The 576716-nt window shown below is 36.3% G+C and overlaps 13 protein-coding genes, 2 long non-coding RNA genes and 4 other non-coding genes across 44 annotated transcripts; 14 read left to right on the forward strand and 5 right to left on the reverse strand.

The window, feature by feature from the left end:
- The first annotated feature begins 1212 nt into the window (after positions 1–1212).
- On the forward strand, positions 1213–1403 carry LOC127167478 (U2 spliceosomal RNA). Its single transcript, XR_007827992.1, has one exon. It is a non-coding gene; the product is annotated as a U2 spliceosomal RNA (small nuclear RNA).
- Positions 1404–2519: 1116 nt separating this feature from the next.
- LOC127167477 (U1 spliceosomal RNA) lies at positions 2520–2684 on the forward strand. The gene has a single exon (XR_007827991.1). It is a non-coding gene; the product is annotated as a U1 spliceosomal RNA (small nuclear RNA).
- A 3977-nt stretch (positions 2685–6661) lies between these two features.
- On the reverse strand, positions 6662–12299 carry agxta (alanine--glyoxylate and serine--pyruvate aminotransferase a). Its single transcript, XM_051111668.1, has 11 exons — positions 12097–12299; positions 11364–11556; positions 11181–11245; positions 11008–11108; positions 9545–9615; positions 7937–8021; positions 7752–7850; positions 7543–7612; positions 7359–7454; positions 7131–7259; positions 6662–7014 (listed from the first exon to the last, which is right to left on the reverse strand). The coding sequence occupies exons 1-11, from the start codon at positions 12253–12255 to the stop codon at positions 6907–6909; spliced, it is 1176 nt and encodes a 391-aa protein (XP_050967625.1). The 5' UTR covers positions 12256–12299; the 3' UTR covers positions 6662–6906.
- LOC127166419 (uncharacterized) lies at positions 12181–28782 on the forward strand. The gene is made up of 3 exons (XR_007827903.1): positions 12181–12306; positions 24150–24222; positions 27842–28782. It is a non-coding gene; the product is annotated as an uncharacterized LOC127166419 (long non-coding RNA).
- On the reverse strand, positions 13987–27518 carry zgc:103559 (Allantoinase, mitochondrial). 2 transcript variants are annotated; one of them, XM_051111657.1, is made up of 11 exons: positions 27130–27518; positions 24148–24299; positions 23803–23917; positions 20948–21094; positions 20687–20732; positions 20488–20581; positions 20178–20364; positions 17579–17717; positions 15175–15347; positions 14984–15016; positions 13987–14906 (listed from the first exon to the last, which is right to left on the reverse strand). In XM_051111657.1, the coding sequence occupies exons 1-11, from the start codon at positions 27274–27276 to the stop codon at positions 14760–14762; spliced, it is 1380 nt and encodes a 459-aa protein (XP_050967614.1). In that variant the 5' UTR covers positions 27277–27518; the 3' UTR covers positions 13987–14759. The 2 variants fall into 2 exon arrangements, with proteins under 2 accessions (XP_050967614.1, XP_050967615.1); XM_051111658.1 differs by having other exon boundaries at positions 24148–24317; positions 27130–27277.
- Positions 28783–48933: 20151 nt separating the features above from the next.
- On the forward strand, positions 48934–135990 carry kif1aa (kinesin family member 1Aa). Of its 24 annotated transcripts, none has more exons than XM_051111626.1 (51): positions 48934–49250; positions 52140–52303; positions 69175–69248; positions 69342–69521; positions 69813–69881; positions 70041–70219; positions 74845–74956; positions 75180–75257; positions 77146–77211; positions 77332–77349; positions 77732–77810; positions 77894–77972; positions 78348–78490; positions 81198–81236; positions 87032–87234; positions 89033–89112; positions 89206–89281; positions 90065–90144; positions 90239–90345; positions 90431–90511; positions 92307–92487; positions 92573–92645; positions 92754–92844; positions 92938–93086; positions 93184–93362; positions 95477–95614; positions 97938–98246; positions 102601–102719; positions 102944–103050; positions 103593–103728; positions 104799–104964; positions 105057–105147; positions 105231–105349; positions 105448–105503; positions 109247–109355; positions 110950–111016; positions 111139–111223; positions 111316–111421; positions 115326–115352; positions 122265–122288; positions 122649–122763; positions 124624–124757; positions 124854–124915; positions 124998–125143; positions 125247–125444; positions 126569–126640; positions 127717–127841; positions 130163–130291; positions 130441–130633; positions 132665–132783; positions 132866–135990. In XM_051111626.1, the coding sequence occupies exons 2-51, from the start codon at positions 52198–52200 to the stop codon at positions 132906–132908; spliced, it is 5517 nt and encodes a 1838-aa protein (XP_050967583.1). In that variant the 5' UTR covers positions 48934–49250; positions 52140–52197; the 3' UTR covers positions 132909–135990. The 24 variants fall into 24 exon arrangements, with proteins under 24 accessions (XP_050967583.1, XP_050967584.1, XP_050967587.1 ...); XM_051111627.1 differs by having other exon boundaries at positions 102965–103050; XM_051111630.1 differs by having other exon boundaries at positions 97965–98246.
- Positions 135991–138364: 2374 nt separating this feature from the next.
- On the forward strand, positions 138365–147826 carry scly (selenocysteine lyase). Its single transcript, XM_051111659.1, has 13 exons — positions 138365–138480; positions 138895–139016; positions 139122–139231; positions 139504–139604; positions 141855–142035; positions 142239–142366; positions 142655–142816; positions 142904–143010; positions 143130–143166; positions 144012–144095; positions 144225–144327; positions 144630–144705; positions 146059–147826. The coding sequence occupies exons 2-13, from the start codon at positions 138898–138900 to the stop codon at positions 146210–146212; spliced, it is 1362 nt and encodes a 453-aa protein (XP_050967616.1). The 5' UTR covers positions 138365–138480; positions 138895–138897; the 3' UTR covers positions 146213–147826.
- A 695-nt stretch (positions 147827–148521) lies between these two features.
- On the forward strand, positions 148522–184483 carry espnla (espin like a). The gene is made up of 10 exons (XM_051112200.1): positions 148522–148815; positions 157389–157579; positions 162599–162785; positions 162867–163049; positions 163144–163275; positions 177695–177835; positions 180467–180611; positions 180847–180992; positions 182711–182875; positions 182979–184483. Exons 1-10 carry the CDS (start codon positions 148522–148524, stop codon positions 184461–184463), a joined length of 3069 nt encoding a protein of 1022 aa, XP_050968157.1. The 3' UTR covers positions 184464–184483.
- A 1193-nt stretch (positions 184484–185676) lies between these two features.
- Positions 185677–192218, forward strand: klhl30 (kelch-like family member 30). Its single transcript, XM_051113457.1, has 8 exons — positions 185677–185811; positions 186231–187069; positions 187170–187356; positions 189749–189835; positions 190410–190565; positions 190655–190843; positions 191128–191273; positions 191374–192218. Exons 2-8 carry the CDS (start codon positions 186296–186298, stop codon positions 191617–191619), a joined length of 1785 nt encoding a protein of 594 aa, XP_050969414.1. The 5' UTR covers positions 185677–185811; positions 186231–186295; the 3' UTR covers positions 191620–192218.
- A 219-nt stretch (positions 192219–192437) lies between these two features.
- On the forward strand, positions 192438–194779 carry LOC127167425 (uncharacterized). Its single transcript, XR_007827985.1, has 3 exons — positions 192438–192670; positions 193223–193249; positions 194269–194779. It is a non-coding gene; the product is annotated as an uncharacterized LOC127167425 (long non-coding RNA).
- A 1825-nt stretch (positions 194780–196604) lies between these two features.
- crocc2 (ciliary rootlet coiled-coil, rootletin family member 2) lies at positions 196605–264371 on the forward strand. The gene is given in 38 exon segments (XM_051113101.1): positions 196605–196945; positions 197335–197482; positions 197588–197694; positions 221505–221672; positions 221875–221958; positions 223976–224082; positions 226398–226542; positions 228185–228291; positions 228740–228946; positions 231333–231429; positions 235672–235761; positions 235859–235999; positions 236169–236368; positions 236880–237062; positions 237582–237726; positions 239443–239589; positions 243396–243626; positions 244480–244673; positions 245064–245191; positions 245535–245704; positions 247321–247500; positions 247693–247779; positions 247781–247828; positions 249087–249230; positions 250801–251039; positions 251304–251463; positions 252944–253111; positions 253203–253587; positions 253787–253938; positions 254230–254350; positions 254470–254633; positions 255903–256154; positions 256236–256424; positions 259068–259217; positions 260017–260217; positions 260516–260647; positions 263047–263226; positions 263333–264371. Coding segments are annotated over 38 exon segments (5877 nt in total). The 5' UTR covers positions 196605–196903; the 3' UTR covers positions 263417–264371.
- Positions 264372–265502: 1131 nt separating this feature from the next.
- Positions 265503–313037, forward strand: sned1 (sushi, nidogen and EGF-like domains 1). Its single transcript, XM_051111475.1, is given in 34 exon segments — positions 265503–265969; positions 276471–276604; positions 276606–276669; positions 276671–276757; positions 277373–277513; positions 277635–277797; positions 277885–278010; positions 278333–278446; positions 278891–279004; positions 279589–279702; positions 280369–280419; positions 280507–280614; positions 282503–282595; positions 284468–284599; positions 284932–285051; positions 285220–285336; positions 289641–289784; positions 292520–292693; positions 296718–296831; positions 296959–297072; positions 299471–299584; positions 299919–300035; positions 302238–302525; positions 302781–302964; positions 305260–305372; positions 305453–305731; positions 305820–305952; positions 306042–306124; positions 309543–309641; positions 310081–310197; positions 310432–310519; positions 310619–310710; positions 312470–312500; positions 312576–313037. Coding segments are annotated over 33 exon segments (4170 nt in total). The 5' UTR covers positions 265503–265759; the 3' UTR covers positions 312499–312500; positions 312576–313037.
- A 2812-nt stretch (positions 313038–315849) lies between these two features.
- Positions 315850–383827, forward strand: ryk (receptor like tyrosine kinase). 2 transcript variants are annotated; one of them, XM_051112850.1, is made up of 16 exons: positions 315850–316514; positions 342194–342315; positions 346385–346484; positions 349048–349179; positions 349987–350052; positions 350161–350302; positions 352546–352646; positions 356050–356133; positions 358831–358956; positions 362840–362926; positions 364122–364191; positions 370025–370157; positions 374934–375043; positions 375580–375739; positions 381976–382112; positions 382814–383827. In XM_051112850.1, the coding sequence occupies exons 1-16, from the start codon at positions 316295–316297 to the stop codon at positions 382923–382925; spliced, it is 1902 nt and encodes a 633-aa protein (XP_050968807.1). In that variant the 5' UTR covers positions 315850–316294; the 3' UTR covers positions 382926–383827. The 2 variants fall into 2 exon arrangements, with proteins under 2 accessions (XP_050968807.1, XP_050968808.1); XM_051112851.1 differs by lacking the exon at positions 356050–356133.
- Positions 383828–390634: 6807 nt separating this feature from the next.
- Positions 390635–418183, forward strand: slco2a1 (solute carrier organic anion transporter family, member 2A1). Its single transcript, XM_051111741.1, has 14 exons — positions 390635–390752; positions 400007–400144; positions 401665–401827; positions 405587–405805; positions 405895–406005; positions 406113–406240; positions 408121–408196; positions 408905–409069; positions 409213–409420; positions 412433–412577; positions 415326–415486; positions 416454–416518; positions 416947–417067; positions 417204–418183. The coding sequence occupies exons 1-14, from the start codon at positions 390642–390644 to the stop codon at positions 417322–417324; spliced, it is 1932 nt and encodes a 643-aa protein (XP_050967698.1). The 5' UTR covers positions 390635–390641; the 3' UTR covers positions 417325–418183.
- Positions 418184–419521: 1338 nt separating this feature from the next.
- rab6ba (RAB6B, member RAS oncogene family a) lies at positions 419522–523998 on the forward strand. The gene is made up of 8 exons (XM_051111742.1): positions 419522–419729; positions 472771–472829; positions 493998–494051; positions 494435–494540; positions 496467–496578; positions 509530–509623; positions 513666–513732; positions 521979–523998. The coding sequence occupies exons 1-8, from the start codon at positions 419660–419662 to the stop codon at positions 522041–522043; spliced, it is 627 nt and encodes a 208-aa protein (XP_050967699.1). The 5' UTR covers positions 419522–419659; the 3' UTR covers positions 522044–523998.
- Positions 523999–533843: 9845 nt separating this feature from the next.
- On the reverse strand, positions 533844–538065 carry im:7152348 (uncharacterized protein LOC559250 homolog). Its single transcript, XM_051111579.1, has 4 exons — positions 537938–538065; positions 536033–536451; positions 535058–535162; positions 533844–534365 (listed from the first exon to the last, which is right to left on the reverse strand). Exons 2-4 carry the CDS (start codon positions 536377–536379, stop codon positions 534320–534322), a joined length of 498 nt encoding a protein of 165 aa, XP_050967536.1. The 5' UTR covers positions 536380–536451; positions 537938–538065; the 3' UTR covers positions 533844–534319.
- Positions 538066–545966: 7901 nt separating this feature from the next.
- trnap-ugg (transfer RNA proline (anticodon UGG)) lies at positions 545967–546038 on the reverse strand. The gene has a single exon. It is a non-coding gene; the product is annotated as a tRNA-Pro (tRNA).
- A 339-nt stretch (positions 546039–546377) lies between these two features.
- On the reverse strand, positions 546378–546449 carry trnap-cgg (transfer RNA proline (anticodon CGG)). Its single transcript has one exon. It is a non-coding gene; the product is annotated as a tRNA-Pro (tRNA).
- Positions 546450–547419: 970 nt separating this feature from the next.
- Positions 547420–565877, forward strand: cep63 (centrosomal protein 63). The gene is given in 17 exon segments (XM_051112963.1): positions 547420–547533; positions 548072–548174; positions 548318–548495; positions 548784–548879; positions 551676–551771; positions 551934–552056; positions 552173–552286; positions 552599–552790; positions 556890–557035; positions 557155–557301; positions 557394–557496; positions 557637–557679; positions 557682–557833; positions 557984–558070; positions 560729–560919; positions 563604–563925; positions 565219–565877. Coding segments are annotated over 16 exon segments (2208 nt in total). The 5' UTR covers positions 547420–547533; positions 548072–548133; the 3' UTR covers positions 565396–565877.
- The last annotated feature ends 10839 nt before the right edge of the window (positions 565878–576716 follow it).

The raw sequence follows: 576716 nt of genomic DNA on the forward strand, positions 1-576716 counted from the left end.
GCGTTTGTGTCAAAAACTTAGGTTAATAAAAAGTAAGTAGGCCTATTTAGCTTTACCGATGTACATAAATCTGTAACGTCATTAAGTGGCGCAAGTGAGTTTGTTTAGCGTTCGCGTGATATTTTGCATCATTTTGGCGCAAGTAACAAGTGTTAGTTCAACTCAGGTTCAAGGCAAGGTAAGCAATTTAAAGCATTTTTGTGTAACATTAATCAAAAGTCAAATGTTATTTGATATGCTTTGTCGAAGATGTGGACAATTTGTTCTCAATCCGTTGTTTTTCCGATGTTGCTAGTTCAAGTTAACATGTTACAAGTTTAAACTCTCAAAACGTGCTTGTAACATCGCGGTGTTGTTTTAACTGTTGCATTATCTGACATAAAATATGTGGGTTGGTGGATGACATTAACTCACCTTCAAATCCAACTATATAATTAGCATGAAGATGAGTAGGCCTGTGACATTTTGCTAGTTGTGTGTGGTAAGCTTGTACAGCTAGTTGAGTACATTTCTAAATATACTGGCTCGAAGATACAAAAGTGATTGTGTGTATATAGCGAACTTAGGTGAGGTGTTTGTAATGTTGATTGATAGTGTTAAAACGGTTGAGACACTGGCTGTGCCTATAGGTGATTTATCATCAGGAAAAAAGCACGATGTATGTGCTTATTTAGTTACAGCGTTTTTTTGTATTTAGTTATTTCCTCTGTAAGTATTATTTTAATGTTTTATACACGATTTATTTGTAGATGCGTCACCGTTGAGTTGGTGGGAAGGCTTTTGCAATTATTTTTTTGTCCACTGGGGGGCAGACCCTTTCCGTGTTTAAAGACAGTTTCACGTTAAAGTAATACATTCCATTAATTTCACCTCTGCTGTCATATCCCAAACGTTTTTTTTTTTAATCTACATTTGATATGTTTAATAATCATAATAGCTTCATTTTATAATACGCCTGGAATTGTGTCTACGTTTCTGATTGGCCAACACGCATTTCATTGTAATACCCACTCCTCCTGCCAGGCGTTGTTGAAGAAAGTACTCATTTAAATAGAAACTAAACGATATTAACAAGTGGTAATATGAGTTTGTAATCATAATAGAAGTATGTACGAGAACTTTTAGGATTAAAAACAAAAAAATTAAAGTACTTACCGTCGTCATACTTACTGTATCAAAGAATGTGGTTCCTACTTTGCACAATTTGTAGGTATCGCTTCTCGGCCTTTTGGCTAAGATCAAGTGTAGTATCTGTTCTTATCAGTTTAATATCTGATACGTGCCCTACCCGGGCACCATATATTAAATTGATTTTTGGAATAGGGAGATGGAATAGGGGCTTGCTCCGTCCACTCCACGCATCGACCTGGTATTGCAGTACTTCCGGGAACGGTGCACCCCCCTAATATGGTTAAAGAAAGAATTACGTTGTACGTTAAGTAGAAATATTATGTTCAATAGGTTAGCGTATTGGTTAAGGTGCTGTATCTTATGTTGTGTTACGGATAGTTCTTTTTAAAGTGGTTTTTTTTTTTTTTTTTTTTTTTTTTTTTTAAGTGTTATCTATTTTGTGTTTCATTGAAAATGCTGTAGCTTTGTGATTTAGCGCACCTGGTATTGCTGCTGTTTTAGATTGAGTCATAGTCTGTCTAAGGGTATTCTATCCACCTTATTTTTCCCATAAGAGTTGGTGCAGCCATTTGTAATTTTTTTTTTTTTTTTTTTTTTTTTTTTTTTTTTTTTTTTTGTCTGGCTTCCAGTGTTATCCACTTCCAGCCATTTTTAGCTACCCAAAAAGGTCGTTTTGCTGCTTGATATTGCAAACTGGTGTGTCTTGCCATATTATATTAATGTATTATAATGTATTATCTTAATTATGAACACACTGGCTTGTAGTGCAAACTGTTTTACCGTTTACTGCACTTTGATATTCTTCTCGTTATTTCCCTATGGCGGATTATGAACCGGACATCTGACACATTACCAGAAAACAGCTTACTTCTGCAGTAAAAAATAAGGTGGATAGTCTTTGGTTGAGTGTCTTGTATAACTCATGTAAGTAGGCTGCTGTTGTTCGTCACATGCTTCTGCGAGTGAGTCTTCTAGCAAAATGATGAAATTAATGTTCTGGTGCTTCGGTAGTTTCATTATCTCATTTCCTCAGACATTGTCTGTCACTGTGAAAGCTGTCTGAAATCCCCTCAGTCACATTGTAGTGTGATGAGTGCGGTCAGTGCTGCAGTTGAACACGCCTCTTAAATAGTGTTAGGGGAGGGGTGTGCTGCGTGACTCCGTTTTGTCTTCTCATTTTAACTCCGCCCAAAAAATCCTGAACATTAAAATGTTGAGAAACTTCACAATTAGGTGTCTTACTACATAGTTTACTGTCTTTGTAGCATGTTTCAGCAATGCGTTTGTAAAACAGACTTTGAAATAAAATGGGCTCTGTAGAAATGCATTACCGTCGTTGAGAATGATGCTCACTTAGGTGTCCCTTCTACAGGGTCGGTGTAGAATTCATACTTACCTGGCAGGGGAGATACCATGATCAAGTAGGTGGTTCACCCAGGGTGAGGCTCAGCCATTGCACTCCAGGTTGTGCTGACCCCTGCGAATTCCCCAAATGTGGGAATCTCGACTGCATAATTTCTGGTAGTGGGGGACTGCGTTCGCGCTCTCCCCTGATCTTCTGGTTAAAAATAGAATTGAAGCAGAGAATAGGGAAATAAAAGAATATGGAGGTTTTTTTGAAATTTTTTTTTAAAAAAGCATTTTCACATCTTAGCATTTTTTTTATGTGTGTGTGTGTATATATGTATGTATATATATATATATATATATATTAGAACTTTATTTCAGAAAGTTGAAGAAGTCCACTTTCAAAATGTACGTTCACATATAATGTACTCACCCCCTTGTCATCCAAGATGTGCATGTCTTTCTTTAGTCCTAAAGAAATTGTTTTTTGAGCATTGAGCATTTCAGCATTTTTCTCTATATAATGGACTGCTGTGGTGCCCCGATTTTGAACTTCCAAAATGCAGTTTAAATGCGGCTTCAAACGATTCCAAATGCAGTTGTAAACTGAGTAAGAAGGGTCTTATCTAGCAAAATGATCAGTTATTTTCATAAAAAAAAACACAATTTAAATACTTTTCAATCTCAAACTCAAAGTTTTGTCTTGTTTGTAGTGTGATCAGCATGCATTTTCTTAGTCTTTGCGCGTTTGCTTTGTAAACACTGGGTCTGTAGTTCGGCCTACGTTCCGCGTGACCTTTCGACGTGATTCAATAGTACGTAGCGTTGTGAATGCGAATCCCAGAACCTGTGCTACACGAGCTTTTGTGCTTAAAAAGTATACAAATGTTTATTTTCCAAAAAAAATGACAGATCGTTTTGCTAGATAAGACCCTTCTTCCTCGGCTGGGATCGTTTAGAGCCTTTTGAAGCTGCATTTAAATTACATTTTGGAAGTTCAAAATCGGGGCACCAATGAAGTCCATTATATGGAGAAAAATGCTGAAATGCTTTCTTCAAAAAGCATAATTTCTTCACAACTGAAGACAGAAAGACATGAACATTTTGGATGACAAGGGAGTGAGTAAATTGTTGTTCTGGAAGTGGAGTTCACCTTTAAGTGCAAGTTTTCTCTCTTTATTTAAGTCTAAGCTGTTTAGCAGAACAAATGTTCTGTAAATCAAATTTAACGTAAATTCGTCATTTTATACTTGGACGTATTAAAAGCTTACCCTGTGTGTAAACCGACACATTTAACTGTTTATCAATATATTGTACTAAATTCCTTATTAATTTGTAAGGGTGGTCTTGTCAATGTGCGTGTGCCGGAGCAGTTACAGTTTACTTTCAGTTTCGGTCTCTGCTGCTATTTTAAATGAGTGGTAAATGGTGTGCATGATGTAAGTTAATTTCTCTTTCTTTACCCTTCATAGTGTGATAATGTTTCCGCTGAATTGTCTGGTTGTTGCCATCAGTAGTTAAGTTAATAGAATGTAAAGAAGTGATGCACGTGTAATTCATGTGCGTATGTTTTGCACATCGTATTTCTAATTAACACATAGATGTTACTGAGGTGAATGTTTTAGTACTATATACAGACAGATTCTGATATATCTTATTTGTTTTTTTCAGCCTAAATCACCCCACCCACCTCTGTTAATTTAAGGACTGTACAATGCTGGATAATGTGAAGTGACATATCCTAAAAAGTATATCACCCGCTGAAATTTAACTTTGAACTTACCAAGAATGCTTATTTCCAGGTGTCTTTATGAAGTCAAATTAAGTTGTCTCGGAAGGCAGATTTAAAAAAAAAAAATTATTAAAGGGGTCCTATTATGCTTTTTTTTACTTTTCATGTGTGTATGTTTGGGTATAAAAAAGATCTACAGAGTTAAAAATCTCAAAGTCCACTCCAAAGTGTTTTTTTTTTTTTTTTCCTTAAATCTTTTTCCAAGAACTACAACAAACGGCTGCTTTGGACTACAGCGTTTGTTTTCTGCATGTTATGTCGTCACTATGCGGCCCTTTAGAATATCATTAAACTAAATCCCGCCTGCGGAAATTCTAATGGTTAGGGGGTGGGTAGGGACGAGGTGGGGGATTAACCTAACTGTAGCATTGCAGCGCAGAGAGCAGCTTCTGAGATGCTTCACCGAGCCGCAGCTCGGCGGGTATAAACACAAGCATTGACTAGAGTGGCTGCATCAGGGCCACAACACGCCGCAGAAACACCACTGGTATAAACACAAGCATTGACTAGAGTGACCGTGTCGGAGCCGTAACGCGTCACAGATGTGTGCAGTGTGTGGTAAGAGATTTATCCATCATACAGTGTAGACACCTTCACTTATAACACTTGCACTAGACTAGGCTAGGCTAATCAGTGATGATGTTCTTAGATAATGTTAGGCTGCTTTTAGCCTTATGCTGAAGTTGGTTTCAGACAATGAAACAAAGTATGTAAATAATTAAATAAATTAGCACGATAATATCATGTTTTGGCAATCTCGCAGGCTGACGATAGGACCCAACACCACTGTAGTGTATTATTTACTCACCCTCCATGCATCCTAGGTGTATATGACTTCTTTCTTTCAGACGAATGCAATCGGAGTTATATTAAAATTTGTCCTGCCACTCCCAAGCTTTAGAACGGCATAGACGGGTATTTCTTTTCATCAGTCCACAACAAGTCCAATAAAGTGCATCCATCCATAATAAAAAGTGCCTCACACGGCTCTGGGGGATCAATTAAGGCCTCCTGTAGTGAATTGCGTTTTTTTTTTTAAGACAAATATCCATATTTAAAATGTAAGAATCACTTTATTCTAGCTTGTGCTAACAGTTGTACACAGAACTTGCTTTGACAGGTACTGAAACACCGTCTAAGCTGTTCGCCAATCGGAACGCACTGGGACAGCTAACTAATCAGAACACAATCGTTTTTCGGAAGGCAGGACTTCATTAAACCTGGAACTAATTGAGCCATTCGTGCCAGGCTGGGAGAAAGGTATTGTAATAATGTAAATTATGTGAAAAATAATGAAATAATGAAAGCATGTTCTAGTACACCCCCAAAACAAAATCAAGACTTTGTGTTTTAAAAAAAAGAAAGAAAAAAAACATAATAGGACCCCTTTAAATAAATATATAATGCCTCCAATTTAAAGGACTCACCATCACGGCTGATATATTTTGATGTTTTATGATGCACATTTTTACCACATTTGTTCTATGGATACTGTAGGCTGCGCTGCTACGCCACTGATATCAAGTTGCCCTTATAGGCTAGCTATGCTAAACCTATTTAGATTTAAAAATAATACAAAAAAAAAAATAGATAGATAGACAGATGGGTCAGTTTTATTATTTTTCAAAAATGTTATGTTTTTGGAAAACGGTAAATACACTACCAGGTCAAAAGTCTTTGAACAGTAAGATTTTAAATGTTTTTTTTTTTTTTTAAAGAATTCTCTTTAGATCTGCTCACCAAGCATGCATTTATTTGATCCAAAATACAGTAAAAGCAGTAATATTGTGAAATATTTTTTACTCTTTAAAATAACTGATTTTTATTTGAATAAAATAAAATGGGGGGAAGAAATTATAGAAATTAACACTTTTATTAGCAAGAATGCTTTAAAAGTGCTTTAAAAGTGATGATAAAAACATTTATAATGTTACGAAAGATTTCAATTTCAGATAAATGCTGTTCTTCTGAACTTTCTTTTCATCAAAGAAACCTGAAAAAATTCTACTCAGCTGTTTTCAACATAATAATAATAATAATAATAATAATAATAAATGTTTTTTGAGCAGCAAATCAGAATATTGGAATGATATTTCTGGAGTCACGTGACTGGAGTAATGATGTTAAACATTTTAGCTTTGAAATCACAGGAATAAATGACATTTTAAAATATATTCAATTAGAAAACGGTTATTTTAAGTAGTACATATATTTTACAAGTTTACTGTTTTTGCTGTATTTCAAATCCAGGCTTGGTAAGCAGAAGAGGCTTCTTTAAAAAAAACATTAAAATCTTTTGTTCAAAAACTTTTGACTGGTAGTAGGTTCCGTTTTTCCATTATTTCTGATTATTACTAAACCAAAAAACAACAACAATGTAAACAACAAAAATGAAGAAAACGTGTTTATTTCATAGCAGTTTAAAAAAAAAACATAACTGCTAATATTGTAGGCTTTTTTCTAATGTTGCATTTGTGACTGTCAACTAAATTAATAATACTGTATGTAAATGAGATGTTTAATTTAGTTTGTTTGAGGGGCACAAATGTTTTTCTACTTTCAAAGCGGGGCCAAAAATAAGTGAACACCACTGATATAGGGTTAAATTGCTGGAATTCTTATTGATGACTGGGTTGTCAGACTCTGCTCTTGTGACAGTGTTTTAGAGCATCAGCCAAAGCCTCCAACACCTTGTCCACATTGGCCTTGGTGCTGTTACATCCCATCAAGCCCACACGCAAAACCTGCAAAAATAATATGAGAAACAAAACATACTTTAACACACAATGTCAATGTGTGGGAACGCCATGTCGTCCTGACATCTGTCAGTGATGATTAATCGAAACCAATAGCTTCTCACCATGCCAGCAGATGGTCCAAGACCCCCAGAGATTTCAATGTTATAGGTCTTCATAATATACCCCGTGATTTCCCGCCATTCATATCCTGAGGGAGCTACTATTGTGGTCACTGTTGGCAGTCTTGCTTTCTAAAACAAAAAAAAATTCAGAAAAGGTAATGAGTTATAGTCATTCGATATGACTATATGCAAGATCTTTTGTGATGTTCAAGGCTTCTTCTGCCAAACCTTATCCTGCACAAACAGTTTTAGGCCCATTTCTTCTAAACCTTTATGGAAGTACTCTGCAACTTCTTTGTGCCGTTTCCATGAGTTTTCAAGGCCCTAAAAAATAAAATATGTGGTAAAACATATGGCATTTTTTACAACATTAACATTTCTTAGTGTATTTAAGTGCAGAATATGATCTCACAGTCTCTGCGAGGATGGCCAGACTCTCACGCAGCCCATAGAAAAAAGATACAGGCCCAGTGTGGTGATAACTGCGCAAACAAGAGTTAGAGAATTGACTTCAGAGGTCTAAGCACATGGACTTTTGTCTTGGACTACTTTTGTTTTATAACTTAAGTGTTTAATGAGCTGTTATATCAGTGCTTGTTAAAAGTGATGAGTGATTCTTACGCGCGTACAGGCTTGTCATCACAGCCCCAGTAATTTGCCAACCAGCTCATATCTAAGAAGTAAGAGATTGGTTTTGTCCTCCTGTTAAATATTTTCTGGCTGTTTTGCCAAAAAGAGAGAATTTTTTGTCACATATTACATTTATAAATAAATAGAAAATCTGGCTTGAAACTGTTTTGTCTCACCATGCTCTCTCGCTGAAGGAGATTGGTGCTGTTCCTGGAGGTGCGTTCAAAACCTTCTGAGATCCAGTATACATAATGTCAATGCCTAGAGATACAACATGTACATTTTAAAAGTGACATATCATGAAAATCTGACTTTTTCACTGTTTATATGCTACAGCTGGTGCATCTACCAACCCAAAAAACGTGAAAAAGAACAACTCAGTAAAATTTTCTGATTAGCCTTTATCTGCAAGCTTGTGAAAAAACACCTGCTCAGATTCTGTGACGCAGAAAGGGGATCTTATTCTAATATTACTACCTTTAAAGTCCACTTCCAAAACAAAGATTCACATAATGTACTCACCCCCTTGTCATCCGAGATGTTCATGTCTTTCTTTCTTCAGTCGTGATAAAAAAATAGTGTTTTGATGAAAAAAATTTCAGCATTTTTCTCCATATAATGGACTGATATGGTGCCCCGATTTTGAATGTCCAAAATGCAGTTTAAATGTGGCTTCAAACGATCCCAAATGCGGTTGTAAATGATCCCAGTCGAGAAAGAAGGGTCTTATCTAGCATAATGATCATTTATTTTCATAAATAATACAATTTATATACTTTTCAATGTCAAACGCTCATCTTGTCTTACTCCGCCTGGACTGTTTTTTCCGGTTTATGACAGTTAGGGTATGTCGCAAAACTCCCATCTCATGTTCTCCCTCAACTTTTTTGTTAAAGGTGTTTGATCTTCTTTGCATGTTCACTTTGCAAAGACTGGGTCTGAACTTCTGCAGCGATGTAGGATGATTTTGAAATGATTTGAACTGAAGAAAGAAAGACATGAACATCTTGGATGACAAGGGGGTGAGTACATTATCTGTAAATCTTTGTTTTGGAAGTGGACTTCTTTAATCTGCATGTTTCCACCCACGGTGCCGCCGTTCTGTTTTTGTAAGCAACCTGATGAAAGTTTGAGCAAAGCATGCTAACTGTTCTGTCTTTGGCTGCACTGATGAGCAAAGAACACTCTTTAGAGTCCCAGCCTCAGAGGCAAGAGAGCAGTGGATTTATTGATTTATTTACCGTATATTACACTGCTACCACACAGATCTAATATAAACTTGTGATTTCTTTCCCGTCTTCACAGACATAACCTCCTGTTTTTGTAACTTGTGTTTTTAACATAAACGTGTGTATTTGACAGTTTAAGCACAATAAGACATGAAAGAAAACTTAGTTTAGTACTCGCATGTCATGTGACAGTGCTTTCTATGTGCGCTCCAAAAACCATATATCAGAAGTTTAAACTGCGATAGACATGATAATTGAAACCAAACAGATGTTTTTTGGCAGAGTATATGTATGAGAAAAGGGGGCGGGGAACAATGGCTCATTTGCATGTAAAGAGACAGACACGAAAACAGCCTGTCTCTGCTTACACTCAAAATAGGCATTTTCAAAATTAAGTAATAAATAATCTGTGGTGTATTTTGAGCTGAAATTTCACAGAAATTTATATTTATAAAATTTATATTTATATATTGTAAAAAGCGGCATAATAGTTCTCCTTTAACTCATGGACCCCAGGCAGTGAATGTAGTGCCAGAGCATGCAACATGGTCATACCTTGCTCATCCATGCAGATAGGAGTACCTCCCAGTGCTGCTACTGAATCAACCAGAAATAAACAGTTGTACCTGAATGACAGAACAGAATTTACTCAAAACAAAATTGTTATATATTAAATGTAATTCATAATTATAAACATGGAAAAAATGCACATGTATTATAAAAAGCTTCTGCTAACTTATTACATTTAAATTATTTGCTGCTTGTTATTTTAGTATCGCTGATATACTATTTTCGAAAAATCTTTTTGCAAATAAGTTGAAATATTTTATATGTTTTCATTTTACATACATAGTTCGTTTTATTGGCATTGGCTTTGTCTATAGTTGTCTTTAGTTACTTTTCATTCTATTTTAAAGGGTTTTTAAAATATTTTTATTTAATCCAATTTATTTGATCCAAAGTACAGCAAAAAAGAAATGTTTTTGATTTAAAATAACTTGTTTTCTATTTGAATATATTGTACAATGTATTTTATTCCTGTAATTTCAAAGTTGATTTTTTTTTTAGCATCATTACTCCAGTCACACGAACCTTCAAAAATTATTTTAATATTCGCTGCTCAAAAAAAAAAAAAAAATTATTATTGTTGTTATTATTTTGAAAACAGCTGAGTAGAATTTTTTCAGGTTTCTTTGAATAGAAAGTTCAGGAGAAGAGCATTTATCTGAAATAGAAATCTTTTATAACTTTATATATGTCTTTATCATCACTTTTGATCAATTTAAAGCATCCTTGCTAAATGAAACTATTAATTTATATTATTTCTTTCCAAAAAATAAAAATAAAAATAAAAATACTGACTCCAAGCTTTTGAATGATATAGTGTATATTACAAAAGCTTTTTGTTTCAGATAAATGCTGATTTTTGGATCTTTCTATTCATCAAAGAATCCTTAAAAAATATGTACTTAACTGTTTTATACATTGATTATAATAATAATAAAAAAAACGTTTCTTGAACAGCAAATTAGCATATTAGATTGATCTCTGAAGGATCAAGGCTCAAAAATGACCATAGCGTTTCAATATTTTTCCTATTTAAAACTTGACTCTGTAGTTACACTGTGTACTAAGACTGACGGAAAATGAAAAGTTGTGATTTTCTAGGCCGATATGGCTAGGAACTATACTCTCATTCCGGCATAATAATCATAGCTCTTTGCTTGCGTACCATGGGTGCAGCAGGTGCAATGATATTACACAGCGCCTGAAAATAGACTAACTTCCGTCAACATAACCAACATGACCACCTGCTTGCACAGGGAGGCTGTTTTCAGGCGCTGCGTAATATCATTGCGCCTGTTGAACTTTCTAAAGCAAGCAGTGCCATCTGCTGTTCAAAACTAAGCTCAGAATCGATTTGAGAAAGAATCGCCATGTGTTCGGAAAATCTCGAATCGATGCTGAATCATTTCTCGATCCCATCGTCCCATCCCAACTGATAAATCAAAACTCACTTGTGGCAAAGGTCACCTATGCCATCTATGGGGTGGACCACTCCTGTGGAGGATTCTCCATGTGTGAGAAAGAACACCACTGGCCTGTATTTATCTAATGCCTATAAAATGAGACAAACATTGTTGATCATATATAGTAAATACATAAGTGGTTAATGAAACATAATTTGTACCTGTTCAATTTCCTCATTTGTGAAGTACCCACCAGGAGAGGTTACAACTGTGTTCACCTTGGCACCTGGTGAAGAGTGTTCGATATGAATAAATGATGTTCAGAATCACCTTTATAACTCTTTATATAAATCTTATTTTTATAAAAAACCCAGGATTTTGTTTTGTAGAAGCAGAATGAGTACCTATCCTCTCAGCTATGTCTGCAGCCCTTTCCCCCCATATGCCATTGACGGCTATGAGAACGCTCTCTCCAGGCTCCAATGAGTTAAAGATGGCACACTCCATAGCAGCATGACCTGGTCCACTCACAGCCAGAGTCACTCGGTTTCGAGTCTGAAACGCATACTGGATGCCACTTTTGATCTGATTCATAATCTGAAAGTAAAACAATGAAGAATTCATTACATTAATAGATGCAAATTACAACAGGAATATTTATGTAACACTGACTACTGATTTATTTTAAAAATGTTTGAATTTTTTTTTAAATCTCTTATAAACAAGATACAGTTTTTTTTTTTGTTTTTTTTTCTTCAACTTATACTTAACTAGCTACATTCAAATCATTTTATTTATTTATGTTGCAGTTGTTTAAAGAGATTAAAGTTCACTCAAAAACAAATTTTATTATCATTTACACTTTACGCACCCTCATATCATTCTGAACCTGACTTTCTTTTGGATTTTGACAATTTTGCCAACCACACTGTTTTGGTGACTACTACCTCCCATCATTCAGATAAAAAATACAGAGTCATGCCCCTGTGTAAATGTCATACAGGTTTCAAACAAACTAAGGGTGTATAAATTATAATATTTAGGTGAATAAAGTAAAGTGTCATATTATATAAAACTGGTGACCTACAAATCCAGTAGTCCCTATAGTGTGCTCTTAAACACACTGTACTGTATTACCTCAATGGTTTCTGCGTGCAGGTGGCCCAGCATGGGCTGTGCTCCAGCTGCTGCGATCCGTGCGGGTACATTGGACGGTCCTGGTCCAAGCATAAGTCGCTGGGGGACGGGGAAAGGCTGTAACAGACATTCCGGTGGAAGAACGGACAGAGAGGACATTATGCTGCCGGCAGACTGACAGACTGAGGCAATGGTTAACTCATGTAAACGGTGAGCTAACCTTTGAGTTGTTGGCCAGTCATTTCACTTTGAGACTTGATAAACTGAACAGTGCATCTGAGCAGTGACAGCAGCTGTTTAACTAACTAACTAACAAACCTTAAATTGGAAAAGTGTATTTTTTCATACATATATATATATATATATATATATATATATATATATATATATATATATATATATATATATATATATATATATATATATATATATATATATATATATTTTTCGCTGTAACAAACTCTTCCTAGAAGTGTAATGACATCAACATTATATTTGGTCAGTCTAATCTAAATTCAGGTTTAATTAATATTTATTTACAATTGATCAGGCACATAAATTACCTAAGATGTGATACTGAGTAAACACGAAAGCTCAAATGTGAAGAACCAGTTTAGCTTTGGTCACATAATATTTGCACGTGCATTTCAAACAATCAAATATTAATTGAATTTGAATGAAGCATGAGGTTTGCTATATTAATTTTAGTATCAATATGAAGGTAATGTTTCTGCCTTGCCGCCTACCGCTAATATGAAGCAGCCGAGAGAGCGACATTTATATTTGATGCTTTTTCTTTGGATATATATGAGTCTGAAATCTGAAAACAATTGGAGAGAGATAATGTGATTTTGAATACTTTGTTAGAATAACACTTTACAGTAAAGCAACCTTTGTTAAAATTCATTAGGTAAGCTGACCTAACAGTATTACAGCACTTATTAATCTAGTTCAATAAGTAATTATAAATGATGTGAACTAATACATATTCAGTACATTACTTACTAAATTGTTTTCAATTCACTTATATTTTAAGGTTATTTGTCACCTATGGTATTGATTTAGTATCGATACCAAGGTATTACATTCTGGTATCATACTGAAGCCAAAATTATGGTATCGAGCCATCCCTACTTTAAATGCATATTTCTCACCGTTCGCTGTTTTCATAAAGTACACACACACACAAACATACATTGTGTTTCCATGTTTTATGGGGACATTCCATAGGCAAAATGGTTTTTATACTGTACAAACTGTATTTTCTATCGCCCTACACCTACCCTATACCTAAACCTAGCCCTCACAGGAGACTGTGCACACTTTTACTTTCTCAAAAAAAGTCATTCTGCATGATTTATAAGCCTGTTTCCTCATGGGGACATTTGTTCCCCATAATGTGATAAATACCAGGTACACACACACACACACACACAGACTTTAAAACACAAATAAAATGAATAAAAAAAAACAAATTTGTAAAATGGAATATGGAATTGACATGCATTTATTGTTCCAGCTTCTTTCAAATGTTGTTGGACATTAGTGCAAGTAACACTTTGACACTGTCTGCTCATAAAAACAAGAGTAGACTACAAATTTCAATAAGAATACATAATTTTGAAAAATATTTATTAATGTATTTTTACATATAAATTGTTAAATGAATTCTACAAATTTAAAGCGGGCTTTAAAAAAACTGTTTTGCTCTGAATTTTATTTAAACTAAGTAAATTTAAATTACTTGTATTACTTATATTATTTCCTGAAGAAACCTACAATTAAAATAGAGCTTGGTCATTAACAACATTGTATGTTGGCAGGATTCATTATTAATTAATAAAAAATTAATTGATTGAATGAAAATGTCCAAAATTCATCATTCATAAAAAAAAAAAAAAAATTCCGATAACAAACCGGACTTCCGCTTTAGGGAAATAACGAGAAGAATAACAACAGGTAGAGAACAGTAAAACTGTTTGCAGTACAATCCACTGTGTTCATAATTAAGAGAATATATTAAAATAATATGGTGAAAAAATTGCAATATCAAGCAGCAAAACAAGCTGTTTTGTACAGCTAAAAATAGTTGATTTTAAATGAGACCAAAAGCCAGACACAGAAAATTTGCAAATGGCCACGCCCAGTTTTATGGGAAAAATAAGGTGGATAACAATTTTAAATGAAATATCAGCTTAATAACATGTTCCAAAAGCTTCATGACAAATTTAGCATATTTAAAGAGGATATTTTAAAGAATGTTTCAGTTCCCATTGACTTTCTTTGTGTAGACAAAAAATACAATGGGAACCAAAGTCAATGAGAACTGGTGAAGAACTTTTTTCAAAATGCATTATTTTATCTTCCACAGTAGAAAGTAAGATTGGATTGATATAAGAGGAATGATTTTATTTTTGGATGAACTATCCCATTAAGATTAAATATTAGATTAATTCTGAAATGTAGTAGTAGTAGTATTTAATGTTTGTTTGCAATGTTTCAGCAAAGTGTTACCCAATGCATTTTTGAATATACCAGAATACTGCACAATAATCAATTAAAATAAATCTTACCCTAAAATTATCATGCCATACAGTATAACATTTTTACCATAGCACATCCTAAAGGTTATGAGTAAAGCGAGATAATGGAATGTGCTTGGTTTACAGAGTAGCCAGTGTGTTGTGCTGGATAAAGAGATGCTTCCCCAGAGGCTGAGAACTGAAAGAGCCATGACTGTAAACCACCTTCCCTCGGACAATAGTGGCCTTCACCTTCCCTCGCAGAGCAAGGCCAAGGTAGGGAGTTAACTGAAAAGAAAGAAAAAGTGAACATAACTTCCCTTCACTAATGCATGAATAACTATATTGAGTAAAATCGAACCTACCTTGTTTTTGTGATGTATAGTGTCTTCGTTCACCTAGGAAATTAAATATGCATTTACTCGCATGCTCCAAAACTCATTCAGTGCGTTTATAAAGGAAGACAGATTTTTAGCAACAAGCATGTTCTATCTTGCTGTCAGTTGTTTAGAGCATCGCAGCTCAACCCCCTTGAGTGAATCCCTGTCTTTCTCACCGTAAACTCTTTTTCTGGATCCCAAATGACTAAGTCTGCATCGTGACCTGGAATGAGACTCCCTTTCTGGTTGTCAAGGTGACAGAGTTGAGCAGGCTCTTTACACAAGATTCTAACTGCGTCAAAAAATGAAAACCCTCTTTTAGAAGCTGATGTCCAGAACAAAGATAAACCTGTTGGTAAACAGCAAGATGAATGACAGTTTTAGTAACATTTAGTTGTATTTGCTTACTTAAAATTAGGGCTGGGCGATAATTTGATAACGATAATTATCGCCATATAATTTTCCTCAAAAACGTTATGAAGAGTTTGATAAATGTTCGATATAATTTTTATGTGCCAAAAGCCGAATGAAACAACGCAACTCATTTGATTGCACCACACGGACCCTTTATCCACTCGGACCAAAGTTCAAACTGCTGCGTGAGCTCACTAGAGAAGATGCATTTACTTTGTGACGCGAGCACTAATCAGCGCTGTGAGATCCAGTGTGAAACACTTGAATTCAGTGATGAACACAAATGACTGTGTGATTCAAAGCTGCGTGCAACAAGACAGTCAGAAGGCTTTTCAATCTATACATCGCCATCATTTACCATGGATTTACTGTAGTAACACTCACTGCACCAGGGGCATAATTTCCACTGGGGACAGGGGGGGACATGTCCCTCCCACTTTTCAAAATCCCGTTTGTGCCCCCCCCCCACTTTCAAATTTGTTTGTTAAATTAATGTCTTGTATTGTAGAATGCACACTCGGCATCCGAGTTAAAATTACGTTAAAATTAAACAGAGAGTAAAACATGCACGCGCATTCAAAAGCAATTTTAATACCCCACGTTTAGAGAGCGGTTCCCCAATGCATGTAATTTAGGCTTCATAACATACCTAGGCTGTTATTTGTATGTAGGCTAGTGTAGTTGTCTGTAGCTCTGTATCATGCTTGAAAAATGTTGGCATCTATTCGCACTTTGAATATTGAGAGAGTAGATTACTGATTATTTTGTTTAGACTATTTTTTATTTATACTGTTTTTATTTATATTTGTAAAAAGATCTTCAGTTAGGAGGTCAAACGTTCTAGAAGCTCATAATTCATGAACAGTTCTAAGGTCTGAAGAGACTCGCATGAAATCATACAGGAGAGAAGCCAGTCAGTTAAGTTTGTAATGTATGTAAATGCAGGAAATGGGATTCAAATCGAAAATATTTCCCCCATTTTGTGCCCCCCACACCACCCCCCCATCAATTTTTACAAATTTTACTGATTGATAATGAACACAAATTTACCTCTGCATCCTCAAGCTACTATCAAATGTGCATTTCTAAGAGACAAAAAAGTGTTGTTGTTGTTGTTGTTGTTATTATTATTATTGTTATTATTATTATTACCTGTTTCTGTTTGAAACAATATAACTCATTAGAGCATGCAGAAATTAATTTTTATTTTGTTAAGGAAAATTAATGGTCTGGTTTCTGTCACTTTTACTTTGGAGCAAAAATCTGACTTTAAACTTATAATAAAAATTTGATATTTATCGTGATAATTATCAATATCGACTGATATGAAAAAAAATAGTGTGACAATTTTTTTGCCCATATTGCCCAGCCCTACTCAAAATACTTGACATGACTCATTTAACTTACAATACCATGAATTTCTGCACAAATTCATTTGGCCATAAAATAGGATCTGATCCAACAATAATAGCCAACAATTCACAGTTTCAATGTACAGTTCCAGGTGGAAAAATTAAGTGAACTTTTTTTCGTTGGCAGCAGTAATTACAGATAAACTCTAACTATTCCCTCTTTACAAAAATGTTTCAGTTCAACATTATGTTTGAAATTGGTCAGGACTCTGACTGCGTCGACCAAAGGTCTGTTTCTGTCTGTTAAACCCATTTTGTTGTTGATTTTACGTCTGATTTGGTTGTTGATTTTGCATCTTTGGGTCGTTGTCCTATTATATCACCCAACTTCTTTTGAACTTCAACTGGAAGACAAACAACCTTTCGTTCATGCAAAATGTACTGATGATCTTGAGCTTTCCATCAGTCGTACTGTAGCTAGCAGTCCAGGCCCTCATTCAGCAAAGTAGCTTCAAGACATGATGGTTAGGTTGAGATGTTGATGTTTGTGTGCTGTGTCTTTTTCCTCAGCATTTTAAATCTTTTTACTATCCATCTATCCCTTTAATGACTATTTGAGGTAGAAATCCACACTGAAAGTTCATACACTTTGTTCCTATAAGTGTAGATATTTTTTAAGCTGAGTCCAGTCTGGAGCAGTTTTTAAGTTATTCATTAGTCTGATTGCTAAACAGTTGGTTAACCACTGTTTACCTCACAATGGACTTTGGCCGTCTTGTGAATGTGTGAGCATATTAGTACAATGACAGCCTACCAAACTGCAGAGAAGAGATCCCGCCCCACGCCTGTGTGAAATCGCCACTGTCTAAACACTTCAGGTCAGGTGTGCATGGTGAATGATCTGACACAACCATATCGATATCACCAGCTTTGAGTGCAGACCATAAGAGCTCCTGACAAAGAAAAAGATTATAGTTATAATGCATTATATATGTGATCCTAGACCACAAAACCAGTCATAAGTAGCACGGATATATTTGTAGCAATAGCCAACAGTACATTATATGGGTCAAAATTATTGATTTTTCTTTTATGGCAAAAATCATTAGGATACTAAGTAAAGATCATGTTCCATGAAGACATTTTGTAAATTTCCTACTGTAAATGTATCAAATTTTCAAATAGTTGTATCTTGGCCAAATATTGTCTTATCCTAACAAACCATACATCAATGCTTATTTATTCAGTTTTTAGATGATGTATAAATCTCATTTTCAAAAAATAGACCCTGATGACTAATTTTGTGGTCTAGGGTCACAAATAAGGTTTGTGGAAGTTCAAGAGACTATCAAAAAAGACATTATTATTTGGAACAAAATAGAAATTTAGGCCCTTTTTACACTAGTGCGTTTTTGTTTTGCAACAGCGTTTTAAAATGAAAATGATCCTCGTATACATTGGCGTTTTCACTGCGTTTATAACCTATAACGCATATAACCTTTGAGTAATTACTACTTTTTGGTGTGTAGTATGAATTAGTATGCATGAAGTCTAAAGAATGCATATTTGGGTACAGCTGATGTCCTTTGGAATAAATCATTGAATTATTAACTCAACCGATTCCTTTAAAAAAAGCTTTGATTCATTCAGGGAAGAAACAAGTAGATGGCTGTGCCGAAAATCGCATATACTTTTTAAGTAGTTATAACTTTTTTGTGTCTAGTATGAATTAGAATGTATGAAATATGAAGAATGCATATTTGGATACAGCTGATGTCCTTTGGAATAAATCACTGAATCATTTACTCAACCGATTTCTTCAAAAACGTTGATTCATTTAGGGAAGTTTTCAAGGAGATATGCAAAGCATATGTGGGCGGCCACAGCATTTTGGTCCGTTTACACTGAAACGTAAAATTTTCAAACTAAAACAGGGTCTGCAGAATTTTTTATTGTCTTCATTTTTGAGGGTCAAAAACGCCTAAATAGTATAAATGACAAGCGTAACCGTAATTGACAAGCGTAAGCAAAAGTTACGTGTTTTAAAACGAAAATGCACTGGTGTAAACGTCCAAACAGCCTTAGAATTTTTGATGCACTTACAACGTGCGGAGCTTTCAGGTTTTAAAGTGGATGCCATAATCAAAGTATTAAATTAAATAAGTAAGTAAATAAAGTCTACATGCAGAGTTGCCAGGTTTTCACAACAAAACCATCCCAGTTGGTAAAATTTGAATTTCAGGGGCCAAAAATCATGTTACTGGGGTCGTTTAAACAGTGTTAAAGTAGCCCAATACCCACGTACTTGGCAACATGTCCTCATGTCTTGTTCTCTATATTACATTTATTCTAAAGGCATATGATAACTGTAAAAATTAAGTAGAGAAAAGTGGTGTCCTATTTGTGAATGAATCAATCTTTTTCACTCTCTTTTCAGACTGTTCAGACTGTACTTGAAAATATGATTTTTTGCACATCCAGATATTACCCAGATGTTTTTTTTATTTTATTTATTTTTTATTCTGGACAGCTAGAAAAACTCTATAACTCTCCAAGTTAAAAACACACCCACACACACATGAAATTGAAATTTTTCGAATCTGATTCAAACCATATATGAAGGTTGGTTGAAATGTGATTTAAATCTGATTTTACAGATGCATCACAGTCTGGATGCTCTGGCTGCTCAGATCAGATTTTAAATGGTCTTTTGCGTCAATCTTAAAATGACACACAACCATAACGTCAAAACTGGTGACAGAAATGCCAAAAGTATTCATACGGTATTCAAACGAAGTCTCCTCTGTCGAGTTTTTTTGTGCAGCAGAGGAGTTCTGCATTGTGACTCGACAGTGTTTATTTGGAGATCGAGATGATGCATTTCTATTTTTTTCCTGCATCTGTTTTGAAAGCCTCATGAAAAATGTGTATACACGCCTGCGTCGTGACCAAGGCAACCTATGCAGATAAGTTGGTTATGTGTGGACACACAAATCTGATTTGATCACTTGAAATTAATAGTGCAGACAGTTTGCTTGAAAAGATTTGCCTGGGGTCTGAAAGTAGCCAATGTTGGTCCAATTCACAGAACTGGTTGAAATTCATTCACAAACAAGACTGGTATGGTTGAGTTCAAATCAGACAGGCAAAGAATATTGCTAAATTTCAGTCTGTTCCTATCACAAAGCTATATTGCCTCCAGAAAATATGAAATATAACGCATGAGTCACTTTTATGTTTCTTTTATGGTGCTAGTTTAACATCCTTTTTGATGGTTGAAAACGCGAATCCTCATCTGTTGCATGGGGAAAATTACCTGTGTATTCTTTAAAAATTTAGTGTTCCACAGAAAAAAGTAATTTGTTAAAACAACAACAATGTGTTTCATTGTCTGTAATGCATATTGCTCGTACCTGGTTGGCTGTGTCTCGTATCGGGGGGCAGCATTTAAACTGAGTTGCACGTGTTGGAATGTTCTCTGCAGATAGATTGAGATAGTGATGGGTGGTCTCTACAGTCAGCGGAGCTCCAGCCTTTCTTGCTGCCCTGATGAGCTCCAGAGGCTGGGCTGATGACAGGTGCACGATGTGGCATCTCACTCTGATAATAAGAACAGAAAATGCTCACCTCTTACCTCTCATCTCTTCATAGTCTGCAGAAACAGTCAGTAGATAATTGAAAGTTGTGGACTTTTTTTTTTTAACTGGTCTCATCATAACATACTGATATTTTAGGCAGAGCTGAGTGACAGTACGGATGGCCTCAAGCTCCATAATGTCAGGCCTGGACCTCAGGAAGGTGAAATATTCATGTCGATCTAAGAAAAAAGAATAAAGCAGGAGTTTCCATTTTAAAAATAATGCAAGTTCATGATTTCAAGTAGCTTTTATATTTCATTGGCATTAAATGATCAGTCTCATACCCTCTTTTTCAGAAACTGGAAGTTGGATTTCTTGCTCTGCGTGAAACTAAACAGAATAGGTTTCATTCATTTAAGTTCCATAATTATATTTTCATAATTTAATAATAAATTATGTCTGACCAGATGCATTTTTCTCATTGACAGTGTGCACAATTTTACCATTGGTACACAGTGATTATAAGGTACTCATCATGGCAGAAATGTTTATTTAAATCAGATATCAGATTGAAATTAGGGCAAGCAGAAAATGAGATGGCTCACCAGCAGAACGCTGCCTGTGCCCTGGAGCTGTTTCATAGCTGCGTGCAGATCTGCGTCAGTCACATGAGGAAACTCCTCCACTCCACTGTGAATCATAAAGCACTTAAATCCAGCCACACCAGCCTGGACCATTGGCCTCAGCTCCAGCTAAAATGGACAAATGAAAACGGATAGGCAGGCAGACAAACAAAGAACATACTGTTATTTATTGTTATATTGGCAAAACAGTTTAACACCAATAGTGGCTGAAAAGTGACTGTCTTCAGGAGTGAATCGTTGAATCATGTACTTACCCGAGCAAAACCATCCAAAATCGCATATACCCTTTGAGGAGTTACTACTTTTTGTGTGTAGTATGAATTAGAATGCATGAAATATGAAGAATGCATATTTGGGTACAGCTGATGTCTTTTGGAATAAATCATTGAATTATTTACTCAACCGATTCCTTTAAAAACGTTGATTCATTCAGGGAAGAAACAAGTAGATGGCTGTCTCACAAAATCGCAAATACCCTTTGAGTAGTTACTACTTTTTTTGTGTGTAGTATGAATTAGTATGCATGAAATATGAAGAATGCATATTTGGGTACAGCTGATGTCCTTTGAAATAAATCATTGAATCATTTACTCAACCGATTCCTTCAAAAACATTGATTCATTTATGGAAGGAACAAGTAAATGGTTGTGTCCAAAATCGCAAATACCCTTTGAGTAGTTACTACTTTTTTTGTGTGTAGTATGAATTAGTATGCATGAAATATGAAGAATGCATATTTGGGTACAGCTGATGTCCTTTGAAATAAATCATTGAATCATTTACTCAACCGATTCCTTCAAAAACATTGATTCATTTATGGAAGAAACAAGTAAATGGTTGTGTCCAAAATCGCAAATACCCTTTGAGTAGTTGCTACTTGTTTTGTGTAGTATGAATTATTATGCATGAAGCGCTCACACATAAACACAACGGAAGAATGCATATTTGGATACAGCTGATGTCCTTTGAAAGGTAAGTCATTGAATCATTTACTCAACCGATTTCTTGAAAAACGTTGATTTCATTCAGGAAAAAAAAACAAGTAGATGGCTGTGCCAAAAATCGCATATACTTTTTAAGTAGTTACTAATTTTTGTGTGTAGTTTGAATTAGAATACATTAAATACGAAGAATGCATATTTAAATACAGCTGATGTTCTTTGGAATAAATTACTGAATCATTTACTCAACCGATTCCTTCAAAAACGTTGATTCATTTAAGGAAGAAACAAGTAGATGGCTTTGTCCAAAATCGCAAATACCCTTTGAGTAGTTGCTACTTTTTTTTTTTTTGTGTAGTATGACTTAGTATGCATGAAGCGCTCACACACAAACACAACAGGAGCATTTGAAAGCCGCGTATGTCAGCGGATCCCTAATACATCTGCACATAGATGAATCTGACTCAATCGATTTGTTCAAAAACGTTGATTAATTCAGGTAAGAAACAAGTAGATTACCGTTGTCAAAATTGCATATACCTTTTGAGTAGTTACTACTTTTTTGTGTGTAGTGTTTTACTACTTTTATGTTTTTGTGTTTGAAAATGTTGTTTCATTTAGGAATGAAATGAGGATAGGCGCATCCGAAATCACAGATAACCTTTGAGTAGTTACTACTTTTTTTTGTAAGTAGTATGAATTAGTATTCATGAAGTATGAAGAATGCATATTTGGATACAGCTGATGTCCTTTGGAGTAAGTCATTGAATCATTTACTCAACTGATTCTTTCGAAAACTGTTTTATTTAGGAATGAAATGAGCATGGATGCACTTGAAATCGCATGTACCCTTTGAGTAGTTACTTCTATTTAATAAGTACGTACTTTGTGGTCGTTAAAAAGTGAACTACTGTATATACTATGAATATGTGTAGTATGTGTAGTATGCATATTGCAATGCAGTTGTCTTTTGGAGGGAATCACTGAATCATTTACTCAACAGATTCATCCGTAATACTGACTCATTCAGGTACAAAACCAAAAATATGTGCTGTATTGTATGAATGTGCGTGGTATGAGTTAGTATGCATGATGTATGCATATTTGGATACAGCTGATGCCTTCAGGAGTGAATTATTGAATCATTTACTCAACTGATTCATTTCAGGAACAAAATAAGAGGATGATTATGTCCAAAATCTTTTTATATATGTTCTTTGGGACTGTTAAAACTAACATGATCTGTCGGTGCCGATAGCCTTGTGGGCAGTGCACCGACATAGCGCCATTGGGTCCCGTGTTCGAATCCTGACTCAAGGACCTTTCCCGATCCTGCCCCCATCTCTCTTTCCCACTTCGCTTCCTGTCACTTCTAAACTGTCCTGTCATAATAAAGGCAAAATGCCCAAAAATAAATCTTTACAAAAATATATTTATAAAAAAAAAAACATGTTCTGTATAATGTGAATGACTGTAGTATGCATGAAGTATGAACTATCCATATTTAAATACAGTTAATCATTTTTGCTGTGAAGCAGCAGTTGATTCTGTTTTAATGGAGGACCAATACAAGTAACTGGCAATACTGTGTATAAAATGTAAGTTACGTTAATTTTTTGAACTGTTACAGTATATAGAAGCAACATCAATCGTGCTGTTGGTCTGAACTGACTTTTTCAGACTTCCGGGTTTGGAACACAAGTAAATAGCAGAGTAAATTTGTATACAAGACAGCGAATATTAGTTTTGCATTCCCAATACTGAATATCTAACACTGCGTGGCAATACTTGCATATTAGAAGGTTAAAATAACAGGCTAAAACTTAAATGTAGTTAGTAGTTTGTGCAGTGTGTGTACATTATGTATATAAGTACCTTGTTGCCAGGGATGACTCCTCCCCAAAATGCTGTGTCAACAAAACACTGTCCTGTAGCAGCACGCAGCTTCTCATGAAAGTTTCTAAGAGTTGTAGTTGGTGGGATGCTGTTTCTTTGTACCATGAAATTAATCGTCATGTCAGTATGTTATCAACCTAGATTTATTTATTTTTATTTTAAAAGAAAATGTTATCATCGTAAAAATGAGAATTTAGCTAAACATTATCCAGGGGAGTAGAGGAGACAGGGCGAATTATACTCTCAGACTACTCTAGATCTACCATTCATTAATGGGAAAGTTCAGTTCAATCATTGAATTTTAATTTTAAAATTTATACTTACAGGGGCATATCTACAATTGTGGTGACCCCTCCAGCAGCAGCTGCTCGTGTGGCGGTCCAGTACCCTTCCCAGGAGGTACGGCCTGGTTCATTAACATGAACATGACAGTCCACTATGCCTGGCATTACCAGACTGTTCCCCACATCCAATATCTGTTAGAAAGATCCTGTCTAGTTAATGCAAAAATGAAAAATGATTTTAAGGATGCAAATAGACCAATTTGGAGTATGCGTCACAGTTACGTCACTTGCAGCTGCGCACGCATATTGGTGGCAGAATAACACTGGTAACAAGTGGAGTGAAATGGGTAAAATCCATGGAATAAGAGAAGAAACTGTTTTGCCTTTTGATGCCAGAATCGTAATGCAAATCATTTTTAGAGAATACTGTCATCAGACGGCATTTGGATGCACATAGATGAAAACTGCTATGGCTACTCTACTTTTAAAGCTTAAATTTGATTTAAACAATATGTTTACATAATGTTCACACATGCTGTTCGTAAGGGACGCATTGCATTAGCCCTACAGTTACAGCATGACATAATATTTAAACCTGTTACTACTAACATTTTACGTAACATTTGTTTTTATCTCACAGTTCTGACTTTTTTCTCGCAAAAGCAGGTTTATATCTGCTAGTTCGAACTTTGACTTTTTATAATGATTTAACTCAACAATAGTGAGTTTGTCAATTCTCAGGGGAAAAAAGCCAGAGCAGAGAGAATGATGAGTTGTTTTTTTCTTATCAGAATTATGAGATTTAATTTCGGAATTGTGAGAATAAAGTCATAATTTTGAAATATAAACTTTATTTTATTCTTTTATTCCATGGCACCATAGACTGCTGTTTGAAATTCATAATTTTCTGCAACCAGATAAGCTCCGCCCATAAAAAGTAATTGTTTACAAACACTGAATTGGTCTATAGGGATGTAAAAACAACAACAGCAAAAAAAAAAAAAAAAAAAAAAAAAAAACATAATCTAATGACCAACAAATAATGGAATTCATACATTTAAAGCAGTTGTGAAATCTTGTCCCAATCTGATATTTATGAAAAATACCCTTGTTTTGTTCAGATTCAAAATACATTTCAAAATAAAGCATATTAAGTAAAAATGCAAACATGCACAACTACTGAATTTTCTATTTACCAATTAGCACCGCCCTTATCAAATATGTATTTACAAGTATTTTACTGTAAAAAAAAAAAAAAAAAAAAATTATTGCAATATAACTTCAAATATTTCACAGGTTGAAGAACAACATTTTTTTATTAAAGAAGTCCACTTCCAGAACAACAATTTACAAATAATTTACTCACCCTCTTGTCATCCAAGATGTTCATGTCTTTCTGTCTTCAGTCATAAAGAAATTATGGTTTTTGAGGAAAACATTTAAGGATTTTTCTGCATATAATGGACTTCATTGGTGCCCCTAATTTGAACTTCCAAAATGTAGTTTAAATGCAGCTTCAAAGGGCTCTAAATGATCCCAGCCGAGGAATAAGGGTCTTAGCAAAACAATCAGTCATTTTTTTTGGGGATTTACAGGAATTAATTGCACCTGTTTCAAGTCTTCAGGTTTTTTTGAGTCGTTCGTTCATCCTGTGCTACACAAGCTTTTGTGCTTAAAAAGTATACAAATTTTTATTTTCCGAAAAAAATGACTGATTGTTTTGCTAAGACCCTTATTCCTCGGCTGGGATCATTTTGAGCCCTGTGAAGCTGCATTTAAACTACATTTTAGAAGTTCAAAATTTGGGGCACCAATGAAGTCCATTATATGGAGAAAAATCCTGAAATGTTTTCTTCAAAAACCATAATTTCTTCACGACTGAAGACAGAAAGACATGAAAATCTTGGATGACAAGGGAGTGAGTAAATTATTTGTGAATTGTTGTTTTGAAAGTGGGCTTCTCCTTTAAATTAACCACATTTTGCTATGACCTATGGTCACACTTTATTTTAAGGTCCAATTCTTGCTATTAACAAACCATTAACAACTTTTGTCTCAATAAACTCCTACTTTGCCACTTATTAATAGCTAGTAAGTAGTTAAATTAGGTATTGGGTAAGATAAAGGATGTAGAATGTGGTCATGCAGAATATGTACTTTATAAGAACTAATAAACAGCCAATATGTGACCCTGGACCACAAAACCAGTTGCCAAAAATACACTGTATGGATCAAAATGATTTGATTTTTCTTTTATGCCAAAAAAATCATTAGGATGTTAAGTTGCATTAGTATTAAGATCATGTTCTATGAAGATATTTTGTAAATTTCCTATATTAAATATATCAAAGTTTAATTTTTGATTAGTAATATGCATTGCTAAGAACTTCATTTGGACAACTTTAAAGGCAATTTTCTCAGTATTTACATTTTTTGCACCCTCAGATTCTAGATTTTCAAATAGTTGTATCTTGAACAAATTAAGAGTTCAGATGCAAAACCCTCTAAATGCCACTTAGGTCAAAAATGAGATGATGATGCTGAGTGAATGCTCTCAACACAGCATACGTCCATCCATACTTTTACTTGCTAAATACAAACTAAATACTAAATTTTACCAACTCGCTAAATCCCAGCCTCAGCCCAATCCGAAGTACTAGTACTTAGGTAGAAATCTATACATAGGAGCCTGATAAAAATGCTTATTTTAAAGAAAAAGGTCAGAAGGACTTAGAGGCTTTTGCATCTGAACTCTTCAAATATTGTCCTATGCTAACAAACCATACATCAGTGGAAAGTTTATTTATTCAGATTTCAGATTATGTAATCTCAAATTCAGACATTTGACCCTTATGACTGGTTTTGTGGTCCAGGGTCACATATGTAAATAATATGATGCTAATAAGCATGTTAATTGCTAATAAGCAAGTTAATAGTGAGAATTGGTCCCTGTACTAAAGTGTTACCAAACCTTGTGGTCTCCAGCAGGTGGCATATGTCCCACTCTCAAAGTCTAGCTCACCTTTCCAGCTGTGTACGCTGAAGCTTCTGAATCAGGCAGAATGCTATTTATCTTTCCTTCCTTTATTATGATAACTGCAGGTCGAATTTCCGCTCCACACAAAACCCTCTGGCTCCGCACAGCATTGACAGTTGATCCGGGCTCCATGTCTGCAATCAATCTTATGTAGCCTATATGAGATTCTGTCTTTCACTGTCCTGGTAGCCAAAAGCTTTCACTCACTCAAGGTCAACGTACATCCCTCATTTATCTGTATGCGAGTGTCAGCAGGAAGATAAAAGTTCTTTGACCTGAGATTGTTAATAAAAATAAATAGTTCTAGTAATGTAAACATGTATAGCAGATAATGAGAGTGGAAGGTCTAGTGAATTCTTCCTGGCTGCATGTGGTTGGTGAATACATACACCTAAACACATACACATAAAATTGCGTCTCAAGCCACAGCCCTTTTTTCGTCACGTGTTCGACAACCAGGTATTTTTGTTAACGTCATCAAGATTGTTGCTGACACGCTGTAGCTAATATTAATTTCTTTTCTTATTTACTTATATGTCTGTAAGACTTAATTTGTGGGTTAATTGTGTGGGTGGGGGAAAATTCCTTTTCTTGTAAATTATCTAGATTGTGACTTGTGAGAGTGTGACTCTGTTCTTTCAAGTGTTACCTTTACAGTTCTGGGTAAAGTGTACAATCTGATGTCTGTTTTTTACAGGAGCTGAGTGCCTAAGGCAGGAGTGGATTCCTGGTGGTGGTGTTGTTTTTTTCACAAGTGCTGGCTTGTAGGGCTGCACGATAATGATTGCACTGATAATCATGATTGTTTTGATGAAAATTATAATTCTGAAAAAAAAACTCATGGTTTTGGTTAGTGTTTTGAAATCTGTATTCACATTAGATTTTCTAAGTGACAATTTTCCACCATCGGGCTGAACCGTTCTCTTTGCTTAACCGTTCCATTCCGTGCCAATCGGGGCAAGTCAGCACGGATATGGTTTCATTTTCCACTGTGGTGCTGAGAATTCCAGCCATAGAACGGTTTGCAATCATGCCGTGCCATACCAGGCTCAGGTGGAAACACAACTGGAACCGTACCTGACCATTCTAAGAATCATTCGGCCCAATAAGCAGCTTTTGTTCGCAAATAAGACTCAGATCGCACAGTAAATGAAGAGTTCAGATGCAAAACCAGTTAAAAGCCATCTCGGTCAAAAATGAGATAATGATACTGAGTGAATGTTCTCAACACATATTATACGTCCATCGAATACTTTTTCTTCAAACTCGCTAAAATACCAGCCTCAGCCCAATCAGAAGTACCAGTACTTACATAGAAACCTATACATCTGAGCCTGATAAAAATGCATTATTTAAAGAAAGACGTCAGATGGATTTAGCTGGTTTTGCATCTGAACTCTTTAAATTTGCTTAAAGATCGTTAATACATACTAATTGCCATGCCGTTTTCAACAGATTAACACTGTGAAAGCTGGTAAAAACTTTAGAAACTCCTAACATAACTTAAAATAATTCAAAAATATGTACTTTTTCCCCATTGTATTGCCACAGGTAGCAAAAGCGATTTGGTTACATAAGCAGCACAAATGGCTTGTAACCATTTGTGCTTGTAATAATTTGTAACCTGGCTGCCTTAAAATTTTAAGTTCAGTCAACTCAAAAGTTTATTCAACATGAAATGTTAAATTATACTAAGTGACAACTTAGATATTTGAGTTAAATCAACTTAAAATTGATTAGGCAGCTGGGTTACTTACCCATCTGTTAAGTTTAGCAAACACTAATACAACATTTCAAGTTGTTACTTAGTACAACTTAACATTTCAAGTTGACTAAACTTATTTTAGTTGACTGAACTTAAAAAAATTAAGGCAGCAGGGTAACAGATTATTTTAAGCTGACTCAACAAATTGTGTTTTTTAATTTTTTGCAGTGCATGCTGGATTGTCAGAAGGATTAACCCAGTATAACATAAATTTAATATTACAAGCCCAATAATGTTGAAAATTCAGTAAAGACAGTCCACCACAAGAATGATGTCTTTGTATATTTTTAAGCATCCGAGGTGTTTTCCTATTCCAGATAAAATCAGATATAAGAGTGTCTATGTTCATAAAATGATTTTGTTAAAAAAAAAAGGGGGGGAGACTTTGGAACAAAAATCTAGGCAGCATATTTATTTTGACAGTGTTATTTCTACCTCCTAAAGATAATAGGATCAGGTTCCAACAGTTAAGATCCTGTTTTAATTTTACCAAAGTCGGTAAGGCAGACTTGTAAGTAGATGAGACAAATACACAAGCATATCATCTGCATATAGAGAGAAACTTTGTTCAATATCTCCTCTTTGTATTCCCTTAATGGTACTCCTCTTGTGTAAAGAGACAGCTAGGGGTTCAATTGCCAATGCAAACAAAAGAGGAGACAACGGACAACCTTGTCTCGTACCACGTAAAAAAAAAAAAAAAAAAAAGGAGATAACCAAACCCAATTTTTTCCGAACCATAAAAAAAGAAAATCCCACTCCACCCTGTCAAATGCTTTCTCAGCATCGAGTGATAGTAATACCTCAGAAAAACTAGATGGTGTGGGATCGTAAATAATATTTAAGAGCCGACGTATATTAAAGAACAATTGTCGGTTTTTAATAAATAATAAATAAGTCGGTTTGATCATTGGATATTATAGAAGGCAAAACATTTTCTGACCTACGGGCTAACATTTTAGCCAGAATTTTACTGTCCACACTAAGGAGGGAGATAGGGCGATAAGAGCCACAGTCAAGAGGATCTTTTTTTTCTTGAAAATAAGTGATATGACTGCTTGTCGCATTGTTGGAGGCAGAGTACCAAAAGAAAAAGATTCCTCAAATACGCTTGATAGTAGTGGAGATAGTTCATTCTTAAATTTTTTATAGAATTTGCTCGGAAACCCATCAGGACCAGGTGACTTTGCATTTTGCATTGACATCGAGGCATTTATTTCTTCAACTGAAAAAGGGGTTTCAAGTTCAGCTGCATTCTCACTATCAATTGAAGGTATAGTAATTTTATCAAAAAATGATAAGAACAAATGCTTATTTTTATAAGATTCAGAAGTATATAGTTCTGAGTAGAACTCATAGAGACAATGGTTGAACTGTGAATGTTTGGTACACGTATAACCTAATTTATCTTTTATTTGAGTTATAGTGCGAACTGCTGTCTTTTGCCTCAGTTGGTGAGCTAAAACTCTGCCAGTCTTCTCACCATGTTCATATGTTTTATAACGCATTTTGTTTATTAAATTCTCAATGCGTTTAGTGCCTAAAAGATTATATTCTGTTTGAAGTGATAATCTTTGTTTGTTTAAAGCAGGAGATGGTGCAACAGCCAGGGTAGGATCTAATTTTAGTATAGCGTTTGTTAATTCCTCAAGTCTGGCTGTTTGTGTTTTTCTAATGTGGGAACTATAAAATATTATTTCTCCTCTTAAGCATGCTTTCATTGCTTCCCATATAACTGAGAAAGGCATTTCTGGTGTTTGATTATATTCAAGAAATGTTTTTCATGTTAAAAGATATAAAGTTAATAAATGTTTCATCTGAAAGCAACAAAGTATTTAAATGCCAGGGACAATATCTGTCATATGTAATTAGGGTTGCACGATATACCGGTACTACGGTAATATTGCGATACTCAAGCTTAAAAATACCCGTGGTGCCATTGCATTTTTTTAAACGGTAGTACCATCAGATATGTTGTATGCACGGCAGGAACACTGTTTAAAACGTTTGAACATGCATGCCATGCACGTTCATGCTGCAGTTTATCAGAAGAGAGCCCTGGTGGAAAAAAAACAACATATGCTGGTAGGTATGTTTTGATGCTGGGATGCTGGTTAGGTATGTTTTGGTGCTGGTTTAAGATGGTCCTTTGCTGGTTTATGCTGGTTTATGCTGGTCCTTGACCAGCAACATGACCAGCATAAACCAGCTAAGGACCAGCTTAAACCAGCAAAAGACCAGCTTAAACCAACACCAAAACATACCTAACCAGCATCCAGCATCAAAACATACCTACCAGCATATGCTGTTTTTTTTCACCAGGGAGGGTCTGATTCAGACCGTCTGATGTTATTTTAAAAAATAGCAGCTCAAGAATCACTTATTCAGCATCATAATATCTTACAAGAAAGTATTCTCGCAGTATTCTTGCCCACTTTTAGAACAGGTGTAATAATTTGTTTCTAGCAGCATCTTTGCTATCACGAATACAATTCCATTCATTAACATAGCGGCTTTGCACTTGGTTCTTATCAATCATTATATATATATATTTAACATTTTAAATGAATATGTTTTAATATACAAGCTGCTAACTTGGAAATTTCAAGATATGCGAACAAAAATGCTCCTGACAGTTCAGCAATATGACACAAGCAAGAATTAAGAGTGCTGTTTTTGTTTCTTTATGTGTTCGAATACGGATTAGAGGCTGACATTTTTTCGGGAATCCCGCGGGATGGGAAACAAAATCACTAATAATCACGGGATTGGGATGGGACGGGACAGGAAAAAATGTCAGCGGGAGTGGGCGGGACCGGGAATCGTAACGCTATGAAACCCAACTTTACAGACAAATATACCTTTTATATAAATAAACTATAAACGATATATTGTAATTTTGAACTTAATTCTAGTTGACCTGTCTCTTTATTCTCTCCTTCTGTATGCTTTGGTGTGGCTGGTTAAGCAAGTGAGTTCATGACGGACAAATCGTTAACGACTTGTAATACAGCAGGAGATCCAAATGCTCACCTATCATTCATCGACCATATGGCTTTTCATCTGGAAGATGTATGTAGTAGCAAGTTTACATGGCCGCTCAATCTAATGTTAACCTAGAAAAATGTGCGCTATTGAAGTGTTAGTGCGAGTGTGGAAGCCGAATAGTAGCGCGGTACTGCATGACAGAGGCGCCGGTGCGGTCACTTGCTCTTAAAATACCGTCATTTTTGGTCATACAGATAAGAGTGATAGGCATCTTTCGAATTTGTAAAGACTCAACGTTTATTTGTGTGCACTCAGAAAAACAAAGAAACGTTGCGCTTTTGTAAACTAATTAAAGCAAAAAGGACGCGCTTTCTACCGTCTGTCTCTGTGAACTTGAGCGCGTCACTTCGAAACTCCGTGTATACTTGCTTTAGAGACAAGAAAAATATATCTATAGAGTGAAATGTCTACTTTCAAATGGACCAATTCAAATAGGAAACGTGTGTCTGCATGAATGATTTATGTGAAATTTAATGTGTGTGCAGTGCACACTGTGCATTTGTTTAAGATGGCTTTCAGTTCAATAATAATAATAATAATAAACAAAATTTTGCATTTTTATTCAACTAATGTAAAAAAAAAAAAAAGTTACGGGCATACTGTGATCTGTACTGTATTCTTTACTGTAACTGGCAGATTCTAGCCAAATAATAATAATAATAATAATACGGGAGTGGGAGGGAATGGGAGTCATTCTTCCGGGATTGGGACGGGACGGGATTTTTTCCCAGTTTTTTCGTGGGATTGGGATGGGATGGGATTTTTTTTTGTGGGAGTGGGACGGGAGAGATTTGAACATCCACTCCCGTGTCACCCTCTAATACGGATCCGCGTTGGCTTGGGCGAATCATTGATACACTAAGCCACTCATTAAAACAGTCATTTGATTCGTTCCTGAAGGATTCAGCTCTTTTGAAAGAATCGTTTGAATGACTCAGTGATTCAATCATGAACACTTGCTGCCACCTGCTGGCGGTTTTAAGTTTCCCATCATATTACATTCTTTTCCAACATATTTCTATATTCAGAATTTTGTATTTAAAACGTTCATCACATAACATTATTTATGAAATTATAAATACAGTCTAAATGTATAAATACCACATCTGAATGTCACTTCATGCAGCCACTGTGCAGCGCTAAGATTTTTGTTTACATGATTTCATGGATAACAATAGCCAGTCATTGATTCACATTAATGAAGTATCAGAGAAAAATCCTTTCTGTTTTCATTTACATCTTTTTATTTAGGAAATTTGGATTCATTTTGTAGAACTGAATTTTAAATGAACAGAATACTGCATGGTATCGTGATATTATTTATTTTATAACGATACATCAGCTGGTATAGATGTGGTGTTTATACATTTAGTTTTGTGCATACACATTAGCTAGAACAACTAATATATTACAGAGTTTACCAACTACAATGACGAAACGACCTGCAGGGTCTGCTTCAATCATCGGGGCCTCAAATGGGATGTTTTTTTCAATAAGAACGGCTGTGCCTCTAGATTTAGAATTAAAATTAGAGTGATATAACTGACCTACCCAATCACACTTTAATCTTAAATGATCTGTTTTACATAAATGAGTTTCCTGAAAGAAGGCAATCCCAACCTTCAGTTGTTTTAAAAGCAAAATCAAATTTTTACGCTTAACAGGGTGATTTAAGGACTTGACTTTTCAACTGACAAAATTTATATTTCAACTGTTGCTGACTTATTGGTTTTATTAATCATTCTGAAAGTGAAAATATAACAATAATCCCTCCTCCAACTTAACAGAAAAAGTCAAGTTAAGGAAAGAGTGAAATATACCTTTGGTGCAGTTAAAACCCACTCCCCATCAGAGTGACCCCCAAACCATTGAAAAGGTATCCACACATTTAAGTGTTTGTTATGGAGAAATCACAGTATAGCAGGCGCTCCTTAACCAACCAAAAATAAAGAGTGTATAACCATTTTTCAATATTTCACTTAAAGGCATTTATGAACTTGGAAAATGAGATGACAAAAAGAAAACTAAATTTGACATCCTGCAACATCATGCCATACATCTTTAAATATTAAATAAAATTGTGTACTCACCAATTGTGAAAGGCAAAAAAATAAAAAATAAGTAAATAAAAATGATATCTTATGTAACACACCTTAAGTGTGTCTAACCTGTCCTATGTAAATTTCAAGTCTGTTATGTAGCATTGCCTGTCAGACGTCAGTATGTGTATTTTGTCCTCAACAAATTTAGTGTCTGCTATTCAGCCTTATCCAAGATGATGTTTCTCTTCACAAACGCCATGGCTTCCACTGGGCCGCAAAACTCCTTCTTGTTGCCATTGTAAGTGATCATAAGTTTCTTGGATGGAAGATATCGTACCGCACTCCATCTCGACTTCGCAGCAACTTCTTAACATTATTAAAGCGGATCGTATGCAAGCCACGCTGGGAGGATAGTCTGGTGATATGTGAATTGTGGATCCTTTGAATTGAAGCGGTCCGGCCTCCCTAGCTTTGCGGAGAATCTTGACACAGTCCATATTATAATTCAATTTGGCCACAGTCCCCAGTGGTTTACCGCCAGGCTGCCTTGGCTGGAGGCCACGATGTGATCCATCCACAAGCACTTCTCGATCCATGCCTAGAACTTATTTGAGCAACTTTGAGACTGAGTCCAGAGAGCTTGAACCTGGCCCCTCTGTCACGTTCAGTATTCGGATGTTTGACCTCCTCGTCCTCCCCTCCATATCAGTGCATTTCTCCTGCAAAGCCGCAACAGCCTTTTCGAGTTTTCTCAGATCTCTGTAATAATGTCACATCGTCTGAACACGCACACAGTCCATGTTCCATATCGGTTGGTCTTTTTCATAGATTCCAAATCTGAGTGTAACAGTACGATGTTTGAAAGCGTGTAATTCTCACCTCATGTTATTAAATTCGTCCACAAGAACGGTCTTCAGTTCAGTCTATATATAATTTCTCAACAATGACAAGATTTCTGCTTTCGTATCCGCCATTTCAGTTTGTTTCTCCTGCGATTTCTGATCGCTGCTCGAGGCGCCAGGCCTACTTGCAATACTCTTCCCCGTTTAGGTGTATTGTTGCAGACTTTTAGCCATTTACGTACCACAGTAGGGGAACAAAAATTGAGATTTCGAAACAGGATGTTTCAGTACCAATCTTAAAACATAAAATGCTCAAAATAATAATTAATTTAATAACATTTTGAGGAGCTCACCCAAAACACAACCTACTCCATGCCTGTGTCAGGACAGAAAGGACCCAAGAGCGGATGAGGCAGAGAATAGCTTTATTAGCCAGAACGCTGGCAAAAAATGGATAAGCAAAAATAGTCCGTAAACAGAAAAAAGCACAGTTCCGAAATCCAAAAATCCAGAAATAATCCAAACCCCGTCCGGGCAGAGCGCTCAGCCTCCGTCAACGCCAGGAGAGAAGGGCAACGAATCCGAATCGGCAGGCAGGAGAATAGTCGAGAGAAGCAGGGTCGAGAGAGGTGCAGACAGAGATGTGGACGGTAGCCAGAAACAGCGTCGAAAACCAGAGCACGGGTCAGGTCCACAGAGACAATCCGAGAAGAGCGAGCACTACGGGCAGAGCAAACGTTACACCAACTGGGCAGAGAAGAATCTAAGTTCACTTGACTAGACTGGAGACAAACAAAAGAAGATCTCGCAAACTCCCAGAACACACTGACACAATACAAAGAGAACAGCCAGGAGAAATAGACCGACTAATTAAAAGGTGAGGCGAAGCAGGTGCGCCAAACAAGCGGCGCGCTGATTGCAGAGGACAATCAGCTGGCGCCGGAACAAACAGAGAAACCCCAAAAGATAACCGAGGGGGAGAGAGAGAGAGAAAGAAACCCAAACGAAAAAAACAGGATAAAAATGAGACAAAACAAATAAAACGAAAAAACACAATTAAAATAGAAAAAAACCCCAGCAAAACGGACAGATCATACCCGAGTCCTGACAGTACCCCCTCCCCCAGGAGCGCCCCCTGGCGCACCAGAGGAAGAAGGGCCGCGTTGGATGTACTCATTGATGAGCGAGCGGTCCAGGACGTCCCGAGCCGGAACCCAACATCTCTCCTCCGGACCGTACCCCTCCCAGTCCACCAGGTACTGATGTCCCCGACCACGACGTCTAGAGTCTAAGATTCTCCTGACCTTGTAGGCAGGAGAACCGTCAACCATAATAGGAGGGGGGGGAACAACAGGGGGAGACACAGTAGGGGAATGGGGAGAACGCAAGACGGGCTTAATTTTAGACACATGAAAGACAGGGTGCACACGACAAAGGGAATTGGGCAACCGAAGACGGACCGTCACCGGGTTGACAACCTTAGTAATTTGGTATGGCCCGACAAATTTGGGAGCCAACTTCCGAGACGGGACCCGGAGAGGTAAATCTTTAGTGGAGAGCCAAACCCGCTGACCACAGATATAACGGGGAGTCAACCTGCGGCGACGGTCCGCGGCAGTCTTAGTACGTCCCCTCGTCCGGATGAGTGTCTCCCTGGCCCTCCTCCAGGTACGGCGACAGCGTTGAATAAACGCCTGAACAGAGGGGACAGCTGCCTCGGCGCCCTGGGAAGGAAACAGAGGAGGTTGATAACCCAGACAGCACATGAACGGGGACATACCTGTCGACGACACCGGTAACGAGTTGTGGGCATATTCTGCCCAAGTCAGTTGCTGACTCCAGGATGAGGGGTTGTGGGACGCCAGGCAGCGAAGCATCCGTCCGAGATCCTGGTTGGCGCGCTCGGTCTGGCCGTTGGTCTGAGGGTGAAAACCTGACGACAGACTAGCGGAGGCACCAATCTGCCGACAGAATTCTCTCCAGAAGTGGGAAGCGAACTGGGGCCCCCTGTCAGAGACCACATCCTCCGGAAGCCCGTGGATCCGGAAGACATGGTCAATGACCACCCGGGCCGTCTCTTTAGCCGAGGGAAGTTTAGTGAGGGGAATGAAGTGAACCGCTTTGGAAAAGCGATCCACCACTGTGAGGACCACCGTATTACCACTGGATGGAGGGAGTCCGACAACGAAATCCAGGGCAATATGGGACCAGGGACGGGAAGGGACAGGAAGCGGCATTAACAGACCAGCGGAAGGAGAATTTGAGGATTTGTTTTGAGCACAGACGGAGCACGCCCCCACGAACCGGCGAACGTCCTCCACCATGGCGGGCCACCAAAACCGCTGGCGGATGGCAGCCAGCGACCTCCTCACGCCTGGATGGCACATGACTCTGGACGAGTGACCCCACTGGAGAACGGTGGCGCGGACTGACTCAGGCACGAAGAGCAGACCCGCCGGACATCCAGTGGGCACCTCGACTCCCCGCTGCCCTCTTTTGACACGCTCCTCGATCCCCCAGGTAAGCGCCCCCACCACACATCCCGAAGGAATTACAGTGTCGGGAGGCGGTTCGCCTGGCGGAGCGAAAAGTCGCGACAAGGCGTCTGGTTTGGCGTTCTTTGATCCAGGGCGGTAAGACAGGGTGAAGTCGAAGCGCCCAAAGAACAAAGCCCAGCGAGCCTGCCTGGCGTTCAGCCGGCGAGCGGACCGGATATATTCAAGATTCTTATGGTCAGTCCACACCAGGAAAGGAAGGGCCGCTCCCTCCAGCCAGTGACGCCACTCCCCCAAAGCCAGTCGAACAGCCAACAACTCACGATCACCGATGTCGTAGTTTCGTTCTGCGGGAGACAAACGGTGTGAAAAGAAAGCACAAGGGTGCAACTTGTTATCAAGAGGGGATACCTGGGAGAGCACGGCCCCAACGCCCACCTCTGATGCGTCGACCTCCACCACAAACTGACGGGAGGGGTCAGGAGTTACCAAAATGGGAGCTGATGTAAATCGGTGTTTCAGCTCATCAAACGCTGCTTGGGCGGCCGCTGACCAGCTGAATTCGACCCTGGTGGAGGTCAACGCCGTCAAAGGGGCCGACACCTGTCCGAAGTTCCTGATGAACCGCTGATAAAAGTTGGCGAAACCCAGGAACCGCTGTAAGGCCTTTCGGGAGTCAGGTGTCGGCCAGTCGGAGATGGCTCTTACCTTGGCAGGGTCCATGCGAATCCCCTCCACCGAGATGATGTGTCCCAAGAACGAAACGGACTTAACGTGGAACTCGCACTTCTCCGCCTTGACAAACAGCTGATTCTCTAGCAGCCGTTGAAGCACCTGCCGGACGTGCTGGACATGATCCTGATAAGAAGGAGAAAAATTAAGATGTCGTCTAAGTAGACGAAAACAAATCTATCAATCATGTCCCTAAGCACGTCATTGACAAGTGCTTGGAAGACCGCTGGGGCGTTGGAGAGGCCAAAGGGAAGAACCCGATATTCAAAGTGCCCCCGGGGGGTGTTAAAGGCGGTCTTCCATTCGTCCCCTTCCCTTATCCGAACTAGATGGTAAGCGTTGCGAAGGTCCAACTTTGTGAAAAACTCAGCTCCCTGCAAGAGATCGAAGGCCGAAGACATCAGCGGCAGGGGGTACCGGTTTTTGACAGTGATGTCATTCAGCCCTCGATAGTCTATGCAGGGACGCAGAGAGCCATCCTTCTTTTTCACAAAGAAGAACCCCGCTCCAGCCGGAGAAGAGGAAGGACGAATAATCCCGGCAGCCAGAGAATCATTTAAATACTTCTCCATAGCCTCCCGCTCGGGCGCGGAGAGGGAGTAAAGCCGACCACGAGGCGGAGAAGTACCAGGGAGGAGGTCAATGGCACAGTCATACGGCCGATGGGGTGGGAGAGAGACAGCTCGGGACCTGCTGAACACCGCCCGCAGATCATGATAGCAGGAGGGGACCCGGGAGAGATCCATCTCCTCTTCCTGTAGGGACACAGAAACAGACACCGGAGAAGGAGCAGCCACAAGACAGTGTGTATGACAATATAAACTCCAAGAATTAATTGAATTGTCTGCCCAGTTAATGAACGGCCCATGACGAGTGAGCCAGGGGTGACCCAAAACCATAGGGGCAGACGGGGACTTGCACACTAAAAACCTGATCTCCTCCCGATGATTCCCCGAGGTAAGGAGACTCACCGAGTCCGTGATCTGCGAGAGCCTCATCAGAGGCCGGCCGTCGAGCCCATGAGCGATAATAGGCGAAGAAAGGGGTTGGAGGAAAATTCCCCGGGCACGCGCCCACTCCTCATCAATGAAGTTACCCTCTGCTCCAGAGTCAATGAGAGCTGAACCCTTAAAAGAAGCATGTTTAGTGATTATGGACACAGACAACTTAGTACGTGACCCATGAGTGGAGGAAATAACCGTACCACTCATATTAACCCTTTGAGGCGGACGGGACTGTTTAACAGGGCAAGATTGAGCGTGATGACCTTGAGCCGCGCAGTACAAACAAAGACCCTCCAGCAGGCGGCGTTGTTTCTCTTTAGCCGTTAGGCGCAAGCGGTCAACCTGCATAGGCTCACTTTCGTCTGAACTCGGGGCAAGAGGAGTAGACGCGACAGGCTCAGTGCGCATCCGAGCACGACGGCGCAGCTCTCTCCTGGCGTCCAAGCGGAGGGCAAGACTGATTAAATCGTCTAGACGATCCGGAACCTCGCGAGCGTACAGTTCATCTTTGAAGGCGTCGTTAAGTCCTTCTAAAAAAACGTGCAACCAGTGCCTCAGCATTCCACCCAGAAGTAGCGGCCAGCGTGCGGAACTCAACTGAATAATCTGCCACAGATCGTCTGCCTTGTTGAATGGACGCCAACAGCCTTGACGCTTCCTTACCAAAAACAGATTGATCAAAAGTCTTAATCATCTCGTCTTTGAAGCTTTCAAACTCAAAACAGCACCTGGCTTGTGACTCCCATACAGCAGTACCCCATTCGCGCGCTCTGCCAGTAAGCAAAGAAATGACGTACGCCACTTTTGAAGTTTCCGATGCGTAGGTTCTAGACTGAAGGAGAAAAAAACAACCTTGCACTGAATGAGGAATGATTTACAGCTTTTAGGCTCACCGGCATACGTGGGAGGATTATTCACTCGAGGTTCAGATGACAACGGGGACGGGCCGACCGTCGAGGGAGCGGAGGCAAAACCACTAAGTGTGAGGCGATCGAGGCGCTCCACCAAACCCGCGAACTGAGCCGACAAGTTGTCCACTGAGTGGCGGGTGGATGACAGTTCCTGTTCGTGACGGCCCAACATAGCTCCCTGAAGTTCTAATGCAGACTGCAGGGACGATCCTTCCGCTGGGTCCATTGTTGGTCAGTGTGTGGTGTCAGGACAGAAAGGACCCAAGAGCGGATGAGGCAGAGAATAGCTTTATTAGCCAGAACGCTGGCAAAAAATGGATAAGCAAAAATAGTCCGTAAACAGAAAAAAGCACAGTTCCGAAATCCAAAAATCCAGAAATAATCCAAACCCCGTCCGGGCAGAGCGCTCAGCCTCCGTCAGCACCAGGAGAGAAGGGCAACGAATCCGAATCGGCAGGCAGGAGAATAGTCGAGAGAAGCAGGGTCGAGAGAGGTGCAGACAGAGATGTGGACGGTAGCCAGAAACAGCGTCGAAAACCAGAGCACGGGTCAGGTCCACAGAGACAATCCGAGAAGAGCGAGCACTACGGGCAGAGCAAACGTTACACCAACTGGGCAGAGAAGAATCTAAGTTCACTTGACTAGACTGGAGACAAACAAAAGAAGATCTCGCAAACTCCCAGAACACACTGACACAATACAAAGAGAACAGCCAGGAGAAATAGACCGACTAATTAAAAGGTGAGGCGAAGCAGGTGCGCCAAACAAGCGGCGCGCTGATTGCAGAGGACAATCAGCTGGCGCCGGAACAAACAGAGAAACCCCAAAAGATAACCGAGGGGGAGAGAGAGAGAGAAAGAAACCCAAACGAAAAAAACAGGATAAAAATGAGACAAAACGAATAAAACGAAAAAACACAATTAAAATAGAAAAAAAACCCAGCAAAACGGACAGATCATACCCGAGTCCTGACAGCCTGCTTACTAGCGCCCCCAGTGATGATTGTTTTTAATTAATTGAGAAAGGAGGATATCGTTATCGAGATTAAAATACAATTAATCTTATTCCCTGCTGCCAAGCCATGGTTCCTATACCATGGAGTGTCCAAACTCAGTCCTGGATGGCTGTTGTCCTGCAGAATTTAGCTCCAGCTTGCCTCAACACATCTGTTTGAAAGTTTCTAGTATGCCCAGTAAGACCTTGATTAGCTGATTCAGGTTTGTTTGGTTAGGGTTGGAGGTAAGCTCTGTAGGAGACCCAAGTTTGGACAGCCCTGTTGTACTGTGATCCTTGGATGTCCTTGATAACTCAGGTCGCTCAAGTTATGTAATTAAAGCTGTGGTACGTCACATCTGTATACAAAGAAAACGAATCCCGTCTAGTAAGCTATGGCGCGTGTGTGGATGCTGCAGCTGGTGATCATTTGTAACCTCTTTTTACAGCAGTTGGAATCAGGGGCGTAGCAGCCAATTTAAAAGTGGGGGGGGACAGTATGGTGATGTGACCCAAGGGTGTTCATACAGTATAATAAATTCTAAATAGAAGAACAATGGGCATTTTACAGCACCAAAGTGGCAATTTGAGGAACATGCCAGGATAACTTACATGAACCTATTTCTGTGAAATCATACTCATAAAAATACACAAATAAATAAATAAAATACTGCAGGACTTGGACTTTAAGACCACTGTGGAAATCTATACTTTAATTTTTATTAAGTAGAAAATTATATGAAAACGATATTTTATGATATTTACAATATTTAATTTACACTACACTTGAACAATGTTTATCTTACTACTTAACAGTTGGAAAAAAAAAGTGTTAAATGAGTATACACATGGGCAACAAAAGACAGCAGAACCTGATAATCTGTTATGTCTCATTTACCAGGCGCTTTTACCCAAAGCAACAAGTAGGAAAGCATTGAACACGCAGTGAATTCGGCGCAACGTGACGAGGTACACAGAACAGGTTCTGTTGTCTTTCGACGTTAAATCATAACATGGAAACGTGTGATTCGTGTCATCGCGACATTCTGTAACACATACTTGCATTGTGTGTTTGAAAAAGGATGTAATCGTCCTCTGCTTTTTTCTAGGGTGCATTTTACCCCAGACAGCCGAGTGGGTGAACGAACGAAAATGCACAAGAGCAACAAGATTTGAAGCTCATGGCAGACACCCAAGAGATTCACGCTGTGATTGGCTAAACGTTAGTTCACTCAAATCTAATTAACAAATTGGGCGAAAATATTGGCGCTAGGTCAAAAAAAGTGCGGGGGACAGAATCACCTGTTTGTAAAAGTGAGGGGTTGCTATGCCCCTGGCTGGAATAATTAAAATTGTCATTTTGAGAATAGAGTCTTCAACTGTGCATGATGGTAATGAAACACATGTAAGTGACTGAAATAAGATTATATAGAGTTTTAAATCTGATCTGCATTACAGATATGTGGGATTACACTGTATGAAAGATTTGTATTTCAAAGAGAAGTTCTAAGATACATTTGGTGGCTTTTTGAGGTTAAAAGAGCTATTTCTTTCAATGACATTTAAATGGTATGACAATTAGACTGTACAGAAATTGAAATCAACAGATAATGCTAATACACATGAAATACAAGCAATGCTGATGTTAAGATTAATAGTTTAAGAACAATGTATATCTGTGATCTGAGCTAACTTTGCTATCGTTAGATTTGAGCCTTAGCGTTCCTGTAAAATTTAACTACACGCAGTGAACCATGGGCGTGATGGTGGAATGCTAACAGATTACTTACCATTGGTTGCATTATTTATTGTAAAACTTTTTTCTTCCTGTTGGTCAAAACAAAACTGGCAGACATGTTTCATACTTATTTTCTAGTGAAAGCCTTTTATTTTAGATATATATCTAAGACATGCAATATAACCAAGTTGTTATGTCAAAATAAGACTTAAAAATGGCATGAAAACATGATCTCTAAGAGTTTTTAGTGAGTAATCAGCTTGGCGAAATTTAAAGTAAATTTCTGTGTCTGTGACCAATATTTACCGAGCTTTGTTGACTGATGATCCAAAAAATAAAAAAATATAGTTCAAAATTAACTATTAAACGGAATAGCTGAACATAAGTTGGCAGATAAAATATATTATTATTGGAATATATTATTTTGGAATAAATGTAAAGCGCTTTAAAAAAAACTTACTTGATGAGATTCACACTTGGCTTTAATAAATGGAATATTGATTACATTGTCAATTAAAATAAATTTTTTTTTTTTTTCTTTTTCTGATGGTGTAAGTAATGTGTATTTAACCAAGAAGATGTGACTGGGACATGAATTTACATTTTATAAAAATATATATGTATATATAAATACAGTATATATGAAGAGTTTATTTGCAATAACTTTTCAAAAATCATGTTTTTTTTATTCTGCCATTCCAAGTAGTATCAATCAAACTGCAGTTGGGTTGTTTTGATGAAATAATATATATATATATATATATATCCCTGTTTTTGTAGAATCTTGTCTTTTTGTCTTCAATAAAATGTATATTTCTTATAGCCTGTCTACGTCTCTGGTTCAGTGTGAGCTAACCTGTGTTGCCTTAAAGGACTTTTATTTAATTAATAACCTTGATTAAGATCCAGGGTGGTGTAGTTGTGTTCAATCTTAGCGCTCTACCACACAAGCATTATTTTATAATGAATCATTTAACCCTAAAAAACATATTAATGGCTAAAGTTTGATTACATTGTAATCAGTACAAACTGAAAACACATCTCAATATTGTGTGGTAGTAGGATTAGATTTGTTTTTGTGTGAGTATTTTTGTGTGGATACCTATCGGTCGCATTATCCTGTGTCATCCTGAATCATGTTTTCATTAGCAGTATTAATTCTAGTTAAAAGCTTGTCCCTTTAAGACAGTATCAGGCTTCAGACCCAGACCAGCACTCCTTTAGCTGGATAAATTATTCAAAGCATTGCTCTACTGAGCTGAGACAGAGGAGCAGGAAGGGTTGGGAAGGAGAAAGAGACAGAAGGAGAGAAAAGCAGCCACAAGGGACTGCTCAGACTGGCATTGTGTCTAACTGAATGCTGTGGTTGCTCGGCGCTCACTGTGCCTTCCCGCCTGGGCTGTATCCCGGAGTAAATCAAAGAAATGTCCCATTTCAATTCAAAATCAAAAGAAGAAAAGAGAAACTGTTACATGAAGAAAATAAATGAATGGGAAATCATTCAGTCTTAGCACTCTTTTAAAATAAATGACAGTCAGAGTACATTAAATTCAGTACAACAAATGCACTGATAATATATTATTAATTACTCTCCAATTTGTTTTTGTAGCTTGTTGTTTTCTGGGTCAAGAATGGCCAGAGTTTGATATAGTCTTGATGTAAGTGGTCAAACCTCTGAAGGGATAGGTTGGCAAAACAGCATGAGATAAAGATTACCTGGTCTCATGACAAAAACGTACAGTTGAGGTCAAAACTTTACATACACCTTGCAGAATCTGCAAAATGTTAATGATTTTCCCAAAATAAGAGGAATCATACAAAATGCATGTTATTTTTTAAGACATTTCACATAAAAGACATTTATTTACATATAGTTCATAAGAGAAAATAATAGCTGAATTTATAAAAATGACCCCTTTCAAAAGTTTACATACACTTGATTATTAATAGTGTTGTTACCTGAATGATCCACAGCTGTGTTGTTTTTCTTTTTTTTTTTTTTTTAGTGATAGTTGTTTATGAGTCCTTTGTTTGTACTGAACAGTTAAACTGTCTGCTGTTTTTCAGAAAAATCCGTTAGGTCCCACAAATTCTTTAGTTTTTCAATATTTTTGTGTATTTGAACCCTTTCCAACAATGACTGTGTGAATTTTTTTTTTTTTTTTTTTTTTTTTTGAGATCCATTTCACACTGAGGACAACTGAGGGAAACACTCACTGATGCTCCAAAAGGAAAAAAATCATTAAGAACCAGGGGTGTAAACCTTTGAACAGAATGATGATGTGTACATTTTTCTTATTTTTCCTAATTACCATATATTTTTTTTATTTGGCACTGCCCTTCAGAAGCTACAAAAGATACTTGAATGTTTCCGAGAAAACAAAATGAGCTACATTTACCCTGATCTTTAAATTCAAAAGTTTTCACCCCCCAGCTCTTGATTATGTTTCCTTTTGGAGCATCAGTGAGTGTTTAAACCTTCTGTAATAGTTGCATATGAGTCCCTCAGTTGTCCTCAATGTGAAAAGATGGATCTCAAAATCATACAGTCATTGTTGGAAAGGGTTCAAATTCACAAAAAAATGCTGAAAAACCAAAGAATTTGTCAGACCTGAAGGATTTTTCTGAAGAACAGTTTAACCGTTCAGGACAAACATGGGACTCGTGAACAACTATCACTAAACAAAAAACAAACAAAAAAAACAAATAGCTGTAGATAATTCAGGTAACAACAGTATTAAGAATCAAGTGTATGTAAACTTTTGAACGTGGCCATTTTTATAAATTCAACTATCATTTTCTCTTGTGGACTATATGTAAATGTCTTTTATGTGAAATGTCTTATTCAAGTCAAATAACATACATTTTGTATGATCACTCTTATTTTGGTAAAATAATTAACATTTTGCAGATTCTGCAAGGTGTATGTAAACGTTTGACTTCAACTGTACCCATGGGAACCTTTTTGCAAGACGTGAAAAACAGCAAGCACCTGTAATCGTTTTTATACACAGTTATGATTACAGCTCCATATGTTTCGCTTTCCGAATGTAACAAGCTTGCTCGGTAGCTCAGCTGGCATGGAATTGGACTTAGGATGCTGAATGCTTGTGTATGAATCCCATGAAAAACTTGACTCATGATGAAAGAACTGAAAGATGAGAGATCAAAAAACAAGCTACAACGGCATGATTGCGATTGCGTTTTTACGTCATATTCACTTTTGTTCATACTAGCAGTAGGTCTAGGTGCAGAAGCTACGTTAAAACGTCACAGAGCATTAGCTATAGCGCTAAGTCAGTAATGTGGTGACACGTCCCGTATGTACGTTCATCTGTTTAGGAGAAAAAATGAACACTTTTTTGGACATTTCACATTAGGTATGTCACAAAACGTACATGGCGGAACGTATTTCGTGTCTTACGAAAAAGTTCCCACCGGTACATTTTCGTCATGAGATCGGTGCTTGGAGGAGTAAGACAAGTGAAAGATAAAAGAATGAAACGAGAAAAAGACAGGAAATCAAGTCAATGACCAGCTCTTATCTGGACCTTCAAAACTGTTGTTTTGTATTTGATTTGGATGCAACCTAAGCTACTACTGCCGTGGAATGTTCTGGATGTGGCATGGACGACCTGTCTGCCCTTTCTCTATTGTACATGGACAGACCAAACAATTGCTTTGAACTGCTCACAAATACTGCATCATCATTACAGCATTCAGAGAGATTGATGTGCCGGTCAGTTTTTCTTTCTGATGTATACAGTGCCACATAGTGGCTTTTGAGTCACTAAATAAAAAGCTTTTGACTATAAAAAAAAAAAAAATAGCTATTCATGGCTGCTTGGTTATGCTTAAATCTTTTAATATCACTTTGTATTTTTAGCTTAAATATAGCTATTTCACTCTCTAATATTTCAGTTAATATTTCTTTAATTATTGATTTGTACTGTTAAAATACTTATCAGATTATTAGAAACCCAACATGGACTCGTTTTATTCAGTAATGTAAATTTTATAAAGAAACGCTAATGGGTTACTTAATCCTGATTCCATAATGAGATATAATTCTTTACTGTGTCATTTCCTTTTAGTCTAATTCACTTCCTGATTTTAGGGAATGCAAACAGAGGCTGAGTCAGAAGAATAGAGGTGGATTAATGTCAGTGGGAAAAGCTTCCTTTTTGAATGTGTTACATGGGTTTACTGGATTTGTGGGGAGAGCACAGTCCAATTTGCTCTAATAGTTTGTGAACTGAGAATAATCCCACTGGAAGCTGATTTTTTTTTTCTGACAGATAGCTCAAAGCAAAGGCCAAAACGAGGTCAAATATTATTTACATGTCTCTGCAATTCATTTCAAGTCATCTTTATTAAAAACATCAAGTAACAAATCTGAAATATTTTACCTTATAAAAATAACTTTTAAAATTATATTGTAATTTTTGACCCGTTTATTTATTTAGTTAGAAACCGTCAGTTAAAAATATAGAGTATTAACAAAATCTATTTTAATTGTAGTTTAAGTATTGATAGATCATTAAAGTGTAGAATTTGTGATAACAGCAACAATAATAATAATAATGAATTGTCTTTAAATTACCCCTAAAGTTGTATATTACAATTTTTCTTTTAAATCGAGTTTTTTTTTTAAAGATAGCTATTCATTATTATTAAATAATAATTAAGATGTTTTACCTGAATATTTATTTATTTATGTGTTTACATTTTTGTCTGTCAGTAAATAGTATAAAGAGTATTAAAGAAATTAATGTTAATTGTAGCAGAATTATGGAACATTAAAATCATAGAAGTTGTAATAATAATAATAATAATAATAATAATAATTGTCTTTCAGTTACCCATAAAAACTGAGATTTTTTTTAAAATCAAGTCTTCTTTAAAAGATAGCTATTTGTTATTATTAAATAACAATTAAAACAATATTTAATTAATCTATGTATTTACATTTTTGACTTTCAGTAAACAGTATAAAGAATATTAACAAAATCCATATTAATTGTAGCATAATTACTGATGGAACATTAAAGTGCAAAAGTTGTAGTAGCAGTAATAATAATAATAATAATAATAATAATTATTATTATTATTATTATTATTATTGTCTTTTAATTACCTCTTAACTTGATCTTTTTTAAAAGATAACTATTCATTATAATTGAATAATAATTTAATGTTTTTGGCCTTAATATTTTTTTATTTGTTTACATTTTTGACTGTCAGTAAATAGTATAAAGAGTATTTACAAAATCCATTTTAATTGAAGCATAATTATTGATGAAACATTAAAGCATAGAACTTGTAGTAGTAGTAGTAGTAGTAGTAATAATAATAACAATAATAATAAAATTAATTGTCTTTTAATTACATTTAAACTTATCAAGAATTTAAGATAACATTTTAACCTTCTGTATATAAGAAATTAATAGCATAAATAAAGAGTATTAATAAAATCTTTATTTATTATAAAATCTTTTTTACTTTAGCATAAACATTGATGGAATATTAAATCTTAGGAGTCATAATAATAATAATAATAATAATAAATTATTTTAATTACCCCTAAACTTGCAATAAAAATTAAGATTTTTTTTTAAAGTCTTCTTCAAAAGATAGCTATTCATTATAATTAAATAATAATTAAAACATTTTTGACCTGAATATTTATTTATTTATTTACATTTTTTGATTGTGAGTAAATAGTAAAGAGTATTAATGAAATCCACTTTAATTGTAGCATAATTATTGATGGGACATTAAAGTGTAGAAGTTGTAGTAATAATAATAATCATGATCGTCATCATAAATTGTCTTTTAAATTTGCATAAACATTAACCATTAAAAGAAACCCAACATTTTATTCTGTAATGCATATTTCATAAAGATACTGATATCATTTTCTTTAAGTGTCCTATTCACGTGAATAAATCAAAATGATCAGAGCTGACTTCGTATAAATATTAAATGTTATTTTGTTATTTAATTTACTTGCCTTCTTTTGACACACCGCACACATGCAGTCCGGCATTAGCCACTGAATCTCATGTTATGTTGAGCCATGTTTGTGCGTGAGTGTGTGTGTGCACCGTACTCCGCGGGGAATCTAATCCCCATCCCCCTCACCCCCCTCTCTCCTCCCCCTTTCTCTCTCTCTTCCTCTCTACTGCACTGATGCTACTGCCTTCCTCAGTGATGATGTCACTGGTTCAGTCAGTCTCAGCATCACTGCTCTAGGCAGGCAGCAGAGCCATTTTGGCTTCTACATTACAGAGCACTCAAAGATCTCTCCTCCAAGAAGCCTTCCTCCTCACAAACAGGCCTCACCGGGCATCCAGCTCCACCTCGCTGGAACAAATAAAGGACCTTCTGTTAAACAGAGGGAAAAGCAAATTGTTTTCGACATATCAGAGGAAGAGCTCAAAAAAGAGTATTTGAGAAGCCAGCACAAGAGGCAGTAGTGGGAGCTGATCTGTAGAGTCAATAGCTGAGAGCATCACAGGATCACCATTGTAAAGGTAAGAGTTTTTTTCATTGTTAGCGTGTTCTAGAGGACAATGCAGTATTAATGAGGCTCTGTCTGTTTATTTGGTGTTGGGTCACCGGGGTGGGACTGCTGTGGGGTGCGGCCATTTAGAGCCTGTCAACAAATCCAGACATTATTATTATGACAGAGAAGTGTTTTTTTATTGAGTATTGGAACAGATGTTGTTTGTCATAAATGGTCATCTGTCCTTGTGTACATATTTTTAAGTGCGGGCGGGATAAATGCACTGTCATTCATTGTCTCAGCCTTGCAGCCACACAGTAATGTCTTCAGGATTGATCTAATGAATCACGATTCGAGAATATACCAGAGAACGGAGAAAGAATGATCATTTATACTGTTTTTTTTATTATTTTTAATTTTTAATTAATATGGTAGCAGGAAAAATATAGTGACTGCTGGCAACACGCACATATGAAATTGCGTATAATTCTCACTGTGCTCTAATAGCACTATATTCTATTTAAGATTTCACGCAAATGAATGATTTATGTAGATTTCTTTACAGCGCAATGGCCGTTATGGATTTATTCTGTTATCGATTTATGATCTACACTGTAAAATATTACTTTAAAGGCGTAGTTCACCCAAAAATTTCAATTCTGTTAAGGTCCGAACCAACTTCTTATGATAATATGTACACTAAGTGGTTACATTAAAGTTGAAAATATTATTTAACAAGTCTTAATTGTTACACCAATGACAGTCATTTTAAAGAGTCAGATCGAGTAAAAGCAGTGCCTTAAAGAGACAGTTCATCCAAAAATGAAAATGTTGTCATCATTTATTCACCATAATGTTGCCCAAACGTACTTTAATAAATTAACTGATTATATTTAAGTCAAAAATATTATTTAACAAATCGTACTTAATTGTTACACCAATGACAGTAATTTTCAAATATCTGATCAAGTAACAATAGTGACTTAAAGGGACAGTTCACCCGAAAATAAAATTTTTGTCATCATTTACACACCCTAATGTTGTTCCAAACCTACTTTATTTGATAAAATGTAAACTAACTGGTTATATTCAAGTCAAAAAGATTATTTAACAAGCCTTACTTAATTGTTACACCACTGACGGTCATTTTCAAGACAAGTATTACTTAATTGTTACACTAATTACAGTAATTTTCAAGGATCAGATCAAGTAAAAACAGATTTTTAAAGGGACAGTTCTCCCAAAAATGAAATTTTTGTCATCATTTACTCATCCTCATGTCCTTCCAAACCTACTTAATGTGAAAATCTGTAAGCTATCTGGTTATATTTAAGTCAAAAATATTATTTAACAAGTATTACTTGATTGTTATACTAATTACAGTAATTTTCAAGGATCAGATCGAGTAAAAACAGTTTCTTAAAGGGACAGGTTACCCAAAAATGAAAATGTTGTCATCATTTACTCAACCTCAAGTCATTTCAAACTTACTTTATGTGATAATATGTAAACTAACTGGTTATATTCAAGTCAAAAATATTATTTAACAAGTCTTACTTAATTGTTACACCAATGACAGTCATTTTCAAGGGTCAGATTAAGTAAAAGCAGTGCTTTAAAGGGACATTTTACCCAAAAATTAACCTTTTGTCATCATTTACTCACCCTCGTGTTGTTCCAAACCTGTATGAATTTCTTTCCTGTGTGAAACATAACAGACATTTTGATGAAAGTTGGTAAACTAACTAAGCATCTCCTTATTTATGGGTGAACTATCCATTTAAGGCACTGACATTACTGTCAGTGGTGTAACAATTAAGAAAGGCTTGTTAAATAATAATTTCGACTTGAATAAAACCAATTCATTTATATATTACCACATGAAGTGCATTTTTTAGGTTCCATGACAATATTTATTCAGGTTAATCACAAATTGTTGAAAGTGAATTGGTTGATTCATTAACATGCCAGTCACAATACATATACAATGAAATCAATTTCATACTTTTCAATAACTCAGTGACTGCCTTTGAGGTTCACGTCAAGTAGCCTAAGTATTTGGAGAGTAATGAGAGAGACTGAACCCACTCCGACACACCAGAATGTGACTCAGCGTGATGTTAGTCTAATTGAAAAACGCAGAATGCAGCTCACATGAGCTCGCAATATGAGCTCTTCTACATTTATTCAAATAAACCTCTTAGTTACTGAAGCAAACACATTTATAAACACAAGCAGAACTAGTTGAAAACAAGATTGAGGCGTATAGGTCATAAATCTTCCCTGACACATTAATTGTACCTCCATTTTGCTCCGACTAGGAGGCTGAGCTGGACTCAGAGTTTGTGGCAGCCAGCTCTGTTATCTGTTATTGTAATCCTAGGAAGCGTACTGACATTTAGCCAGCCGTGCAATTCTTTTGTTGCTGCCGGGCAGAGTATCTCTCTAGATCAGTAGCTGACCGTGCATGATCCTTTTACGGTGAGGTCATATAAACAGAGTCTTCCTGTTTGATATGAACATTGAAATATTGAACGTTTTTAGATTTATTGTTTAACCCCGTCGTAAGTCGCCACTGAAATCTTGTTTTTGCTTGTCATGCCTGTCATTTCTGTATAGATACAGCAGAAATCATACTCATAGTTGCTATGGTGATAGGCAACTAAGATTTACAGCCTTCCCGAAAGTAGGTGTAATTCAATTTCCAACTGAGAACGTCTAAATCAATATTTTGCTGCTCATATAGAGTAATGGAGCTACAAAAGGAGTAACATCCTTTCTTTGTTTCAGAAGTTCCGCACATAGATGAATATACTGTATATTTATCTTATTCTATGTATCTAGATATAGATACTACAGATATAGATCTTCTTTTTTTTTTTTAATCTGTCATAATGTTTCATTTCTCTCTTTGCAGGTGTGAGCAGTGACCTGGACTTTTAAAAGAGTTCTTTTATCACACACACAGAGGCACCATGGCAGGGGCCTCGGTGAAGGTGGCGGTGAGGGTCCGTCCCTTCAACTCTCGTGAGATGAGTAAAGAGTCCAAGTGCATCATCCAGATGTCAGGAAACACAACCAGTAAGTACACCTGAGCCCCTGTGCTTCCCTTCCCAAACAGCCGTTAAATTGCTAAAAATACTCAAAACACTCAAGTTTATAGAGCATGGCTTTTACTGTGTGTCTTAATGTTGTTTTCGCATACGTGTGTTGTGTTTTTATGGGCCCTGTCTGAGTGTTTGACCTCATCTGGACGGATTTCATAAGGCCAGCCATTTTGAGATGATGTGGGATAGTAGTTAACTGATCAGTGGACTGGGGGCGAATAAACTCACCAGTAAATCTGGTCCGACATTAATTTCATAGTCGGTCATTAATCTAATGCGGCTACAGAAATTGAGAGATATTAAAACAGAGAAAAAAATTGAGGGAGGTTGCAATGAACTTATCACAACTGACAAGCAGCAATGTCAACAAGCACTACAGCTGTAATTGCTAGTGATCGATTTTGGTTTGCCGGTTTTGAAGCTTGTTAGGCAACCAGTTGTTTAGCTGGTAGGGTGAGTGGACATTTTCAAAGACGCTAATGAGGAGACATTGTTTTCTTGTCAAGGACATTGTGTTGTAAAGGAACATAAATTCAAGACATCTTAAATGATTAGATGAGGGCGAAGATATGTTTGTGTGTGTGTGTGTGTGTGTCTGGCATACTGGCATACATAAAGCCGGGGGTCAACTATATGTGACCCTAAACCACAAAACCAGTCATATTTGTAGCAATAGCCAAAAATACATTGTATGGGTCAAAATTATCGATTTTTCTATTATGGTAAAAATCATTAGGATGTTTAAAGATTATGTTTCATGAAGATTTTTTGTAAATCTCCTACTGTAAATCTATCAAAGCTTAATTTTTGATTAGTAATATGCATTGCTAAGAGCTTAATTTGGACAACTTTAAAGGACATTTTTTTTTTTTTTTTTTTTTTCTCAGATTCCAGATTTTGAAGTAGTTGTATCTCGGCCAAATATTATCTTATTCTAACAAACCATACATCAATGGAAAGCTGGTTTTGTGGTCCAGGGTCACATATTATATAAAGCAGATTTATTAGTTTTTTTTATTTAATTTTGAACATGATTCTTGTATGTTTCATTAATTGTTTTGTGTTTTAAATTGTGTAATTTCTTAATGGCAGTTTACATTTACAATACTGTTCAAAAGTTTGGGTCACTAAAATGTGACCCATGCTGGCAAAATGAGTCAGAATGCACACAGGCTAATTTTGAGCAACGGCCAAAAAAAAAACAAAAACAAAACAAATTGTAAAATAAGAGGTTTTCACAAAAATTAGTTCATTAAGCCCTCAGCTAGCGATCCCAATGCTCCAAATTGTAATTGAACATCTAAAATGATCTTTATTTGTAAGTTTTCTGAACAGTAGGTCTACCTTTTCTCTGCTTACTTTTTGGGCTGAATGTCATCCGAAGCACCTGCATATGACACAGACGGCGTGCAATCCCAATATATATAAATGTATACACAGGTGAACGTGTGGGGAAATTTTGGGGCAAAACATCGGATGTGTAACATTATCTGTCACATTAATGTTAATCTAACAATGAAAAAAGAGGGAATCACTCGCTGCACTTAATTGAATTGCTTTTGAATTTTTAAGAATCAATTTATTTGTAATGAACACACTATAGTGATTTTTACATTTGATTATTTGTTTCTTAATGCTTTTGTTTAGATGTAAAATGGAAAAAATACAGTATACACTTGTTTCTTATATTTATTTATTATTTTTGCATCTGTTCTTAATTCTAACAACAGAAAAAATAGATATACTGTGATTTTTAATATAGTAATGATCATTAAGAAAGGAAATGGAGGAAAAGATGCAACGTTACTAGGTGATTTTGCTTTGGAACCTTCAGATTCCGGATTTTCAAGTAGTTGTATCTCAGCCAGAAAATTGCCCTATCCTAACAAACCGTACATCAGTGGAAAGCTTAATTATTCAGCTTTCAGATGATGTATAAATTTTAATTTAAAAAAGAGTTTCAATTGTTTCATTAATTGTTTTGTGTTTTAAGTTGTGTCATTTCTTAATGGGAGTTTACATTTACATTGCTGTTCAAAAGTTATATTAAAATAGATATATTGTGATTTTTAGTATAGTACTGATCATTAAGAAAGGAAATTGAGGAAAAGATGCAACGTTACTAGGTGATTTTCATTTGGAACCTTCAGAAAACTTTATTTAGATTTTTCCCAAAATGTACTTTGCTGGCTCTATCAACTATTGACCTCGGTTGTAGCTCAGTCACATTTTATCCGATTCCAGTAACTCATATATCATTTTAAAAGTATTTTAATTGAAAATTCAAAACTCAAAATAACTCATTTTGCCAGCACAGGTCACAAATAGTCTCTTATGCTCACCAATGCTGCATTTAATTGATCAAAAATACAGTAGTAGTATTAAAATTTAAATAACTGTTTTAGATTTTTATATATTTTAAAAAGTAATTTATTCCAGTGATGGCATAGATGACTTTTTTGGTGTGTTCAGTCTTCAGTGCCACGTGATCTTTCAGAAATCATTCTAATATGTTGATTTGGTGCTTTCGAAACATTTCTTTTTTTTAAGGTCACTTAGTGTTTAATAAACTGTTCCTTTTTCCCGGACAGTAATTGTTTTTGCAGCCAAGACATTAACATATGTGCCTATTACCTTGCAAAAGTTAAATGTACCCTGAAAAAAGTGATTAAACTAGTCCTGGTTTTCCCTTTATTATTCTTTTTCTTTATCCTGTAGTGTACTCTTGAATGTTACAGAGGGGTTAGATATATTATGAATATTATTTTAAATTGGAATTGGGATATTGCTATACTTTACATTGTACTAATTTTTAATAATGTCATCATGAAGCACAAGACTTCTTGATTCTAAGCGTGTGAATGTTCTCGAAGAATTGAGGGAACTGAAGGTTGACTGGAGAGAGATTTGATTTCTAATCTGCTCGGCTGGGCGAAGCCATTGGTCAATAATGGATGAGAGCTTGTGAAATATTTAGAGTTTGGCCTAATTTAGCTTCCGCCTTTCCACCTTGTGTTGGCTTCAGAAAAACAAAGTGTCCACCATCGTCTTTCTACCTGAGGTAGTTTTGTTAAAGTGTTGATATTTGCATCAAATATTGAGTCAAAAACTAGAATGGGTCAAAAGAATCTGCAGTACAAAGCCGTATGTCATTTGTTATACCTTTGTCTAAAAACAAAGTGCACATACAAAAAGGTCCTGATGATAGCAGATGTAATATAACACCACAGTATTGTTGTACAGCCTAGGTCAAGGGTTTATGAAGGAGATGGGTCTGGCAAATCTGGAAGCCATGTTGCAGAAGATATTTTTGTTGTAAGACTGAGGCAGTGGTGCATATTGTAAATATGACATTGTTCTGTGAGGAACAGTGAGGATAAAAGCCCTAATACACCCAGTTATTTGTTTAATGGATGAAGACTGTGAACCTCGAACAATGGCGAAATGAGCCATCAAAAGCAGTAGAAACACTTACTGTCATTGTAAATGGATTGTGCAAGTAACTCTGCTGTCAGATCATTAATAGTTAGAGATGAACATCACAGCTCTAACAATATGTTAAAAATCACATCTGCCATTAATTCAGCAGTAATGGGAAAATATCTATTTAATAGTATGTTGTAACTTAAATTATATATTATATGCACTCTTAAAAATAAAGGTGCTTTAAAAGGTTCTTTACAGAGATGCAACAGAAGAATCATTTTTTGCCATTCAGTCAAAGATTCCTTAAAGACTCATCTCTTTCTTGAGATGAACCTTGAAGGTTCTTCAGATGTTAAAGGTTCTTTATGGAGCCGTTTAGACAAAAAATGTTCTTCTATGGCATCGTGAAGCACCTTTATTTTTAAGACTGTATTTATAAATTATAAAGTTATATAATATGTACATATAGAGAAAGAGAGTGTTCTTGATACAGTGTAATTATACAATTAATAACTGAGTAATATTAATTTACATGTGCTGACTATAGAGTTATAGTTAGAAATCGGGTTTGGTTTAGGGTTAGTTTCTTGTAGTTTCCCCACATTTACTGTTATTACCATATTAAGGACACAAGTGTAACAAGGACACTGTAATATAGTAATACCTTTTTTTTTCCATATTCTCAGTATGTCTGATTATTGACATGTTTTTAGCATATATCCAAACATACAAATAAGTGTGTAAATATGATTATACATGAACATCTTTGAATACTAATGAGTCCAGCCTGGTCTATTTGACATTTTTTGCATTAGACATTAAGTTCACTTCTCAATCTGTCTACTTTACTCTAACCATTTACAAATTAATTCTGGCATACCTAAAACCTTAACACATCTTCCTGATGCATTGCTAAGTTGAACATTTTAGGTGCATTCAAATGCACAGCTGGCAGTGCCTAATTAAAACAAGTTTGATTAATATTACATAAGAAATTTTATGTAAAAACAAGATCATGAAAAATGTATACATTTAATGAGTACATTCCAGTTTGCCAGATGTTATGTGCATTACTTGTCTTAGATAAGTAAGGATTGATCTTTAGTGTCTACTTCAAGTTGTTGTTGTTTTTTTCATGGTGTGTGCTATTTTTTTTTGGTTTTTTGATTGGATTATAAATAAAAACAGCTGTCTCATATATTCCCCATCATCTGAGTCTCTAACCTGACCGCCTTTGTGATATATTGTCTCAGCACAGCAATGCTGTAAGCCAGCGCACAGCATAGCAATTATTTGAAATGCAAGATTACCTGCACAGACAGCTTGTGTGGTTTGCCTGTGGCTATTCAGAGCCACTCAAAGACGTCCTTTCAAAGCCCTCGACACAATCGCCGGGCTGCTTCAACCGACCCGTATAAAGGCCCAGCGGAGTGGCATAATGGTAGAGATCTATTCAAAATCTAATGTGAGAAACATTCAATTACTTAACATGTTTGACCTCCTTTGTTGTGTACGTAGAGTTACGGCTTTGTGAATGCATTCTGTACGGCACTTTACTAGAGTCACAGAACCTAAAAATGCAAGCACACATCTTTCTGAATTGTTTTGTAGGTTGCTGTGCTTTGCTACTTTCTTAAGTAGACTTGGTGTATGGCAAGAGGGTCGATGATGTCATGAAAGAGCCTTTCTAGCCAGCAGTAATTTGGAGAGCGGCCAGTCCCAGTCTCAATCTAAGGGTGTAAATAACTGGTTGTTAGTGGGAGTCTGAGGCCTGAGAGTGTCTTTTGTGCTCCACGCTGGCTGCTTTGTCACCGCTGCCAGCTTGAGATGGGTCAATAGCTGAGTTCCCACAAAGCTGTAGAATGGTGGAAAGCTGAGTGATTGACAGCTCTGACTGGTTTAAGCCACCCTGCCTTTGCCGAGGCACCATTGGGCCGCTCACACAGGCCTTTAGGTTCTTATAAAAGAGTTTCCTTTTCGTAGGAAATTGTCTCATTACTAAGCCACAGAAGATTTTAGCTCTGGTTCCTGTGAGGAAACTAATGTAAGATTCTGTCTAATGGTTTCTAACAGCAAAAAGGCTTCACTGACGTGGGATTTCATCAGTTTTAGTGTTGCTGTAAATTCTGTGTGATGTTCTCAGTGATACTGTGGTATTTATACATGTGGTATATGTCCATTTAGAAGAAAAAAATTATGCTTTTGATGACTCTGTATGATTATGGTAATGGAGAGGTTTTAGCTAAGAGTTTAAGAGAATCCGATTGCTGTGTTGCCATCAAAGCACTAAACGATGCTCCCCTGATCACATCACTCCCAGAATTCCCTTCTTTTTGTTGACTGAGACTGGAGCGCATGGAAATGGTGTCTTCAGACTTTAACGGAATCTAGAACTTTGATTAAGCTAAAGCTGTGCTATTTTTATGGTCCTTTATGGATGTTATTTGCTATTTCATCCCAGTGAGATCTTGGGTAAAAGGCATGGTACACTGTGTAACGTCATTGACCTTTCCTTTAGAATGTGCAATAGACATTTCAGGCAAGACATTGGTCCCAGTAGTTCTGTTGACAGCACAAAGGAGCAATTGAACAGCATGACCGCAATGCAAAATTTGAGAATTGCATGATATAAATTCCCAATTGTTTATATCATATTATCATATTATCAATTATGAGATATAAACTCGCAGTTCTTACTTTTTTTTTCTCCGAATTATGTGACGTAAACACCCAGTTTTGAGTTATATTGTCAGATTTGTGAGATATAAAGTTAAAAATTGTACTTTTTTTCTCAGAATTGCATGATATAAATTCCCGGTTGTTTATATCACACACTTCTGCGAAAAGAAGTCAGAATTGTGAGATATGAACTCACAGTTCTTATTTTTTTCCTCAGAGTTACATGATATAAACTCCCAGTTGTGAGTTATAAAGTCAGAATTGCAAGATATAAACTCACCATTGTTAGTTATAAAGTCAGAATTGTGAAATATAAACTCAAAATTTTTATTTTTTCTCTCAGAATTGCATGATATAAATTCCCAATTGTTTATATCACACAATTCTGAGAAAAGAAGTCAGAGTTGTGAGATATAAACTCACAGTTCTTTTTTTTTTTCCTCAGAGTTACGTGATATAAACTCAAAATTGTGACACTTTTTCTCTGAGAATTGCGTGATATAGATTCCCAATTGTTTATATCACACAATTCTGAGAAAATAAGTCAGAATTGCGAGATAAAAACACTCTTCTGGCTTTTTTCCTGCAATTCTGACTTTTTTTCTAGCAATTCTGACTTTTTTCTCAGAATTGTGAGACATAAACTCACAATTAAAGTCCAATTCTGAAGAGAAAAAAAAAAAAATTTGCTTTCAGGTCTCAGCAAGGTTTATATCTCACAATTATGACTTAATAACTTGATATTGTGTGTTTTTAAATCAGAAAGGCGAGACATAAACTCGCAGTTCTGACAAAAAAGTCACAATTGCGAGAGATAAATTCGCAATTCTGAGAAAAAATTCAGAATTGTGAGTTTATAGCTGGAAATTATGGTTTTAGAATTGTGACTATTTCTCAGAATTGCGTGTTTATGTCTCACAATTGCGAGTTTATATCAGAAAAAAAGTCAGAACTGCGAGATGTAAGCTCAGAAGCAATTACCTTTTCTTTTTTTTTTTAAATTCAGTGGCAGACACAGCCTTCCATACATTTTACACTAATCAGTCGAGGAATTGACTTTTTTTATTTCACAATCAACAAACCAAAGCAAAACAAAACACAAAACAAAACGATCATGAGCATTGTACAGTAACTGATCAAAAAGTACTTTTCAAAAAGCTAAATCATTTCTAATCAGCAAAGCAAAATAAAACAAACAACCATCAGTTAGCGTGTCACACTAACTGGACTGCAAGGACTACCGATTTTCTCTACAGTAAAATAAATATTTTATGATTTTGCCTGAAATGTGTCTCACACAACAGAACTATGGAGTGTGAAGCTGTCTTAAACAACAGTGCTGTAGATACCACACCATACCTCTCACTAAGGTATTTTAATGCATCTTGGTGAAGTAGTCTTCACCTTCCTTGGCAGTTTTCATTAAGATTAGACTGATTATTTAAAGTCTGATGCATGATCATCTGGGTGTAATGGAAAAATGGAGCGCAGTCATCTGGCTATAATGGAAAATCATATATATTCAACTCTCTATAATAAAAATGATATACAGTCAACTAGCTTTAATGGAAAAGAGTTTTTTATTATAAGATCACCATTCACTGTGTCCTTTTGTTTGACCTTTAATAGATGTACACACTGTTATACTGTTATACACATTCATACTCAATGAAACCTAAAACCCAGCATCCCAAAATCTCCATCTCACTACACCAACGTCAGCAGTCGCCACGTCCTCCCATGGGCATTAAAAGTGATTAAAATCCTCCTCCTTATTAGGTTTGAGCATTTACCGCTTCAGTCATGACGCTGATGTAACCGTTGCTGAGCAGGGTGGATGTGAATCACTGTCATTATTGAGAGAAGAGGAAAGAAGAGATGATGAGAGGAGAGGAAAGAAGTTTGGTATTCAAGACCATTATTGATGACTGACCTCTTTATATATTAAAAGTGTTTTAACAACCTACTTCATGCTGAAATATAACAGATCAGGAGCATGAAATCAGATACCCTGACTGCTATGAATAATTCAAGCAGTGGCATCTCAAGGGTTAGCATCATTAGCACTGATTGGTTTGATTGGTTAGTGGAGTCCAAACCCTTCACAGTTTCCAGAATGTGACCTGCTTGGCTCCTAGCAACAGAACACTTACAATCAGCGCTACCATAGTGACTGTCAAATAAATGCCATTTACTCAGCCCAATGTTGAGCGATGAACACTTTTGCACTATAATGAAACAAGAAAACAAACGGAAGAATTAGGAATTGGTGTGTCCAATAATAGCAGTGCATTACAATATTGTGTTACTCCATTTAATAATGCATTTAGTTACTTTTGAATTACTTTTTTTCACCTGGGTTAGGCTTCTTTGTTTTATAATTAAAAAAAACTACCGCTATTTATTTAAATTTTATGCAATTTAATACTAAATTAAAAAAGTAATGCATTACTTTTCTTTTTACTTGAAAAAGTAATCTGATTATGTAACTTGAGTTACTTGTAATGCGTTACCCCAACACTGTATACACACACGCATACACAATTTTGGGGAAAGTTACTTTCTAAAAGTAATGCATTACAATATTGTGTTACTCCATAAAAAAGTAACTAATTGCATTACTTAGTTACTTTTTATGGAAAATAATGCATTACGTTACTTTTGCATTAGTTTTTATCACCTGGGCTGGGCTTGCTTATTTGTTTTTAATAACAAAAAACTTGCGTTACCTATTTGAAAAGATATTTTGTTCTAAATTTAAAAGTAACATTACTTTTTACTTTACTAGTTACATTAAAAAAGTAATCTGATTACGTAACTTGCGTTACTTGTAATGCGTTACCCCAACCCTGTATATACGCACAAACACACACACACACACACACATATACACAGTGTTGGGGAAAGTTACTTTCTAAAAGTAATGCATTACAGCATTGCGTTGCTCCATAAAAAAGTAACTAATTGTGTTAGTCACTTTGTAGGGAAAATAATGCATTATGTTACATATGCGTTACTTTTTGCCACCTGGACTAGGCTTACTTTGTTTTTTAATTAAAAAAAACCTTGCAATATGTATCTGAAAATATATTTAGTTCTAAATTTAAAAGTAATGTGTTGCTTTACTAGTTACTTGAAAAAGTAATCTGATTATGTAACTCGAATTACTATGTAAGTTACACACACACACATACAGAGTGTTGGGGAAAGTTACTTTTTAAAAGTAATGCATAACAATATTGCGTTAGTTACTTTTTATGGAAAATAATGCATTATGTTACTTTTGCATTAGTTTTTATAATAGTTTTACGTAACTCACATTACTTATGTAACTCATATTACTTGTAATGCGTTACCCCCAACACTGTATAAACACACACAGTGTTGGGGAAAGTTACTTTCTAACAGTAATGCATTACAATATTGTGTTAGTCCATAAAATAAGTAACTGTGTTATTTTTTATGGAAAATAATGCATTATGTTACTTTTGCATTAGTTTTTATCATAGTTTTATGTAACTCACATTACTTGTAATGCGTTACCCCCAACACTGTATACACACACACACAAACACACACAGTGTTGGGGAAAGTTACTTTCTAAAAGTAATGCATTACAATATTGTGTTAGTCCATCAAATAAGTAATTGAGTTACTTTGTTATTTTTTTATGGAAAATAATGCATTATGTTCCTTTTCTGTCACCTGGGCTGGGCTTGCTTATTTGTTTTTTAATAACAAAACTTGCGTTACTTATTTGAAAAGATATTTCATTCTAAAAGTAAAATTTACTTTCCTTTACTTTTTATGTAAATGTATATTTGGTTTAAAAACTGCATGTATTCCTTTTAATCCAATAAATAAATAAATAAAATGAAATAAAATAAAATACAAGACAATAAAATAACAATAGAACAACAATTTAAAAATTGCTGTGCATGGTTTATTTCATAGTCCTGATATTGAAATCAAAATGTATTAAAGTACACAATGAATTTGTCAGTTTTATCTTTATAGTAAATATTAAATATAAAAAGGGTACTTTTAATAAGTTAACAACCTTATTTTAATTTGACACCTTTTTTTTCATTTTAAATTCATCTCTTGTGGTAAAATTAATTAATTATTAGTTACAATAATTAGTTTTTAACTGTAACAGGTGCAGAGAAACATTTTATTCCCTTTTCAAAGCATTCCTCCTTCTTCAGCTGGCTGACTATTTGGCACACACACATACAAACACATTTTTACAACTTTGCAAGAGTAGATGTAACATGGCAGTGCTTCTGTACCAATGACGCATGATGTCCCGTGGGCTATGCGGTGCTATTATTATAACTCATATACTCTGATGTACAGCCGGTACTGAACTGCCCTCGGGACAGTTAAACACGGATGTATAGACTGGGTGAAAGGGTCCGTCCCTTTTAGTGACACAAGTGAATGAATTATTTCACTCTGACTCCTAAAGTACAGTTGGCCATTTTAGATTTGGGCTTCCTGCGTTGTATAACATGGCCGCAGGATGTTGCTTAATGTATGTGATGTTCAAATTCGCATGTTTAAAATGTGTTCTGATGGTTCCAACAGGAGCAAAATGAGAGGTGAATTAGAAAACCAAATAATTAGGATATTTTAGGCTGTTTTTAGACGGCATTTGTTTTATTGGTAGATGAATTAGACTTGCTAATTTTTGGAGGTCAGTTGTCCAGTGTGTGCTTTAGTTAGCAGATGAATTGATTTTTTGCTTTTCAGACATTAGCTTTGCTTGAATGATATAGATGAAAAGTAGAACAGGGATTTACAGGAGGGATTATGCAAGGACATGTCCTTCTGTTACTTGGCAGCTCTGTGTGTGTGTGAAAGAGAGAAAGAGAAAGATGCATAAATATGTGTCTGAAACTGTGGTGCTGCAACTATGAAGTTCTGAAACTTTTTTGGTTAAATTTCTAGGCTTCACAGCATTTAGAACTGAAATAGTCCTGCATTATTAAAGAACAAAATTACATTATGCAACCTTGGCTTTTGGAGACAGTATTATAACAGTGGACATGGTTTTTCTGAATGTGTATGCTAGATTTAACTATGAAGCCTTCCTCTTCATTAAGCTGTTAACTGTATGAATTGAAGTGTGTCTGAGTATGTGTTTTAATTCGTAACAACATGAGGGTGAGTTAATGACAGTTGTCATGTTGTGGGCGAACCAATCATTTAACAGTCTAAATGCTTGTTTACTGGTTAATTAATAAGGCCAAATTAGCAGCTGATGCAGCAGCAATGTCACACACAAAGAAAAACATATATGTATTAGTGGTGTCAAAAAATGAACTAATTAATCACACATTTTTACTTAAATTAATCACGATTAATCCCACCTAACATTAAAGTTTTTAAATATACTTTTATATATTTCACATTTAAAATTAAAATTAAAATATTCAAATTAATGTATAAACAACATAAAAACATATTTTTTAATGTTTGATAAATATTTTTGAATGACTGAAGGGGAGTATCACTAATATCAATATTACTGATATCTAGAAAACTTTATTTTTTCCTGATATTTAACCATTAACTGTAGCCATTCAACATTACAGTATAACTGAGAGCAATCAATTTGAACATTTATTACTTTAAACTTCTAATTTAAGTGAACTTAAAACAATCTTCACATAAACCCATTATTTACTGGTGCCCTTCAGCAAGTAGGAATCTAAAGAAATTGAATTAAAGGAGAAGTCCACTTCCAGAACAACAATTCACAACTAATTTACTCACCCCCTTGTCACCCAAGATGTTCTTTCTGTCTTCATTCATGAAGAAATTATGGTTTTGGAGGAAAGCATTTCAGGATTTTTCTGCATATAATGGACTTCATTGGTGCCCCGATTTTGAACTTTCAAAATGTAGTTTAAATGCAGCTTCAAAGGGCTCTAAATGATCCCAGCTGAGGAAGAAGGGTCTTTTCTAGTGAAACGATCTGTCATTTTTTTCAAAATGAACGAATCAGTCAAGAACGACCAGTGGACGCGCATCCCAGAGCCTGTGCTACATGAACTTCTGTGCTTAAAAAGTATACAAATTTGTATTTAAAAAAAAAAAAAAAAATTGACCGATCATTTCGCTAGACTCTTCTTCCTCGGCTGGGATCGTTTAGAGCCCTTTGAAGCTGCATTTAAACTGCATTTTTGAAGTTCAAATTCGGGCACCAATGAAGTCCATTATATGCAGAAAAATCCTGAAATGTTTTCCTCAAAAACCATAATTTCTTTACGACTGAAGACAGAAAGACATGAACATCTTGGATGACAAGCGAGTGAGTAAATTATTTGTAAATTGTTGTTCTGGAAGTGGACTTCTCCTTTAAGTTATCAAACACTAAATACTAAATTAAATATAGATGAATCCCTAAAGCTACAAAAGTTATTGATTTCCTCTTTTTTCTCTTGTTCTTTGATTAACAGACATCGCAGCAGCTGGGTTATTAGGTTTTTTGGCTGCTATTACTTTAAGAGCTGCCGCTGCTGCTTTGCGCTTTAATGTTTAATATTTGTGCTTGCAATTTAGCCGTGTGCTACAAGCACAGTATAACGACTAACAGGACAGTTTTGTTTAATTACATAATTTGACAACATCTCATCTGACGGCAGTTCACTATTGTTTTACTAAAGCTCCTTCGTCACCTGTACTGTTTCCACACTCCTTTGACTAGCGCCTGGCGCTGAAGTGAAGTGAAAGCGCATCTGAAAAGTTTCCTGTTTGATGTTGTCATAATGATGTTCTCTGACGTTCTGTAATAAACACACTTCTTGTCAAGAAAAAAAGAGGCAGAAGCAGCAGTTGTGAGTGGGGTGGTCAACCCTCAATATTTTTAACACCGTTGAACTGTAAAAATTAATCACCTGCATTAATCACACACTAATTTGACAGCACACTAATATATATATATATATATATATATATATATATATATATATATGAAGAGTTCAGATGCAAAACCAGCTAAATCCATCTGACATCTTTCTTTAAAAAATGCTCAAATGTATAGGTTTCTATGTAAGTACCGGTACTTCTGATTGAGCTGAGGCTGCTATTTTAGCAAGTTTGAAGAAAAATTATTTGATGGACATATAATATGTGTCGAGAGCATTCACTCAGTATCATTATCTCATTTTTGACCGAGATGGCTTTTAGCTGGTTTTGCATCTGAACTCTTCATATATAGATAGATGTTACAATATTTTTTATTAGTAAAGGATTTTGAGCTTATTATGATCACTTTAGCCAATTCCCCATTTAGATCATATTGCATTGTGCATAAAATGAAATACATAGATCAGGGAAATACAGTGTGTAATGTGTTCTGTTCATTGACTGAGTTTCCCTGGAGAACCAAGATAAGTGTTTGCTTAGTGCAGAAAATCCTTTTCAACCTATTGACTCTCTGAAGGTCATTCATGAATTGCCCTTTTTTGAGGTCAGAACACATTGTGTGGGTTGAAGGAAACTTAATTCATCACATTTATCTTATGCCTTTTTGTTGTCTTTTTGTTAGTTATGTATGTGTGAAATACCACTGTGTGTGTGTGTGTGTGTGTGTTCAGAAAAGCTTTCCTCAATACCAACTAAATAAATTCAATTTCTCAGTCCAGTAATGGCTGCTCAAGCATGTACTGTACTTCGACTGCCCTTTTCATGGTTGTTGTGGCTTTTGCTTCATGGTTGATTAAGAATATTTAATACAGTTTACTTAAAGGGCTATTTTTATGCAGTTTTGGCATTTGGTCTTGCACATCCTACCATATGGCAGCTGAGATGTATTTCAGAACAGAGACAGTATGTTCTGTCAGAGCTCATGCTGCCTGTCAGACTCCTGACTGTAGCGTCTGTGGTGGAGTGTGGGCTGACTGTGAGTAAGACTGACGAAAGACATTCCGCTAATGATGCTCTGAGCTACTAATAAGCATCAGGAAATGATTATAATGACAGTTTACATGCAGGTACATGATTTCAGTGACTGTTTATTATTCTGTAAGTCGATGCAAATTGCACAGTCATGTCACACAAACCAAGTCATTTAAATGGTTTCCTCCTTGATGCAGAGTATTTTTGGCAATGCATTTCTCTTATGTAATAGCTGTTCATTCATTTTATATAGATTTTTAGTGGGGTAGTTCTAGTTTTCTCAAGTGCCGAGTATTATTTTGTCTGTGTTTAAGCAGTACTTCTTGTGGAGTATGGTGCAAAGAAAACTCTTTGTTCGGCATCTAAAGGAAAGTTAAGGAAAAGCACGTACATTTAGTCCTGTCAATCACAACACAGTATTTAAATATTTAAAGAGCCGCTCACCTTGTTCCTGTGACAGAACTTCTGGTATGTGTCCACCACCCCCATCTTATTTTATTCACTTCTACTCTATTATGAATTATTGATGAAATTGTCCAGAGAGATATTTAAAGCATGAGATGAGTCCCATGCTTGAGACATCAATGATGGACTGTAAACTAAATATGTTTACTTGTGTCTCACTCAAGGATTATATGAAATGTGAACTCCTGAAGGACATTTATGGCTGGGTAACACTTCATGTTGCTTTTCATCTTTATTTTTCACATTCTCTTAAACACAAAACTCTTCACAGACAATCCATTTACAGAATTTTTTTTTATTTTATTTTTTTATTTCTTAGTATTATTTGCCCACTTTATCTAATGCCATAAACATTTAAGCTGCATAAATTTGTGTAAGACCTGATGATCATGTTTTCCATCATGATTTGAGATGTTCCACAAAGCATCTCCTGCTTCAGTGGAAGCGAGAATTTTAATAGTGAGCTAGAAATCTTTAATATAGCTTATTAATTTTACATCATAGCATTTAGCATTTTAATTTAGGTTTGAATCACAGATTACTATATACAGTATACATGACCATTCAGGAGTTTGGGGTCAGTATGTTCTATGTATATATATATTTTTTTTAGATATTTATACTGTATATATTATGCACGGATACATTACATTGATCAATGGTGACAGTAAAGGATTTGTAATGTTACAAACATGTGCTATTTCAAATAAATGCTGTTTTTCTGAACGTTCTATTAATCAGAAAATTAAAAAAAAAAAAAAACATATCATGGTTTCCTAAACATATTAAGCAGCACAACTCTATTCAGCACTGATAATAATAAAAAATATTTTTGAAGAAAGATTTTTAAAGAATCTTGTTACTAAAGACGTTGCTGAAAATTCAGCTTAGCCATCGTAAGAATTAACTACGTTAAAATATCTAAAAACAGAGAAAAATCATTTTAAACTGTAATAATACTACACAATATTACTATTCTTTTTTTCTTGCATAAAAGACCTAAATGAAAAACATAAAAATATCCTACTGATCCCAAACTTTTGAACTGTGTTGTATATGGATTAAGAAAGGACAGTCAACTGACAATTCTGTTTTATATTATTACGATTAATCGCAAATGAAAGTTTGAGTTTGCCTAATATATGAGTGCTTACTGTTTATGTGTGTAATTATGTATTTATAAATGCGCACAAATTAATGTATAAATTTAAGAGAAATATGTTATGTACAAAATATTTTTAGTTATATATAATATAAATTATATAAAAATATAATAAATACATATACTTGTAAATATTTCTTAAATATATACATGAATGTGTTTGTATTTATATATGCATAATAATTATACACAGTACACACACATATATTAGGCAAACTCAAACTTTTATTTTGTATGCGATTAATCGCGATTAATCATTTGACAGCCCTAATTATTAAGCGGTAACACTTTACAATAAGCTTCCGTTAGTTAATGTTAGTTAATGCATTAACTAACATGAGTAAACAATGAGCAATACAGTTATTACAGTATTTATTCATCTTTTTTAAATGTTAGTTAATAAAAAATACAGTTGTTCATTGTTTGTTCATGTTAATTCAGAGTGCATTAACTAATGCTAACAAGCACAATTTGTGATTTTAATAATGCGTTAGTAAATGTTAAAATTCACATTAACTAAAATTAATAAATGGTGGTTAACATTTAGTATAGGGACCAATTCTCACTATTAAATAGTTGCTTTTTAGCATGCCTATTATTAACATACTGGCTGTTTATTAGTACTTATAAAGCACATATTCTGCAACCCCTAATACCTAAATTTAACAACTACCTTACTATTAATGAGCAGCAAATTAAGAGTTTATTGAGGCAAAAGTCATAGTTAATGGTTTGTTGACAGCAAGAATTAGACCTTACATAAAGTGTGACCAAATGGTGTGGAAGTATTGTTCATTCTTAATTCATGTTAACTAAAGTAGTTAACCAGTGTTAACTAATGAACCTTTTACCTAAACAGCATTAAATTTGTCTACGTAAGTTCAGCTGACGCAAATCTTCCTGTGAAGATGCCTATTGCTAGGTCATTTTCATTTACACCCATTACCATATTCAAATGAACATAATTACTGTCTGGTGTGATTCCTGCCTCCCTGTGCTGACTTTCATTAAGCGCTGATAAGAGCAGCAGGGTTTTAAAGCACATCCACATGGACCCGTTTAGACGAACTACAGTGACTCAGCATTTATTGACTGTGTGGCGGCCATTTAGTGGCTGACAACAGAGTATTAGATGTCCACTCAGGATCTCCAACATGTTTTATTAACCTTACTCATTCTCTGCCATTCTTTTCCTTGTCTTTCAGCCATCATCAACCCTAAAGCACCCAAAGAAACCAAAAGCTTCAATTTTGATTTCTCCTACTGGTCACATACCTCGGTAAGTCAGAAATACTTCAAAAAACTACATTAAAATGAAATGAAACAGCACTACTTGAAGTGAAATACTATATTTTTCTTCATCTATCCACAGCCAGAAGATATCAACTATGCCTCCCAGCAGCTGGTGTACAGAGACATTGGAGAAGAAATGTTACTTCATGCCTTTGAAGGCTACAACGTCTGTATTTTTGCATACGGCCAGACTGGGGCTGGTAAATCTTACACCATGATGGGCAGACAGGAAAAGGACCAGCAGGGGATTATTCCACTGGTAAAATAAATATCAGTTTAAGAACTTTTACCAATTTTCAGCTGCAAAAGTGGCCTTTTTGTGTGTCTAAAGCACATATTGTCTCTCACTTTACATTGGTATTGCTGTACAAACAGGAAAATGATAATGTATTCACAGGCAGTGTGAACAAGATCAATTCAAACAGGATTAAATGACACGTCAAACACCAAGCTGACAAGTACACACAATAAGAAAATGATTATTCACTTACTAATCTCTTTTTATTATGTCTGTCTCTTTTCTTTTTCGCTCCTCCATTCAAACCATCAGCTGTGTGAAGACCTTTTCACCAAGATTAATGACAACAATACTGATAACAACATGTCCTATTCTGTGGAGGTGAGATTTAGTCAAAAGAAAGCCTGTCATTAGCACTTCAGCAATATTAGAACTTTTTTGTTGTCAATTCTGTATGTAATTTTTGTTTGAATATTCAATTAGATTGTGTTAGTAATGATGTTTTGTGCTTTTAACAGTCTATTATTTTCATCCTTTCAGGTTAGTTATATGGAAATTTACTGTGAAAGGGTACGAGATCTTCTGAACCCAAAAAACAAAGGAAATTTACGTGTGCGAGAGCACCCACTATTGGGCCCGTATGTAGAGGATTTGTCCAAACTCGCCGTCACATCATATAATGACATTCAAGACCTGATGGACTCTGGGAATAAGGCTAGGTATTCTATTCTATTCTGTTCTATTCTATTCTATTCAAAGATTGTTCATGTCATCTCTGTACTGTAATTATGATTTTCCAACAAGTAAAAACTATTCATGTACTTGAATACATGTTCAAAAGCTTGTGCCATTAAGATTTTGTTATGAAAGACGTTTATATTTTAAGCCAGGACAATTAAATTGACTAAAAGTGACACTAAAATGATAAAAAATAATGCAGTTATTTTAAAGATTCTGTTCATCAAAGAATCCTTTAAAATGTGTCTCAAATTCCACAAAAAGATTTAAGATTTAAAAGATTTAAAGGATTAGTTCACTTCCAAAACAGAAACTTATAGATAATTTACTCACCCTGTTGTTATCCGAGATGTTCATGTCTTTCTTTTTCAGTTGTAAAGAAATTGTTTTTTGAGGAAACATTTCAGGATTTCTCTCCATATAGTGGACTTCTATGGTGCCCCGAGTTTAAACGCAGCTTAAATGCAGCTTCAAATGGCTCTTAACAATCCCAGCCGAGGAAGAAGGGTCTTATCTAGTGAAATGATTGGTCACATTTATACACTTTTTGAACACAAATGCTGGTCTTGTCTAGCTTTGTGATGTGCATACGTCCGATTCATGAAAGTTAGGGTATGTTGAAAAACTTACCCTACATCACTGTTTTACCTTTTTTTTTTTAAATAGGCATTTGATCATCTTCGCATGTTCACTTTGTAAACACTGGGTCGGTACTTCAGCAGCGATGTAGAATGATTTTGAAATTGGAGGAGAAAATGAGATGGTAGTTTTTCGACATACCCTAACTGTCTTGAACCAGATGCATGCAGATGCAAATTGCAGAGCTAGACAAGACTAACTGTTGTGGTTAAAAAGTGTGTAAATATTAATTTATTTGAGAAAATGACAGATCGTTTTACTAGATAAGACTCTTCTTTCTCGGCTGGGATCATTTAGAGCCCTTCGAAGCTGCATTTAAACTGCATTTTGGAAGATCAAATTCGAGGGCACCATAGCAGTCCACTATATGGAAAAATTCCTGAAATGTTTTCATTAAAAAATACAATTTCTTTACGACTGAAGAAAGAAAGACATGAACATCTTGGGTGACAAAGGCGTGAGTAAATCATCTATACATTTTTGTTCTGGAAGTAAACTAATCCTTTAAAAAACAGCCCCAAACTCTTTGATGACAGTGTATTTAATGGTAGTGTATAGTAAATTATAAATGGGGAAATTTTTGTAATTTTATGCAAGTTAAAAATTTTCTGATTTGCTTGTCATCATTTAATGAAACCAAAATGGATTCAGCCACAAAAACAATTTAGGGGCAACCTGTAATGCCCGTTTTACGAGATGTAATATAAGTTTCTGATGTCCCCAGAGTGTCTATGTAAACTTTTAACTCAAAATACCTGACAGATCATTTTTATAGCCTGTTAAAGGAGAAGTCCACTTCTAGAACAAAAATTGACAGATAATGTACTCACCCCTTGTCATCCAAGATGTTCATGTCTTTCTTTCTTCAGCCATAAAGAAATTGTTTTTGAGGAAAACATTTCAGGATTTTTCTTCATATAATGGACTGATATGGTGCCCCGATTTTGAACTTCCAAAATGCAGTGTAAATACAGCTTCAAATGATCCAAAATGCGGTTGTAAATGATCCCAACCGAGGAAGAAGGGTCTTATCTAGCAAAACGATCAGTTATTTTCATAAAAATAATACAATTTATATACTTCTTAATGTCTCACTGAACTGTTTTTTTCCAGTTCATGACAGTTAGGGTATGTTGAAAAATTCCCATCTCATGTTCTCCCTCAACTTCAAATTGTCTTATATCGCTCTTTTACCTTTTGTGTTAAGGGTGTTTGATCTTCTTTGCATGTTCACTTTGCAGAGACTGGGTCGGTACTTCTGCAGCGATGTAGGATGATTTTGAAATGATTTTTGAAGTTACGATTGGAGTTTACAACCGCATTTGGGATTGTTTGAAGCCACATTTAAACTGCATTTTGGAAGTTCAAAATCGGGGCACCATATCAGTCCATTATATGGAGAAAAATCCTGAAATGCTTAACTCAAAAAACAATTTCTTTACAGCGCCTGTTTTGTGTTTGTCCCTTTTCAAAAGAGGGCGGAGCTTCCAGAGGTTATGCTCCAGCAATACCAGTGCTGTCCTTTGCAAATAAACATTACACAATCCCAAAAGCTTGTTATCTTTACAGAAAACATACTTTGTTTAAAATTCAGTCATTTGATTGTACTGTGCATAATAAATGCACATTTCTGAATTACACAGACGAGGAGCACGGCACGATAAAAATAACTCACAAATGCCATCGCATGCTATTACAAACTTTATAAGCCCCACTTGTGATTATGAGCTCCACAAATTCAAGCGGTCCACTTTACAATTTTAACTACCCCATTCCTATTTACGATCATTCTGGTAGCACGTGAAAGCAGCATCAGTGAAAACAGGCAGAGACAATGGTAGCTTTAGCAACATCAGCCTTACAGAGTGCCAGGAAGCTCTTTCAGAAAGGGAATTTGGAAAACAAGCACGTAATACTTTGTCTAGAGCTGACGTTCACGTGCAAAGTGTTGATATTAATCCCTAAACATATAGAGGACTTTAACATTTTTTCCAGGACGTTTCCTTCGATAATGAAATTTAACCACAGTGTCCTCAGCAGCTTAGATGGAGGGAGTCTATGGAAACTCGTGTATTCGTATAGGCTGGCTGTTTTCACACACTGTGGCCACACAGCTGTGTTCAAACACCGTATAAAATCGATTTTTGCATGATAAGTCCCTTTTAAGATTAGGAACCTGAACTCATATTTGAGTTCTGTTTTATTATAGCCAGGCACATTCTGTTTGTTCTTAAACATAGTAAGAAAGTATAGGTGAATTAATGTAATCATTAAATTATTTGCTGTCACTTAAAGCCATAAATGGATATTTGGAGATTTTGAGTGTTGCCATAGAAACAAATCATTTCTGAGTCTGGGGACATGATCAGCTCAAACTAGAATCTCAGAGCTGCTATTTTGTAATTACAGTAATTCTGGCACAGTGTGAAAGTATTCTATTCTATTCTATTCTATTCTATTCTATTCTATTCTGGCTTTCAGAAATAACCAGACCACTGGTCTCACTCTTCAGTACAGTCGTAGTCACATTTGTTTTTTTAAGGTCTTTATGCCCACATTGAGAGGAAAACAAACATTTACTTATTGTTCAGGCTTATCATCATGGAAACAAATGGATCATTTAATTCCAGGAGGCATTATGTTAGTACATTCCTGTTTCCTCAGCTTAGCGTCAGTCAACAGTTCTCTAATCTCAATGTGTTGAGATACACCCCTGCCAATACACTACACTTTCCTCCTACGCTATACTTTTAGCCTGTTATGTAAGTTGATGTTTGGCAAAACAGATGGGAGCTAATTAATGAAATAAATAATTAGGATGTCTAAAAAATGTAGCAAAAATTGTAGTTTTTTCAGTGTAATGTTTTAACTTATGTTATAGTCTGAGGTCTGTTAGAATTGAATTTTAGCTGCATTTGATGAATACGAAGTACCACACAAAAGTTTGGGGTTAGTAAGATTTTTTGTTTTGTTGTTGAAAGAAATTTCCTACTAAGATTAAAAATGAAATTACATTTAAATTATTTTTTTCTCACGACTGAGAGTTATAAAGTCTGAATTGCGAGATATAAACTTTTTTCTCGTAATTGTGTTTATATCTTGCAATTTTACCTTTTTTCTCGCAATTCAATTTTTTTTTCTCAGGATTATGTGATATAAAATCACAGTTGTGAGTTATGAGGTTAGAATTGTGAGATATAAAGTCAGAATAGCGGGATATAAACCTTTTCCTCGCAATTGCAGTTTATATCTCACAATTCTAACTTTTTTCTCGCAGTTGTGTGTTATTAAGTGGATATAAACTTTTTTATTTATACAATTTATATTTCACAATTCTAACTTTTTTCTCGCAATTTAAATTTTCTTTTCCAGAATTGCATGATATAAACTCACAGTTGTGAGTTATAAAGACAGAATTGCAAGATATAAAGTCAGAATTGCGGGATATTAACTTTTTTTCTTGCAATTGTGAGTTCATATCTCGCAATTCTGACTTTTTTTTTCTCAGGATTATGAGATATAAACTCACAATTGTGAGTTATAAATTCAGAATTGCGAGATATAAACCTTTTTCTCACAATTGCAAGTTTATATCTTGCAATTCTAACATTTTTTTGCAATTCAGATGTAAAAAATATGAACATTTATTCAGTGGTGGAAACTGACTTTTTATAGTTTTTCTATGTGCCAGTTTTTACACATTTCCTAAAAAAAAAATCATACAGCCTTCAAACGTTTGAATGGTACTGTACATTAAAGATCTAAATACATCAGGGAAACCTTTTGTTGATCATTAAATTTCAGTTCAAGATCAGATGATTCACAGAGGCAGAAGTTAGCACAAATGCTTTGATATGGTTTAAAAAGACTTGCGAAAACCCAAAAAACACAGCACTTCCTCACATGGATTGAAGTCTGAGCGCTCAATATGAATGAAGTTTCTGAATGGTGATATTCTGTTATCCAGGACAGTAGCTGCCACCAACATGAATGAGACCAGCAGCCGTTCACACGCTGTCTTCAACATCATCTTCACCCAGAAGCGTTTTGACTCGGAGACAGACAACACTTCAGAAAAGGTACATGCTGCTGTTGCATATTACAGACCCTGTCAGTCACAATAAACAGCTCAGTTTAGAACAAGAGGTTAGGTCACTTCTCTCCCACCCTTACACAAGGCTGTATTGGATGACTTTTGACATTGGGAGTATTTTTTTTCTGTATGGGAGATGTGAAAGGTGATATGGGCTTGTCCATTTCTCAGCATGTTCATTATTGACCTCTCCCGAACTTCTCTGGCAGGTCAGCAAAATCAGTCTGGTGGATTTAGCCGGCAGTGAGAGAGCAGATTCCACTGGAGCCAAAGGCACACGGCTCAAGGTGACTAAAATATGTATTTATATACAGTGCCTATGGAAAATCATCATACCCTGTGAAAACCTCTAACTTTTGTCACATTACACCCTGGAAAATAAAATAAATTTTTGAGCTGCATGTACACATTATAACCTTCATCATTAAGTAAAATATCATTTTAAAAAATTCTGGAGGACTATTAAAAATTAATCAGTGAAATGCCTGGTTTGGGAACGTGATCAGCCCCTTTGAGTATTCCATTGTAAATTTGCTCAGGTGCAAGCAATCAACTTCCAGATTAAATACATGGCCAATTGCCCCACCTGACATCAGTAGTAGTGATATTGATTACTTCAGAATAAAACGAGCTGTTTCTTGAAGACTCCACTGTTAGTAGTGCATGGCACGGCAAAGAATTCACCATGGTTGGGAAAGTGCTTTCAAAAGACCTCCAGGATAAAGTTGTAGAAAGGCGCAAGTCAGGAGAAGGCTACAAAAACATTTCAAAGGCTTTAGCTGTCCCTCGGAGTACTGTTCAGAGCATCGTTAAGATGGAAAGCGTATGACACCACCAGCACACTGCATAGATCAGGCTGTCCATCTAAAGTGGATGACAGAGCCAGGAGGACATTGATAAGAGAAGTTACAAGGAGACCAAAAGTAACTTTGAGGGATTTAAAAGGCTTTATGGCTGGGTCTGGTCAGTCTGTGCATGTGACAACTATCTCCCAAGCTTTGCACAAAGCTGGCCTGTATGGCAGGGTGGCATGAAAGAAGACTTTCATAAAAAAGTGTCAAACTCTGTCTCGTTTGTACTATGCAAAAACACATTGATTCTGATACCTTCTGGCAAAAGGTGCTATGGTCTGATGAGACCAAAATTGACCTTTTTTGAACTCCAAGCGCTATGTTTGGGAAAAAGCACACACAGCACACCACCCAAAACACACCATACCTACTGTGAAGCGTGGTGGTGGCAGCATTATGTTGTGGGAGTGTTTCTCTTCAGCTGTGACTGGGCCATTGGTCAGGATTGAAAGGAAAATGGATGCTTGTAAGTACATCCAAATTCTTTAGAAAAACCTGTGTCCTTCTGCTAGACAGCTGAAGATGGGCGGGTTATTCACCTTCCAACACGACAATGAGCCTAAACATACTGCCAAAACAACATCGATAAGGATAAGAAGGTGAATGTCCTTGAGTGGCCAAGTCAGAGCCCTGACTTAAATCCAATCGAAAATCTGTGGATGGATTTGAAGAGAGCAGTTCATTGCCTCTCACCACAGAATTTGACTGAACTTGAGCAATTCTGCAAGGAAGAATGGGCAAATATTCCCCAATCAAGGTGTGCAAAACTAGTACAGAAATATCCAAAAAGACTGATGGCTGTAATCAAAGTAAAAGGTGGCTCTACAAAGTATTTAAGGGACTGATGACTTTTCCAACCCGGCTATTTTTTTTTTTTATTCATTTGTAGAACTGATGTGTTTTTTCTTTCATTGGTTTGATGTTGTAAGACCAAAATTGTAAATAAAGCTGGAAAAGTTATTTGGAATGGGGTTTGATTTCAGTCTGTATGACAAATAAAGTAACTATTTCAAAGGGGTATGATGATTTTCTGTATGTTCACTTCCCTTTCCCTATTGTCTATTGTCCTTTCATGCCCTCTATTTAACTCCCTCAGTATCTCAGTAGTCATCCACATGATTGTATCCTTTCTGTGTCTTCTATATTTTCTATTGTCTACAAATGTGTCTCTCTCCTTCTCCCTTTGTCCTCTAATTATCTACTCTTACTTCCTGCTATCAGTGCACAGAGAAAATGCTGGCATTTTGACTGCTTCATTGTATCATCAATAATTTTTTGATTTTGGAATTGTAATTCTATGTTCTACTTACTCATTCCATCCCAGGAAGGGGCAAACATCAATAAATCACTCACTACCCTGGGAAAAGTCATTTCAGCCCTGGCTGAGGTGGTAAGTGTTTTGTTTTGCTCTGAGCCTTGAGGATGTTTGATGATTTATTATTTTCTGCATAAAAAGTTTAGTGTGTGTCATTTTAATCACTTGCAATTTATTTCATCACTTATTTTGCAGGATTCTGGCGGAAACAAGGTATAATACTTCATCACTTTATCTATCTATCTATCTATCTATCTATTCTATCTATCTATTCATACTGTCAAATGAATGCTGCTCTTTGTTTTGAACTAAATAATTAATTGTAACTTAATTTATTTGGATTATTAATTTTGGTATTAATCTATATTTATCAAAGAATACTGGGGAAAATGTATCAAATTTTCCACATTTTTTTAAATAATCTAAATAAATAAATAAAAACAGCATAATAGTTTTAGATAAAATAAATGCAGCCTTGTTAAGCATAAGAGTGTTGTTAAAAAAAAACAAAAAAAAAAAAACTTACCAACCCAATATAATATAATATAATATAATATATATATTTTTTTATTTAATAATTTTTTTCCCCACACAGAACAAAAAGAAGAAGAAAGTAGAAAGTTTTATTCCATACAGGGATTCTGTATTGACCTGGCTACTGAGAGAGAACCTTGGTATGTATCAAGGTGTTCTGTCACATGAAACAGAATTTTAATGTATTCTCAATCTTGAAGCGCTTGACCTTTGACCTTTACAGGTGGCAACTCTCGCACTGCGATGGTGGCGGCTCTCAGTCCTGCCGATATCAACTATGATGAAACCCTCAGCACTCTCAGGTATTCTGCCTCAGTAAAACACCAGTTTTATCATTTTTCCCTCTGTCTGAGGTTGGTAATGAGCTAGTTAATAAGCTGACGGGTGCCTCAGTATGTTACATAATGAGAACGTTCCTGTTCCCTCTCCACACACCTGCTTCTCACTTGAAACGCCCTTCAAAGATGCTGGTGTGCAGTAATACTGCTGAGCAGAGTAACTGGGCACCTATCAGTGTGTGTGCATGAAACAGAGTTTAATGTGTTTCTAAAATACAGTATATATACTGTATCTAATGCAACATCCAAAAATAAGCAGCATGTTAAAGCATATTTTACATATATTACTGTTTGTTTATTCTTCTTTACCATCCTAATTTCTCTTTGTATGTGAATCAGGTATGCAGACAGGGCTAAGCAGATCCGTTGTAATGCTGTGATCAATGAAGATCCTAATAACCGTCTGGTACGTGAGCTGAAAGAAGAGGTGTCCCGTCTTAAGGACCTCCTCTATGCCCAAGGCCTGGGTGACATCATCGAGAGTAAGAGCGTTTGCTTTTTATCTGCTCTGCTTTCATTTCATCTTAAATATTTCATTAGACAGTGTGCAACCATTTTTGTTTTTATGATACTGAGACATACATTACTGCATATGTTTTATTGTTCTGTTCTAAACCCTAGTAAGCTGCCTACAGAGACAGCTTTTTTAAGGCATCATATGACAACGGCTATTCAAAAAAAAAACTAGACAACTTAAAGGGCTAGTTCACCCAAAAATGAAATTTCTGTCAATAATTACTCACCCTAATGTCGTTCCAAAACTGTAAGACCTTTGTTCATCTTCTAAACACAAATTAAGATATTTTTGATGAAATCCGAGAGCTTTACATTTATGATGAGAACCGTCGAAGACTGACACGGAAGAGAAAAAATTGTCAGTTTTTGTTTTCTTTGCACACAAAACATATTCTTGTAGCTTCATAAAATTATTATTAAACCATTGATATCACATGGAATATTTTAACAATGTCCTTACTACCCTTTTGGGCCTTAAACGAGTCAGTTGCGTTGCTGTCTAGGGTCAGAAAGCTCTTGGATTTCATCAAAATTATCTTAATTTATGTTACGAAGATGAACGAAGGCCTTACAGGTTTGGAACAACATGACAGAGAGGAATTAATGACAGAATTATCATTTTTGGGTGAACTATTCCTTTTAAGTAGGCTGCCTTTTAAGCACATTTTGGCCATATTTTTAGAAAACATGTATGTAGTGGTGAAACACTGAAAATATGTATTCAAAATGGTGGATGGAAAATAATGTTGATTAAACATATCCTAGTTATAGTATTCACTATTGAAAAGGCACAATATGTGAGATTTTTTTTTTTAATTAAAATATCCAAAAACCACTAGAATACTGTTATATATTTTGCTGATTTGTGTACTTACATTATCCCAAATGTTTCGAAGAATGTTTAAATCTAGAGAAATAAGCAAAAGAAAATAGGAAACCCCAAAGACGCTTCAATATGTTATGCATTTTATTAGATAAGTGACAAACACACAGAGTCATACGCATGACCGGAAGAAGCGGAAGTGGTCAACTGTGGCATAATAAAAGCTTAGCTTTCGAGCAGTGTGTTGCGCTCGTCCTTAATTAGCAATCGCTCCAGCCTCCTCGTTTCGCTTCCACAACTTTTAGCCCCACCCTGCTTCATACTACAATGACCTTTAGAAGTCTTTAATACATTAGCTCATCCATGGACATGAGTCCTGATGGATTGCATCAGCTGTGGGGATGAAGACAACAGTGATTCCACACTCAGGCCATGTCCACACTAATATGTTTTCGTTTAAAAAAGCATCTTTTTCTCTCCGTTTTGGCCTTCCGTCCACACTGAGGCGGCATTTTTTGGTCAAGGAAAACTGAGCTTTTTGAAAACGCTTTCCAAAGTGGATAAATTTGAAAATGCCATTTTCACAATGCAGTGTGGACTGTGAAAACGGAGGCTTTTGAAAACGATGACGCATGTTTAGTCATATGACGCATATTGTACCAATAGATATCTATGTTTATACCGGTAATTGTGGCTGTTATGTGCTATTCAGTTTCACACTGCTTCCAAAGATATATTTGTACACTCTTCATATTACAGTCCTAAAAAGATGACAGAAAATGTACTTACAGTTGCTGTCCTGACTCCTGCAGCTAAATGTGAGGGCAGCTGCTTTTTAGATCAAACTGAGAACTGAAAACGTATTATGTCTGTTCCGTCTGTATCATCTCAGTGAGTTTTTATGCATGCGCAGTATGACGAATTTAACGTTTTCCTACATTTCAGTGCGGATGAGAAACATTTGGAAAGCGCTAGTGTGGACGGAGAGCGTTTTAAAACGAAAACTCCATTTTCAAATGTATCCGGATTAATGTAGACGTAGCCTCAATCACAGCGTCTTTTGTTTTGAATATGCACCCTCTAGCCACGAAAACTTACATATTGTGTCTTTAATTGCTAATATTTGTTTCTTATGTATTATGTTTATTAGAGTATCAAACTGTTAGCTTAGCAGCATGCTAACACTAAACTTTAACGTCGGTTTAAATCTCAGTGTTAAGCACTACTTGTGCACCATGTGAAGTTGCTGTCAACGTAAAGTATTTAAAAATAGTCACGTTTTGATATTCCATAATGGTTAATTCTGCCTTATTAGGCAGCTGCCTATGTTGGATAGTAGGCAGCAAGCAGCTTGCAAGGTTTTGGAACAGAACTTCTGTCTCTATGAGAGATTTGCATATATAATCATGGATTGTTAAAATGAAGCATAAATCATTAACTAAAGCACACACATACACACACACACATACACATTAAAATGTACACACTTTAATCAACTCACATTGATTCACTGGGTCCTCTACTCTTCCCTGTGCACTCCTAACTCTATTTCTATATTTCTTCTAATCACTCGTTTCTTTTCTCATCCTATCGTCTCTCGATGGTGATCCCAGCGGGGAAATGCCTTAGAACAGACGATCTGGAGTCCAGCCCTCTGGGTTTGGTACAATTCAGTGTCAAGTGACTTTCCAAAGTCTAATTTAGACTCAGAATTTCCTCTTAGCTCTTAGTCTTTTTGTGTCAAACAGTTCGTCTCAGTTTCCTCTCTCTCTCTTTCTCTTGTTTTCTGTTCAATTTGATATCTCTTTTATTCTTCTTACTCTTGTTTCTTCTTTGTCATTCTCTCTCAGCCTTTCGGGGGCCAGTTGAAGATTTTGCTGGTTTGAAATGTGTGTTTCTTGGGCTCTCTCTCACTCTCTCTTCTATGCTTTTGCAGTTTTTATGGATAAAGCAGATCTCTGCAGCCTCAGGGTCCATTCAAGGGTTTGAGAGAAAATTCATACTCTCTCAATCATACAAAAATCATATCAGAGCCATGTTCATGTCATATCCCATGAAAGCCATAAATGTTTGTCTGTTAAGGCTATCAAATTATTTTATTGTATTTTCTTTGTGTAGTTGTAAATATATTAATCCGCTTTTATAATTGCCAGTAACAATTATACCATTTTATAAATAATATACTAAATTTCATAACAGCATTACTATATTTGATAACTATTTAGTAACTAATAATTGTATTATTATAAAAAATGTAGATATTCGTAATGGACAAGCATAATACAGCCTTCTAATAATCTAACTGATTATTACCAAAATGCCATTTTTGGGGGTGGTATTTTGGTGATATATTGTGATTTTATTTGGTTGTTGCTTTTTTCTAACCCTGGTTGCTAGTGTGGTTTCTGAGCTGAAAGCTGCTTTATCTAGTCTGGTGCTGCAGGGCTGTTTGTTCCCTCGCTCTTTTTTTTCACCTCCTCTTTTTGTTATCTTTCTCTTTTGGCTTGCATTGCAGAGAAGAATAAATGTTATGTCACACTTACAAACTAATTGATCTCACTCATCCACTCATCTGTCACATTAGGTAATGTTCTTCAGTTGCTCTCACAGTGTCAACATTTTCTATATTTCAGTTAACAAGAATGAACAGGTTAAGTAATGCTAAACAATTGTGATTTAATGCTGAAATCAGTGGACTTGAGGAATATCTTTGTCTTGTGTAACTTAGTATCAAACAAAGTGGCATCTGCATGTACAATGAGCTACTTTTCTTTACAATATGTAGTGTTCAATTTTGTGATCTAATGCAAGGAAATTTATTCTTTAAGTGTAACTTGTGTCTGAATACTTCTGGGACACAGTATGCAAAATCACACTGCACTACAGTTCTCCAAGACATGGGAGAAAGGCTTATATCTACTTGTATTTCGCAGTGGAAGGAGTTTATAGCAGATGTGTGTTTGAGTGACAGCTCGTGTTCTCTAAAGCTTTATGCAATGGTTGCCTGTTGCTAGTTGCAGCTTTATTAACTTTATGAACTAAACATCAACCCTAATGCTTCTTAAAGGAATAGTTCACCCAAAAGTGACAATTACCTCATGACAATTACCTCAAACCATCCTAGATGTAAATGACTTTCTTCTTTCAAGCGAATATAATCTGAGTTATTTAAAAAAAAAAGTCCTGGCTCTTCCAAGCTTTATAATGGCAGTAAATGGCTGTTGAGATTCAGTAGTTCACTAAAGTGCATCCATCCATCGTAAAAGTACTCCACACAGCTCCAGGGGGTTAATAAAGGCCTCCTGAAACAAATCGATGAAGCAAAATGAAAAATATCCATATTTGAAACTTTATAGTAGACAGTTAGTGGAAGCAAGAGGTTACGGTATGTAAAGTTTTAAATGTGGATATTTTTCATTTTGCTTCATCAATTTGTTTCAGGAGGCCTTTGTTAACCCCCTGGAGCAGTGTGGAGTACTTTCTATGAAGGATGGATGGATTTTATTGGACTATTGAATCACAACAGCCATTCACTGCCATTATAAGGCTTGGAAGAGCCAGGACATTTTTTAATATAACTCTGACTGTATTCGTCTGAAAAAAGATAGTCATATACACCTATGATGGCTTGAGGGTGAATAAATCATGGGGTAATTTTCATTTTTGGGTGAACTATCCTTTTAAAATCCTAGTATGTAACACAGCTCACATTTAAAGCTAATGATAATGAGGGTAAGCAAGGAGAATTTGTGGTCTTGATCTTACATCTTTTTGAGTAGAGATAGATTATTGTTACATATTTTTGATATTTTTGACTTACAGTTAATTCAGAAGTTACCACATTAAGCTTTTTTTCAGTCACTTGAAAAAAATAAAACGATAACATTGCGTTCTTCAGGGTTTTGGTAGTACGTGAGAAGTTTTTCCAGATTTATTTTCAGATTGGCAGCATCTGTTTACATGTGAGGAGGAAGTAGATGCTACTTAATATATATATATATATATATATATATATATAATTCATGTTTTCACCATGGGTGCTGTAGTGTTATTAGTAAACTATTGTATTATTTGTTCATATTTAGAATTACCATTTATTTTTCATATTTTAATTGAAGCTTCAGGGATTTTTGTTGTGTGAAATCATTCATTTTTATTGGCAACCAGTCATTCAGTTTTAGTAAGTTTAGAGCTTAAACTTATTTATTTAAATTAGAACAAATAGCGATATAGATTTTATTCAGACACAGAATGAACAGAAATGACATTCTATTTGTACTATAGATAAATTGTTATTAGAAAAAAAACCTGCTAAATCCAGGTTGGCTGTTTACACTATAAGATATATGTCACAGGCCATTCGTGAAAAACAATCTTTGATCACATTTGCTGTATGATGTAGCCGTTATTGAAACACAGACTGATGATGTAGAGAGGGGTAAAAAGCTTAGTTAATCTCAAGCCTTGCATGCATTGGCACAAAGCACTGCTTAAAGCAGAAAATATTAGCAGACGTGCCTTTCTTTAATGTACATTATGTAATCCTCTCATATCAGCTATGCATAGAATAGCATGTGAATCCCCAGTCTCCATCTTAGCTTTGTGTTTAGTCATCTGTCACCAGGGGCTACGTCTTCTCACGTTTTACCCAAGATACTTGCCTTGTATCTCTCTTAGGAGTGTAGTAGCACCGTGTAAGCGCTCTGTTGCCATAGCAGCACTGTCAGAGCTGAGAGATGTTATTGTGCTGAAGGTTACAGAGAAATTACAAAGCCAGACTCTCTGTAGAATGTACGTTTATTTAGCTGTTATATCCCGTGTTATATTTCACATGGTATTAGCATAACTGTTCAGCTAGAGTTATGTGATATTTAGTGGTTGGATAGGTGGATATTACTATATATGAAATGCTGACAGTGTCTCTTAATAGGAGAAACGTGGGAGGATATTTCCTGTGTGCGGCTCACAAGAGCCGTGAATGTTGTTTTGTAACTCAGATGTAGGCTGTAAGTTATTTCATTGTCAAATGGATTTCACGAGAGCATAATGGAGCTGGTAATGGAGGTTTTACTGTGGTCAGCGATGACGATCATTCTGGTTAGAGATGACGGTAATGAGAGTCACTGGCTTTTAGCAGAAATATGAGCTCATTGCTAATGTACTATAGTCAACATTTGCTTATATAAAGTGTATGTTAATTAGAAAGCTGGGCTAATGCTAGATACTGTTAAGGATATTGAGGGACATAAAAAGCTTAGGCTAAAATAGCATGGCATTCTCCTTTTAGACAGTGTTTTTTTTAGACACAGAAGTCTGTGTAATGCATATTTTCTCTATAACTTTTTGTTAGGTATATTTTAGCAATATTGTTTAAAAGCCCTAAAACTCCATTGGTGATATAATGCATATTTAAAAGGATAGTTCATAAAATGAGAGTTATGTAATCATTTATTCACTAAGTCTAAATCATTTGGGTTTGAAGTTTCCAAATGGACATGTAGGTAGTTTAAAGGAGAAGGCCACTTCCAAAATGAAGATTCACATATAATTTACTCACCCCCTTGTCATCCAAGATGTTCATGTGTTTCTTTCTTCAGTCGTAAAGGTTTCTGCATTTTTCTCCATATAATGGACTGATATGGTGCCCCGATTTTGAACTTCCAAAATGCAGTTTAAATGCGGTTCAAACGATCCCAAATGCGGTTGTGAACGATCCCAGTTGAGGAAGAAGGGTCTTATCTAGCAAAACGATTGGTTATTTTCATAAAAATAAAAATACATGATGTGATTAATATCATGTTTTTAAATATGAGGGTTTCATTCCAAACGTGATTATCTCTAAGATGGACATTTAACATAATAATAATATTTCCATCTGAATCTAACAATGTCATTTCAACAAATGAAAAAGTCAACCGTCTATTAATTATCATGTTAATTATTGTGCCTTTTAGACCCAAAAGCAGGGGTGCTTTTTTCCCCAAATACCATACTTTTATACATTCTTTCGTTATTTAAAAACTGCTGCTTTAATTACCTTAAACAAAACTGAAAATCATTAAGAAGACCTTTGTTTCAAGATACATTAAAAAAATTGCAATTGCTACTTAAATCTACAACATTTTTAAAAACATCAAATATTAGATCAAGTAAGCACAGAATCGACTTTGCTCTACTGCCCATGATCGAGTCAAGGATCAGACAAATTTGCACATGTATCTTGAAAAGCGGATGTTTTGGAAAGTGCTACCATCTAGTGGTTTAGAGGAAAATAGTATCAAAAGCGCCGTTTACCCTGGGGGCGCCTTTAGGCCCCGTTGTACCCTACCACTTGACTCATATGCTGGATTAATTTCTCAGTACTTTTTATGTCATTTTTGGCTCATGAACATTTTGGACACCACTGACTTTCATAATATGAACCGCTGAACATTTTTCTAAATAACAATAAATAATTATTTATCAATAGGGTAAGAAAAATAGAACTCTAATCCAGATGTATCTTTTTTTTTTTTTTTAAACAGCTTGCTTTCTGATTAATAGTAGTATTAAATGCTTGTTTTATACATCTTAGTCGTGTTAGATGCCATACTGAATTTAACACAGTTAAAAATGAGGCTTTAAGGGATAGACTTACTTTTTACAGTGGCACACACTGTATAAAGGTCCTAGATCAGGTGTGTCAAACTCCGGTCCTGGAGCCCTGCAGAGTTTAGATGCAACCCTAATTAAACACACCTGATCCAACTAATCAAGTCCTTCAGGCTTAATTGAAAACTGCATAGTATGTGTGTTGGAGCAGGGTTGGAACAAAACTCTGCAGGGCTGCGGCCCTTCAGGAACTGAGTTTGACACCCCTGTTCTAGATCATGTAATTTTCACAGCTTCAAAACTATTTTATGTTTTCATCAACTGAAAGTTTTTTGGAAAGGCATTTTTTTGTCAACTGAACAACCTTGTTTTTAAAAAGCAGTACAGTCCATTGTAAAGTAAACACACTGTACTTTTGTCCATCAGAGCCTTGTTTTCGTTCCTGTCAAAATATAAATATTACATAGACAAAGGTCTATTGTATTGTGAGAAAGAAAGAAAATCATAGTTTGATGAGGGAGTGTAAATTATGACAGAATTTTCATTTTTGGCAGAACTATTCCTTTAAGACGAAGAAAGGATTGCCATTTAGTTGCTTGAATGGACTAACAGCATTGTACACTCAATGTACACTAACAAATATAAGAAACTGGTGTCAAATAACAGCCCAGATCAATGCATGCATGCCTGTTAAATATTTCAGATGTGGCTCTCAGGTTGCTGTCATTGGATGGGCGGTGTGTAATGCTGTAGCTGAAGCCCGCAGTGTTACATTGCGCTTGAGATGGCTGGCGTGTCTCTGTGCTGCCAGGTGCCTGCGCTAGAGCTCTTATTTTATTTCCGCTTGTTCCCTTTAACTGGGCTGTGACTGTCTGTTCTTTCTTTTGTTTCTTGGGCGTTTCTCCTCACTTGTGAAATTTCTGGGTCTCTGAATTCCAATTCATTTCAAGCTACTGTCTTTCTCTGTCTTCTTTTTTTCTACCTTTTCCTTCCTTCTGCTCATCCTTTTCTGTCTGCTTCTCTCTGAACTCTGTGTCTGTTACCCCCTGCCCCTCTCCCCACTCCCCGCACCTCTCTCCCCCTTCCCCGACAGACATATCCGATCACAAGAACAATAACAATAGTGGCCAAGCTGTCAATCAAAGAGGTGATCTCTCCACAGTGACCAATGCTATGACGGGGATGAGCCCCTCTCCATCTCTCTCCGCCCTGTCCAGCCGGGCTGGTTCCATCAGCAGCCTCCATGATCGCATCATGTTCAGCCCAGGGAGCGAGGAAGCCATTGAGAGACTCAAGGTGACTGATGAAACCCTTCAAATCGCCATCTGACAAACATTTGTCTTGCAACTTCAGATTAAAGTCATGCTGTATTTTACCTTTATAATTTTCCCCTTAGTGTTACTGTATTTAAAGAGATAGTTCACCCAAAAATTAAAATTCTGTCATTGATTTATCACCCTTATGTAGTTCCAAACCTGTAAAGCCTTCATTTATCTTCGGAACACAAATTAAGATATTTTTGATGAAATCCGAGAGCTTTCAGACCCTGCATAGACAGCAAAATAAGTGACATGTTCAAAGCTGAAGTAAGAACACCATTTGACATCAGTGGTTTAACTTGAATGTTATGAAGCTACGAGAATACTTTTTTTCTCTCACCAGGGTTTCTGCGAGTCCTTAAGTCTTAAATTTAGTGATATCAAATTTAAGGCCATAAAAGAGTCTTAAATGGTATAAGAAAGTCTTAATTATGACATCAAGAGGTCTTAAATTTGGGCACGGAAAGACGAGAACTGTGATATGGGCTAATGTGATAATTGAACTTCAAAAATCTATGATTTAATTGAATAAATATGAGTGCTGTGCATTTCGAAGTCAGGTGTTGCTCCGCTTTGTGTACTGCGGTTACTGGGGAAATGCTTTATTTCTGCCGTTCCCAAAGCGCCACCTGCTGACAGAGAATGAAGGTGCACTTTTAATAAGCCCTGCTATTTTTGTTCATACCATTGCAAAAATCGACCCATATTTTTCTGCTGCTTTTTCGTTTTAAAAAGCATAACTTTTGCTTCGGTTATGCCTGTCGTTTACACTACTCTGTTGTTTTTGACCCTCGAAAACAGAGACTTTCGAAAATGCTGCAGACCCCATTTCTACATTTACACTAGTACGTTTTCTGTTTAAAACGCATTACTTTCACTACCGTTACAACTGTCGTTTACACTACTCTGGCATTTTTCGACCCTCAAAAATGGAGACTTTCGAAAACGCAACAGACCCCATTTCTTTGTTTACACTAGTGTGTTTTCATTTTAAAACATAACTTTTGCTATGGTTATGCCTGTCATTTACACTACTTGGGCATTTTCGACACTCAAAAACTGTGAATTTCGAAAACGCCGCAGACCTCATTTCTACGTTTACACAAGTGTTTTTTTGTTTTTTGTTTTTTTTTAATGTCCTTACTACCTTTCTGGGCCTTGAATGTGTCAGTTGCGTTGTTGTCTATGCAGGGTCAGAAAGCTCTCAGATGTCATCAAAAATATCTTAATTTGTGTTCCAAAGTTGAAGTTCTTACAGGTTTGGAACAACATGAGGGTGAGTAATTAATGACAGAATTTTCATTTTTGGGTGAGCTATCCCTTTAAAACTTCTATGTAAATTGGATCTGTTATGATCACATGCTATTCATTGTTGTGGTGATTGGTTCAAAAGAGAGTGCTTGCCTAAATTAGCATCTGTTCGCAAAGATGGCAGATTTCAATTCATGTTTCATAAACCAGCCAAGCAACTACCATTGAAATGAATGAGAATAAGGTCATGTGTTCATGTTTTTATTCCTATGATATTACAAAATTGATTTAAGCATTAGGTATTCGTGAGGGTTTGTTTCAATACATAAAACTAAGAAAGTGTTCTCGTGGCAGAGAGTTTCAAGGTCTGAAAATGACAGTGTATTAACTCTTTAATTAAAAATATTTTACCTTATTATTGACATTTGCTGTTTAAAGATATAAGCCTCACATTAAAAAATGTATAAAACTACCATAGACTTGGTAGCATATTTTTACTTGATATTGTTTGCGATGCCAATTAGGAAACGGAGAAAATTATTGCCGAGCTCAATGAAACCTGGGAAGAGAAGCTTCGCCGTACAGAGGCCATCAGAATGGACAGGTTTGTTATATGTAGCCTTATGTGATTAATAAACAGTTTTTGGTTATGTATAATTAACATACTGAAAAACATCTCCAAAATTGGTTTTCACAGAGAAGCCCTGCTGGCTGAGATGGGTGTGGCCATGCGTGAGGACGGAGGAACTGTTGGCGTCTTTTCACCAAAGAAGGTAAAAAGATTCTAAGAAGAAACCGTGTGCAGGTGGACCACGTATTAAAGCTAATATGTTTGCTCAAATAACCAAATAAGTCCATGAATGTCTTTACGTTCCTTTTCTGAAAGCCCTCGCAGAGAAAACCTCAGCCCGTTTTTATAGACACTGTTGGGCTGTTCTCTCCCAATGAGGTTGGTTGCCATGGATACTGTGTGATTGCATCCTGAACGCTCCTCTCAGACTGTTCTAATGAACCTCTGTGTGTTTTTCCCCATCTGAGCTCTTTTAAATGCGTCTGTGATCTTTATTTAGGGATCTGTTGCTCATTACTCATCTCTGATATGAATGTTGATGTGCTGCAATTCCTTCTAGTCTTTACAGCAAACTTTAAAGCACTTCAAAGACTACAGATCTCAAGCATCATTCCCCCATGATGCTTTTAAAGGTTTTTCTGTCTGGAATCGTACACAATTTTGTGATATCTAAATCCAGTTGCATGGATATACAATATTTTGAAGGATATCGAAACTTGGTGTAAAGACGACTGTCTCCGTAAAATTGATATTTGACTTTCATCTTATTTTCCTGTTTTAAAAGACTATCTGAGTTTCCATTCTATTCCAAATATATCCATTTATAGTCACATTTAGACTGTGGAATGAAGGTATTGATTGTAGTACAAATCTACAACTTAATCTGGCCTGAAACTTTAAGACTATTCAAGCGCTGCCTTGCAAGCACTGTTATTTCATTTAGTGAATACAAAATCTGTCATGCTAATTTGTTCCATAATTACAGACACCCCACCTGGTGAATCTAAATGAAGATCCTTTGATGTCTGAGTGTCTTCTGTATTACATCAAAGATGGAATTACCAGGTTAGTGGCCTTTGTTGGTTTTCATAAACCCCACATATATGCTTCTGTTCAGTAGAATTGGTACTAAGGTGTCTTGATATGCTCCTGTGCTCAGGGTGGGGAGAGAAGATGCCAGCAGAAGACAGGACATTGTTTTGAGTGGTCACTTTATTAAAGAGGAACACTGCACTTTCACCAGCACCACTGGACCTATGGGAGAAGGTTTGTTAATGACGCACCCCACAAACTCACATACACATACACATACGTACCACTGTCTTTATGGCTGTTCTTCCTGTTTCTACAGCTGTCATTCTTGAGCCATGTGAGGGGGCAGAAACTTATGTCAATGGGAAGAGAGTAACAGAGCCCACAGTTCTCAGATCAGGTCTGTTTACACTTTTACCTCACCCAATACAATACTTGTTAAAGCATTATGGTTGATTCCAATTATGTAGGTTTTTTCTATTTTTTCATTTTTAATTAATTTATTTTTATTAAATTGAATTTAATTATGATTTCATTTTTTAATTCATTTATTTATTATTTCGCATTTTAAAATGTGTTTATTTATTTCAGTTTTTTTTTTTATAATTTACACTGCCATTCGAAAGTTTGAGATCTATACATTTTTTAATGTTTTTAAAGAAGTTTCTTGTGCTCATAAACATTGTTTTTTTGATCAAAAATACAGAACAAAAATGTAATATTGTTGTGAAATATTATTACGATGTAAAGTAACGATTTTCTATTTGAATATACATTAAAATCTAATTTATTCCTGTGACTAAAAAAATAATTATCAGCGTCATTACTCCAGTATTCAGTGTCACATGATCCTTCAGAAATCATTCTGATATGCTGATTTATTATCAGTGCTGGGAACAGTTGTGCTGCTTAATATATATTTTTTGGAACATATGATACTTTTTTCAGGATTCTTGAATAAAAAGTAAAAACAAAAACAGTTTTTATTTAAAATAGAAATATTTTCTGACAATATATACTACCATTCAAAAATGTTTAATTCTTTCTTTCTTTATTTTTTTTTTTGAAAGAAATTAATAATTTTATTCAACAAGGATGTGTTAAATTGATTAAAAAATAATAGCAAAGACTTGTATTGTTAGAAAAGATTTTTATTTTGAATAAATGCTGTTCTTTTTAACTTTTTATTCATCAAATAATCCTGAAAAAAGTATCACAGGTTACAAAAAATATTTATACTTGGCAGCATTTCGTTGCCAACATAGATAATTCTATTAATAAATCAGCATATTAGAATGATTTCTGAAAGATTATGTGACACTTAAGACTGGAGTAACAGCTGATGAAAATTCAGCTTTGCATCACAAGAATATATTAAAGTATATTAAAATAGAAACCATTATTTTACATTGTAATAACATTTCGCAGTATTATTTTTTTCTGTATTTTTGATCAAATAAATGCAGCCTTGATGGGCACAAGAGACTTTTTTTTAAAAACATTACAAGTCTTACTGATCCCAAACTTTTAAACACCAATATTTCTAACAATATACACTACCATTAAAAAATGTATTCTTTCTTTTTTTTTTGAAAGAAAGAAATTAATACTTTTATTCAACGAGGATGTGTTAAATTGGTAAAAAGTGATAGCAAAGGCTTGTGTTGTTAGAAAAGATTTCTATTTTTGATAAATGCTGTTTGTTTTAACTTTTTATTCATCAAAGAATCCTGAAAAAAGTATCACAGGTTCCGAAAAAATATTTGGCAGCACAACTGTTGCCAACATAGATATTTCCAATAATAAATCAGCGTATTAGAATGATTTCTGAAAGATCATGTGACACTTAAGACTGGAGTAACAGCGGATGAAAATTCAGCTTTGCATCACAAGAATATATTAAAGTATATTAAAATAGAAACCATTATTTAACATTGTAATAACATTACGCAATATTAGTTCTTTCTGTATTTTTGATCAAATAAATGCAGCCTTGATGGGCATAAGAGACTTCTTTAAAAAACATTACAAGTCTTACTGATCCCAAACTTTTGAACGGCAATATATTTGTGATTCCATTTTTTAAATGTCATATTTATAATCTAAAATTTAAAACACTTATTTTTTTTTATTATTTAATTTAAATGTTTTTATGCATATCTGTGCAGAATTAATTAATTTTTGAATTTTTGTAGGGAACCGAATCATTTTGGGCAAGAGCCATGTGTTCCGCTTCAACCACCCAGAGCAGGCTCGTCAGGAACGTGAACGAACCCCTTGCTCTGAGACCCCAATGGAGCCTGTAGACTGGGCCTTTGCTCAGAGAGAACTCCTGGAGAAACAGGGCATTGATATGAAACAGGAAATGGATCAGAGGTAAAAGAAACATGAGGGAAATTCAAAAATAGGTTTAAGATGTGACATTTGTGTTGTCAGACTCATTAGCTCTTGGCTTGTATAGATTGCAGGAACTTGAAGATCAGTATCGCAAAGAGAGAGAAGAGGCCAACAATCTACTGGAGCAACAGAGATTAGTAAGTGATGAAAACAACCTTTTTTTTCAGCATATACACCTTTAGAATGTGGTATAATATGACACTTTTTAAGTGTTTATATTTCACTGTACTGTATGTCTTTTACAGGATTATGAGAGCAGGTTAGAAGCCCTGCAGAAGCAGGTAGATCGTTATTACCCTGATGCAGTAGAGGAAGATGAAGAACCTGAGGAAGAAGGTGACTAGATCGTGAATGGCAAAAAATAGTTCTAATCACACTGACTCAGTTTATATAACTCAGCCTCTTATATTCAATCTCTTATACCCGTAGTGCAATGGACTGAGAGGGAGACAGAGCTGGCACTGTGGGCTTTCCGTAAATGGAGATGTTATCAGTTCACATCTCTCAGAGATCTGCTTTGGGGCAATGCCATCTTCCTCAAGGAGGCCAATGCCATTAGCGTGGAGCTAAAGAAGAAGGTGAAAGCTTTAGAAAGACCAGAAAGGACTGGATCACGCTGCTAAATATATCAAATAGGGCAGCATCTTTATTTATTGTGCCTAATGTCACTTACAGGTTCAGTTCCAGTTTGTGTTATTGACAGACACACTTTACTCTCCACTTCCGCCTGACCTGTTACCACCCGAGACAGCTAAAGACCGCGAGAAAAGCCCATTCCCTCGCACTATTGTGGCCGTAGAAGTCCAAGATCAGAAAAATGGAGCTACACATTACTGGACCCTGGAGAAGCTCAGGTAATTTTTTCTTTTTTTAGACTCTTTCAAAGCAGATTATTTACACTCTCACAAATTTTTTTTTAATTTGTGTACTGCCATTATCCAACAGTGGATATGCGTTACAGGAGATTCGTTGTGAACCGTGTAATGTTATATTCACAACATTTCAAAATCACTCGTTTGTTTGATATTTTAACAGTTTAAACATTTTTCGAAGTATGAATCTCATCAAGTTAGTGTTTTTAAGCATTTTACAGGCAGTAATAATGTAAACAATATATTTTGTTTGTGAACTTATGTTCAGCTATTGTTATTAAAGGAGAAGTCCACTTCCAGAACAAAAATTTATAATGTCAAGCGCTCGTCTTGTCTCGCTCTGACTAAACTGTTTTTTTCCGGTTCGTGACAGTTAGGGTATGTCGAAAAATTTCCACCTCATGTTCTCCCTCAACTTCAAAATCGTCTTATATCGCTGTTTTACCTTTTTTGTTGAGGGTGTTTGATCTTTGCATGTTCACTTTGCAAAGACTGGGTCGGTACTTCTGCAGTGATGTAGGATGATTTTGAAATGATTTTTGAAGTTGAGGGAGAAAGTACGAGTGGAGTTTTTCGACATACCCTAACTGTCTTGAGCCAGAATACACAGAGTTCAGGCAGAGCAAGACAAGACGAGCGTTTGAGATTAAAAAGTATTTAGATTGTATTTTTTTTTTTTAATGAAAATAACCAATCGTTTCGCTAGATAAGACCCTTCTTCCTCGGCTGGAATCTTTTACAAACACATTTGGGATCGTTTGAAGGAAGTTCAAAATCGTGGGGCACTATAGCAGTGCATTATATTATATATATACATATATATTATATAGCATTATATGGAGAAAAATCCTGAAATGTTTAACTCAAAAAACATCAAAATCTCTTTACGGCTGAAGAAAACAAGACATGAACATCTTGGATGACAAGGGGTGAGTACATTATCTGTTAATTTTTGTTCTGGAAGTGGACTTCTCCTCTAATAGTTATCTTTGAGTATTTTTTAATTTTTTGGATCATTAGTCATCAAACCTCTGTAAATATTGGTCATAGACACAGAGATTCACTTTAAATATTACCAAGCTGATTACTCACTATAAACTCCAACAAATCATGTTTTCACTCTATTTGAAGTCTTATTTTGACGTAACAAAGTGGTTATATCTGAGTGTGTGAGTTGTTTACTTTTTTAAATTAGTCTTCCCATTAATGGCATATTGTTCATTCAGACTGATTGGCAAACACGCGCAAACACAAGAGGCGGGATTTATCGCATTAACCAATCACAGCTGAACATAACTAGTCATATCTAGTCATAACACGATGGAGGCATTTTCTTCTCTCATGTGACTTTTTGCCCCATTCATTCTTAGTTACCCCCCACCAAACTCACCACATGCTTTAGGCCCTAAAGTTTAGGGGTCTGTTAAAACTCAATGGGCTCAGGGGAGGCAAGAGCGACACAGACTCCCGTTGTAACTTTACCTGCTGGTGTCACTGATGGGCAATGTTTTTTCAGAAAAACAACTAATTTATACACTTCTAATGTTATATTTTGTAATATTGCCGTTGTTTTATTTTTGAACTATGAATTTTAGCCAAACACTGCCTCCTTTGCCTCCTCTGATGAAATGCCCCTGGTAACCACTACATTTACAATTTTACATACAATTTTATGTGGTAGAAATTACACAAATGAGAGAGATCATAATTTGTGTTGTTATACATTTTTATAAAATATTTTTACACAATAATTACTGAATTATTTGGTATTTCAAGTTTTGTTTTATTTCAGTAGTTTTACAAATATAATAATTATTGTTTTAATCATGTGATCTCATATTTTAGTATTTGAAGTCTAAGAAATAGGTAAAACAACAAAATTTACATAAAAGGTGTTTAAAAGTAGCAAAAATAATGAAGCCATATTGCTTCAGGACAACAACAACAACAAAATCTGTTGCTTGTAATAAAAATGCTCTGAAACACAAAATGCTAGTGGTTGAAGTGTAATGTGTAAGTCACCTTCGAGTCACCTTGGGTTTCACAGTATGCCCAGCATTTACATTACAAGTGATGTGTAATGCTGCCCCCTGCAGGCAGAGGCTGGATCTGATGAGGGAGATGTATGATCGTGCTGCTGAGGTGCCTGGCAATGCTCTTGAAGACTGTGACAGTGTGCTGACTGGAGGCGATCCGTTCTACGACCGGTTTCCCTGGTTCCGTCTGGTTGGAAGGTGAGTTGTAAGGTTACGTCAGAGCATGGCTAGACAGACCCGCTGGTTTCTGCACTCTCTGACTATTGTGATATATAGGCCACACATAATCAGTAACATTCATGTCAGATTTCTCCTCAAACTGTGCTTTTGTTTGAATGGCCAATTGAAAGTGAAGTAATTTCTGATATGCAGAAACTAGCAATTCTCATTGTGTTTTTGTATGTTTTTGTAATAGTAAAGTATCTTGCAGGTCAGAACAACTGCGGAAAGAGAAAATGTAATAAAAGCTATGGTTAAATCTGATCTATGCAGGATATATGTAATATTGCTTATTCCTCTGAGGAATAAGTCCAGAGTTATTGCCCACACGCTTTTTAAAAGTGCGAGATTTTTGATGCTGCTTTATTCAGAAGAGCATGAAATCGATTTTCCATGCACTTTCAAATTAGGTCACACGCTTCCTACCCTGTCTACTTCAGAGCTTTATGACTTGCTCTGACTTTACTATATCTTAAAAGATTAGTTCACCCAAAAATTGAAATTCTGTCTTCATTTAATCACCCTCATGTTGTTCCAAAACCATATGACTTCCTTTCTTCTGTGGAACTCAAAAAGAGAGTTTTTTTTTATGATGTACTTTGCTCTTTGCCATGCAAGTGCAAACTGGAACTATATCTCCAAGATGTATGATAGCGTTGTGTGACAAACAGATTTTGAATGGTTATTCAAAGATCATTTTTCTTTTCAGTTAGCTTCAGTTAGTCTGATTTGTGAATGTGCATTATCATTCAGACTGCTTTTGTGAACTGCATCAACAGATTCATCAAAAAGATATGCATCAAGACCAGACATCACTTCTTCTCTCTTGAATACACCAAGGAGAGCTAGGGTGTGTGTGAACCTTTCAAGTGAATAACTTTTTTGGTCGAGATTTTGATCTGTTCCTCACACAAAGCTATTGTATGATATCACAAGACTCATCGTGAATGAATTGCATTTACTTTTAGAGTGTTTTTTGCCATTGTGGAGCTCCCATCCGTATTCACCTTTATTATATTGAACATATTGGCTGACATTTTTAATTATTTTGAAGAATTTTTCAAAAATTATACTTTTTGTGTTCCAAAAAGAAAACAGGTTTGAAATGGCATGATTGGAATTACGTGATGATGGTATTATTTCAATAAGTTATGACAGTTTTTTTACATTTTGGGTGAACTATGCTTATGAAATGTACGCTGTTATTTAAAAGTTTGGGGTTGGTACATTTGTTGTTATGTTTTTGAAAGAAGTCTCACCAGGTCTGCATTTATTTGATCAAAAATGAATTAAAAACAGTAATATTGTGAAATATTCTTTCAATTAATTTTTTCTTTCAACAGCCATTACTCCAGTCTGTAGTGTAACAGGATCTTTCAGAAATCAATATGCTGATTTGATGCTTAGGAAACATTTCTAATTATTACCAATGTTAACATCAGTTTTGCTGCTTAATACTTTACATACCATGTTTTTTAGGATTGTTTGATAAATATAAAATTCAAACAAACAGCATTTGAAAACAGAAATATTTTGTGATATTATGAATGTCTATACTGTCTTTATCAATTTGCTGAATAAAAATGATTAATTTCTTTAAAAAAAATCTTACTGACCCCAAACGTTTAAAAGGTTAGTATAATATTGGACAATCTTAAAGGGATAGTTGACCCAAAAATGAAAATTACCCCATGATTTACTAACCCTCCAGCCATCCTAGGTGTATATGATTTTTGATCTTTCAGAGGAATATGATCAGAGTTACATTAAAAAAATCTGTCTTTTCCAAGCTTTAAAATGGCAGTAAATGGGTGTTGAGATTTCGAAGCCCAAAAAAGTGCATCCATCCATCATAAAAAGTGCTCCACATGGCTCCGTGAGGTTAACAAAGGCCTTCTGAAGCAAAGTGATGCGTTTGTATAAGAAAAATATCCATAAGATCTAAATCCCCATTCACTGCCATTATAAAGCCTGGTAGAACCAGAACTTTTTTTTAATATAACTCTGATTGTATTTGTCTGAAAGAAGAAAGTCATATACCCTTGATGGCTTAAGGGTGAGTCATTTATGTTGTAAATTTCATTTTTGGGTAAACTATTCCTTTAACAGAATCCTGGTACATAGGCTACTGTTACTGATGAGTGTTTTTTTTAGGTTGTGTATGTCTTGTATCCCCATGACCCAGCTACTAAGCGAAGTTGGCCTGTTAAAAGTGTTTGCTTACCCAGTTGCGAGCAGAAACAGTTAAATAGACAGATGGCCCCTCATACTAACTGGGCTCCCGTGTCTTTGGCTACACCAGAAACCCCCTTTTCTCCACATGCCTTAGTGAGCAAGCAAGCGACCCTAACTCCTCCCCCACCCCCTCTGAGCCCACATCAACCTCTGAAATCACTGAGCTGGTCCAGTCGTGGCCTGACATGAGGGTGGGGACAGAGTTGGATGACTTGGACGATGATTTCTTGTCGGATGACCCATGCTCGGATTTTGAGGAGGAGGAGGGGGAGGATGAGGATGAGGATGATGATGATGAGGGAGAGCTCTGCGGAAGCTCCAGCAAAGCTGAGGACCCGTTTTACGATCGCTCGCCATTGTTCAGTGTAGTGGGAAGGTTGGTGAGGTTTCAGGAGCATGCTGGGAAAGGAAACTAGCTCTTTCACACTGAGACTGGGATGTTGTATAACATCTCCTTTGTATACTGGGTATTGTGCACAGCACACAAACTGTAATGTATATATAACCACTTAAACCAAAAAATTTTGCTTACATTATCACAATGCTTAATTTTATATACACAAAACTGAAAACGGTATATGCTAGACATATTCAGATAGGATGAAAGCTGAGAGTAGGGCCACGATGTGGAAAAATCCAGTCATAAAAATGAAATGTACTGTATAATGTGGAATGTCATGGAATTTGCCCAATTTTGAATGGATAAATCAAAAGTAGGTCAGTACACTTAAATCAAAATGCGATATGGACTATTGTCTGTGAATATTAAGCCGCAAAAATGCGTGTCTCTGTATAAAAACCAGTCATAAGGATCAGTTTTTTGAAATTGTGAGATTTATACATCTTCTGAAAGCTGAATAAATAAGCTTTTCACTGGTCTATGATTTGGGACAGTATTTGGCAGAGATACAACTATTTGAAAATCTGGAATCTGAGGGTGCAAAAAAATCATAATATTGAGAAAATCACCTTTAATGTTGTCAAAATGAAGTTCTTAGCAATGCATATTACATAAAAGTACATACAAGTTTTGATATATTTACTGTAAGAAATGTACAAAATATCTTCATAGGACATGTTCTTTACTTAAAATCCTAATGATTTTTGGCATAAAAGAAAAATCGATAATGTTGACCCATGCAGTGTATTTTTGCCTGTTGCTACATATACAGGTGTACCCACTACTTCGGACTGATTTTGTGGTCCAGGGTCACATATATGAGTACATGAACACATAAACACAATCTTTAGAACTGCTCTGAGAGTCACTTCAAGAGCATTTATTGTTTCTTTTGAGAAAAACTATACAAACAGAAACGTGCTGGTCTTCAAGGCAACCTGTCAAAATAAAAGTTTGGTTTAACTTGAAGAAACTGTGACAGAGATATATTACTACAACTACTAATAAAATGATTATTAAAACATTATTAAATATTAATTATTAATGAATATTTACCAGAAAATTATTTAAATATTATTTAATTTAAAAAAAAAGAAAGAATCCAGGAAATTAGTGGAAAACACAGAATTTGGTAAAAAATGTAACTGAATTTGAGAGAAAAAAAAAGTGTTTCATAATGTAATTTTTGTTCAATTTTTAATACATTGCTATTAAATTGTGTTTTTGTACAGTTTCATTTAAATGGAATTTAAATGGAAAAAATGGAATCCAGAAAAATTTAAATGGAAAAAATGGAATTTGGGAGAAAATGAAACAGAATTTGGGAAAAAAATAAAAGTGATTTTTAGAGCCCAATATGTGAGTGTAAATCTCTTCTGAGTGAGCTTTGAAATAAAGAAATATAAAAATAAACACAAATTAGACAGTTGTTGACCTACAGTAAAAAATGACCAGTTTATTGAAATTTTTATTTAGTTTTTATAGATTAATTTATTTTTTGCAAATCATATTGCTGATTTTGGTGTCTGGGTCTATAATGTGACATGCCATGTTGGTATAAATGTTCAAAAAATTAAGTACTTGGAAAAGAAAAACTTAATAAATATAATAAATATAGTATTATGAGTACACATTTATAAAAGCTAATACAATCCATGGTAATAATAATTATTATTTCTTAAAAACAATGAATCTGTTATGTTAAATTATTACAAATATTTGAAAATATCAGGAAATTATATTATAGCGTTAAGGTTACTCCTGCAGGCCTTCATGACTGTGTGTCAAAATGTCTATTAAAATGGTAAATGATTTGACATATTTATATTATTTTAGGTTGTAATGGGTTGGTTCAGGTTGTCATGTGATGCGACACACACACACACAAAAACATAATGATATTTATGAATGAATTATTGATTATATTTTTCCAAAAATACTTTTCACCTAAAAGATTTTAAAAGAACTTTTTATTTTACACCATGTCATCTTGTGAAAACAACATGAATACATTTCTATGAATTAAGAGCACGTGTGTTTTAAACACATTTTTTTAAAGATTTTCTTTTATTTACCTTGGCCGCTCTTATTTGACGACCCTTGTGGTAAATCTGTTTATGACATCGTTTTGATCTCATGAAGAGACGTGAGATTATAAGGGTCTTTTGGTCAGAAGAAAAATCTGAAAAGCAAGTCTCCACTTGATTTCCACCTCATTGCTGTAGGAAAAAACCTCTACGATATTAAAACGTTCTCTTATGTGATTTTGTATTTCCTGTGGGAAAGATTCCTGGATTTTAGTCAGCATGTCTGGACTTTACCCCGTCTTCTCCCATTATCATACATTTGACTTTCATCTGATCGCTGCAGACACACACCTTGAGCTTCTGGGTTTCATTTCGACCAAATGATTGTGATAATTGAAATCAGAATTGGCTGGATGTCAGCGGCACCACCCAGCGCAGCTATGGCTCTCGTGTCACGCCAAGGTCTGTGTCCCAGCTTTACATGCACCGCATCACTTCTTCAAAGGGGTCCGTCAGCTTTGAAGTGCTATCTCCAAACACTCATATTAGCTGTTTGTTTTGTGTTCCACAGAAACAAACAAGACCAGATTTTCGTTACATGGCATGAATGTCTGATGAATGAGAAAATAGCTATTCATCTAATGACTTACTAATTGGTTCCCGTAATACAGCCGCTTGGTTACTTCGAGTGTTCACATATCTCAAGATGAAAGAGCTGGTTTCTAGCACAGCTGTCTCTCTTCTGGGCATGTGAGATCATATGCCGTATTTTGACCTTTTTGTGCGATTTTACATGGAGACCTTTGATGAATTGGCTCACTCTTTTAAGTTGCGCTTGTGCAATGCACTGCACATTTGTGACAGTATGGCCGCTTTTTTGCAGTGTCTTATTTACCTTTATTTTTTGGGTATTTGCTAATGATATTGTCTGTTCATGCTCGCATTGTCCAGTACTGTCACATTTTCACTTTTTTTTTGTCACAAGCATGCTTTTTTGTACCTCACCAAACCCCCTTTTTTGTTCAGCACTACCGTATCATTCATGGAGGATGGGCAATGTAGTCCTTGACGGCAGTTGGATTAAGAACAGAGTTAGGGTTGACTTTTAAAACTGTTAATTGTCAATATCAACTATATATCATTTTTCAAATAAAATGTCTATCTCTGGGTTTTAAGTAAACACAAACAGTCCTATTTCTGATTCTGATCATGGATGTATCATGACTCATTCCATGTAACATATTTAATAAAACAAAGCTGTCTTTTTATATAGTTTGTACATTTGACACATAAATTAAAGTCCAAACATTTGAGACCACTAGTCAAAATGCTTTACATTTTTAATTTCCATAGTTTGATTAGAACAATAATTTGAGAAAAATTTGAACTGTGAAATAAACATGATTTTCAGAATGTTTTGTTTCAAAACTTCTTGTGTGGAAGCAAGAAAACTGGACCTTTTGTACAAAATTTACATTTGTTCAGTGTTACAGTGTTTGTTTATTTGATTAGTGACCTGCAGTAGAAATATTATGGAATTTTAAGTATTTCTTTATAATTTCTATCTTTTTTTACACTATCGTTCAAAAGTTTGGGGTCAGTAAGATATTTAATTGTTTTTAAAAAAAAAAGGTACACTCACCAAAGCTGTATTTATTTGATCTAAAGTACATCAGAAACAGTAATATGATGAATTATTCTAATTTAAAACAACTGTTTTCTAGTTCTATCATATATTTGAAAATGTCATTTATTCCTGTGATGGCAAATCAGAATTTTCAGCAGCCATTACTCTATTCTGTCACGTGATCCATCAGAAATCATTCTAATATGCTGATTTGGTGTTTATTTGAAATTAAAATCTTTTGTAACATTATAAATGTCAGTTTTGATGAATTCAGTGCGTCGTTGCTGAATACAAATATTAATTTCTTTAAAAACAAAAACCAGCCTTTAGAGCTGTAGTGTACGTTACATTTTTTAAAATCATTATCCTTTGTTTATTTTGTAGTTTGAAAGGAAAAATAATCGCCAATTTTTGATGTGGTCTCGATTTCTTTTCTCTGTATTTCTTTTAGGGTTTATCTTCACTTCAGTCCCATGCTCCTTAAACTTACCCAAAGTCTTAAAAATACTCACACCTTCCTGTTTTATATCATGTATCCTGATTTATGAGGAATAATCATGTCTGGGGCCACAGCAGTGCCTGCTTGTGTCTGTGTGTTGCTCAATGTTGTCTTTGTCCTGTTTGCTATACACTCGATCCCTTGGACAAACATTTTGTTCTTTCATCTCTCCTTTAGGGCATTTGTATATTTGAGTAATCTGCTCTATCCTGTGCCCTTGGTCCATCGGGTTGCCATCGTCAATGAGAAGGGAGAGGTCAAAGGTTTCCTCAGAGTAGCAGTACAGGCAATATCAGGTAAGATTAGGACTGCAAGTGTCTTGCAGAACCTATTGGTGAGTAGATTGACACATGTGTCAATGTATCATTTTATTGTCAAATAAGTTTAATTTAATTATGTAGTATATCATGCATACTTAGTTTTTTTGTGTTAGAGGATGTATTTAGGCCATGTATTTAGGGGTTGTTTATACAATATGAAGGGCAAACAATGTGTGACTTCTTGAGGAAATGATGTGAAGGTGCTCTGGTTTTTCCTCCAGCGGATGAAGAGGCACCAGATTATGGCTCTGGTGTCCGACAGTCAGGCACTGCCAAGATTTCTTTTGAAGACCAGCAGTTTGAGAAGGTATTGACATTGAAACACTTGTTTGTAATGAAGCAATTTCACAGAAAGAGTAGACCAAGCTGAAAAGACCAGCTTGGATTTCAGTGCTAGTCCAGGCTGCTTTTTACTTTAATGGTTTTTCTTGTCAAGCTGGTTGACCAGCGTGATTGTAGACTTTTGGAGATGCTGAGAACCAGCATTCAGAACACAACATAGAGTTCCTATGATCCTGTAAAACATGGAAACATCAGAGAATTTAAAAATGTTATTTCCAGGCCTGAAAACGTAACTGAAATTTAAAAAAGTAATGGAAATTTTTATAGCCAATATGAACTTTTCTAGTTAAGCTAGTTCTAGAGGTACGTTTTTTTTGGAAATGGCTGTAAATAAACCTTTTTGTTTGTCAAAATTCTTAAGTTATAGTGAAGTCATGGAAAAAAACATTAGTCAAAAGAGTGAGATTCATAACAACATACACTTTTGGCCAACTATGCTGATCTTGTCAACATGAATATTCATATGACGCCAGCTTACTTCATGTTTTTCTCTTTCCTGTTGAGCAGTTCCAGTCAGAGTCCTGTCCTTCTGGTCTTTCACGTGCTGCTGTCTCTCAGGAAGAGCTGCGAATTGTTGAAGGTGAGGGCCAGAATGCAGAGATGGGAATGTCAGCAGATGAAGTCAACAATAATACCTGTGCAGGTAAGAAACATTGAACATTCAAAACGTATTAAAGGATTAGTTCGCATCCAATAATGATCTCCTGATAATTTGCTCACCCCCATGTCATCCAAGATGTTCATGTCTTTCTTTCTTTGGTCGAAAAGAAATTTAGGTTTTTGAGGAAAACAATCCAGGATATTTCTCCATGTAGTGGACTAGACGAGCTGAAGGTCCGAAATGCAGTTTCAATGCAGCTTCAAAGAACTCTACACGATCCCAGCTAAGAAATAAGCATTTTATCTAGCAAAACGATTGGTTGTTTTCTAAAAAAAAAATGAAATGTACATACTTTTTAACCACAAATGCTCATCTTGCACTAGCTCGACCTCACGCATCATGTAATAATGTTGGAAAGGTCACGCGTGACTTATTACCGACCTAGTATTTACAAAGCGAATGTGCAAAGAAAGTCAAACACCCTTTAAAGAAAAAGGTAAAATAACATAGTTTTTGAAGTTGGAGGAGAAAATTAGATATTTTCTTAGAAATTTTCACCCTACCCTACCTTTTTGAACCAAAATACACAGATGAAGAACTAACTGCACTTGACCTTTCCAACATGATTACGTCTTGCATGCACATTCCAGAGCTATTGCAAGATGAGCATTTGGTTAAAAAGTATATGACAATAAAATAAGCGATTGTTTTATTAGATTAGACCCTTATTCCTTGGCTGGGATCATGTAGAGTCCTTTGAAGCTGCATTGAAACTGCAATTTGGGCATTCAACCCGTTGGCCACCATTGTAGTCCAGTACATGGAGAAAAACCTTTGACTGAATCAATAAAGACATGAACGTTTTGGATGACATGGGGGTGAGAAAATGATCAGGATTTTTTATTCTGGAAGTGAAATCAGCTTTACTGCCTCTTTTGATCAATTTAATACATTCTTACTGAAAAAAAGTATTAACTGTGGTGTTTTTAAGTGGGAACATGACCTATGAGCTTGTCTTTCTGAAGTCTGAATCTAAATGCCGGGTTCAGCTGTCCCATGGAGTTTTCATATTTCTTAGACTTGACATCTTTTCTTTCATGTGCTTGTCATAGCTAACCCAGAGGAGCTGGAGAGCCCTGTCAAAAGTGGTCTTGATGGCATACTGGACGGCGGTGCTCTGGATCACTTGAGGATTGGAGAAGTCTTTACATTCAGAGTTACTGTGCTGCAAGCGTCAAGCATATCCGCTGAATACGCTGACATATTCTGCCAGTTCAAGTAAGTGCCTCTGTTCTGAAGTCTGTTTCCACTAGCGGACATTTGTCATTGTTCTGTATCTAATTTACTTTCATTGAACTCGCCGTTTGTAGTTTTATTCACAGGCACGATGAAGCGTTTTCCACAGAGCCGTTGAAGAACACTGGACGTGGTCCACCACTTGGCTTCTATCATGTGCAAAATGTGAGCTTTACACTAAAACACACAGCACCACGTCACTGTTTTATTAGACTGAGGGTAAAACACTTGTTTCTGTGATTTTCCAGATTGCTGTGGAAGTGACTAAGTCCTTTATAGAGTACATAAAGACTCAGCCAATCGTGTTTGAAGTGTTTGGACATTACCAGAAGCAGCCTTTCCCTCCGCTCTGCAAGGATCTCATTAGGTAGACCCTGGCGATGTTTATTATTTCCAACTCTGATTAATACAAGCTACAAATGTCTGGATTCATTCATCAAATGACAGCCAGATCTTATTTTTCAGCCCGTTGCGCCCATGCAGACGACAGTTCCCGAGAGTCATGCCTCTTTCCAAACCAGGTGAGGGCAATGAATATTTATGACCATTTTTTATGACCATTAACATAGAAGCCCACCCTTTTCACTTCATAGGCCACTGCATGTTTTGAAAAAATAAAGCAGTTTCAGTTGTTTTTTTAATGTTTCCTTTCAAATCATGTTAAGGCTGAAGCTACTTAGCACATATTCTTGGCTTCGTCTTTTATGTTGCTGTTTGGGGTCCATGCGCCCATGTTACAGTCTTTATGTTGTTGGTGGTGGGTGTAGCCGCAGATAACGACACCCCTCCTGATCGGGAGAAGAACCTGGAGCTGATTCGCTACCTGCTGCCAGAGGTCTTCAATGGGTCTCTGGTGGACTCGCTGTCAAGCCACGCCCTCAATGCAGCAGGCGTGGCTGTTTCCTACCTCCTTGAGGGGGAGGAGCAAGCCAGACTGCCGGCCCCGCCCTTGTCTATCTGTTCAGTTATAAAAGCGCAGAAGCCGGGTCTGTAATGGTTCTGAGTGCCTAAGGCCAAAGGATGTCCCTGAAACTGAACCTCTTGTCTGTCTAATGCACTTTTTATAATATAATATAATATAATATAATATAATATAATATAATATAATATAATATAATTTGGTGATTGAGAAATGTTTCTTATTATCAAGTGGAAAATGCTGCTAAATACACTACCAGTCAAAAGTTTTTGAACAGTAAGATGTTTTTTTTAAAAAAGTCTCTTCTGTTCACCAAGCCTGCATTTGTTTGATCCATAGTACAGCGAAATAGTAAAATTTAGATTTTTTTTTTTTACTATTTAACTGTTTTCTATTTTAATATATTTTAAAATGTAATTTATTCCTGTGATTTCAAAGCTGAATTTTAGCAGCATTACTCCAGTCACATGATCCTTCTAATGTTTTGATTTCCTGCTCAAAAAACATTTATTATTATTATTATTATTATTATGTTAAAAACAGTTGAGCAGAATTTTTTCAGGTTTCTTTGATGAATAGAAAGTTCAGAAGAACAGCATGTATCTTTTGTAACATCATACATGTCTTAATCATCACTTTTGATACATTTTAAGCATCCTTGCTAAATTAAAGTATTAATTTCTATAATTAAAAAATATATACTGACTTCAAGCTTTTGAATGGTATAGTGTATAATATTACAATATTCAGATACTGTAAATGCTTATCTTTGGATCTTTCTATTCCTTAAAGAATTGTGAAAAAAAATTTACTCAACTATTTTAAATATTGATAATAATAATTATAGTAATAATAATAAATAAATGGAAATCAACAGGAAAACAACAGCAAATCTAAAGGATTGTGTGACACTGAAGACTGGAGTAATGATGCTGAAAATGTAGCTTTGATCACAGGAATAAATTACATTTTAAAATATATTCAGTTTGAAAACAGTTATTTTAAATAATAAAAATATCTAAAAAATTTTACTGTTTTTGCTGGACTTTGGTAAACAAATAAATGCAGACTTGGTGAGCAGAAGAGACTTCTTTAAAAAAATCTTACTGTTCAAAAACTTTTGACTGGTAGAGTATGTGTATGGAAACAGTGGTACATTTTTTTCAGGATTCTTTGATGAATAGAAAGTTTAAAAGAACAGCATTTATGTGACAGAAATGTTTAGTAACATTATAAATGTCTTTACTGTCACTTTTAATCAATTTAATGCATCCTTGATTAATAAAAGTAATATATATATATATATATATATATTTTTTTTTTTTTTTTTTGGCCATACTTACCCAGAACTTTTGAGTGGTAATGTATCTCAGTTTCCATAAAAATATTAAGCAGCATAAAATAAATATTTCTTGAGCACCAAATCAGCATATTAAAATGATTTCTGAAATTGCTGTTAAATTTTCAGCTTTGCCATCTCAGGAATAAATTACGTTGTAAAGTAGATTAAAATAGAAAACAGTTACTTTAATTTGTAACAATATTGGTAAAAATAAGAGGTAAAAATAAGAGACAATCTGGACTTAATTATTCCAAACTTTTGATTGTATTGTAAATTATTCCAAATTATACTTTTTGAATTTTTTGAATTTTTTTAATATAAAAATAAGTGATGTTTAGACAAAGTGTCCACTCATTTTCCCCATTTCCCTGGGAGTCACACAAACTCTGCATTGACAGACTGAAGGACGCTTTGTTCCAGGGACTGTGTTTCGGCCTGTTAATACTGTGTGTGGGTGTATGTCTTTTTCTCTCCCTCAGCCTCTCCATACAAACCCCATCAAGCAGATGGACTATTCTAGCCTTTTTCTCTTGACATCATTCACCAGAAATAAACTGATGAATAGTACTGGAATAAGACTGTATCAGTGCATGAGTAAAACTGTTTGTTCTGTCACTTGAAACTGTGCTTGATGATGCAGTGGTCCCTAAACCTCTGTGGGATATTAGTTTGGGGTCATTATTATTAAATATTAGGTTATTGCTTGTTAGTTTTTATTGACCTGCAGTATCAAATTCACTGGTTTGTCTTACAGAAAGAGAAAACTTGTGAGTTAAAGTATATAAAGTATAGTTGATCCTCAAATGAAAATTCAGTCATAATTTACTCACCTTCATGTTATTCTAAAACTGCACAGCTTTTGTTTTTCTGTGGAACTTTAAAGTAAAGTTTTGATCAGTTTTTTCAATATAAGGAAGGAAAGGAAAAGGAAAGGACGTGACGTGTGGCCAAGTATGGTGACCCATACTCGGAATTTGTGCTCTGCATTTAACCCATCCAAGTGCACACACACAGTAGTGAGAAGTGATCAAACACGCACACACACACACTGTGACCACACACCCGGAGCAGTGGGCAGCAATATTGCTATCGCTGCGGCGCCCGGGGAGCAGTTGGGGGATCGGTGCCTTGCTCAAGGGACTCACCTCAGTCGTGGTATTGAGGATGGAGAGAGCGCTGGTTATTCACTCCCACCACCTTCAATCCCTGCCGGACCTGGGACTTGAACCCACAACCTTTTGGTTACAAACCCGACTCCCTAACCATTAGGTGGATTGGGGCTGTCAAACTCCAAAACGATTCTAAAAAGGACATACACACAATAAAAAAACATCTGAAGCTAAACAATATCTTGACATCCTGCTCATGTAAGCACATAAAAGAAGTCTGATTTCATTCAGTTAATTTTGTGTTGTGCATCTAGTTGACAATATCTGAATGATTTGATTATGAATCAAACAATCTAGTTTTCTTTTTCATTTCACAGACTCAATACGTAGCTCTTGTAATATAGCGCATGAGTCATAAGAATAACTTTCATGATACCTTTATGGTGTTTTTTTTTTGTCATTTCGATGTTTGACAGCTCTAGTCTTTGTTAACTTGCATTACATAAAAAAAAATGGCAAGAATATTCTTCAGAAATTAACTTTTTATCTTCCATTGAAAAAGAAAGTCAAACAAGTTTGGATACTTTTCATTTTAGGGTGAACTATTCCTATAAGAATTCTACTTATCTTGTGCAGATGTTCAGGGATCACTGTTTTTCACATGACTTTATTCATCTTAACAGCAGTGTGCCTTTACATCGGATTCCTGATCTCCCACTCCTGCTCCTCTCTAACTATGGTCTATTCCTCCTCTTATACTGTGATCCATATCTGCCTCTCTCCTGTGAAACTCTAGTATCCCTCTCATCTGCCATTGAATGATTATATCCTTTGTTCTGTGATTAACTCAATATTGATTTGACTATCTTTCTCGCTCTGTCTTTCTCTGCATAGTACCTGCTACCAAACTGACAGCTCTCACACGACCCACGGCAGGACCGTGCCACTGTAAATACGACCTGATGGTTTTCTTTGAAATCTGTGAGCTAGAGGCCAATGGAGAGTAAGTGTCTTATATAACCATTGACCTTTCCGTTTTAAATTGGCGTCTGAGTAGAATAGATTGTAAAATTGATTAATGTCTTTACCGGGGCCTGTAAAGGTAATTGAATTAATTTGTCATAGGCTACCTTATATGGAGACAATTATGTTTTAGAGATATCAGTTATTTTTCTTCATACCAAACTGGACATTCGTAAAAATATACTATTTAATGAGCAATATAACACGAGTAGCCGTGCAATATCACAGCATCACAGGTAATCACAGCATGCCAATGTACAGCCATATCTCACGGCTACGAGTGTGATATTGCGTTTACACAACAGTTTGATGGCATAAGTGTGTAAATACATAAGAAACAACAACGGAGTGTCTTTAAAAACCCTCTTTTGTGCAAACTACTTCCCTCCACCACAGATTCAAATCTAAGTTTGACAGTTTAACAGCTGAGCCCAAGCCTCTGTTACTCATTTGAAAAAAACTTCACTTAAGAACTAGAAATGAAGGAACGTTGAGCTGCTTCGTTGAAAGCTTATTGTATTACTGTATTAAAAGCTCACTGTATTATGCACAGTAGAGTATTATGAGAGAGAGATGGACTGACCGAGTGTGATTACCTGAATCTGATACAGCATTCATTCTTCATTCAATCTCATATTCACAATAAAATATTAGTTTGAATGTCCGCTGAGGACAATATCTTTGTTATACTATTCTTTAAAACAACCTGCAGCAAAAGTGCTAAAGTAGCCCAATTACACGGGAAGACCACAAAGTTGGCAACACTGGTTGACTCACTCATAAAAACAATCTCTTGTCGCCATCTAATGGCAGAACAATGTAACAAAAATCACGAACACACACACTCAATGCTAAATACTATGATTAAATACTACTATTATTTATCTAAAATATTATTTATTGAATAATAATATTTAATAAACAACAACAGCCAACCCAAGTTGCTAGGTAATTCAGTCAAAAATACAGTAGCCGGGCTATTAAATTTACACAAAATATAACGTCATGAGATTTTGCCCTTAGCCAAAACTATTTGCTCTGAAACAAATAATATATTAATGAGACCAAAGACTGCCCGTTAGATTTACCTAAAACAAATTATATCTAATGTTTAGCTGCTGTAGAGACATCAGAGCCAGCTGCAAATTCCAAAATAACTGGCCGAGGTAAGGCTGCCCTGTGCGGGTTCATGAGTGCTGAACGGCTGCTGATGCCCTGGAGCTCACATCTCCGAAAACATTGAAGCAAATTTTCAAATAGACATTCTTTATTAACAAACTGCATATTTGAAATCTGATCTGAAGTCCATTCTCGCCTAGAAAACTCTTAAAACTACATTCCGTGGCACAAACGGTGAAGCAGTTGGAGTTCCGATATCACTAGAATATCACACTCCTCTCAGCTAATCATATTCAAGGATATCTATATAAAAATATTATTAAATAAGTAATTATTATTAAGTCATTAAAATATTGAATCGATTGGTTTTGTAAATTCTTGCACATGTTGTATACAGTTTCTGCATCCAGGAATGTGTGGTGGTGCTAGTTATTTTATATATCTCTCCCTTCCAGCTATATCCCAGCTGTAGTGGACCACCGGGTAGGCATGCCCTGCCATGGTACTTTCATGTTACATCAGGTACAGGTCCCCTCTTTTTTCTATCCATTTCCCTTTCATCCTCATATTTAGTTATTTTGTCCCATACTGTTTTAGAGTACAAAATTATTACATGATAAAATAATACAACATTTACATAACAGGGTATCCAAAGGAGAGTCACAGTCACCATGGTACATGAGTCAGGAGATGATATTAAATGGAAGGAAGTACGTGAACTGGTTGTAGGTGAGTTTGGGCCTAAATTGAAACACTTATGAGTGAAATTGTGATATTCTGCAAATGGGATGTGTGTGTGTGTTTTTTTTTACATTCGACAGGGCGCATCCGGAACACGCCTGAAGCAGATGAGACAATCATCGACCCAAATATTCTCTCTCTCAATATACTGTCTGCAGGATACATCCGACCCGCACAGGATGACAGGTACATTTCCAACTCTAATAAATATGTCAGGACATACTAAACCCAGTTTAGAAATTTACAAAATAAAAGGGACATTCTCATGTTTTCCATGTCTTTAACACTAAACAAGACATCTTATCCATAAGCCTTTTTTCTCCTAGAGTGCTCAGTAGCAGATTTTCTTCACTTTGGCTGTTTTCTGCTACACTGTTTTTAATACCAGGTCTCCATTTTAGTGATTGCTGTATTTAATAAGACTCTCTCCTCAGCCTTGGCTCATGATCTGAAAGCTGGAGCCAAGCCTGTGACAAACAGTACTCTGCACAACTTTAAAGTGATGAGTTTTTGCCAAAGAGAAATGAGTCAGTGAACCAAACCTTCAAAACAGCTCTTAAAGACCTGTCTCAAAGGAGTGATTCAGAATGAAACAGCACGGCCACATCGCCAGCCTTAGATAAAGACAAGAAGTATATTCACACTTTTATGTTCCTTTGCACAAACATATCATAACTCGCTGCATGGTTGTGGTGGCTGACAACTGGCACATCCTAGTCTTGCCATATTGAGACTTTTAGGATTCAAAACAGGGTGCACATTACATGAGGTTTGGGAGAGTCTGATTCTCCAGTTCAGGGGAAACCAAAAAGAACTCCAAAAGAAATCAAAACAAAAGATTAGGGGATCTTAAAAGCATAGTACCATCCAAAGGTTTGGGGTCTATGCAATATTTTTTTACTTTTTTTTTTTTTTTAGTTTGACAAGGCCGAATTTATTTGATCAAAACAGTAAGATTGTGAAATATTATTAGAATTTAGTTTTTAAAAGCTGAATTTTCAGCGGCCATTATTCCTTTGTTACATGATCCTTCAAAAATTATTCTAATGTGCTGATTTATTTTTATTAGAAATGATTTGCGCTGATTGATATTTTTGTGGAAACCATGATACATTTTTTACTACCTGGTCTCATGATGAAAATGTACCTCTGGGAACTTTTTCGTAACATGCAAATACGTACCAGTATGTACATATCACTGCCGTTTCCAAAAGAAATGAACTGTAGAGGTGGTAAAACAGCAAGCACTTGTAATCGTTTTTGTACACAGTTATGTTTACACCCTCATATGTTTCACTTTCCGAACATAACAAGCTTGCTTGGTAGCTCAGCTGGCACAGAACTGGACTTGCGATGCGGAATCCTTGGGTAAGAATCCCGTAAAAAACATGACTCAGAAAAGAGTTGAAAGACGAGAGATCGAAAAATGAGCAAAAATGGTATGCTTGCGTTTGCGTATTTACGTCACATTGCCTTTTGTTCGTACTAACAGGTAGGTTTAGGTGTAGTGCAGATATATTATTTTAAAATGTTATAGAACATTAGAGTTATAGCGAGTTATAGCGCCACTATTTCAAGTCAGAAATGCAGTGAAACGTACAAAACCAACGTCACATAAAACGTACTATATGTACGTCTATCTGTTCCGAGGAAAAAAACTAACAGTCTTTTAGGGCCACTCACTGGACATTCCTCATCGAATATGTCATGAAACGTACCTGTACGTATTTCACATCTTGCGAAAAGGTACGTTTTCACCATAAGACCAGGGGCCAGTTGCATAAAAGGTTTAGACTAGTCTTAAAAGTTAGTCATCTAATTTCTTTCTATAAGACTGGTCAAAAGGGTGTTACACAAAAACTTAGATGAGTCTAAGTTGAATCAAAAAATGATTGATTACTTAGTTAACTGCATTCAAAATAGTTCTTAAGAACTGTCTTTTAAGTTTATGCAATTGGCCCCACAGGATAGCTCAAAATGACAGCATTTATTTGAAATCTTTTGTGATACTATAAATGTCTTTACTGTTAATATTGATGCATCCTTGTTATATATAAAAAATTCATGTAGAATTTTTAAATGATAGTGTAAATAAACTCTTTTAATATGACATGTTACATGAACAATGTTGCATTAGCTTTTATTTGAGCTCTTGTTGTTGTAGGATCAGAAGTAGACATTATATAAATACCTAACCTTAATGGCTGCTTTTTTTTTTTAGATTTACATTTTTTCCCCTTAGATTATCATTTCTATCTAAAAAGTTGGTAGATCTTAATTAAATGTTTAGCCTTCGGCTAGCTGTGGTAGTAGCTCCAAACAACAGCTTCTCAACAGAATCTCAACAGATTTTGCTTTCAAAGAATGTACAAAAATTTGACTTGAGTCATTTAATTCTCACACTAATTTACACACTCTCATTAAAAAGGTACAAAAGCTACTTTTTCAAAACGTACACTTTTGTACCTTTTAGGTATTAATATGTACCCTTAAAGGGATAATTCAGCCAAAATAAAAATTCTGTCATTAATTACTCAACTTCATGTTGTTCCTAAACCCGTAAACCCGTGTTCCATCTTTGGAACACAAATTAAGATATTTTTGATGAAATGGTACAAAAAGCTTTCTTTAAAATTAAGGTTGAACCACTGATGTCACAAGGATCATTTTGATGATGTCCTTACTACCTTTCTGGGCCTTGAACGTGGTAGTTGTGTTGCTGTCCATGCAGGGTCAGAAAGCTTTCACATTTAATTCGAAATATCTTAATTTGTGTTCTGAAGATGAACGAAGGTCTTACAGGTTTGGAACTACAAGAAAGTGAGTAATACATGACAGAATTTTCATTTTTGGGTGAACTAACCCTTTAAGGTGCCAATAAATGGACCTCTTTAGGTACAAAGGTATACCTTTTGAAAAAGGTGCTGCCACAGTGACAGATTTTGTACCTTTATTTCTGAAAGTGTGTGTATTTTAAAGCAACTTCTCAACACACCTCTTTCACAACTGTAGGATTGCGTCGAATCATTGCGAAGACATTGTTGCATGACATAACCGCGGTGGGTCGGATGCTTTTAACGCATCGCTTGACTGACAGACTAATCAATGCAGGTGCTGTTTTTCTGTTTTCTAAAACTCATAATTATCATTCAGTTTCCACTGCACGTAAGACACAATGTGGTTTTATTAGCCTTGATGAAGGAGGTCACAATTTATTGAACCAACAATCTGAAAATATTAATTGACTATTTTCAGAAAGGCAGGGAATTGAAAAAATGGTTCTCTAGTTCACCTCCTTGCTGGTTGTGCAAGTCTTCCCATCTGATGCTGGTCTGCATTTGTGTCCATTCTCATCTGTCCATTCCATTCGCTCTGTCCACACTCCATTGCTCAGACTCAACTACCTGTTCACTGAACCACACAGTGGATCGAGTTCTTGGCATCTCTGCTAGTCGCCATCACGTAGTTGTGATCTGCATGTGAGGATTTCTTTCAGAAGGATGTTGACCATTTAAAATCACTCAAAGCTAATGTATTAACACATTACTGGGCAAATCCATCATTAACATTCTCACATCACGATAGTTATTGTAAACAAAAGGCCACGTTTCTCATGTCACAGTATGCTAGTAGCCAAACAAAGCATTTTGTCATCTGCAATGCATTACTAGGACTTCACCGTAGATTGGCATCATATCAGCATCCTGACTTTGCAAAGATGAAATGCTTCAAATAATGTCAGAATCTTTATTAGATTTTTCCACCTGATTCCCACTGATGCAAAACTGCACAAAAGAGTCATTCAAACCTTCAGTTTCAAGCAGCAGTGACCTCCTCTCCTGCGATTTAACCACAAGTCTTTACTAGATAGTCCACGCTACCTATAAAACCACGTGTCAGAACTGGATTCATGCGCCATTGCAAAGGAACAAGGACAAATATGTGACAGGAGAGTTGTGCAGAGGCCTTGACAGCCACATTACATTCAAACAGCATGTCGAATAATTGGAAACAAGCTGCTGGGCCTCCACACAAGCTTTTCTGATTTTTCTCTAGTCCACTAACAGAATGTTGTTTTGTGTTTTTCCAGACAGTTTCTTGATTCGGACATGCCTAGGTATATTACTTTCAAATCCCTTTCCTCTCATAAGACATACGCACAAACACACAGAATGTGTATTTTTTCATCCTTTTATTTCTATGACCATCTGTCCAGTCGACCTCCATCGTTCTTGCGTCATTTTTTTGGCTCTTAAATACTGCTCTTTCTGCATTCTTCTTGGTTTGCCTATTTATTTTCTCCTTCCCTCCAACTGTTTCTGAAAATGTGAGAGTTTCACTCTGGCTCCCATGGAAATGCTTTTGTGTGTGAAGCTTCTCTTCTGTTCTGTTGTGTGTTTTCGACATTTTTGGCACCTCTAGGTGACTGGATTGCATGGCTTGGGCTGCGTTTTGGCTGAATCATTTGCAGGAGGTGTGGTAGAGATCATAGTCACCTTCCCAGCTAATAGGGAATGTTTTCAGAACTTTGGCCAATGTTCTGGAAAGGTGTTCTTACATTAATGTTAATAGAATGTTTGTTTGAAGTTATCTGGTGTTTAATAATGTTCTCGAAATGTTAGCACAGTTTTTTAATCCATCATTTGTGGAAAAATTTTCTACATATATATGTTTTTTAATATTAGTACTTCCTTCAGAATATTCAGTGATACAGTTGAATGTCTCTTTAATATAGTTGAGGTCAAAAGTTTACATACACCTTGCAGAAACTGCACAGTGTGAATAGTTTTACCAAAATAAGAGGGATCATAAAAAATGCATGTTATTTTTTATTTAGCACTGACCTGAATAACATATTTCACATAACAGACATTTACATATAGTCCACAAGAGAAAATAGTAGTTGAATTTTATAAAAATGACCCTGTTCAAAAGTTTACATACACTTCTTAATACTGTTGTTACCTGAATTATCCACAGCTGTCTTTTTTTGTTGAGTGATAGTTGTTCATGAGTTCCTTGTTAGTCCTGAACAGTTAAACTGTCCACTGTACTTCAGAAAAATCTTTCAGATCCAACAGATTCTTTGGTTTGGTTTTCACAAATCTATCTTTTCACACCAAGGACAGCTGAGGGTCTCATATGCAACTGTTAGAGAAGGTTCAAACGCTCACTGATGCTTCAGAAGGCAACACAATGCATTAACAGCTGGGGGGGTGTAAACTTTTGAACAGAATGAAGATGTGTACATTTTTATTTTTTTATTTTGCCTAAATATATATATTTTCATTTAGTACTGCCCTTCAGAAGCTACAGAAGATTCTCGCATGTTTCCCAGAGGACAAAATAAGTTACATTTACTCTAATCTTCAAATTCCAAAAGTTTTCACCCCCGGCTCTTAATGCATCGTTTTCCCTTCTGGAGTGTTTGAACCTTCTCTAATAATTGCATATGAGTCCCTCAGTTGTCCTCAGTGTGAAAAATGGATCTCAAAATCATTCAGTCATTTTTGGAAAGGGTTCAAATACACAAAAATGCTGGAAAAAAACCCCAAAGAATTTGTAGGACCTGAAGGATTTTTTTCTGAAGAACAGCGGACCGTTTAAGTGCACTGCAAAAAATGCTTTTCTTACTTACATTTTTTGTCTTGTTTCCAGCCAAAATATCTAAAAATTCTTAAATCAAAAAGGATTTTCTAAACAAGTAAAAAATATTTTTTTGCTTAGAACAAGCACAGTAATCTGCCAGTGGGGTAAGCAAATTAATCGTATTTCAAGCAGAAAACTAGATTATTTTGCTTATCCCATTGGCAGATTATTTTGCTTGTTTTAAGCAAAAACTCACTTTTTACTTGTCTAAAAAAATCCTTCTTGATTTAAGAATTTAAAAACAAGACAAAAAATCTAAGTAAGAAAAGCATTTTTTGCAGTGTGTTCAGGACAAACAAAGGGACTCATGAACAACTGTCACTGAACAAAAAAAAAAACAGCTGTGGATCATTCAGGTAACAACACAGTATTAAGAATCAAGTGTATGTAAACTTTTGAACAGCGTTATTTTTATGACTAACTATTATATTATCTATTATATATTTTTATGACTAACTATCCACTATTTTATGAGAAAACTATTGTTTTCTCTTATGGACTATATGTACAAGGTTTTATGTGAAATATCTTATTCAGGTCAGTACTAAATAAAACATAACATGCATTTTGTATGATCCCTCTTATTTTGGTAAAATAATTAACATTTTGCAGAATCTGCAAGTTGTATGTAAACGTCTGACCTCAACTGTATTTGCATGAAACATAGTTAAAACATATGAAAATGAATCCATTTTTATACAAATTATAAATAAATTTGCATTCTATGTAAATCACTTCATCAGTCACATATTTTTCTAATTTAAGCTAAATGGATTTTAAATAAATAAATACAAGTTTGCATCACTCTACCACACACATCAATCCAACTCCCACATAAATTTACTGCTCTTGCTCAACAAATTAGATGACATCTCTTAATTAAAAATTTATGGTTTTATTTAAACTGTTCTGCAACCAGATCAAGTTCCATCACAAATGTCAAAGCAACACCGTAAAACACAACTTTGCCTGTGTGGGGCAATAACTGTGGGCCAGACCACACACTGCGAGGTCTATGTTGTTTATGTGCGGGAGGGCTTGCTCTGCTAACCTCGACATTAATCATGATTCTCTGAACAAAATTAGTGTTACATTAGTGTACTGAGATTTACGATCTCATGTGAAAAAATGCGTTTAGTCATGTTTAGTGACAGTTAGCCTCCCCTGGCATTCTCTCCTCATGATTAGTGGTTCCTTTTACCACTAGGGGGAAGTGTTGATCAAATTTCTTTAAAGATTTCAAACATTGTGCTGCCTGAATGACTATGAGCAAACATTTCTAAGAGCTGCTTGTTCTACAAACTGTAATTATCAAATCAGGACAGCTGTAATCCAAGGAATTAGCTGCTTGTTTGTAAATATAAGGGTGGTGTTGGCACAGAGGGGTATGAGAGCATTGTTATTATCCAGATCTGTTTTACTTGTTGTGCTGCCAGGACTGTTTAGTTTGCCGGGGCAATTACAGATCACACTGAGAATTTTATTTGTCGTACATTCAATTCTAAACCCTCTTCTGACTGTTATTGCAAAACTAGTTTTTAATATATGTCTGATCTATACACAAAAAAATATCCTGTTAAGTTTACTGTAAACACTGGTAGTTGTGGTTGCAGGAAATTAACTATAAAAATACTGTGACAGTGTTTCCTGTATTACAGGATGGCATGTTGGTGTCTGTATATTTTACAACTTTATATAACATATAATATACAGCTATATATTTTATTAAGACAGTGTTAGGATACCAATCTTCTGAGCTACCTAAACCTCCTTTGTACTTTTTAAACCAACCATAGTAATACAGGTGGTCTTTAAAGCATTTGATATTATTCTTAGCACATCATAATTTGCGCTCCAACACCCTCCAATGTATTTCCTAGTGTCCCAAAAGTGTGCAGCGGAGCGGAGTACCGAGTATCCTTCTGAGTATCCATGTTGTCAGAGAAACTCATTTTAATTTCCAGCAGCCTGGGTGGCAAAGTGCAGCAGCTCGGCAGTCCATGCAAGCATTACCTCATTGGTAGCATGCTTGCTTTCTTACCCCTCTGCAATGAGCAGTTCCAAAATATTATTTAGGTCCTCAATGCAAGCAGAACCAATAAACTAAGAAAGAAACTTCTCGCTGTATATTTTGCCAAGAACATGAGTTATAGTTTGGGTTGGCTGATATAAGAAATTTAAGGGAAAGAAATATTGAAAGGGAAGTTAAAACAACAGGAAATCTCTTTTATCATGTTTAAATGGGAGGTGGAAATTATCCTCACAATCCTTCATATTGCTTGGTATGCTGAGCTTGATTTATAGGGTTGTTTGGGAGCGAACAATAGCATCAGAAATGGATTGGTTGGGTGTCCTCTAAATATGATCTTTATGAGAAGGCCTGTGTTTGTGTCCTGACCTTTTAAAAGGTACACCCTTGTACACTCAGCAGTTGTAGGGCTGTATATATACAGTATAGATGGGGCATGTCCCCTAAATATTCAGAATAGTGGAAGATCGATATGTTTTTGTTTCTAGTCTCTAGGAATCTAAGTCTTCCAAGGTTGTAGTAGTTTTACATATATTAATTTCATAAACCCTGTTGCAGGACTGTTAAGTTTATTGTACATTTAAGTTCTGTTTAAAAGTCATACTTGCCTAAAAGAAAGTATATGAAGGTTTACTTTAGTTAAGTAAAACCCCAAAAATAAAAATTCTGTCATTAATTGCTCAACCTTGTGTTGTCTTTGCAACACAAATTAAGATATTTTTGATAAAATCCGAGAGCTTTCTGACCCTGCATAGACTGCAATGGAACTACTGCATTCAAGGCCTAGAAAGGTAGTAAGGAGAAGTGGTTCAACTGTAATGTTAGGAAGCTACGAGAGTACTTTTTGTACGCAATGAAAACAATAGCAATAGTTGTTCTTGTAGCTTCATAAAATTACGGGTGAACCACTGATGTCACATGGACTATTTTAATGATGTCCTTACTACCTTTCTGGGCCTTGAACGTGTCAGTTGCGTTGCGGTCTATGCTGGGTCAGAAAGCTCTCGGATTTCATGAAAAATGTCTTAAATTGTGTTCTGAAGATGAACGAAAGTCTTACAGGTTTGGAATGGCATGAGGATAAGTAATTATTGACAGAATTTTCATTTTTGGATCAACTATCCCTTTAAATCAAAATGTTGTTTTATCTTTAATACTGTGTATTAAAAAAGTATTAGAAAATAAATAAACTATTATTGAAATCGACAAATGATGGTCTATTTATAGAAAGATTAGAAATACAAGGGTTTCTTTCCTTAGAGTAGTTCACTTCCAGAACAAAAATGTACAAATAATTTACTCACCCCGTTGTCATCCAAGATGTTCATGTCTTTCTTTCTTCAGTTGTAAAGAAATTGTTTCTTGAGGAAAACATTACAGGAATGTTCTCTTTATAGTGGAGTTCTATGGTGCCCAACTTTCCAAAAGTTCAAAAGTTTCAACTTCCAATATCCAGTTTAAATGCAGCTTTAAAGGACTCTAAATTATCCCAGCCGCGGAAGAAGGGTTTTATCTAGCGAAACAGTTATTTTCTAAAAAAAAATTAATATACTTTTACAAATTATATACTTTTTAACCTCAAATGCTCATCTTGTCTAGCTCTGCGATGTGCATCCGTACTCTATGTAATACAGTTAGGGTATGTAGAAAAACTCCCATCTCATTTTCTCATCCAACTTCAAAATCGTCCTACATTGCTGCAGAAGTACTGACCCAGTATTTATAAAGTCAACATGCAAAGGTCAAATGCCCTTTACAAAAAAAAAAAAAAGTGAAAACAGCGATGTAGGGTGTTTTTGAAGTTGGAAAAAATGAGATGGGAGTTTTTTGACCTACCCTAACTGTATTGACCCGGATTATACAAAGTACACATGCACATCACAGAGCTAGACAGGACGAGCATTTTGAGGTTAAAAAGTTTAAAACTGATCGTTTCGCTAGACAAGACCCTTCTTCCTCGCCTGGGATCGTTTAGAGCCCTTTGAAGCTGCATTTAAACTGCATTTTGGACATTCAAACTCGTGAGCACCATAGAAGTTCACTATACGGAGAACATTCCTGAAATGTTTTCCTCAAAAAACAAAATTTCTTTACGACTGAAGACAGACATGAACATCTTGGATGACAAGGGGGTGAGTAAATTATCTGTAAATTTTTGTTCTGGAAGTGGACTAATCCTTTAAATAACCACTTATTAGGAGATGTAAATGGATATGGTAACTGGGCTTAAGATTATGAACTTAAAATTCTGTCATCATTTACTCACACTCATGTTATTCCAAATCTGTATGACTTAATTTCTTTTGTGTATCCAAAAACAAGATTTTGAAGAATGTTGGGAACCAAACAACATTGGAGCCCATTGCCTTCCAAAATCAAACAAAAAAAATTACTGAGACACTTCTCAAAATATCTTCTTCTTATGTTACACAAAAGAAAGTCATACAGTTTTAGAATAACATCAGGGTTAGTAAAGGCTAGAGTGCACTACTTGACTTGATAGACTGTAAAACACTAAGCATCATACACCTGCTGACTCTGAAAATGGTTACAGAGAAAGCCTAGGTATCATACACTAGACGATTATACACTACACAATTTTCTGTGAAATCTTCAACTCCTACTTCCCAAAATCCTCACACTCGCATTCAGCAACTATTGTCAACTTGTCCAGACTACAAATAAGTTGTGTAGTGTATTCCAGCCTTAAATGTAGCCAGAATTTTCTTTTTTGGGTGAACAGTCCCTTTTAAGACCTCAATAGACTAAGAAGTGGGCTGGTCTACTCTACGTTCCCCATGATCACAACCCCACGGAGACCTTTAAAATTTTCCCACATTGCTTCAGTATTTTCTCTCTATCCCTCCAACAAAACAATTTCCAGAACCTCTTCCCCTTCTTTTTTTTATCTCCAAGTCTGAATGACAGCCTCAAAGCTGCCTACTGGGTCATGCCGGTCCATTCACTTTAACACTCAACATCTAAAGCACATAAGCTCAATCTATCACATACTTCAGAGAAGCTCAGCCCCTCTCATATACGTCCAACTCAGGCATTTAGAGATTTAAGACCCTTCCCAGGCCGAGGGCCAGAAATATCTAATCTGTGATCATTTGGGCAGGTTATGACCTGTATTTATCAGAGCGAGGGTGGGTAGGCTGGAAGTTCAACAAGGTGAATATAATTTATGAGTAAGATACAGCCCATACTATTTTCATGTAGTACTTGATATAGCGTAACTTGAGGCCCATAACTTTGTTATATGTTCAGTAACAACCAGAGACCGTAGTTTACTTCTCTGAACTGTTTTACCTATGATTCTATCATTGATTCTTTCCTTTCCACCTAAAGCATTTCCTTGGGGATTGATCCTAGGTATAAGTGTCGCCTTGTACCTGCCTCCCTGCTCTAATGGTCACGTCTTTCATCCCTCATTATTTTAATTTCATTGATGTATTTTTTATTGGTAATCATCGTTTTACACATCATTGGTGGTGGTATTTATATCTAGTGATGAAGCTACATATTTTGTTGCATGCATTTATATCGTCTCCACTCCTGGTCACCATTTTTAAACGCTTTTGTGTTCTTAAAATGTCACTTTATAATACAGTATGATCTGATTTATCAAAGTAACACAGACACTGTGATGTTTGTGTCAGTGTTTAATAACATCTATGACACCTCGTTCTGTAAATGAAATTATATCTTTAAGGCTATTTTCTATTAATCTAGGATATTCTACCGTTTTGAGGCTGCTTGGGATTCATCCATGCACAACTCTTTGCTGCTTAACCGTGTGACTCCTTACGGAGAGAAAATCTACATGACTCTGTCTGCTTACCTAGAGGTAACCAAGGCCATTCACTTATTTATATGGGGGGATGAGAAGTTCATTTGGGAGAGTTACAGGCCTACATGATTTAGTTTCAGCTAATTTAATCTACTAAACAGCCTACAGCATTTGCTATGGTTGAATCAAGTACATATGTGGAAAAAGAGGCAAATAGCAGTAAACTTTGTGGCTCTATAGAGTGCAACAGTGCTTGCCCACTTTTAGTAGTGGTCCTGGTTTTGTGAAGTGCTTTTCCCATTCACTTTTCCACAGACATAAAAAGTAATCATAATAAAAATTTAAATTAAAAAAAGCTTCAATAAAGACTTTTATGATGCCGTGAACCAAACCAACTCTGAGGTCAGTCAAAACATTACAAATTTTAATTTGGAGCAAATATGTATTTGAAAATCAGATTATGAAGTAACATTTAATGAAGCATTGCAAATTATGTAATCAGTGATGACTGATTTTAAGAAACTGTATATTTTAAGTTTCTTGTAAAATTGTTCAATGGTTTCAAAAGGCTCTTATTCTTCCCAAGGCTGCATTTAATTACATTAAAAACGTAATATTGTGAAATAGTATTACAATTTAAAATAACTGTTTTCTATTTTAATATGTTTTAAAATATAATTTATTCCTGTGATGGAAAAGCTGAATTTTCAGTTCGAATTTTCAGATCCTTCAGAAATCGTTGTAATATGCTGATTTGATAATGGACCTACAGTGAGCTCCAAAGCTGTTAATTGGTGGTACAGTATTATGTATATATATATAATATATACACACATTGCCATTCAAAAGTTACAAAAGGGTTAGTAAGATTTTTAGTGTTTTTAGAAAAAGTTTCTTAGGCTCATCATTTATGCTGCATTTATTTGATCAAAAATACAGAATATTACAATGTAAAATAGTGTTTTTCTATTTTAATATACATTAAAATCTAATTTATTCCTGTGATCAAAACTGAATTTTCAGCATCATTACTCCAGTATTCAGTGTCACGTGATCCTTCAGAAATCATTCTAATATGCAGATTTATTATCAGTGCTGGAAACAGTTGTGCTGCTTAATTTTATTTTTTTATTATTTTTTTTTAAACTGATACTTATTTTTAGGATTCTTTGATGAATAAAATGTTAAGAAGAACAGCATTTATTTAAAATAGACGTCTTTTCTGAAAATATAGTTTGAGGTCAGTAAATTATTATTCTTTATTTATTTATTTATTTTTTTAAATTAATACTTTTATTTATCAAGAAAGTGTTAAATTAATAAGAAGTGATGGCAAAGACATTGTTAGAAAAAGAAAAACTATTTTGAATAAATGCTGTTCTTTTAAACTTTTTATTCATCAAAGAATCCTAAAAAAATATAATTCTAATAATGAATCAGCATATTAGAATGTTTTCTGAGACTAGAGTAATGATGCTGAAAATTCAGCTTTGCATCACAGGAATAAATTCTATTTTAAAGTGTATTAAAACAGAAAACCACTATTTTAAATTGCAATAATATTTCACAATATTACAGTTTTTTCTGTATTTGTAATCAAATAAGCGCGGCCTTGATGAGCAGAAAAGACTACTTTAAAAAAAAAAAACATCTTACTGAAAAATCTTACTAATCTCAAACTTTTGAACAGCAGTGTATATAATACTGTACCATCAATAACAGCCTTGGAGCCCACTGTAGGTCTATTTTATGTGTTAACATTAACAATGAATTCCCGTATGGAGAAAATAAACAGGGCTTTAACTTTTAGAGCCTTTCTGTTGCACTCTATAGATGTTGCTTGTTCTTTGTCAAGCTATGGTTATTTGAAGCACCATTTTAGACGTTTTGACGTTTACAGTGGTTTACTCTTCCCAGATGGAGAACTGCACACAGCCCACAGTGATAACCAAAGACTTATGCATGGTATTCTACTCAAGAGACGCCAAGCTCCCAGCATCTCGCTCCATCAGGAACCTCTTCAGCAGTGGCACCCTGAGGCCATCTGAAGGGTACAGCTGCTTCATATCACCACGCAAGTCATTTGCAGTGTTGCTCTTGCAATTTAAGTTATAATATTGTTTTCTTTTGTTTGTTTTTACATTTAGAAACCGTGTAACTGGAGTGTATGAGCTCAGTCTGTGCCACCTGGCTGATGCAGGGAGCCCAGGTAAGACACTGCGGATTTATGAGTTGCTGGGCGATTTAGATTTTAGGGAATTCTGCTGTTGAAATGACACCTGAATGTGCAGGAATGCAAAGACGGCGCAGGAGGGTGTTAGATACGTCGGTGGCATATGTGCGAGGGGAGGAGAACCTGGCTGGCTGGAGGCCCCGCAGTGACAGCCTCATCCTGGACCATCAGTGGGAGCTGGAGAAACTGAGCCTCCTGCAGGAGGTGAGAACATCTACTTATTTGTTTTTTATTACAAAATGATTAGAATGTGTCATGGCTGCTCTGCTGAGGATCTGACAACTTATTTCCTTTTGTCGTATGTTAGGTGGAGAAAACCAGACACTACCTCCTCCTTAGGGAGAAGCTGGAGTCCACCCTGCTGCTGGGCCAGGAGTCGCTGCTGTCCTGCGGGAGTGAGGATCTAACCGAGTCCTCTTCCCCATCCACCCACCTGGGCCTGGGCCACAACCCTTGCCCCGGCCCTGAAACACCGAGTGAGAGGCAGAAGGAGCTGGCTGCAAAGGTAAATCAGTGACTAATTTAGAGGTTAACATTTTTCCATGAATCGAAATAAAATCACCAATTTTTATTTTTTTTTATATTTAAATGTATAATATGATTTATTATCTCTTTTTTTTATCTTTAAGTTGATTTATATTTTTTGAAATTCTATTATTATGTGTTTGTGTATAGTTATTGTAACAATACAATTAACATAATATTACGGTGACGCATTGCTGCCACACACATTATTTTTTCCACATATTATTTTTTCGTTAAAACATCTTTTTCTCGTTAAAATTATATCTTTTCTCCTAATAACGAGATGTTGTAAAACAACATCTGTTCTCGTAATGAGATATGTTGTTAAATGAAATAATTTTCTTGTTAAAACATCTTTTCTCGTAATAACAAGATCTTTTCTAGTTAAAATGACATATTATGTCATAAAAACAATGTCTTTTTCCCATTATAGAAGATATATGGTTACATTATGTGAGCGAGCTAAGCGACTGTCCATGCTGCTGTCGCCACAGTCCTGACATTTATTTGAATGACTTAAGTTTGATTTAACAACAAATCGAAATACGAACAAAAAGAAATAAAGAGAAATGACTGTTTGATTTTAAAGTAAAGATGTAATTTTAACAAGATAATTATTTTGCTTACACTAGATAATTATGTCATTGTAATTACATAACATTTTGTTATTATGAGAGAAAATGTCATTTTAACAACATATCTCATTACGAGAAAAGATCTCATTTTAATGAGAAAAAATGTTAAAACGACAAAATCTCATTATTATGACATAAATGAGTGGAAAAAAAATGTGTGTGTGGCAACAATGCGTCACCGTATAATATAATGTTAAGAAATCTGATTAGAATCTTTAAAAAGTAAAATATTATATAATATTATATTATATATATAAGATTAGTAAGAAATTATATGTAAATAAATTAAAATAAAATAAAAAAACAATCAGTCTATACAATTACTCAATTTTAAAAGATTTTTAATTTCTTAAAAGATTTCAAAATTAAAAGATTTTTGCAAAAAAAAAAGTCAAATATGTTAGGAAATTATGAGAAAAAGGTTCTTGTCAGTGAATTTAACATTCCTTTTTTCGGTTTGTCCCAACAGTGTCTGCGTTTGCTTAACCACACCTTTAACAGGGACTACAGCCATGTGTGTGTTAGCGCCAGCGAGAGCAAGGTGAAGATGCCATTAAATATTTTACACTATTTTACAGTTTTTCCTTCTATCAGCTATCATTGATCAACTAAATCAATTACTGTGATTTTAAGAGCGCAGACTGCTGAGAATATGCTGCCTTAAAGGAGAAGTCCACTTCCAAAACAAAGATTCCACTTGTTCCAAAAGTCATAAAGAAATTGTTTTTTTAGGAAAACAAGCATTTTTCAGCATGGATAATGGTGATTTTACGATCCCAAATTCAGTTGTAAACGATCCTAGCCGAGGAAGAAGGGTCTTATGTAGCGAAATGGTAGTTTTCATTAAAAAAATCCAATTTGAAATACTTTTAATCTCAAACGCTCGTCTTGCCTTTCTTTCCTTGAACTCTGTGTATTCTGGCTCAAGACAGTTAGGGTATGTCGAAAAACTTCAATCGTATTTTCTCCCTCAACTTCAAAAATGATTTAAAAATCATCCTACATCGCTGCAGAAGTACTGACCCAGACTTTGCAACGTGAACATGCAAATAAGATCAAACACCCTCAACAAAAAAGGTAAAACAGCGATATAGGACGATTACGAAGTTGAGGGAGAACATGAGATGGGACTTTTTCGACAAACACTAACCGTCACGAACCGGAACAAAAACAGTCCAAGCAGAGTAAGACAAGAAGAGCGTTTGGCATTAAAAAGTATATAAATTGTATTTTTTAAAATGAAAATAACCGATCGTTTCACTAGATAAGACCCTTTTTCCTCGGCTGGGATCTTTTACAACCACATTTAAACTACAGCCGCATTTTACCTTTTGGGAGTTCAAAATCGGGGCACCATAGCAGTCCATTATATGAAGAAAAATGCTGAAGTGTTTTTCTCATAAAACATCATTTCTTTACGACTGAAGAAAGAAAGACATGAGCAACTTGGATGACAAGGGTTGAGTAAATTATTTGTTAATTGTTGTTCTGGAAGTGGACTTCTCCTTTAAAGACTTTCAGGTTTCTAAAAATGCAAGACAAACCTACAGAATTTGTTTTGTGAGGGTGTGTGTTTGTGTTCTGTTTAATGACTGGTTTCTCTGTGGTGTGTTGTAGTTGAGCGAGATGTCAGTAACTCTTTTGAAAGACTCGGCCTCAGTGTGTGCTGAAAACACCCTCACCCCGTCCTCCACATGCCCCTCATTGGTGGAGGGACGCTACGGCCACAACACTGAACTCAGGTCAGTACTTGCTCACTGCTGTTTCATTTTGAGTTTAAAAGAATAAACGAAACTTATAAAGAGTAATTTCTGCAACACAAAAACAGCCGTTCTGGTCAGTTTTGGCCATTGGTCAGACTAACAGATAGTCCTGTCCTAAATTCTTTTGATGAAGCTAATGTGTCAGGCTAGTTTGAGAATCAACTAGTTAATGGATTATATTACAGGTGTTTTGTACAGTTGGAATAAGAGAAAGTCATTTAAAGGGGTCATGGACTGCCTTTTTTTATTATTCTGTACTGTTCTCTGAGGTTTACTTATAATGTTACCAAGATTTTTACATCAATAAACATGATCATTTTGAAGTAATAGGCTATTTTCTGTCCTGTTTTGACCCCCCCTCATCACAACGCTCTGTCCGAATAGACATGGCAGTTTGTACACTCAGAACTCCCACTGCTGTGATTGGCCAACAGTTGTGTATGTTTGACAGCCTACATCCTTCATAGATGGACGCTTCCATGATTTAGGTTAAAAACCACTGATCTACATATAATGACTGGATCGCTCATTGTGTTCTAAACTGCCGTTAGGCAGTGAAGACACCGGAAGTGTTCGATCCGCCATCTTACTATTCCCTACCGACAGAGAGCACCATTGACTCACAGCTAACCCGCTGACCTAAAATCACCCGATTTTAAGCGTATCAGTCACACAGGACTAGTTTTTATGATATGTGTATGTAAATTATTTTTTACTTAAAATCTTATCTACAGTATTTATCGTCTTTTCAGGCAGGATAAGCGATGTTTTGAAATCGTTCAGGTGGGTGTGTCAGCTGCGCATTTGCCGACACAGTTTTGATCTAACACAAAATATATTTCTTAACGTAAGAAATTATGCAGGAAATAGTAAACATGAACATATATCTGGAATTAGTATCTAAAATTGATTCGAATATATAATAAAAAAATACAATACTAGCCTGTTATATTGCTCTGTGCTGTATTGAAATTCAAATCTTGGAAATAAAGCTTGATGTCTTTAAATCCGTACCAAATGTAATTAGTCAGCGTTATTCCTCCAAGTTATGATGTGCATATTTTAATGTCCCTAAGTGAGCAACATCTATTTTAAACTCTTAAAGATCACGCAAATTCTATTATATTAAGTGACCTAAATTACATCTATCTGACTATAACACTACCTGATTTTGCTCAATTTCGTCAATGGAAATAGTCTGAAACAAAGTCACAACTAAGCCGCATCTCTATTCAAACACAGCTGTGTTTGTTTATGAATGAACGGGCGTTTTTAAACGAATCTGATTCAATTACCCATTCATAAAGAGAGTCGCTTCATTCCTGAAAAAAATGATTCAGTGATAAAATCAGTGACTTAACGCCATCTGCTGACAGTTTTACTTTCATTTTTAAAGTTTAATTTTCATTGTATCTTTTTAGTTATTTAAATCATTTTAAAATGTTATATTTAACATTTTTGCATTATTAACGTTTATTATTAACATTTATCTCAACACGAATGTTATGTAGGCTGAAGTAAACGTTTAAATCATTACCTGCTTCAGAATGATGTTAACGAAATCATTGTTGAAACATTCATTTAGTCTGTAACATTACGAATAAAAATACTATAACAAAACAGCACAAACAATTATTAACTGTGCAAGGCAAATTATATGTATACAAAGCGTAAATCTTTCAGATTTCAGAATGAGCATTTTGTCATTTGTAAACATGGTGAACGTCCGATGTTTATCATGTTCATGATGTTCGCTACTGTAATGTATGTTTTTAATAAGCAGAGGGAATTCCCGACATTAAACAATAAACGTTTGCGCTGTGAGAATGTACAGTGAGACGTCAGATATGAAAACGCTGACTTGTTAGGTGATGTTTTCTCATTAAAGTCGTATTAGTTCCCATTCATTCAATAGAATGTTTGCGAATACTAGGGAATAGCAATATGGCGGCGCGATGGCTTCACTTCTATGACGTCATGAGCAATCCAGTTCTCTATTATAGATCAGTGTTAAAAACACATAAATATGTATGCATTTCAGAGACATCTTTATTGTTTCGTTTCTGTATAGACCTGCGTTTGCCTCTTGTTATTTACACTACATGTGTGAAATGGTGGGTGGAGCTAAACAAGCAGTGATGTAGAATGACCTCTTGTATGTCAAAACATCAGTTCATGACCCTTTAACGTAAAGAAATAAGATCTTTACATGTTTTTAAATATGTCTGCTAAATATTGTTCTAAATGAAATGCTATGTAACTAAAAGCTGCATCTATATTCTTATTTCTCATATGTGCAGACCCCCAACACCTCGATCTCGTGCTGTCAGCCCCATCCCTGAATCTGAAACAGAGGGCAAGAAGTCTCCTCAAGAGTCCAAATCAAGAACCCGCACTTTTGTGCCAGACATTCAGGAAATCCGTGTCAGGTAAAAAAGAAATTGTACAGATCATACAAATTGTTTATTGCTCAGAGGATGAGCAGTTGCTTTTTATGTTACATTTGCCTGAATATGAAATTTAATTTATGAGATTTTTGGAAGTTAACTCTAACCTGTACCCTGTTTTATTGTTGCAGCCCAATTGTGTCAAAGAAAGGTTATTTGCACTTCCTGGAGCCTCACAGTAATGGCTGGGTTAAGAGATATGTGGTGGTACGCCGGCCTTATGTCTACATTTACAACACAGAGAGAGACACAGTGGAAAGGGCCATTCTTAACCTGTCCTCGGCACAAGTGGAGTACAGCGAAGACCAGCAGGAAATGTTGAAGGTGAAACATCTGCAAATATTTTGAATTAATTATTTCATTTTCTTTTATTTTTTCTTTTATTTTTAAAGTTAATCTCTCCTAAAACACTTAGAGAGTAAATTGACTGTTTATAGACTGAACTGGAATTCACTTTCTGAATACTAGCAGGCCATGCTGAAGGTGAAACATCTACAACAACAACAAAAAAAATATTTAGTTTTATTATAATATTTTGTTTATTATTATTAGCATTAAAAAAAGTATTTTAAAGCAACACATTGTAAATTGACTGTTTATAAACTGTAATCCAGTGTCTGAATTTAATTATTTTATTTTATTTTATTTTATTTTATTAAGGCAACACTCTTTAAGTAAAGCGACTGTTTATAGACTGAACTATAATTTTTTAATATAAAAAATTATTTTATTTTATTTTATTTTTATTATTATTTTATCATTATTATTTAAAGCAACACATAGTGAGTAAATCAACTTTTTATAGACTGAACTGTAATCTAGTGCCTGAATTATTTGATTTTATTTTTTTATTTTAATGCAACACATTGTGAGTAAATAGACTGAACTGTAATTCAGTGAATGAATTATTTTATTTTATTTTATTTTATTTTAGACAACACCTTCTGAGTAAATAGACTGTTTATAGACTGAACTGTAATCCAGTGCCTGAATTCAGTTATTTTATTTTATTTTATTAAGGCAACACCCTTCAAGTAAAGTGACTGTTTATAGACTGAACTATAATTTTTTAATATGAAAAAAGTTTTTTCTTTTATTTTTATTATTATTTTATTATTATTATTTAAAGCAACACATAGTGAGTAAATCAACTGTTTATAGACTAAACTGTAATCTAGTGCCTGAATTATTTGATTTGATTTTTTTATTTTAATGCAACACATTGTGAGTAAATAGACTGTTTATAGACTGAACTGTAATTCAGTGCATGAATTATTTTATTTTATTTTATTTTATTTTATTTTATTTTAGACAATACCTTCTGAGTAAATAGACTGTTTATAGACTGAACTGTAATCCAGTGCCTGAATTCAATTATTTTATTTTATTTTATTAAGGTAACACCCTTCAAGTAAAGCGACTGTTTATAGACTGAACTGTAATTTTTTTAATATAAAAAATGTATTTTATTTTTATTTTATTTTATTTTTATTATTACACACAGTGAGTAAATCAACTGTTAGACTGAACTGTAATCTAGTGCCTGATTTATTTTATTGTATTTTTTTTTAATGCAACACATTGTGAGTAAATAGACTGTTTACAGACTGAACTGTAATTGTGAATGAATTATTTTATTTTATTTTATTTTATTTTATTTTATAAGACAACACCTTCTGAGTAAATAGATGTTTCTGAACTGTAATTCAGTGCCTGAATTCAATTTTATTTTATTTTACTTCAAGGTAACACATTGTGAGTATTTTGACTGTTTATAGATTGAACTGTAATCCAGTGCCTGAATTATTTTATTTTATTTTTTTTTATTTTAATTTATTTTATAAGACAACACCTTCTGAGTAAATAGATGTTTCTTAACTGTAATTCAGTGCCTGAATTCAATTTTATTTTATTTTACTTCAAGGTAACACATTGTGAATATTTTGACTGTTTATAGATTGAACTGTAATCCAGTGCCTGAATTATTTTATTTTATTTTATTTTATTTTATTTTAATTTATTTTATTTTGTTTTGTTTTATTTTATTTTATTTTATTTTATTTTATTTTATTTTATTAAGGCAACACCTTCTGAGTAAATAGACGGTTTATAGACTGAACTGTAATCCAGTGCCTAAATTCAATTATTTAATTTAATTATTTTATTTTATTTTATTTTATGGCAACACTTTGTGAGTAAATAGACGGTTTATAGACTGAACTGTAATCCAGTGCCTGAATTAAATTTTTTATTTTATTTTATTTTATTTTAAGGCAAAACCTTTTGAGTAAATTGACTTATCAATCGACTCAGTTTATAGACTGACCTCTAATCCAATGTCTGTCTAACCTGCAGACTCCCTACACATTTGCGGTATGCACAGAGCACCGTGGGGTCCTCCTTCAAGCCAGTAATGACAAGGAAATGCATGACTGGCTGTATGCCTTTAACCCACTGCTTGCTGGATCTATCAGGTACAGTAAAGCACATACCTAAGCCTTTCACTTAGATAAAACTGCCATACCAATATTCGTTTAACTTTCTCCTTCCCGTCAGGTCTAAACTGTCCAGAAGAAGAGCCGGGCAGATGAGGTTTTGAGCCCACTACATGTATACCCACTGTACAACTCTTCAAAGACAAAAAAACACAAAGGACTAACCTTGTAAATAGATCTGCTGAAAGATCCCCCAGTTTCTGTGCTTACTCAACTCTCTGACCCTCTGTTTCCTACGTGTGTGTACCTGCACCTGTCCACACTAGCACCAACTGTGCACCTGTATCTTAAAGGCCCCTTTGTTGTGCATCTACAGCGGCCTAAATATTCAACTTATAGCGCCAAGAGAACAGGCTAACTAATTTATTGGGGTAGAGATAGTATGCTTGTAGTCTTCAGCAACATTTTAGAAAGCCGCTGAGGGGAATTTTGCTCATGGCAAACACTTCTGAATTTGTTACTGTGAAGAGTGACATCCATATCTTGGGTTTGTTGGAAATGGATCACATGGCCTTACTGTGGATGGGTTTAAAACGATAAAACTGGTCAGTATTTAAGTCGGCAGACCATATGTTTATTCATCTCTTGGCTACGGAAGATAGAATTGATCAATGATACGCAGTTCTTAGCAAGGAGCAGATGAATCACATCATATTACGCTCTTATTCTCTTTAAGTGCAGTTCTTGGACACAGTACAACCCGTCATAAATACTCGTATACCTTTAAAACGTCTCCCTCGTAAGGCCTCAAAATGTGTAAAGTTTTCAAAATAACCAGGACGCATGAGAAAAATTTGGCAGTGGAAAACGCCTGCGTTCTCATATCTCCGTACGAGAACCATTTTAAAGATTTGGCCTATTTTTGTTGGAGTACTGGTCAGTAGATCTATCTAAAGTGTATCATAATCCAGTCTAATATTTTATATAAAAAATGACCGGTGTCCCCAAATGATCTTATATCTGTCTAATTTATTTTTAAAATTTCTATTAAAGTCTTATCTAGTTAGGTATTTATTATTTAACATGTTTTTATTTATTTCAGCATGTATTTATTGACAAAGACTGTAATATTTTTGAAGAAGTACAGTGCAATTTCTGCATATGGCACTTTTTTATCATGAGTTGATTAACCTCCCTTTTACTGACCGCACTGCTCTCATTTCCCCCGACACAATGAAATGCATTTGGGGAACAGGTTAGAGGTAAATAGCTGGGATAGCTGCTATTACATGTAGATTACTTGAATTTTACTTTTTAGTGTTAACTAGTTTTGGTTACGAAAGCAAAAATGCTTTTGCAAGATTTATCAGGTAGAGAAAAATCATCATCATTGCCCAGAATCCCAAATGAGTGTTTGTACAGTGCTCAGTCTTGGAAAATGGAAGGTTTAGAAGTTTGTTAGAACAAATTAAATGTACAGTACTAATGGAATTTTCTACACGCACCCCAGAGAGTGATGAGATATGATTTGTGCCTCTTGCATCCTCTGTTTTTTGTTTTACAATTTCCATCATCTCAAACCCTGTGCACTTCTTTAACAGTGTGAATGTCCACTTTCAGACCCACGCATTCGTACCACTCTTTCTCTCTGTGTGTAATCATTCCTGTTTGCAGGGAAAAGCAGCTTTAGTTAGTTTGTTTTATTTTTAGTTTGCATATTGCACATGCCCTACGTATGACTAGGTTTTAAGATTTCTAAGCATATCTAGATGGTGTAATCTTTTTTTTTTTCCTCAACTGATTGTAAATGAACAAAACAAATTATTTATTCAGCCAGAAAAAAAAAAAGTCATCATGGACTCCAGAAATAAGCCCTGCTGTCATAGCATTGTTCCAAACCTTGTTTTTTTTTCTATGATTATAATCATATAAAATATCCGACAGGCTAAGACATGTAACAAAATACATTTAAAATTCCATTTTCTGTTTTTAAAGTCATCTCAGGTATGATTGTTGTGCTTCGTCGATAGGTTGTGCAAACTCTCTCTAAAACAGGCAACCGTCTGTGTTGAGATTGCCGATAGTTGCTTAACTTCAGCCGAACTACTTTTTCTGGAATATGAAACCAAATTTTTGAATTACATTATATAAACAGCTGTGATTCAGGCACTTTGTAGTTCTGTGGGTGGGACTTGACTTAGGCTTAGTTTAGAAGGCTTATACTGTGGTTTAGAATGACTGGATGATTCTGCAGGTTACCTAACGCAAGACTTTCCTCCATACCTGCATATTTTAAGCGCATATCAACTATTTGCAAACCTGAGGTGCCTCCAGGGCACGATTCAGGCATATTAGCATGACTGAGGCCAGCCAACCTTCAGCGCATGCTCGGTATGCCAAGAATCTGACACTGAACTAACCTCAGTTGAAAGTCTTGATCTGTCTTTGAGTAAACCTTAAAGATCTACATTTTTATTTCAAAAAATTCAGTTGCTAATACTAAGATGTTGAAAGCTGAGAAGTGGGTTTCTGTTTCTTTGTAAAAGCAGAAAGCATACCCTAAAAGGATTCTCAATGCCTCAAGGTTCTCTGTTTATAAAAACAGTTCACATTTTTGCAATTTCCATGTGTGTATCTCACTTTCACGACCAGTTGTAAGCAATGCCACTACTTTTAGAAACAAGTGTGTGTGTTCATAGTAATAGCAGGTGCATTTTCAAAATAAGTGAGAACAAAATTACAAAATGTAGATGTAAAAGAATCACTTTCAGTTTGAGTACATGCAAGCAAATGTGAATTGTCTTGATTTTTGTCTGTGCACCTTGTAGAAGGTAATGCAGAGAGCTGAATGGTATTCTTCATGTTATAGCCTGCACCATTTCTACAAGCAATTTGCATAAAATGTGTTTCAAGGCTAAAAACATTGCATTCATTTTACTCCCAGATTTAAAGAATGAATCAGTTCTCATAATCAACACCAAATATTTGTGTGCTTCCATTCTCCTTTTATGCACAGACTCCATTCATAAGCTTTTTTTTCTCTGTCGTTTTCTCTCAGTTTTACTTGCCTTGTATATAAACATGATTGCTGTGAATGGTGTAATATGCAGTTGTAACCGGTTTGTACCATCTTCAATGGGCAGTAGTTCAATGTGTCTTTCTGAGTGTTGGAATTATGAGTCAAATGTTTGTGTACACTTAACACATCGTCAGATATGAAATAAATGTGGAACTTATGCAACACTAGGAATGGCTTTGTCTTTTGTGTCTGATTCAAGCCATTATTTTATGCATGAGAAAACAGGAAAACTGTATTCCAGTAACACTGAATGTATTCCTGGTTTTATATGTAAAACATATGGAAGACTGTTTCCACCATGGAATAAAACAATAAAATTGGTCAATTGCGACTCTTTATTTCACAATTTTCACTTTATTTCTAGTAATTCCGAGTTTATGTGTCACAATTTCAAGCTGATATTTCAAAACCACGTTTTTCTTCTCAGAATTCCAAGTGAACATCTCACAAACCTGGCATTTTAAATCTCATAATTTGAGTGTTTTTTATTGGAATTCTGAGTTTATACCTTTTAAGGGGGTATACATTTGTTGACGCAAACAAAATAAATTAGAATTGTGAGATAAAAAGTCTTATTTTTTATTGCATGCAAGCTTTTATTACATCACAAGCTTCCATAAAAACAATAAATACAAACTTAAAATAGAATGGTAGACCCTCTAAGATAAGATATTGACATTATCCCCTTTCACACAGTAGTAATAGTAAATTGGCACAAAAGTACGGAACTACTTTACCGGTAAATACAAAAATGTGCTGTTCACACAGGCAACGTTTTGCATTTTTACCGGTAAAGCACCATTTACACATCATTTTCAAAATACCCGTAAATTCTGTGACATCATTAACCAGAAATTACCTCTAAATGGCTGTGCCTCTCGGTGTTGGGTTTGTAAACATGGAGATGTATAGTGTTTTCGTTGATGTTTTAATTATTGTGTCAAAGGTTCACATTTATGTAGCTGCTTTGGTCCAGAGACGTCACATTAGAGGATTTTAGATATTTCACTGACTTCCGTAAAAAATGCGTCTTCTGCGTCAGAATGTAGGCATTTTACATGCTCACAGCAGAAGCCAAATCTTGTTCTGCATTCACACAGCACATTACCAGTAAATTACTGGTAATGTTACTTCTCATGCCAAAAAATTGCCAGAATGAATTTACCGGTATATTTTAAAAGGTCCTGTTCACACATGACCTCTTAATGGTAATTTAGACACTTTATGTCAAAGTTCTCATTTAGACTGTCAGCCCAAATCCGATTTTTATTCAAAAATTAAAAAAAAAAATTCACAATTTTGTGCAAATCCATTTCGAGCTACATGCATATGTGGTTTAGAATCCTATTCAAATCACATTCCTGAAAATCTGTTTCAGTCTGACCAGTCAGATCAGATTTAGCATAGCTTTCTCACGTTTTCACGCCAAACATAAACATGTCATACATTTTTGTAGCAAACATAATGTCTTTGCCGAAACAAACTTTTCTAGTCAAATTAGCGTATATTCCGATCTGATAATCTAATGTTAAACCTATTAAAATGTTTTTAAAAAGCACATGGCTCTACAGCACCATCACTTTGCAATGTCGCAATGCCCGTCATTTGTCAATGCATCACTCCTCGAATTTTTACAAGTGTGTAAATGACACTAAGCTGTCGACGGTAGCTACATTAAAACAGATGGCCGCTATTTGAATGGGTTACTATGGAGACTGGAGCAGAAAAGCGTCCATTCGGAAGTAAGAATTCATAATGGCGGCGCTAATCGTTTAGTCAGGAAAAAGGTCTACAATCACACGGATCGATTCTAAGCATAAACGTAGAAAACATATTTTCATTTTGGGGTGGATTAACCCTTTAAGTTTAGCCAACCACAAACACCATTATTCCTCAGACAGTTCGTTGCATTCTTCTCCTTGATTTGTTATAACTTTTGGCGGTCTTCAAATGTTTTTCCCGGCCCGACCAATTAGTACAGCCCAAAACATAACAATATTGACCATGTTCAGCAGGAATAATCAGCCAAATTTGCATGTTCTGTTCAGCTTAGTGGCATTGTTTACATTCTGTGCCGCCAATATGGCCAAATGGTGAGGTGTGGTAAAAACACTCTATTGTTCTATTCCTATTTCAAAACGTTTAAACATCTTTTAAAAACTTACTTCTATCTTTTTTTAGCTATTATCTTTTTTTTACTGGGTACTAGTGCCTATCTTTAGATACTAGTGTCTTTCTAAAAGATGTTAAATCAGCTTGCCATACTATCTCGTCTCAAAGCTACTCATTAAAATCTTAAGAACGCTACTACGATGAAGGCTTAGCTCATGAATATTAATAACATGACGTAAAGTTCAACCAGCGCGAGCCAGCTAGCAAATCAGGAATCGCTTAAACCCGAAGGCTTGGCTCATTAATATTACAACTCGTACATGACTGGACGCCCTTTTGACGTCAACCAAGCAACGTCAGCACGAACTGATTAATAAAACTTGAACCAAACCCGCACTGTAGTAAACTAGAGAGATAAAGAGCCACTGTCTGAAATAAGGAAGAGTTTAATCCTGTACGCTTCCGGTTCAAAGTAGCGTGCCGATGCCGCATCATCAGTTTGAACTGTGAATCATTGATAGGACATACGCTAAAGAGCAAGAGAGGTCAGTAAAGTAACAGTATAATTACTTAAGTTCATCAGGTTTATCAGTGTTTATCTCAGCGATGGTTGTTGAAAATGACTGTAAAGGCAGTTTAAGTGTTTTAGTTGTTATGGTATGCTCGTAGACAACGTGTGCAGTAATCTGACTCTACCAGCAGTGAATCACCTGTGTGAATCAAAGTGCAGTAAATGGCTTGCACGATTTTATGGCTACATTATGTTGCAATAAACTTCTTTTGAGAATAAATATCAATCTTGTATTAACTATGATATTTCTGCAACATATGTGACCCAGCATGATTCGTGCGTTAATGGTCATAAATCTAATGTTAATAATTTAATTGAATTAAATATTATCGCATGTGTTTAGGCTGATGTACAGTATTTTGTCCTTCTATCTACCAATGTAATCTAGATAATGGCTGAAAAGACTGATCCCCCTGTCATTCTGGGTCGTAATTTACGGGGAGCCTTAACACAACATTGTGGGTCTGACCTGGATCATCATCATCATCATGTGGCTGATGGGCCAGACAGGTAATGAATATGTCATATCATACCTAGACTGGACATGAAGTCATTCACATTTGATCTGCCACATGCTCCAGAATGTAGTTTGTAAAAGAGCTTTGTCTGCTGCAGAATATATATGGATTACAACGCCACCACACCAGTCGATCCAGAGGTGGTCAAGGTTATTACTGATGCTTTAACTGATGCATGGGGAAATCCCAGCAGTAATTACGTACCAGGTATGAGGCTCTCAAAGATAAACATGTATGCATTTCTTTTCTTTTGTGGAACACACAAGAAAATATTTTGATGAAGGGTGGAAACAAAAAAATAGTGAAGCCAGACTATGGGGGGAAATGTACAATGTAAGATTCTTAAATTACAATGAATAGAATTTTATGTTCTACAGAACAAAGTGAAACAGGTTTGACATGAGGGTGAGTAAATGATTATTATTTTTGGGGGAACTATCTATTAAACACAATCTCATATTGCTTTCTTCTGATCTTAGGTCTGAAAGCCAGAGATATTATTTATCATTCCAGAGACACTATTGCCAGAATGGTTGGTGGAAAAGCAGCAGACATTATTTTTACTTCAGGAGGAACTGAGGTGAGGGTTTCAAGTGTCCCGGTTCAAATAGAAATTCATCTTCTTTCCTTTTTTATTTTTTCTTAATTGATTACACTATAGTGAAGACCCTAAGGCTTTTTTGCATATGGCTAATTCACATTTCAATCATACCTGTTTAGTGTTGTAACATGCTCAAAGTTTTATTACATTTTATCACTGTCTTAATGAAGCACAAACCAATCTCCTTACAGAAACAGCTGTTGTTGTTCCTGAGTTGTTGCATTGGATAAAAATGTGTACTTTATTAATACATGTATTAATTTAGTACACTGAGGGCGTGTTCACACCAAGACGGATTTCAGTGCGAAACTTTGATTTGAATGTCTTAATTGCTGCTGTTACATAAAACCACGGCTTGGTGAATAGCTGAACCATGACCTTTGTGTACCGTTACACCCCTAGTATTTGGCGTTCCTTGATACCATAGCGAATCTGAATCTAATCTGCACTGCTCTTCACAGGTTTACATGAAAACATGTATATACGGTTTGATTTAAATTCTGACAAGCAGGTGTCAAGAAAATGAATGTTATGTAGCACTTTGTGTTCTGTAGTAACCCAGGTTATTTCTGTTTTTTTATCTACTGTCAGAGAGTGAATATGCATTGTCATGCCAAATCATTTTTTTTCACACTTTATGTTGCAGCCTTATGTTAAATTGCTTTAAATTACTTTTTTTTTCACATCAATCGATGCTGCATAAACCATAATGACAAAGCACAAAACAGGTTTGTTTATAAGAAATAAAAAAAACTGAAATTATTCCATTGCATAAGTATTCACGTGAACACTGGGACACTTGAAATTTAGCTAAGGAGCACTAATTTCGCTTGTAGATGTTACTACACTTTGAGTGGAGTGAAACTGGCAAATTCTTTTGAATGAGTGTGATTTGGAAAGGCACACACCTCTCAGAAAAGGTCTGACAGCTGAAACTGCATATTAGAGCAAAAACCAAGCCCTAAGGTCAAAATAACTGCTTGTAGAGCTCAGAAACAGGCACAGATTTGGGGAAGAGTTCAGAAAAAAATTCTGCTGCAATGAAGGTTCACAGAAGCATGTAAGACGCTTGGAACAACTACAACTTTTCCTAGAGTTGGCCTCCTCCTGGCCAAACTGAGCAATTGATGGAGAAGGGCCTTGGTTATACTGGTGATCAAGAAGCTGATGGTCACTCTAGTTAAGCTCTATGATCATATATGCAGGTGGAAGAAACTTAGAGATGGACAAACATCACTGCAGCACTACACCAGTCCGGTCTTTATGGCAGTGTGGCCAAACTCAATCCTCTCCTCAGTGAAGATGCATGAAAACCCACTTGGAATTTGCAAAAAAGCACTTAAAGTACCTTCAAACTATGAGAAACAAGATTCTCTGGTCTGATGAACCTCAATTCCAAGCACAAGCACATGCCCAAAAGTAAGGTGTGCTGGTAGCAGCCTTGTGCTGTGGGGCTGTTTTTCAGTGGCAGGGACTTACGGACTCATCAGAGTAGAAGGAGAGCTCAATGCATCAAAATATTGAGATAGCCTTAATGAAAAAACAGCCCAGAGCATTTAGAACCTCAGACTGGGCAACAGGACAATGAGCCTAAGCACATAGCAAAAGTGGCTTATAGACAGCTCTGTGAATTTCCTTGAGTGGCCTAGCCAGAGCCTCAGCTTGAACGTAATCAAATATTTCTGGAGAAACCTGAAAATGTCTGCCAGCCTCCATTCAAGCTGACAGAGCTTGAAAGGTGAAATGGTAAGGAGAAGAATGGCAGATAACTGCCAAATGGAGATGTGCAAAGCTTGTTGCATCATACCCAAAAAGACTTGAAGCTGTAAAGGTGCTTCAACTAAGTACTGAGTTAAGAGTATGAATACTTATGCAATGTACTTACTTAAATGTTTTATTTTTAATAAAGTTGTCACAAATCTGTTTTCTGCTTTGTCATTATGGGGTATGGAGTGTAAATTGATGTGGGGAAAAAGTCATTTAAAGCAGTTTAACACAAGGCTGCAACACAGCAAAACGTGAAAAAACAGTGTAGGGGTATGAATACTTTTGCAAGGCACTGTATGCTGGTGTGAACAGCTCTTAACATTGTAACACTATCTGTAATCCTTCATGTGTCAGTGCTAAAAGTGCATGTCGCTTGTATTGAATCCCTGTTGAAAGTTGTGTGAAAGGACCTTTACTTACACTTTATCTTTATTCAGCTCTCTTTTTCTTCTGGACTTACAGGCCAATAATCTAGTGTTTCACACAGCTGTGGAGCACTTCAATAAAAGCAAGACTTCTGCCGAGGGAAGCACAAACAAGCAGCTAAATGGAAAAGGCTCCCTGCCCCATATTATCATCTCCAATGTAGAACACGACTCCATCAAACTCACAGCTGAACACTTGTTAAAAGAGGGCAAAGCAGGTTAGCAGGCCTGGATTTTCTGTCTAAAACATGAATCTCATTGTTCTCTAGTGGTTTATCTTGAGAAAGTGGGCATTACTTCAGCTTACTACTGTAACCAGAAATATTGCATCCAAAGCTTGTCTATTGCTATCTGAATTAAAATATAAATACGACCAAAGATCTTTGTGCTCTGATTGGACCTGATTGGATTCTCGTTGTAGATGTCACATTTGTGCCCGTTTCCAAGGTCACGGCACGGGTGGAGGTCGAGGATGTCCTTTCAGCGATTCGTCCCACCACCTGCTTGGTGTCGATCATGATGGCCAATAATGAGACAGGCATCATTATGGTGAGAATTTTGCTTTGACAGCAATCCCAATAATGTATTGAACTATTTCATAGTTAAACAATCACACATGTTTTGGCCAGTTGGGACGAGGCTTAATGGGAGTGTGATAATGCTTTTATACGACATTTTATAAACATGATGTTAGTATAGATTAACTTGCATTGTAGACACAGCGTGGCTAGTTAATTTTTGCTCTGCCAATAAAAATACATTAGTTTTTTCAGCCATGATTTAGCATAAACACTCACAGTAACACACCCAGTAACCACTTGGATTCTCTTTCAACAGCCAATTAAGGATATTTGTCAGAGGGTGAGGGAAGTAAACAAACAGAGGTCAGCTTCAGCTCCCAGAATCCTCCTGCACACTGATGCAGCACAGGCTATCGGAAAGATACGAGTGGATGCACGTGAGCTGGGAGTAGACTATATTACCATTGTAGGACACAAGGTAAGTAACAAGAGACGCTGTTGATATATCATATCTCTCTAAGTGAAGAAAATTAGAGATTGCAATCCTGTTGATGGTGTGTTTCAGTTTTATGGCCCTCGAATTGGAGCTTTGTTTGCAAATGATCCTGGAACCACAACTCCGGTTTACCCTCTGTTTTTTGGAGGAGGGCAAGAGCGCAACTTCAGACCAGGGTATGACATGGTTTATTGTGAGATGGGTTTCGTTATGGGTGATGAATTATTGAACAGAATTAAAAGATGTATATTACCGACTCTGAAATCAGTGCTGTTGTTATCTCTTTTTTTCTCAGAACTGAGAACACAGCAATGATTGCTGGTCTGGGAAAGGTAAAACCCACTATGTATCATAAGCATAATTTATTTAGTGCTAAGTTGCCTATGTTTGTACCAGAGGTTGCGCTAGACTGTAACATTGTCCGTCATTTTGACAGACAGGGGTCGTAAGAATTCTGTCATAATCTATAGTCATTTTAATTCTCATATTTTAATTAGAATAACACATTTAATTGCTTTTATTTTGTTCACATTTTCATTTTTAATCATGAACCTAAAGGACGACAGCCCAGTGTTTAAAAGCAACAAAATACGCTAGGGCTGGGTAAACAAAAAACGAATTGATTTCTCGATTTTAATAGATTCTCATTTTAATGAACCAATATCGATTCTTAAATCCCAGTCGATCTTTTGGTCTATGCTGTTTTCAGTTGATGAATAAACAGTACTTAGTGCGTCTTCCTTCCAATAAATAGCAATAGGCTAGGCTTTGTGTCACTTTTGATATAGAACAAATTCTCAGATTTCATATTCTGTCCATTTCGATAGGAAATTCAAGCAATAAATACCGTTTTGGCGCTCTTAAATGTGGCATGATAGATCGTTGTAGCTTCTGTGTACTTGTCTGTGCATAATCAAATGCATAGGAGAACATTCGTGACAGTTTTGTTTTTGCTTTGGATCCATTGCTCTGCTGCCAGACTGGAGCGCACTCGCCACCACAGGGGTGGGAATTATAGCTACAATTTTACAATAGATCAATCTGTTAAAATGACGGACAGCCTTCAGATTTTTCCGTCAATGATAAAAAAAAAAAATTCTGTCAATGACGGACAATTTTCGGTTAACGCGACCTCTGGTTTGTACTGTACAACTTGTATTTTTTTTTTTTTGAAAAGGCTGCAGAATTGGTAAGCTCAAATCTAGCAGAGTATGAAGCCCATTTCCTGGACATCCGATGTTATTTAGAGCAAAGGCTGCTTGTAAGTCCTCTTTCTACCTTATTATACTGACTAGTACAAATATTTCAGTGGGCATTAATGTAGCCTATATTTATATTGAGATTATTTTTGTATTTATTTTTTCTTATTTTTATTGCATTTTTACTTTAGGATGTCTTTGGAAGAGATAAGATTCATTTTAACAGCCATTTTCCTGGCTCTGGCATTTTGCCCAACACATGCAACGTATCCATTTTGGGAAGGGGACTTCAAGGTGAGTCAATGGCCATTTTCTAATTTTGCACTTAGTCTTTGACAGTACATGATATGAAACGAAACCAATCAAAGTTTCATAATCGAAGTTTCATGACCAAACCTTAGATTAAAAATTCTTCACAGATATGGTATATTTAATTTTGGTTAAATTAAATTTAATATAATATCGGTGACGTCTTTATTTGTTTGTTTGTCTTTATATATATGTTGGTCAAAACTGGGTCAGGTCTTGACCCTGCAGATTTGTAAAACACAAGAGCTTTTGTGAATAATTGATGAGACTCATCCCCCCTGCTGCAGGGCGTAGAGTGCTTTCCACCTGTAGGAGGTTGTTGGCCAGTGTGGGTGCTGCCTGCCACTCAGACAGAGGAGATCAGTAAGTCATCTGTATTTACAATGAAAAGTCAATATCCTTTGTTTTTTGTATAAGGGCAGGTGTGAATTTTCACCAGTGTTGTGTCAAATCCTGCGCCTTGAACCCCTAAATACTTTATACATGTATATAAGAAATAAGAGGGAGCATACAAATGTATGCTATTTTTTTTTTTATTTAGTACTGACCTAAATAAGATATTTCACATAAAATAACGCGAGCCACTAAAGGGTCATGGTTAGCTGCTTGCAGGGGTCGCCAATTATATTACATTACAGTATATAAAATTTCACTTACCACATAAACAGAGTAAGGAGAGATGACTGAGGATGATGGCTAATGATTTGCAGATCCTGTGCACCACTGACAAACATCTAATCTTGTAAAATGTGTGGTAAGAACTGCCGCTCTAAGTATACACAGAACATATGCGATTGCAAATCTCGAAAGTGAAAGTAAAAAGCGACCGTGCATTCAAAATGCCATGCATATTAATAGTGGCTCCCCGATGCCCGCAATTTATATACAGAGTAATTACCCAACAATATAACTGCGAGAGAAAGTATTGAAATATATATTTTCCTCCCATCTTTTATTTATTGCCTTCTGAACACGGCATTGGGATGCGGCGAGTTGCGGGGGGCGGGCAGGTCAATGGGGTCACGATGCTGCCTCAACATCGTGATGTCTGTTTCACTGTTTCAGTCATCTAGTGACCCAACCCTAGTTTGTAATAGTTGTTCATGATTCCCTTGTTTGTCCTGAACAGTTATATTTTTTTCCTTCTGGAGCATCGGTGAGCGTTTGAACCTTCTGAAATATTTCCCTCAGTCCCTAAGTTGTCCTCACTGTGAAAAGATGGATCTCAAAGTCATACAGTCATTGTTGGAAAGGGTTCAAATATGCAAAAGATGCCAGAAAAACAAAGAATTTGTGGGACCTGAAGGATTTTTCTAAAGAACAGCAGGCAGTTTAAATGGGACTCATGAACAACTATCACTAAACAAATAAAAACAGCTGTGGATCATACAGATATGATATTACCATTACACATAACTATTATTTTCTTTTTGTCAACGATACGTAAATGTGTTTTGTGAAATATCTTTTTCAGGTCAGTACTACATAAAGAGTAACATGCATGTTGTATGATCCTTCTTATGTTTGGTAAAATAATGTAAAATTTTGATCACAACTGTATATGTAAAACTGTATAATGATACTCAGTGGTCAAAGGGTACAGTTTTAAGTGATTAAATAATAAAAGCACTCAAAAACAAAGGTAGCCAAACACTCTAGACAGAACAGAATGTGGAAAAACCCCTAATGATTTTTTTTCTGCTATCATTTCTTTAGACCTTCCCATATTCTTCTAAGCTGTGGGATTCCCTATGATGTGGCTACTAATGCTTTGAGGATCAGTGTGGGTAGAAGTACGTCCCGTGAAGATGTGGACATTGTCGTGGAGGATCTGAGGGACACTGTAGAGCAACTGGAGCGGATGAACTAGCACCTTGGATATTGTGTGTGCCTATATATGGATATTGAACTTCAACCAAAAAGGACAAATTTTATTGAAAGGTTTTAGTTTATAGCTATGTGGCTTTGCACATAGATTAGATGGTGCGTCATGGGTATAGAGTTCAGGTTTCAGGGTCATTTTCAGGTTGCACTATATTGATCTATAAGAGTTCTTTATTTAGGAGAATATATTTAATATAAATCTTCTTTGCTTTGCAAATAGATTAAATGGTGTGTCATGAGGATAAAGATCAGGCTTCAGGGTCATTGTCAGGTTGCACTATACTTGGGCCAGTTGCATAAACTTAGCCAAAGGGTAATCCTATTTTTTTGCATTCAACTAATCTACATTTTTATCTAACTGAAATGAAAAAATCATGACCAGTCTTAAAGAAAAAAATTAGCTAACTTTTAAGACTAGTCTTAAGCTTTTATGCAACCAGCCCCAGATCTAAGAGCAATGTTACAAGTAACGTGAGTTACGTAATCAGATTACTTTTTTCAAGTACCTAGTAAAGTAACGCATTACTTTTTAATCTTCAAGAAAATATCTGAGTTACTTTTTTTTTCTCCCATTTATTGACTGAAAGCTCTTTTGTCCCCATGTTGAGAGAAATCGGGAATAAGATGTAACTTTAGTTCTAGAATAAATGTGAACATGCATTAATTCATCTCACTCGCTTACAAAAAAAACAGATTCAGTATTCCTCAAAATAAATTTACAAAGTTAAGTGCAACTCAGAATATAACGCAAACCTGCAATAATTAAATATCCTTTGTTTTTTAATCCCATTTTATTAACCAGTGTCTTTGCTTCTGACCTTTGATGATCCAATATAACCATACTAATAAGCAAAAATTATTCAAGATAAACTAACATTTGTTGTTCTTCTTTTTTTATTGCTGAAGAGTGTTGAACTTTCTTCTGCGTTCTACTGTACAAACGTGATTTTATTTTTCCTTTATCCTGAGGCTTTTGGTGTAAACAGGCTTTTACATTTGCCAAAAATATAACTTTTTATATTAAAAACAAACAAGGAATCCCAGCCCAGATTTAAAAAGTAATGCAAAAGTAACGTAACGCATTACTTCCCACAAACAGTAACTAAGTAACGTAATTGGTTACTTTTTTAAGGGAGTAACGCAATATTGTAATGCATTACTTTTAAAAGTAACTTTTCCCAACACTGTCTAAGAGCTTGTTGTTTAGCAGAACAAAATGTTTAACATAAATATTGTTTGGTAAAGCATATTTCATATATGAAACTTCAGGGATTTTAACTAAATAGTAAATGATAAATACCATAAGCAGCTTGCATATGAGGGTGTGCAATGTGTATGATCTACAAAAAAAAAATTACATGAAATATCAATGTATCATTTTTTTGTAGCTATTGCACACTCCTACTTGCATATGATTGTTGGCTTTGGTCATGGTCAGAGTTTTTTTAACAGGGATTCTTCGTTATTTGGTTTAGTATTTAGTGGTTAGTTTGCCCCTCCTGGTTTTGTATTTAATACACTGTGATATGTTGCATTGTTTTTAAACGGTTTCATAATTTAATTATGTGAATTATTTTAATTATGTTGTAGATGTTCATACCCTCTTTTTCAGGGAACAACAGAGACCTGTTCATTTTAACTTGGCGGCTGCACTTAGTTACATTGGGATGTGATGGAGCATGTACTTTCAGAATGAGACCGAGATATCTGTTACCGGTACAACAAAGCTGCACCAGCATTATTAAATGCTCTAAATGGACTCTCTTTAACATCTCAGTGCTGATCTGATCTCCCCTGATGCTGAATCATTAAAGTTCATATGCTCTGTCTAAACTGCTCTATTCTAATCCCTTGTTCACTTTCCAGACACACTCTTGACTATTCAGACAGAAATGAATAATGAAAATGAGGCTCACTGTAATCTCTAATCACATGCCACATGCATGCACAGCAGTTTTAGTAGGTCTTCAGAGGCCAGTTCTCTCATTACTCGGGTGTCTGCTGCCAGAGCCCGAGGGCAACCATGTGCAGGTTGGTAAGCGAGCACAAAGGCAACGGCTGGGCCACGATGAGCACTGGTGCATTGTGACGTCTTTCATTACCTTTACAGCTCACCGGGCCAGACCTGCTCCTCTCCTCCGCTCACCCAACCCCGCCAGCTGGCAGACGGTTAGGTGTCGGCTTCCCCTGTGTGTGTGTGTGCATGTGTGCCGTGGGGGGTAGGTTGAATTGCCCGAGATAGCGTCCGGATCCAGTCAAAGGCGGCTTGGGTATGTGCAGAGAGGCAGGGTTGACATGGTGCTCCAAAAGGCCATCGCTGCAGCCCGAGAAGGAGACCTACGGAGTCTCAGGGAGCTCGCTGAAACTGGATGTCTTACCGGCGACATTGTGGATGCTCAGGGGGCGGGACTGGTGCACCATGCCGCACGCTGTGGTCAGCTGGACTGCCTTTGCTTTCTGGTGACGGAAGCGGGGCTGGCTGCTGACACAAGGGCCCTTAATGGAGCCACACCTGTCCATGATGCTGCAGCTACAGGTCACACCCGGGAACTAAAGTGGCTCGTGCAGGTTGCAAGATGTAATGCACAGGTGAGTGAAGGGGTTGCTTTTCAAATGGGAGATTTACTTTTTTCCGAAGACAATGCTGTGCCATATAATCAAAGTGGATGGTGACCAAGGACTGTCAAGCTCCAAAAATGACAAAAACCACCAAAAATGTAGTTCAAGTATGACTTGTGTTCTATTATCCAAGTCTCATGAAGCAACTTGATCATTCAGTGTGATGAAAAGATAATTAAAATGAGCAGAGTGCCTGTTTTCGCTAAGTGCAAATCTGTCTGTCTCCTTGTCTTGTTGGCAAATTCTGTTTGCAATAACTCCACTCACCACAGTCTGGTTAAGCAAGAGAAAATTACAAAAGAAACCGAGCTTAGATAAACCACAAAAGGAAGAAACCAACCCCAAAGTAGCTGGGACAGTAGCATGGAGAGTAAGGATTTTGGATTTAGCTCTTAATATCAATATTTTTTCCAATCCCATTCTTGTTTTGCACAGTGCATATCAGCTATTAGTAGGAAAAAGGTCCCAATAAGACATCAATTATGATTTTAATAACATTAACCAAGTCTAAAAAAACTATTTGATCAGTTTGCCCACTGACAAAGATACAGTCAGTCTATAATTTTAATGGTAGCTTTCTTTGAACAGTGAACAACAAAAACAACAACAAAACAAAAATCCAGAAAAACACATTTAAAAAAAGTTATAAATTGATGAGTGAAATAAGTATTTGACCCCTTCCCAAAACCCTTGTTGGCAATCATGGAGGTCAGATGTTTTTTGTAGTTGGCCACCAGGTTTTCACACATCTCAGGAGAGATTTTTTCCCACTCCTCTTTGCAGGTCCTCTCCAAGTCATTAAGGTTTTGAGGTTGACGTTGAACCTCCAGCTCCCTCCACAGATTTTCTATGGGATAAAGGTCTGGAGATTGGCTAGGCCACTCCAGGTCCTTAATGTGCTTTGCTGCCTTGGCCTTGTGTTTTGGGTTATTGTCATGCTGAAATACCCATCCACAATTTATTTTCAATGAGGGAAGGAGGTTCTTAACCAAGATTTGACGGCATGTGGCTCTGTCCATCATCCCTTTGATGTGGTGCAGTTGTCCTGTCCCCCTGACCCCCAAAGCATAATGTTTCCACCTCCATGTTTAATGGTGGGGATGGTGTTCTTGGGGTCATAGGCAGCATTCCTCGTCCTCCAAACACAGCGAGTTGAGTTAATGCCAAAGATCTTGATTTTGGTCTCATCTGACCACAACATTTTCACCCAGTTCTCCTCTGAATCATTCAGATTTTCATTCAGACGGGTTTCTTAAGCAGGGGGGCTTGCGGGCACTACAGGATTTTAGTCCTTCACAGAGTAGTGTGTTAACAATTGTTTTGTTTTCTTGGTTACTATGGTCCCAGTTGCCTTGAGATCATTGACAAGATCCTCCCGTGTAGTTCTGGGCTGATTCCTTGCTGTTCTCATGAACTCCACGAGGTGAGATCTTGCATGGAGCAAGTTATTTAGTGTTTCTTCCATTTGCGAATAATCACACCAGTTGTTGTCACCTTCTCACCAAGCTGTTTGGCGATGGTCTTGTAGCCCATTCCGGCCTTGTGAAGGTCTATAAACTTGTCCCTGACATCCTTGAACAGCTCTTTGGTCTTAGCCATGGTGGAGTGTTTGGAATCTGATTGACTGATTGCTTCTGTGGACAGATGTCTTTTATACAAGTAACAAGCTGAGATTAAGAGCACTTCCTTTAAGAGAGTGCTCCTAATTTCAGTGGAGTACCTGTTTAAAAGACACCTGGGAACCAGAAATCTTGCTGATTTCACTGCTGAAAATGCAAACCAATTTATAACTTTTTTGAAATGCGTTTTTCTTTTTGTTGTCATTCTGTCTCTCACTGTTAAAATAAACCTACCATTAAAATTACAGACTGATCATTTCTTTGTTAGTGGGCAAACGTACAAAACCAGCAGGGGATCAAATAATATTTTCCACTATTGTAAATGTCTGCAGTACACTGAGGTGCAAATATTGTCTGCAGTGTTGGGGGTAACGCATTACATGTAACGCGAGTCACGTAATAATATCCCTTTTTTAAGTAACTAGTAAAGTAACGCATTACTTTAGAATTTCTAAGAAAATATGAGTTACTTTTTCAAATAAGTAACGCCAGTTACTTTTTTCCCCATTTATTGATTGACATGTCTCCTGTCTGGAAATTGGGAGTAAACATGGTGTTACTGTATTCTAGACTAAATGTGAACATGCATTAATTCATCTCACTCATAAAACAGATTCAGTGTTCCTCAAAATGAATAAAAACGGGGAAATGCAATTAGTAATTAGATATGTTAAATAAAACAAATATCCTTTATGTATTTAATCCTATTTTATTAACCAGTGTCTTTGCTGCTGACCTTCAATGATGCAATTCAACCGTACTAATAAGCAAAAATGACTTTAGATAAACTAACATTTGTGCTTCATTTTTTTTATATAGCTGAAGAGTGATCTCATGCATAAACACTTTTCTTTTAGCCTGTGGTGAATTCATTCATTTCACTTTTGGTGTAGAAGGGCTTTTACATTAGAATTGTTTTATATTAAAAACAAAGAAGCAACCCTTTCCCAGATTTAAAAAGTAACACAAAAGTAATGTAGCGCATTACTTTCCATAAAAAGTAACTAAATTAATTACTTTTTCAGGGAGTAATGCAAAATTGTAATGCATTACTTTTAAAAGTAACTTTCCCCACGGTGCAGATGCAGGCGCCGTTTCCTTTACTACAAACAAGCGCCGGTGATGCTCGCGGTGATTTCAGCGTCTGCCATAAAAAATGCATGAACAACATCTCCAGAACTGCTCTGAGAGTAATTTGTGAGAACTTTACTGTTTCATTTGAGTAAACCACGGTTATATACTCAAGGAAATATAAAGGTATTCACTTAAACCCGTCAAAATAATAGCTTGTAGACATTGTGGCAGAAATATATTACTATCATTCAGTAGAATGTATGTACCTACAGTAAAACTACTACTACTGTTGACTTTGTTACACAATATTTATTTCATCTTTAAAATTTTATTAGTGCAACCCCTTTATTTGCCAAAAATAAAATTTAATTTCCATGAATTAAAAGATATTAATTAATATTTTATGCCTTTATTTCATAACCAGAAAAATTTAAATACACAACAGAGAAGGCTGTTGTAGAAGTAAATAAAAGTTGTTGTATGCATTTAAATAAATAGACATGGTAAAACAAATCTGGTAACAATAAAAAATAAAACACTTCATAGGACCCTGAACATAACTTAACTTGGCGTTAAATTGTATAAGTTTCATTGTTTTAATTAATTAGACATGTTTTTTATTAATAAAATTACAGTTACCCATTAAAAAGGAGTCCAGAAAAATTTTAACAAAAAAAAAAAAAAAATAGGGCCTTATTTTTGCATGCAAATAAATGTTTTTTTCTGTACTATTTTATTTGTGTAATATATTTTTGTGAAGTTAAAATTTTGTGATAATATTTTGATACGTTTGTTATTTGCAGTGATTACGATTTACTATTTTTTCATAGTGTAACTGTTGTTTTGTGCCACTGCTTTGGCAAAGTATCTGTCAAATTAACTAAAATCGAAAACACAATATGACTTTGCTCACACGATGAGTTCATGATCCAATGTTTTCAGAGTATCAGAAGAGGGGTGAGTCAGGTCATCAACCTTTTTTCTTTGTTCAGTTTGCACAATGAACATGCGTTAACTTATAGCTCTTATTTTTGAACTCTTAAAGTGCACCAGATTAATGAATTTACCTTTAAAATATATCAAATTTTCTCCTGGGGGGCATGTCCCCTGGACCTCCTTAGAAGGATCCAGGTTCACCCACCTGTGTCTAACAAAATCTTGCGTAATTATGATGTGAGCTCCCATCCACCACTACTAGCCCCAGATGTTTTCACATCCTAGAAATGCCACTGTCTGCCACTACAAGCAGAGGTTTGCAAATGTATTCAGACCCCATTCTTTCTTTCTTTCTTTTTTTTCTTTTACACATTTGGTAATGGTGCAGCCCTGTCTTAAGCTGCTTTAAATTACTTTTTCCCCTCATCAATCTACACTTAATACACCATAATGACAAAGCAAAAACATAGATCTGTGCCCTGATAGCACACATACATCGTGGAGATGTCTATTTGACGTCTGCGTTTACATCTGGAAGATGTTTTTGCTCATTTGCAATAGATCTAACATTTCCTATCAGATGTCCAATAGACGTCTATTAGATGTCTTGAAGATGTGTTTATGATTTAGAATATATGTTAAATTGACATCTGTTAGATATTTGTACACAGCAGGTGCTTTCCAGAACAAGTACTCTTTAACAGGCATGGTAGATGTGTGTGTGCTATCTGGGTGATAACTTTGCAAATTCATTAGAACGGAGAAACTGAGTTTTTTTTTTTAACTCAGTGCTTAGTTGAAACACCTTTGGCAGTGATTATAGCCTGAGATAATTTTGGGTAAGATACGACCAGCTTTGAATCTGCATTTGCATGTCTGTCCTTCTCTTCTCTTCTCTTCTCTTCTCTTCTCTTCTCTTCTCTTCTCTTCTCTTCTCTTCTCTTCTCTTCTCTTCTCTTCTCTTCTCAGCCTCTGTCAGTTTGGATGGTGACCACTTCTCTGTAGATCTTCTGAAGCTACTGTTTTTATTGTATTTTTGATCAAATAAATTCAGCTATGGTAAGACTTATTAAAAAAAAAGAGATTTTTACATTTGAGTGTTTCAGAAGACAAAGTCATACAGTTTTAATTAATAAACAATAACACAATTTTCATTTTTTGGCCTATTTAGATTTACCCATAGATGCCATTAGGTGTATTGCGGACATTATCACTCTTTTCTCCTAACAAAATACATCTCAGACAATATGCATAATGTAAACTACCTACCATAATATAAAATGGTAACACTTTACAATAAGGTGCATTAGTTAACATGAACTAAAAATCAACAATATTTCTCCAGCATTTATTAATCATTAATGCATTATTAAAACCTCAGGCTGTGTTTGTTAAAATGAATGAATGCACTGTGAACGTACATGAACAAACAATGACTGTTTTTATTAACTAACAGTAGCAAAGATGAATAAATAGCATAATAAATGTGGTGTTCGTTGATCGTTCATGTTAGTTAATATATTAACCAATGTTAACAAATGACACCAGTGCATGGTGTGGTTACAGAGAAAGCAAATTTCTAAATATCACAGCTAAACAACACCTGCTTCAAATATTGCATCTTACATAATAAGTAGTTCACCCGCTGCACGAACGGTGTGAACGCAGAACGGTGTGAATGGTGTGATTACATCACTTTCGCTTGCTCTGTTTACTCTTTGCTCAGTAGTATTGCATGACCACTGTAATCACGAGCAGATGGGTTAGAGGGGGCTCAATCTAACCGTTAACACTGTTTGTTTACCAGGGAAGTACAGGTCATACTGCTCCTCCGAGACCCCCCCCGCACCTCCCTGATCTCACACTAATGCAAACCGGCTCTTTTAACATCGACAACCTCTTGATCTAATTTATGGCCAGCTGTGCTGTATTAAACTAGATGTTTTAAGTGCCTTGTTATCATGGACTAAAGTGATAACAATATTCTTGGTTGGTGGTCTTCCTGGGAGTTCATCAGAGTTTTTTTTTTTTTTTTTTTTTTTTAAGCCTGTGCTTGCCAAGGTGAGGTCAAAGTTGTATGCGGTTGAATTATTAATGAACATTTCCTTGGTCTGATTAAATAAAGATGGCTACACTAATTTGATCACACTGGCAGAGTAGAGGAGTGATGGCCCGTTGAGGAACGGGGTCTGTGTCAGTCGCAATAGATTTATAGTAGAATGGACAATACACATGGTTGCTATGATAGTGTTATGGTGACATCATGAAATGACCTCTATCAAATTGAATGTTCTTTCAGCTTATGACTCAATGACAGTTCTTTATCAAACTGTTGGCTCATGATTTAAAGGGGTCATTGGATGCAAACTTCACTTTTTCATGTTGTTTGAACATTAATGTGTGTTGGCAGTATATGTACACATCTACCCTATAATGATAAAAATCCACGCAGTGGTTTTTAATTAATCTGTAAAAATTATATCCCCTTTTTCAAATCGAGCCGTTCTCAGATGTCAGGCGACAGAGGCCGCTCCCACGATAGTTGATTGACATGAGCTCTTACCTCAGACCAGCTGTCACAGTCCAGTAACTTTCCTTGTTTCGATGCCGAAGCAGGAATGTAAGTTAGACAAGAATATCTCAGATTGAGCGATTGAGGTGTTGTGTTGCTGGATGTAATAATGAACGTAGTGGTCGTCATTTACTCCCGACATCTGAGCCGCTAAAGATGTATTGGATTACGTTTGTTTGTGAATGGAATGCGCCTCCCGATCTACATATATCCCTCTATCCCTCCCTTCTATTTTTGTGCGAATCATTCATGATCCAGCTTCACTTACAGCAGAAGTGTGTATAAGCGTTTTTTATGAATCTTTGCGATCGCCTTTCCTTATAACGTGGTAGTTAGGAAGTTTAGTGGCTAAATGCGGCTAAAGTAAACAAGATCGTCATTCCACAGAGAGAAGAGAGGGGCGGGGCGAGCAGAGCTCATTTTCATTTAAAGGAAGAACCCCTTAGAATGAGATGATTTTTGCGGAGCTCATTTTGACATGGTAAAAAGGGTGTTGTTTTACAAAACCATTAAAAAATTTTAATCAAAGTATATTAGAGACTTTTCATTAAGACCCTAAAGAATCATATCAACTTGTGGAAAATGGGCATCTGATGACCCCTTTAAGTGGTTCGTTCTTGTCACATTAAATAATAATAATAATAATAATAATAATAATAATAATAATAATAATAAATAAATAATACTTTTTCCTTTAGTTTAGTCAAACTGTATTTGTTAAATTGATCTTTTGTAGTGTGGTTAAAAAAGTTTGGATCATCATATAATGACAATCACCAAATGAACTGGCGATAAAAATCTATTTTAAAACATATGTCAGGATTTTAGAAATGAACTCAGTAATGATTTACAGTAAGGTTCATTAGTTAACATTTACTAATGCATTATTAAAATCTCAAGTTGTGTTTGTTAACATTTGTTAATGCACTGTGAACAAACAATGAACAACTGTATTTTTATCAACTAACATTAACCAAGATTAATAAATAGAGTTGATGCATGTTAGTTAGCACATTAATTAATGTTAACAAATGACACCTTTGTCATTTGTTAACAAATGACACAAGGCAAAACAAAAACAAAACAAAACAAAAAAAAACTTAATTGCATTTCTGAATTGCAAAATTGTCTGAATTGCGAAATAAAAACATCCAATTACCTTTTTTATTTTTTTTGTGGAAGCAACAAAACAAAACAAAAACAAAAGGCAAAACAAAACGCAAGACAAAAACAAAACAAAGCGAAACAAAACAAAAAATAAAACATGACAAAAAACAACTAAACTAAACTAAACAAAAAGCAAGACAAAAACAAAATGAAATAAAGCAAAACAAAAACAAAACACAACAGAAATAACTAAAGACAAACACAAAATGAAACAAAAAGCAAGACAAAAACAACACAAAACAAACAAAAAAGGAATCCATTATGTTACTTTTGTGTTACTGTTTGTGACCTGAGATGGGCTTGCTTATTTATTTTTAATAACAAACCCCAAATGTTACATTTTTTGGCAACTGTAAAGGCCACAGACGTGTCAGTGAATATATGTACCTAGGATAGGTAAACCCAAATTTTCATGTAAATTCAAAAGTAATGTGTTACTTTACTAGTTACTGGGAAAAAAGTAATCTGATTAAGTAACCTGCGTTACTACCCAACACTGTTTGGGCCAGATTTGCTAACAGCTTGCGCCAGCGCAAACCATCTTTTGTAAATCTTCTTCAAATTTTTGATTAAGTTTTGCAGACATATGAAGTGTATTTCCTCAGTTACAAAATGAAACGGGATGTCTGATATGAGAAAAAACGAGAAACAAGACAAATCAACAGCAACAAAACCCCACCCGCAACCCTTCCCAAAGGCCACACACAAATCAAATAAATACATACATAAATAAATAAATAAAATTAAGGTCTAGTCAAATGGTCCCGTACTAAGTCTCTAAAGAGAAGGTCCAGATGTTACATTTAGATTCCCAATAGTGCCCGGTATGGGGTTCCATATTTTATAAAAAGATCTCAATGATCCTTTGGAAGAGTATCTGATTTTCTCAAGGTGGATGCATTGCAATACCTCTTGAATCCACTCCCCATGTGAAGGGGGAGAGGCACATTTCCATTTAGGGAGGATGGCACGCCTAGCTAACAAAGTGGTAAAGGCCAAGCGCATTGTGGGTGATACAACTGAAGCTGTGAGAAGGCCAAACAAAACAGTCAATGCATTAGGGGCAATCTTTTGTAAATCTTTCAGTAAATCTGGCCCCAAGTGTACAAAGAAAAAAAATCATTAAATAAAGAATTGTTGTTTATAAGTATTTTTCATTTTTTGCATGTATTTAGGATCAGGATTCTGGTGGGGCCACACCTCTTCATCTCGCTGCACGGTTTGGGAGGGTAGAAGCTGTCCACTGGCTGCTGTCTCATGGGATTGGGGCAGAGGTGGAAACAAACTGCGGTGCTCTTCCTGCCCACTATGCTGCAGCCAAGGGTGACCTCACCTGTTTGAAGCTGCTGATTGGTCAAGCTCCAGGGTACAGTGTTACAAGCTCAGACACGTAGTAATGACAGAGATTAATCTCATGTAGCAGAGGTGGATGAAAAGAAGAATGTGACAAACAGTTTTGGGTCACTGGTTTTGTGGGTCACACGTCTCGAGTTATTTGTTTTGAGTATAGTGAGTGGCTTAAAATGAGTGTCTTTTTAAAACAGATCCAGTGACTTTGTGTAAGCCAGGGTTATTGTAGTTAACTCTAACTAAACCACGTTTTAGATGACTTGAAATGCATTAAACATTAACAGGAAGTGAACATGTGACATGAAAGTGTGGCACGTTCTGATCTACTCACCAGAATGAGGGCACACAAAATGCGCCCCTGAAACCAAAGCAACATGCATGTGCTTCCTCATTAGTTTCATTTTGCTAGATACAGGTTTTTGATTTTCCTCAAATTGCTCAGTTACTGTAGCTTTTGTGTGGAATTAAAGGGATGCAGGAATAGGAATTGAGCTGTAGTGATCTAATGAAACCCATCAAACTAATTCACTAATTCACTAAGTCTGTCAATCCTGCATCCTGTTCTCCTTTTCTCTCACGCATGTACAGATTCACGTTGCATGTATAGCATTACCACATCTGAAACTGATACACGGAGATGTGTATAGGATAAGTTAAACTTAACTTATAGCCAGGGGAATGCATATATTAACCTTAGGGGTTAGAAGATCCCATGTGAGAGTCAGGGAGCTGGTGTATAATAGATGCACCCTGTCTGTCACATGTCACTACTGGAAGTGAACTGTCAGAGCTGCATCTCACTGTGACTGAACCTTAAGTACTGAACCCTTAACACGTCAAGAGATCGGCACGGGGTTCCACAGCCATTGTGACTAAAGAAGCGCTTTTAGAATAAAACTTTTACTAATTTAGGATTAAAATGAGGTTTGTAGTAGACAAGTTACCAAATAAGAAATAAAAGACCTTTGGGTCTGGTCTAAAAGACCAGATTTGTTTTAATAGAAAACTGGGGACATTTCCTAGTTCAGTGGTCAAAGTATCACTGAAAACTCACTTTACGGGGACAATATGTTTTTGTTTTTTTTAATTGTTGTGGGTTCCATATAGGCCTATTAATATCATAACTGATCATTACAGTGATGTTTGAGGATTAAACTTACTGTAGTTTTTTAATACAGTAGTAAATAGCAACTATTGCAAATAGTAAACATCATAACAGTAGTTTTATAAAATCATGGCCTTAGATAAAAGAATAAATATGAGAACATATGATAAATAAAACTGTATTTAACAAATGTGTTATTTTCAAAATGTATTTAACATACCCACAACTGTGAGTACAATAATTACAAATTTTAAAAATATTGTTATCTTTTCTATCCCTAATCAGGCTTATTATTTTGCATTTTAGGCTCATTTTGACCACAAAGTATGTGCTTTCAGCAAATGTAATTGAGCGAGTGTACTGATTATGTGTTTTATTCAATGTTAAAAGTGTTTAATGTGAGTTTGAATATCATATTGCGCAACATTTATAGCCATACTGTAAGCAACAATAGATAATTTACCTCAGATCTTGAAAATAAATTTAAGCAAACAAAGCTGCGAACTCACTCAATAGGTTTTCCATGACAAAGATGGTATCAGTCACTTAGTATGTAGTTTTAATAATGTTAAAAATATTTACTATTTAATAATTATTTATTTATGAAAAGATTATAAACTTCGCTGGTAATTTTGTCACGTTTTGTCATGTTTTAACAAACATTAAAAAAAACCCTTACAAATAATTATTTATTTATGAAAAGATTATAAACTTGTGCATTTCGCTGGTAATTTTGTCACGTTTTGTCATGTTTTAACAAGCATTAAAAACCCCAAACTTTATGTTAAATGTAAGTTTTTTTTTAAAAAAAAAAACAAAACAAAAAACTGCTAAACCCACTGAAAACTATAAAACTATAGGGAGCCTATAGCGAATTTCCTTTTCCGAGCTGGTCTACAAATGGATGTCGTAACTGAATAGCTCCATACAATCCCATGAACTTTAAATTAGCCTCCAGTGATTAATATCCAGGCAGTAATTGGTTTAACAGTGGTGGACATTGACACAATCATTTGCTCTATTTATCCTTAGGTAAAATAGTTGATTTACCAGACCTTATATATCATGATGCCTTTAGCATATGTTTGAATCCTTTAGCGCAAGGATCAAATCCAGTTAGTGAATCTAATGTTGTTGGTCACACAGGCCAAGACGACCAGTAACAGAGGTTAATTGAAGAGGAAATGCACAGATAAGGACATGGGAATACTCAGGGTCAGAAATTAACAAAGGCCACCAAAATAAACAAAAATGCCTTATAAATTCAAGTAAAAAAGGGCAAAAAAAAATGCCCCTGCACGATTAAACAGTGTATAACGGCTGTCACGATTAAAATTAAATCTGTAAAATTAAAATGTTTTGTGTAGCGTTAAGCCTTATAACCAAGAATTATAAGAAGCCAGAATGTGACATGCCCACAATGCAGACACAAAACAAAAACTTTTCTATACCTTTTTTTATATCAATATTAATAATCATTATTACTAAGAATATAGCTGCAAGCAGTGGATACCAGGGTCAAGCACCTTAAGGTATTTAAGCATATATATATATAAAAAAATACATATTATTTAGCAAGCCTGTAATCACCTAAATCAGCTATTTTAAAAATCTTTTTTGGCAGATAATTTGCCATAGAAGGTTTTTTTTTTTTTTTTTTTTTAAACATTTCCCTGTTGAATAGGTTTTGATGCTGGGATGCTGGTTTTGGCTGGTCCAGCGTAAACCAGCTAAAACCAGCATCCCAGCATCAAAACCTACCTAACCAGCATATACTGTTTTTTTTTTCAACAGGGTTATGACTTGTGCTCACCAGGTTCCGTGAAGTGTTGAGTTTTGGTTTAGGCTTTATGGGCTTTTGGGCATTTTTGGACAGGCCCCTTTTGTAAACGACCCTGTTATAGTTTCCCAAAGGGTACATTTCAACATTTTTTTTTTTTATAATTATTGACCTAGAGAATCCAGAGAATTGCACTGCAGTGTTTTTTCCATACTGAGCGAAAAACCTAGGACTGGTTCGAAAAAGTAGGTTTTTTACATTTTGTCAGCCATTTAACAAACGGTGTGATTGACTGCAGTAGTTCTAGAGGCAAAGAGGAGGTCTATCAATTAGAATATCTTGCATGTGTGAAAAAATGCGTTCAAATTGGTAAGGGTCCATTTTTATGTTGTTGTTGTTTCCCCCCCCCCACCAACAGTGCCACCAAGTGGCCAAGCTCTGCAATTTTTTTTAATGCAATATTTTTTAGAGAGGGGCATAACTGCAGCCTGGAGATCTCCAAATGGGAGTGGGAACTCCAAAAAGGGGGTGGCTGCTTCAAAATAGGGTGTGGCTTCCTCCCTTTGACACACAGGCACATGACACGCATGCGCAATTTTCCCCCCTAATCCACTTAAGCGCAAACTCCACCCCACAACTGATTTTAAAGATTTTATTGGTTGTCAATCACAGTGTTGATTTCCTACACTATGCTACACAAATGCTAACCCCTAAACCTATCCCACACCTTACCCTTGAATAGCGTGGTAGATAAACAGTTAATAAGTTTATGCGATCATGAGATCGTCAGGCCGTTCTGTAACTCCCCAACCAGACCTCACCAGAAAATTGGACCTTTTTAGTTACATCCAACATCACTACCCTTTTCTTACCCTGCGAATTTCAAGACCCGGGACATCCCTGTTGCTTAAAATAAAGTGATAGCATAAAACCTTTCCCCTGCGCTTCACTGGGACGGCTTGCGGGAGAGCTTGTGGGTGATTCCCGTTTATATCATTAACCACTGGCTACAAGCTTTGGGGCTCTGCTCTCACTGAGCATATTTATTTATATAGCATAGTTTATTTTATTTGAGATTAACTACGAACAATGTTTAATTTATAAAGTTTAGTTTTGAAATGTAAGTCGATAACAATAGGCTGAAGCCAGAGCCAATGGGGAAATTTTTTGCGTGATGAGACCCCGCCCCATTTTGGAGGTTCTGCCCACTTTTGGAGTTTCTGCCCCATTTTGGCGATCTCCGGTCTGCAGTTGTACATACTTGGAATATTCAGCTCTTACATGAATGTTGGGAGTTTGGCGAAGTTATCTCAATCCGTTCAAAAGTTTTAATAAAGGCAGCCCTGCCCCTTTCAAATGTTTTGCCATCCTTTTGCGACGGAGGATAGAAATTTCAACTTTTTTTGATAGTTATTGATATTCACTCTCCAGGGAATCTTCCTGCACTGGTTTGGTTCCAATCAGAAAATGTGAAAAAATCCACTCCTCCCTCCATTCAAAATTACACCACTCCACTCCACTCCGCTCACATGCTCTGGTTCCAATCAGGCGAAAAACCCAGGACTCGTTCGCAAAAGGTTTTTTTAAAAAAATGCAAAGTACCGAAAATTTTGCCTTCCCCTAACCTTAACGACCTTAAGGAGTTAAGAGCGACTTCGTACTTTTAATCGCTGTAACGCCCCTGTCAGGCCCAGTTTCAAGTCTCTACAACTTACGGTTTGGTCTTCCCGATCAGTTTTACATGGAGTTTGCTGATCCTTGGCTATTCTAACAATTATGATTTTTGTTGTAATATTGCAGCCCTATGAGCTCCTGCTTTTTACATGTAGCTATAATTTAGATACAGTTTTAAACAGTTTAAAATATAATTTAAAGTAACTGGGTAAATTCAAGTGTTTGACATTAAAGACAACATGGTATGGTGATTGTGATAATAAGGTGATTATAAAAATCACCCTAACCAATATAAAAATGCCCCTGGAAATCAATTCAAGGAGGCAAAAATAGCCCCTCAATGGAAAAGTTCATTTCTGACCCTGAGAATACTAATAGCAGAAGAGGGGTTTTACTCAGAAATTTCTTTTAGTTTGAAATTTTTATCAGTCTTCAAAAACCCACTTGACTAATCATCCAACTGGACCTTTTCTCAGGTGTGTTAATCGACAGACTAATATGGGTGCCACGCCGCTGTATCTGGCCTGCCAGGAGGGACATCTACATGTTGTGGAGTATCTGGTGAAAGACTGTGGAGCTGACGTGCATATAAGAGCCCAAGATGGCATGACGACACTGCATGCTGCAGCTCACATGGGCCATCATGCGCTGGTGGTATGGCTGGTGGGTTATACATTCACCTCCACACATATACACTTTGGTATCATGTTTACAAGTGTGCAATACTTGTCTGGACTACTTCAGGTGTCCTTCACAGACGTCAGCCTGTCTAGTCAAGATAATGAAGGGGCGACTGCTTTACACTTTGCCGCCAGTGGGGGGCATCGTAGCATCTTGGAGAGGTTGTTACAGATGGGATCAAAGGTCAAGAGGGATTATTGGGGTGGTACTCCTCTACATGATGCTGCAGAGAATGGGGAGATAGAGGTGGGTTGAATTAGAATTTGAGTGTTTAAAATGGAAATGAGTGAATTAATTATGGCTTTAAATCGTAATAATCAAATCAAAAATGATTTCCCAGTGCTGTCGAATCCTCCTGGGTCACCAGATCAACCCAAAGGAAAGAGATGTAGATGGGTTCACGGCTTCTGATTTGGCTGAATACAACGGCCACTTTGAGTGTGCCAGATACCTTCGCTCTGTGGAGAGAAATGTAAGGCTTATTTCTTACTTTGGGAGAGAATGTTGATTATTTAGGTTTAGTAATTGTTCTTTAAGTTGTCTTTCACTGGCATTATTTGGAATTTCATGCATCTTGATTGTGGAAAATTATTGAAAATTATTGATGAACAACAAAAAACGAATGGTGGTGTTTGTTTTGCCACTGTTCACCTTAGGGGCATTTTGAACAATCCTTTTTGAACTGAAAGTCAGAAATAATGTCTACTATAGCTATTAAAATCAATTTAAAAGATATTTCATAGTCAAATACATAAGGGTTAACCCTCTGATGCATTAATTATTAAATGACAAAGGATGATATTTTTTTATGTATACTAATTTTTCATTTTTACTTCAAAAGTATATAATAATTAACCAACTATCCATCCATTTGTCTATTTATTTATTTGTTTGTTTTAATAAATTGTATTATATTAATTTTAATAAAATAATTATAAAATATGTCTTAATAAAAATTACTAAATATTTATTTGCTTAATAAAAACATGTTTCAACATGTTATAAGTAAGTTAGAGATCTAGAGATCGAAATAGATTTATTTGTTTGTTTTAATGGATTTAATTTATTCTTTTAATTTAATAAAATTGTATGATTTTATTTTGATTAATATTTTTTTTTATATATTTTAACTAAGTTAGAAAATTATATTTGATTGTTTGTTAGTTTGTTTTAATAAATGTTATTTATTATGTTATAATTTTGGTCAGTGTAATTAAAAATAAATTTAAACCTTTAACACACAGCATTATCATTTTATTTTAAATATCAATATTCACCGTAATTAATGAAAATTCCCACTGAATTGTCCTGTCAACAAATACATACAGTGCAAATTACAGTGGATGCATTACTGTATGTAAAGTAAACTTTAAAAAAAAAAGAAGAATTGCAGAATAAAAGCATTCCTTGGATGCTATTCTACAAAAAAATATGAGGTACATGTTACTATACCAGTTTTGTCAACCATATTGAATTATGCTGTTATAAATAATAACAAGAACAGACATAATTATGAGAAAGGATCAAAGGTTGTCACACATGGTTTGGATGTAACATCACACCATGAATGTTTAAAACTGGTCTGGGGGTTAAAGACCTTGCAGTGAAGTGTCACATAGACAAACTCAGAAAAAAAAAAGCTCTCGTCCAGATTCATTTCTTGCCTCAAAAGGTCAGTTCTCTTAGTTGTCCTGCATCCATTTCTTTCATGATTGATTTGTTTTGACTGACATGTCCATTCACATCAAGAGCGTCTGATGAAAATCAGACCAGTAACTTTTAGGGTGTCAAGTAGCACCTACTTTCTAAGAAGCTTTTGTGTGCCATGCACCTCAGTGGCCTCTCAGCCTTCTTGTTTCACGTGGTAAATAAGATGCTGCTCAATTTAAGTCATAAATTTTTCAAGGGCGAACATGGTAGTGCTGTCGGGGCGGGCACAACAACTGAACCACGTAGGAAAAGGAATTAATTCCACATTTAGAGCAGAAAATTGATGGATCAGTCCACAGGGGAAACTGCTGTTCTGGTGATTTACTATATCTCACAACTGTGCATTCTTTCGTTTCTTTTTTGAAGATGTCCATCTGCGTTAACGGGCGGTTGAAATAGCAGCTGTTTTTGCTGTTCCTATTCAAGAAGTGTACATTTTTTGCCTTGGATGTCTTCCAACATACCTTGCTTAGCTGATAAAACACGTTTAACAAGCTAATACTGAATGTTTGAGCTAAAATCCATATGAACAAATTCTGGAGGATCTGAATATTAATTTCTGCTAAATAAACATGTATAGGGTATAGGCCATAAATTTATGTTACACAAACCTCTATGGATTATATTTACCCAGCTGCATACTGACAAACTTATGACAATACAAGCTGATTTCCATGGTTGAACCTGCAAATACTTTTTCATTTTGTCAGATAATTAAAAAAAAAAAACCTTTTTCCAGTTTTCCAAGTTGGAATGGAACCATAAAGCATTCTTGATTATAAATCTCAATGTTTCATATTAATTTTACACTAAGTAAAGCCAGAGCCAGGACTTAAAGCTACGTTTTTTTGCTAAGTCAACAGGTTCAAAACCAATTGAAGCCAATTAAGTATTAAATACCGTATCAGAGATTTCACAGAATTAATTACATTGTTTCCAATCACCCTGCTCACACTTTTCCATAGATCTAATGTAGTAATATAAGCTCAACATGGACATAAATAAATCAGCAATTCATTGCTCCTATATTGATGCGAGAGACTCGGGGCGCCACTAGACGTCAAAAATTAAGTTGACCTGTCCCAACAATAGAGATCTAATTAGTGAAGGGAGGCTGTTGAAGCATCAGATGCAGCCGTTCGCAGTCTTTCTCTACGTGCTGGGGGTGTATCAGTTACCTTCTCACCAGTAGCCTAGCTCAGGTAGAGGGCCGGGGGCTGAGCCGGTTATGGGATCCACAGGCTTCGGTTTCAGGGTTTTTACCATTCTAATGCTTGGAAACGGATACTTGATCTATCAAATCAGTTGGAGAACAGGATGTTTGTTGGCTTCAAACATGCATCTGATTGTTTATCTTTTTTCCTTTAACCTGAATTCCACTGTAACCAACGGTGAAACATCTGATCAAGCAGTGCTGCCTTGGATAAATACATTTTAGAAGACACTGTTTTTGTTAAGCTAGAATTACGTACAGTGTATCTTGATAAACAATACCTCTGAAAAGCTTGGGGTCAGATGATGTTGTTCTGAACTTTCTAATGATCAAAGATCATCAATTTATCAATATTTGCAACATTCATAATAAGTATCAAATCAGCATATTAAAATGATTTCTGGAGGATTATGTGACTCTGAAGACTAGTGTACTGGCTGCTGAAAATTTAGCTTTGCCATCCCAGGAACAAATTGCATGTTAAAACAAAAACATTTGAAATTGTAATAATATTTCACAATATTACTGTTTTTACTGTATTTTTATTCAAATAAATGCAAAATTGGTTAGTGTAAGAGACTTCCTTCAAAATCATACCAATTTTAAACGATTATTTCACTTCCAGAATAAAAATTTCCTGATAATTTACTCACCCCAATGTCATCCAGGATGTTTATGTCTGGTTTTTGAGGAAAACATTCCAGGATTTTTTTTTCCATGTAGTGGACTTAAATGGTAGCCAAAGGGTTGAATGTCTAAATTGCAGTTTCAAAGGGCTCTACATAATCCCAGCTGTGGAGTCTTATCTAGCAAAACAGTCATTTTCTAAAAATAAATTACATTTATGTATCACAAATGCACATCTTGCAATAGCTCGATCTCACGCATTACATAATCACACACGTGTGAAGTACAATGCAATTATGGAATGCTTGAAGACATGCATGTGCATTGCAGAGCTAGTGGAAGATAAGCATCTGTGGTTAAAAAGTATGCAATTTTTTATTTGTCTTTAGAAAATGACAGATCTTGTAGAGCCCTTTGAAGCTGCATTGAAACTGCAGTTTGGACCTTCAGCCCATTGGGCACCACTGAAATCCACTCTATGAGAAAAATCCTGGAATTTTTTTCATAAAAAAACCTTCATTTCTTTTTGATTGAAGAAAGAAAGACATGAACATTTTGGATGACATGGGGGTCAGTTAATTATCAGATTTTTTATTATGGAAGTCAACTTATCAGACTGTGAGGACATAAAGTCAAAAATGTCTGGATAGTATAACATCCTGAAAATCATAAAAACCATAAAAAAAAAATCAAGAAGTCTCTTTTTCTCTTTTTACCTTTTTATGACAGGGCAAGGTTAATTCAGGTTAATTCTCGAATTGCTCAAGTTTTTGACCACTGAAAATATGTACAATTTAACAGTTTACTCCTGGAGCCATGTTTAGATACCAGTGTCTCTTCAGCTGAACCATACAAGGCCTTAAGATTAATACACCAAAAGGAAAGTTTGTTAAGATACAATATCTAAAAGGGCATTAAGATATCATTAATACTTCTTGAGTCACAGGAATGCGAACTTTGAGAAAATAAAAAACATGAAAGTTGCTTTTTTCTCCATTTTTCCAACTCAAATACGTGCCTCTGTATACATTTCTATGTAGTTGCATACCTTACTGCACGTTTCGCAGCAGTTTCAAAGTGAAATGTTCAGAGAGTGCCACTAAAACACGTTCAATACGTGACCATGGCACATTTTTATTACGTTGGTACAGACACGTATTGCTGTGTTTTTATTACCTTAAACCTAACAGATAGTGTTAGCAAATGCAAAAGTGATATAAAAATGCATTTGTTGATGCAGCCGTGCTATTTTAAATTTCATATGTGGTTTTGAGCTGTTTTGTCGATTCATAGTTTCACGGGGTTCGTACCGGAGCTCTTTATCTTCGCTTTAAGTGCAGTGCTGTATCGCGTGAGCTACTGAGCAAATCTACTGAATTAGAAAACTTATGCATATGAAGCTGTATATGTGACGACAGCGTTCAAAAGTAATTTTTTTTCAAATTGCGCAGGCTGTTAAAATTGTTTTTTGAAGTCATAATATAATATTCTGCAAGTAATTGTGTGAAAATTGGGCTTTATTAATCAAAACTGTGTGTAAATCATACTTTGTGTGAAAAGGAATGAAAGTTATCAGAGCTTGTAGTGTTCCAGTTTAAAGTGGAAACTGCAGTGGTTCGTACATATAGGTAAGTTTTTTTCAGTAGAGGGACGTTTTTCCAATGAGCCTATGTTGCATTTTTGAATGATCACATTGGCACATAATGCAACAAAGATAGCTAAAGTCAACAGATTTTACTAACAGACCTACAAATCTCTCTGTAAAAAAACATGATGCTGCCATCTTTCTTAAGCGATTTTTACCTTCCCTTAATTTTGCTCAGAATCTCAGGTGAAAATTGTCATTTTGACCCGCCTTATAAATAGTGGATTATATATCCATGACATTTAATATTTTTCTACCAAATTTTTTGAAAATTTGAGCCAGGGAAGTTTCTTAAAGTTAGTTGATTTGACACTGAATGACCTAAATGTTTTCTCACACAGAACTTGGCGCATGTTTTAAACTTTTAAAAGGATTTTTCCTTTTTTCCATTTATTATGGATACTCTTTTATATTTCATTGACCCAAAAACAGTTCCCAGGCCTCCCACTGGAAAGACTCCGTATGGTCCATATCAGCATTATTTCAGGAATAAAATATTTTAGTTTTCCTCCTGGTCCGCTTATAGTATTGCAAGTTGTAGTGTACTTCACAAGGTTTTATTCCACCTCAGAGTGCTCGGGACAGGCCATCTCATTTCCTAACGGTGCCTGTAATGGATTGTTTGGGCCGTTGGCCAGAGAGTTGCGTGCTAGGTATTTCCTCATGTTTTGGTTTCATCCCAAAGAGGTCACCCTCCCTGAGCACGGCCCTCCGCTCAAAGCGCTAGTGCCTTCTCCCTGAGACAGCTGCAATCAAATAAACAGATCAAGGGTTTATTTTACAACACGCATATATGCTTTCCTCCCATCTTATTCAGGCAGGGGATTAGAAGGCCAGCTGTTTTAAATGTGTCTCTTCTGGCTACCCAATGCAGGTTTATTTCAGTACAACAACAACAACAAAATTAGTTTTTAATGCAATGTACAACGCTCAGTGATTTGTTTATTACAGGTACTTTCAAGCATTATAAAAATGCTTGGAGAGTTTGGATCAGCATGGGGCCTTTATAAAAATGCCAGTGCTAATCGGCCACTAGGGGGTGGTAAGGGAGCTTTTTTTATGAGTTTACCCCCTGAGAAGAATCTTTCAACGTGTTTCTCATCAAACGTTCAGTCATATCTCAAGAATGCTCTGATTGCTTTGACCTTTAGTGGTCCGCTACACATGCAACAGTGTTTACCATTTAACTGAGAATGTGCGACACACCAAACAAATGTTTTGTATATGCATTTTTGTGCACCTGCAGATTCAGGGTTTGCTGTAAGCAATCCTCGTTTCATAATCTCCTTCTGTCTTCATCCTCTGAGACAGTTGTCTTGAAGTCATTTTGGTTTAAGGAACCAGTTTGTACACTGATCAGTCAAGTAAAGTAAATTAAGTGCTACCTACTAAAAATATCTTAATTTGTGTTCTGAAGATGAACAAAGGTCTTACATGTTCCCAGATAGGGGCATTGCTGTTTCTGAATTCTTGTACTTGCTCTGAATTTGATAAATTGTGTACTTCTTGGCCATAATGAAAATGTACAGTATGAGCACATTCTCAAACATTACATCCTACGTTGTTTTTGTGACCAGTGCTCTATGACCTATGACTTAATAACTTTCTTGGTATCTGTAGCACTTAAACTGTCAAATGAGGTGTCTGGATTTTAAACTAATGCTTTTTTAGTTAATGTGACCTCATAAGAAATGTCAAGTGGTTCAACTCTTCAGAATCTTAGCAGATGTAGTCAGTCATCTGGGTGGGCTTCTTCTAACTGACATATAAATTGGCACCAAACTAGCACAGGTTTCATGTGGACTCACAGCCTTTGATGTCAACAACAAAATCTGAATCTGACACATTATTTATTTCTTCTAAATACCGTTGTTTTACTGTAAGCAGTCACACATTGTATTTCACAAGAGTGTTTGTGTATTCTAATTTCGTAATTGCGATTTCCAGAAAGTAACTGGGTCAATGACATAAAATAGTGTACATGATAAATAGAAGAATAAAAATATTTTTAAAATCTAGTTTAAAACAGATGTGCCAGAAGTCTTTGTATTCATATTGGTTTCACTTGGCTCACTTATGGTTTTTTTCACTTATTAGTTTTTTTTTTTTTTTTAATATTATGAATTGATAATTCATATATAAACTGATAAATATCAGTTACAACTTCTACTAACCTTGCATTTTCATAAAACACTCAAATTGTCTCATTGACCTTGACACATACTGTATAGTCATGAGGGTCTGCAGGAGTCACACTTGGCTCCTTCGCAGTCAAAAGTGACCGAAGCCTTGAAATGTAACTTTTTTTTTTTTTTTCAGGAAAATCATTGTAAAATATTTTTGTTTAATAATATTTTTTGATTATTATTTCAAATTTTGAGGGGATTTTATGACAATATGCTATATTTATCAAATTTTAATGTGCTATTTTTTCGCCATTAGAATTAATATATATTTATTTATGTAAGATTTTTTAAATTATTTTTCAATAAATGCGACATTTCACATTAAAACAGAGTGAATGCTTTTAAAATCCTTTTTTTAAAGTGAGAATTGTGCCATTTGGTGTCATTAAAAAATGAAAACTTGTGTAATGTCATGCACTGTAAAAAACAATTTGTTGAGTCAACTTAAAATATTTTTTACCGGGCTGCCTTAAAATTTTAGCGTTTATTCAGCTTGAAATGTTAAATTATACTAAGTGACAACTTAGATATTTGAGTTGATTCAACTTTAAATTTTAAGGCAGCTGGGTTACTTACCCATCTGTTAAGTTTAGCAAACACAAATATCTAAGTTGTTACTTAGTACATCTTAACATTTCAAGTTGACTAAACTTATTTGAGTTGACTGAACTTAACATTTTAAGGCAGCAGGGTAACAAATAATTTTAAGCTGACTCAACAAATTGTGTGTTTTATTTTTTACAGTGTGTAAGCTCCTGTATATCTCCCTATATACATATTATACATATATACAGAGGCTTTTGGATTACCATTGTTTTTTTATATATATTATATATATAAAAAATATATATATATATATATATATAATTTTGCTTTTAGATATACATTTAGACATTCTAAAAGACTACTTTTTGTCAAGGTTTAGATATTTTTGCTTAGATAAATATCAGGTTGCATTATGATTACAATCAAAAATTAAAATACAAGCTCTCCCCATCTCACATATTCTTAAAATTTGCTCTATTTCTGAGTGTGTGTGTGTGTGTTTGTGAGAGAGACTCTTTTGTATTTTTCCATTTATTCATTTTATTTCACATATTCTCAAAATTTGCTCGGCTGTATTTTTATCAGTTCATTTCTATGTGTGTCTGTATGTGTGCGTGGGTGTCTGTTTTGCACTCTTGATATCTTAGAGTTTCACTCCTTGATTCCTGTGCACTTTTTTTTCTGCACAGCGGCTGATTTGTAGTTGGTACCACCAAAAGATTCTCTGAGTTTTTGTATTTTTTTGTATTACCCATTCATTTCCTATGTCGGTCATTTTTGACTGCGAAGGAGCCAAGTGTGACTTTTTTTTTTTTGTGACCCTTTAACATATCCGAATCATGTCTATGATTTTTTGTGTGTGTGTTCATATAGCTAATGCAACAAAAGTCACCAAATATCATCCCATTCCGATGAAGCTACGATTTTTAAAATGTAAATTGTTTCGGTCAAAAATGACCGAAGAGGCCCAGAGGGTTAAATTTGATTCTAAAACACAAAGTACACTGCAAAAAAATCAATAAAATTTATAGTTAAAAAAAAAAAACGGCAGCTGTGGTTGCCGAAATTTTACCATAAAAAAACGATAGCAACGTTTAAAGGAGAAGTCCACTTCCAGAACAACAATTCACAAATAATTTACTCACCTCCTTTTCACCCAAGATGTTCATGTCTTTCTGTCTTCAGTCGTAAAGAAATTATGGTTTTTGAGGAAAGAATTTCAGGATTTTTCTTCATATAATGGACTTCAATTGTGCCCTCGATTTTGAACTTCCAAAATGTAGTTTAAATGCAGCTTCAAAGGGCTCTAAATGATCCCAGCTGAGGAAGAAGGGTCTTATCTAGCGAAATGATTGGTTATTTTCATTTTAAAAAATACAATTAAATTTTTTTGGAAAATAAATGTGTATACTTTTTAAGCACAAAAGCTGGTGTAGCACAGGCTCTGGCATGCGTGTTCACGACGCTACATACTATTGAATCATGTTGAAAGGTCACGCCGAACGTACACAGAACTACAGACCCAGTGTTTACAAAGCGAACGCGCAAAGAAGAAAGTGAAAAGTGCAAGTAAGTCAAATGCTGTTTACAAAACAAAAAGGTGCAACATGTCGGACGATTCTGAAGTTGTAGGAGAAAATAAGATGGAGTTTTTCGCCATTCTCTACCTTTTTTAGCCGGAGTACACAGACGATGAACTTCGTAGTAGTGATGGGAAGTTCGGATCATTTTACCAACTCGGACCTTTGAGTCTCGTTGATGAAACTGAATGAATCTTTTTTCGAGTCATTTCATTCATTTTAGCAAAATCAGCTTCACGTGACAGCCCCATAAGAGGAACGAACGACTCGAAAAACCCAAAGACTCGAAACAGCTGAAGTAATTCCAGTACAGAACCTAAAAGGATGTTGCGCATACACGACTGAACGAAGCGCTCCCCGAGACGACTTGTTCTTCGCGAGTCACATTAAAGATTCATTCAAAATGAACGAATCTTTCAAAAACGACCCGTAGATGTGCATCCGAGAGCCTGTGCTACTCGAGCTTTTGTGCTTAAAAAGTATACAAATTTTAATTTTTCTAAAAAAATGACAGATTGTTTCGCTAAATAAGACCCTTCTTCCTCGGCTGTGATCGTTTAGAGCCCTTTGAAGCTGCATTTAAACTATATTTTGGAAGTTCGAAAAACAAACACTAAGCATCGTGGTAACGCACATGGCTGAAATAATGCAATAAACATTCATTTAACAACATTAGATGTAGCATATAACCCTAATGTACTAAACTGCTAAGAAAAAAACAAAGAAGAAAGAGTTATTTCAACAAAAATGGAAATGTCAACTTACGGTGTCTTTTACCGTAATCCATTTAACAGGTTTTTACTGTAGTATTTTACAGTTTTTTACCGTTAAATTTACGGTCATTTTTTACAGTGTAGTGTTTTTGAGGTGAGACACTGCAGGCAAAAACACTGTTTTTTCATGCACCTGTCAAGTATGAGATTTTGGGCTTTTTGGTTTTTCATAAAGTGTTTTTTCAGACTAGTGGAAAGAAATCATCCAAAAGACACTGTTAAGTGTTTCTTTTATAGCACTTTATCTGTTTGTTTCAATAGATTTCAATTACAATCCATATTTTTAAAGGCCGTTTTCTCAAAATGAGTTTTTTTTTCCTACACTGAGCCATACATCTCCACTTCAGTAGCACTTACACATTTTTATTCCTGTCTATATTCTGAAGGTTTATACAGAGGAATTTGTTCATATAGAATTTGCTTCATTTTATACAACATTTTATTCCCCCAAAAACAGTAAAAATATGTTTTCTGTCTGTTCTAAGTATTTCATATATATATTTCATCTAAATATGTATTTTTTATGCCATTGTAACAACAGATTATGGCAATCTACGTAAAGTTTTGTTTTAAGAATATTATTTTATGATATTAGGATCACCCACCTCCTGTATTTATTCGTTTTCATTTTTGCTCCCAAAAATATAAAAATTAAATGAATACATAGGACAAATGCATGTCTACATGTTGGCTAAGAGCTTTTACTCTAGAAATGCTGAAATTTATGATGCTGGAGAGAATAAATTAACTGACCTGATTGTATTGTCACCTATTTTTCCATGGCATGCATTATTAAACAAATAATGGAAAGGTTCTGCTCATGCAATGCCCCATCTTTCAGTCTAAGACTTAAGAAGATTTTTGTCTGTTGATTAGTGTTGATGTGTGTAAGGTCACGTCCCCAGTTTAATGCGGTGTCAGAGATCAAAAACACAAAACAAAACAACAGCACCAAATTAATGAATGAAAGAGATACAGTGTCTCTGTCAGCATCTACTGATTTGACAGTCTCCTGCTTTCTATCACACTGCTCGCTTGTTCGCATGTGCTGATTGGTTTGTTCATTAGTGACATTGCCGGCTACCCAATCCACTGTGTAAATTATTAAGTGCATTCTCCTATCAGAGTTTATTGTTTATTGTCTGTTGGGCCATGGCCAGTTGTTGGGATGGTGTGGATGGAGTGAACACATCTCCGGGTTTGGTGTTCACATCGTGTGTCACTGTCCAGTGACACAAAGTGATCAGCCACTGCCTGTGTTGGATATCCACTACAATTAAGAGGACGGTAGTTTGTAAGTAACTATTGTGCTTTATATACGTGTTGTGTTTGTAGAGCTAATATATTGTTAGTATTTCTTTCCTGACCAATATGTTATTATTGTTAATTTCAGATATATCACATCAATGGCAGTATTTGAGCACATTTCACCATTGCTTAAACAACTTTTTGTTTCAAAACTGTCATAAGTTGCTTGTTTTAATTTTATATGAACTACATTTCCTCATAATTCAGAATTTGAAATGTTTTCATAGCATGATTATTGAACTTTTAACATATTGTAGTCTCTTTGTAATGTATATTAATATATTTTGTCTTTATTCTGCCTTTGAAAGTTCACAGTTTAGGGCTTTTAAAATTTCATCACTGAACCATTGAAATTCCTTTTTATATCTAATTGGTTGAATATATTACAATTTTATATTGTATAGACTAATTTTATAATACTTTGTCTAAATACATAAAAAATAGATATAGATATCTGAAATGCTAAAAGTAAAGCATCACACATATTGTAGTCTGTTACTGATTACATAATGAAAACTGTAGTTTGTAATGTAATCTAGGTTTCTCATTTTAGGTAAACTACTTTTTAGATTACTTTGTATCAAACTTGTTTTAAACTTAACATCAAATGTACCATATTGATAAAAAAATTACAATAAATCAATATCATACAGTGCATTAAACATTACATTAAATCAGAGTTTTCTAAACTGGGCGTAAAAAGAACTACAGTGGGTGTTTGTGAGTTGATAAAAAGTGAATAAATAATTAAATCATTAAAATGTACAGTTCAAATTATTTAAACCCTTGAATACTAAACATGGAAAAATATTTTATTTCCATTTGTGTAAATAATATTTAATCATGTACACTACCAGTCAAACGTTGTTGAACAGTAAGATTTTTAATGTTTTTAAAGAAGTCTCTTCTACTTACAATAAGTACAGTAAAAACAGTACAATTTTGATATATATTTGCTATTTAAAATAACTTTTCTATTTGAATATATTTTAAATTGAAATTTATTCCTGTGATTTCAAAGCTGAATTTTTAGCATCATTATTCCAGTCACATGATCCTTTAGAAATCATTCTAATATTCTGATTTGCTGCTAAAAACATTTATTTATTATTATTATTTGAATTGTATAGTGTATAATGTAACAAAAGCTTTCTATTTTAGATGAATGCTGATCTTTAAATCTTTTTATTCATCAAAGAATCCTGAAAAAATGTACTCAACTGTTTTAAATATTATTAATAATAATAATAATAATAATAAATGTTTCTTGAACAGCAAATCAGCATATTAGAGTGATTTCTGAAGGATTATGTGACACTAAAGACCGGAGTAATGATGCTGAAATTGTATCTTTGATCACAGGAATAAATTACATTTTAAAATATATTAAAATAGAAAGCAGTTGATATAAATAACACAAATATTTCACAATATTACTGCTTTTGCTGTATTTCGGATCAAATAAATGCAGGCTTGAGCAGAAGAGGATTAAAAAACCATTAAAAATCTTTCTGTTCAAAAACTTTTGACTGGTAGTGTAATCCAAAAAAAAAAAGTAACTGTAATCTGAGCATTTTAAAATGCAGTATACTCTAAATACAAGTACTTCATTTTTAGAAACTGATTACTGATTGTTATCAGTTACTACCCAGCACTTTGTATAAAATATTTATATTTATTTTGATATTTGCTAAACGTTACATTTAAAGGATGTTAAATTGTTACTGTTTTTAAATAATAACTCTACCAATAAATTAAATAAAACAAATAACAAATACGTCACCCATAAACTGTACACCCATAGTATTATGATTCATTGATTTGGCATTTTAGCTTTTCATTTAGTTATTATTTGTAGTATAAAATCTATCCTACAATTCTTTGTAAAACAGCTAACAGAAAGAATGCCATCTGAAGCTCATTCTTCATCCTTTCTCCATTTTAACATAAACTTTCCAGCACAGAGGATTTGCTGCTGTAGACACTTTGGACCGTTTTCACTCAATCCTCTAAATTTAAAAGCTGTCAAACATGTTCATCATGTGTTTTAACTGAAGGTGTAAAAGTGATTTAACATTGAATGTAGTGCTTATGTGTCAACACAAGTGTGTGGTCTTGAATTCCTCCAGAAAGCAGAGAGATGAGGAGGCTTTAACCTTAACCAAACCTTACACAAACCGTGCAGGCCTTCATATTTCTACCATTTCTGGTTCTTTTTTTCCCCCCAGATAATTTCATTGAATGTACTAGAACAGAACATTGAGAAATACCCCACCGTCTCTGCCTGTTTCAACGGCATATTTGAGTGATTTTATCTGTTTTATCTGAGTTCTTCCCCTGTCCAAAGCAACCGTTGAAAAAGAAAGACTGTAGGTTTCCACCATATAGGTCTTTGGGGCTTTTGCTGTAGCCTCACTCTCTCCATCAGTGTTTGTGTGGCCCACGAGGCAGAGGAGAGGATGGGAGGACCATGTTACTCCAGCATCCACTGCCTTAGCCACAGAAGAGGATAGCTGATGAAAACCAAATGTGCCATGGTGTCCACTGGCTTTGATTAAACCTTCACGCAGAGACAGATGCGTCCTGATCGTGAGTGAGCAACTGAACTGCAGCTCAAAGGTCACGAAGGAAAGAGATTCCACTCGCTAATGTAGTTTTGCCCCACATACCCGCATTACCCCTCCCAAAGTTTATCTATTTATGAATTGCACAACTTCTGGGAAATTTATTCCTGCCTTTGCCCAAGCCGTGTCACAGCGCATTTCGTGCTGTTTGGACATCAAAGTGCCGTGCGAGAGGAAATTGGGAGGACCACCTCACAGAGACAAAGCAAAATAGCATGCTGCGGCGTATCAGTGTTCCCTTTGATGCTCTGTGTGTGTGTGTGTTTTACAGCGAGCCCTTTGAGAGCCACATTTGATATGCATTCTGCATGGAGTCCATTAGGATATTACAGTTTCATCAGCGGTGATCTAAATGTTTCCATATACTCAGCATTTTCCCTCTGGTAAAGTGGGATCTAGATGTTGGGCTCAGGTACAACTATTTTGCCCCCCAGCTAGGGCCCCTCTTACTGTAATGCTCACATATCGTTGTTCTGACCACAACACTGCACAAAAGAAAGACCACAAATCGCTGTTTTTCATGTGTATGATTGTGATATTCTGCTGTGTCGTGGATCAAATGGCAATAATTGGCCTGTTATTCCATTGCCTTTCAGGTCTGTGTGAAATAACGTGCTTTGATGGCACACTACCTGAATCAGTAAATGTTATATGATAATAGAAGCTCTTTGTATTGCAGCTCTGTCCAGCTGCCCAACCTCTGGAAGAGAACTGTCCTATAGAGGAAGAGCTCAGAGAGAAACCAGCTGTGTCAAGACAACCCAGCTCCGATTATTACAGACAGATCACTAATACACACAAAGACATGGACAGTCTTAAGGTGAGTTTTAGATCTGTTCCACAATTTAGTAAGCTGTTTCTCTGCTTAGTTTCTACATAGCTGTCTTCTAAGGCAGCGTCCTAATCGCTAACACCTCATAAGGACTGGTTTCGAACGCAGTTTGTGAAAACAGCTCCATGTACCACACATACAGTTTTATGCACAGAATCTGTAAAAATGTGAATAAATTTAACAAAATAAGAGAGACCATACAAAATGCGTGTTGTTTTTTTATTTAGGACTGTCCTAAGTAAGATATTTTGCATTAAAGATGTTTACATATAGCCCACAAGACCAAAAAAAAAAAAGCTTAACTTACTAAAATAACCCCCTTGAAAAGTTTGGGAACCTTGGTTCTTAATACTGTGTGCGGTTACATGGATGATCTACGAAGTTTTTTTGTTTTGTGATGGTTGTTCATAAGTCCCTTGAACTATTAAAAAAAAAGTTTAAACATCCACTGATGCTCCAAAAGGAGGTATCATATGTAAAGTACTAAATGGGAAAAAAAATGGTATTTCAACAAAATTTGGACATTTTCATTGTGTTCAAAAGTTTTCACCCCCTGGCTGTTAATGAATTGTGTTTCCTTCTGGAGCATCAGTGAGTGTTTGAACCTTTTTTTAATAGTTGTGTTTGAGTCCCTCAGTTGTCCTCAGGAGAAGATGGACTATATGTAAACGTCTTTATGTAAAATACTCAGGACAGTACTAAATAACATGCATTTTGTATGATCTCTCTTATTTTGTTAAAATTATTCACATTTTCACAGATTCTGCTAGGGATTCCCAAACTTGAGCATAAAACTGTATGTTGGTTTGTTGTTAGCATGTTGCTAAGCTAAATATACAACACTCTAATAAGTACAAAACAGACATTATTGATTATTGATATGTGTTGGTATATTAAATGTTTCTTGTCTTTATACTGCAATTATTACATTTTTCTTTCTTTGTCTACCTTTATTGCACTAAACATGCATGTAATACTGACTAAAGCCCAAAGTATACTTTGAGAGGAGTTTACTATGGTATGTATGCTGTGTATGTGATGTAAATTTCATCATTAGCATAGTATACGCTTAGCCAGATGCGTATACACTGTGTGCTTAGCTCAAATATGCGCCTTGAATTTTTTTTAGCACCAGTTAGTTTGTCCACTAGGTAGCTACACTGTTCTGGCCTGTTGTTTCACAATAAAATAAGTAACGAATGAGACCGCAAAAAGATGGCTGCATTGACAGCCACTTTTGTCAGGAGGTTAAAGGGATACTTCACCCAAAAATAACTCACCCTCATGTTGTTCCAAAGACCTTTCTTCATCTTCAGAACACAAATTAACATATTTTTGATGAAATCCGAGAGTGTTCTGACCCTGCATAGACAGCAATTCAACTACTACGTTCAAGGCCCACAAAGGTAGTAGGACATTGTTAAAATAGTCCATGTGACATCAGTGTTCCAACCATCATATTATGAAGCTACAAGAGTAAAATCATTATTTTTGTTTTCTTTGTGCACAAGAAGTATCCTTGTAACTTTATAAACTTAAAGGGATAGTTTACCCAAAAAATGAAAATTAGCCCATTATTTACTCACCCTCAAGGCATCTTAAGTGTATATGACTTCCTTCTTTCAGACGAATCCTATTGAAGTTCTATTAAAAATTGTTCTGCCTCTTCCCAGCCTCTGAATTAGATGTGTTCCTGGGTCAACATATTTTAATCCAAAATTTTAATCTTGACCACATCCCTACACCTAAACCTAAACTTACCCATGAGTAATCCCTAAAATCAGAGGAAATGATAGATGAATGACACTGATGTACAAGCACCAAACACTGATTGTAAGCTAAACTTCATAAAAACTATACACTGTTTTTTCAAATCTGATTGGTTAATCACAGTGTTGTTCCAGGGTCAACAAAAACGTTGATCCAGGAACATGTCGTACTTGGTAAAATCAGGTTCTGCTATGTCCTACGTCATTCACCCCTGAGCGGCTTCTGTGTACAACATCTGGCGCAAACTAGAGGAAAATGCTAATTTTCATTTTTGGGTGAACTAACCCTTTAAGGTTAAACCACTGATGTCACATGGACTATTTTAACAATGTCCTTACTACCTTTCTGGGCCTTAAACATGTCAGTTGTGTTGCTATCTAAAGGTGCCAAGTCAAAAAGCTCTTGGATTTCACCAGAAATGCCTTAATTTGTGTTCCAAAGATGAACAAAGGTCTTATGGGTTTAGAATGACATGAGGGTGAGTAATTAATAACTGAATTTTCATTTTTTGGTGAACTTTTCCTTTAAGAGATACCTGCAACTCTAGTTTAAACATCTAGTTAAAAACATTTATCTGTCATAACTTATGGAGAAGACATTGGAAAAGGATGAAACTCTGTAGTTGAGTATGTTGAGTGCCTGTTTTTGCACACTCTGTCACATAAAGTATACTTTGAATTGCGACACATCCAGCTGTACACATATGCTTTAAAATGTTCCCTTCATGAGCAGCTCAATAGATTTTGTAACAATTACAGCAGAAAAGTGTGTTTTACAGGATTAGTATCTGGCTGTAGTATGTGTCCATTTTCAATTGACTGGCTTTCCATTTCTTTTCAACCCCACCAGCATCCTGAGACAGAAGATTCCCCTCAAGCCCGTTACCCCCCTTCGACTCTTTCACCTTCTCCTCCCCCTTCCACCACTACCCCCTCGCCTCCATCTTCTACATCACATGGGAACGCTTTCCAGAATGTCCACATGGCCACTACGGGTGAGAAAGCCCTAAGGGGGCTGTTTAATACCCCTATTGTATATGTATGTTCTGCAATCCTGACAGCATTTTGTGGGCACTGCTGTCACCATTGACTCATCCTTCCTTAATTTCACTTGATGACTTAATTCCAGTTCAATGAGTAATGGTAATCAGCCTATGTGAATATGATCAGAACATAACTGGAAACAGATGAGAGTAACAAATGATGTTCTTGTTCTGATTGTCATTGCAGTGGTGAAGAACCTTAGTTCCAGTACGCCTCCGATTAAGCCAGTACCAGAGAAAGGAAAACTGTTTATGGGAGAAATGAAACTGGGAGATGTAAAATCTATTGCCAGCCTTAAGAAATCTGGATTGACGGCAGATTTGACAATTTCAGTTAAGAAATTTAACATTCACATTCTCACATTATCATTGGATTTAAGGCTGTCTTCACACTAGCAGAATACAGCTGTCATTCCTGTATTAGAGTGCTATACAGAGTTACATGACAACTGCATTCTATAACCGAACTGACTCCCTTAATTTTTTTGATGTACACTTGCAAATAGAAATGTACTGAGTAACTAGTTGTTGTGTGATCACATCAAACTTAAGAACTTTACACTGGACGTAATTTATTTTTTGGGATTGAGATGGAAAGTGGAGCTGGAAAGCCAGAAGTTTTAGATTCAGTCATTGTTTTCAACTGGAGCAGTTTAGTTTAGTCACAAATCAACCATACACTTTACAGTTTCCATTGTCATGGAATTCACCATCTTGAATATTTCAGAATCTGCATAATGTTAGTTATTTTACCAAAATAAGAGGGATCATACAAAATGCATGATGTTTACATATAGTTCACAAGAGAAAATAATAGTTGAATTTATAAAAATTACCCAGTTCAAAAGTTTATATACACTTAATACAGTGTCGTTACATGAATGATTCACAGCTGTGTTTTTTTGTATAGTTGTTCATGAGTCCCTTGTTTGTCCTGAACAGTTAAACTGCCTGCTGTTCTTCAGAAAAGTCCTTCAGGTCCCACAGATTCTTAGGTTTTTCAGCATTTTTGTGTATTTGAACGGTTTTCAACAATGACTGTATGATTTTAAGTTCCATCACAACGGGCCTCGTATACAGTAATTACAGAAGGTTCAAACGCTCACTGATGCTTCAGAAGAAAACAATGCATTAAGAGCCAGGGGTGTAAACTTTTGAATGCAATGAGGATGTGTACATTTTTCTTATTTGGCCCAAATACCATATTTTCACTCCTTTTTTGCAGATTCTGCAAGGTGTATGTAAACTTTTGACTTCAACTGTAAATTTAAACTGTAACTTTTTTTTATTGATAATAAAGTTGTTGTGTGAACAGAACAATTTACCAGTTGTCTTCCCTTACCAAAACTAACCAGGGTTTTACTATAAATGATGGTAAACCATGGTTGTGCTACACTAACCGTAGTTTCCCTGGTGAAAAAAAAACAGCATATGCTGGTAGGTATGTTTTGATGCTGGGATGCTGGCTAAGCTGGTCCTTTGCTGGTTTATGCTGATCCTTTGCTGGTTTATACTGGTCCTTGACCAGCAACATGACCAGCAAAACCAGCAGAGGACCAGCTTAAACCAGCTAAGGACCAGCTTAAACCAGCATCAAAACATACCTAACCAGCATCCCAGCATCAAAACATACCTACCAGCATATGCTGGTTTTTTCACCAGGGTTAACCAGGGTATTTGTAGTAAAACAGTGGTTATACAAATGGTAATCAGTATACCAAAAACATGGTTGCTACACTTGCAAATCCATGGTTAATTTTCATAAGGGTTAGTAAATATAGTTAATATAGTAAATATAGTAACCATGTGATTGTTTAAATTAATTTATTTATTGAATTTACCTTTTATGAAATTTACTAAAGCACTTTAGCATATATGTAAAAGAAATCTGCATCAAAATACAAAAAAGGAACTTTAACAACCAAGTTAATGGTGTTCTGGATTTCATATTAGCCAAGCACGATAGTGCTGTTTTTGTTTTTCCATGTACTTAAGGGCACAGTTTGAACTACAGTGCTTGCCAATACATTATTGTCTTTTTTTTTTTTTAGAATAAAATGGTGGTGTTACCAACAGAGGAGGCTAATTTGTCTGATATTGATTACCTGGTACCCATGCATGATGAGAAGGGCAGACCTATAGCAGAATGGAAGAGACAAGTGATGGTACGACAGCTACAGGCCAGCTTATTTGACCAAGAAACCCAGAGGATAAAGGTGAAGTACAAATACTGCATTAAATGTCTTTTAAATACATGATGTTCTGACTGCAGCTTTCTCCACATTGAATTTTAACTGAACATTTTATCTTATTTAACAGGAGAGCAGTAGTAGATATACAAAGATGGACAGTTGGAGGTACTCCCAGGCTCACAATGCCATCCTTGGTCCATTCGGAGAGCTTCTAACAGAGGATGACCTCATTTATCTAGAGAAGCAAATTGAGAGTGTCTCGATGCAAAAGAACTGCGAGGGCTATGAAATGGAGATTGCTCGTCTGGCCGAAGAACTTCGAAACATTCTTCCGGCACCCATCGTCAACATCACAGTCAACACCCAGTACAAGAACTCCACACAGACTCCCTTACCTGTTTGGTGCAACCGTATTTCAGGCATTGTGAAGAGTATGTCACTGCTTATGACCAACCTAACAGACCAGCCCTACTGCAAAATGCCAAACACAGAGCTTGTGAATGTCTTCTCCCAGCCATCAGAGAGGCAAGCCTTAAACAGAGGCAGGAGGGCGAAGATAGAAAATGAGATTCAGCAGTTTGGAGTCTCTGTGAGGAACCTGAAGTCTAATTTTGAGAATCAGAGTGATTCCTCAGAAAAGGATACAGGGGTGACAGAATCATTGGATGAACAAGAGCAAGAACCAGTAAAAAATGGTTCAGATGAGGTTTCTGAAAAACAAGAACTAACAGCAGAGGTTGACCAGATTGATGATTCATCTATTGACTATGTTATTAGCGATGCCATGGAAAGTACAACCCTACGCAAGGAACGTATTGTGGTCTTGTTCCTTGGTCACTGGAAGAAGTCGGCTTATACTGTAACTGTGAGAAATGCTCAGAGGAAGCAAAGCGTTGATTCGCTGAATATATCTAAGAAGCCGAAATGTGAACGCAAAGCCAGCTTGGATATCTCTCCAAAGGACACTATGGAAAATGGCAAATTGGGGCACTTCTTTAAGCAGAGAAGCGCTATCAATAAGATGATTGGGAACTGGAGAAGCATGATCTCATTTGTACCATCGCGGCAGATCCGAAGACTCAACCGGCAGCAGGCAATTTACTCACCTGAGCAGTTCCTGCCTCGTGTGGATGGATCTCCCGTTGACTATGATACGCTGACACTCGACCTCTTCATGCTCGGCTACTTTCACATACTTGAGCTAGATTTGCCAGCAGACGAGAGGAAAATGAGACACTTGCTGTGCTTTGAAGTGTTCGACCATGTGGGCCGTTTCACCTGGGAGACTGTGCGTGATTTTCACAAGGCTGTAATTCAGGACATTGAGGCGGGGAACCGGGAATGGAAGGATGGATTGGAAGACATTAAAGTGAAGTTCTTCGGAGATGGATCAGGCCAACCAGAGCTTGAACATTCAGAACAGACCACAATGGTAGAAACAAGGCCTGTGCCTAAAGTCATTGTACAGACGCCTACTCCAGATGAGAGCGATGTCCTGAGAAGTAATGCAGATATTAGTAGTCTGACTAATGAAGAGATTTGCAAATATATTGACCGCAGTTTTGCTTTCTGGAAAGAAAAGGAGGCAGAGATATTTGATTTTGAGGAATGACAATAAGCCTTTTTTGGAGGGAAATGTACATAGAGATTTCTTTGTATCTTTAAAGGATTAGTTCACTTCCAGAATAAAAAATTTCCTGATGATAATTTACTCACCCCCATATCATCCAAGATGTTCATGTCTTTCTTTCTTCAGCTGAAAAGAGATTAAGGTTTTTGAGGATTCCAGGATTTGGATCTTCCAGGAAGTGGATCTTGTGGGCCAGATTTGAGGATCCCTGCTCTACACCATCCAAGCCAAAGAAAAAGGGTCTCATCTAGCAAAACGATTCGTCAATTTTCTGAAAAAATAAACCTCAACTTCACATATAGTCGTCGATGGAAAAGTCACACATGACATAGCCGGAAGTATCAACCCAGTGTTTACAAAGTGAACGTGCAAAGAAAGTCAAATGCTGTTTACAATAAAAAAAGGTAAAACAATGTTGGATGATTTTGAAGTTGGAGGAGAAAATGAGATGGAGTGAATCAAAGTACATAGACGAAGAACTAACTTTTTTTTTCAGACGAAGAACTAACCACACATGACTTTTCCAATGTGATTACACAATGTGTGATGAAAATGACCAATCGTTTCGCTAGATAACACCCTTATTCCTCAGCTGGGATCATGTAGAGTCCTTTGAAGCTGCATTGAAACTGTAATTTAGAGCTTTAATCCATTGAAGCCCACTATATGGGGAAAAATCTTGGAATGTTTTTCTCAAAAACCTTAATTTATTTTCGACTGAAGAAAGAAAGACATGAACATCTTGGGTGACATTGGGTGAGTAAATTATCAGGGAATTTGTATTCCGCAAGTGAACTAATCCTTTAAATTTATATATATTTTGAATTTGATGTAGAACTGGTACCAATATTTATACAGTTGTGACATGTAAGGCATGCTTTCGCCATTTATTCTCCAATTTTCCAGGAGTGCAAGGTAGAAGACTGCCATAAATTGAAGTGTTTGTCTTTTTGTCAGAATTATCAATTTGTGATTTATGATGCAAATCTGTTGAGTTTTTGTTACTCCTTGAGAATCAGACATTTAGAGACTGAATTTACACCAATATTGCAGGCTGCTTACCCTAATGATTAAATAAATGATCATCTGACTGTTTACTCTTACACAGAAAGTTGTGTGTATCTCTTTAAGAGCAGGTGGGAGCTTAGCAGTACTATTTAGACTCTGAGTATAGCCCCCCCTCAGAATGACTATCCTAAATATAGCAGTGTGAAAGACAAGCATGCTGTCCCAGTGACTCTGCAAAAGACAGCGTGTCCCACACCTCAGACAGCAGCAACAAAAAAAGTACTGTGAATAATGTATGAATTCTGCTTTCATTCTCAAGCTGGTAAGTTCAATGTTTTCTTGTTTTGTTGTGTTAAAAAGAATTGTTTAACATCCAGTGATATTCAGCAGTGATATTTTTATGTATTTTGTGTGCAAACTCTCTCACAGGCGAAGACATGAATCTTGAATGGTAGTAAATTTGATTCTCAGAATTATACTCTCCCAGTGTGGCTATCAGATATATTGTCTTTGGCAAGAACCTGTTTTTAACTCTGGCGATAATCGCCTGATAATTTGACTTATATTGATGTGCTAACATGACTTCACTCTCTTCCAATTTCTTCCTGAAATGTTCTGTTACCAAGCAGAGAGAACGAAAATTTGTCCTTAGGTCATAGGAGGCTCCTCACTGCTATGATCATGAATGTTGCAATCAGATTGCATGTGACTGATTATACCCATTTGTCTTGTCCTTTGTAGGTAAACACTGAAAACATCTGTTGGTTGGCCCCGAATGCATTAAGGCCACAGGTCAAAGTTTCGTCATGGTGCGTAACATAGACGATCTAGACTTCTGCCTCTCTTCCCATCCGCAGAGCATCTTAGAGGGCCTGCGCTCCCTCTGTTCTCAACCCAAACTTGTGGATGTCACCTTGAGCGCCGGTGGACGGGATTTTCCCTGTCACCGCGGAATCCTCGCACTCTGTAGCCATTACTTCCGTTCTATGTTTTCAGGAGATTTTGTGGAGAGCATTGCTGCTCGTGTCGAGCTTCATGATGTAGATCCCAGTGTTTTGTCGCAATTGTTGGACTTTGCTTATACAGGGAAACTCACCATCAACAAAAACAATGTAGAAGGACTCATCTGCACATCCAGCCAGCTCCAGTTCCACACCGTCCGTACTGTATGCAGTCGATATCTCCAGCACCAAATAGATGCCACAAACTGTTTGGGAATCCTTGAGTTTGGAGAGATCCATGGCTGTCCTGAAGTTGTCGCCAAAGCTTGGAGCTTCCTGCTTGAAAACTTTGAGGCCGTGCAGCAACATGAAGAGTTCTTGATGTTGGAGAAAGACAGGCTAGTGGCCTGCCTGAAGGATGAGGATCTACACATAAGAGATGACCGGTCTTGTGTCGAGGCTGTTTTGGCCTGGGTCAGGCATTGTAGAGAAAGTCGGATCTCCCATCTGGGAGAATTGTTGGGCATGGTGAAGCTTTCCCTCCTTACAGAATCCTACCTCACTGAGAACTTGCTTAAAGAGCCATTGGTGCAAGACTCACTAGAATCCAAAGAGTTTGTAGAGAGAATGTGTAGAGAGGTCAGACAAATCTTTTTTATATAGAAATCTCCTAAACATAATGTTCCTATACTACAAAATGATTATTTTAAATTATTATTATTCTTTAATTTTTCTTCAGAAACGAGAAATGACAGGAGGTGAGTCAGAGCCGAGAGTGACTCAGAATGCCCTTAATCTGCAGGAGGTTTTATTTGTGATGGGTGGTCGCTCGCTGGATGACTCGGATGATGAAGATGAGGATGAAGATGAAGACAGAGATAGAAGGTTGCACCCCAGAAATTGTGGTTTCTACAACCCAAAGCTTGGTAAGGACAACTTAAGCTGACACCAATTTGTAAGTTTATAAAAGAAGAACTAGGTTCATTTGGAACACTTAGAGGGGACATCGAATGCAAAATTCACTTTATATAAATGTATCTTAGAGGTATGTGGATGCAAGCACCCTACAATGATAAAAATCCATTTGCTGCTTTTTTAAAAATTAAAAAAAAAAAAAAAACTAAACAGTCTCATTTATTAAGCCGTTTTGATTTTCTGAGCAATATGATGTCATATTGATCGAGCCCCGCCCATGATCACTAATGGACTGTCCCATATTAGCAAATTTCCACCCTCAGCCAGTTGTACGCTGTCCGCCATTTTCTCTGTGCTTGAGCAGCTGTAGCAAGAAATGAAGAGAGGGGTGGGTGGGCATTAGCTCATTATCATTTAAAGAGACATGTACTGAACATGTTGCTGTGGACAGAGCTGTTTTTGACATGGTAATAAGGTGTTGTTTTACACAACCACTGAGGAATTTTAAACAAAGTATGTTGCAGACATTTTGTGAAGACCCTAAAAAATCATATCAACTTGTGGAACATGGGCATCCAATGTCCACTTCAAGATCTGATGTGCATAATACTAGTCAAGTTTGAAAACACTATGCATTAGAAAAGTTATAAAGGGTGTGGTATTTGTTTTAGCCAAAATGTAGGAAAACTAGCAACACCCATAATGCACTGGGCTTAATCCAGCTGTTTGTGAGCAGGGATACAAAAAAAGCACTGGAGCTGTCAAAATTCCAGCGGAAAATACATTTTACATCATTCGGTGGCATTTTGCTGACAAATAAACGGGGATGGTTTAATGCAAGTAACAGAGAAAGAGTTGTTTATTTACCTTAGTAAAAAAGGTAATAGATTTAAAATGCATTTATTTTATACTAATAGTTCAAGGCACATTTATTAATATTAAACCTAAAATACTTTTTAATGTCACTATTGATGAGGATTGTATGATCTTTAAATAAGATGTGATCCTGGACCACAAAACCAGTCATAAGGGTTAATTTTTTGAAATTGAGATTTGAGCTGAATAAATATGCTTTCCATTTATGTATGGTTTGTTAAGATTTGGCTGAGATACAACTGTTTGAAAATCTGGAATCTGAGGGTGCAAAAAAACAAAAATATTGAGAAAATCGCCTTTAAAGTTGTCCAAATTAAGTTCTTGGCAATGCATATTACTGATCATAAATTAAGTTTTGATATACTTACAGGAGGAAATGTACAAAAAATCCTCATGGAGCATGATTTAATATCCTAATGATTTTTGTCATAAAAGAAAAATTAACAATTTTGACCCATACAATGTATTGTTGGATATTGCTACAAATATACCAGTGCTACTTAAGACTGGTTTTGTGGTCCAGGGTCACATATCGGTCTTTAAACGCAAAATATTTAAACATCTTCTGTACAGAAGAACCCTAAACAACAGACGATTTCAAATGTAATTTAACACAATCGTCAGACATAAAACAGCATCAAAATTATAGTTATGTTTAACTGGTAATAATGACCGTCAAGCTTTGAGATGTTGATCAACTCCATCTATGTTTTGATCATAAATAGTCTTTTGTTCAAAATGTTGTTTATTTATTTATTTTTTTATTTATGAAATAATGAATATACCCACATTCAAGTGTTTATTAAAAAGAATGCATGAAGCTAAAATAAAATGTTTTTATTTACAAGCAGATACCCTGTTCTTTCTTTTGATGTTTTGTATGTTCAGATAATAATATAACAAAATATATACAAATGAATAGGGGAGAGCGGGGACGAAAGTAACATGGGACAAAATTAACAAAGCGATTTTCTTAGAGCCTGGACTACATTTGCTTTCCAAGCTGTGACAGCACATTCAGCACGAAACCTTTGACGGAGCTTAGAAATATTACGTGATTTCGTTGTTGTTTTCCGCGGTTAGGTCTGGAAAGCAGTTTTCGAGTACAATAAGTAAATGATGGAAATTATGAATTGACTAATTTCTTTACAATACTAAAATATTAATTTTTAAATAGATAAGTGAAATTGTATAAGAAAAAGCAGTCAAAATGGGAATGGGAATAAAAACAATGGGAATAACCTAAAAACTGTTTAAAAAGCATCCCAGAATGCTTTACATCATGGAAATTTTGTATTATTTAATGTGTTTCATATTTCACTTGACTATTATTCTGAAACGTTGAAACTAATAATAAAGTAAATAAGTCCAAACCTTTGATTGGTAGTGTCAAAATAATCAAAAGTCAATACTATGAACTATCTGGGTTGTCATCTGATAAGGTCTCATTTATTCTGTTCACTCTACATGCTGTATACATTTGCTTTTTTAAGATTTTAAGTGCATTTTATTCTATTTTTTCCATAGGGCAGTGGTTTCAGCTACCTGATTTTCCCAACTACAATAAATGGGGTTTTTCTGTCGTCTCCTTAAATAACAACGTGTATGTCACAGGTGAGCTGATTTAGCTGTTGCTGAAGGCTGTAGCTCGCATATCATAACATGTTTTCTTCACAATATTTATTGGAATATGTTTAATTTGTGGATTGGCTGGTTTAGATTGTAAGCCTCAAACCATAATGACAAGAAAAAGAAAGAAAGCAGGAGACAACTTCTATTTTTACCTAGAGAAAACAAATCCACAGATTTTCTGGGTATTTATAGAGACTAGGCCCTTTGGGAAAGGATCAGTGAGATTTATAGTTTTATTGCACACATGAATGGAATGTCATCTCCATTGAGGATTAGGAGATGCTAAGTTAAAACAGTCCCCTGTCTTACAGACAATCCTGATAAGACTCTCATAAGACCTGAAGCCACTTTAGAAATGTGGGGATTAGAGCACAAAGAAACAGAACATTAACTTTGTGATGACCTGGGAAACTAGAAGCGTTATTGCCTGATGTTGCCTGGTCACCAACGGGGGCGTTTGAACCGTTCTTTTGAGCTGAGAATTTATTCAAATAAATCAGCAAAGCCTTCATCTGAATTTATATGAAATGGAAAAAACGTTTTTTCCAACTCTCAGGGGGATCAAGGGGGTCTCAGTCCAACACCTGGTCCACCACAGAGACCTGGAAGTACATCACTCGTGAGGGGAAGTGGGTCACTGTCGCACCAATGTTGCGGCCCAGGACTAACCACTCTTCTGCAACTCTCAATGGAGAGATTTATGTAATTGGGGGTAAGAAAACAAATCAGTTTCTAACTGGAGGCTTCAGACAAATGATTTTGGGTCAATGCAGAACTGGACATTTGTCTTTTCATTGACAGGGACTACAATGGATTTTGTCGAAGTTGAACATTACGACCCATTCAGTAATTGCTGGACTCTTACGGGGCCAGCGCTGAAATATGTGACTAACTTTACAGCCACATCTTGTGAAGGAAAGCTTTACCTCATTGGTTCTTGTGCTGTTAAATATAATGCCCTGACTATGCAGTGCTACAATCCTGTAATAGGTAAGAAACGACACATGTCACCATGGTTCAGATGTATTTAACTCTTATTAATAGGCATTACGAGTATCAGTAAAAACAAACCAAGAGCTTCTAATTTCATATTACAAACAGTTTTATGTTGAAAGTAGTAATTCAAAATGATTTTATGAGACACTTTACAAGACACAGTGTAAATTATAATGTTCTTCAACCATGGAGTCCTGCCAACATCTAGTTGTGACTACAGTTCAATTCCGTGTAGTTTGAGTATACTTTTGTTTAATAAGATTTCTCTTCTTCAACAGATAGCTGGTGTATCATCTGTTCTCCTTTCATTCCTAAATATCTCTCTTCTCCTTGCTCTGTTTCTATGGATGGAGTCATTTACCTCGTAGCAGATAACACCAAAAAGGTCTATCTGTATAACCCAGAGGGCAATATGTGGGAAAAAGTGAGTTTTAGATGATATTCATAATTCTTTTTACACAGAAATTTAAACCTTCATATTCTATTGTGACTGACTACTGTTTTTTTTATGTTTTTTACTCCAGATTCAGTTTCTACACACTCTTCATGAGAATGGGGATTTGGTGGTTCTAGGTGGGCAGTTGTATGTGACTGGGGGGCACTGGAAGGGCATGGAGGGGGATTATGGTGTGGAAGTGGAAATATACAACAGAGCCTCCAACACTTGGAAGGTGGAGTGCTTTCTTCCCAGGCTCTGGACTTACAGTGGCTGCTGTTCCATCTTCCTGGACACTTCACAGTGGACTGAAATCTTCCCTGAAGAGACTTAATATCTGTTCTGTCTTCTAAATCCTGACTGCTTTTGGTGCAAAAACAAAGCTAAATTTTGTATAGTGAGTTTTGGCAATATTATAAATGTTTGATAAGCAGATTTTTTTTTTAGACTTTTTACATAATTTAGCCAGCGTTTCTTTGCCTTTAATGTGGCCAATGAAAATCTTTGAATTAAATGGCCTTTAGTTCTTACACATATAATGGATGATTATATATATCTTATATACACACACAAAAATATTGGTTCTTCAGCAGTTCTTTGGGGTGGTTGAGGTGCTACAATTACATTTAGACATTTAGCAGATGCTTTTATCCAAAGTGTTTACAAAAGAGGACAATGGAAGCAATCAAAATCAACAGAAGAGCAATAAAACACTCTCTTAAAAGTACATATTAGTACTTTAAAAGTACATATTTGTACCGTTTCATTTTGTATCTTAGGGTACCGCCCCAGCAACAGAACTGTACCTTTTATCTGACAGTGCATGGAAGTGCTATGACAAAGTCTCAGTTAGCCTAATGCAGTACACGTAGCAAGGTTTTTTTTTTAATTATATAATAAATAAAAGGAAAACAGAATAGAAAAAAAAAACTAGCTAGTGCTAGACAAAAAGAACAGAGAAGCTAGTGTTATTTATTTATTTTTTTTTTTACGAAAACAAGCAGTAAGTAAATGAATAGAGTATTAGTCTAAAAGGGCAAGATATATAAAGAACCTGTTAGGCCCACAATGGATCTTTAGTGGTTCTTTGGGGTGGTTGAGGTGCTACATACACTCTTAACCCGGATTTTGTCTAAACCAAAAAATGTAAGCAGTCATTACGTATTCTTTATTGTTTTTTTAAAAAAAGTTGTCACTGCTAAAAAATAGTAGTTGTTTGCACTATTTAGACAAATAATTGACTACACTGATCAAGTTAAGAAGACATCACTCAGTATGTTACGTTTTTGAAAAGGGGGAGGGGCTTTTTGAAGCAGGTCGTGTGAACAGAGCTGCTTCACTGAAGAGACGCGCCAACGGTTAATCTTTGAAAACAACGTGAATCGGTGAGTTTATAAAGAGTATTATCTGCAGATATCTTTCTGAAAAAAAGTGCTAACCCAAAATATGGACCGATGTTAAACTCTAAAAAGATGACAAAGTGTTAATGTGCAGATAGACGCTTTTTTTTTCTGTCGGTTCATGGTTTAGATATAACGTTAACTTTTAATTCAGCTATTTTTTGTCATTTCATATATCGTAACATTATCCAGAGTGTTTTTGTATGCTCACAGTTTAGCTGCAGCTTGTTTATTTCGTTAACTTAGTTATTTTTTTCTGCTGGTTCGCACTCATGCATGTAACGTTAAGAGTCCATGCATGTAATTTACACGTGCTTTCCATGTGGCTAATGCTAGCGTGTGTATTTTTTTATTTTAAACTAATTGGGAAAAAATGCTACTTTAAGTTTTGCATTAGTGATTTTTTATATAGCTGTTAACTTATCGAAACTTGGAATATACAAGATCATTACTTGGTGCCTAACTTTTACAGTGGAATTTTATCTGCAACTTTTTCTAAACTTTTTCTAAAAGTTTACTTATGCTCTGTTTTCACAGGTCCATGTGAGAAGATGCAGTGGAAGTGTAAGTTTTGTGAATTTATATGTGACAAAGTATCAGAGTATCTAATGCTCATCAAGGCTATATTTACTTAATCAAAAATACAGAAAAAAAGTGTTTTTACAATTTAATTTTTATTTTATTTTAATATACTATAAAATATAATTTATTTCTGTGATGCAAAGCTTAATTTTCATCAGCTGTTACTCCAGTCTTAAGTGTCACATGATCTTTCAGAAAACATTCTAAATTTATTATGCGAATTATCAATGTTGAACAGTTGTTCCGTCAACTATTTTTGTGGAACCTGTGATTAATTTTTTCAGGATTCTTTGTTCAATAACAAGGTTTAAAAAAAAAAAAAAGTTTTGAATAAATAAAAAGTTTGGGGTCAGTATATTTTTTTTTTTTTTTTTTTTTTTTTTTTTTGAAAATTAATACTTTTATTCACCAAGAATGTGTTCACTTAATAAAAAGTGATAGCACAAATTTACATTGTTGGACAAGATTTATATTTTGAATAAATGCAGTTTTTTTTTTTTTTTTTTACCTTGTTATTGAACAAAGAATCCTGAAAAAAATAATCACAGGTTCCACAAAAATAGTTGACGGAGCAAGTGTTCAACATTGATAAATCACATAATAAATTTATCATATTAGAATGACTTCTGAAAGATCATGTGACACTTAAGACTAGAGTAACAGCTGAGGAAAATTCACCACAGATATTAATTACATTTTATAGTATATTAAAATTAAAAAAATATTAAATTGTAAAAACATTTTGCAATATTACTGTTTTTTTCTGTATTTTTGATCAAGTAAATATAAGCATTAATTAATAAAAGCATTACAAGTCTTACTGATCCCAAACTTTTGACCGTGTGAGTGATAGTTTTTTTTTTTTTTTTTTTTTTTTTTAAACTAACCCTTTTAATGAAGTGTTGAAAAAGCAGTCATAACCAATTCATACATTAGACTATTTGTTTAACATAATTAATAGTTATTTAATGACTAATGTCTTGAATGTGTTCTGTTGTTAGGACTCTGCTGATGATCATGTGTTCCAAGACCTTGACCTTGGAATCCTCCTTGTTGAGCGTGAAGGTGCTGTGTCTCCGTCCTCTCTGCATCTCAATCCAGCCTCATTTAAGATTGTCATCGAGGGAGAAGTTGTGATGAAAAGCATTAAAGACTTGCCAAAGGCTATGTGCCTTCTCTTTGGACTTACATATGCACTTCATCTAAGCTACCCCAAACCAATGAAGAACACATTTCAGTTCATCCAGCAGGTACTTCTAATGTTGGGCCACACTGACTTGAAGCCCAGGTTACAGACATTAAAGAACCAGCTTGCAATTTAATTTTGACAGGAGTGGCTGTTTACTGTTCTTGATGTGCACAATTAATCTCTGAGGTGATTCTCTTGTTCCAAATATCCTGTCATTGCTGTAAGTTAAATTAAACCAGTTAAATTGAAAGAGGTTAAAAGAGAAAGAGTTTAAAAGAGAAAATAAAGAGTTAAATTGTACCAGTTTTCTGTGGTAAAAATGTTTAAAATTCACAGGAGTCATCTTTGTTTCAAAGAGTTGACTCAAGTTTTAATGCTTATCTAGTTTCAATGCATGTTTAGTCATTCAGAGGGATATGGCATATTGTTGAATACTATGTGTTCATGTTACTGTAAGCAATCTGTACAGTTGTTGACTAGCAAATAAGAATTGTATGTCAAAAAAATGTTACTTGTCTTTTGTATGACAAGTTCATACATGGAGGAATACACTGTACTGCTTGTTTTTATGAGCAATAAAAACATTGGAATGCGGTTAGTTTATTTCTTTAACTAGTATTATTTCTTAATTTTAAGGCATTATGTAATATATCATTTATCAATAGAATTAATATTCAATAAGATTTTTTAATATAAATTGTACACCAAAAAAAAAAAAATAGTGTGAACTAATGGTTTTCAGTAAAGACTACTAATGCAAACCTGATTTGTCTGTTGCACCCACTAACATTTTTATGTTTACAAAGCTTAACCCGTTTAGTTTTAGATTTGTAAAAACTAATCTTGTTTAGTGCAACGGGTTTCCACGCAATTTTCTAGTAAAGTCAACTAATTCGGGTTAAGAGTGTAGTGCCGCTACCATATAAAGAACCTGTTAAGCCCAGCATGGTTTTTCAGCAGTTATTCAGCATTATTTTTGGGGTGGTTGAGGTGCTATATAGCACTGCTATCATTTAAAGAACCCAGTATGGTTCTTCAGTGGTTCTTTGGGGTGGTTGAGGTGCTTTAAAGCATTGTTATGTTATAAAGAAACTGTTAAGCACAGTATGGTTCTTTAGCGGTTCTTCAGCATGATTGAGGTGCTATATAGCACCATTACTGTATAAAGAACCTGTTAAGCCCAGTATGGTTTGGGGTGGTTGGGGTATTATATAGCATCGCTAAAGTATAAAGAACCTGTTAAGCCCAGTATGGTTCTTCAGCGGTTCTTTGGTGTGGTTGAGGTGCTATATAGCACCACTACTGTATAAAGAACCCACTAAGCCCCTGTATAGTTCTTTAAAGGTTCTCTAACTCTCTCTTAGTCTCTTAATTTAGTTGGGGAAAGTAATAAAAAACAACATACACTGCATTTCCTGACGATAACATGTTTCTCAACTTCTTTTCCCCTTACGAAAATGAACCATGGTTTTATTACAGTAAAAGTGTAGTGACCATGGTTCTTTGGCGTATTGATTACTTTTACTACAAATACCATGGTTATACTATGGTTAGAATACCAATAGAATGCCACTGTAGTAAATTCCCATTCATAGCAAACATATGAGAGTGGAGTGGCATATCTAAAATCTAAGGAGGAGAATGGGGTTCCTCTTATAGTTCTACATTGCACGACTTGACAAAGGTACTGTATCATTTTTAAAGATACTGTAGGTGTTATTTAGCACTTGAAGTGGTTCCCCTGTGATTACAAGCCAATGAACCACTTTTAGTGCTACTTTGCACCATTTTGTGAATGTATATCACATGCTACTTACATTTTCTTGTATGAATCCAAACACTTGTATGATCTTGGCAACCTTTGAAGTATTTTTCGTTGTTTGTATTTGGAAATACAAGTTGTTTTATTCAGAAAATGTTTTATGGTGTTTTAATTGCAAAATCGTTTTGTTTAAACCCCTTGTTAGTTTTCATTAATTGCAATGGATTTTTAACAAAGTGCCAACAATGACTGAAATAAACAGTGTTGTATTTGTGCAGCCGTGACCTGCGGCGTCTGTAACTATGGAAGCCGGAAAGCTTGCGTTTTAATTCTCATGACAACACGCTAGAGCGTCCGGTTTCTCTGGCAACCATAGGCACCCACCTCGAGCTTGTGCTGTGATTGCAACTTTTGCACTTGTGGCTTTTTTCTAGCACGAACTATTCTGCGTTAATTTGCTTATGCGCGTTATTAAAGCATTGATATTTAGTGCAAAGCACTCTGCAAACTTTATTCCTATAGAGCAAAACTTTTAAAGCCTGTTAGACTTTATTAGCGTGCAAATCAACTTGCTAAACCCTGTTTAAGCGTTTAAAACGCTTTAAGTCTCAGCACAAATTGAGGACAATTGGAAAAACGTCGCTGTTCCCTTACTAAAGTGCATTGGATCACTACCAGTTTCCAGATGAGTTGTGAAGGGGATCAAAGACTGGAAGCCGTGATTCAGGTGCGTGTTTTCCAGCGGGAAAGCTGATCTTCACCAGCTGTAACTTAAATAGGTTATTGCACTGTTGCCTATTCAAAACAGCATGTGTGAATGAAAGAGGAGAGAGCTTGATTTAATATTAACGAGCCTTGCGATGTTTTAACAAATTAAGGTCGATCACTGGGTCAGTTTCAGGTTCTTCTGTGAAACTTGAAGCCAGGTGACTCATTTCCTTGTGCTGTTGTGACATCCAACGAAACTGAAACAGAGACATGACGAGCTAGTTACAATAAATAATACATTCTAAATTCAATAATACATGAGTTTTATTAACAAGCATCAAAACTTTTGGAGTTTTTAGATTTGGGTGAGACTAGGTCACCTGATTGTAATATGTGCTGATAATTCAGAAGCTGGAGGAGACCCTGCTTAACCCAGATAGCAGTGCAGAGGAGAAGACTTACACTCTGCGGGGAGATGAGGAGGAGTCCAACGTCACACCGGTTCCTGCCCGCATCCGTGAGATCATCACCAGAAACCTGGCTGATACACCCACAGGTACTCTACACTCTGAATGAGCTCATGCTGGGGTATCAGGGTATAATTAGAACACATGTATATTCTATCATTTCCTGCCATGCTATTCTTCTGGTGACGTATCAGGCGAGAGCAGCGAGGTGGAGGAGAACCGGCTGCCGAAGGATCTGCCTTCTCAGATGTGCACAGACAGAGAGCAGCTGCTCAGCAGGCAGGCTGTTCTAACTAGCCGGGTAGGAACACATGTACGAACCTCACACACATGCCTTTGGGTCTCTGAACTTCCAGTTCTCTGGAAATCTGTTGGATAAGCCATTTATGCATAAATAAACACACCCGACCACATGATGGTGAATTACTGCATATAATGGACTGCATACAAAGCAGAATTCGTACAGTACGTTCTTCAGAGATAAAAAAACAAAAACAAAAACAAATTATTGTCAAATGCAATGCAGAAGTATCCAGCATATAGTGGGAAAGGACATTTTTAATCGAATGTGCAAGGCCAGCTGCTTCCAGTTATTTTAGCTATACAAAAATAGTCCTTTGTGCTGTTTCATATTGCAGAATGGAATTCGTTCACATATTATTTTAATTTATTGTCATAATCATAAAAACAGTGGTTTGTACTGCAAATATTTTAACTGTTACTGCACTTTGTTATTCTTCTAGTTATTTAGCTTTTAAATACCACTTCTGGTTTGGGGAACATCCACTCAAAAAACTAGAGCAAATCATATTAAATAATAATGTTGTGCTACAAATAATCCATCTGCCAAGTTTGACTGAATGAGATATATATATATTTTTTTGTCATGCTCCATTTTTATCCATCAACTAATTTAATGTGACTTTGCTGTCAGTCATAATATTAGTGACAAAGGCTCTTTTCAGTTCATTAGCTGTGTTCTGTTCTTCCAGATTATTATTTTTTTCTGTTTTTCTGTTTTAATATGAAAAAGACAACAGACACTGAACAGTTGTGGTCTGTTCTTTTTTTTCCTCTTTAAATCCTCACTCACATCTCTTTATCATTTTTTTGTTTACATGGAATTTTGAAATGGTTTTATACTATTTTCTACCTCTAATTCCTATTAGTAGTGTTTACTGGAATACATCTAAAGTAGAGACATAGATTTATCTGTCGAAATTAGGGAATGCATTTTGTAATATTCAATTTTGATTAATGCGTGTATGTTACATAACATATTGGGATTTGGGTCCATATTGACACAGTTGCTGCAGATGTGTTGGTTGCACATCCATAATTCGAATCTCCCGTGCGACCCAAAGGCGCTCTACTGAATTGAGATCTTGTGAGTGTGGAGGTCATTTGAGTATAGTGAACTCACTGTCATGTTAAAAAAAACAGTTTGAGCTGTTTTGAGACAATCTGTGACGTTTAAGCTATGCTTAATTGGTGCTAAGGGGCCCAAAGTGTGCTGACAAAATATCCCCCACAACATTACCATCACCAGCCTGAACCACTGATATTATCCAAATGTTATTTGAGTTACTGTTGTCTTTCTGTCAGGTCAAACTAGTCTGACCATTCTCCTCTCTGGCATCAACAAGGCATTTTTGCCCACAGAAATGGCATTTACTGGGTATTTTCTCTTTTTTCTCATGTTTTCTTTCTTTTGCATGATACAAATTCAAAATTCTGACTTTTTTTTTCCAGAATTGTGTTTTTTCTGAGCAGCATGCTCAGTCCCTCCGGTGGAGTTACCGTGTGGGTTTGACAGTCTGCCTCAAGGCAGGCTTGATTTCTCGTTCAGGGCTCCCGAGGGAGATGAGGTGTCCGTCGCAGCATCGAAGGGTGGGCTATCGCTATCTGATGCTGAAGGCTCAACTGGGCTGCCACCCTCAAGGTTTGTGGCCCAGTCTGAAGCAGAAGCTGAGATGGCTTCCATGCTTGCCCGAGCAGCCGAGAGCACTGGGCTGGAGTAGGTGGCACCTCCCTCACCTAAGCACTCTTGGTTGGATGATTGGTTCCTAGGGTCGGAGCGTGTGGGCCACCCTTCTTCCCAGAGGTGCACGAGGAGCCTACAAAGTCATAGAAAGCTGCCTTTTTGAGTCATACATGCTTTGCGGGGGCCTCCACTCTCACTACCCTCGATGGTGGGGCGGCACGGGGGTACGTAGACATCCCCCAGGTTGAGTGCGCTATTGCGGTGCATTTGTGCCCGAATAGCGCTGCCACCTGGCGTGGCCAAACTCCCGTCCAGGGCATGTAAGCTTTCCATATCGCTTACGGCGAGGGCTTACACTGCTTCTGGCCAGGCCACCTCTGCCCTCCATGCCATGGCCATCCTGCAGGTATACCAGGCCAAGGCACTGAAAGAACTGGATGAGAGTAGATCCGACCCAGAAGTGTTGCGGCAGCTGCGTTTGGCTACCGACTATGCCCTCCGGGCTATGAAGGTAATGGCACAGGCTCTGGGTCGGGCAATGTCCACATTGGTGGCCCAGGAGTGCCACCTGTGGCTCAACCTTGCCGAGATGAAGGACGCCAAGAAGGTTCGCTTTCTCGATGCCCCAGTCTCGCAAAGCAGCCTCTTCGGTGAGACTGTCAAAGAATTTGCCAACCAGTTCTCGGCAGTTAAAAAACAGACGGAGGCCATCAAACACACTTTGCCTCTGCATGGTACCGCCTCCAGAGGAGCCAGGACCCCAGGGGACCCAGGCCCGTCTTCCTGCCGAAGAGGTCAGCCAGCTGCAACTGCTGCACAAGGCCCCGCCTCTGATTGGGCCAGCAGCCAGACTGCAACGGTCTTCTCGCAGACAGGTGATGCCAGCAGCTCGTCCTCAGGCTACTAAGAACCCTCGCAAGGCTCCTAAGCGTTTCTGAGACGAGCGACCCAGTCTGGAGAGACTGCGGACATGCTTGCCTCTTTCGGGGGGAAGGAGTGAATTTTACAACCTCAATAAAAGAGCAGTTTCTTCCTTTCCTGGGTCAATCTCTTTTCCAGTGTTCCCGACCCTTGTTCACTCGACGGCCGAACACTGCATGGCAACATCAGGACCTCAGTGGACGTGACTTCTTTGCCTTCCCCTTGGTTGTCACTTTCACTTTGTCACGATGGCTGGCCAGGACGATTCGGCTCAGCTATGCGATTCAGTTTGCCAGGCATCTGCCCAAGTTCAATGGCGTCCTTTTCACCTCAGTCTGAGGCGACAGCGCAACTGTCGTGCGGAAGAAGATTGACAAACTTCTAGCGAAGGACGCAATAGAGCCTGTCCCCCCAGCCGAGATGAAGAAGGGTTTCTACAGCCCTTACTTTATTGTACTCAAGAAAGGCGGTGGTCTGAGACCAATCCTAGATCTTTGAGTGTTGAATCTGACCCTCCACAGGCTCCCGTTCAAAATGCTCACATGTGTTCAGCAGCAGGATTGGTTTGTGGCAATAGACCTGAAGGATGCGTACTTTCATGTCTCTATCCTCCCTCGGCACTGACTGTTTCTTTGTTTGCCTACAAAGGATGAGCATATCAGTACAAGGTCCTCCCTTTCGGGCTCTCCCTGTCACCTCACTTCTTTACGAAGCAATCGGAGGCAGCTCTCACTCAACTGCGTGAGCAGGTCATTCACATCGTCAACTACCTTGACGGCTGGCTGATTCTAGCTCAGTCTCAAGAGTTGGTTTGCAAACACAGGGACCAGGTGCTGCGGCACCTAGCCTGATTGAGCCTTTAACTGGGAGAAGAGCAAGCTCTCCCCTGTGCAGAGCATCTCTTTTAAGGTCCTTCAAGTACAGGACAGCGGTCCCACTGAAACTATTTCAGAGGCTCCGGGTCATTTTGCATCTGCAGCCGCAGTCACGCCGCTCAGACTACTTCACATGAGACCGCTTCAGCGTTGGCTTCACAACCGAGTCCCGAGATGGCATGGCACTACGGCACACATCCAGTGGCTATCACACTGATCTGTCACCGTCTGTTTAGCCCTTGGTCAGACCTTGCATTTCTACGGCGGGAGTGCCCTTAGGCCAAGTGTCCAGGCATGTTGTGGTTACAACAGACGCTTCCAAGACCGGCTGGGGTGCTGTGTGCAACAGGCATGCAGTCTTGGTTCCTGGACGGGCCCCCGTCTGCAATGGATTATCAACTGCCTAGAGTTGCTGACTGTGATCTTGGCCCTGAGAAGGCTTCGGCCATTGATTCAAGGCAAGCATGTGTTGGTCCGTACGGACAACACAGCGACTGCCGCATGCATCAACCGCCAAGGTGGTCTACGCTCCCGCCACATGTCGCAACTAGCCCGCCATCTCCTCCTCTGGAGTCACGGGGCACCTGGAGTCACGGGGCACCTGAATCGTTGGACGATCGACCTGTTTGCCTCCCATGAGTCGACCCATTGCACACTGTGGTACTCTCTGACCGAGGCTCCTCTCGGCACAGATGCACTAGCACACAGCTGGCCCAGGGGCCCACGCAAATATGCATTTCCCCCAGTGAGCCTCATTGCACAGACTCTGTGCAAAGTAAGGGAGGAACGTCATCAAGTCCTCATGGTTGCCCCCTATTGGCCCAACCAGACTTGGTTCACGGACCTCACGCTGCTAGTGTCAGTTCGTCCCTGGCGAATTCCCCTGAGGAGGGACCTTCTTTCTCAGGGGCAGGGTACAAATTGGCACCCACACCCAGATCTCTGGGACCTCCACGTCTGGTCCCTGGACGGGACGAGGCAGAGTTTAGAGACCTATCACCAGCGGTGATAGATACAGTTACTCAGACGAGAGCTCCTTCTACGAGACAGCTCTATGCTCTGAAGTGGCACGTGTGCCTCCTGTGGTGAGGACCAACAGAGATGGGGCCTTGGGGCAGTGCAGCAAGGCTTAGAAAAGCATCTGTCTGCTTCCACACTTAAAGTTTACGCGGCTGCTGTTGCAGTGAACCACGACTTGGTGGATGGCAGGTCCCTGGGAAAGCACGGCCTCATAATCAGGTTCCTAAGAGGCTCCCGGAAAATAAATCCTCCTAGACCACGTTTCATACCCTCTTGCGACCTTTCTGTAGCCCTCTTGGGCCTACAAAAAGAACCGTTTGAGCCTTTACAGTCAGTCGAGCTTGGTGCCCTCTCTATGAAGACAGCCCTACTGATTGTGCTCACGTCTCTCAAGAGGGTAGGGGACCTACAAGCCCTCTCGGTCTGTTATGAGTGCCTAGAGTTCGGGCCGGCCTACTCTCACGTTGTCCTGAGACCCCGGCCTGGATATGTGCCCAAAGTTCCCACTACTCCTTTCAGGGACCAAGTGGTGAACTTGCAAGCATTTCCCTCCAAGGCGGGGAAACCCAGCCTTGTCTCTGTTATGTCCGGTTCGTGCCTTGCGCACCTCCACATGGAACCAGTTTCATCTCTAGTGTTCGATGACAATAGGTAAAACCTTGACAACTGGCCGGGTGTAGTGCTTGCGCAGCGTCTGTCCCCTGACCAGGTGACTAAGTACGCTTAACTGGTCTAGTTCAGTTCCCCGGGCTACCACGGTAGTTGAGTTGGTATGTTGTGGATGCCCTCTCGGTCACCCCATACGAGTCCCCACTGTCCATTTCCCCTTCGGTGAACCCATTGTCTTCCCCTCGACAGAACTGGTCTGTCATCAGTCTCTGTGGGATAGGTAGTCTCCCCCCTTCCCACCGCAGAGATCTCCCTAGGTTAGTACTTCCCTGCTGGTGAGTCCCTAGGTGTATTTCCACACGTTACCTCCCTTCAGGCAGGGTGTGGTTCCATAGCATCCCTCTTCCTGTGAGGAGGAGTATGCATCCCAATGTAACATCAACCAGGTGTATAGCGGCTACTATTCAAGAGTATATGCCTTTTAAGAATCAGAAGAAGCCACAGCCACAGTGACCTCTTACTATGTGGGTAGCGCTCCTTCTGAGAAGTTGGCCTTAAATACCCACATGACCGGGAATGGTTTCGCATGCAAATTTCACACGCCAGTTTCACTTGCATTTCATTAGCCTTCAGATATTAATAGAAGGTGATTGGGCTCCCAAGAACGATCCCCCATATGTCGTCATGCGACACACGTCTCCGTTCCCTCCATCAGGTTACCATATATAACCGAGACGTTTTTCATCCTCTTTAGTCTTGTCATCCCCGCCCAAACACATTCCCAGAGGTGCATCAGAAATCATATAAAAAAACAACCTGATATCGATGGGAACGTGATCTTGTCCTCTGGCAGTATGGTTAATATCTCTAACACACGGTGCATAATAAAAAACATAAGCCTTCATCTGGTGTAAGCATGTGATTGATGCAAAGTTTCGGAGAGTTGCGTATTTGCCTCCCTGCTTAGAAGTCAAAACATGCTGGTATATAGTAGATTATTGCCTTCAAACTCTCTCTAGGCTTTCTGTAATGGGCACTGAGGGACTGTCGATCAGTAACCTGGTGGCAGGGGTTTCATGCACTCTGAACTAATGCAGTCTCGGTCCAGGAAAAGATTTTAAGTGAGTGTTTCCCTCCGTCCAACAGTTTTTAAGGGATTGAAAACAGAGGAGGGACCATCACTAATAACGTGAGAGGTTGATGGAGCACCTTTGGACCCTATTCCTATTTTCCTTCATTTTTTCTGCACATGTTGGTGGATAGACAGATGTGTGTGTAGGGAAGAGATCAAGAGAGGGAGTTACAGAGGCTCTTTGACAGAGAAAGAGGGAGCCACATGGCTTTGAAATGGAATATGCGCACAGCAAATATCAGAGCCGCAGTGCTCTTTCCGAGAGGGAAAACCCGTTTGGAGTTCTTGATAAACAAACAGTGGTAAAGGGCCATGTAAAAATCAACTGTGTCACATGGAATGAAATTTATTTATTTCTGCTTGAAGCTGGACTTTGGCTCTGAAAAATGGAATGAACCCTCGCGTTTATGAAGGATTGATGTAAACCGAGCCAGAGCCGTAGTTTATTCTGAATCTACATTTCATTACATGTGATCAAAGTGGCAGCTCTCTGACGTCAACATTTGTAAATCAGAAATGAACTTATAATTACATTTCACAGTGTTTTTTTCTTAATTCTTTTTGTTGTAGAGAAGTGGGGTACTTCATGAAACCTCTTTTGTTTAGCATACAAGACCCTCAAACCTAATTTTAGTTCAGTTTAATTAACTGCCAAGACAGTTTAGCAAAAATTAAAGATTGAAATGTAAAAATCATAAACTATTTTGAAGAACATAAAGTTGGTTGGAAAGTTCTCTCACTTTCTGAAGTTTACAGCATCACCACTGTCTGTCTTCCCCCCCACCTTGCTGTTTGGGGGAAAATAAAAAGGTCATTGGCCTTCTCTCATGGGGCTGTGAAAGAAAAAGCTCATTTTTCATAGAACACAAAGCTGCCATTTGTGATAACAGTGCCCTCTTTTTCCTCGCCAAGTTTAATGAATGCCAACTGTGCACATTGCCAGTGGAGCCTATTTTAAGATATGAGCTATAAATAAAACTTAATTAGTCTGGTTGGTATAAATAGTCTTTTTCTAAACCCCACATTTATATTTTTGGAGAAGAAAGACCTATGTCACTGTGAGAGTGGAGACGTCTGTCTGTCTCTCTCTCTCCTCTCTTTGTCGCCAACTGAAAACTCTCCAGTGTGAATGTGCTGACATCGTGTCATTTGTCGTGCTGACAAGTCAAATGACTCCATACATATGAATGTTGAATTAAAAATGTTATGGTAACACACATAACTATACGCTTGGTGCCAGTATATTAACATGAGGTAATGAATCCTGGATGCTTGCTTATTCCCTGTCTGTGTTCAACCTCAATCTGTCTTGATGTGGGAATGACATATTCTGGTGGAGTGTGATCCATTTAATCTGTCATTCCCAATTGAAGCATCAGTCATTGTGTTTTCTGTGTGCATACCACACAGAGTTCTGTTAGAACATGGAAAGTTTTTCAAGTTTTTGGACTTTGTGCTTTGCTAGTATGGTTTTGTGTTCAAAAACAGCTGGATGAGGCCCAACATTTTACATTGTTGCAAAGATCTAGTTCAAATACAGTTTTATGCGAAAGTTTGGAAACCCCTTGCAGAACAACATGCATTTTATATGATCTCTCTTATTTTGTTAAAATTATTCACATTTTCACAGATTCTGCAAAGGGGTTCCTAAACATAAAAATGTAAATGCTACTCTTTAGAACTTTCAATCAACGATTTAAAGAATGCTGGAAAATTTTGTTTCACTGTTACTTGAGCACCAGATCAGCACATTAGAATGATTTCCGAAGCCTCATTTGACACTGAAGACTGGAGTAACGACGGCTTTGCATCACAGGAATACATTACATTTTATATATTGTACTTTTTAAATATATTGAAAAAACCCCCAGCTATTTTTAAATTGTAATGTTATTTCAGTCTACCTGCAAAACTGCTTATGAAGTGCTTCTTACCTGCTTTAGATGGCTTTCCTGCACTGTGTTGATTTGATTTAGTTGTTAGGCTGTAAATCACAGACTTACATTTAAATAGATTCAGGTGGGCTAGTTTTTACTGTCAACTTCTTGGTTTATCCAGTTTATTTGACTCAGCTAAAATAGGTGATGAAATGAAAATTTATCTCTTTTTATCTCTTCAGAGTGTGTGGGGGTGTTGGTCGGTTAACTTTAGTAGTCCTTTGAGATGTTTCTTGTTCTTTAGTCTGGCAAATACCTTAAAGAAGTTGGCTTTAGCGGCTCTGATCTGTTAGTGTTCCCTCGCTCTCTCCTGGGGAGAGTCCCAGCGCCATTGTGGCGGAATAGACCCGCTGTGGCACATCTTGCGACACTGGACTAATTGAAAAAGAGGCAGCAAACCCCATAAAGTCCTTCTCATGGCTCTCGGGACAGTTTGAGCGTGGCCTCCTAAACAAGAGTGGGAATGGAAATATTTGGGCAGGGAGTGAGGTTTTGCTCTTGAAAGCACACCTCTGTCTCCTGGTAAAATCACAGCAATCTCTTGTGACCCCTGAAAATTGCCCCTGAACCGGGATAAACCTTGACCCAGTTTGAAAAGCTGCATCGTCTCAGGAGGACGTAGAAAATGTTGATGTGAACTTTGACCTTTCGATGTTGATATTGGACAACTGCCAGTTTGCAGTTTCTCAGGCGCTAGGGCCGTGCGTGTGTATTTGTGTGGGAGTGTGTAAGTTTGTATGTGTGGGTGTGTGTCAGGGGATTGCGTGGGTATATATTTTACAGCTCCGAGGCAGTTTTGGACCGGGATTGTGTGAGACAGTCTCCCTGTGTGTTTTTGTAGGAGTTACCCAAATGTAGAGCTAGATGTATGATAAAGCAGAAATGTTAACCAAATGGAGCACTGTAGAAAAACAACAATCACAGGGCCACGAGCTTTTAAGCTGAGAGATAAATCACTAAATAAGTGAAAAAAGGCTTTTGTAGCTAAAATGTGATGCTATTTGTCAGGAAACCTCTCGGAATTGATCTGGACTTGCAGACTAGTTGGAGACTTTTTGACAAAGAGCATTGCAGCTTCCAGGCGCTGTGCTTTTGACCTAATCCCCATTCCTTTTTGCTTTAAAGGTCTTGTCAAACACGATTGCCACTGATATGGTTGTTTTGGTAGAGTCAAAATGGTGTACTGTCTTTGACTCAGTGTTTAGGGTTTGTTTTCTTGCCTACATAAAGCTGCTAAGCCTAGCAGTGGTCACAAGTGGAGCTGAGCCAGCGAGGCTGGATCTGTCAGCTGTCTGTGAGTCGTAAAAATGATTGACGCTCCAGAGAATCATTCCTCAAAGTAGGGATCATCCCAAAGTCCTCACTACATTTAATTAAGTGTCCTTTATCTTTTTCCATATTTCTCTCTTTTCCCTGTTTGACTCTGTGTGTGTTTTTTTCTTTCTTTTTTGACTGTGGGAACAGAAGAGCAAACTTCCTAGAAAGTATTTTACCATTTGCTTTCCATTTTTATTTAGGCTTGACATCTAAGCATCTTAGTTGTACTTGTCCTAAATAGCTATTGTTCTAAAAGGAAAAATTAAAATTGTGTCATTTGTTTAGCCTTAGCCTTTTCCTAACCCAAATGACTTTCTTCTAAAGGAATTTTAAATAATGTACTGTTTGCTCTTTTCCATGCAGTTAAAATAAAGGCTGAAACTTTTGAGCTTCACAAAAGTGTTCAAAATGACTCTTGCTGGGTATATTCTGGGTAGAAGTCTGAACAAGCTCCTTCAAGATTTTGTCCTGCTTTGACCTGTTCTGACTTATATGTGTGATTCCGTGTCAACAACCAGAGGTCCCTGGCTCAAATTTTTGATTTTGCTAATATTTTTTTCTGAAGAAAGATACACATGTATAGTGATGAAAGCCAACATTTTAAATGTCATTGATGAATATTTACGAAGTAATCCACTATTTTGTAGAGGGAGGTCAAAATGGCAATTCTTACCTTAGAGTCAAGTTACAGGGGGGGTAAAAATGACTTCAGAAAGCTGGCAGCATCATTATGTTATTTGTACACAGAGATTGGTATTTCTATTAGTAAAATCTGTTGACTTTAGCCGACTTTGCTGCGTTATGTGCCAATGGTGACCATTCTAAAATGGGGAAACAGCACTTTTCTCCAAAGTTTGTATGCCTGTAACTCAAGAAGTATTAAAGATATCTTAATGCCCTTTTAGATATTGAGTTTTAACAAACTTTCCTTTTGGCATCTTAATTTTTAATGCCCTATGAGATTCGGTTCCAGAGATATTGCAATTTCAATATGGCTCCAGGAGTAAATCATTAAAATGTACACATTTTTAGTGGTCAAAAACTAAATGTGGGTCAGTTTGAAAAAAAAAAAAAAAGATACTTCTTTTAAAGAGGAATGTCTGAAGAACAAATAATCTTGAAACTGGAGATGTTTCTTTCTGTCAAGACAACTGCATTGAACATACCTGTCTGAGTGCCACAAGTGTTCTTATTCCAAGGTTCGCATGCCTATAACCCATGAAGTAATAAAGACATTGCAATATGATTTTAGATTCTAGCTGTTCATAAGCTTTTCTTTTTGAATTTTCAAGGCCCTAAATCATTCAGTCCCAGAGATATGGGGATCTCAGTGAGGCTCCATGTCCATGTTTGTTGAATGTTAGCCATTTTCATTGGTCGAAAACCAAATGTTGGTCACTTTGTATGCAGCCAATGCTTATTTTATTTAAAGAACAATATTTGAAGAAGAAATTGTTTTGAAAGTTGAATTATGTCTTATTTCCCTCTTACAAAACTGTTTCATAGAACATACCTGTTTGAGTCTCTTATATGTTCTTTTTAGAAAATGTGTGTGCCTGTAACTCAAGAAGTATTAAAGTTCTTAAGATAATTTTAGATTTTGGTTCTTAAGAATTTTTCTTCTCTTTCTTCTTCTTCAGGACCTTTCTCCAATGTCATAGGCTATTGTTTCCAATTCCTATGACGCATTTGTCACAGTAGGCAACATTCTGTACCTTAAAACAAAATAAACCTGCGTAACTTTTATTTTATTTTTAGATTTGCAGGAGTGCCACAAGTCATTTCTTTTTCCTGCTTTTTTTTCAGCACACACATTAGTTTCTTCCTTTCTGCACCTGCACTCAACAATTTAAAACTTGTCTTATGCCACACTCAGTAGTGATGGATCCTACAGGTTTTCATCAGCCTATTGATTACTTTTTGATAGTCTCGTATAGCCAGACCTTCAGACTGACGGCAGAAGGTCTAGGAACCTTGGCTGCTTTAAATGACCAAGGGCCGCCCAAGAAGCCTTATCACAGACAGGTAAAGCAACCAATAATGTTTTGTTTTGTGGAGCGTCAGGTTTCCACAATAACAGACCGGTGTGTAAAACTCTTGGACATATTTGAAACATTCTACTCTGTGAACTTTAAAAATTTAAATATATATATAGTTGTTCCTGATAAGCATTCATCGTCACAGTTGTAACACGACGGCTTTCTTCTTTGGTGAGGGGATTTGGCATCATGACATCTTTGTTTTGAGCATTTAAGAACGCGACACACACATCTCCCAAAAATTCTGTATAACTTAACCAATCCGATGACGACTTCAAAACTCCCCAAGTGTTTCTAATTTTGTGTGCCGTATGCGACAGAAGTTCAGCCAACGATCCGTGGGCATGACGTCTGTGACTAACTTTTTTCATGAAATGGATCAAAATTTTATTTGTTAATTACAAAGTAGCAGTGTCACTTTTGAGTCACTAGCTGGGTTTCCATCCAAAGTTGCGAATTTAACTCTGTTAACTCTGTCTAACTGTTACTAAGAAAAGTAGGAGAAGCCACTGAATCTAATACGTTTCATATTCAATGAATTACTTGCGCCTCAGAGCGAGCGGATTAAGCAAATTCAGAGGTTTGGGAATGCAGTCATGCAAGACAATTCTGGGAGGCAATTATTCAGAAATACTTTTCCGGCAGACTTGGGGATTTTAAAATGACCATCGTAACATTTCAGATGCTGTGCAAGAAGATCGATCCGCTGGTTAGTCAGGCTATGCCGTCCCATAGCACAAAGTCGCATGACTTTTTTGATGCGCATGGAGGAATTTATTTGGGAAACGCATTTCCATTTCCGATTATTCCCATTAGCTCAAAGTCGAAAACCACCTCAAGCAAGCATAAAAACTTTTTTACGAATTAAGGGATTTTCTTTTGAAATTTGGCACTTCCATCACTCGTTTCTTATGCTATATCAAAATGCGCATAAAAACAGGGTGATGGAAACAGCTACTGACTCAGTGATCCAATTGCAGCAGTTAACAGCTCATTAAAAGCTCATAGGAGGAGAAGATTATTAGAGAATAACAACCTGCTTTTTAGTCTGTTGGTTACAGAAAGCTGTTGCATGGCTTCGGAAGACTTGGAATATAGTGCTCAGGTCATATGGACAACTTGGTGTGATGGTGCATTTGCTAGAGTCCTCAGAATTTCTCCATTTGTGTTTTACTGAAGAAAGACAGTCTCTGGAATGACATGAAGGTGCATAAATAAGAACAGATTTAAAAATGTTGGAGATCTATTGCTTTAGGAATCTAATATCTTTCTGATAGCTGTGATTGTGTCACGTCACACAGCAGTTTTGCTTTTTAGTGAAAACAGGCGTCACTCCTAAATAGGCCATTGTGTTAACCACCATTTTATTAGCATCCCATTCATGTGGCTTATTTCTTCTTGTAGTTTATAGTTTAATTTTAAAATTACTATGTGCATATGTTTTATACTTTGTTCACTTGTTTGTTTACATCCATCGCTGTGGAAGGTGATTGTAAATTCCAAGCCCAATTGATGCAATATTGCGCATATGAACATGTGTTTGTGTTTGTATTTTGCGTGTGGACACTGCCTGTGTCCCGTTTTTACCTCCCAGTAGGTCTGCTCCACAGCAGCTGTGGCTGTGGTCAAACAGTGCTCCATGGTGATGGTTGTTGGTTTGTGCCTGGGGGCTGCAGTGGGGTCTCTGAGCTGGGGAGCTTCACAGCTCTCTGATTCTTGGCCAGCATTGTGTAATCACTCACAGTGGCGCTGCAAAAACAGCTTTCACAATCAGCTGGATATCTCTCAGCGGGCCAGCACTCCAGCAGGGACAGGGAGAAGGGCATATTAGTAGAAAGAGGACATGAAGGCACAAGGGACAGGCGTTTTGGGTTTATACGTTTGTATGAATGTTTGTGTAGGCATTATTGAATTTGCACATGTGTGAGTTAGAACTGAAGTTAAGTATGGGGGAGTGTGTTTAGGTGTGTGCGTGTGAGCGTGTGTATATATGTAGAGGAACTGTACGTCCGCTCCAGCTGTGTTTGGGAATCTGACAGATTATTCACTACATTAATTCCTTTTATTAAGCCTCTGGGTCCAGGCCAGGCCAATGAGAAGCGCTCACAGCTGTAACCCTCGCCATGCCACAGCATATGGCTGACTCAGTCTGTCTTGTTTATGGGTGATACTTTATGGGAGCAAGAGGTTTTTTCCCCCACTGCTTTTGTGCTTGTGAATTTGTGAATTATGTGCTTGTATTTATATAAACGTGTATTTCTTTGTTTCTCCTGAATTTGTGTATACAGTACTGTATCTGGTACCTTACCCTGTATCTGGTATAGTATGTAAGAATAACTGAAGACAGACCGTTGAATTATTAGAAAATAATGTACAGAGGCTTGAGCCATTGATAGCAGACTAATTTGGTTATTAATGAAAATATTAGAGAGAGATTCAGCATATGTGAATTACCTGAATCTGTGCGTCTCTCAACAGTGTTCGGTTGCAGCGTCTCTACTAATAGCGAATCTGTAAGTTTATCATCTTCAAGAACAGCGTTGTTATTACCTTGCTAGTGAGAAATGTCATGTAGCTTTTAAGTTGCTAAACTATTTTACTGATAAAAAAACATCAGACCAGTGCTGACACCACATTTCTGTGCGATTGTGAGTCCATACTCAATGTGTGCACATGTGTACGGGAGAGAAAGTGGGAGAAAGACGGTATGTGCTTTCCATACATAATAAAACGTAATTTTGTGGCAAAAACATGGATATAATTATTGTATCATTTGTATCTTGCTGTTTACTATATTTACTTGCTTGGTCAGTGTCAACGGCTACGTCTACATGCACAATTTTTGGTTCAGTCAGACTGAATTCATTCCAAATGATGAATCTGAATGTAGTGTTTACATGAATTCTAAGTAAAGTGATTTGGTTGATGTGCACGTTTATATGTTACAAGCTTCAAATCAGAATAGTTTTTTTTTTTTTTTTTTTTTTTTTTGAGTTGTAGAGAAAAATATAGAGTTTCTCACTGTTTGCACATAATACACACTCTACACTGTTTCTTTATTTGTTTTTAATAGCAGAATTAATATTTATCAATTTCTGGATAAATATACATATAAACCGCTATGCAGTGCTGCTCATATTTATCACGCAGTAAAAATGCCACACCCTGCGGCCAAAATGGGTTGCCTGTGGATGAGAATCCAAAACAAGGACTGGTGGGAGGGTGTCCTGCTCCACTTCACAGTTGCCAAGTGAAAAGTGAGTTTTATAATGACAGGACATCCATTTATACAACACTTTATTTAAAAAGAAGAACTGCTCATTCTGTGCATCATATGTCATTATGCTATTTCTGCGTCATTCATATAATCCATAAAATCCATATAATTTGGCAAAGTGATATGGACATGTAATGTGGTCATGACCTGCCTGGAACTACATTAGCTATACGTTTCCCTGAAAATAATTCCACACCCGAGGAAGTTCATCAGCCAATCTGATTCAAGCATTCAACAGCCCTGTGGTATAATAAAGCAATAAGCCCCAAGAAGCCAAGGGGTGTTGCAGCTCAACCAATCAGAATCAAGGACTGGAACTATCCGTTTTATAAAGATTGTTCCCTGCTGAAAAAAAAACATTAGAAACCATCACAGAAATTCTAATGGTTTCCACTACAAATACATTACAAACATTACAAACCATCAACTTTTAACCATTAAAACCATTAAAATGGTTTCCTGTAGTGTGTTTTGGGACATTTTGCCTTAGGATTTAGTTGTTTCAACAAGCCTCCAAGAAGGTGACCAATTACCAGTAAACCAACAAGCAACAAGCAGTAGACCAACAAGAACCATTACAGCTTACATTAAAACCAATACAATTACCTTTGTAACCAGTAAAACCATTACACATATCATGGCTAACTGCTAATAGATAATAAAAAAAATAAAACAGTTGATAATCTGACTGCTGCTGTTTTATTTGTTTGAATGATAGATAAATGAGCGTGGTCTTTTAGTCCATGAGTACAAAAACCAGGGGTTGCTTATTTTGTGTTTTTCTCAGAGCAGGTCACCTATTTTTCTAGAGAAATTGAGCACAGCTTTAAAAATGAAACTTCTTTGATCATTTACTCACCCTTACGTCATTCCAAATCTCTGGATTTTCTTTCTTCTGTGGAACACAAAAGTGTCCTCCTCAAAAAAAAATCATACAGGTTTGGAACGACATGAGGGTGAGTAAATGATGAAAGGCTTCTCATCAGAATTTTAAAGGAAATAGTCCACCCGCTTATTTACTGACCCTTGTGTCATTCCAAATCCTTGGATTTCTTTTATGTGTTATTTTATGTTCCACAGAGAAAGTTAAACAGGTTTGGAATGACATGAGGTTAAGTAGATGATAATAGAACTTCTGTCTTCAAATAAAATGTGAGAAAACTTCATTGCTTGTGAATGCTTGAACCTCTAAAGGAAGGCCATCTCTGACAAACCAACAATCTGGACTAACAGCAAGATTTTCTTAGTTCTGTGCTTATGAATTACTGATTGTTACGTTGGTTTATAGCAATCCCGGTAATGCCTCCTAATCTAAATTGAAAATGTTAATGTTTTGATATTAATTAAGAGTGGCTGACAGAGTCCACTTTAGTGAATATTCTCTGCAGATTTGGAACCCCAGGAAGCTTGACGGAAAATGAACATGATTCTAAATATGTTTTCTCTCATATTAGAGGATCAATCCACTCTTATGACCACATGGAGGGAGAAGCCGAATATTCTTGGCCCTTGTGCAAAGAGCTTTCAGTGGCCTTGAAAATGTTCTCTTGTTGGCAGATGAATCAAAGTGCTGCCGTTCCTTGATGTATTGTGAAATATTTATCAAACGAGACAATACAAGGAGTGGCACAAATCATAAATATTAAGTAATATAAAAAATGCTAACTCAAAACACATTTTAGTGAGAGGGCAGCACGGGGCCTCTCTCTTTTCATAAAAAAAGGACACAGAATCTGGGGAATAGATACTTTAAAAAACAGTGGAAATATAAACCATATATCCGGTCTTTTGCAATATGTTGCATGTTGATCGTTATTGTAAAATGGCAGTAGGTGACCTTAAAAGAAAGGTGAGCATTTGGGATGGGGCCCCTTTTGCATTAGTGGCCCTCAGAGGCCATTCTGAATGACTGTTCTGCTGAGGACTGTAAGAAGTACAGATCTAATGTGTGGTCAGTGGATAGAGTTGTATGAATCTTCGGAAGCCCTTTGTTTGAGAAAACCTAAACTCTGCTAAACTCAAGAGAACAACATTGGTTCTCCCCTGTTGTGTCACGAAACAAAAGACTTATGTGTAAAGCCACCATTTTACTTTGGTACTACAGTACAGGATGATTATCATTGAATAACAACATACATTTTAGTCTAACATTTTGGCCATATAAATATCAGCAACTGCACCAAATTGTTTTTTTCTTTTATGTTTGGTATGGAAGCCCCTAGTAAAAAATCCCCTGCACTGTAAAAACAATTCCATAAAATTTACGGTAAAAAACGGCAGCTGTGGTTGCTGGAATTTTACTGTAAAAAATACAGTAGCAACATTTTAGGTTTTATGGTTTTCACTTAAATTTACAGTTAAATACCATAATTTCAGTAACTGATATAATGTTAATATACCTTTTTAAGTTCTGAAATCTGTTTTGTACCTTTGTGATACACTGATAAGCACCAAATGCAGGTGGTGATGAGAAAGTCACATGATGAACCAAAACCCATCACAAGCAGCTTTTAAATAATAACATATATGGAAGGTGCACAGTGTCATTCACACAAACACTAAACACCATCATGGTAACACACATGAAACTGAAATTATGCAATAAACATTCATTTAACAACATTAGGTGTAACATACAACTCTAATGTACAAAACTAAGAAGAAAAAAACTAAAAAGAAACATAGTTATTTCAACAACAACAAAAAACATCAAATTTGAAATGTAACGCAGGGAATTCTCGGAATGTCAATTTACGGTTATTCACCGTATATAGTAGAGGAATTTACCGTTAAAGGTGCAATAGGAGATGCTAACTTTAGCCTGATAGCACTGTAAGCGAATGTCCCACCCTCCCAGCAAATCGGCATCCAAAGCCACGCCTCACGAATGCATGAAGGCACACAGACTAGATGACCAGAGACAGAATTACTACAATACATTGTAACACAGAGTTGAAATGTTCAACAGCCTAAACAGGAAAACGGTGTGGTGCTAATAATTCATGGGAGACGAGAAGATGGTGGATTTTTCCAGAGTGTAATAAAACGCCTCATGCATCGATATACTTGTTCACATACACTGTAAAAAACTGTTTATTAAGTCAACTTAAAATAATTTGTTACCTGGCTGCCTTAAAATTTTAAGTTCAGTTAATTCAAAAACATTTATTCAACTTGAAATGTTAAGTTGTACTAAGTGACAACTTAGATATTTGAGTTGATTCAACTTAAAATGTTAGGGTAGCTGGGTTACTTACCTTACTTTTAAGATTAACAAACACATATCTAAGTTGTCACTTAGTACAACTTACCATTTCAAGTTGACTAAACTTAAAATTTTAAGGGTAATTTAAGCAGGGTAACAAATCATTTTAAGCTGACTCAACAAATTGTGTTTTTTTTTTTTTTTTTTTTTTTTAATTATTATTATTATTTTTTTTAATACAGTGTACATGAGGATCGACAAGGAAAAGTGTACACAAGCATGCATTCAACCCAGGTCACAAACAGAAAGGAAATAAATAAAATAAAGAGAGACAGATATTGGTAGGGTGAGTCATCTCTTCACCTTTCCAGAACATACAGATACAATATGTTATGCACATGCGCAGTTGTCAGTCTCCCACAAAAGTACCGTAAATGCTTTTGTGTCATTAACCGTGAGAACACTTTATAGTACAGTTAGTTAGTAAAAATATTACAATACCAGGAAGGAAGATCAGGTGGTTGACATTTGCCTGCCATTCGTGCTCTGTCTGCAAAGCGTTTGTGAACGCTCTGATGATGTATTCTGTCTATGCAAACAGGGTGCGCAGAGGTTGACAGGCAGGTAGGAAAGCCAATCAAAATGTTCGGTTTGAGCATTGATAAACATTTCTTGGTCCTACGCCTTGCACAAAATATATAAACACATATAAATACATTTAGACCACTTAACGTAATGATTGCTATTGGGATGTGAAGAGACTTTCAACCAGCATAACAAAAAATGTTTCTGAAGACAGTCACCTATTGCACCTTTAACCATTCAACAGGTTGTTACTGTAGTATATGTAGTCTTTTACTGTTAAATTCACAGCCATTTTTTCAGTGTAGTTCCACCCTGAGTAAAAAATAAAAAAAGGTAATTGCGATTTTTTTTATCTTGTAATTTGCATGATATAAACTCACAATTCTGACTTTTTTTCAGAATTGCATGATATATACTCAGAGTTGCGAGTTATACAGTTAAAATTGCATGATACAAACTCGCAACTGCAAAAAATAAAGTCGCAGTTCTGAGAAATAAAGCTAGAATTGTGAGATATAAGCTGACTTTTTTCTCAGAATTGAGTTTATACCTCAGAATTCTGACTTTATAACGTGCAATTGTGAGTTTGTGAGATAAAAAGTTGCAGCTCTGTCTTTTTTCCCCTCAGAATTGGACTTTATATTAGAACTGTGAGCTTATATCTCGCAATTCTGAGAAAAAAAGTCAGAAATGCGAGATATAAACTCACAATTGTGAGGAAAAAAAAGTCAGACTTGTGAGATAAAAAGTTAAAAATGACCTTTTTTTAATGTTTTATTCAATGCTGGAAATGGACTTCCATAGTTTGGGCCTCTAAATAGAATAAAATAAATATCAAATAATTTTATGTCAGGATTTACAGAGAGTTGTTTTTAATAAATCTGGTGTATAAAATCTATAAAGTATCTGCAATCATGTTTATATTCAGAAAAACAGCTCTCTTGCTCGCGTGACATTGCTTAAATATGCTAATTAATTACTCACCCTCATGTCATTCCAAACCTGTTAGACATTTGTTCATCTTTTTTGTTTTCTTTATGCACAAAAAGTATTCTCGTAGCTCCATAATATTAAGATTGCACCACTGATTTCACATGGACTATTTTAATGATGTGCTGTCTATGCAGGGTCAGAAAGCTCATCAAAAATATCTTAATTTGTGTTTAATTTGCAAAGGTTTTGGAGGGACATGAGGGTGAGTAACTATCCCTTCAATGATGCATATAGGAATATAGGATATAAAAAGGTCTAATGTCTGCTCACACATTTTAAAACAATAAACACAATATTGTGGTCAGCATCCTGTGTTGCGTGTTATGGTTGCCTACAGTCACACACCCCCATGAAAGCTTGTCCTCATTTGATGTAAAGGGAAGATCTTAACCAGAATTCTAAAATTATCTTTACTGTAAGTACATTGCATAAAGCTTTAATCTGAACAAAAGCATGTGGCTAACACCCGTGTTTGAAAATTCATCACTTATACATACACCCAAAAACTGAGTGGCCTCTAGACACGTGTGACAGCATTCTCCCCATGGACCAAAGCCAAGCCTGTGGCGGCAGATTGGCTGCAACATGAGAGAGGGACCAGCTCTTGAATTTAATACCATCATAATGCTGGGTTTGTTTAGTGCCGCTAGCAAGAAGGATCCAATATCGACACATGTCATTGCATCATCCATCAGCCCTGCTTCAAAACCCTCCTGTCTTTTTGATGCTGATGGTAAAGTTTCCTTCAGTAGCAAATCTGACATCATATTTTAACATGGTTACTGTTAAGATCTGAATTGGAGAAGTCGGTTCTGGACAGTAATTAAAGGCAGGTTGATTCCATTCCATGTCCATCTGGATGCCAAATCAACCAAATCAATTAATGTCATAACCATGCGTTAATTTGAAAATATAACTGTGATCTAAATTTCTAAGCCTAAATAAAAAGGTGATTGTGGCTCTATATCTCAAAGTCACCTCTCTCTATATCTATATCTATATCAGGGTGACTTTAAAGGCAAGATGTAGGTGACTTTGTTTCTTTAGTAGAACATAAATGAAGATTTTTGTCTCAAACCGTTTCAGTGTGTCAGTCATATAATGGCAATTAAAGGAGAAGTCCACTTCCAAAACAAAGATTCACATATAATGTACTCACCCCCTTGCACCATACCAGTCCATTATATGGAGAAAAATGCTGAAATGTTTTCCTCAAAAAACATAATTTCTTTACGACTGAAGAAAGAAAGACATGAACATCTTGGATGACAAGGGGGTGAGTACGTTATATGTAAATATTTGTTTTGGAAGTGAACTTCTCCTTTAATGGAATCCACGGCTTGAGAGTCAAAAAAAACACACAGACAAAACCAAATTAAACCCTGCGGCTTGTGACAATACATTGAGGTGTTAAGATACAAAACAATCATCTGTGCAAGAAACTAAACGGTATTTATATTATTTTTTACCTATTCAACAATTTCTTCTCTTCCGCGTCAGTCTTTGTTGCATGTTCATAAGAGCACCACGACACATGCCTGTTCTCAGAGCTTCATACCGTTACGGTCGAACCATTAATGTCACTTTTTTTTAACAATGTCCTTACTACCTTTCTGGTCCTTGAACGTGTCAGTTGCTGTCTATGAAAGGTCAGAAAGCTCTTAGATATAATAAAAAATATCTTAATTTGTGGCCCTGGACCACAAAACCAGTCTTAAGTAGCACGGGTATATTTGTAGCAATAGCCAAAAATACATCGTATGTGTCAAAATGATTTTTCTTTTATTCCTAAAATTATTAGGATATTAAGTAAAGTAAATATATCTAAACTTAATTTTTGATTAGTAATATGCAGTGATAAGAACTTCATTTGGACATATTTAAAGGCAATAATCTCAGTATTTAGATTTTTGTTTTGCACCCTCAGATTACAGATTTTCAAACAGTTGTATCTCGGCCAAATATTGTCCTATCCTAACAAACCATACATTAATGGCAATCTTATTTATTCAGCTTTCAGATGATGTATACATCTATTCTTAAATTTTAAAAAATTTACCCTTTTGTGGTTTTGTAGTGAATTATCCCTTTAAATCTTATAATTCTGACTTTGTTTCTAATAATTGCAAGATTGTGTCAGAATCTAACTTTTATATTTTATAATATGACCATATCTCACAAACATAACTTCATATTTGCAGTTGTGACTTTGTAATTATGACCATGTTTCACAATGTATGTATATCTTACAATTGCAACTTTTTTTGCAAAATTGGACAACAGACAATGTGAATATATCTGGCAGTTGTGATTTTTGTTTTATGTAATTGTGACTCTCACAGCCTCACAATTTGATAGTCACAGTGTGACTTTAAATCTCGCAACTGTCTTTGTTTATTATAATTATGCCATTGTTACTCACATTGCAACTTCATATCTTACAATGTGACATGATTTCTTAGTAATGATTTTGGCAGTTTGGTCTTATAATTTCTCGTAATTTTGACATTGTGTCACAGCGTGACAGTGTGTTGCAATGGAAATATCTCACACTGTTTCTTTATGTCTCACAATCAACTCTCTTATTTTTATTTATTTACATATGTATTTTTGAAGCAAATGTACATACAGTGATACGTACACAATAGAGGTGTGCTGTGCTGCACCCCTGACCCCCATGAGCTTTTAAGGCAGAACAATATGCTTGTGGGTAAGTGCCATTTATTTCATGACTTTGCATCAAACGCTTTTTGTGTTGTAGCAACAAATTGCCTCTAATTGTGCCAAAATAGTTGCAAAGATACATAATCAATAGGGTAGTGCAGCTGTTTCCAAAGGAGCCTTTAAACACAGCTGCTGCTGCACCCAGCGTCCCCCCTCTCTCTTCTGACTCGTCCTCCACCCATGTTTTTCATTTTCTGTTCGCTTTCAAAAGCTGTCACCTTAACAACGGGCCATATAATAAGTCCCTGTTCCCTTATGAGCCCTGAACCCCAAAACCGCCCAGAGCCGGGTGCTGGTTTGCCCCTCTTTGTAGTATACGGAATTAAAGCTCTCAGAACGGCTGTTTGAAAATGTTTTATTAAGTTTTGCGAAGCCCTTGGCTCCAGTTGGGAACAGGGGGACTATTGTCCCTTGCATCTTGTAGAGGCTGCTGTTCAGCTTAGCAGCAGATGAGTGTTAGCCTGTGATTTCAGGATGACCTGTAGTTGTGTGTAGTTTTGTGTTTCACACTTCTTTGCAAAAAGGATCAAGGTGACTCTAGTTCCATCTTTTACTCTCTCTACCCCTCACTCTCTCTCCTTCTTGCTTTGTTCGAATCAGCTGAGGCAGCATGTTGTTGTGTTGAGAGGAAACATGTGGTTTTTGTTAGCAGGGACTGGGTGTCTGGCACCATGATATGCACTGGGGGTTAAAGGAAGATGGGAGGGGTTGGTGGGGTAATGGGACATTGAGATTGAAGACCCTGAAGGAGGATGGGAATCAAAGTAAAAACACTCTGCCATTGTGACAGACAATGTTCTCCTCTCTATACACACTACCTGTGTTTTTCAGTAAATAAATTAAAGACAAATGCACTTGAGAAGAAAAATACATGATATTAAAGGGATAGTTCACCCAAAAATGAAAATTCTGTCATGAATTACTCACCCTCATGTCATTTCAAACCCATAAGACCTTCGTTCATCTTCGGAACACAAATTAAGATTTTTTTATGAAATCCGAGAGCTTTCTGACCCTGCATAGACAGCAATGCAACTGACACACTGAAGACCGAGTAAGGTAGTAAGGACATCGATAAAATAGTCCATGTGACATCAGTGGTTCAACCATAATGTTATAAAGCTACGACTGCATGCAAACTAAACAAAAATATCGTCTTTATTCCACAACACAAGAGTACCACGATACGTTATGGTTGAACCACTTAATATTTTAACAATGTCCTTACTACCTTTCTGGGCTTTGAATGTGTCAGTTGCATTGCTGTCTATGCAGGATCAGAAAGCTCTCAAAAATACAAGTTTGAAACGACATAAGGGTGAGTAATTAATGACAGAATTTTCATTGCTGGGTAAACTATTCCTTTAATACTTAGTCTTTTGAAGCAATTTTTCACTGTAAATGTCACTAAATCATGCTAATACAAATTGTGAACAGCCATAAAGGGACTAAAAGGTGATTAAGCAGTGTATTGTGTGCATATGTCTTTGCAGCTGGAGCAGATGCTGTTGCAGCAGTCGGGAGATTCAGACCAGCAGAGCGTGTACGGCGCAGAGCAGGGCTGGCTAAGAGAGGAAGGACGATCTTATAGGCTGAAGCTCCAGGCCTTTCAGGAGAGCCAACACAGACAGGCTCAGCTGGTGCAGAAACTACAGGCAAAGGTCCACTGTTAGATGTGGTCTCATCCAACACATTTAATTTTGTCAGAGATGGCAAAGATTCTTTGAGGGGGAAAATTATTTTGTAATTCTTGAGTATTTTCTTAGAATATACATATCAAAAAGAAACCATGAAGCTTTGGTATAGTTGGAAATGTGCTCAAGTTGCAGAGTCAAGAATGAAAGTATGTGTCTGTTTCCGCAGTTGCTCCAGTATAAGAAGAGATGTGGAAATCTAGAGCAGCAGGTGCTGGAGAAAACCTCAGAGTCAGAGAAGCTGAGGCTCTCGGTATGTCTCACTGGAGAACTTCACAGACTTTCCTGATAGAAGTACAAACTAGAGGAAACTTTTCGTAGTTCCTAGAACTACTGGCAGAAGTTCCTGCTTTTTGGCATGTTCGCACAGCAGGAACTAGGAACGTATTTAGTAAATTTGCTCCTACTTTAGAGTAAGGTCTAAAACAGTTCTGCCAGATCTATCAGTGACACACGTGTGTGCTGATTGGCCAAACACATACAAAACATCTGGCTACCTGGCTTTTTAAAAAGCCATGTAAAAACGTTTAATCTACGAACATGGAAAACAGCGATAACGGCATTTAGCTAGCTATGTTGTCTGCAACGCTGTGTTCGTTTGTCAGCCTTAATGATATGTAACACTGCAATTTGTCATTTGAGATTTAGTCAGATTTTCATGCTCTTTGAATCGTGTAAATTGTCTGTTTACATTCCATCGCCGTTATCACAAAACCCACAACACACTCAAAAACAGCTCAGATCATGGCATACTCCATTTACAAGTTGCTGACATTTGTAAATGCCCCAAATAAAGTCGCTTCCGGCCACTTCAGAGTTCCTGCTGTAGGTGCGAATGCAACCAGGAAAATGGCGTAAGGGGAAATTGGTTCTCTATGCTGATTCCTAGAGTTCCTAGAACTATGCGGTGCGAAAGCCCCTATTATTCCTTCACACAAAAATTTCAGTTGGAGCATTTTAGTTTGAGGAAATCTATATGCGCATGTGAATTTTGTTATATAATTGTTGTCATGTGTATTTTGGTATGTTGGATACAGTTGAAGTCAAAAGTTTACATACACCTTGCAAAATCTGCAAATTGTTAATTATTTTACCAAAATAAGAGGGATCATATGAAATGCATGTTATTTTTTTATTTAGTACTGACCTGAAAAAGATATTTCACATAAAAGATGTTTACATATTGTCCATATAGTTGAATTTATAAAAAATTACCCTGTTCAAAAGTTTACACATACTTGATTCTTAATAATGTGTTGTTTAGTGATAGTTGTTCATAAGTCCCTTGTTTGTCCTGAACAGTTAAACTGCCCGCTGTTCTTCAGAAATGTCCTTCAGGTCTCACAGATTCTTTGGTTTTTTGTGAAAAGCATTTTTGTGAAAATTTTTTGAACCCTTTCCAACAATGGCTGGATGATTTTGAGATCCATCTTTTCACACTGAGGACAACTGAGAGACTCATGTGCAACTATTACACTAGGTTCAAATGTTCAATGATGCTTCAAAAGGAAAAATGATGCATTTAGAGCCAGGGGGTGAACACTTTTTTTTTTATTTAAAGATCAGGGTAAATTTCATTTTGTCTTCTAGGGAACATGTAAGTATCTTCTGAAGGGCAGTACTAACTAACTAACTAACTAACTAAATAAAATATGACATTTAGGCAAAATAATAAAAATGTGCACATCCATTCAAATCATTCCATTCAAAAGTTTACACTCCTGACTCTTAATGCATAATTTTTCCTTCTGAAGCATCAGTGAGCGTTTGAACCTTCTGTAACATTTGCATATGAGTCCCTCAGGTGTCCTCAGTGTAAAAAGATGGATCTGAAAATCATACAGTCATTGTTGGAAAGGGTTTAAATACACAAAAATGCTGAAAAACAAAAGAATCTGTGTTACCTGAAGGACTTTTCTGAAGAACAGCAGGCAGTTTAACTGTTCAGGACAAACAAGGGACTCATGAACAACTATCACTAAAAACAGCTGTGGATCATTCAGGTAACAACACAGTATTAAGAGTCAAGTGTATGTAAACTTTTCAACAGGGTTATTTTTATAAATTCAACTATTATTTTCTCTTGTGGACTATATGTAAACATCTTTTATGTGAAATATCTTATTCAGGTCAGTACTAAATAAAAAATAACATGCATTTTGTATGATCCCTCTTATTTTTGTAAATAATTAATATTGTGCAGATTCTGCAAGGCGTATGTAAACTTTACTTCAACTGTATACCTTCCTCTGTTTATTTTTTTTTTTCAGCTCCAGTCACACCTAGACACTTCAGCACACCGTCTCCAGCGCTTTGAGCAGGAACACAGTATGGATGTCCAAAGTAAACTTGTGCTGCTGGAGGATGAGCAGAAACGGTAAGAACAGGATTGATATGAACTTCTCACAACGAGAGCCGGGCAGACTGAGGTAAAATGAGGGAGAATGGGTGAATCAGCCAAAGAGTATGTCAAGACTTCCTGTTTGGAACCAAAGGATAATTGTACGTTTTGGAAAATTGGAATGATAAACCTTATAAAGAGGTTCTGTTTTCTTTTTTTCCCTTGTACTTTGTTGGAAAATAAAGCTTAAAATGGTAGTTGTGTTTTAAAACATGGTTCCTGGTTTCCTAAACCAGCTTTTTTAAAAACTGTCATGACCACCACAAACTAGTATGACCTTATAGCTGATCCTACAGCTTGCTGTAGACCAGACTAGAAAACCTTTGGAACAACATAAACCAGCTAATAACTAGTGCTGTCAAACGTTTAATCACGATTAATTAAATCCAAAATAAAAGTTTCTGTTAACATTTGTGTGTGTACTGTGTATATTTTGTATATATAAATACACACATATACAGTGTGTATATAAATATATATATATATATATATATATATATATATATATATATATATATATATATATATATATTTTTTAAAACATTTAAATGATTTTTTTTTTTTAAATTGAGATTTATACATTATTTGAAAGCTGAATAAATAAGCTTTCCATTAATGCATGGTTAGGATAGGACAATATTTGGCTAAAACTATTTAAAAAAAATGGAATCTAAAGGTGCAAGAATAATATAAAAATATTGAGAAAATCATTTTTAAAGTTGTCCAAACTTCTTAGCAATGCATATTACTAATCAAAAATTAAGTTTTGATATATTTATGGTAGGAAATTTACAAAATATCTTCATGGAACACGATCTTTACTTAACATCCTAATGATTTTTGGCATAAAAGAAAAATTGATCATTTTGACCCATACAATGTATTGTTGGCTCTTGCTACAAGTACACCCGTGCAACTTACAACTGGTTTTGCGGTCCAGGGTCACATATTATATATAAATATACTGGATATATAAACATAACATATTTTTCTTAAAGATATACAATAAATATACACAGTACACACACATATTATGTAAGCAAAATCTTTTATTTTGGATGCGATTAATCGTGATTAATCATTTGACAGCACTACTAATAGCCAATTGGAACCAAGTTGGATTGGTTAGTTATGAGATTAGACCAGCTAATGACCTTTTTGGAGTGCCTCAGACCAGCTAGAAACCAGCTTCCATGTTCTAAAACAGAAATACCACCACCACCTGAATTTTTCACCAGTGTACTTCGCTGTTCTAACACTGAAAAATGACGCATGAACAGCATATATCAGGAAGGCTGAACTTCAACAGAGCTGAACTTCTCTAAATAAAATCTCTTAACTGCCTATACTTCAGCCCGACAAGCACATACTGGAAATGAATAGTTTTAGAAGGAGGTGTCAAAAACAAAAGGTATCCAGTTTGTCAGACTTAATTATCACAGCCTTGTTCGCCGTCTCAGCCAAATAGTTTTTACTGCACTTCATACAAAGAGCCGGCCAACCTACCATTGCAGACGCCAGCCTTTAAAAAGAACGTGATTTACTGTGCCACTCGCCTGTAATTGAAACAGTTATGGCGAACTCCAGGCCATCCAGCTGCCAAGCTCTCATTCATTTTTACACCTTACTGCCTCTGTCAGAAAGCGTGCTGCACAGTGCAGTTCATCCGATCATCTGTGGCTCTGCAGTCTTGTAAGACAATTTATATAATTTTCTATGTCAGAGAAGTCAACGGTGCCACGGCTCATGAGAATTTCACAGCACGCCACAATTAAATGAGATTCAACAGGGCAGTGTTATGCTTGTTGTCTGCCTCTGCTTTGTGTTTTCTCAAAATGGCAAAAGCTGCAGTATTACGCCAAACACAACATCATGGAGCAAATCTAGTTATTGAAAATGATTAAACACATTCCCGAAGCTTTGATCGTGTCTCTCTCTGTTGCTCACCCCCTTTGATGTTCGTCACCCTTACTGCCTCACACCCTGGCGTCAATCTTTGTATGTAACTGGGTGGATTCTGCCACGAATGATGTAAATAACCCTGTAAACTATTTGACAAGCAAATCTGGTGGCAATTAGGCTGGAGCTGACACGGACTTTATAAAACTGTCACGCACATTCCCTTCTAAGCGTGGCTGGCAACGCCGAACGTGACGTGGGCCTTTATGAGCCTGTAAACATAGAAGCTGATAGAGGCCGCGCAGCGGAGGGGGGTGAGATCATGTGCAAAGTTTGGCTCGTGGCTTAACAGGTGGAAACAGTGCTCTGAAGCAGTTCCATATATTTCACAGGTGTTCTGGTTTGAGCCAGGTCAACGCGCTGCTCCGGGAACAACTTGAACAAGCCAACGAAGCCAATCAGGCCCTGACGGAAAGCCTGCAGAAGGCACGAGAGGAGGCAGAGCAGAGGGACACGCGACTCAGAAGGGAACTCGAGGTGAGAGGGAGGAGGAAAAAGAGACAGAGGGAAGGAAGGAGAGATCTGTAGTGTATGTTTTTATCCAAATCCACAGTTTAAGGAAAATCTTTCCTTAATCCAACCCAATGAAACTCAACTCTGGAACTTGTGGAATTCCACCCTGGTGCCTGTTTTGTCAGTCTGGACACTGTCTTTGTTTTAAATCATTGTTGTGATTTTCTCAGCTGTTGTTTCCTGTGAAAACATTCCAGTCGATTGGAAAAAAAGAGCGAGAATTCATTACTTGGTGCAAACATCTGGTGATATAAAGGAGCTTGTGTAGTTTTCAGCCTCATACAGTCAAGAAAAGTTTACTGTACCATTTGAGTATGTGAGACCTAGCAGTTCATCTGTTATTTTTCATATGTGTGGATATATCTAATGGAAACCTCTTTGCCACCCTCTTTAAAGGAGAAGTCCACTTCCAAAACAAAGATTCACATATAATGTACTCACTCCCTTGTCATCCAAGATGTTCATGTCTTTCTTTCTTCAGTCGTAAAGAAATTATGTTTTTTGAGGAAAACATTTTAGCATTTTTCTCCATATAATGGACTGCTATGTTGCCCCAAGTTTGAACTTCAAAAATGCAGTTTAAATACAGCTTCAAACAATCCCAAATGCGGTTGTAGACTATTCCAGCCAAGAAAGAAGGGCCCTATATAGCAAAACGATTGGTTATTTTCATAAAAATAATACAGTTTATATACTTTTTTAATGTTAAACGCTCTTATTGTCTTACTCTGCCAGGAATGTTTTTTCCGGTTCATGACAGATAGGGTATGTCGAAAAACTCCCATCTCATGTTCTCCCTCAATTTCAAAATCGTCCTATATCGCTGTTTTACCTTTTATGTTAAGGGTGTTTGATCTTCTTTGCATGTTCACTTTGCAAAGACTGGGTCGGTACTTCTGCAGCGATGTAGGATGATTTTAAAATGATTTTTGAAACTGAGGGAGAAAATACGATTGGAGTTTTTCGACACTGTCTTGAGCCAGAATACACAGAGTTCAGGCAGAGCAAGACAAGACAAGCATTTGAGATCAAAAATAATTTCAAAATCATCCTACATTACTGCAGAAGTACCGATCCAGTCTTTGCAAAGTGAACATTTAAAGAAGATCAAACACCCCTAACAAAAATGGTAAAACAGCGATATAGAACGATTCTGAAGTTGAGGGAGAACATGAGTTTTTCGACATACCCTAACTGTCATGAACCAGTAAAAGACAGTCCAGGCAGAGTAAGACAAGAGGAGCGTTTGAGATTAAAAAGTATATAAATTGTATTATTTTTATGAAAATAACCAATTGTCTCGCTAGATAAGACCCTTCTTTTTCGGCTGGGATCGTTTACAACCGCATTTGGGATTGTTTGAAGCCGCATTTACACTGCATTTTGGAAGTTCAAAATCGGGGCACCATAGCAGTCCATTATATGGAGAAAAATGCTGAAATGTTTTCCTCAAAAAACATAATTTCTTTACAACTGAAGAAAGAAGGACATGACATTTTGGATGACAAGGGGGTGAGTACATTATATGTGAGTCTTTGTTTTGGAAGTGGACTTTTCTTTTAATACCGAACCTGCTGACCATATGTGCCGTGTCGCTCTCCCGCAGATGAACACCTCCCGAAACGGCCGCGAGCAAGCCCGTGTGCGATCTCTGTGGCGCCAGGCCGCCTTCCTGCGAAGCTCTTTCACCCAGCTGCGGGCCTTCGCTGACAGGTGAGTGTAGCTTGCAGCCACAACCCTCTTTCCAAACCCACCACCATTTATCCCCGCTTTGGATCAAAGCACAGCGGGTCACTTGGGTCACCCCTCACCCATTCTGACCGCATCGTCCGGGGAAATGTGATGGTTAGATTGCCCCTCAGATTAGTCTTGAGCCATCCATCAGAGCCAAGCTTGATGAGGGCTCGGCCTGTGTAAATGCTGTGATCATTGTTGAGTAATTTGCTGTAATGTGGATTACTCAACACATTGACAGCGGAGAAAATGTTCACGACCCTTACTCAGACACGACACCGTTCAAAGAGTTTATTCCCAGATCACAATATAGTTTCGGCCATCTGGCTCTCGTCAGTTGTGAACAAAACACATTTCCTTGGGAACGTAAGGAAATTGTTGTCTAAGGAAATTTCATAGCTCCTGCTGGTTTTTTTGTGCTTTACAGGAGTCTATCGGACATGCGAGCTGAGTGTGCGGTGGCTGGCCGTCGCCTTCAAACGGCCTGTGTGACTTTGGAGGCTAGCATGAGCCAGCCTTGTATCCCCGCTAGCAGCGGAGTATCTGCATTGGAGAATCAACTAAGAGACAAGCTGAAAGAAGCTATGCAGCTGCAGGCCCGTTTCGATGCTGAGAAAGTAGAGCTTAACTCTAGGTACAACATGTCTGTCTGTTTATGTACACGTCCCATTCATTTTTCATCAGTAATATACAAGTGTCCTCATGCTTGAGCAGCATGCTGTAATAAATACATACAGTATTGGCAGCTGGGGTTAAATTATCGTATTCAAAGGATTTCACATTGTCATAAATTTCAGCACCTATCCCAGTGCTTTGAATTGAATTATTGATGTCCTGAACTCACATCTCCTAGATGACTCATTGTACATTGTCCTGAGTGCTGACACACAGGGAAGGTCAGCACAGATTGCCTCATCCATCCAACTATGTGGCATGCCAAAACTAGAGAGAAAGAGCGTGTCTCTTTCTTTGCTGTTCAGTATCCTCTGCATTCTTCATTTACTTGTATAATGTGTCAGTGGTCTATGACACTTTCTTTTGAGAGCCGATCCATGGATCTGACAAAGCTGGGTTGGGGTCTTCTGATGAATGGAGTCATTGCAGCTTCTTTCTTTTACATCTTTTCATCAGTGACAGTTTTATAATGTAGAGAGCAAAGATCACTCTCCATTTTGATATATGAAATTTTAGCTGAGCTTTACTGCAGCGGGAAGAAAGGGCTATAGACAAATGGGTATCAAATAAGCACACCAAAGAGTGTTTGATCATTTTGCCTCAACCGTGTTAATGTTACACACATGCACTTTTTTTGTGTGCTCATGCAAAAGAATTAGTGCTGTTCTTAGAATACCTCAGAACATCATTAAATCTGTGCCTCCTTCAAATTGCAGATTACAACATTGAATAAAGATGTGCTATTTTTCTGAAAAAATAGTACACCCAAAAATGAAAGCTGCATTTCTTTCATCAATTACATACCTTCTTATCTGAAGCTTTGAACCTTCAAAGCATTTGCAAAAGCTTCAAAAATAACATTAAAGTGTTACAACTCACTAAAGTTCAACTGAAGCTAAATGAAAGCTTTTCTTGAGAAACAGACCAAAATGTAAGTTGTTATTCACTGATGATACTGACCACTGAATTATTACCCTTTAAAGTCAGGGTTCACTTCAAAATCAGATGGCTCAGGCCAGTTTTGTGAACCAGTTAAAGGAGAAGTCCACTTCCAGAACGAAAATTTACAGATAACGTACTCACCCCCTTGTCATCCAAGATGTTCATGTCTTTCTTTCTTCAGTCATAAAGAAATTATGTTTTTTGAGGAAAACATTTCAGGATTTTTCTTCATATAATGGACTGATATGGTGCCCCGATTTTGAACTTCCAAAATGCAGTTTAAATGCGGCTTCAAACGATCCCAAATGCGGTTGTAAACGATCCCAGCTGAGGAATAAGGGTCTTATCTAGCAAAACGATTGTTTATTTTCATGAAGAAAAATACAATTTAAATACTGTTTAATCTCAAACGCTCGTCTTGCCTTTCTCTCCCTGAACTCTGTGTATTTTGGCTCAAGACAGTTAGGGTATGTTGAAAAACTCCAATCATATTTTCTCTCTCAACTTCAAAAATAATTTCAAAATCATCCTACATTACTGCAGAAGTACCGATCCAGTCTTTGCAAAGTGAACATTTAAAGAAGATCAAACACCCCTAACAAAAATGGTAAAACAGCGATATAGAACGATTCTGAAGTTGAGGGAGAACATGAGTTTTTCGACATACCCTAACTGTCATGAACCAGTAAAAGACAGTCCAGGCAGAGTAAGACAAGAGGAGCATTTGAGATCAAAAAGTATATAAATTGTATTATTTTTATGAAAATAACTGATCGTTTCGCAAGATAAGACCCTTCTTCCTCAGCTGGGATTGTTTACAACTGCATTTGGGATTGTTTGAAGCCGCATTTAAATTGCGTTTTGGAAGTTCACAATCGGGGCACCTAAGAAGTCCATTATATGGAGAAAAATGCTGAAATGTTTTCCTCAGAAAACATAATTTCTTTGTGACTGAAGAAAGAAAAACATGAACTTGGATGACAAGGGAGTAAGTACATTATATGTAAATCTTTGTTTTGGAAGTGGACTTCTCCTTTAATAAATTAAAATTATTCAGTATTAAATCATACATTGTTACTTCTTACATGAACGTGGCAAAAAAAACTATTCACACGGGATTAGTATTGCCTGGTGACCTCTGGTCATTTGTAATAATGGGTAATTTCTAAATCACACAAGGTCCCCAGATAATACTAATCCTGTGCAAACAGGACTAAAGAGAGCTATTGTGGAAGCCAAGGTTTTTAGTGAATGATAACTTAATTTCAGTCTGTTCCTCACTCTGTTTCTCACAATCTATCCTATGATTTCAGAAGACAGCAAACATATCATATGGACCACTTTTAAGATACTTTAATTTTGATATTTAAATTCTAATGCCTAACATGCATGAATCTGTCCAGGATCCTGGAGTTGGGTGAAATGGTGAAGCAGCTCAGAGCACAGAACACTGAAAAGGAAAGCAATCTGACAGCGCTGCGGAGCAGCTTGGATAGAATGGTGAGCGGTGTTGCAATAGAATCATTAACATTTAATCATTTATCTGAACTGACTTTGTGTGTGTCTCAATCAGCTCCTTAGTTCAGTAGTCAAGGCACACATCAGTGAGTCAGCCAGTTTAAGGCCTCATGAATTGCAAAATCCTTCCAGTGCACTGGAACGTTCGCAACCTGAAAAATCCCACAATGCACCACAAAAACTAGTGAGCATCAATGCTCACTATGCTCTCTAACCAGAAATTACATCACATTTCTGAAACCACGAGCTAACTCTATAAATATAATGACTAGGGTTGGGTACCGAAACCCGGTGCCAATACGGCACCGGTACCCATGTGACCGGTATGTACCGGACCGAGTCAGAACGCGAATTTCGGTGCCTCATTTCGGTGCCACTTAAATGCCTGAACTGTCGATTGAAATATTTGTCTTCTGGTGCTATGACACGGATGTAGAAGCATTGATTCATCAACATGCATGATCGCTAGTTAAATTTAAATACTGCATTCATGGGGTGTCAGAATGATCAGAAAATTTATTTACTGAATGAGAAAACTCACGTGAACGTCGGAAAGCTTTGATGATAGAAATCCAAGACATCTTTGTAGTTACTATCCATTTTCACATTTCGAATTAAAAGCACAAATCGTCTGGAAATGAGACCATCCGAGAAGCGCATGAATGCTGCAACTATCGTTACACTTGCTCTGACTGCAGCAGGTGGTTTGCCGTTAGCTTAGCAAGCTACGTTAAACGCGTCTAACTTAAAATGCCAAAAACTAAACATTCTGAAGTGTGGCTATATTTCACGAGAAATGATTCAGACACTGCGACGTGCAGCAAATGTTTTACAGCAGTTGCGTGTGAAAGGGAAAACGCGTCAAACCTAATGAAACATTTGATGGTATGTGGAATAAACTTGAAAGCAGAGGGATGCACCGTGTTTGACAGTTTGCAGACATCAGCTGGAGAGGTGTCGTATTTTGCCAGAGACGGCAAATATGTGATGCGATCTAGGAAAACCCAACACATGGTGAAATTTTACCTTTTTAGGTTTTGACACCATATGAAAGCTGAGTACAGGTCCCTTTCCAAAACTTTTATTTTTTACATAACCTGCGTTATGGCTATCTTAGGTTGGCCGATAGCGATGATTTTTAGGAATGGGATTTTGAGAAAAACGGCTTTAAAGTGAGACGGCTTTCACTTTCACTTTACGGGTTTAACGAGAGCTGTCTGTCAAGTTAGGAGCGCTACTGCATCATTAGACAAACAGACAACGTTTGTTTTCCGTTGATCACCCATTTTATGTTTAGTAAATAATGCAGCCTACCTTGTAGTAAAAAGCGAGCGCAGCGCAACTGTTCGCGCACTGTGCATAAAACAGACTGTCATCGGACGACTCCTCTTTAGTAACTTCATCATCCGATCCTTCATCTCTGGATGTGAAATAGCCCGTAACATCATTTAGGGCACTGACATCACCAAAACTGGGCAGACTGAGACGAGTAAGATCGGTTAAGTGAGCAGCTGCAGTACTTTAGACGGCGTTGTTGTGCTCCGCCATCTCACGATGTTAAAATAAATAAATACATAAAAAATAAATAAATAACTTTGCTTGCCGTACTTTACACAGGACTGGTGGAGAATGTGAACTGATATGCCTTTACTAAATATGTTAGGTGGTTTATTTTGATAGGTTAACTGTTTTTGTGGAGTTAAGGGAAAGCACCTCCGCAGCGCGTTCTTAACATAGGAGAAAGACAGTCATTTCTGCTTGCTGCAATAAATGTCTATTTTTCTGCACTAAACAAGTGAATTTCGAAGAGATATTTTCAGAGATGATAGACAAGATGTTATAGAATAATAATTTAATGAAAAACGGATTTCCTGAAAACGTCCCACCGCGACATCCGACGGGTTTTCCCAGATCTCATCACATATAGTCATATTTCTGCAAAAGAATTTCTGAAATTTTAAGCTGTTAAATTATTGTAGTTGGGTTAGGTGGCTTAGGTTTTATTGTTGTTGCGTTTTGCATTGACTTAATAATGTATAGTACTACTTCTTCTTCTCTTTTTTTTTTTTTTTACTTTTAATACATTGTTCAATTTAAAGAACTTTTTTGTCCAATAAAAATATATTCTTGTGTCATCCACCACTTTGTGGCTTTTTAAAAGTATCGGTTCAGGCACCGTTTTGGCACCGGTACCGTTTTAAAAGTATCGATTTGGCACCGGTATCGAAAAAACCCCAAACGATACCCAACCCTAATAATGACGCGATAGAAGATTTAAAAAGATTAACCGTTTTTTCATAAACACGCTGAAATATACTAATATTAACACATCTAGTTAATATTTATAATTAATATTTGGCTGAAATGTTGTAAAGACGTAACAGAACTGTTTATAGAGAATAAAAATAATATCAAAAAGAAATTGGCCCTGTCTATTGTTGATTAATTCCAGTGGTGACATTCTCACACAGTTTTTACTGATAGATTACCATTAAGAGATCAGTTGTGAACAAGAACTTGTTAAAAATACTGGTAAATTTGTTCTGGCAATTAAATTTGTTCTGTAACATTACAAGTAAATTACAGGTAATGTGCTCTCTGTGAACGCAGAACAAAATTACCGCTATGAGCACATACAAGTTCAGAACAAGCTGATGTTAAATGTCTACTCTGGGCCAATCATAACATTCTGTCACTGATGACACATTTACTCCACGCTGTGTAGTTCCGTTTGAAGTCGTCTCTGGGCCAAAAACAGCTGCATGAATGTGAATGTTTGACACAAAATTGAAAACAACAACAAAAACACTAACCGCGCTTACCCCTCCATGCTTACAAACACAGCACTGGGAGGCACGACCCTTTAGAGGTCTTTTCTGGTTGATGTCACAGAATTTACTGGTATTTTGAAACGGATGAGTGAATGGTGTTTTACCGGTAAAAAGACAGAACATTCCGGTAATTTTACAGCAGTTTATTGGTATTTCTGTGCGAAAGGGGCTAATGTTGTCTGTTGACGTTGGGCGTAGTCATGTCGCCGGAAATTGAGTAATCACGGAGTAAGCTAGGGTGTTACCAGTGACTGAATTTGTGTACGCAATATACTGATTCACAAGGTCAAGAGCTAGGGAGCTGATTGAGAAACAACCTTACAAATGAAGACAATAGAACAAAAGAGCAACAATATTTAGGTGCTGTGACAACCCTGTTAGTCAAACGCAGTACACGTTTTTTTAAAAATAATAAACAGAATAAAATGTAGATTTTTTTTGTTAATGTTTTTTTAATAAATAAAAAGAAAACAAGTACGAGAATTGAAATAGAATAGAGAGTGCTCGTGTTAGAGGGTCAAGTGTAGATGGAAGAGGAGTGTTTTTAGCTGTTTCTTGAAGATACCTAAAGACTTGGATCAAGTTGGGGAACAGCAGGGAACAGTTAAGATAAAAGTCCAAGAATTAAGTTAGAATCATGTGTTGCTTGAATCATTAATTGGAAAGAGTAGTTTTGATAAACATTGCTACTTTCTTAAAGCAGAATATGTACGATTTTTTTAATTAAAATATCCAAAAACCACTAGAACAGTTTCTTTGAAACATTGAAGAATGTTTAAATCCAGATAAATAAGCAATTTTAACTAGTATAATGGACTTTGTCATTGCATCACCTGCCAATGACGACATACACCCTCGATTTTCTGGTTATATTAAAACAGGGAAACCCCAAAGACACTTTAATATGTTATGCATTTTATTAGACAGGTGACGAACGCACAGAGTAGCATTATAACAGAATTTTCATCACACTCAAATGTATCTAGCATGATAAAATAGCACTGCATTTCCTACATATGCATGACAAAACATTCAACTGTGGCAAAATAAAAGCTCAGCTGATTTCGAGCCGTGTATCACGCTCGTCATTCATTAGCGATCGCTCCGGTGTCCTCGTTTCGCTTCCACGACTTTCAGTCCCACCCTGCTTTATACTACAGTGACCTTAATAAGTCCGTAATACATTTGCACATTTAATACATTATGATTCCACACTCAATCACGGCATCATCAAACTACGCCTTTGGTTCTTTGTTTGTTTTGAATATGCGCCCTAGCAGTGAAAACTTACATACTGTGCCTTTAATGACTTACCTGGATTCACTTATATTGTCTGGTGTGTGTTATGGCTGTTCAAGAAGCTACATTTTGACCTGTATGCTTTCCTGCACAGGAAATAAATCGGTCCGAAGACCGAACCGAGAGGGATGCCTTACGCAACGAGATCAGCAGTCTTCAACAGTTACTGCACAACATTAATCAGGTTTACTGAACATGATTATTGGCTATGGTATTTTGGACCAGATGTACTAAACATGAGAAGAGTAACTGTCAGCTCCTCTCTTATTTGACTCTTTTAGGTGGTTAGTAATGAGAGTTCCTCAGACTCATCAAAAGATGAGCACCCATCTGTTTCTGCAGGACCCATATCCTCTTCTCAACGAGATACTATTCTGATAGCTGTGCAGAGAGCCATCTTACAGCGTCAGGCACAAATTCAGGTTTGCAATTAAGCTCCTGTATACCATTCTTATATGGCACAGGTGTCATCTCTCCTAGTTTTACAGAAATTACACACTTCACCAGATCTCCATAATAGTTTACCCTGCTATCAAGAACGATATGTAATTTCAGTACATTTAACTAAATGAAATATCTATCCACCTAAAGGAGCTGCAAGCACATCTGGAAGCTTCCCAAGAGCAGGTTGCCACCTTGCGAGATCAGCTACATGTGGGAGAAGATGAAACCAGAACCCTGGAACAAAGAATTCGGGAATTGCAGCAAGAGAATCAACTTTTGGAGAGATCTGAGGAAGACAGCACCAGAGATGCCCAAAGATACCGCACCTCACTGGGCATAGTAACCAGGTAGAGTCTGTGACTGAATGAACCTGGTGCTTCAATAAAGGATGCCATTGTTCAATGGCAGTACACAAATGAGTTTCTAACTGAATATTGAACATCTAGGCCAGGGGTGGCGAACTCCAGTCCAGGAGAGCCGCAGCCCTACAGAGTTCAGCTCCAACCCTAATTAAAACTCACATGCCTGTTGCTTTCTAGTAACCCTTCAGAGCTTGATTAGCTTGTTCAGGTGTGTTTGATTAGGGTTGAAGCAAAACTATGCAGGGCTGCAGCACTCCAGGACCGACGTTCGCCACCCCTGATCTAGGCTAACCTAGAAGGTTAATTTAAAAACAACAGCGCTTAACATAAGGACTTTCCTGGGCTTTCCAAGGGCTCATGATTCTGATTCAAGAACACAAACTCACATCTGCAGTTCTAATTTAGCAGCTCAAACTTGCAAATCCTCTAGTTTTAGGACTATAACCTAAACAGCAACATACCACCACGACTGTCGCTTTCCTTTCTCCCTTCTTAGTGAAAAAGGAGAGCTTGAGAGGCAGCTCTCAGCCCTGCAGCAGCAGCTGGAATGCACTCAAGTAGAGCAGGAAGCTTTGAGAAGCTCCTCTCTGGATGTTCAGAGGCAGAGGGACCTCCTCAGGCAGCAGAGGGAGGACCTGGAGAGGCAGCTGGCTCGAGAACGCTCTGAATCCGAGAGGGGGTACGGCATTGCGAAACCTCAAACCCCTTGACTTCCTTCTTGGCCCTTGTTTATTTCCCTGTCCTATTGTTTACAGTTAGTATCACTAGCACATGTTGTCCTTAAAGTAGCCTTGAATCAAACCAGAATAGTATTGTTTACAAAATGCATTAAACATGAAGATGCGTGATGCATTAGTTTACTGGTTAGGTCAAAGGTAACAACCCTGCTCATGTGTTATTATGTACTGTATATGGATAAGAACGGATGTCATTCTCCTCAATTGTGGAGCATGTTTATAGAAATATCTCTGCTTGTATATGTTTGTGTACATGAATATGCGCCTATGCCTTAACCTTAACATTGTTTACATTAATATTACGTTTTGTTTGTGTGTACATTTACTGTGAGCTAATTTGGTTGCTCTATGCCGTAGTGTGCCTAGGTTTTCATTTGTTTTTGTGCTGTTTTGTCCATATCTACAGATCAAAAAGTGTGTATTTGTGTCTTGACAGTTTGTATGCATTTGTTTTTCTACAGACGTCACGCTCTGGAGCAGTTGGAGATGAGACACTCGGATGTGCGTAAAGAGCTGGTCACACTAAAAGAAGCTCTGAGTCAGCTGACTTTACATAAAGAGGTTCTGGAGGACGAAAAAAGCAGCCTTGCACAGGCTCTCTCTAGGGTACTACTCTACACATTCACACATTCACACAAAATGCACATTTATTAAAGGAGAAGTCCACTTCCAGAACAAAAATTTACAGATACTCTGTAAAATTGTACTCACTCCCTTGTCATCCAAGATGTTTATGGCTTTCTTTCTTCAGTCGTAAAGAAAATATGTTTTTTGAAGAAAACATTTCCATATTTCCACATTTTCGTTTCCATATAGTGGACTTCTGTGGCTTCAAATGATCCCAAATGATCCCAAATGTGCTTGTAAACAATCCCAGTCAAGAAAGAAGGGTCTTATCTAGCGAAACGGTTATTTTCATAAAAATAATACAATTCATATACTTTTTAATGTCAAACGCTCATCTTGTCTTGCTCTGCCTGAACTGTTTTTTTCTAAAAATTCCCATCTCATGTTCTCCCTCAACTTCAAAATCGCCCTATATCGCTGTTTTGCCTTTTTTGTTAAGGGTGTTGATCTTCTTTCCATGTTCACTTTGCAAAGACTGTGTCGGTACTTCTGCAGTAATGTAGGATGATTTTGAAATGATTTTTGAAGTTGTGGAAGAAAATATGATTGGAGTTTTTTGACATACCCTAACTGTCTTAAACCAGAATACACAGAGTTCAGGGAGAGCAAGACAAGACGAGCGTTTGAGATTAAAACTTATTTAAATTATATTATAATTTATATTATATAATTTCACTATATAAGACCCTTCTTCCTTGGTTGGGATCGTTTACAACCACATTTGGGATCTTTTGAAGCCGCATTTAAACTGCATTTTCGAAGTTCAAAATCAGTCCATTATATGGAGAAAAATCCTAAAATGTTTTCCTCAAAAAAACATAATTTCTTTGCGACTGAAGAAAGAAAGACATGAACATCTTGAATGACAAGGGGGGTGAGTACATTATCTGTACATTTTTTTTCTGGACGTGGACTTCTCCTTTAAGCCACCCACTCATCCATTTACTCACCCACTCATTTGTTCACTTGTTAATTCACTCACTACATCTTATACACTCTCACATTCTTTCATTCTTCCAACACTGTCACTCACTAACATATTCTTTCAAAACACTCCATTTATTCACTCGGTCACTCCATAGCTCACACATTTTCGTAAACCACTCGTTCATTAACTCCCTTTGTCACTCAGTCACTCGTTTATTCACATACTGTATTTACTCACTCATTAATTAATTCTATCATTCACATATTCACTCATTCATTCATCTTAACACCTGATTTTAGTCTGTATAAAACTGTTCTCACCTGCATGTTGCTACAGTGAATTACATCCAGTCATAAAACTGTTTACCCAGTTTTGCATTATTTATCCATTAAGTAAATACAGAATTTTCCCTGTCAAATGTCCAGCTCAGTTGTTGAATTACTGGAAACTCAGTTTACTTTGACCTTGGATGAGTTATTTAGCTCTGCTTATTTGTAGTGGTTGATATTTACCATGCAAAACTGCCTTTGTGAGATTTTTCATCACATACTCTGTCTAACTTACAGTTTTTCCACACTTCCGCAGTTCTGCCACAGGTCATTCTGGGGACAAAATGTAACGGTTAAACTCCAGTGCTATTAAACAGCTCTGCAAACATATTTTACCCTAACCGCTGATTGCAAAATAAATGCTGGTTACGTGAACTTGGTAGCTAATGATTGTATGTAGCCAAACTTCCCACTGATGTTTGTACTGCCTCCCTATAGGCGGAGGCCCAGAATGCTGAGCAGGAACTGGCGCTCACTAAACTACGAAGTGAAGATGCAGGGCTACAGGACTCCCTGGCCAAGATGGGAGCACTGAGTGAGGGATTGGCTAAAGATAAGGTCGAATTGAACCGTCTTCTCTTACAGGTCAGGGTTAATTGGAGACCTTTGATTAAAGTAATAAATCTTGAATAATCTCTAGATTTGTACTCCTGAATTTAAAATTCCTGATGATTTACTCACCCCCATGTCATCCAAGATATTCATGTCCTTCTTTCTTTAATCGAAAAGGAATTAAGGTTTTTGAGGAAAACTTTCCAGGATTTTTCTCCATATAGTGGACTTCAATGGGGATCAGTGGGTTGAAGGTCCAAACTGCAGTTTCAGCGCAGCTTCAAAGGGCTCTACATGATCCCAGCCAAGGAATGAGGGTCTTGTCTAGCAAAACAATTGGTCACTTTTTAAAAACAAATAAAACTACAAATGCTCATCTTGCACTAGCTCTGCGATGCGTGTCTGTGACTTCATGCATTACATAATCACGTTGGAAAGGTCACGTGTGGTTAGTTCTTCGTCTGTGTACTGTGATTCAAGATAGGTTTCTCCTCCAACTTCGAAATTATCTGACATCGTCGTTTTACATTTTTTTGTAAAGGGCGTTTGACTTTCTTAGCATGTGACCTTTTCAACGTGACTACTTGATGCGTGAAATCGTGGGCGCAGAGCTAGTGCAAGATGAGCATTTGTGGTTAAAAAGTGTATGGGCTATTCTACAGAATTTATACAGAATTTAAAAAGCATTTAAGTACTCAAATCTTAGATGATTACTAAAATCCTTCTATTATCTTTTGAAGAACACAATAATATTTAAAATATCAGTAAGCTTAATATATATAAAATCATCATTTAGTGGGTACTTGCAATTGGGAGGTGGCTGTCTCGAACCCTAACCCCTAAATTTCAACCTATGAAAATGATATTGAAATAATTTTTGCATTTTATTCCATTGTTGTTTTTAAAAATATATTTTTATTTTCTAAAAAGTAATTTAACAATGTGCTGATTAGCATTTGAGCTAGCTTCAAAACTATCTAAAACTGTCACGACCAAAACATTTGGTGAAATTTCAGTAGTGATGTCTTTGTTTTTTGGGTGTTAAGCCATACAATTGTCACTACCGTAAAAGTCACGACCGAAATGCGTCATCATTGTTTTGGAAGTGACAAAAGCAAACACATAATCCTCATATTTGGGAAACTAAACAAAATTTTAGTACAGTTATGCAAATTTTTAGTATTTTAGTATGTTTTAGTAGTGTTTTAGTATGTGGGTTAAAAACATTACTGTCATCACTCTATGTCCACACATGCAGCGGAATGACAATAAAGCTCGACTTGACTTGACTTGACTTGACTTGACTTGAAAATGTGCTGTTATGACATGGGATGGGATGTTTTGTCAGAAATAAAGTATACTGAATTATCAGCTAAGATGTTATGATAGGTTTGTTTCAATGTATATTTAAAGTAATCCTTAAGTTTGAAATCAGTATGATCAACTTTTTGCTGTAGCGATTTTAGCTCAAAGGGAAATGTATATAAATAATTACAATTAATTATGATGAATTACAATTATTAATATCAGCTGTCAGTAGTAACTGTAGCAGAATTAATTTTCCATCAACTAATCTGTTCGCCCAGCGAACATTCAGTATAATTTTTATATCAACTCTAGAAAATGATATTTTCTTGGCCACAGAAAATAACTTTCTTAAAGTACCATTTCATTAGAGCATGTAGTTCGAATCGGATGCGTAAAGGGACATTAATTTGCAAGGCAGAATCAGAATCAACACTCATGTAATTTGTGCACAAGAGTTTTATTAACGAAGGACTAACACATAACTAATCTAAACAAACAAACATGAAGTCACTCATACATGGGGGAATGGTCAGTGAGAAGCAGAGAGAGACAAGGAAATGAAGCTATGAAAAGAGTCAGTTAACCACCTGAGCAAAACCATCAGTGCTGTCTATAGCTTATACTAAACCTCTGTTTTGTTTAGTTAAATGTACGATACTTGCATTGCCTTGGTCGTTGAACAAGTGTCTGAATGCAGTCTCGGGCAAAAGTCTTGATGGTTGGAGCAGTGGTGGTTTTGGAATCGTGATCACGTTCTTCTGGGTCCGAAGAGTGATGAACTCCAAAGATGTTCTGACTCGATGGTGACTGGGAGTTTCTTCCCATGTGACAAGTGTAGAAGAACCAAGAGCTGAGAGGGACCCATCTGATGTCCTGTGATCTTTGGGGAATGGAAAGACAAGGCCGCAAGGCCTGGCGCATGCTTAGGGAAGTCCTGAAGAGTTCTAGCTCATCTTCTTAGGTTCTCAAAGAACCACTGACTGACTGAGGCGAGTCATGAAGATGAATTCCAGGGTTGAGTGGAAATGTCTGGCTCTTTGTGGTCAAGAGCCACAGCTCTGTATGTTGGGCCTGTCGGGCCCGCCGGGCACACCCTGTGCCGGCTCAGGCTCCCTGTGGGTTCCTCCACATGGGCAGCAATCAGAAGACGTTGCAGACGAGGAAGACAGTGAAGAGAGAGAAGCGATCAATCGTTTGATGCCTTTAAGCTCTCTGGAGGCTGCGCCTCCAGGAGGTCCACGAACCAATGGTAACTTTCACCTTTGGAGGGAAAGTTTACGACTCTTTGTCTGTGAGCCTGGTATTTTGCATATGTAATTCGATTGGGTGTTGATGCAAAACTACTAAGGTTTCTTAAAACACTAACATGTTGCAAAGGTATCAACATATAATATACACCATCATTTAGATGATCAAAATACAAATTCAAAGAGACCAAACATGGCATATGTGGGTTATACAACTAGTCATCTATCATAACACATGCATAAACAGTAGAAAGACAAATACAACAGACAAAATTAAAATACAATGCAGTAATACTGTACACAATGACCTGGGCTATGTGTGACAGGAAGATCAAAGAAAGGTTTGTCTGTGAATGAATAGGAAAGAGTCTATTTCTGTAGGCATTGTGTCTTTCCTATGGGCAAATGTAGCATGGGCAAATGTGCATTCCTCTGGGCAATAAAACCTCTTATCAGATCATCGTCCTGGCAACTGAGCCCTTTTGGGGTGTTAGTTGCTTTGGGGGGTTGTCTCCAGAGCTTCAGCATATAGCTGGCTTGTTGGGTTTAAAGACTATTTGTTAAATGTAACAATTAATGTATGTCTGATTGGTCCAGATGCTACATTGCCTTTTATGAAATTTGATTCACAACACAACAAATCTCATAAATCACACTTGAAATAGTGTTACAATTGTAATTGATTTACCTCTGAAAAACTTTTAATAAAATAGAAAAAATATATTTACTTTTATTTATTTTTTATTTTTTATTTTTTTAGAAAATGATCAGTCTTTTCACTAGATGAGACCCATATCCCTCGGCTGGGATCGTGTAGAGGCCTCTGAAGCTGCATTGAAACGGCAGTTTAGACCTTTAACCTGCTGATAGTCCACTATATGGAGAAAAATCCTGGAATGTTTTCCTCAAAAACCTTATTTTCTTTTTGACTGAAGAAAGAAAGACATTAACATCTTGGATGACATGGGGGAAAGTAAATCAACAGAAAATTCTGATTCTGGAGTGAACTAATCCTTCAACTCATTCAGCTCTTTTTCAGGCAACGAAAACAAAATAAGATAGGGAATTACTGGGTTCAGCAGTTTGTATGGATGCTAGTTTTTAGCTTACATTATGGCTGGCTGACAAAGGATGATCCTAGCATGAATACCAACATCCACAACACAATATGTGATGGCAACCAGCAAAGCTGGTTATGCCCACATGGGCTAATGCCCATGTGGTCTTTTCAACATGGGCATTATTTAACCATAAAAATATCATTTTTGACCTATCTGCTGCCAGGTTGAGGCTGAAAAGGCAGAGCTTGGCGAACGCAAACGGGAGGCAGAGCTAGAGCGAGCGGCAGCCAGAGAGGAGCTAGCTCGACTTCAGCAGGAGCTGTTAGACCTAACGGCTGAGAAGCGAGCTCTGGAGGCCTCACACATTCACCTTCAAGAGACCCGAGTGACCCAGGATGCGGAGTGCAACCTCCTACAGAGGGAGAAAAGTTCAGCCCTGGAGCAACACGCCCAGGTCATTCACTTTCCTCCTCACAAATCGAGAGAGGGAGGGGGGGTACCCCATTACCCAGCATGATTCACAGCTCTCAGCTGTGCTCTGATGGGTCTTGTTGTCACATTAAAAAGCCAGGGGAAGATATTAGACCCATCTGCCGTGGTACTCAACACCTTCCTCCAAGAGTTCCATATATGAATCTTGGCCCAAGCGTGTGTTTTATGAGTGGCAAAGGAATTGAATGGGGGAGGCAAAGGGGATCTCGAGTACAAATGAAGGACAGGAAGACTAGAGAGATAGATATTACAGACGGGTAGTATCACAGTGAGAGAGAATGAGTGAAAAAGGCTGTAAATCATAAGCTTGATCTGTCTGCAACAGACAGTGTGGAATTCAGCTGCTCTTTTGTCTACACCTACAGTCGTGTTTTACCGAGGTGTCACTGTGTTAAAACTGTAGTGTTTTAAAGTTGTCATAAATCACTGGATCTTAATGTAATCTCCCTTTTTACACAGTCTTGTTGTAAATTATTAGTACATTACATTATTTGCAGCATTTCCTTGTCCATTTTACTTGCTGCTTTTTCAGTTGACCTGCTTGGCAGAGAAGTGAAATAAAATTTCCTTTGGTTTGCTAGCAAACGGTTTAGTGCCGGCTCAGTGGGGAAAGTTTTAACATATCAGGAAAATATTTGGACAGCCTGCTGTTCCCAAGTGGTCAGTTACTGGCATAATCTAAGATCTTGCGTGTTTGACAAATCACTAAATTATTAGATATCATCTGAGTACTTGATTCATAATTCTGATGTTTATCTATCAGTAAACACAATATATACGTGAACATTCAAATATTCTGTGTTACATTTGTGTAGGTCACTAAGCTAAAGCAAGCCTTGCAGGAACAGTTGAACACATGTCGCAGAGAAATGGAGCTGAGTGCTGCCTCGCTAAAGAAGACTTGCAAAGAGAGAGATGAACTGGCAAGGGACAAAGCCAATCTCACAGTGCAACTTACCTCAGAGCAACGTAAATCCAAGGCCATGGCCCAAGACCTGGCCGCTCTGCGGTGAGTCAGTGTGTGTTAGTGTTTTAGTACGAGTAGGATTTGGTGTATTAATGTGTTTATATGGGCTAAGTGTTTGTATTTATGTTGGAGTTTAAGGTTGGCAAGCAAAGTAAAACACCTGTGTTTTCAATGAGGTTTTTTTGAGTAATTATCAATTGGGTCTTTTCAATCATGTAACTCTTCCTAGTTTCACTAAGTCTTTTCTGTGAAAGAATCACTGTGAGGTTAATCCTGTGTTTTGCTCTGTAAATCATCTCCAGAACATCTCATCTGTCTTGAATGATGTTAGCTAAAGAAAGAACCATTTAAAGATGTTCATTAGCTTCACAAAACACAACCTATTTTTCTTTGTATCCTCTCACCATCTCTCCTCGTTTTTCTTTTGCTCAGGGCTGAGAGAGAGTCTCTAGAGTCAGGCCTCTTGGACAGGCAGGAACTGGCCTCGATGCTAGAAGCTGACCGGGCTAGGCTAGAAGGAGAGAACTCTAGTCTACAGCAGACTAACGAGACTTTGACGCGTGAGTGTCTCTTCAGGGAACCTCTATTCCTCTCTCATTGACTTGGCTGAGCCCACTAGCCAGTGGGCCCCAGCTACAGTCCACAAGAGGCCCATATTTTAGCCCAGAACTGGGGAACAGCTGAGGGGTCAGCCGAGGTTCTCTCTAGAGCTTAACAACGTCCCCTCACAGATAGCATCCACACTGTACTATTTATGTGCTTGTGCTGTCACTATATATTGTGTAATGATGATTCCAAAGAGCATTATAATTTCATGTTTCCTGTATGTTGGAGCTCAGTGTGTCCCTAATGTATATTTTCATTACAAAGCATGTGTATGTACTTGCTATTTTCTTTGCACAGGTGAGCTGTCTAGTGTTCACAGTGAACTAGAGCAGCAAATGTCCCGGGCTTTACAGGAAAAACAGGCTTTAGAGTTAAAGCTTGCTCAGGTTGAGAGGAACGCACAACAAAGCCTCATTACAACACAGCAAAGCCATCAGGAACAACTCCATACTGAGCGAAAGCACAAGGTATCACTGAAATTTTGAGATAAAGGTACTGTCCCAAATGACACACTTGCTTGTTTTCCCTGGCAACCCCAATACACAAAGCAGACCAGCACCTGACTTTATCACATTCAGCCATATTGCAATTCTTGTCTTTCCATCCCCAAATTAAAGAGCTCTTGAAATCATAATTAAGACTTTCTTGTACCGTTTAAGACTTTTTATTGCCTTAAATTTGATTTAACAATTACATTTTAAGACTTTTTACGGATCCACGGAAACCCTGCAGTATTTGGGACAGAGCCATAGATTGAACTGCTACAGTGCCTTGCGAAAGTATTCATACCCCTGTAGTTTTTTCACATTTTGTCACAGCCTTATGTTAAACTGCTTAAAATTACTTTTTTCCACATCAATCCACACTTCATACACCATAATGACAAAGCACAAAACAGGTTTGTAACAACTTTACAAATGTATTAAAAATAAAAAACTGATATGATTCCATTGCATAAGTATTCATACCCTTTTCTGGGACACTTGAAATTTAGCTCAGGAGCACTCATATTGCTTGTAGATGTTACTACACTTTGAGTGGAGTTAAACTGTGGCAAATTCATTTAAATGAGAATGATTTGAAAAGGCACACACCTTTCAGAAAAGGTCTAACAGCTGAAAATGTATATCAGAGCAAAAACCCAAAAGCCTAGAGGTCAATCCTCAATCCTCTCCTCAGTGAAGACACACTTGGAATTTGCAAAAAAGTACCTAAAGGACCCTCAGTGATTATCTGTTCTGATGAACCTCAATTCTAAGCATCATGTTTGAAGGAAACCAAGCACTGCTGATCACCTGTAGAGTACCATCCCAAAAGTAAAGTGTGCTGGTAGCAGCCCCGTGCTGTGGGACTGTTTTTCAGCGGTAGGGACTGAGGGACTCGTCAGAGTAGAAGGAAATCTCAATGCACCAAAATATTGAGATAGCCTTAATGAAAAACCAGTCCAGAGCATTTAGAATCTCAGACTGGGCAGAAGGTTCACCTTCCAACAGGACAATGACCCTAAGCACACAGCAAGGGTGGCTTATAGACAACTCTGTGAATGTCCTTGAGTGGCCCAGCCCGAGCCTTGGCTTGAACACAATGAAATATTTCTAGAGAAACCTGAAAATATCTGCCAGCCTCCATCGAAGCTGAGAGAGCTTGAGAGGTGAAGAGTTGAGGGGAAGAATGGCAGATAACTGCCAAATGCAGATGTGCAAAGTTTGTCGCATCATACCCAAAAAGTCTTGAGGCTGTAAAGGTGCTTCAACTAATTACTGAGTTAAGGGTATGAATACTTATGGAGGACGTGGGGGGCTGGGGGAAGTAATTAAAATCAGTTTAACATAAGGCTGCAACATAAAACGTGAAAAAATGAAGGGGTATGAATACTTTCGCAAGGCACTGTAGCTCAGCAAACAGCTCAGTATTCATTGTGTGTTTATTTCAGACATGTTTACTGCCATAGATTTAGGACTATCAGAGAAATTCTGGCAGAAGATGCCATTGAAATGTAATAACCCTAAACTGTAAAACTCTCCTGTGGTTCAAGAGAGTATTTGGATGCTTATAACACATGCACCTGTCCTGTGTATCTCAGGAGCGCATGCGTGCGGAGTTGTGTGCACAGAGGGAACAGGCAGAGTCGCAGCTGCGGGCTGAGTGCGAGGAGCTGCGCATGCAAAGTCGCAGAGTTCAGCAACAGCTGCAGGAAGAACTGGCCAAGCTGCAGCAGCACTGTACAGAATCCCTGCTGCAGGCCGAAAGCCATAAACAGCAGGTGTGTGTGTGTATTTGTGTCTCAGAGGAGCACAGTCAAAACCTTTTGACAACTTCCTTTCGATCTGATCAAAAGGCGTGTCTGTTGCCCCATATAGCCTTAAACCATCTGCAGTCAGAACATGGGGCAGATGGCATCACTGTGAGTTGGTTCGACAGCATTAATTCTGAGTTGGCTGTGCTTGATTGGCAGGTTCTATCTGAGAAAGAGGCAGAGAAGGCTACTCTTACCGAGCGCATAATCACCCTTGAGCGTGACATAGAGACAGCTGCCCTTGAAAAAAGATCGTATGCGTAGAGACTTCCTGAGCAAACAGGAGCAGGACAAGGTATAATAAATCCAAATATCTCTGTGGATCATGTTTTGTCTTTATTAAGATTAAGTGTTATTGAATTAGTTCACTATAGAATTAAAATTTCCTGATAATTTGCACCCCTTTGTGACATGTTCATGTATTTTTGTCTTCAGTTGAAAAGAAATTAAGGTTTTGAGGAAAACAATGGGGATCAGCAGGTTGAAAGTCCAAGTTGCAGTTCAATGCAGCTTCAAAGGGCTCTAGGAATAAGGATCTTGTTTAATAAAACAAACAGTCATTTTCATGAAAAAAAAAAAAAATTGTATATACTTTTTAACCATAAATGCTGTGACTATGACTTCTTGCGTGGTTAGTTCTTCATCTGTGTACTTTAGTTCAAAAAGTTAAGGTAGGGTGAAAAACTCCATCTCAATTTCTCCTCCAACTTCAAAATTATTCTTTGCATTTTCGCTTTGTAAACACTGAGTTGATACTCCCACCTATGTCACACGTGACCTTTCCAACGTATCTACGCAATGCGAGAGGTCATGGGCTTAGAGCTAATGCAAAATTAGCATTTGTGGTTAAAGAGTATATACATTTTTATTTTTTTTAGAAAATGACCGATCGTTTTGCTAGATAGGACCCTTATTCTTCGGTTGGGGTCATGTAGAGCCCTTTGAAGCTGCATTGAAACAGCAATTTGGACCTTCAACTCACTGATCCCCATTGAAGTCCACTATATGGTGAAAAATCCTGGAATATTTTCCACAAAACCTTAATTTCTTTTCAAATGAAGAAAGACAGACATTAACTTCTTGGATGACATAAGGAAATTTTAATTCTGGAGTAAACTAATCCTTTAAAATCTACACATATATACACACTGGTCCATACCAGAGCATGTGTTTCTCAGAAAACTGAGAAAAAAACAATTCCTTTATTGTTAATTTGCATTTTTGTGTTGAAACTTAATCACTGAAAAGTGAAAAAGAGTTCTATGTAAAAATAAGTTCACAAAGTGCAAGGAAAATTGGAATTATTGAATTAATGCTTATTTGATATTCTCATACAAATAGTTTGAGAAATACATATTAAATTATAATTTTTTCATGTCATGGCCAGAAAAATGTTAAAATTCTGTACTAAAAATTTCTTTGCTGTAAAAGGACCTAAAGGAACTTGTTAACTACAGAAAAGCTGTCCTAAGTAATTTTTTAATCGACTGACAGCCCTAATTTCATGCATCATAGTTTTATATTCATTTTTGTTTCTCCTCCTCTCTCTACAGGACACAGTTTTAGGGTTGCAGGCAGAGCTTCAGGACCTACGATCTCGTTTCGAGGAGTCTCTGAGTTCCCGTGAAGTTTCAGAGCGCAGTTCAAATGACCAGATCAGAGAGCTTTCTATGCAGAGGCAGGAGGCTCAGCAAGAGGTCACACAATCCTTTACATTCCAGTTGTTCAGTCACAGAAACAAATTTATCTTCCAGAACACAAAAAAAACTATAGCCCAGGAGAGCAGTAAAAATTGTGTTTGTGTCAGTGCCAAATAACCAACGTCACGTAAGTTAGGAGGTGAGTTAGTTTATGTTGGGCCGTGAGGCAACATAAGGCCTGTTGGAGTCCAACTTAGGAGTACCTACCAGGAGCAGTCTTGGGGAGCGCCATTTAACACACACTCATGTTGAACTTGGCATTGGTTAATGTGTATTGAGCATGCTCCAGGTGCCACCAGTTTGACTGGTTAGCAGACATGTTTGCGCTTGTGTCCGTTTGTGTACACTTCTACCTGTCAAGCTCAAGGTCAGCCTTTGGAATTGACCTCTGCACATACCTCAGGCCACAGATTTACTTGTTACTCAGGGGCTGTGAGGAAAACTACTCACCAAGATGGATTTTCCCCTCCTGTTTGATTATTTTCACTAATCCTTCTCTAGCTTGCCCTGGTCAGACAATGACAAACCACCAGTGGTGAAAGGGAATGATAAAAGCCAGCAGGGGAGTAAAAAGCGAAGGCTTTCTCTATGATATGAAAAGGAAAAGTTGCATTAACAAAGAAGCAGGTGGTCAGAAGTTTATTTTTTCCTGTACTATGAAAATCATCTGTATGAAAACACTGCCTCCAGCTCAACTTAAACAAAGGTCATCTCTGATCCACTGGCCTACTAAACCAACCACCCTATCAATGAATTAAACCAGTGTGGGCTTGGCATGAGCTTATTTCTTTTACATCAAGATTTATGAGAAGAAAACATCTTGTGTGGCCCAGTGAACTTAAACACACACATAAACACACACACACACATATTTCTCTTTAGCACACCAGCACCTACACACGTTGTACACACCGCTGATGTTTCTCATCATCGCTGCTGTGTGTGGCAGTCTTTGGAGCCTGTCCTGTCTTTCTCTGTTTTTCTTCTCCCTCTTTCTCTCTGCATTCTGGCTGCATTTTGGGGAAAAAATGCACCGTAAAATGATTAGCTGTAGCCAAGCAATTACCAGAATGTGGGTCATATTCCTGTGTGTTTACATGGGCGAGGAGTTTCACCCTGAGCATATCTGATGAAAGTTTTTGAAAATTTGAACCATTTCACATGCACTTAAAACACATTTTTAAGTGCAAACGAGAATGTGCCCTGAAATCCGGCGTTGAAAGGAGGGCAGAACTCTTTGGATGAGTCTGATGCTCACATGCTTTGAGAAGCTGAATGGAACAAGGCAGTGGAATTTTACTAATAGGCTGTGTTTCCATTTCATTCATCTCATGGAAAATGAAGTTGAATTGTCCTCAGCATAACCGTGCCACGTAAGGAATATGACTGTTAGAAATCTTCACTCCCTCTGTGGTGTCACAACACCCCACTTGAGTGATTTAAATGGACTTTATTTTAGATAGATAAAGTTACACCACTGCACTCAAACCATGACCCATCACTCCTATGTATTTACCAAACCATTTGGTTTCATTTAATCTTTCTCTCTCATCTCTGTCTCTTTCAGGTGGAGCGTTTGAGAAGGGAACTAAGTGAGGTGGAGGAGAGCAGGGACTCTGGCCGTAAGGAACTGATCGAGGCCCACCGAGAGCTCAGGGAGTGTTTGCAGGACAGGGACGCCCATCGGCGTGAGGGCTTGGAACTGAAGAGAGCTTTAGGAGATGTTGTGAGAGAAAAGGAGGCCATCCAGGCTTCCAATCATGAACTCCGAACAGCAGTGAAGAGAGCCGAGTTTGAAAACAACAGGTTTAGCATACTACACTCGTTGAAATGTTGATATCTTTTGTATGTAACATCAGATTTTTACTGAGATGTGATTTTACGTGAACATAAACAAAAACAAAGTTGAAAATAGGGTTCTCTGTATGGTATAACCTAAATGTCAACAAAGGAGTACAAATATCTTTATGGGTTATCAAGCATTCCCTGTATTGTCCAGTTTTTTATGGAACAAGGAGTTAGCATCATTAAACATGAATTAATCTTCATTGTTTTTCTTTTTTTTATCAGTTTAAAGCGAGTGGGAGAAGAAAAGGATCAGAGGCTGACAGTTTTAGAAGAATGTAAATCCTCCCTCCAGCAGGAGGCACTGAAGCTTAGAACCAACATGCGTGAGCTTGAGAAATCTCGCTTGCAGGCACGCAGAGAACTGCAGGAACTGCGCAGACAGGTCAGGGCCCAAGAAAAATCATAGATTGGTTCACTCCAGAATTAAAATTTCCTGATAATTTACTTACCCCATGTCACCCAAGATGTTCATGTCTCTCTTTCTTCAATTGAAAGGAAAGTTTTTTGAGGAAAACATTCCAGGATTTTTCTCCATATAGTGGACTTCAATGGGGATCAGTGGGTTGGAGGTCCAAACTGCAATTTTAAACCTTAAATGCATGAATGTTTCGCCAGTCATTATTACATATTCGGGTCTTTAGCGTCCCAGAGGCATATATCCAGAACGGATGGTTCTCTAACTTCTGCAGTAGCAAAAAAGTCTTGATATTTAAGTTACAGTTACAAAAGAATAAAATTAAGCATATTTTGTTACCTTTTGAAACTTTCAATTTGAGCAGATGATTTTACCATCGCCGTCACTGTCAGAGCGCACTTCAACAGTACATTCAGCATCTGGATCATATTCGCGATCTCAAACATATTCTCAAAACTATCATTTTCAATGACTTCAATCAATATTTTGATCGCTGGCAGCTTATTCACCACATCCACTATCAAATAACAGTGATGTTTATATTTTATTGCATACAGTAATTGCTCTGCAGTAAAGCCATTCAAATCAATTAAATTTGCAATTATTATGACTGAAGAATTACGTCATTATTGTCCATCAAACAGTGCCACCTCGAGGAAAAAAGATGAATTGCACATACTAAGTCAACAGATGTTTACATATTTTTGTGCCCGAAAAATATACTTACATTATCACACACCTGGGGTCTTTACACTTTTTTTGCAAAAGATTAATCAGAAAACTTTTTCTTTTATGTTTCGTTAGTTTTTTTCTTGTTGTATTGTTTGAAAAGAATAGACTGAGGAATACTAAGAAAGTTGATGTCAAACTTAAAAAAATGAAGGAGGGAGAGGGTAGTGAATGACGTCCCATGTTGCTAAAGACCCGAGGTATACATTTAGGGGTTAATGCATCTTCAAAGGACTCACAATCCCAGCTGAGGAACAAGGGTAATTTAAAAAAAATGAATAAATAAATAAACTCCTGGATGCAGAGCTAGTGCAAGAAGAGCATTTGTGGATAAAATGCATATGAATTTACATTTTTGGAAAATGGTTGATCGTTTCACTAGATGAGACACTTATTCCTCGGCTGGGATCGTGTAGAGCTCTTTAAAGCTGCATTGAAACTGCAATTTGGACCTTCAAACCACTGAAGTCCAATATATGGAGAAAAATCCTGGATTCCTTTAAAAAACATATTTTCGATTGAAGAAAGAAGGACAAGAATATCTTAGATGACATGGGGGTGAGTAAATTATCAGGAAATTTCAATTCAGGAGTGAACTAATCATTTACAAAATTAATGTATTACTAGGTCTACAGTGCATCCTCTTCCTCATAGAATTCTAGATTTTTGTATACATTGCAACGGCTTTTGTAAAATAAAAAAGCATGTGTCTGAGCAGGTGAAGACATTAGAGGGTCAGTGCACTCAACAAGGGCAAGAGTTGAGTGACATGCAGGCCAGATTGACCCAGGAAGAGCACAAAGAAGAGGAAATGAGAAAGGAGACCTTTACTCTCAAACAAAGAGTACTGGAAAGCGATGCTGGCCGAGAGGCAGCTCTGAAGGAGGTACAACACACAATCTAACATAAACACAAAATTCACACACGCATGCAGTAACACATTAAAACTCTTGGAATTTGTTTGTGTGTGTGAAAAGGCTGCAGGCTTGCAGCGGCGTGTAGTGGAACTGGAAGAAGCGCAACGCCAGGAGAAAGAATTGCAGCAACAACAAGATGCAAGTCTTCAGGAGAGCCAACTGAAGCAGCGTGAGGAGGTTGCTCGCTTGGAGGGGGCACTGCAGGAAGCCCAGGCCCAGCTCAGGGAGATTGGGCTGAAGGTAAGCTTAGCAGAAGCACGGGCCCAAGGGCTGGAAGAGCAGCTGGGACAAAATGATGCCATACGGAGAGATCTTGAGCACAGGTTGAATGTTCTGAGTTCTACCCTGAGACGTACACTTGGAAGCGGACGTGGAAGACGTTCGCCCGCACCCGGGGAACGTGGACGGAGTCCCTCACCATGGAGAACTCGATCACCTGTGAAAGGTAATGCATTCTCAGTCCAATAATGAATCGGGTCTTTGTAGTAAAGGTTAGCTAAAGGTCAAGAAGAAGATCACCGCTCTTATATTACAAAGGATTGTTAAAATCTAAAGGTTATTAAACAATGCGCTGCTCTAACTTACATGGTGTTCTGAGTTACTTGTGAGAGGAATCGAATAAAAAATTCTGTGTATACCCTCAGGTGAAACCATGTCAGATGAGCCAGGGGTGAATGGATTGCTGGTGTGTTCTTTGTCCCCCTCCCGCGGAGAGGATGGAGAACTGGATTTGGACTCGGTTCACGTGTTGCTCCGTAGCTTCCAGCAAGAACTCAGGGACACACAGAGAGAGCGGGTACCTGACACCTCTACACTGCCACAAAGGCATCGTAAAAGTACTGAGGAGAACTTAAGAAACAAATCAGTTTGATTTGTGAGCTGGTTTTTATGAACTGGGTCGACCAATTCTTTGAAAAGATCCAACTTAAAAGAATGATTTGTTCACTCATTTTATGAACTCATATGAACATGCCAAGGAGAGCTAGAGTGGAAGATTTTCATTGAATATTGACTTAAATTTTGGTCTGTTCTTTACAAAAAGCTCACATAGCACTGTTTTGCTTTCCCTCTGATTGTGTGATTGTAGGATGAGGCTCAAGGACAGGTGCACAGTCTCAGCAAGCAGGTAGAAAGCCTGCAAGCCAGTCAGGAGAGAAGCAACACTCGTATACAAATGCTGAAACAATCTATCAGAGAGCTGGAGGAGGGTAAGAGCAATTTCTAGCCTGAAACTTGGGTACACGCTACTACGTGATGACCAGTTTGCGGTTCTGTTTTTGATTATCATGGTAATGTGTGTGTGTGTGTGTGTGTGTATGTTTGCCAGGAAAGCATGAGCTGGCCAAGCATTTAGAGGGGACACAAGCATCACTCGCCTTACGGGATGAGGCGGTTCAGCGTGGGGAATTACAGAACAGGATTATGAGTGAAGAGCTGGCCAAAATGAAGAACAGCCAACAGATAACTGAGGCAGAGGCCAAAGCACTGCAGGTTAACACTCATACATTCTACACTAACTAACACATATATGGTTTAAATAGTTGAATGCAACAGTGATCAGCCACTTTTCAGGACAGGCGTTCAACACAGTTTAAAAAAAAAAAAAAAAAAGAACATGCTAAACTCATGGTGATGTACATTTACAGTTAAATGTACATGAACAGTAAGATTTTTAATGTTTTGTTAAAGAAGTCTCTTCTGCTCACCAAACTTGCATTTATTTTATCCGAAGTACAGCAAAAACAGTACAATTTTTAAATATTTTTACAATTTAAAATAATGTTTTCTATTTGAATATAATTTTAAAATGTAATTTATTCCTGTGATCAAAGCTAAATTTTCAGCATCATTACTCTAGCCTTCAGTGTCACATGATCCTTCAAAAAATCATTTTAATATGCCAATTTGCTGTTCAAGAAACATTTATAATTATTATAATCAATATTTTAAACAGTTGAGTACCTTTTTTTAGGATTCTTTGATGAATATAAAGATCCAAAGATAAGCATTTATCTTTAAGAAAGCTTTTGTAACATTATACACTATACTGTATATACATTCAAAAGCTAGAAATGAATACTTTTATTTAGCAAGGATGCTTTAAATTGTTTAAAAGTGTTGATAAAGACTATGTTACAAAACAGTTATATTTTCAGTTCTTCTGAACTTTCTATTCATCAGAGAAACCTGAAAAAATTCTACCTAGCTGTTTTCAGCATAATAATAATAAAAAATGTTTGAGCAGCAAATCAGTACATTAGAATGTGTCTGGAGTAATGGTGCTAAAAATTCAGTTTTGAAGTCACAGGAATAAAACACATTTTAAAATATATTCAAGTATAAAACAGTTATTTTAAATAATAAAAAATGTGAACATTTTTACTGTTTTTGCTGCACTTTAGATCAAATAAATGCAGGCTTGGTGACCAGAAGAGACTTTCTTATGAAAACAATACAAACAGTCTTACAGTTCACAAACTTTTGGCTGGTAGTGTAGGCCTGTCTTAAAAGATGTATGTGTTATCATTAAAAATCTTTGTGAATAATGGTTTTTGTACTCCACTGTGACACCACTCAATGGGATTTTTACTTCTGGGATACAAGTGATACAACAACACTCTCTCACAGCACCACAGTCAGTATAACAAGCAGATATTTGCAGAAATTATCAAGTGTTCATTGCCACTCCACAATAAAAATCTTTGATGAGTTGCACTTTCAGTAGTCATGTTATCAGTATAAATATACTGTTGTATTCAGGAGAAGCTGGAGCGCTCCCAGGCCTCTGAGGAAAATCTGGAGGCTGAGCGTCGCCGTATAAAGGAGACCTGCGAGGCCGTGGAAGCTCGAGCTGCCAGGCTGGAACTCGCACGCCGGGGATTAGAGGGAGAGCTGCAGCGTGCCCAACTCCGAGCCACAGAGACGGAGGCCGAGGTCAGCTCACTACAAGAACGCCTCAATAACCTCCGGAGAGAACTGGGTGACAGTGAAGAGCGTGCTGCTATCCTGAAGGTGTGTGTAGGTTTGTGCATTGTTAAAAAGGACATCAGTGATGTTTGAGCAATATAATGCAGCACTGTTGCTCCATTGTAGGTTGAGGGTGAGAGGTTGGCAACTGCCTTGGCACACACAGAACTTCAGGAGAGCCAGTTAAGGGAGCAACTGCAGGGCATGGCTGCATCTCTGACTGAGAGCAATGCTGCTATAGGAGCAGCACAGGATCAGGCCGCACAGCTGCAGCGAGCTCTCACAGCCAGTGAACATGACCGAAAGATGCTGCAGGTCAGTATTAGTTTTATAGTGTGCATACGTTTGCCTTACTAGCAGTTAAAGGGTTAGTTTACCCAAAAATTAAAAGATATTTCTGATGAAATCCGAGAGCTTTCTGACCCTGCGTAGACAGCAATGCAACTGACACATTCAAGGCCCAGAAGGGTAGTAATGACATTGTTAAAAAACTCCATGTGACATCAGTGGTTCAGTATTAGTTATGAAGCTACGAGAATACTTTTTGTGTGCAAAAATAATGACTTTATTTAACAATTTCTTCTCTTTTCAATAGTATTGTGTCAGAAATGTGTGTATATTTGTGTCGAATTTTATTATATTATTAATGTAGACTAAATGTATTGAAGGAGGAGTAATGGAATATAATTACAGTATTTTTTTGTGATTAAGGTATAGCGTTTATGCATTTATACTAAATGTATTTAGACTACTGTTTTTCATACGAATACCTATTTATTGAGGTGCTATAACTGTTATAATCATGATCTATGGATGATGCTACGGAAGAGCAATGCTAAATTAAAAAAAAACAAAAAACAGAATAATTAAATTTCACCTTATAAAATGAGGTTGCTGCAATTTTTACAAGAGACAAAAACATGTTATATTATTATCAGGCAACACAAACCGGTTTCTTGATTTAAAACAGTATTACTCATTAAAACATGAAGACCTAAGGGTGTTTTCACACCTGCCTCATTTAGTTCGGTTGAATCGTTCGTTTTCCCTTTTGGTGCGGTTCGTTTGGGCAGGTGTGAATGTAGCAATCGCACTCGAGTGCGCACCAAAAGCGGACCAAAGAAGCGTACCGAGACCTCCTTGAAGAGGTGGTCTCGGTACGCTTTCAAACAAACACTGGAGCGGTTCGGTTGTAGTGAGAAAGCAATCCGATCCAATGGACCAACGAACCAATGAACCAGGCTTTATCACACTGTATAATGGGTAATTACAGTTCCATGAACAGCAGTAGCTTTGTAGTTTTGCTAATACCGCTTAAAATGAACCTGTGTCTGTCTGCGCCATTCAAAATCAAAGCGCGCCTTTTCATTTTGTAATGCCGTCTTATTGCTCTGTTTGCAGGAGGTGTGTTTTAAAAATTTTTTCCTGACGAATCCTGGACTCCTGCTCAAAATTGTAAATTAATATAACGATACCTAAAAAAAAAAAACAACAATAAGCCTGCAGAGCTGTTGTTGTTCCATCCTGACAGATGACAGCTGAGCAGAATCCCGGAAAAAAACGTGGAACTTTGACCAATGAGAGGACAGTTTACTCGACTTGTATGACTTGTATTAACACATTTGGTCCGTTTAGAAGCAAAGCAATCGATCTACAGGTGTGAAAGCACCCTAAGAAATTATTTTTTTCTATTAAGATGACGGGAAAAAGAGTAAAGAATTCAAAAAACAAAGTGTTTGTTATGTTCTGACTATAAAGAATAGTTTAAACCTTAAACTTTAAAGCCACAGTTAACCGTCTGGTTTGTACAACACTCACATTGTAGCAAAAATCTGCCTTTAAACGTGAAAATATCAATATGGACTGATAAGAAAAAAAATTATCCTGATAATTTTTTGGCTATATTGCCCAGCCCTAGTGTCGTGGTACTCTTGTAAGCACGTGTCGAAGACTGACGCGGAAAGAAATTGTTGAATAAAGTCATTATTTCGTTTTCTTTGCACACAAAAAGTATAGTAGTAGCTTTGTAACATTACAGTTGAACCACTGATGTCACATAGGCTATTTTAACAATGTCATTACTACCTTTCTGGGCCTTGAACGTACTAGTTTTTTTGCTGTCTATGCAGAGCTCTCCGATTTCATCAAAAATATCTTAATTTGTGTTCCGAAGATGAATGAAAGTCATGATGATGAGTAATTATTGACAGAATTTTCATTTTTGGGTGAACTATCCCTTTGACTGACCATACTACTAGCAATATACACAGCAATAGCACCAAAAGTCCTAACAGCAAGACAAGCTTAAACATGGAACTTAAAACATGTTTTAGCAAATTCTCTATGGAGGCTTTATTACAACACCGTCAATCATATTTCTTCATCATGAACTCACAAACAACCTTATTAAGTTCATTGTGGTTTAGCCACAATCTGTTTTGATCTCAATTTACCTCAGTTCATGTACAGCTTTAATTGAAACCCTACAGATCATCTTACTACCATGGCCACAATGTGAAGTGATTTATGCTGTGGTTCCATAATGTTTCCAGATTTGGAAAAGTTTTTTTGTATTTACCTTTGCTGCCGCCCGTTCCCTGAAGGTGCTGGATGACGGTGCATTAAAACGTTGGACTGAACTCATTAATTTTCTCCAGCTCCTCTGGAGGGTTTTTAAGGCTTAGTATGAGTCTGTTTTAAAGATGCTGTACAAACAAAAACACTGCGCCCTCAGTGTAAATCTTTTTCAGTTTGCCTGAGAGCTGCCAGCTTTTGCCAATAAAAAGTGATCCAGAGGAAAAAACGAAAGAAAGAGTGGGGGAAAAGGATAAAAAGACAGGACACTGGTAGTAGTGAGCAGAAGAACAGCCTCCTCATTAAAACTGGATGTGGGTGTGTGATTATGCATGTGTGGATTGATGCCTGTTCATACTTGTCTGTGTGTGTATATGTGCACAGGAAAGATTGGATAAGACACGGGAGGCTCTGACAAACTGTAGGAAGCAAAATCACGGCTTGAGTGAGAGACTACAGATCCTGCAGAGAAGCCAGGAAGAGTCTGAACTCAGGGTCTCTGAACTGGACAAACAGACACGAAGCCTGCAGGAGGTTATGCACACACACGTACACTCAAAGTTTACACAATGTTTTAAAGGGTTAGCTTACCCAAAATAAAAATTCTGCGATCATTTACTCACCCTCATGTCGTTCCAAACCCGTAAGATCTTCATCTTCGAAGTGAAGATGTTTTTAATAAAACCTGAGAGTTTTCAGTCCCTCTAGTGAAAATTGACTACACCAAAATGTGGTGCTTAGAAAAAGAGATGAGAAAAATCCACATGAATCAAGTGGTTTAATCTAAGTCTTCTGAAGAGACTCGCAAAAACAAACCTCATTGCTTCTCATATGTCATACGAGTATGACTGAGCTTCTGTTTACCATATTTGGCCTTCATTGTGTTTTGAAGATGAATCAAAATCTTATGGGTTTGTAATGACATGAAGGTAAAAAAACCGATGACAGAATTTTCATTTTTGGCTGATCTTGTTAATATAATTTGGTTCTTGGAGGCACATACATCAAACAAATCCTGGAACATGTTTTGCATTTCAAATGACACAGGGTGGCAATGTTGGCAAGAGGTGCTGCCTCGCATATTGCTGTCAGCATTGTGCTCCCTTTTTTCTCTGTCTGTCAGTAGAACACTATTTCGAAATTCAAGGTTGTGAACTCTTGCACATGACACCATATCTTAACCAGACACAAATACACCTAATGTTGTCTCTTCTTTGAGTTTCTGCCCTGGACATGACACATTCTAGTCCAGAAAACCATGTTGATCTATACCAGTTCTAGTCTGGACAGTCATGTAGATGCTGTCTATTCTACATCTCTTCTAATTCTCTAGGCTGTCAGACAGAGGCAACAGGCTGAGCAGGAGGTGCAAGAGAGCTGTGCGCACTTGCAGGGAGAAAAGGGCCAGCTTCAGGAGCAGGTGGCTACCCTGCAGACCACAGCACATCGGCTGCAGGAAAAGAAAGTTGAGCTGGAGAGGACACTGCTTCGTATGGAAAAAGACAGGTCCTCCCTAAAGCGTACCCTGGAGAAGGTACAAGTCATGCTGTTATAAATAGCATGCACAGCCAAACATAATGACTTTAAAATAGTTTGTTGTTAATGTCACTGACTGTGATGTTTAATTTGTCTGTACCCTTAACTACTCTTAGTATTATTGGTTGAGGTAAGTTTGCATGAGAGTTTCTTTTGGGAATGTTTGTGTGTGTTTGCTAATGACTTGTCAATATTATCTCTATAAGTGATCCTCCTACGTGAATTTATACCATGTGACAGTATCTCACACCAGATTTCTATCCTTCATTTTGTGTGTATGCGTGTGTTGTGTGCAGGTAGAGAAGAATCGCCAAAGAAAGGAGGTGGAGGTATTTCATGCTGAGCGTGAGAGAGAACAGCAAGAACAAAAAATCCGAAATCTAGAGCAAGAATTAAGCGAGACACAGGCTGAAATTCACACACTACAGGTGATAGAGATACTTACAAATATTATACGTTTATAATACATGGATCAGCATCTAATACCCTTAACCTTTGAAATCTCATCGTAATAATATTAATTGGTCATTCATCCAAAGTCGCTGGGATAGACTCCCAATTAGTCCCAAATAAAAAAGATAAGCCCATTTAAAGTCTAATAGCTTTAAAAAGTAAAGAAACAAACTTTTCCCAATAAGCTGCACAATTTGAGGTAATATTCACGTCTGTAGCCCAAACTGTGTGAAACCAGATAAATTCTCTGGGTCAGGAGTTTATTTACAGTGCCCGCCATTAATATTGGCACCCTTGGTAAATACAGTCTTGGGGTTGGAAAGCCTAAAAAAAAAAAAAAAAAAAAAATTCTGTAGAAAAATATCGGAAGAATTTCAAGAAAAATCCTCCTTGTTTATTCAAAAACAAGCTCAAGCATATTCAGTTGTCAGACATGACTGGAATGTCAAACGGGACTGTCTTCTATGGTTAGATGAAACTAAAACCCACCAGATAGAACTCTAATGTCGTGGGCCTATTTTTCTGCTGGAGGTCCTGGACATCTTGTTCAGATACATGGCATTATGGAATCTATCAAATACTAACAGCTAAAAAATCTAAACCTGATTGCCTCTGTTAGTATTCTTATAATGGGCTGTGGTTGAATCTTTCATTAGGAGAAAGATTCAAAACAAACATGTGTCACTAAGCACAAAATGAAGCTTCTGCCATGGTCGTCCCAACTCAATAGAAAATTAAAGCTGCAAGAAGCGATGGAAGGGCCATCGCATCTGGGTTTACCGCCACCTGGTGGCTTTAGGAAAACACCGAACGGTGAGCAATATGCATTTAAAGTGATAAATATAGGAGGAATATGTCAAAGTCAGTATATAGAACAGGACTCTGTGCTGAGATTGGACATTGTTTGCCTGAATTATAACAACTTCCTTTTTCATGGCGAAACATCGAAGTTTGTCAGGTCGCCACGGACACACCCTTCAACGAAAACGCAAGATCTTCGCAATTTAACGTCACAGAGAGCTTCAGATTGCACTGACCAAATTTTGTATTCATCTGTTTAAATCTCTAGGAGGAGTTAATTTAAATAAAACGCCTGAAAATGGCAAAAACGGCACAAAACCTGCAGAGAAAATTAAAAATGACTGACTTCCTTTGGGTTTTGGACTTCATACCAGGGATTTTTTTGTAGGTGTTGGTGTACATATGTCTAGCAGTCTACCACTGGTGCTCGAGCCTTAATAATAATAAATGTATTAATGCTAATTAATGTATTATTGCTCAGTTATTACATTTTCTGAATAAAATGTGATTGGTAATTGGTCCCAAGTAAAAAAGATAAGCCCATTAAAGGCTAATTGCTTTAAAAAGTATAAAAAACACTTTTTCTCAATAAGCTGTGCAATTTGAGGTAATGTCTAATGTCTAAAACCAGGTTAATTCTCAGGGTCAGGAGTTTATTTATTTACAGTGGTCTCCACTAATATCGGCACCCTTGGTAAATATAGTCTTGGGGTCAGAAAGCCTTAAAAAAAACAAAAATCAAACAGCCCCTACATCACCACATTTTCTTTGGGAGGGTTTCAAGAAAAATCCTCCTCACTCATCCAAAAACAAACTCCAGCATATTGAGTTGTCAGACACGACTGGCTTCTATGGTCAGATGAAACTAAAAAAAGAGCATTTTGGCAGCAAACCTCCCAGATAGAACTTTAATGTTGCAGGCCTATTTCTCTGCCGGAGGTGCTGGACATCTTGTTCAGATTCATGACATTATGGATTCTATCAAACAACAACAGATAAAAAATCAAAACCTGACTGCCTATGTTAGTATTCTTATAATGGGCCGTGGTTAGTTCTTCCATCAAGACAATGATCCAAAACAAACATTGTGTCTCTTAGCACAAAATGAAGCTTCTGCCATGGCCATCCCAGTTCCCTGACCTGAACCGTATAGAAAATGAATGGGGTGAACTGAAGAGAAAAGGCACCATCATAGAGCAGAAGAGATTCTGTATGAATTAACTGGTCTCTGATCTGTTCTCCAAACTCATCAGACATTATAGGAGAAAACTCAGAGCTGTTATCTTAGGAAAATGACATTGTGATAATTAGGTGCCAATAATTGTGGCCAACATGAACTAGAGAAAAGCATTTATTTTATAATGAGATTTTCCCCCCACTTTCCATTGTTTTACTTCAATAATAATTTAGAATTTTGCAATGTAGATTTATTTTCACAGCCACCTTTCCTCATGTTTACAAAGGGTGCCAATATTAGTGAAGAGTGCTGTATATAGGGGTTTACTTCATCTCTTTTTGTTTTTTGTTTTTTTTGGATTCGACTGTGACAGGATGTTATGTGTTGTCTTTGCAGTCACAGATCTCTATCTTGGAGCAGACTCACTCCCAGAGGCTCCTGGAAGTGACGGCTCGCCACAGGCAGGAGCTTGACCTGGAGACAGAGCGGATGAGAGACTCCCAGCAGCAGGCAGAGAAAGCACTGGAGGCCCGAGAGAAAGCTCACCGCCAGAGGGTCCACTGCTTGGAGGAACAGGTTTGAGAAAGCTATAAAAATGTGATGTTTTGTACCAGTGACATTCAATAGGAATAAGCCTTTCATGAATACTCAACAACTTTGCAATAACTGCTGTGTTTCTCAGGTTTACACACTGAAAGAACAGTTGGAGCAGGAGATGAAGAGGAGGCAAGCGTATATGAAGCAGATGCTGAGAATGGGGCTCTAAAAAAAAATTTAATGGCTTGGGAATTCTGCCCATGGTGACCAACTGACAGCTTTTTGTTCCCAAACATATTTGTAGTCTCCCAAAGGCCTATAACCAATGAAACAGGGCCTGTGCTAACATGAATGGACTTCATGCATAATGAAATGTTACACACACACACACACAAACACACAAAATCACTGGTCTCAGGGTGAAATGTTGGACTACACTTGCACAAATACTTTAAGTAATCCTGAACCACACCATAAGAACCCAATAACAACAAACAAAGAGATCACTGTTTCACCAAATGCTTCTCAATTGCCAAATTGTTTTAAGGATTTGTGCAGCAAACTGTTGAAGCAGACCATAAATCTACCTTAAGTCAATCCCTGTTCATCTTAGAGCATTAGGCACAATCTCAATTCTACATCGCACACAGTTGTAAACATCTGTACCTTTCTTAAATATTACACCCTAGCCTAGGTCCTCCAAACTGTTTAGCAAACCACACTATTACTCTATCTTTTCTTTTATAACTATTAGTTTTTAACTTGCATGATTGCTGTGATCAGTTTTTATTCACACAACCATTTAGAGAATAAGATCATCTTGTTTTAGTTAGTACCAATCAGCTAAATGACAGCTAGAGTGAATTAGGACAGAAAATTAGTAATATTTTCAGTTTCCATATGTGACCCTGGACCACAAAAACAGTTTTAAGTAGCACGGGTATATTTGTAGCAATAGGCAAAAATACACTGTATGAGTCAAAATTATCGATTTTTCTTTTATGCCGAAAATCATTGGTTATTGAGTATAGATCATGTTCCATGAAGATATTTTGTAAATTTCCTACCGTAAATATATCAAAACTTAATTAGTAAATTTTGATTAGTAAAATGCATTGCTAAGAACTTAATTTTGACAACTTTAAAGGCAATTTTCTCAATATTTTTTTTTTTTTTTTTTTTTTTTTGCACTCTCAGATTCCACATTTTCCAATAGTTGTATCTCGGCCAAATATTGTCCTATCTTAACAAACCATACATCAATGGAAAATTATTTATTCTCAAACTCAGTTTCAAAAAATGTACCCTTATGACTGGTTTTGTGGTCCAGGGTCACATATGGTGTTTATGTTATTATGGGTGTTAAAACAATATCTAATTCATTATCACTAATGTAATGTGTCTAATGTAGTAACTATTGGAAAACTGTATGTATTTCTTCACAAAGTAATTTTTATGAGTCAATAAAACCATACAAACTAGAAAAATAAAAATGAGGTTGATTTTTGTGGTCTAAAGAACTGCTTTCAGTTGGCATTGATGTATTTTGGATAATTGCTGTTGTTTATAATGTGTGCAAATAAGCTGCAACTACCTATAAAAGAATCTTTGTGATGTTCTGACTCCAAGAGTTAATTCCCACTAATAACCCGCTGTATAAAAAGAATCTCATTATATTTTTAGGGGAGCTGTTTCCAGGCACATTTAAAATATTTGAAATCTTTTGCCTTGTGTGTTTAATTTTAGGGAAAATTGATTGAAAGAGAGTAAGCTTTCTTTCAGTAAATCTCTAGTCCAAACTAAAAGGCTTTTGTATATTTTCGTATTTTTTAAACATATCTTGAGTACAGTATACAAGGAATGCACTATGTATGCATCATATGACATGCCAACTTCTGGAACTTTTACACTGCCATGTGGTAGTGTGTACCACACTGAGACATGTTCTTCGGGGAGAGGTATTTCTCAGCAAAAGCAAAGAGCAGAGGAGAGTGCCCTGTCAGAGTCTCTTTAAAGCAGCCCTTTGATTACCATAGCTCCACCCAGTGCTTATCCAGTTACCGGTCTCTCCTCAGCTATTGGATGAGAGTTCCTAATCATGCAAGGTAGTGAATCCCTGGGGGGGTGGGGCTGGGTCTGAAAGAACTCCTTTGGCAGGCAGAATAGAGGTTTTATTGAGGATATTTCTAAACTAACCATCAGGGACCAAGTCACTGGATTGTAAAAAAAAAAAAAAAAAAAAAAAAAAAAAAAAAAATAGAGCCGAATCACTCTGCTCCCTCTCCTTCTTTCTCTCTCTCACTCTGTTCATTTCAGTGAGCGGCACGGAGCACAGCAGCTCTTGAGCACACAGAATGCAAGGAATCTACCCCCTTGTTATAGACCAACAGCCCAAGTACCAGGGCTGAGAGAAGATCTGAGAAGAAACAAAGGGTGGAATTAGAACATTTACAGAAACGGACAAGAAAGACAAGGAGGATCATTTGGCACTGGGGTTTACAGTTGTCTTGTTGCCCTCTTTGAGTGTCCTGGATCTTAGTCCTCTCCTCTCCATCCCTGTGCAGACAAGGTCATGGGGTGGCTGAGGAGACTGGTGCTCTCCACGTGCATGCTTGTTATTTTGCTTCATGGCGTGGAGCCGGCTGTACCCCTGGAGGAGTTCTACCCATTTGGCCTGGATGAAGGTGACTCTCAGACCATCGAGCAAGATGATGGGGGATCAGGACTGGTTGCGATCTCTGTGGCTTTCCCTTTCTTTGGAGAACGGCACAACGGACTTTATGTGAGTATAGTTTGCATGTGGGAAAGTGTTGTGCGGGAGAATCAGGTATTCCATTCAGTAGCTTAATTGGTTTGTGTGTATGTCTTTGAGGGACAGAGCCAGGTCTTACAGCTTGAGATTGGATAATGAATCTGCACCACAAAGTTTTACACTGACTGAACTACTGAATGTTTTGTAGTGAAGAGATTGTAGCAGAAGAGATCTGCTTGTTCCAACTGTGGTTTAAGGGAGTGAAGGAGAGAAAAGAAACAAGACTTGTCATGAGAGCAACCAGCGATAGTGCTTTGACAGGTCTTAGTGCTTAATCATAGCCATGTCCTGCTTTTGGTTGGGCGAGTGGGGCTTTGATATGTGTCATCTGTGCCACAAAGGAAGCTCCATCCTCGTAAATAGACACCATCTGTTTTGATGCAGCATCCCAGTCGTGTTGCCTCCCAAAATATGCTGCTCCACCCAAGGCACCCATCTTTACTACCAACTGTCCAGCCTGGCCGAGGTACCATAGTGACAGAGGCTAGGTTTCCAGACTGGGCTACAAGCGAATGGATAAATGAGATCACAATCCCAATGCAGCGAACGACTGACCGAGCAGACATGCCACACAACCAGTCTCTCTCCCAGCCACTACATGTCATTCAAACAACTGCGCCCTCACAACTTTGAGGTGCAATATTGTGTTTCCTATTTTAAAGTCATGAAATTACTTGGATGTCCTGGCAAGCGCAGCTTGCTGAAATAGTGCAGGGTTGTATCTGCGCTTCACCCTTAGTGGTATCTCATATCTCAGAGCACAATGTAAATATTAATGCGAATTGAACAAGATAAGACCTGCTGTGGCTAGCAGTGAAGATCTAAAATTAGATTACTTCAATGTGATAGAGCAGAAGATGACTGAAGGCACAGTTATGGGTGGTAACTACAAAAAGGGGGCAATGAGTACAAACCGGGAGGTAACTACAGGTCGATCGGAGTAAGAATTTGCAAGTCACTGGTGCATTGAGGCATGCGACAGCATTAAAACTGCGCTCATAATTTCTGCATTGCGCTCAAGAATCAATTACGCTTCAGCTTTATTGCACGCTGTAGCCACATGTTGATCTCTTCCACAAGGGAGCTGCTTTCGAACAGGTGAGGTTTTGGAGAGTACACAAGGGCAGATCCTCATGGATAATTTCTTCCGGGAGGGCATTCCAAGCCTTCAGGCTTTGAAAAAACAGAAAAGCTCTTGAACCAAACAATTTGAGGTGGTTCTTGAGAGTTGTCTCAGGGTATTACTGTAAGAGCTTCCCTAAAGCGAAAAGAAGGATCAGTACTGCCTGCTATTGCATGTTTAACTTTCTGACCTACTCTATCTGTCCACCCCCAGTCATTTTTCTCACTTTTTCTCATTCACTCCCTCTTCATGATAATTTAAATACCATTTATAATATAACTAACTCACAAATACATAGCTCTGCCTCAGCTAAAAGCGTGACTTTCAAGCATTTAACCTGACATGACAATAGGTTTGCAGAGCTGTTTTTTCCTCCCCAAAAAACTAATCCTTTCAGGCATAACAAGAAACTCTTGTCTAAAAAATTGTTTTAAAAATATTGCTCTGTTATCTATATTTGAGGCTAAAAGGCGGGTTCTTTGCCATTTAGGACCACCAGGGATGGACATAGTCCCACAGTAGAGTGACGACCCTTCCTGCTTTGTGTTGTACCGCACAGCATTTTCACCTCTTGTGCCGCACGTTGCATTTTTAGAAAAAGTCCCACATTTTCATCAGTCTGTTGGTTTTTAATTGTCATATTAAGAAAATGTACATATGTTTAAATGCCTTTTTAAGAAAGCTTTTTATTTATTCTTGTGGTGTAGTTCCGCGCAAAGGATGTGCGGATCTCATCAAGTGATCTAGCACCATGACTTTCTTCTTATTGTAATAGTTAGTTTGAGGTGGTTTTATTGTAATGACAAATGTCCAGAGCCCAATATTGTAATGTGAGGGCGCATTAAAATGCACAAGCACAAATCTCCTCTTGCAGGTGGATTCTCTCAAACAAAACAAATGCGCTTTCTCTCGCTTGCATGTGCGCACTCAGAAACATAAATAAGTGCATATAACAACAGATGTAAATCCAACACCTTCTTATTCCTAACTCGTCACATATTGAGGCAGGGTCCTCCAGTACTTACATAAGAAACCCTTGGCGTCAATGTGCTGACACGAAAGGCACTGGGAACTTTATCGTCATGATTAAATTATGTATTGGGTAATAACATTGCTATTATTGCATATATGTTGGGGTGTGTGTTTTTTTTTTTTTTTTCAATGCAAACAGTCACAACAGTTTCATTTATATTATGATATTTACACATTAAACCCAACCCCTGCCCCAAAACCTAACCATTAGTCAACAAAACAAGATATAACAGGCAGATACAACTATATTCATAATTTATTCAAAAAGTATTAATATTCCAAGGGTTCCGAAGCAAAACGATTGATTTGTGAGAAGCACAGATGCAATCGCCATCTCCGTCCGCCGTCCCATGTGCTGCACTGCAGTCTGTCTGTGCACGAATTCAAAAAATGCCACCAGAAGAAGCAAGCATTGGTTGTGAAATGCTATTGGTTCTTGGGTGTCTCGTGACCGATTGCGTCATGCTGTTGTGAAATGCCATTGGCTCTTATGTGTCTCATGATTGTGTGATGCTAATGTTCAGGAGTATCTTTTTGAATGAGATTTGAGCGCGTTAACTGAGCGGGATCATTTTCAGCGATTAAAACCTTTTGTTACTTGCATAAAGATATCGTACGCCTTCAGAAGACTCGGAATGCAACAGGACTTGTTTGTAATGCTTTTATACTGCTTGTTTATGGTCAGCCTTTGCAATAATTACCTGTGGCTGTACTTATATTTGCCTGTTGCGTGTTTTATATTGTTCAGAAGTGGGTAGGTTTAGGGTAGGGGTGGGGTTAAGTGCTCCAATGAAAGTATACATTTATATAAAATAATTAATATTTTTTTATATTATAAACAACTGAAAACAATGGAGGACACTGTGCGTCGAAAAATGATGCTAAGGGGGTACCCTGAGCACCAACAAGTGACGCCAAGGGGTCATGACCAATCGTCAATATGTTACGTTGGGAGTGGAGAATGTGTTGGTAAATCAGCATTTAGATTGTCCCCTGCATTGTCCCGCATCTACTCTTCTGCAACAGATCCATTGCCAGGTGGCCACCCTATCCCACAGTGATGTCCCATGTCCTCTCTGCTTGGCATTTTATCAGCCCAGAATTGTCCAATATAGGGTTCAAATTGTCCAGTATAGGGTACAAAATTGGCATCAGATGATGTCTATAGTGAAACATGCCGATGGACGATGAGACAGCGTGAATCTGTATTTAGAAAGGCACGGAAATCAATAACGTGTTCTACGCAGCCACTAAAGGGACATGGTTAGACTCTTGCAAACAGTACCCTGTTACATTACAGTACATCAAATTTCACTTGCCATATAAACAGAGTAAGGACAGATGACAGGTAGGATAATGGCAAATGATCTGCAGATCCTGAGCACCACTGACAACAGAGCCTATCCTCCCTATACACAAAATACGCAAGCTGCATGGGGTCCCCGAAACACCAGGGGGCCCCCTTGCTCTCAAAAATGATTTATTTTTGGTTTCATTTTTTAAGTGGGCCAGCAGTTATCAAAACATTAATGTTGATTTCTTTTAATGTGGTGGGCTGTCACCCTTTCTACGTAAAAATCAGTCAAATGAAGTAACATGAATGTCGTAAAAAAGTTTAAAGCTTACCGTGCCGTGGAAGAGAAACTGTTTCCCAAGCGCTTTCCGGGAGCGCGATTCAAGATGGAGTGAAACACAGACAAACTCGTTTCATTCATTCATTCATTCATATATCACCCCCCACCACCACCACCAGGGCCGACACATAGGTCTGCATAGGACCCCCAGAAGTCCAGGATCGGCACTGACTGACAAACATCTAGGGCCAGATTTACACCGTGTCTTAACTACATATGACGTGACAAGATTCCACCAACAAGCAATTTGGCTGTCCAAAATCAGATGCGACGTAACAGCCCGACATGACAGACTCAATCAAACATCACAGCCGTTCAGAAGTGCACTCCATTTTATAATCTAATTCATAAATATCAAACCTTTTTTAACATTAATAGAACTACAAACTGAGGGACTGATACTATGTTTGTCGTAGACACACTTGTTGGTTCACATGGAGTTTGCAGTTTTAACGTATATGTTTGCTTAAATTTATTTTTAAGATCTAAGGTAAACGCTCTAAAAAATGCTGGCTTTTATACAACCCAGTGCTGGGTAAAATATGGACAAACTCAGTGTTTGGGTTGTTTTGACCCAGTGGTTGGGTTACTACCCAGAAGGTGGGTCACAAAAACCCAATTGCTGGGTTTGTCCATATTTTACCCAGTGCTAGGTTGTTTTTAGCCCAGCAGTTTTTAGAGTGAATTATCTATTATTTATTTTAGTAGGCTATGGCTATAAATGTCACGCAATATGATATTCAAAATCACATTGACACTTTTAACATCCAATAAAGCACTTAATCAGTACTTGAGATTATAATTGCCATAGTGTGTATGTCTGCCGCAACGTCGCAGAAATAGAAACCATTTCTAAAATAGAAATTTCACGTGTTGCCATCGCGGCTAGTTGGGACAAAAACTCAGATGAACATGGAAAAGATACCTTTTATGTTGTAGTGTCAAGTCGTGTTAGGACAAGGTGTTCGGAGTGCAATTCCATAAAAGTGCCAACGGGAGGGGAAAATTCTGTGCGTGATTTACTGACAATGCGCACATTAAAGAACACAGACGCAGTTAGATCATTTCCATAATGACCAGCGCAATGTATCAAGAGCAGTGCAAATTACCATCTGTTTTAAGACATGCTTTTTATTGGGCGTTAAATAATGACGCGAAAATACCAATAATCTGACAAGCGCAAACATTAGTAAAACGCATTGTGATTCATTTTAATTGAGTTTTTTCATGTTACGTCATCAATCCGGAAGTCGGTCATTGCGGCACTGAACATAAACAGTGCCACTGAACCAAATGGAGCTTGTGCATAGGCTTGGCCAAAACAAAACAAAACAAAAACGATGAAACAAAAGTAATTGACTATGTCGGGATGAGAAATAGAATAAAGAATTGTCTGGTCATCAGTCCATGACAAAGGAGGCAGATCGTACAGATATTTACCACCTATTACAGGACTTGACAATACGGGCCCAGTGCATTCACGTTCTAAAATGTCATTTGTGTGGAAATATTACATTATTATTGTATTTAGTCTGTGAAAGGTCATTAACGGAGGCCAGAAACGCTGAAGACGGACATAAAGAGGAAATACTGTAGCAAGCAGATCAAATCTCACTGTCCACGATGCACAAAATATTGATAATAAATAGAAGTTTATATGAATGCACTGTCTGTTTTCAGAAAAGTTTACCTAGCATTTATTTTCATCTAGCATCTGTATAATGCATTATTAAGCAGTGTTAAGTAAATCTGGTCCCTATTCTTGTAAAATGTATGGTAAGTACCACCTCTGCGTAGTATACACAGAGTACTTGTGACCGTGAATCTTGTAAGTGAAAGTAAAAAGCGAACGCACACTCAAAAACGATTTCAGTGCCCCACATAATAATAACGGCTCCCTGATGGCCGCAATTTATATACAGTATAATTACCCAACGATATAATCATGAGAAAAGGCATTGAATTTTTTTTTTCCTCCCTCAGGGAGGGCGATCGTGATGAACGATGGCATCATCTATCTGCCCAACCCTAGTCCATAATGTGCTTTTTCATGTTCCACGATTCTGTTCTTTTGGGTGTGAGAGATATATCTGCAATCTCTCCTCTCTCCCCTGATTTACCCTCACCCTTCCTTCTTCCTCGTCTTCTTCAGCCTTAGATAACAAGCTCAGGGGTCTTCCCAATGGACCTGTCCAGCTGCTCTATTGAAGAAAGGAGAGATCCCTTTAACAGAACCCAGATGCATCTGTTAAGTGTCTCAGGGATGCCAAACAACGCAGGCCCTCAATTAACTAACCTTATGAATGACTGGGATGAAGAGCAGAAAGGATGAGATCCAAGGCTAGCATGACATGGACTTCCACAGCAAATGCAAAAAACATACATTATTTTGAATGAAGCTGGTGTAAGTTTTGATGGGGAACAGAACACTGAAACTGATTTTCGGGGACCTCAAGTTAAGAAACCTCCCAACAAGTTGTTTGTATGGGAAGCTATAAAAAGGATGTTTATAATTGTTTTAGGCATAGAATTGTTATCCAACAGTTGAGTTAAAGCAGAAGAGGGAAAATGATGGGGACAGAAAGATTTGAGGTTTCACGGCACACTGAGAGCACATCTGCTAAAGCTCATCCTCAGCACTTCAACACTTCATGTTTGCGCAACTATAGAAAGGGAATCTTCAACCTTGAGGGATTTTTTTCTCTTTATCTTTTTCTCTCTCTATCCTCTTTGCTCCTCTCCTCCTCCTCCTTTTCACTTAAGTAGCCCAAATATTAGCTAAGTGTGTGAGGACATATGTGTGATTTTGTTAGGAGCTGGGTAGCTTAGCGTGTAATGCTTTATGTCAAGATAAGTCATATGTTATCCTAAGCTTTGAGCTAATATTTGGACTTAATTCAATAGGGACAGCCACTGAAATTAATTTTTCTATAGTGGGTTTAAGTTATTTTTCCAAGAATAGTGAAAATCTTTGTATATTATTATAAGATATGAATGAGTGCAGTGCCATACAGAGGGTCAGGGTTTGGCATTCTGTGGAATGCCAGTCACGATAAAGAAACCCACCACAGCCGCACAAGGGTGTGGAGCAAGAGCAGCCAAGGTCAAACATACAAACACATCCACTTCAGCTTTTCCCTCAAATTACTAGGAAGAGTTCCTGTGTCAAGATTCAATGTTTTGCCAAGCTGAACTTTGGGCACCTTTTTATGAAGGGATTTGTTTTGGCATCCCTTTTCCCAGGTGAATGTTTATTTTAGTATTAAAATGACTTAGCTCCAAAGTAAACCATCCTATGAAAACTTGTGATATATCCGGTGAAGAATAACTCAAAAATAACAGAAGTGGCACCCTATATCCCTAAATGTGATTCACATGTGATCCACTTCATCAAAGCTTTAGTTTTAGAATTTACACCTGACTAAATTTTACATCCTATGACCCTTTTCTTCCAAGGCAGTTTAAGTGCTGGCTCGGAGCCACAGCCTAGTTTTAAAACGGTTCTTTGTCTTTTGACACCCAACGCACTAGCTCTGAACCAGGAATAGTGGTTCATAAGTTGCACCAAAACATTACTGGTCTAGAAGTTAGAACAGCTTGCGTCAGGGGCTGGGGTGGGGTTATCGTCACCAACAAGACACTTTTGACTGCCATTTTTGAAATAGCAGCTAAACATGAACACGCAGGATTCGCCGTGTTTGGATCCCAATGCAGGTTTGCAAAGCCATGAGCATCAATAGTATCACAACGTCTGCGATTGTTGATATTGTGGACCAGTTGGTGTGTGGTGTCAAAGTACTGCGAGAGCAATTCAAAAGATTAAAGAGTCGTTTGCTCTTCAATTGCTCTCATGGTGCTTTGGTATCGTGTGCCATTTGGTCTGCGCTTGGTCTACATCCCATGCCCCTTTTCTCCCAAAGCAGTTTGAATGCTGGTTCAGAACCAGAGCCTAGTTTCAAATCAGTTCTTTGTTTTTTGAAACCCAATGCATCAGCTCTGAAACAGGAAAAGTGGTAGCATCAAAACATTGCTGGTCTTGAAGTAAGAACGGCTTGCGTCAGGGGCTGGGGGTGGGGTTACCATCACCAACAAGACACTTTTGACCGCCATTTTTGAAATAAAAGCAAAACACAAAAATGTTGGATTCGCCGTGTTTGGAAGCCGATGTAGGTTCGCAAAACCATGAACACAACGTCTGCCATTGTTGATATTAAGCTTGTTTGGGATGCGTCAGCGCTGCTTGAATCGGTCGGCGTGTGGCGTTGAAGTACCACGAGAGCAATTCAAAAGCTCAAAAGAGTAGTTTGCTCTCCCGTCGTTCTCGCAGTGCTTTGGTGTCTTGTGCTGTTTGACACCATCGGCACGGTAAGCAATGGGAATTACCAGATCAGTGGATGAGGCCAAAACAGAGGGGTGCCACGCTGTGTGGACCGGTTGGTGCGTGTCGTCAAAGTACTACTAAAGAGCAATTCAAAAGCTTAAAGAGTTGTTTGCTCTCCAATCACTTTTGCAGTGCTTTGGTGTTGTACACCTGTTAGTCTGCGTGGCACTGATGCATCTCGAGCAAGCCTGGTGAGTTAAGCAATGGGGGTTACCAGATCTCTGTGGGAGTTATTTGGCTCTGTGGTGACACTCTAGCCCATTGAAAGGCAAACCGCTTTTTAGATGGCTCGCTAGTCGAACTAGCACCTGGTTCATACTGGTGGAAAAGGGGTACCAGATAGCTTACCTGTTTAAACTAAGTTCTGATTGCTTTTATTCATTTTTAGTCTGTGGTTAGATCCAATTACTCCATCCTACTTTTAATAAGATATTAAGACATGAAAGAAAAGCATCTAGGTTTCCTCTTCCAGATGCTACAAATAGATCAGAACAAATGCCAGGACATATTACAGCACCAGAGAATAATCGCTAATGTAGTGCTTAGTGAGATTTCCAGCTGCTAATTTAGCAGCAAGGTAAGCAATTTCCATTTATTACCTCCACACACTGTTGCTACTAGCTCTCCAATGCTTGCACCATTCAAAATATTGCTGTCCCTATTGGCTGTCCAACTCTCTTTTCCCAGTTTGCTGCTTATATCATTAGCATGCAATGGTTTAGTACTGCAGCCCGTTCTCAAGTGTTTTGGTCATCTGTGAAACATTTACTCTAAATCACACTTTGGTTCCTGTTGAAGGGTTTGTATCTGTCAGTGAACTGTGCCTGCACTTTCCATCCCTCATTCTTTTCCATTTCTCCCGCTTCTCTCTCTTTGTCTTTTCTTTCATTCTTCTGCTCTCACAGGGCTCCTTTCAGTGACCCCAGAGTTGTGGCCCTGAAGGCTTCACTCTGCTTCTCTGTGTTAACCACACTCTTGCCACAGCACGCTGATGCAGAGAGGGGAAGACTGCGGTCGGCCAATTAACCAAGCACCCGAGTCAGGCCAAACAAAACTTCCTCTACTGTTTTTACAGCAAAGGCCTCCGAATTATGGTTTCCATACGCATGGGGAGGGGAGAAGAAAGGCCATGTGTCTGACATTGCCTTTGTTGCTGTTGCTGCTGCCAGAACTGGGTACAGATGAGTGAAATGAAGGGACAGGGAAGTTGGCATTGAGGAGCGAACACCTGGAGAGGGGTGCGACTCCGCAGGTGCAAACTGACTAGCATAGGTTAGCATTAGTCACACTCTACATTGTAACTCTGTTGCTCTGTGCAGTGGCAACCTTATATGGGTCAGAGAGGTGATTGATATTATTTTTCATAGTTTAGAAAGGATTTAAAATTTCCAGTCTGTCCAGTGGAGAACTATTAAGGAAAGTTCCTAAAACTAAATGGTGAAGCTGTGGAATAATTTCACACACCCCTGTTGGCCTAGTGAATTTGCATGCAATATTCATATCAGTTGAATAACACTGGGCTCCTGTGAATACTCTAAAGTGTCTTCTATGTCAGCCTGGCTGGACATTCATCACAGGAGCAGACTCAGTCAACAGAGCAAAGCCAGTGGTCAGCAAAGCAAGTGTTGGGCTCTGTGGTTTCTTTAGAGGTAGTTATAAAGGCCTCACCCTCTAAAATCACTTCTAGTGGACAAGAGCCAGGGCAGGTGTGTCAGAATGTGTATGTGTGTCTGAAAAGTGCTCCAGTTTTCTCAGCTGCAAGACGTGGATGTCTGGCAGAACAAGGCAGCTGTCTGTTCCCTGATGGGAAATGGATACATCTGCCACAGGAGCCTGCCTCACTCTTTCATCCTGCAATGCTACTGCTCACTCTCATGTGTCAACACACTGCTGGACACCTCAGCCTGTCTCTGCTTATTCCCAGTCAGCATGTTCCATACATCATAGCCATACGATTCCTGTTCCAGGCCCTTCGCAATATTTACCCCAAGAGTCACTGCAAGAAACTGAATTGTCCTTTAAAGGTTCTGCTTGAAAAGTCTTAAAGATGAAAACTTTTTGACTCTGCAGTACCAGCCCAGTCTCTGTCGTCAGGTATACTTGAGTGTGGAAAGAATTTCATGGAGATGAAATATGTTATTTGTGCAACTCAGAAAGTGAATGTCCAAACATGCAGCTCATAGTGTGGTAAAGCTTCAGCAGTGGAATCTGGGAATGAGTGCCAGGAAGGTAAGCTGAAGGAAGCTTTGTGTTCTGACTCTGCTAATCCATGTACTTGTTCTTCTTTTCTGTGTCTTCAAGGTCAACAACAATGGCCTGGTGTCTTTCCTGAGGGAGGTGTCCCAGTTCACTCCGGTGGCATTCCCTATTGCTGGAGACCGAAGGGTGGTGGCTCCTTTCTGGGCAGATGTAGACAACCGACGAGCAGGACAAGTTTTTTAGAGAGAGCAAAGATCCTGCCATCCTGAGAAGAGCCAATGCAGACATTAATCGCTACTTCCCCCGAGTTCCCTATGTTCATCACTACATGGGTGCTGATTGCTACCTGGCATCAAGTCACATTTTTTGGCGGCAGCTCAATAACTCCGGTACCAAGTTCATGTCCTTTAAATATAACAAAACCAACAACATTATTATGATGTTTTTTCTAGAAAATCATCTAACACAGGTTTTCTTAGATCTGACCCTCAAGGTCTAATGTCTAGCAGAGTTGATCCTTGATCAGAATTAAACTCTGCATGTGATGATACATGGGGCAACTTTTTGAGCTACACTGCTGGGCAATGTTGTTGTCAATGGGCAACCAGGTGAGACACAGGGCCCATGAACGATCTAAAGCACAGGTCTTCAACCCTGTTCCTGGGGACCCACTTTTCTGCAGAGTTTTGTGCCAACCCTAATCGAACACACATGAACCAGCTAATCAAGGTCTTCAGGATCACTTGTAAAGTCACAGGCCAGGTGTGTAGAAGCAGGTTGGAAAGAAACTTTGATGGACAGTGGGTCCCCAGGAGCAGGGTTGATGACCCATGATCTAAAGAATCTAGATAGAAATTTGTTGCCCTTTCTCAGTGGGAAAGTGCCCAAGCAACATTGCTCTAAAAGTTGCCCTTTGCAGGACAGTAAACCTGAAGGGCCAGGGTTGATGAGAATTCTGAATTCTGGTTGTGGCAACTGACTTGCTTTTCTTCTTTACTCTAAAGGTCAATACATTTCAAGTAGTTCTTATCACAGATGGTGAGCTCTCCTTCACCATCTTCCAGTACCACAATATTTCTTGGACAACAGGGATGCATGCTACCAGTGGTGGTGACCTAGCAGGCTTGGGGGGCATAGCTGCACAGGTAAGGTCATTGCCTTTACTCATGCTGGTTTTTTAGTTTTGACTGAAATTGCTTGAGTGACATTAAAATGTGAAAGAATCCACTCTGAGAGAACTCTCCCCTACTTCCACTCTCTTCCTAGGCAGGTTTTAATGCTGGTGATGGGAGGCGCTATTTCAATATCCCAGGCTCTCGGACAGATGATATTGTTGATGTTGAAACCACCACAAATGTGGGTTATCCTGGTCGATGGGTCTTTCGCATTGATGATTCTCAGGTGCAAGTGGGCAGCTGCAATGACTCAGGTATGCCACCAAAGGAAAAAAAAGTCATGGACAGTACAAACAGGAAAATATCAGTCTGTTCAGACTCTTTTCCATTGTCTTTCTCAGCTTCGGTCTGTGCTAACTTAAGGCCCTGTCAAAATGGTGGACGTTGCATTGATGACTGCATCACTGGAAATCCGTCTTTCACTTGCTCGTGTTTGGCTGGCTTCACTGGACGCAGATGCCAGATAGGTAAACGAATGATGAAATCCTTCCATTCCTCACAACCCGTACTCATCCTTTGTGTTCTTCCTCGCCAGGAAAGAGAAAGTCAGCTTGTAAAAGCAGAATTCCACCCTGCAAGCCAGGGGGACAACCTAAGGGAGAGAATTTCCCCTGGTCACATCTGTATGTAATACGCATACAGTAGAGTCCGTCCAACGTTTTGCTGTGGTCAAATCATTACCTTTTCCTCCACCCCCTGTACTTTAGGATTCCCTCATGTTTTCATTCCTGTGTGCACATCTAATAAAAGTCACGTGTTATATTTCTCGTTCTTTTTTTGTTTTGATAGAGGTTGATGAGTGCTCTTCATACCCCTGTCAGAACGGAGGCACATGTGTGGACAAGATCAACCACTTTGTCTGTCTGTGTCCAGTGGGATTCATAGGGACAACATGTGAGACAGGTAAACACCCAAGTATTTAATTATCGGACTCTAATTTCAATTATGCATTGTTCAGGAAAATCAAACTTTGCGCCAGTATCACTAAGAAGCTTGTATTTCCACAATGTGTGGCTCTTCTCAAAAAGTTGTCCAAGGAGGACTAAAATAGCGAGGTAAAATGGATGTGAGTTTTGAACTCAGACTTCTTTTCATGCTGTGGCCTCTCTCCACACTGATTTTGTCCTCCCCTCCTCCCTTAGCACTCTGCTGGCTTCAACCTCCTTCTCGTTCCCACAGTCCAGCCTGCAGAGATGTATCAAACCTCTAATACCTTTCACAGCCAGAAGTGCATAGTTTCAGAGTGAGGGGAACGGTGTGGAGGATATATTAATCAGCTGAATAAATATCCAGTGTGTGTGTGTGTGTGTGTGTGTGCATGTGTGTGTGTGTGTTTATTGCCTGTAGACATAGACGAGTGCCAAGAGACCCCATGCCTCAATGGAGCACAGTGCATACAGGGTGTCGGCAACTTCACCTGTGTATGCCAAGCAGGTTACACTGGGTTCCTATGTGAGTCAGGTGAGTATGGATATTGGGAGTGTCACTGAGAGGCCATGACTTTCCCCAGGGAACATTTCCTTTTTTCCGCATTAGGCCCGCACTTATTCATTTGACAGATGGTGTTATCTAGACTGACTTCATGAAGACTGCTATAGTACAGGACTTTTAAGGGCAGCTAGTAAATGGAAATATATTATCAGTTACTTTGATTTCTTTCCCTGTGTTTTCATTTTGGGTCAGGTTTTATGTTCCAAATATTCTGAGTTCCCGGAGCAGACCTTGATATGACTTTTGAGAAAAAAACACTGACATGATTCCCCTGCTTAACAAATTGGGCTTCCCACAGTGAAGGTTATTGATGAAATTCAAGTCCAGTTGGGAAGTACTCTGGAAACTAAACCGCTGGCCTTTGTATATCTTGAACCCTTGTTTCTACATGAGACCAGATTACTGTTAATACTAGACACCTGGTCAATGAAACCATACACCTGCATGAACTTGAGATATTGATACAATCAAAACCAAGCTGCTCTAAGGATTGCCTTTCTCACACTGACAAATTGCTCTCTACGCTGTCATGAGTCTTGTGTTTTGGATTCCAGATATCAACGAATGTGCATCCATGCCATGTTTGAATGGAGGTGTTTGTGAAGACCTGGTGAATAACTACACCTGCACCTGTACAACAAACTTCACTGGAAGCTACTGTGAGACAGGTGGGCTTTCACTCTCCAGTTCATCCCACCATATCACTTTAGAAATGCCAGCCAGCACATTATCCAGTCTTTGCTTTTGTTTCCCTTTGCAACGGGAAAAATGTTTAATGATAGAAGATGTTTACACAGCCAGCCACCTACTTTCCACTTTATATTTGGCTAGCTGTAACATTTTCCAACTGGGACTGACACAAAGAAATTGAAAAAGTAAAATGAATCAAGAGGAGGGAATACTCTGGGATAACTATGGCTTTAGACCACATGTCTAACTAATTGAACTGAAAATAATGTCAGCCTCATCTCATAGTTATCTGATGCTTGGTCAACTCTGAACTCTGGTCTGTTCATGAAAAGAAAACTTTACTCCAGTATCAATAAGAAGCTTGCACTCCTCCAACGTCCAGTGCACGGCTCTTCTCAAAAAGTTGTCCAACTATGCTTTCAGATGACTGAATTAAACTGATTTATTCGCAAATGTCAGTTATCAGATACTCAGTCAACTCTTGTCTGGGGTTGAATTAGTTTGTTCAACCTCTTTTCATTGTGGTTTGGTTGCAGTTTCATGAAAACCTTAATTTCATTTAAAATATATCACTTATTGTCAATGTATTAGATTATGCTGCCAAAGTAATATACTCTAAAATGTTTTATTTTACCCTAAAACAGAGTTAGTTGTCATTCAAAATTCCTCTACTACTGATGCTGCAAATCAGACAGGTAAGTAAATGTTCTTCAAGTTCCTGCTAAGCTTTATCTTCCTTCCTTCTTCTTAAAAGATCTTCACACATAATATTTCACTTACAGTTCCCTGCGATGGCGAGAGTTGTGAAAAGCATCAAATCTGCGAGTATACTGACTCTGGAAACTACAACTGCACCTGCACACCAGGCTACTACGGTGACGACTGTGAAGGTACAGTACTCTCAGACTCTAATGCATAGTAGCTACTCTCTTCAAGTAATTGGGCAGGAATATGGCACAGAGGAGAACAAGGCAGACACCACTATCCCACAGGAATTTGAAGCACTGCCTGAGGAAGACTATGCAGCCGTGATAGATGAGCATAATTATCCAAACCTACACAACCTCGCCCAGTTTACTGCTCAGACCTTGCAGCAAGTTGCTTGATGTTGTAAATAATTGCTTTATGGCACTTTTTACTACTTTACCAACAAGAGGAAGGGCTCTTGTCTAGACTTAAAAGGGCCTCTGTTTTATGAGACAGTCCTAATGTTTGGAATTCACTTCCCTGCAACAAAGCAGGTGAGATTTGTTTGGACGCTCTAACATCCAACCACAAATCTCCAAAGAAAGTTATGAAGATGACATCCTCATATTCTGCTTGATCTCATTCAGTCAATAGCCCTTTTTGCACACCAATACCAGTAAATCACTGTAAAATCTGCGGGAATACAAATATGCGCTGTTCAAACAGGCAACAGTGTTCCATCTTTTTACCGGTAAAGTACCATTCACACATCCGTTTCAAAATACTGGTCAATTCTGACATCATTAACCAGAAATGACCTCTTACACAATGGGTTACATGCGGACAGTGTTTTTGTTGATGTTTTCATTTTTGTGTCAGATGTTCATATTCATGCAGCTGGTTTTGGCCCAGATGCATGTCTTTGACTTTCGTAAACAACCCTGAGTAATTGCGACATCTGGGTCCGAATGTTATGATTGGTCCAGAGTAGACGTCTTACGTCAGTGCATTCTGAACTTGTACGAGCTCATACCGGTAATCTATATTCTGTGTTCACACACAGCATCATACCGGTGATTTACTGGTAATGTTACAACTTCCCTTAGTGGTAATATGCTGGAAAGAATTTTCTAGTATTTCTGAAAAGGTCCTGTTCACACATGATCTCTTAACGATAATTTACTGGTAATTTACTAGTAAAGACTGTATGTGTAAAAGGGGCTAATATCAGTCAGTACGATATCCCTGCTCCCAGGGTCGATGTGCACACTTTGTGCATATTAATTTGAAAGCACATTCTGAGCTATAGCAAATTCATCCTACTCTTCCACCTGGAGCTGAAATAACCATTGACTCTTATATAGACTCTCCTAAATCTCTAGAATACCTTCCTGCCCGGCTCACTTGGAATGTGTAGTGGAAAAAGTCGTGCAGACCTCTAAAAAGAGAAGGTAGCAGCTCACAGGCAGAACCTATGAGTGTCTAATGGAGCACTGAGATCAAAGAGACCGACCTTAGAGACAACAACTGAAATAGCTCCAGTGAATTAACAACCTATTAATTGCCCCTAGGGTCATACAATTTGATCAAAAACATGTCACATATTATCAGAAAAGAATAACACCCTCATGCAAGCCCCCTGGACTTCAAAAGGAAGCAATTTAACAGTGATACAGCAAGTTACTTTGATCCACTGCTGCAATTACTGAGGGAAGAGGAAAATAAAGTCTTACCGTACAGAAAAGCTTTAGAGAATTCTGACTTACAGTCATCCAGCACACTATGAACTGTGTGGGAAAATTGTGGGAAGGACTGACCCAAAGAACAAGTTTATAATGTACAACAGTACAACAAATCCCACCACAGCACACTATGCTAAACTACGCACACACAATGTAACATTCCCACATGTGCTTCCACTGAATTTACACTTTGTTCCAATTTGATGATGTGAAGAAAGAGTAACATTTTACAATGGTTAGAATGTTTACTTATCCAGAAAAGTGAAAACTATGCTGACCTCCTTCCAAAAGTTTCTCTTCATCTTTCTCTTTCTACTCTCTCTTTCTACGTCATACTTTTTCCCTACAGAGGAGTGTCCCTGTCAGAACGGAGGGGTTTGTGTTGATGTGAATGGTACCTGTGAATGTCCAACAGGCTTCACTGGACTCTACTGTCAGTTTGGTATGTATTAAATGCAAACAATTGTTTTTTTTTCAAAGTTTTTCTGGTTTCTACTGTTGAAATGCTACTTGAAATGTTGGTAGAGAAGATCAGTATAGTTTTCTCGGGTGATTAATAAAGCATGTACCTTTTGGCTGATGGACACTTTTATTACTTTTCCACCATGAGGCCAAATAGCTCTCAATTTGGTTAATTTTCGAAAATGCATAATTTAGTACAGTATAATTGACCCTTCGTAGGGAGCTTGATTGACAGGCTATCTGACCAATCATAAGGCCAAATCTGCCATTTTGTCCTTCAAACAAATCAGACAGGAGAGTAGATTAACTTCTGTGGACTTAACTTGGTGTGTACTGGTGTCTTTCTGCGGCTGCAATAAAATACCTTGTGATGTTCATGTTTATTTTGTACGACTGCGTTTTAATGCCACGTTAAAAAAAATAAAAATCTAAAATTACAAGATTAAAGTCATTATATTTTGAGAAAAAACTAAAAATATTTTGAGAATAAAATCGAAATTTTGAGGAAAAAGTCAAAATGATGAGAATAAAGTTGAAATTACGAGAATAAAGTCGCAAATGATTCCAGAATAAAGTTGAAATTATGAGAATAAAGTAGAAATGATTCGAGAATAAAGTTGAAATTATGAGAATAAAGTCGAAATATTTCAAAAATAAAGTTGAAATTACGAGAATAAAGTCAAAATGTTTCGAGAATAAAGTTGAAATATTTCAAGAATAAAGTAGAAATTAAGAGAATAAAGTCAAAATGTTTAGAGAATAAAGTTGAAATTATGAGAATAATTCAAAATGTTTTGAGAATAAAGTCTAAATGTTTTGAGAATTAAATAAAAATTATGAGAATGATTCAAAGTGTTTTGAGAATAAAGTCAAAATATATTGAGAATAAAGTAAAAAATTACAAGAATAAAGCTGAAGTTTTTTGAGAATAAAGTCAAAATTACGAGAATTATTCAAAATGTTTCAAGAATAAAGTCAAAATGTTTTGAGAATAAAGTAGAAATATTTTGAGAGTACAGTCAAAAATTACGAGAATAAAGTTGAAATGTTTAGAGAATAAAATTGAAATTACGAGAATAATTCAAAATGTTTTGAGAATAAATCTAAATGTTTTGAGAATTAAGTCAAAATTATGAAAATGATTCAAAATGTTTTGAGAATAAATTCTAAATATTTCGACAATAAAGTTACTTAAAAAATTACAAGAATAAAGTTGAAGTGTTTTGAGAATAAAGTCGAAATTACGAGAATAATTCTAAATGTTTTGAGAATAAAGTCGAAATGTTTCGAGAATAAAGTCAAAACATTTTAAGAATAAAGTCAAAAGTTACGAGAACAAAGCTGAAATGTTTCAAGAATAAAGTTGAAATTACAAGAATAATTCAAAATGCTTCGAAAATAAAGTCAAAATATTTTGAGAATAATGTCAAAATTCCAAGAATAAAGTTACAAGAGTAAACATTTCGAATTTATTTTCGAAATTTCGACTTTATTCTCGTAATATCAACTTCATTCTCAAAATATTTCGACTTTATTCTCAAAACATTTCATAATGTCGAAATTATGAAAATATTACTAAGTTTTTTTTTTCATAACAGAATTTTTTGTTTGTTTCATACCAGAATTAATCTGCTCTGTTATGTCACTTGTCAATTACTTGTGTTCAGTTGACATGTAATATATAACATGACATATAAGTGTTTGGCCTGATGATGAAAAAACACTGACTTTTGACAACTGTATCCATCTAAAGATGCAACATTTTATTCAACAAAAGTATTCCTAAAGTATTAGTACTGCACACATATTTGTATAACAATTAATTTCTGAATTTTTTTTTATTACTCCTTAGAGGTAACACAAACACCCTGTAGTAACAACCGACCATGTCCGGATGGAGGTCCGTGCTTAGAGTATGGCGGCACATACCTCTGCACCTGCCAAACTGGTGTTGACTTTGATCACAAGGACTTCTACCCATATGGTAAGAGCCCTGGAGAGCCTTGAAGCCATGTGCGAAGCATGGTCTCCATGACAAATGAATAAATACTGTGCCAGGCCGTTACGGTGGCAAAGGTCCCCAAAGCAACTAAGCCGTTATACTGAGTAAATGAGAAAAGAAAGATTGATTTGCATGTTGACATAATGTGAAGGTAATGTTTCAACTTGGCTATTGAAATACACAGAGGATCTATGCTGTGGTGTGCATTTAAATGAAATCATTCCAACACACGCAAATAAAAGTTACTAGTGAGCGTTAAAAAGCAATCACCTGCTGTGAAGGAACGTGGTGAAGCTGGTGTGTGTGTTTTTCAGTACAGCCCCGATCGGCCTGCGATTCCTCACCGTGTCAGAATGGAGGGTACTGCTATGAGAGAGACGGAGGCTATATTTGTGAGTGTAAGCATGGCTACAGAGGCAAGCATTGCGAAAGAGGTATGTTACATATGTTATCTATGTTCACATTTTGTCCTTGGTTACATATTAAAAGGTAGCCACATCATCAGAAGTTCAATCATTGTGCATCATATTGTTTAATGCACCACATATTCGTCATTTTGTCTACTTGCCGGTACATGCAGCATTTTTTCTTTTTTTCCTCAGTCAGATTAAGTATCTGTGCCTCTAGTCCCTGTCGTAATGGAGGCTCTTGTAAAGAAGAAGCTGACAGCTACCGATGTGTCTGTCCCTACCGTTTCACAGGGAAACACTGTGAAGTGGGTAAGTGTTTAGTGTCAAGACAATTTTCTTGCAATAAGTGGTTTTCTGGTGTGCATATAAATGTGTGAATTAAATTTTGATTATGTTGTTTAAAGAGTTTTATTAGTAGTTTGATAAGCGTAAAGGCTTTTTTATACCAAACATGTAAAATGAAAACATTTTGAACAGGAACCACATATTTGTATTGAGCTGTTCATAATAGTTAAACATTTGCCTGCCAACAAAGCATTTTGTTTATTTATTTAATTAATTTCTTTTTTTCAATGATAGGGCTGTCGCGATTCGTCGATTCTAGTCGACTGTTCGATTTTTTTTTTTTTTTTTTTTTAATTGCGGTTTAATTTTGCCCGCGTCGAATAACCGGCAAAATACCAGAAGTGGCGCATTTCACGGACGAGAATCCATTAAACGCATTATTTGCCTGCCGACAAAGCATTTTGTTTATTTAATTAATTTCTTTTTTTCAATGATAGGGCTGTCGCGATTCGTCGATTCTTGTCAACTATTCGATTTTTTTTTTTTTTTTTTATTGCGATTTAATTTTGCCCACGTCGAATAACTGGCAAAATACCGGAAGTGGCGCATTTCACGGATGAGAATCCATTAAACGCATTATTTGCCTGCCGACAAAGCATTTTGTTTATTTATTTAATTAATTTCTTTTTTTCAATGATAGGGCTTTCGCGATTCGTCGATTCTAGTCGACTGTTCGATTTTTTTTTTTTTTTTTAATTGCGATTTAATTTTTCGAATAACTGGCAAAATACCAGAAGTGGCGCATTTCACGGATGAGAATCCATTAAACGCATTATTTGCCTGCCGACAAAGCATTTTGTTTATTTATTTCATTAATTTCTTTTTTCAATGATAGGGCTGTCGCGATTCGTCGATTCTAGTCGACTATTCTATTTTTTTTTTTTTTTTAATCGCGATTTAATTTTGCCCGCGTCGAATAACCGGCAAAATACCAGAAGTGGCGCATTTCACGGATGAGAATCCATTAAACGCATTATTTGCCTGCCGACAAAGCATTTTGTTTATTTAATTAATTTCTTTTTTTCAATGATAGGGCTGTCGCGATTCGTCGATTCTTGTCAACTATTCGATTTTTTTTTTTTTTTTTTATTGCGATTTAATTTTGCCCACGTCGAATAACTGGCAAAATACCGGAAGTGGCGCATTTCACGGATGAGAATCCATTAAACGCATTATTTGCCTGCCGACAAAGCATTTTGTTTATTTATTTCATTAATTTATTTTTTTCAATGATAGGGCTGTTGCGATTCGTCGATTCTAGTCGACTATTCTATTTTTTTTTTTTTTTTAATCACGATTTAATTTTGCCCGATTTTTTTATTTTTTTTATTATTGATTTAATTTTGTCGAAAAACCGGCAAAATACCAGAAGTGGCGCATTTCACGGATGAGAATCCATTAAACGCATTATTTGCCTGCCGACAAAGCATTTTGTTTATTTATTTCATTAATTTATTTTTTTCAATGATAGGGCTGTTGCGATTCGTCGATTCTAGTCGACTATTCTATTTTTTTTTTTTTTTTAATCACGATTTAATTTTGCCCGCGTCGAAAAACCGGCAAAATACCAGAAGTGGCGCATTTCACGGACGAGAATCCATTAAACGCATTATTTGCCTGCCGACAAAGCATTTTGTTTATTTATTTCATTAATTTCTTTTTTTCAATGATAGGGCTGTTGCGATTCGTCGATTCTAGTCGACTATTCTATATATATATTTTTTTAATCGCGATTTAATTTTGCCCGCGTCGAAAAACCGGCAAAATACCAGAAGTGGCGCATTTCAAGGATGAGAATCCATTAAACGCATTATTTGCCTGCCAACAAAGCATTTTGTTTATTTCATTAATTTCTTTTTTTCAGTGATAGGGCTGTCGCGATTCTAGTGGACTATTCTATTTTTTTTTTTTTAATCGCGATTTAATTTTGCCCGCGTCGAATAACCGGCAAAATACCAGAAGTGGTGCATTTCATGGATGAGAATCCATTAAACGCATTATTAGACTGTTTCCTAAGGCTGCATAATATAATAAACCCATTTAAAAATCATAATTAAGCATAATTGTGAATTCACAAATGATATAATTAAGTTAAATAAATATATGCGATGCAGGTTTAATTTATGTGTAGGTTACGTATATGCATCTCAGAGCTGTTCCAGTAAGAGTAAATGCTGCTACACAAACTGTTATCATTTACATGTGTGGAGCGTCTCAAAACTCCATCTCTGCATGTTGCTGTGAGTATAGGTTTATTATAAAGTTTATCTGGGAACACAACAGGTGCCATTCCATCAACCTACGCAAACTCAGGAGAATACATCAATATCTCAATATGCTAACTGTTCATCGCAATTTCAAAATAAAAGCTCAACCCCTCACTTTGAGTTTACACGTTTTGATGTTCACATATTCATTACATTACAGTGGCTATGGCAGTTCTGTCACAAAGAAATAGCTACATATTAAAGATTAAGTGAACATTTGAATTAAATGATGTTTAATCAATATTCAACAACGATTAGATCATGCGGTAAAGTGTAAAAACAATCGTCAGACCGTTGGCGCCCTCTGCAGGCCTTTGTTGTAATGCGTAATTTACATTAGCTCTAGCTATTATTTATGATTTTAAGTAATTTTAAAAGCTACTGCTCACTTACATGTCTTTTTATTATTTATAATTATAGGGCTCTATGAAATCCATTTTATAGGGCAGTTTGAAGTTTTGTTTTAGTTGAGTTTTACTGTTTTTACCAAATTCTTTGTTTTCCATTACTTTTCTGGATTCCATTTTAATGCTTCCATAAAATTGTAACAATCAAAAGCGGCACCACTTAATTGATTTTATAAAAAAAAAATTAAAAATAAATAAAAAAAAGATTAATGTATTTTTTTATTTCTTTTTGTTTTCAGAAATACTGTGTATTTACAATTTTTCACCTAAATAAATTTGAAATTTTTTTTATGGGGTACGGGGAACATTAGTCATTTAGATTAATCAGTATAAAAATAGCCATTAGTGGCAGCCCTATCAATGAATTTTTCTTTGTCCAATGGTGACACGTTCCAGATTTTTGTTTGAAGTGTCCAACACCACTGCAAAAGCAATATCAGAGCATTAAAGGCATAGTTCACCAAAAATAAAAATTTTGACATTAATTCTCACCCACATGTCTTTCCAAACCCATAAGACCTTCACTCATCCTCAGAACACAAATTAAGATATTTCTTATGAAATCTGAGAGCTTTCTGATCCTGCATAAACTGCAATGCATCTGAAACATTCACAGGGCCCAGAAAGGTAGTAAAAACTTAATTGAAATAGTCCATCTTAATTAGTGTTCCGAAGATGAACAAAGGTCTTATGGGTTTGGAAAGACATGAGGATGAGTAAATAATGACAGAATTTTCATTTTTGGCTTCCTTTAAGTAGTGCTAATAGCTCAAATTGGTGCTGCAAGTTTGTTGTTTGCCGTTTTATATTTTATATTATCCTCTTACTGAGTGAAAACAAGATTTGTCAAAAAATGAAAATAGTAGCAATTCAACTGAAGTTTTCTTTTACTATAACAAAAGCATAAGAAAAAGCCAGGTTTGCAAAATTATAGTTTTTTTAGTAAAATGTATACGTTCATGTTGCACCTTCTACTGTAGGAGCATGAATTTGTGTTTTCTTCAGCCTGGTCTGAGATTCGCTTAGCTTTTTGTGTCGTGTTTGCCATGAAAGGGCCTTAAGTGTGCGACGTTAAATTCCCAGCCAGAAGTGAGCACCCAGGGGATGTTACAGTTCTCAGTCACCCTTCCTCTCCTCTTTTCTGGTCAAATGGAATAAGAGTGTAATCTACTTTTCTTCATGTTTGGAAAATGGCATTTCCGCACACACACGGTGCCATAAAACTGCACAAAGAAAAAAGCTCTTCAAAGCCAAGATGCTTTTCATCTCTGGATTTTCATTATCCCAACTTTGTCCCACATTAGAGTTGTGCAACTGTTTGGCCTTGTGTAATGATCCAATTTGCTGGAGTTTGTTCAACACTTGGATTCCTCACATGTAGGAAAAACAACTTGCCCTGGCACATGCATGAAAAGCTGTTTCTCTTTCTCAGTGCTACTGTAATGATCAATGATTTCTCACACATGTTGACCTCGTTTTGACGCACACATGGCCATGCTTTCTTTCTCAAATAAATATGAAAGCGCACACTATATGCACATGTGTACAACAACTGTCCAAGACTGTTTTAAAATATCTGATGTTTTATGTTTAGGAAAGCCAGATCCGTGTGCTTCCAGTCCCTGTCTGAATGGCGGAACATGTTTCCACTACATTGGTAAATACAAATGTGAGTGCTCCCCATCCTTCGTAGGAAGACACTGCGAGATCAACAGAGGATCCAGTCCGGCTTTGGAGGGTAATCAAACTCTGTTTTACGTCTGAAGCACACTGAGCTGTTTGCCAACACGACAGGAATCAGGAGCTCACACAGCTCTTTGCGGTAGTCACTATTCATTCATTTAGGTGTAACTGATATGCATGTTAGGAGGAGAACAGCAGTCGTCTATCTTCATTCAGATGATGCCAGGACGAAGCAGCAGGTGCCAGTTCCTGCAGTAAAGTTGGGTTGTGTGTCACCTCCCCAGAGATGAAGCTGGATAAAGTCCTCAGTGCATTTGATACTCTCTCCCTTAACAGGGGTTATAACTCTGCTGTTACAGGCCTCCGTGTTACTGTTGATCCTACAAGGTTTTCCACAAGGTGCGGTTAAATTTGTGTCCTGCTGTTCCATGATAGGATGAAATACCATCCCCTTGTCACCTAAAGCATTTCACAAAAAGGATGTTTTTACAGCTTCTCTCTATTTATGAATCTGCTCGTGGCTGTAAATGTGGCCATGTGTATTAGGTAAAGTGAAACCGGTTGGTTCTTTATGTTTTCGGGAAATGCAATAATTTATTTTGTAGGAAGAAACAAATATCTGTTGCTGCCACTGCTCATTTTGTTTTATAGTGTTTCTGACATTCTTTTTTTGCAGAGTAGGGCTTTGTCACTGCGTTTATTATAGAAGCCCGTTTCCGTGACCGAATAAAAAATAACAGGAGTTATTGCGACTTTTTATCTTGCAATTCTGACTTTTTTTTAGAATTGCATGATATAAACTCACAATCGCGAGAAATTAAGCCAACATTTTTTCTCGCAAATGCAAGTTGCAAGCTCGATTGCAAGTTATAAAGTACAGTTCTGAGCAGAAAAAAAGACTGATATGTTCTCAGAATTGCAAGTTTATATCGCACAATTCTCCCAATTGCGTGTTATGAAGTCACAATTGCGAAATGTTAACTCACAAATCTGAGAAAAAAAGTCAGAATTGTGAGTTTATATAACACAATTCTGACTTTGTAACTCCCAGTTGCGTGTTATGAAGTCATAATTGTGAGATATAAACTTGCAATTCTGAGAAAAAAAGTCTGTATTGCAATTCTGACTTTACTTCTCAGTAATGCGAGTTTGTCTTACAATTCTGACTTTAAAACTCGCAACTACGAGTTTATATCACGCAGTTCTGAGAAAATGACAATTCTAACTTTATAACTGACAATTGCGAGTTTATATCATGCAATTCTGACTTAATTTCTCAGAATTGCAAATTTATCTCACAATTCTGACTTAACTCCCAATTGCATGTTATGAAGTCAAAATTGCAAAATATAAACTAGCAATTCTAAGAAAAATTTCAGAATTTATAATTCGCAACTGCGAGTTTATATCATAATTCTGACTTTATAACTCCCAGTTGCGTGTTATAAAGTCAGAATTGTGTTTATATTGCAATTCTGACTAACTCGCAATTGCGAGTTTATATCACACTATTTTGACTTTATAACTCCCAGTTGCATTTTTATAAAGTCAGAATTGCGAGATATAAACTCAGAATTGTGAGTTTATGTTGCAATTCTGACTGTATTTCTGAGTAATGTGAGTTTGTCTCTCAATTCTGCCTTTAAAACTTGTATCATGCAATTCTGACTTCATGACTCACAATTGCAAGTTTTGTCACAAAACTGACTTTATTTCTCAGAATTGTGAGATATAAATTCACAATTCTGAGAAATAAAGTCAGTTTTGTGACAAAACTTGCAATTGTGAGTCATGAAGTCAGAATTGCATGATATAAACTCAATTCTGAGAAAAGTAGGAATTGTGAGTTTATATTGCAATTCTGACTTTATAACTTGCAACTGCAAGTTTATATCATGCAATTCTGAGAAAAAAGTCAGAATTGTGAGTTTGTATCTTGCAATTCTGACTATATCTCACAATCGCAAGTTATGAAGTCCAATTCTGAGGAGAAAAAAAAGACTGATATGTTCTTAGAACTGCAAGTTTATATCTCACAATTCTGACTTAACTCCTAGTTGCGTATTATGAAGTCAGAATTGAGAGATATAAACTCGCAAATCTAAGAAAAAAGTCAAAATTGCGAGATATAAACTCACAATTCTGAGGAAAAAAAGTCAGAATTGTGAGTTTATATCTCACAGTTCTGGCTTTATAACTCCAATAGCATGCTATAAAGTCAAACTTGTGAAATATAAACTCGCAAATCGGAAAAAAACTCACAACTGCGAGATATAAACTTTTTGTGAGTTAAGAGAATATAGGAATTCTGACTTTATTTCTGACTTTATAACTCGTAACATTTTATATCACGCAATTGTGAGAAAAAAGTCATATCACAATTTATAAGTTTATAACTTTATAACTCCCAGTTGCGTGTTATAAGTTCAGAACTGCATGATATAAACTCGCAATTGTGAGAAAAATCATGGGCTTCCATAGTTTATTCTATAAATGTCATTATGATTTTTTCTCGGTTAGAATTATGTTTCCTCTTTCTATGTATTTAGTTTTTTTTTTATAGCAAATAGCTTATACATTGTAAAATGAATTTATATTTTATCATTTTATTATTTGTCATAATATATTGTGATGTAATTATTGTAAATCTTATATTTGTTTAACAAACCTAACTCATTGCCAACAATTTATTATAATTATTTATAACAAACCTGATTCACTGTAAACTATATAAAACAATACTGGAATTTTGAAACTGACTTTCATGTACACCGTTTGTGTACACTGCAGGTCTGGACTGTGGCCTCCCTGTGAAAGTCAAGCATGCAGAGGTGCAGTATTCCTCCACTACCCCAGGCTCCATGGCTCTGTATGCATGCCACCCAGGCTACACTCCCCTTCCCAGGGCCACCCAGAGCATCTGTAGCAGCCAGGGGTCCTGGAGCCAGCCTCCCGTCTGTGAAGGTTAGTGGAGATTCAAAACCCTTGTTGTTCAAAGTTTGCTCAAGACCGTCCCGCCCTGAAACCAACATTCCAAAATGGTTGGTTGGTTTGGAATGCTGGGAAGACGAGCTGATGAGCCTACAAAATGTCAAACGAGTAGAAACACTCTAAAACAAATTGTAATGTGAAACTAACATAAAGTTTGTATAGCGAGTCAGGGTGCTAACAGAAAGTAGTCAGGCCTTGGTATACAGTTCAGAGTTCTTAAACACAAAACAATTCTGCGGTCTCCCTGTGGGACATAAAGCATGATGCTGCTCTGGCAACATGAGCTACTACATCATTTGTATCACATGAAATAAACAGGCCAAGTACACAGTGAGAGACAAGGAGAAATCCAAATACCTGGATTTCTGTTCATCTTGAGAAATGTTATTAATGGACTTGCATGCAGATTTGTGTTTCTGCTATGGTATTATTCATGAAACTTGTGTAAATATGTGACCCTGGACCACAATACCAGTCTTAAGTTGCACGGGTATATTTTGCAATAGCCAAAAATACATTATATGGGTCAAAATGAATGATTTTTCTTTTATGCCAAAAAATCATTAGGATATTAAGTAAAGATCATGTTCCATGAAGATATTTAGTAAATTTCCTACCGTAAATCTATCAAAATGTTAGTTTTGATTAGTAATATGCATTGCTAAAAACTTTATTTGGACAGCTTTAAAGATGATTTTCTAAATGTTTTATTTTTTTGCAAACTCACATTCCAGATTTTCAAATAGTTGTATCTCTGCCAAATATGGAATAATCAATGGAAAGCTTATTTATTCATCTTTCATATGATGTATATACCACTGTGTGCAGAATTATTAGGCATGTTGATAATCTGATCATATTTTTTTTCCAAACACATTTTACCAATTTCAAACCACATCAGTCTTAATAACTACTGTTAATTTTGTATTTAATCATTTATGTGTGATATATAATTGTCCATGAAGGCTGGAAGTGAAAAACTCCTTATATTCAGGTGTGCATAATTATTAGGCATGTTTTCTTTTACAGATAAAATGAGCCAAAAAAGATATTTAACCCAGACTGAAAAGTCCAAATTATTAAATGCCCATGAGTAGAATGCAGTACTAATGCATTACAAGAATTTGCAAAGTTAAGGCTTGACCATTGGACAGCAAAATGCTTGTTGAATCTGCATGGTCAGAAAAAACAGGTGGAGAAGAAAAGATGCATGTTAACTGCAAAAGAATTAGGAATTAAGGTGAAGAATTAGGTGTGACACCATCAGGAACCGTTTAGTCTCCAGCGCCACCATTTTCCAGAACTGCAACCTACCTGGAGTCTTCAGAAGTGCAATGTGTCAGGTTCTCAGAGACTTTGCTTGGTAAAAAATCCTAAAAAAATGCCCCTGACAATAAGAATAACAAGCTGACATGTTGTGAAATACATGAAGACTGTTTTTATAGGCTTTATAGACAGATAAGTTGAGAGTGACTCTTGAAGGATAAGCATCACGTTCTCTTGTACCTCTGATTCAAGAATTTATCTTCCAAAATCTGGCAGTAAGTTTTGGGAGTTCATTTTAGTCCATCTCTGCAAGTCAGACTTTTCAGGATAGGAGACTAAACATGAACTCCCAAAATGTACTGCCAGATTTTGGAAGATAAATTCTTGAATCAGAGGTACAAGAGAACGTGATGCTTGTCCTTCAAGAGTCACTCTCAACTTATCTGTCTATAAAGCCTATAAAAAAAAAAAAAAAAAAAAAAAAAAAAAAAAAACTGTCTTCATGTATTTCACAACACGTCAGCTTGTTATTCTTATTAAGTCAGGGGCAATTTTTAGGATTTTTTACCAACAAAGTCTGTGAGAACCTGACACATTGCACTTCTGAAGACTCCAGGTAGGTTGCAGTTAAAATAGTGAAAACGGTGGCGCTGGAGACTAAACGGTTCTGATGGTGTCACACCTAATTCTTCACCTTAATTCCTAATTCTTTTGCAGTTAACATGCATCTTTTCTTCTCCACTTGTTTTTTCTGACCATGCAGACTCAACAAGCATTTCGCTGTCCAATGGTCAAGCCTTAACTTTGCAAATTCTTGTAATGCATTAGTATTGCATTCTTCTCATGGGCATTTAATAATTTGGACTTTTCAGTCTGGGTTAAATATCTTTTTTTGGCTCATTTTATCTGTAAAAGAAAACATGCCTAATAATTATGCACACCTGAATATAAGGAGTTTTTCACTTCCAGCCTTCATGGACAAACATCTATCACATATAAATGATTAAATACAAAATTAACAGTAGTTATTAAGACTGATGTGGTTTGGAATTGGTAAAATGTGTTTGGAAAAAAAATATGACCAGAATATCAACATGCCTAATAATTCTGCACACAGTGTACAGTGTTGGGGAAAGTTACTTTTAAAAGTAATGCATTACAATATTGAGTTACTCCCTAAAAAAGTAACTAATTACGTTACTTAGTTACTTTTTATGGAAAGTAATGCGTTACTTTACCTTTGCGTTACTTTTTAAATCTGGGCAGGACTTGCTTCTTTGTTTTTATTATAAAAAGTTATATTTTTGGCAAATGTAAAAGCCTTTTCACACCAAAAGTCACGCAAGTAAATTCAAGTCTGTACAGTAGACCGCAGAAGAAAAAAAAGTCAACTCTTCAGTAATAATTTGTGTTTAATTTGTAGTAATAATTTGGATCATCGAAGGTCGGCATCGGTTAATCAAATGGGATTAAATGCATAAAGGATATTTGTATTGTTTAACATATTTAATTATTGCAGGTTTGCGTAATATTCTGTGTTGAATTTCACTGTTTTTATTGATTTTGAGGAATACTGAATCTGTTTTTTGTGAGTGAGATGAATTAATGCATGTTCACATTTATTCTAGAACTAACATCTTACTCCCGATTTCTCTCAACATGGGGACAGGAGAGCTTTTATTCAATAAATGGGGGGAAAGTACACTGTAAAAAACCATTTGTTGAGTCAACTTAAAATAATTTGTAACCTGGCTGCCTTAAAATTTTAAGTTCAGTCAACTCAAAAACAGTTTATTCATCTTGAAATGTTAAATTATACTAAGTGACAACTTAGATATTTGATTTGAATCAACTTTTTAAGATAACAATTTTAAGGCAGCTGGGTTACTTACCCATCTGTTAAGTTTAGCAAACACAAATATCTAAGTTGTTACTTAGTACAACTTAACATTTCAAGTTGACTAAACTTATTTTAGTTGACTGAACTTAAAATTTTAAGGCAGCAGGGTAACAAATTATTTTAAGCTGACTCAACAAATTGTGTTTTTTATTTTTTACAGTGTAACTGACGTTACTTATTTGAAAAAAGTAACTCAGATATTTTCTTGTCAATTAAAAAGTAATGAGTTACTTGGAAAAAGTAATAATATTACGTAACTCGCATTACTTGTAATGCATTACCCCCAACACTGTGTATGTCAATTTCAAAAAAGTAACCCTTATGACTTGGTCCAGGCTTACATATGAGCATGTGCTTTAATTTTTTTATGTGGATGAAATTTTATTTAAACGAAGGAGGAAAAACACAGTTTATAAAATGTTCATATTGACTAGGCCTAAGTTACATGTCCAGGAATGCTGTGGAATCTTCTGGACTTCCTTCTCAGCGGCCAGCTGGTGGCACTTGAGAATGCTTCGGTGGCAGTGTTTTTCCAGCTGAGACACTTTGTTTGCTATGATTTGGAATATCCACGGCAGTAACGTGTTACTAGTATCTAATTTTTTAGAATATTACTGAATATAAAAATGCAGTAACAGACAATATTATTAACTTGCCATTCTTGTACAGTCATTATACAAGTAGGGTAATAGTTAGTCCGTGTAGTATTTGTCCTGCCTCCTCCACCATTGACTGGATGACTCCAAAAAGTGAAAGTGACAAGTGCTGAATTTTACTAGTTTTCAAAAAACAAAAAAAGAATGACTCTCATTATCCCTGTTTTTCCCCCAGAGATAAATGAGTGTTTATCTCAGCCATGTATGAATGGGGGAACGTGTCGTGATCGGGTAGCCTCCTACCTGTGTGAATGTGAAGATGGTTTTAGCGGCCAGCGCTGTCAAACAGGTAATACACTGCATATTTCTTGCTTATTCTTTATCTTATGTCATATTGATATTTTGATATTAGATATTTTGACACATCATTCTGTAAAACCTGGCTTGAGTTCAGATTTCTCCGAATGTTTTGACAGATATTGACGAATGCCTTTCCGAGCCATGTAAGCACGGAGGTACATGTGAGGACCAGCCTGGCTCTTACTTCTGTCACTGCCAGCAGGGCTATGCCGGACAGGACTGTGAGATAGGTAACATCGCCAGGAATATGTTAACTACTATGGACTTGTGTTTTGTTGTTTACAGCCTTGAATCACAGTGGACTTAATTTGGCTTTTCCCCCACTGATCAACAGAAAAAGACTTTTTAAAAACGTGATAATATGGAAGCCCGTTTTTAACCCCAATAAAAAAAAGGTAATTGCGACTTTCTATCTCACAATTCTGAATTGTGTGATATAAACTTGCAATTGCGAGAAGAAACCTCAGAACTGCCAAATATAAACTTGCAATTCTGAGAAATAAAGTCAGAATTGCGAGATATAAATTTGATTAAAAGTTTATATCTCGCAATTCTGACTTTACAACACAAAATTGTGAGCCAGAATTGTAAGATATAAAGACTTTCTATTTTGAGAACATGTGAGTCTTTTTTCCCCTCTCAGAAATGGTCTGTCACACACAATAGTGAGTTTATATCTCAGAACTGCAAAAAAAAAAAAATGCAGAATTGCGAGATACAAACTTGCAGTTGCAAGAAAAAAATCTGAATTGCAAGAGAAAAAAGTCAGAATAACAGGGTTTTATCTCGCAATTCCGATTTGATTTCTCGCAATTGCTAATATATATCCCACTATTCTGACTTTATAACTCAATTATCAATTTTGAGTTTTTATCATGCAATTCTGAGAAAAAAGTCAGAAAATATGAACTCAGAACTGTGAGAAAAAAGTCAGAATTGTGAGATATAAACTCATTTCTCAGAAATAAATTCAGAATTGCAAGAGAAAAAGTTAGAATTGTGAGTTTTTATTGTGCAATTCTGACTTTATAACTCGCAATTGCGAGTTTGTATCTTACAATTCTGAGAAAAAAGTCAGAATTGTGAAATGAAAACTTGCAACTGCCTTTTTATTTTTTTATTTTTTACTCAGTGGTGGAAACAGGCTTCCATACTGTGGTCTTGAATACAAAAAAGTCAAGCAGAATTGTTCTCAGAAGTTTGACAGCCATTTAATATTAACTAAATCATTGAGGCAGCCAGTTGGTTTAAAAGTGACATGAATGGCCCAATTAAGATTAATTTAGTTTAGCTAAGGGGTTTCATTTGATTGTAATATAAATACACTTCTTTCTGAAATGTCCAGTTTCTGGTGAGTCAATGTTATGGAAGAACTTACATTTAGGTGAAAAAAAAAAAAAAAAAACATTCCAGGCAGCTCCAAGTGACTTTGTCAAATGTAAAATATATCCAAGCCACCATGGCACAGATGATCTATGTCTTTAAAACTGAGTGGTAAAAATGCATAGGGAAGATTTGTGCAGGAGGCCACTGGCAATTCTGATGATGATACAAGATTTGGAAAACCAAAAATTATCAAGGCTGTGCAGATAACTGTTGCCCGAATGCTTCTGAGGGTGAATGGCAAAGAGAAGCAGGTATTTAAAATGTCATAGAACAGCTCAGCTACAGTCTTCTAGAAGGCATGTGGAAGACTTCCACCACCTAGAAGGTTCCAAGGTCTGATGAGACCAAAACTGAGTTTTGTTTTGTTTTTTGGCTAAGTTCACAGTGTGTATAATCAGAAACACATCTTCCCTAATTTGTGTGAAACATTGTCGAGATCAATCTCTGCAGAATGCCTAAAAACCCTTGATAAAAGTAAAAGATCAAATGAATGCAGCAAAATACTGAGAAATCAAGAAGGAAAACCTGATGGAGTCTGCAAGACACCTACCGGGTTGGCTTGGAAAAAGGCCGTACACTCAGTCTCCATGTAACCTGAATGGGGAAAAACTGCAGTGTCCAGATGTGCAAATCTAATGTTATTCACACAGACTCAAATCTGTTATTGCTGCCAAAGGTGCATCTGCTAAACTCAAACACTTGTGCAAAACATTAGTTTGTGTATAATAACCATAATAACGAATCTGTAGAAAATAGTTTTGATTTTGACATTAAAGAATATTTGTCTGTTGATCAGTGTCAAAAAATCCAATTAAACTATCTGTGACTTTGTAAAACATCAAAACTATGCTTTTTATAGACAGTTATTTTGCATCCTTAGGGTGGTATTACAGTATGAAGCATCTACCAGAAAACATAGGGCTTTTGCAAACATAAAATTATGCTTGTAGCTTATATAGCAATAAACTCAATAACCTACATAAAGATGTGCTACATTATGGTAACTATAGAAAGAAAAACAAACCTGTTTTTGTTGAGCCTTGATTCCCAACTCATTTTCCAGCTTGCATCTACAACTGTTTTTGTCATTCTGTATAATCCGCTTACCCCTTGATTCTGACTTACAGTAAATCTGATTTGATACACAAAACACTTCACACCTACTTTATCACCTACAAGCATCCCACCTTTCAGAGTGAAGGATTTTCCATCTTATGATACAGATGTGTTTTTGTTTTGCAGAACAGGATGGATGTGAGCCAAATCCTTGCTTGAACGGAGGTGTATGCCGGGGCTACAGGAGGAACCACCTGTGTGTGTGTAAAGAGGGTTATGTTGGAGACCGCTGCCAGACATGTATGTTGACCATTATTAAATATTACACCTGAAAAAGTGCCCAATACATCACAAATGAAAGAATAAATAAGAAGTATCAAAATTGTGACACTGAGGGAACTATGAGAGAAAAAAGTTGCCTATGACAAAAACAGTCTGCTTTCTGCTGTTACATTGATCTGAATTATTAAAATCCTCACAAACACACAAAAGTATTTTTCTAGGTGTGAATAAAATCAAAACTGTCAGTGAAATCTGTGTTCTGGAAGTCTAGGGTTGTTACATTAGCTCTGCACCTTTGTCAGAAAGGGTGTTTTAAATGTAAAGTCTCAATTGGTCCTCTGTTGCCGTCTAGTGGAGAACCCATGCGTACTGCAGCCGTGCGGGAACCGAGGCGTCTGTTGGAGTGATAGAAGGGGAAACTACAGCTGCGCCTGCAGGGTGGGCCACACAGGGAGAGACTGTGAGAGAGGTCAGCTCCTGATCTTCCATTATTCAAAATCAACCCATATCCATTCATTTTATTTAAGTGGAGGCTATTTAGAAAGAAACTAGATATTAAGATAGAATGGAATTCAGAGTTTGTGTTTTTACTGGCAACATAATTTGCTAAATTGCTTCCAGGGAAGTTATTAATTATTCAGAGATATGGGAAGTTTGTTACTTAATACAAACTTAAAATATATCCATTCTTTGGTATGTATGCATTGTGTTCATAACAAATTTATTTTCCAATCGTATTTTAGAGCAGTTGTTTTTAAAGGAGAAGTTTACTTCCAAAATTTACAGATCATTTATGCACCCCCTTGTCATCTAATATGTTCATGTCTTTCTTTCTTCAGTCGTAAAGAAATTATGTTTTTTGAAGAAAACATTTGAGGAAAATTATGCCAGCCATGGAAGAAGGTCTCATCTAGTGAAACAACTGGTTATTTTCTGAAAAAAAAAACAACAAAACAGTTTATATACTTTTTAACCTCAAATGCTCATCTTGTCTAGCTCTGCGTAAACTCTGTGCATTCCGGGTCAATATAGTTAGGGTATGTCAAAAAACTCCCATCTCATTTTCTTCTCCAATTTCAAAATCGTCCTACATGACCTTTTTTTGTAAAGGGCGTTTGATCTTCTTTGCACATTCACCTTGTAAACACTGGGTCGGTACTTCTACAGCGATGTAGGATGATTTTGAAGTTGGAGGAGAAAATGAGACGGGAATTTTGCAACATACCCTAACTGTCTTGAACCGGAATACACAGAGTTCACGCGGAGCTAGACAAGATGAGCATTTGCAGTTAAATAGTATATAAATTGTCTTTTTTTTTTTTTTTTTAGAAAATAACCGATCATTTTGCTAGACAAGACCCTTCTTCCTCAGCTGGGATCATTTAGAGCCCTTTGAAGCTGCATTTAAACTGCATTTTGGATGTTCAACCTCGGGGGCACCATAGAAGTCCACTATATGGAGAGAAATCCTCAAATGTTTTCCTCAAAAAACATAATTTCATTACGACTGAAGAAAAAAAGACACAAACATCTTGGATGACAAGGGGGTGAGTGAATAATCTGTACATTTTTGTTCTGGAAATGAACTTTAACCTTTTTCATTTCAAGGGTTAATTCCCCATATAGGCTAATAGGTTTCTTAAGAGTGTATAATTTAAATGAATTAAAAAAATTAAATATAATTAATATCATTTAAAAAAAAAAGTTTCTGAATTACAGTAGTTTTTCAGGGATCCAACTTATTTAACCAGTGAATTTACATGATGTTTCCAGGTATTGGTGATTTATTGTTCAAGTTATTTATTCATTTATTTTACTCACTATATCTACTTTTTTATAGCTATACACAGCTAGAAAAATATAAATTCTTTCATAAACTCTTAAAACACCATGGGCAATTTATCTAGAAATATCTTTTTGTAACTTAAGCTACCTCATACTTTAAAGAAAAAAGGGTGTAAATTAAAAAAGATATGTTTATTTTAGTGTTTTTAAATAAAATAAATGCTTGTTTTTCCACAGCCCACTAGTTAAGGGATAGTTCACCCAAAAAATGTAAATTCTGTCATTAATTACTCACAATCATGTCGTTCTAAACCTGTAACACTTTCGTTCATCTTCCAAACACAAATTAAGATATTTTGATGAAATCCGAGAGTGTTCTAACTTTTCTGACTCACACGTTCACAAAGGTACCCTGACCATGTGTGTGCATTCAAACAAGATGCAGCTCATCTGGGTTCTTGTCAGCAGCACCACATGCATGCAATGTGTACTCTTTTAAACATGCCTTGAATACTGACACGGAAGAAAAGAAACTTGAGTAAAGGCGTTGTTTTTGTTTTCTTTGCACATTAAAAGTATTCTTGTAGCTTCATAAGAGTAAGGTTAACCCACTGATGTAACATAGATTATTTTAATGATGTCCTTACCACCTTTCTGGACCTTGAACGTGGTAGTTGCATTGCTGTCTGTGCAAGGTCAGAAAGCTCTCAGAATTTATCAAAAATATCTTAATTTGTGTTTCGAAGATGAACAAAGGTTTACAGGTTTGGAACGACATTAGGGTGAGAAATTAATGACAGACTTTTCATTTTAGGTGAACTATCTCTTTAAGAACCACTGGTTTAGAGGGTATTTGCATTATTTATAATACTTTCACTGTTCCCAGACCTGTTGCCTCCATCTGGCCTACATGTGTTGCGGGTAGAAGAAAATGAAGTCGAGTTGCGCTGGGATCAGTCAGATGCCACTCAGAATTTAATTAGCGGCTTTGCTGTCGCCTTTGCTCCTATTGGTCGTGGACCGAGGAAGACAGACTTCCTAGAGAAGCAGCATTCTACCTATGTACTGCAGGGCCTGAACCCCGGACAGCTTTACAACATCTCCACCTTCTCCGTCAAACGCAACACCAACAGCAATGACATAAGCCAGCCGGCTTTTGCTCTCATCCGCACTAGTGAGAGCTCCCACTTTTTCTTCTGTACCTACATGGTGATTATGTCACATCCTGTTTCCTTAGCACAATGTGACAGCTGGATTTAAATATATGTTTCTTTTCATGCTTATTTGTTTTGGCCCTTAAATATGAATGTTATTTGTATGATTTTTCAATGTGATTTGTTTTTTCTCAATTTTTACACGAAAATGAAGCTGAACTAACATGTACATGTGGAGTATTTACTCATACTCATCTTCTCCTTTTCTGTCTCAGGGCCACGTAAGGTGGAACAGCTGGAGGTCATGAATGTGTCATCCTCGCAAGTATGGCTGCGGTGGCTGGTGCATGTTGGCCGCCATGCTGCGATCAGTCAGGTTCGGGTGTCCCTGGTGCCTGCAGATGGTAGCGGAGCTCGCACAGCCGTGCTCAATAGCAGCGTCACAGAGTACACCTTCAGGTCAGTCATGACACAGAACAAGATCAGCACATGCATGCAGAAAAATAAAACAAAATTCTGCAGATTGCATAGTCTTAACACAAATATGAAAATTCTGTCATCAATTACTCACCCTCATGTTGTTCCAAAGGCTTAAGACCTTCGTTCAGCTTCAGAATACAAAGTAAGATATTTTTGATGAAATCTGAGTGCTTTCTGACCCTGCATAGACAGCAACGAAAAGGTACTCTTGTGAACATGCATCAAAGACTTAAAGTTGTTATATAATGTTGTTATTTTTGTTTTCTTTTTACACAAAAAGTTCTCATTGCTTCATGAAATTAAGGTTGAACATGGAGTCACATGGAGTATTTTAACAATGTCCTTAAAGGAGAAGTCCACTTCCAGAACAACAATTTACAAATAATTTACTCACCCCCTTGTCATCCAAGATGTTCATGTCTTTCTTTCTTCAGTCGTGAAGAAATTATGGTTTCTGAGGAAAACATTTCAGCATTTTTCTTCATATAATGGACTGGTATGGTGCCCCGATTTTGAACTTCCAAAATGCAGTTTAAATGCGGCTTCAAACAATCCCAAATGTGGCTGTAAACAATCCCAGCCGAGGAAGAAGTGTCTTATCTAGCGAAACGAAAAATACACTTTATATACTTTTTAATGCCAAACGCATTATATGTGAATCTTTGTTTTCAAAGTGGACTTCTCCTTTAATACCTTACCGGACCTTGAACGTGGTAGTTACATTGCTTTCTATGCATGGTCAGAAAGCTATTGGATTTCATCAATAATATCTTAATTTGTGTTCTGAAGATGAACGAAGGTCTTACGGGTTTGGAACAACATGAGGGTGAGTAATTAATGACAGAATTTTTATTTTTGGGTGAACTATCCCTTTAAGAGAATGATCCTGTAAATCTAGTCTGCTGCAGCCTTCAAGTGCAGTCAGAAATATCATTTACAAGTTCTGAGCACATGAATAACCGTATTTTTCCCCCCTTACTGTACAGCCAAATAACGTGTCATAATATAATAATGAATCTCTGGACCTAGAAGTAGAAGTTTCTGAAAGTGCACTTGAAGGCAGCATGTGAAAAGTGGCTATCAACACATCATAAAACAACAATTTGCACAATGGTTGACAATCTTCTGCTTTGTAGTTAGAACGCTTGCCTGTAATATACGTATTAGCCACTAGATGGCCACAATAACATCTCATGCTTGCCTGTGTATTTGCAAGTATGTTGACTTTAATAGCTTAATAGTAAAGAACTGCACTGCTCAATATGATTTACATATACTCTTTAAAAATTCACCTTTTGTGTTTCACGGAAGAAAGTCATGCTGGTTTGTGTTCATGACATGTGAGTAGCCACATTATGACAGAACTTGGTTTTGGTTGAACTTAACTAGACAAAACTTAATAATAATTCCCTTACAATATTATTATTAATAGGCATATTATTAACATTTAATATACTGTAACATTATGTACCAATGTGCTCAAAGTAATAAAAAAAAAAAGTAGAGCTTTAATGGAACAGTTTGCCACAAAATTAAATTTCTTATTAGCCTAATTACAAATAATTAACAAATAAGAGAAATACTTAAGAGAAATATTTTTGTTGTTCTCTTTTTTAGGGACATAACCCTAAATGACAGGTTATAATTATAATGCAGTTTTGAAATTGATTAGTTATAAACATGATTGTTTGTTTTCTTTTTCTTTCTTTTTTTTTAACCATGACCAATATTAAAGTTTTCATTTAGCTATTTAAATAAATAAAGTTTTACATAATTAAATTTGGGTAATTTAAATCTTTATGCTATTCAGGGTGCTGTCTTTAAGACCTTAGGTTAAATATCATATTGAGTTTAACGTGGATCAAAAATGAGACTGTGATGAACAGACAGTCTTTGCAATGACACTTCAGTCCCTCACAGACTTATTTTCATTCCTGGTCTATTAAACCAATCATAGTAAATTTCTTTTGCAACAAGCTGCCTCTTGATATTTCAGCCGAAGAAATTTTCCATATTGCTACTCTAACATCATTTTCATAAAGTGTGTACACCCTGCTGACATGTTTACCTGTTGTAGTTTATACACTTGTCGTGTGTCTATGAAATAAACTGACAGCTAAAATTTGTCTGCCCTAAAACTAATTTGTTGTTGCCGTAGTTGTTGACATTTTGGTGCATCACTACATTTGATACAATATTCTGAGATCACATAAAGATTTAAAATATGAACATGAAAAACACATATTGTACTGATTAGTTGTGTGTAACCCACAGCACATTGCTCCCAGGTCAGATGTACACAGTAGACGTAGTCACACAGAGTGGTTTGCGCCCTGAAGACCTGCCATCGACTAGCAAATCTTCTGGGCCACTACACTTTTGGACCAGTGAGTATCTCTTCAGCTCTGTTACAAACACATGCACCTTTGTAGAAAGTAACAGCACATTATACTCTTCTCTCCATCAGGGCCGCTTCCACCTCAGAACCTTTCACTCTCCCACATCACCACCACCTCTGCTCGAATCACATGGGACCATCATCCTCGAAGCCTTCCAGATGGTTTTGTGGTCAATATTACTCGAGGCCTGAGCACTCGTAGCCGCTATCTACCTGATGGTAGTTTAGGGACATATACACTACGAGACCTCGCTCCAGGACAACATTACCGACTTGCCCTCACTGCTGTGCGCAAAACGGGCCAGGACAACATTCAGAGCGTCCCTCAACACCTAGCCTTCACCACACGTGAGTCGCTGATAAGATCACTGCTTGTATGCTGATTGTTAAGATGTCTTTGTCATGGTGAACCATCTGGCTATCTTGTATTGCACAGTACCAGTTTCAAAAGGCCAAAGCCGAGGTGACAGACCTAAGGGAGGACCGGACAGCCAGATAGGACAGACCTTGACACAAGTTCAAGATGGAGGCACAGATGACCACACAGAACTCCTTGAAGAGCCACAAAGGTATAGTACTGTACAGATGCAATTCTAGACGCAATGCTAGGAAGCCATTTGTACAATAATGAGTTTTGTGTGTTTGTTTTCTCTTTCAGATATACAGAGCTTATTGACGGAAGAGGGAGAATTACAGCTAAATTTACCAACCTTCCACAGAAAACCATCAGACACCGCACAAGTCAGTAATTATTTCATATATAATGGTAATGAGTTATATTTTTAAACTGAATTTTAAAGGAATAGTTCACCTAAAAATAAAAACTACCATATGATTTACTCACCCTCAAGCCATCCCAGGTGTATATGACTTTCTTCTTTCAGATGAATAGTTATATTTAAGGAGAAAAATGTCCTGGCTTTTTCGAACTTTATAATGGCAGTGAATGGCTGTTGAGAATTTGAAGTCCAATTAAGGGCATCCATCCATCATAAAAAGTACTCCACACCTTCCGGGGGGTTAATAAAGGCCTTCTGAGGCAAACTGATGTACGCAAGTTCACGAGAGAGTGGCATTCCAGCAGATGATGTAGGAACTAGGCATAGCGTAAGCTCTAGTGAGAATATGCTAGTTTATTGAGAAGTTGAGAAGTATGCTAGTTTACCAAGTTTTGTTTACAGCAAAAGTAAACCAGCCTCCTCTTGGCTTATATCGAAATCCTCTGACATTTTTCTTTACAAATCCTTATTTTGTACTTCTTATTTGTGACCGGTCTTTTGTTTTGTTTGTTTGCTCTCCTCTCCTCTCCGCGCTTCTGCACTCATCATTTCTCACCGAATCTTAAGCTACTGTCATCTGCTGGAATGCCACTCTCTTGTGAACACATGTACGACAGTTAACAGATGCTGGAGATTATGGTTTATATGGTTTTGAATATAGATATTTTTCTTACACAAATGTGTCAGTTTGCTTTATTAACCACTTGGAGCAGTGCGGAGTATACTTTATGATGGATGGATGCACTTTATTGTACTTCAAAATCTCAACACCCATTCACTGTCATTATAAAGTTTGGAAGAGCCAGGACATTTTTAATATAACTCTGATTATATTCGTCATATACACCTAGGATGGCTTGAGGGTGAGTAAATCATGGGGTAATTTTCATTTTTGGGTGAACTATCCCTTTACGTTGTTTTAAATAATTTTAGAGGAATCGTCTAAAAAATAAATGTGTGTTTAATTCAAGAGGTTTTCTACAACAATGTTTTAGTGCCATGTTAAAAAAGTCTAAAATTACGAGAATAAAGTCATAATATTTTGAGAAGATAGTTGAAATATTTCAAGAATAAAGTTAAAATTACATGAATAAAGTCGAAATATTTTGAGAATAATGTCGAAATGTTTCGAGAATTAAGTGGAAATGTTTCGAGAATAAAGTTTAAATTCTGAGAATTAAATCGTAGCAATTAAAGTTATAGTATTTTGAGAGTATAGCCTGTGCATGCAAATCACCAGGATTGGGAGCACCGGGAGAAGTTGCCAGGCCACCGGAATTTATTTGAATATATGTGGAATTAGTAGTAGAAGTCATACCATGTGTTATACTCGCAGGGAGTGTATGCTTGGAAATAATATTTCACGTCTTCGATTGCATTAGGCCTATTTGTAGTGCACCAGCCACCCAATAATAGCAATAAGCTTTGTGCTTTTGGTACTTTTAATGTAAAACAAAGTCTCAGCTTTCAAAATCAGTTTTCAAAGTCAGTTTTCAATTTCAAAGTCAGTTTTATAGCAAAATACAAACAATGTGTCTTACAGTATTGTGTTTTTCACGCTCTTTAATGTGGCGGGACAGATCGCTGTATTCATGTGAATCAGTCGTCTTTTTGATTACAATGAGACATTCGTTTAATTAAAGTATACAGTTTTCTTCGTGAAAATTCCACCACCTACTCCGTAAAAATGTCTGTAGCGCCCAAACTTTCATTTCTTACATTTTAATTAAAAACAACAATAAAACATTCTAAAGGTTAAAGTGGACTCAAACTCGTTAACGTAAGTTATATTTTTGTCTTTTCTGAGGTATATAAATGACTATTCACAAGCTGTTTTATTCACAATATAATGCAGTAAATGATTGGAAATAATATTTAACCTCTTCCATTTATTATTTGTAGCGTGCCAGCCACCCAGTAATCGCAGTCATTTTATGCTTTGTTTTAATATAACATAGCTCAGCTTTTATATTCTGAATGAATCATGAAATACAACGTGTTTTTCCTCTTTATTTGAAGTTTATAGCATGATATAAACGTGAAGGAACATGAGAAGAAATGAGAAAAAAAAAAACAGTAGAGCCTAATTTAATGAACTGAATGTCTCATTGTAATCGGAAAAATGACGCTTAAACTTTTAGGTCACGTCACATTAAAGAGCGTGAAAAACATATTATTGTAATAGACATATTGTTTGTATTTTGCTGTAAAACTGACAGTTTTGAGTCTTTGGAATTTCTCCCGGTGCTCCCAATCGGGACCATTTGCATGCGCAATAGGCTAGAATATAGTCTGAAAAATATTATAAATTTAATCTCATAATTGCTACAAATTAATTCTTGTGATTTTGACTTTATTCTTAAAAGATTTTGACTTTATTCTCAAAACACTTTGAGTTTATTCACGTAATTTTGACTTTATTCCGGAAACATTTTGATTTTATTTACACAATTTTGACTTTATTGTCGAAATATTTAGAATTTATTCTTAAAATATTTCGACCTCAATCTTGTAATCTTAGATTTTTATTTATTTATTTATTTATTTATAATGTGGCACTAAAATGCCATCGTTGTTTTCAATGTTGGAAACTTTTTTAGAATTTTTTTTTTAGGGTTGTCAAAGTTAACATTTTAACTGTAATAATAATTACAGTTACTAATAATAAATACAGTACTACTGTATAATAATAAATACTAATAATAAATACAGTAACATTTTTCACATTTACCACATTTGCTGTTATTACTTTCATTTTCCTAAAGACAGTCAATCAGATCATTGAGGTTAATTGTGATTTTTATATATATTTTTTAATGTTACTGTGAATGTGCGTATAGGTTTATGGGGAAAAAAATGAAATCCCAAATGTTTAAACCCCATCCTTATGGTGTACATACCTTCAGAAACAGTTTGTGTTTTGTCTTTCTACTAAGATCTCATTACCGTTCTTGCTTTAAGCTTGGAATCGTAATTCAATATATTCTGGAAATTTGCTTTGGAATGATATTTATTATGAAAGCACTAAATAAAAATGTTAAAAATAAATTAAATGTTACTCTTCAGGTTATATCTGTAGTGATCTAATAATGGGTAGAAAAAGATACACTGTTAACTTTCCAAAGTAATTATTTTTCAGATAATATTTTAGTAATTTGATGTGGTTTTAGTAGCCTGCAGTGTACTTCAAAATAAAAGCCAATTAATTAATTTTGAGAAAAATTAAGTTTTGTGGTTAACATTTTAGGTAAATATATATGAAAATACTGTATATAACTGCCTTGATATTTTTGGAAGTGGTCCCTTGCATAAACAATTTGAAAACCCCAGTTTTATTTAACCTGATTTTTCAATTTCTGCCATTGTATCTTTTTAAACAGAGCCTGAACCTCCAGTCAAATTAGAAAAGATGGAAGAAACCACCAATAAGATAAGTCTAGCTCTGGAAATTCCTGAAGAAGCGACGAAGAGTAAATCCGGTAGGTGATTTTGCAATAAAACCTTATAAAGATTATTATTAGACAAGTGAAAACTGTTGATTAACTTTAGACAGGGGGTTCATGGTTCTTAAAACAGGACAATGTTTTAACAGTTGGTGGTATTTAAACTCTCTAATTGGTCCCAGCTGAGAGAGAGACTGTGGCAGAATACCACTGCATGTATTCTGAAAAATCTACAGCATGACAGTCACCATAAACAAACCACATCTATCAGCAATCTATTATGGTTCAGCCCTCCAAAAAGTGACTTATAGCTGTTTAAAAAAATGCATATTTATGTATGTGATTGTGTATTTAAAAGAGCAGCTAAATAAATCCAAACATGAAAAAGCTTCAAGCTCGCCAATGTTTAAACTCTTCATGTAGCAAAGTATTGTGTTTATGTGTTTGTATCCAAAAACATTTCAATAAATTTCAGAGTCATCCCAAGACTGCAGAACTCAGCCCTGCCAGAATGGTGGAACATGTGCGCAGACCAACGAGTCGTTCAGCTGCAACTGTGCCGCTGCTTTCAAGGGCAGACGGTGTGAGCTATGTCAGTATAACCACATCTGTTCATTCACAAGCATGCAAACACACACCAGTGAATCCCTAATAAATGCCAAATTGGTGAAATACAGATTCCAGTGTCTAGTTGGTGGGAAAGTAAAAGAAAAACGTTTCTTCAAAGTAATTTGAAAAGCATCAGTTTAACAAAATGAAAAATAATATCATCTTTAGTCAACACCATCTTTTGTATATGTTCTTTCTCTGCCCTGTTTGTATACAGATTGTCAGCGAGTACCTCACCCATGTACTCGCCTTTACTCCGAAACAAAGAGTGTCCCTGTGTGGGAGGATGGTGTCTGCCATTATTTGTAAGTGTCTGCTGTCTGGATATGTCTATTGTCCTGTTTTGGTCCAGTCTGATTCAATAGTCGTATCTGTTTTAACTGAGCAAATGTTTTCACCCTCAGGTACAAAAGGACATATAAAGTTCAGCAGGATGTTTGTTTTAGAGAGATCTGTGAGCCTTTGCTGCCTAAGAAAGTACTGCCTAAGACTCCAAGTACGTATAACATATAAACCATTGTAAACTGTTCTTCCTGGTGCCTCTGTACAGTGGATGTAAACATGGGGTGGAAAGTGACTTTGTTAAAGGGATAGTTCACCCAAAAACCTTGACTTTCGTTCATCTTCGAAACACAAATTAAGATATTTTTTATGAAATTTAGGAGCTTTCTGACCCTGCATAAACAGCAACACAATTACCACGTTCAAGGCAAAGAAAGGTATTAAGGACATTGTTAGGGCCCTATGATTTCCACAAATTGATATGATTCTTTAGGGTCTTAATGAAAAGTCTCTAATATACTTTGGTTAAAAATTCTCAATGGTTGTGTAAAACAACACCCTTTTTACCTTGCCAAAATCAGCTCTGCAAAAATCATCTCATTCTGGTCAAGGTTGCTTTAAATGCACATGAGCTCTGCTCGCCCCGCCCCTCTCTTTTCTCTGTGGAGAGACAAGCCTGTTTACTTTAGCTGCATTTAGCCGCTATTATTTCCATTATTATGAAAGAGGATCGCAAAGATTAATAAAAAAAAACCTTAAAATCACTTCTGCTGCAAGTGAAGCTGGATCAAGAATGATTCCCGTGAACATAGACGGATATATGTAGATCGGGAGGCGCATTCCCTTCACAAACAAACGTAATCTACTGCATCTTCAGCGGCTCAGATGTCGGGAGTAAATGACGACCACTATGTTCATTATTACATCCAGCAACGCAAGACCGCAATCACTCAATCTGAGATATTCTTGCCTAATTTACATCCCTGCTCCGGCATCAAAACAAAGAGGTTGGACTGTTACAGCTGATCTGAGGTAAGACGCTCATGTCAATCAACTATTGTGGGAGCGGCCTCTGTCGGTGTGACGCCACAATGACAGGAATTTGAGAATGGCTCGATTTGAAAAAGGGATTATTTTTACAGATTAATTAAAAACCACTGCATGCATTTTTATCATTATAGGGTAGATTTGTACATACACTGCCAACACACATTAATGTTCAAACAACATGTAAAAGTGAACTTAGCATCCGCTGACCCCTTTAATTGTCAATAATTAAAACATAAATGAAATTAATGTTTTATGCCTTCATTTGATAACCAGAACATTTTAAATACACAACACAGAATTTCTGAGGGTAAAAAAACCTTTCATAAGACTATTTTAAGAATAAATTAAGAATGCATTCAAATAATTACACATGCTAAAACACAGAATTTGATTAAAATAAAACATATGGTGAGAAAAAATAAAACATTTCATAGGACCCTAAACATGTCCTTTATTAAACTGATGTGAAATTGTGTAAGTTTTATGATTTTAATTAATTAGACATGCTCTTTGATTAATAAAATTTAATTTAACCATTAAAAAGGATTTGAGAAAAATTCAAACGGAATTTGGAAAAAATAAAACAGATTTCATATGGCCCTACATTGTTACAATAGTCCATGTGACATCAGTGGTTCAACTGTAATTAAAGCTACGAAAATACTTTTTGTGGGTGAAGAAAATAAAATAACGACTTTATTCAATAAAAAAACGTCAGAAAGTTTTCAGATTTCATCAAAATTATATTTATTTGTGTTCCGAAGATGAATGAAGGTCTTACGGGTTTGGAACGACATGAAGGTTAGTAATTATTGACAGAATTGTCGTCTTCGGGTGAGCTTTAAATCATGGCATGAAGCTGATAAATTGCTGTATTAATGCAGCGTATGTTAATTAAACTATTTTTCCTTCTCTCTCATCAGACAGAAGAACTCAAAAACAACAACAGTAGTGGTGAGTATAATTTATATCTAATAGAAATGAACAAAATAATATTGTCACATACTGAATTAGTTTTTTCTATTTTAGGAGGCTGAACCAATGACGACTTTGGGGAGTAACTGCTTCTCTCAGTCTTAGTTCAAATGAGGATGCATTACCGTCATTGTTGACCCTTTTTTGCATCACTGGTCACCTTTTATTGGCTACATTGTCCTATGGACGTATATTTGTTCCTTTACAGCTCCAGATCTGTAGATGACCTTGACCATATGATTTAGGAGTTATCTGCAATAAATAGCATACCTCAAATGTAAATATTATGAGATATTGACATGTAGTGACCGTCAAGTCCCTCAGGGAATTTTTCGAATTATTGCCTGTTCAGTCTCAAAAACCTACAAGTATTTTCATTCAACCATTCATTCAAACCTGGTTCTCTCCTACAGCAAGATCTCACAAAATACTGGAAAAAAAAAACATCATACCATTGTTTCTGTTTGTGTAAAGGAAAACTGTCTGCTAGCTATCATGTAAATAGTGTTTATAGTCTGTTTTTGTAGTTGAATATTTTAATAATAAAAATGTTAAAACTTTATGGTCTCTTCACTTTTTCGGATGGGAGGGGGTAATATGAAACATGTTTTGAGTTTTAGGATAAATAACCAATGAGGCTATGCTAGACCCTGAATTACCACAAGGTGTCGCTATGTTGTAAAATAAAATGCTAAGGATCTTCCTTCCTAAGGTAAAATTTCCTGAGACTGTCTGTCTGGCTATGTGAAATATGTAGTTATGGATCTTGCTCACTAAACTTCAAGTTTCAGGTAATTTCAGGTATGTGGTGACACAGGAAGTAGATGGTTGCAGATATCAAATTCCTACTCTACCTTCATTGTGTCTTTTAAGAAAGCACTTACACCAAGAATTGGCCTGCAGTTAGTGCATTTATGCCATTAGATTAGATTGGATTCATCTTTACTGTCACTGTGCAAAGTACAACTACTAAGACAATAAAATGTGGTTAGCATCAAACCACACTCTCAGAAGAAAAAGTACAAAAGCTGTCACTAGGGCGGTTTTGTTTAGATACTAGTGTGTATTTATTTTTACTCCCCAAGTGACAGGTTTTGTACCCTTTTCTTATAGTGCAAATAGCAATATGTCTATACATATATAAATATACATAATAATACTATCATGTTGTATAAAAATTGCATTAGTGTGAAGTGGAGAAACCAGAGACCAGCTCAGTTCAAAAGACAAGCTGTACAAATATAGAAAATAAATAAATGGGATAAAGTTTATAATAAGCTTTATGATTCTTTGCATATTACAATCAACTATTTGCAATTTAAGGAAACAAACTGATGCAAAGGTTCTTGTACATACATCAAAGTGGATGTAAATAATTATAATAAATAATTAAAGATAAATAATTATTCTTAGTGCTATCATTAGAGAAATATAGAAAAATAAATTCAACCTTAATAAAGTTTTTGTATGTGATATTATTATTAATTTCAGATATATTATGTTTATTATTTTTATATTATGTCACAGATCCCTTACTGTATGTAAAAAATAGTATATTAAACTATTGTTGCTATTTAAGTATTTAATACTGTGCTGTTTTAATATAGCCTTTATGACATACACAACCAGTCAAAAGTTTTTGAACAGTAAGATTTTTAATGTTTTTAAAGAATTCTCTTGTTCTCACTAAACTTGTATTTTTTTGATCCAAAATACAGCAAAAGGAGTAATTCTGTGAAATATATATATTTTTTTTACTGTTTTAAAATAACTGCTTTCCATTTGAATATATTTTAAAATGTAATTTATTACTCTGATCAAAGGTACATTTTCAGCATCATTACTCCAGTCTTCAGTGTCACATGATCCTTTAGAAATCATTCTAATATGCCGATTTGCTGTTCAAGAAACATTTATTATTATTATTATTATTATTATTATTATTATAATCATCGTTATTATTATTACTATCATCATCAATATTTAAAACAGTGAACTACATTTTTTTAAGGATTTTTGATGGATAGAAAGATTCAAAGATCAGAATTGATCTAAAATAGTAATTAATAATAATAATAAATTATAGAAAGTGATACTTTTATTTAGCGAGGATGCTTTAAATTGATCAAAAGTGATGATAAAGACATTAATGCTACAAAAGATATTTATTTTAGATAAATGCTGTTCTTCTGAACTTTCTATTCATCAAAGAAACCTGAAAAAAATTTAATTCAGTTCAATTCGGTTAAAGTTCATTTGTGACCCTGGACCACAAAACCAGTCTTAAGTCGCTGGGGTATATTTGTAGCAATAGCCAAAAACACATTGTATGGGTCAAAATTATTGATTTTTATTTTATGACAAAAATCATTAGGAAATTAAGTAAAGATATTTTGTAAATTTCCTACTGTAAATATATAAAATTGTAATTTTTGATTAGTAATATGCATTGTTAAGAACTTCATTTTGACAACTTTAAAGGTGATTTTCTCAATATTTAGATTTTTTTTTGCACCCTCAGATTCCAGATATTCAAATAGTTGTATCTCGGCAAAAGTATTGTCCTATCCTAACGAACAATACATCAATGGAAGGTTATTTATTCAGCTTTCAGATGATGTATTAATCTCAATTTCAAAAAATTGACCCTTATGACTGGCTTTGTGGTCCAGGGTCACATTTGTATAACACTGTTTTTTTTTTTTTTTTTTTTTACAATACAAATCACTGCAAAGCAGTTTAACAGCTTAACTGTTTCAACATAATAATAATTAAAACATTTTTTGAGCACCATCTCAGAATATTAGAATGATTTCTGAAGGATCATGTGTGAATGATATCAGGAATAAATTACAGGATTTATCACAGGAATAAATCACATTTTTAAAATATATTCAATTAGAAAACAGTTATTTTAAATAGTAAATATATTTCAATTTTTTACAGTTTTGCTGTACTTTGGATCAAATAAATGCAGGCTTGGTAAGCAGAAAAGACATTAAAAAATCTTACTGTTCAAAAACTTTTGACTGGTAGTGTACTTTGTTATGACTGCATTTTTAAAACAATCAATAAAAAAAAAAAAACAATATTGAGTCACATTACATTTGAACTTACTTGTTTCTTAACTTTCACAGCATTTTCCTGTAATGCATATTTTCATATTTCACCAAAATGCATTTGAGATTAAACTGATTCAACCAAAGCTTGCAGTTCTGAGTCACCTGCCTGTATTATTATCATTACATTAAACACACACCAACCCAGGAGCGCGCCCGTAAACGTTCGTGCGTGCGCGCACTAGCTTTAAATGACTACCCCCCCCTCCTTTAACCATACCGCCCCCTTTCTTCAATGAAAACTGAGATTGCGGGGGGGTTGGAAAAGACCATGAAAGGACAGAGCTGGAGGACACTTTTAAGGGTTTGTTTAGGATAGTATTTGTGGCTTGTCCCCCGACTTTTTCTTTTAAGAAAAAGAAGCTAAGGACTTTCTCCCAGGAGAAAGACAGCGCTTTACCAACGTCCAACTGGTCCCGCTCGCTCCCGAGCGTTCACTGAGATTGAGCGCGAGCTAACAGAAGTTAGCTGGACGGCTATCATCAGCGGCGGCGGGTGAGGGGGGACAATACCGAGAGGAGAGAGGGGTCGACAGAGAGCGCCGTCATCAAACCTAGTAGCATGTCGCCCTCGGGAAGAAGTAACTCAAGCTTTGGATGAGGTTCCGTGGTGCAGTTCGATCGCAGAGACTTTTTGACGCGACGGTGGGTTGTGATGTTTCTGCCAGCGCGGGGCTCCGGTGGAGGCGCGGCGTCGTCGGTGTCCCAGGGTTGGCCGCATACGGTACTGTGGAGGCTAGGGGGTTTCTTTCTCCTCCTGCTTCTCGAAGGGGCCCGATGCCTCGCCAACCCGAGCAATGCACCGGGCATAAACAATAACAATAGGCCGAATGTGAACGTCTTCATGAGCGAGGAAGAAGTTAAGAAACTCCTGGGTGCGTATACTTTATTTCTCCGTCTATATTCCTGCTCTATCCAAAGTTTTGCTTAGAAGTAAAAGTTTTTGCCACTCTGTCAAACTAACTTAATTGCTTCTAACAACTACTAAACACTACCTCGTGTGTCTGTTTAGTCTCCAGAAGTACAGTAAAGCTGTTTTAAACATGCTTACGAAGTGCTAGAAACTTTGTTGTAGTTTGTTAGCTCTCCATATGTTAGCTTTGATAGGCCAAACAATCTGCAGCGTCCTTGTAACCTCAATTTATGCTTAAGAAAATCACTAATATCTGCAGAGAAGTGTTATAAAATGCATATGTGAAAGTAGTTTTGTGAGGTTATAGTTCAGCCTGCTATTTAAGAAGAATTAAAGGCCATTGGGTTTGTCATTGGGTCGAAACTGGTTGCTAGAAAGTTTTCCAATTGTATTCCAATGCTTTTCATGCTTGTTAATTGTGGTGATTTGTAAGGTTTATATCACACATTCACAAGATACAGAGCAGAGGCGTATGAGCTGATCTGAGTCATTCATTATCGTTGATGTGTGTCAGAATTAGTTGACACACAATGGATTATTCCTTAGAAGTTTTTCTGCTTTATGTCAGACCAGTCAGCAAATACAAATGCAATGCACATTTAACCCTGGAATACATTTTGGTTCTGCTGTTGATATTACCTTTTATGTAGCCAAAAATCACTAAATCAAATTATGTAAGCTTGTGATGAGAATCAGAGATTTTTATAACAGTATAACCAGACTACTTACATAAAATGCATTGTTGTCACTCAGTATCTCTCAATAATATGTCTTAGTAGTATAGTGACATTTAAGTGCCTAGTTTTATTAGAAGATTTCTGCAGTTTTCATTTTGGGGGTCAAAACATATAATGCAATATAATACAATATTGATGGAGAGGTGTACAAATAACTTGCCTCAAAAGCCTTTTGAGTCATTCCGTGTCAAATCAACCAAATTTCAGAAACTTCCCCAGCTTGATTTTGTTAAAAAATAAAGTCTGTAGAAAGACCAACATAAATAGTGGTGAAAGTCACAGGATGTATATTTACTGAGTAATCCACTGTTTTGTAGATAGGGGCCAAAATGACAATTTTCATCTGAGATTTGGAGCCAAATTAGAGGGGTGTAAAAAATGAATTAGGAAAACTGGTAGCATCATTATTTTATTTTTACTTCGAGATTGGTAGGTCTATTAGTAAAATCTGTTGACTTTAGCAATCTTTGCTTCATAATATGCTAATGGTGACAGTTCAAAAATGGTAAAAATGGTAAAAACTCAAGACGTAATAAAGATATCTCAATATCCCCTGAAGATTCTGGTTTTTAACAAACGTTCCTATTGGTATCTTATTGGTATCCCTTGATTGTTCGATCCCAGATATATGGAGATCTTAATGCAGCTCCATGAGTATTTATTTATATATATATATAATATATATATATATATATATATATATATGTATGTATGTATGTATGTATGTATATATATTTTCAGTGGTCAACAAACAAATTTTAAAGAGAAATATCTGAAAAACAAATAATACTGAAACTAGAAATGTATCTTGTGATTATCTATCAACACAATTGCATAAAACATACTTGTCTGAGTGCCATAAATACTCCTTTTTCAAAGTTTGCATGCTTATAACTGTAAAAGTATGCAGTATATTTTAATATCCTTATAGATTCTCATTCTTAATAAACTTTCCTGTTGAATTCTTAATTTTCAAGGCCTCTGGTTGAGTTGACACGGAGTGACCCTGTTGAATGTATTTGATACATTTGACTCATATTTTTACATGATACAGTAAGCTTTATAAGGTTAAGTATAATGTGAGAGAGTGTATTTGCATATATTTCTCATACTGTTGTAATCCTAATGAAAAACTATAGATATAATTATGTAGTTAGTTAACAACATATGGTTGTTTATGTGTTCGTTTATGACTTAATGGCTCTGCCTAAACTTAAATGTTAAATTTGTGCAGAATATAGTCCTCTTTCTGACTATGGGACCAAACCAAATGTTTTGTATTCTGAATAATTTAATGCATTCATGTTTCTTGAAGATAAAAGGCTTTGTGATGCCCTTGCTATGTTTGTGTTCAGAGTAGGTTTTTGATTCAGCACCGTTGTGATTAATGCAGTGAGAACTGATTAGTGGTTGTTAATTGCCGGGTATTTGTGACTGGGCTTATAAGCAGTCATTATCATTTCTAATGTCACAGCGTAGTTAATGAAAGGGTTGGGGACTAGAGCATCAATTTCCTGCTGGAAAGAGGAAGCAGAGACAAGGGCATTTTGGAGCAGCCTTGTTTGAACTTGTTTTGAGGCTTTACCCTTTCAGCTCAAATTGAGAGCAATTTCTATTAGACTGAAAATAAAACAGGAATTATATGTGGCATTTATGTAATGTGATGCAAATGCTGTAGCATTTAGCTTGAAAGCTTGAACTTTTGAATGTTGCCATATGGTGTATGAGGTTTCAAATGAGAGGCAGCACTTAAACGTTTTACATTTGAATGCTTTGAATTTTGTAAAGGATGTAACCTAACCAGATGTTCAAGACGGGTCTGTGGTGGTTTTGTTTAGTGTTTGACCAATGTTTGTATATTTATGGCTGATGCTGATGTCTAGAAAGAGCGTGACTGCCGATATAACGTTTATACAATATGACTTAAAGGGATAGTTCACCCAAAAATGAAAATTCTGTCATTAATTACTCATGTCTTTCCAAAGACCTTCGTTCCTCTTCAGAACACAAATTAGAATATTTTTGATGAAATTCGAGATCTTTCTAACCCTGCATAAACAGCAATGTAACAAACACGTTCAAGGCCCAGAAAGGTAGTAAGGACGTCGTTAAAATAGTCCATGTAGGCCAAAATGCCCTTGTTATTTTGACGAAGATGAGCGAAGGTCTTGCAGGTTAGGAATGACATGATGATGAGTAATTAATGACAGAATTTTCATTTTTGGGTGAACTATCCCTTTAAACTTATTGTACATAATATTTTGTTTAAATTCGCCAAAGTTATTTGAAAGGCACTGTGTGGGTTTATTTTAGCTTTTGTGAAATGTGAACAGGTTTGAAAGATCATTGTCCCCCTCTGGTCTCATACCTCTGTTATCCTCTGTAAAGCTGACCTGCATATTTTTTGTCACGACTGGCTTTGGAAACAGAGCTCATAGCTATGAGTGCCTCTTTCTAGGGGCTCTGCATTTCTGTCTACTCAGTGATGATTGATGAACTTTCTGGTGGGCTTTTACACTCTTTGATGATCATATCAGGTTATTATCATCAACATGTCGCCTGTTGTTTTATGCGGGGTGCTCTGGCGTTTGTCTTGTGATGGGTGCTTGAATGGAGCTCCTTAATTTCTGCTCTTTCAAAAATACATATGTCATTTGCCCCTTCAATCTTCTGCTGCCGTGTCATGTTCTTTTTTTGCGTTCTGGGATCCTTTAACATACTCAGACTGCATTCGTTTTGAACCTGAATGTTTTATATCAAGTAATAATGTGTAGCATAAACTCATGCCAGCAGTCGCTGTGTCTTTCTCTGTTAACATTTTTTTTCCCCCTCCATTCTGTTTCAACAATGGGTGCTGCCCATCTTGGAATCAAAACCACCTTGTTATGCTGCAGTAGACTGAGGGCCATTGTAAGCAGTGAGGTTGCAAGTAGGAGAAGTCCCTGAATGCATTTATCTCAGAGACATCAGCATCCTGTAGTTTTGCGCCGCCTCTGCCTCAGAGAATCAGGTGTCTGCTGTTGTGCACAGGAGTCTGATTACTTCTGATGTGGTTCGGAGATCCTGTTCTATGACTCACAGGAATCCTTAACTTAAAAGTTTATGGTTGTGGTTATATGGATGCCATTTTTTTGGTGCTTTGAATGAATGTAGGTCTCAGTTTTCTCTTAGGAGTCGAATGGATTTATATTTGTGGGATTCACATTTTATGGCAAAGCTTAAATTTCCTCAATATTGTTATTGCAGATGTAACAGTTTCAAAAGTAAATGGCTTTGATTTCTCATTTATTTAACATTTATATTTAAAATTATTGCTGTATTTTATATTTATTACAACCTTTTTGATATTATGTTGACATTCTCATCAGCATTTGTGTTTAAAAAAATATTTGGAGGGGAAGAAGTACATTATATACTAAAAATGATTCTTTAGTACTTCTGAAGATAATCTTAAAAACATCTACCAAAGTGTGCTTTTAACATACAATTTTTTTTATTTTTTTTTGCAACAAATTAACAAAATACTGCTGTATACCTCTGTACACTGGAAAAAGCGTGGTTTAGTATGTCTGCTTATTTTTTCTTTTGACAGAGGTATTATTTTTTCGATTTTTACACAAAATAGAATGGGGTTCATTCATACTGGACGCCCTCGTGCTTCTCTAATATGGCTAAAAGCCATCGCTATTGCTGTAACTGACTAAAAACAAGATATAACGTTAAACGTTTTGAGTGATGAAATGTAAGGACAATAAACACTCGTCTGCAATAATATATGGTTTATCCGTGTTCTTCATCTTGTGTATTTTTATAAGTCATTGCTAATCGACATACATAGAATATAGAGTATAGAACAATATAGAACATAGAGTATAGAATTTATTGTCTGCCTCATTCTGTGATTAGAATCCACATCAGATCACATAAGGAAGTTATTTTAAACACTCGCCTGATGTTGTGAATTAAAAACAAGTTATAATGTTTTTTTATAACTTTTGTTTTTAGAACTCTTTTGTTGGACAACAGGTTTAGAAAGGTTTATCATTGCATGTCATTAGAATGGAAGATGCTCTGCGTGTGTTGCTTTTTCAAATATAAGCAGGGAAGCGTTTCCTCATTTCAGCATGTGAAGTCGCGGGCACACACAGCAAATTCCGAGAGAAATAAAACAAGGAAGTTATTTAAATGCAAACTGATAAAACGCAATTCACAAGCGCGTATTGAACTGTGGATGTCGTACCGAACGGTTCAATATTATATTGAGAATTGTGACATCCCTATTTTCAATCCTGTTCCTGGGGACCCACTGCTGTGCACATTTTGTATGTCTCCCTTATCTGACACACTCAGTTCAGTACATGGATCTTTCTCCTAACGAGCTGATGATCTGAATCAGGTGTGTTAAATAAGGGAGACACACAAAATGTGCAGAGCAGTGGGTCTCCAGGACCAAGATTGAAAACCACTGCACTAGTGGGTTCAAGTACACTACAAGTGATAACTAAATACATGTTTGTTTGTTTTTTTAAGTAGTACACTTTTTTTTCCACCTGGATCTAGGGAAGTAAATTAATCAATTTTGAACACAAAATAATCACAAAGAATCATATCTTGACCTGGATATCAGTTAATACTATAGTCCTATTTTGTGTTGTGGTGTATGTAAAGATTTTTCTGGTCGAATTGTAGTTGTTCATTTTAAGCATTAGTTGACTATTTATTATATGTTAATTAATAAACCATATACATCAAAATAATGAGACTGTAAATGCCTGTAGCCTAATAAGCGCTCAAGTGCATGCGAAGAGGAGAGAGAAAAAAAAAAAGCTTGCCACAGCGCACCGGCAGATATAATGATTATGAATGTGTCAGGGGAAAAACAGCAAGGAGACTGGATTAACGTTTTAATAACTTACTGATAAACTAGTGATTTCTTTGTTTTCGGCTTAAAGGAGAAGTCCACTTCCAGAACCAAAATGTACAGGTAATGTACTCACCTCCTTGTCATCCAAGATATTCATGTCTTTCTTCAGTTGTAAAGAAATTGTTTTTTGAAGAAAACATTTCAGGATTTTTTTTTTTCCATATAGTAGACTTCTGTGGTGCCCCGAGTTTGAACTTCCAAAATGTAGTTTAAATGCGTCTTCAAATGATCCCAGCTGAGGAAGAAGGGTCTTATTTAGCGAAACAATCAGTTATTTTCATAAAATTATTACGATTTCTATACTTTTTAATGTCAAACGTTCATCTTGTCTTACTGTGCCTGAACAGTTTTTTTTATGATTTATGACAGTTAGGGTATGTCGTAAAAAAAAAGTCCCATCTCATGTTCTTCCTCAACTTCAAAATTGTCCTAAATTGCTGTTTTACCTTTTTTTTGTTAAGGGTGTTTGATCTTCTTTAAATGTTCACTTTGCAAAAATTGGGTCGGTACTTCTGCAGTGATGTTGGATGATTTTGAAATGATTTTTGAATTTGAGGGAGAACATGAGATTGGAGATTTTCAACATACCCTAACTGTTTTGAACCAGAATACCCAGAGTTCAGGGAAAGCAAGACAAGACGAGCGTTTGAGATTAAAAAGTATTTAAATTGTATGTTTTTAAAATGAAAATAATTAATCGTTTCGTTCAGTAAGACCCTTCTTCCTCGGTTGGGATTGTTCACAAACGCATTTGGGATCGTTTGAAGCTGCATTTAAACTGCATTTTGGAAGTTCAAAATCGGGGCACCATACCAGTCCATTATATGGAGAAATATCCTGAAATGTTTCCCTCAAAAAAGAAACATAAATTCTTAATGGCTGAAGAAAGAAAGACATGAACATCTTGGATGATCCTGGAAGTGGACTGCTCCTTTAAGAGATGAAGTCAGCGACAATGACTCACCATCTCCTCCTCGCCTGTTTCATACGGATTACATAATCTAAGAATATCTGTCTCCTGTTTAAATTGGTTCATTTAAAAATAGTCATTTCACTCTCTATAGATATTTTTAATGTCTGTAAGGCAAGTATAACACAGAGTTTCAAAGTTTTCCACACAAGTTCACAGAGGCAGAGACTGCAGAAAGCGTATCCTGTTTTTTTTCCATTATTTTACAAAAGCATTATTTTGTGTGCTAACAAAATAATATCTTTACAGATTCTAAAGATATATTACTTTTGTCTGTATGACCAAAAATGACTGAGTATTTTAAGAGCAAATGACCGCACCGGAGCCTCCATCTGTCATGCAGTGAGCGTGCTACTGTTCAGCTTCCACACTCCACAAAGACACGTGAATAGTGCACATTTTTCTAGGTTAACGTTAGATTGAGCTGCTATGTAAGTTGCTATTACATACATCTTTCAGATGAAAAGCCATATGTGAGGTCGATGAATGATAGGCAAGCGTTTGAATGTCCTGCCCGATGTACTGTATTACCACATAGATAAGCCATTAACGATCTGTCCGTCACGGACTGTGTGACTTTTTTTTTCTGTGACTAAGCGACAAATGAAATTTTGGTCAATCAAGCCTCTTCTCGTCGACTAAAGGTTAGTCGACTTAGGGGGCAGCACACGGTGTTTGTATCCTTTTTTGCCGTGTGGAATCGAAACTAAGCTTTTAAAAACTACACTATTCATTTTCTATGTTCTTCCAAAATTGCAGATGGTTCACTTACATTGGCAGTTATTGGCTTATGTTAGAATGACGTGTTCTTTCTCATTCTCCGCTTTCTACTTTACCTCTCTTTCCCCTTGCTTGCTTGCTTTTTCTGTCATGCTCTTGTCATTTCCTGTCTGAGCTTTCAGGAGTTCTGTAATTCCTTTTACAGATCTTAATCTTATCCCCCTCCCCCTCTCTCTTTTTTTTTTTTTTTTCTTCTTCTTCAGAGCTGTCACTGCAAATAACCTCATCCTATACATGTTCTATAGTGACTCTGATGTATGTGAAAGGAGATCTCATTGCTGATTACTGCGAATGATGAAAGGCGATGTTTGATGTGATATTTACATTCGTATCACAATCAGCCCTCTCGAATCCATGAGTTCACTCAGTATAGCATAAAAGTAAACGTGCTGGCTTCTTATGGAGATTGCCAGTGAAAGCCATGTTTTGATGGTGGTTTGGTAAATTTCAGCTTCGGTTTCTGCTCAGTTGATGTTTTGTTTTTGCCAGTCATGTGGTGCTTAAAAAATATAATTTAATTCAATAATTCAATTTGTCATTTCAAAGTATCAGAACAGCAATGGAAAAGGGCATGAGGATGCTTTTCAATGAGGTAAATATTTTTTAAAAAGCCCTGTTTACTATAACGAACTTGTGAATTTTTCTCCCTTGTAAGGATCTATGGCTTTTCCCTGTGACATCACTGCACCGTTCGTCCAGTCTCATACTGATATAGTAAAGAGAGAAAGCTTCACTCTCTCCTTCAGAGTCCCAACACCACAGGGATGAAAAATCTCAACTATCCAGCTCTTCATTGCTAACAGACAGCGTCAGCCCTCTTGTGTCTGAGTTATTTTGGGGGATCATTAGATGGCCTTCCACAGTCTGTGGCAATACGTGGAATGTTTAGGTCACGAAACACATCCACTCTGATTTACGATGTAAACTTGCTGTCTATGAAACATTTTTCTCCTGTAAAAAGTGGAAGCGCCTTGAATAGATGCTACAGACAGATGGTTTCAGTCTTTTAAGGCTTTAGGTTGCTGTGTTTCAATTAGTTAATGTATTCACAGTCAATTTGAGGTCTTGTAATGTGATAATAATGTAGTTCATAGTAAAGAGAAAGTGCTTGACTAGTCTTCAATCCATCCAATTTTGCAAGGGCTACGAGCAAAGCGTTTCAGAGGTTCTGAACACTTTGACATTTGGCCAGTCCACAAGAAACTTGAGAAATCTAGTAGCTCAATTTTGTTACAATTTCTTGTATACTTCCACTAGCCAAGTGCGTTTCTGTCTTGGATCAAAGATCTGAGCTGGATGCTCAAATGATACAAACCCCTGGAGAATCGTTCTCTGCAGAGCTGCTCTTGTGATGGAGTATTTGACGACTTCTCTTTGGTGTTTTTCCAGAGCAGTCTTCATCTCACTGGTCTCGCAGTTGAAACCACTATTTTAAGGAGCGTTCTCAATATTACTGCCTAATTCTTGTTAAAAGGAAAGGTTACATCTCTTGGAGATGTTGGCCTTTGTCTTCAGCAGGCTTTCTCCTCTGACTCCATATTAGGAGAGCCCTCAAGAGGTTGAGGTATTTGGCCTGGCTCAGTCTTTTATCAGTAGTTTCCATGGCAGCGTGAAGGGAGGTGGGTGAGTTGCTGATTTAAATCAATGTGTTTATGCCGGGTTGATCCTGACACTCAGAAAAACAGCAAGAATGGACAAGAGACCAAATTTATAGTGTTATGCAGAGATCTCATTTAATGAAGAGTGACAGCTGACTCACCACAAAGCTTGATGGCTGGTTAGAAAGCACATTTATGTCAAGGGATTCCAACAAGGGATTCTGTTTCTGGAATGACTTCTGTCTGTGACGTTGTGACTGGCATTGCCAAGTGTTCAAGAGTACAATAAACTATTCTCTATGGAGCTAGGCTTATCACAGTGTCTTTAGCTCTTAACTACATTGTACTGTGTTGCATTTACAAACCAGCTTGAGCCTTCCTCTCATGTGAGTAAGCGAGCCCTCCTAGTTCGTATCATACCCGTCGAAGTTTGTTTACTTAAGCAGCAGCTGTACTGCCATGTTGTTCCAGTGAAGGCGGGGAGTTCTGAGGATACCTCTTACGGAACAAGCTCTGTTTGCTTGACTGCGGTGGCAGCTGTAGTAGGACAGGCTCATGTGGTTGTAATTAATGACTGGCGCAGACTCCTTTTGAGCACCAAGCAAGATTCATTACGGAGCTGCCACAACTCAGCCATGACAATCTGGAACCTGTCTCTTCAAAACAATGCGCTTTCCACAGACTCAAGCCTATAGCCTAGCCATCCAAGCGATTCCCTCAGACCCTGGCCTCAGGAAAAGCAGGCCTGCAGGAAACTAATGTTCATTAATGAGCTGAGAGCTGAACTCAGTGATGGGGCACTGAAAGAAAGGATTGTCACTGCTTTAAAAGTGATCAAAGAACCTGAAGTAAAGTCCAGCCGTGAGAATACGTGAGTGGACTTAAAATGAAGCCAAACATTTTATAGTTGTAGAGCTTTGTAGAGATGGAATTCTAATTCTGGTGGTTCTGTGCATTTGGGCCTCACATTGACCCTCAGACCGTGACCTGAAGTGTTTTGAATACAGATGAAGCATTTTCAAGGTTAACTTATTCTCAAGGACCACATTTAGGCATGTGCTAACTGAATCTTCGTGATCATTGAATTCCGTTGCTGTCGCTTCAACTCGTGGACTAAAACAGCAATCTGTAGTCTGGTTTCCATCCAAGGATTTTTTTAATAAAAGTGGAAACATCTTACAACAATACTCCTTTTGTGGTCCTATAAGAGTAGGACATTATTCAAAACTATTTTAAATATTTATTTTATTTGTGTACATTCACAATAAAAACAAAACATTGTGCTTTTGTAAAATAAAGGAAATAAACAGGATGCCGCTTTCTTGAGCACATCAGAAAAAGTGTGCATATAAGCTGCTACTTGTTTTTTTTTTCTTTCATTTTCTTAAATTAATTGATTAGAATTTTTTATTTTGCGCATAAGCTTAATTATTTCTTTATATATAGCTTTATGATGTTTTTCTCTGTTCGTAGAAGCGCTGCAGGTGCGTAATCCTCACGTTCTGTTGTTTGTGCTGGTTTTTGCGGGTACAAAATTAATCCCTGGAAAACAAATTTAGGTATTAATGGGTTACAGCCACATAATTTAATTGTAATTTAACATAATCTTGTCGGTTAACGGTTAATAATGGTTTAACGACCATCGGTTTTTGGTTAGGAGAAATAAAATAACCGAAATGAACATTCCTGTTTCCATAAACTTTAATCAAAAAATAATAAGAATACAACTGCACCTGTTTATGAATATTGCTTGATGCTGAAGTATCTAAATAGTCTATAGGCCTAAGTACAAAAAACTTGTTAATAAAAGTAATTTTATGTAGGCATGTACAATTAAATAACATATATTTTAAAGTTTTGTTTCAAATAGATAAAGAACAGGACTAACCTATGTAATTTGTGCAGTAGGTAGAATTATGTATGGAAACAGCTGTAGGGCAATTTTTTGGCGATACACCAAAACTTGTGCGACAGTTCGTTTTTTTTAGGGATGACGTCATCACGCACACCATTTTATCAGTAAAAAGCCAGTTGGGTGGAAACAAGTTGGAGACAGAAATTTCGCGAAGTTTTTTTTAATGCATATTCTCTGTCGATAACAAAACATCACAAAAACCTGGATGGAAACTTGACAACAATCGCAACACTGAACAATGTTGTTTGGTCATCTAGACCACTCTGCCCTACAGAGGCAAAAGACCTTAACTTGCTGGAGTGTGGAACTGAGAAAAATTACTTTTAGATTTTTATTTGTCCAGTCAAATTTATCATAGGCAGGACACTGGAAATCTGTCAGTTAGATGTTTTAGTAATGAAAATTCTCAAACTTGATTTTACCCCTATTTTAAAGTTGCTGTACTCTGCAGTTGCATTGTCTGCAAAAAGCGAGACATCATGCCTAGACGGAAGGCAGTAACTTGCACAGTTTGGTTGCTGATTAAATTATATTAACAACCTATATAAAAATCTAGTGATCATGCTTTGATTTCATAGGCTATAACATAGTGAAGTGACTGTATTCATATTTTTCTTGGTTATTGGTTACCGTTTAAATATTCTTGCAAAACAGTGCTATTTAAATGGAACATAGGGATAATTCACCCAAAAAAAGAAAATTGCTTCATGATTTTCTTAAATCTCAAGCCATCCTAGGTGTATATGACTTTCTTCTTTCAGACAAATGCAATTAGAGATATATTTAAAAAATTGCTTGGTTTTTCCATGCTTTATAATGGCAGTGAATGGGTGTTGAGATTTTAAAGGCCAAAAAAGTATGTCCATTCATCATGAAAGTACTCCACATGGCTCAGGGAGGTTAATAAAGGCTTTCTGAAGCGAAGTCATGTGTTGGCATAGTGTAACCTCCACTGGCTTGTATTGAAATCCTCTGACATTTTTCTTTACAAATCCTTGTTTTTTTATTTCTAAATTGTGACCAATGTTTTGTTTTGCTCTCCCCACTGCACTTCTGTGCTTGTTGCTTCTCGCCGGAGCTTACGTTAGTATGACAGTTAGCAGAACCTAGAAATTACGATTTATAAAGTTTTAAATATGGATATTTTTCTTAAAGGTCTTTATTAACTCTCCGGTGCCATGTGGAGTACTTTAATGGTGTATGGATGCACTTTTCTTGGCTTCAATTTTTCGATCTTTTCACTGCCTTTATAAAGCTTGCAAGATTTAGAATTTTATTTTATTTTTTTTAATATATATAACTCAGATTGTATTTGTTTGAAAAAACAAAGTCATATACACCTAGGATGGCTTGAGGATGAGTAAATCATAGGGTAATTGTCATTTTTGGGTGAACTTTCCCCTTTACATTAAGTCAAAATTATAATAACTTAAATTCCTTTATAATAATAAAAAAAAAAAGCTTGTGTAACTTAATTTGTCTTATAGTTTTTACTAAAATGATTCTTTGTTAGCACATAGAAATGACTTGTTTAAAGGAAAACAAGTTGGACTCAATAAACTGAAGCCTTCTGAACAACATTTATCTATAATCTGTCATCTTAAAAGGACATTTGGCTCTGTAGGTTTCTTTTTAGGAGCCTATGATGTGGTAAACATGTTTAAAAACGAATGTAATATAATATACGTACCTATGCATGTTACAGTACTTTGAAGAGCGGTTGTGTCTGGATTGAAGAATAGCCTTAGGATTTGTCTTTGTAACCTTGTTTGATGTTAATCATCACAGTTGCTTTTATGTATTAGCTCAGTGAGCATTTGGAATGGAGCAAACACTTTTCAGATGATGATATCTGTAGTACTTCATCGAAGAAAAATGTAGGTGACCTTAAACCTGTTTCAACTTTTCATTGTGATGATATGGTGTTTACTATAATGAAATAAAGACTAAGTGGGCGGCGAAAACTGACAAATGGCAGTTCCAGGAATACTTTCTGCGTCGTTACCCGTTACTGCCCTCTGAAGCAAATCTGTCTGCGTTTTTAGTATGACTTGAACTCGGTATGTCTGAGACTAGAAGTTTATTGACCCTCCTGCCATAAATCTACACCAGATCTAAACAGGTTTACTAAATTCAGAATATTTACTAGAACTTTTCTTTGTATAACTGCAAATGTCAGTGCAAAAATATGACCGTTAGGCCAAATATTTTTAAACATGGCAACAACTATTAACTTTCCTTTGGTTTCAAATAAGCAGAAGCTACCAGATAAAGGCCTTTAAGGTCAACATGAAACAACATTCATACAACTTTCATGACTGTGATGAGATAGGATATTCAATGAAAAAAAACTGAATGTTTTCAAAGAACAAATCACATTTAGCAAAGAACGTTTTGTCACTTTTGTTGTTATGTTGACTTTGACAAACAGAACTTGGGGAGGCAACACAACTCTTAAAGGGCACCCAGAACTTCCTAGCATTGCTCATGTGGGGGTTGTCATTTACTGAGATACTTTCTGGAAGTATTAATAATTATTTCTCCAAATGTGCTTTCCTCTGTCCGAGCCTATAAATCCTTCACCGCTGGGGGGTTTCAGGGAGCTTTGGTCAGCACACATAAATAAACACGCACGCTTAGACACTTATTATACCCCTGCTGAAGCACCTGGGGCTTCCTGTGCCTCCCACACACCCATGTTGCTCATCTGTGGTGGGATTAAAATAAGTCTAGTTTACCTACAGTTGACAAGTTACTAATTAAAATACACAAGATTATTTACTGCCGATCCAAGTAGACGTTCCAAGTGTTGTTTTACTTAATTCATAGATGGCGTTTAGTTCCCTGTGCATGTAGTTCTGTTTTTGCCTGCGGTACATGGAAGTTCCATTAGTGATCCGTAGAGAGCATCACGTCTACTGAAGTAGTGGAAAATGGGCGCTGTATTATAGGATTTTTCTGCCCTTTGCTCAGCACACTGTATCAAATTTTCACTAGTGATGGTAGAGGAGATAATGGTTGACTGGAATGCCACCAAGCCTGAAACCACAGCCAGTATCAAGTAAAATCATTCCCCATTAAAGATGCCTTACAGCTGCTTCTAAAATAACAGGGCAAAGTATGGCACCATTGAAAGATTCTTGTGCTTTACCCGCATACTCACTCGACTTGAACATGTGCCCAAAGCAAGAAAAGAGGTTGAAGAAAGCTTTCAAGGCGAGCTGAAAGACGAGCAGGGAGCTGTTACAAAAGGAGACCATGAATAGAATAGAAATGACTGGCAGTAGTATTCTCATTTGTATGCTTGTCTATTTGAACTGCCACACTAAATGGGGGGTAGGCCCCTTTTCTCTGTTTGTGCTTTTTTTTTTTTTTTTTTGGTCATGACTCAACCTATTATTGAATTGTACACTAGTCTACGCTCTTTTCACACTTGTTTGAGACTTTTTCTAGTTTAGAATGTGTGGAAGACCGTTTAAAGTGTAAAATAAAATCTTCCTATTCAGTTAATAATGCAGTCACAGTGGTTTGAATTCTGGAAACTTAAATATTTATCTGAATTGGTTTCTGTCTTTCTTTTCTTGCAAGCTATAACACTGGTCAATATTTTAAAAACCCTAATTTTTCTTTTTATGGAGCATTAAAAATAAAGGAAATGGTTTGTGTACCAATATAACAAGAAGTTGTTGACCCTACTATTACCCAGAACCCTTAGAACAGTAGAAATATTCATAAGAGAAGATTCTAAAAATATAAATAAAAATATTACTTTCAGCTTTTCATTATTATTGGCAGTTGCCTTAGAGTTACCTTAAATTTAGGGTTTTTTAAACCTCTTAAAGGGCTAGTTTACCCAAAAATGGAAATTCTGTCATTAATTACTCATCCTCATGTCGGTCCAAACCTGTAAGACCAGTGTTTCCCCTAGGATTTCCATGTTTTTTTTTACTAAAATTAGGTGGGTAAACTTGTTGTAATATTTATTTATTTAGCATTTTATTGTTTTATTTAAATTTGCCAAAAATAGGAATATATAAACACCTACATTATACTCTACTAAAGTAATACAAGACTAATACATTTCTGTTACATGTTAAACATTACTTTTATTTTGACAGGTTGCCAGTTAGTTTTTGTGTGTATACACTATGATATGATGCTAATTTTCTCAAATGAAACGGTAAAATTCACATGAAGTGACTCTCACAGCAACTCTGGAGATTAAGTTCATGTGTTTATGTCGTCATATAATGAGACCCAAAGGCTGAAAACCACCTCACGTGTTCTTTAGTATTTGTCTAGTAAACAGAACCACGTCTCCGCCATTCATTCATACAGAGCCAAGCGGTACATGCAGGATTCATATCTAAACCGTCTTTTTGCATTTTAATATTTACAGACACTAGTCCATATTGCGATTCGAGTTAAGTGAGAGACCTACTTTTGCTTTATTCATCCAAAAAGTTACGAATTCTGTGGCATTCCGCACTATAGAGTAAATTCCATTTTTATGAATAGACTCCGCAATCCCGTCCGCGTATTCACGGAGAAATTGTAAACGTGTCCACGTTATAGACAGAAATGACATGCCGTTGTGTAAATAAGATAAATAACATAAGAATATTTTGTTTGTTTAATTAAAGGACAAGGTATAGACCTGTTCTATGGCAAAAGGTAACCTTACTTTTATTACTTCTGTTGTGATCTGGCGCTATATAGAAAATAAAGCTTTCTGATCCGACATAGACAGCAATGCAACTACCACATTCAAGGCCTAGAAAAGAAGTAAGGACATCATTAAAATATACCATGTGACGACAGGGATTCCGTCTTAATGATGCTATGAGAATACTTTTTGTGTGCAAAGAAAGCAAAAATAATGTCTGTATTCAACAATTTCTTCTTTGCCGTGTCAGTCTCTGCCACGCGTTCATCTCTTAGTTTATTGTGTGTTGGTCCCTCCATTGAAAGTCCATTATACCAAGACCATTATTCAGTCTGTTTACAAAGACATTGAAAATGATTGTTTAACACACAAGCATTTGTATGGCTCTTTAAGACAGATTCTGTTACTTTAAGTAATCAGACTTGTAATTCTCACCTGGTAGGCACTTAAACAAGCAAAGAAATCCCTTGCATTGAAGGAACGATCCAAGCCACATCTAGAGACCCTAATATCATAGAAGCTCTGACATGGACGCCTTTGATTTGAGTCAGTACCCTAAAAAATGCTGGGTTAAAACAACCAAATTTGAGTTATTTTGGTAACCTAGCGAGTTGGGTTAAATCTTTGTCCCAACATGCGGGGTTGTCTTAATTAACTCAAATATTCAAATTGCGCTGGCTACCAAACTCCTTGCATAAAGTTCAAGGCATTAATGTTTGCCTACGAAATCACCACTGGCTCTGCACCCCTTTACCTAAATTCATTACTTCAGACTTATGTGCCCTCTAGAAGCTTGCGTTCTGCAAGTGAACGGCGCATTATTGTGCCATCCCAAAAGAGACACTTTTACGGACTTTCACATTAAATATACCCTCCTGGTGGAATGACCTGCCCAACTCAATTCAAACAGCTGAGTCCTTAGCCATCTTCAAGAATTGGCTAAAAATACATCTCTTCCATCTTTGTTTGACCCTCTAACTCTAGCACTCTCTATTCTTAAAAAAAAAAAATGCCCTTTTAGACTTATACTCTATTCATTTACTTACTGCTTGTTTTCTTAAATAAATAAATGAATAAATAAATAACACTAGCTTCTCTGTTCTTTTTATTTATTATATCATTTAAAAAAACCTTTGTTACGTGTACTGCATTAGGCTAACTGAGACATGTCATAGCACTTACATGTTGTTACTCTTTTGTTGATTTTGATTACTTCCATTGTCCTCTTTCGTAAGTTGCTTTGGATAAAAGTGTCGACTAAATGTCTAAATGTGAATGTAAATGTACATATTAAAGGAAAATTACTATAGCTGGCTTAAAATGAACCAAAATAGGTTGGAAATTAAAAAGCAGACAGAATTACTAGAGGCAACAGTAATAAAACATTAATTAATAAGTGAAAACACCCATGGACAAAAATATTTGAATTATGCAGCATAGTTTTCAACTTTGCATACATTTTAACTCGTATAACAAGCATTTTAGAAATAAAAAATATAACATTTAAAAGTAGTATTTTAATTCAGGTTAAAGGGATCATCAGCAAAGTTCACTTTTTCGTGTCACACCAACAGAGGCCGCTCCCACGATAGTTGATTGACATGAGCATCTTACCTCGGACCAGCTGTCACAGTCCAGTAACCTCCATTGTTTCAGTGCTGGAGCAGGGATGTAAGACAAGAATATCTCAGATTGAGGTGTTGTGTTGCTTGATGTAATAATGAACATAGCGGTTGTCATTTACTCCTCACATCTGAGCCGCTGAAGATGCAGTGGATTACGTTTGTTTGTAAAGGGAATGCGCCTCCCAATTTACATATATTCGTCTGTGTTCGCGCGAATCATTCGTGACCCAGCTTCACTTACAGCAGAAGTGTTTATAAGGGTTTTTTTTTTTTTTTAAATGAATTTTAGGTTCTTGGTAGTTAGGAAGTTTAGCGGCTAAATGTGGCTAAAGTAAACAGGCTTGTCACTCCACAGAGAGAAGAGGGGGTGGGGTGAGCAGAGCTTATTTGCATTTAAAGGAACAACCCCTTAGAATGAGGTGATTTTTGCTCAGCTCATTTTCACAACGTAAAAAGGGTGTTGTTTTACACAACCACTGAGAATTTTTAACCAAAGAATATTATAGACTTTTCATTAAGACCCTAAAGAATCATATCAACTTGTGGAAAATGGGCATCCAATGACCCCTTTAGGCTGTTTTCTGTTATCCTTTTTAACTGAAATATTGGCGATTCTTTAGCCAGTGTATTGCTAAAATCTGGGCCGGCGCTATTCCCGGGGGAAATTGCGAACTCCAGACCGCCGCCGCCTCGCGTTTCAGTCGTAGCTGAAAGATGCCGTGACCGACTTCATAACCTGTCAATATACAAACAGTACAGAGGTTTGAAATCATATTTTAATAACGAATAAATGAATATAATGAATAAAATAAGTTTATTTCATCACGCGAAACGCGAGTCATTTAGCTGAAAGACATCTCGTTTTGCGTTGCATAAAAAAATCTTTTCCAGCACGTTAAAGACTTTCTAGATGGAATGAAACCGATACAAATCATAATTTCACTGAGGACGTCCACTAAATCAGTCACGCTGAGTACTCGCTGTCTCCTGAGGAGATTGAAAAGCCTGCGCTTCGACTGTAACCCAACAGCTACAGTGCCCGCGCTGGGTTAGTTTGTCACAGGGAGGGGGAGGGGTATAGTTTCAGCAGTCAGTGAGATTGACCCAGCCACTAACCCAACAGCTGGGCTACCCAAAAAACTACCCAACGCTGGAATAATAACCCAACATTATGACCCAACAGGAATAACCCATCAGTTGGGCTAAAAAACCCCCAGTGTTTTTTAGTGTAAGATATAGACCACCTGCAAAAAAAAAAAAAACACTCGAAAAACACAGTAACAATGCCGTGGCACTGTAGATGAGCACCACCTCTTTTCTCAGAAAATGTGGAAAACTAGCTGCTGATTATCATCACATGTGGATGAGAATATTTCTAGAATGTGAAGGAAACTCATTTGTTGTGTTAAACTTTTGTCTGATCTTTCTCCCTCTGAAAGACATTCCATTGCATTAAAAGACATGTTGGTCTATAGAACTCAGTGTTGATGTGTGAATTCATATATATGGTTTGTATATTTAAAGGGAGGGATTGGATAAAAGTTAATGAACTCAGATCTGTGTTTCATTTTAAATAGTCTGTCTGAATGCAGTCTGTTAGTGAAGCTGACAGTTGTTTTCTGAAGTGTGGAAAATCAGTTGTCTTTTATTTATTATGCTAGTGGTACCACAGACTATCAACACCAGCAGAACCTCTTTGAAATTTCGCAGGGTAGAATGTGTGTGTGGTAATTGCTGTTGATCCCACACTGGGCTGTGGTCCTTCAGAGGTCAGACCTCTGCTGGGAGACATTTTCTTCCTACACTTCACCATAGTTGGTTATTTTCACCAGCCGTCCAAGTTGTGACACCACTGCCATTTCCGCTGGGGCTACTGCCGTTCTGTCCCATCCCATCCCGTCCAGTTTAGTTTACAATGACAACTTGTTCATGTCAGCTCTATGAAAGGTAGCCTGGAAGTGCTACAGTCACATCTGAAAGTGTTTTTCTGTTCATTGCAGCGCTGAACTCTGGGTCCGCCTGTCTGCTAGTTTATCATTTACTTTTAGCCCACACCTGTTTGGTATTACACTGATTACCCTCCTGACCATCTGCGCTAAACTCTTACATTCGAGGGTCTCCAATATAGCAGCCATACTGATGTTCTTGATGATAATGAGACTCCAGATCTCCTTGTTTTGCATGTTCCACCACCCACTTTAGATTTGATTCGACCCTTCTTGCTCTTTTGGCTTCCACACCACTGTGTGAACACTGCATCCTGTGAACTTTGAACTAGGCGCATACATAGCTCCCCTTACAAGTGTCCACACATTCTGGCCTACTGGCTCATGTAGAAAGTGTGTGTGGCCACAATCATGTCCAATTCACCCTATTATTTAATATTTATGCTGGTGTATATCTTCATAGTTTTTTTTTTTTTTTTTTTTTTGGCTAGTTGTACACTATCAGTCAAAAGTTTTTGCACTGTAAGATTTTTAATGTAAATTTAGAAATTAATACTTTTGTTTAGCAAGGATGATGATGAAGACATTTATAATAATTTATAATATAAAGATTTCTATTTCAGATAAATGCTGTTCTTCTGAACTTTTTATTCATCAAAGAAACCTGAAAAGGCTGTTTTCAACAATAATAATAATAAAAAATGTTTTCTATTATTTCAAATGTACTTTTTGGTTCTCTGGTTATAGTCAGCAGTTTTATTTATTATTATTTTTTAAATTGATTTATTGATTTTATTTATTTATTTATTTTAAATATATTATTATTAATATATTTTATTTAATATTTGTTTTATTTTTTATTTTTTTGCCATCACTTAGCAACGTGACTGATGTGCACTACCATTTTTTTTTTTTTTTTTTTTTTTTTTTTTTTTAATGAAATCTGAGTGTTTTCTGACCCTGCATAGACAGCAACGCTCTTGTGAACACGCGTCAAAGACTGACAGGGTAGAGAAGTTTTCTTTGCGCAGGAACTGTATTCTCATAGTTTCATAAAATTAAGATTGAACCACAGATGTCACATGGACTTTTTTTGTCCCTACCTTGTACCTTTGAACGTGGTAGTTGCATTGCTGTCTATACAGAGTCAGAAAACACTCAGATTTCATAAAAAAAAATCTTAATTTGTGTTTCGAAGATGATTGAAGGTCTGACGGGTTTGGAATGACATGAGGAGGAGTAATTAATGACAGAATTTTTATTTTTGGGTAAACGACCCCTTTAAAAACATACATAAACAAGGAAAGTAAACTAACAAGTCTGCTTGTATACTGACGGTTTTATCTGCCTGTCGAGTTCTTACTTGGTTTGTTATGCTAGAACTTGATCGATACATAACACAGCCGCTCTCCCCTCCTTCCCACTCGTTCTCTGAGTTTGGCTGCAGTTATGTCCTGTGCACTGAGGGATTCAAGATAAATCGGACCATGAATACAGGAGCCTCTTTGTTCTACCTGTGCTTACCTCTTCTTCTGGCTCTCACTTTTTTGTTGTACCTTTCTGAAGACAGAAATGTGATCTCCAGAGGCCAAGAAATCCAAAACCGCAGGGCTATACCTTTGGCTGTGGGGAATGACATGGATGTAAATCACTGCCTTTTCATTCACTCATTGTCTGTAACTTCAGTTTCATTCTGTGTTGTGTGTTCAAAACAGAAAAGTCTTGTTGTGAGTTCTAGACCACATTTAAAAAACCACAAATTCTTACTATGTTTTGAAGTAGATACATCGTAAGTAGAACATTTTCATGATTTTCAAACCACCACAGAGTGGTATTTTTTTTCCCTAGGAGATATTGACACGTACACTGATTTATCTAAACATTTAAATCTAGCCTGTTCTCTTTGCATTTCCCAGTTCTGCCATGTCTTTTATGTCATCATCTTTTTTTTCTTTTTCACTGGCAAGCTTGAAGATGACTCTCATGTAGAGCTGGATCTTTGGCACACTCTTTGAGCAAGATCCACCGTCATAATGCTGTATCGACGGTTCGCCCCGTGGACATGTTTTCTCCGTGGTCTCTGCTTTTTCAGAGTGGAAGCAATTGAACCATGAAAGGGGTTTTGAAGCTACATAAAAAGACATTACAGAGCACTGCCGTGAGGGGGATGCAAAGATTTCATTTTGCAGCAAGCGGAAACCACTTTTTTTTTTTTTTTTTTTTTTTTTTTTTTTTACCAAGACTTATGGTTTACCACAGCTCTTTTGAAACAAACTTGTTACTTGAGCATAAAGAAAAGAGGTTAAAAATGGTCCCCACAGAGTCACAAATAAACAAGCTTGAAAACACAGGCTGCACATATGCTATAATAAACTCATTCTCCTAATCATCCTGTAATGGACCAGTTCTTCAAGGGTGGGAGCATGTTATGCCACACAGGAAACTGTTTTCAAACAACCTCCTGCTTTCTTTTTGAAACCTCTGGGCAGAGGCTTGAGCGCACTTGACCCATGAGCTTCAACACCCTGTTCATCCACTTTTGTGGGCTCAGTTTATAACTGGGCTAAGGCTTGTTTCTCCTGCGAATTCCTTTCTCAATATATCATCATTTTAGTGCCAGAGATTGAGAGAGAGAGAAGGAATTTCAATTAAGAAATGTCCTTTCTATCCATTTCTTTCAATAAAACTTTCAACTGCCTCTGCTCACTTAAGACCAGCCTCAGATGGCACAGATCATCCACAGCCTGTTCACTGACCATTTGATGCACATTACTTATAAAAATGGCAAGAGTTGGCTGAAATTCCCAGTTCCAATCTGGTTTAAAGTGACACAGATTTATTCAAAATTTTGATTTTTAGGGCCCGAGCACCGCTGGTGCTGGGACCCTATTGGAATTACTCAGATGATTCTTCTTCTCCAAAATGAATTGCATTTTTTGAGGGCCTAAATGTGCTTGAAAACTTATGAAACTTTGCACACAAGTGGTGAAAATTTACATTTGATATGGGTTTTGGAAAAATGGCTTGATAGCTCCACCTGTAAAATTTCAACAAAGTCGAGCTATGTTTCACATACATGTACAGAATTCGGTAGACACATGTAACACACCAATACCTACAAAAAAGTCTCCCAGTATGAAGTCGGAAACCCAACAGAAAGTCTGTTGTTTTAAATAAGTTTTGTGCCGTTTTTGCTATTTTCAGGTATTGTATTTAAATGAACTCCTCCTTGAGATTTAAACGGATCAACACCAAATTTGATCAGTGTGATCTAAAGCCCTTTGTGACGTTAAATAAAAGATCTTGAAAAGATCTTCAGTTTTCGTTGAAGGGCATGTCCGTGACAGCTTGACAAACTTCGATGTTTCGCCATGAAAAAGAAAGTTGTTATAATTCAGGCGTACAATGACCGATCTGCCCCAAAATAAACATGTTTGATAAGATTCCTGTTCTGAACACATACATACATACATACATACATACATACATACATACATACATACATACATATTCAGTAATAGTCATAGCGCCACCTGCTGGCAACAGGAAGTGGCATGTTTAACTCCTCAGAGATTTTATGACATCAACATTATATTTGGTCAGTCTAAACCAGGGGTGTCAAACTCAGTTCCTGGAGGGCCACAGCCCTGCACAGTTTAAATTCAACCCTAATTAAACACTCCTGATCCAGCTAATCAAGTCATTCAGGCTTGTTTGACAAATACATGGTTTGTGTGTTAGAGCAGGGTTGTAACTGAACTCTGCAGGGCTGCCGCCCTCCAGGACCGGAGTTTGACACCCCTGGTCTACACTAAAGGCCGATCTTGAGTTTTTGTTAAAGGATGTGTCTGTGGCGGACCGACAAAGTTTGATGTTTCGCCATGGGATTATAAGTTGTTGTAACTGCACACCGTCGATAAAAGTCCTGGCCTGAAGACATATAAAGGCCAGTATTCGGTTATAATCATAGCACCACCTCTTTGCAATGGGATATGTCATGTTTTGCACCAACTTAAACATACCATGTTTAATCTGCACCAAACTTAATATAATTTATAGTGCTGGCCTGAACATGCCAATATCCAGTTATAGTCATAGCACCACCACCTGGTAGCAAAAACTTTGGCACATTTAAATGACTTTGAACTATTCATTCTATATTTACCGCCACATATTGCCCACCGTTCGCTGTTTCCTAAAGCCACAGGGTGGTGGTGAACGTGGGTGTGAAGGCCCTTTTAATGCTGCTTGCAGCTTTAATAGATTTTATTATTTATTTTTAATCTATTTCAGATTAAATGGCAATGTGAATGATGATTGTTTGCTTTATGTCAGTCAGATGGGCTCTTCCTTTCTATGTGGCTATAGATTCATGACCAGAATAAGCTACAGTGAGCACCAGTTAGTCAGTGGTCTGGTTATGTGAGTCTACTCCTGAGAGTATCAAAGCGGTGTGGACAAAAGTAGGTCCAGACAGGTCACGTGGTGTAAGACATGGGAACGCTAATTAGTCTGAAGTCTTTGGGTATATCTGTAGTATAAGTCATGCCTCAGTAGTCTCTCACAGCTGGCTGATTTTATTTTCCTCTGTGCTTGGAGGATTATGTCAGTCGGAATATCTGTCTAAACTTTGAGGACTCCCGAATCTTGAATGTTTCTGCTTTGGTGGCCACACAGCCTGTTTGCTCCATAGGTGGGCAGCTTCATATCACTGTAAGGCTGATTTCTGTTAACTCACACTATCACTTACTGCTGCTAGCTGGTGCCGAATGTCTCTGTTTTGGCAGGAAAAGGTGAGATTTTTGGAGCTTAACATTGATTTTTGGTTAACACTTTTCTTGCTTTTCTGTTCTTTTTTCTTTTCATTTTTTTCTTGCTGAAGACATTCAGCAAGGATTCAATACATTAAGCGTCAGAATATATTTTTGTAATGTTACAAGACATTTTTATTTTTTTCAATAAAAAACCTTAAAACCTTCAATTCATTTAAAGAATCCTGGAAATAAGTGTCATGGTTTTCACAGAAAATATTAAGCAGTGCAAATGTACACTGAAACAAAGTTGTTCTGAGCATCAAATCTGCATTTTAGAATGACTTCTGAAGGATCATGTAGCACTAAAGTCTGGAGTAATGGCTGCTGAAAATTTAAGGTGTATTACACTAGAAAACAGATACTTAAAATTTTAGTAATTTTTATTTTTCTTTTTTTTGTAAAAACTGTATTTTGGATCAAATTGCACCTTAGTGAGAACAAGACTTTTCCAAAAACTTTGACCCCAAACTTTTGAGCAGTAGTGTATTATTGTTTATGTTGTCTCTAAGGGTGTACATCTAAATCATCTAAAAAAAATACTAGCCAAAAAAAAAAAAAATCATCCACTGTTGTTTGATAGGTATGTTTTAGAACGGATACTTGTGTTCCCATCCCCCTTATGTTTGAGCAGACCCCATGACAGACCGATAGGCTCCAGTCAGCCACAGCGGGGCCTTTCAGCCATGATAAGGTTTGCTCCGAGCCATGGTAAAAGATTCCAGCTGTCAATCAACTTCACACATCGCTGTGTCTCAAATGTGTGAAAATCAGCCTCCACTTTAGATTTTGGTCTTGTGTTCATCATCGCTGCCACTCTCCAGCTGTTCATTGGGGGCTGGATGCAGTATAACTTGGTTCGCAGGTGTGCTGTGCTGCCTGGCAAAAGGCTTTTCAGGTCGAGTCTCTCCCAGGAATGCAGCCGGGAAGGAAACGCTCTTTAGATTACAGCGTTGTTAGAAAATGGAGGCCAGGCAGGGGAGAGCAGAGTTGTTTTGCTTTGAGGGGTGAAGTCCTTAAACATAAACATACTACAGTTGAACGTTTTCCCTTCACTGTATGGTGGAGGTGGCAAGTGAGGATATTGTTCTTGGTATAAAGAATGAAAACCATTCCATGTGGTTCTAAATGGACAGGCTAGAGAGAGAGGAATGAACTGTGGTCAAAACTTGGGCGGCAGTCTTGGTAGTTCCATCAGTTTAATGGGAAACATTCTAGAATATCAGCATGAACACTTGAGCCGGTTATAAATCATATCCTCCTGATTGGAAATTGTAATCATATTTCAGTGGCTGTCATACCTGCCCTCTATGTTATAACGGATCCAGATTTTGCTCCAGATCCTGCAAGGAAGTTGAACCATGTCAGACAGTGGTTGTTCACCACACTGAAAGAATGTATTTTATGTATTGTTGCCATGGTTTCCTCTTGCACCATATACTTCCAGGCGCTGTGGAATACATTAAGCCTAAATGAGCACATAGAATGTTTTGATGGTGAAATGCAGAGTTCATGTCAAAGCAGGGATGGAGTCTGGCATTAAGAAACTATATTTTACTCCTCTCTTGAGGGAGGGTGGTTGTGTGAATGTTAAAGATGTTTAACTGTTTGAATTCCATCAGTCCTGATCAGCTTTATCATCCCTATTATTATCTCTTTTTCTCTGCAGGTCTTGATGCTGAGTTGTACTATGTGAGGGATGATGTGGTAAATCATTATGCCCTTTCCTTCATCCTGCCTGTGCCCAGTGACACTAACAGCCTACATTTCACATGGCACTCCAGCAGCAAGGTTAGCACTGTTCATGTATCCTATGTACACTACCATTCAACAGTTTGGTGTCAGTAATTTAATAATAATAAATAAAATCTTGGTTCCTAAAAAGGTCATGGTTTCCATAAAAATGTTAAAGAAGTCCACTTCCAGAACAAAGATTTACAGATAATGTACTCACCCCCTTGTCATCCTGGATGTTCATGTCTTTCTTTCTTTAGTCGTAAAGAAATAGTTTTTTGAGGAAAACATTTCAGCATTTTTCTTCATATAGTGGACTTCTATGGTGACCCGAGTTTGACCTTCCAAAATGCAGTTTTAATGCGGCTTCAAACGATCCCAAATGCAGTTGTAAATGATCCCAGCCAAGGATGAAGGGTCTTACCTAGCGAAATAATTGGTTATTTTCATAAAAATAATACAATTTATATACTTTTTAATGTCAAATGCTTGTCTTGTCTTGCTCTGCCTGAACTCTGTTTTTTTCCGGTTCATGACAGTAAGGGTATGTCGAAAACTCCCATCTCATGTTCTCAGAACTTCAAAATCATCCTATATTGCTGTTTTACCTTTTTTGTTGATGCCGTTTGATCTTCTTTGCATGTTTACTTTGCAAAGACTCTGTCGGTACTTCTGCAGCGATGTAGGATGATTTTGAAATGATTTTTGAAGTTGAGTGAGAAAATACGATTGGAGTTTTCGACATACCCTAACTGTCCTGAGCTAGAATACACAGAGTTTAGGCAGAGCAAGACAAGACAAGCGTTTGACATTTAAAAAGTTTATAAATTGCATTATTTTTATGAAAATAACCGATCGTTTCGCTTTTGGGATTGTTTGAAGCCACATCTAGCCCTTGTTACGCCAGTCACTTTTACATGTACGACCCAGACGTACATATCCAGCACGGATGGATCTCTGACTGCTGCAAAAGCAAAAAAACTCTTGATATTTTGAGAACAATTACAGAGGAATAACATAAAAAAGCATATTTTGTTACCTTTTGAAACTTAGAACAGTTCAAATTGAGCAGATGATTTTACCATCGCCGTTATCATCAAAGCACACTTTGACAGTACATTCAGCATCTGGCTCATATTCGCCACCTCAGTCATATTCACGAAACTGTCATTTTCAGTGACTTCAAATTCATTAGTTTTATCGTTGGCAGCTTATTCACCACATCCACCATCAAATGACAGTGACATTTATATTAAGTAATTTTTGCTTGTTAGTATGGCTGAACTGCATCATCCAAGGTCAGCAGCAAAGACACTGGTTAATAAAATCTGATTAAATACATAAAGGAAATTTGTTTTGTTTAACACATTTAATTATTGCAGGGTTGCGTCATATTCAGATTACATGGCTGTTTGAATCCAGATCTCCATATTTTCAGGATTAATCGTGCAGCTCTAATGTAAACACTGCAAAATGTTTTGCCAGAGTATCGTCACGAGATCTCGCGAGATCCGGCTGGTTTCGTGAGACACATCTGATCTCATCACATCCATATTATTATGTAACTCGTATTACTTGTAATGCGTTACCCACAACACTATCATCTTGGATGACAAGAGGGTGAGTACATTATCTGTAAAGTGTTGTTCTGGAAGTGGACTTCTCTAAGCAGCACAGCCATTTTCAAGTATGATAATATTTCTTAAACACCAAATCTGCATAATAGATTTTTTAAGGATCTTGAGATATTGAAGACTACTCAATTATGGCCAAAAAAAAGTATTTTCCAGGTCTGTAAAAGTATGGAATAAAGAAAGCAGAGTATGGAAAAATATTTGTGTTTCTAGACTTTTGCCCCATTTAATGATTGTTAAATATGACTGAATGAATTCAAGATGCACACTTTCATTATGCAAAATTCAGGTTATAAGCATTTTGGGTTTCTTCTCACTACATTCTTAGCACTGTATTACATGGCTTCAAGGACCTTTGCAATATACAGACTTTTGTTTGCGCACAAGAAACCCTTAAACTTAGCATATAGGACAATGCACACTGATCCACCTATTGTGCCTTCAGCTCATTTCAGTGTGGTTTTTTGGCCACACACTATGGCCCACACATTACTATGCAGACTATGAAATATGGCACACAGCCCTAACAAAAGCTAAATTTTAAACACTTTAACACAGAGGATGTGTTAAATTGGACATTAGGCCTTGATATTAGAGGTACTACCATAAGAAAAGCCAAATTTTGAGCAAGCAGGTCTTTAATTCATGCAGTGATGCACAAAGGAAATAGGTTATATAAAACTAGAAATTGTAATGCGTAAGCATGCAAAAAAAAAAAAAAATTCCCATGCGCATGTGAATAGTTTCTCGAGGGCACAAAAAAAGTTTCTTGTGTACATGTGAAGTCTGTATTTTGTATTTATTTTTTTATCATTTGTTATTTTAGGGACTCTGTATGTTGTTACTTTGGGAAAATAAATAATATATCAAATACTTTATTCAAATATTAAATAAAAATATATTTAAAAAAACATAAAAAAATATTCAGTAAACAATAAAAATATTTACAGATTGACTCTACTATATACCAAATATAAATCTGAAAATAATGCTCTTTGAACCATTTACGTTAAATATGGTATAAAAAAAAATACTGAGAGATTTGGAAATTTGGAAATGGAAACAGCGTAGGAACCCTGGACCCTGGATCACAAAACCAGTCATAAGGGTCAATTTTTAAATTGAGATTTATACATCAAAGCTAAATAAAGAAGCTTTCCATTAATGTATGCATTTTTGAGGATATGACAATGTTTGGTTAAGATACAACTATATCTGGAATCAAAGGATGCAAAATAATCAAAAGTTTGAGAAAATTGCCTTTAACATAACATAATCTTTGCCTAATATCCTAATGATTTTTGGCATAAAAGAAAAATGTGTCATTTTAATCCATACAATGTATTTTTGGCTATTGCTACAAATATACCTGTGCTACTAAAGACTGGTTTTGTGGTCCAGGGTCACATAAGAGTGATATATTTAAATATATATATTATATCAAATATATATTTTCTGTAAATAAGGTTGCTATGACATCTACAATTTAGGGACCAGTGAAATTTCACAATTCTCATTACCTCAGTCATATTAGACATATTAGACAAATACAACAGGGAAAAAAAGATACAAATGAAACAAAGTGTTTTGTTTTTATGCAAGTCTAAAGTATTTAGAAATTGAATAATCGAATGTAAATTAAAACAGCATAGTTTTCACTGTAAAAATTAAACTTTCTTTGTTTTTTATAAAAAGCTGAAAAAGTCCTTCAGTGAGTGATTTTTTTTTTTTTTTTTTTTTTTTTTTTTTCTCTCTATTTTATTGTTTGATTAATATTAAGCACACAGTCGACAGCAGAAATAGCTTGTTGTCACTTTAAGAGCCGCATGGATCCAATTTACTGTTATGCACATATTTTCATTCTCAACTGTTTATGTTCACTTAAAACATAACCGACAAGAGTTTGTGAATTATCACCAAGCGAAACATTTTGACACATTTTTGTGTGTATTTGACCATTTATGCACGCACCTTAAGCTAAAAGATAAAAGATTTAAGTGTCTGTGTTATGTTCTGCTTCTTAACGCATGCACAGAAATCCACCAGTGCAAGTTCTCTTTTGCGCTTTTAAAAACATGAATAAATCTAATCAACTTTAATAAATCAAGCACGTCCCATTTAGCAAAAGTCATGTTACATAATTATACTGAGTTGCATGTAAAAAATTTGGCTTTTACGGAGGAGCAAAAGTGCATTGCTAGAAAGGGGGGGCGGAATGGGACTCAATAACCGTTTTATCTCTGTTTTCATAATCGTTGGAGGGCGAAATGGAAACTGTATTTTGATTAATTGCACCGCTCTACTGAAGACTGAAGTAATAGAAGCTTTGCCATCACATGAATTACATTAAAAAATATTAAAAATAGAAATGTGTTATTAAACTGTAATAATATTCACTATATTACTGTTGTTACTGTATTTTTTGATGAATGCAGCCTGTGTAATGGACTTCTTTCTTTATTATATCTCTCTAATCCTTGTCTTCCGTTTAGGTGGATTACAGGTTAGGGTTTCAAGTGGAAAACACTTCAGCCATGGATCAACCTCAGAGCAACATCTCTGTTCAGGGGGAGGTCCCGCGCAGTCGTTCAGGTGAGTGAAACATTTCTCTCTCTCTCTCTCTTTTTTTTTTCCCCTGTCATACCATGTTGTATTTTCAAGGGAAAAGATGCTGTTGATATCTAAAATAGAGATCGACCGATATATCAATTTACCGATATTTTAACATTTTACCATAATCGGTTATCGGTTTTGTAATATCGGGTCGCCGCCAATGTAATATCGGGTGTTTTGAGAATTGCGCGCATACAGTGCGCCTGAGGGGAGACCCGTTCACTCACCGGGTTGATGCTTTGGCCACCGCATTTTAACTTTTAACAGTTTAAAACACCCTCAATTATATTAACATTTACTATATAACCATTATTTTTCTAATACACTTCTAAATATATACAACTCTATGGAAATTATTTATTATCTTTGTCAGCAATCACAGTTTGAGTATACTTCTGTCAGCAGACATTTCAGAATAGAACGACGAAAACAATATTAGTAATTCTGATATAACATGCCAGTTGAGAAATACGATAAAATACGATGTTTTGTTTGTTATATTCCAATATTTCAGAGAATATTATTCAGTGAATTAACATTATCCAGTGAATTCTTCACTCTTTAGCCTATTAAACAGCTTATAAACTATAGTGTAAAACAAAGTTGATATGACTCCTGTCCTTTATTTATTTTCTCCATTTGAAAACATTCTACATTTATTTTGCTTATTAGTGTTGCAGCTGATGCGTTTTATAAAAAAAATGTTTTTATTGTTATAATATGAAGATTAAATTTAACCTGAAAGACTGCTAATTTTCAACACTTTTTTTGAAACATTTCAAGCGTCAAGACGCACACTGATCCACAAATGCATAGACTCCACCCACCTTCTACTTAAGCCAATCAGATACCGGCCACTTGGGGCTGACCAATCGTTGCATGTTCTCGCTCCAACCAATCACGTTTTGCCTTACAATCAGTGCGGGACCAGCCGTAATTCAGGACAATTAACCAGTCTCTTCAAAATGGACGACTAGAACAGTGGTGCTCATCACAGCATTATTGTAATAATATGTAAAATAAAACAAGTAATGTTATGTGTAATGTAATCAGTGTTTCATGTATCACTGAGTCGATGCGTGTTTTGACCGTGAGTGTGTTTAGCAAACTGGTATTCTACGGTGACCGGGAGGGGAGGTCTTCGGTTCACTTAGTTTTGTCGTGGCCACGACATATAAACTCGTGAGAACGTGATAATATAACACAGCCACGAGATATTAATTTGTGGGAACGTCATATTATGTCGTGGCCACGAGAACGTTTTGTCGAGGTAACGACATACTTTTTAAGATGACTGAAAGGAGGAAAAACCAAAGTGAAGTATGGACTTCACTCACTGATTTACTTTATAACAGTAAATAAATATCGGTTCTGCATATTGGTTATCGGGCACGTAATTATGCAAATAATCGGTATCGGTTATAAAAAAAAAAAAATCAATATCGGTTGATCACTAATCTAAAACAATACATTTTTTCAAAAAAAAAAAAAAAAAAAAAATGTGACTCATTACTCACATGTAAAAATGACCTGTTAACTAGTGGTAAAATTATTCTTATCAGACTTTTATTGGTTTTTTAAAAAATGTATTGTTTTAGATTAGTGATCAACCAATATTGATTTTTTTTTTTTTTATAACCGATACCGATACCGATTATTTGCATAATTACGTGCCCGATAACCAATATGCAGAACCGATCTTATCTTTATCACCACTTAAAGGAGTAGTTCGCTTCCAGAACAAAAATTTACAGATAATGTGTCATCCAAGATGTTCATGCTTTCTTTCTTCAGTCATAAAGAAATTGTTTTTGAGGAAAACATTTCAGGAATTATCTCCATATAGTGGACTTCAATATGGCCCATGAGTTTAAACGTCCAAAATGCAGTTTAAATGCAGCTTCAAAGGGCTTTAAATGATCCCAGCCGAGGAAGAAGGGTCTTAACTAACGGAACGATCAGTCATTTTCTAAAAAAAAGTTTTACGTTATTTTGTAAAGGGCGTTTGACCGTCTTTGCCATGCTAAATTTGTAAACATTGGGTTGGTACTTCTGCAGCGATGGGAATTTTTTTTTTTTTTTTGTAAGGAGAGATGTGAAAATCTCTCTTCCTTTACACTGCAGCTGAAGCACCGAAGCTGATCAGCCTATATGATTAAAGATTTTGGGCGCTTGCAAACGGAGTATTTTGCTAAGTGACTAGTAGAGGAAGAATCCTGAACCAGTACTTTTTGTATTTGGTGTTGCATAACCACCATAGTGAATACAAAATCTAAATTGGCTCTTTGACACCATAACAATACTGTTTGCACCACCTACTGTCAGAGAGTTATTTTGTGTTTTGTGTGAACAACCCTTTCATTGGCCTTCTCATGTAGTTTAGTAGGGATCAGGCGAACGCTAATGCGCCATCACAAAAGGGAGAGCAGCTTGTACCCTTTCAAAGAGTTTAAAATAAGGCCCTGCACTGATTGTTTACTTGAATATCTAGTATAATCAAATTTGGTCTTCCAGTAAGTATTTTTTCTGTGTGCCATTCCAGTGTTCAGAGTGGACCTTTTCTGCTCTGGAAAGGCTGATGGAGAGGCTGTGCTAACCGTGCAGTTGAACCTGACTATACCAGCCAACAACTTCACAGTGCTCAACTTCAAACGCAGGAAAATGTGTTACCGAAGTAAGATCTTTTGATACACATTTATCTTATTTCCTGCAATCCAAGTGTTTCTGAAGATCTGTGCATGTTTGTGTTTTTTTTTTTTGTCTGTAAGTATGCTGTAGGTTTTTTGTGTTTTGGCAGATTGTGTGTCAAGTTTCACATTGCTAGAGACTGCAAAGATGATAATAACACAAGCTTTCTGTCATATGCTTCCCCAGAGGAAATAGCCAGTGAATTTATTCTCTCCTTATTTGAAGCACATGAGCCAAATTAGCTGCTAGAGAAGAAAAAGAGTTTGTGTATGCCCCAATTTCCTCTCCTTGGTGGAATAACTGGGTCAGCGTGTGTATGTGGCGCTCAAGAAGATATTGTGTGTCTTACACTTTGTGTGGAAAGAAGTGAGGTTTTTACTGCCCTGGCAACAATTTACAAACCAAACATAAATGAGACCACAATTAACCAGTTCATGTTTGCATGAATCTCACGTTATCAAGACGATGTCAGATTTCACCCCAAAATCAAGTGTTATTTTGCTTAAAGGAAAATATTGTTCTCAATATTGTAATCTAAGAAAATAATCACATTGAAGTGTAAACAAGAGTTGCTTTTATATCATTTGCATTACCTTTGAGTTGCATCAGAATCAGCATGAATTATTGTATTATAGTATCTTTTTTTGTGTAATTTAAATATAGTGCGATTATAATGAGAATTACAAATAATGAGAATGAAAGGCCATTTGCTTCCTTCTGGTGGGCAACATTCATATGAAACAGTTAACTGTTGTATGTATTACACTTTGCTGATTCCCTCATTGTTTTACAGGAATTGAGCAGCCAGAGCCCCCTAAAATTCTGCCATTCCCGAACACAACTATACAGAGAATAGACCGTGAGTATCTGCGATTTTTATTATTTGGCCTTTTTAATAAATGTGGTTCTACAATGAGACAATCTTCACTCTGCTTCTGTAAACTCCTTTTTTCTCTTTTGATCTTAGCGAGCAGTTCAAATGCTCCCACCACATCCACGCGAGTTTTCTACATCAGTGTGTGTGTGTGCTGCATCGTCATCTTCCTGGTAGCCATCATCCTTGCTGTGTTACACCTCCACAGTATGAAGAGAGTGGAAATGGATGACAGGTGTGTGTGTGTATATGCATGCACTTTTGGTTTAACTGCACCAACTGCAGTCTTCAACTTAGTACTTTAGAGCAAATTTGATTTGATATCTTTTTTTTTTTTTTTTTTTTTTTTTTTTTTTCCAATTCCCTGATATATATGGGCCATTCTACAGAATTGGTTAAAAATCAGAAAGTGGAAACTGCTTGAAAAACAAAATTTGTATGTATGCAAATTATATAATATCCAAGGTACACATTTCTAGTAATTGTGCAGTTAATTATCATATTGTATTTTCGAAAGTTTTGAAATACCAAATTTGTTACTATCGAAACACAGTAATGTATATTTTAATTAGAAGGGTTCTATTGACCTATTAGGATTTTGCTTGCATCTACATTGTAAATATATTTTTTGCTATTTTAGTAAAAAGTTTTAGAGGTAAATCAGTAACAGTTACAATTTTAACAATATTTCAAGTGTGATTTTTATGCAATTTGTTGTATTTTGAATCTAATCTTTCTTTGAAATCAGTATGATCAACTTTATGACTTTTACAAAGTTAACAATTAATTGTTTGATATACATTGAACTAAACACTATCATAACATCTTTGTTGATAATTCAATATGCTTTATTTTTGACAAAATATCCCATGTTTCGGTCGCGACTGGACATTTTCGGTAGAGACAGTAATGCTTTGATAGCGACCACATCACATTACAAAATTTCTCACTAAAACACTACTAAAACATATTGAAATACTAAAAACTTGCATAATTGTTCTAAAATTGTTTATTTTCCCCAAATAAAGGATTATATATTTCTTTTATCACTTCTGAAACAATGATGACATGTTTCAGTCATGACTGTTACGGTAGTGCCAATTTTAGGTACGTTTGAGCCCAGCTCAAAGATGCTAATCAGCACATGGCTAGCTAGCACAGTTCTGAACAATTGTAAACACACAAAAACTAAATTTTATGGAATAACACCTAAAAAACAGTGATGTCACAACCGAAACGTCACCAAATGTTTCGGTCGTGACTGTTTTGGTAGTGACAATTTTAGATACTTTTGAGCCTATTAACAAAGATGCTAATTAGAACATGGTTAGTTAGCACAGTTCTGAACAGTTGTACACATAAAAACTACGTTATTAAAAAAAAAACCTAAAAAAGTTTGCTTAATTACAGAAAAGAAGTGTTTGGTAGTGACGTTCCTTAAAGTTGCACAGATTTTTTAGACTTTTGAACACATTCACCTCAAAATAACCCATATGCTCACACTTTGTAGATATGAGAGAAGGGTGCACAGAAATATTTCCTGACCATAAATGTAGGGATGCAGTTAAAATCAGTCTCAACCAGTGGACTAAAACATATACTGTTTTGGTAGTGACATGAAAATGGGGTACACGTTTTTTTTTTTTTTTTTTACATAAAGGTTAATGATTTACAAAGAAAATATAAGCTGCATATTTTTTAATAATATAAACTTATGATTATTTTATTTATTTATTTTTTATTTTTTTTTAAATGTGTTTTTTTTGTGGGTTTGTCAGAAGACAGGAGGAAAAAAATCTTATCTCCAACTAATTTCATACCAGAGCAGGGTAGTTTAATTGTGTTTTTCTGAAATTGAATTAGACATCAGTACAAAGAACTGTCTTTTTCGGCATTATATAAGGTTAGTAGATTAGATTTTATCTGCTGCTATTTACAAGAAGAGACAGAGCTCCGTTTATCATCTATAACATATCAACCTCAGAACAAGAATGTGCTCAGACTCCATTTTCTATTGGTGGATTGTTTTTGCTCCACAGCCCAAGTAGTAGACCAGAAGAAACCAGAACTGTTTAATAATGATGATGATGATGATGATGATGAGTCAGTGACATTAGATCATGATTAGGTTCAATGAGTTTCAGGAGGCAGGTTAAACCTGCAGCATATTAGGTCTTTCTCCAGAGGCCTCAGTGTTTAACCTTTAGAGTTGGAGTCTAATGGCTTTAATTAGGACAATTACGCAGCACTTAGTTTTTAAATGCACTGGGAGTTCAGGGCCAGGTAAAACCCTACACCTTATGAAAAAACAGATGATTTAATCATAAAAGAGGCTGTGAAGTCAGTCATTTCAAAATGAAAGACTGGTCTGTTTTAGTAAAAGGATTTGAGGTTATTATTGTAAGTCCTAATATAAGCCAAAGTATCTTTGTGTTTTAATTCCTAAGGTAATGAATTTCCTCTCTCTAAATCTTTTAGTGTCAGCGACAGTGGAAGCTCCCAGGGTCTGTCTCAGCCTTCCACCCAGACCACCCAGTACCTGAGGGCAGACACCCCCAACAACGCTACACCTGTCACCAGTAAGACTACGACCACACCGTGTCTCTCACCCCTGACCTCAGATCAGCAACTCTCTTAAACATCTCAACCATCTGCCGTAACCATCTGCACTCCTCTTCCATGTTTAAAATGTCAGCAACCCGTCTCTCGACCAGGAGAAGTAGCTCAAAGAGCAGATAAACACCACCAGGATGCCCTTGCTCCCCACGGCTAAGACAGCCGCTTGTTAAATTGTTCTAAACTTCACACCTCTGGCTGCATCTCGTCTTGTCCTGTTCACACCAAATGTGCATTCCTTTAGAAATGAGAAAATTGGAAACGAATGATCAAATTAGCTAAACTGGAATCAGAAGGTTGGAATAAACAGGCACACGCATTCTCCCTTCACATTTTTGCCCTTAAGTGTAGTCCTGCATTGACTCCAGCATTAATTGTTTTTGTGTGATCGGAATAAGTACAGATGTTTCTTTCATATCCATACTTGTGAAGTCGTCATGTCCCCATTACAATGGTAGGGCCCTATGATTTCCCCAATGCGGAAAACGCAGGCGGAATCACGGAATCCAGTCATAAAAGTGGAATTTATTGTATAATGCGGAATGTCACGGATGGATTTAATGGATAAATCAAAAGTAGGTCAGTACACTTCAATCAAAACGCAATATGGACTAGTGTCTGTGAATATTAAGCCACAAAAATACTATTTAAATATAAATCCTGCATGTTCTGCGTGTCTCTGTGTGAATGAATGGCACAGATATACATTTTTGTTGACTTCACACTAGCTCGAATGCGATAGGGACGGTTTTAGCCTTCGCAGCCTCAAAATATGAGTACGTGAACACAAACACCATCTCCAGAGCTGCTGTGAGAGTCATTTAGTGGGCATTTTACCGTTTTATTTGAGAAAAACTGTCGTCATATCATATACAAACAGAAACTTAAAGGAAAAGTTCACTTCCAGAACAAAAATTTATGGATAATTTACTCTCACTCCCTTATCCAAGATGTTCATGTTTTTCTTTAGTCATAAAGAAATAGTTTTTTGAGGGAAAACATTTCAGGATTTCTCTCCATGTAGTGGACATTGGTGCCCCCCGAGTTTGAACTTGTAATGTAGTTTAAATGAAGCTTCAAAGGGCTCTAAACGATCCCAGCCAAGGAAGAAGCTCTGCTTGAACTCTGTGTATTACGGTTTATGACATTCCCATCTCATTTTCTTCTCCAACTTTAAAAATGTCCTACATCGCGGTTTTACCTTTTTTTTGTAAAGGGCGTTTGATCATCTTTGCACGTTCACTTTGTAAACACTGGGTTGGTACTGCAGCGATGTAGGGTGATTTTGCAGTTGGAGGATAAAATGGGATGGGAGTTTTCTACATACCCTAATTATTGATCCGGAATACGCAGAGTTCATGCAAAGCTTTTTTTTTTTTTTTAGAAAATAACTGATCATTTTACTAGGTAAGACCCTTCTTCTTCGGCTGGGATTGTTAAAAGCCCTTTGAAACTGCATTTAAACTGCATTTTGGAAGTTCAAACTCGGGGGCACCATAGAGGACCACTATATGGAGAGAAATCCTGAAATGTTTTCCTCAAACATAATTTCTTTATGTCTGAAGAAGAAAGACATGAACATCTGGGATGACAAAAGTGTGAGTAAATTATCTGTAAATTTTTGTTCTGGAAGTGAACTTCTCACTGAACTTCTCCTAGGTCTTCACAGCAACCCGTCAAAATAAAGATTTGGTTTTACTTAAAGAAACTGTGACAGAAATATATTACTTAATGTAGTGATAGTACTATTACTACTAATAAAAGTATTAATAGAACATTATTTTTAAATTAATATTTAGCAGAAAAATTATTTGCCAGAATTTATTTAGCAGAAAAATGTAATGCACAACAGAGTATTTCAGCAAAAAAAAAAAAAAAAATAATAATAATAATAATAAATTGTTTAAAAAATCAATTAATTAAAGATGCTTTGCGATTAAAATGGAATCTAGAAAATGAATGGACAACAGAATTTGATACAAAATAAAACTGAATTTGAGAAAAAAAATGTAAAAGGCCCGTGAATGTAATTTTTGTTAAACTTTTAATAGATTGCTGTTAAATATTGTAAGTTTTATGGTTTCAATTAATTAGACATGCTTTTTGATTAATAAAATGTAATTTAACCTTTATGTAGAGACAAAAAAATGAAAACAGAAAAAAAAAAAACCTAAATGGAAAAAATGTAAATGGAAAAAATAGAAAAAATGGAATTTGGGAAAAAATAAAACTGATTTCATAGGGCCCTACAATAGTGCAAAAGCCATATGTCTATCTTGTAGTATTTGCTCAGTCCATCGCTGTCATTTACTAGTGCCATCTCGGAGGCATTTCTTCACACTTAGGATGTTGACCATGAGAAGCCAACCACCTCCACCCCTTTTCCAACTTAGGACGCAAATAAGACCAAATCAACAGGAAGTTTCCACTCTTTTAAAACACGGCCACTGTTTTCATAGTGGGTGAGTTTCTCCTTTCCCTCAAATGACCGGATTGGGCTAAAATTAGAGGTTTTCAGGCAGAACTGAAAGGCGGGTTGATAACCTCCCTTCAGCTTCCCATTAGTTAAAGCTTGCCAGGTGATCCCATGAGTCTTATTCACAGTGGCCCCAGAAAATATTTAAACACTTAAGTCGCAAAATAAATGTCTTTGTCTTTTAATTAGATATGGAAATCAAATGGCGCAAGACCTTTTTTTTTTTTTTTTTTTTTTTTTTTTTTTTTTTTTTTAAAAAAGAACAAACATCGTTTGATTCAGCCAAGTAATGCATTTTTATTTTAACCAATGCTTGTCACTCTCTGCGTCCGATTGTACCTACTTTGCTACAGAATGCAAAAAGCAAGGTCAAATTAGTAAAATATCCAATCACAAACCATTCATAAAAACAATTAGTAAATGACAGGAAATGGAATGTCTGCATTGTTTTCATACATACGTACATGCATAAAGTAAGAAAGTAAGTTCATCAGATGCAGTATATACTCAATAGTAAGCGTTTTCAGATGCAGCTAAGAACTTTGGTGTCAGCAGTTTTGGGCGATATTTTAGCAAATGCGCTCCCTCAAAGACAATCATGTTTTATTTTCGTAAACCAGTGTGGATAGTTGATGGTGGAGATATCTGCTCCATTTTGCCCAGGCTGTGTACTCACATTGTGTGTAGCGCCTCCTAGTGGTCTTACATGCTTGGTGCACTGTTTCATGCTTATACCATGTGTTTTCTTGTCTCACTTTTGTTCTTGTGTGTGGAATAGCTCAGGCACTATCTACCTGCTATGATTATCCATCCTTCATATACCTCCATCTTTCTTTTTTTTGTTTTCTCTCTCACTCTGTCCTCCCTCCACCCCTTCCTCTTTCTATCAGATGCTCATACTGGCTCTGCACCCATGCTCCAACTTGCAGGCGCCTCCTTCCCTCACCCTGGTGCCCCCTCGCACGAAACCAAAAGTAAGTTCTGCTGCTGTCTAGCAGATAGAGAGAGCAACAGGGAATCATAAATTAATCATGTTCACTAACCTTCTACCTTTAACCTGGTTTCTTCTTCACCATCACCATTGTTTTTGTTCTTATTGGTGTTCATGGAGCTTGTTCATCAGTTCACACTGTAGTGCAAAGAGAAGACGTGTTCTCAGTTGCATGATGAGAAGAAAAATATAAGGCCCTGTGATTTCCGTGATGCGGAGAACGTGGACTGAATCACGGAATCCAGTCATAAAAACGGAACTTGCAGTTTAAAGCAGAATGTCATGGAATTTGTCAAAGTTAGGATGAATTAATCAAACGTAGGTCATTAGACTTAAAGGAGAAGTCCACTTCCAAAACAAGGATTCACCCCCTTGTCATTCAAGATGTTCATGCCTTTCTTTCTTCAATTGTAAAGAAATAGTTTTTTGATTTTCCTTTTTCTCCATATAATGGACTGATATAGTGCCCCGATTTTGAACTTCCAAAATGCAGGTTAAATGCGGCTTCAAACAATCCCAAATGCGGTTGTAAACTGAGAAAGAAGGGTCTTATCTAGCATAACCATCGGTTATTTTCATAAAAATAATACAATTTATATACTTTTTAGTGTCAAACACTTGTCTTGTCTCACTCTGCCCAGACTGTTTTTTTCCGGTTCATGACAGTTAGGGTATGTTGAAAAAAAAAAAAAAAAAAAAAAAAAAAACCCACCTCATGTTCTCCCTCAAATTCAAACCATATTAGTCCTTTAGATGGAGAAAAATGCTGAAATGTTTTCCTCAAAAAACATAATTTCTTCACGACTGAAGAAATAAAGACATGAACATATTGGATGACAAGGGGGTGAGTACATTATATGTGAATCTTTGTTTTGGAAGTGGACTTCTCCTTTAAATAAAGTTAAATGGAGTAATAGTTGTAAATATTAAGCCGCAAAACGACTTTAAATATGAATTCTGGGTGTCTCGGTGTTAATGAATATTTGCGTCTGCCATCTCACTAAATGAGGACATAAATACATGAACAGCATCAGAATGTACATAATACTATTACTAAAATGATTAAAACCTTATTTTTAAGCAATAATCTTATATTTCATCAATGTTTTAATAGTAAATCCCCTTTATTTGCCACAAAAAAGTTTAATTTTCATTAATTAAAAAAAGATAAATTAATGCTTCATGCCTTCTTTTATGCTAATTCTAAATGCTAATTCACAACAGAATTTCTGAGAAAAATAAACATTTCACAAGGCTATTGTAAGAATAAAAACCAAACTTGTATTTATGCATTCAAATAGACATGCTAGAACACAGAATTTGGTAATAAAAAAACATAAGACGGGCACAAATAAAACATTCCATGTAAAACGTAATTTTTGTTAAACTTTTAATAAACTGGTGTTAAATTGTTTACTTTAATGATTTAAATTAATTAAACATGCTTTTGATGAATAAAATTTAATTTAACCAATAAAAAGGAGTCCCGAAAAAATAAAACTGAAAAAACGAAATTTGGGAAAAAATAAAACTGATTTCATAGGGCCCTAAAAATCAGATAGTCATGGTAAATTAGTTCACGCAAAAAAATTAAAATTGTCATCATTTACTCACCTTCATGTTGAACCTGTATGAGTTTGAGCACAAATGGGGAGATATTTTGAAGAATGTGAGTAACCAGTTTACTGTAGCCATTGGCTTCCATAGTTTGGGAAAAAAATACCATGGAAATTTTAAAAACTTTAAAGTCATTTCAAAGATTTTGGAATGTTTTTAAACTAAGTCTCTCATGCTCACCAAGACTGTGTTTATTTAATCAAAAAATACAGTAAAATAGTAATAGTGTGAAATATTATTACAATTAAAATAACTTTTTCTATTGTAATATAATAATATGGTGTTTAAAAACTATGCTGCTTAATATTTTTATTTTTATTTTACAGACCTTGTCTACATGGGTAGACAAGGGTTCCTCAAATCAAACTGAAGTTTAGCTCCAACCCTGATCAAACTCAACTACTTTGTTTGCAATTTTACATTAGTTACCCATAACCACCACTTGGGGGCAGCATCATGCACATGAGTGGAAAAATGTAGTCGAAATGAATCAGAACACTGGCTAGTTGTGTTGCTAGTGAAAGTGATATATATTTACATTTTGTTCTATATTCATAATCAGTTGTATTTATATAATCACTAATATAATGTTTACCACATGGCACAGTGAAGTATTGATTATAAACAGGGAAACTGTCCAAAAAGACGTGTTAACCTAAAAACAACACATGAGGATACACAATGTTTAATCAGGATACACAACCAAATTTTTTTGTTACGCTTGTGTATTTTAAAGTTCACTGCAGATAAATGACAGCGGCTTTCTCTAAACATTTAATACAATTGACTGTATAACTGTGAGATAAAATCAGTTACACACCAAAACATGTTGTGCAGGAGTGACACTGCAGTGTTTGCCTTTGGCAAAGCTGGAGTTTTACTTCACTGATGAAGTGTCTAAATACTTCCAGTTGTTAAAATAACACGGCAAACCTCTGTCGTTCCATGAATTGTCTTTGTTTTGATTTGTCTCTATTAGACAGACTTTTAATGAGTTCTAATGTAAATTGTTAACGCTTATTTTAATGCAGCGTTTGTGTGTGTGTGTGTGTGTGATTTGAAGGTTATCCCTCGCTGCGGATAGAGAAGAACGACTTGAGAAGCGTCACTCTCCTTGAGGCCAAAGCAAAGGTCAAAGACATCGCAATCTCCAGAGAGAGAGTCACGCTCAGAGACGTCTTACATGAAGGTACCTAATCCCACAAGCCCTATAGACGCACATGGAAACCACAGCGAGTTAATAGTGGGCGTTTGAAAGACTCGATTCTTAGTATTCTGTCCACCTCAGTGCCATTGAGACGTGTGTCTTTCTAATAGTGGTTCTTTTGAACGCGTACTTCAGCTGAAATTGCATCACGGCGAACAAACGCGTCATTTGGCCGCTCAGTTTGAGGTTAGACACTTCCCCCTGCAAAATAATTTTGTTGGATCACACAAGAGCTGTGCTCCAGCGGGAAATCTGCACTCAAGCACTAAATTGGAGTCCAAACAGAAAAGCTTTCTGCTGGGCCTGGTGCCAGCTCAGCTCTGGGCTTGCATAGAAGATGTTGACACAAATGTCATTAGTCACATAAAGCTATAAAACATAAACAAAACCCTTCATCAAGAAACCGCCTTTTTTGACTTGCGTTCTTGCAAAATCTCAATGCAGTAATTCCCCTCTATAGCATCTTTTTTCCATCATGTACGTGTGGCCGCAAGCTTGATGAAGGTGATTTTTTGTGTTGTATTTTAAGTGCTGACTTGGCCAGCTAAAGCTGGTTAATCTGATTAAACCAATTTTATTGGACATTTGGGGGGATGTCAGATTAATTCTTTTTGAAGGGCCATTTGCTTTTGTGTGTTATTATGACCAACTCAGTACTTTTTATTTGAATGGCCATTATTTGAAGCACAAATTTCAAAGTTCTTTTACTTATTAAATATTTGATGCAATTGCTTTATGTGGTAATTAGGCCAAAAACACAAGAGCGTGGCTACTTTTACTCAAAAATGAATAAAAAAATGAAAAATGAATATTGTCCCAAACCATATTACCTTACCTTATAAGTGAATTTTTGAAGAACATCCTTGCTGCTGTTTTCCATATAATGAGGGTGAATAAAAAATAAGAGCTGTCAAGCTCTAAAATGACAAAATACGCAACTTGAAAGTATTACGAAAGTGGTTCAAACATCTTGTAAAACCATACGATAGTTGTGTATGTGTATGTGTGAAGCACAGAGTGAAATCAACGTTCACTTTTTTTAAACCGCTACCAAAATGTTTGTTTATATGTTCTAAACTGAATATGCAAAACATTTATTCAGTGTTGTTGTTTCATGTTTAATTCAAGAACATAATTAGAGAATATCAGAAGCAGCAATAATATGAACAGTAGGCTGAATTAAGTATGTTTTTAAATGTAGGATATATATGACTAGGTACTCCATCAGTTTTTGAATGGTAAGATTTTTAATGTTTTTAAGGAAGTCTCTTCTGCTCTCCAAGCCTGCATTTATTTGATTCGAAGTACAGCAAAACTAAAATTTAGAAATATTTTTACTATTTAAAATAACTGTTTTCTATTTGAATGCATTTTGAAATGTAATTTATGCCTGTGATTTCAAAGCTGAATTTTTAGCGTCATTACTGCAGTCAAATGATCCTTCGGAAATCATTCTAATCATTTTAATATTTAATTTTCTGCTCAAAAAATATTTATTATTATGTTAAAAACAGCGGAGTTTAATGTTTTCAGGTTTCTTTGAATAGAAAGTTCAGGAGGACAGAATTTATCTGAAATAGAAATCTTTTGTAACATTATAAATCTTATTATCATCACTTTTGATCAATTTAAAGCGTCCTTGCTAAATAAGTGTTAATTTCCATTTAAAAAAAAATACAAAATTATACTGTTTAGACTCTAAGCTTTTAAATGGCATAGTGTATAATGTTAAAAAAAAGCTATTTATTTCAGAGAAATGCTGATCTTTGGATCTTTCTATTCATCAAAGAATCCTGAAAAAATTGTACTCAGCTGTTTTAATTATTGATGATGATAATAACAATAATAAAGTGTTTCTTAAACTGCAAATCAGCATATTAGAATGATTTCTGAAGGATCATGTGACACTGAAGACTGCAGTAATGATGCTGAAAATTTCGCTTTGATCAGGAATAAACTACATTTTAAAATATATTCAAATAGAAAGCAGCTATTTTAAATATTAAAAATGTTTCACAATATTGCTGTTTTTGCTGTTTTTTGGATCTAATAAATGCAGGCTTGATGAGCAGAAGAGAATTCTTTAAAAAACATTGACCTAATCTTAAACTTGGTAGTGTAAAAGTAATTAGTTTTAAACTACAGTTTAGGTGTTGTTTATTAGGATAAAAAGTAACACAGAAGTTCAGTATCGAAATCGGAAAGAGCTTTATTGCCAAGAATGCTTGCGCATACAAGGAATTTGTTTTAGTGTCATAAGCTTCCAGTACAGAGAAACAACAACACACAGGCAATAAAAATAAGATGAGAATAAAAAATAAACAAACGTTAATATAAATAAAATAAATGTGAAATTGAGAAATAAATAAGTGGCATGTACAGCTGTGCTATAGATGAAAGAATGGAATAGAATAGAGTTCTATTCGGTGTAATCAATCATTAATAATAAATAAAATTACGTTAAAAAAAACAGGAATTTTTTAATATTACAGTCAAGAATAGATTATAGAATGCATGCTAACAGCAGTTTAGGGTTTTGTGTGTTTTCATGATCTCATGAATGCACTTGTTGTGTGCAAGTATTTTATAGGAAGACCCTATAAACACTTAAAATAAGAAGTAAAATCTTAAGTTGTCATTACATTACCTAGATCATTAATTCCTATTGAGCTGTAAGTACGTAGTATGATATGTAGTTGACATCATTGCAGATCATTGACTGTTCTTTGAAATGGTTCAGCTGATTCATTGAAAACAAGAATAGCTAGGAATGTCTGACTTGTGAACTTTTCAGAACACAGCAACACAGATCAGAATGATCTTGCATCATTGTTCACGTACTTGGGTAGAGTACGTTTTGGGTCTAATGATGTAAGGTCTGTGCCATTACTGAGCTGGGCAACTTTGTCTTTTTATTGTAAAACTGCATATTACGTCTTAGGACATCCAGTGCTGGCAAAACTTAAGCAACCATTAAAGACGTCTTCCTACCAAGAAATTCTCCCTGATGTCCAGTATAATGACTGTGACTTGTCTCAAGTGTGACTGCAGTTTTCCTTCCACTTAACCAGTTTATCTTAAACTGCCTAAAGCGACTGAAAGCTATAACGGAAACCCAGTTGCATAATGTATAATGCAATGTGTATACTTTTTTTGGAAGGTCAGATGCAATTTTTGCAAGTTCTGCATTGCAACCAAGAAACACACCATCCATGGAACATGATGTTCCTTTGCTCAGCACTTTTTCTTTTTTTTTTGGACCAGTACTAAAAGTAACACACATGACAAATATTGCACCTTTCTTCCTAAAGCTCTTTTGACACTTGGTCAATGATATGTTTGCATTTATTGTGTTCCTATTTAAATAGAGGACAACTCAACAGTAGTCACCAGCAGGAATTAAAGAAGGCTTCTACGTCAGCAAGCTGGCTTGAGATAAACTGGCATGTTATAACAAGCATGGCGGCAGGAGAAAGGAAAACAGATCAGATAAGAGAGAAAAGTAGTAGATAATGTGGTGCTGGCCCCTAGCATTAGTAACACTACCCCTAGGTCAGCCTACTCTGAGGTCCACTGCTCTGTAAGATGCACTGATCCATTACATTCTCGAGTGTCATCTGAGCTTATGGGAACTGCAGTTAGGTCTGACTGGCTGTAGAACAGCAGTGGGAAGGTGAAAGACTGTCCTGCGCCTGCTGGTAAATCCATGCTATGTTTGTTCTCTGAGGTCATGAGGATACCTGTTCAGACCTGCTGTGATTTTTCACCATGTAGAAGTTGGGATGTTGTTTTATGCCAAAAAAATGCAGTGAAACTACTGATGGATGACATATAGCAACTTACATATGTTTTTCTTAATCCTCAGGGACCTTTGGCCGCATTTTTCACGGAGTCCTGCTTGACGAAAAGGACCCAAGCAAGGAGAAACAAGTCTTTGTGAAAGCAGTTAAAGGTAAATCCTTTCTCTTAACGCTCATTTGATATCTCCCTTGAGTGCAATATTCTAAAATAAACCATTTAAAATAACTTTCCCAACATGATTGAATAGAACTATTTTCTCTGGAAAATTAAGAGGGATTGTTTGCGATAACAAGCCTCTTTGTGAAGTTCATAATACAATAACGAATCTATATTGATAATATAGTTATGACATCAGTTTCTCTAGAAAATGCAGACGCCATGAGAAACTTCAGCACTTCCTGTCACACTGGTCACCCCTTCATTTGCCCCGTGCCCTGTTTATCCAGCGCAGGAGTGGTGCCAACCACCAGACAATACCACTATACCAGCATCTGCTGTGCCAAGCCGTTCGATTTCCACCCAGGCCCTTGCCCAAGGGACAGGAAACAATACTCTTTACCCATACTCTCCAAGCATCCGTCCAAAGCTGTGCTCCAAGATAAAAGCCAGACCTCTGGTGAACTCATTCTAAATGTGTTCGCTCAGCCAGCAATCTGCGAGACCGAAAAGGAGTCTGCTTTTAAAGCAATCAGACTTTCTCGCGTGCAAGGCGGAGGGTTGTTCGGGACCTACATGCACCTTTTACTAACAAGGACTTGCCTAACAAGATCCAACAGAGTGTTCACTTAATTTGATTTAATGTTTTTTTAAATGGATAGTTCACACAGAAAATTATTTGCTTGCCCACATTACAAACCTCTGTGGCTTACTTTCTATTTAAAACTCGAATGGTGAATCTAAAAATATCCTGGCTGTCTTTTTCATTATAATGAATGTAAATGACTACTGGGGTTTCAAAAATGCTCACACAGCTTCTTAAATGCTTCACAGAAGTAGTTTATATGCCATATGAAACCTCTTTGAAACTTATAGTCCATGTTCATTGTAAACGCAAAAAAAAAAAAAAACGCAACCAGCTCATTATTTAGAATTTCTCTTTTGTGTTCAATGGAAAGGGTGTGATGTTTAAGGAAATAATGACACAATCCTTTTACTTTGACACTGAATATGTCCTTTAGTGCTGCTTGGAATCTGTCTTTTTCCAGATGTTTGAGAGGTCACGTCCTTATTTTGATTAGTGTGTGGAAAGCAGAGAAGACTTGATTTGTCTTGTGTCCCTCACGATTGGGTTGTCCAGGTTTGCGTCACACATCCCTGACTCTTTGTTCTTGCATTTGGCTTTGCAGATCATGCCTCAGAGGTACAGGTGACCATGATGCTTACAGAAAGCTGTAAACTACGGGGCCTTCACCACAGGTGAGTTGCAGCTACCATGTGCTGCTTTCTTAACACTTAAATAACTTGCTCTATTGTAAAAATCTGCCATATCATACTTTATTTATATAGATTTTTTTTCTTTAATTTGCACCTTTACTGTAAGTTTTGTACTAGGGATGTTCATTTCGGTTACTTTTCCTAACCGACAGCCGATGTTCGCTAACTGATTATTAACCGTTAACCAACAAGATTATTTTAAATTAGAATTTAATTATTTTAAAAAAGGATAAGTGTCTGTGAGCCCATTACAAACACCAAAATTAGACTAGTAGGAGTTGTTTCTACTGTTAGTAGGAAAAAAAATCAAGTGATTGCGCCGGCGCCACACGTGGCGCACAGTTAAGCATTGCTAACTTGACACTGCAGCCTTTCCATTATCATAATAAAATAATCACACTGCTTAATCGTTATCAACGTACTGCAGTGATATTATGCCAAACAATTTGTTTTATGTGGATATTGGAATGGCAGTGAAATACTAAACCTGGTTTACATAATATTTTAGCATTCAAATTAGGGATGTGCGCAACGACTGATTTGATAGTCGTTTAAACGAAAGTTTTCTATCCGACTAGTCGCCTAGTCTAAAAGCAAGATACCCCCAACAGGTAAGAAAAAAAACTATGTTTGTGCATGTATATAACAGCTACATTTAAAATACTTATCTATAAATCACACTGTCAAATCCCTCAATGAATTCCGCTTGCCGTACGCTTGCCTCATGCTATCATTTATTTTTAGGCGGTCGTTAAAAAGGAAACAAAAGAAGAGCATACACTCAACGTCAGCCACTGCATAGCTTATTTATTCAAATCAGCTAGGGAAATGCAGAACAATCTAAACTCAATCAATAGCCTGACAGAATTATTCATCTTCATTTAATGTTAGACAACATATTAAAACAAAAGTCAAAAACAACAGAAACGTTTATCAAGGAATAGCATTAAACAGCTTTTAAAAATTACGTCATGCAGGTTATGTCATTTAAAAACAAAACAATGCAACAATGCCCATTTTACTTACTCATGTGTTTTTGTTCAGTAAATTATCAATGTGGTCTGGTGAACTAAGAAAAAAGGCGCTCGGCAGGAACTGAAGTCGCAGGCACGCAGAGATGAACGAAAAGCAAGCCGATAGAGTTTTTAGAAAGCGCCTGGACATCCCGCACCACCACTGAAGTAGGTCTTCGTTTAGAGGAATAGACGGCGCGGACGGGATCGCGACTGCCGTGATTGACATTAGTTGGCTTTGGCTAGCGTTTAAGCTAACGCCTACGACATGCCTGTTATGCATTGCTCCAGTAGAGTTATTATAAGCCAATTTGATATTACACCGTTTACACGAAACTCTTCCGATTCCTTCTAATTCAAAATAATCCCACACCTTAGTATTTTGCGTGGTCATGAGGTCTCTATAAGGGCCTGCAAGGTCTGAGGTAAAAACGTTATTATTTTTCAAACTTTTAATTTTAACTTATTTAAAATGTTTTAAATGTAACGTTAAACTTATGGCAATTTCAATTATTAAAATCATGTTTTTTTTCTGTCGTGTAGTCGACTATTGTTTTCAGTGTCGACTAGTAGGAGCTGTAGCGTTTAGTCGACTAGACCCGCACATCCTTAATTCAAATATACGTCTTGTATACGGACATATTTTGGATTTGTGACACAAAGACACAATGTTAGTTTTAGGCTGCATCCAAAAGCTCTAAAATGCTGCTTTCGGAGGCAGCATTCCAAGGCAGGAAGGCATCAAGGCACGTCCGAATTCAAATTCTGCTTCATTTCCTGTCTCCGAAGGGTACCTTCTTCTGATCGAATTTTGAAGGCAGCATAGATGCATCCTTCGCTGCCTTCGATTTCCCACAATCCTGTGCATGTGCGTCATATAGGCTATATAAAGATATTCTGGTGAAATTAGACTTGTTACTTTATATAATAGATGAGATCTTGAACATGATAAACTTTATGAATCGTAATAGTGTAAAAAGCATAATGAATAAGATTGTTTGTAATAATAGTATTTAATAAAAAATGTTAAAAGGGTTCAAATGAGTAGTAAATAAGAATAATATTTACAATATACTACCAATGATAACGAAACAGCCACTAATAACAGTGACCTGTTCTGCAATATTATTTGCATCAGTGCTTTTATTTATTTATTTTTTTTAAGTCAAAAGTAGCTGCCATTCTCGGTTGTCTTTTCCAACACACAGACCTTCGGTGGATTAACGACATCGAGGTCTTTATGTATTATTAATGCATTTATACATGTGTATAAGATCATTTTTCTCCAAAATCTACAACTTAATCGTTAGGTAACCTAGCAACGGCATCACGTTCCGCTGCCTCTGAAGTCTGTCCGGAACTGTTCCCGGATTTGCCTTCGCAGCCTTTAAAGTCATTGCCTGCTAAGGCAGTGAGGCAGCAAGTCAGCTGACTAGGCTTTCAGACGCAGCTTCTTAGATTTTTCATTGTTGTTCTTTTCTGAATACTGTTAAATTGAAAGGATTTTTTGTGGAGTGAGGGGAACTAAAATAGCCTAGCCTGTGTTTATAGTGTTTGTAAACATTTCACGTCGGCATCAGGTCTAGTTCTGAATGTAGGCCTAATAATAAAATGCGACTTAACGTTATAGGCCTACGTGATTTATTTATTTATTTATTTTTCCTCTCAAAAATGCTGTTTTATTTTAACCATCCAGCAAACGTTTGAAAATATTTTACTGAAAAAAAAAAATTAATTAAATGACCTTTTAAACAGTTTAACTGATTGTATTAATCGGGTCAAAATTCTTTGTTGGTTAACGGTTAACTGGTGAGCATCCCTATTTTGTACAGAATCATGTTTTATATTTACTATGTTCACAAAGTGTTCATTTTTGTAATTATGATGCTAGCTGTAGAAATTACACAGTTCACCTTTAAACAAATCCTTTTATGTATGAACAAAGCTTGATATACAGTAGATGTTTGTGAATCACAGGGTCTACAAAGGGAACACTGTTTTTTTTTTATACACTGAGCAAGTAATATCTATAGTAGTAGTTCTCTTCTCTTAACAAACTCAACGTTCCTCCAACGTCAACAAACACGCATGCTGATTAGAGATTTCGAGAATGATGACATAATATACTTATGTATATAAATATAAATTACCATACTTTCATGATTGGTAAGTTACCCTGTCCACAGTGGAAGCATATTGTGTAATGTTTGAATGTTGTGACTGCAATACAATGACCACAGTTGCAGCTGTGACACTACTCTGACTACTAATCTACACACTTCCTCTGCTGTGTGAATAACTGTGTCTTCCTCTGCGTTCTTTCTTCATTGGCGCATTCTTGTTTACTGACTTTCCTTTATAGAAATGAATGTGGTTCTGCATTTCTGATTAACTATTCTTATAAATCACTTTGTGGCGTCATTGTTAATCACTGTGTGCTCTTATATCATTGTTCACTAAATCTGTCATTAAAGTGTTAGTTTTCCCAAAAATGAAAATTCTGTCATTAATTACTCATCCTCATGTCATTCCAAACCGTTAAGAACTTTGTTCTTCTCCAGAACACAAATTAAGATATTTTGGATAAAGAAGAATTGTATGAAGTTGTTGTTTTTGTTTTCTTTTGCGCACAAAAAGTATTCTTGTAGCTTAATAAAATTACTGTTGAACTACTGTCACATGGATTATTTTAACAGTGTTTTTACTAGCTTTCTGGGCCTTGAACATGGTAGTTGCGATGTTGTATGCAGGGTCAGAAAGCTCCCAGATTTCATTAAAAATATGTTAATTTGTGTCCCAAAGATGAACGAAGGTCTTATGGGTTTGGAACAACATGAAGGCGAGTAAATTAATGACAGAATTTTCATTTTTGGGTAAACTATCCCTTTAAGATAAAAACTATAGTGTAAACACAAATAGTTAAACAAAACTAGTTGTTCTCTGGTGTTGGGTGTCTGACAAATGATCTGAGCAAATCCAGTTCTGGATCCAAGGCCTGGATATTTGTGACGCTGGACTACATAACCAGTCATAAGGGTCAGTTTTTTGACTAAATAAGGTATCCATTGATGTATGGTTTATAAGGATAGAACTATATTTGGCTGAGATAGAAATATTTGTAATCTGGAATCTGAGGGTGCAAAAAATGTAGAGAAAATCACCTTTAAAGTTGTCCAAATGAAGTCCTTAACAATGCCTATTACTATTCAAAAATTAGGTTTTGATATATTTAAGGTAGGAAATTTTCATAATAAAAGAAAAAATGATTATTTTGACCCATACAATGTGTTATTTGCTATTGCTACAAATATACCCGTGCTACTTACGACTGGTTTTGTGGTCCAGGGTCACGTTTATTATATACTAATATATAGGTCTACAGTACTGGTACCACATTGGTTATCTAATATCAACATATATTAGAAATTATTTGTATTTACCAGTCATTTACATTTAGAGTGACTTTAAGTGAGTCTTAAAGGAACACGCCACTATTTTTGAACATAGGAACTATACTCTCATTCCGGCGTAATAATTAGTCTATTTTCAGGCACTGCCTAATATCATTGCGCCTGCTGCACCTATGGTACGGCAGCAAAGTTCCTTGGTTATTACGCTGGAGTGAGAGTATAGTTCCTAGCCATATCGACCTAGAAAATCGCAACTTTTCATTTTCCGTCAGTCTTAGTACACGGTGTAACTACAAAAGAGTCAAGTTTTAAACAGGAAAAATATCAAAACTCTTTGGTAATTTTTAAGCGAGATGCTAACGGTCTAATCAGATTCAATGATCTATGCTAAGCTATGCTAAAAGTGCTACCACCAGACCCGGAGATCGGCTGAATGGATTCGAAAACGGTAAAACTCAACTGTTTAACTCTCTATTTTCAAAAGTCTGTTTTTAAAAATAGTGGTGTGTTCCTTTAAGTGTAAAGTTGATCTTTCAGAAAAAATTGCTGTTGCCATTGTTAAACAGTTTAATATAATCTTATACTTAATAACATCTAATACTGAATGTTAAAATCAAATTTTTATTGTACATTATAATATTGTGATGCTTAAATTCGCTGGTGGCATTTTGTTTTTAGTCTTTTTTTTTTTTTTTAATTAAAAAAAATATATATAGAATTTAAATATCAGCCTTTTATTAGTCATGGGTTATCTGTTTATTAATGCAATCTACTGCAACCTACGAAAACAAAATAAATATACTGTTGACATAAACTGCAATGAAAGTGAAATTTTAAACTGAATACTAATTTTGTAATCCTTCATTAGCATTTTTGTTTTGTTCCACTTCATGTTATATTTAATATTACTTAATCTTCATTCAGATTAATTTTCCCGATATTAATATAGCGGCTGTACAACAACCCTGAGGTCAAAGATGTTGTTTAGATTTTTCTGTTTCCCGCTTAGTTGCCTTTTGGGATGGGCTCAGACCCATATCCTGTGCTGAGCGTTCCGAGCTTTGCAGTCACGCAGACCCGTGTCTGAGGTTAAACGGTCAGCGCAGCCCATGACTTCAGTTTTTCCTTGTCAGAAATGATTCACTGGTTGAAAATAGTATTAATACTACCTTAGGGTAACATAACACTTCCTGTCTACTTTGTTTATCATTGCTAGTGGGAATCTAACAGTAAGTCGTTTCTCTAATTCTTGTTTTAATTGTGTTTCGTTATGTGCTTGTTTTGTGTTTTTCTGCAGAAAAGTGTTTGGAATCTTGGCTTTTTACTGCCATGTGTCCTATTACCTACACCAACAAAGTTTAACCTATCTATCCTTGGCCTGTTCACTCTTAGGAACCTGTTACCCATCAGCCACGTGTGTATAGAAGATGGTGAGAAGCCCATGGTCCTGTTGCCCTATATGAACTGGGGAAATCTTAAGCTTTTTTTGCGCCAATGTAAGCTTGCTGAGGCCAACAACCCACAGGTAAGACCTCTACAAAATGTATTTTATTTTATTTTTAAATGACATTTGTGCTTTGAGGTGCCAAGTAAAACAAAGAACTACCCATAATTGCCTGTCATATATATACACACTGCTTCGTTGCTCTGCTTTTAGTTGAGAAAACCAGCACGCTTCTTTTACTGTCTGGTTTATTGAACATGCAACATTTAAACTGCATCCATGTTGGCACTAAGTAATTTTTGAGCCGTGTGAATTCAGCTAATACTAAGTAGTGCAATGACACTCCTCCTGCTGTTAGCAATAAATCAGTCGGAGGCAGGTGTTTATATTAGAGACCCTCCAGCAAAACACCTGGAGTGTTCAGATTAACCTGATTTAATTGCTTTCTTCTGAACAGTGAATTCATTGTGCATATTCTCTGTCAACATCGAGTGAACTTTCTATGATAGGTGCTTTACAGTAGTTTGCCGTTCACAATCGAGCCTTTGTGGTGTTAACCCTGGGCGGTCTTTCATTCGGCTGCCACTGAACCCTCTTCAAAGACAAGATTACACATATTCGATCAGTCAGACCAGTGTGTTCTTAAAATGGGTGCTTTAAGCTATCGAATTTTCCTCTTCAAGACCAAGCTTGTTGTGGCGGTGTTTTAGTTGTTATGCTTCATGCCTCAATGCACAATTGTCTATTTTTATTTTTGGGGGGGAAAACATAAATCATGTAAACAACACATGCTTTGGATAATACCCTGCGTTTTGACATTGAAAGTGGATGATTTATTTTAATATTTACTGCCAAAGGTTTTACCTCTCACCTGAACTTAATTTTAGATGTGTGTCTGTTTCCTGCCTTCTAGGGTTGTGCAAAACTACATACTTTTAAAATGGCTCTGTCTGAATGAGTAGTCGGTCTTAAGAGAGCACTGTATAATTAGACTGGTTTAGGGTCTTGTACCCTGTCCTCCAGATGCTGATCAAACAGCTGAATGAAGCAGTATGCAATGACCCTGAGACCTGTTTGTAAAAGTTAACACCCTAGGGTAGGGCCCTGTGAAATCCGTTCTATTTTTTTTTCCAAGTTTCTTTTTTTCCGTTTTAATTTTTCTCAACTTTTTTTTTTTTTTTTTTTAAATGGTAAATTCAATTGTATTAATTAAAGAGCATGTCTAATTAATTAAAATCATTTAATAATGGTTTAACAAAAATTACATGTTTAGGGCCCTATGAAATGTTTTTTTTTTTCCTCACCATTTTATTGTTATGAAATTCTGTGTTTTAGCATGTCTAATTATTTGAATGCATACTGAATTTATTCAAATTTATTCTTAAAATAGCCTTATGAAAGGTTTTTTTTTTAACTCAGAAATTCTGTGTTTTGTATTTCAAATGTTCTGGTTAGGAAATAAAGGCATAAATTAATTTAATTTATCTTTTAATTATTGAAAATTAAGCAAACTTTTTTTTTTTTTTGGCAAACAAAGGGGAATTTACTATTAAAATTAAAACATGGAAGAAATGTTGTGTGATTATACCCTAAAAAATAATGTTTGTTTCATTTTATTAGTAGTAGTAATAGTAGTAATATATTTCTGGCACAATGTCTTCAAGTTAAACTGGACTTTTATTTTGATGGGTTGCCGTGTCTACCTTCACATTTCTGTGTGTATATGATATAACACTAGTTTTCCCAAAATGGAACGGTCAAATGCTGAAATCAATGCGAGCGCCGAGCGCGCTTCAGTGTGTGTAGTAAACAAAACCGCTCGTCTGCTCCATTCATTAAAACAGAGACATGCAGAAGATGTAGGATTCACATTTAAATAGTATTTTTGCGGCTTTATCCATATTGTGGTTTGATTTAAGTGTAAAGACCTACTTTAGATTAATTAATTCAAACTTTGCCAAATTCCGTGACATTCCGTGTTATTCAGCAAATTCCGTTTTTATGACTGGATTCCGCGATTCAGTCCGCGTTTTCTGCATCACGGAAATCATAGGGCCCAACTAGGGAAGCACAACATATATTTCCTAAAATAGTTTGGCTGCACAAAGACCAGCATTTATTAAATAAGTGCAAATATCAGAATGCTTAAACACAGAGAAATCAAATAAATGGAGTTTAGGTTTCCTGCATAGACTATGCATGATATATTGGTGTTGTTCTATGTTGTATGTGGGTCATTCTACAGAATTGGTCCAAACTGCTGTCCCACAACCAAAAAACATTAAAAAAAGCATTGAAGTATTCAAATCTTAGATATTTACTAAATCATTCTACAATCTATTGAAACCCACAAAAATATTTCAAATATTAGTAAGCTTAATATATAGAAACTTCATGTTATTACCAAAACAGTTTGTGTTATAGCACATTGCCTGAGACTGATTTTAACTACATCCCTACATTTATGATCAGGAAATATTTGTGTGTCACTCTCTTTCATAGCTACATGGTGAGTAGATGGGTCCCATCATTTTGAGGTCAATGTGTTCAAAAGTGAAAAATCTGTATGTAACTTTAAGGAACGTCAATACCAAACACCTTTTTTGCAATTAAGCACACTTTTTTGGGAGTTATTCCAAAACATTTAGTTTTTATACGTGTACAACTGTTCAGAACTGTGCTAGCTAACCATGTAGCATCTTTGAGCTAGCTTCAAAAGTATCTAAAATTGTCACTACCATAACAGTCACTACCAAAACATTTGGTAGAGTTTAGGTAGTGCTATTGAATTTTTCCTTCTCATAAATTTGTCACTACCAAAACGGTCACAACCAAAACATGTCATCATGTCATCACAATCCTCAAAATTTATATTTACTAAATTTTAGTACAGTTAAGCAAATTTGTGGTATTTTAGTATGTTTTAGTAGTGTTTTAGTATGCAAGTTAAAATTTTGTAATGTGATGTGGTCACTACCAGAACATCAACACCACAGAAAATGTTAGATCGTTTTTGGATCAAGGTATATTCAAACTACAAAAAAAATTGATTCAAAATGCAACAAATCTCAAAAACACATGAAATATTGTTTAAAATGTAATTGTTATTGATTTACCTCTGCAAAAAATTGTAATAAAATAGCAAAAAATATATTTACAATGTAGATACAAGCAAAATCTTAATAGGTCAATATAACCCTCTAATTAAATTATATATTACTGTGTTTCAGTAGTGACAAATTTTGGGGAGCAGACAAATATTCCAAAACTTTCTGAAAATACAATAATTAACTGCACAATTACTATTAATGTGTACCTTGGATATTATACAATGTTTTTTATTTTTTATTTTTTTGTATTTTTTGGAAATAGACACTTTTTTTCAAGGCGTTTTCAACTCTGACTTTGGACCAGTTCTGTAGGATGGCCCATATATATGACAACTGAGAAATGTGTGGTAGCTAAAAAGTAGCAGTAAAGGCTTGATGTTGTTGTAAAAGTTTTTTAATTTCAAATAAATGCTACTCTTTTGAGCTGTTTTACTCATAAATGATTACTGAAAAAAAATGCGTTACTGTTTCTAGAAAAATATTAAGCAGCGCAACTGTTTTCAACATTAATAAGTAAGAAATGTTTCTTGAGCACCAAAGCGTCATATTAGAATATGGAGAAACAGCTGCTAAAAAATCAACCTGGTTATCTCAGGAATAAATTACAATTAAAAATTTATTACAACGGAAAGCAGTTTATTTAAATTCTAAAAGTATTTCACAATATTACAGTTTTACTGCATTATCATTCAAGTAAATACAGCCATCGTGAGAATAGACTTATAAATGATTGTATGTTGGCCAGTGTTATGTTTAATTGTGTGTGGTAATTCTCCTATTTTTACTTTTAGATTAGTCAAAATTAATATTGTCCATATTGTACATAAAAAAAACAAAACAAAAAAAAATATGTGATGCCTAAATTCACTTGTGCCATTTTAAAACAGCTAATTGCTTATTAGCATTTTAATACCTGTGCATTTCTAACTAAATCATTGGTCTCAGGTGATTTGCAAAAGGGAATAAATTGAGTTGTGACTTCTGAATGAGGGGTTTAGCGTGTTGACAGTCATACACTTGTTGTTAGAGTGCTGACACACTGCTAAGAGAAGCTACGTGTCTAAATTGATCCCCCTGAAGGCGTAACAGCTAAAAAGAAAAGGTTGAGATTTATTAGGCACTCTCATTGACCCATCCCTACCTTCTAATGTAACACATTCTCTCTTGAGTAAACATTTCGGTCTAAATCACGCTAACTGAATCCACACTGAACAAACAGGAATGAGCATGCATCACCAAACTCATCTGACACCTCAGTTTGTCATACACTGCAATTATTTTGTTCTAAAGCCTTGTGTGTAATTTATCTGCAAAGCCACTCATTTCGAGAAGATCGTTAATGACCTTGTCAGTTAGCACCCAGGGTTTTTTGTTGTGTCTGACTCAAGATAGATTTGTACAAGGATGCCTGAAGTCAAGCCACTCACTCTCTCACCCTCTAAAGAGGTAAAGCATTAGTGTTTCTTCCCGTCTAGTTGCATAGGATGTTTATGTTTAGTGAGGTAACTCTCATTACATCAGACGTCAAACTCTTCCTACCAAATGAGATTCAGCAGAGGAACTTGTTGCTCCATCAAGTCTGGTTTCCTAAGAGGTGAACCGTAACCACAAGCATCTGCGTTACCACTTGTCATGCGTCCCACTTCTGGTGTCTTTTGGTTTCTCTTGCTGGGACTCTCTTATTAAAATGTACAAAATGTAAAAGATCTTCTTGTCACATAATCTCTCTCTCGTGTTACCCACACAGGCCATCTCTCAACAAGACCTGGTCCACATGGCAATACAGATTTCATGTGGGATGAGCTATCTGGCACGGAGAGAGGTTATTCACAAAGACCTGGCTGCCAGAAACTGTGTGTAAGTGGCATTTGACCTCATGTTCTCCACTATGCTTTACGCAAGAGTGTACATCTGCACCATGTGTTACACATTGGCATTTGCTGTTAAAAAAAGGTCACGTATAGTCAAATAGTCATTATTGCAATTATTATGAAAATGACTGTTCAGATGTGCGTTATCGCATGTATGTCATTAATAATTGGCAAATAAATAAATTTAATCAGTGGTCACCAAACTTTCTGGAGGGTTGGTGTCCTGTAGAGTTTACCTCCAACTTTCCTCAACACACCTGCCTGGATGTGTACCTAGAAAGACCTTGATTGGCTGGTTCAGGTGTTTGATTAGGGTTGGAGCTAAACTCTGCAGGTACTCCGGCCCTTCAGGACCGGGTCTGGTGACCCCTGAATTAAATATTGATTTGATCATAAAGCATTTAATTTTATTTATTTATGCTCTAATTTTTTACCATCCGTTTGCATGAACATATGCATGTTTTTGTTTAGATTTCTTATGTCTCAAGTGTTTTAAATTAATTTGCTTATTTATTTCTGTAGAATTGATAACAGTATGCAAGTGAAGATCACAGACAATGCGCTGGCCCGTGATCTTTTCCCCATGGACTATCACTGCCTTGGGGACAATGAGAACCGACCCGTTCGCTGGATGGCTTTGGAAAGTTTGCTTAACAATGACTTCTCTAGCGCCAGTGATGTGGTAAGAGTTGTTGCTGCTTTTTGCCTTTTTTTGCAACAGACTGTAACATGATGTATTATTTTTTTCTTTTCCTATATATTTAAAGTTTTAAGATCTAAGTTGTTGGTTCATTTGTTTACCTTGTAACTGAGACTCACTGTACTATGTACAATGACAAAAAAGTTTACTGAAACTCAATTGAAATATTTACATAAACGAATGTGCCTTTTTAGTATTTTGTTATTGTACTAGTAAAATCGCTAGCAAGGTCCGGCACACTCACTCATGGGCTCTCAGATTGTGTCCCAAATCATGGTAACCGATTTAAAATTGCGTAACTTCTTTGACGTCGTACGGTCTGCTCCATCATGCATTGTTACTACTGACAATTACAGTAATCGTGCTTCAGGTGCTCGTGAACTTGTTGAGGCCTGTGTTGTCGGCTGCATTCAGCAGTACCGCTGTTAACACATATTTGATTTTCCCTAATATGTTTATATTCAGAATAATAATCCTGTAATAGGTGTACAATTAAATTTCGGAGAATTTCACAAGTCTGCATATGCGCATAGCGCAAGGTTGAGGGATAGTTCAGTCAAAAATGAAATTTGTCATCATTTACTCACTCATTTCATTCCAAACTCCACATACTTTTCTTTGTCTGTGAAACAAATGAATGTTTTTACTGAAATGTGACCGTTTTCTGTTTCTCCACTGAAGGACCATTACACCAGAGCTTTAATGCTCTTTTAAGACAAAAATCTATGTGAATTATGTGTATGAAGTCTTCTGAAGAGACACGGTTTTATTTGGTGAACAGATTTAATTTAGGCTTTTATGCACATATGTGACCCTGGACCACAAAATCAGTCTTAAGTAGCACGGGTATATTTGTAGCAATAGCCAACGATACATTGTTTGGGTCAAAATTATTGAGATTTTTTTTTTATGCCAAAAAGCAGTAAGATATGAAGTAAAGATCATGTTCCATGAAGATATTTTTAAATTTTCTACAGTAAAAATGTCAAAACTTAATTTTTCATTGGTAATATGCATTGCTAAGAACTTTATCTGGACAACTTTAAAGGTGATTTTCTCAATATTTAGATTTTTTTGCACTCTCAGGTTCCAGATTTTCAAATAGTTGTATCTCGACCAAATATTGTCCTGTCCTAACAAATACATACATCAGTGGAAAGCTTATTTATTCAGCTTTCTGATTATGTATAAATCCCAATTTAGAAAAGCTGACCCTTATGACTGGTTTTGCACTCCAGGGTCACATATAAATATTTATCAATACCCATACATGGAGCACATCAAATATGGTTTCTTAATTAGGGATGTAACAATATCTAAATATCACGATAAGACAATATCGCGATATGAAATCCACAATATGATATTTATTGAAATATTCAAAAGAAAAACCAAGACAAATGATGAATTGGGAAAAAATTAAAATTTGATGCATTTTAAAGTTCCATCACTCTATCTAACGCACTTTGAGAGTTCAAAATTAGGAGCGCCAACCCATGTTCTTAACTAAGAAAACTTAAGTCAGAAAAAAAATTAGTGAATTGACTTGTACCTGAAGTTCTTATTTAAATTTTTATTTGTGATATACTGTCTCGGTCTAAATTACATTCACACTGGTGTTTTAGGAAGCAAATTAAGGACAAATTTAGGACAAATTATAATATAATAATAATAATAATAATAATAATAATAATAACAAGGACAGTGATAGCCATATATTGTAAAACATTTGCACTGTAAAATGAATGAAAATTCAAATTTCATATCAATTTTTGCTTTACACTACAGATAATTTCTACACTTGAAAGAGATGTTTTGAATATGGACTGCAGTAATGTTACACATTTAACCACTAGCTGTCAGCAATTCATACTTCACTTTTATTAAGCTTTTATTTTGACGAAAACAGCAGTAGAGCATTTATTTTGAACGAAAATTCCAGCTTCAGTGAAAACAGGCTTACAAAAACACGTCACTACAAATCTAGTGAAATGCTGTAATCATCTGTCGCAAAAATAAAGCATAACTGGTGGCCGTTACGTTCCCAAGCGCGCGCTAAACTCACAGTACATGCAATAAACGTGTTCACTGCATTCACTGTGAACTGAACCGTTCTGAGGTGCGGAAACCACCGGATCACAAGCTGATCACCTGAACGAAGTGCGCGATTCAGCAAAAACAGACTTGATGAAGGGATTAAGCCATATTGTGCTTTTTGTTTTAATTCATTTGACAGATACTGTGCCAAAGTATAACAGCCCAAAACACAACTTTAAAGACCCTTTATGTTAGAAGAAGACATTTAAATATATTGTAAAAACTACACTTTTTGCCTGGAAGACCTATTGTTTCATATCGTCATGTGACCACAATAATATCGAGACAGTTTTGCTATCGCGATATCACAATATTGATAATATCCCTATTCTTGATGCATAAGAACCAGTGATGTTTGTTCTTGTGTACCATGCAAGAACCAATAAGCTTTATTCTTGTGCTTTAAACAAATACAGCTTAAACCACTTCATTCATATCGATTATTTTCAGAATGTCTTGGTGATTCTTGTGAAGCATTAAGTTTTGGTGTAATGGACTTTCAATGGAGACCATAATGTCTCAGATTTCATGAAAAATATCGTAGGGTGTGTTCACACTTGTCGTGTTTGGTTCGATTAAAATGAACCCTGGTGCGACTGCTTTGTTAATGCAGTTCATTTGAGTAAGTGTGAATGCTGCCATCCGCTAAAAAGATGGGTCTCGGTCTGGTTTCAAATGAAATATGAATGCAATATGGACCAAATACTTGTAAACGAACCAAAAACAGGATGTAATGATGAGATGTGACGCTATGCGACATGGTTTCACAAAGGGAATTAGCGGTGTATCCAAAACAAAATGAACACAGGGGAAACGTGGAGCAACGAGAAGGTAAAGTGCCTTTTGTGAGCTCTTCGTTAATTCATAAAATCATATACACACAACAATGAGCACGCTTAGTCCAGCAGATGGCATAAAGTGTATTCGTCTTAAAGTGCGCTGAGCAGACCGATCGATGAATGGGTACTTTGATGTCATACACCTTTACAGGTCGAACACACCTTTTGTTTGGGGTGTTCGGTGAGTTCCAATCAGGTTGTGAACGTATCACTATGCCTTTAGGTTCGGTATCTTTAGGTTCACTGTCAAAAATGCCAGTGTGAATGCTGAGTGGACCAGGACCAAATGTGTCATGTTACTTTTGGGTCCGAACCAAATTAACCAAATGACCTGAACTGCAAGTGTGAACACATTCTTAATTTGTGCCTTAAACAATATATAAATAATATAGAAGTCAGTAAATAATGACACAATTAGCATTTTTGGGTGACCTATTCTTTTAAGCAAACTCAAGCATTGGAAATAGCAAAGCTAACTCCTGGCACATTCTTGTATTTCTGGGAGATGTGGATGGAGGAGAAATTTGTGTTTGTCTGGCAACACACTGTACGTTCCCGTCCGTCTCACTTCAAGTGCCAAGGAAACAACCCACCCTAGACAGTCAGGAAATACTGAACGCCGCCTGGCCGCCTCATAAATGACGCACTGGGCCAAAACCTGTCAGCGATCTGACCTTTGCATCCCTTCAATCTAACCAGAACAATAGTGGCTGGTGCTGCCCTCATGCCAGGAACAATTATTAAGGTTTTGTTTATAGTAACACAATAAGAGCTGGTGATGAACAGTGGCCTGGTATGGAAATTTACTTGTTTACTAGGATACGCCGGAGATTCGTTTACCGTAAGGACCGGCAGTGCAGGATACCACCCACCCTTTGAGACATGAGACAAAATCCCAGATCACCAGTCGATGTCACCTTTGATCTGTGCCTGATTTCCCTCTCGTAGCCTCTGCACAACCTAAAAGCAAAAAACACATTGTGCGGAAGATAACATCCTTTTATATGTAAAGAAGCCTGTCTGTTTTTAAATGTCTAGGAGGAAAGGATGGTATGATTGTCTTTTAATGAATAACGATTAATTTCAAGTGTGTGCTGCAGTCAAGTGTGTGTTGCCCTCAAGCGCAAACATAACTCTTATAGTACTTTTACTGTTTCACATTTTCCAACACATCTCCCTGAAGGGCACACACGTACTGAACTGTTTATAGTCACCTTTGGACTGAAAGTAATGCACCTTTTTATAGTCGTGTTGCCTTTTATATCCAAGGTTATTGACCGACATCTAATCAACTTGATTGACTTGAACATTATTTATAATGAGAGATGTAATTACATTAATTTGCACTTCAGTTTGTTTCATAGCTATGGAAGCCAATTTCCTCAAATAAAAAATGGTTGTGACTTTTTATCTCACAGTTCTGACTTCTTTCTCAGAATGTGTGGTATGAAGTTACAAAGTCAGAATTGATAGAACAATTATTATTATTTTTTTTACTTTTTGTTTTCTCACAAATGCGAGTTTGTATCTCACAATTGACTTTTCTTGCAATTGCATGTTATAATGTCAAAATTGCGAGATACAAACTTGTGATTCTGAAAAAAAGTCACAATTGTGAGTTTATATCACGCAAATTCTGACTTCATTTCTCAGAACTGCAAGTTTAAGTCGCAGTTGTGAGTTTATCCCTTGGTGTCAGACAAGGCTTAAGCCTAATCCCAAACTAAAATGTAAGTCTGAGCTGTTTTAAATGAAAGAAACTTGTAATAACTGATCTTAAAATATGTCAGTGCCTGTTTTTTTGTCTCAAGATACACACCAGTATTTTTTTTTTTTTTTGTTTTTTTTACGTCTAAGGGACGTTTATAAAAACTCTTAATTGAACTGATGCCTAATCCTGGTTTAAACTAAGCCCTGTCTGTGAAACCAGGCCTATATCTTACAAATCTGGAAAAAAAAAAGTCACAATTGTGATATAAATGAAAAGAAAAGAAAAATCTGAATTGTTTTATATCTTGCAATTCTGACTTTGTTTCTTAGAATTGAGTTTATTTCTCAGAATTGTGGGTGTTTCGCTGCTCTGAGTTTATGTATCAATTCTGGAAAAAGAAAACTTCACTTCCTTTTTTTTTTTTATTTAGTGGCAGAAACGGGCTTCCATACATAGCTAATGCTGTAGAACATCTTTATGCATGTTAAATGGGCAAGGCTGCTTAATTATTAGATTTGAAGCGTCTTAAATGTCTCTGTGAACAGGCTGTGACTGTATCTAAAATCAATGGAAAGAATCTACATTTCCTTCTTTTGTGTTACTGGAATGCTTTGTTTCCAGAATACTTCCAGTGGCCCTAAAATGGCCTAAAGGGGACCTCATAGCTCAAACAAATCCAGATAGAAGCACTTTTTTTTATTGAAACGGTCTTATTTATATGCTTTTCTGCAATTACATGAATTGTCATTATTCTTATTTTTTAATTGGACTGATATTTAAAATTCTTACTGATACAGATAAGCCAATTAATTGTTTGACTGGTTTTAGACTAATAAATACAATTTTATATTCAAATAAATGTATAAATAGATAATAATAAACAACTTAAAAGCAGTTATTTTAAACTATACAAGTCATTTTTATTAACTAAGGATAGTATCTTTGTAATATAATTTTGTAATATAATTTTTTTTGGTTTTTGATCTCATTGTAAAGTCTTAAAAATAAGGTAACGCACATTCACTATTAAGTTTTCACTCAAACTCCTAATTTGCTACTAGTAAGTAAGGCGTTCAAGGTCTGATTAAGGGTTCTAGAATTTAGTCATACAGAATGCCTGTAAGTACTAATAAACAGCCAATATGTTAGCAGTTATATGCATGCTAGAATGCAACAAGTTACTAGTGAGCACTGAACCTTAAAATAAAGTGTTTCCAAAAACAGCACTAATAAATTGCTAGTGTTTTAATAGATTAAGTGAACATGAATCTTTAAAAACACCATTTTAAAAAAATTGTTGTTCTTAAATGTATTATTTTTTGTTCATACATTTCTGGATTCTGACTTTTCTATTCCATGTATGAAACTCCGTCTTTTGTATATATGAAGATTCTAATAGGACTATTTTTCTGCTTCAAATTCTGATCTGTAAACGCTGTCTGTTTATTTACTAAATAATGTCCGGCTCAAGTGATCTCATCACTTGTTGAAAGGGAGGGATCATCATTCTGTTTCAGTCGTTGTGCATCACACAGCCTGGTCTGAGCATCTTGTGTGTGGTTTCCCTACAGTGGGCTTTCGGGGTTACTCTGTGGGAGCTGATGACCTTGGGACAGACTCCTTATGTTGACATCGACCCCTTCGAGATGGCTGCATATCTGAAGGACGGCTACAGAATAGCACAACCCATCAACTGCCCCGATGAACTGTGAGTTTCGTTCAAACTTCTGTATTTGAATCAATTTCAGAATAATTGTTTACTCCGAAAAACTTCCTTTTCATGTACAGAGTTACGATTGCAAAATAAATAAACTTGTGAACTTGTGTTACTGAGTGACTGGCAAGGCTCCCAAAGTATCAATAACAACAGCTTTCTTAAATCTTGATTAATTTGTGAAGGAACCAACTCAAACTTTAGAAAATGAAATGAACAGTTTGATCCGAATACAAGAAGTCTGTACAATCTGAACCTTATCGGCATCCTGCAATAGCTAGGGAACCGGAGCCGGGGTGAACGAACCAGCCAGGAATTACAAAGCAATGAGCGCTATTGACCGTGTCAGTCACCCAAACACAGCGAGATTTATTGTCTTGCGTGCACCCGCCGGAACACGGTTTAGAGAACGCAGGAAAACCTAATCAGCGTTGGATCGCGGCTTAGCACTCTTTTTCTCTAGAGAATAAGTGATGAATATGTGTTCTACAGCGTGCCTTGTGTTGGAAAGCCTGAATAGAAACTAAGCGATAAGGTGATCTCAACTTTCACTTGAGACCTTTCTAAATGTTGCTGTCAAATGTAATCAAGACCATTAAGTCTCGTCAGACCTTGATTAATCTGCTATGGCTGCATCAGTCAGTGATCTGATAAAAGGAGATGTTTTGTTTATTTGAAGATGTTCTCCGTTTCAGATTTGCGGTGATGGCCTGTTGCTGGGCCTTGGATCCGGAGGAGAGACCAAAATTCCAACAGCTCGTCCAATGTCTCACCGAGTTCCACGCAGCTTTAGGGGCCTACGTCTAAACAGCACTATTCCAGAGAGTGAAAGTTAATGCAGTGCCTTACTTTATAAGAAAACTAGCCATTTTTGTAAAGTGCTTTTATTTCATGCGGCTTCATTTGGAAGGTGTACATTTTGGAGGTCAGTATCTTTTGTATATCACAGCTGTGTGAATATCAAGGACTATTTTTGATTCTCAAGAATATCATCCACACGCTGGTATAAGGGTGTCCACGGGAAGCTGCTGTTCACTCGGTTTCACGAAGAAGCTTTTCTTTTCATATTAATAGAAATGACAAGAAGCTGACCTGACGGTCTGGTAATTTCCTTTTGGACGTTTTAAATATTGCTCGGAGTAATCTGTACATAGATTTTCAAAGACTTCAGTGAGACGAGCTTCATCTCCACTGCTGGTCTTGCATTTATTTGTTTTGAAAAGACGGTGAGAGAACAGGTCTCCACCGCTTTAAACGTGCAGAAAATATGCCTCGATTGGTACGTAAACTAGATTCAGAAAAAAAGGAGCCCCGCAACTGGCCGTAAGCTTCACCTCCTTAAATTATGAGGTGGTCACGGAGGTGCAAAGCAGCATGTTGGGATCCTGCAAGTCAAACTGGACTTTGGTACAGGGTTTTTTCAAATTCCTAAAGCTTTTAATGTTTGACTGTTCTGTGTCAGAACAATGCCTTCCTTGTATGTTTAAATCTGTATGAATACACGGACAAGAAAAGAAACATGAGTCACTGTGAATATTTGAAGTGTACGGGCTAGACACCATTTTCAAATCCTTTGTTCTCAATCTATAGGCTCTTCTTTCTATCCTTGTGATCACTGCATGTTGACTTTTTTTAAAGGGTTTTGTGTAAACTGAATTCATACCTATCAATTAAATGAGGCCTCTAAATAAAATGGGATCTCAGTTTTACTGTTGGTGTTTGTTGCTTTTAATGCATGATTTGGTCTGGAGAAAGGTTTCGACCTCATATGGGCCATTCTACAGAATTGGTGCAAACTGCTGTCCCGTAACCAAAAAACACATTTAAAAAGCATTTAAGTTTTCAAATCTATTATCTATTGAAACACACAATAATATTTCAAATATTAGTAAGCTTAATATATATATAAAATCCTCATTTATTGGGTACTTTCAATTAGGAGGTGGCTGCCCAGAACCCTAATCCCTAAATTTCAATTTATGAAAATGCTATTGAAATATTGAAATATTTTTTTGTTCATTGTTGTTTTTAAAAGTATCTTTTTGATTCTTTTAAGAAGTGAAGTTCAAAAAGAGTATTTTATATTTTATATTTACTTTATGTAGAAAAACATGTCCTCCATTTTTCATGTCGCTATTGAAACTGCATGTTTTAGTCCATTGGTTGAGAGTCCTGAGACTGATTTTAATCCTTTATTTGGGGAAAATAAACAACATTTTAGTACAGTTATGGACATTTTTAGTGTTTTAGTATGCAAGTTAAAATTCTGTAATGTGATGTGGTCTCTACCAAAACATTGATGTTATTACTGAAAATATAGAGTTACTACTGAAACATGGAATATTTAGTCAAAAATAAAATATACTGAAATTATAAACTAAGATGTTAGTTTTTGGTAGGGCTGTGAACGATTAATCGTGATTAATTGCATACAAAATAAAAGTTTGAGTTTGCCTGATATATGTGTGTGTACTGTGTATAATTATTATGTATATATAAATACAAACACATTCATGTATATATTTAAGAAATATTTACAAGCATATGTATTATAATTTTTATATAATTTATATTATATATAAATAAAATCATTTTGTATATTAATAACATATTTCTCATATATATACACATTAATTTGTGTGTATTTATATATACATAATAACTGCACACAGTACACACACATATATTAGGCAAACTTAAACTTTTATTTTGTATGCAATTAATTGCGATTAATCGTTCACAGCCCTAGTTTTTGGTTCAATATTCAAACTAATGAATCCTTAACTTTGAAGTCAGTACGATCAACTTTTTGCCTTTTACAAAGAAAAATTGGATTCATAATACAACATCTCATAAACTACACTTGAAATGTTAAAAATGTAAGTGTTTTTAAAACATTAATACAATATATTTACAATGTAAATCTTATTAGGTCAATATAAGACTTCTTATTAAATTATGTATTACTGTGTACAAATTTGGGGTGAGGACAGATATTCCAAAAATATCTAAAAATACAATATGAGAATTAACTGCACTATTACTAGATATGTGTATGTGTAATGTGTATGTGTATTTGCATACATACATTTTCTTTGGAAAAAGACACTTTTTTTCAAGACGTTTCATACTCTTTGAACCAATTCTGTGAAATGGCACACATTTTTTTTTTTTCACTCCCTCTTAATTCTTGATACAATAGAAACATCTATTTTTAATGATCAAAGCTAAATGGAGATGTTTTGCAATAGTTTTCCCCCCTAGTGCGATGTCATAATTGTTGTGCTTTTATTACGTAATAACATTGCAAATATTTTTCTGGAGAGAGCAGCCAAAAGGCTATCAGTGTTGTTTTTTATTTTTTAAGGTTAACTACTGATTCTATCAGTGATTTATTTTTCCATAGTCTAAAGTTAGCAATTTCAGATGTTTTATTGAATACATGAAGATACTTTTCACTGCTTTTCTGATGGCATTTTTAAAGAAAAGGAGTACAAAGTGTATATACAGTTGTAAAGAAATCTTAGCAGTGCTAAAACTATGATAACTTGTGTTTCTTTCATTGTTTTTAATGTCATGCAAAACATCTGTTTTGTTGCACCCACATAGAGGATAAAACCTCTACAAGTTTTCCATTTTATGTAATCCTGAAATGAAAAATCACTGGCTTAGAAAGATTCTCACCCTATTCAGAGGTATTGTTTTTCTTTCCCTGGTTCTGACATGCTTAATTCTGTATAATACGCAGTTTAATCTGCTAATGGCAGAAATATTTTCAACAAATGTGTCTAAAACTTATATAAATGCTTGCACACCTATCTACTTACTGTATATACAACTTGACATGCTGAAACAACGCTCGCTGAAACCATCTGTGACCTGCTCTCTGTGTACTCTGGTTGGTAAATGTAGAAATATAAAAGGTTAGATAATTTTCTTAAGAAAAATTAATGTATCTTGTATAACTGACCTGTATTCTCATAACCACTCCTTTCTGTCTCCGTGATAAGATTTCTAAAGAAGGCACTGTGGGGAGCGTCAACCTTTTGTTCAGGTACTAAAAATGATTAACTGTGTTTTAAGTAGATGATCACTTGAATACTGTACTTCTAAAATTTCTGTTCTCTATTCTATGCTGCTAGTTTCACAGTAGTTTTGCTTTTAATGTAGCGTTTCATTTTAATGGAGCTCTACAATTACACTACAATGACTGAATCTCCATTGCTGAATGAAAAATGAAAATCTGTCATCATTTACACACCTTTGTGTGATTCCAGACTCATAAGGCTTTATGAAACACTCATCTTTGAAACACTTTGAATGAGAGATTTCTGTCCCTTCACTAAACGTCCATTCCCCAAAAACTTAAATATTTTAAATGCTCATAAAGGGACCGTACAAGAAATTCAAGCTAAACAGAACGTTTTTTGTTCATGTGAGTCAAGCAAGTACGATTGAGCTTGTGTTGATCAGTGCTTATGGGTCAATGAGGAAAGGGGTTTTCAAGCAGCAAAAAAAATGCAACTAACTAAATAAATGAGTGTAACTAATGAGTGTAAAACTGCTCATTTGTCAGGCATATTTAGAACAAGAATCATTATTGACATATTAAAAGACAATTTAGCCCCAAAATATTATGTTAAAAAATAATAATTTTAAAACTTTAGGATATATCACTATCCTTCAAACCGCTATGTTATACCCATTTTTCAGCAAGAAAGTTTTTGTAAGTAAGTGAGATTCTTTTGTATATTTCTATAAATACTGGTCAAAATACGCGTTTAATTTTCACATAAATATGTTACGCTGAAAGATGTTTTGTCACAAAATGGAGAGAATATTAGTATTGATTAGTAGAAGCAGATGTTTGGGGGGGAAAAAAACCCATTTCATTCTGCTGTTCTGATGCTCCCTGCTATGCTTGCTTAGGTTGTCACTTTGCTTCTAATGTACTTTGGCCCAAGAATTACTGCTTGCAGCTATATTTATGAATACCCTGTGTTTGCCAACATAAATAACTTTGTAAGGATGGGTATTTTAGGTGGAGAGTTCCACTCAATGGACTCTCCTGAACTTGTGAGATAGAAAAGAGAAAACTGTCTAGAAACAGTAGTAAGCTGTTAATATGACAACTGTAATCCTTTTAAAGATGCTAAAAGTCTTATCTATACAGATCTTCTGTCATTCAATGTAAATGCTGTGTAACAGAATTTGCATTACACTGAATAACAAAACCTCTACTTCAGCCTATACTAAACCACTAGCTTGACCAGTAGTTAATCACAATTATTCACAATATCTACTTTGTGTGTTTGTTTGTGTAACAATTAAAGTGCCATTTCACTAAATGGCAAGTGGTTTTGTAACATAGGTTAAAACACCACAAAGTGGTGAATTGTCTGATTAAGAGCAATAAACTCGCATTGCTGCAGCACCAAAATTAAATCTGTTCATCATTTTAAGTGGTGTGTCTCTTTAGAAGACTTGAATTAAACTTTAATTAAATGGATTAATTTTACAATGGTTATGCACTTTTTGAAGTGTAGAATTAACTTTCAACTGAAGGACAAAAACTTTCTGGTTTGATTAAAATATCTAAAGGGGTCATCGGATGCAAAGTTCACTTTTACATGTTGTTGAACATTAATGTGTGTTGGCAGTGTATGTACAAATCTACCCTATAATGATAAAAATCCATGTAGTGGTTTTTAATTAATCTGTAAAAATAATATTCCCGTTTTCAAATCTCAGATGCCTGTTGGTGTGGCGTCACACCGACAGAGGCCGCTCCCACGATAGCTGATTGACATGAGCGTCTTACCTCAGACCCGCCCTAATCAGCTGTAACAGTCCGACCTCCATTGTTTCGATACCGGAGCAGGGATGTAAATTAGACAAGAAAATCTCAGATTGAGGTGTTGTGTTTTCGGATGTGATAATGAACATAGTGATCGTCATTTACTTCCCAAATCTGAGCTGCTGAAGATGTAGTGGATTACGTTTGTTTGTGAAGGGAATGCGCCTCCAAATCTACATATATCCATCTGTGTTCGTGCGAATCATTCGTGATTCAGCTTCACTTACAGCGGAAGCGAGTATAAGGTTTTTTTTTTAATGAATCTTTGTGATCGCCTTTCCTAATAATGTGCTAGTTAGTAAGTTTAACAGCTAAATGCGGCTAAAGTAAACAGGCTCGTCACTCCACAGAGAAAAGAGAGGGGCGGGGCAAGCAGAGCTCATTAATTTATGATTTTAATTAATGATTTTGGCAAGGTAAAAAAAAGGTGTTATTTACACTACCATTGAGAAATTTTAACCAAAGCATGTTTGTGGACTTTTCATTAAGACCTTAAAGAATCATATCAATTTGTGGAAAATGGGCATCCGATGACCCCTTTAAATTGTGTTTCAAAGATGAGCGAAAGTCTAAAGAGTTCAGAACAACCTGAGGGTGAGCAACTGATGACACAATTTTCATTTCTGGGTGAACTATCCCTTTTTATCACTTTTCTTCTTCCCTGTAGAACACAAAATAATATTTAGATAAATGCTGAAGCCCAAACAACACCGACTACACTGACTTTTGTTTTATTGTGTTTCACAGAAGAAAGTGAGTCATACAGGTATGGAACAAAGTGTAACTGATGACTTTAAATAAATGACTCTATTTTTGTTTTTGAGTGAACTATGTCTTGAAGAGAACAGCTCTGTCATAACAGCAGTCTAAGCACTTCTTGGAAACTTAACAGAAAAGAACAGTGTTACAGCAATGTATTTCAATAAGACGTAGCTGTGATGTAACAGTTATGGTCTCTTCAGTGAGGTCTCTTGTGCCAAATGTCACTCATTTCCAAGGTTTATCTTCACTCGGCTACAGAACAACAACATTAGCACAACGGAAGGAGAAGGCCGTAAGAGAGTTCTTTAGCGGCAAACCACTAAAGCTTGAAATAAAAAATAAAAATTTTCAGTATAACTTGCTACACAGAAAATGTCTTGTGTCTTGTATCAGGTTATAGGACTTTGAACCCAAAGTGCAGCAATGGACAGACTCACATGGGCTTCGGTCATGACCGTGAGTATGACACAGCAAGCGCTAGAGTAGTAATATTGGACTTTGATTTGGTCGTTATTACACTAAGAGTTCCTATTCAGTTCAGGCCTACAGCATAAACCATCTAAACCTTAATTGTGCTTTGGAATGTCATTGTAAATAACTCATGATCCATCAGCTGTCAAGTGTCTGCCTGTAATATCCCAGCTCAGGAGTTTATTGTGTGTGTCTTTATTTGAAAGTGCAATTAAAAACTTGAAGATTTGCAACTATAAAAGCACTGGAGCCAAACAAATTAGTGATGCACAAACCACTTCAATTTAAAACTCACGAAGACAGGTATGTAATTATTAATGCCAAGTCCTTAAACAGAACCAAATGATTATAACATGCAAATAGCAATTTTGACTTATTTGGATTACAAAAAATGCAATACAAGGTGTTTGCATTTATATTATAGTTATATCAGATGTTATATTAATAATTGGATCAAATTTGTCATATGTGTGTTTTAGTTAATTTAACATATACTGGATAAATAAAAAGATGTACTACTGTACTGACAATTTCCTTTTGTAACTTTTCAGCAATGATAACTTTTATTAATAACATTAATCAACGTAACTATACTTAATGCATAACAGATAACTTATGTACCACATTCAGAAATTAAGAAAAAAAGGCTAATTTACAAATAGTTTTGTCATTTTAATACAATTTCTACACATTTTATATAGGCTGTCCACAGGTCCCTGGTTAAAACTTAACCTACTTATCTATCTTTAACTTCCTCGTTAAAGTTATTTTAAAGATTATATGTGACCCTGGACCACAAAACCAGTAATATAAGCTTTCCATTAATGTATAGGATATGACAGCTATATGAAAATCTGGAATCTGAAGGTTGAGCTTTGATATATTTACGGTAAGAAATTTACAAGATATCTTCAAGGGACATGATCTTTACTTGATATCCTGATGATTTTTGGCATAAAAGAAAAATCGATCATTTAAACTCATACAGTGTATTGTTGGATATTGCTACAAATATACCCGTGCTACTTATGACTGGTTTTGTGGTCCAGGGTCACATATAATACAAAAACATGGAATTTGATAATATATCGTATAATAGTATTTTAAACATGGGTTATCAAGTCAAATATCATAATTACAAATGCATGTCCAGAGTAATAAAACCAAGCGCACAAATAGAAAAGCAAAAGTATTCCTGTTCTCTTCCGGTGTCATAAAATTGAAATGATTTACGCTGTTTATGATACGTGTTTGCACAGATTCCTTACCGATAGTGAAGTAAGTCCCTGTAATAAGAAGGAATTAAATCCGGGGAGAGAGAGAGAGAGCGAGAGACGCACATAACTATCACCAAAACAATCACGCGTGGAGCGGTGGGCGGAGTTTGTGACATCACTGATAATGGTCATATAATCCCCCATAGACGATCACCGATGTGGAAACGTGTCTTGTTCATCCTTGTTGAAACAAGCCTAACAACCAACTTTACCTTTATAGGAAACATGGACATATACGCCAAGACAGCGTTGTTTAGTAACATAAAGGTAATATATAATTATTATTTTTTTATGGTTATTGGGGAATATGATCAGGTTGTAATAATGATATTAGCTTAATATATTATTTTAATTAGTTCATATAATAAAAAAGTTAAGTGTTATTTTGTTCACTGTCATTTAGACACGTTGAAAAGCAATTTGCTGTCTTGCACTTGTTGCTCTGGGGATAATAACTCGACAGTGGAGGTACATTATATTATTATTTGTGTTATCATGATTTTTATTGCCTTTGGACTTGGAACCTGAACCTTCAACACTCACTTGTGACTTCTTATAAAAGGGTTTTGTGTTTTATTAGTTCACAGTCCTTGAAAAAAAAAATGTTTAAAAAACTTAATTATGTCTAATAATATATAACTTACAAAATCAAACCATCAAGACAATTTGTGCCTATCTTTAGTGTTATAAAGTTTAGCTGTTTCATTAATCCTCTGCTCATCTGCATTGTGAATATAGTAAACAGCTCACTGGATCTAATCCATTAATTCATGCTGGTATATTTTGTGTCTTTCACTTGTAAAGCCCAGCTATGTTTAATTCAAGGTGTTTGACAGCTGAAACTGGTTTTGCTGATTGAGGCTGTCAGTGCAGATAGACTTCTGTCATCTCAAAGCAGCTGTGGAGGAATTAGAAGCTCAGGATGAGGACATCGGCCCAGGGGGCAGTGCTGTGTATCAGATAGCTTGCCAGAAGCGATGCGTAGCTGAAGTACAGCATGAACTGCATTCATTCACGTTTTACTCTCAAACAAATGTCTGTGGAATGTAGGGATGTTAGACAAAAATATGGCTCTGTCAAATCTTACATTAAGTCTTCCATGCGTACAGTGTTTAATTATGGTGTTTTTGTGTTTGGAAATTGTTTGGATAAGGATCTCCCTGACCACAGACTGTTGTAGTGTCAAAACTATTTAATCTTGGCTTTGCCAGAGATTAATGCTTTGGTTTATTTTGATTGATATCTCTTCATTTTCTCAAAGCAGTATTTTGTTTTTCTTTTACCATGATACAGATCTTGACCAACATTAAGTATGTTTACATGCACCCAAATGATGCATTAGTAATTGGACTGATGCCACAGTAGGGCTGAAACGCCTTCATGTAAACATCTAAATCAGTTGCTGAATCTAAATTAAATTTTGATTTGATTGAAATCCAATTGGAAAAAACTATGCGTGTGAATGCTTGAATACAACTGCCTTCTCAGTTTCAAAAATACCTTGCGCAACTGCATGAAGAGCCATATAATGAAATAATCTGTTTACATATGTTTCACTTGTTACAAATAAGCTTATCTTTATTTACCTCATATTTATCTCATGAACTGATCACCAAAGGAGATTGATTTAATAAATATTTGCTTAAAGAACTCTTGACAAACTTGTCTGCGGATTGCAGAATAATGCAAGAATACCTATTGTTCTCAAATTCGTTGTGAGCGGTTGACCCCATAGTTTAAATTTGCGATTACGCATTACAGAAGATTCAACCTGAGTTTTTCTGGAGTTGCATAAATCCTTTCATTTCATCACCTACTGCCAGCGAATCACCTCAGCCCAAAAGTTGTTGGTCATATTAGACAAGAAGAAAATTTGCTTACCTAAGTGTTTCGCACCTACTTCAGAGCTGTTTTGTGTATTTGTGATGAATCGCTGGCATGTTACAAGAACCTTAAGCAGAAACAATTCCAGTGAAAATGTTGTTTGGAATTACACTTGACAATTTGACATGACACAGCTGCAGAAGTTTCTGCTTAGTTTTCTTTACTCTGTTCTATGGAATTCCTTTTCCCCCCTTATTAGGAACTGTCTGTTGCTGTGGTAATTTATGTTTAATGAATGAGAGGGCAAGCAGACAGACACTCAGCTCTTAAAATGAGAGTTTTTAGATATATTTGCAGTATGGGTGTGCGAGTGTTAGAGGCATGTCTAAATGGATTGAGTATTTGTGTCTGTGTGACCAATGAGGCATAACTGCACATGTTAAACGGACAGGTTTCGCATATGTGTATTTTGTTCATCTGGGTGAGTCAGGCAGTAATGACGTATGTTGAAAGAAGGTGTAGAACATGCTGTTCAGTGAACTTGGCCTGTTTACAATCCTTAACCCCCCCTTTTTAGATTTAAACTCATTTGAACTGATATGAGCGATGTGGAGTTTTCACCTTTAGCTTTAAAATATTTGATACTTTTGCACTCTTTCTGGCAACTGTTACATAACAGGATTGGATTTCAAAAAGACAATTTTTGTTGAGCCTGTCAGTAGAAATGGCAGGAAGGGAGTGTTGTATATTTGGGCTATAGGTCATTGTAGGATTTCAGTTGTTGACAGAAATTAGTGAAATATTAAATGAGACTGTCACATTGATTCTGCATTTTTCCCATTTATTCTACCATCAACTGATTTGCTTTTGGCAGTATGCAAAGGTTTATTTAAAAGGAAAAAGGTTTGTTGAATCTGTATTGCATTAGGTTGGACCAACTTCTCCAGATTTCTTCACTTGATTTCCTTTAATCGTTGCTGACAACCTCTAAAATGTTTAGTGTCCTGCTTGCAAGATTTTCTTTGAAGCCGTTTAATGTGAAAATCTGTGAATGCAGACATAGTTAGCAAGTTCACTGTTTTCTCAGACCTCCGACATGATTATTTGTAGTCATCATGAATTATGCTTGTGGTCACTAAATGTGTTAAATGTGTTAAATATTGGGTAGTGCTCGTTTCAACCCAGAGCGAAAGAGCTCTGACTGTCCTGTTATTTTTGTAGCTGTGGTGCACAGGATATGCAAAAATGATTGGAACATTGGGATTGACTGTTTAAGCTTTATATCCTGAGGAAATCCGAAAATGTCTGTTTAATGGCTCCTGTAACATGTGATAGCGGTGCAGAGATGCATGTAAAACATCAAACTTCAAAGTTAGTTTTTCCCCTGATTCTCTTTACCCAGCAGGACTCCTCATGCAGCACAATAGCTGCTGAGGAGGGGCAGAAATCCAGGTTTGGAGAGACGACAGGAACTGCTTTTCAGCATGTTCATCGAATCTTTCATCGCTGGTTTTCTGTCTGTGGAGTTTGAATCAGTCACTGTATCCTAAGAACATTAGGCCTGATCTACGATGTCAGTGCAATTCAAACAACGTTAAAATACTCCGATGATTCAAAACTAATGACACTATCAAAATCCCCTAAAGGCGCTTAAGTTCACTCTGCGGTCGTTGTGCTCTTTCTGTGAAGTTAATAGACAAACAATTTCCTTTCTTCTTCAGTGGGGAAGTGAAAGTTTGAATCTCCAAATCTTTTTGACAAAGATTAGTTTAGTAATAGTATCATATATTTTGCTTCTGAACTTCACTTCCTAGTTCACTTCCAGAATAAAAATTTCGTAGTAATTTACTCACCCCACGTCATCCAAGAAGTTCATGTCTTTCTTTCTTATGGAAAGAAATTAATGTTTTTGAGGAAAACATTCCAGGATTTTTTTCCATATAGTGGACTTCAATGGGGATCAACGGGTTGAAGGTCCAAACTGCTGTTTTTTTTTGTTTTTTTTTTAAAGGGATCCTATTATGCTCTTTTACAAAGTCTTGATTTTGTTTTGGGGTGTACTAGAACATGCTTTCATGCTTGGTGGTTCAAAAAATGCATTATTTTTCACATAATTTACATTATTACAATACCTTTCACCCCAGCCTGGCACAAATGGCTCAATTAGTTCCGAGATTGATGAAGACCCGCCTTCCAAAAAACGAAATGTGTTGTGATTGGTAAGTTGTCCCAGTGCGTTGTGATTGGCAAACAGCATAGACGGTGTTTCTGCTACGCCCCTTGTCAAAGCAGCAAGTTCCGTCTGCTGCATTGTAGTTAAGGATATATTAAGGTATAGTTGACGCTACAGTAGTGTTGGAACCTATCGTCAGCCTGCGAGATCGCCGATACATGATGTTATCGTGCTGATTTATTTATTTACATACTTAGTTTCACTGCCCGAAACCAGCTGCAGCATAAAGCTAAAAGCAGCCGAATGTTTTTAATATGACTTAATCTGTATTTAACATGACAACAATTGAATAAAAACATTGTAAGTTACTAATTATAATGCTTACATTTCCTTAGTTATTTAAAAAGCAGCTAGAAAACGAGCAAAGAACATTAAAATGATCGAACAACATCATCACTAATTAGCCTAGCCTAGTGCAAATTCTGCATTTTAAAAAACACTAGTGTTATAAGTGATGCTGTCTACACTGTATGATGAATAAATCTATGGGATTGTGTAGAGCCCTTTGAAACTGCACTGAAACTGCAATTTGGACCTTCAACCTGTTGAGTCCCATTAAAGGCCACTATATGGAGAAAAATCCTGGAGTGTTTTCCTCAAAAACTTTAATTTCTACTGAAGAAAGAAAGTCTTGGACAAGCAGCTTTTTCATAATTTCAGCAGAACATGCTGAATTAAATATCATATGAGGGACCTTTAAATATTTAGTTAGACAAAACGGTCAAGAACCACTTTTTTTTTTACAGGCTAATGCTGTAAAGAGTAAATGAAAAGCCGATGCCTCTATGAAAAAAGCATTTAGTTATTTTTTCCTGATTTCCTAGAACGCACAAAGCAGCCTGCCAGAGCCTAAATGCTTGAGGAAACGGTATAATAAATGTCTGACAATAATTTTCTCTCACATATGGCAGGATTGTTTTATATTTAAATTATTTTTCCAAAATTCCAAAAACAATTCACACATTGCTTCAATACAAAACAAATATTTCAGCATGAAAGCTTTCCCAAGGCTACTTTGCAATAGTCATTCACGACGCTGTGAGTGATCAAACGCGTGCCAGCTCTGCAAAAGATTTACGACTGCTTATGGAGAATTACGCACTGATGAACCTGCCAGCTGTAATTTGTGTAGGAACGTGTGAATATGCTATTGCTTGCGTTTTGCTAAGACCTCATATCCAGCAATTCAGTAACATGCCCTGATCATAGTACACCTACTGTACCTCAGGGATACTTATTGAGTAATGGCCTCTGGAGACAGATTGCTCATAGTGTTAGTCTGTCAGTGTTAGTCTGTCAGAGAGTTTTGAGAAAACATAAAAAAAAAGCGATCTGCTTGAGCTTCCTTGTAATATTATATGTGAAATGTTCCAGACGTGGCTGTAGCGTGTCGAATAATTCGAGCTGAACCGAATGTGGAACTGGCACTGGGGCAGAAAGAGGCACAGAGCTGCCATTCAACCCTCTAACAAAGGCATTTAGTTGGGCTGCTTGAGTGGGCACAGCCTATGAAAATATTTCGGTAATTAAAAGCCCATTCGCCGAAAAACAAGAAAGAAATAGTAGCAATTGTGTCAAGCAGCTATTATGTGTACTAACAAACCATAAAGCTGAAGATTTAATGGGAGCATTAGCTATTCTAGAAGCCGTCAGAAAGCATAGTGCTTTGGCCTGCAATGGAGGAGAGGGATTTATATCTTGTGTTTGTTTAGGAAATCCAGTCCAGATCTCTACATGCCCCATCAGATTGCTTCATGCCTCTGAGACCTATGCGAACGTTCCTCCGCTTGTGTTCATGATGTCTTAGGCACAAAACAAAAAGTATTATATCATATGGGAGCAGCTGCTTTTCGCTCTCATACACAAACATGGAAACGTTCCAGTTCATGAGCTTTTATCTCCATTGCATTTCTGGCTTATCGTCAAGAGCCTCTCTCGAGAGAGGTGAACAAACACTGCTAACGCTCTCGACAAACATTACTATCAGTGCTTTTGCCAACCTGTACAGCAAGTACATATGACTAGCTCTCTGTTTCGGGCTTTTTATCTTATTCATATACATCTCATAAAATGTTTTATTTCAGGTATTCTTGATTTTTTTTTTTGTTTCTCCTCATAAATTGGTGATTTTTTTTTAAAAGAGGGGGCCTCCAGAAGGGCCAAAATTTGCTAAGAGTATTTAGTAATTAATATTACACATATTTCAACAGAAAAAGAACCATATTTGGTTCTCAGTCAACCTAGTGTTGGAAAATTTTGATTTATTCCTGTACAAATTATTGAAAATATTTATACTATGTACAAAAAGGACAGGCACTGACTGCAGTGTACTGTGCAAAATGAATGTTTAGATTAGTCATACAAATATTTTGTGTATGACGGTTATGAAGGATATTAAGTCTTGAGGGTTGTTCATTAGCAACAGCCTTTCTGTTTGCAAACGTATTGGTTTAAGGTAATTTCTGCCATTACTTTCCTGCTAGTCGCACCAAACAGAATTGCAAAAATAGTGACTGTTTTCAAACTCTCCTACTTTCTGGCACTGGTTGGACAAGCAAACAAACCAAAATCACTGCACATGGTTAGAAAAGGTTGCAATTCTGTTTGGTGCCACTATTGGGTCAGAAATTAAACACTTTTATTAAACACTCCAAACCTGTAAGACTTTCGTTCATCTTTGGAACTTTTTTATGAAATCCGAGAGCTTTCTGACCCTGCATAGACAGCAACACAACTACCACGTTCAATGCCCAGAAAGGTAGTAAGAACATTGTTAAAATAGTCCATGTGACATCAGTGGTTCAACTTTATTTTTATGAAGCTATGAGAATACTTCTTGTGCACAAATAAAAGTATGCGTCGTGGTACTGTCATAAACGTGCATTGAAGACTGACACAAAAGAGAAGAAATTAGTTATTTTTCTTTTCTTTGTGCACAAAAAGTATTGTTGTAGCAATTAAAATTAAGGTTGAACCTTAATGTCACAAGGATTATTTTAACAATGTCCCTACTATCTATCCAGGCCTTGAACTTGTCAGTTGCATTGCTGTCTATGCAGGGTCAGAAAGTTTTTGTATTTCATCAGAAATATCTTAATTTGTTTTCCGAATTGCAAGATGAAGGTCTTACGGGTTTGAAACTACATGAGGGTGAGTCAGTGTTGCCAAGTATGCAGTTTTCCCGCAGAATTGAGCTACTTTCATGCTATTGCTGCGGGTTGTTTTTCATGTCTGCGTGTTGAAGCGACCTGAATATTTAGCCCTTAAAGGGGTCATTGGATGCTAAGTTCATTTTTACATGCTGTTTTACATGCTGTAATGAAAAAAATCCATGCAGTGGTTTTTAATTCATCTGTAAAAATAATAGCCATTCTCAGATGCCTGTCTTTGTTGCGTCGAACCCACAGAGACCGCTCCCACGATAGTTGATTGACATTAGCGTCTTACCTAAGATCAGTTGACCAACCTTCATGTTTTGATGCCGGAGCAGGGATGTAAGTTAGACAAGAATATCTCTGATTGAGCAATTGAGGTGTTGTGTTGCTGGATGTAATAATGAATATAGTGGTCGTCATTTACTCCAGACATCTGAGCTGGTGAAGATGCAGTTGATTACATTTGTTTGTGAAGGGAATGCGCCTCCCGATCTACATATATCCGTCTATGTACATGTGAATCATTCATGATCCAGCTTCGCTTACAGCAGAAGTGAGTATAAGGTTTTTTTTTAATGAATCTTTGCGATTGCCTTTCCTAATAATGTGCTAGTTAGTAAGTTTAGCAGCTAAACACGGCTAAATGCAGCTAAAGTAAACAGGCTCGTCAATCCGCGGAGAAAAGAGAGGGCCGGTGCGAGCAGAGCTCATTTGCATTTAAAGCAGCCTCGACCAGAATGAGATGATTTTTGCAGAGCAAGAGGGTGAAAAAAGGGTGTTGTTTTACACTACCATTGAGAATTTTTAACCAAAGTATATTATAGACTTTTCATTAAGACCCTAAAGAATCATATCAACTTGTGGGAAATGGGCATCCGATGACCCCTTTAAAATGCAAATTCTATCTGAGAAAATATGTTTTTTCTGCCCCAAATCATGATTTTTATTTGGGGACCCCCCTCAAAATTCGACGTCCCTGCTCCAGCATCGAAACGATGGCGGTCGGACTGTTACAGCTCACTCAGGTGGGTCGTGGGAGCGGCCTTGGTCCGTGTGACGTCACACAGACGAGAGGCTGAGAATGGCCTAATTTTAAAAAAGGGATAGTATTTTTACGAATTAAATAAAAAGCACTGGGTGGCTTTTTATCACTTAGGGTGGGTGTGTACACACCCTGCCAACACACATTTATGTTCAAACAACATGCAAAAGTGAATTTTGCATCCAATGACCCCTTTAAGTTTAAAAAGTTTGTCGTGTGGTTTATTTTTGCTTTGAAGTAATTTGGCTTTCCATAATCAATAATCTTTTGGCTTCCTTAACGAGCCAATCAGATTTCAGATAAGGCTGATCCCCATGTGGCTCTATGGCTCTATGTGGCCACACCCTAGTAGTTGCTTAAGTTTAAGTTGTGATGAAACCATTTTCTTCCAGATTTTGATTATCAAAAAAGAATGTTGGTTGGATTTTGGGATGTGAGTGTTGCACTAAAAATTCAGCAAACATGACTTGAGGTTGCAGTCGATTGTTAAGGGGTGGGGTTCAAATCACTGGTTCCCAACCATGTTCCTGGAGCTGCACCAACACTGCACATTTTACATGTCTCTTTAATCAAAAACATGCAAGTGTGCAGTGTTGTGGGGCACCAGGAATATGGCTGGGAACCACTAGACTAAATGGATAGAGATGCAGTGTCGTTTTCCCTGAAAGTTTGAGTTATGACATTTTGATTTTGATTTTAATTTTGAACTGGTAAGAAAAAAAAGACAAAATAATAAAAGTGTCACTTACTAATGGAAAGCAGAGACACCACTGCTTCCAATTTAACATTTTATGAACCAACTTTGTTTTATCACTCATTTGCACAATGAGGTGCTTTTGGGGCGATGGCAGACAACTGCAAATCTAGAAGGTGTTTTTAGGAGCTCTACGGTTTGGTTAAAACTCTATTGCGTTCTTCCTGTTTTGTAATGATGGACATGTTACAAACCAAGCAAAAGTAAATACAGGTATATTGTGAAATCAGTTTGGTTAACCTTCATGTGCTGAGGTGAGGCAGTGAAAATCAAAGTCCTGTTTGTAGAAATTTGGAAGGGAGATTTTATTTTAGGGAGTTGTTCAGCTCCAAAAGTGCTCTTTCAACAAAAAAAAAACTCTCATGTGACACAGTGACAACATACTGATGAATGCTTCTGCTTAGATCATAGAACATCAAGCTCCTGTGATCATATAAGAATGTTTAGTACGCTGTAATCGTAACCCTCATGTCTGACAGATCTTGTACATTTTGTTGCTCTTTTTTCCTGTAGGTCTTCGTGTTGTGTCATGGCCTGCTCCAGCTCACCCAGCTCTTGTATAGCTCTTACTTCAAAAGCACAATCACCACAATCGAGAGACGCTATGGCCTGGACAGCCTCTCCTCAGGAACCATCTCTTCCCTCCATGAGGTACTGATAACTTCAGTCATCCAGTCATCTATGGCTTGCTTAAAGTAATAGTTAACCCAAAAATGAAAATTCTGTCATTAATTACTCAACCTCATTTCATTCCAAACCTCTAAGACCTTTGTTTATCTTCAGAACACAAGATATTTTTGATGAAATCCAAGAGCTTTCTGACCCTGCATAGACAGTAACGGAATTACCACGCTCAAGGCTCAGAACGGTAGTATGGACATCGATAAAATACTCCATGTCACATCAGTGGTTCAACCATAATTTTATAAAGCTATAAGAACACTTTTTGTGTGCAAAGAAAACAATTTCTTCTCTTCCCTGTCGTGGTAGTTACGTTGGTAAGCTCTGGATTTCATCAAAAATATCTTAATGTGTGTTCCGAAGACGAATGAGGGTCTTACGGGTTTGGAGCGACATGAGGGTGAGTAATTAAAGACAGAGGGTGCTTTCACACCTGTAGGCTTTGTTCCGAAACAGGGATTAAAATTATTACAGTGTTGCTTTTTATTCTTGGTGCGGTTCACGTTCACACGGCAAAGTGTCTAAACGGACCAAATATGTTAATACAAGTTACGCATGAGTAAACTCACAGTATTTTTTCTGGGATTCTGCCAGTGTTGCCAAGTCTGCGTTTTTTTTTGCAGAATTTGGCTACTTTATCACTGTTGCCGCGGATTGTTTTCAATGTACGCGGATTGAAACAACCCCAATAACGTAATATTTTGCAGCTGCAATGCTAATTTTACCAGGGGAATCCCGCTAAAAAAGTGTATTTTACCCCCATTTTTACCAGGGGATCCCATCAAAGCGCGATTGGGCTACTTTTGGGTGGGTTTTGTTGTAAAACCCTGGCAACCCTGGATTCCTCTCAGCTGTGGAACAACAACAGCTTTGTGGGTTTATTGTTGCACTTTTTGGAGCTGTTGTTATATTAATTTATAATTTTAAGCAGGAGTCCAAGATTCGATGAGAATTGTTTTTTAAAATGCACCTACTACAAAGAGAGCAATAAGACTGCATTATAAAATGAAAAGGCGTGCTTTGGTTTTGAATGGCAAAGATGTGCCAACACTCAGACATTCATAGGTTAATTTTAAAAGGTATTTGCAAAACAACAAAACTATTGCTTTTCACAGAACTCTAATTACTCATTATACATTGTGATATAGCCTGGTTCGTTGGTCCATTGGATTGTATTGCTTTCTCACTAATCCAAATTGATCCAGAGCTAATTTTCAATCAAGCCGAGACCACCTCGATCGATTGTTTTCGCACGTTCTCATATGCCCAAACAAACCGAGCTCAGGGGGAAATGCGCCAGGTTCCGAAACAAAGTGCTAGGTGTGAAAGCACCCAGAATTTTAGCCTTGCACATCAGAAAACCAGCATTCAAAACACAACATATGTGGATGACTACAGTATATATGCTGGTCAACAAGAAAGGGGCTGAATATTATACATGCACTATCAAATGTATATGACCTTTTTTGTTTTTTGTTTGTTTCTTGTAGGTAGGGAACACGGTGCTCATAGCGTTCGTTAGTTACATGGGTAGTCGGGTTCACCGACCTCGCTTCATTGGACTGGGAGGCCTGCTAATGTCCATCAGTGCCATCCTCTTAGCTCTACCTCACTTCCTGTCCCAGCCCTACACCTTTGACTCTGTTGTGGATCGTAAGTGTCATTAGCATCCCTGTTTATCTCAGTGGAACCAATTAATGTGAATTTTACAGTGTTAAACCTATTTGGAATCTCACACATCTCTTGGAATGAGCTCTGTATTTTCTTCTCCCCATTTTCTGACTTAGTTTGTTTTCTTCTGCATGTTAATATTGTTTCATGCCCCAGAGTGAAGCTAGACTCTAAGCTCATCAAAATGATAATATCACCACATTCATTTAAAAAGGCTCAGGACACTTTGAAGAAAACCAGACACAACAAAGAGGGGATCTAAAATAACACAGCTGGATGATAAACATCAGCTTAGACATAACAGGGTAGACAGGTCTACAGGAAGTTACTGCAGAGAGACCCTTCTTAGACAGGGTTTAGCATTAGGTTGAGAAAAAAAAAAAGCTTGAAGGAATAAACGGATTGAAGTTGCAAAGGGAACAGATAGGGGGGAAAAGGGAAGGAGATGAGGACAACATAACGGGGAGATACGGTTGAGATTTCTCAGACTAAAAAGAAAATCATCTGGAATTTACTCTAAGAGATAACTGCTATCTCCCTTCACTTCCTTAGACCTTTCATTTTTGCTTCATTCTCTCACTTTCCCTATTCTGCTTGCAGATGTCTTTTGGCCTTTTACATTTTATAATCTTACAGCCCTATTAATGTCCTGCAAAGGTTAAAGCAAATATGCATCCACTTATGTAAGACCTTCAGTGCAATATCATCATTTTTGTTGAGACTTCACCCAAAAAGAGATAGTTCATCCAAAAATGAAAATGTCATTAATTACTCACCTTCATGTCATTCCAAACCTGTAAGACATTCGTCTTGGATATTTTTGATAAAATCTGAGAGCTTTCTGACCCTGCATAGACTGCAATGCAACTGACACGACTTCGGTAAAAAACATCAGTGCTTCACCATTAGCTGGAAAAAGCATAACGGCTAACGCTGCCCGTCTGGCAGTACATGGGAAAAGGAGACCAATCAGATTTTTTTTTTTTTGAATGGATGTCAGTAAAGGAGAGGATTTACTACATTGAATGAATGGCTTTTTAGAGAAAATGGCTTATTAATTAAAGGAGAAGTCCACTTCCAAAACAAAGATTCACATATAATGTATTCACCCCCTTGTCATCCAAGATTTTCATGTCTTTCTTTCTTCACTCGTAAAGAAATTATGTTTTTTGAGGAAAACATTTCTGCATTTTTCTCCATATAATGGGCTGGTATGGTGCCCCGATTTTGAACTTCCAAAATGCAGTTTAAATGCGGCTTCAAATGATCCCAAATGCAGTTGTAAACAATCCCAGCTGAGGAAGAAGGGTCTTATCTAGCGAAACAATCGGTTATTTTCATTAAAAAAATACAATTTAAATATTTTTTAATCGCAAACGCTCGTCTTGCCTTTCTCTCTCTGAACTCTGTGTATTCTGACTCAAGACAGTTAGGGTATGTCAAAAAACTTCAATCGTATTTTCTCCCTCAACTTCAAAAATCATTTCAAAATCGCATCACATCGCTGCAGAAGTACCGACCCAGTCTTTACAACGTGAACATGCAAAAAAGATCAACACCCTTAACAAAAAAGGTAAAACAGCGATGTAGGACGATTTTGAAGTTGAGGGAGAGCAAGAGCATGGGAGTTTTTCAACATACCCTAACTGTCATGAATGGGAACAAAAACAGTTCAAGCAGAGTAAGACAAGTTGAGCGTTTGGCATTAAAAAGTATATAAAATGTATTTTTTAAAGTGAAAATAACCGATCATTTCGCTAGACAAGACACTTCTTCCTTGGTTGGGATTGTTAACAACTACATTTGGGATTGTTTGAAGCCGCATTTAAACTGCATTTTGGAAGTTCAAAATCGGGGGCACCATATCAGTCCATTACATGAAGAAAAATGCTGTTTTCCTCAAAAAACAATTTCTTTATGACTGAAGAAAGAAAGACATGAACGTCTTGGACGACAAGGGGGTGAGTAAATTATTTGTAAATTGTTGTTCTGGAAGTGGAGTTCTCGAATGAACAGCCTATCTGCTAATCTTTAACATGTTTTACATTAAACAATACTTTTGGATTGAACTATTTTTACAGTTTTCCATTAAAAAATGCTGTTTTATAAGAGAAGTCACTGACTTTTTGTGACAGGTGGGATTTAGCTTACGGCACTTCTCATTCATTCCTATGGTATCCGTAAACGGCGATTGAGTGTCATACAACTCTGACTAAAATTCAATGACGTCAAAGCTGTAATGTGATTGGCTTTTAAGGGACACGTGATCCAAGTTAGCTGTTATGCTGTCTCTAATAGTAAGGCCATTTCTCATACGGAAGGCTGCATCCTCCGGAGGTCACATTTGTAGGCTGCATACGTCATAACGAAGATCTTATTTTTTAATATTAACGGTTATAAATTTGACCATTATTCTTAGTGAAGCATAAATTGTTGTAATTTGTGACCCTGGACCACAAAACCAGTCTTAAGTCGCTGGGGTTTATTTGTAGCAATAGCCAAAAATACATTGTATGGGTCAAAATTTTAGATTTTTCTTTTATGGCAAAAATCATTAGAAAATTAAGTAAAGATATTTTGTAAAATTCCTACTGTAAATGTATGAAAACTTAATTTTTGATTAGTAATATACATTTTTGAAGAACTTTAAAGGCAATTTTCTCAATATTTAATTTTTTTTTGCACCCTCAGATTCCTGATTTTTAAATAGTTGTATCTCGACCAAATATTGTGCTACCCTAACAAAATATACATCAATAAAAAGCTTATTTATTCAGCTTTTAGATGATGTATAAATCTTAATTTTGAAAAAAATGACCCTTATGACTGGTTTTGTGATCCTGGGTCGCCTATGCTTATGACTCATGAATGTAATGCTCAGTTAACTGAAATAAACGAGGCTTGATGACATATGCGACATCCGGAGGATGCAGGATGCCTAAAACAGACCTCTGCGAAAATCTCTGTGATATTCTTCCAACTCTTTACGTTCACCTAAGACCTAACCAAGTGTGTTTAGGTGTGTTTATTTGTCAAAACGGACAATTCGACATAATTTTGTGTGTATTTCTTAATTCATGAGACACTAAAGAGAACTCGTGTGCTATGTGAGAGGCGCTGCTTCGGTGTCTGCGGCCAGAAAACCGGACCGAATTATATTATTGTATAATAATCATAGAATATACAATGATGCAGTTTACGTCACCTTCATAAATTGAATAAAAAACAGAAAAAAAGCAAAAACACAATGATGCACATTCTTTATTTGTCATTTTGTAGATGCAGTTTAAAAAATCATTGAATTTTATGTAGAAAAAGTAAATCGCCATCTTATTCCGACCTTATTCTTATTTTTATGCTGCGTTCAAGTCCTCCTGTGATGTTCGTTCTTACGCGTTGATAAGTCGTCATTATGACAAAAATTATTCAAAAATTATGACAAAAGTTATTCGTCAATGAAATTAAAACTGGAAGCTACGAGAATAATTTCTGTGTGTAAAGAAAACAAAAATCTCTTATTTTGTGTTTTAAAGATGAACGAGGGTCGTACAGGTTTGAAATGACATGAGATTGAGTAGTTAATGATAGAATATATGGGTGAACTGTCCCTTTAAAATGCAAGATATTTTGTCTTAATCATTTCAGTAAACGTTTATGAAAGATGCTAAACGCAAATATTTGGATGGATGATGTGAACCGATGGTCGGGATGAATGTGGTGTATTTCTTTGTCTCAATCCAGCCGAAGGCAAGCAGGAAATGTGTTATCTGCGTGCGAATGCAACGGGTCCAGAGGCTTGTGGTCGGGAGGATTCACGGAAACTTGTGGACACCAGTAAATTTTGGGCGTTGATGGTTACAGCCCAGCTGCTGTTTGGAATCGGTTCTGTCCCCATTCAACCTTTCGGAATCTCTTTTATAGATGACTTTGCAGGAGCTGGGAATTCCGCTCTTTATATTGGTACTTTAATTCATGTTTTTCATAAATGTTGTTCACTGAACTTAAAAAGCTGAAAAGATGAATGAGGTTTCTGTTGTTGCATGTTGCAGCTATTCTCTTTGCTGTGTCAGTGTTTGGGCCTTCTTTTGGATACCTCCTGGGCTCGGTGGTTTTGCGGATATATGTGGATGTGGACAAAGAAAACGTTTTGGGTGTAAAAGGTTTGTTTACCTTTTAAAATCACAGCAACAAAGTATACCTTTTCTTTATGTGATTGTTCATTGTAGACAGCTGCGGTGTTACATATTATGCAGTTTCTTTCATCTAGAAAATTTGACCCCTGCTGACCCTCGATGGGTTGGTGCGTGGTGGATGGGTCTGCTCATCACAGCTGGAGGTCTTGCTCTCACCTCAATCCCTTACTTCTTCTTTCCCAGAGCACTTCATGTAGAGAAGGTTAATAACTGTTTTGTTTTAATATCAAATGAGCATTTGTATGACACCGATTCTGGAGACAACTGATAAAAAATAGAGTAAAATAGCATATAATATCATTATATTTTAAAACAACTGTTTTTTAATATACTTTGAAATGTAATTTATTTCTGTTATGGCAAAGCTGTATTTTCAGCAGCTATTTTTCCAGTCTTCAGTGTCACATGATGCTTCAGAAATCATTATTATATGCTGATTTGGTGGTAATATGTGACCCTGGGCCACAAAACCAGTCATAAGTAGCACGGGTATATTTGTAGCAATAGCCAGCAATACATTGTATTGGACAAAATTATTTATTCAAGTCATTTGGATATTAAGGAAAGGTCCATGTTCCATTAAGATATTTTGTAGATTTCCTACTATAAATATATCAAAACTTAATTTTTAATTAGTAATAGGCATTACTAAGAATTTCATTTGGACAACTTTAAAGGCTATTTTCTCTAAATTTATCCCTCAGATTCCAGATTTTCAAGTACTTGTATCTCGGCTAAATATTGTCCTATTCTAACAAGCCATACATTAATGGAAATTTAATTTATTCAGATGATGTATAAATATAAATTGTAAAAAAAAAAAAAAGACCCTAATGACTGGTTTTGTGGTTCAGGGTCACATATATGGTTTTCCCAGTGTTGAAAACAGTTGTTCTGCTTTTTCTATTTTATTTTATTTTAAAATAAAAGGGAATTGTGATTGGATTTTTTTCCCAGTGTTATTTGATGATATCAAAGTTCAGAAGAACAATAATTATTTATTTATTTATTTATGCATTACTGTCCCTTTTGATCAGTTTAACGCATCTATACAGAAAGTATCTAAACATTTTCAAAAATGTAAACATTTTATTTTATTTATTTATTTATTTATTTATTTGGCATTACTGTCACTTTTGATGAGTTTAACACATCCTTACAGAAATTTATTGGAGAAAAAAACCCTTGCTATCAAAAATCTAATTATTTTATTTTATTATTTACTATCAAAAATCTATTTGATTTTATTTTTATTATTTTGGAGGAATTTTGATGCATTTTTTTCCTAGTATTCCTTGATTATTTATAAGTTAAAAAGATTTTTTTTATTATTTTATTTTATTCTTTTATTTATTTATTTATTTATTCATTTATTTATTTATTTCTGGCATTATTGTCACTTTTGATGAGTTTAACGCATTTAAAGTAAAAATTTTTTTTGGAAAAACAAAACAAAACAAAACAAAAAAAAAAATTATTGTGATGGGGGAATTGTGATGCCTTTTTTTCCAGTATTCTTTGATTATTTGAAAGCCCAAAAGAGCTAAATTTATTTTATTTTATTTTCAATATTATCCATTTGTTAATCTAATCCAATCCAGTCCAATCTATTGGGTGGATAAACTTTTACACAGGGTACATAAACCTTTATTTTTGCTTTTCTTTAGCACGTTTGTGTCGCAGTGCTTAAGAATCACTGATGGTTATTTTGGATATTCCTTCCCTACTGTATTTTGACAGTTTTTTATGGAGAATTCCCAATAATACAACTAGCTGCCATCCTGTCACGATCAAGTTAGATAATCTGCGCATTTGACAGTGTGAAACTAGTACACCATGTTTTTGAATCTGATATGCGGTAGGCAAAGTCTCACACGTTTACAGTGAGAAGCTGAGGCTGTTACCGTATTCCTGAAACCTCTTCACTATATGGCATCTTCTTTTAAAAAATGTCAAAATAGTGGTGGAACAAGTGACAGAAGCCTTTCTAGGTTCCAAAATGTAAGCAGATGAATAATTCATTACTGTAAAAAGACATTTTCTGCAAAACAAAGAGACCAATTTGAATGTCTTCTTTTGCAGTCTTTCGAATTGGAAGGTGGCATAATGAAAGAAGACCCCAGGAAGACAGAGGGCTCCATGCTGGATTTCTTTAAAAGTGAGTCCACTCTGAGTATTTGTATTGTAAGGCCATTTTATTTGTATAGTTATATAACTTACAGTTAGAAATAAAGTAGACTAGGGCAATTGACATTTCTGGAGTCCTATGCTTGTTGTGGAGGCATAATTTTTGTCAATGTCTTGTCTCTTGAGTCATACATCATGCTCAGGTTGTTACCGTAACAGGATCTGACTCGTTCTTATGAATATACTGGCCTCCAGGGCATGATTTGTAAGCAGCTAGTTTACGCATGATCATGTCTTTATTCATGTGTATTCAAGGCAAAATTGATTTCCTGTTTCAAAACAGTCGTTCACTTGGTCACTGAGTTCACACATTCACTATGAGCAAAAGTATTGGGACAGACCTCCAATTTGTATGTGGTAGTTGCGTTGTTGTCTATGGAGGGTCAAAAAGCTCTTTAATTTCATCACAAATATCTTAATTTGTGTTCTGAAGATGAACAAAGGTCTTACATGTTTGGAATGTAATGAGGGTGAGTAATTAATGACAGAATTTTTGTTTTTGGGTGAAATATCCCTTTAAATTGTCTGTTTGCATAATGGTCAGGTGTCCCAATATGTTTGTCCACATAGTGTATATAGTGTATAAAGGACATATGTCCATATATTGGTCAAACAAATGTTTATGTTGCAAATATAAAAGATAATACTGGAACTTGCATTTCTGTCTGTATTTTTGCAGTGTTCCCTAAGATGTTCGTCAGGCTGCTGTTGAGTCCTGTCTTCATGCTGCTGATTCTGACCCAGTGCTGTTTCTCCTCCGTGATCGCTGGACTCGCCACCTTCCTCAACAAGTTCCTGGAGCGGCAGTACAGTGCCTCCGCGGCCTACGGCAGCCTTCTTATTGGTCAGTCGACATTATTTAATAGAATACATTACATATGTGTACAGTTCAGACATTCCTGCATGCAGTATTGTGTTTGGCGTAGTTCCAGTGTTTACATTCTGAGGAAATCCCTTATCTGTGAATAAATCTTTGTTTTTTCTCAGGTGCTTTAAACCTGCCATCCATTGCAGTGGGGATGGTCCTGGGGGGTCTGATTATGAAACGCTGGGGTTTGTCGTTCAGAGCCATTCCACGCTTCTCTGTTGTAATGCTCACCATTTCTATCTTATGCTGTCTACCACTCTTCTTCATGGGATGCCCCACACAAGATGTTGCTGGTGTTTATCCCAAAACATCTAATGCCAATAATGGGTGAGTTTAACAACATGCTTTTTTGATGTTGCTGACTCTTGGTGTCGAGTTTTTTTTTTTTTTTTGTTTTTGTTTTATAGATAGATAGATAGATAGATAGATAGATAGATAGATAATTTGTAGTCAGGTCTGGGCCGAGTAGGTGAGGAACCACAAGACATAGTGTTCTCATTTGTTTGATTGCTTCCATGTTTTTGGAATTTTCTCTGTTTTAAATAATTAACTCTCTGAAGACTGCTTGCACAGACAGTCCCTCTGGAGAAACTTGAGCTTAACTGTCTGGCTCAAAGACACAATTGTGATAAGTACATTTTTGGCAATGTAGGCAATTTCCCTCATCCTAAAGTTATGCTTTTTGCTGACACTTTTGTTCAAAGCTCCTTACATTGCCTTTTAAGTATACTTTTAATTGGTTTGTGCGATATGTGCACACCAAACGTGAAACAAATATTTGGATCGCATTGCTCACTCTAGTTTACTCACGGGATATTTTTCACATCACTCGCATATGGACGTATAGACAGACAGACAGACAGACAGATAGACAGATAGATGTATAGATAGCCAGACAGATAGACAGGGGTAGTTGACATATCAATGTGTCCTATGGTGTGATGGAAAAATGTGAAAAAAAAACCCTAACACTAAAGATAAACCTCTCTCATGTTATTTGTAACTGTAAGAATGAAGATACATTTTTCTCATGCGATTTGTATGTTGTTTTCTACATTTTTGCTATGTCATAACATAGGACACAGTCCAATTTTCATTTGTCAACTACCCATCGGACAGACAGATAGATGGATAGATAGATGTAGAGATAGACAGACAGACAGACCGACCGACAGAAAGATAGAAAGACAGACAAAAAGATAGACGGATAGATAGACAGACAGACAGACAGATAGATGGATAGATAGACGTATAGACAGACAGATAGATAGAGCGACAGACAGACAGACAAAAAGATAGATAGATAGATAGATAGATAGACCGACAGATAGACAGACAGACCCACAGAAAGATAGACAGACAGACCGACAGAAACATAGACAGACAGACAGACAGACAGATAGATGGATAGACAGCGAGACAGACAGATAGACGGATAGATAGATAGATAGATAGACAGACAGACAGATAGATAGATAGATAGATAGATAGACAGACAGAGACAGACAGACAGATAGATAGACAGAGAGACAGACAGATAGATGGATAGACGTATAGACAGACAGACAGACCGACAGATAGACAGACTGACAGACAGACAGACAGACAGATAGATAGATAGACAGAGAGACAGACAGATAGACGGATAGATAGATAGACAGACAGACAGACCGACAGACAGACAGATAGATAGACAGAGAGACAGACCGATAGATGGATAGACGTATAGACAGACAGACAGACAGATAGATAGACAGAGAGACAGACAGACAGATAGACGGATAGACAGACAGACAGACAGACAGACAGATAGATAGACAGAGAGACAGACAGATAGATGGATAGACGTATAGACAGACAGACAGACAGACAGACAGACAGACAGATAGATAGATAGATGGATAGATAGACAGACAGACAGACAGACAGACAGACAGACATAGATAGACAGACAGACAGATAGATGGACAGACGTATAGACAGACAGACAGACAGACAGATAGACAGACAGACAGATAGACAGACAGATAGATAGACAGAGAGACAGACAGATAGATGGATAGATAAAGAGACAGACAGATAGATAAATAGACAGAGAGACAGATAGATGGATAGACGTATAGATAGACAGACGGACAGACAGACAGACAGACAGACAGACATAGATAGATAGATAGATAGATAGATAGGTAAAAGGAAAGAAAGATAGATAAAAGGATAGATAGATAGATAGATAGATAGATAGATAGATAGATAGATAGGAATAGTGAATAGTGAATAGTGAATAGTGAATATTACAATTGTGGTCATTACCAGTCATAAAAAAATAAATGAAGACACTTTTATAGTTGTATCTATAAATAGGGTATGTAAAAGGTTGCTGCTCCTCACAGACCCTAAAACACTGTTAGGCTAAGCCTGTTCTATGTCTTATGTTAATGTTTGGATTGAGACCACTGTGTTTTAGTGAAAGTGTCCAGATCAACTTCCAGTGATATACTGTATAATCAGTTGAGTGAGCACAGTGGGGAGAAACAGCAGCAAGTCAGAATAGCTCTTGTACTCTGAGCTTGAGTTCAGATCAACGTACAAAATGTGGTGTCCTACATATCCTAACACTTTCTCTTTGCCAGCTGGGAGAAACACTATGTGTTCAAATGGAAACTCTAGTGACTCGATTATGTGCCATGAAGTTTATGAACATATTGTGTGAGAACAATTACACAAATGTAGGGTTTACACACTCTGTAGGGTTTAATGGTCTCGGTTAAATGGTCTACATCCTGAACTTTTATCAGACTTGACTGTGTCTGAATATTAAAGGAATAGGTCACCCAAAAATGAAAAATCTGTCATTGTTTACTTTCTCTCATGATGTCGCAAACTTTTATTCATTCTTCCACAGAACAAGATGAAATATTAATATTGTACTGGGATGTTTATTCAAATGAAAACTGGAGATTTTAAGCTTCAAAAGTGAGGCCAAAAGCAGCATGAAGAGTAGTCCATAGCACTTGTGTGCTATATTACAATCTCCTACAGCTATACAATAACGTTTTGTGATAAACAGTGATAATCTTTCAGTCTAGGTAGATGATACAGCACCTAATATGCCTGAATCATTGATTAGTTGAATAGCTGAATTTGAGAACTAATATGTTTACGATGCTTGTTTTGTAATTTGAAGCTTAACAGTCCCCCAGTCCCCATTTACTTTAATATTAAAAGGCTAACCAAAATATTTGTCAGTAATTCTAGGGCAGAATTTAAGATTACCAGTTCATAAAATGTATCTGCATTCTGCAAGTAGAGGCTAAATTGTGTCATTCTGCCTGGCAGGTCTCCGTCCTGTAGTGCCAATTGCTCCTGTCCCAGCAGCGCCTTTAACCCAGTGTGTGGGGAAAACAACATTGAATACATCTCACCCTGCCATGCTGGATGCACAAACTTCACCAAGGATCCCGAAAACCCAAACAGAGTCAAGGTAAATACATCTGACAACCAAAACAGAAATTGGTCATGAAATTTGCATACATTATCTCAGGCCAGAGTTCTAGCAGGGCCACTGCATAGATCCAGCCATCTAGACCTTTATTTAGCTCATTACTTATGTCAAATAAAAGCTGAATGTGAGTGTGTTCTAGCGACACTGAGCAAACGACCGGTCATGGTCTGTTAGCGATCAATGGGTTGAGTCCAATCAATCCCTAATTAGTAATACTTCCTGGAGGAAGTGCTTTGGGGACTCGGAACAATTTTAGAGTGTTAAAGCTCCTGTATAATTGCCCAGCAAGAGACTTACAGGAGCAGCTGATGATGAATTATTCTATATGACACAGCACATATCATACCAGGAGGTAATTATAGTGAGAAATAGACTTGGGTCTGGACTCCTTTGCTTGTTGAAAAAGCAAAACAGGCAATCAAGGACACTGTGTCATTGGATGTCAATGGAGCACAAGGAAAGCATTATAAGTGTTAGTATTAGCAGCATCAGTGAAACACTGTTAGCTGTTATTCTCTTTATAGTATCTTTATAGCTATCACTTGTTATGATGTTTGTAATAAAGGTAAGCACTAAAGCAGGGTTTGTGGTTTGCTAAAAGTGAATAAATATGTTTTTTAAAAGGAAAAAGTGAAATTAATTTTTGTATTATTGGTTTCTTATATTATTATGTGTGTATTGAAGTCTGGGTCAGATTTCCATCATATAACAGGTGATTTTTTTTTTTTAATATTGTGTAGTTTGATACATAGCTTTTTACATAAAGGCGATTGTAAATATAACAAAGGTTACTGGAGTATGTTTCATAAGAAATTTCTATTTAAGTCATTGAACTTCAAAATTTCAAATTAAATTTGATGTGTTACTTGCTGTTTCTTTGTACTTTATTATGAAATGTACTGAGCAATTTCAGAGTGAAAACGGTTTCTACATTTTTTTTAGTTTAGTTTTAAATTAGTTTTAGTTTTTAAAGTCTGTGTAAGGGTAATTTAGACAATTGTTTCTAAATACATTATAAATGTAGAAATGTATTGCTAAAAACATGTTACAAAGACTGTGAACTATATAGTATGGAAGACCATTTCCGCCACTGAATAAAACATTTTAAAATGTTATTGCGACTTTTTATCTCACAATTCTACATTTTTTCTCAGAATTGTGTGATATTAACTCACAATTGTGAGTTATAAAGTCAGAATTGTGTGATATAAACTCACAATTAAGATATAAAGTCATAATTCAGATTTTGTTTTCATGCAAATTGCAATTTTGTATCTTGCAATTCTGACTTTTTTTTCTTGCAAGTTATTTGCAAGAATTTTTTTTTTTTTTTCGCAATTCTGACCATTTTTCAGAATTGTGAGATATAAACACAATTGTGGGTTATAAAGTCAAAAGTGCAAGAGATGAACTGGCATTTCTGAGAAAAAGTCACAGTTGCGAGATATAAACTTGCAATTCTGAGAAAAAAGTCAGGATTGTGAGTTTATTCTCACAGTTTGGGAAAATGATCAGAATTGTGAGTTTATGTCTTGCAATTCTGACTTTATAATTTGTATCTTGCCATTTAGAGAAAAAAGTCAGAATTGACAGACTATTTCTCAGAATTGTGAGTTCATATCTCAGCTTTCTGACTTTATAACTCACAATTCTGCAAGTTTAACATGCAATTCTATGTCTCACCATCCAGGGAAATCAAAACTTCAGAATTACGATTATTTCAGAACAGACTTTAAAGGAGAAGTTCACTCCCAGAACAAAAATTTACAGATAATTTACTCATCCCCTTGTCATCCAAGATGTCCATGTCTTTCTTTCTTCAGTCGTAAAGAAATAATGTTTTTTGAAGAAAACATTTTAGGATTTCTTTCCATATAGTGGACTTCTACAGTGCCTGCGAGTTTGAACTTCTAAAATGCAGTTTCAAAGGGCTCTAAACAATCCCAGCCGAGGAAGAAGGGTCTTATCTAGCCATTTTTTTTTTCTAGAAAAAAAAATGGACAGTTTATATACTTTTTAACCTCAAATGCTTGTCTTGTCTAGCTCTGCGTGAACTCTGTGTATTCAAGCCGGTTAGGGTAGGTCGAAAAACTCCCATCTCATTTTCTCCTCCAACTTCAAAATCGTCCTACATCGCTGCAGAAGTACCAACCCAGTGTTTACAAAGTGAACGCACAAAGAAGGTCAAACTCCCTTTACAAAAAAAAGTTAAAACGGCAATGTAGGGTGATTTTGATGTTGGAGAAGAAAATGAGATGGGAATTTTTGGACATACCCTAACTGTCTCGAACCAGAATACAGAGTTCACGCAGAGCTAGACAAGACAAGCATTTGAGGTTAAAAAGTATATAAATTGTAATTTTTTTTTTAGAAAAATGACCATTTGTTTCGCTATATAAAACCCTTCTTCCATGGCTGGGATCCTTTAGAGCCCTTTAAAGCTGCATTTAAGCTACATTTTGGAAGTTCAAACTTGCGGGCCCCATTGAAGTCCACTATATGGAGAGAAATCCTGAAATGTTTTCCTCAAAAGACATAATTTCTTTTCGACTGAAGAAAGAAAGACATGAACATCTTGAATGACAAGGAGGTGAGTAAATTATCTGTAAATTTTTGTTCTGAAAGTGATCTTCTCCTTTAAGTCTATTCTCTTATTTTCATGACCTCTGTGACTTAAACAGACATGTGTATATATCATTATAACATCCACTATCTCTCCACACACAGATTTATAATAACTGCCGGTGTATTTTTGATGTGGCCACTGCCAAGCCTGGCCCTTGCGCCAACACCTGCCCTCACTATCTCCTGCCTGTAATGCTTCTTATATCTCTGGCCGGACTTATTGCCAGCCTAACACACAATCCTATCTACATGATGGTGCTCAGGTGAGAAACACAAATGCACGCGAACCAGAGGTTGCGCTAGACTTGATCATTGGGTCATAAAAATTCCATCATAATCTATTATTACCCCTCATTTTAATTTTCATATTTTAAATAGAATAACACAATTAATTGCTTTTATTTTTGCTCACGTTTTTATTTGTAATCATGAACCTACAGGACGACAGCGCAATGTTTAAAAACAACAAAATATGCTAGGGCTGGATAAACAACAACAACAAAAAAATCGATTTTAATATATTCTCATTTTAACGAACCAATATTGATTCTTAAATCACAATCGATTTTTTGGTCTACGCTGTTTTCAGATGATGATTAAACAGTACATAGTGCGTCTTCCTTCCAAAAAAATAGCAATAGGCTAGGCCTTGTGTTACTTTTGATATAAAACAAAGTCTCAGATTTACAATAAATTGTAACAATAAATACCGTTTTGGGGCTCTTTAATGTGAAGTGATAGATCGTTGTAGCTTGTGTACTCGTCTGTGCGTATTCAAACCACAAGCATAGGAAAACATTTGTGACAGTTTCGTTTTTGTTCTGGATTCAGTGCTCTGCTGCTACACTGGAGCGCACTCGCCACCAACTAGACAGGGTTGGGAATTACAGCTACAATATTTATTTATTTATTTATTTTTTAATTAACATTTTGCAAACAGCATCTGACTTTACAAAACAGAATATTACGATACATCGACAAATGAAACAGCGTGAAAGCTACAATTTTACAATAGATCACCCTCAGTGTAATCCGTAAAAATGACGGGCGGCCTCCAGATTTTTCCGTCACTGATTAAAATAAAAAATCCCTTCAATGACGGACAATTTTCGGTTAACGGGACCACTGATGCGAACATATAAATACCAAAACACTGCAGAACTTAGAATATAAGAAATCTCAAAATAAAGTTTCTGTATCTTATTTTACTCATTCTGTCTTTACTTACAGGTCAGTTCCTCCAGAAGAGAAGTCCTTTGCCATTGGAGTTCAGTTTCTGCTTCTGAGGGTTCTGAGTAAGTAAAAAACCAAAACACACTTTTTTTAAAACTTTTAATTTATTAAAGTGTGAAATGCAATTTAAATGCAATAAATATACAGAGAAATATCTCTCCCTGAGATTAATCCTCAAAACAGGATAACTGATAATACATAGAGAGAAATATAGAACAGTGGTAAATCAGATTCTCAGATGAGGAAAAGGAAAAACTAAATTGTGCATGTGCACTTGCAAAAACTGTAAGTACTGTAGCGCCCCCTTCTGGGGATACAACAGCGCAGCTACTGTGTCAGAGGTACAATTAATTAATCAATCTCTGTTGCACTTCCTAAATCTAAGAATGTTATTACAAAACATCTATGCTTTTTTGGTATTTTAGTGAATAGTTACATATATTTGTTTGCGTCTGTAGTAAAATTATATATTTTCTCTCTCTTTGCTAAGCCTGGCTACCAGCTCCAGCTCTGTTCGGGATGACCATAGACTCCACATGTATCTGGTGGAAAATGGCTTGTGGAAAAAAGCAAGGATGTGGTTACTATGACAACAACCTCCTTAGAAACAGGTAAGAATATGTTCTCCTTTGACCTAAATGCATTACGCACTGCATATATTCAGACAAACAAGGCAAAAAACAGAAAGCAAACTATGCTAAATGAGTGATTAGTAGCACTGATGGTGATCATGATGACTTGTTGCAGGTATCTAGGACTTCAGGTGGGCTATAAGACATTAGGCATTTCACTCTTGGCGTTTATTGGCTGGAAAATGCACCGGACCAGAGAGTACAGCTTAGAGAATAAGCCGGAGGGACTCCTGTGATGTCTCAACCCTGCTCAGCCCATCGCAGCTCACTTTTGAGAAGCTTCTCAGTGAGTTGAGCCCCTGGATATTTCTTGTCAGAAACCCCTCCTTCTAACACCTGGCTGGAAATGTGATGAATTCAGCTTGGACATTTCTCAAGTTGTACAAAAAGCTTCTTGGGTATTTATTTCCAACGACATGTAAGCGGGGCCATAACTGGACAGATTCAGGGACTTTCCACCTTCACAGTTATTTTGGTATTAATAAATAACTACATATAGCGCTCAAAACAATTTATTATATTTAAAGACAAAGTTTTCATCAACAGATTATGTAGGATTTAGGATTGTGGCACCTTTGGGGAGGACTCAGAACGTTGGATAAATGTTCATGTATTGTCCTTAACTTTGGTTAATATACAATTTGATATTGATTCAAAATGGTTTAGTGTTTTTTATTTTATTTTATTTTTTTCCATTTTTATTTGAAGACTATGTGAATGCGTGGTGTTCTTTATACCCAAATACGGATACACACAGATACACAAGTGTGTCAGATATCAAACGGTGTGTAGCTTCAAATAACAAAAGTAGCCTGAGGAGATTTAAAATGTTACTTTCAAATGTGAAGACATTTTGAAAATAGACATCAGATGTTTGTAAAATATATTTTTATACATGATATTGCTGTTTTATTATACACTTTGTGCGTACTTTTTTTTTTGCCACGGTTCTTAATACAAATGACAACATGCTGTTCTTATTGCTGCTTGGAGTAATGAATCGTGACTTTCTGATAAGTCTATATTATTCAATATGTAACAGTTATTTACCAATGTATAAGTTATTTCAAATATAAAATTTGTTCAGAATTTGTTGCTTTTTTCTGAATTTTTTGTTGCTGATCTTTAATGAAAGCCAACTTCTGCCACATAAGAAAAAAAAATCATTAATAGTCATAATTTTTGTTTATGACTGTATCTACAAATTATGATTTAATTTCAATTGGTCATAATTTTGACTGTTTATCTATTATTTATATTTATTGTAATTTTGACTTTTTGTCATAATTGACTTTTTGTCTTATAATTTAAACTTTTTATCATAATTATGACTTTATTTCATAATTTGATAACACTTTACAACAAGGTGTAAATTGTCCAAATTAGTTAATGTATTAACTAACATGATGAACAATTAAAAATACATTTATTACACTATTTACTAATCTTTATTATGTTAGTTAATAAAAACAGTGTTTCATGTTAGTGCATTAACTAATGTTAACAAACACATCTTGTGATTTTAATAATGCATTAGAAAATGCTGAAATTAACATGAATTAAGATTAATAAATGCTGTAGAACAATTGTTCATTCTTAGTTCATGTTAACTAATTTAGTTTATAAACCTTATTGTAAAGTGTTACCCAACCTTTTTTTCATAACTGACTTTTTATCTCGCAATGGTGATGCTTTATCTCCTTTTTATGACGTGATATCTCATAATGTCAACTTTTATCTCGTAATTATGACTTTTTATGTCAGTTATGAAGCTTTGAAATTTGCAAATTTATGATTTCAGCATGTAGTTTTGATTAAAATAAAAGAACAGAACAGCTTACACAATATAGTAAATACAAAAAAGAAAAAAAAAAAAGTGACATTGCATCTGAAGGTTGTCAAATTAGTTAATTTCAACTGATGTTATACTGGATATTATTTAGCATTATCATTAATGTTATTAAAGCTGCTTGTTTTATAAGTTATGTAAACAAATTCACCAAACTTGCACAATTATAAAACAATTAAGCAATTGGTTTGTTAATTTAGTTTATTAATTTTCTCTTTAATTAGCAAAATGGGAATTCTTTTTTTAAATACCTACTGGAACCCACTTAATTACCCCCAAGGGTACCCATACAGTACCCCTAGTTGGGAATTACTGATCAACAAAGCAGGATTGAAATTACCAGCTCTAAAATGTAATCCCAGGCACCACCCAATTAACAAATATGCCCATATTTGAACAAAGATGGATTCATTTATAATCAAAAGCAGGGACACTCCAGAGCAGTGGGCGATGCGGTATGACGTCATGCTCTGTGGGTTGATACAGCATGACGTCACGCTCCGTGGGTTGATACAGCATTACGTCGTGTATGAGCGTGAGAGCGAGAGAGGGGGAGAGAGAGAGGTGAGGCCGCGCATGCGCAGCAGCTACTGAGCCTGACAGCCGATCCAGTGCAGCATTCCCGTTTCCAAACGCACAGGAGCGCCGCTTTTTCCATCGCGCTGCCCCATCCAGACATTTACACCGGTGGGAACACGCTGTTAAAAAACAAGCCCTCAAACATGTCTGTGGGTAATGACTTTGGAAACCCTTTAAGGAAATTCAAACTCGTCTTTCTTGGAGAGCAAAGCGGTGAGTGTCATATTGGAATTGTCAAGGGAAGTTTTGATAATAAGCATTATTATTGATTATTTACGGGCGGCTGTATACACCTGCTTGATTTGAACATGGTGACGAAATTATCAAATGTACAGGCCAGTGGAGCTAGTGTTGCATGTTATTTGATCTGTTAAGTGATTCACAAATTGAATTTGATTAAAGTTTATTTATGTATTTTTTTCGGCTAAACAATTACTCAGTTATTAAATTATCAGGCTTTCTGTGCTTTCCTTCAGATATTTTATTGCTAAAATTGGTCGTTTATTTAAATTTATTAAGTGTCATTTCAACTATTTATCAAGTTTATAGACTGATAGCTATTTAAAAATATGTAATTTTCATTTCATAATATTGGTTTATTGCTTTTGTAAAAATATAAACTGTCTGTTTATATTAGATTTCATGAATTTAATACAGTGGTGGGTTATGCACTGCAGTCAAAACATCCAAAGTCTTTGGTGTTTTTAATAATATGTACCATCAAGATGGTATAAAAAGTTTCATAAGGCCCATTTAAATGCATTTGCAGACTCCAGCGTTGTGTAAAATGCAGCTTGTGTACTTAGAGAACAGAATGAATAAATAAATAAATAATCTGGATGTTGAGACACACCCAGTGTGTGCCATTGAGAGAACTTGTGTAGCTGCAGCCTGCAGACTCTGCCTGGTATTGTTTCTCTGTGATGACAGTGATGACTAGGTCAGTTATCCACTGGTATGGTTGAATGAGTCCTAGCGCTGTGAGTGATGCAAGTAGGTAAGTTAATGTTTAGCAGGGCAACTCAGCTCTGATTTCCCTTGGCATTCTGCCCCCTGTCGTCATTCAAAACCTCCTACCAGATGAATTAAGCCTCTAGAATGTCTTAGCTGTCCTCAGATCTGTGGGACTTAAGTCTGGGATTGCGCTGCGGAGAGTATGATTCACACTGTGAGAGTAAACAATGGATGCTGCCATGGTACGGAGGCACTGCTTCTCTCCAGGGATTCTGATCCCGGCTTTATTTTGTTGTCTCCATCCGAAGCCTTTCAGAGATGTTGTGAAGTAGCAAAAAGACCCTCCTCACAGCTTTTTTGTGGATTTCTCTGGGTGCTGTTGAGCCATGCAGAATGTGTATCAGCTTGTGGATCTGTTCCAGTCGTTACTTCCATAAACTCTCGACTTGTTAGGATGCGGCAGCAGAGATTTTCTCACTGCAAAGAATTCCACGTTTTCTTCAGTAGCATATACGCACACCGTATTGTTTAAAAGTTGAATGTTTTAAAATGTTAGTTTGTATGTTCATGCATCAAAAATACAGTAAAAATAGAAATATTGTGATTTTTTTTTAAATTAAAAATAACTTTTCTATTTAAATATATGAAGAGTTTAGTTGCAAAAACAGATAACTTGTTTTTCTTTAATTTTCAAAAATCATGCTTTTTATTATGTTTTCATGTTTTTGTTTTATTGTATTTTAGCTGTATTTTTTGTTATTTTTACTTAATCTAAATAAAGTTAATTAATCTCAATTAAACTGCAGCTTGATTGAGATTAATTGGAATACACAATGAAAAAACATGATTTTAAACTTCTCATATTTTAAAATGGGCTTTATTCCTGAAGCTGAATTTTCGGCCATACTGCAGCCTACAGTTTATCGTCATCCTTCAGCGATCATTTAAATATCCTGGTTTGGAACTCAAGAAGTATTATCAATGTTAAAATGTTGTTGTGCCTAATAATGTTTTCTGTGTTTTTGGTGACAACTGTGATACATTTGAGAAAATTATTAAATGACCCTAAACAAATGTTTGAATTTTTTATTTTATTTATTATTTTATTTTATTTTATTTTATTTATTATTTTATTCTTACACATTCTGTTTAATTAATCCATTGTAATTTCTAAATTAAAAAAAAAAAAAAAAAAAAAAAAATATATATATATATATATATATATATATACATATATATATATATATATATATATATTTATAAGTAAGTTAGAGAGGATTTTCATTTTCCTGAAAATATAGTTATTATCGCATTGGACTAAAATTTACTGTCTTTCCTCACAGAGTTTAACAGAAAAAAAGTGTAATTTTTGTAATTATTTGAAAAATGTTCCCAGTCAAAGATTTATTTTTATTTTTATTTTTTTTAGAAACTTCTTGTTATGATATATAATAACAAAATATTGGATTCTATCTTTTTATCAGCTTGTTTTGTTCTTGTTTTTGTTTCTTTTTTATTATCAAGTTTCATATTTCTTTTTGGTCATATTTTCTTTTTGCTAATTGATCATAGGCCTCATTGAGCTTATGCAACTCCATACAATATTGTTAAAATGATCCACAAATAATGTCTTTTTTTCACTCAAATAGGTGTTTAAGCTCAGATCAATGAGGTCTATGATCAGTAAGTTTTGAAAGGAAATACAAAACGTGTGCTAATTGAAAGAAAACAAGACTGAATGCAAGATTTGGTGATAATATAGCATAATGAGATTTACAAGCCATTTTTGACCGTGAACACCAAATTAGGTAAAGGATTGTCGGCGCAGAGGGCTTAAAAACCTTTTGTCTGTCAGTCAAGACATGCTTAAACACAGCCTTTTTTGAAACAGGTGATGTGTTGGCTTATAGTCAGAGCCATCCAGTTATTGAAGGCCTGCAGGACAGCTGCAATTACGGCCGAAAGGCTTTAATTTGTTGCTGTGACTTAAGGGGGAGATAAGCTGAGAGGATTCGTATTGACCAGCGAAGAGGGTGAAATGTGTGTTACCCAGTACCACTGATAACACAAGTAAACTCCAATGTTGCTCTATCAGACAATATCAGCCATGTTGCACTTTGGTTCTAAATTCTTATTCTTATATTGGTTTGCATTATTGGTCACTGATTTAGGCAGAGGTAGTCTCTGATTACAACCTCTGCCAGTAAACACTGTATCAGTATGTGTTTTGTTGATGTTGTGGACGGACAGTGATGTTTCATTCCATATGTTCTTTCTCTCTGCCTCTTATTTCCTTTAGAGACACTTAATGCAACCATTTGTAGCAATTTGAGACATGGTATTGATTTTCCTCTTCAACTCTTTTTTTATGGCTCTTTTTGCCCTTTCTGTGCACATCAGCACACATCTGAACAAAGATAAGAAAAGTCCTCATTAGAATGTTAATGCATAATTGAAACGTACACCACACATTAATGGATTCTAGATTGGAGCCTACTGTACAAACTAATCGAAGCATGTTCAGTATTGTGGTACTTTAAAAAGATAAATCACTTACTTTCATGCCATTCCAAGCTTGTATGTTCAGCAGTGGCTTTTTTTGGTCATACAATGACCTCCACTCACTTTCATTATGTTTTTGACTTTCCATTGATTTTTTTATTACGTGGATTTAAAAGCAATGACAAAAGAAAGTCATACATGTTTGGAATAACATGAGAGTGCAGTAAAAGATTTTAATTTTTCTACCTGATCTCATGACAAAAACATATCTGTGGAAACTTTTTGCAAAACACAAAATCTGTACCAATAAGTACATATCACTGCAGTTTCCAACAGAAATGAACACTAGAGGTGTAATCGTTTTCATGCACAGTTATGATTACAGCTCCATATGTTTCGATTTCCAGGCATAACAAGCTTGTTCAGTAGCTCAGCCGACACGGTTGATAGTAGATGCGAAATCCTTGGGTATGAATTCTGTGAAAAACATGACTCTCGATAAAAGAGCTGAAAGATGAGAGGTCAAAAAACAAGCCCGAACGGCATGATTGCGTTTTTACGTCACTTTCGTTTTTTGTTCATACTATCGGATAGGTTTAGGTGTAGTGCAAATGGTACGTTATTTTAAAATGTCACAAACATTAGAGTTATAGTTCCATTCAATGGATATTTCAAGTCAGAACTGTGGTGACACGTACAAAACCAGTGTCACATAAAATGTACCATATGTATGTTCATCTGTTCCGGGGGGGAAAAAAACTAACACTCTTTTTTTTTTTTTGTGCCACTCAGTGGACATTTCACATCGAATATGTCACGAAACATACATGGCAGTATGTATTTCGCATCTTATGGAAAACTTCCCACAGATATGTTTTCGTCATGAGATCAGGTTGAAATTGTTTCTATCCCTTTCAGAATCTTGATTTAGCTGATTTTTTTTTTTCAGGAATCTCTTGATTTAATTTAATTTTGAATCCTAAAAAAAATTAAAAATAGATAACGAAAAGATGAAAATGACTGAATTGGTTTCATTCCCTCAGTTTTAAAGCTGTGGAACACCAATTCACATAGATATTTCTCATATAGGGTATTAAATCTGCTTTATTTTTTCCTAAATTCTGTTTTTTTCTGTTTAAATTTTTCTAAACTCTGTTTTAATGGTTAAATGAAAAAATATTAATTAAAAAGCATGTCTAATTAATTAAAATCATGAAACGTACACAATTTAACAGCAATTTAACAAAAGTTTAACAAATAACATTTTTAAGACCCAATAACATAGAATTGATTTATTTTTTTCTCAAATTCAGTTTTATTTTTGCTAAAATCTGTTTTAATATTAAATTTTGTTTTTTTCTGTTTTAATTTTTCTAGAATCTGTTTAATGGTTAAATAAAAAAATATCAAAAAGCATTTCTAATTAGTTAAAATCATGAAACTTACACAATTTAACATCAATTTCATATAAGTTTAACAGACATTAGATTTTTAAGACCAAATGACATACAATTGATTCATTTTTTTCTCAAATTCAGTTTTATTTTTACTAAATTCTATGTTCCATGTTTTCTGGGTTCCATTATAATATATATATGTATATATATATATATATATATATATAATTTTCTTTCTTTTTTTCCTCGTTTTTTTTTTTTTCAAAAATACTGTGTTGTATAGATTGTTCTGGTAAATACAATTTGATAAATAATTATTCTGGAAAATATTACTTAAAGAAAAATTTTATCAGTAGTAGTAGTAGTACTATCATTACATTAAGTAATATATATCTGCTAGTACGTAGGAAAGGAGACCAGAGGCTGTTTTCTTTGAATGGATGTCAGTGGAAGAGAGGCTTCACTATGCTGAATAATCAGCTTTTTAGAGGAAACAACTTATCATTTAATGAATCGACAGCCTATCTGCTAATTTTCAACATGTTTAACACTAAACAAGACTTTTGGATTAAACTATTTTTAGTTTACTATGAAAAAAAAATGCTGTTTTATAAGAGAAGTCACTGACTTTTTGTGACAGGTGGGATTCAACTTGTGGCACTTCTCATTCATTGGTATCCATAAACAGTGATTGAGTGTCGCACAACTCTAAAATTCAGTGACGTCAAGGCTGCAGTGTGATTGGTTATTAAGGTACACGTGATCCAAGTTAGCCGTTACGCTTTCTCCAATAGTAAGTAATACAGGCCCTCTCATCTCCCAATAGTAAGAAAATCTCTGTCAGCGCCATTCATTCACACAGAGACACACAGAACATTTAGGATTTACATTTAAATAGCATTTTTGTGGCTTAACATTCACAGACTCTAGTCCATATCGTGTTTTGTCGCATCACGTAAATCATAGGGCTCTATCCACCTTATTTTTCCCATAAGAGTGGTCGTGGCCATTTGTAAATTATATGGGTCTTAACCCTATTTTTAGCTGTACAAAACAGCTTGCTTTGCTGCCTGATATTGCAAATTGGTTTGTCTCACCATATTATTTTAATGTATCATCCTAATTATGAACACACTGGTTTGTAGTGCAAACAGTTAGTGTTTACTGCACGTTGTTATTCTTCTCGTTATTTCCCTAAAGCGGCTAATAAACCGCCCATAGGCTTACCTCCACTTTGAAGAATAAGGTGGATATACAATGCATTTTCATTGTGACCATGGTAGGTCTATATCCATATCCATCCATGGTAGGCCATATGACTTGTACAATATGTTCCAAGTCTTCTGATAGCTTTGGGTCAGGAATAAAGCATACATTTAGGCAGCTTTTACTGCTATTCTTCACCTCCACTGCAGCTTTTGAATCAAATATGGCTCCTAAGATTCAAAACTAGAACATATTTGCATATGACTGTGCAGTAGACCGATTCCCTGGGGTCCGATGCCAGTGCACACAAACACTGCGCGTTGAATGCTGTTGAGTGCACATTTCACCTATCTGCCAAATGTGTATAAACATATATATTCCTTTGAGTGTAAAGTGTGATGTTTTCAGGCTCAAGACTGCTAATGTCAGCATATTTCCTAATTACCACACACATTGCAAATGCATAATCATTGCCAGCAATCAGCGCTTGAAATATACACAAGTCCTATCTGCACTTTGAGGGGCCAGTTTGCACGGACAGCATTTTAAGCAGGTGTGGGTGATTACTTGATAGAGATATTAAAAGTGAAGGGGAGTGAGTGGATAGATGCAATATGGAAACGGAGATAGTGTTGGGATTGCATGTGAATGAAGATAATCTAAAGTGTGGAAAGGAGAATGCTGCCGCTCATATATCTCATTTAAATGGCTCCGGATTGGGGAGGCTTTGCGAGAAGCTGTCCAAGGTGCTGAATACCCCTCTTCCTCCCGACCCCCACCCATCCTAAGTCTCTCTGCAGGACACATGAGAGCTGTTCTGACTTTAGGTTCCTAGTTGGGGTCATTGAGAAAATAGGGCGACTCTAGTCACTATGAGGAAGATAGTAAAGCGTTATCACGCTGCAGCACACACTTCGCCACTTCTGAAACCTTTCATGTCTCGTTTTTAATGTCCTCCTACCTGGTTCCAGACATATTTAGACTGGGCAAATGCAGGTAGTTTGACTGGCTCCATGTTGGTTCTGTTTCCTCACTTGCTGCATGTTGAATATAATTGCAGTCGTGAATCCTGCCTGATCAGAGGCCATCATTTATTAATGGCATGGACTGGGCTGAGGGAAGCTGAAATGGCAGAGAGAGAGGGAGAGAGAGAACAGTGACTAGTCACCATGTTCCAGCCCACAGAGCTCTGGTACAGCCGTCTGAAGGAGTGTCATGTGGGAGTTCTGTATTATGTTGGTGGCGTTAAGAATCCCAGTGGTGCTTGTCGTCTTCACACAGTGGAGCATGGGAGTCTTTACTACCAGTCTGAAAGATTTGAACAGCAAGAATGCAGTCTGAACACACTGCTTAAGGGATTAGGCTGTATAAAAAGTTTCTTTTTTGTAATTATATAATACAAAAAAACCCCTAATGCTACTTACTTGGTTCAAATGTGAAAAATATTAGATTTCTTTTTTATCGTCAGAACCACTTGACTGTAACATTCAGTTAATACTTTTTATAATGAGATATATAATTTTTGTGCTGCCAATTTTTAATTTGTCAGTGTTGAAAATTATAATTAATTATATATTTATTTACTTGGTTAAAAAAAAAATTATTTTATCATCACAACCACTTTAATGTAACATTCAGTTGATGCTTTTTTTTTTAAACCTAAAACTTTATTTTACTTTATTTCCAGGTTTCAGTTTGCTTTTGATTTTTTTTTATTTGTTTGTTTGTTTAAAAAAAAAAAAAAAAAAAAAAAAAAAAAGTTTACACAACTTTTAACATTTTTGATGTGTTTTTTGAATAATAATAATAATAATAATAATAAAATAATAATAATAATAAAATACAAATAAATAAATAAATAATATTGAGAAATGTAACTATTTAAAACTGTTTATTTTTATAGAATTTTTGTGCTGGCAATTTTCAGCTTGTCAGTGTTCAAATTATATTATTACAACTTTAAACCTAAAACTTTATTTCACTTTATTTTCCAGGTTTCAGTTTGTTTTCAAATTTATTTATTTATTTGTTTGTTTGTTTGCTAAAAAAGTGTACACAACTTTTTAAATTTTTTTTAAAAGACTTTTAAAAAAGTCTTTTATACTCACCAAATCTACATTTATTTAATCACAAAAATAAAATAAAATAATAAAATAAAATAAAATAAAATAAAATAAATAAAAAAGTTATATTGTGAATTTGAACAATTTAAAACAACAGTTTTATTTTTATTTTAATATAATATTTGTGCTGGCAAATTTCAGTTTATTGATGTTGAAAATTATACAATTAATTACATAAAAAACAATATATTTTTTTTTTAGATCCTGAAACTTTATTTCAATTTATTTCCAGGTTTTAATTTGTTTTTGAATCCCAAATTCAGTGGAAATTATTTTAATAAAAAAAAGTATACACAACTGTGTTTACTGTGTATACACAACTTTTGGGGGTCAGTAAGACTGTTTTAATGTTTTTTGAAAGAAGCCTCTTATTTGTTATATAAGAGATATAATATCTATCTATCTATCTATCTATCTATCTATCTATCTATCTATCTATCTATCTATCTGTCTATATACACATTCCAAGTCTAAACTGTGTACACAACATCCTTGCACTGTAAAAAATAAAAAGTTGAGTTAACTTAAAAAATTAAGTTAATCTGCTGCACAGCAATTTTGAGTTTACTCAACTTTAAAGGAGGGAAGTTGTGCCAACTCATATATAAAAGTTCAGTGAACTTCAGTGAAGTTGAGTGAACTACCAGTCAGAGTTGGCACAACTTAGTTCTTGAAGTTCAGTAAACTCAAAAATGCTTTGCAGCAGATTAACTTAAATTGTTAAGTTGACTCAACTTAAAATATTAAGATAACCAGCTGCAAAGCTTTTTTGAGTTTACTGAACTTCAAGAACTAAGTTGTGCCAGTAATTTTTTGCTTGAAGTTCAGTAACCTCAAAAAAGCTTTGCAGCCGGTTGCTTTAGTATTTTAAGCCAACTCAACTGCATTTTTTACTATTTAAATGTATAACTTTAAATCTTACATCCAGACTCTAAGCCACATTGTATGCTCCTCCACATCCTTTAAGAATACAAATGCATGCAGTATGAACAATACTGTAAATATAACACAAACAAGATTTTGTCATCATTACAGAAAGTATTTATTGGCATTCTGCAAAATGAACACAATTTAGCTTTTCTCCACTCAAACTATGATGTAACTAGGATGTGACTATTTACAATAAAAACAATCTTAAACAAAAAACACACACTTAAAAATAATTTTTTTAAGTGCCAGAAAAATGTAACATTAAAAATATTAAAATTCTGCAGCCTTAAGTAAAGTTTTAAATCAAAAAATCACAAAAAAAAACTTTTATATAATTTAAAGGAAGCTAAACTTTACCGTCATTTTAAACGTTCATCTTGCTCCATCTATTATTTTGGAGCATCCATAATGCAACAAACTCACTGGATCAAGAAGCAAAATATTTCAACTATTAACACAACACTTAAAGGAATAATTCAACCAAAATTATTCTGAAAATTTATCATTTACTCACTCCCATGTTGTTCTAAACTGTTGTTCACACTCAACACAAATTAAAATATTTTAATGAAATTTGAGAGACTTCTGTATTGAAAGGCTGTTCACCCAAAACTTCAAAGCGTTCATAAAGAGATCATAAATAATTAAATAAATATATAAGTTAATATGAATTGAGCAGTTTAAGTCTCCTGAAGAGACGCAATTGTAGGGATGCATGAAATAGGATTTAGAAAATAGTACATTTGAAAATACTTTATTTTCATTAATATTAGTATATTTATACCTTTGATACTAGTTTTACTTATTAATATTATTTACATATATTATCTATTAACATTTGTTTTTCCTATAACGTATTTTAGCCTGTATTAGGGTTTTACTCACTCACACAAAAACTAAACAAAACAGCATGTAGTTTCAGTTAGGTACTTTTATTTTTTTTTAATTGACATGAACTTGAAGCAAAAATGAAAATGCTCTAAAAACAGTTATTGGCTAAATACAAATAATAAATGACAGTTGACAATGAACATGAAAAAAATACATCAGAAAGTAAAAATAGAAATAGAAAATAAATGACAAAATTTCCAGGAATAATGTATCTTCAGGATCCTCTGTGATGCCTTTAAGCCCATCAATGTGGTGTGATTGAGTGGCAGTTTCTCTGCAGATGATGAGGTTGTGAATATGATGCATCTGAAATACACAGTTGAGTTTACAGTTAAAGAGTGTCCATGTGTTTATGTAAAAACAATTATGCTTATGAAGGCCATAAGCAAAAATTGACATATAAGCAGTATGCCCTTCAAAATATTAAAAAAAGAAAAAGTGATTTAAAGTGGGATCTTAGGATAGTTTTATATAGCTTTAACACTTAAGCATAGACTCAAGTAATAATTTTAAGAAAAATCTAACAATGAATAAACTCATTACCTCTATTACTTAGTGGAGAAGAGAGTATCCTTAACCGAACAGAGCTGGTCACACAAAAAAGAACCTAAAAAAAAGAAAAAGACATTATTGGCAATGGGAAACAAGTTACAATATGAAAGTTAACATTTTATAGACATTGTAAGAAAGAACTTCACCTGTTGAAACTGTGTTGATAGTCTGTGTAGCTGGATAGTTGATGTCCAGAAAATGAGTAATGAGGTGTTTTGACAGTTACAATTTTTTTTTTTTTTTTTATGAACATTTTGAAGCATCAGAATGAACATTTTGAACATTTTGAAGCATCAGAATTTTAGGTGAATAGTTTTTCAGTGAATGGACAGAAATATCTCAGGTTTCATTAAAAATATCTTCATTTGTGTATTAAAGATGAACAAATGTCTTATGGGTTTGGATCGACATGGCTGTGAGTAAATGATGACAGAATTTTCATTTTTTTGGATGATCTAAATTAAGCCAAAGAGGACAGCAACAGCAGTGGTAAGGCCATGTATATATTCCAACACAATCTGCGTCTCTAGTACTACATCCTAGGCACCTTTAGGTTTGAGTGGATGACAACATCATCTTCCAGTAATAGTTAAGATGCTCATCTTCATACCCTTGGTGTGGACATCCTCTGGCTTTGTGTCCTGCAGTAAAAAAAATACAAAATTATATTTCCTACTGACATTGACATTAAATGTTTAAAACATAACAAAAATAATAATAATAAAATTCTGGATAAGGACTAGTTTTTACCAGTACAGAAATAAGTCAGAAATAATACAAAAAATACATGTATAAAAAAATACTGCATATCTTCACTGTATGGAATAAACTGACTCTTATTGAAGCTGCTAAATTTGTTCAGTCAAGAGGAGTGAGTGTTGTCTTAGCTATTTATTTATTTATTATTTTTTTTATATTTTTTTTTTGTAACATTAACGGAACAAATATCAGCAGGTTTATGAGGCTAACGTTAATGCACGGATCAAATTTACTGACACAGGCGATTTTATCTCAGACGTTGACTCTCATTTCAGACTTACAAGTGATTGTTTATGTAAATAATCACATTTTGACATAACTTTATTTGTATTTGACAATTTAAGCGAACTAAGCTGCTACAGAGAGATGAATCTGTGATCGCATATTTTCTGCACGCTTCGGTTGTGTGTCAATAAACACGTTTATCATCTTACACGTCTTGCACTTTCACATATATGCACCAGTATCGCGGATTCACAAAAAAACAAAAAACAAAACAACAACAACAACTGTGTGCCAGATAAACTAGTAAGTTATATCGCCTAGCACAACGAAATACAACACATAATTAACCTCTATCTGGTTAATTATATACTCGTTTAATCGACATTTGAACTGTATCTATAAAAATATATCTGTATACATACCTTGCAAATGCTAACGTTAACTGATTGTGCTTGGAAAAAACAAAGCTAGCTAACTAGTTAGCCGCCAGACCTCATTCAACAATGTTTATTCTTTCTTTAAAGAACATTTACAAACCTAACTGTGTAGTTTATTTGGCTTACTTTCTATATTAAATCTGGGCAGAAAGAACTTACTTTAAAAGAAGACATCCACTCCCTTTGCCATCGTTGTTTGTGTTTGAAGCAGTAAACTCCGTGTATAGTTCAGCGACGGCACTTTGCGCATGCGCAATAATGTCAAGTTGACCGCTCAAATGAAGAAATAAAAATACTGAGTTCGCTCAACTTTCTTATTTGTGTTCATTGAGAAAAATATAGTAAACATTGAGTTAACTTGTTTTTATGTGTAAACTCAACATTTTGCTTAAAAATGTGTCCACTTGACTTACATTTTTAAACTGAGTGAACAATTTGCAAGTTGGAGTTTTTACAGTGTGCATCCTTGCTGGATAACTGTATTAATTTCTTCCAATAACAACAACAAAATGACACTAACCGCTAATTTTTGGTCTACTTGGCACATAGAAAATAATAAAAGTGTAAAATAATATTCATAATGCTTAAAAGTATTGAATCAATCAGTGCAGAATGAATCTCTGTATATTTCCTACTAATTCATTGGCCATCCTCATGTGGATGTTGAGAAATTAACATGTTTATCTAAATACCTTTCGGGTACCGAATTAAGCCGGCAGTCCGATTTGGTAATTCTGTGGTCTGTGAAGTCTGTGCACATGGAGGAAGCGATCTCCCGCCAGCTTCCTGTCTCAGAATAATGAAACAGGCTATTGTGCGAGTGTCTAGCACCGATTACTCACATTTACTCATAGTTGCCTAACCAGCAGGCAGCCTGCAGTTTGTTATCCCACATACATCCATCTAAAATATCAGCTGTTTAGTTTTTTTATGTATTTGGTTTGGATTATTAGTCAACACCCAATGGAGTTGACTGGCTTTGGAGGTGATTATAGTACAGACCACTGTGAATGATGCTAAAATGTTGCCCACGTAACTTTGCTGACTCACTGAGCCAGTAGCACAGGCTTGTATCGGCTCATAGACACCCTCAGAGAGCGAGCAAATGCGTCAATCAGCATGTCTCCAGGCAACAGCGTTCAGAGAAAATGAAACCAGTATTGCTGTACACTCACACAGCGGGTCAGGGTTAGCACGTACCACACGAAGTCTAATTTATTCAGTCTATTGATTCGCTCTGATGTTTGCTCAAGATTGTTAAGATAATCGCACAGAGTTAAACATAACCTTCCTGAATTCACTTTAATTACCTGTACTTCAGATATGATAAAGGCATCATATTAACAAAATCAGCAGCTTTTATCGACTTCATGAATTTAATGTCAGAACTCCTGGTCCAGAAGGTTTATAGTACAGCCACTCTGCATTATCTACCATTTGACAGTTAGTACATTTGCCTCAGGTTTTATTTGCATGATAATAGTTTAAAACTTCCCTTTTTGCCTTCAGCAGTGGCAGAGCTGCCACATTCATGTTTAAATGTCAAGATAATCTGAAAGATTATGAAATGTGTTTGACTCAAGATTTTAAAGGACATCTTTTGAACGGATTATGGTTGCGTTCATCTGATTAATTCCACTTTATAGTCATATTAGTTTTCCCCATCTCCTGTGAGAGCTCTTAATGCATTGTAGTAATAACTAAAACATACACACTACTGTTAAACCTTTTTTTTTTTTTAAAGAAATTAATACTTTTATTTAGCAAAGATTCATGAAAGTGACCAAAAGGAACTGTAAAGATACACTACCACCATTTTGAACAGTAAGATTTTTCGTTTTTTAAAGAAGTCTCTTCTGCTTACCAAGCCTGCATTTATGTGATCCAAAATACAGCAAAAACAGTAATATTGTAAAATATTTTTACTATTTAGAAATAACTGCTTTCTAATTGAATATATTTTTAAATGTAATTTATTCCTATGATCAAAGCTGAACTTTCAGCATCATTACTCATCAATCATTGTAATATACTGATTTGCTTTTATCTGAAACAAAAATTATACACTATATCATTCAAAAGCTTGGAGTCAATTTTAGAAATTAATGCTTTTATTTAGCATTGATGCTTTAAATTGATCAAAAGTGATGATTAAGAAATTTATATTTTTAGATAAATGCTGTTCTTCTGAACTTTCTATTTATCAAAGAAACCTGACAAAATTCTACTCAGCTGTTTTCAACATAATAATAATAAATGTCAGAATATTAGAATGATTTCTGAAGGATCATGTGACTGGAGTAATGATGCTAAAACTTTTGAAAGGTGGTGTACAGCGGATACAATAATAGAAGTATCTTTACTTTTTTATCTAAACCTTAAATTAACCTTAATTTAAACAGAGAAGAAAACTTTTCAAAATAATCACAACCTTCCATATTCTTACTGATCTTTGATCCTTTTAGTTTCATTTTCTCATCATATCTTTTTTTTTTTCTATTTTTTTGCATCTTCTCAACCCTATGCACAAATGGAAAGCTCTCAAATTATAAATCGCCCCTTGGTGATGGGTTAGCTTTACCAGTACCACCCTGCAAGCCTGTCTCTCTCTCTCTCTTTCACAGCAATCTCTTTAATGTTCATAGATGCCCTCTTGCATCCTAATGAGATTCACAAGCAAGTTTTCTTTGTCTCATCTGCTCTCTTTCTGTTGCTCATTGTTTCCTCTGTCCTTTTTCCTGAGGATCTCTTACTTTCTCTTGAATATTTTCACTCTGCTGCCTATCACACTCCGGCTCATTTTGTTATTTTATACTCTGTATCATTTGAGCAAAATGGCCTCCAAAAGTCTACCTCATTTTTTATGTCTGTCTAGGATCAATACGGCTTTCATTAGGTGCCTTGTATTCAGCTGAATCTGATAACACACTATGAACTTACATTACAACAGGCTTGTGTTCATTATGTGTTATAATAGCGTCCAATCAATGAGCCACACTGGGCTCAAGTCATGCTCTGTATTGAAACCGCATGGTTTACATAATTTTTTATCATTTTATTGTGTCAAACCTTTATGGAAACATCACTGTTGAAATTAGTTGGTGTAAAGTAACTTAAACATCAGTGGCAAATTGTATTTTTTTTACTGTAATAAAATATTATTTGTATTTTATAATGATATTTTAATCTATGTTTTATTTCAATTAATATAATGTAATAAATATAATATAATGTAATATAATTAGGGCTGTCAGTTTTACACATTACCTTAGGTACACCCCATTCACACGGGGCGTCAGCATTAACGCTTCTTGGAGGGCGCGTCTGAAGCTTCGCGCTGATTGGCCAGCATCTCCATCAAACGAGATTGGCTAGTGTCTGCACTAGTATATTTGCATAAGGCGATCTGATTGGCTGATGCCTGCATTGGTGTATGAAATGTAGTAAAAAATGTATCTTCTGTCGTGAGCAACGCCAGTGACGCGACGCAACGGACCCATAATTCAGTTCGACAACGCTTGACGTCACTTCGTTCAAAGTAAATGAGAAGCATTAATGCAGACGCCCCGTGTGAATGGCGAACTGAATTATGGGTCCGTTGCGTCGGGTCACTGGCGTTGCTCGTGACAGAAGTTAAAAGTTTTTTAACATTTCAAGTGCCAACGCAGGCGTCAGCCAATCAGATCGCCTTATGCAAATATACTAGGGCAGTCGCTAGCCAATCCCGTTCGGTGCAGACGTTATCCAATCAGCCACACTGTGGCTAGTTTCTCACACGGCGGTGTTTAGTTTCTGAATGAATTCGCCTTTTGAACGAATCGTGTGAACCATTGTTTCAAAGGTCCATTCGTTTACTTAATTCCTGAACGAATCAGCCTTTTGAACGAATCAAAGACATTTACCGCCAGATTTAATTTCTTATTTAGAGTATCATTTCATAAATAAATAAATAAATAATAATAATAATAATAATAAATTAATAATGATAAAAAAAAAACATTAAATGGATAGCTCACCAAAAATGTTTTAATTCTGTCATGATTTACTCACCTTCATGTCGTTTCAAACCTTTCTTTTGTGGAACAAAGAAGGTATTTTGAAGACTGTTGGTAACAAAGCTGTTTTGTTTACCAGTGACTTGCATTGTATGAACAAAAAATACTGAGATGTTTCTTAAATTATCTTCTTTTCCATAGTTTGCGTTATCCTAAATGTTTATGTGTAATAAATTCTATTTTGAATAAAACAAAATAAATGTTATGAAACTAATTATTTCTTGCTGAAGTTACTTTTTGTAATGTCCGTTCGATGCTTTACACAACAATGACTTTAAATTATCTTTTGAGAGTACTTTTGAGAGAAAGTAATGTAATTAATTTGATTAAAAATTTGAATCGACTGACAGCCCTAAAATATAATATAATATAATATAATATAATATAATAGAATATAATATTGCCATTGGACAACAAATGAACTGACTTGCCTTAAAGCGACTTTGCTTCCACACAGATGTGAGTTATATGAACTGATTTGAACATTTCATTTTTTCAGCATCTCTATTAAAAATCTTTCTTATAGCACAGTATCAAAGAGCCATGCATGTAGCACAGAAAAAGAGATGAAAACCAAAGGCATTTTTCTTTTCAGCTCATAAAAAATAATCTCAAATGGAATGCATCAAAATCTATTTCACGGCACTGTACTCCCTCATGTTTTTATCCTTGATAAGGTCAACTTGACCTTAAACACATTTCTTAGCTTCTACCTTTAATGCTCAGAACGAAAACAGTAATTTATATTTCAAAAAACAGGCGATCACTAAGTAGAAGCGAGGAGCTCCATAAATTTATGATTACTGGTTTTATTTATAGAATCTTGATGAGTTATCTTACTTGGAAGGATGTCAAGGCATTCAGATGCCTCAGTGGGGTTCTTCCTGTGTGCAGGATTGATGTTGCTGAATGCCATTAGCGACTTCCTTTTCCTAGCTTTCTACAGAAAGATGTTTATACACACCTGTTAGTCCACCTTATCTGAAATTAAATGGAGTTATGGAATTTACACTTGCCTGGTTGAACTAAGTGCACTTCTGGAGATTTTCTCTTGTAACCCTGCATCGCATGGAGAGAATAGCAGTGCATTAGCCTTTCTTGTCTCACTGGCAGCTGAACCTAAGTTCTGGCACTTGTTAATTTTGCAGATGGCAAATATGCCCAATTAAGTCTTACTTCAGTACCATGCATAATGAATAATAATGAGTTCAGTAATGAGTTTTGAATGCGCTGCATTTGATGTGTGCCGTGTGGTCATGTCCACATTAAGTCTGAGGTCCTACTTTATTTCCTATACAATGAACAGCTTCAAAAATGACCTAAAAGCACCATATCATCCACGCAGCTTTTGTGCTGTATAACAAATCTTCTGAAGTCATATGTAAATGAAAAGAGCACCTTTGATAATCTGTTAAGCTTCTCCTTTTGTGCTCCTCCTCAGAAGAAAAAGCCGTACGGATGTGGTAAGGCATGACTGTGAGTAAATGATGGCAAAATGTTTTGGTTGAACTGTTCCTTTAAAATCAGTTGCTGACCAAGCCCATTGTGGAGCAGTGTATTGATCCTGAGATTGAGGTCAGGAACTGCATAACCAGGGTGAGGCTTTCTGTGGAGGCGTCCTGAGGCTGTAAATTTTGAGGTAAATGTTATGGGCGAGAAGTGGAGGATGGTGTAGCCTACCTATTGTTTCCTAGCTGGATCAGACAAACATTTTTGATAGATATTTGGAGCTGTCCTTAATTGAAATAAAAATACAAATTTACCTTCTTATCCTCATTATGTGCATGAACAAACCTTGTGTGTCTGTTGTTTGAACATTTATAGACCACATATAATTCATAAAGCTGTTTATTGGTGAAATATTGATTAAATATCATGCCTTAGTAATAGGGAGCGGTAAAAAGACTGATTTGGGGTTTGTTATTTACAGTACCTGAAATACAACCACACTAAAGATTTTATGTATTTATATAAACCATCTTATATATACCAGCTCTGCCAAGTTTGTACTGCTAGGTGAAATACACAAATACGTATTCAGTTATTCATTTATCCAAGAGTGGATTTCACTTCTATTACTTTATATATATATATATATATATATATATATATATATATATATATATATACATATGCATATATATATATATATATATATATATATATATATATATATATATACATATATATATATGTGTATATATATATGTGTATATATATATATATATATATATATATATATATATATATATATATACATATATATATATATATATATATACATATGTATATATATATATATATATATATATATATATATATATATATATATATATATATATATATATATATATATATATACATACATATGTATATATATATATATATACACATATATGTATATATATATATATATATATACATATGTATATATGTATATATATATATATATATATATATATATATAAGTCCTGGGGCCCCCTGCAAAACATGACTTCTTCTGATGGAAATCAACCTATAGGAATCAATCACGATTTCTTCCGATGGGAATCAGTCTATGGCAGTTGACCTCTATTTCTTCTGATGGGAATGAATCTACGGAAATCGATCGTGATTTCTTTTGATGTGAATCGATCGCGATTTCTTCCGATGGGAATCAATCTATGGGAATCAATCACGATTTCTTCCGATAGGAATCAGTCTATGGGAATCAATTACGATTTCTTCCGATGGGAATCAGTCTATGGCAGTTGACCTCTATTTCTTCTGATGGTAATGAATCTACGGAAATTGATCGTGATTTCTTCAATGAGAATCGGTCTATGGCAATCGAGTATAAATTCTTCCACTGGGGAATCGATCTATAGGAATCATCAGTATATGACAATCGATCACGATTTCTTCCGATGGGAATCGGTCGCATTTTCTTCCAATGGGAATCGATTTTTGGGAATCGATCTATGGGAATAAACTGCAATTTCTTATCATGGGAATCAATCTATAGCAATTGATCACGATTTCTTCTGATGGGAATCGGTCATGATTTCTTCCAGTGGGAATCAACCTATGGCAACTGATCACGATTTCTTCTGTTGGAAATTGATCTATGAGAACTGATCACGATTTCTTCTGATGTGAATCGATTGCAATTTCTTACGATGGGAATCAATCTATGGGAATCAATCACGATTTACTGAGATGGGAATCAATCTATGGCAATTGATCTCAATTTCTTCTGATGGGAATTGATCTATGGGAATTTATCACGATTTCTTCTGTGAACTGATCGCGATTTCTTCCGATGGGAATCAATCTATGGCAGTTGATCCCAATTTCCTCTAATGGGAATGTGTCTATGGGAATCGATCGTGATTTCTTCAATGATAATCAGTCTATGGCAATCGAGCGTAAATTCTTCCACTGGGGAATCGATCTATAGGAGTCATCAAACTATGACAGTCGATCACCGTTTCTTCCGATGGGAATCGGTCACGTTTTCTTCTGATGGGACTTGATCTATGGGAATCAACCACAATTTCTTAGGATGGGAATCGATCTATTGGAATCAATCATGATTTCTTCCGATGGGAATTACTCTATGGGAATCAATCACGATATCTTCCGATAGGAACCGCTATAAGGGAATCGATTTCTGATGGCAATTTCTTCTGATGGAAATGGGTCACTGGAATCGATCGCAGTTTTTTTCGGATGGAAATCGATCTGTGGGAATCAATCGCGATTTCTTCAGTGAGAATCGATCTATGGCAGTCAATTGTGATTTCTTCCGTTGGCAATCAATTTATGGGAATTGATCGGGATTTCTTTCTATGGGAATCGATCGATGGGAATCGATCACACTTTCTTCTTATGGGAATCGATTTATGGGAATCAATCACAATTTCTTATGATGGGAACCGATCTATGGCAATTGATCACGATTTCTTCTGATGGGAATCGATCACAATTTCCTCAGATGGGAATCAATCTATGGGAATCAATTGGCATTTCTATTGATGGGAATCGATCTATGGTAAGTGATTGCGATATCTTCCGAGAGGATCCGATTTATGGGAATCGATTATGATTTCTTCTGATGGAAATCGATTGCAATTTTGTCCGATGGAAATCTATCTATGGGAATCAATCTACGGAAACTCATTGTAATTTCTTCCAATGGGAATCAATCTATGGGAAAGATCTCGATTTGAGGGCCCCCAAAACATTACACATGCCCTTTGCTGAGCGATATACCAGTTCAAACGGAAAGCCGGTTTGAATTACGCACACTGTGTGAATTTTTTAAGGTTTGTCAATTGAGAGGGGATCCCTGTTAACTGCACACACTTCTCACTAATGGTTGGAGAACTTTTGGAACGATCAATAACACAACTAATTCTTTAACTGGGCAAACCAACTGTTAATGCTGAAGACAGATGCAAAGAGGAGAAAATCCTCTAGCAGGCAGAGAAGCTCACTGTTCACGATGTGTGAAATATTGGAAAAAAATTCTAAATACTGAACTAGGGTTGAGGGGTTTGCTGTATATGAATCCATCTCTGAGGGGAACTGACTTACCTCTGTATAATGCATATTAATGTAATATTTATAAGCACAGTGCTTTGTTTACAGCAGTGCCCAAAGAAACACTGTATCGCCACAGTTTCATAAGCGGCATCTGATGTTAAAGAGTAAATTTGCAGCTTATTCAGCCTGTCTGCTTTTATTGTTTCGTACAGTTATGTTTTATGTATTATAAGATCACAAAGCTAAGATCAGACCATTCTGTTTTGCTTTAAATTTTAACCTGTTAGTTTGGATCGCAGTTAAAATGCAGTGGTTCTGCAACTGTTTCATGGAGTCTGATACATATAAAAGCACAATCAGGGAGATAACGATGATAAACCATGAAACCGCCAGAATCCTCAGAAAAACCATAATACAGATTTTTGGTCAAACCGCCCAGCACTAATATTATATTACATATTATCTATAGTCATCTCAAAAGTTTGGACTCAGATTTATTTTTTGTTTTTATTTGAAAGAAATTAATATTTCATTCAGCAAGGATGGATTCAATAAAGACATTTAACAAAATGATTTCTGTTCTTTGTAAATGCTGTTCTTTTGGTCTTTATCAGATGGATGGATGGATGCACAGTCAGATGGAAGGATGGTTATGAACCTACCTACCTATTTACCATAGATTAAACTCTGTTTGTCATTGAAAGTCAAATTCATTATTAGTGCAGGGGCTTGTCATTTGCTCAGAGCGCTTTGGACTTTCTTGTTCCTACTTTTGCATTCACTTCAGTCATAGTGGAGAGAAGTCAGACATTTTCAGGCCTGGAGCAATCCAGTCGGGACTTCTATTCAAGCCGCGTGACAAACTCCCCCTAAACTCAGTGATACATTATGGGGTCAGTCTGTAAGTCCTATCAGGTGCCCTAGAGACACTGCTTGAGTTGTGCTGATAAAGCAGCACAGTGCTTCTGGTCTGCTCCCCTGAACGAGAAAATCTCCCAGCTCACTGCCGGCAATAATTCACCAACCTGCTTCTTAAAATTTAAATGACTGCAAGGGTGCAGAATGTTGGGAATTTGTATGTTAGGCAGCTTTCGGTTTGTGAAAGTGGAGCGAATGCATGAGGTGCCATGGGAAGGCCAGGATTCACATTGCCTGGATGTAGAGTTAACTCTGACTTCTTCATTTCACATCTCATTGCTCCATCCTGCCGTTGTCTTGCTGTCTGATGGATTGGAGGAAGCGGATCCCTGGCAGCTTTGATCTGCTATTGATTGACTGAGCTGCCAAGTAACGGCCAGTAATTGAGCGCAAGCTCTACCTCTCTTTTTTTTTTCTATTATGCTTCAGTAATGCTGTCTGGAGACAGACGTGGCCTTATACAACTCTGATAAGGCCTTGTACATGCCATCAAAATCTAAAGGCGCCTTTGACTCTTATATGATTTTACTGTGTGCTTATAAAACATCTCGCATTTTAATTTTTTATCAGAATATGGATGTAAAAACATTAATGTTTGATAAAATCCTGTAGTATTACATTTCGATAAAGTCAGCAATAAGTGCTGGAATAAACTCTGTTGATTTAACACATCGCAAGCATTTATTAAAATCTTTGCTGGAAAGCTAGATATTGAAGTGTGCTGGGGTTCATAAATCTCTCTTTACATAATGTAATTGCAGGAATGTACAATATAGGAAGAGGCGGGGGACTTTATGAAACATAATTAAAATGAGACGCCCATATGCCTGTGTGCAAATCAGTGAATGTGATGGTTTAACCTCTATTCTTTGTGTTAGTGGATTTCATGAGCAGTGAGTGTTTCCATGGTCCAAGATTAGAAGTATTTTTAGAAATCAAAAGTCTTTAAAAGGGGGTTCGTGGTGGTAACTGCAGGTGGTCTGCAAATTATCGTTTGATCTCAAACTCATTATTGTGAATTTTTAATTAACTTCAGTTAACAGCTCTAGGTTTACTGTGATTCTGTGTAGGACTGTGTGAGAGTCAACCCAAAATCTCATTCATTCATTCATTCTCTAGTTGAATGAATGGCAAGAAATTTGGGAAGATGGTGGGTGTATGTTGCATATTCAAATGCACATTATAAATGGCTCAAACCCACAGTGTTTGCAGAGATGCAGTTCATGTGGAGCAGCATTGGTTGGATTGGAGGAACTCAAGACACTAAAAACACGAGATCGTGAGTTGCGCTTGTGTGGATGAACAGTGCTTCACTCTGAAACATGTGGGTCATTAATGTATAAGGATTTTTAACAGCCCCATTTTAAAATACAGTAATAATAATATCTATTGTAATTGTTCAAACATTGAAAATGGTGTGTACACATATAATCACATTAACATTTTAGATTAAGTTATTTTAGTATTTTTTTTTTTAATCTAGATGAATTGGCCATAGCCTTATGTCATAACCTTGTCATGTGGTATGACCATGATTTATATTAAAATTAATTAATTTCCTTAACATGCTTAACATTTTTTAGAAGTTCTCAGTAATTAGTGTTTAAAACAAAGTATTTGCATTTCTTTTGAGTTTTTGTAAACAATTATCTCATGTTTTTTCTGTAATTTCAGAGTTGCCTTTTCAAATGTAGTTAGCACTTATTTTCCCTGTAAATTGCATAAAACCGATAAAAATCTTTTAAAACACCATTCATTTAAGCATATTGTAGCAGTGATTCATATTTCAGTCACAGAAATTTGATATTTTATTTTTTACTTAATACAGTTATTGCTATTATTGGTCGCACCACATGATGAGTGGTCGCTCCAAATGACACAAAGACCTTTTAGCATTACAAATCTATTTAAAGGGACGTTTAAAACGTGCAGCACGTGACATTAACTGCAGACATTTCTTTAGCCCCAGTTATTTCTGAACTTTGCCCAATCTTGGCTGTTCAGTTGACCCTATGCTGGGAGTTTGAATAAAAGGCAATCTGACCAATAATAATGGCGAATCTGATTCACAGTAGATTAATGTCGGACTTGAACTTGAAAAATGGTGTGTATTGACATCTTCTCACAGTTGAAGCAAGATACTTTCTGATGTGCATTCATGTTTATTTTGTGCTATAACTAATAAAGAGGAAGAGATGATCAGTTAATGTGCCGCTTGAACTGAAGCGCTACAGTGATCACGACACATTAAAGAGTCATAATGGTAGTTATTGTTTGAATTTCTTATAAAAATTACAAGATTTGAACTCTGAGACTTTGTTTAATATCAGAAGTAACATGCTCTGTTTTGTCTGTCGGTACATTGTTGGAAAAGTCATGCAGTGATGACAGAAATATTGAAGTAATAATAATAATAATAATAATAATAATAATAATAATCATTTTAAAAAATGTTGTGATTTTGTGATTTTAATCTTCATATAGTCACCCCCCACCAAACCTAACATTCCCAAGGGACATACTTCCCAGGTTGTAAAATATAAAATCTGTTAAAAAAAAAAAAGACAAAAACACATCCCTCGGGAAATTTGCATGTTTAATTGTAAGGTGTGTGTGTTTGTGTGTGTGTGTTTGTGTGTGTGTGTCAGTGTGTACGTTCAGCACAACTGCAGCGCGCTTTCAAAGCTTTTACAGTTAATAGCAGATACATTTTAAAAGAATGCTCTCTCTTGGGATATTTGGAGGCATTTTTGTAAAAAGGCAATGTAATAGGGCAACAGTATTTTTTTGTTTTTTGTAAACAAAACAAACCAGTGTATAACTATACACATTTTTGCTACCAAAATGGACAGAATTTTAGCCATTACAGTCAAGCTTTTGGACAGGCTTCGTCAAAATGAGGACTATTCAGATGGCTGAGCAGTATCCCAGAGCTGCTGTCATTGTTGAGGAAAAGTGTCATTTTCCCAGCATGAAGCTCTGTCTCACTCCAGTGAATCCAGCAGGCTGCTGATGTTTAGTTTCTCGTTCATCTGGCTCCTCTAGATCAGCCCTCCATCAGTAAGTCAGCAGGGCCTGCCCTGTGCTCACCACCTTTGTTTTCTTTCTCTGACACTCCAGACAGTCTGATGAACTCTCTTTTCCTCACTCCGGGCACAGGGAGGTGCAGTGCTACTGTGAAGTATCCAACTGACTGCTTACTACATTTCCTTTGCACCTCAGCAATGAGAGACTTGTTGAGAGACTAGAAAACAGATGAATTTAAAGGAGAAGTCCACTTCCAGAACAACAATTTACAAATAATTTACTCACCCCCTTGTCATCCAAGATGTTCATGTCTTTCTGTCTTCAGTCGTAAAGAAATTATGTTTTTGGAAGAAAGCATTTCAGGATTTTTTTTTTTCCATATAATGGACTTCAATGATGCCCCGATTTTGAACTTCCAAAATTTAGTTTAAATGCAGCTTTAAAGGGCTCTAAATGATCCCAGCCAAGGAAGAAGAGTCTTATCTAGCAAAATGATTCGTCATTTTTTTCTCAAAATAAAAATCTGTATACTTTTTAAGCACAAAAGCTCATGTAGCACAGGCTCTGGGATGCGCGTCCACGATCATACGTACTATGGAATCACCACCAAGTTCATCGTCTGTGTACTCTGGCTCAAAAAGGTAGGATATGGTGAAAAACTCCATCTCTTTTTCTCTTACAACTTCAGAATCATCCAACACTGTTGTACCTTTTTGTTTGTAAACAGCGTTTGACTTTTTACTTCCACTTTAGTCTTTGCACGTTCGCTTTGTAAACACTGGGTCTGTAGTTCCGCCTACGTCGCGTGTGACCTTTCAACATGTTCTGCAATACATAGCGTCGTGGACGCACATCTCAGAGCCTGTGCTACACAAGCTTTTGTGCTTAAAAAGTATAAAATTTTTTATTTTTAGAAAAAAATGACAGATCATTTCGCTAGATAAGACCATTCTTCTGCGGATGGGATCGTTTAGAGCCCTTTGAAGCTGCATTTAAACTACATTTTGCAAGTTAAAAATTGGGGCACCATTGAAGTCCATTATATGGAAAAAAAATCCATATTTAGTTTACCTTAAGCAGCGAAAACTGTTTTTAGCATTGGGTATTATAAGAATTTTTAACCGAATCTAGAGGATATTGTAAAATTATATAGGATAATGTGGAAAAGACTGGAGAAATTGCTGCTGAATCACAAAAATATATTACATTATCAAACTGTTAAACTGTAATTATATTACAATTGTAATTAATAATAGTATTACTATCTTACTGGATTTTAATCAAAGAAATGGATTCTAAAAAAACAATAAATCATAGCAAACTGTTATATAGTTTTTATTGTAATAATGAATTGTTATATTCAGTGTTGGGCATATTACTTTAAAAACGTAATTAGTTCTAGTTATTAGTTACTTCTTACAAATAGTAAATGAGTTAGTAACTGAGTTACATCATTATAAAAGTAACAAATTACCAGGGAAAGTAACTACTGTGTTATTTTAAAAAAAAAAAATAACTTGCATGCCCCCAATATCAAATATGGTAAATGAATGAAACATTGTACACTAATCTACGCTATTTTAATGTTGCTGTGGAACAATGTGAAAGACACCTTCCAGGGGCTAAATATCATGTTATTGGGGTCGCGGACATGAAAAACATCATAGTAACATGAAAACAATGTGCTTTTGTAAAATAAACAAAATAAACAGTGTGCGCTCTCTGCCGTCTCGGTCTCCATCACCTGTCTTCACAGACACGTAAATAAAACAACCTGAATCTCTGTAAATACCTGCCTCACAGATATGAGAAATGTATGTATAGAAAGCTTGAAATGTCTACTTTTAAAGAAGGTCACGACAAAAACAAATATTCTCTGATGAAGTAATCTGTATGATACCAACACGAGCTCCAGTTTTACCATCTAAACTCATCTCTAATGTAATCATGCCCACGAGCGGCTCCACTTTTCAAAATATAAACATTCACGGGAGACACGTGGACATGTGGGTAAACACCCACATCACCTTCGTAAACAAACATTAACATTCATCACGTTAATCTCAGCTACTTTTCGTTTCTGGAAAAAGACGCGCTGAGAGGAATAAGCCAGAATTTACCTCAAAAGAATAATGCATGCGGAAATTGTAGTAACGCTACATTTTATTGCCAGTAATGGTAACGGCGTTGTAAGGGGGAAACAGTAATTCACTGGATATATTACAAGAAAACCTAATGATTTTTCCTCTGAATTAAAAATACATTTGTAATCTCGTAATAATATAATTTTCAATTGAACTCATTACATTGCATTACAGAATTCAACTCATTATATTATTTCATTATCAAAATATCAGAGCTGTGCAATATTTATTAATCTCATCTCTCTGTTGTTTTACTGTATGTCAACATTTGTCTCCATTGTATCTTTTTTTAGTTTAGGAAAAACATCTGAGACAAAGTTAATACTTAAATGAACCAAGATTTATAAACCCAAGCTTTGAAAGACCAAGATAATATTCCTCTGGGAATTTTTACTCTGTGGTAAAAAAGCTGTGTACAGTAGTTTCAGGAGATTTAAGAAACGGGAACACATCCTCTATTCATCGCCCTGTTCTGTGTGTCTGCACTCACTATCAGATGAGCCTCAGAAAGGTGTGTGTGTGTGTGTGTGTGTAAGATTGAGTCACAGCTGTGCTAAACTGCCTCGATGGCTCAGATTGACTCTATGGGTAATTAACAGACTCCAAAACCAACTGGGACTGTTAGCAAGGAATCAACTAGAGATGACTGAAAAGAAAAATGTTTATTATTTCTCCACATGAAGCTGAATATCAAAGCACGCATCCACAGTTTCCCTCAGCCTTCATTTTCCTTCCTTTTTATCCATGATAATGCATTCAGTGCAGGGTTTCCCTTAGAGGAGCGAGCGGTCTTGTTTTTTTTTTCACTGGGGTTTTCTTCTCTTTTTAGTTGACTTGGTGGTGTCTTCTTCCTCAGAAGTGAATGGCAGCTGTTATGTGTTTTTCATTGTTCATTATTAGTGAGGCTAGTAGAACGGCCTTTATTCTTTCAATATATATGATTATGTAAGTGAATTCCTGGATCAGCGTGCTGGTCGTCTATAACTTCAAGACTGTTCTTCAGTTTTTATGTACCTCAATGATAAATTGTGTGCTCACGCACCAGTGGCATAGACTGATGTGCCTTTCAGTGAGCTGCTTTTAGCAGTGACCCACAAAAAAGAACTCGGCGTGCACTTTTATGTGTTGTTTTGTTTTGAAATCTATTTTTAAACCAGTCTTGAAAAAAAAACTCATTACGTCAGAGAAGTTCAGTGAAGTTTTGATCATTTGTGGACTTACACTTTTTTTTTTTGATTGGACATCTATTTTCTTTTAAAGCCAATAGATGAGCTGATCTGGAATGCATTAGGTTTGTGTTTACACAGCAAACTAAAGTAAGCAGGGTCATAAAGTAAAGATCTGAATGACCTTTTCACAGAACATTTTTATTTATAGCCAGGTGTTGTTTGAATGATCCAAACAAAGTGTATTTTAGCCCAGACCCTGCATGACTAATTAAAATGCTACCTGGATGCTTTCCATCTCAAACTGGGATCTGTGCGATGGCAGAAGTTGGCAGCCTTGTCAGTCAGTACTCCGAGGGTTTATGGTTCTCAGAGCAGCAGTCATTAGACACGTACACATGATTAATGTGAGGCGTGACTCGGCTGCTTCTGCTGGCTGCTGATATTGATGGGCCTCTGACACCATTTACAGCTGAATAATTAGTTGATTGACTTGCTGTTTGGGAATTCTGTTGCACGTGGCACAACCAGTACAGTTCACATGAGGTCTGAGCGCAAGATGGTGATCATCCTGTGCTGAGGAGTGTTTTGGACCAACTAAACCAGATGAACACCAGATTGGCCTTGCTGGGAGACCACCTAGACTAGCTTAATCCAACTAAAACCTTAGGCTGCCTTGCTGGAGGAAAAAAATAGTTATGGGGACACCGGATGCCCATTTTCCACAAGCTGGTATGTGTCTTTAAGATCTTCATGAAATATTTAGGTTAAAATGTCTCATTGGTTGTGTAAAACAACACCTTTTTACCTTGTCAGAAACAGCTCTGTTCATAGTGACCTGTTTTGGTGCATGTCTCTTTAAATGATAATGATCTACTGTTTACCCCGCCCCTCTCTTCTGCTTTTTGTCTATTCAATGCGTCCTCAGTAGCTTTGATGTCAGGAGAAAATAAAGACACTTATGCTGACAGCATACAACTGGCTAAGGGCAGAAATATGCTAATATGGGACAGTCCGTCAGCGGTCGTGGGCGGGGCCTGAACAGTATGACGTCATACTGCTTAGAAAATCAAAACGACTTGATAATTGAGATTATTTAGGTTTTATGGGGATTAAAAAGAAGTAATAATAGTAAATGTAATAGTCTTCATATTGCACTAAAAATAAACAAACAAAGACCAACTGGGAGCCCAACTAAACAAACTAATAATTAAAAAACACTCTTAAACCAGTCTAATATTTAAAATATGAAATTAATATATGGTCTGTTTTGTTTTAATTTAATTAAATACACTACCAGTCAAAAGTTTTTGAACAGTAATATTTTTCATGTTTTTTAAAATGTTTTTTTGCTCACCAAGCCTGCATTTGATCCAAAGTACAGCAAAAACAGTAAAATGTTGAAATATTTTTACTATTAAAAATAACTGTTTTCTATTTGAATATATTTTCAAATGTAATTTATTCCTGTGATTTTAAAGCTGAGTTTTTAGCATCATTACTCCAGTCACATGATCCTTCAGAAATCATTCTAATATTCTGACGTGCTGCTCAAAAACATTGATTATTATTATTATTATGTTGAAAACAGCTGAGTAGATTTTTTTTTAGGTTTCTTTGATGAATAGAACTTTCTGAAAAACTGAAGTAGAAATCTTTTGTAATATTATAAATGTCTTTATCATCACATTTGATCAATTTAAAGCATCCTTGCTAAAGAAAAGTATTCATTTCTATAATTTCTTTGGATAAATGCTGATCTTTGGATCTTCCAATTCATCAAAGAATGTTTAAAAATTACTCGTTTAAATATCGATAATAATAATAAAAATGTTTCATAAACAGCAAATCAGCATGTTAGAATAATCTGAAGGATCATGGTGACACTGAAGACTGGAGCAATTATGCTGAAAATTTAGATTTTATCACAGGAATAAATTACATTTTAAAATACAATTGGAAAGCAGTTATTTTAAAAAGTAAAAATATTTCACAATATTACTGCTTTTGTTGTATTTTGAATCAAATAAATGCAGGCTTGGTGAGCAGAAGAGATTTCTTAAAAAAACATAAAAAATCTTACTGTTTAAAAACTTTTGACTGGTACCGTACATATTTGTACAATATTTCAATAGCAATACTAGACTAATCTATTCTTGGGATTTAAGATACGATATCATTTGGTAAAAATAAGAATTGATTAAAAACGAGAAATCAGTATTTTTTACCCAGCCATAATAATTTATTTTCACTATTATTATTATAGTAATATTTTTATAATAATTCTAATAATAATTTTTTTAGATTATTTTTGGTGTATAATAATATTCATAATAAAGTATTTGTATCCGTATTGGTTTGTATAGTAAATGATAAAAACAATAATTACAATTTTTTGCTAAGCAAATAATCTTAAGTGAATAATTTCATTCTAGTAATGATTTGCTGACACAAGCTATTTTAAAGTGGTTCTCAGTGCTCAAGTATAATAAATGATAGTCACTCTTAGTCAGTAAGGGGGGGAAGCTCAGGGCGTTCTGACTGACCTTCATCCACCTTGTTACCTTGATAATGGGCTGTAGGTGGTGTGCCCTGGTCAGAGAGCCGTCAGGCTGCAGGCAGAGATGGGTTTAGCACAGATGGGGAGGCTCCACTAGGGGCGAGGAGGCCACCATTACACAAGGAGGCCATTTACAGGGTCTTGGCTGCAGGGTTGATTCTAACAGACGGAGCTTAGTTCAACAGCAATGAGTCACTGAATAAACTAGACAACTAGAGTTAGCACTAGAGAGTTAAGAAACCAGGCAGGGAAGAGCTTGGAGAGAAAGTAGTCTATAAGAAAGACATAAGAGTTGGTGGAAGAAGAAAAAAAAAAGCAGGAGACAGAGATGCAATATTCAGCAGTGCTGCACTGAACGGGACGTCACTTTCTATGACGCACAGACTCTAGAGATATGGAGGAGGGCTAGAATCGCTCCGTGGAGCCTGGCGCAAGTTCTCCGTATAATTACCACCCTGTCTACAATGTATCCCGTAATTTGATTCATGTCAAAAACCTGTCAGATAGTTTTGCTGTCGTCGGTTTGAGAACAATGAAAAAGGACATGACTATTTTAGGTCTTATTAAAAAGAAAAGAAGGAAAGGAAAATGCATTTCATATCTAATCCTTCCTGTCTCATGCCCTTGGAATGTGTCCTTTGTGCATGACACACTCAGCAGGGTTGTGCTGAGCACAGTTTAGGTGTTCTTTCGCTCAAACCTCTTACAGATCAGTTTGCCCATGTTAATTAAATGTGTACTCACCTCTGCGGCCAAATTTAAAATGAACAAAGATCAATAATTCAGCTTCATTGGGAGCAGAAATTCTCCTCTGGCCTCTCACAAGAGAACTCTCCATCTGTTTAGAAAAGGTAAACATTTGTACATGTTTGTTTAATGAGACTGCTGTGTCTTATGGATTGGCCTTTCTAGCGTAAAGAAGTCTAGAATACCTATATATAACAGTAGCATTTTGATTCATATCAATGACAGTTGCTCAACTGGTACACTCTTGAATCTTATTTCCTGCGTGGCATTTCAAGTGTGCTGATATGGTATTTCATATTAGTTTTAGGGAATTTTCAGAGATTCTTAACTGCAGGTTATATTGTTACACACCAATCAGTGGTGACAAGTGACTTTTCTGAAGAGTGAATCATTGAATCATTCACAAATGATTCATTCAAAACCCCACTACAGTAGCAAATTGACAGCATCCCTATGCATTGTTCACTTCAGACTTCTCGCTGCACATGGGATATGTTGAAATTCTCTTCACTTGGAAAAATGCAGTTCGAAACATGTCATCAGTGTGAGTTATGATGACAATAAACTTAAATTATAAATGTAATATAAATGACCATACTTTTAATTAATGTCCATGTGTATTAATATCAATATTAAGTCATTATTAGTTTAAATTCAATTTTAACTTTGCAAGGACAGTCTGGCATTTCTGACTCACAGCCTGTAAGTACGTTTTCATATTTGCTACTGACTATTCAACTGTGAGTTTTGAGCAGTGCAGAGTAGTGCTTGTTTGTCATTTCTACGTTCACAAATGCAGACATGGTGTTATGTTTACATGGTGCAAGGCAATGAAACATAACAAAAAGAAGAGTCATTATAATCACTAATTATGTCACTAATCACTAATACATTAAAATCACAACAGACATTTATCACTAGTTTAGTGCTTTTAAACGTGATCAACGTTTAAAAGCACTAAACTAGTGATAAATATCTGTTGTGATTTTAATGTGAAGATAAACATGGTTATATTTATCTTTTTGAACTGTAATCAAGATAGTTGCACTGTTACTGTCACATCTTTTACAGCAAACAGCTGTGTGTAAACCACACCAGGGACTAATTAAACTCCAAAAAAGTCACAGAAGCCTAAAAAATGTTTACTGTGTATATTTTAGTCAAACATCTTGCCGTGCTGGGGTGATATGCAATAAATGATGGGTAAATTTGCCTCTCCTCTTGCCGTGAAGTGATGTACCAGTGTTCTCTTATTGCCTATTCGCAGTGTCCTTTCAAACTGAATGTTTGCTCCCTTTGGATTAGAATCTCGCTTAATGATGGAATACCCTGTCAAGTCCAGTTCACACTTGTGGTCTTGTGTGTTGCCCGAAGACTTTGGAAACTGGCTTGGTTTCATTGGGAGCTATTTACTTTGTTGAAAAATAGCACGAAGAAAAATGATCAAAACCAGCTAGGTGCGTAAACCACGATAATCCAGAATGGCAAAACTGTAATAATTACTAGCCAAATTAGTCATTGATTAAGGTCACTAAACCTGTTTTATTTATTTATTTATTTATTGTTTCATGTTTTTAGAGTGCAAACTATTTTTGTTGTCAAAAACAGACAAGTATTGTGTCTAAACCAAAAGTTACACAATATTAAAGGGTCAGTTCACCCAAAAACATTCCAAACATCTTCAGAACACAAAGAAAGATATTTTTGATGAAACCCTGCATAGACAGCACAACTAACACGATCAAGGCCTAGAAAGATAGTGAGAACATCATTAGATAGTCCATGTGACTTCAGTGGTTCAACCGTAATTTTATGAAGCTACGAGATTACTTTTTGTGCCCAAAGAAAAAAATACAGTGTCAGTCTGCTGCAGTGTTTCCAAGTCCACGGTTTTCCCACAGAATTGGGCTACTTTAAAGGGGTCATATGATGTTGTTACAATAAACATAATTTGTGTATTTGGTGTAATGCAATGTGTATTCGCGGTTTTAGGTTAAAAAAACACATTATTTTCCACACACTGTACATTATTGTTGCTCCTCTCTGCCCCGCCTTTCTGAAACACGTCAATTTTTACAAAGCTTGTCCTTCTGAAAAGCGAGGTGTGCTCTGATTCGTCAGCTATTCAGTGCATTGTGATTGGCCGAATACCTCAAGCGTGTGACGGAAATGTTACACCCTTTACCATGTTGTGATGCCGTGTCCCAGTGCGACGAGACAAAAACTATAAAACCAATTATAAATGAGGCATTTGTTGGATCCAGTGAGGACATAATTAGTGATTATAATGACTCTTGTTTTTCTTCTTCTTGTTATGTTGCATTGCCTTGCACCATGTAAACATAACACCATGTCTGCATTTGTGATCGTAGAAATGACAAACAAGCACTACTCTGCACTGCTCAAAACTCACGGTTGAATAGTCAGTAGCAAATATGAAAATGTACTTACAGGCTGTGAGTCAGAAGCGCCAGACTGTCCTTGCAAAGTTGGAATTGCCCCACTTTACTGTGTGCACAGCCGGCATTGTAGGCTACTCTCCCAGGTTCAGGAAACAAATGCGCTGCACATACTCGAATATTTGCATTGTACTGTTCCGGAACAGTGTTGTAAATATAACTTAACCACTAATTTCTAGTTGTGTACTCATTTGGAAGGTCAAACAAAGTAGTTTCACTTTGTCAGTGAAACACAGCGTCTCCACAACATGGCGGCGGCTGCAACAATAGTACAGGGAGAAAAGTTATACCGCCTTTGTTTCCGTATACATGTGGGTGGTATTATGTAAATCTTCCCACACGATGACATAGATTTTAGGAGCCATTTTAGGAAGGTGTGGCCAAGTCTTAACTTTCATAAAGAATACCTCTTTGGGTTTAAGACTTTGATTTTTGCATTTTTACAGATCTTATATATACACAAACAGCATGTAACACTCCAAAGACAAAGGAAAACATGATCTCACATCATATGACCCCCTTTAACACTGTTGCTGGGTTGTTTTTCATGTCCGTGGGTTTAAGCGACTCCAATAATGTGATATTTATCCCCTGGAATGTGAATTTTACCAGGGCAACCCCATCAAAAACACTATTTTACCCCCGGAATGCAATTGGGCAGGTTTTGTTGTGAAGACCTGGCAAACCTGGTCTGCTGACACAAGAGCTGGCGTTCTGACATAGAACCTGCATGATGCAAGCAGAGGAAGACGCACACTGTACATAACAGTCTTCTTAAACATGTCTGTAGTTTTCGACAGAGAGGATGACTCAGCTTTACTTATTTGAACCAGAATATACAGACGATGGACTAAGAGAAATGGACGTTCTACATCAGAACGTACCAGCTCCTGCGTCAGCAGCACCTCACGCATTCGTTGTGGTGTTCTCGTGAACATGCATCAAAGACTGACACAGAAGAGAAGAAATTGTTGAATAAAGTTGATATTTTTGTTTTCTTTATGCACAAAAAGTATTCTCGTAGCTTCATAAAATTACGGTTGAAACACTGATGTCACATGGACTATTTTAACAATGTCTTTACTGCCTTGCTGGGCCTTAAATGTGTCAGTTGCATTGCTGTCTATGCAGGGTCAGAAAGCTCTCAAATTTCATCAAAAATATCTTTTTTTTGTGTTCTAAAGATGAATGAAGGTCTTACGGGTTTGGAACGACATGAGAGTAATTAATGGATGAACTAACCCTTTAAATTATTGTTAATTGAAGTTTTGCATAAGACCAGCAGGTGTTGTTCATGTGATATTGCTTAATTATCATTAAATTATATGTATTTCTATATTCTACATTATATGCAAAAATGTATTCATCAGAATACATTGCTATTTGACCACCTAATGATGTAGTTACCACATTTACCTTCTACACATTGTGTGTGCTAACTGCTAAAACTTTCTGCCAGAATAGTAGACATGAGACATGTGATTTGAGGGATTAGTTTCTGTGTATTCTTGTAGAATATGATATGTATTGTCTTTATTTTAGTTGTAGAGTTTTACTGGTAGAACTTGGGTTTCATCATTTACATTTGATGTAAGTAATGAATGTTGTGTTCCAAACAGTGACACACTGCCATGTGCTGGTTGTTGTTCTTTATGTAAGCTTTGCATGTTGCGGCCACTTTGCTTTATCAGAGCGCCGCTGGTGTCAGCAGGAAAGTTTCATGCTCACCTGATCTCATTGGACACGCTTCAAGGGTTAGACTTTACTGAGTCTTTCAGTTTTCAGTCAGGCAGTCGCTGTGGTTGAAGGGAATCTAATTTAAACATTGAAACATTAAGCCAGCCTCTCCTGGCTGACTGGTCTCAAATGGCAGACATATGACTCCCATCTTCACTCTCAAGGCAATCACAACTCCCTCTGGGGTCATATATTTCAAATCCGTTGTCACTGCTTTGGTGCGTGTTTGTTGGGGTGTGCATTGCCCTTACACCATGGAGGTAAAACGCTTCATTAGACCGTGCTAGTGGAGAGTGAATGGTTCAGCTGAGAGTCGTTTGCAGTACAGTGAAGGGTCCTGATCTCATCTTTATTTTTTTTTAGCAAGTGGGAAATATGCAGTGTTTGCCCTTTACAAAGCCCAGTGTCTGATGTCTGTTGTATTTACAATATTGAGCCATAGCTTGAATGGCGGTATACTGTTGGAGATGCACAAATAAGCAGTGGAGAATTAACGATTACAAAAAATATACTTGGGGCAACGATCACAAATTTTGAGAGTCACGTCCTATGCTAGGTTGATGGTCTTAGCTGGTCACCTGGATTGGGTATAAAGTTCACACAAAAATGGAAATTCTGTCATTAATTCTTCACCCTCATGACATTCCAAACCTGTAAGACCTTCATTCATCTTCAGAACACAAATTAAAATATTTTTGATGAAATCTGTGAGCTCTCTGACCATTCAGGGACTCAAAAAAGGCCTCTTGACTATCTAGCTCTTGGATTTCAGAACAGTTCACCCAAAAGAACAGTTCACCCAAAAATATCTTCATTTATTCAGCATCATGTTGTACCAAATCAGTATGACTTTCTTTCTTCTGTGGAACAAAAATGAAGATATTTTGACAAACATCGGGAACCAAACAGCAAAAAAACCTCAACATTTCTCACTATTTTGAGACAAGTAAAATAGTAAATATTAAAACGACTTCTATGTTCCTCAGAAGAAAGAAAGTCATACACTGACATACAGTGACATGAGTGTGAGTAACCAGCAACAGATCCTTGGTCAAATAGAACTGCAACCAGCAATTATCAGGGTTCAAACACTTTAAGGCATTTAGGCACTATGTAGCAAGCCTGTGACCAGCTAAATCAGTGATTTTAAAAAAACATTTTTGGCAAATCCAGAGAATTTACCATAGAAATATCGTGTTTTTTAACATTTATGACTGTTATAGCGCCAGATGTGGTCCGATCTCCTTAAAACTTTGCATGCTTGTTTAAAATCACCTGCCACATGTGCTCACCAGGTTTTGAGTCAAACAGGCCCACCAAGTTTCATTCTGATTGGCCTCGGTTAACCTTGTCTAATAAGTGCCCAAACTTCATCGGACAATGGCGGCCATGTTTTTTTTTTTTTTTGACATGCGCAAATGTCCTTTTATACACTTGTGGCACTTTGGACCATGGCCGTGCACTGCGATTTTCATGTTGATAGGACAAATGGGTGTGAAGCTATCGCCATTTTTATGTTTTTTCCCTATTACATAGCGCCACCAAGTAACCAAGCTCCGCGATTGTTGTCCTGTGACCTCAGATTGAGCTCGTACATAGGTATTCTGAGTTTGGCAAAGATATCTCATTCCATTCAGGATTTATAGACATTTTTTACTAAGAGTTGCCACACCCCTTTTGAACGTTTTGGCGTACCTTTGCAACAAGTTCAACTTTTTTTTGATAATTATTGATATTCACTCTCCAGAGAATCTTTCTTTCTGTTTGTTTCCAATCGGGAGAAAAAACTAGCACTAGTTTGCAAAAGTAGGTTTTTCAAAAAATCAAAAAATACCCATCGCTGTAGCGTCCCCGTCAAGCTTATTGGGGCAAGCCTTGGTCACATTGTTGGGGGTGTGAGTACTACCATCCCTCCAAGTTTCAAGTCTCTACGACTTACGATTTGGTCTGCACAACCAGTTTTACATGGAGATTACTGTTCCTTGGTCATTCTAACAATTACAACGAGCACCACCAGACCATGCTGGTTAACCAGCTTAGTTAATTAAGTTTTACTGGTGAGCAACATGGCTTTGCAGATCCACCAGAATCAAAATAGCATGGAGTCTTATTGCAAGAGACCATAAAACTAACAATGTCTTGCTCTGGCTTTAGCATTTTAGCTCTATGTAATATACTGCACAAAATATTGAGCTAAGGCCTTGAGAATCTAAAGATAATTACAGTACAGATACTGTCAAAGCACTAGATCAGATTTTTTATTTTATTTTTTTTTATGTAAGATGGGAATGTTATGAATTTTGAAAGAGGTGAATTTTCTAAAGAGGTGTGTCTTCAGGCTTCATTTAGGCACCATTAAGGGGCATGGATGGAGAATTTTCTTACTCATTCCATTCATTCCTTTGCAGAAAGAGGATTACATACAGTAGTCCTCCAAATCCTGCTCAATGATACCCTCACAGTACATCAAAAGAGCCTGAAAATCTGGGATTATTTCTGGGACAAAGGGAATGAGGTGATGGGACTAAAGTCCAGAAAGCAAGTGGAATTGGACTTTTATTATAAGTTAGGAAGGAAACATAGCAGTGGTACATAATCTACTTATGTAAAAGTGAAGTGTGTGATTTCTGTACCCCAAACGGAATTGAATTTCTCAAATACTAACCCATCCAATAAACAGATGGTCCAACACCAAAATCAGACCTTTATTTACCAGACTAGGCTGGCCTGTTTGGAAAATCCCTCTGTGAATGTCATCTGTTGTGTGAAGCATGTCACAAAAATAACATTATTCACCTTTAAATTTCTTTAAAAGAAGCTGAAAATGGATGATTGTCGGCAAGATGCTTATAGAAAATTGCAGATATTTTTCTCTCCAGAAAGAATAGGGAACAACTCATTGTCTGTTGCTCTTTGTTCATGCCTGACTGGATGGTAAAGATAATTTCAGAAGAACATACTGCGAGCTTCCTGATTGCTGAGTTAATTATGCAAACATGACTTGCTAGAGCTTTTAAGAGCAAACTCGCCGCACTGCCGGATCCTAATCTAATGTCTTTTCTCTTCTTCGTGTCTCCCTAATGAACGTGTGCTGTCTTTACGGACAGTACATTTTTCTTTGGAGGATATTGAGTTGTCTCACTGGCAAGCCAGTGAAGGTGAATGAGTGCACAATGGTTGAACTCTTACTGGCGGAGTTTCAGGGTGACTTAAAAAACCCATCTAGACGTTTAAAACTAAATACTGGTACAAAATTGGCATCATAGATTCTGTTGGAGCTAAACGCAACATTCTGTAGCCTAAAAAGGTAGAAAAGTAGTGTTTTTTTTTTTGCCTGTTTAGAGCAAGAATTTGTCTTATTATGTTGGGTTGATCTGCTTACCCTAGAAACCTAGAAATAAATACCAAAAAAACATATAGTTTGATTTTTAGCATTCTTATGTGCTATATCTGTGGTTATCGTCATTTAAATGTACGCTACTATGGAATATGAATGGTTGATTTTAAAAAAACTTAAACAGTTCTGGTTTCTACAACTTTCACTTAGGAGCAAAAATCTATGGAATTCTGTTTACGCCACTGAATAAAAAATAAAAGAGTTAATTGCGACTTTTTATCTCACAATTCTGACTTTTTTTTCTCACAGTTGCATTTACATCTTGCAATTCTGAATTTTTTCCCAGAATTGCAAACATAAACTCACAACTCTGAGAAATAAATTCCCAATTGCAAGAAAAAAGTCAGAATTGTTGAAAGAGTTTTTATCTTGCAGTTCTGACTTCTCGCAGTTGGTAAATACTGGTACAAACTTGCCATCATGGATTGTGTTTGAGCTAAACTACTAAAATATTTACTCATTTTCTTTTACAATCAAAGTTTACATTCATTCTACTATTTTGTGCAAGAATACTGCTCATTTAGGAACAAAAAAAAGTGTAATTAATAATGAGTGAGTCACTGAATTAGTCACTCAACCGATTTGTTCAAAAACACTGATTCTTTCAAGAGAGAAACAAGTGAATTTCGTAGTGAGTGAGTCACATCTTTCATTTATCCAGTTCATATCAATCAGTACCAATTTGTGACTTGCTGCTTGCGGATGTAGTTCTTCGGCTGTGTCTAATTTGACAGTTTTTTTCGCTGGCGGAGCAAAAACATGCAAAGAACCTGGCAATACAGTGCATAAAATGTATATTAAAGAATAGTTTAGACAAAAATGAAAATTCTGTCATTAATTACTCACCCTCATGTCGTTTCAATCCCGTAAGACCTTTGTTCATCTTCGAAACACAAGTTAGGATATTTTCATAGACTGTAAAAAATATGGACGTAGTGTCCGTGACGTCACCCGTAGTTTTCTGAAGAGCATTTTTGAAGCTCTTAGTGGGCGGAAGTTGGCCGTCGTCATCTTGGAACCTCGTCACTGCACGTCCCTCCCGGATAATCGAAAATGGGCGAAGAGGCGGGGCGTGGGTGGAGCTGGTTGCTGAAACCACGCCCGCCTAGTGCGACGGTGGTGACAGCAGCGACAATCCACCTGTCACTCAAGTGGCCACGCCCTAAATTATGCAGAAATTTAAGGCTTAGTCGATGAATTGCAGTTTTAGTCACTTCCGTGTTGGCTTCAAGAGCGAGACCGGGAGGTTTGCGCTTGGATATTTTTGATGAAATCCGAGAGCTTTCTGACCCTGCATAGACAGCAACACAACATTTCATGGCCTAGAAAGGTAGTAAGGGCATCATTAAAAATGTGTTTATATGCTTGCTTGGAGCAAGAATTTGTCTTTTTAAGTTAGGTTGATCTGCTTGGTGGTTTCTGCACATTCACAGCTCTCAAGTCGGCTCCATACAGCACAAACATCCATATCTACCATCTCTACTGACATCCCACTTTCACTCCCTCTGCTTCTCTTAGCCCCATCACTCTTCTCCTCCTCTCCTCTCCTGTTCTCTCTAATGAATTTTTGATGCTGTATGTTTCTTTCCGGTGTGTTGGGCTCACGTCCCAGTGTCGTGTGGAGGAGGCAGGGCCAAGACGGCCGTCCGGCTGTCGTTTATTTTTATCCATCTCTTGGCAAGCGGGAAGCAGTCCCAGGGCGTGGCGCTGGGCTCTGATTGGCTCTCTGTCTCAGTGGGATTGCATGATGGCAATGCCCCAGAGGGTAAAGCAGGAGCCATTTCTCTTTGGCATGCTGTAGTGAGGGATCACTGCTGAGAGATATCATTGTTTTGGAGATGGTAAGCGCCACCTTTAGAGAGAATGTGCATCTGTTCATGCTGGACCGGCCAAACCGGCTATTGATGCTTTTTCATTGGAGACTAGCTTGCAGAATGATTATAGCTCTGTTGTTTTAGGAGTCAATGGTGTAATTAAAAACGTAATGATATTAATGAATTCATGATGTTTGAGGGGAAAAAAAAAGGCATTTTAATTTGTGTAAATGTTTTTAAAAACCATATGAAACCAACACGAAAAAAAAAAGTACATTTTGAATGATTTTTTAAAAATATAATGTCCTTTTTTTTCATAGACGCTCTTATTTGTCATTTACCCTTACTCAGTCCGTGTTTCCATTGGGCTTGTTGACCTAGAATTCATTCTCCTGTGTCACTGAGCACTGGATTTTATTTTAATTGGGAAACTTGCATTAAAAATGTGAAAAGCACATCTTAAGATACCTGCATTATGTTCCGTTCCTGCATTTCTAGCTGATTTTGAACGCAAGAACACGTCCTGAACGACCTCTTAAATGCACAGCAATAGCCTTGCTGTACTAAAAGCTTCCCTTTCGACTAAATTGCTACCATGTAAAGCTGGAATTTTGAGCTCTTCATAGGTCAACATGCTTCATAATAAAAGGTCATTTGTTGTTATAGAAAAACAGACCAGAGGTTGTAGAAAATGTTTTTTTTTATTTATTTATTTTTTTTTGTCAAGTTAATAAGAACAGTGGTCCAGTTCAGTTTCAGTATGATGTGATTTACTAATAGCATTAAAGTTACATATGAAAAAAGGTAAATTTAGCTAATTTTAAGATCACTTGAAGTTAATTAAGAAGAGGAAAAAGTTTTGACGGAAGTGTTCATGAATAAAAGAAATTAAAGCCATCCTTTCAGGTGCCATATGTGCAGAATCTTTTTAATTAGCTTCTCCAATTACCTTTACCATTAGTCTGTTTGCTGGCGAAGGAATAGATGCAGAACCTTATCTAATAGCCGAAAAGAAACTTATTGGGTTTTTCTCTAGCAGGCCACAGTAAGGCATGTCATCATCATACAGCCTGAAAATCTGAAGAAATAACCCTGACAGTCTTTTTATTAGTTAACAACCATGTTTTAATTAGGCAAAAATTCATAGTCCTATTTTATTTTTTGATAATATTGGAATTTGAATCACATAAGCAAAACCCAGATGAAACAGTGCTGACAAACAGGAGAAACACTGTGCAGTAAGAAGACTTTTCAGTCCACAAGTTGCCATCATTTACCATGGATGGTATTGTGGCATAAGTGTGGGATATTCATATCAAATTTTATTATATTATTAAAATAGACTTGTATTAAGTGTATTAAAGGAGTAATGCAGAATAATTACAGTATTTTTTGTGATTAAACTATAGCATTTATACTACATTTCTACCATGGTATTGAGGTGCTATATGTGTGGTTTTAACTGTGGTTATCATGATTTAAATGTATGCTGCTATAGAAGACAAATGTGACCCTGGACCACAAAACCAGTCTTAAGTTGCTGGGGTTCATTTGTAGCAATAGCCAAAAATACATTGTTTGGGTCAAAATTGTTGATTTTTCTTTTATGGCAAAAATCATTAGGAAATTATGTTCCATGAAGATATTTTGTAAAATTCCTACTGTAAATGTATGAAAACTTCATATACATTGTCATATACATTGTTAAGAACACTATTTGAAGAACTTTAAAGGCAATTTTCTCAATATTTTATAAATGGTGTATTTAAATAAAACATAAACGGTTCTGGTTTCTACAACTCTCATCTAGTAGCAAAAATCTATGGAAGCCCGTAAAGGTAAAGGTAAAGGTAATTGCAACTTTTTATCTCATAATTCTGACTTTTTTTTTCTCGCAATTGCGAGTTTTATACCTCTGACTTTTTTACTCAGAATTGCATGATACAAACGTGCGATTCTGACTTTTTTCTCAGAATTGTTTTCTCAAAATATAAACTCACAATTCTGTGAAATATAGTTAGAATTGTGTGATATAAACTCGCAATTGCAAGTTATATAGTCAGAATTGCGAGACATAAACTCGTAATTTTAAAAAATAAACTCACAATTCTGAGAAATAAACTCACAATTATGAGAAAAAATGTCAGAATTGTGACTTTATATCTTGCAATACTGATTTTATAACTCCCAATTGTGAGTTTACAGTGAGGTCAAAAGTTTACATCCCTCTTTCAGAATCATTAAAAAATTATTTTACCAAAATAAGAGGGATCATACAAAATGCATGTTATTGTTTATTTAATACTGACCTGAATAAGATATTTCGCATAATGACCTGGTTCAAAAGTTTACATCACTGTTTTGTTATCTAAATGATCCACAGCTGTGTTTTTTGTTTAGTGATAGTTGTTTCCTTGTTTGTCCTGAACAGTTAAACTGCCTGCTGTTCTTCAGAAAAAATCCTTCAGGACTCACGAATTCTTTGGTTTTCCAGCATTTTAGTGCATTTGAACCCTTTCCAACAATCACTATATGATTTTGAGATCCATCTTTTCACACTAAAGACAACTGAGGGACTCGTATGCAACTATTACAGAAGGTTCAGATGCTCACTGATGCTTCAGAAGGAAACACGATGCATTAAGAGCTGGGGGGGGGGGTTAAACTTTTGAACAAAATGGAGATATGTACATTTTTTCTTATTTTGCCTAAATATCATATTTTTTCATTTAGTACTGCCCTTCAGAGGCTACAGAAGACAGTTACATATTTCCCAGAAGACGAAATAAGTTAAATTTATCCTGATCTTCAAATTCAAAACGTTTTCACCCCTGGCTCTTAATGCATTGTGTTTCCTTCGGGAGCTTCAGTGAGCGTTTGAACCTTCTGTAATAGTTATAGAATATGAGGCCCTCAGTTGTCCTTAGTGTGAAAAAATGGATCTCAAAATCATACAGTCATTGTTGGCCAGGGTTCAAATACACAAAAAAGCTGGAAACCAAAGAATTTGTGGGACCTGAAGAATTTTTCTGAAGAACAGCAGGCAGTTTAACTGTTCAGGACAAATAAGGGACTCATAAACAAATATCACTAAACAAACAGCTGTGGATCATTCAGGTAACAACAAAGTGTTAAGAATCAAGGGTATGTAAAGTTTTGAACCGGGTCATTTTTATAAATTCAGCTATTATTTTCTCTTGTGGGCTATATGTAAACATCTTTTATGTAAAATATCTTATTCAGGTCAGTGTACTAAATAAACAATAACATGCATTTTGTATGATCCCTCTTATTTTGGTAAAATAATTAATATTTTTAATGATTTTGAAAGGGGCATGTAAACTTTTGACTTCAACTGTGTATCACAATTCTGTCTTTAATAACTCGCAATTGGGAGTTTATATCACAATTATGAGGGAAAAAAGTCAGAATTGCAAGTTTGTATCACGCAATTCTGAAAAATACAAGTCAGAATTGTGCAATTAAAAAAGTCACAATATCCTTTTTTTTATTTAGTGGCGGAAACAGGCTTCCATAAAAATCTGCCTTTAAACTTGAAATAAATAACAATTTGAAATGTATCATGAAACATACAGTATCATGATGATTATCGATATCAACTGAAATGAAAAATCATCAAATTATTTATTTGGTAACACTATACAATAAGGTTCATTATTTAGCTAACTACATTAGTTAATATGAACTAAGAATGAACAATATTTCTACAGCATTTATTAATCTTAGTGTTAATTTCATCATTTACTAGAGCATTATTAAAATCACAAGTTGTTCTGTGAACTAACATGAACAATGAATGACTATTTTTATTAACTAACATTAACAAAGATTAAGAAATAGTGTAACAAATATATTGTTCATTGTTCATTCATGTTAATTAATACAAATGACACATTATTGTAAAGTGTTACCATTTATTTTTAAAATAATAAAGCACTTTTTTTTTTCTCTCTGAAGTGTGTGTATCAGTGTTCTCTCTGTATGTCTGCTTGTCCAGAAGGTAAAAGTTTGACCTTTAGCATGTGGTTTCTGTTCCTTTCCCTCTCCTCATTTGAGCCGCACTGTGCAAGACTTTAATCTGGCAGTCTAGAGGTGTGTGGGCCCTGCAGGTTAAGATGCCTAGTAACAGCTTTTTAGGGGCAGCAGATGTTCATATACTGGTTTTAATTGGGCCTCATGATGGCAACCCCCACCGCAGTGCCTTTGAACAGACAGATAGGGGGCACTCCTGATTAAAGGAGAAACCTGTTAATTGCTCGATTGTGTGACTTCAAGCACAGCACTTATGCATATTAAGCTGTCTATGACAGCACTGTATAATTGATAGCTAGTGACCTCCCAGGGGTGTTCGGATCAGATGCGGTGCATCCAGAAATAGCTTCTCGTAGTCCCCATTAAAATGTGTTTTTGATGTTGTAGCATACAAAGGACAGTCAGCTAACCTGAATTGTAAAGCATACACATTATATTTGTGGTTGAGATAAGAACCACTCACACATTGTTTTTTTGTGAGTTTGAATGCGGCTTTTTGCATTCAAACTCACAAAAAAGAGGTACCTCTAGAGGCATTAGATCAAGGTAATTACTGCACCCCGTATTGTTGCTAAAGCTGGCTTGTAACATAAGCAAATTAGAAGTCGATCCACCGGTCTTTATGGTTGACGTTTAACAGCGGGGTATTAGAATTGTGCACCATTATGCTGTGCTGTGAATACCAGCAAATCACTATAAACAATGCCTAGCGTGGCAACACCCAAGCCTAATTAATTGAGTTCCACGGGAGATACATTTGCATATGCAAATTTCATGACCATGTTAGCAAGCATTAGGTGCGAGCGGCTTTGATGCTGATGTATCGACGGCTCTTTACAACTAAGGTTTTGTACATAGCAGGGCTAGATTAGCCAGTGACTGGGACTTCTGCTGCACTTCATGTAGGGGCTGGTATCCAGGGACAAGTGTTCAAAGAACCGCTCTTTATTCTCAGTGTCTGAGAGAGACCAGTGCACCTCTCCACATTAATTAGAGTTTAATGGCAATCGATAGGTCTCAAGCCCTGAAGAAAAAAATATTGATTTGTCCAAATGTCAAGATGAAACAGTTTTGCGCTAAAGGTGGGTGGAAGCTGGGCTGAATAGAGATCATGGAGAGCTAAGGTTAGATTGTTTTTTGGGGACATGGATCGCCACAACTGGGAGGCCTTCATTTACTATGTATAAAACACACACATCTGCTAGCAGAAAACTCGTAACTGGCACCAACACATGTACACTCACAGCACAAAGTAAGGAGACTAGGTATTTTTGTAACATGTGGTGAGCTAAAACTATGGAAGCCCATTTCTCTGATTGTGACTTCTCACAATCTCACAATTCTAACATTTTTCCTTCTGCAATTTTGAGTTTACATCTCACAATTTTGATTTTTTTCTCAGAATTGTGACATATAAACTTGCAGTTGCTAGTTATAAAGTAAGAGCTGCGAGATATAAACGTACAGTTCTGACTTTTATGCTTAAAATTGCATGATATAAACTCAGATATAAATTGCAAGAAATAAAGTGACATATAAACTCACAATTTGACTTTTTTTTCTCAGAATTCTGAATTTATATCTCGAAATTGTGACTTTTTTTGCAGTTCTGACTTTATAACAATTGCGAGGTGAGTCAGAATTGTGATGTATAGGTTTCACAGACAGGGCTTAGCTTAAAGAGTTAGTTCACCCAAAAATGAAAACTAGGCCATTATTTACTCACCCTCAAGGCATCCTAGGTGTATATGACTTCTTCTTTCAGATGAATGCAGTCGGAGTTATATTAAAAATTGTTCTGACTATTTCAGGCTTTATAATGCAACAGGCAGGTGTTTCTCTTCATCAGTCCAAAACAAGTCCAGTAAAGCGCATTGTAAAGCGCATTCTCGTTTTGTACTTTGTACATCTGCATTCGTCACTTCTAAGCAGGGCATAAGCAACGCCCAGAGCTGCTTCCGTGTTAGCGCTGTTAGCGCAAACTAGATTAAAGTGATTATGACGTTTTAAATATGGATATTTTTCTTACAAAAACACATCAGTTTGCTACAGGAAGCCTTTATTTACCCTTTGGAGCCATGTGAGGTACTTTTTATTATGGATGGATGCACTTCATTGGACTTGTTTTGGACTGATGAAGAGAAACACCTGCCTCTTGCATTATAAAGCTTGAAGAAGCCAGAACAATTTTTAATATAACTCTGATTGCATTCATCTGACTGAAGAAAGTCATATACACCTAGGATGCCTTGAGGGTTTATATCTCACAATTGTGAGGAAAAAAATCAGGAATGCAAGCTTTTATCTCGTAATTCTGACTTTGTAACTCGCAATTGCGATTTTATATCATGCAATTCTGAGAAAAAAAGTCGGAATTGTGAGTTTGTATCATGCAGTTCTGAGAAAAAAGGGATGTGACGAATTGTGAGATGAAAAGTCACAATTAACTTTATTAGTTTTTTATTCAGTGGCGAAAACGGGCTTCCATATAAAACACAGTATTTCTAACCTTTTAGAAATTAGCTGAAGGGATAAAATTAAATTTATACGTGCTGAAAAAAAGAATATTTCGGGTGGGAAAAAATTTCACTTTTTGGTTATAATTTGCGTTTAGGCTAATGAATGTTAAATGACAACTTATCAGATTCTTTTATATATATATATATGATACATATCATTAATTCGATTTATAACATTTACTCTAAACTTTCACCTACAAGTTTAAAAGATTCTAGTATAATTGTGGGAAAGTTACAACACTAATGTGTGCCCATGTATTCGGTGTCAATAATCCAACTTGTTTTCAGGTTTAGTATGCATGTATGTGTATATATATTCTCTCCAAAACAAATCTCTAAAATTCGTAAAGTGATAGTTCACCTAAATATGAAAAGTCATGTACTGAATGTGAGGACAGGGTTAATATAAAAATAATGTCTTTATTTGTGCTATTGGTAGTAATTTGTTTCTTTGTTCTTATTTTATTACTATTTATTTGTGTTCAGTAAGACTGATAACATTTTATTTACTGTATTCAGGCTAGTATTAGTTTTTGCTGTGAGAAGTATTTAAAATGTTGGTTTTGTATCTATCTAAACATATAATATTTATCATGAAAATAGTTCATATTGTGTTTTAAGATTTTGCTTAATTAAACCCACCCAATGATTTGTAGCAGGAAATCAACATTTGTAATAAATCATGAATAAAAACACTGACCTTCAGAAGTTGCACCAAGCAGTGTTACAACCATCCCACGTCTTCCCTATGAATTATGTATCTTCCTATCTGTACATGAACATACGTGGAATATTTTCCATTTGATTCATAAGACTATGGCACAAATCTGCTGAAAGCCCCATTTCTCCAAACATTCATTATGAACAAACATGCAGAATTTGAAAAATTAAATGTCTGAGTCACAGATTTCTTCCTGGCACGACTCGCAGCACTAATGGTGCTCTCACTCTTTAGGACTGTTACGAGCGACCAAGGGGTTACAGCTTGGCCGGTTAACATGACCTCTTTGGCCCCTGCTGGTAGAATTTAAAGCGATAGTTCGCCCAAAAATAAAAATTCTAAAATAATACAGGTTTGTAACAACATGAGGGTGAGTAAATGATGTCAAAACTCACTCTTTTTTAGTGAACAATTCTTTTAATAACTCAAAGCAGGCATTAAGGTTGCCAATGTCTGACATGCCAGTCAGAAAATTCAAGTTTGTTGGTACCAGTAGAGAGACGAGCACACAGAAAGAGACATACTGTATGTCAGTGGTGTCAGTAGATCACAATGTACCCCTCCATTCTCTTTTAAAGCCTCGTACCCTGTGCTGTTAACTACAGACTGAACAGCCTCTCTGGCTAATGGCTCTCTAATTGTTCTCCATGTGTTTTTATGCCCCTTCAGCCTGTGCTGAGAGTGATGATTCAGAGAATTTGCAGCAAAACATGAGCTTTCCTGGGATGAAAGAACAGCATGCAGCTGACGGACAGAGATGCGATAGGAGAGATGAGCAGGTGTCATTATAGATACATCAGCAAGTTTTTTGCTGTTTGTTTGCTTTCTGCTGCACCTCTCATATCCTTTGTCAGTATGTAGTTTGACTTCATTACATTACCGTAGTGTGATGATGTAAACGTATGGAACATGTCACGGAATGTTACGGAATTGGGCAAGTAAAAGTAAGGGCTGTACATGTCCCAAAAGCATTAAAATAGAATCTTGAAAAATGAGAACTGAAAACAGAATTTGGAAAGAATAAAAAATTTAATAGGGCCCTGTTTTTTCAAGATGCTGCTACATTATGCATGCTAATTATCAGCACTAATTACAGTTAAATCATTCCTGCATGATAAGATACAAAAAAGTGGCTAAAATAAAGTTCATTAGCCAGACTGATAAGCATAAGCTTTCATAATTGATATTGCTGATAGACTGTCTGTGGCATTTTACATAGTTCAGACTGTTTCTAGAAATGTGGTTTCACAACATTAGTACTGAGGATTTTTATCAGCATACATGAGTGGATTTGTCATGAATATATAATAGTGATGAAATAAAGCTGTTTTAAATTCAATTCTTGGAGTTCTTGGTGTGTCTGCTAACATTTATCAGGCAGCGCCTCGAGTGTGCATTAAAGAGATATCAAAGACCGGAATCTCTGTACCAGAAGCCTTCGCTGTCGGTTGCGTTCATGTTTTATCAGTATAGTTCTTTAATAAGATTTGGATTTAGAGGAAGCAGAGGCGATGAATATTTCTCTGGGTGGGCTTATTTTTGAAAGTCAATTTCACATATGATATTGTGTTAGCTAAAAAAAACTATTGAAGTGTTATTTCAGCTGTTATTGCACAGGAAATAAGATACAGTTCATTAAACACGTTGACCTTTTGTTGCGCGTTGGCAGTGTATTTAGAGTAGGTTGTTCTGACGTTAAATAGCCTACTTCTCAACAAAATGTAAAGGAATAGTTCATTCAGAAATAAAAATTATTTTATCAAATTCTACTAATCAGAACAACCTTTAAAGGGTTAGTTCACCCAAAAATAAATATTCTTTCAATACCCACCTTCATGTGGTTCCACACCTGTAAGACCTTAATGTAATATTTTTTTAATGAAAATGGGTCAGAAAGCTCTCATATATAAAGCTCTACATATTAAATATTTTGCATTATTAACTGCATTTGATCAAAATACAGTAAAATTTGAATATAATGAAATATAGTGAAATATTACTACAATATAAAAACTTTGAAAGTTATTCCTTTGATGCAAAGCTTAATCTGTTTGAGCCCAAAGTTTTGAATGGTAGTGAAATTTCTAGGTACAGTTGAAGTCAAAAGTTTACATACACCTTGCAAAATCTTTATTTTACCAAAATAAGAGGGATTATACATAATGCATGTTATTTTTTATTTACTGATATTTCGCATGAAAGATGTTTACATATAGTCCACAAGAGAAAATAATAGTTAAATTTATAAAAATTACCCGTTTCAAAAGTTTGCATGCAGTTGATTCTTAATACTGTGTTGTTGTCTGAATGATCCACAGCTGTTTTTTTTTTTTTTTTTAGTGATAGTTGTTCATGAGTCCCTTGTTTGTCCCGCAGTTCATCAGAAAAGTTCTTCAAGTTCCACAAATTTTTGTGTATTTTTTCATTTTTGTGTATTTGAACCCTTTCCGGCATGTATGATTCCCTGTATGATTTTGAGATCCATCTTGAGAGACTCATATGCAACTATTACAGAAGGTTCTAACGCTCACTGATGCTTCAGAAGTAAACACAATGCATTAAAAGCCGGGGGTTGTAAACTTTTGAACAGAATGAAGATGTGTACATTTTTCATATTTTGCCTAAATATCATACTTTTTTTTTTAGTACCCTTCAGAAGCTACAGAAGATACTTGCATGTTTCCCAGAAGACAAAATAAATAAAAATTTACCCTGACCTTCAAATTCAAGTTTTCACTCCCCTGCTCTTACTGCATCGTTTTTCTTTCTGAACCATCAGTGAGTGTTTGAACCATCTTAAATAATTGCAGAAGAGTCCCTCAGTTGTCCTTGGTGTCAAAAAATATATCTCAAAATCATACAGTCCTTGTTGAACAGGGTTCAGATGTACAAAAATGCTGAACCAAACCAAAGAATTTGTGGGACCTGAAGGATTTTTCTGAACAACAGCGGCCAGTTTAACTGTTCAGGACCTATGAACAACCATCACTAAAAAAAAAAAAATAAAATATCTTATTCAGGCCAGCATTAAATAAAAAATAACATGCATTTTGTATGATCCCTCTTATTTTGGTCTGCAAGGAGTATGTAAACTTTTGACCTCAGCTGCAAATGCATATATGCCTTTTGTGTACAGCACTGAAGATTTTGTGTAATATACTGTTAGTGGTATACACAGTGTGTGGTTTAAAAATACAAGGCAAAATTCTATTTCTAATTTTATCCTATCTGCAGCTTCTTCCATTAAACCTCCAGCTTACCCTTAGATTTTTCAACACACTTTAGTTACTTTAGTCTCATCCTTCCCGTTTCCTTATCCTGTATCCATTATCTGATTGTGCCTCTAATGGGCGCTCTTAGTGGAGTCAAAGCACCAAATCCAATCTATCACAGTAAAGTCTAAGCGCTATAAGCCCTATGTCCAGCTATTGCTCTGCTGTCTGGAATAGGTGATTAACCGAAAAATGTTGGATGCCCTCCGCTCCACTAAATGACATGATATTAAATATTAACAGGACTAAAATTAGACCCCCACCACTCTATCCATTAGGAACAGAGTTTGAGCATTCCGTTTGGTGGATTCTGAAGAGTATAGGAAGGAAAAGATTGCTTGTTATTGATGAATGATGATCTGTTTTTCTTAAATCTGTGTTTAGGCTTCGAACTACACTTCTTTTAATAAAGTTTGTTGTCAGTTTTTCTTTTAAAGTAATTAATACTTCTTCAGCAAGTGTTCAATTGATCAAAAGACTTCAAATATATGCTTTTCTTTTGATCTTTTTATTCATTAAAGAATCCTGAAAAAACTGTATCATGGTTTTCATGCAACAAATATTAAGCAGAACGACTGTTTTGAACATGGATGATGATAAATGTTTCTTGAGCATCAAATCAGCATATTGGAATGATTTCTGAAAGATCATGTGACACTGAAGACTGAACTAATGTCTTAATAACAGGAATAATTTACATTTTAAAATATATTAACCAAAAAACAGTTATTTTGTAATGGTATTTCACAATATTACTGATTTTACTTTAGCCTTGTAGCCTTGATGAGCATAAAAGGCACCTTTCAGAAACAAGAAAAAATCGTACAGACTATAGTACAAACTATAGTACAGTGCTCCCTATAGAAAACAGCATTTAAAAAGAAATCCAATTACCAGTTTTTCAACCAAATCTAATCTAAGTGGATGTTCTATTCCCACTGGTCTTAATGCAGTAGGAGCTGATGGTTTATGTATGTTAGCAGCTGTCTCTCCACTAGCAAATGTCTTCCATCCAGTGGTTTCGTCCGCACTCAGTAATCACGGTTCGTTCGATGGGAAGGGAAGGGGGGCATAGCCCAAACCATAATTCAGTATTTACTCAAAAGCATTAGATAAAGCCTTATGAGCCCCATTAATTTAGATCCTCCTCGCTTTTAAACGGAGACAGATCAGTGTCTTAGGGAAAATTAGCATTTAAATGACTTGTGACCTGCAGCCTCCAGTCAACTCGCTGCGAAGACTTCTCAGCCGTGAGAAATCCTCCTCTCCTTTATTTGATCTGTAGCTCAGAGTTATTTTCTGTGTGTGGATGTGTGGGTGTAGGTAAATTCATCCATTTATCTACACAGGTATATTTTCTTGTGTGTTTTTTTTCTTGTGGCTCAGGGGAATCTCAGGTCAGATGAAGTTGTGCTGATGTTTTTTATTGCAGTCTCATATCTGAGTTTAGGTTCTGTGATGCTATTACTTGGATATTTTAAACTGTTTTCTGCCCTAGATTTAATAAACCTGCCTCAAAAGAGGTAAAATCTAAATAATCTTTCTTTTTAATACATGTTTTATTGCTTGCATGAAGGAGCTTCAAAAAGCATGAGAATATTACCATTCATAAAATATAGATGGGAAAATAAAACACTGTTATGTGATGCTCTAGAAAATCTAGCAAAATTCTGTGTCTCATATGACAGCTGATGACAAAATGAGTCTATTCTTACCTCAAAAGATATCCTTTTTAATCTTTAAATCTAAGACTGAGATTTAGGTTCTCTATTGGCACTTGCAAATCTATTAAAAACCTTTAAAATCCATGAAACCTTTTTATCACACAAAAGGTTTTTACATTTTTTTTTAAATGTTCTTCGCACTATGAAACTCCTCACTGAAAGGTTTATTTGGCATCCAAAAATGGACCCTTTATTTTAAGAACTGTAGTCCTAATGCAATCATTTTCAATGGTTCCATAACGTCACTGACGACCTTCTGGGTTCGCCTCCTATTGAATGATTAGATCTCTTGGCAGAGGTTTCAATTAGCGCAGTTGGCAGCCCACAGCTTGCAAATCAATCCAGTAAGCCCAGGCAGGCATCACTGGCTTGCTCAGTTGCCGTCTGCTTTCAGATGGCTTCTATTTTAATATTTCTCTTCTCTTTGTTCTCTTACAGTGGGGAAGACTTCCCTGATCACACGCTTCATGTACGACAGCTTTGACAACACGTATCAGGTAGGCAGCTGGCGGACCGCTCGACGTCCTTGTCATTCTGTCACTCAGAGAGCTCAAAGTGTCCCTCCCCTTATTGTGCAGCATCAAAGAATGATTTCACACAGTCTTCACAAAACATAATGGGCCGAGTTCAGTCTTTCATTTGTGAAGACAATACTTCCAAATCGATTAGAAATGTTAAATGATTGTGTGATTATTTAATCTCAGAAACACATTTGCAAAATTTGATTATTCATCCTATATTCACCTCCAATCTCATCTGAATCAGCAGTAGCAGAGATAATTATACATGTATGGTCAGTTTCATATGATTCCGTAGGAAATGATTTTACACTGCGTAATGATATGCTGAAACTCTTGAAAAACGGTAAGCCAGATTTTCAGGGGAAGCACACTGCAGGTTGTTATGGACTGTTGTATTGTTGAATCATGTGGGGGTGGAAAGCAGGCTGTTTGAAACATCTCAAGGGAAGTGTTGTCTATGTGAGGTTCATATTTTTTAATTAAACCTGTGAGAGAGCTGGTGTAGGGGTAAAGAATCCACCTCATGTGAGATGTTTTATCCCCTAAATTCGTCATGTAAATTCACGCATAGGTTTCATCACAATGTCATAACTCAATCTTCCAGTGAAAACAGCCAGTGTATGCTGTAAACCCTACCACTCTACAATAGACTGCACCTCATATTCATTTTGAGTATAACACTGACATACTAAAGTCCATCCAACAACCAAAGGTGTAAAGAGAGGCTAATAGTAAGTGCACAAAGATGATAAAAACCCTCTAAAACCAGCATGCTGGCCAGCTATGACTAGTTAAAGGAGAAGTCCACTTCCAGAACAAAAATTTACGGATAATTTACTTACTCCCTTGTCATCCAAGATGTTCATGTCTTTATTTCTTCAGTTGATAAGAAATTATATTTCTAGTAAAACATTCCTGAATTTTCTCCATATGGTGGACTTCAGTGGTGCCCCCAAGTTAAAACTTCCAAAATGCAGTTTAAATGCAGCTTCAAATGGCTCTAAACGATCCCAGGTGAGGAAAGAAGGGTCTTATCTTGGAAAACGATCAGTCATTTTCGAAACAAATTGACAATATGTATACTTTTTAACCTCAAACTCTCATCTTGTCCATGTCTGCGCAAACTGTTTTTCTTTCCTTGTTCAATATGGTCAGTACAGTTAGAGTATGTCGAAAAACTACTTTCCCAACTTCAAAACCGTCCTACATCGTTGCAGATGTACCAACCCAGTGTTTACAAAGTGAACATGTAGAGAAGATCAAATGCCCTTTATATAAAAAAGGTAAAACAGCGATGTAGGGCGATTTTGACGTTGAAGAAGAAAACGAGATGGGAGTTTTTCGACATACCCTAACTGTAGTGACTCGGATTACGCAGACTACGCATGTGCATTGCAGAGATGAGACAAGATGAGTGTTTGAGGTTAAAAAGTAAAGAAATTGTCAGTTTGTTTAAAGTTTACCCTAAAGTTCCCCTTTCCTGGGATCATTTAGAGCCATTTGAAGCTGCATTTAAACAAACTAAAGTAAATTATCTGTAAATTTTTGTTCTGGAAATGGACTTCTCCTTTAAGACCAGGCTGGATGACCAGCCTGACCAGCTTAGGCTGGTTTTAGCTTTTTTTTCAGCAGGGGAGGCAGGAGCCAGATGGGAAACCAGAGCACAGCTAGGACAGAGACCCATGGTGGAGTCGAGGGAAAGCCTTGACGACACCATTGGGACCAGTGATTGAGACTGAGCTGCTGGAGGTGAAGACCCAGGTGGAGCCAAGCAGACTCAGAGTCAGAGTGACACTGGAGGACTGGGGGGGCCAAGGTGAAGCTGATGGCTCATGCAACTGAGGCAGAGACAGGGACCCGGAAGAGAATGGCAGAGCTGGAGCACCTGAGGACAAAGGTGGAGCTGGAGGTAAAGAAGGAGCCAGATGGAGCCTGAGAGATGGACGGACAAGGCGAAGTCAGAGGAGTGGAATCTTGTGATGAAGGCAGATCAATGGCTGATCAAGGTGGAGCTGGAGGGATGAGGGAGCCCAGTGGAGCCAGTGGGATGACAGGCCACGGTGGAGACAAGGGAGCATGGAGCCAAGGTGGAGCTGGAGGGATGAGGAGCCCGGTGGAGCCAGTTGGATGACAGGCCACATGGAGACGAGGCAGCAAGGAACCGATGGGTCGGAGGGCCAAGGTGGAGTTCGGGACTCAGAGGATGGAGGTGAAGATGGCATCCTCATGCCTATGCAGAGCTAAAGACTGGAAGGCCCAAGGTGGATCTGCACAACAGGGTAGAGCAGATTGAGAATGACCCGAGGGACTGAGAGTAGCCAGCGGAGGTGAGGGAAAGAAGGAGGCGGGAGAGGAAGGCTGGATGGGAACCAAGGAGATTCAGGCAATGCAGGAGATTCTAAGCTGAGCAGAACAGCTTCGTCTGAGGCTCGAGCTCCGGGGCAATGATAGGCTCAGTCGTTTCCTTTTGCTTTGGCTCGTGATTCACAGCAGGCTCTGACTGTCCATCTGCAGTTGGCTCTAGCGATCACTCCTTGCAGTGGGGTGATGGGTGGATGGGCTCTGGAATGGGAGTGGGGCTGGTGATGTCCTCAGCTGGGCAGACGGTGAACAGTGAATTGCAACTCACCAGCACTCACTCCACAAATGCAGTGAAGCTCACTTGAGAACCATCCCCAGACAGCTTTGCCTTCATCGCAGTGCTTAGTACGAAGTAGAAAAAGACACATAGGCACCTGTGCGGGTAGTGCACTGGATATGCGAGACCTAAAAATTCCCTTGTGTGGGCGTACTGCTGGAACGTCCATTGAGTACTTTTACTTTTTCTGTACGGAATAAAAAAACAATAACAACCCACACTCTTATAAATAAAGGTTCTTCATTGGCATCAATTGGGACCTGTGGCATCACTTCAAAAACACCCTTTTGGAACCTTTATTTTTAAGAGTGCAGGCACATTGGAAATATGTGGAAATATGCCTACATTTCAGCAAAACTACATGCATACATTTCACTGCAGTTTTCAGGTGAAATAGTGGCAGCAAAACACCAACAAGTGCCTTTTGTGGACGTGTCAACTAAAAAGTGCAGTGAAATCTCCCAGCAATGTATTTCAGGTTTTGCAGAAACCAGGTTTTGTGAACCAGTCTTGTTGCATCTGTTGTTATGGTCTTTCTTAAATGCCTGAGCAAAGTCTGTCATCAAAGTGTTTCTGTATAATTGCCTTCCAGAATTCTATTACATGACTGCGTTCCCAAACAGCAGGCATTCACCTCTGAAAGCAGTGACAGGATTTATTGTGTTTCGTCTGCTCGCTCTGAGGCGCAAGTAATTTATTATATATGAACATTTTTATACTCAGTTTTATATTCATTGTGTTTATTAACATTACTGACATTTTAGCTCTTCTTGATCAGGTCTTTTGCATGGAATAAAGTTAATTTTATAGAAATGGAAGGTTCCAATTAGTAAAATGTGGATACAGTATAAGGTAGCCGTCAATAGTAAGAGTGAGAAAAAAAAAATACTGCTCTTTTAAATTTTCCTTGTGACTCAGATCATTATCGCATCAATTCCAGTGGTTCCCCTAGGTTTACAGCTTTGGGTTAATTGTTTCATTTAAATTTGACAGAAATATGTATATATAAAGACCTACATTTTACTGTACAAAAGTAATACATGACCCTTAAATTTCTGTTACATGTTAAACTATACTTTTATTTTAACGGGTTGCCGTTTAGTTTCTGTTTGTATACAGTATGATATGATGCTAGTTTTCTTAAATGAAACGGTAAAATTCACATGAAGTGACTTTTACAGCAAGATTAAGTTTGTGTTCATGTCGCCATATAGACACAGAGGCCGAAAATCACCACGAGCGTCACACTGCTTAGTAAACAAAACCGCGTCTCTGCCATTCATACATACAGAGGCAAACGGAACATGCAGGATTCATATTTAAACCGTCTTGTTGCCGTCTTTTTGGATCCAGTCGGAGAAATGATAGATGCGCATTCATGTAGAGACAGAAATGACATGCCGGCGTGTAAATAAGAAAGGGGGGGGATATATAATGTAATATAATGGTAGGACAAACTCTGAATTCATTAAATGTGTATTTGCACATTTTTTTAACACAGAGTTATTTTTCCCAATATTCCTGTCACACCAAGCTTTTTAGACGGCAGTTCAATTTTTTCACGAAGTAGTCAAAGTACTTCAAGTCAAAAGTGCCCATAATTGAAAAATCAGCCATGTGCACATGTCAAAGTGCTGTTATGTCCAAGTGTCTGAGACGTTTGGAATTTTTTCCATTCCACTTATCTGCATGGTTTATAACCCATAAAACCTGAGGGACAGTGAAATGACGTGAATGGATCTTGTTTTTTTCGGGCTGAAATGCTCTGTAGGCATGTGTCTATTTAGATGTCTTTGTGTTTGAGCTGAGTCACAGCTTTAGTGCACTACAGGTTTTAACCGTCACAATAGTCCTACCGTTTGAGACATATGCATGATGACAGCAAGTCTCTCTGGCCTTGATCTTACCTTTTTCTCTTTATATCCTCTCCATTCTGCTGCACTAACACTGTATTCACAAATCTTAAAATTCTTAAAACTAAACTAATTTGTCTTAAAATGGCATTTTAACATTAGTAGGACATTAAGTACATTTTTCATTTCTATGCCATATGGAAACTTCATCAGCAACATAAGGATTAATGTTATGTACTGACTCTATTGTTAATATTCTGTTATATAAATGTACAGTGTAAATAATTAAAAAATGGACGCTTCCACAGACAGCATACCATTAGTATCTTAATACTTAACAAAATGCCAGAATATAGAGTTAAGCTCTAACCAGCCCCCTGATCTGTACTCTTACAATGTGTATAACGATAAGACTGTGTTTGTGTCATAAACCAAACTAAGCATGCTGTAGCGCTACAGTGTCAAGCTGTAATAAGATTACATGCATGCTTTGTGAACAGACTGTGTTGTGCTTTCTGACGAGATGATAGATTCTGGAATCTCAAATCCAGAGTGCTGTTTTGCACCATGTGTTAATTTTTATTAAAAGGGTTTGTGTTCTATTATCTATTAATATAAAACAAATATAAATAAAAATGTAATAAGAAACAGTGTAATATCATAATCATTCAGTGATTTGAATGCATGATGAGCATGAAATTAAATTTTATAATCTTTATATGGCAATTCAAGGTTTGTTCAAGTCACGTAGTGCAACTCCCCCCAAAAAACTGATATATGAAATTAGAATTCGTAATAGTTTGAATGTATTTAGTTTAATTTTAATTTTAATATCTTAAAAATATATGTACAATTTTTTTTTCTTTGAAAATAATGATTAAGGTTTGGAAACACATGAATGGAAGGCCATTTCTGCCACTTAGGTTATTGTCAGTTTTTATCTAAATCTCACAATTCTGACTTTTTTTTTCTCAGAATTGCATAATATAAACTCACAATTGCAAGAAATAAATTCAGAATTGTGAGATATAAAAATCAATTTTGAAGGGGGGAAAAGGCTGATATGTGACCCTGGACCACAAAACCAGTCATAAGTGTCATTTTTTTTCAAAATTGAAATTTATCATTTGAAAGCTGGATAAATAAGCTTTCCGTTGATGTTTTTTAGGAAAGGACAATATTTGGCAGAGATACAACTATTTGAAAATCTGGAATCTTAGGGTGCAAAAAAATCTAAACATTGAGAAAATCGCTTTTAAACTTGTCCAAATGAAGTTTATAGCAATGCATATTACTAATCAAAAATTACATTTTTATATATTTACGGTAGGAAATTGACAAAATATCTTCATGGAACATGATCTTTACTTAATATCCTAATGATTTATAGAAAAATCTATAAATTTGACCCATCAGATGTTTTTTTGGCTATTGCTACAAATATACCCGTGCTACATAAGACTGGTTTTGTGGTCCAGGGTCACACATGTTCTCAGAATTCTGAGTTTATATGATGCAATTCTGACTTAATAACTTGCAACTGCAAGTTTATTTCACGCGATTCTGAGAAAAAAGTCAGAATTGTGAGTAATTCTGACTTTATTTCTCAGAATTGTCAAGTTTGTCTGGCAATTCTTACTTTATATCTCGCAATTACGAGTTTATATCATGCAATTTTGACTTCATTTTTGATACAACTAAATTGAAAAGGGCGGTGATACATTTTGGTAGCCCGACTGGAAAACATAATAGCCCTAGGACGTCGGGCTACCGATTTTGTGAGCCCTATTATTTCTCAGAGTTGCAACTTTGTCTCGCAATTCTGACTTTATAACTTGCAAGTTTATATCACGCAATTCTGGCTTCATTTCTCAGAGTTTATATCTCGCAGTTCTGACTTTATTCTCAAAATTACGACTTATTACGAGTTTATATCATGCAATTCTGAGAAAAGTCTCAATCCTGAGTTTATATTGCACAATTTTGACTTCATTTCTCAGAACTGCGAGAACTTTGTCTTGCAATTCATACTTTATAACTCACAATTATGAGTTTATATCACAATTCTGAAAAAAGTCAGATTTCGAGTTTGTCACGCATTTCTAAGGAAAAAGTCAAAACTGTGAGTTTATATCTTGCAATTCTGAAATTCTGACTTTATAACTCGTAATTGCAAGTGTATATCACGCAGTTCTGAGAAAAAAAGTCACAGTTCTGAGTTTATATCTTGCAGTTCTGACTTTATTTCTCAGAATTGCGACTATATTTCGTAGAATTGCAATTCTGACTTTATAACTTACAATTGCAAGTTTATATCATAAGTTAAAAGTCACAATTCTAAATTTATATCATGCAATTCTGACTTAATTTCTCAGAATTGCGAGTTTACATCTCGTAATTCTGACTTTGTAACTCGCAATTGAATTTTTATCACAATTTTAACAATTTGTATCACACAATTTTGAGAAAAAAGTCAGAATTGACAGATGTAAACTCGCAGGTTAAAAAAATAAAAGTTGGACCATGTTTTAAATTAGATCCATGTAGTGTATCTTTAAAAAGCCTCTTAGGAAGTTGTGTCATCACTGGGATAAAAGAAAGTACTTTACAAGAAATATCACACATCAAATCGAACTTTTGTCAAAAATCTCTTCTCAAATCCTTATTTTTACATGAGGGATCACAGGGACTCTTAATGAAGCTGAGATTCCAGAATCTCGTTTCAGACCGCCATTAAAGACTGTGGCCATGCTGTCATATTCATTGCTCGATGAGGTTCATTGATAACAACTGAATCTGACTGAAACCAAACAGTTTCTTGTGTCATCTGCATATGAATAAAATATACTGCCTCATCAGTGTCACCTTTGAGAAGTCAAAGGCATCTTAATGAGCTGCTACTCTCTACAGCTACACTGGAGAGGAAGGGATACCAGCTCTTTTCTAATTTACATACTCTTGAATAAGCTCAAATCAACCTGCTCCTCAGCATTGAGATTGACCTTAAGATGTCTGGCAGTAGGCTTTCATGATAGCATATGCCAGAAGAGCAGGGAGCATCACCCCGACTCCTATCATCTGTCAGTCTTCTGCTCTATGCAAAATGAGAGGCACATCTGCATATTTATGACTTTCCATCTGATGTAGATTCATCGCTGTCTGAGTCTGCATTACATCAACATTTAGAGAGAAATATGAGTAGAAAATGACCATTTAGAACAAAAGCTCATGCATTTCCCTATAGACCTCAGCTACAAGGCAAATACTGCTCTGTTTTAGGAATTGAATCTCATTATTTTAAAATTGTTGCTTGTGGTTTCTGTTGGTGATATATAAAAGCATCAAAAAATCATAACAAAATAGCCCAGAGGAAAATTGTATTGTTCAGAGGTTGCCCTGTCATAAATCAGAATGTGTTCTCAGTTATATTCAAGTATCACCTTGTTTCTCTTAAAATTCTTGAGAAACAAAAGAAACAATTGTTGAGTTATTCATATATCCATTCCAATTTATTTTAACAGCAGTTTGGCTGACACATACAGCTTCTTAAGTAAGGAAACCTGGATGCCCCCATCTTTAACTTATGGGAACTGATGCTTCTTCCAAGTAAATCTCACATGCAAGTTTATTTTTTAACTGCTCAAAGCTCAAAAATTACATCAAATACATGATTACTTGCAAATGACATTGAATTGAGAAACATGCTATAGTTACAGGATCTAATCAGCTGAACCTTAAACCTCTGGAGTTGATGTAGATTGCTGTGAATGTTTGAGTTTCTATATGTTTTTACAGTGTTAATTAGAAATACTTTATTCTGTAAGCCCTATGTTGTTTGATCGAGTGAGGCACAGGCGAAGGAGCACAGCAGGAGGTTTCAGGTCTTCTCTCTTTAGTGGGGCTCTTGAGACATTCGCTCTTCATTAAAAGGGGCTGAACAAGTCAGCTGTATTAAACACATGCTACATGTTTCACTGGGGCTTTAAGTCATCCAGAAAATGCAGGAATGACACTTCTAGCATAGTTCTTCCATTTTAAGTGGGCCAGGGGAATAAGGAACATCAAACTTTCCAACTTTACCGTATAATTGATTTGAGTGCAGATAAAGTAGGGGTAAGAAACAGAGCAATGACTTCAGAAGAGTATTAAGCGAATACAAAGGAAGAGCAGAGACTGACTGCCTGTCAGATATTCAGCTTGACTTGCTGAGTTTGTGGTTGTTTTGCTGCGGTGGCCTTTTGGCTCCAGATAGAGTGAGATTTGGACATGCTACTGGGGGTCCAGCGGGAGAACTGCGCTGCATCGCCTCACTGAGCTGCCACTCAACATGGGGCACTGGAGTGTGACTCTTTTCTGCTCAGCACAACCAGGGAGCAGAGAAGACACTGAAGCTCAGGTTCAAAAACTAGTGAGTGGCCTCTGTAGACAGTATCATGGACAGCACTCTTGACAGGAAGGCTGCTCCAAAAAGTCAGCAACTATCTCTTAATATACCCTGTTTTGTCCAAAATCTAGGGGAGCATTACATGTGTCATTTAGAGAATGCAGTGTGAAAGCTTGTGGGAAAAATAAATCCAAGAAATGTTGATCATAATAATTTTGCCCTGAAATATATTGATAAAAATGCTAAAAAAAATATTTGACCTTAGTCAATTTTTGACAGGAATAAAAAGGATGTGAGGGATAAAAGTACAGTGCTTTCAATGGATTGCACTGTTGTTTAAAAACATACTGATTGTTCAGATGATGAAAAGTCTTTAGTAGTCTTTCAGTAGTCAAAAGTTTCATGAAATAGATTTGAAAATTATGATCAGTATTGCCAAGTTGAGCTACTTTAACACTGTTGCCACTGAATCACTTTTTGTTCATGCTGACAGGTTGAAGTGACCCCAGTGCTGTGATATTTACAGTTGAGATCAAAAGTTTACATACACCTTTCAGAATCTGCAAAATGTTCATTATTTTACCGAAATAAGAGGGATCATACAAAATGCATGTTATTTTTTATTTAGTACTGACCTGAATGAGACATTTCACATAAAAGATATTTACATATAGTCCACAAGAGAAAATAATAGTTGAATTTATAAAAATGACCCGGATCAAAAGTTTACATGCACTTGATTTTTAATACTGTGTTGTTACCTGAATGATCCTGAATGATTTTTTTTGTGATCCATAAGTCACTTGTTTGTCCTGAACAGTTAAATTGTCTGCTGTTCTCCAGAAAAATCCTTCAATTGGAAACTTTTCCGATTGTTTTTCCTTCTGGAGCATCAGTGAGTCTTTGAACCTTCTGTAACTGTCACGGAGGCTTGACGAGAGATGAATGATCGAGATAAGTCCCTTTGTAGCGTGACGGAAAACTCAAACGCGGAAGTGAGCGAGTGAGCAGGTTAATCACGCAGTTGGTCTGAGAACGCTCCGATAAGGAGTAGAGATTTCCACCAAGAAATCCGCGTTCTCACACGCACACAGACAGGTAGATAAGAGCTCCGTAGAGCAGAGAGTTTTACTCACGTGAGTTGAATTGGAGTCGGGACCTGACGTGGAGTCTTTCATGAACTCAATGTCTGGTGCTAGACAACACCTGCTTCCTGCTTAAATACCTGCGTGAGGTTACTTCCGGGTCCTCGTGACCTCACGTGATCTGATGCGTGTGACAGTAACAGTTGCATATGAGTCCCTCAGTTGTCCTCAGTGTGAAAATTTGGATCTCAAAATCATACAGTCATTGATGGAAAGGGTTCAAATACACAAAAATGCTGAAATATCAAAGCATTTGTGGGCCCTGGAGGAATTTTTCCGAAGAACAGCAGGCAGTTTAACTGTTCAGTACAAACAAGTGTCTCATGAACCACTGTCACTAAACAAAAAACACAACTGTGGATCATTCAGGTAACAACACAGTATTAAGATTCAGGGGTATGTAAACTTTTGAACTGGGTCATTTTTTATAAATTCAACTATTAGTTTCTCTTGTGGACTATATTTAAACATCTTTTATTTCAAATATCTTTCTCAGGTCAGTACTAAATAAAAAACAACATGCATTTTGTATGATCCCTCTTATTTTGGTAAAATAATGAACATTTTTGCAGATTCTGCAATGTGTATGTTAACTTTTGACCTCAACTGTAGCCCCTTGAATGTGAGAGAAACCCCACCAAAAATGTGTATTTTACGCCGCAAAATGCGATTGAGCTAGTTTTGGGCTAGATTTGAGTAGCAATTGGGCTGGTTTTGTTGTGAAAACCTGGCAACCCTGGTTGTAAAAAATGATCTAGGACCTTCATACAGTGCACACTATTCCAAGGATTGTAAATCTATCGCTCAAAGCCTTTTCAACTGTCTTAAATTCAGTATCACGTCTAACTTAATTAAGTTCTATGTGTCACATTCCAAATCTGTCATTGAGATTCCATTTCAGTTAGAATGCATAGTAGGCAGCACACTAGGTTTTAAAAAAGGACCAGAGAAAGAGAATTAATTGATAAAATGGTATAAAAATATTTTTTATTTTTATATATTCATTTTAGATACATCAGAATGACACAATACTCCCCCTCTCAGCACCATATTATTTTCAATAATACTATCAACTGTATATACAGTTACATTAAAAAAGCTGTTTTTGTAGCATTTTTTCATTAAGAGAATTTTTTTTAAGTTATATTTTTGGCTTTTTGCCTTTACTTTGATAGGACAGTAGAGAGCAGACAGGAAAGCATTAGGTGAAGAGAGGGGGAGGGATCGGCAAAGGATCTCGAGGCGGGATTCGAACTCGGGTCACCGCTATATGTCAGCACACTAACCTCAAGGCTATCGGTGCCGACATTAAGAGACAATTTATTAAAACAAAACTCTATTGTGAAGGTTTATCTATAGGGATAGTAGGGATGGGATGATAAATAGTTGCAGCGCGAATCGAGAAATGATTCAGCATCGATTCAATATTTTCCCAAACACATCGCGATCTGTTCTCAAATCGATTTTGAGCTTAGTTTTGAACAGCAGATGGCAACGCTTGCTTTAGAAACAGCCGTGCTCTGCTTGTTTCCAAATCCTTACACGCACTTGAAACTAAAATAATCATTTATACAATTTGAAAAGGTTAAAGCGAAATACAAGGTTGCTCACAGTGGGCTGTGTTTCGGTAATCTCGCATCATAAAAGCATATTCTGAGCCAAGGTGAAATTACATGACTCTTTGGCCGAATGCACAAGTTCTCTTCAGCACTCTTCTTCATGAGCATTTGAGTGCATGGATAAAAATTAGATTAGACCGCCATCTGCTGTTCAAATCTAAGCTCAGAAACGATTCCAAAGAGAATGGCGATGCATTCGGAAGATCTAGGAATCAATCCATGAATTGATTTATTGTCCCATCCCTAGGGATAGTTCACCTAAAAATGAAAATTCTGTCATTAATTACCAGTAAGACTTTCGTTTATCTTTAAAACACAAATTAAGATATTTCTGATGAAATCTGAGAACCTTCTGACCCCGCAACTACCAGGTTCAAGGCCCAAAAAGGTAGTAAAGAAAATTGTTAAAATAGTCCATGTGACATCAGTGGTTCAACCTTAATGTCATGAATCGACAAGAATTCTTTTTGTGTGCAAAAATAACAGCTTTATTCAGCGATTTTCTTCTCTTCTGTTTGATTCTTTGAAATTTCAAACAATCCTTGAAATGGATTTAGTGTCAGTCAAACTGGTAACTTGTGATTTATTTAGTCTGATTCAATAAAAAGAACCAATTCATAAGAGTCATTCTTTAGTGATCACGCTGTATGTTGTGTGCTGTTATTGTGGACAACTTAATAGAAATAATTCTAGCCTTGAATAGCTGTGCAGGAATTTCTTCAAAAAACGAATCATTTGGCAAATGCTTTTAAACTCACACACCTTTGCTAGTACTAGAAACATAAATATTACATTTAGGCCTAAATATTTTTTTGAGTATATGTAGCGCATACTGAGATTTACAGTATGGTTGACTGCACTTGCTCACATTTTGCTGTTGCAGGCAAGATTTATTCAGTAGCATCTGTTCTTGCTATACTGAAGTTGTATTCAATAAATAGATAAACAAGCCCAGATGCTTCTTCTTACCTGACATTCTGTGCCTCCGATCACTAAAAACCATCATACGCATCTTGTCTTTGTCTTGCCAAGGAGATGATTAATGGTTACTGCACCGTTTTATTTCCGCCCCTCCCCTAAGTAGCCTTGAGAATCCGGTCACATGTTGACGGCAATGAATGTAGTTGTATAATGTAAACACGTTAAAGCCTTCCTGATATTGACCAGATGCCCCAACATTAGCCCACGCGATTGCTTAACGTGTCTTAGATTGTTCATCAAGCCGATTGAATGACGTCATCCCTTTAGGTCTTGCATTGAGCTGTTACATTCCAATCAATATGCCTTAATGAAACGCTGTAGACCACTGCATGTCATTTGTCTTCAGGATACAGGGGTATCGATGCCAAACGGGCAACTCGCCAAGCTCTAAAACTACAGATAAATACCAACTCCATCACAGACCCAGATTTGATTCTGTAGAATTTGACAAATGTTCATCTACAGGTCAGCGTTCAATTCTTCGTAATATGATTTGGAGGCTCTGACTGTACAGTCACAGTCAGGGAGGCACTTTGTATGCAGCTAAGCTCCCAGCATGCTTTGAGTCTGCTCACCTGGGGCATGTTGCATTCTTAAAATTTATGCTTTGATTAAATGCAAATAGAAAGATAAACAGATAAACAGGATTTGGCCTGACATTCAGTCAAGGTGGTGCTTTGTGAGGCGGATTAGTGTGGCTAATTTCTCTTCTGGTGGAGTTTTAATTGGCGTTCGATTCCAATCAAACTCCTGCCACCCTCCCTAGGGGCACCACGACTGGTGTACTGTGTCTAAAGGGCATGTGCTGTCTGCTGTGCGATATCAGCTATGATGGCTGCTTTTTCATAATGTTTTAGATTCATATGTTTATTATCCACCTTATTCTTCAGTGCGTAAGTACGCATATGTGCGCTATAGGGAGATAACGAGAAGAATAACAATGTGCAGTAAACAGTAAAACTGTTTGCACTACAAACCAGTGTGTTCATAATTAACATAATACATTAAAATAATACGGTAAGACACACCAATTTGCAGTTTCAAGCAGCAAAACGAGAATTAATTAAGTTGCTTAAACAACTATAAACAAAGCAGCATTATGTATGTATGTATGTATGTAGGTATGAGTTTAATACAAAGGACCGAAAGCCAATCACACAGAGTACTTTCTTCATTTAAAAACATGAGATGCAGTGAGATGGGGAAAACCCCCCGCCATAAAGTCTCGAGATAAAAGTTGAACTTGCATTAATTTTACATGGCTTTCTAAACATGTGTCTCTCTTGTGCGAGACGTAAGTGCAACAGTGATGGATGTCCTTCTAGAAAATGCTTGAAATAATGTGTGAACAACAAATTTAGTGGCTTCACCTGGATAGGATAATAAAAACATAATGCAACAACAATTACATTGTTGTCGCATCTTTTGTTCCATTGATAAGGCTGCCTCCTTGAAGTACACCTAAAATTCAAACGCAACGTTCTCAACGTTTAACGTTCTGCAAAATTCCATTTTTTTTGAGAGCCCTAAACGCTTGTCAGTTACTTCTTAAGTCAGTGTAAACCATTGAGAATGAAAATACGTGTGTAACAGTATATTGGATGCGTGCAGTATGGAAGCCTGTTTCCACCACTGAATTAAAAAAGATAATTGCGACTTTATATCTCACAATTCTGACTCTTTTCTCACAATTGTGATAATTGTGAGATATAAACTCTGAATTATAAGAACATTTCAGAATTTGACTTTATACCTCGCAGTTTTGACTTTATAACACGCAGTTGTGAGAAAAAAATCACAGTTGTAGTATATATGACTTTGTGAGATTATGTCTTGTAGTTCTAGGAGAAAAGTCAGTTTATAAAAAAAGAGTTTATATCTCGCAATTCTGACATCATTTCTCAGAAATGCAAGTTTATATCTCACATTTCTGTCTTTATAACTTTTTATTAGATATTGTTTATATCTCACAATTCTGAGAAAAAAACTCAGAATTGCATGAAAAACATCAGAAATGTGAGATATAAACTCACAATTCTGAGAAATAGTCATATATCTAGCAATTGTGACGTTTGCGTTATAAAGTTAGAATTGTGCGATGTAAACTTGTAATTCTGAGAACAGAATTCCCCCTCAAAATTGGATTTTATATCTTGCAATTCTGACTTTTTGAAACGCAATTCTGAGAAAAAAGTGAAAAACATCAGAACTGTGAGATACAACCTTGCAATTGCGAGAAAAAAATTCAGAATTGCGCGACACAAACTCGCACTTACGAGAAAAAAGTCCGAATTTTTCCCGCAATTCTGACTTTATTTGTCGCAGTTGTGAGTTTATATCACGCAATTCTGAGAAAAAAAGTGAGAATTGCAAGATAAAAACACAGTTCTGACTTTTTTCTCGCAAATGTGTTTGACTTCATTTATATGATGCAAATCTGAGAAAAATAGTCCGAATTGGGAGATAAAAAGTTGCAATAACCTTTTTTAATTTTTTTATTCAGTGGCGGGTTAAAACAGGGGTCATAGTGCAGCTCTTAAAGCGACAACGTAATATTCTTTCTGCCGTCTGTGTTTTTTTTTTTGTTTTTTTTTTACATTAGATTATTCAATTTCTGTAGTAGGCTGTTAGCTGAATGCTTTAGACTTGCATAAAAACTTGTTTCATTTGTATAATTTTTCAATTGTATTTGACCTTGACTTGTGAGAATTGTGAGATTTTGCTGGTATCTAAAATGTAGATGTCATAGCAACCTTATTTAAAGAAAATCTATATTTGATATATATTGCTATCTTTAAATTAATCACTTATATACAGTTTTGGTCATATGGCCCACTCGTAATCGTGTTAAATAAATGTGATTACAATATTGACCAAAATAATCGTTATGATTTTTTGCCATAATCAAACAGCCCTAATTTATGCTAATAATCTCAAAACGCATAATTCAGGTCGTTGACTCTATGACAATATTGTCTGAGCGGTGTATTGGAAGCATAAATAAAGACTTATAATTAGCTGCTTCCTCATTTGATACCTCAAGCAACAACTTTTGTTTGTTTGCTTGTCACAGTTTTATTTGCCAGTTACACTTTATTTATAGGAATTTTAGTAGCTACAGGAATTCAGTTTTCCTTTCTCTTATCAGAACACCTTTTTCCTCTGAGGCTTTTGAGGAGCTGCGCTGGAAACCACACTCTGTGTTTTAAAGCTGATGTGTGTGAAGCTTAATAATTAAAATGTTTATGAATAATTCATTCTGGATCTCTTTGTGCGAGCACTCCTCTAGCTGTGCAAGTATCTATATTTAACATCGGCGTCACTTTTTCTCTCTCTCTCTCTCTCGCCTTCTTTCCTTGAAAAGCTCAACACCTTTGGGTTTTCATCTTGACACTGTTTAACACAGGAGGTTTCTTTTTTATTTTTGTCACAGAAATCCCTTTTCATAAAGATGTTTTGAAGCCTGCACTAAGCATAAACCAGGATTTTGTTTTTCCATTATTCTAACACAAAAGAAAATATTTGGAAAAATTTTGGTTTTCGTTGTGTGAAAAAAGCCATTATCTTCTTTTGTGATACACAGAAGAAGGAAAGTCATACAAATTTGGAACATGAGGGTCTTCATAGTATGGTTCATATAGGTTCTAAGTACATTTAGAGCTAGACATGAGTATGTAAAAATGACTTGAAGTTCAGTAAATCTTTTGACTGATTCCTTAAAGGATCCAGCTAATAACATCGCTTAATCAGACTCTAATGAAAAGCAGCAGCAAGCAGAGTTGTCTTTATTTCATTTCGCAGTACCCGGCTCTTTTCATCTCTCCTTACATTCGATTCTGTTTGAGTAAAATATAATTTCTTTACCGTGACACTGTAGATTCCATAGAGGCAGTGAATAGCAGTGCAGGAATCACTGGAATAGGCTAAGAAAACACATTATATGCCTCATGTGTAATATAAAAAGTATTGTCTGAAACATTAGCTTAAAATTTGATATATTAAATTGAAAGTTATTTTTAATTCACAATGATTTATTACCGCTTTCATGTTCCAAAAGTAGATCAAGAGAGAGAAAGAGAAAAGAGAAAAAGGGGTTGGGTTGATGAGGGAGGAGCATTTTTGGAAAAGCTAGATCAACCCACAACGAAACTTAAAACAGAAGACAGGAACAGAGTGGCAGGGTGAAAGAGCTCACTGCTCCTGTTTTGAAGACAGCACAGTGAGCTGGCATCGCTACGGAAACGGATGCGTGATCATGATGCTGATGACCAGCTGTGTGCGAGTGCACTGAGGGACAAACTGTTGTTTTTAGTATCACACATGATCAGTTACACATTGTTTGAAACAGCGTCGATTAAAGGATTGGTGCACTCCCAGAATGAAAATTCCCTGATTATTTACTCACCCCCGTGTCATCCAGTCTGTCTTTCTTCAGTCGAAGAGAAATTAAGGTTTTTGAGGAAAACATTCCAGGATTTTTCTCCATGTAGTGGACTTTAATGGGAAACAATGGATTGAAGGTCCAAACTGCAGTTTCAATACAGCTTCAAAGGGGTCTACACGATCCCAGCCAAGGGTATTATCTAGCAAAACGATCAAATATTTTCTAAAAAAACTAAAAATCATATACTTTTCAACCACAAATGCTCATCTTGCACTAGTTTGGCCTCACGTATTACACATTGGAGAGGTCACGGGTAATGTAGCTGGATGTACTGATCTAGTGTTTACAAAGTGAACATACAAAGAAAGCCAAACACCCTTTACAAAAAAAAAAAAAAACTTAAATAACAGTGTCAGACGGTTTTGAAGTTTGATGAGAAAATGAGATGTAGTTTTTGAACTGGAGTACACAGACGTAGAACTAACCAAACGTGACCTTTTTAACGTAAATATATAATACACAAAGTCATGTATGCGCATTGCACAGCTAGTGCAAGATGAGCATTTGTGGTATATAGATTTTTTTTTTTAAAAATGATGTTTTTGCTACATGAGATCCTTATTTTGTCACGCATGTGTGTAGAAGGAGACGTACAAAGACGAAATAAAAAACAAGTCTTTAATAAAATCCACAATGGGTAAATCCAGACAGGAACGGCAGGGAAACACATACCAACATAACCTTAAGATCGGACGAACAACACTTAACTGAATACAACTTATATAGGGGTGCTAATGATACAAGGACAGGTGTGGGTGATTAACTAATAAGGACTTAATGAGGACAGGAACAGGAAAAACCATATATGGGCACAGAAGGGAGAAACCAACACAAACAGTCAACAGGGGTGTGAGTTTACTCCCCCCTCCTGGAAGGCACGACCTTGCGCCGTAGAAGAAAACAAAAACAAAAACAAAGGAGTGGACGTGGGTTGGTAACAGAAAGTCAGTGTAGGAGGAGGCTCTGGCGGACTCCCGGGGGAAGGACAACCAACAAAGTCCAGGGTGGTGACGATGGAGGGAGGAGCCAGGGAGGACACAGAAGGGTCCAGGGTGGATCAGATGGAGGGAGGAGCCAGGGAGGAGACAGAAGGGACTCGGAGCAGGAGGAGCCAGGTGAGACCCAAGCCGCAGCCATGATGGTAGCCCACAGCGGAGCTGACGGAAGGAGGAGCCATAGTGGAGGAAGGGCTGACGACTCTGGCCCAGGCGGAACCGGAGAGATGAGGGAGCCTGGTGGAGCTAGTGGGCTGACAGGGGAGACAAGGGAGCTGAGAGCCGGGGTGGAGCCGCTGGGTCGGAGGGCCGAGGCAGAGTCCAGGACTCAGAGACTGGAGGCGGAGATGAGGAATCCTCCAGCCATGACGCCGATGGAGACTGGCAGACCCAATCCCAGCTGAGGAATAAGGGTCTTATCTAGCGAAACGATACATCATTTTCTATTTATGTACTTTATGTAATATTTATAGAATTTATATACTTTTCAACCACAAATGCTCGTCTCGCACTAGCTCGACTTCACGTATTACATAATCACATTGAAAAGATCATACGTAGGTGGAAGTACCAACCTAGCGTTTACAAAGCGAACGTGCAAAGAAAGTCAAACGCCCTTTACAAAACAGGTAAAACAATAATGTCAGATGATTTTGAAGTTAAAGGAGAAAATGAGATGGAGAAAGAAAGACATGAACCTTTTGGAAAAGGAAGTGAACTAATCCAATAATAGTCCAGCTATGTTGAATGAGCCTTAGTCAGCCAGCAATTTACCAACTTGTACTAAACTGATCATGGATTAAAACGCAATTACAGTTTTAAAGAACAGCCATCTTTAGTGCTGTCATCTGAAATAAATTACACTGATCTGAATGTTTACTAGAAATAGTGCCTTAAATAAGCTTCGTTCTAGAGGTAGCTAGTTGTCCTTATCTGCTCCTTTGTGCTGTAGAAAAGTTACTCTCATCACAATCAAACTGAATCACACACAAAAAAGCCAATCCTCTGTACTGCAGACATCCATGTTTCCTCAGATCTCACTGATCTTTGGACCCCTATCAATCTGGCAGCTGCCCACAGGGAGCTACAACTGAAGAGACCAGGAGCCACCTGGATAAAAGCACACATAAAACGCCTCCGTAAAATGCACCTGGATTAATAAACAACAAACTTTAGTGCACATACCATTATGCAAATGTTCACCCAAGCGTATATACACTCGGCGTAGTTGGATTTTTTGCAACTGCCGCCAGAAATTGAAAAGAGGATTTTAAAATTGTGCTGTATGTTGAATTCAAAAGCCACACTCCAAAGGCAATCGCTGGTTTTACAGATGTAATCGACTCAATCGACTGCACTCTTATTGCAATAAAAGCATGAGTGGAAAATGAATTTGCTTTCAACGACAGAAGGCACTTTCAGTCTATCAGTGTTTAAGTAATCTCACCAATGCAGATGTGAGGTTTCCTGAGACAATGCATCATTTTATCTTACAATAATGTTGACAACCCATCTTTACATTTAAATTCTATGTGATGACTGGTTGAGAATATCTAGTAAAACAAATATTACAGTATTCAGGAAAGCTCACTATTATGTTTTTCATGTAAGATTTTTATTCCTACAAAATGAAGTTATTTAGCAGAATGTTGAGTATCAAAATTACAAAATACCTTTATATATAAGAAGCAAATAGCATAAAATATATCTATATGACTTGAGCACTGTCTCTCTAAATGTATAAGTAAATATATACACTACCAGTCAAAAGTTTTTAAGTTTAGTAAAATGTTTTTAGTCTTTTCTGCTCTCCAAGGCTGTTTATTTGATCCAAAGTACAGCAAAAACAGTAACATTTTAAAATCTATTTGAATATATTGTAAAATGTAATTTATTCCTGCGATCAAAGCTAAATTTCAGCATCATTACTCCAGTCTTCAGTGTCACATGATCCTTCAGAAATCATTTTAATATACTGATCTGATACATGTATTATTGTATTGTTACATTATACACTTATACACTATACTATTCAAAAGCCTGGAGTCAGTATGTTTTTTATGTATTTATTTATTTGGAAAGATTTATATGTCAGATAAAACAACTTCTGAACGTTGTATTTATCAAAAAACCTGAAAACATTCTACTCAGCTGTTTTCAACATAATAATAATAATAATAATGATAAAAATTTGAGCAGCAAATTAGAATATTAGAATAATTTCTGTAGGATCATGTGACTGCAGTAATGATGCTAAAAAGTCAGCTTTGAAATCACAGGAATAAATTACATTTTAAAATATATTCAAATGCAAAATAATTATTTTAAATAGTAAAAATATTTCAAAATTTTGCTGTACTTTGGATCAAATAAATGCAGGCTTGGTGAGTAAAAGAGACTTTTTTTAAAAAAAGTAAAAAATTTTACTGTTCAAAAACTTTTGACTGGTACTGTATATATAAATAAATTAAATTAATTGGAAAAAAAACACTAAAAAGTTTACACTATAATTACACAAAATATTACATTATAAAATTTGTAAAATTATAAATAATTTTGAGATTTGCTTAACATTAAAGTGCCATTAAAAAATAAACATGCAAAATTGCTGTAAATATGCAATAGTGGTCAATATTAATCTAATCTTAAAACAGTGATATTTAAAAAAAAAAAAAACAACAACAACAATATGGTACTGGTTTTTGTGTGAGTAACAGACATAAATTTAACCCATTATTTAACCCGAATTTGTTTTGAAATGTGTTTTATTTTGGTCTTTTTCTTAATATATGTGTTATTTTTTGAATTGAGATTCAGAAGCCACACTCTGTATTATGTGTAATATATCATAAAGAGAGGCAGTTCTCAGAACAGAGTGATCATGTATAGCAGTTATTACCGTCATCAAACTGACGGGCAGAACGTAACGGCTGTCTGTTTTAATCTAGACCGCATCTTCTGATTCTCGGGACGATATTGAGAACACCTTTATGTTCGCCATGCACGGAAACAGCCATATTTCCACTCAATTTCAGCATCTGATTTCATTTTGTTCTTACATAATGTTTTCCTTCTGTCATAACAGGCGACAATTGGAATCGACTTCCTGTCAAAAACCATGTATTTGGAGGACAGAACGGTAAGCAGTCTAGCATGTTCTAATTCAGCAGTAAATCAAACAAACTCTTCTGTTTTCTATTCCATGTCGAAAGAGAACAGTTTTAATGAAACCATATTGAATCCCCAAAGCTTTTTTATTATCCCAGCTGGATTTCTGACCGTTTTAGTATATGGCTGGAAGCTCACGTATCAAGAAAATAGATCGTATCCTCTAGAGATGTCTGGAGTTTATAACCCAGAAATGATTCCATGACCTTCAGCGGAGCAGTTTGGTGTGGTTTTATAAGGTCATATTGATCCAGCTCCTGGCTTGGCTCTGCATGTGTTTACGTAATTGTGTCTATATGTGTGTTTGAGAAGCTGAATAATTTGACTGTTCAGTTGGGGGTCTCTGACTTGCAGGTTCGGTTGCAGTTGTGGGACACGGCAGGCCAGGAACGTTTCAGGAGCCTCATTCCGAGCTATATAAGAGACTCCACCGTAGCTGTGGTGGTGTACGACATCACAAGTGAGTGTAACACACACCCTTCAATGATCAAACCTCCTTTAGCTCTGAAATACTTCACAGAGAGCTAAAATCAAGGAGCTTAACATGATTACAGATAACCGGCTTGTCAGTTGGAAATGTGAGCAATGATTTTCTATCAGTTAAGTGTGTTACAGGTCTGGCCTTGTTTAACTCTATAACTAGATAGATTCAACCCCAAAGATGTAAGAAGCAGCTGTAAGTTATTTTTCACAATAAAAAGATGACAGTTTTATTGCCCGTAAACCCCACTGTGACTTTTAGAGACTGGGTTAGCGATGCACAGCTTTGTTGGTATAAACAGAAAACACAAAGCTTGATTTTATAGGTAAAGCAAAGTCAGTTTCACCTTGAAGCAGAAGCAGGTTCATTGATGTCAGGCTGCACATGAGCAGGCATAAATGGCATAATAAAACCTTACTTTATTAGTTTGTTACATATTTTAATAATATGACAATGGCACACAGTGGTGCACAATAGCTGCGTTTTGTAAAAGTAAGAAGTGATAGAATCTCAACTACCATATAAATTTAACAATAAAAAATCTAATTTAAAAAATCCAAACATCTATAATATAGTAATATATAATAATAATAGTAATATATAATATAGTAATATAATAATAATAATAGTAATATATAATATATTCTAATAAAATCATTTATCCTCCAACCAAAGTATTAATAGAAATAGTGATGATATTATTAACACAAATTATAAATTTGTTAGGGCTGTTGATTAAATTAAATTAAATTAAATTAAATCAAAATAAATTAAAGTACATTAATAACTTAAGAATTGGAAAGGTTTCTCTAATAAACTGCACTTAACATTAAAATGTAATTATAAATTCTAATAAAAAAAAATGTTTAAAATAATTTATCTTCCAACCAAAGTAATAAATTAAATTAAATTAAATTAAATTAAATATTAAGAAATAACTGATGAATTGAAAAAGTTTTCTAATTAACTGCACTTAACATTAAAATATCATCATAAATTCTTTAAAAAATAAATAAATAAAACAATTTACTCTCCAACCGAAGTATTAATGAAAATAGTGTTGATGATATCAGCACAAATTATAAATCTGTTAGGGCTGTTGATTAAATTAAATTAAATTAAATTAAATCAAAATAAATTAAAATAAATAAATAAAATAAATAAATATATAACTTCAGAATTGGAAAGGTTTCTCTAATAAACTGCACTTAATATTAAAAATATCATCATAAATTCTAATTTAAAAAAAAAAGTTTAAAATAATTTACCTTACCAAAGTATTAATGAAAATAGTGTTGATGATATCAACACAAATTATACATCTGTTAGGGCTGTTAAATAGTAAAATAAAAATAAATAAAATAAAATAAAATAAAATAAAATAAAAAATAACTGATGATATCAACACAAATTAAATCTGTTAGGGCTGTTGATTAGTTATAAACAAAATATAAATAAATAAATAAATAACTGATTAATTGCACAGGTTTCTCTAATTAACTGCACTTAACATTCAAATTTGTCAAAATATAAATACTTCTATATATAATATCCAGATTAATGTGGAAACAACATGAAGTCAGTATTTTAAATACTTATATATAAAATAAAATTTCCCATTTCTGAGCATAAAAGTAGTAATTGTAGCTGTTCAACATTACAGTGTAATGCAGTATACCAGCCTAAACTGTAAATTATCTCTTTTTTTACTGTTTATTAATAATTATGGCGCATTAAAAATATTTTTATATCAACTTTAAATTTAAGTGAACTTAAACCAATATTTAACAGTAATTGTTCTGAATACAACAGCCTGTATTAATAGCAGAATCTGAAATCTAGTTTATTTCAGTGTTTACCCTACAAAGTAGTTACCACCTACTGTCTCTGTTTTTCTCTATAAAGATGTGAATTCGTTCCAGCAAACTTCCAAATGGATCGATGATGTGAGAACGGAGAGAGGAAGTGATGTCATCATCATGCTGGTGGGCAATAAAACAGATCTGGCAGATAAGAGGTGAGTTGTCTCACTCTCAATCTTTCTCACACGCTTTTATTATTAAGCTGCTTAACATGGCTGTTTCACTCACCAGAGTGTGAATCGAAGCTGACAGTTTCATTAAAGAGATTCTCTGAAAAACAAAAAGGAAGCCTTTTCCTCTCACTCTAGAATTTGGGGAATGCAGGATGACTGATAATTTTAGAACAAACCCTATATTTGTGTGAAATATAAGAGGTGAAAGAAGCAAAAATAACACATTGTTTAGAGAAGGTTTGCCCTAAAATGATCTCTCCCTGAAAGCAGTGATGCTACACTACACTAAAAGTACCATAACTAGTATTATTTTACAATTAAGTTTTAAAATTACAAGCTACTTTTTTTCAAACTGTTAGGCAAAATGCTACATTACTGTTATGTATTTGTGCAAATGGCCGAGTGAGTTGAGGTAATATTCAATCAATGTAGTGTTGAGAAGTATAATTATTTTTAGTGAAGTGATTTATTTAAATAACTTGACAAAAATTATTCTCCAATCCAGCTGAGACTTTCAATTTAAGATTTTAAGTTCATCGCTGTTTTTGACTCAGATATACAGTATAAAGTCAGCTAGATTTTGTTTGAAAGGAAATTAATACTAATATTTAGCAATGACTCAATAAATTGATCAAAAGTGACAGTAAAGACATTTATAATGTTACAAAAGACTTCTGTTTCAAATCTATTCTTTTGAACTTTCTATTCATCTTGAAAAAATCCTGAAAAGAAGCAGTTTTTATAAAAATAATAAGCACAACATTTGTAATAATCATAAATGTTTCTTAGGTATCAAATCTGCATGTTAGAATGATTTCTGAAGGATCATGTGACAATTCAGCTTTGCTATCACATCAGTAAATTATAATTTATTCAAACAGAAACTAGTCATTTTAAACTGTAATAATATTTCAAAATATTACTATTATTATTATTTTATTACCCTGTTGGAAATCTTGCTCTGACTAAAAAAAATAAATTATATATTCTAACAGTCAAAAGTTTTTGAACAGTAAAATTTTAAATGTGTTTTAGTCTCTTCTGCTCACCAAGCCTGCATTTATTTGATCCAAAATACTGCAAAAACACTACAATTTTGAAATATTTTTACTATTTAAAATAACTGTTTTATATTTGAATATATTTTAGAATGTAATTTAGTCCTGTGATTTCAAATCTGAATTTTTCGTATCATTACTCCAGTCACATTATCTTTCAGAAATCATTGTAATATTCTGATTTGCTGCTCAAAAAACATTTATTATTATTATTACTATAATAATAATAATTATTATTATTATGTTAAAAAATGCTGAGTAGATTTTTTTTCAGGTTTCTTTGATTAATTATTTTATTTATTTATTTATTTTTTTGTATATTTAAAAATATATTTTCCCATTGAATAGCTTTAATGTAATTAGTTACTTTTTGAAACCAGCTTGTTGTTTGGCTAATTACTTTTTTCACAAGCAACTTGCACTACACTAAATTATAAGTACCTTGTAATGTTTGAGAAAGAACCGTTTCAAAGGAGCTTCCCCAACATTTCTGTCAGTCTACATTTGTTTTAACACTTCCTTGTGTCATGCTTTAATCAGTAAAAAGCTTGAATTTATAGTCGCCGGCACTAACATTAGTAAAAGCATGTGGATGGGAACAGATCTGTCTTTTTAACTCTGCAATTTCAGTGTCAAATGCTTCACTATAGCTAACAGATCAGAGAAACGTGCCATCAAACAAATTACACTTTTGTAAGAAATGGGCATTTCATGCTTCACTTACTCAGTCCTTCAGAGACGTGGGAGCTCAGGGATAAATACTGCTCACTCTCTCTCTCTTTTGTCATTTTCCTCTCTCTCTCTCTCTCTCTCTCTCTCTAACTGTGTATGTCCCAGAGGGAGGTCAATGTTTTCCTCTCTGTTCTTCAATAATAACTTGCCTCTATAGTTTTCATCCTCCATTGCACCTCCTGAGCAAAGACCAGGTTATCCATACTAATTCACAGCTCTCAGTCTTAGGGGACTTTGAAACAACAGAACAATTTTTAGTAACAGATTATTAGAAGCAAGAGCAGTTATTACAATTAAATATGGTGATAAACCTAAAAAGACTTTTTCTGTGTACACAAAAGGCCTATTTCTCTCAAATATTGTTCACAAATCTGTCTAAATCTGTGTTAGTGAGCACTTCTCCTTTGCCGAGATAATCCATCCACCTCACAGGTGTGACATATCAATATGCTGATTAGAAAGCATGATTATTGCACAGGTGTGCCTTAGGCTGGCCACAATAAAAGGCCACTCTAAAATGTGCAGTTTTACTGTACTGGGGGGTCCGGGTGGGTCTGAAAACCAGTCAGTATCTGGTGTGACCACCATTTGCCTCACACAGTGTAACACATCTTCTTCGCATAGAGTTGATCAGGTTGTTGATTGTGGCCTGTGGAGTGTTGGTCCACTCCTCTTCAGTGGCTGTGCGAAGTTGCTGGATATTGGCAAGAACTGGGACACGCTGTCGTATACGCCGATCCAGAGCATCCCAAACATGCTCAATGGGTGACATGTGCGATGAGTATGCTGGCCATGCAAGAACTGGAATGTTTTCATCTTCCAGGAATTGTGTACAGATCCTTGCAATTATCATGCTGCAACATGAGGTGATGGTCGTAGATGAATGGCAAACAATGGGCCTCAGAATCTCGTCACGGTATCTCTGTGCATTTAAATAAAATGCACCTGTGTTTGTTGTCCATAATATACGCCTGCCCATACCAAAACCCCACCACCACCATGGGCCACTCGATCCACAACACTGACATCAGCAAACCGTTCACCCACACAACACCATACACGCTGTCTGCCATCTGCCCTGTACAATGAAAACCGGGATTCATCCGTGAAGAGAACACCTCTCCAAAGTGGCAGACGCCATCGAATGTGAGCATTTGCCCACTCAGGTCGGTTACAATGACGAACTGCAGTCAGGTCGAGACCCCAATGAGGACGACGAGCATGCAGATGAGCTTCCCTGATACGGTTTCTGACAGTTTGTGCAGAAATTCTTTGGTTATGCAAACCGATTGTTGCAGCAGCTGTCCAGGTGGCTGGTCTCAGACAATCTTGGAGGTGAAGATGCTGGATGTGGAGGTCCTGGGCTGGTGTGGTTACACATGGTCTGCGGTTGTGAGGCCAGTTGGATGTACTGCCAAATTCTCTGAATCGCCTTTGGAGACGGCTTATGGTAGAGAAATGAACATTTAATTCACAGGCAACAGCTCTGGTGGACATTCCTGCAGTCAGCATGCCAATTGCAAGCTCTCTCAAAATTTGCGACATCTGTGGCATTGTGCTGTGTGATAAAACTGCACATTTTAGAGTGTCTTTTTATTGCACACATGTGCAATAATCATGCTGTCTAATCAGCATCTTGATATGCCACACCTGTGAGGTGGATGGATTATTTTAAAGGAGATAAAGGAGAAGTGCTCACTAACACAGATTTAGACAGATTTGTAAACAATATTTTGTAGGCCTTTTGTGTACATAGAAAAAGTGTTAGATCTTTGAGTTCAGCTCATGAAAAATGGGGGCAAAAACAAAAGTGTTGCGTTTATAATTTTGGTCACTCTACTTTTGAGGAGACTGTAAACATGACACTTAGCAGAAAATATTTTTTTAAAAGAAACTCTGCTTGTTTGTAATAAGTCACCATGGTGATCAATAGCGCATGCTGAGGTCGAGCTGAACTCTTTCTATTGTAACGTGTTAAATATGAGTGTTCTGCAGGATTTGTTTCCCTGAAGACTGTGATGGAATGTGGCAGGTGGAGGTGGCTCAGAAACAGAGTAACAGGCTGATAATGAAGGCTCTGTGCTAACATGAAATACCCATTAACTCTCATTATGTCAGCCTGGACATTTAGTTCATTTAGTAAATTGAGTTTAGTATAGTTTGTGTGACATGTCATTTCCTATCAAGAATTAGGTTAATTTGGTTCAAAGGTGGCATTCGCCTTAGTTTTTTATGTAACATCGGTGTGCCATTTCGTCTTGACTTCTCTGATGGGCAGCTATTGTCCAATCCAATCACAGTGTCTGCCACTGCTCTCTAATACAGAATGAGACACAGCCTGTTTCTGAGCTACAAAACAAGACATTTTCTAGCATTTTCTAAAGCATTTTAAGGGGAAAGGTCACCCAGAAACCAAAATTCTGTTATCAGTGACTCACACTCATACTTTTTTTACTTTTAATACATTTTTTAAATATATTCTTTTTAACTGTAAGACTTATTCCTTCCATAGACATTTTTAATTCCTTTAATAAAAAGAAATGTTAAGACATCAAATATATTTTAAAAAAATATTTAAGATTCTGCACTATTTCTAAGTTTCTAATCAAATGTAGGCAAACTTGTAACACTGATCATGTGATTTTCCATCCACTGAAGCAGAATAGAATAGAATAGTATAGAATAGAATAGAATAGAATAGAATAGAATAGAATAGAATAGAAAACATTCATAAGTTTAGGATCTGTAAGATTTGAAAAAATATATATATTTTATTCAGCAAGGATGCATTAAATTAAAAGTCACAGTAAATATTCTTATGTTGTTGTTTTTTTCTGTTTTGAACTGTGACAGTATAAATAAATAGTTCACTGAGCACAAAATCAAAATATTAGAATGATTTCTGAAGAATCGTGTGATACTGAGCACTGGAGTAATGGCTGATGAAAATACAGTGTTATCAAAAACATCTCTTTTATTATTACTTCAAAAGTGTTGAAACAGTCCAGGAATACATTTTCAAAATATCTTAAAATAGGGGACAATTATTTTAAATTGTAATATTATTTCCCAATATTACTGCATCACTTTTTTAAGAGATTTTAAAAATGTAAAAAAATGCAGACCTAAAATACTGTACACTAAAGGTGCTTTAAAAGGTTTTTCACAGCAATGCCATAGAAGAGCCACTTGTAGATTTTTTAGATTGTAATATAAACAGGGGACCAGCTGCATAAACTGCACAGAAAAAAAAAACAATAATTTACTAATTAACATTTTTATTTTGCAAGTTTTTGCACACATACATTTTAAGTACAATTTAAGAATTTAAGTAAAATCTAGCTAACTTAGCTAAGTAAGTAAATGTATTGTTCGGGGTGTCACAAATCCCCATGAATCCCCATTAATTCAAAATTGATGTTTTTTGGCTTTAACCTTAAGGTTATCTGTAAGCTAGTCTGCTCCAAAACAATGACAAAATTCGCATTTAGAAGATATAAGCATTCAAAACTTACAGTCTCTAACTTCCGCCAATATGGATCTACGATTTTGATGACATCACCCTGCACTTCAGCTTCTCATCAAACTTTCTGTCCAATTAAATGCTTTCTAGAACCCAAAGCGTCCCGCCCCCTACACAGTAAATAGATGCTGAAGCTGCGGCTGAAATCAGTCACTTTCTTACAGATTTTGTATTTTCTGTACAGTAAATGGCATGGATAGGGAACGATTCAGACAGTGTAAATATACATTCCATTCGTGCCAGTGAAGTCTGGTTTCATGTTGTGTCACACGAACCGACACAGTACGCATACAGCCTGCTCTGGTCCAGAGAGATGATAGCACGAATCAAATAATATGCGCAGATCACAGTACGTATCAGACACATTTGAATTCTATGCAGTATGCTATTTTTATATATAGATAATGAGATATGGATGAGATTGTGGCTGTCATACACTGTCAAATGCAGCTTTACCCGGCACAACTCTGGCCCAAGCAGTCATATAAACAAAACGCTATTGGCTATTTAAAAAGTATTCCTGTTTCAGTTGAAATTACGTCAACACATGCTGTGTGTTTCAAAGCACTTCAGTGGATCTTTAAACTTGTATTAAACAGTTTTCTTCAAGTCAAATTAGTTTTCTTCAAGACTGGTCTTAACTGTTTTAAGTCGGTTACAAAAAGGTCGACTGGCCTAATTTGAGTCAGAAAAGTAAGAGTGATTATCTCTTGGTTAACTGCTAGTTGGTCTGACTAGTTCTTAAGACACTTAAAGGGGTCATTGGATGCTCATTTTCCACAAGTAGATATGATTCTTTAGGGTCTTAATGAAAAGTGTATAATATACTTCTCAATGGTAGTGTAAAACAACACCTTTTTACCTCGGCAAAATGAGCTCTGCAAAAATCATCCCATTCTGGTCGAGGCTGCTTTAAATGCAAATGAGCTCTGCTCGTCCCAGCCCTCTCTTCTCTCTGTGGAGTGACAAGCCTGTTTACTTTAGCCGCATTTAGCCGCTAAACTTGCTAACTAGCACACTATTAGGAAAGGCGATTGCAAAGATTAAAAAAAAAACCCTTATACTCACTTCTGCTGTAAGTGAAGCTGGATCACGAATGATTCGCGCGAACATATATGTATGTGGATCGGGAGGTGCATTCCCTTTACAAACAAATGTAATCTACTGGATCTTCAGCGGCTCAGATGTCGGGAGTAAATGACGACCACTACGCTCAATTCTTGCCTAACTTACATCCCTGCTCAAACATGGAGGTTGAACTGTTACAACTGATTTGTGGTAAGACGCCGGTGTCAATCAACTATCGTGGGAGCGGCCTCTGTCGGTGTGATGCCACAACAACAGGCATCTGAAAAGGGCTTGATTTGAAAAAGGGAATATTATTTTTACAGATTAATTAAAAACCACTGCATGGATTTTTATCATTATAGGGTAGATTTGTACATACACTGCCAACACACATTAATGTTCAAACAACATGTAAAAGTGAACTTGGCATCCGATGACCCCTTAGTCTTAATATAGTGGCTATGCTTATGCAACTGGCCACTGATTTCCAAGTCTTCTGAATCCAAAAGTAAGTAAATGATAACAAATCAATGACACAGATGTATTTACATGACACCATAGGGGGTAATTAGAATCTTATAAAGCTGAGTTTAGACTGTGACATGATGTTACACAACACTCTTTCTTCTGTTGTAACATAGTTGAGTATTGACTATCGAATAAGATTAGATTTAGGCTGTTTCACAACAGTAGATAAGACTGGCCTTGGAGCAATACATGAAACTGAATTAGTTGTTTTGAAAGAAGACAGACACTGTGGGATTTGTATAACGGTGGCAAGATGCCTTGGATAGGCTTAAAGTGTTTGTGGCATGGCAAGAAAGTGCTATGTAGTTTTTGTGCCAAAGGAAGTGAAAGGTTAAGCAGGGCCTGGCATCTTAAATATGACTATGGCATTAGACATACTGTACTCCTGCCTTTATGGCAGTGGTGAGAATGTGCTTTTAACTTGATGTGCATCTCATCATATGGTATTAGTAAGTGTTCTATAGATGCTTTTTGTGTTTTTAGTCTGATTCTGCAATCGTGATTGGATGACTGCGGCGGCAGTTATACGATTGGAGGCGGATCCTCTGTCACAGTGTAGCGAGTGTCTCTGCACAGGAAAGATATTAAAAACCCTGGGTCAGACTGTTGCCATGGCACCCAGTAATAAGTCAGGAGTGAGCAACCTGTCAGAACATTTGCTGCGGTATGTGTGTATATATAATTTATATAATTTTTAATATACATACAGTATACACACACATATGTATGCAAATAAAACATATCAAATACAGTATTTAGATACACACTGTACATCACATACTGAATATAGTATATAGAATTGTATAATTCAATTCTGGAAATGTGTTTTAAATTAAATGTCATGACAAAATATGAAATATTTTAGATTCTGCACAATTTCTAGGTCACTAATCAAATCTAATCAAAGCAAAAACTGTGTGAAAAGTGAGATTGCTTGCTTCCATTTAAAGAGTTCACACAAAAATGAAAATTCTCTCATTAATTACTCACCCTCATATCGTTCCAAACCCATAAGTCGTTCGTTCATCTTTGGAACACGAATTAAGATACTTTTGATGAAATCCGAGAGCTTTCTGACCCTGTAACTGACACATTCAAGGCTCAGAAAGATAGTAAGGACATTGTTAAAATAGTCCATGTAACATCAGTGGTTCAACCAGGATGTTATTAAGCTACAAGAATAATTTTTGTGCACAAAGAAAACAAAAATAATGACTTTATTCAAAAATTTCTTCTCTTCTGTGTCAATCTGCATTGCTGCCTGTGAAGGGTCAGAAAGCTTCATCATTTGATTTCATCAAAAATGTCCTAATTTGTGTTCCAAAGATGTCATCCCCCTTGTCATCCAAGATGTTCATGTCTTTCTTTTTTTTAGTTGTAAAGAAATTGTTTTTTGAGGAAAATATTTCAGGAATGTTCTCCATATAGTGGACTTCTATGGTGCCCACGAGTTTGAACTTCCAAAATGCAGCTTCAAAGGGCTCTAAATGATCCCAGCTGAGGAAGAAGGGTATTATCTAGCAAAACGATCAGCTATTTTCTAAAAAAAAAATTGACAATTTTTAAACTTTTTCATGACAGTTAGGGTATGTTGAAAAACTCCCATCTCATTTTCTCCCATCTCTACATCGCTGTTGTACCTTTTTTGTAAAGGGTGTTTAAACCTCCTAGCATGTTCACTTTGTAAACGCTCTGTACTTTTGCAGCGATGTAGGACAATTTTGAAGTTGCAAGAGAAAATGAGATGGGAGTTTATCAACATACCCCAACTGTATTGACCCGGAATGCACAGAGTTCACACAGAGCTAGACAAGACGAGCATTTGTGGTTAAAAAGTATATGAATTTTCAATATTTTTCTCTAGATAAGACCCTTCCTCCTCAGCTGGGATTTTTTTAGAGCCCACTGCATTTAAACTACATTTTGGAAGTTCAAACTTGCGGGCACTGTTGAAGTCCACTATATGAAGAAAAGTCCTGAAATGTTTGCCTTAAAAAACATAATTCTTTACGACTGAAGAAAGAAAGACATGAACATCTTGGATGACAAGGGGGTGTGAGACTTTGGTGTAAGCACCTACTTGTGCCATATTTTGAGAACAGATTTGTTCTCAGAAGTTCCCAAATAATTACAAAGAAACAGCAGCACATTAAATGTGAAATTTTGAACATTTTTGACTGTTTTCTTTTAAAACATGTTCCAGTAGTCTTTGTTTCATTTACAACTTCAAATAAATTTTAAGTGTATAGTAACTAGCTGTATATAATAGCAATAGAACTCAATATAATGTCTCTATTAGCTAAGCAAATGTTTGTGTGACAAATGTTACAGACTATTTTTGCAACAAAACGTCTTATACTGTAATACTATTAGAATAACAGATTTAAAGTCAGTGTGGGAGTAATGCATGAATTTCTGTCCAGAGGATGTTTGTTCTCTCAGAGGAACAGATGGCACTGCGCTCTTCCAGACACCCTAGTTGATGTCAGCTGAGATTACCTACCCTTGAGCCAATACCAAACGAAAAGAGACATGTTTAACCCAACCTAGTACTGTACATCTATCTGAAGTGTCAAACACAATCAATTTACTATCCACTTGAAAAAAAGCAAAACATGTTATGTGGAAAAGCATAGGCTTTGACAGCCTGCAGCACATTAATCAGCTATTTCAAGGTCAAGATGTACCATATGTATAGAGAGCAGTTCTGAATGCTTTTTCACCATTTCATAGACTTAAATAAGTTAGTGAAGAAGTGAGTGCTGTAAGGAATTTTTGAATATAGTCAGATATGAACTCAGTGATACATGCATGCTAAACCTGTATGTGCTGAGCCTAAGATAGCACCGGATAAAACATTTATGAATGGAAGATTCAGCCGAGAAAGCGGGAATTAAGGCTGACAAGACATTCTGCTCCATCGACATTTATAGCTTGTGCTACACGTCCTCTTCTTAATCTCATCTTTGTTTTTGTGGCTTGAATATCAAAATATTTAGCTTATGGCTAATGACTTCAAAAGCACATTCATCAGCCAGAGATGGACTTCAAGGTCAGGTTTGAAGTCCTTGTTTTGGTTTTCTGACTTAATTTGTTTAGATGTAAAAAATAATGGTATCTGTTATGTTTCATCGGTTTTTCTGCTGTCACCCTGTGCCTTCCCAGAAGGTTTCAATTGAAAAAACTGAAAAGCTGTTTAAAGCGCACTCTTTAATAGACAAGAAAAGGGCACGAAAACATATCTGCGCTGTTTGGGGGGACTTTGATCATGAAACAAAACCACATCAAACCATATCTCATGTTCACATCCGTCAAGTTCTTTAACTGTCACAGTAGCTTTGAAAAAAAAACCCTCATAGTTCTGCTATAGATGAATCGAGGACTGCATCTCTAAAGAGACCATGTTATCTCTGAGACAGAAGTAAGTCAAGGTGGCTCATCCTTAATGATCAAACTGCTATAAATGTAGCTGGTGATATAAGAAATAGGTGAGTAATGGAAAGCACAAACAGATTGATGGCATCAGAAGTGACACTTGTTCTGTGCATTAATAAGAAAAGATTTGTAGTTCCTTGGATGTCCACATGCTGCTTTAAACGTTCAATTAGGATGCTATTGTCAGTCATATCAAATGCTGAGCTAAGATTCAGAAGAACTAAGGCAATATTCCTACCAGAGTCAGTTTTTAATAAAAGGTCATTAGCTACCTTAAAATCTGACTGAAAACCAAATTTTTGTACAAAAAAAAAAAAAAAAAAAAGTTGTTTCAGCTTAAGATAATTTGTTTCCCCGTTGACTGAATTTTTTGTTTAGTCAACTTGAAATTTTAAGTTACTTAATGTTAATTTAAGTGATAACTGGAATATTTTAGTTGACTAAACTTAAAATTTTAATTTTAAAAACATTAAAAGCACTGCATAAACAGTCAATAAATGGTATTTTAATTTACATAAAAACTAAATTTAGGTATATTCGATTTTTTTTTTACCATTTAAAATGTGATGGTCAAAGGGGTTATGCAGATATTAAGATGAAAAAATGTTTACAACATTTTAGTTTTACCATTTTTAGTACTTAGAGTTTATTCTGTTTAGAGTGCATTGTAATTAAATAATGAAATTAAGTTCAGTATCACGGTAATTATATCAATAGCAAGTTTTGAGGGCACAGTTGGCACCGTTTACGGAAAACAAGCTGTATACTTTGAGAAGCAGCGAGCCAAGAATGCAATTCATGAGTTAAGTAAACTCACAAATGCCTCTGAGCTTCTGTCTGTGGAGAGAACAAAAGAGTTTGGTTGGTTACATCACGGCTGCCCCAGCAGACAGAGCTCAGTGGTTTAAATACAGCATGTCCTATTCACGTCCCACTGCTCTGAGATTCAGCTAGTCTCCTCTTCAGCCTACTCATTTCTCACAGCCACCTAACAAACTCTGTCACATACACACACAAACATGCTCCATAGTCACAGACATGGATTAATGTCACAAGTGTGTCATACAAATGAGGCTTAATTAATGAGCCTTCCCTTTGTGCAATTAATCAGTTTCAACATCAATTAATTAGAGTTAGTAGAGATGAGGGGAGGGAGGCAATGACTAATGCCGTTGTCTCAGTTTCAGCCTGTGCTGTCTGATAATACTTCACCCATAATCTGTGATCCACTAACCACTTTATCAAATACCACATTTCCATTATTGCTGTTTTCATATATCTTGTCAGGATACTGTCAAGGCTGCACAGTTTTGTGATAGTAGTCGCCCTTACTAGCAGAATGATTATTTGCCTTCACATGCAGTCCTGGTAATGTGGTCTCTTTTTGCCATTATTATTTTTCATGGAATCCCTCCTGCCAAGACCAGTATACAGTAGCATGTGTTGTGTTTTTGATGCTGATGTGCTGGTGTCTCAAACAAGGAGGTCTGGAGAAAGTTTTCTTTAGCCTATTGCCATTCATTTTAATGTCTGTTGCTCAGCTAGTGCACAAAATCTGATATAAAATCTGTAATCTTTGTTTATGGATGCTCAGTTCTGGGTGCATTTTTTTTTTTTTGTTTCGTTTTGTTTTTTGTTTTGCTTTGTGTTTTATTTTGTTTTGCATTGTGTTTTGATTTGTTTTTGTTTTGTTTTGTTTAGCTTTTTGTTTTGTTTTGCTTTGTGTTTTGTTTTGCTTTTTGTTTTGCTTTGTTTTGATTTGTTTCATTTTGTTAAGCTTTGCATTGGTTTTTGTTTTTGTTTGTTTTGTTTGCTTATTTTTTTGTTTTGTTTAGCTAAGTATTGTTTATTTAGCTTTGCTTTGTGTTTTGTTTTGCTTTGATTTGTTGTTTTTGCTTTCTTTTGCTTTGTGTTTTGCTCTGCATTGTGTTTTGATTTGCTTTGTTTTTGTTTTGTTTAGCTTTGCTTTGTGTTTTGTTTTGCTTAGTTTATTGTTTTTCTTTCCTTTGCTTTGTTTAGCTTTGCTTTGTTTTTTGTTTTGCTTTGCATTGTTTTGCTTTGCTTTGTTTAGCTTTGCATTGTTTTGTTTTGGTTTTCTTTGTTTTTTTGTTTTGCTTTGCTTTGTTTTTTTTTGGTTTTGTCTTGTTTGCTTTGTTTTTTGTTTTGCTTTGCATTTTGTTTAGCTTTTCATTTTGTTTTGCTTGTCTTTGCTTTGCTTTTTTTGCTTTGTTGTTTTTTTTTGTTTGTTTTGCTTTGCATTGTGTTTTGTTTTGCTTTTTGTTGTTCTTTGCAATGCTGTTTGCATTGTTTTGTTTTTCTTTTGTTTTGCTTTTTGTTTTGTTTTCTGCAAAATGGTGTAGTTGCCTGCAGGGACCCTGCTAACCATCAAAACTTTGGTCCCCAGTAGGCTTCCTATCTTAACCAGCAATAAGAAATATTTTTTGTTGGTGATCAGCATGGCTCTACTGGTCCAGTATCCAGACCATCATTAAACCAGAGTGGAAACTCACGGTTTTCAGCAGGGGTCATCACAGTTCAATAACACTTTATAAATAAACTCATGAATAAAAATCTTCAACTCTTTCACAGGCAAATCACGATTGAAGAAGGCGAGCAGCGGGCCAAGGAGCTGAGTGTGATGTTTATCGAGACCAGTGCCAAGACAGGCTACAACGTCAAACAGGTGAGTTTCACCTCAACACCTCACTCTGTCAGTGGAAAGAGCGGCCACAGCATGTGGGTGTGAGAAATGCTATGCGTTCATTCTGATTTCTCTTCTGAGGTGCAGTTGAAAGCATGATTCAGGATGACTAAGCGCAGAGGTGGGAGAGATCAGATGTGACGCGGAGCACTGCTGTGTTTTCTCTGTCTCTGAGAGCCGGAAATGCGTACAGCACACAGTGTGTGTCGTGTGGGCTAAATTGAGTATGTTTGTGTATGTTAGCATCAGCTCCGTCTGACTGGATCACAGACTGCGCCAGTCATTCTGTCGTCCTGTTTCTCTTCTGTTCTGTTTCACTTATTGTGCTTCTTTATTGATAGAGACGTGATGTTATAAAATACTCAACAGTGCTTCAAGGTCATATTAAAAAAAGTTTGATTTTATGAGCTTTCTGATTTAAAAAATCTTTAAAATACTGTTACAGTTCACTGTATTAAAGAAATAGTAATTTGTGCAGTCTTCAAATCGGAATTTAGAGTCATTTTACAATTACAAACTTGGACAAAACACATGAGGCTTATTCTAGTATTGTCATTCTTCAAAAGTAAGAAGCTGTATTATTGTACATTGTTCCATCAGCTCTACTGGACACTAAGCCTTTATTCTTCTCAAAGCCATGTATCACTGTTTCACAGGAGCTCAGCACTGACAGTACGACACTAAAATACACTAAATCTCTAACACAACGTATTATTGTCACCAGACGTGGAGCAGACTTGCTCCAGTCTCTATTACAAATTGAGACAATTTCCAAGCCTTTACATTGTTACACATGTATGTGTGTGTGTGGTTGCAGACGTTTGTTTCTGTGTTGTCTGGAGCAGGGAACTGCATTCATCTGAGATTACGATCAATACTTAAATTTTCTTATTTATTTCTCCAATAACAGCAACATTAGTTAAACTGATTACCTCACAGAGGTAATTGCAAAATAATGACTCAAATATTGATTGAAGAATTGCAGGGTGTCAGATCCTTTCCAGAATGAAATTGAACTTGTGTAAATAACACAATGCACGACAAGTTTTGATGATAATAATAATAATAGAGTCATTTGTTGCATAGCAGTGTTTCATTGCTATAATTTGTAAAAATATGAAGTTTCATTAGAGATGCATAGCAAGAACATTGTTTATTTTCAGTTTTGAAAAGGTCCGTACTTCAGTAAAGTATAATGAAGTGATTCATTTTCTTCTCAGTCTTAATTTGAAAATAAATGAAGTGCCTCCTTTACGTGTGTGTGTGGAGCTACTTAACCGTAAGACAAATTTGCACCCATAAGTGAGCTAAATTTAACAAACCTCCCAAAACATTATTTCGGGGACTCCATAATTTTTAAAAACAGCACAAAATAATAAGTAAATAAAGTTTTATTTTCATTTTCCTGTTAGGGTTAGGTTATAGGAATTTATACCAAGCTACACTATCAGTCAAAAGTTTTTGAACACTAAGATCTTTAATGTTTTTTTTTTTTTTTTTAAAGAAGACTCTTCTGCTTACCAAGCCTGCATTTATTTGATCTAAAGTACAGCAAACAGTAAAATTTTGAAATATTTTTACTATTTAAAATACAGGTGCATCTCAATAAATTAGAATGTTGTGTAAAAGTTTGTTTATTTATTTCAGTAATTCAACTCAAATTGTGAAACTTGTGTATTAAATAAATTCAGTGCACACAGGCTGAAGTAGTTTAAGTCTTTGGTTCTTTTAATTGTGGTGATTTTGGCTCACATTTAACAAAAACCCACCAATTCACTCAACAATCTCAACAAATTAGAATATGGTGACATGCGAATCAGCTAATTAATTCGAAACACCTAAAAGGTTTCCTGAGCCTTCAAAATGGTCTCTCAGTTTGGTTCACTAGGCTACACATTCATGGCGAAGACTGCTGATCTGACAGTTGTCCAGAAGACAATCATTGACACCCTTCACAAGGAGGGTAAGCCACAAACATTCATTGCCAAAGAAGCTGGCTGTTCACAGAGTGCTGTATCCAAGCATGTTAACAGAAAGCCACTGTCAAAGAAACCTGGGATCCATACCACCTCAGCAGCACCGAATTGAGGCAGTAATTAAAGCAAAAGGAGCCCCTACCAAGTATTGAGTACATATACAGTAAATGAACATACTTTCCAGAAGGCCAACAATTCACTAAAATGTTTTTTTTATTGGTCTTATAAAGTATTCTAATTTGTTGAGATAGTGAATTGGTGGGTTTTTGTTAAATGTGATCCAAAATCATCACAATTAAAAGAACCAAAGACTTAAACTACTTCAGTCTGTGTGCATTGACTTTATTTAATACACAAGTTTCACAATTTGAGATGAATTACTGAAATAAATGAACTTCTCCATGACATTCTAATTTATTGAGATGCACCTGTACATATTTTCTATTTGAATATATGTATTTTAAAATGTATTTTATTCCTGTGATTTCAAAGCTGGATTTTTAACATCATTACTCCAGTCCTCCCCTCCCATAGTGTATAATGTTACAAAACTTTGTATTTCAGAGAAATGCTAATCTTTGGATCTTTCTATTCATCAAAGAATCCTGAAAAAAATTTACTCAGCTGTTTTAAATATTGATAATAATATTTAAAAATGTTTCTTGAACAGCAAATCAGAATATTACAATGATTTCTGAAGGATCATGTGACACTGAAGACTGGAGTAATGATGCTGAAAATGTAGCTTTGATCACATGAATAAAATAAATTTTAAAATAAATTCAAATAGAAAGCAGCTATTTTAAATAGTAAAAATATTTCTGCTTTTGCTGTACTTTTGATCAAATAAATGCAGGTTTGGTGAGCAGAAGAGAAAAAAAATTTTACAGTTCAAAAACTTTTGACTGGTAGGGTATAAAAACAATAGAATTTTATGGATTGTCCCCCATTTGAAACCCCAAGTAAACAAAAACATTGCATTGAAGAACAGAGAACTAAAAAGAAACAAATTGCAAAAGTTCTTGTAGATAAATATGTTAACTAGCACTTACACAGTTATGCTAACAGTTGATTTGTAAAATGACAAATGTGACACCGTATGGACGCATGTAGCCGTAAACCAACATTAAGTGCTCCATTTGTAACTGTGCCTGTCTGTGTTTTTCTTAATTGTAATGGTTTTGAGTTCTTTTGTTTTTGTCCCAGCTAGATTATGGCTCTCTTTGTCTTTCCTGTCAAAAACAATGACCTGAAGGTAGTTAACAAAATGAGTCTTTTTTTCCCTGACCCTCTCTGCTTAATGGCCCAGTGTGTCCCATTTCCCCGTGGCTCGTCCGTTGTGATTGATGGCATGAAATGAGAGGGGTGGTGTTGGCTACATAAGCTAACTGCCCTGTTTGATATGATTGGGAGTGAGTAGGACTATATATCATTGCGGTATAGCCTCATATAGCTTCTGGGAACAGCCCTTTATAGAAGATGGCTGTAATGGAGGTGTGTGGTGGGCCATTAATTGCCCTGCTAGAAGCGGTATGCCAGCAATGCATTGCAAGTTTCAGAAGGCAGAGCCAGACTAAGTGCTTTTTGCTGTCCCTTTATCATCTTCTACACAGAGTCCGCTTTAAAGGTCAGCAGGTGTTTTAGTCTGTGACATTTATGATTCTGAAAAGAAGTAGTTGCATGGGATCTTCATTTCTATTACTATATATAACAGAGCAGGTCTGCTTCAATGCACCAGAGAAAGCTCCAAATCGCTTTTTTACTGGTTTAAAAATGGTTCAGCTCATGTTTGCTGCCAGAAGGCTGCACAGTATGACATAAGGCTGTGGCTAGACTATTGTAAGTATTTTTGACTCCATGTAAAGTATACATATTGAATATTTATGATATGATTGCAGTGAATACATGTGAGCAACTGAACCTGCTACATGTCCAAGACTTTTTAAAATCCTTTGCAGAGCATTCAGTACCCACAACCTTTTTATGTGAAGTTTCTGGTTACTGTCACAGCTGAAGTCTCTAACAGCATTCTCTTTTCTCTCCTGCAGCTGTTTCGACGTGTGGCAGCTGCCCTTCCAGGAATGGAGAGCATGCAGGAGACAAGCAAAGAAGGCAGTATCCTTTCAGTGAGCTCAAAACAATTCAACAATTCAGATCGAACGTCTAAATGTAGCGTGCTATATAATCAGGTTACTCTGCTGCACTTCACATTTAATAATATATAAATAAGCAAGAACTGACTGGCTTTCAGTTCTCTTACATATGACCTCTTTTTGTCTTACGTACTCCCACAGGTCCATCAATACTCCAACTTCACTGTTATTTTATCTCAGTTAATACTGTAGGAGAAAAACATACTTTCACAGACACTTTCTTACCAAAGAGAATAATAAAGAGGCGTATTTGACAACATGTTACACGTGACAACGTGCTACACATTTCCTGACCTTCATGTCAAAATAGATTTGTACCTGGGAGTTTCAAGCATTGTAACTGATCATGGCACCATAAATAGAGGTAGAACCTAAAGTGAGGCTCATCATATTATAAGAACAGATGCTTTTCGTTCTGGTCCAGATGTACAATAAGATGCAAATAATTGCTGCCATTCTTGTCTTTACCAGTGATGGTAATAACGACTTTATGAATAACGGCGTTACTAACGGCATTACTTTTTTCAGTAACCAGTAATCAGATGAATAACTGTTTCCCCATTACAACGCCATTAGTGTTACTGACAATGAAACGGTTTTCATTCAAGTAGGCTTTTTCAGCCATATGACCGCAAAGCTGTGCATTGCGTTGTGTTCTTCTTCTGAGGTAAATTCTGGCTTATTCCTCCAGCGCATCTTCTTCCAGTAACGAAAAGTAGCCAAGGTGAATGTTCACATTTTTTTTACAGAGGTGATGTGGGTGTTTACCTACATGTCCGCATGTCTCACATACAGGTGCATCTCAGTAAATTAGAATGTCGTGGAAAAGTTTATTTCTTTCAGTAATTCAACTCAAATTGTGAAACTTGTGTATTAAACAAATTCATTGCACACAGACTGAAGTAGTTTAAGTCTTTGGTTCTTTTAATTGTGATGATTTTGGCTCACATTTAACAAAAACCCACCAATTCACTCATCTCAACAAATTGGAATATGGTGACATGCCAATCAGCTAATCAACTCAAAACACCTGCAAAGGTTTCCTGAGCCTTCAAAATGGTCTCTCAGTTTGGTTCACTAGGCTACACAATCATGGGGAAGACTGCTGATCTGACAGTTCAATTGACACCCTTCACAAGAAGGGTAAGCCACAAAACATTCATTGCCAAAGAAGCTGGCTGTTCACAGAGTGCTGTATCCAAGCATGTTAACAGAAAGTTGAGTGGAAGGAAAAAGTGTGGAGGAAAAAGATGCACAACCAACCGAGAGAACCACAGCCTTGAGAGGCTTGTCAAGCAAAATCAAATTTGGTGTGAACATCACAAGGAATGGACTGAGGCTGTGGTCAAGGCATCAAGAGCCACCACACGCAGACGTGTCAAGGAATTTGGCTACAGTTGTCGTTTTCCTCTTGTTAAGCCACTCCTGTACCACAGACAACGTCAGAGGTGTCTTACCTGGGCTAAGGAGAAGAAGAAATGGATGCAATGTCAATTTGGGGTGCAATGTCATCTGCTGGTGTTAAGAAGTTGAAAGTCACTGCACCTATTTACCAAGAAGTTCTAGAGCACTTCATGCTTCCTTCTGCTGACCAGCTTTTTAAAGATGCTGATTTCATTTTCCAGCAGGATTTGGCACCTGCGCACACTGCCAAAAGCGCCAAAAGTTGGTTAAATGACCATGGTGTTGGTGTGCTTGACTGGCCAGCAAACTCACCAGACCTGAACCCCATAGAGAATCGTCTATGTCAAGTGGAAAATGAGAAACAAGAGACCAAAAAAATGCAGATGAGCTGAAGGCCACTGTCAAAGAAACCTGGGCTTCCATACCACCTCAGCAGTGCCATAGACTGATCACCTCCATGCCACGCCGAATTGAGGCAGTAATTAAAGCAAAAGGAGCCCCCTGCCAAGTATTGAGTACATATACAGTAAATGAACATACTTTCCAGAAGGCCAACAATTCACTAAAAATGTTTTTTTTATTGGTCTTATGATGTATTCTAATTTGTTGAGATAGTGAATTGGTGGGTTTTTGTTAAATGTGAGCCAAAATCATCACAATTAAAAGAACCAAAGACTTAAACTACTTCAGTCTGTTTCACAATTTGAGTTGAATTACTGAAATAAATGAACTTTTCCATGACTTTCTAATTTATTGAGATGCACCTGTAGATGTTTAAAATTTGAGAAGCGGAGCCGCTCATGGGTGTAATTACATTAGAAATGATAAGGCGGGAAAAACTGGCACCCGCGTTGGTATCATACAGATTACTTTATCAGAGAATATTTGTTTTCAAGCTTTTTATACATATATTTCTCATGTCTATGAGGCAGATATTCGCTGAGATTCAGGTTGTTTTAGTTACGTGTCTTAGAAGGAAGGTAACAAAGACCGAGACGGCTGAGAGCGCACTCTGTTTATTTTCTTTACAAAAGCACATTTTGTTGTTTTTATGACTATACACAAATAAAAGTAGATTTTGCAGTTTAAATGATATAGCATGATATTTAGCCCCTGGAAGGTGTCTCTCACATTGTCCCACAGCAACATTAAAATTGTGTAGATTAGTGTACAATGTTTTATTCATTTACCATATTTAATATTGGGGGCATCCAAGTTACTTGACATGTTTGAACATTTTTGTTTAAAGTAACACAATTGTTACTTTCCCTGATAATGAGTTACTTTTATAGTGATATAACTCAGTTACTAATTCAGTTACTATTGGTGGTAGAAGTAACGAGTCACTATAACTAATTGCTTTTTTAAAGTAACGTGCCCAACATTGGTCTTTACTGTTCTATTGCTTTTTTAATGCTGTAATCAATCATAGAGATGTTCACCATAAGTAGAAGTGGCTCTCAGCTGCTTTTGCTTCAGGATCTAGATTTTCAGAATCTAGAATATTTTATTGAAGTAAACAAAAATATCCTAGAATCAAATTTATTCAAATGAATAATTTTAACATTCAGTATGTAATTTAACATTAATGCAAATATATACCAGGCAGAACACATTATGGCACAGTCCAAATGTTGCATGTGAACTAGGGCTGTCACAAACGATTATTTTGTAATCAAGCAATCGGTCGATTATTCTGATCAGTAATCACATTACTTATAGTGCATTACCCCCAACACTGGTGTGTAGTTACCTTATGTCAAACTTAAAAACAGACATTAAGCTTATAAAATGATACCTTAATTTTAGCTTTTTGTCAGCTGTTGTCAACACGAAAGGCAGCATTTTTTTTCTTATGTTTTTTGCCATAATTAACACAAATACTGTATGTTAACATGATGAGTGATTGACTGGAACTCACTTAAGTTGGAAGTTGCATCAAATATATTTATTTAAATGAATCATAGCGTTTTTGAATTCACAACAGCATTATGCTTTATTATGATTTTAAATGGGATTAATATATCATGCAGCCTTGGAAAAGTGTCTAATAATGTGTTTCATGGATTGTCATCCGTGGAATGCACCACTTCCAGTATTTTGCTTGTTACTTGACATAGGCAAAATTCAACTGAGGCTTTTTGAAAACGAGTACTCTAATTGAATCAAGGAATCATGACAGCTCTAATGTAAACCTATATATGCAGCAATTCAACATTCCTCTAATGTTAATATAAGGTTCCCCTTTGGGAACCAATTTCTAACATTCTAGGAATATTGGCTTACACAGTTTTGGTAATGATTTTTGAGGATCAGGTTGTCTCACACAACCCATTCAAGTTTGCCTCAGTCTAATATGGCTGCTTCTAGATTTATCTGTTGGATTTGCACCAAAATACCATAGTGTTTGACTGGATACACAACCTCTGACATCAAAAACGCAAAATACGTCTTGCCTTTCCTAAGAAATAGTTCAGGATTAGTTCACTTCCAGAATAAAAAGTAACCCCAATTTTTTTTTTTCGAAAATGGATAAACATTAATTTATGAACATCTTGGATGACATAGGGGTGAGTGAATTATCAGTAAGTTTTTACTATGGAAGTGAACTAATCCTTTAAAGGCATACCCATTTTTCCCTAAGTACAATTTTACAGTTATTTGCATTTAGTATTGTTTTTCCTTCCTGTCTATGATCCTATGTGAACAGAACTACCACATGTTTTTGGATCACAACCTGCTAGCTGAGAATCACTGATTTAGACACAATGCAATGTGCAAGAAGTTGATATGCATGAGGTTACAGTTCTGTGCTATTGCAAAAGTTTTCCATCATCCCTCAGGCTTTAGAGCTCTGGCTCATATCAGTCGAGTCAGACTCCAGATGCTGACACAAGGTCAGCCCATGTCATAAAACAGTTTATTGTCATTCGCTGTGTGTCACAGACCTTTGTAATTGCTCAATGATGGACAGCTTCTCTGTTCCACTTTACTTTTGTTAGAACTAATGCAACTCTCAAATATTAGGGTCTCAGCAGGATACAGCAGACTGTCATAAGTCATAAGCCTCTATAAGTATCCATCCTTGAGACTAAATATAAAAATATTAGGAAGTTTCAAAGTACTTAAAGTATGCAGTAGTTATTGTACAACAGCTGTTGATCAGCATGCAGCTGTACTATTCTGAGATCTGCATAGCACAGTTGTGTCGCTTGATGGCTAATATTACTTTTTTGTCCTTTTTGTTTGACAAAGTCTCATTTACAAAGGTGAGGTTTTGGTGGGTAATATACTTCTCGATTACTGATTCATGTCATTTCCAGCATGAAATTCAAAAATGGGCCTTGTTCCACTCTGAGGCTAATTTATTTTCCTCTCATTACGTTTTCTGCCACATTCAGTCACTTGTTATTAGTGGCAGTGGAAAGTCTATTGCTATGGTAACAAGAAACATTTCTCTCTTTATTATCTGTGTGAATATTTTTGCAGCAGAATAGGATACATTTCCAATTCAGTAAGTTTGAACGACACAAGGTGTCCTCTTTCTGTTTTTTTGTGCCTGAAACAGGTGCAGAGTGTCCTCTGCATGGGGTTTATGTTTGCACGTGTGCAGTCATACTACCAAAGAGCTATAGATATTACAGCACTGAGAATCCATACACACATAAGAGAGGCATCAAATTGGGGTCCACTGGTGTTTAGTAGAGGTACTTTAGGTAATTTCATAATAAATACAGTTAAGTCTATAAATATAATTTGAAGATAATGTTATAGCTTGAAATGCAATCTGATCATGTGCCCTGATGCTGATGAGACAATTTTAAAATACAGAATCCAAACCACTCGTTCCCAATGGGTTGGCTACAGGTATAACTTTGTTTAGAGGCACGATAAAATTAAGTTGAAATTGATCCAGTGTAATATGATGTATCCCTATTCCATTTTGAAAATACACTGTTGTGGAACATGGTTTTTAGTAGATCTAAACTTTATCATTAGGTTGTCCGGTCATTAAAAAAAAAAAAAAAATAGCTTGACCACTGACCGTTGCTTACTGTCAGTACAACAAATTTAAAAGTTGTTCTAGTTCTAGTTTTAACACATTTTCCTGCTTTCAGTCAGATAAGACTACTCATTATTCTTTAGAAGCACTTGTACCTTTGAGTTACAAACTTCACAACTGTTCAAGATTTTTGAAGCAAATTTAAAGGGATAGTTCACCCAAAAATGAAAATTCTGTCAATAATTACTCACCCTCATGTCGCTCCAAACCGGTAAGACCTTTGTTTATCTTTAGAACACAAATTAAGATATTTCGGATGAAATGTGAGAGCTTTCTGACCCTGAATAGACAGCAGTGCAACTCCCAAAAACAAAAATAACTTATTCAACAATTTCTTCTCTTCCGTGTCAGTCTTCAATGCTATTACATTATTCATTTCAGGGTATGTACAACTTTTTGAGAGAGAAATTCAAGCACTTTTCAATGACTTTCAAGCATTTCACACAACTATTTCCACAACTTTAAAGCAATTTGAATGCTATTTGTAATGGGATGACCAAAATATACTTGAGGTAAACAAACACTTATGTAAAATTTTAAAAACACATTAAATCAAAATAATAACCAATAGATGGCTGCAGAGGAGCACGTATTGGCTTATAAGTAATTTATTTTTACTTCATATTTTGAAATTATAAAATCACTACTATAAAATATAATAAGTCATAAAATATATAAGTCATCAACAAATTAGATTTTGTCAGAGTATTACACTTTTTTTGTGTATGAAGTAAGAAAAGTAAGAAAAGACCTTGAAAAACAAACTTTTCCATTTTGCGACTAAATCACACATAATCACTGAAGTTGTTGGTCAGTTCCATATAATACTATAGAAGAATAATTATACATTTAATAAGAGTAGAATATTTATTCTATATAAAAATTTTGATTTTATATGTTACTGTATTTTGTATGTGTCCCATTTCAAGCTTAGTGCTTTACTGTCAAATTTATACATAATAAACAAGAAATGAACATGTAATATTATTAGTAACTGCACTTATTAATGCAAAACAATAGTTGTATGATTAAATGATCTATATATTAATACTCCCAAACACAACCCTCCAGCGCTACCAAATCTGCTCCTGGCGCCACTATCTGTAGAACTTAGTGGTGCTGGTGCCATCAGTGTTGCCAGGTCCACGGTTTTCCCGCGGAATTGGGCTACCTTCAAACTGTCGCCGTGAGTTGTTTTCAGTCCGTGGGTTGACGCAGCTCCAATAGCGTAATATTTAGCACCTGGAATGCTAATTTTACCAAAAAAAATCCCAACACAAAATGTGTTTTTACCGGAGGACCCCCTTCGAAATGTGATAGGGCCAGTTTTGAGTAGCAATTGGGCGGGTTTAGTTGTGAAGAACTGGCAACCCTGGGTGCCACAGCTCTCAAATGTAAGTCTGGAGCCCTGTCTTACTACCTTTCTGGGCCTTGAGCGTGGTAGGTGCGTTGCTGTCTATGCAGAGTCAGAAAGCTCTCAGATTTCATCAAAAATATCTTTATTTGCGTTCCGAAGATGAACGAAAGTCTTACGGGTTTGGAACGACATGAGAGTGAGTAATTAATGACAGAATTTTCATTTTTGGCCGAACTATTCCTTTAATGTGTCACAATATCAGTATGAAGCCTTTTACCATGAATATTAATTAAGTGACGTTTTGATCTTATTGACTGAAAGGTTTTGGGGTGTGTGTCAATTAATTAATTAATGAAGTAGCGAAACCTACTGTGGGTAAAATTATGAATATTTATAACGCTCTCCAGAGGTTACAGAGCAACGTCTGTGTGACCCAATTAATATTCATACAGTATAGGCTATCTTTATTGCGCTTTAGGGAAATACAGTAGAGCCTAGCTTGAACAGCGAACGCATTTTGAACACATGGACTGGTGTCAGGGGGAGAAAAAACTTGATTAGGTGACAAAAGTAGAATATCGAACATGCATCTCTCTAGTTTGTGGAAAAGACAACCAGCCAAGGTTATGATCTGACGTGCTTCCAGATTTGGGTTTATATTATACAAGTATATGAATGAGGTATAATGTGACAGATTTAGTGAAATTAATTAAACAAATCATTTTACCCGGACGCCATTAACCAAACTACACACGCACTCATCACACCACTCACTTCGACATTTGTTCATGAATGCAAACATGAGCACATTACATTTCTGAGAGTCGGAGCAGCCAGGAGCAGCTGGTGACTGAACAAGCGTAAAAGCCCCACTAAACCCACTCACCTCTGAGGGACACCAGTTTACATTCATTTAAATCAGATTATTTTATGTTGGCATGGAAAGCGACACTTGGCTACGTTATTTTGCTTCTCGGTTAATGACCACTAGATGGCACACGTTCTCTTTTGCTGACAGACTTTACCACACAATAAATAAAACGCATAAAATGTGAAAAATGTAAGTGAAGTCAAAATATTCAGCTCTTGTTTGTTAATATAGGCAAAATAATGTTTTCTTTGTTATGTTATGCTTTGTATAAAGCCTTTTGTAGATATAAAAACTGCCATAATCAATACTGCAGCATGTATGACTGCAATTACACCTAACGTCGGAAGAGGTCAGTGCTAAGACACACTTTTGAAGTTATACAGACATAACGTTACGAAATGTTATTCCCTCTTTGCTTACAGTTGGATTCTCTTCACCTTTTATGTTTGCATTCATTGTTTGATGTAAACTCTTGCTGTGTTGAAGTTTTTCTTCCTTAACAGCATTTTCCAGTGATTGACATTAAATTGGACAAACCACAGGAGCCTCCAACTACTGAGGGCGGATGTTCCTGTTAATAACTCACATCTAATTTCCAGCATCATCTACACCACATGCTTGTTGTGTTGCTTCCTCTTGGTTAGCTTCCAGTTGTGTTTTCAGATTGGATATTTGGCCTTCCCATCTGACTTTTAGTAACTGGTTGGAATCAGTGTTACATCAGTTTCAACTGTAAAATAGTATACTTTAGTAACAAAATTGCCAAAAATCCTAAAAATTCGAAAAGTAAAGGGCAAAAATCAACAAAAATGTAGACTATGTCCAACATATATACTTTTTGAAAATGTAGAGAGGTAGATTTCTTTCTTTGTTTTGTATTTTTGTATACAAGGATGAGCACTAAAACAGACAAAGTTCTATGATTTTGCCATAAAAAGCAGGATTTCGAATGCAAGAGGGCAGTTCAGACAACAAACAACCCACAAAATACGGCAAACATGCATGTTAGCCATTTTTAAAAGTATCATCTCAATCCAGCTGCGTACTGTGCACAAGATTATGTGAATGCATATGTTCTCAATGCACTTCATGAAGTCAGCTTTTTTTATTTTTAGCCTTTTTTTCTGTGACAGAACTTGAAATTTTAAGTTCAGGCTAGGTCTTTGTTAAGCGAGCTTGTGTAAATGTGTCATTTCAGATCCCTTTCCACATTACGTGATTTTTTTTAAAAAAATCTGTTCGTGTACAGTTCATGTCTTAAGTACACAGTTTGAATGTTTACAGCATATTTTTCTTTCGAATTTCCTGTTCACGAAGAAAGCAAACAGCTTGTGCAAACAACCTGATAACAAGAAAGGATTCTCTTTCTTCGGTGGAATGTTTCTTATTCTTTAACCTAGTTCGGGCTACGAATTAATAGGAATGGGACAGAGGAGCAAATCACGCATCTAAACTTTTTCATTCATATATAATTGACTGGAATCATTCGTTTGCACGCTAGCATTTTCCACACTGATTCATCAAACTGTCCAAATCTATTGTAATATATCAGCTGCCGTTTTCAAACAGGCTTTAATATCCGAAATGCAAAGATGGGACATTCCTCCAAAAGTAACTATAGTTCACTTTTAAGAATTTAGCATTATGCAGCATTATAGTGTTTGCCTTGTGTAGGAACCCACTCATGTCTACAGCTGCTCTTTGGGCCAGTAAATTGTAGTGCACTGACCAGGGGGACACACATTGTGTAGTATATCAGTTTCTTTGAAATGTATTTCATGTGAATCCTTAATGCACTTTTTCAAGAAAGGAAGATGTAAATGTTTCAAAATTGCTGTCAAACGTCTGTCCTTGAAACCACTTTAGAGTTTAAACTGTAGCGTACATTTCTGTGAAAATCTCTCGAGGCTTACTGTACAGATAAACTATTTGTAAAGTTGCTTCACATAACGCCAGATACGAGTCAGGACTAGTTAGTTGTGACATTGAAGAAGGAGTAGAAGTAGGAGCACATGACGTTAGCGCCCGAAGCCAAGCGAAATGTTAAAATGCCACTTCTTTCCTACTAAATCCTTCAGCATTTAGTTGGAATGGAAGGAGAACTACACTGTAACTGATAGACTCATATCCAGCACAGTAAATCCCCATATGCTTTCTACTTTTGAATAGTTTGGAAACGTAAAGGGAATATCCAGATTTGTGCCAATGCTTTCGCACACCACAGAGAGGTTCAGAAAGATGTCACTTAACGTAAGCTGGATGGGGGTATTTATTGGTTTTGTTTACATTTTGTTTTCTTCACTTTATTATCTTCTGAAATGAGGTTCTCGTTTAAATTCAGTGGGGTGCAGATACGCGCCGTGTGTGAAATCATCATATCATCAGTGTACCTGTTCTACCGGTAGTCATTGTGATCGACACAACGCTACATCAGCCTTGGGTGAATGTCTGTGCGTGAGTTGAGTTATGCTTTTAAGGGTGCAACCATTCCCTGTGTATATGTTTTAGCTCAGTGGAGCCAGCCTGATTGATTCAGAGCTAGCTTTACCATTCACACTGTATAGAACTCTAGCATGTTGGTCCAAATCAGTAAAATCAATAAAAGTGTCTTATTACCAAAAAAATGACATGGGCATTCTTATTTTTCAAATTATTTTCTCATGTATGGTCAACATTTGGAATAAGAATGGATATTTAGGGGTTTAAGCACGTAGCTTTAAAAAACCCTTTTGTAACTGTAATGGCATAGGATCTGCATTCTCCAGCTGGCAGACCAACTGTAAGATGTAGAGACTTGAAACTTGGAAGGGGTGGTTTTAGTCATGCTAGAAGGGTTTCCATTCAAAGTTGCGAATTTAACTTATGCGGAAAATCGCATAAAACATTTGCGAACAAGCGCTGTTTCCATCCAACGAGTCAAAGAGAACAAAATAGTCACTTCCTGATTAACTGGTACTAAATCAAGAGTAAGAGAAGCCACTGAATATGATAACTTTCATATCTAATACATTACTTGTGCCTTAGAGCGAACAGACAAAACAGAGTAAATCCGGTCATTGCTTTCGGAAGTGGAAGCCTTCTATTTCTATTTAAGACTATTTAAGTCTATTTCTGTTTAAGACAGTTCTGGAAGGCAATTTTACAGAAATACTGTGATGACATACTTTGATCGGGCATTTCAGAATGACCATAACAATATTTCAGATGCTGTGGAACGAGATCGGTCAGCTGGTTAGTCAGGTTTTTCCGTTCCATAGCGCAAAGTGACTTTTTTTGATGTGCATAGAGGAATTTATTCAGCAAATGCATTTCCATCTTCCATTTTTTGCATTAAGCCTTTTTCACCACTTCAAGTGAGCGTAAAAACTTTTTTTGCGAATTAAGGAATTTTTATTAAAAATTTGGCATTTCCATCCCTCGTTTCTGATGCGATAATTCAAAATGCACATTAAAACAAAGTGATGGAAACATAGCTACTGTCAACAACGTCAACAAGGCTCTCCCCTATCGGACAGATTGGAAAGTATGAAATCGCTCATAATAACTCCAGAACTGTTAGTCGTAGCCTCAAACGTCTTGTCTCAAGTATGTTTACACTAGTGCGTTTTCATTTTAAAATGCAGTTTTAAAATGAAAACGACCTACATCTACACTGGCGTTTTCACTAGGTCTCAGAAACGATTTCGCTCCACACTACACAAACGAAAATGCATGTCACATGACCATTAATAATGAGCATGATGTTGTTGTTCGTCAAGAAAATGCAGAACAAATTTCCGTTTGTTTTTAAAAGTTTCCCTTTGGTCTGTTTACACTCCAGAGTTTTCAAACTAAAACAGGGTCTGCAGCGTTTTCGAAAGTCTCCATTTTCAAGGGTCGAAAACACCAGTTAAGTAGACAACAGGTGTAACTGTAGCTATGTAAACATAGCTTTATATGGTTGGAAAGTTTGGATCATGACGGACAAAACTCATGCATCAGATTTGATAAACTGCTAAAATTTTTAGGTATTTTAGATTTTTGCGTATTTTCACCTGATTGGAACCAAAATAGTGCAGAAAGATTCTCTGGAGAGTGAATATCAGTAATTATCAAAAATAAATAAATAAATAGTTTAATTTTCGACTCACCGTCGCAACGGGATGCCAAAATGTTCATAAGGGGCGGAGCCACTTCTATTAAAACGCCTACTCTTGAACAAAAAAAGATTCCAAACTTTTTCCAAACTAGGAAAACTTGTGTAGGAGCTCAATCTGAGGTCACAGTAGACATTTTTTTGTCCAGTTGACTTGAAAACTGGTATGATGTGTCTTTGCCCAGTGTGCAACAAAACGACATTAGCGTTTCTCAAAAAAAGTCTGTCATTAGTAGGGATGTTACGAGATCCGATGTGTCTTGCGAGATCTCCTGACAATATCCTCGCAAAACATTTTGCAGTGTTTACATTAGAGCTGCACGATTAATCCTTAAAATATCGAGATCTCAGTTGACGCGATCTTATTACTAAATGACAACGATTTAGCTATGTCGGACTGTTTCACATTGCGAGTGTCAGTGGAGCGTGAGAAACACGTTTTGTCGCTGCCCATGTTAATGAATTGAGGGTCGGGGTGAATGTGAACGCAGAAAGAGCAACACAAACAGTGTTTTTAACCACATTATAATCATTATTTCTGTGTTACAGACATTTAAATAATAAAAGTACTGGGATAAAAGTTTATAGTTTGGGTATAAACACTTATTGTCTACAGTAGCGATCAAAACGAAAGTATCTTAACACTTGTGTGTATTGTAACGCTTATCCTCTTCCGCCAGGACAACTGCCCGTTTAAAAAAAGTATTTTGAATCATTAATTCATTAAGTCATTAAATCATTAATTCCCCATATGCAAGGAGCGTTCTTTAGAACTTCCACATAATGATAAGCCAGCTCATAAATTTCCAGTGTAGCTCATTATATATGTGCTATATATAGGTGGAGACTCTTGAGACTACTGTCCTGCCTCGTTCTTATCAGAAACATTTATATGCTGACAGCTAAAAGCTGTCATAACTGTTTAATCTAACGTTTGCAGCGTTAGCTAGAAATGTTTCTCTTCAACGACATCTTAATAGTATTATTGATAATCAATAACTTGCCTTCATATTCATGAACACATTTTAACATCTTATAATATTTTAAAGCCTTGATTATTTTTCAACTCTACAGCTGTGCAGTAAAATTCACTTCAAAGATTCACTTTTCATTCATAAAGACAACATGGAAAAAATGCTTTTTCACGGAAAACAACGGAAAACAAAATATAGCTGCAAGCAGCAATGACGGGCCCTCGCCGTCAGCGGATCCGCAACCCTGTGACATGCATTGACAGTAACCCTGTGGCAGTTTGGATTGAAGGGTTACAGCAATGAAAGAGTTAAAAGCATGTTTTTTACTGCTACTTTAATAAATCACCACGTCAAAACCGTTCAAGATATCCCAAATCCAGTTGCAATTTAACATCTTCAGTATGTTGGCATCATGTTGACAAAGATTGGTGTAAATTCGATGTTTTTGTAGTAGTAGTAGTATTCATTAATTCACAGCTATATTTTTCCAAAAAATAGGAGACTTCCTGTTGGTCACAGCTAATGGGTGTGAATTAGAAAGTTGTCCGGCTTGATGAGAACAATATACGTACCGAGTTTGGTGTCTGTAGCTAAAACTAACCCCTCCACTTTTGACAAAAGGTGGCGCTATAGAGCACCTCCTCCACGCCCATTTATGAGCTTTTGCCAGTGTCTAACTATCATTAATACTGATGTGTGTGTTGAGTTTCATGAAAATCTAAGCTTATTAAGTGCCCCAAAAACACAGGAAACAAATGTTTGACACATTGCCATGGCAACAGCATTTAATGTATCCACGATGCCTTTACAGAACGGCCGTGTTTTGACATTATTCTAATAAAGTTTGAAGGAAATCAAGTAAAATTAAGAAGCTGATTTAAAAGCATTTTGAAAACAACACACTTCCTGCTGCCAGTCGGTGGCGCTGTAACTTTGACTCCTAATAGTCACATCTATGTGATCAGCATCATACGACGAACAAATTGTAGCATCCCCAATGTCTTGACGTCATGCTGACTGAGTTTGGTGGCCGTTGGAATAAAGCCCTCTGAGGAGTATCCCAAATTCAACAGCGTTTTTCAGAAAACCTTGAATATCTGACTTCCTATTGGGCGAAGTACGGACTGTCAGCACTAAAGTTGTTCGGCCCGATGGGGACTATATGTGTATGAATTTTGGTAACTGTAGGTCAACCAGTGTGTGCTACAGAGCCCTAAAACAAGGAAGTAATCCGTGCGTATGGTCAATTCAGGAGATTTCAATAGTCAAACATGTCTTAATGAAGAGAGACACTGACTCCTTCATTGAATGTTTTTGTTTGTTTGTTTGTTTAAATTAATGTTTTTAAAAGACTTAAGCAATGAACAGTTTGTCAGAACCAGTAGTAAATTACATTATTTTGTTCAGTTTTCTAATCTTTTTTCTCCAGAATCGTGAGCGAATCATGGTCTCCAATTTATTAAAAACAACTGTAATTCTCTATTTATCCAGAATCGTGACGCTCTTGTTTAAATGTTGTTTATTACTGCATATAATTCATAAAAATGAAATTTTAATTTCATAAAGTTCAAAATGCACCTAAATTTTTTTGCATATTTACTTCATAAGCATAAGAGACTTAAAACTTTAAAACACAGACTTCACACGCACACACATACACACACACAAACATTTTATTAACTTGTCTTCCCAAGAGAAAGCCTTAAGTCATAATTGTAAAATTAAGCAGTAGTATTGTACACATGAAAGCATGACTTGTCAAAACAGGTCATAGCTTAATCCCATATTTCTCTCCAGACAAGTTTGCGTAGGTGTAGGTGAAACTTCTGTTTGTCTTCTAATCAACTGTCAGTGAGATTCATAAATCTCTTTGACCTATATTATATGAGGCCTGTAATGCGGCAGCACAGATAGACTGGATAACTGACTAATTTTTATAGTCCATGATGATTTCTGAAGAAGTAGAACCAGTTTATGATTGTTTTACATCTTTGTTTTGGCTATGCGACAGCACAGACAGAGGTTGGAGAATGGACTCATTTTTATAGCCCATGACGATTTCTGAGGAAGTAGAATCAGTTTAGAATTGTTTACATATTTGTTTTGGCTGAGCTATCTGCTTGTAAAGCTTTCTAAAAAAATAGCGATAGGCCATATTATTCTTTCACTTCCCAAGAATTCACATTAGGAATTTTTTTACAGTTTATTTCCGTATCATTCATTGCGGTTCCACATTGCTTGAGTTCAGCGGTTATTTCTGTGCCTTTTACAATGAATAATATGAGAACCGTTGGTAAACCAAAATAGTCAAAACCCTTTCAGAAATTATACATAAAAGATGACAGATGTTTAATGAAAAGCATATATAATCCACTGACACGACTGAGTGATTCCATTCATTGTGGTTTTGGTCTGTTGCAGACTCACTAGAGTAAATATAACTACATGCCATCAGTATGAAACATACTTATGTATTTTGTATGTAATCAACTTCTTTATGTAGCTGAAAATGAAAGTTGTTTTATTTAAAGGATTAGTTCACTTCCAGAACACTGATCTATAATAGAGAACTGGATTGCTCATGACTTCATAGAAGTGAAGCCACAGCGCCGCCATATTGCGATTCCCTAGTATTCGCAAACATTCTATTGAATGAATAGGAAATTATACAACTTAATGAGAAAACGTCACCTAACAAGTCAGCGTTTTCACAATGAAAACGCCCTAAGCATGTAAACGGTTATTTGTTTAATGTCGGGAATTCCCTCTGCTTAATAAAATGTTACGTTCATATACGTTACAGTAGTGAACATCAGATGATAAACATGATAAACATCGGACGTTCACCATGTTTACAAATGACAAGATTTATGCTTTGTAGACATACAGTTTGCCTTGTACAGTTAATCATTGTTTATGCTGTTTTGTTATAGTGTTTTTAGTCATACAGGCTTAATGCACGTTTCAACAATGATTCAGTTTACATCATTTTGAAGCAGGTAATTATTTAAACGATTGTTAATTCAGCCTACATAACATTCATGCTAAGAGAAATGTAAATAAATGTTAATAATGCAAAAATGTTAATATTTTTGAATATAGAAATTTCAAATTATTTAATTAATTAAATTAATTAATTAAAAATGAAACTAAAACTGTCAGCAGGTAAGTCCCTGATTTTATCACTGAATCATTCAAGTCCAAGACGAGTCCGAGTCCAAAATGGGCCGAGTCGGACTCAAGTCTGAGTCCCAAAGGACCGAGTCCGAGTCCAAGTAAACACTACTGTTTGTGTTGTATCTTAACATTGTTTTAACCCAAACGGTTCCCAGACTCGGTCCTGGAGGGCCAGTGTCCTACAGAGTTTAGCTCCAGCCCCAATTAGACACACCTGAACCAGCTAATCAAGCTCTTACTGGTCATACTGGAAACTCCCTGGCAGGTGTGTTGAGGCAAGTTGGAGCTAAACCAAGGACCAGGACCGAGTTTGGGCACCCCTGTTTTTAACTAAAAAAACCGCAATGTCAATTGAAAAGCAAAAAGCAAAGAATAGCAAACCTCTAGTGGATCTGGACATTTTGATTTTTGATTTCACAACATTTCATAATTAGTGTTGTGGTCTGCTTAGCAAACTTAAAGTCATGTAACAGAAGTTATGGCCGACTTATGTCTTGTGACATATTTCAGAGTGAAACAGGTTTTAGAATGTGATAAATTATAGGGCAGGACTTTATTCATTAATGTAGTAAATGTATAAATTCAAGGGTCGGGGTAAAGGAGTAGGTATCTTGGTGAATGGGACCTTAAGAGCAGAAAATGCACCTTTTTATTTCTGAATGTGGCTGTGTGAGTTTTGCGTTTTATATGTGTTTTTTTTTTCTTAGATGAAAATGAGACTGTAAGGGATAAACCTAGTCTTTACAATGGTATACATATAGTGTGTACTGTGTATAAAGCCCTACATATACTTTCCATAAATCACAGCAAACTCACACCTGTTTTATTTTTGAATGCATTTATAGTTACATTAATTACAATAAATTATATAAAGAAAAATTGATTATGTGCCATTGAATTATTAGAAAACCATGCACACCCAAGATGGTTTTGGACCCATTAAAACTATTACTGCAAAGATGTTTGAAAATTTTTTTTTTTAAGCTAGAAACTGCCACCGTGTTTTAAAAAATAATAATTTTAATACAGCAAAAATTAATCAACTAATGTAAGTAAAACATTCTCAAGTTTACTGAAGGCAAGTAAACACTCCAAGTAGGCCTATTACAAATAAAAGGATGAATAAATAAATTAATCAAAAATACAAATGAAATAATATTTTTAAAAAATAGAATCTTTTTAAAAATAGATTTTTAGGTAGGTCTATCTAAAGGCTATTACAGAAATAGACTATACAGACATTTCTTGAAGTAATAAATGTTAAAATAAAACACTGCAAAATCTTCACTGTATACATTAAATATGATTCTTATTAAAATTAATAAGTGATTCAGTCAAGAAACGTGAGTGATTCTCCTTTTCTTTTGTTGTTTGGTTAATATTTATAACGCGGTCGGCGGCTGCAGGTTTACGCTGCTGTCACTTTAAGATCTGATGCACAGAACAAATATTTTGACACATCAGTATTTCTCCCAACGGTTCAGGTTTACTTAAGACAAAACCGACTTCATTTACATGAACAGTCTCTAAGACAAGCATATGTGTAGCAATAACAGACCCTATTAGAAGCGAAAGAGAACTTGGCATTCGCACACTTACTGAAAGGCGCGTTCTGTGATCGCGATTTGAGTGTGTGTGTGCACATAAACTCGTCGGCTTTCAAGTAGTCTATACTGGATAAGACTTAAAAAAATGCAAATACTGAATATCACTTTCGTGATAATGCATTGAGTCAGTGATATTTCCATCAACTGTCTCTGGACTCGGATGGACTTGGCATATTTTCCGAGTCACCGCACCTCCCGATCTACATATATCCGTCTATGTTCACGCAAATCATTCGTGATCCAGCTTCACTTACAGCAGAAGTGAGTATAAGCGTTTTTTCATGAATCTTTGCAATCACCTTTCCTAATAATGTGCTAGTTAGCAAGTTTAGAGTCTAAACACGGCTAAAGTTAACATGCTCGTCACTCCACAGAGAGAAGAGAGGGGCGGGGCGAGCAGAGCTCATTTGCATTTAAAGCAGCCTCGACCAGAATGGGATGATTTTTGGAGAGCTGAATTTGACAAGGTAAAAATGGTGTTGTTTTACAAAACCATTGAGAATTTTTAACCAAAGTATATCATAGACTTTTCATTAAGACCCTAAAGAATCATATCAATTTGTGAAAAAATGGGCAGCCGATGACCCCTTTAAGTAAAAATTAAAGGAACCGTATGTAAGAAATTTATTTCAGTTAATCATAAAATGGCCCTGACATGTCACTAGACATTAAGAAATCATGTTCATTTCAAATACTTATATCACTGACAACAGTGGTCCGGCCAGGATATTGTCATTTAAAAGTGAAAGTTGCAGCCCTCAACTGATGTTGATATTGTCATGTTGTGTTTTGGTCTGAGGCGCCACCCTCCAGCTATCTACCAATCACGAAGTCAGTAGAGTTTCGTCATCCGGATTGCCAGCTCTGCTCTAGTTACAGCTGCAGCTACGAACGTGTCGGATAAAACATGTATAAAGTTACGAAACCTAAAAGACCTCGTTATGAATCCGAAGTACGTTGTGACAAAGTCCGAAATAAAACAAGGATTTGTATAGGAGAGGCCTCTGACAGATGGAGACGGCTGAAAACGGAGAAGAATTTTAAGACAGATGCCAACGTTGCTAATTTTCCACGGTCGCCCGTGCTAAATGCGTTCATAAAAAGTTTTATATGGCACCAGTAGCACGGTATGAAAACAATCTATGTTCCGACTGAAATGTGGTATTACAGTACATCTTTACGAAATATACACGCCGTTCTATAGTATTTTGAAAGTGATTGCAGTACCAGTTTTGGCCACAATCCTACATACGGTTCCTTTAATTTACATGAAGACTAATCCTGTGTGACTGATACACTTAAAATGTGTTTCAGTCGTAAAGGAATAGTTTTTTGAAGAAAACATTTCAGGATTTTTCTCCATGTAACAGACTTCTATGGTGCCCCCAAATTTAAACTTCCAAAATGTAGTAAATGCAGCTTCAAAGAGTTCTAAACGATCCCAGCCGAGGAAGAAGGGTGAAACGATCTGCTATTTTTAAATTACAATTTATATACTTTTTAACCTCAAACGCTCATCTTGTGTAGCTCTGTGTGAACTCTGTTTTTCCGTCATGACAGTTAGGGTATGTCTAAACACTCCCGTCTCATTTTGTCCTCCAACTTAAAAATAGTCCTATATCTCTGCAGAAGTATCAACTCAGAGTTTACAAAGTGAACATGAAAAGAAGATCAAACACCCTTTACAAAAAAAGGTAAAACAGCAATGTAGGGTGATTTTTAAGATGGAGGATAAAATGAATCGTGAGTTTTTGGATGTACTCTAACTGTCATGACCGGAAAAAAACAAGACCAGCGTTTGAGGTTAAAAAGTACATAAATTGTAATTTCTTTCTTTTTTTTTTTCCTTTCTTTCTTTTTTTTTTTAGAAAATGACCAGATCGTTTAGCTAGGTAAGACCCTTATTCTTTGGCTGGGATCGTTTAGAGCCCTCTGAAGCTGCATTTAAACTGCAAATTTGGGGGCAATCCTGAGAAATGGAGAGAAATCCTGAAATGTTTTCCTCAAAAAAAAAAAAAAAAAAACTGAAGAAAGAAACACATGAACATCTTGGATGACACGGGGGTAAGTAAATTTTTGTTCTGGAAGTGAACTAATTTTTAAATCACTTACCCTATGACCGAATCATAGAAAAAAACTGCTTTGTAAAATAAACTCAATAAGTGACATTAAAGAATTTTAATGTGCCATAAATTTGTAATGTAATAATTTATAACTTATTCAATTTAATTTCATATTATGATTTTTCATTTGCCTTTTCAAAGACTAGTAAAAGTCATGGTATTGCATTTATTTAGTTCTAAGTACAATGACAATATAAAACCTTTTTATGTTTTTCTTTAGAAATAACATTTTCTTTATTGTGTCATGTTTTTAGTGTCATTTATCCTACAAATAAGTCTTTATATTTTAAAAAAAATGAGACAGAGGTTCCTCATATTTGGGGTCCATGGTATGCACTATATATAAAAAGAAACCAACAACATTTAGTAATCAGAATTTTTTAATTTACAACAAATTATAAATTATATAAATAACAAAGCATAACATAATTTAAAACAGTTCATTTGAGACATATGGGTGATGTTTCACAAGATGCCATCTGCTCCAAAAGTCTTGTTTCGCATCTGGGACCCTGTCTCTCTTGGGACAGCTGAAACAAATCCGGCCTCAGCAGCTGGGACGGATTAAGGGTGGAATATCTAATGAGAAGTTCCCCTCAGATGGAGGAGCGGGATTCAGACTTGTGGCTATTCAAATGGAAAATGCATTTGTGGAAGCACATGGAGGGGATTGGTTTGTTTAAACAACCTTGCCCAGGACTGACTGTTGCTCCTGCTTTTTCAGCATGCCATGTGTAATTAGCGCATGGCGTACACTTTTAATGACAGCAGCAAAACAGACAGTGAAAGTCTACTGTTTCTATTGCTAATCCTTTGTTTGTGGTGTCCGTCCCACTTTTCAGAAAATATCTTCTGATGAAATCCTTCGCCATGACATGATTTCTCTGTGTTGAGAGACAAAGGTTAAAAGTTAGTGGAACTAAAAATAGTTGAGTTGTTTTCTTTATGCTTATGTTTGATGTTAAAGATTATCATTCAATACAGATGATATTTGTGTACATGTCTTAAAGGGACAGTATGCCCAAAAATTCTGTCATTAATTACTCACCCTCATGTTGTTCCAAACCCATAAGACCTTGGTTCATCTTTGGAACACAAATTACTATATTATTGATTAAATCCGAGAGATTTCTCACCCTGCATAGACAGCAACGCAACTGACTTGTTCAAGGCTCAGAAATGTAGTTAAAAAAGTCCATGTGACATCAGTGGTTCAACCATAATGTTATGAAGCATGTAGAGACACTGAAGAGAAGCACAAAAAGTATTCTCATAACTTCATAAAATTAAGGTTGAACCACTGATGTCACATGGACTATTTTAATGATGTTGTTACTACCTTTCTGGTCTTTGGATGTCAGAAAGGGTCAGAAAGCCCTTGAATATCATCTAAAGTATATTAATTTATGTTCAGAAGATAACCTAAAGTCCTACGGGTTTGGAACGACATGAGGGTGAGTAATTAATGACAGAATTTTCATATTTGGGAACTTTCCCTTTAAACTAGAGCAAATTAACTGCATATAAAATGCCATTTTGAACTGCTGACTATCATTACACTAGGCTGAAAACTTACACATTGCAGGTTGGAACAATCCTCTCTTCGGGATGCCTGGAAAAACTAATTTTCTTCAGGAAAGATAGGAGTCGGAGTTTGGGTCTGTTTTGTGTTGGCACTGAGCTAAAACCAGAGACAAGAGCAAGTTAGGTATGAATGGGAACACAAATGCATTACATAACAATGGGTGTACATTTTCTGCTAGTATTCTGGCTACTTATAAACAGAATCAGGTTATAGGGAGGTTGCTGATTCTAAAGGCTCACTTGACTCTGTAAATTAATTTTAGCATCTGGTTGCATGTTACACATTAGTCAGCAATCACTGATGTACTCGGGTCAATGAAAAATAAGAATATGAGAACAATGAGAAACATTTTACAAATCTAGATTAAAACAACTGTACCAAGTGTACCATTTTCAACAAAAGTTTACATGTATTGACTCGAAAAATGTCATGTGGTATAACCAAGTTAACAACAGTAATTGTGAGTTTTTAAAGATGTTCTTTAAGGGAAAAATATTTGTATAAATATTGTGTTGCTGTTTTTTTTTGTTTTTTTTTTTTTTTTTTGCTTTTTTCTTTAGAGGTGGTAGGGTCGCACCACATGACATTTTAGACCCTGAACTATGTCATAAAACAGTCCAAAATATCTATCTATCTATCTATCTATCTATTGCAATTTATTGTAAATTGTTTGCACCACATGACTGATTTGACATGCAACATTTTTCAAATAATAATAATAACAATAATAATTTAATAAAACTGTTTTTTTTTCTATAAGAATAACATGCCAATCTACTGCATGTTTTCTTTTTGAGAAGCTTATTCTTGTAATAAGGTTTTTTTTTTATTATATCATCAGGACAATTGTCTCCCCCTGATGTTTTTGGACTTGATGTCCCTCAAAAAAATAACTATTTAATTCATCAATTAAAAACATTCATCAAGAAGAAGTCAATTAAACATCATGTTTAAAATTAAACTCACCATTTAGCCTGTGACGAGGGCCGCACCTGCATATTAGCGTTTACTTCCCCCTCTTCCACCTTTTCCTGCTCTCTCTTGTCTTCTTCCTCCTCTTCCTCATCACAAATGTTGTCCCACAGTTGGCTATTGACAAAAAGAGCCTCCTGCAAGCTGAGCCCACGGTCCACACAAGTCACCTGGCGACAGAGGGGGCAGCGAATGGTGCGCAGGCCGCTGTAATGCAGCCCCATTGTCTCCAGACAGGGGGTGCAGAATGTATGGTTGCAGTGGAGAGTTCTGGGAACGCGCTCGATGCGGGAGTAATGCAGGTAACAAACCCCACATTCCTGATCCTCAAATAGCACCATGGCTGAAACCTGAAACTGATGATTGATCTGATGTTGCTGTAGTTTTGTTTTCTGGAAATGATTTAGCGTACTCTGCAAAAACAAAAGGGAGAAAAAGTGTAACTTTTAATTGTGCTCCATACATATGGACATAACCATTTTGTTAAGGCACAGTTCACAAACAAAAATTACAATTCTGTCATTATTTACACATATTCATGTCATTCCAAACCTGTATAACGTCTTTAAAACTCGAAAAGAGGATATTTGGAAAAAACTCAATTCACTCATTCAAATCATTCAATGAATGCCACTATGAACCAATGTTGTTTGGCCCCTAGTGTTCTTTAAAATATCTTTTTTGTTCTGCATTAGACAGAAATGCATCCAGATATGAGTAAATGACAGAATTTTCAGATTTGTGTGAACTCTCCCTTTAAGCACAGTAATGTGACAGATACAATCTTGAAGCAGATGGCAAAGCCATAGCCAGATCGACCCCCACCGACCATTCATCCTTATAGTCTTCTACTCTAATGCTGCAGACCACCTGTTAGTCCAGAATATAATATTCATTTAATCTGACCTCTGAGTGTTGACCTCTGACCCCTTTCTGAGTACTAATGCAGACAAAACAATACTGCATGAAAGAATGACAAGATCTCTGGTTTCTGCAACCATGAGAACATCTACAACCTCACATCACTAATACAATATACAATTTATAGAATATTCCAGAATGAACACTACTTTTACATAATGTTATGTTTAGTTAGTTTTGCTGTCTTGTTAGTGACAGTCAGGTAAAAGATTACATTAGAAACGTCCTTTGTCAAACTGTAACTTGACTGCTGTAACACCATTTGAACAGTGTGTTCTTTCTTTACTATGTTAACCAGCATGCTGCAAGAAATATTTAAAAATCATTAAACAAAATGAAAGTACATAAGCTATACTGCATAAAACATGTTTTTTTTTTTTTCAGGGAATACATCCTGAAATGAAACTTTACACCTAAAGCAAGGCAACACTTTTGATAATGTTTCCTGTAACACTTTACAATACGGTTCTATTAGTTAATGTATTAATTAACATGAATGAACTGTTTATTAATCTTTGTTAATGTTAGCTAATAAAAACACAGTCATTTATTGTTCATGTTAGTTCACAGTGCATTAACTAATGTTAACAAACACAACTTATTTTTTAACATTGCATTAGTAAATGCTGAAATTAACATTAGCTAAGATTAATATATGCTGTGCTAGTACTGTTCATTCTTGGTTCGTGTTAACTAACGTACGCAACTAATGTTAACTAATGAACCTTATTGGTAAGTGTTACTGAAGAACAAAACATGTATTAGAGTAGTTTTCAACATTTTGAAAAATTATGTCAATAGTTTTTAAAGTAAATTTGCCTTTTTTAAAATGATGTTTAATACCTTACTGGACAACGACAAAATACAAAGATTGTTTGCAGTGTAACTGATATTTTAAATCAGTTTAATAAAACACAAGCAAAATTAAATGTAAATCAAGCTCAGTTTTAAAGGAAGGAAATCAAGAAATATACTTACAGAAGAATGACTCGTAATCCAGTTCCCTGTATGGACTGTTACAGATCTTTGTCTGGAGATGAACTCATCTGACTGAGAATTAGTGGGTGTGTGAATAAGAGCAAACTGGCTCTGTTGTCAGTGTGAATAACCGCCGCGTTTTAAAGTGGTTGTGGGGTGAGCCGTGGGGGAGGTGACACATGCCCTACTCCTCCCCCATTACCACACAAAGCAGCGCTAACTAGTTATTCCGAAATCAGTGTACCTCTGAACATCTTTATGATTTCCTGAGAGTTCAGAAATTCCCTGTTTGCAGATGCCTGATGAAATGCCAAGGAAAAACTTACGAAGACAAATGGAAAAAGCCTGAGGGATCTTTAGTAACAATCTTTAAAATGAGATAAGATACCACTGAAGAGATATAGGATGTGTGCTTTTCTTGTCATCCTAATATATGTTAAATGAATTTGTCATTAATTACTCGCCCTCATGATGTTCCAAACCCGTAAGACCTTTGTTCATCTTCAGAACAAAAACTAAGATATTTTAATGAAATCTGAGAACTTTCTGACCCTCCAGAAACATAGTAAGGACTTCAGTGGTTCAACCGTAATTTTACGAAGCTAGGAGAATACTGTGGAAAAAGGTTTGAATACTTCCTAACAGGTATCTGTTGGTAAATATGGTTAAAGAGATTTCTTTTAAGCTTATTTATCAGCACGATACTGTTAAAACCTTTATTGTGTCAAAAGTCTAATTAAGCATAGATGAACTGTAATTTTGTGACTCACAACCAGAAAGTCTTTCATCTTTTTTGGCATTGTGTTCATACAAGGAAACTTCGGCAAGACATTTGCCAGTTCATTGTAAACTTCATACACAATGAAAATGTACTTTCTCTGCAATTTATTTTGCCCCCCATACCCTCACTTTTTTGTTTTTGTAAAATTTTTATTTGAAAATGTATGTATGTTTATTGTTATATGGTCTGCTTGTTTATTTCTTTGGTTAATTTTTATAATCTGTTTTTTATTGTTTTATTGTTCTTTTGAGTTGTTATTGCTATATATTGTTTGGCCGTTCTTGAAACCCTGGTTTGTTTCCTTCCTAGCACCTGTTTTCTCACATTTGTATTTCCTACACTGTAAACCCAAACGTTCAAAATACTTAAATAGATTAAAAGTAGATTACAGTAAACTTACTTTTTGAAAAAAGTTCTACTAACTTAGATATTTTGAGTTCCTGTGACTTTCTTTTAGTTTTTGAGTTAATAAAACTTTTTTGTTTTAATTAATCTGAACTACTTGCTGATGAATGAGGCACCACTTTAAATAATTTAAAATTTCAACATTAGTGCGAGCCACTGATGTGAGTTTTAAGTTATTAGGATTGATAGAAAATATTACTCGACAAAATTTCAAAGCAGCAGGTGACGGTAACGCGCCAAAACTAAACAGAAGAAGTTCCCGCGTGGTGAAGACTCTGAGGAAAACGCTGACTAAATTTGCAGTAAGTTGGATCTGTGCTGTTAACTTTTCGACGATAATCATCACGGGTCTCTAAGTAAGTGTTTAATATGTATTTTAAATGTGTTTCAAGAGGGAGTAATTGTAGGCTTGCCATGGTATGCCGTAAAAACGGTTATATTCGGTGCAAGGAGAAATACCGCCATGAAATTGTATGTCGTTTTAAAGGGGAAATATGAATTAAACTTACATGGCAGCGGTTGTACATCTATTAATGTGCTAACGAATAAAATTACATGCCATATAGTCGCCTGAAGGTCATGTTATAAGTGTATGAGAGCGCAAATATGAACGACGAGTGAACGGTCTTTACTTGAAAGTCGTTTGAGGCGAAGCTGCTAGAAAAGAAACGTTTCATATACTTAAATAACGTTAAACGACGTCCATTTTAGTTTGGTCCACTTAGTATATAGTTTCTTTTTGTCTCGTGTTTACCAGAACAGAAACGTATAACTTAACAGCAGCTTCTCTTCTATTTATTCTGTCATTTAGAAGGCGGGAGTTCCATTACTAGAGCGTTGCAGTTTTACTGTACTGTACTGCATTACTGTACATTCACAGTAACAGGAGTGACACGTAAAAGTGGCACATCCATTTGTAAATTGAATTGAAAACGGTATGTTTTGATGTTTGATACTACAAATAGGTATTTATTACTACAAATAGTTTAATTAATTTATTATTTTATATATAACACGCTGGTTTGTAGTGCAGATATAGTTTTACCATAGATAGCTACTACAGGCAATTGAAGCAGAGGTCTCTCACATTCAAAAAAAAAAAAAAAAAGGGCTTCCATGTTGTAAAATTAGGATAGATATTTCGGTATGATATTGTGGGAGGTTTACATAGTAATGAACTCTACTGTAAGTATAAGGAATTCAGGTTGAATGTTTTTGATGGATGATTAAACTTTGACATTTTCTTTTCTTTCAGGTTAGGCACAGTGTGATTTGGCAGTGTAAGTTGCGTTTCGTTTTATTTACTTCCTCAGGGCTCAACGCTAGGGATTTTTTCTACTGGCCTAGTTTGTGGCCCCCCCAAAAAAAAAAAAATAGTTACTGTTAGCATTGTTTTAGACTCATGTTATCTTTTAAGCGTATATATGACACCGAAAGTTTACATACCAAATAAAATTGTACAATTCTCGATTCCAATTTCAATACCACACCTAAACCTAGTAGACTAACTAAAGTTCAAATATTATTTTATTACTAATATTTTATTACAAATTAAAAGATGCTGTAGGGAAAAACAGCAAACAGACTGAAAGAGCGCAAACTCAGCAGGTGGCGCTTTTGGAATGAGAGCGATATTACATTTCTATGGTTACCGCAATAAACAAAGCAGCACAGTACTTATGAACGCTACTTTAAAGATGTCATACACGTGCAAATGAAAAGAAAACGGCATGTGAGCTTTTATTAAAACAGTCAGTTTCCCTCAGAGATACATTCACATAAACCTGTTTAAATATTTAGGATAATATTTCCAATATTTTGCGCATTGTGAACCGTGATCTTGCTCTACGTGCTACAGTATTTTTTCCTCTTTGCGTTCATCTTCAGTGTCTTTGGCCTCTGCTAATGGATGTTTAAAGAGTTCGTAATATTTCCACACACATGACATTTTGAAAAAATTGCATTGCAAGCACGGAACAGAGATCGGTTGAAATATGTACGGTAGGTCGGTGCATCTGTACTCCACTGTATAAATTAAGTATGGATTGATTATTGTTAAAGCTACAAAGCTAATTGTCAAGATGAGTATTTTGACATACTTTTGTAGACTATTTGTCCTTCAGAGACGTGTCTCTCTGTGATCGCTTAAAATTTTGAATTAACAAGGTTAAAAAACACATGCAAATGATAAACTTTCGTGACGACGTTGCAGTGGCCCGATCGGGCCAGTGACAGATTCGTCAACTCTCCCGAGCGTCTTTCATGCTGGCCCCAGGCCATTGGGCACTCCTTATTGTAGAGCCCTGCTATCTGATTATACAGCCTTCTGCACGTGTCCTCTCTAGCTGTTGTAAACAACAATGGCATCAGTTCACACGTGATTTTCTACATATTTTCATACAGTACTTCTCAAAAGTTTGGAAACATTATGATTTTTTTTTTATGTTTTTAATAAGCATCTTCTGTTCACCAAGGCTGCATTTATTTGATTGAACATACAGTACAACAGTATTATTGTGAAATGTTACAATTTGGATAAACAATTTTCTATTTAAATATATGTTAAGTGTAATTGATTGCTGTGATCAAAGACTGGAGCATCATTACTCCAGTCTTTAGTGTCACATGATCCTTCAGAAATCATTCTAATATACTTATTTTCAGTAACAATCCTGAAGTTTCAGCTTTGCTTCACAGCAATAAATTACATTTTAAAATGTCTTTTACAAACAGTTATTTTAAACTCTTTGACACTGTGCTTTTATTGTATTTTCAAGCACATAAATGCAGCCTTGGTGAGCTGAAGAGCCTTCTTTGTGAACATTTACAAATTGTAATGTTTGCATATACTTTATTTTTTTAAGATTAATTGTATTTTCCAAGGCATTGTTAGATGCCAGTGTTTCCTGTCATCACTATGTGAACAATGATTTCAAAACCAGTATCATAGCAATTAAACTATTTCTTGTTATAATTTTAAATCTGTATTTAACCTCAGAATGATCTCAAAGTAAATAAGAAGTATTAAGTCTGAATTTGTGGTGGCTGTGCTTTAAATTAAATTATTATATGGCTCTGTGGAATACTTGATTCTGATTGGTCAGTCATGACATTCCAAGGTATGTTATTCCTAGATTATAACTGGTAAAAGCTAATAACAAAAAATCATTCGGGCAACTTAAGTTGGCGATATGCACTTGATAGTTTTTCTTGTGGAAGCTTTGCATTTGGTTAGATAATAAAATATTAAAACTCAATTCAGTATTATGTGTACAATTTCTTAATTCTGTCATTCTGGTATTGTGGATTTTTTACTCTGTTGTTTCATACAAATGCTGCTGCTATTTTGTTTTGTACACTGTAATTGATTATAAGATAACTAACAAACTGGTACTGTAAGTACTAGTACTTTTTTATGTGGTGAAATGTTGTGTAATAGAAGTGGCATGACTGCACTGTATCCCTTAAATGTCCATCTAGTTTAAAGTGGCCGCTTGCTAGCAAATGATTTCTTCATGGAAACCTTGTGTTCAAATGTTTCAATTCAGATCAGTGTTTTGTGTTTAATTGTTTACTTTTGTGACAAGCAGCTGTGTAATAAGTGGGATAATGTACATCCAGCCAGTTTTTGTCACAAAATAAAGATGTATATTACATCTTATTATATTATATGTATATTAATTATGTAATGTTTCAAAATGATTTACAGTTGAAAATATTGGAAAATTAGAAAAGTAATCAAAAAGTAATGTAACATTATTAAAGTAATTAAAAAGTTACACTACTTATTACATTTTAAATAGGGTAACTTCTAATCTGTAACCTATTACATTGCCAAAGTAACCTTCCCAACACTGCTCATAAGTTTACATACCCCTTGCAGAATATGCAAAATGTTAGTTTTATAAAAATGTGTATATATAGTTTTATAAAATTGTATAAAAATAATAGGGATCATGAAAATTGCATGTTGTTTTTTTTATTATTTATTACTGACCTGAATAAGCTATTTCACAAAACAGATGTTTATTTAAACTCTACAAGACCAAATAATGACTGAATTTATAAAAATTACTCCATTCAAAAGTTTACACACCCCTCTATCTTAATACTATGTGTTGTTTCCTGGATGACTGTTTTATGGTTTGTGATAGTTGTTTATGAGTTCTGAGCAGTTCAGCTGCCTGCTGTTCTTCAGAAACACCGCGCCTACACATTATTTGGTTTTCCAGCAGCATCTGCATATTTGAACTAGGGGTCGACCGATATGTGTTTTTCAGGGCCTATGCCGATACCGATTATTACAGATCAGGTAGACAGATAACCGATGTTCTCCCAGCCGAGAAAGAAGGGTCTTACCTAGCATAACGATCGGTTATTTTAACAAAAATAATACAATTTATGTACTTTTTAATGCCAAATGCTCGTCTTGTCTTACTCTGCCTGGACTGTTTTTGTTCCTGTTCATGACAGTTCGTGTATGTCGAAAAACTCATCTCATGTTCTCCCTCAACTTCAAAATCGTCCTATATCGCCGTTTTACCTTTTTTTTTGTTAAGGGTGTATGAACTTCCTTGTGTGTTTACTTTGCAAAGACTGGGTTGGTACTTCTGCAGTGATGTAGGATGATTTTGAAATGATTTTTTGAAGTTGAGGGAGAAAAGACGGTCGGAGTTTTGACATAACCTGACTGGTTTGAGTTCAAGGACTGCAAGGCAAGATGAGTGTTTGAGAATAAAAAGTATTTAAATGGTATTATTTTTATGAAAATAACCGATCGTTTTGCTTGATAAGACCCTTCTTTCTCGGCTGGGATCGTTTACAACCGCATCTGGGATCATTTGAAGCCACTTTTAGAGTTACTTGTACTCGATGTTTTTAAGGCAATTGGTTGCCACAAAATTAAGTTTTGAGCCACATGATTTTGATTATTGTGTAATTAAAGTATTTGAGTTAACTGCTACTAAGTATTTTTGAGTTTATATAACTTAAATTTAAGTTACATTTTAAGTATTGTTAACTTAAAACAATGGCACAAATTATTAAAAACTCATAATAATAATAAGTCATAACTTTAAATATTTGAGTAGACCTAAAGAAAATTTTTAATTAAACTGTAATCAAAAAATAGCATGTAATAGAAACGTTTAACTTCTAAAAACATAATATTTTTAAGTTTATTAACTCAAAAAAAAAAATAAGGCAGTCGGTTGCCTTAATTTTTTTGAGTTCTGTTAACTTATCGGGGTTTACAGTGTAAGCAAGTGTTTAATAAAAAAAAAAAAAAAGTGCATACGCACACTCAGGAAAAAAGGGCTACGAGAGTACTTTTTGTGTGCAAAGACAACAACAAAAATTTATCCAACATTTTTTCTCCTACAGAGATGGGAAGTCACTAAGTACAAATACTTCGTTACTGTACTTAAGTAGATTTTTCTGGTATCAGTACTTTACTTCACTATTGATTTTTCTGACTATTTTGTTACTTTTACTCCTTACATTTTTACACAAATATCTGTACTTTCTACTTCTTACATTTTTAAACTAGGCTCGTTACTTTAGTTTAATCAGCATTTGGTGGATCACCATTCGATAACAAATCTCTAATAAATATGGCTCGTGCACGCTCCATGTCTCCGCCAAACACGGAGAGTAATCATTGCAAGTAACTCGAAAATGGAGTGGAAGTGCCCGGGTGGATCATAGAGGCAAAACTACTGACCCGTTCAGGACTTCAAGTGCAGGTCAGTTTCAGTATGTTCAGTAATTGGATTTTTCTGTGAAGATCTTGTCATGATGTAATCATTATTGTACTAATTGTGACATTTAGGCAATTTAGAAAATATAGTTTTGTTAAATCTATAGTATTTAAGCCATTTTAAGATAAAAAAAACATCAACACCTGGTCATAATGTGATACTTTACATTGAACTGTTACTGCAAATAGAATATAAAAAGGTGGTTGTTTTGCAGCAAGGTGGAGACAGTTCTGCTCATAACAGTAAATGGCTGATGGGAAAAGTGACAGGTACAAGAAAATTAGTGAAAAAGCAAACACACACGAAGTGAGATGCAGAGAGACATCATGGAAAATGAAGAGACTGAAAAGGAAAATGAAAGTTCAAGAGAGAGCCTTTTTCTTATTTTGCACAGCCCCAGCCTAAGGTTTTAAACATTTATTTAAATGTGATACAGTTGTCCATGGTTTTAGAATTTATTGTGGGTTTATGGGATGGCCTGGATGAGTGTGAAATTTCCCAGCTTGAAATTTTGTCCTAGTCCGGCCCTGTTCTACATGGTGGTTGTTTAGCCATGATACATTCATTAGCTAACAAATTTTAAATGCAAGTTTACTTTTGTTTTAATGGATCAGTATGATGTGAGGTCCAGTTACCAGAATGACATTAAAAGAGGTAGTAGTAATGGGTACTTTTTACTTAAGTACATGTCTGAGCCCATACGTCTTTACTTTAACTTAAGTAGAAAAGTGTTCACCCTTACTACATTTCAGTTATGTTGCTGTCTATGCAGGGTCAGAAAGCTTTTGGATTTTAACGAAAATATATTAATTTGTGTTCCAAAGATGAGTGAAGATCTTACAGGTAAAGACCATGAGGGTGAGTAATTAATGACTGTTAATTTATTAATTAATGACTGTAATTAATGTTTAATTTTTGGGTGAACTATCTCTTTAATCTTTGATTTTGTGATACCATGTTTACATCCAATATGACTTCACCAAACAGTCTTATAGATTTTGCTAATATGCTGGAGTATATACTTTCCAATATGATAAAGAAGAGCCATTAACACATTTTTCTGACACAAATTTCGAAAAATCATGGGCTCGTCCGGGATTTGAACCCGGGACCTCTCGCACCCAAAGCGAGAATCATACCCCTAGACCAACGAGCCGCTTAAACAAAATACGCAGTCATTATTAGTTAATCTTAGTGAATATTGTCAAATGACTTTTCGCTAAATATGTATTTAAATTATACCATTGTATCCAAGTTAGTCTTATCAAGGAAGTTATTCGTTGACATTGCATGAAAATATTGTTAGCACTCGGCACAGGAATCTAACGTTACATGCGTCGGTCAGTGGCGTTGTTACTAACATTACGTACATACGTGCTTAATATTTCGCATAAAGACTTAGGTCGTTTTCACAGTTAAACCCACTAGGGTATATATGATACTGTGTTACTAGGAGTAAACAGACGATATAAAAATACATGAACAAGAAAACAATGGGCTCGTCCGGGATTTGAACCCGGGACCTCTCGCACCCGAAGCGAGAATCATACCCCTAGACCAACGAGCCACGTGCAATGTATACTCTAACCTGAGACTATACGAACCTAAATAATCACCGGCACTTACTCTTCTACTGCGAAGTTTACTGCTATACTTACGTTATAACTATGCATATGAAATTTGGTCTACTCTGCAACATCAAAACAATAATTAACGCCTCTTATGATTCTCATTCAGTGTTGCAAGAGCATTGAGCACCTTCCACACTGAATTCAGTTCAGATTGTATGTACACGACAAACACACAAAAAACTTTTTAATTACAGCTACATAATGCCAGTTGTATACATAACGTAATATAAAATATATACAGTATAATCTGCATACTTTGTATCCATAACTAGTTAGCTAGCTACTTACCAAAAACACGTGTTTTTGTAAACACTCATGTATTATTAAGGGTGAAGTGTATTATCTATTTACTGTAACCTAATCACCTCGGTATCCGTGTGCAATATTCGTTTGGTGAACTAATGTTTTGAAGCTCTCGCATTCTCTACTAAAGCCGACTCTGTTGATCTATCGTAAGATGTCAACACCTCATGGTCGAATAAATTACCCACTGTCCTTTGCGTGAATGCAGAGTGTTTGTACAGCTGCTATTCTTGTTGTATCCGTCACTCTAAGCAGAAAGATGAGCTATGTACACCTTTTGTGTAAGTTAATCTTTAAAACCAAATAAATATACACCACATTATACTTCTGTGGCGTATTAGGTTTAGTAAAGTGGGTTCGTTGCAAGCAAGTCCCTCGTGGAAGTGCGTGAAAAATGCATAAAACTGATAAAAATCGTTTTCTCTGTGCCAACTAAATACAGTCTGTTATATTCGATGAGTTTCAAAGCTATAGATCATTTAAATGAACCACACTATTCCAAAATCACAAGCAAATACTGGTATGTTGAATACTACAAACGTGTCCAATGAGAAGCCGTACTGTGCACCACGTGACACTACGCGGAAGTGCAGGGCGGACAGAGTGGCTGTTCTCTCGTGTTGTGATGTTCTTGGCTGTTGTGCGCTTTCAACTGTTGAGTTTCTGTCACCCCTACAACCCCAGCTGACAAACATGATGTCAAGTGTCCCAGAAATTGTAAGTGAGATTTGTATTTTCAGAAAATAAACTTTAACACTAATTTTATCTCGAGTTTAAAGATTGTAGAGTACATTCACGTGTAAAGTAAGCAAATCAAAACAGTGTGCGAACTATAAGCCCACGCTAACAGGCTAATGTTAGGCAAGTAGTGATTTATTAGTAACATAACGCGACCAATAAGACAATAAAACCTGCTGTACAAAATATTGAAAAAGTCACGTATCAGCGTTATTATATCACATTATATTCAGCTTCTAATAATAGATCAACACGTAATACCTCGTTATTATTGGAACACCACCGGCTCATTCTGTTTCTATGTTAACATATATTTTTACCAATGAAATACTGTTATACCTGATTCTCGAAAGCCTGAAATCTCAATATGTCAGAGATCAGTTTGATATATCAACTCAATTCTATCAGAGCACGCCAATGGTATTTGTAGTACCGTTGCCCTTGGTAACTAACTCTAGTGAAGACACAGTGCTTACACTCATCATCTCTGCTCATGAATTTTCTTTCTGTTTCTCAGGCATGTGGTTCGGGTTGTCATCTTCTGTAATAAGAATGTACAAGGAAGATCACTGAGAAATAATGGAGGAATTTCTGAGCACGCTCCGTGATCATGATGTCAGGTACATGGGAGAATTCAAATTCTGCTCAACCCACATATTAAAAAAGTGACTTGGATTGTACATCTGTATGCATGTAGGTATACAGCATCAGCTGTTTGCAGTACTTTGGTTTACACTTTCCCTTCTGCCGTTCATCTCCTCAGCTCTGTCCTGTCATCCTGTGAGCCGGAATTACAGGAGCTGATGCGGCAGATTGACATCATGGTGGGGCACAAGCGGCGTGAATGGGAGGCAGAGGTTCAAGCCATGGAGCTGCGTCTGCAGAACACGCAGGATGAACTCCAGTCAGCCAGAGCTCTGCTCGACAAGAGGAGCTCAGAGGTATTGTGTCAACTCTTGTTCACCTTGACATGTTCATACTTTAATTTGGAGTATGATAGTATTGAAAGTTATAAGGCAACTGTCCATTGGCTGATCCGAGACAAAGCATGTTCCATACTGCATTCCTGAGAACATGTTCAATAGTTAACTGTAATATGAGGCCGCAGGATCTTCTGAAGGACTAAAATTATTGTGATGGTTTTGTGTTACACTTTCCATGGTAAGATCTCTTTGTAAATGGTTAAGCAAAATCACATGCGTGAAATGCTCTGCCTTCACCCCTGGCAGACGCTTAGGGTGAGGGAGATGATGATGTCCCTGCTGGATCTCCAGGATGGTGGGTTCCAAATGTTGAAGTTGGTAGTGGAAAAGGGGTTACAGCAGGTGAACTGCATGAAGGTGTGGGTCTTCCTGCATGGCTAGACTAAACTAGACTGAATGCTTCAGTTTGAGCAATGTTTTGAGCATTAACTATGTGACCCATTAGGTGTTGTTGGTAAAGCTGCATTGTTTGTTGTGTTGATTGGACTTGAATGAGTTTCTGATCACATATCATTAAGATTATAATGGTTATAATGGTCATTTTTAAAGGTATTGTTTTCTTTATTTTATTCTAACCAACTAGATGTAACATGTATCAGTATAGTTAACTGCACTGGATTACAATGCAGATATCTACCTGCATTTAAAGTTGCCTTAAATGAACATTATATTAGATTTTGTCTTATTATATCATGTCATATTATTATAATAAGTAGTATTATTGTAATTTAATTATTTAATGGGTTCCAAAAGTCCAAGAGTTTAATATATTGTTTTACAATAATAAAGAGTTCTAAAATAAAGAGATATTACAATCATGTTTCGTCATTATGATGATGATCATCATGTAATATTTTGGGTAATATAGGGAAAAGCACAAATTTTTGCATCTAATGTTGCCTTAAATCAACATTATATTATATTATATTATTGTACTGTTGTACTTTAATTAATTAATAATGTTATTAATTTTATTAATCCATGGGTTCCAAAAGACTGTTAAAAAACCATGTTGAAAATGTATGCTTTAATATCTAATTTAAAAAAAAAAAAAAAAACTTGAAAAGCCTAAAAACTATTTTTAGCTCATTAATAAAATAAGTAAATTTGTGACTTTTATATTATGTTATATTATATTATATTATATACTTGAAAAACCTAAAATAAAGAAACATTATGATATATAATTAATACAAAAAACTATTTTTAGCTCAATAATAAATTTGTGACTGTTATTGTATTATATAATACACTGACTGTGTATTATATTATATTATATTATGGTGCTTCAATTAATTAATAATATTATTAATTTAATTATTCCACGGGAAAATAAAGAAACATTATATGACATAAAATTAATACAAAAGAAAAAAAAAGTTCCCCCCTCATTAAAAATGAAACATACCAAATACTACATTAATTTCATGTTAACTTAAACTTTTCATAAATAAACATTTATTTTTGTTATGCTGGTAATATATTTTGTAATTAAAAATATTTTATTTAAAACAAAAATAAAATGATTTTGACTAGAGGTCTCAGACTTCTGGGTCCCCATATACAGTTGCAATTAAAATTTTTCAACCACCCAGAGACTGCAGTACTTAAATACAAGTAGAAAAATACAAGCTTTTCTGAAGATCCAGGACTTGCATCTATGACAGTTTACTGGCATATCAAAAGTGATATAATGTTTTTGATGTTTTTGAGTTATAGGATTTTTTCATAATACAGCTATGTCACAATTTTTCAACCCCTATTCAACATTGCTGTTTTAAGTCACTTATTTTTATGGTAGTGAACAAAATTGTCTTAAAATGCAATTAAGCCTCTATAAACTCTATTAAAAAAAACTTGAAGCTTAGCTTGAAGTGTTAAACATACATACATTTAGCCAATGCATGTGCTAAGGTTCAGTAGCAAATATGGTAAAGTCAACAGAGCTCTCACAAAAGCTATAGAGAAGAAAGAGTGTTATTATATTAGAAAGTCTAAGGCTACATGAAGATTTCCAAGACATTAAACGTTCCAAGAGACAGCTAGCAGCCTTATTCCTTAGTTTAAAGTGTGTCGTACCAGAAAACCTTTGAGGGTGCATCACAAAATGTTTGATCAGAGCAACTGCAATGTACAGCCAAAGACTTGCAAGATGACCCAATAAAAGAAGGAACAACATCAGAGTATAAGATGAGCACAAGACAAGTATGGCCTTCATGTTGAGGCATCTTGCCGAATACCACTCTGGACCATGATGAATAAAAAGCCGACTTGAACATACTAAAATAAGTTTGGATAGACCTGTGGAGTTCTGGAAGAATGTTTTATAGAGTGATGTGACCAAACTGGAACTTTTTGGGCCTATTTATCAGTCTGGTGCAAAAAAGGCAAAGCTTATAAGCAGAAAAACACCATCTCCATCATTAGGTGGGCTAGTCCTGTTATGGGGCTGCTGTAGCCGCAAGTGGAAAATATGACTGTATGAAGGACATCATGGATTCTTTGAAGTATCAGGTCATTTTGACAGGAATTGTGATGCAATGACTGAAGCTAATGATCAATGGACTTTCCTGCAGGACAATCATCCCACAGTGTACATCAAAATCTACTTAAGCTTGGTTCAGGGATCAGTCATAGAATGATCGTGAGTGGCCTGGTTAGTCTCCAGATTTAATTCTCATTGAAAATATTTGGTCAAATTTGAGGAAAGCAGTGGCAATATGAAAACCAAATTGGTGGTTTTAAAGAATAAAAGATTCTACACAAAATTTTACGTTTGGGGGTTGAATATTTTTGAACATGAACGTTTAAAGCCAATTTGATTTTCTTTTTTTTCATTATGCATCAGCTTACAATCTCAGAATTACTCAAATGTGTATTAATAAACTTTCTCTAATAGTGTACTAATGCCTTTGTTGAATTGGTTTTACAAAATGTTGCTCTCTGCCGTAAAATGTCTTGCTGGTCAAGGGGGTTGAGTAAATGTGATTGCAACTGTACATGTGTGTTGACTGCATTATGCACTATATAATAAAGACATTGTCCATCCATGTTGTAAAGAGCTCACGTTCCACTAGGTGTCACATTTGAGCTGCAGGTCACCCTGCCGCTTGTAAGCAACGATCTTATGTTCTCCAGATCCGGGTCCTGGGAAAGCAGCTAGATGAGATGCAAGCTGGAAAACAAGAGCTGGTTGTGAAGTATGAAGAACAGCTACAACATGTAAAAGATGAAGTACGATCAGCTTTTATTTCAGCAGAAGTGCTGTACATATTATCGTTGCACTAAGTATTTATCTTAAACACACTGATGTGATTTTGTTCTTCGTCACAATCTTGTCACTGCAACATTTATTTATTTTTTATCAAAAAATTAACATCGAACTCCTTTCAACAGTTGTCTAAATTAAAACACAGCTATGAAAAGCTACAGCGTAAGCAACTGAAAGAGGCACGAGAAGGAGCTCTGAGCAGGGAAGAGGACAGGACTGAACTGTCCCGCCTCAAAAGCAAGCTGGAGGTACAGAGACTGGCTAAAAATAAAGTGGATTTCATTTTTGTTTACATAGTATTGTTTAACAATTTTAGCTCAATAATTTAATAAAGTAGATTGAACATTTGTTTTTGTGAATGCAGGAGTTTCGTCAGCGTTCAGCAGATTGGGAACAGCAAAGACTTCAGTATCAGAGACAAGTGACTTCACTGGAGGAACAAAGGAAGAACCTTGCTGAGCAGTTTGCTCTCATCCAGGTGACCCTCATGTATATAAATATACAGTATATATATTAAGTATAAACTAACTAGTAGATTACAACAGGTTCCCCAGCAAAGTTTACGTCATGTTGATTATTTGTAAGCCTTAGAAAATGTAGGCTTTATATGGTTAACAGTGTTTTATTCCTGGCTTGAGAACTGAATCACGCATGACATTTTAATATGGCGTTGCTGTGGATAAAAGTGCTGGTACAAGTTTTAGTTTTGAGTTATGAGCTCACCACCTTTCTTTCAAGGATTAGTAAACTTGAATTGTGTTATATATGTGAAATTTTTTTTGTGTCTCAGTCTCATAGTGTAGGTCGGACACAGGAGCATGGGGAACTGCAGCGGCTGCGCTCTCAGCTGCAGAGGGCTCAGGACAGCCTACACACGCAAGAACTGGAACTGGAGAGACTTCGGCTGCTTCAGGATGAGCTGGGAGACTCCATTAAAGAACAGCAGGTCAGCTGCCCCGCTGCAGCTCACATACGGGGACAGGTAGATGCAGATCCACAAGAATAGCAGAGGTAGTGATGGACTTTAGTGCGTAGAGTGTTGTGTGGCATTTGAAACAAAAGGAAGAGGACGTATATGCTGTCATCATATCCTCCTACTTGAGACAGGGTTTCCGTGGGTCCTTAAAAAGTCTTTAAGTGTTAAATTTAGTTATATCAAATTTAAGGCCATAAAAAGTCTTTAAATTGTACAAGAAAGTCTTAAAAGTGCACTAAGAAATTTTTAAAAAATGCTTTTGACCACAGTGTTGCTTGTTTCCGTGATCATCGTTATATCAAAATAGGGGCGAGGTCCTTATGGGCTATTGGCGTGTTTGTTTCGGTGCTTTCAAATATCAACATTGGTTGGCAAAAATCGCTTAGTGATTTCAAGAGGACCAGAAATGCGATATGGCTGAATGTGACGCTGCACCTTTCAAAGCCAGGTGCTGCGCTGCTTTGTGTTTTGCTATTACCAGAGAAACCATTATATTTCTGTCAAAAGTGCCACCTGCTGGCAGAGAATGAATGCAAATTTTCAATAAGCCTGTTGTTTTTGTTTAGAGTTCGGACCAGTGCGAAAATCGGCCCATGTTTTTACGCTGCAAACATGCAGAGCTTTAAATGTGAACTGGTGGATCGATAAGAAGGCAATGCCTTATAAACAATTTAACTTAGGACGGTGTGATTTATATAGTCTGCAATAATATTGTAATTGTTGTTTTAATAATGTGCGTTTTGACATTATCAAGTATATCGCGAAAAGCAAACAAAACACCTACACACAAACATTACGTGATGAAGTCTAGTAAGTTAGGTTAAAAAAGTGGTCAAATGTCAAATGATTAATTGCAATTAATCGCATCCAAAATAAGTTTTTGTTTACGTATGTGTGTATACTGTGTATATTTAATATGTATATATAAATACACACCCATGTGCCTATATATATTTAAGAAAAATGTTATTTTTATATATATTAAATATATTTATATATAATATAAAATATAAGAAGGTAAATATATAAATGTATATACGTAAATATTTTCAAAATATATATACTGTATGTGTGTGTATTTATATATGCATAATAAATATATACATTACACATACATATATTATGAAAGCAAAAATGTATATTTTGGATGCGATTAATCGCGATTAATCGTTTGACAGCACTAATTTAGAGTGCATTCTTTCACAGCATGATTCAGTCTATTAAAATGCATTTAGAATGATCACATAATTCAAGAAAATGTATATATTTATATCATTTCATATAGTTCATCAATATTACACGGGTGATGTTTTTTCTCCAAAAGTCAGCATGATGTGATATTGATCAGTTAATATTAAGAGACTTACATTTTAGTCACCATATTTCCTGTCTTTGCTCTATTTCCCCAACAAAATTCATTCCAAACACAGCCACAGCACTTTCCTCCATCTCTGAGCAACACGTCGGTGTTTCGTTCCTGAATGAATCAACAGTTTAAATGATTCTGTTCAAGCCTTATGACTTACTTATAAACAGTGACTTGCTGCCACCTACTGGTGGTTTAAATTTCACATTTTAAAGTATCTTATTCCACGTTATTAAGACATTGTTTATGTATCTCTAACTGCAGGTTAAAGCATTCCCATGTCCCTCTGAGCTGCACTAAACAGTGTGTAAACACATCTAAATGCCACTTCAGATGCAGCTTCTTTTTCCTCTGCACTGATAATGCTTTCATGCTCTTTAATAGCCTAAATGTAAGAATTTGACTCAAAAGATGATGCACACTTTTAGAAAAAATAGTTTTATAAAGGTAAAAATATCCATAAAAGGTAAAAATCAATTTAAACTTATTGGAAAAGATTTTATCACTGCTGTGAACTGAGCACACAGAATATAAAGACTATCAAAACATTTAGGAGTCAGTTGTCCACAGTAGTGCTTGAGATATACCAACACAAAAGCACACTCAGCAAAACATTGTGTAATTATTATAAATAAAATTCTAGAAAATAATGAGAGATATTTTTTGTCAGTACCCCTAATTTATGTTATTTAATATAATCATTAATAAACAAATGTTTAATTTAATTAAATAATAATTCATACTTTGCATTTTATAAAACTTTCTGCTTTTTGTGAAAACTTCTATCTCAACTGATTTATTATGCTTTTTACAGTCATTTCACATAGGCATTGCCCTACCCCACTGATATGGTATTAATTTTATTTGTGCAGGTCCTAAAAAGGTCTTAAAAAGTTTTAAATTTGAGCAAAAAAATCCTGCAGAAACCCTGTTGAGAGCTTAAAGGGTTACTAAACCCAAATATGAAAATTCTGTCATTGTTTATTTATCTTTTGTTTATTCAAGTCTTTTGTTTATTTTTAGAGCACAAATGGAAATACTTTTAACATACTCTCATTATTTTTGTCCATCCATTGAGAGTCCAGGAAACCAAATGTTTAAAGTTTTATAAAGTTCACAAAGACATTGTAGAAGTGATCCATATGCATCAAGCAGTTTAATTCAGTTCTTCTGAAGAGACATGTTCACTTTAAGTGATAAACATATTTAATTTAGGCTTTTATTCACATATAAACATTGATCATACATACAGCACATCAGATATGGTCAACAGACACTTAAAGGAACTTAAAGTCCGCTTCCATAAAAACAATTTACGAACAATTTACTCACCACCTTGTCATCCAAGATGTTCATGTCTGTCTGTCTTCAGCCGTAAAGAAATTATGTTTTTTGAGGAAAGCATTTTTCTCCATATAATGGACTTTAGTTTTTATTTTGAACTTCCAAAATGCTGTTTAAATGCAGCTTCAAAGGGCTCTAAATGATCCCAGCCGTATACTTTTTAAGCACAAAAGCTTGTGTAGCACAGGCTCTGGGATGTGCGTCCACGGCGCTACGAATAACGTCTAAGTTCATCGTCTGTGTACTCTGGCTCAAAAAGGTAGAGTATAGTGAAAAACTCGTATTTTCTCCTACAACTTCAGAATCGTCCGACATCGTTGTACCTTTTTGTTTGTAAACAGAGCTTGACTTACTTGCACTTCCTTAGTCTTTGCGCGTTCGCTTTGTAAACACTGGCTCTGTAGTTCCACCTGCGTTTCGACATGATTCAATAGCACGTAGCGTCGTGGACGCGCATCCCAGAGCCTGTGCTGCAAGAGCTTTTGTGCTTAAAAAGTATACAAATGTTTATTTTCTGAAAAAAAAAAAAAAAAAGACTAATCATTTCGCTAGATAAGACCCTTCTTCCTCGGCAGGGATCATTTAGAGCCCTATGAAGCTGAGTTTAAACTACATTTTGGAAGTTCGAAATCGGGGCACCAATGAAGTCCATTATATGGAGAAAAATCCTGAAATGCTTTCCTCAAAAAACATAATTTCTTCACGACTGAAGACAGAAAGACATAAAGAACATCTTGGATGACAAGGAGGTGAGTAAACCATTTGTAAACTGCTGTTCTGGAAGTGAACTTCTCCTTAACACATGCTACCTTGACACACGAGAGCCAGTGAGGTTTATCATATTTGATGTGCTTTGTGCATGTGTGCTGTTCAGTGTTTATTATGCGAATAAACACCTAAATTAAATCCGTTCATCTATTAAAGCAATGGTGTTTCTTCAGAAGGCTTGGATTAAACTGCTCAATCCATATGGATTACTTATCCATGTTTTTTTTTTTTTTTTAAATTGAAGCTTGAAAAGTTTAATAACTACTGATGAATCAGGCTGATGGAGTTCTTGAGTTCAACTCACTTATTCAGTGATCCGGTCCACATTGAAGGGAAAGGTTATTACTGGGTAATCTTAAATTTTGGGTTGTTTCTCACACAACATATGACTTAAATAAAAGTAAATATAGTGCACAAGTTGTATGGAACGCTTTTTTGGTGATTTTGCTTTTCATTTTATATTTTGAAAGCTTGTGAAGGACATCTCAATAATATGATTATTCCAACATGACTTGACGGCAACATTAGAAGCGGCATTGAAGCACATTAATAGCTAAGCAAAGCACTAAATGCTATTTTATATCAAATATGTGATTTACTGAATAATGGTAATGCTGTTTAATGCAGGTTTTGAGTGAAGAACGAGAGGAGCTGAAAGCCACACTTGACGCTCAGGATCAGTTTGTACGTAGCACAGGAATCCAACAGCAGCAGTTACGACGGGAAGTGACCCGACTTAACCAAACTCTGCAAGCAAAAGAGCAAGTCATTAGGTATATTATCATCAGCCTTTCAATATTGTGTGCTAACATACACAGAAATATTATTGTAGAATTCCATAAAGTAACTTGCAAACCATCATGCTTTACAAATTATTTATCTCTTTGTATAGGTCTCTAGAGGAATGTTTAGCATCACACGGTTTGTCTCCAAACTTGGCCTCGCTTAGACAAGACCTGGAGAAAGTCACAACCAAGTTGAACAGTTCCCAGACTTGTGAGAATCACCTGAAAGCTGAGGTCATCAGACTTCGAGAGAAGTGAGATGTTTTTGAAATGTCTCTTCATGACAATATACAGCAGCAGCAGCATCTAACAAAAGAAACCTTGAACTCTATTCTGTTTTTGTTAGGTTGGAGAGCATGAGAAAGCATAAAGCAGAGATGAGCAGACGAGAAAATGAGTGGAAACAGATGGAGGAAGAACACGCTCGCTGTACAGCTGAAATCAAATGTGTATGCACAATAAACAATACGTTTTTTACAGTTTGAGGTTTGATGTATTGTCAGTATACAGTTGAGCAGCTTTTAATGAGAGAATTAATATGTACAAATTACTGATGACCATATTGAGTTAAATTTAACTGTGTCTATAGTTGCGTGCAGAGCTTGAGAGGGCCGAACAGACTCGTTGTGGCGAGTTGGGGGAATGAGAAAGGAGGTGTCTCAGTTAACCAGCGAACTTCATCAGCGTGACATCACCATTGCCACACTCACTGGCTCCGCCTCCAGTATTGAGCGACAGCTACGGGCAGAAGTAGAGCGAGCAGAACGGCGGGCATCAGAACTTAAGGTTCACCAAAACACACTCACAACCTGTCCATAAACACCAAAAACCTGCTATTAATCATCCAATCAGAAGAAAGCTCTTACTTCCTGTTGAGAAGTACTGGTTTGTTGTCTAATGAATAAACTGATTGTGCTATTATTTTGGTTTTTGTAGGTGACAAAGGTCCAGCTTGAAACTCTAAAGCTTGAGAATCAGCATCTGAATGATCTTCTTGAGAGAGTTGAGTCAAGATCACCTAAGGTGTCCATCCTTTGCTCAATAAACCTTCATTTTATTTTTAATGTGTTAGGGGTGTAAGAAAATATCTATACACGTGAGTATCTTGTTTGCCGATACTGTATTTCTCAACGGAATATCGATATTTTTCGATATTTATAACAAAAAAAAAAAAAAACATACAAGATTCATGGCAGATGTTTTGTTTTGAGTTTATATCCGCTAGATGCCAGTCATATCTGAACTTAAACAGTGACAGGAAATATTAGCATAAAGGCACGCCACTAATGTTATCGTTAATATAGTTCACTGCTAGTAATGGAGGATGTTCCTGCTCCTGTCCTGGTGTACAAAGTTGAAGCGTGGCGTCATTTCGGCTTTTGTGGTAACGTCTGCCCCGGGACCGCGGCGCAGGCCAAGTATATAAAACTGCAGACTGGAGATCTCCAAAATGGTGCGGGAACTCTAAAAGTGGGCAGAACCTCCAAAATGGGGCGGGGTATCGTCACGCAAAGACTTTCCCCATTGGCTCTGGCTTTGTTAAATATTGTTAACAGCCTATTGTTATTGACTTACATTTCAAAACTAAACTTTATAAAATAAACAGTTTGTAGCTGATCTCAAATAAAATAAACTATGCTGTGCAAAATATGCTCAGTGAGAGCAGAGCCCCAAAGCTCGTGGCCAGTGGTTAATGATATAAACGGGAATCACTCACGAGCTCTCCCGTGAGCCATCCCAGTGAAGCACAGGGGGAAGGTTTTACTCTATCGCTTCGTTTTAAGCAACGGGGGCGTCCCGGTTCTTAAAGTTTGCAGGGTAGGAGTGGGAAGTGACGTTGGATGTAACTAAAAAGGTTCAATGTTCCGGTGAGATCCAGTTGGGGAATTACAAAAAGGCCCGATGATTTCATATCGCATAATCTTCTTAACTGTTTATCTGCCATACTATTCAGCGCCAATCCCACCGTGCAGTCAATTTCACTGGTTAAGGTTAGGGTCAGGTGTGGGGTAGGTTTATAGCAGGGGTGTCAAACTCAGTTCCTGGAGGGCCACAGCCCCGCAGAGTTTTGTTCCAACCTTGCTCCAACACACATACTATGCAGTTTGCCTAAAGGACTTGATTAGTTGGATCAGGTGTGTTTAATTAGGGTTGCATATAAACTCTGCAGGGCTGCGGCGGCGGTTTCGATGCTTGCCGCGTCCCGTGTGAAAGGGTCTTCGCGGCGGGCCGTGTGGTAGCTTTCTCTCACTTTCGCTGTTTTCTCTCGTGGTGGGGGTGTTTTGTGCAGTTGCCGATTCATTCATTCACAGAACATAAATACAAACTGAAATCTTGTGAAATCCAAAACTCGTGAAGTTCTCAGAACAAAAAGGTTCTAGGAATATTCAATACATGTGTTTATTTTTTTGTTTTACAATTATTTTGTTTTATTTAGGATTCCTGCAAGCACTTTATTTCTCATTGATATTAAGCAGATGTAATTCTTAAGTTCAGATCAAAATGTTATATCATTGCCCACCGGTTTCAAAGACCAGGCTTAAGCCTTATCCCAGACTAAAATATGAGTCTAAACAGTTTCAACTGAAAGAAACTTGCACTGATTGATCTTAAAACATGCCAGTGCCTTTGTATGTTACAATTGTAAACTTACACTGTGAACCTTTAAAGCAGGATCTAAAAATATATGCTCTCTGTTTATAAAAGCTTACATTTTATACATTTAATAACTAAAGAATCCTGCAGGCATTTTATTTTCCTCCTTTACTCGTACTGCACAAAAAGTAATTTAATAAGAATGTTACAGGGACTGATCTTTTGAACTTTTTGAACTGAACTTTTTGCTAAAGTTTACATATGGGGGTGTGTACAGCTTTCCTTAAAGTATATCCTATTCTTAAAATAAAAAAATATCCCAATATATCGCCTTGTTTACAGTATCGCAGTGTATCGCAACATATCGTATCGCAACCCCTGTATCATGATATGTATCGTAACGCCAGATTCTTGGCAATACACAGCCCTATAATGTGTACATTAAAAATAATGTTCTGAGCTATAGTGAGCTCTATTATCAGCATCTGCGTTAAAGGGATAGTCCACCCAAAAATGAAAATTTTGTCATTAATTACTCACCCTCATGATGTTCCAAACCCATAAGACCTCTGTTCATCTTCAGAACACAAATTAAGATATTTTTGATGAAATCCAAGAGCTTTTTGACCCTGCATAAACAGCAACACAATTCATCAGAAATGTCTTTATTTGTGTTCCAAAGATGAACGAAGGATGGGTTTGGAACGAGATGAGGGTGAGTAATTAATGACAGAATTTTCTTTTTTGAGTGAGCTGTCGCTTTAACATCATTTGAACAAATATTGGAACAATTATTTATAACAATTATCGGCTATTCTAAGCAGTTGAGTTCATGTGTGAATAGTTGCTTTATAACTTTGCATGGACAGTGTTTGTATACAGTGTCTTGTGGTTTGTAATTTAAAACAGTTGGATGATTGCGTAATTTTGACCTTTAACAATGCCTTACCTCAGAGACTTACAGTAAACATGGTTTTTGTTATTTTTTACAAACAAAAAGATTATTTGTTTTCATTTGTATTTCTTATTTCAGTTTTGCATGTTTTCGTCATTGCTCATCATATTTTCTCTTTGTTTGTCTGTCAGAGGGGTGACGGGGAGCTGGCGAGTCTTAGAGACAGCTACGTGTCATCTCTGAACAGTTTGGAGGAGGAAAACAGGCAGCTGAGGCTGGAAATTACCGAGCTACGAGCTCGCATGGAGGTCAACAGCCAGACATGGCAGGACAAGTACGAGAGAGCATTAATACAAAATCAGAACAAGAACGCTCAGAGCAGGTACATGGTACTTCAACTTAAAAAATGTTCACTCGTCTTAACAAATGCAGTGACAATGTGCGATAAACAGAAAGTTTTAGAATTCAGAAAATACAGTTTTACATGAACACTCCTCAATTATGCAGAAGTGTGGCATTGACCATGTGAACTTACAAAAAAAAATCAGGTTTTCTTGCTTCAGTTGATAGCAACAAGTGACATGAAAGCATGTTCACTGGCATTCAAAAGTTTTGGGTCAGTAAGATTTTTTTTTTTGGTGTTTTTGATGCAAGAAAAAGAAGTTATTTGATCAAATGCAGTAAAACAGTAACCCACTGAAATATTTTTACAATTTAAAATTACAGTTTTCTTTTTAATAAGTTATAAAATGTAATTTATTCCTGTAAAAAACAAAGCTATATCCTTCAGAAGTCAATGCAACGTGTTGATTGCAACATAAACTCACAAATCTGACTTTTTTTTTTCTCAGAATTGATATAACCTCGCAATTGTGAGTTATGTAGTCAGAATTGCAAGATATAAACTCGCAATTTGAGAAATAAACTTGCAATTCTGACTTAATATCTCGCAATATATAACATTCATTTGCGAGTTAAGTCAAAAATTGTGACAAACTCGCAATTCTGAGAACATATCAATCTTTTTGTCCTCTCTAAACTGGACTTTATAACTCCCAGTTGCGAGTTTATCTTGCAATTCTGACTCACTCTCTCTCTCTCTCTCTCTCTCTCTCTCTCTATATATATATATATATATATATATATATATACACACAGTCATGTGAAAAAGTTAGGACACCCTATTGAATTTCAGGACGTAATAAAAAATTATCTGGTCCTTGGCAGGTCTTAAAATTTGAAAAATAAATCCTCAGATAAACATCATCACATGACATATCACACAGTGTCATTATTTATTTAAGAAAAATACAGCCAAGATGGAAAGGCCATGTATGACAAAGTTAGGACACCCTGTGAGTCAATTACCTGTAGATCCACTTTTAGCAGCAGTAACTTGAAGCATTCATTTTCTGTGTGACTTTATCAGTCTCTCACATCGTTCTGGAGGAATTTGGACCATTCTTCTTTTCAACGTTGCTCCAGTTTACTTGAGGTTTGTGGGCATTTGTTTATGCACAGCTCTCACCACAGCATTTGAGTCAGGATGAGCTCTGGACTTGGACTGGGCTATTGCAACACCTTGATTCTTTTCAGCCATTCTGTTGTAGATTTGCTGGTGGGCTTGGGATCATTGTCCTGTTGCATGACCCAATTTTGGCCCAGCTTTAGATGTCAGACAGATGCCCTCGCATTTGACTCTAGAATACTTTGATGTACAGAGGAGTTCATGGCCAACTCAATGACTGTGAGGTGCCCAGGACTTGTGGCTACAAATCAAGCCCAAAATGATCAGCCCTCCTCCAGCATGCTTGTCTTTTGGTATGAGGTGTTTGTGCTGCTATGCTATTTAGGTTTTCACCAAACTTGGCACTGTGCATTATGGCCAAACATCTCCACTTCGGTCTCGTCTATTCTAAGGACATTATTCTAGAAGACTTGTGTTTTGTTCAGATGCAACTTTGCAGACCTAAACTGTGCTGCAATGTTTTTTTTTAGATAGAAGAGGCTTTCTTCTGCCAAGCCTTCCAAACATGTCATTTTTGTCCCATATTTTTCTAATGGTATTGTCATGAACTTTATCATTTAACATGTTAACTGAGGCCTGTAGAGTCTGAGGTGTAGTTCTTGGGTTGTCTGCCATTTCTCTGAGCTTTACACGGTCTGATCTTGGGGTGAATTTTCTGGGACGTCCATTCCTGGAAGGAGAGGTGTCTGTTTTAAATGTCTCCCACTTGTGAATAAAGGTCAGATTGTTTGGAAATGGCCGTATTACTCTTTTGAGATTGATGGCAGCAACAATTGCTTCTCTAAGATGATTGCTGATGTCTTACATCCTTGGCATTGTGTTAACACACACCTGAAGGCTCCAGACCAGCAAACTGCCAAAGCTTATGCTTTTATAGAGGCGCTCAGACTTGCCGATGATCAGTTAATCAAAGGTATTTGATTAGCAGTGCTTGACTGTGATTTACCCTCTTAATTCCAATGTTAATAGTAAGGGTGTCCTAACTTTGTCACACATGGCTTTTCCATTTTGGCTTTATTTTTGTTCAGTAAATAATGACACGGTGCAATTTCCCATGTATTTTTGTTCATCTGAGGTTTTATTTTCAAAATTTTAAGACCAGCCAAGGACTAGTTTTTTTTTAATGATGTCATGATACGGAAAACCATGAAATTCAATAGGGTGTCCTAACTTTTTCACATGACTGTATATGTATATATGTATGTATGTATAATATAATATAAACTCTCATCTCACAGTTTTGACTTTATTTCTCACAATTGTGAGTTTTTATCTCGCAATTCTGACTTTATAACTTGTAATTGTGAGTTTAGATCACAATTCTAAGAAAAAAAGTCAGAATTGTGAGGAAAAAAAGTCACAATAACCTTTGTTTAATTTTTCTTCAGTGGGGGAAACGGGCTTCCATAAAAATGTAATATGCACAATGCAAAAATATTTCTACAAAAAAAAAAAAATAAATAAATCTTACTGTACCCAGACTTTTGTATTGTAGTATATGTAAGTGCATTATGTGGCTGTGTTATGTGCTGTCATAGATCTGATGAGGATGTACAGCGCAGACACCAGGAGGAGCTGCAGGCCATGGAGACTCGGATGCAGGAAAGAGCTTCACACTACGAGGACCAAATACAGACGCTCCTCAAACAGCTTGAGAACCTGTCGCGAACTTCCCCTCAACGCCCTGATGGCCAATCACAAGAGAGCAGGATGGCTGTGTCCCCGGCCCATTCTTCTGCATCATCTGCCTCATCTTCATCTTCAAGTCGTAAAGCACACAGGATGGCAGCCCTTCTTAATGCAGCGGTTAATGGAGAGGAAGGTCAAGCCTCCAGCTCAGTAGACAACTTTCTGCCTTTGGTCAGTAATAGAGATATGACATGATATCTCCATCTATTAATTTAAAAAAATATCAGGCTGATGCAACAGTATCACAAAGAAGAAAAATCACACAAAAGTTATTTAGCATAATCTTTTTTTTATTTTATTTCTTATGAAAAAAAAAAGGCTTAACACCTAAACTTATTAAAAAAGTCATATTAAAAAGTCAGGTCCGTGGTTTTCATGCGGAATTGGGATACCTTCATACTGTTGCCGTGGGTTGTTTTTCATGTTCGTGGGTTGAAACAACCCCAGTAACGTAACATTTAGCCCCTGGAATGCTAATTTTACAAGGAGAACCCTGCCAAAAAACATGTATTTTACTATTTTACCCCCCGGAATGCCATTTTTACCAGGGGCTAGCTACATTTGGGCTAGTTTTGAGTAGCAATTGGGTGGGTTTTGTTGTGAAAACCTGGCAACCCTGAAATCAGTGGCCTGTAGTGCAACCAAAATCTAATTAATTAATTAATTATATAATTAAATACTACAGATCCTAATGACTGTGTTGATGTCAAAATGTCAATTAAAATATACTTTAATGGTTTAATTACAAGGCTAATTAATTAATTACCTAAAGAAATCTTACACTTAAATTTTGAAATATTTTAACTTTTTATTTTTATTAATATATTTTAAAATGTAATTTATTCCTATGATTTCAAAGCTGAATTTTTAGCATCATTACTCCAGTCACATGATCATTCAGAAATCATTCTAATATTCTTTGCTTTTTAAAAACATTTATTATTATTATTATTATTATGTTGAAAACAGCTGAGTATAATTTTTTTCAGGTTTCTTGGATGAATAGAAAGTTCAGAAGAACAGCATCTATCTGAAATAGAAATCTTTTGTAACATTATAAATATTTACCGTCACTTTTGATTAATTTAAAGCATCCGTGCTAAATAAAAGTATTAATTTCTATCATTTCTTTCCTAAAAACTCAAAGCTTTTGAATGGCATAGTGTATAATGTTACAAAAGCTTTCTATTTCAGAAAAATGCAGATCTTTGGAATCTTTTGGAACTTTTGACTGGTTGTCTAAAGAAGATTTTTCTGCCATTGACCCATATGCACAAATCTAAAAATTTTTTTGCTATACCTCAGCATCAAACTGCTTGTGTAATACCTTACCAGATGGCACCAAGAATGGAGATATCATACAAAATGATGTTATACTTTTGCTTTTATAAGAATGCACGTCAATCATTCACACAGTAGCGTTGCATAATGTCCTTAACGGACACTTCCTCCCTCTTCCTCCAGGACTCCACTGGATCTCCAAATGCCTCAGTGACTACACGCTTTCTGGAAGAGGAAACGCTGCGGTCTCAAGAGCTGCTTCAGAGACTGGACGCCCACATTCAGAGCATGAAGCAGGAAAACACCAACACAGTCTCCAAATACCTGGGCAAAGACGGCAGCCCCCGAAACGGCCACTGAGTGCCTTGATCTGAACTTGCAGAGATATATACAGGTGATGACCTATCTGTATGGCCATTTCTATTTGAGAAGAAGAATGTTTTGGCAGCTAATCGGGATTCATAAATGCTGCGAGATTGGACAAGACTCTTATTACATAAGTGCAGCCAAAATGACACCAAAGCAGTGCCAAACAACTTCTGTTCCAAAAGTGCCGAATACCTCTGTTTATTGTACTAGTGAAGGAATGAGCGCATATACACTCCCTGTTCCCTGTACCTCGACCTTTGACCTTTCACATGGCCTTCTGCATCTACCGCCATCGTCTTTTTGAGCACTTTAGACATCCGTACTGTTTTGCCGTGCCTTATTTTCCTTTCTTATGCAATCAATATTTATGTACAGCATAACCTAACATTAAAAAAACATGTTTTTTGTAAATCTACTGACATGATTGTGAAGAGTGTGTGTTTTAAAGGTTGAATTAAAAGCGTGTTTTCATAGCTATGTTTGTTATGGGAGTGGATGAGTTTGTCTGAATGGTTTTATTTTCTCGTCACTTCGTGCTTCGGGGAAAAGGCTGTTTGGACGTGATGGGATCAGATACGTTCTCTGGGGTCGTATCCTTTAACAGTATTGCACATCGGAGATGTAAAGTTGACGTCAAACACACAAGCTTTTTCTCAAGTCTCCACCTATGTTTACTGGCCTATCACAGCCCGCTTTAATGATTTAGTCAGTTTCACCCCAAGAATGCACAGATTGCGCCAGGCCTGACGGTTTACAGCACACACACACTCACACTCACAAGTGCAAACTACAGCGACGGACACGTTCGACATGAGAAAGCTCATGGAATGTTAATGTCATCCATGTGGGATCCTGCACATGGAAATAGCCAAAGGCTGTTATTGAGCACAGACTCATATATTACCAATGAAGTGATACTGAGTGGGAGACATGTGCTCCCTCGCTTTGAGAAATGGGGGGAATAGGAATATCCTAAATCTAATTTGTTTTGGAATGTGTCTCTTTTTTTCTCTCTCTCTCCTTCTTCCCTTCTTCAGATTAGCAAGTGCTGGAAATATGTTTTGCCGGGCTCCGGTCCAGCGGTTTTGCGATCGGAATTCCGTAACCCTGGATACCAGGCCTGCAAAGCTCAACAAACAGCACTAAGGAATTTGGCAATGTGGACGTTTACTCTTTTGCTTGCAGAGGAAAAGCATTTTTGATTTGCAAGGATCTTATGAATCTTGGGGCCCTGGACAAAGTCAAGGGCAAACTGACAGATTAATCAACACTTGACTTGCTTAAATGGTTGAAATGCGGCCAAGAATGTACCTGATAATTTTGTTCTGAACAGTCAAAACTGTTGCTTTAAAAGGTCAAAACTTTCAGAATGCAATTCTTCTTTGCAAAATGCACTTTTTGGAAGATCAGTCATGAAGCTTCTGTTAAGTGAGACTAGCTTCAAACCTAAAAGCATGAAACTCATTTACACATCATTTAGTTCTTCTAAATCTGTAAATATTTCATATTTTCTGTGGAACACAGACACACATGCAAAAAGATATTTTCAAAAAAAGTCTTTTTTTCTGTTCATACAGTGAAAGTCACTGGAGTTCAATGTTGTTTGGACCCCCAGCGTTCTGCAGTTCATACAGGTTTGAAACCACATGAGGGTAAGTAAATAATTTACTACCTTTACAACCCAATAGAGGGCGTAATCTCAATTCCTAATGTTTTTATTCATTCGGATTTTCATCTTGTTCTGTATATTTGCATTTAATATTTTTTTTACAAACAGTTAGATAAAATGGTAACACTTTGTTTTAATGGTGTTTTGTTATACACGTTACTTTTAAACTACCAGTCAAAAGTTTTTGAACAGTAAGATTTTTGGTTTTTAAAGAAGTCTCCTGTTCACCAAGCCTGTATATATGTGATCCAAAGTACAGCTAAAACGGTACAATTTTTAAAATATTTTATCATTATTGTCATTTAATGATGAACATGATCCTTTAGAAATCATTCTAATATTCTTATAGAAAACAGCTGAGTAGATTTTTTTCAGGTTTCTTTGAATAGAAAATTCAAAAGAACGGCATTAATCTGAAATCTTTTGTAACGTTTTAATACATTATAAAAGCATTGTAAATCAATTTAAAGCATTCTTGGTAAATAAAAGTATTAATTTCTATAATTTCTTTCCCATAAAAAAAGCTTGTGAATGGTATAGTGTATAATGTTACATAGCTTTTTTTATATATGTTTCAGATAAATGCTCATCTTTAGATCTTTCTATTCATCAAAGAATCCTGAAAATGTATTCAACTGTTTTAAATATTTCTAATAATAAAAATGTTTCTTAAAACGCAAATTAGCATATTAGAATGATTTCTGAAGGATCATGTGACACTCAAGACTGATATGTATACTGTAATGATGCTGAAAATGTAGCTTTGATCACAGGAATAAATTACATTTTATATATTATTTATGTATTTATATACTCAAATAGAAAGCAGTTATTTTAAATAGTCATAACACTTCACAGTATTACAGCTTTTGCTGTATTTTAAATCAAATAAATGCAGGCTTGGTGAGCAGAAGAGAATTCTTTAAAAAACATCTTTAGTGTTCTTGGTGTTCAGAAACCTTTGACTGGTAGTGCAAGCAATTATTATTACTCAGTACATACTTGTGTAATTACACAAAAACAGCTTAAAATAAAGTATAACAGATGAAAAATGATAGGCACATTTTTTTATACATTAGGAGGCACATTAGTGAAGTATTATAACTTTCAGTAAATTCTTGTTGGTTTTTTTGTTTGTTTGTGTTTACTTTTTTTTTACTCTTTGCACGTCAAAGACTGACATTAAGGAGAAGAAATTGTTGGTTGTACCACCGATGTCACATGGACTATTTTAACAATATCCTTAGTACCTTTCTTGGCCTTGAACATGACTGTTGCGTTACTTTCTAAACAGGGTCAGAAAGCTCTCGGATTTCATCAAAAATATCTTAATTTGTGTTCCGAAGATAAATGAATCTCTCACGGATTTGTAACGACATGAGAGTGAGTAAATAATGGCAGAACTTTCATCTTTGCATGAACTATCCCTTTAAAACTGACATTTGTAGCCCAGCAAGCTTGTTATAGTATTAATATCTCATTCTTTACCACAAGACCATAATAGTGGCTTTGATCCAGTGTAAAGTGGATGTTTCCGTCATAATTCACGGCACCAGGTGACTTGTGCTTCTATCCGCTTGTTTAAATAACACGAACACTAACATTTTCCATTGACCTCTTCCAAAATAACACTGTCTTACTGCAAACACACACACAGAAACAGGTTTGAGGTAAACAAGCATCCACAATGCACTCTAGTAGTGCAGAAAACACGTTATCTTCTGAAAATATCATTTTAAAGTGATGTAGTTTTGTTTTTAATATTAGCATTTCATTTGAATAATTGTAGCTTTGTTAGCTTTGGTGTGTTAAAGGCCTAGTTCACCTAAAAATGAAAGTTCTGTCTTAATTTACTCAAGCTCGTTTCATTCCTAACATGAGTAATCTAGAAGAAATCTATGTAACACAAAAGAAGATATTTTGGTTAATGTTCTATCTGATGCAATGCAAGTCAGTGGGGTTTAAAACAACGCTGGGAGAAAAAGCACACAGGCATTTTTCAAAATAACACTTCCTTTGTGTTCAACAGAAGAAAAAATGCATAGATTTTTGGCTGAACTATCCCTTTACTGCAGCATATTTCACTAAGCGTTATTAATCATGTTTGTGAAGAACACTATTCATGAAACGATGCTCTGTTGAGCAATGACATAGAGATGCCATGAATGTTTCAACCAATTGCATGTCCCACTAAGCTATGAGATCAGTTGAAGTCATGTGGCCTCAGAGGCAGTATCGCAAAGATGACCTGACCCACAGCAAGAAAATGTTCCACTACATAGCTTCCAATAGACAAACATGCGCAAATGTGAGGTGTAACCATAGGCTTGTGAAACTGCAGAGGTGAAGTCATGGCTGGCCTTTAAAATTCACAGAACGTAATGCCAGAGAATCTTTTGCTATGGGAGAAGAACTGTGTCCAAAGCAAACCGACAAACATCGCTGTCCAGGAGCTTGCAAACATCTCCAATTGAAGTGCTTAGAACCGTGACGTCTTTATCTCATTCCTGAATGTGGCTTGCTTGCATATCTGAGCTTCTAATGTGACTCTAACAGGTGTATGTGTTGTGTCTTAACTCATACATCACATTCCGTACATTTAGTGTAATAAATAGCTTCCTAAACAGAGTGAAATGCCACTTCTGTCTGCACAGGATTTGGAGTTGACATAAAAAGGATCACAGCAACTTGATACTGAGTTCAGTATCACCATGTTTTGTGAGCTGCTTTGTACAGCAATTGAAGTAGGGTGACCATGCATTCTCATTTTTCATATTTTTTCTTTTCCAAACCCGTAAGACCTTCGTTCATCTTCAGAACACAAATTAAGATATTTTTGATGAAATCCAAGAGCTTTCTGACTGCAGTGCAAATACCACATTCAAGACCTGGAAAGGTAGTATGGACATTGTTAAAATAGTCCATGTGACATCAGTGGTTCAACATTAATGTTATGAAGCCATAAGAAAGAAAAAACAGACAATTTCATCTCTTCCGTGTCAGTCTTCGACACTCGTTGACAAGAGTTCCTTGACACATACACATGGTGCTGCTCACACAGGAGCCGATGTTTTGACGTAGAGCCTTGTTTTCAAGCAGAAGACGACACACGCTTCATAAACATGTTTGAATATTTCGACAGATAAGATGCAATTTTTTGCCCAGCCTTACTTGTTTGAACCAGAATATGCAGACGGTAAACCGAGAGATGACCTTCTACATCACAGCGTGCAATAAATACTGACACAGAAGAGGAGAAATTGATAAATAAAGTCACTATTTTTGTTTTCTTTGCACACAAAAAGTATTCTGGTAGCTTCATAATGTTACGGTTGAACCACTGATGTCACATGGACTATTTTATCAATGTCCTGACTACCTTTCTAGGCCTTGAACGTGTCAGTTGCATTGCTGTCTATGCAGGGTCAGAAAGCTCTCGGATTTCATCAAAAATATCTTTTTTTGAAGGTTTTACGAGTTAGGAATGACATGAGTAATTAATGACAGAATTTCCATTTTTGATTAAAATATTCCTTTAACCATTTTTAGTGTGGTGTTACAACCACATTGACTCATAACCTTTAACCCTTACCCATAATTCTGTCTTCTCTATGTCATCTAATATCTTTCATTTAAAGAAAATGAATTAATAAATAATAATTATTGCATTAAAGGGTACATTAATGCGTTAAGTACCATTAAGATGGCCTTAATTAATAAATACAACAATTATTTTAAATATAGCAGCAAGCAGCGATCTCTGGGGGTTCAAGCGCTTTAGGTATTAAAGCACATAAGGAAAAGACATTATGTATTATTTAGCAAGCCTGCAACCACTTAAATCAATTATTGAAAAAGAATTTTTGTCAAACCCCGGTGATTTACCATAGAGATATGATGTTTTTATAACATTTATGACTGCTATAGCATCAGCTGTGGTCCACTTGTGTCGCATGTGCTCAGCGGGTTTCGTGAGGTTTTGAGTTTTCATTTAGGCTTTATAGGTTTTGGGTACATTTAGACAGGCCCCTTTCCTAAAGGACCCCTTTATAGCTTCCCAAAAGGTAAATTTTAACATGTTTTTGATCATTTTTGACCTAGATAGTCCAGAGAAGTGCACTGCGGTGTTTTTTTCCGGACTGAGCAAAAAACCTAGGACAAGTTTGCAAAAGTAGGTTGTTCACATCTTCTCAATCATTTAAAAAACAGTTGGATTGACAGTAGTGGTTCTAGAGGCAAAGTTGTTCGGAACGAGGAGGTCTGTCGTACGATACAAATATTGCGTGTATGTGCGGAAAACCGCGCAATGTACAATTGTTTGCTCCCTCAAAAAATGCGATACCGCCCTCCTAGAGGCTGATTTCTTTCAATTTTGTTGTTTTTTTTTTTTTTTTTTTTTTTGGAGATACGCAAATGTCGCCATAGACACTTGTGACACTTTGGACCAAGACTGTGCACAGCAATTTTCATTTTAGGCCAAATGTTTGTTATAGGCCAAATTTTCCCCCCTAGTGACCAAGCTCCACAATTTTTACATTGACCTCAGCTTCTTATAGTGCCACTAATATATCTCATTCTGTTCAGGAGTTATAGGCATTTTACTAAAAGTGTCCCTGTCTCCTTCAAACATTTTGGCATCCCTTTGCCATGGTGAGTCGAAAGTTAATTTCTTTTTTGATAATTATTGATATTTGCTCTCCAGAGAATCTTTCTGCACTGGTTTGGTTCCGATCGGGCGGAAACGTAGGACTAGTTCGCAAAAGTAGGTTTTGCAAAAAATGCAAAATACCCAAAAATTTTGCCAAGGATTGCAACGACATAAGGTGCAAAAAACGCAAAATACCCAAAAATTTTGCCAAGGATTCCAACGACATAAGGTGACTGACGGTTTAGGAGTTATAAACTGCACGCGATCCCCTAATAATTATTTTTTTTGTTTTCATTATTGAAGAGCTTAATATACAAACAATAAAGGTGCACATGTGCGAGCTAATGCGTATATGTGGTGGGGGGATGTATGCACATGTAGACTTTTATTGCTCTTACAAACACCTCAGATATTGATAAAATATGTAATACTTTCTACTCAGGGAGAGATAACATTTTATTACAGTAAATTCATATATAAGTTCAATAGCTGTCATACGTAAAAAAACATTGACAACATTGACATTGTCATTTAATACTGAAGGATTAATCCATTCCAATGAAATAATACAATGACCAATCTTTTGTAAATGAAATTATTTCATTTGACTCTTTGATAGTACACTTCCTCCTAAAATACAAGTGTATGAATAGAATAAAATTGTCACTGTTCCTTGTTTGCTTTTGTTCTTGGAAATACCCTTCCAAGTACAAAACTTGCTAGCAGAAGTAAAATTCTGTCTTCCTCTTTCTCTTCAGGAAGCATCTGTTGCTTTTGAAAGCCTTTGCATTTAGCCGCTCTCAGATAGCTTGCATTCCTTGACGAGATAAGAGGAGTAAGAGACACTTTCCCACGATTGCTGTTGGTGACCGTACAACGCTTACGCCTTTATCTCACATTCCAGAGCCTGGCGAAAAACCTCCGGGGGGCAGCGTGCCTCACTTCCAGCCCACGGTCTGTGTGTTTGTGTACATGATGGTGCATGGAGGAGCTCATTGTTCATCTCTGTCATGAAAAGGGAATCAAGGCCTGGCTAGCAAGACCTCACATCAGACCGATCCAGACGCCCTCAGGATTCTCCGAATGTCTCACAGACAGATGTGGGGTGGGTTTTATCAGCATGATTTACTGTGTGAGGAACAATGCCAAAGATCCTCCACACAAATAGCTTGCTTATGAGCACCTCCATTCAAGCATTTATGTGCCATGGTCAATTCATCCTTGTCTCCTTTGCCCTGAATATAGCAATATATTCCTTATCAGTTTGTCCATGGGGAAGTTATTCAGCACTGACTGCTCACTCTTATCTCGGTTCAGCATGTAACAGAGATAGTAAATCTGTTCTATTACACATTTCACAAAGCCGTCAATGGATAAAGCCATCAACAGTTTAAAAAAATCCTATTTAGCATTCATTTTGAGATTCCCATTGAGAAAAAAAAAGCTTGTTCCTATTTTGGTTTCATCCATGGTGATATGGTGGCACACTGAGGTGCCGTCACACCCTGATAGGCGTTTGAAGCGTGCCGCCACTTTCTTTTACAACTGCCAGATGGAAACATTTATGCAATTGTTCAGATATCTGATCTAAGTTCAGTGGAAACAGGCCAAGGCTTGTGTATCTGTGTTGCAGTGTGTGAGGTAGGAGGAAACTGGGTTATTTTGGCGCATTCGTATAATATGGCAGTGAGATTGGTATGTGTGAAACCAGGGGCATCGTGCAACTTTTTTGAAAGTTTTTATATTTTTCTTTAAGATGTTAGGAGGCATGTGTTCAATTTCTGATTTAATATATATTTGTAATAACTTAAACTTGCGATATTGAACTTGAAAGGCAATGAGCATTATGCTTTCTGTAATTTGCACCACAGAAACCACATAAAATATGAAAACATACAAATACAAAATGTGTTTGTTTTGAGGTCACATGCAGTTGTGCATGGATTCTGTATTCTGTAAGTTTTATACAGATTTAAACCGTCAGTTTAGTTCGCCACAATGGAAAGTCCTGTCTTTGAAAATGCTTTTTGTGAATAAGAGGCTTTTCTTTGTTCTAGAAAAACGCGCTGCGTCTATAGACACAGGCCCTATCCCAAATCGCACCCTAAACCCTCATAGTCTTCCTCTGAGTCCACACTTTTATGACATAATGCCACTTTGACTGTCGTGCAAGTCTGCCGTGGAGCTCGCCTTAGTGCGGGCTCCAGTTAAAGGAGAAGTTCACTTCCAGAACAAAAATTTACAGATAATTTACTTACCCCCTTGTCATCCAAGATGTTCATGTTTTTCTTTCTTCAGTCGTAAAGAAATTGTTTTTTGAGGCAAACATTTAAGGATTTTTCTCCATATACACTTCAATGGTGCCTGCGAGTTTGAACTTCCAAAATGCAGTTTAAATGCAGTTCCGAATGGCCCTAAACGATCCCAGCCAAGAAAGAAGGGTATTATCTAGCAAAATGGTTATTTTCTAAAAAAAAAAATATATATATATACAATTTATATACTTTTTAACCTCAAATTCTCATCTTGTCTAGCTCTGCGTGAACTCTGTGCATTCCGGGTCAATACAGTTAGGGTATGTCGAAAAATTCCCATCTCATTTTCTCCTCAACTTCAAAATCGTCCTACATCGCTGCAGAGGTACCAACCCAGTGTTTACAAAGTGAATGCACAAGGAGGGTCAAACTCCCTTTACAAAAATAGATAAAACAGCAATGTAGGATGATTTTAAAGTTGGAGGACAACATGAGATGAGAGTTTTTCGACATACCCTAACTGTCATGAACTGGAATACACTGAATACAGTTCACGCAGAGCTAGACCAGACGAGTGTTTGAGGTTAAAAAGTATATACATTGTACTTTTTTTTTTTTTTTTTTAGAAATTAACCAATCGTTTTGCTAGATAAGACCCTTCTTCCTCGGGTAGGATCATTTAGAGCCCTTTGAAGCTTCATTTAAACTGGATTTTGTAAGTTCAAATTCACAGGCAACATAGAAGTCCACTATATGGAGAACATTTCTGAAATTTGTTCTCAAAAAACTAAATTTCTTTATGACTGAAGAAAGACACAAACATCTTGGATTACTACAAGCCCAAAATCACTCATCAATTTTGCACCATCCTAAATGGCGTATTTTGGATAAGTATATATAATTCTGAGATGGCAAGGACGCAGTGCCGCCTCAAAATATTGGATGAAAGAAAATTGTAGTACAAAAATAAAACACCAATTTTACTAAAAAATAACATTAAAAACTGTATAAATTACACGTTTTTCTGAAGAAACTTTGTCCAGCAGTGACTTATTATTATTATTATTATTATTATGTAAATTATTGTAGTATTAGTATTAGTATAGTATTATTATGTAAATACTATTAGTATAGTATTATTATGTAAATACACATGCACATCTCTTATTTATATAGCTGTATATAGAGAAAATAATGCACAAATCTGTACATAAATCTTCTGTTTCAGATTCATACATTATTATTTATTTTTAAGTTTTTATTTTATTTAACTGTTTGTATGTATGTATGTATGTATGTATGTACCAGGAGCACCTTAAAAAACCACAACAAATTCCTTGTGTGTTTGCACACACTTGGCAAATAAAGCTAATTCTGATTCTGATTCTGACACCAGCAGGTAAAGTTACAGTGCGAGACCATGTCTCTCTCACCTCCCCTGAGCCCATTGAGTTTTAAAGGGGTCATGACATGGATATTTTTATTAATTTAGTTTGTTGATTGAGGTTTACTTATAATGTTAATAAAGTTTTTGCACAAAAAAAAACAAACACAAATATGGGGAAAAATTATTCTTTTTTTAACCCTCATTATGACCCTCTGTCTAAAAGTTTTAGACGTTTTTTAACGCTTGTCAGGAATGAGCCGCTGTTATGATTGCCTAACGTGATTGCGTAGGATCAAGAGTATCAACTCCCACTCACTATTGCATGTGAGTGTTTTGACCTCATGATAAAAAACGGTCATTTCCAGACAATGCATTATGAAATAATTTGCTTATGGTTTGTGATGCAGCTGCAGTCAAATCTAGTACCGCTTCATCTTTCAACAAATGTTTTTTGTGAACTCTCCATGACACTGTGCCTTGTTACAGTTTACATTCGCACGAATGACCTACACCTAACCCCATCCCTAAACCTACCCGTCACTGAAATCGTACGAATTTGTACAACCTTGTAAAATACGTCCAAATTGGTCATGAGATAATGTTGGAAAATCACATGAAAGGAGAAAATGCCTCAATCGCAGTATGACTGGTTAAGTTCGGCTGTGATTGGTTCGTGTGATATATCCCGCCTCTTGTGTTCATGTGCGTTACATGTTAGCGAATCAGTCTGAATGAGCAATATAATGGCATTATTGGGAAGACTAAACAACTCACACACTTGCATATAACCACTTAAAATAAGACAAATTTTTTTATTAGTAATATGCATTGCTAAAAACTTTATTTGGACGACTTTAAAGGCAATTTTCTCAGTTTTTTTTTTTTTTTTTTGCACCGTCAGATTCCAGATTTTCAAATAGTTGTATTTTGGCCAAATATTGTACTATCCTAACAAACCATACATCATTTCACATATTTCAGATGATGTATAAATCTCAGTTTCAAAAATTTGACCCTTATGACTGGTTTTGTGGTCCAGGGTCACATATAATTATTAATAATCATTAGTAGTAGTAGTAGTAGTAGTAGTATGCATGAGACTCTGTGCTGGAACCTGAGGTAAACTTAAACCAGAAGAATTCAGAAATTGCCTATTTCTATTAACTCCGAGATAATTATAAGGCAGGATATTTTCAATCCTACATTCTGTTTTTAGGTGGGACTGTATGATGGAGGCTCACCATAAGCCTGTCTTTGTGGCTGGCCGTAACCTCTGTTATGTAAAACTGTATTGTGTCTCAGCCTCTTTGAGCTCTAATGAGGGCAGCCAGTTGGAAACTGGTCATAATTAGA

Source organism: Labeo rohita, chromosome 6 (genome assembly GCF_022985175.1).
Source record: "Labeo rohita strain BAU-BD-2019 chromosome 6, IGBB_LRoh.1.0, whole genome shotgun sequence".
In the NCBI taxonomy this organism is placed as follows: Eukaryota; Metazoa; Chordata; class Actinopteri; order Cypriniformes; family Cyprinidae; genus Labeo; species Labeo rohita.

Bases quoted from the DNA above. Each gene is read 5' to 3' on its own strand.
- zgc:103559 (XM_051111657.1), bottom strand. From the start codon at position 27,276: ATGGAGCCCGGATCAACTGTCAATGCTGTGCGGAGCCAGAGGGTTTTG. The intron at 21,095-23,802 runs GTACTTATATAC...TGTCCATTTTAG, and splicing joins GAGTCATCCCTGGCAACAAG to CTGGAGCTGAGGCCAATGGT. The intron at 20,365-20,487 runs GTATGTTATGAT...TCTTATTATCAG, and splicing joins CAGCTCTGCCTAAAATATCA to AGTGAGATGCCACATCGTGC.
- espnla (XM_051112200.1), top strand. From the start codon at position 148,522: ATGGTGCTCCAAAAGGCCATCGCTGCAGCCCGAGAAGGAGACCTACGG. The intron at 163,276-177,694 runs GTAAGGCTTATT...TTTGTATTGCAG, and splicing joins TTCGCTCTGTGGAGAGAAAT to CTCTGTCCAGCTGCCCAACC. The intron at 182,876-182,978 runs GTGAAGTACAAA...CTTATTTAACAG, and splicing joins AAGAAACCCAGAGGATAAAG to GAGAGCAGTAGTAGATATAC.
- kif1aa (XM_051111626.1), top strand. From the start codon at position 52,198: ATGGCAGGGGCCTCGGTGAAGGTGGCGGTGAGGGTCCGTCCCTTCAAC. The intron at 74,957-75,179 runs GTACATGCTGCT...CTTCTCTGGCAG, and splicing joins CAGACAACACTTCAGAAAAG to GTCAGCAAAATCAGTCTGGT. The intron at 115,353-122,264 runs GTATATTACTTT...TTCCACCTAAAG, and splicing joins CTTGATTCGGACATGCCTAG to CATTTCCTTGGGGATTGATC.
- klhl30 (XM_051113457.1), top strand. From the start codon at position 186,296: ATGGTGCGTAACATAGACGATCTAGACTTCTGCCTCTCTTCCCATCCG. The intron at 187,070-187,169 runs GTCAGACAAATC...ATTTTTCTTCAG, and splicing joins TAGAGAGAATGTGTAGAGAG to AAACGAGAAATGACAGGAGG. The intron at 190,566-190,654 runs GTAAGAAAACAA...TTTCATTGACAG, and splicing joins AGAGATTTATGTAATTGGGG to GGACTACAATGGATTTTGTC.
- scly (XM_051111659.1), top strand. From the start codon at position 138,898: ATGGCTGAAAAGACTGATCCCCCTGTCATTCTGGGTCGTAATTTACGG. The intron at 142,817-142,903 runs GTAAGTAACAAG...GGTGTGTTTCAG, and splicing joins TTACCATTGTAGGACACAAG to TTTTATGGCCCTCGAATTGG. The intron at 143,011-143,129 runs GTATGACATGGT...TTTTTTTCTCAG, and splicing joins GAGCGCAACTTCAGACCAGG to AACTGAGAACACAGCAATGA.
- rab6ba (XM_051111742.1), top strand. From the start codon at position 419,660: ATGTCTGTGGGTAATGACTTTGGAAACCCTTTAAGGAAATTCAAACTC. The intron at 494,541-496,466 runs GTGAGTGTAACA...TTCTCTATAAAG, and splicing joins GGTGGTGTACGACATCACAA to ATGTGAATTCGTTCCAGCAA. The intron at 496,579-509,529 runs GTGAGTTGTCTC...ACTCTTTCACAG, and splicing joins ACAGATCTGGCAGATAAGAG to GCAAATCACGATTGAAGAAG.
- im:7152348 (XM_051111579.1), bottom strand. From the start codon at position 536,379: ATGGTGCTATTTGAGGATCAGGAATGTGGGGTTTGTTACCTGCATTAC. The intron at 535,163-536,032 runs GTGAGTTTAATT...CTCTGGTTTTAG, and splicing joins CCCTCGTCACAGGCTAAATG to CTCAGTGCCAACACAAAACA. The intron at 534,366-535,057 runs GTAAGTTTTCAG...CTCTCAACACAG, and splicing joins ATTGTTCCAACCTGCAATGT to AGAAATCATGTCATGGCGAA.
- slco2a1 (XM_051111741.1), top strand. From the start codon at position 390,642: ATGTGGAAACGTGTCTTGTTCATCCTTGTTGAAACAAGCCTAACAACC. The intron at 405,806-405,894 runs GTACTTTAATTC...TGCATGTTGCAG, and splicing joins GAATTCCGCTCTTTATATTG to CTATTCTCTTTGCTGTGTCA. The intron at 406,006-406,112 runs GTTTGTTTACCT...TCTTTCATCTAG, and splicing joins AAACGTTTTGGGTGTAAAAG to AAAATTTGACCCCTGCTGAC.
- ryk (XM_051112850.1), top strand. From the start codon at position 316,295: ATGTTTCTGCCAGCGCGGGGCTCCGGTGGAGGCGCGGCGTCGTCGGTG. The intron at 342,316-346,384 runs GTTAGCACTGTT...TCTTCCGTTTAG, and splicing joins CATGGCACTCCAGCAGCAAG to GTGGATTACAGGTTAGGGTT. The intron at 362,927-364,121 runs GTAAATCCTTTC...TTGGCTTTGCAG, and splicing joins CTTTGTGAAAGCAGTTAAAG to ATCATGCCTCAGAGGTACAG.
- agxta (XM_051111668.1), bottom strand. From the start codon at position 12,255: ATGTCCTCTCTGTCCGTTCTTCCACCGGAATGTCTGTTACAGCCTTTC. The intron at 9,616-11,007 runs GTGAGTTTTGAT...TCTGTCATTCAG, and splicing joins ATAGGTGACCTTTGCCACAA to GTACAACTGTTTATTTCTGG. The intron at 7,455-7,542 runs GTGAGATCATAT...TTTATTTTTTAG, and splicing joins TGGCCATCCTCGCAGAGACT to GGCCTTGAAAACTCATGGAA.